This window comes from Chelonia mydas, chromosome 5 (assembly GCF_015237465.2).
Source record: "Chelonia mydas isolate rCheMyd1 chromosome 5, rCheMyd1.pri.v2, whole genome shotgun sequence".
NCBI classification, from domain to species: domain Eukaryota; kingdom Metazoa; phylum Chordata; order Testudines; family Cheloniidae; genus Chelonia; species Chelonia mydas.
Genome location: NC_051245.2, coordinates 60,479,838 through 61,056,553, shown reverse-complemented (window position 1 = coordinate 61,056,553; position 576,716 = coordinate 60,479,838). Strand labels below are relative to the sequence as shown.

The following is a 576,716-nucleotide window of genomic DNA, read 5'->3' as shown; positions in this document are numbered from 1 at the left end:
TACCCTACCACTTTTCTGACTTAAACCATCTCATGGAAAACTAGTAATTTACCTCAGAAATCCCTCTTCATTTAAATGTATCTAGTAGGTTGCAAGGCTTTTGTTTTCCTTTTTAAATCCCTAAGGCCTCGTCTATACTTAAAAGCTTTGCCAGCACAGCTACACAGGCAAACCCTCCTAATGTATGACAGGTTTCAGAGTAGTTTATAATGTAATGTAGTTTATACCAGTTTTGCCAATATAGTTTATACCATTTTTTCGTGTAAAATAAGCTACCCCAGCAAAACAATATTTTTGTCAGCATAATTGCATCTATAGTAGGCCTTTTGCCAGTACAGCTCTACTGGGGGTCAGAAGGATGATTTTACATCTTACATCTGTGAAAAATATACTTACAGAAGAGTAGTAATGTGCTGCTTACAATGTGACACAGAAAACAGTGTAAGATTCATTTCCCTACCCACCCTAATTTCCTCTTTTAGAGCCAGATTTGAAGAGGTGGGGGACGGGGGGAGAGTGAGGTCTAAAGAAGCTTTGACTTTAAGCCCTCTGGGCACTGGTGCTTTGTTTCTTGCATATATAGCTATTATTAAAAAAAATATTTTGGTCCCCCATCAAATGTTTCAATTATTGCAAGGAGAACCAAACTATGATAAAAAACAGATGAGATCCTAAGCTCTATAGCATTCTAATACAAAAGGTCTCAATAGACATAGCCTTTACCTTTATTTCTAATTAAGGAACATAGGTGGATCAATATGACTTTCATTGATTCTGTTACATTCAATACTCTGCAACAGAATAACTTTATATTTGTTTTTTTAAACATTAAAGTCTTACTTTCAAATCATTTTTAGCAAAGCATTAAAGATAATATAATTTTCTGAATTTAAAATCACTCAAATTGATCTTCACAGACATTCTATATTATTCTTGTATAGAACAAATGCCATGAATGTTATGAGTCTCTCTATTCAAACATTTAATTACAAGATCCAATCATACTGAAATTTGTCAAAAGCACTTATCCCAACTCAGAAAAAAAATACCATTTATATATGATGGAGTGGAATAGTTCAAATATATAAAATACATTGCTTTCTTACACTGTTTCCATTTAGGTCATAAACTGTTACTATACATTATTAGCAATGGAAAATTGGGGTGTATTTCTTCTTCAGCCAGTGAAGTACTGTTTATTTGGAAAAAAAAAGTCATTCCAAAGCCATCACCTGAACTCTACTACATTCTCAATCATAGTAGCCACCCAGTGGAAAATTTTTGTAATGCTCATGTATATTAAGGGTTTGGACTTCGGAGGTGCAGGGGACCTACAGTTTCCACTGATATCAGTTGTCAATGAATGCTCAGCACCACTGAAAATGAGACTCTAAAAACACTAGCATTTACTTTTTGAAAATAATCTTTATCTGAAATGAATAATACTGCACCCAAGAACTAGAAATTCAAAAGACTATACATTTTAAACTAAATTTGTAAAATGAAGCCTTCTAAAAAGAAAATAGAGAGACTAGCTCTCAACTTGAGTTTCTCTAACCTTTCAGAATAAACCACCGAACAAAAGTACTGTATAAAAATCACTAAAAGAATTAATAGAAAACATTTAAATGTAGGATTTAAATTTTATATAAGTATTCAGTTATAAATGCCATCTAAAACATAGAAATCCTTAACAAATTAGCATTATAGAAGAAAATGTCTTTGCAAACCTGGAGAGAGGAACAGACCTAAATGATCTTACTAGTACTAGTGAAACTGACCTACATATAAAGGTAGATGGGGAATATGTCACATTGTGGGATCAGAGCTTCTGAGGTAACCCAATCCTTTAAACATAATCAAGGATAACATGTCTAAAGCTATTCCAGCAGAATAACCTTGACCTGGCCCTCCAACATATATAATGGGTTTGTAATATATTGATAACATTCCAAATGGAGTACAGAATAAAAAATGGACAAAAATTTTGTTTGAAATACAATCATGTATTGTTTTAGTGCTTTTGCCACTGTTCATGTCATCACTAGAAAGTAACAGTAAGAACAGAAAATTCATTTTTTATCATCCAACTATCCATATCCAATTAATCCTTAGACTGGGATTTTTCCTCCTTCCCATCTCTCTATTGTGACTTGTAGCAAATCTTTGTACCATCTGCTGGGGTTTAAAATTGATTCTGGAAGAAAACTCTTCCCAGATTTCATTACTTCAGAAGCTGTAAATGTCGATTATACATGAGTTGCATCTTTTGCATAACACTTTCTTTTGGGTAACAATGAACATTTTCTTCTCCAGAGGGAAAGGTCAGGTAGCTGGACATGGATAGCTGAAGAATGAAAAATTGTCTACTGAAAAGTAGAGGTGGTCTAACTATTCACAGAAAAACAATATATTCAATAAATTCAGCTCTCAATTTTGATTGCAAATTATCCATGCGTTGACTCATTTTTACAAATTTGTTCAGTCACAATTATTTGACAAACCTTTAATGGGAACAAATTTCAATCTATAAATTGCTTGCAAACTGTTTTTTTTTTTAGTCTTTTCTGTATCTACAATAGATTCTGCTTAATAGCAACCTGAATATTAACAACTTCCAGTTAATAGCAACCTATTGCCAAGAACCAATGCCATCCCATTGACTTTAAAGTTAATGGGATTTGGATATTTGCAATGGCATGTTGCTTATTAAGAACAGTTTTTGGAGAACAGCCCTAGCTGCAGGCAGGTTTTCAAGGCTGCAGCCACAGAAGGAAGAGCTTAGACATGCCTTCTTGGCTGCAGCCCCACAAACCTTCCAGAGGCAGGTACTCAGCACATCCCAGTGCTTCCTTGTGGGGCTGCAGCCTTGAAAACCTGCTTGCTCACAAGGACCAGGAGGTAAGGGGCTGCAGGCTCCCTGCTGTCTTCAGGCTGCACCCTGTCAGGGGGCTGCACCCAGGGAAGAAAGCACTGAGACATGCTGAGCTCTGACACCTGGAGAGCACAGGGAGAAGTACTGTATTCTTCTGTGGGCACTCAGCATCCTGGCTCCCCATAGAAAGCCCCAGCATCCAGGCAGCAGCCCTCCTCCCTACAGCTGCCCTGCTCACAGGAAGGTTTGCAGGACTGCAACCAGGGAAGGCACATCTCAGCACTTCCTTCCTGGCTATAGCCCCACAAACCTACCTTCCACTCATTTGCAACTGCCGACAAAGACAACTTTTTGCTAGCAATTAAGGGGCTGCTAATAAGCTGAATCTACTGTATTTGCCTTGTGTGATCATTAACCTAAGTTGTATGCTATGGTTCCTACTCCATAATTAGATGACTACAACTTCTGTTAAAGGCAGAGGGCTTGAATTAGTCATTTGTGGCATGAAGGTTATGCTAACACATATATGAGTATTCCAGCCACCATTTCTTCCAGTGAACATTTTTGCAAACAAACAAAACAAAGCCCTCATACTAATATTCATGGAAAGGAGGTGTTAAAGGGATCACAAATGCTAAAGTGATTTTGCACAAATAATCATAAATATCTTTTCCAGCTCTGTGGGAACAAATGTTTCCTTTCTTCATCTCATTTACATTCAACAGTCATCAGTCTGGTATTTTACCAGATGTAATTAATCAATTAGGGAGGGATATGTTTAATTTATGGACTATATACAAATGTGCAGGTTTAGACTTAATAGATTCAGACTTATTATATTCTGTAACATCCTCCAGGCTCAGGAAGTCATGCTTATACTTAGATATCCAGCTATCCAATGAAATTATATAAAGACAACCATGTACTTAATTTAAAACACGTGGGCAGTTCCACTGAAAAAAGTGAAAATACTCACATGCTTAAAATTAAGCATGTGCATAAATGTTTGCAATGTTTGGATATTTCTCAATCCACAAATGAAAGGTGATTTCTCGTATGCAATGTGCTGCGATGCTTATATCTGTCTTGATATGAATACTTTATGTTTTGTTCTCCCTAACTGTTGGGTAAAATAGATTACAAGGAAGATTGTGTTCCCATTAACAATTTACACATGCCATTGCTCTTGGGTTGTCCACCATAGTCAATATCTTTGGCAATCTCTATAATGATTACACAAAGATACACAAAAGAACTAGATAAGTTCATGAAGGATAGGTCCATCAATGGCTATTAGCCAGGATGGGCCGGGACGGTGTCCTTAGCTTTTGTTTGCCAGAAGCTGGGAATGGGTAACAGGGGTGGATCACTTGATGATTACATGTTCTGTTCATTACCTCTAGGGCACTTGGCATTGGCCACTGTGGGAAGACAGGATACTGGGCTAGATGGACCTTTGGTCTGACCTAGTATTGCCATTCTTATGTTCTTATGTTCATATTACATGCCTACCTTTTTGAAAGCCAAGCGTCTTAACAAAAGTACCATTATTACTTGGTGATGTAAAGATACAAAATGAAAACCTCTGTTTGATTTCTGGAAGGGGAAATTAACTTTCTGTGGGGAAAAAAGAGAACTGTTTCCTTATACATCATCAAAATGTTGCTGGAAACTAGAAATCAACTCAGAAGGCAAGGAAATTTTGTGTTAAACTTTTTATTATGGCAATGAGTATTTAAAAGCACAATCCAAATTATGATAACTACAAACAACCCACAACCTAAACTTTAAAACAATAAGTGAACAAAACAAGAGAAGTTAACATAAAATCCTGATATAGTAACAACTTACTTGATGGTTTCTTTGCAGCCTGTTTCTCAGGGCCTGACATATTTCAATCATTTGTATAAGTTCAGCTCGGGCAACTGGTACTTCAGAGGAATGGTTTTCAAAGTCAAGTAAAGACCTGTGTTTAAAAAAAATATGTATACATATATGTTCATATATATAGTAAAGCTATATTATGTACAGTTTCATATTTGTGCACAAAACAATATTTGCAACCACAACTCATTTAGTATAGATTCAAAAGCTAAGCATCTGAAGCAAAATCTATTTTGAAGTTTTAAAGAAATCAAGTATTTTTTTTCCAGTTGGGTTATGTCAATGCAGACTTTGTAGAAACTAAAGCAAGCCTCTTTATAAATCAGAGATGCATTTATATTTAGACATACTAGACAGATAAACTGAATACAGATTTTAAAAGTATGTTTGGAAAGCACAGTTTAGGCTAGATAACAATGTGCTATATAAGTTCTTTGATCCTTTGAAATATTTAAGAAACCCTAGTGTTCCCCAATCTAATTGTCTGCTAGCTCTTATTTTTAATTATCACATGTTTACTAACAGGCATCCAGGATCCCCTACTGTTCCTAAGAAATATAAGATTTTGCCTACACTTTAAAGTTAGATTGACATAGCTAGGTCAGTCAGGGGTATGGATATAAAACAGTGCTGATCTAAGCCCCAGTGTCAATGCAGCTATGTGGATGGAAGAATGTTTCCATCCATATAGCTAACTTCAGGGAAGTGGTGTTCCTCCACGGTCAGAAACACCCCTTCCATTGGTGTAGGCTGCGCCTATACTACAGGTTTATGCCAGTATAATTATCGTAGTGTAGACATACCCTTAGTAAAATAGCATTAATCTTATTAATCTCTTAGGATATTTTAGAATCCTGATTGGCTAAGAGGGGTGGAACACTGCAGCAGAAGTAAGACATCTCACATTTACATTTATTTTAACACTTGAAAATCCAAAGACTGCTTACATTACAGCATATAACAGAATGCTTTATAATACATTACTGTTGAGGTACCTCTTAGGTTGCAATCAAGTACTAAATTTGTATTAGGGACATTGGAATTCTTTGACTAGGTAGTTTCACTCATACCATTTTATTATTTTTATTATTGTTTTCAGCAAGTATTTGTTTGGTGTATGGGTGCCTTATAAGGTTTAAATTGAAATAATCAACATACTCAATATAGACCAAACACCATGCTGTCCTGCTGCACGTAGCTTAGCTCCATAAGAGGTTTATAACAGCATTTTAGGCACTAAGAGATGGTTGAAAGAAAACCAAAAAATGAAACATTTTTGTAATTCTTTAATTTCAACTGTAAATAGAGGACCTCAGCAAATCTGAACAGAAAGATTTTTTACAGATTTTTACTCTAAATAAATACCCTGTCTCATCAGCGACAGATTGTGAAGACATCATTGCAACTTCCTCAGAGCATCCGTCTTTGTCCTCTCAGCTAACAGCCTGTCCCTTTATTAAAATCTATTCTATGGCCCCAGTTCTGCTAATAGATATGCGTGAGTGTAGACCTCCATCTGAGCAAACCTTATAGAGAGTACCAGGGCTTATTATTATAATATTTAACCTGTTTTAATAGTTTATACTAATGAAAATTTTAAGCACATAATTTTAAAAAAAAAACCTTTCAATTTTTTTCATTTGCATATGATATAACATCTCTAAAATGTAATATATTTTCATTAATGAATTTTACTGAACAATAATACTATACTCAGGGGTGAAAGTATGCTGATATGGTCCGGTACGGCATACTGGTAAGAAGTGGCCACCAGTACCAGCCCCTATGCAGCCGACATTCATCGTTGCCCCTTTTAAACACACCCCACCCCGTCAGCAGCCCTGCCAGTAGGGACCCTGCTAGCAGGGCCACTGACGGCAGGTGCTCCAGGGCCTGGTGATTTAAAAGGGCCCAGGGCTCCCAGCTGCCACCGCCACTGCTACCACAGCAACGGCCCTTTTAAATCTCCACCAGAGCCCCAGGAAACATGGGCCAGGCAGCACAGATGAGTTGGCTGCGGGAGGCTGACCCCAGCCCCGCCCCTTCCACCCTTGGCCCCACCCCTTCTGGGGGCCCAGAGCCAGGCCCCTGTACCGGTAAGTCTTGTTACTTTCACCCCTGACTATACTGCTATACTCCTAAACAAACAATAAGAGTACAGCAGCAGGAAACCCTGACGGAGATAGCAATGGTGATTGTGAAATGCTCAGTTAGATGAGAGAGGCTACAAAGGCATAATAATAATGGGAGATTTCAACTATCCTCTTATTGAGTAGGTATGTGTCATGTTAGGAAGGGATGCAGAGAAAAAATTTCTAGACACCATAAATGACTGCTTCTTGGAGCAGCTTGTACTGGAACTCGCAAGGCGAGAAGTAATTCTAGATGTAGTCTTAAGTGGAGCACAGGATCTGGTTTAAGAGGTGAATATAGCTGAATTGCTCAGTAATAGCGACCATAATGTAATTAAATTTAACATCCTTGCAGGGGGGAAAATGCTAAAGAAACCCACCACAGCAGCATTTAACTTCATAAAGGGAACTACACAAAAATGAGAAAGCTAGATAAATGGCAATTAAAAGAAACAGTCACAAGGGTGAAATGCCTGAAAATGGCATGGAGACTATTTAAAAACACTGTAATAGGAGCTCAAACTAAACATATGCCCCAAATAAAAAAAAGAAGAGAGAACCAAAAAATGCCACCAACATAGCAAAAGAGGCAGTTAGAGGCAAAACGGCATCCTTTAGAAATCGGAAATCAAATCCTAATGAGGAAAATAGAAAGGAGCATAAACTCTGGCAAGTAAAGTGCAAAAATACAATATGGCAGGGCAAGACAGAATTTCAAGAACCTAACAGCATTTTTTTTAAGTAGACCAGAAGCAAGAAGCCTGCAAAGCACTCACTGGGGCATCTGGACAATTGAGGTGCTAAAGGAGCACTCAGAGAAGACAAGGTTGTTGCTGAGAAGCTAAATGAATTCTTTGCATTGGTCTTCACTGTAGAGGATGTGGGGAAGATCCCCACACCAAAGCCATTCTTTTTAGGTGACAAATCTGAGGAACTGTCCCAGATTGGAGTGTCAATGGAGAAGTTTTTTGGAACAAACTGATAACTTAAACAGTAATAAGTCACCAGGATCAGATGGTACTCACCCAAGAGAACTGAGGGAACTCAAATATGAAATTGCAGAATTACTAATTATGGAAGGAATATTATCACTGAAATCAGCCTGGGGGGGTAGCTAACATCATTTCGATTTTTTAAAAAGGCTCCATAGGCAACCCTGGCAATTACAGGCCGGTAAGCCTAACCTCAATACCAGGCAAATTGTTTGAAACTATAGTAAAAAACAGAATTATCAGACACACAGATAAACATGGTATATTGGGGAAGAGTCAAAATGGCTTTTGGAAAGGGAAACCATGTCTTACAATCTATTAGAATTCTTTGAGGGAGTCAACAAGCATGAGGACAAGGAGATCCAGTTGATACAACGTATTTGGACTTTCATAAAGCCTTTCACAAGGGCCCTCACCAAAGGCTCTTAAGCAAATTAGGCAGTCCTGGGATAAGAGGGAAGGTCCTCATGGATCAGCAACTGCTTAAAAGATAGGAAACAAAGTATAGCAAAAATGGTCAGTTTTCACAATAGAGTGAGGAAATTAGTGGGGTTCTCTGGATCTGTAATGAGACCAGTTGTGTTCAACATATTCATAAATGATCTGGAAAGGAGGTGAACAGTGAGGTAGCAAAATCTGCAGATTATATGAAATTATTCAAGATATTAAATCCAAAATTGACTGCAAAGAGTAACAAAGGGATCTCACAAAACTGGGTGACTGGACAAAACAGTGGCAGATGAAATTCAATGTCGGTAAGTACAAAGTAATGCATATTGGAAAACATAATCCCAACTATACATACAAAATGATGGGGTCTAAATTAACTGTTACCACCCAAGAAAGAGATCTTGGACTCATTGTGGACAGTTTTCTGAAAATTTCTGCTCATTGTGCAGCAGCAATCAAAAAAGTTAACAGAACATTAGGAACCATTACAAAAGGGATAGGCAACAAAACAGAAAATATTATATGCCCACACCTTGAATACCGCAGTTCTGGTCACCCCATCTCAAAACGGGTGTATTAGAACTGGAAATGGTGCAGCGAAAGGCAATGAAAATTATTAGGCATATAGAACAGCTTCCATATAGGAGAGATTAAAAAGACTGGGACTGTTCATCTTAGAAAAGAAATGACTAAGGATATGATAGAGGTCTATAAAATCATGAATAGTGTGGAGAAAGTGAATAGGGAAGTGCTATTTACCCCTTCAGATAAAACAAGAACTAAATCCAATTAAATTAATAGCCAGCAGGATTTAAACAAACCGAAGAAAGTACTTCTCCCATAACACACAGTCACCCTGTGGAATTCATTGTCAAGGGATGTTGTGAAGGACAAAAGTATAACTGGATTCAAAATAGAATTAGATAAATTCACAGAGGATTGGTCCATCAATGGCTATTAATGAGGGACACAACCCCATGTTCATGGTGTCCCTAAACCTCCTTCTGCCCCAAGCTGGGGATGGATCACTGGTATTTGCCCTGTTCTGTTCATCCCCTTGGAATTATCTGGCACTGGCCACTGTCAGAAGGGAGGATACCGGACTAGATGGACCACTGGTCTAACCCAGTATGGCTGTTCTTATTTCTATAAAGTAGAAGAGATGGATTTCAAAACGGTAGGAAAGTCTTTAATATTTTCTGATGAATTACCTCTGCTCTGGAACACATTCCCTCTTGTCCAACAGTACCACATTTAGATTACATTTAGGTCATCGAATCATGGAATCATAGAATATCAGGGTTGGAAGGGTCCTCAGGAGGTCATCTAGTCCAACCCTCTGCTCAAAGCAGGACCAATCCCCAACGAAATCATCCCAGCTAGGGCTTTGTCAAGCCTGATCTCAAAAAAAAACCTCAAAGAAGGAGATTCCACCACCTCCCTAGGTAACGCATTCCAGTGCTTCACCACCCTCCTAGTGAAAGTTTTTCCTTATATCCAACCTAAACCTCCCCACTGCAACTTGAGACCATTACTCCTTGTTCTGTCATCTGACATCACTGAGAACAGTCTACATCCATCCTCTTTGGAACCCCCTTTCAGGTAGTTGAAAGCAGCTATCAAATCCCCCCTCATTCTTCTCTTCCACAGACTAAACAATCCCAGTTTCCTCAGCCTCTCCTCATAAGTCATGTGTTCCAGTCCCCTAATCATTTTTGTTGCCATGCTGTGAAGCTCAGCCTATTTATTCGGGATTTCTTAATTTTTTTGAGGATATGGCCAAACGGAGAGGGTTTTTCTTGCGGTGGGGAATGAGAGAGAGAAATTTGTGTAAGGGTTAATATCCATATTTGTCAAGTCAGGTATATTTTTACATGTATTTTTTAAAATAGTTATATAAGTGCACCCTGAGGTTTCAAATGGTACAAGAGAAGAGTTATAGGAACAAATACATACCTGACAGACCAGATTTCAAAGGGGGCTAAATTTGCCCTCTATTTGTGCAGCTATTGTGTGCACTCTCTTTTGTGTACTATAGCCTTCAAATGCAAATGAAATCTGTATACGTCAATTCTATAATTTCTGCACAAAAATTATACCATGCAAACACATATGTGAAAGAGACCATCTATGAAAAGCTGCATGTAGAAAAGGAGAGACCACACTAAAAATCTGACTCAGTACACTTCAACTTGAGTAAGGCATTGAATATTGTTCCACAGCCCCTCCCCATAGTTAGTGAAATGCAGATTGAGCGTAAGATGAATATGCAACTGACTACACAGAAAATATATTTTTTTTTAAAATAAGAGCAACTACTGATTAGTTGTCAAGTTCAGAAGGTTTAAAAGACAGTTTAATCTTCAAAGTTCAGACAGACAATTTCCACTATTCTAATTTACGTAGGGCATAAATCCCACTCCGAATAAAGCCATGATGCACATATTAGTAAGACTAAAAGGTGACATTTACACCTATGCAGAGGGCCCGCACAAGCCCCTATATCATATTTAAAGCCCTTAACATTGGATTTACAGTGTCCACCGAGGCCCTGGTGTAGGACATCAGCATTAGGGCAAATTTCGTCAAAGAAAATGGCAAAACATACAAATGTTTCCTCTATTTCCTTACCCGAGTTTCTCACTAAGAGACTCTAGGGAATTCTTTAATTCCAGCATAAGGACTGCTCGAGAACTTAATCCTTCTGTAAGTAGGACCACCTATTGGAAAATTATTAATAAAATTATTTCTAAATGCATATTCAGAGTGTTTATTTTTCTTCTGCAAATACATTTTATGAAGCATTCTGCTCAGATATTATTTATTATCTTGCTGCTTATTATCCTTATAATTTGTCATTTCCCCCCCTCAAGAACTATTTTTTTATGCTTTTAATTCATTCATTCATTCATTGAGTAGTTTTATCTCATCTAATAAAATAGAGAGCTCAGTTATCATGGGAAAATAGTACATGAACAAGTATACCAAAGTACAGAAAAAATAATACAATGAGTGCCTGAAGCAGCTTTTTATTTTTAAGTGGTTAGTTCTGTTTATTGCAAATAACCTTCAAAAAGGCAAATGGATCATTGGCTTTATAAGTCTGTCAATGTGAGTCTTCCTAAAAATTACAGAACCAATCAGTGTATTTTAGAGAAAATCCCTCTACCCCTCTCACCCATCCATTCCACCAATGAGTGGGCATCAAATTCTCTAAGTCAAATTTTTGTTTTAATTCAGTTTCAAACAGCTGGCATCTTCATCCCACCTACAACCAGAACTGGCCAAAAATATTTTGGCCTAATACTTTATTTTCAAAAAAATGGAGTTTTGGGCAACCCAAAACAATTCATGAATTTGACATGAATTTGCTGACTTGTTTCAGACCCCAAATTTTTCAGGGAGTGGGACTAAGATACCGAGCAGTGTTGGTGTGTGTGGCCCCCCTTATAATCTTTAACCCAGTGATTGGAGCAATCACCAGGAATGAGGGAGATCCAGGTTCAACTTCCCCCTTGATATGGAAAAAAGGTTTGAACTGGGGTCTCCCACATTTTAGGAGAGTGCCCTAGCCTATGGGATATTCTGGAGTAGGTTTCTTTCAATTTCTCCAGCTGAAACTGTAACCATTTTTTATTAAAAAAAAAATTGATAATCACTTCGAGCAGGGACTTGAACTTTGGTCTCCTACATTCTAGGTAAGTTCCTTAACCACCAGGTTTCTCCGTCTTCCCCTCATGCCAGGACTATTCTTTGTCATTATGAATGACTGTGAATTACAGCTTCCCCAGCAGTACCACCTAGAAGGGACTGCAGGTTCAGTGGCTGTTCTCCCAACACTCCCTTTCAAGTAGACTTTTCTGAAGTTGTGGCAGAATCTACCACTGCAATATACAGGGCAGACACTCCTATGCTACACTTTTCATGTTCAGTGTTACTGTGTGGGTTCCAGGTGCAAGCCCTCCACAACGTAATGAATTTTAATAAAAATACAAAATGTGATCATATCAAAATGCTAGGAAAGTAATGCAGAATAGAACTTCCTACAATACAGACCAGAATCATCTGTGCATGAGACAGAGATTTTCTGGGAGTCAGCCCAAAACAGTGGAATGAATTCCCCCAGGAACCAAAACCTCACCACTTTCTGCTCTAAGTGTAAGGTCCACATCCAGGACCTTGCAATCTGTAAGATAGACATATAGCCAATGTGTGTGTGTGTATGCGCATGTGTGTGCACGCATGTGTGTGTGTGTAAATTTCAAAACAAAACACTCCACTGCATAAACTTCTTCCCTTGGGGAATCAGATAAGAGAACAAGTTTGTGACAGATATTATTATTCACTATTTGTATTACAGCACTGCCTAAGAGGGGGACCAGGACTCCATTGTGCTAAGTGTGGCACACGCACAGAAAAATGTTAGTCATGGTGCTCAATGCACTACTGGAAGGCTCTCAGATGCTACAGTGATGAACATGGTGTAAGAACCTATACAGAACAGACACAAACTGCCATATACAAAAATTCAAAATAAATATCACTGTTTGTGGCTATTCTTGGTTCTCATATACTCAACTAGGACTTGGTAGGTAACTGAAATGCCAAGGAGTAAATTTTCAGTGATAGGATTTAGACATTAGATGCCATTAATGTTAATGCATCTAAATCCCTGAGCATCATGCTAAAAATTTCCATCTCACTGTTCAATTATCCTTCTTATCCACTTACAAGGCCCTTTTATGTAGGTTACAAATACAGTTTCATAGCCTTAAGCTCTCAATTTCTTTTCTCTTGGTGAAGACATATTGAAAGGGCTTTCAAACTTTTCACATTTATATAAGGTGTAGAAAGTAGCTGTCAGATAGCTTGAGCTCAACCTTCAACCTCTTAAAGCGTGTTCCACTCTAAAATATTACGTAAAAATGGCATCTTCTTGTTCAATATGTTATATATTTAGTATATCAGGCTTATTTTAGTGACAAAATTAAAGTTTTTATTCTTCAGCTCTGTGTAGCTCGAAAGCTTGTCTCTTTCGCCAACAGAAGTTGGTCCGATAAAAGAGCTGACCTCTCACAACTTGTCTTACTAATATCCTGGAACCAATATAACTACAACACTGCAAATGATATATGTATATCTAATTAGAAATTGGGACTACTTTAATTATAAAAATTTGTTCATTTGTTCAATATTTTGGAGGTCTACAGAACTACATTTTCTTGTGGGGTTTGCAGATTAATTGAAATCCTAAGGAAAATCTCAGGAAAATTCCAAATGTATCAGCTTCAGACAGCTTTTTCTGAATGATAGAGCAGCTGTGCGAGCTCTGCTATTACAAATGAAAAAAGAACAGCCGGATAGTAAACAGGCAACACTTTATCTCCTTAGTGTTAATGGATTGCTGCTGGGTGTGAAGGAAGAATTGCCCTGTCCTATAAATCTAGAGAGAGTCAAGGTGGGTGAGGACCAACTTCTATTGATGAGAGACAAGATTTCAAGCCACATTTGAAAGCTTTCAGAGTAGCAGCCGTGTTAGTCTGTATCCGCAAAAAGAAAAGGAGTACTTGTGGCACCTTAGAGACTAACCAATTTATTTGAGCGTAAGCATCCGATGAAGTGAGCTGTAGCTCACGAAAGCTTCTGCTCAAATAAATTGGTTAGTCTCTAAGGTGCCACAAGTACTCCTTTTATTTGAAAGCTTGTCTCTCTAACTAACAGAAGTTGGTCCAATAGAAGATATTGCCTCACTCACTTTGTCTCTAATATCCTGGGACCAACACGGCTACAACTACACTGCATACCGTAAGTCTATACTCATGGAGTTCTTTCCAGCCTTGTGCTAGAAGCATGGACCACAATGCTGGGGATCTACTATTGTACACCTACCTGTGAACAAAAATTCTATTTCCACATTAGAGCAAGCAATTTCAGAAGAAAAAAAGATTATTTGAAATACAAACTAGTTCTTATTTCCTAGTGTCACATTATTACCTGCCTCTCCAGCTGCATTACTTGTGCCTTCAAAAGACGGACACGTCTTTCATCAAAACATTCACTCTTCCCTTCTTCTATAAGCTGGGCATACTGACTTCTAGGAAACAAAATATTACACTACATATTATGAAGCCAAGTATAATAAAAAATCCCAAAAGATGACCTTTACATAAAACATTTTGATGCAATTCTAGAAATTATTCTGAAGCACAGATCACACTTTCAGCCTCAATTTGCAAAACTGCACATACAGTCAGGAAATGTAAGGTAAAGGGTGAATGTTCATTGTTTGGACTGCTGTGCCCCTGACATGAAATTGTATGGCCCATATTATTACTCCCATATAATGCACCTATCCACGAATCAAACTGAGACAGAGGTCTGGACTGAATTCCCTGGGCAGTGTCCCCTGATTCCCTTGATTCTTTTTTGTAGCAGTGGGCACTGTTAAGAGTTATTTACTCAGTGTTTTCCCTTCTGCATCCCTTTTTTGAACCTGTGATCCCACTCCTGTTATTGTTTTTTTTCATTATTTGTCCCATTGTTTAGGTGAGCGACAGATTGAGTGGCCTCCCTTCTGTTGAGGGCTGACCATGTTTCTTTCTTTGAGATGGAGCCCTTGCCCATCCCAACCCCTGCAAAAAGGATCAAATAGACCAAGATAGAGACCTGAATGAAATCTAGCTGGAAATACAAGGCCCTTTTATGTATTGACATGTTATGAAATAATATAAAAATGTAAATACATAAAAATATAAAATTGAAAAAACACATTTCTAAAGAAACATTTCATTTCGAAACAAATTTGAATTTTTTCTTAAACAAAATTTTCTAAAATGAAAAATTTTTCATCGTGGAAATATTTGTTTTCATGGGAAATTTCATCAAAATCAATAAGATTTTGCAAAAAAAATCAGTTTAATTGAAATGGAATTTTCTAGTAAAACACTTGAGAAAATTTTCCAACCAGCTCTAATTAGGAAACAGCTCTTACGAGGCTTCCTCCTGTCCCTTTAACTGGGAAGCAAGCACAAATAGTTCTTCAGACACATACCCTCATTTTATCTGCAATAGCACATGTGATTTTCAAGTTACAACTCTGTTTTCCTCTGAAATGAGCATGCACAGTGACTACACGCTAGTCTTTAATTCTGCATTTAGATCAGTGTTAATGTCCCCTGCTAGAATCTTAAACCACTTGGAAGAGAGATTAAATCAGAATCAATAACATAACTGACTCTGAAATACATATATATAAAAACTTTACCTTATAGAAGTTATCAGTTAACATGTAAATGGTACTGCTGCTTTCTTTAGAGACAGAAAAGCAGGGGGAGGGGAGTTTCAGTTGTAAATTTCTTTCTTGCTCTCTCTTCGCCCTCCCCCCATAGCAATGTGAGCTCCTTCTTGTAGCCGTTTACTACTAGCCATAAACTACTGAATATTAATACCTTAAATCTTCTAGTTCATGCTTTAATTTAGTATTTTCCTCCTGAAGTTTCTGGAACCAAAACAAAAAGAGTTTATAAATACAAATAATACATCAGATATAAAATTTGGTCTTTAAAATATACAGAAACATTTCAATATTATTTAATAACTAACTATAAGTTTTACAGGTAATATCCACCATATAAGAAATATAAACATTCAATTGATGCAATATTTTAGATTAAATAATTGTAACTAACAAAAGACCATTTTAGATTATTTGAAATCCTACACTCTTTGCTTTAAAACCAGGGTGGGGGAGGATTATAAAAATAATATTTGCATTTAAAATTATTTTCATCCAAACATTATTTATTTGTTGTTTTCAAATCTGCATTTCCCCTAAGAACCAATCATTTCAAAAAATTATTTGAAGACAAATGGGGCTACATTTTCATAATATGCATTACTCACAAAAACCTGCATATATGCATGCAAACAGGCAGAAGGATAGTAAAGTGCATGACTATTCAAACAAGTTAGCTAGTCTGCATATACAAGCATGGGGTTTTGCAGGTACTTTGTATGCTTCCTTTAAATCTTGACCCAATGAGAGACAAACATTTTTTTGAAAACTTAGGTGCCAGGTAGGACACGTGAAATAAAATCCTAAATCTCTTAGCTTGTTTGCTTAAAATAATAATATTAATATTGATACATATAATAAACTAGAAATTGTGCTCATTTCTACAGCACTTGTTGCCAGGGTAACTAGACATTTCCAGTGTAGAGATTAAAACAAAAATAAAAACACAAGAGAAACAAGATAAATGCATATTGCATTATGCCCTGAAGATTGCTAGACCTAGGCTCTCCAAGGAGAGAGAACTGCAAAGGTCAGAGGGGTTAACTGAGAAAGCTTGTTTATTACTATTCTAATTTAAAAAACCATGTATATCATTAATGTACATAGTTTTTACAAAACAGAGCAAACATTCATACCCCAAAGAAATTATATTCTAATTAAGGCAAACATAAGGCAAGACAAAGGGCAATAGCTCTGAGGAGGAAGGGTGTGGGGATTATTTGTGATGAGAAGAAGGGAGAAGCAACTAAGCTAAGAAAAATTGGTGGAATGGTAAAGAATGATGGGTACAGGTCAATTATATAGAATGACCTGCATCACTTAAGAAAGTGGGCTCTTTTTAACAAAACATTCATTTTAACACAGCCAAATGGAAAGTCATATATCTAAAAACAAGAATGTGGGTCACACAAGATGTGCCCTGCAATGCAGTGACAATGAGAAAGACTTAAACGTCATCGAAGGAAACCACTTGATCATGAGTTCCCAGTAGCTAAGAGAGCTAATGTAATCCTTGAATGTATAAGCAGGTGAATATCAAGCAGAAACAGGGATGTTGTATTACCTCTAGACAATGGCCTTAGCAAGACCATTACTGGAATACTGTGTCCAGTTCTGGTGTACATACTGCAATTAGGACGTTGAAAAACTGCAAAGGGTTCAGAAAAGTGCTACAAGAACGATCTGTGGTCTGGAAAATATGTCTAATGGTCAGATACTTAAGCAGTTCAAGCTATTGAGTTTATCCAAGAAAACATTACGAGGTGACTTGATCATAGTCTGCATGTACCTACATGGGGAAGAAATATCTGATAGTAGGACTCTCTAATTTAGCAGATAAAGGCAGAATAAGATTTGAGAGCTGAAGCTAGACAAATTCAGACTAGAAATAAGGCACAAATCCTTAACAGTGAGGGCAACTAACCATTAGCATCACTTACCTAGGGATATGGAGGATTAGGGTTACCATACGTCCAGGTTTTCCTGGACATGACCTCTTTTTTGGTCCTCTTTGCTGGCGGCACCACTGCCTTCAGAGTTGGCTCCAGCCACCCAGCTCTGAAGGCAGCACCTAAGGGTGGTACGGTATGGTATTGCCACCCTTACTTCTGTGCTGTTGTTGGCAGTGGCGCTGCCTTCAGAGCTGGGTGGCTGGACAGTGGTGGCCGCTGTCAGCAGTAGCACAGAAGTAAGGGTGGCATGGTATTGTATCGCAATAGAAACTCTACCCTTCCTTTTCCTTTAGCTCCCATTTCCCCTAGCAGTGTCTTCTATTTGAGAACTTGAAATATGGTAATCCTATCGGGATTCTCCATCACAGTAAGTCTTTAAGTTGAGACTAGACATCTTTCTAAAAGATACTCTATAGCAGCTATGGGATTGATAAGGAAATTACTAGGTGAGGTTCTGTGGCCTGTGTTATGCAGGGGGTCAGATCAGATTATCATTATTACAGACCCTGCTAAGGCCCTCTTGCAGGTGGTCACCCTTGGCCCTGAAACCATTGCTGAACCTCTCAAGATTTCCCAGCTGCTTATGCACACACCCACAGAACTGCACCTTCATGGGCGCGTTGGTTAATAATTTAACTGTTTGGGGACATGTGGCAGATAAAGTAAGGGAAAAAGGCTTTGCAAAAGAATTTCACATATTCTCTCTCTCTCTCTCTCATACACACGCACACGCGCACGCGCGCACACACACACACACACTTACTTTACTCTTAAAAAGCACAGGAGTGTTACAAATCTATGGAAAACATACTCCTGAATGCAATCTCCCTTTTGTGAGTCTCCAGGTTTGGTCTAAGTCCTCAGGGAAGGCAGAATCCCTCCTTCCTCCTCTCCTCTCATTAAGCCTTCTCGTTCTGGTAATGGGAATGAACCCCTTTTAAAATAGTCTCTGTTCCTCTTTTGTTAGATGGTCAGCTGGAGAAAAACTGCAATTCTTCCAGTCATATGCTCAGGCCAAGGAGAATTTCAGCCTCGCCACCCAAAAAACAGGTTTCTGTGAACTGGAGGGGCAAAATTGAGACCAGAGACTGAAGAAATTACTTCTAAAAAGTATAAAATTTAAGTCCAAATTTTGATGCATTAATAATAGTATGTGATTCTTCATCACAGAGATAAATAGATTAATTAATGACCTCCATATCTGATGCCTTGATGTGAAAGTAAACTATTTAAAAAACATTCATACTAGACATTTTTTTTTAATAAACTCCTGTGTCTAGACAGTATGCCAAAGAGATTATTTCAGAAAGATCATCACCATACTTGTCTAATAAGTGAGAGCACACATTTTTAGAACTTAAAATTTTAAGAAATTGCAGCCATTCTTGTCTACCTTTTGGTTATATCCAGAGAAGTTACTATTCAGAGGAGGAGTATGAAGTTCATGGTTTTGTTCATCCCTTTTTAGCAGTGAATTATCTTGACATTCCGGACTCATGGAGAGGTGGCTGACTGCAGGGTGCTTGGGTAAGTGCCTTCCAACCTTTAAAACAAAAACACAGCCACAACTGTAAAAACAAGAATTTTAAACACAGACAGAAGAAAAACCTGCCAACTTCTGACAAATCTTTGTTGGCAGCAGCTAAGCTGACAAAACTAAAAAATGATGACTATTTAATGTGGTTAAATCAACCAACCAACATGTAACTAATAGTGCAGATAACTTGATATGAATGTATCCAACTCCACATTTTAACTTTAATTAGCTGAGCAGAACATATTAAAAATATAAGGGAGAGTGTGCTTATTCCAACAGTGTACATCAAGAAATAATAAACTTTCACATCTAATCTGATAGCATTCGTTTACATTTTCTAGGAGAGTTACAGTCAGTTACATATTTACAGCTGCAGAAGAAGTCTGGAAAATATCCATCTATAATGCCAGTGCATGTTAAAGCCACATCCATCATATTTAACTGATTTTCTTTACAGGCCACTTGAAAAAGAACATGCCATATTCTATTCTGCCTACATCCGCATTTCAGCCATCAGCATATACTGAGCTAAATTTAGCCCAATAGCTAATCACCTTATAAAAATCATGTAATTGTGTTATCTATTGTTGTGGTTAATTCATATGTAATTAATATGTGATTAATAGATTTAAGTTGTAGGTATAGGTATAGTAGGATAGTATTGTAGGGGTATAAGGTTGCCTAAGTATTTATGAGTGATGAATGTATATTAGGTATATAAGCAAAGTAACGGTGTAATGCAAGACCTGCAGACTGAGACTTGTAAGAGTTTAGCTTAGCCACATTAGGTCTTAGGCCTTAAGAAGGGTTGACATGAGGAGCTTACCCAGGAGTAACCCTGTACCACTAGACATACAAGATTAGTGTAAAACATGCTAATAGATGCTGTTTGGGAAAATATGCCATAATGCACCTGTCAATATCACAAGATACCTGATTGTAAAATTCTGCAACAACCACAGATCACCATGGCGACTTGATGATGTAAATGCTAATGAAAATAAGAGGAACTAAGAGGATAGTGTATGAAAAGTGGGTCACTCCAGATTTCATGGGGTATAGAAGTCCCAGTAAGGGAAAAGGGGTTGGGACCATCATACATATGCATACTGGTTACAGGCATGAGTGTAACACAGCATAAAAGGGGTTCCCCAGCATGAATAGGGAGAAAGAATACATCAGGAAATCCTCCACAGATGACCACCTATTGAGAGAGCCACCCATCTTTATGGTACCTTTGTGGATGTCAGTATGAAAACACTAACACTGGACATCTTATGGCGTTGCTCCACCTTGTCTATGTATCTATAACTCTGGCATTGAATATCTATGTAGGAAGGTTTTTAATAAAGAGAAGACTGATAACTTGTGAATGCCGTTGAGGTCACTGCTATCATTCTTTGTGTGTTCCTAGAATCTCCAGACCTAATGACATTTCTAATGGTGGTTCTTGCCCTGCTAATTCTAATACTATAGTCCTTAGGGAGTGCAAACCTTTGGCACGGGTTACTATGGTTTAAGATACCATTGGTAATATCAATCCATCAATAATATAAATGCTACAGCCCTCTACATCTTCTCTTTGACTTCAGTGGAAATTACACATTTACTCCAGAAACTTAATTTGTTTTATAAAGTCTAAGAAATTTTTCTTGCTGTTCTAAACATTATGATTTGTCAGCAGCATAAGCAAAAAGGAATGCTTACAGTTCTTTCAATGCTTTAATTGATCAGTAAAAAAAGTTGTGCTATAAATCCTCTACAAAAATTTACAATATTCCATTCGATTTCCGTCTCAACTTCTCCTATTACTTTTCTTCCATGAAGTTTTGGGGATTTACACCAGTTAAATTAAGATCAGATTTTGACATGTAATCTTTATTTTTACTAGTTGAGATACCTCCAGTTCTTTGCCAGGAATTTTTCAGATTGTTTATATTTATTTGATTTTCCAAAAAAGATTGCTTTAGGCAAACCAAGTACTAAACCAAGAACCATACAGTTAACTTACAAATCTTATACAGTAATGTAAGGAACTGAATTCTATGAGTAGCATGGGCAGAATTCAGGAAGGTATAACAACAGCAAAAAAACCTCCTACCAATCTGACAGAATTGTATTGCTGCAGACACATAAGAGACCAATTTTTTTTTAAAGGGTCTCTTTTTGTGCATGGAAATAGAACTCATTTAACTCAGGGGGGAGTTAGTAACCATCTACCTAAGTGGTGCAGGTGGCATGCACAAAACAGGAAAGCCCTTTAGAGGTTTGGTCTACTAGAATATACACTTAGATAGCATTCAAGTTTTAATATGTCTGGGATCTGATGTTAATTACTTCAAACTCAAAGGATGGTTAGCAACTTGTTGCTGTACTGTTTTAAGTCACGAGCCTCTAGCATTGAATAGGGATTGTTATTTATTAATAACATACAGTTTAGAATAAAATAATAATCTTGCTTATCAGGTTGTTTGAAATTCTTTCAAAACTCTGTTATTATTATTATTTATTTGTATTGCAGTAGTGCATAGAAGCCAAGGGCCCCATTGTGCTACTCACTGTACAAACATGTAACAGAGAGACCCTCCCTGCTCAAAGAGCTTAAAATATAAAGACAAGACACAACATGTGGATACAACAGACAAACACAGTGAGACTAAAACTCAGTCCATTTGGGAGATTTTTTATTTGTTCCCTTTAAGGATGTGTTTGCTATTTAGGACTGTTGTTGATGAACATTAAAAGTTAAATATTCAGACTGGATCATGAGTTTAATTAAAAACCCACTCCCTGTTATGTGCAGAGTTCTCAACTCGCATTGAATTCAGTGGGATTTAAAACCGCTGAGGGACATTGAGCACATTGCATGAATCAGTCTTGAAGTGGACAGCTTACATTAGCAATAAACAAAAGCTGAACAAGAGTTCCAGCTACAACCACAAAAATTTACCTCAATGTGTTTTATTTTAGAGGAAAGAATTAAGTCAAATTATATTAGGTTATATTAAAGAATGGTTATTTTACAAAAATTATACTTTCAAATTTCCAGCATGTTATTTTATATTAATATAATGTTTCTGCAGAAACAAAAGTACATTTTCATAGAAAGACAGTGATGGCAAGTCTCGTGAGATGTTTTAGAAGAAATATATCCAAATAATCTAGACAAGATGGAAAATTGGTTTCCCATCACCAGAGGTGAAAGTAAGCCGGTACGCCCCGGTACGGCGTACCTGCAAGAGCTGGTGCACCGTATTGGGGCAGCCTGGCTTCCCCAGGGGGCAATTTAAAGGGTCTGGGGCTCCCAGCAGTGGCTCCAGAGCCTCCGCTGCTGAGCCCTGCGGTAGCGGCAGCGGGGCTCCAGCAGCTATTTAAAGGGCCCAGGGCTCCCCTGCTTGTACCACCCCAGCCCTTTAAATAGCTGCCGGAGCCCCGCCGCCGCTATTGCAGGGCTCCGGGGGCTATTTAAAGGCCCGGGGCAGCAAGGCACCTGGAGCCCCGGCCCTTTAAATAGCCCCTGGAGACCCCGCTACCCCAGAGCTCTGGGAGCTATTTAAAGGGCCTGCAGCTCCCCTGCTTCTATCACCCCAGTCCTTTAAATAGCCGCTGGAGCCCCGCCGCTTCCCTAGGCTCCGGCGGCTAATTAAAGGACTGGGGCAGTAGAAGCAGGGGAGTCCCGGGCTCTTTAAATAGACCCCGGAGCCCCGGATTGCTGCTGCTACTCCAGTCGGGGAGGGGGAAAGGAGGAGGAGAAGGAGGGGCAGAGCACTTACCTTACAGGGTGGGTGGGGGCTGGCTCTGACCCCCTCAACCCCACCCCTTCCGCCCTAGCCCCCCCCCCCCCCCCCGCCCTTTCAGGGGCCAAAGCTGGCCCCAGCGTACCGGTAAGTCACTCGACTTACTTTCACCCCTGCCCATCAGTGAAGATTTAATGTCAAATAGGTGCTGGTTGTTTACAGTTGTAAATTATTAATTTGAAATAGTATCGCAATTTTGAGTCTTGTCAGATAATCCCATCTCTGTGTACCTCAAAGAATATTAGAACCTGTTCATCTGATGGAATTATATTATTTTCTATTGAATAATTAGTTGATATTAATGTGAAACCTTAGTCTTTACATTCAGTCACTGAGGAGCAGAAGCAACTACTTGTTATTGTACTGCAGTACAACCCTTTAAAAAACAATTCCTATTAATTTGAGACTATTTTTGGCTCACCTTAAAGACAGTAAAATCTAGTGAGAAATATCCTCTGGATTTGAAATATAACAGATAATACTTTGAACTTCTAGAGCAGGGGTGGGCAAACTTTTTGGCCTGAGGGCCACATAGGGGTATGGAAATTGTATGACGGGCCATGAATGCTCATGAAATTGGGAGTTGGGTTGTGGGAGGGCTCCGGCTGGGGGTGCGAGCGTCTAGGTGTACATGTGGCATCTTTTCAAGCCAAGAGATATAACTGAAGGTAGCACCACAAATGACTCATCGCCCTGCTGCCTCTATTACTGCACGCGCGCACACACCCACACACACACAAACATACTGGATTCAAATTCACACACACACAAAAAAGGAAAAGTTAAGCCACCCACAGGCCGACACTGTTCCATTACAATAACTACCATACACCACAGACATCATACAGCAACATTAACTCTGCCTCCCCCAGCCTTCCCCTCTTTACATCCCTTTAACAAACTACCTCTCCTAATACAATTAGTTGTGAATTTTTGGGGAAGTAATGTGTATACTGAGAGGAGATAGTTTGGCCCAGGAGGTGCTGGAAGACTGGCAACCCCAGGGAGGAAGGGTTAAGGTTATAATGTGTGTTCTGCTGTATATGATAGCTATTGTAACAGTAAGGCCTGAGTGTGAGGGAGAAAAGGGTATGTACTATTGGGTGGCTTTACCTTAACATTGATATATAATTTATATAAAAAATACGAAATCTGAAATTTCATACTGAAAGCCTTTCTACACACCATTTTAACCCCAATTTGGAAGACAACCCCCAACTATGGAGTTGCTACCGGGGTACCGCCATTGTTTCTGTTCTGAGATAAAAAACTAATAACCCCTATTCACAGAGCTATGCTGACAACAAGGAAGAACAGAAGCCAAACATTAAGTTGGTTTATGCCCAAAACAAAGTGTTACTGGCCTAATCCTATATTCCTATGGCCTTCCATGGGAGATTTGCCTAAGATAACAATGCAGGATTTAGGGAAAACATATACGTTCAATATAATAATAAAAATCATACAAAATATGAGAAAAGGAAATAATTATTTTCCAGCACCTAGGAAGAATATACAAACATAACACATGAAAAAATTTAAAAGAATAAAATATTACTTAGCAGTGTCCTTTTAACTTTGCTAAATATTAAAAAAGTAACCTACATATCAATAATAAAGATGTGAAAACTTTAAAAAACAAAACAAAACCCACAGGCATTCAAACTAAGCTTAGATTTTATTTTAAAATTATGTTATAGCAGAAAACATGTGTATGAGTTTGAATTTATAATATAAACTTCCTAATCTTTTTCTTGCATTTTTCTGTCCCAGTGAAATTTCAGAATTACTACTCTTAGCCAACATGTATATGTTATATAAACATACACACCATATTAATTGGTATTATGTGCATGGAAATAATATTGTATACATTATATTAAATGTGAATGCTAGGTAGTTCTACTAACTGGCTGGTATCATGTGCTTCCCATAACTATTCACTCATGCCAAGTATTCCACAACACTGCAAAGTTGAAGTCAGCTACAGAACTGGAAAATAGGAAACCTGTCAAAAGCAAGATATGTTCGTTCTCTGTCCTGATACAAGTTGGGTAACTGGTTTGGAATGGGCAACTGGTTTGGAAAGTAATATCCAAAACAGAGATAAAGAAAGGTACACCATTGGACCAGAAAAATAAAATAAAAATCTATTTGGTAAATTTTAGTCTTGAGTGATATAGACAGTGCTCTCTAACCTGAAAATAAGTCTATATGTATGTATTCTCATATATGTAGTCTCAGATGCATATCTCAGGAGCACACGTTCCGTGTAAAGTGAACCGAATGCTGTAAGAACTGCTTTGCAGAATTGTAACATATTAACTCTTTCTTTTCTGTATTGTACTGCTTTGTTTTCAGATAATAAATTTGGCTAAGCTTGGTTAGTTGGTGCAATAAATGAAGGGGTGGGGGCTAACTCCTTTTTATGGACAGCCAGCTAGCCAGTTAGCAATAAAGTCCCTCTTGGTGGCTGTTCACTTCTTGCTTTACCTGTAAAGGGTTAAAAAATCTCCCCGGTAAAGGAAAGGGAGTGGACACCTGACCAAAAGAGCCAATGGGAAGGCTAGAACTTTTTAAAATGGGGGAAAAAACTTCCCCTTTCTCTCTGGTGTTTTTCTCTGGGAAAGAGGGGAACAGGGAGCAGTTATGCTGTGAGAAGCTTTAAGCCAGGTATGATCATAGATCATCAGATCATACCTAGAACTACTTATTTGGAACTCCCAAATGTGTAAATAGATTAGGAATGTTTAGAAAGACACAATTAGGTTATTTCTTATTGGCTTGTGGACCCCAGATGCTTTTGTTTGCTTGCTTGTAACCTTTAAGCTGAACCCCCAAGAAAGCTATTTTAGGTACTTAATTTTTGGAATTGCTCTTTTAAAATCTAGCAAAAACCTAAGTTCCAGTTGTATTTTCTTTCTTTTTGTTTTTAATAAAATTTACCTTTTTTAAGAACAAGATTTGATTTTTGGTGTCCTAAGAGGGTTTGGGCATATGTTGTTTAATTAGCTCAGGGCAAAAACTAATTTCCTTTGTTTTCTTTCTCAGCTCTTCCCCTGGGGAGGGGCGGGGGGTGAAAGGGCTTGAGGGTACCCCACTGGAGGGAATTCCCAAGTGCACCTTCCTGGGTCCCAAGGGGTTTGCATTTGGGTGGTGGCAGCATCTACCCATCCAAGGTCAGAGAGAAGCTGTAACCTTGGGAGTTTAATACAAGCCTGGAGTGGCAGGAATTAATTTTTTTAATCCTTGCGGGCTCCTACCTTCTGCACTCAAAGTGCCAGAGTGGGGAAATCAGCCTTGATAGTTGGTCTCTTAAATATTCTCAATAATGAACTGTAAGTGTAATCAAGCAATTGACTATATATTTAGCTATTTTACTGCATTGTAACAAAAGTACTATAACAATGTTGGGCAACCTGCAGTCTGCGGGCTACATGAGGCCCATCAGGGTAATCTGACTGCAGGCCATGAGACATTTTGCTGACATTGACTGTCCTCAGGCATGGCCCCCCGCAGCTCCCAGTGGCCGCGGTTCACGAACAAAGGAAAATTCTTTAATTGCCTATATGCTAATGCTAGGAACACAAGAAAAAATCTATGGCTAGCAAAGTTAAGGACAATAAGGACTGTTTTTAAGTATACTAGGAACAAAAAGAATCCAACAATGGTATTGGTTCATTACTAGCTTGAAATGGTAGAATTATCAGCAATAATGTAAAAAATGCAGAAGTGTTCAATTAATATTTCTATTCTGTATTTGGGGGGGAAACAGATAATGTAGTCATATCATATGACGATGATGACAGCACTACTCATTCCATTCCAATATCAACTCAGCTAAACAGCAGCTACTAAACTAGGACATTTTTAAAATCAGCAGGGCTATATAATTGGCATCCAGAAGTTTTAAAGGAGCAGGCTAAGGACCTTGTTGATTTTCAATAAACCTTGGAACACTGGGGAAGTTCCAGAAGACTGAAAGAAAACTAATGTTGTACCAATATTTAAAAAGGATAAACAGGATGACTAACATAATTATAGGGCTGTCAATCTGACACTGATCCCAGGCAAGGTAATGAAGCAGCTGATACGGGACTCGATAAATTAATGCTAATCAACAACGGTTTATGCAAAAGAGATCCTATTAAACTAACTTGATTTTTTAAAAGGAGATTATAAATTTGGTTGATACAAGTAATTGTGTTGATGTAATATACGTGGACTTCTAAAAGGCATTTGATTCGGTACTGCATGACATGTTGATTAAAAATCTAGAACAATACAAAATTCATATGGCATATATTAAACAGATAAAAACTGTGTAAAGAAATGTTATTTACCTGTATAGTGACTGGAGTTCTCTGAGATGTGTGGTCCCTATCTGTATTCCACAGTGAGTGCTCATATATTCCACACACCTGAGACTGGATGACTCTTTCTAGCAGCGTCCATTGGCCCATGCCTGCACTCTTCTTCGCCTCAAACTCTGAATGAAGGCTGTAAGGGGTGGGATGGACTGGCCACCTCTCCAGTTCCTTCTCTACTGCAAATTGGATGTTACAATCCAAAGCAGAGGGGAAGGAGGGTGAGTAGTGGAATACAGATAGAAACCACACATCTCAAAGAACTCCAGTCACTGTACAGGTAAGTAACATTTCTTTCTTCTTTAAGTGTTGGCCTCTGGGTTTGCCTACACTCCAGCTGGGAGCGAACCTATAAGCCTGGGTTAGACAGACTTGCACTAGCAGATATCAAACTAGCTTACTAGCAATAGCAGTGTGCACACCACAGCGCTGGTGGAGGCTCAGACTAACTACCCAAGTTCAGATCATAGACTGAGCCTCCACCGGTGCCATAACATCCAGACCGCTATTTGCAGAGCACAAACTGAAGCCTGCTTGCAAAAGTCTGTCTAACTAGGGCTAGAAGGCTCACTCTCAGCTGCAGAGTAGTCATACCTAGGTGTATTCCACTGTGGTTGACTGATAAGCAGGAGGGGATTCGAGGATCTCTGTAGTATTGATGGCTGCAGGACTGCTGACTCCAATGATGCATTAATTGTAGAGGCTTGCACCAGGGCACAGCATCTCGAAAAGGTATGAATAGAGCTCCATGTGGCTGCTTTACATATGTCAACAAGTGGTACCTCCTGAAGCAAGGCTACCGAGGCTGCCTGTGCTCTGGTGGAGTGGCCCTTACCCTTTGTGGCACAGGTGCATCAGATAACTGATAACATAGCAAGAGACAGCCTGAAATCCACTTTGACGGTGTCTGAGAATAGATCACTTGCCCTTTCATCCAGTCAGCCAGAGAATTGAATAGCCCCAGTGACTTCCTAAACAGTTTCATTCTCTGAAGGTAAATGCTAACATCCAGCGATTGTCCAGGAAATGAAGTCTTTTATCCTCATCAATGGTATGAGGCTTTGGAAAAATAGAAGTATGTGTACTGTCTGATTTTGGTGACAGTCCACATTACTCTGAGAATGAATTTAGGGTGTAGTCTCAAACAACCCTTATCAATATGAGATAAGATGGATTGACCATAAGGGCTCCCAGTTCACCTATCCTTCTGGCTGATGTAATGGCCAATAGACAGATGACCTTCATCAATAAATGGGACAGCAAACATGTAGCTAACGGTTCGAATGGTGGGTTAGTTAACACTGAAAGGACCAGGTTGTGATCCCATGTCAGAGCAGGTTTAATCACTGGAGAGAAGGTTCTGATGAGACTTTCCAGAAATCATATAGTCACTAGATGAGTGAAGAGGAAGTAATTGTCAATTGGAGGGTGGAAGATACGAATTGCTGCTAAAAATGTACCTGCAGAGAGCTAAGGTACAGACCAGAGGTTTTCAAGGCTAGGACGTAATCTAAAATAGGAGGGATGCCAAATTCATCTGGCGACATCTAATGACATTGAGCTCAAATAGAGTATCTCTGCCACTTAGCTTCTGGTGGATTCTTTCCTGCAGTTATTAAGATTAGCTTGAACATCTACTGAACGTTTTCATTCTAGGTTTGATACCCATCCAAACAGCAAGTTGTGAGGTAGGGTAACTCTGGATTAGGACACCTGATTCTGCTCTTGTCTTGCATCAGGAAGTCTGGGAAAGACTGGATGCTGATAGGTGGACAGGCTGACAGTAGGAAAAGGATGGGGCACCAAAACTGTCTTGGCCACTTGAGAGCAATGAGGATGATCACTGCTTCTTTCTGCTGGATTTTCATGTGAACTTGAGGTAAAAGCAGGATTGGGGAGGGGGGGAGATAGGCATATTCAAGCTCCCCACCTACAGGATTAGACGGGCATCTCCCTGGGAGTCCTGACTATGTGCCCCTAAGGAGTGGTACATTTTACACTTTCTATTGTCTAGTAATGCAAAGAGGTCCAAAGATGGCAATTCCCCATTGTTCAAATATGTCCGTTACTCCTGAGTCATGAATCTCCCACTCATGTTCTACTGAGAAGTGTCTGCTGAGGCAGTTGACAGAGTATTGTGTACACCGGAAGAGCTACTGCTGATGCATTCATCACCAGATTACTGTACCAGCTCCATAGATGAACCACCTCTGTCTGAAGGAGGGTATATCTTGCACCCCTTGCTTGTTCACGTAGAACATTGCTGTTATGTTGTCAGACATTACCTGAATATCACTCTATATCAGATCCCTCAGTCCTCATCCTCAAAAGAAACCTGCACAAGACCTTCAAAAGACAAGCCTGGGAAAAGACCGTTACCTTTTTCCATAACTGGTGTTCTTCGAGATGTGTTGCTCACGTCCATTCCATATTAGGTGTGTGTGTGTGCTCACCACATGCACCGGTGCTGGAAGTTTTTCCCTCAGTGGTATTAATAGGGAACCAGCTCTGGCACACCCTGGAGCTGCGCGCACATGCCACAGTATAAGGGGCACTGCCGGCTCCCCCCACCCTCAGTTCCTTCTTGCTGGAAACTCAGACTGTGGGGAAGGAGGGCAGGTCATGGAATGGACATGAGCAACACATCTTGAAGAACACCAGTTATGGAAAAAGGTAACTGTCTTTTCTTCTTCATGTGCTTGCTGATGTCCATTCCATTATAGATGACTCCCAAGTAGTGCCAACAGAGGAGGGTAGGAGTTCACGGACGTGTAGATTGCAACACAGCTCTGCCGAACCCAGCGTCGTCTCTGGCCTGCTGAGTGCTGGCGTAGTGCGCTGTGAACGTGTGAACTGAAGACCACGTCGCGGCTCTGCAAATGTCCTGAATGGGGATGTGCACCAGGAAGGCCATCGAGGACACCTGATCTCTGGTCGAGTGGGCCCTCACAATCGGCAGTGGTGAGACTTGTGCCAGCTTGTAACAGGTCCAGATGCAGGAGATGATCCTCTGTGAGGACTCCAGAAGGCCCTTCATCCTGTCCGCTGTCATGATGAAGAGCTGGTTCAACTTGTGGTAGGGCTTGGTACGCTCCAGGTAAAACTCCAGGGCATGTCTGACATCCAGAGCATGCAGCTTCCTTTCCTCACTAGTGGTGTGCGGCTTAGGACAAAACACCAGGAGGAAGATGTCCAGATTAACATGGAAGGAAGACACCACCTTCAGCAGAAAGGCCAGATGTGGTCACAGTTGAACTTTGTCCTTGTAGAACACCATATAAGAACACCTGCTCCGATGTCAGGGCTTTAAGCTCTGACACTCGTCTCGCGGATGTTATGGCCACAAGGAAAGTGACCTTCCATGACAGGTGGGAGAGAAAGCAGGTTCAAAGGGCAGGCCTGTAAGCCTAGAAAGAACCAAGTTAAGGTCCCACTGTGGGACAGGGGCTCAGGCCGATGGGAAGCGTCTCTCGAGGCCTCTCAGGAAGTAGACCGACATGTCGTGCAAGAACACCATCTGATCTTGGATCGGCAGGTGAAAAGCAGAGATAGCAGCAAGGTATACTCTGATAGAAGAGTGGGCCAGCCCCTGGTTCTTAAAATGGAACAGATAATCTAAAATAGATTACAAGGAGGAGCGTGTTGGAGAGATGGCCAGGTAGGTTGCTCTAGTGGAAGGCTTCCTTCTTTCTAGTAGGATTTGCTGGACTTTGTTAGAGCAGGCCCACTCTTCTGAGTTCAGCCACGCAGCATCAACGCTGTGAGGTGGAGGGAGGTGAAGTTGGGGTGTAAGAGACGCCTGTGATCCTGCGAGAGCAGATCCGGTTGGTCAAGAAAGGGCCAGGGAGTGGTGACCATCAGGTCCATCAGTGTGCCGAACAAATGTTGGTGCAGCCACGCTGGGATGATCATGATGACTTGGGACTTGTCTCTCTTGATCTTTGACAGGACTCTGCTGATGAGCGGGATTGGCAGGGATGCATACATCAGGCCCCCCGACCATGACAGGAGGAAGGCGTCAGAGAGGGAGTCCTTGCCCAGACCCTGTAGGGAACAGAAGTGATGGCATTTCCTGTTCTGCCTGGTGGCGAACAGGTCCCCTTGGGGAGTTCCTCACCTCTGGAAGAGTGTCTGGGCTACCTCCAGATGAAGCGAGAGAAAAAGGATCTATTGAGGTGATCTGCCTCCAGGTGGATTGTGTGCTCGATGCAGAAATCCCACAATCGGAGAGCCTCTTGACAGAGAGCTGACGAACATGCTCCCCCTTGCCGGTTGATGTAGAACATCGAGGCCACATTGTCTGTCAACTCTCTCACCACCTTGCCCACCAGGTGTGGTAGAAAGACCCTGCAGGCCAAACATACCTCTCTGAGCTCTTTGACGTTTATGTGCAATGTCATCTCCTCCAGAGACCACATGCCCTGGGTCTGGAGGTCACCGAGGTGCGCACCCCAGCCTAGCATCCGAAGCATCCGATATCAACTTGATTGAGTGACAACGGCTGTTGAATGGAACTCCTTCCACTATTGGCGGGATAGTAATGACCTTTTCCAGGTGATCTCCGAACTGGGAATAGACTGTCAGCAGCCACTGCTCTAAGGGCTGATTCGGAGTCTGGCATGGTGGACGACATACAAACATGCTGCCATGTGGCCCAGCAGGAGCAGACAAACCCTGGCCGTGGTCGGGAGAATGCGGACACTCTAGTGATGAGTTCCACCAATGCTTGGAACCTTTCCTGTGGTAGAAACACTCTGGCACAGGTGGGGTCAAGCACCGCTCCGATGAACTCTATTCTCTGCACCAGAACTAACATCAACTTTTTGTCATTTACCAGCAAGCCCAGGGATCGGCATGTGGCCTGCAGCACCGCAACATCCCTTTGGACCTGGGACCTGGATCAACCTTTGACCAGCCAGACATTGAGGTACTGGTAGATCTGGATACCCCAACACCTGAGGTAAGCTGCCACTACGGACATACACTTGGTAAAGATCCTTAATGCTGTCACCAGGCCAAAAGGGAGGACCACAAACTGGTAGTGGTCCCATCCCACCGTGAAGCATAGGAAGCGCCTGTGTCCTTGGAAGATAGCTATATGAAAGTATGCGTCCTTCAAGTTGAGGGTGGCATACCAGTCTCCCGAATCCAGGGAGGGGATAATGGAGGCCAGGGAGACCCTGCAGAACTTCAATTTCTTTAGGTATTTGTTGAGGTCTCGCAGGTCCAGGATGGGCCGTAGACTGCCCTTGGCCTTTGGGATTGAAAAGTACCTGGAACAGAACCCCTTGTTCCTGTACTCATGAGGAACCTCTTCCACTGCACCCAGCTGTAGCAACTCTTCTACCTCCTGTGTGAGGAGACTCTCATGAAAGGGGTCCCTGAGGAGGGATGGAGAAGGGAAGTGGGGGTTGGGGGGAGAAAGAAACTGGAGGGTATAACCCAGTGCCACTGTACTGAAGACCCAACGGTCCGAAATTATGGTGGTCCATGCCGGGAGGAAAAAAGAAAGGCGGTTGGAGAAAGGCGGGAAACCAGAAAGGCGGGAAACCGGTATAGTCTGGTAGACTGCCTTTGGGTGCACCCTCAAAATGCCCACTTGCTCCCCCTGCTTAGTATGGGTCGAGCCCGATTGGGCAGAGGGTGGACGCAGGTGGTTCGGGCAGCGCTTATAGCCCCTGCTCTTTTGTGGGGTGGCTCCTGCTAGGGTTCGCTCCCTTGGCCCTGGAATGGCTGCGGTTTGCACTGCTTACAGACTGGACTGGGGACATAAATCCTAGAGCTTTTAGGGTAGTGCAGGAGTCTTTTAGCCCATGCAGCTTACTGTCCATCTGCTCCACAGACAGGGCCTGGCTGTCGAAGGGTAGGTTCTGCATCGACTGCTGAGCCTCAGTCGACAGGCCAGAGAGGAGCAGCCAGGATGCCCACTGCATGGAGATGGCCAAGGCCATGGTGCGAGCCGCAGAGCTGCGTCTGAAGCTGCCTGAAGGATTGCCCGGAATTCCTTCCTGGACCCTTCGGGAAGCGAAACCTCGAGCTTGGCCAAGGCCTGTCACATGTTGTAATCGTAGTGGCTAAGAAGGGCTTGGTGGTTGGCCACTCTCAACTGAAGGCTGGAAGACAAATAAATTTTCCATCCAAACTGATCCAGTCTCTTTGCGTCTTTATTTTTGGGCTTAGGCCCGGGTTGCCCCTGCCTCTCCCTTTGATTAACAGCCTCAGCTATGAGAGAGTTTGGGGCCAGGTGGGTGTAAAGATACTCGTGGCCTTTAGCTGGCACAAAGTGTTTACATTCAGCCCTTTTTGAAATGGGGGGCAGGGAGGAGGGGGTTTGCCACAGGGCATTAATAATTTTTGATACACCTTCGTGTAGGGGTAAAGCCACCCTAGCAGGTGCCATGGAGCAGAGATCATCAAATGGAGTCCGATGCCTCCTCTAGCTCCTCTGCCTGGAGCCCCAGGTTGGAGGTGACCCTCTTCAATAGTTCCTGATGAGCCTTAGCATCATCTTGTGGAACTGGGTGAGGGGGACCCGTGATGGCTTCGTCTGGCGATGATGACGATGAAGCCGGTGCCGTTGGAGCTACCACATCCCCTGGTGGTCCAGCAGGCTTCTCCCGTCTCCTCATGGGCCTGGGGGGGAGGCGGATCTTCCCAACTGGGAACTGCACCTCTACAGGATGTCAGGATGCTGAGGTCAATGGCCTGTCCGAGGCCCCCACTACCGACCAGGCAGCCTGTGAAGGATAGGTAAACCACCAAGGGTTCCAAGGGGACCAGGCCACCGGCCACTGGCCTTGGGGCCACGGCGGGGGAGGGGGGTGTTTGCGATGCCGATGATGTAGATGGTACCACTGGTGCCAGGGCTTGACCCGCTGTCAAGGACTCCTGCTCAGTGCCTGACCCGGAAGCGGAGTGGCCGCTGTTAGGCAACCTTGATCGGGTGGACCAGCGGCTCCTCTCCGTGCAGTGCTGATCGCTATGTCTCGAAATAGGCCTGTCCGATCAAGACAAATCTCTTGCACGGGACCTCGGGGACTGTCGGCGTTCAACGGATTGCCATCAGTAATCCAGCGATCTATGCCTCACATTGCTCAACTGGTACTGGGATCCAGAGCATGACCGGGAGCGGGCCGGACACCGGGAGGATCTCCCCGACCATGAGGATCTGTGTCTTGGCAACAGGTAACGGCGGGTCGATGACCGGTGTCTCCTCCCCAACAATGAGTCATGTGATTGGTGCCAAGGCCTTGGAGACATGAAGGGTCGGTTTCGATGCTCTTGACGGAGGGTGTGTGCTTCCGCAGGTCTATGCCATGTTACCGGTGAGCTGCGCCTCGAGCCCTGCTGTCAGTGCCCAGGGTCCAGAAACCAAAGAGGGCTTCGCTGAGCCTGCCTCCCAACTTCAGAGGCATGACGGTTCTGTGCGGGTGAGTGCTGGTGGGACGTCCCCTGCAATGGGGAGCAGTGCCGCTGAGGTGGGGACACACGGAACAGTCCCAAGGCAGGTTTACCCCAGGCCGTGGTACCACCATAGCTGGTGTGGGTGGCACTGATAGCGTCAGGATCTCCTGCACTGCCTGCAGGGCCTCAGGCGTCAAAGGGACCTCCAGTCGACCTAGGCCCTCTTCACTGTCCAGCGTAGCAGGCATATTACGGGATGGGCTAGACCGCTCGACTTGAGTTGGGGCCCTACTCCATGACTGAGGTGATGAGCCGCCCAGCACTGGTCTTTGCTCTCCTCTGGTCCTCTCCTTTCCCTTATGGGAAGTGGGAGATCTTCCACTTGCAGTCCTCTTAGGCTTCTTGTCCAGAGCTGGGGAAGGGGAATCAGTGCTGGCTTGAAGATGGCACCGGCAGGGCGCTCCGCACCGATGCTACGGTGCTTGGGGCCAAGTCGGACCTCTTCTCCAGTCCCAGCGCCGATTTCATTAGGAGCACCCTGAGATGCAGGTCTCTCTCCTTTTTGTTCAGGGTTTGAAGGATTTACAGATTCTGCACTTGTCACTTATGTGTCCTTCGCTGAGACACCTCAAGCAGCTACTGTGCAGGTTGCTGACGGGCATAGGCCACTTACAATCATCGCAGGGCTTAAAGCATGGAGCCCGGGGCATGCCCCGACCCTAGGCTGAGTCCCTTGTGGGACCAACTAAAACTATGGAGAAGGCGACAAATAGGAAATAAAACATTTACCTTGCCACTAACAATTACCTATTAATGACATTATCTGATATTTATCCTGAACACCACCTGTTACTTCACATCAGTAACATAAGGGCATTTACTTTATGTAAATCAGTTAATTTGATATAGTATTATATTCTCTCAAGTGCTTAAAAAAGAAAAGAACACTGAATTTTGTTCAAGTGTAGAAACATTTCCAGCACATAAAACTTATGTCCCTAAGTTTGTCTACACTTATTTTAAAGATACAAGAAGAGACACACTAAGGCCTCTAAGCACTAGACTGCATCCTGCAGAAGATAGCAAACCACCATTTTATGCAGTGAGTGGACTGATCAATGTCTATTCCAATAGCTCTATTTTGTGCCCATTATGGTAGTGTCTGCATTCTGTAAAGGCTTGAATTTGTTTCTTAGTGCAAACTAAATACGGAGTTCTCCACTGAGATTTGTGACTATTGTACATTTATTAAAGTGAACATGAATGCCATTGATCCCAGTAGGAAGGCTTGCAGGCATGACACATTCAGTGCCAAAGCAGGGGCTCTAATTAGTGAGTAGTTCCGGTCTGACCGTAAAGGCCTTAACCTTCCTCAGAGAATAATGAGCCAGGCAATGTCTGAAGCCTGAAAGTATGCTTTAGAGAACAAAGAGGGAGCTGAGAACTGCTTTAAATGTGCTAAACTGACAAACACAGGTGACCGAACAGTGAACTGTACACTTGGCAATGAACAGTAAAATGTCTGGTATATGCAAGTGTCATCTGGCATTTGTTTTCTCTTCTGTTACTTAAGGAATTAAGGAACAAAATTTGACAGGTCACATTATTTGGTAGAGTTATTTAAAATGAGAGATTTTGTGGAATACAGATATTGAAAACTTTGTCTCGATACCAATTTTTATAAGACAATATGTGGAGACTTCCCTGCACATCGTAAGTGAATCATAACAAAATGATGATAAAAAGTTAATTAGCAATAAAACTTAATAGTAGCATTATTTAAGAAACAGTTCAAATTAAATATTACTAAAAATATTATCAAATAAAGGAGAAAACTTGTATATTACTCTTGCTTTCATGTACATTCATTTCTAAATGAACAGCAACCCAATGTAGCGCATCCTTTATTAATAATAATTACTTACAATTAAACTAAATAGAATCAAAAAGGCAAAGTAATCATTTCAAAACTTCTTTATGAAAGAGAAGGAAAAGATACAGTACTTCTGGTTACTACACATTAAAGTTTTGACAGCTATAAAACGTCTTAGAAAGCAAAGATTAATTAACAAGATAGTTAAAAAAAATTAAAAATTAAATATGCTGAATTATGTGAAGCAGACTTAAGTATATATAGTACCAAAACTACTAACCAAAGATAAAGTATGTTGAGGGACATCATACACTACAATTTATAAGTACAAAGCCAATGTAGAGAATGAATGAAAAAAGTATCTGTCATGCACATTCTAATGCAGAGTCAAGGCTGTGTGAACATGAATTCTGAACAAAGACAACTTTTCCACTCCCTCTGGGAAAAGCTCACAATGCAACAAAGGGAACATCAAAAATAACCTGAACTTATGAGACCTTCTGACCCCTCTGGCTAGTCAAGTGTGAAATTAGAATTGTACTCAGAACTGTCTGCTTATCAAATACTTGTTCACAAGCTAGGTTGCATGTCATGTGTATCATTTTTAAATTCTAAAAAGGAGAACTGTTAAAAAACTAACAGACAGCCCTACACACCCACACTAACCAAAAAAAAAAAAGGCAATTTTAAATGTCATCCTTTCCCAAGTCTTAAAAAAAAGGGTGGGGAATTTTGATAAAGTAGCTGATCCTTTTGAAATTAGACACTCAATATGTTTTGGATATATTGTTGTCCTTTTATTAGTAACATTAAACTTATAAAAATACAATTATAGTTTTAAACAGGAGATACAATCATTTTTTTAAATCTTTGTCACAGCCAGACTTTATCAGCAATGACTTTATATTTTCTTCCAATGCATTGATCAAAATATTAAATACTGCAGGGCCAAGAACCAATCCCTGTGGGACCCCACTGGAAACAGGCCTGCTCAGTGATGACTCCTCATTTACAGTTACATTTTGAGACCTGTCAGTTTAACATTCCAGTTGTGCAGTTCATCCCACCATGTTTCAAAAATATCAACTAAGTTGAATTTATGCTCATAAACAAGCAATCCCAGTTCCTCTTGTTTGTTACCCAGGCTCCTAGCATTAGTGTATAGGCAATTCAAGAAATTCTTCTCTTCATGTCCTTTGGTTTCTTGATTAATTTTGTTCTCAAAATCTCGATTTTGTGCTGAGTGCTCATATCATCCCTCTTTCTACCCTTCCCTTTTGCTATTAGTTTAACCCCCTCCTGACTACTCTAGCCTGTTTCCAAGGAGTTTGGTTCCCCTTCTATTGAAGTGGAGGCCGTCCAACTTGTACAGCCCCCTCTCCCTATAGAAGATGGACAAGTTCCACAAAACCAAAGCCCTCCACCCTATACCACTTACCTAGCCAGCAATTCATTTCCAGTGTTGGTGATAAGATGCATTTTAACTAGATTAAATAATATTATTTGGATATTGAATTTTCTTTCTATAAACTAATCTATGCACATCTGTAGCACAGATGAAATCCAGAATGGTCACTAGGCAAAGAGAGACTGAGGTTTGTCTTGTAAAACTTATCTTTAAACTTTTATTAGGAATCTATAGTTCATCAGTCAGAAAATGTAATTCTTTTTCAAAAGCATGTCTGGTAGCCATATATGCCAGGGGACTAGGTGGCAATAAGAGCAGACTTGCACCAAGATTGTGCACCAACTGTTTCTTAGAACTACCTATTCTCCAAGCAAAGGAAAATGGCAGCAGTTAGAGTACTCCATGCCAGTGCTTTTATTTCCCTCCTGGATGGCTCTCACAGTGAATTCCCCTCACAAAATATGATTTTGGACAAGATTTAATTCCTTCCCTTTCCTAAGAACATAATTTTGCAGTCTTTTATGGGTGCAATTTAATTGGTTTTGCTATCACAGCATTAAGTTTCTTCTCCTTTCCCACTGTGTAGCAACTTAAAATTGTATACAGTGATGACAAGATCAGGCCTAAGACTGAACAGCATCTCTTCTCCTGCATAACCTCTCTTTCAGTGCGTTGCAGAAGCCCTGCACTTCATGCATCCAAGTACAACTGGGACCAGGGAAAGTTCCTCAGGCCAAGAGAATGACAGAGCAACTAAGCCCCAATTCTCATCTAGAAGAACATTGTTCGAGACAAGCTCAGTCACAGCAGCAACATTCACTAGACAACTCTCAAAAACTAGCCAGTGATGTTGTCTCTTAAAAATCATATAGTATGAAAGCCCTTCAAGAACTATGTTTTATATAATATCTTGTGAAAGCATTATATAGCTTTACTCCCTTCTTTAGTAATGCTTCCACCTATCCCTACTGAGGACTGTTGATTACAAACAATAGTAGTGATGGATAGTTATTTTTCCTTTAGATTCTGGGACCCTAATTCTGTTTGCACACTCCCTGAACATAACACTATTGTGTTGGATACCTCTCCTTGGTGTATCTGAACAGAGCTTGTGTTCTGGTTGCTCCAAACCTGTCTGAATTATATGCAGAAGTAAGAACTTACCTCAAAAAAAAAAAAATCCCATCTGGTGATTCTGAAGAGTCCTCCTCAGAAGTTTCAATGCAACTGATAACTAATTTAAAACTGTTCTAGAAGCTCTTTAAAGCTATCTGAAACACTTGAGAAATAAAGTATTCCTTATTCCACTTTTTGAAAAGAAAGAAAACATTTAGGAGAATGCTAAAGTTCTCATTACTATGAAAAGTACAAAATTACCAAAGAAAGAAGGGAATTATGGGGAACAATGCCTAAGACTGATTTTGGTGTAGCTATCTGCTCCCAAAAAAAAAAAAAAATCTATTCCTCTAGAGGGCAACACTTCACTTTTAAATTCCTTTGAAAGAAGATAAAAGCTCCATTAAAAAGCAAATCTGATTTCTGTTAGGAGGCATAACGAATTGCTCTCATCACTACTATTTTCCCTGGAACACTGCTTTTATGATTCAAGGGTTTAAGCAATGATAAAGCTTTTAAAAACAGAATTCCTAAAAAATAAACTCTTGGAAAAATTTAGAATTTGCCGTTATACCTGCAGGATCTTTAAAAAAGAGAGATACTTTGCTGGACCAGTAGGGCTAGATTGTAATTCCAGACATAGCCCCTAACAGGAGTGGTGCATAAACTGCACAACCCAAGCATAGCCCCAGGACGCACTGTGAAGCAGAGAGCCCTCTTTGAGTCACTTATTCACATTCTCCTTGGAGTAAAAATCTGAGCACGGTTGAGCAGGAGGGGCGGGGGGGGGGGGGGGGGGAGAGAAGAGGGAAGAATGTCTTGCTTCACCTTGCAGCTGAACAAGGGCTAAGATAATTTAGCTCAAAGTACTTATACACTGGCCAAAAAATGTGACTAGCATTGTAAAAACATGATTTTGATAAGATTACAGATTTGGCTGATAAAGGTAATAATGTTGATGTAATATTCGTAAACTTCTGTAAGGCATTTTACTTGACATGGCACACACTAAATGGATTAAAAATTGGCTGACAGGTCTCAAAATGTAACTGTAAACCAAAAATTGTCATCAAGCGGGTGTGTTTCCAGTGGGGTCCTGCAGGGATCATTTCTTGGCCCTATACTATTTAACACTTTCATCATTAACGCATAAAATCATCATGGATAAATTGTGCAAATGACCCAAAGATTGGAAGAGCAGTAAATAATAAAAAGGACAGGTCGCTGATTCGGAGCAATCTAAATTGCCTGTTAAGCTGGGTGCAAGCAAACTATATGCATTTTGATACAGTTAAATGTAAATGTATACCCCTGGGAACAAAGAACGTAGGCCATACTTCAAGATGGAGGATTCTATCCTGGGAAGCAGTGACTCTGAAAAAGATTTAGGGTTGTGGTGGATAATCAGCTGAACATGTGCTCCCAACGTGGCACTGTGACCAAAAGAGCAAATGTGAACCTGGGATGCTTAAACAGGGGAATCTTGCGTAGGACTAGAGGAGTTATTTAACCTCTGTATTTGGCAATGGTGCGACTGCCACTGGAATACTGTGTCCAGTTCTGGTGCCCACAGTTCAAGAAGGATGTTGATAAATTGGAGACAATTCAGACAAGAGCCACAAGAATGATTAAAGGAATATAAAACATGCATAATGACCAACTCAAGGAACTCAGTCTATTTAGCTTAACAAAGAGAAGGTTAAAGGGGGACTTGATTACAGTCTACAAATTTCTACATGGGTAAAAATACTTAATAATGAGCTCTTCAATCTAGCAGAGAAAGGTATAACATGAATCAAAGGCTGGAAGTTGAAGCTAGACAAATTTTCAATGTAAATAAGGCATACATTTTTAAACAATTAGTAATTAACCGCTGGAACAATTTACCAAGGGTTGTGGTGTATTCTCCATCACTGACAGTTTTTAAATCAAGTATGAATGTTTTTTCTAAAAGATATGGTCTAGGAATTATTTTGGGGAAGTTCTGTGGCCTGTGCTATTGAGGAAGTCACACTAGATGATCACAGTGGTCCTTTCTGGCCTTCGAATCTATGACTGCTGGCATAATTGTTTGCAGAATCATCAGAAAGGCAGAGGGACTTCATCAGCACGAAGAATGAACTATTATCCTGTCATTCCTAGAAGTCATCCTTACAAAGTGACATTGAGGCATATTTGGGTAGGGTTGCATATTTTCTGCTCATGTTTATCTGTTATGTGAATAAACAGAATACTTCATTTTTCAGCTTGTTCCAGAACAATCCCTTTCAGGAACAGTATATTTCCTCAAAATATTTTTAGCACAAATGATAGTCTTCTACATTCTTCATGATACATTACCTAGGCAGAGAAAATATTATATCGCCTCTGGATTACAAAATCAATCAGCTACTAATGCACATAGTGTAGATCTCATCCAGAAAACTGTTCACTATATATTTCATATCATATTCCTGTAATGAAAGACTACTGTGAATTATCCTAACCCAGGTTTGAATATTTTTACAGAACTTTCCCATCTAACAGAATTTTCCCAACTGACAAGATGTGTTAGCTAAGGCTTCTCTTGAATTAAATGCCCAGATGCCAAAGAGAAGACAAGAGTTCAACATGATAAAGCATTGGATACTCTGATCACTGTGAAGATCCGGTATTATTCACTTTACACTTTCGAAGTTGAAGAAATAAACTAACACTCACTGGCTGAATTGTTGAGGTTATTATGCTTTTCTCCACACTAACACATCTACATTACCTTTGTATATCTACATATTTACAGAAGGCTGTACACTTATCATTTAACTTTTTAGTTATTCTAAGCAAAGTAAATGAAACTGTGGGGTTCACTTATTTACTCTATGGTTAATGTTATGAATAATATGTGCCATATTGTTCACAAAATCAGATTCAAATATCTTATTACATGGTGCAAAACTCTCAAATCTTAGTTTGCTCAAATACTGACCAAGCTGAATAAAGCCATTTTTTAAAAAGAAAGTGATTTGTATTAATTATGAATGTCATTTTAACAAGAAGATTCCAAAATTACCTTTGGTGTTAAAGACAAATTTCACAGTCCACATTCATCTGGACAGTACTCTTTTGGCATTCTCTACCAATACACCTCAACCTGAAAACAACACAGTTCTATTGGATTCTAGTGTATTGCTTTAACTAAAATATACAGCCTTTATTCCTACAGGTTGAACCTCTCTAGTCCAGCACCCTCGGGACCTGACCGGTGCCAAAACAGTCAATATGAGAAGAGTCAATATGGTTTTTGTAAGGGGAATTTATGCCTCACCAAACTTTTAGAATTCTTTCAGGCGGCAGCAAACATATTGACAAGGGTGATCCAGTGGATATAGTGTACTTGGACTTTCAGAAAGCCTTTGACAAGGTCCCTTACCAAAGGCTCTTAAGCAAAGTAAGCAGTCATCGGATAAGAGGGAAGGTCCTCTCATGGATCAGTAACTGGTTAAAAGACAGGGAACAAAGAGCAGGAATAAATGGTCAATTTTGAGACTGGAGAGAGGTAGATAGTGGTGGTGGGACCAGTGCTGTTCAATGTATTCATAAATGATCTGGAAAAAGGGGTAAACAGTTTAGTGGCAAAATGTGCAAATGATACAAAATTACTCAAGACAGTTAAGACCAAAGCAGACTGAAGAGTTACAGAGGATCTCACAAAACTGGGTGACTGTACATCAAAATGGCAAATGAAATTCAATGTTGATGAGTGCAAACTCATGAAGGCTGGAAAACATAATCCCAACTATACATACAAAATGGCAGGATCTAAAGTAGCTGTTACCACTCAAGAAAGATCTTGGAGTCATTGTGGATAGTTCTCTGAAAACACCCACTCAATGTGCATCAGCTGTCAAAAAAGCTAATAGAATGTTAGGAACTATTAGGAAAGGGATAGATAATAAAACAGGAAATATTATAATGCCACTGTATACGAGACACTAAAATTATTTGCTGAAGTCACTGGACCAAGTTAACTTCTAAAATTACTCCATGTCTCAGTCTATTGTAGATCTTTCAGGGCAAGATGGAAGTGACAAATCATTAAACAGTACTGCCACAAAAAGAGATGCACTTTTACCCAAATGCTAAAGGCTGTATTCTACTCAAGAACTTATTTTCCATATACTTTGAGCGGAAGCACTGAAAGTCTTTCTTGGCTCTGTTCCTGTGGAAGCTAATTCTGATTCCACTTAAACAGTTTACTTCCACTGAATATAGACTTAGTGAGGAGGTGTAGTGTAACCTAAGCATCTCTGTGTATAAAGTACTGAGGATATTCAAGGACTTACAGTAACTAGGAGAGAACACAAATGTTGACACGAGGGACAGCTCTAAGAAACTAATAATTTAATTCCTGTTGCTCTTCTGTTTGAAATACACATACAGTGGGTTTCTGTCCTGTGCACTGGTAAGCTTCAATACTAGTTATTTAATGGCTCTATATAAAATAGGTTTGTAACCAGAAGAGCTCTTTTTGTTTTTTTTATCATATGACATGACTGGATCTTAAAAAAAAAAAAAAAAAAAAAAAAAAAAAAGACCAAACCTGGAATCCAGTAGGTCTATCAATTTGGCTCTTCCTGCATCCATACTCAGCCTGTATCCTCACAGAACCGAGTTGGAAGAAGATTCCAATCTCTTTTGTCCATGACTGAAAGATCAGACCTATATTTCTTGCTAAGCATGGTTTGATTTTGTTCCCTTCTCTCCCATGCTCCCAGCAGTGGGTATACCCAAAATAAAAGCCACTACATCCAATTCAATGTATCATAAGTAAAAACAAAGTTTATGAGCATAGCCTAGAAAATAAAGAGAAATTCATAAAATAATTAAGCAGAATATGAACACTGCTTCACTAATCATTAATGAAGCTGCAGTTAGCATAGTAAAAATCAGAGCCCGGTGTATTTCTCACCTGGAGAATTTGGTGCAGCGGCCAGCCTGTGCCACAGAACTGTGCTCCAGAATCTAAACTCTAAGTGCATACGTGTTCATATAAACATTTTTTTTAAAAACATAACACAAGTTTGTGAAGAAAATCTTCTAAACATGAACAAAGGTAATTGATGTAATGTTAACTTCCTGAGTCTGTTCAGTCTGAAACAAAAATTCTAAAAGAGCTGTGAACTATTCCATTCACCCCAATGTGTGGGTAATTCTGAAACCTGAATGTGGCATTTCACATCAATATTACTAACAATATCAAAGATGTTCATTTGGACAGAAACATCCACCTAATGTGCTTAGATTAAATCCCAATCTGCCTTCAATGCCTTCACTGTTGCTAAAAGTCCTAACTATCCCCGTCCTTAGCTGCCACAGCCTTCTTTTCTTCTCTTCTCCTTTTATAGTATTGCATACAAACAAAAATATGTTAAAAGAATATTAATCTTGCTAAATCAAGCAATCAACAGTTAGGAAATGCTAGAATTAAGGTTGCACGGACTACTTTAATTCATCTCCCTAGTTGTATATGCATTCTGACAGTCTCATTGACAGCCAGGGTGACAAAAAAACATCTCAATGAGCAGCAAGAGCCAGGTTAGGGCATAGATGAACCACATGACACCAGCCAGTCCAACTCAGCCCAGCCCAGGGCAGAGATCAGTGCCCAGCTCGCTCTGTGCTCAGCTCCAACGCAGACCAATGCTGCTGCTTCCTGTCCAGCCAACAAGGAGAGTGGGGCAGCACTTAGAACGCAGTGATTACGAGACCTGGCCCAGCCTGCCCCATAGCCACTCCTTGCAGGCCTAAGGGAGACACCGCAGCGCTGGCTGGCAAGAAGCTGAGACCAGGATTCTCCCCACCATTGCCAGCACAGTACCTAGCACCGCACTACCCATTACACCACAAGCAAGTGTGTGAGAGGGCCCTGCTCCAGCAGGGGGATTGGGGTGGTGGAGTAAATCCCACTCAGCTCCTTGCCGACCCTGGCTCCTTGTGCTAGTCCCTTTCTCCTTTCCTACCCACTTCCAGTCTCCATTCCTCAGGCAGTCCTTGCCCAGCCTCGCCCAGCCAGTCTTAGTCTCCCACTCCAGGCTTGCTTTCTGAGTTCCAATTCAATCTCTGCTCCCTCCTGCCCAAGCAGTGATGGACTCTCAGAGATTTTAGCTGTTAAGCACAAGCAAGTCTGACCAGGCGGTGCGAAGCGTGATTTTTCAAAGGCACATAACTTGGGCAGATTTTCACTGGAACAGCAAAAGGCACATACTCCCCTGCCAAATACCAAATCCCTGCTCCAAAGCATAGGGGTGCTAATGCCGTTTAAAGAAAAGGTCCAATGAATTTTTTTACATGGGCAAAATAATATATTTTCAGTATCTCCTTCTCTGAAATGGCTGAACTCCCCTCTCCCGCCCTCCAGAAAAAATTAGCCTGAGGCAGATACCCTGCATGCAAAGATTCAGTCCAAATATTTAAAATTTGGCAAAATTATAAGTTACTGAAAACCGTGTCTTATAATGGGAAGTGTCAGACAATCTCAATAATAAGATGAGCTACCAGTCCCACCTATAATAGTTCTACACTTCGGGACAAAACTAATTTTAAAACAATGTAAACCACACGATACTGCACTGATGAAAGTTTAAATTACTTTCTTTAAACAAGAACTATTTTTTAAATTTACCTGAAATTGCCACAGAGACTGTATGGCAGGTGGAGAAACAGGACTCCTGCCTCAGAATTTAGGTCCAGACTGATGCAGAGTCAATACTTTCTTGACTATGGTTAACCAAGAAGAAAACATGATTATCTTAAAGTCATGCATCTCACCAGTGCTAATGGAAATAGCCTGTTTCCAGGATGGCTAAGTGTTGCACAGCGTACCTTCTGTAACCACAGGATAACGTTAAGAGTGGAATTTCAAAAGCAGCCAGTGCTGATGTAACTGTGCTCCCTCTGAAGTCAATGGGAGCAGAGTCAAGACAACAGGAGCCCTTCTCAAAAAAACTCACCATAAATTTGTTAACACACTAATACAAAAATATAATTATACATACCTGGCAAGTGTAACCCACACACCTCCTGGGTGTGCTGTTCTGTCCCATCTAGTGGCACTGAGACCACTTAGAGAGAGAGATACTAAGCTCCAGAGGTCCCTGGTTTGATCCCGCCCACTGACGACCGGGGTCTGTCGGCATTACAAGTGGGGGCTTGTCCGGGATTTCAACTGGGAAGTCTCTAAAGCTCGGGATGTGCTTCCTCAGCTAGGAGAAGTATGTAACCCACACACCTTCTGGGTGTGGTATTCTGTCCCATCTAGTGGCAGCGAGACCACTTAAAGAGAGAGATAAAAAGAGTCTGCTCCACAGCCTTCGCTAAGAACCAGTTGGCTTTTAGCTCATGTGGTAGAGGCTCATGCACTAAGCGCCAGAGGTCTCCAGTTCAATGTCGGCATTACACAAGGATTACATGGAAGTTCTCTCTTTTCCCCGCCACTATGACTATGCAAACCCATCCTTCACTGGAACATGATAACTTTGCCAGAGTCTCATCAGTTTGACAGCGGGTGCCTGAGCTTTAGGCATAAGTGAAAACAAACTAGAAGCTGTTGTTTTTGAGGCAAACATTCCCAGCCAAGAAACACTGCATTATTATTACTCTTTTCTGAACTATTTCTACACTACTCAATACAGCTTCTTAGCTCCTCCCACACAATACAATAGGGTCATGCAGCTGTGTGATGCCAACTAGTGGCACACAAGCAAGCGTGGTGACACAATGACTAACTAAATGAAATAAAGTCTTTTTTTCCCTTTTGGCTCAGGATACACAGAACTTGGCAGCCCGGCTGACTCTGGTACAGCAGTTCTCAAACTGTGGGTCGGGTCCCCAAAGTGGGTTGTGACCCCATTTTAATGGGGTCGCGAGGGCTGGCTTAGGCTTACAGGGGCCCAGGACTGAAGCTGAAGCCTGAGTCCCACCGCCTGGGGCCGAAGCCAAAGCATGAGGGCTTCCACCCTGGGTGGCGGGGCTCAGGTTACATGCCCTCTGCCTGGGGCTGAAGCCCTTGGACTTCAGCTTTGGCCCCGCGGCCTGGGGCGGTGGGTTTTGGGCTTTGGCCCCCCTGCCCAGGGTGGCGAGGCTTGGGTGGGGCTCAGGTGGCTCAGGCTTCGGCATCCCTTCCTGGGGTTGTGTACTAATTTTTGTTGTCAGAAGGGGGTCATAGTGCAATGAAGTTTGAGAACCCCTGCTCTAGTACAAATCAGTCACCCAGATGAAGAAGAATTCTTCAAGCTTATGTAAAGGAAGCCAAAATATATCTGATGAGTACTAAGTCTTTAATCAGCTTCATGCTAAAATTTAATTATTATATCACAATCACACAGACACAAAATTACAAATTATACAAACTAATAGTAACAGTTATTCCAAGCATCTAAATGCGTCCTCTACAGATAGAGCAGATGAAACCAATAAACAATTGAAATTCTTACAAATAAACCCTTTCAAAAATATTTCTAACTTCTGCCAGAAATTTTAACCAATGAAATACAGGTCTGAAAAGGTAAGAGTAAAATTTCAGCAGGAAAGCACTTTACTCAAATTAATCCATCCCATAATCAGACAGCAAGCCATTTTCTTAAAGAAACACAGACATGGAAGACATTTCAAATTGTTCTGACTGGGACAGAGAATATTGTTAGTGGAGAATATTGCATAAACGTCTCACTTGCCCATATGCTACCATTAGAAGATCAGATGGCAGCAGCAAGAATCTCAATTATTAAAGCAAAGAATATGGAATGGCAATGGTACTGGTACATCTTAGTTTAATGCTGCTGATGAGAAAGGAAGTACAAATGGTATCATCACCACAGATTATACTCCAAGGACATTATAAAATAGACATATTAAATGGGTTTGAAATTAAGCCTGGTAAGGGTCAATTTCAGTCATAACTTGTCACAGAATGAACTTTGTCCAAACTTTGTCTAAGAATTGTAATTGTTTTTCTAATGTATGGAGGAAAGATTTGAATAAAATTTTAAAAACAATAACTTATAATGTGGACAAACAGTATACGTCCAGTATGTTGCTATCTCTGAAATAAGGGTAGAACTGAACTGAGGGAAGAAAACAGCAAGAGCAGATTCAGGAAATATGTGGACCAGAGTGAAGCTATTCTATGGGGACCCCATCTATAAGATTCAGTAGGATATCGGATTGGATCAAACTAATCATCTATCTAGTCCAGTATCCTGTCTCTGAAAGCAGACAACACCAGTTGCTCATAGGAAGATGCAAGAAATCCTGCAGAAAGGAGTTATGAGATAATCTGCACCCAAGGAAATTTCTTCCTAAACCCCAGTAGTTTGAGTTGTCTTAAACCCTGAAACATGAGTCAGCAAAAGTCTCAAACAACTCTGCTTTGTCAATTAGAGGTTGACATCTTGATCGAGATGGTGCATCCCAGACCCAGACAATCATGGTCCTCTCAGAGACAGCAGTCACAATTGTTGATGGTCACAATTGTCTGTTTCAAGCACCCATGTTCTTTACACTGTTTAAAACAACTGAAAACCTGTCTGCCTCCATAAAAATATGAAAAATAAAGAAAGCAAAAAAACAGTGCAAGTCAGAAGAGATGGAAATGAACATCTGAGCACCAAAATGACAACTAATACTAGGAATGAGGTCAGCTAGTACTTTACTTTTCATAGTACTGAAAAGGCTTCAGTGAACTGAGGGCTTCTTCAGTGCAAAGTGTCAACAATAACAAAACTTGGAAAAAGCATCCACGGGATCAACACACTAGACTTTGTTGACTCTATGAGTCTAAGTGGTAGAAGCTGTTTCTTTAAGTAGTTTGTCTGCTAGGACTACTGAGAAGGAATTTACATGTGCTACTGATGAACAAACTTCAAAAGAGATTTGGATAAATTTTGATAGTAGTGCAGGAATGCCTCTATTCAGCATTGCTTGGTGAGGCCTCATCTGGAATACTGTATCCAGTTTTGGGCCCCACACTACAAGAAAAAACTGGAAAGAGTCCAGCAGAGGCCAATAAAAATTATTAGGGGGCTGGAGCACATGATTTATGAGAAGAGGCTGAGGGAACTGGGATTATTTAGTCTGCGGAAGAAAAGAATGAGGGGGGATTTGATAGCTGCTTTCAACTGCCTGAAAGGGGGTTCCAAAGGGGATGGAGCTAGACTGTTCTCAGTGGTAGCAGATGACAGAACAAGGAGTAATGGTCTCAAGTTGCAGTGGGGGAGGTTTAGGTTGGACATTAGGAAGAACTTTTTCACTAGGAGGGTGGTGAAGCACTGGAATGGGTTACCTAGGGAGGTTGTGGATACTCCTTCCTTAAAGGTTTTTAAGATCAGACTTGACAAAGCCCTGGCTGGGAGATTTAGTTGGGGATTGGTCCTGCTTTGAGCAGGGGGTTAAACTAGATGACCTCCTGAGGTCCCTTCCAACCCTGATATTCTATGATTCTATGAAAATGATAATTTAAAAGCAAAAAGATAGATATATTTTTTCAAACCTCTAAGATGGTTCAGTTCAAATTTTGGGTTAAGTTTCAGGGGTACAATCCTGGCCCCACTGGGTATGTCTACACAGCAAAAAAAAACTTGAAGGCTCATGACAGCCGACTTGGGCTTGCAGGGCTTGGGCTGCTGGGCTGTTTCACTGCTGTGTGGACTTCCAGGCTCAGACTGGAGCGTAGGCTCTAGAACCCTATAAGGTGGGAGGGTTCCAGAGCTTGGGCTCCAGCTGGAGCCCAGAAGTCTGCTCAACAATGAAACAGCCTGACCGCCCAAGGCCCGTGAGCCCAAGTCAGCTGACATGGGCCAGCCTCATGATTTTCTTTGCTGTCTAGAGAGACCCACTGAAGTCAACAGCAAAATTCCCATTGAATTTATAGGGCCAGAATTTCACCCTTGGTTTGGTTCTTGTTCTATTCAAACTTATTTCCTCATCCCTAGCAAAGACACCATAAAGGTAGGGGTCTAGCCTGTGGTAACTGAGGGTTTTCATAGTGCAGAATGAGTAGTTTCTTAACACATAACAAAAAAAGGTTATTTTGTTGTTTCCTCAAACTTCTCAAGGTGCATGGTTAGGGTGGGAGCAAACCTGAAAGAAACAATGAAATGAGTTTTGATACAATCTATAGTGTGACAGGCAATTGCATTTTTTTCCAGTAATAAAACTGTGTGATTGCTCCAAACAAGAAAATAATTTCACCAGTGATTTAAGCCAATAAATATTACCCAATATATAAATAAAAAACTAATCATGTTGGAAATAGTTAGTTATGAGGTAGATTATATATGTAAATTAAACTAATTATATACGTTGCACTATAGCAATTTTGAAAGTCTGTGAGATCTGAAATTAGAAAAACACTATTAAAGTTTACCTTACTGTAATATCCCTCAAAGTGCATTTTAGCTTTTTTTCTGCACTAAGTTTATTTGTACATATTTTATGATATTGTCTCAGACACCTGTATGTTATAAATATATTTAACCTAAAAACCTATTTTGAGGGTTTTATTAAATCAGAAGTCTGTACCCAATATGTTTCCTTTCAGTGCTAGAAGTTATTACAAGAGTTATTGGCTAGTTGTAGGACATAGCAGAGCCAGAAAAAACATTTCATAGATTCACATACTGCAGCACCAGAAAATGTCTCATTTACACTGTGCCCAGAACCACAAAAATTTATCAAATACATTTCCAGACTCCCCAACCAAATAAAGGCTATATTTCCGAATACACTTTGTGCAGTTATATGTTTCGTTCACTCACGTTGGCTATGTACAATAGTACTTCTTTCAAAAACAACCTCCTCAATTCCCTAAATGATAAAACATCATGTACACAACTCCTGGTGTGTGTGGGGATGGCGGTCTTACCTAAAAACTAGACAGCAAACGATCTACCCCAGATTTGCAAGAATGTCTAACACAAAGTCCAGTAAATCATAAAGCACCAAGTTGGTGGGGCTGAGAAAGCCTGCATCTTGTCGAAAAATCAAAATGTGTGCTTAAGAAAAATGCCTTCTCTTCCCCCTAACAAGTAAGAATTTATATTCTTATTTTGGTATCCCCATATTGTCATTTTACTGGTTTCAGAGTAGCAGCCGTATTAGTCTGTATTCGCAAAAAGAAAAGGTGTACTTGTGGCACCTTAGAGACTAACAAATTTATTTGAGAGTAAGCTTTCGTGAGCTACAGCTCACTTCATTGGATGCATTCAGTGGAAAATACAGTGGGGAGATTTATATACACAGAGAACATGAAACAATGGGTGTTATCATACACACTGTAAGGAGAGTGATAACTTAAGATGAGCTAATACCAGCAGGAGAGCAGGGCGGGGGTGGGAGGGAAGAAAACCTTTTGTAGTGATAATCAAGGTGGGCCATTTCCAGCAGTTGACAAGAACATCTGAGGAACAGTGGGGGGCGGGGGAATAAACATGAGGAAATAGTTTTACTTTGTGTAATGACCCATCCATTCCCAGTCTCTATTCAAGCCTAAGTTAATTGTATCCAGTTTGCAAATTAATTCCAATTCAGCAGTCTCTCGTTGGAGTCTGCTTTTGAAGTCTTTTTGTTGTAATATTGCGACTTTTAGGTCTGTAATCAAGTGACCAGAGAGATTGAAGTGTTCTCCGACTGGTTTTAGAATGTTATAAATCTTGACATCTGATTTGTGTCCATTTATTCTTTTATGCAGAGACTGTCCAGTTTGACCAATGTACATGGCAGAGGGGCATTGCTGACACATGATGGCATATATCACATTGGTAGATGTGCAGGTGAATAAGCCTCTGATAGCGTGGCTGATGTGATTAGGCCCTATGATGGTGTCCCCTGAATAGATATGTGGACACAGTTGGCAATGGGCTTTCTGCAAGGATAGGTTCCTGGGTTAGTGGTTCTGTTGTATGGTATGTGGTTGCTGGTGAGTATTTGCTTCACATTGGGGGGCTGTCTGTAAGCAAGGACTGGCCTGTCTCCCAAGATCTGTGAGAGTGATGGGTCATCCTTCAGGATAGGTTGTAGATCCTTAATAATGCGTTGGAGGGGTTTTAGTTGGGGGCTGAAGGTGACGGCTAGTGGCGTTCTGTTATTTTCTTTGTTGGGCCTGTCCTGTAGTAGGTGACTTCTGGGTACTCTTCTGGGTCTGTCAATCTGTTTCTTCACTTCCTCAGGTGGGTATTGTAGTTGTAAGAATGCTTGATAGAGATCTTGTAGGTGTTTGTCTCTGTCTGAGGGGTTGGAGCAAATGCGGTTGTATCGTAGAGCTTGGCTGTAGACGATGGATCGTGTGGTATGATCTGGGTGAAAGCTGGAGGCATGTAGGTAGGAATAGCGGTCAGTAGGTTTCCGGTATAGGGTGGTGTTTATGTGACTATCGCTTATTAGCACTGTAATATCCAGGAAGTGGATCTCTTGTGTGGACTGGACCAGGCTGAGGTTGATGGTGGGATGGAAATTGTTGAAATCATGGTGGAATTCCTCAAGGGCTTCTTTTACATGGGTCCAGATGATGATGATGTCATCAATATAGTGCAAGTAGAGTAGGGGTATTAGGGGATGAGAGCTGAGGAAGCGTTGTTCTAAGTCAACCATAAAAATGTTGGCATACTGTGGGGCCATGCGGGTACCCATAGCAGTGCCGCTGGTTTGAAGGTATACATTGTCCCCAAATGTGAAAAAGTTATGGGTGAGGACAAAGTCACAAAGTTCAGCCACCAGGTTTGCCGTGACATTATCGCGGATACTGTTTCTGACGGCTTGTACTCCATCTTTGTGTGGAATGTTGGTGTAAAGGGCTTCTACATCCATAGTGGCCAGGATGGTGTTTTCAGGAAGATCACCGATGGATTGTAGTTTCCTCAGAAAGTCAGTGGTCTCTCAAAGATAGCTGGGAGTGCTGGTAGCGTAGGGCCTGAGGAGGGAGTCTACATAGCCAGACAATCCTGCTGTCAGGGTGCCAATGCCTGAGATGATGGGGTGCCCAGGATTTCCAGGTTTATGGATCTTGGGTAGTAGATAGAATATCTCAGATTGGGGTTCCAGGGGTGTGTCTGTGCGGATTTGATCTTGTGCTTTTTCAGGGAGTTTCTTGATCAAATGGTGTAGTTTCTTTTGGTAACTCTCAGTGGGATCAGAGGGTAATGGCTTGTAGAAAGTGGTGTTGGAGAGCTGCCGAGCAGCCTCTTGTTCATATTCCGACCTATTCATGATGACAACAGCACCTCCTTTGTCAGCCTTTTTGATTATGATGTCAGAGTTGTTTCTGAGGCTCTGGATGGAATTGTGTTCTGCACGACTGAGGTTGTGGGGCAAGTGATGCTGCTTTTCCACAATTTCAGCCTGTGCACGTCAGCGGAAGCACTCTATGTAGAAGGCCAGTCTGCTGTCTCGACCTTCACGAGGAGTCCACCCAGAATCCTTCTTTTTGTGGTGTTGGTAGGGAGGTCTCTGTGGATTAGTATGTTGTTCACAGGTGTGTTGGAAATACTCCTTGAGTCGGAGACGTCGAAAATAGGATTCTAGGTCACCACAGAACTGTATCATGTTCATGGGGGTAGAGGGGCAGAAGGAGAGGCCACGAGATAGGACAGCTGCTTCTGCTGGGTAAGAGTATAGTTGGATAGGTTAACAATATTGCTGGGTGGGTTGAGGGAACCATTGCTGTAGCCCCTTGTGGCATGTAGTAGTTTAGAAAGTTTAGTGTCCTTTTTCTTTTGTAGAGAAGCAAAGTGTGTCTGGCTGTGTAGACTCCCTCCTCAGGCCCTACGCTACCAGCACTCCCAGCTACCTTCGAGACACCACTGACTTCCTGGGGAAACTACAATCCATTGGTGATCTTCCTGATAACACCATCCTGGCCACTATGGATGTAGAAGCCCTCTACACCAACGTTCCACACAAAGATGGACTACAAGCCGTCAAGAACACCATCCGCGATAATGTCACGGCTAACCTGGTGGTTGAACTTTGTGACTTTGTCCTTACCCGTAACTATTTTACATTTGGGGACAATGTATACCTTCAAATCAGCGGCACTGCTATGGGTACCCGCATGGCCCCACAGTATGCCAACATTTTTATGGCTGACTTAGAACAACGCTTCCTCTGCTCTCGTCCCCTAATGCCCCTACTCTACTTGCGCTATATTGATGACATCTTCATCATCTGGACCCATGGAAAAGAAGCCCTTGAGGAATTCCACCATGATTTCAACAATTTCCATCCCACCATCAACCTCAGCCTGGTCCAGTCCACACAAGAGATCCGCTTCCTGGATATTACAGTGCTAATAAACGATGGTCACATAAACACCACCCTATACCGGAAACCTACTGATCGCTATTCCTACCTACATGCCTCCAGCTTTCACCCTGACCACACCACACGATCCATCGTCTACAGCCAAGCTCTGCGATACAATCACATTTGCTCCAACCCCTCAGACAAAGACAAACACCTACAAGATCTCTATCAAGCATTTTTACAACTACAGTACCCACCTGCGGAAGTGAAGAAACAGACTGAGAGCCAGAAGAGTTCCCAGAAGTCACCTACTACAGGACAGGCCTAACGAAGAAAATAACAGAACGCCACTAGCCGTCACCTTCAGCCCAACTAAAACCCCTCCAACGCATTATTAAGGATCTACAACCTATCCTGAAGGATGACCCATCACTCTCACAAATCTTGGGAGACAGGCCAGTCCTTGCCTACAGACAGCCCCCCGACGTGAAGCAAATACTCACCAGCAACCACATACCACACAACAGAACCTCTAACCCAGGAACCTATCCTTGCAACAAAGCCCGTTGCCAACTGTGCCCACATATCTATTCAGGGGACACCATCACAGGGCCTAATAACATCAGCCACACTATCAGAGGCTCGTTCACCTGCACATCCACCAATGTGATATATGCCATCATGTGCCAGCAATGCCCCTCTGACATGTACATTGGTCAAACTGGACAGTCTCTACGTAAAAGAATAAATGGACACAAATCAGATGTCAAGAATTATAACATTCATAAACCAGTTGGAGAACACTTCAATCTCTCTGGTCACGTGATTACAGACATGAAAGTTGCAATATTACAACAGAAAAACTTCAAAACAAGACTCCAGCGAGAGACTATTGAATTGGAATTCATTTGCAAATTGGATACTATTAACTTAGGCTTGAATAGAGACTGGGAGTGGCTAAGTCATTATGCAAGGTAACCTATTTCCCCTTGTTTTTTCCTACCCCACCCCCCAGACGTTCTTGTTAAACCCTGAATTTGTGCTGGAAATGGCCCACCTTGATTATCATACACATTGTAAGGAGAGTGATCACTTTAGATAAGCTATTACCAGCAGGAGAGTGGGGTGGGGGGAGAGAAAACCTTTTGTAGTGGTAAACACCCATTTATTCATGGTTTGTGTGTATAAAAAGATCTTCTGTACTTTCCACAGTATGCATCCGATGAAGTGAGCTGTAGCTCACGAAAGCTTATGCTCAAATAAATTGGTTAGTCTCTAAGGTGCCACAAGTACTCCTTTTCTTTTTGCAAATACAGACTAACACGGCTGTTATTCTGAAACCTTTAAAAAAATTCTTACAGCTGTTTCATTGTGATGCTCTAGAATCTCCATGCTTTCGAGCAAGGACTTAAAATTTAGGGGAGGGGTTGCCCTAATGTAAGGAATGTGCCTTTTGAAGACTCTGTGAAAATTCACCCAAATTTGGCCATTTTATAAGCCTTGGTAAAAATTTCATATCACTCATACTCAATAGAAGCTTCATATTTTGGCAGCTAAATTATATCTCAATATTCTGTTTGCATTGAGCATTTTCCATCTCTTCACAGCTCTTATGTGTGCCAACTAGTAGGGCTCAGTGTAGGTTTTTTATTGCCCAGGGCAGAAAATGTTTTTGGCACCTCCCTCTTCCACTTCTCCTCCTCCAGAAATGGATTTGGCACTCATGAATGTGGTTGCCCAGAGCAGCCATCCTGACTGCCCATCCCTAACGCCAACCCCGGTGATCAGACTGCACATGCACAGAGCCACTGAGCATGCTCCAGCCCTGAACTGCAGTGGCTGAATAGAACTTTCCTTGCAATTGCTTTTTACAATAGTTGTGGGGTTGCTGTGGCACTGGCCAGTGGAAGTGAGAGCAGAAAGAGACATACAGTCCTGTGCTCTCAATGCTCCCCTGCTGGTGCCCAGGCAACTTGTGGGAGAAGGAGGAAGCTGCCTGACTCGAATGCAGAAGAATGAGGACCAGGGGCAAGAGGGAAGAAATGCAGGGCATAGGGCAGTAAGGATAGGAGCTTAGAGGGTGAGGATGGTTAGCAGCAGAATCCAGCAATGGGGGAAGACAAAAAAAGTGGGGGGAAGCGGGCAGGAGCTGGAGGGAAGAGAGGGTCAGGGAGGGAAAGAAATGAGGGGGTGGGGGAGAATTAGGAGCAGAACCTGGGGAGGAGGAGTGGATAGGCGCAGGATAGGGTCAGAAGGCTCTGTGACCATTAGAGCACACTCCCCAACCAAACCTTGGATTGAGCATCATTCCTGATGCTCATCATTCCTTTGCTGTCTAGCAAAATGCCTGTAAAATCCATGGGAAAACTGTCTCTACACTCCCTCTAGTGGCAGGTCAACATAAAAGATTGCAGCCATTTACTGTTATCAGTTACTTCATTAGCTCCCACAAATAACCCATGTGAAGGAGTCAAGATAGTTCTACATTACATTTTTTTTTTCAATTTTTAAGTTTAAAAACTTAAATTACTTTAAAAACTATGTCAAAAGAACATGAAGTTTCCAAAGTCTAGTGCTCAAAAGTTAAAAAATGCCAGAATGAACATTGCCTGTGTAATTTAAATCATCCTCCTTGCGCATATGCATTATGACACAGTCTTTAGTTACATGACCACATACTATTTTTTCTACACAACCATTTTTATTCAGTGCACAAAGCTGTGCTATGGGAATGGATAAGCATAGCATAATTAAAGAGACTATAGTCTGTAGGATCCCTGCTTCATTTGTTGCAGAAGTTGAAAGGTGTGTAGTGAACAAATGAGGCAGGGAGTTGCAGGAAAAGAAAGAATGGTCTCATACGGCTAAGGCAGCTGAATGCCATCCTGGAGAATTGGATTCTATCCCTGCCTCTGCCACAGAGTTTCTAGGTAAAGCTGGACAAGTCACAAACAAAAGTTTTCAAAGGTGGCCACTGTTTGTTCCTCATTTTCTGGGTACCCAACTTGAGATACCTACGGTCTGATTTTCAGAAAAGCTAAGCACTCACAACAGCAACTGACATCAATGGGAGTCCTCCTCTGAACACATAAAGTGTTAAGTACTCTGGAAACTCAGGCCCTACACTTACACTGAGCCCCTACAATTAGCTAAAAGTTTTGACAATTTTGGTTTTCATCTCTGTGCCTCAATTCCCCATGTGTAAAATGGAGATAATACCATTGTGTATCAAGAGACAGTATTATAAAATGATACACCCTCAGCAGTGGTCTACCAATTAATCCTCATAAATAAAGTCTCCAGACGCTTGAGGCTTGACATGATCCAGGATTTATGAGCACAATGAAGAGTTGTGCTCAGCAAAATCAGAACATAATAAAAATCACATTAGTGAGAATAAAAACAGCCAAATTCTACCTCAGCTGAAGAAAGGAGAAAATGTAAGTGATAAAGATCAGATGCTTCCTAGCTTTCTACTAAGAAATGGAGGCCAGGGGGGAAGGAAGGGAGAGGGGACAGAAAAAACTAGCCAGTGGGATGACCTGCCCTCATGTGAAATCAATGGGATTACTCATCATGTGAGTAATGACCTGCAGTATAGGACCCTAAAGGCATGTCTGTCTGTTTATTACGAGTTCTTAAGGGCAGGGACTGCATAGTCCTGCAGCTGGGAGCATGCTTCCCATCCCAGTAGACAGACATACGGTAGCTCTGCTAGAGCTGTACACTAAAAACAGCAGCATGGACATTGCAGCACAGGCAGCAGCAAGGGCTAACTATCACAGGACAAACCTCCTGGGTCCACACTCAGGTGAGCAGCCTGTGCCCCTGCCCCAAGTGTCCACACCACTATTTTTAGCATGCTAGGTCCAGCAGAGCTAGCTTGTGTCTGTCTACACAGGCTTGGAAGCACACTCCCAGCTGCAGAGTAGACATCCCTAGGTAACCAAGGCCCTGATGCTGCACTAAGCTCTGTATAGATGGACTCCTCAATGCCATTTACTTCAAAAGAGCTTCATGTGATCACAGGTGTCCACCTAACCAGAGCTCATGGCAGGATTGGGCCTCAAATTATCAAAGTTCAGAAATTCTGAAATACTTTTGTTCTCTGATTAATTTTATTTTTGTAATTATTGCTCCCAATAGGAACAGTGACATGTAATTAAAGCATCTTCGAGGATTTTAGTGAGATAAAAGCTACTAGCTTCCATAGGTAATATTTCTGGGAGAAAAAAATGTAAATTATTTGTACTGATGTAACTATAATTGATAGGAAAATAAGGCAAGATTGGGTTAAAACAGCTCAAATAACATTTATACTTTATATTCTAATTTGTGATGACCTAACATTACCTTTTACTTATAGTATGTAACAGAAAGGGGAAATGAAAAGGGAAGTACAGTAGTGAAGATTTTTTAAATGGACAATAATTCTTCTGAATTGAAAATGCTACCCTAAAATAAGAGAATTCAAAGATCCAATTAAAAGATACAAGATTCTTTAAAAAATTCTTTAAGCCAACATCATAACTTCAGGAAATAAATTCAGCAGGCACACTGCAGAACTCCTTTTTGGAATGGTGTCCAGGAAACATCATCATCTTTTTCCTTAGCTAAGCTGGGGCGCGGGAGAGCTGTAATGTTGCAAAAATTTGAAGTAATTAAAGATAGAACAGATTAAGATACTTTTGAGTGTGCTATAATATTGGAATTTTCATTAATTTACATGGGTAACAGTTACAGGGCAGGGACAGTCTTTTTATTCTGTTTGCACAGCCCCTAGTACAATGGGATCCTGCTCTTTGGCTAGGGCCTCTAGGAACTACACTTATACAAGTGAATAAATAAATAAATAAATATGATGACTTTGCAGTGCAGTACTGGAAGGGAGAGTAAACCTGAGCTGGCTCCTCTGACAGTTTATGGCACTTGTTTAGCTGTCAGTTTTCAAGAAGCTTACAGATAACCCAAGGGTCCTGATTAACATTTATTTTCCCACTAAATAAAATTCTAATGCCTAAGGCTGCTGTTCAGCTTGAGCATATATGGTGCAATTCAACTCTCATTGAAGTCAGTGGAAAGATTCCCACAGTCTTCAATAGGAGTTGGATCTGGACCACAGGTACTACTGAATTTGCTCACAAAGCACAGCACTGGGAGTATCTAACTCTTTACTTTGTGAAGTAGTCTACCTTCAATTTCAAAGACAAAATATTCCCAAACAAAATACAAATTTTGCCTGTGAAGTTAAAGTTAAGAGTACGTATCAGTAGCTTTAGGGTAAAAATCTTTACAATAACTTTGTATAGTTCGCAAAAAAGACAAGCATTTAAAAAATCAGATTTAAGATTAAATTTACAAGAAACCAAAATATTTCAAAGTATGGAAATTCACTGTTAAGACACTTTAACTATAGCTTTAGAAATGCCAGCCTCCAATCTTTTATTCTTTGTCCCTTTCATAGCTTCTTCAGAAGATATGTTATTTTTAGATCAGTGACTTTTTTTTAAGAGCTTTAAAAAAATCCACTGCAGTTGTATATATTGCAGCCACAGCATCAGAAACAGAGCATTATATTTCTTTAATAAACTCATTTATCTGTATACAGCATACCATAAACATTTTTCCTACATCAACCAGGGATTAAACAAAAAAGCACCCAAGTGAATCTTAAGCATATTACTCATTTACTGTAAAGATGAATCAGCACAAAGCTCCCAAATAATTCATAATATAGCAATTGCAAAAACCAGAGAAGAAAGCCAAGCACTCTAGACTCTGAGCAACCACCATCACACCACAAAGCTACTCTAGGGCCCTGTAGCGGGATGGTTACCCACTCCGGCCCTGATAGGCCTGGGGCTGTGGGGAAAAGCCCAGCCGGATTAAGGGAACAGCCACAGCTGTGGCCAGCTCAATCAAGCCCAGCTACCTGTCATAAATATAAAGGGAAGGGTAAACCCCTTTAAAATCCCTCCTGGCCAGAGGAAAAATCCTCTCACCTGTAAAGGGTTAAGAAGCTAAAGGTAACCTCGCTGGAGACAAGATACTTTCAAAAGCTGGGAGGAGGGAGAAAAACAAAGGGTCTGTGTCTGTCTGTGTGATGCTTTTGCCGGAGACAGAACAGGAATGGAGTCTTAGAACTTAGTAAGTAATCTAGCTAGGTATGTGTTAGATTATGATTTCTTTAAATGGCTGAGAAAATAGCTGTGCTGAATAGAATGAATATTCCTGTCTGTGTGTCTTTTTTGTAACTTAAGGTTTTGCCTTGAGGGATTCTCTATGTTTTGAATCTAATTACCCTGTAAGGTATTTACCATCCTGATTTTACAGAGGTGATTCTTTTCTACTTCTATTAAGTCTTCTTGTAAGGAAACTGAATGCTTTTTCATTGTTCTAAGATCCAAGGGTTTGGGTCTGTGGTCACCTATGCAAATTGGTGAGGATTTTTACCAAACCTTCCCCAGGAAGTGGGGTGCAAGGGTTGGGAAGATTTTGGGGGGGGGAAGATATGTCCAAACTACACTTTTTTTTCAGGAACCCAGATAAAGTTTGGTGGTGGCAGTGGAAGTCCAAGGGTAAAATAGTTTGTACCTTGGGGAAGTTTTAACCTAAGCTGGTAAAAGTAAGCTTAGGAGGCTTTCATGCAGGTCCCCACATCTGTACCCTAGAGTTCAGAGTGGGGAAAGAACCTTGACACTGCCCCATAAGAGGCTGTGAGCCAGGAGCCCAGGCAGTCTCCCTCTGCCCAGAGAGGGAGAAGGGCCTGGCTGCAAGGTGCTAAGCAGGACACCTAGATTGGAGCAGGGTGGGGAAAGGGCCAGAGGAGCTGGGAGCTCCTGCCTGGAAAGCCTCAGGCTGCAGGCCGATTAGGTGCAGGGTTGCAGAGGGGCAGCCCACGGGTAAGCAGAGGCAGCAGGTCAAAAAACCCCTTGCCTGTGATGAGTGGCATATACACTGCAGTCTGCCCCAATACAAGGGACTAAGTGGGGACTGGCAGTAGCCCAGACTGAGGTGGGTTAGAGGGTGGGGGGGTTCCCCTGGGTGGGGAGACCCAGAACCTGAGGGTGTGGGGGTACTGCCAGGGGGTCAACACCCCAGAGAAAGGGGCCAGCAGTAAGGCGGGTCACCGGGCTGCAGAGGGTGCTCCGGTGGCTGGATGAGCTAATTCCTGACAATGACCAGCAGGAGGCGCTGCAGAGGTGAGTCTAAACCTTTACAGGCCCCATCAGCCTCTCCACCAGGTCCACCATTTTTCTGGGGTCTGCTTATAAAAGAACCCAGACCCTCCATCCTTGAGGCATCTATAGCAGCAAGAGGAGCCAAGGGAGACAGCTTTCAGACTCAGGAACCTCTGACATGAGTTCAGTTCTTAGGACACAACTCTGTCTTAACTGGTATTATTTGTTTTCTATCTTCTACCCCTTCACACACATACTCTCCTCTTCTGGGCATCATTCACATCTAACCACTGTGCATTTCACCATTCTCCCCTGCTGCCTCCACTCTCCTGCCTCACTTCTGATACCAGTCAGCTCTGTGTTCTTGGGGAACCAGGGCCCAGTATCCAGCCTGTCTGACTCATGAAGGACCCGCAGCCTCTGCTTGAACCAAAACTGATCAGAGAAAAGACTTGCAGAGAGCAGTGCGGTAGACACCTAAACCCCTCCTGACAAGGGTGACAAGATTAAGGCAACTTCCCTAGCCTCATCTGCATCAAAGATTGTACAGGGAGGCATCTCCCTTAGCATGGAGATTCCAAGGCAAGAACCGCACTGAACTCTGGGACCAGGGAAGCACTGCATCATGAGGAATCTCTGCTCTAGATGCTAATGAACCTACACCTGCACACACCCAGCTTAAGTTATCAGACCAATTCTAGTCATAAATCCTTGATTGATATCCAAAATACTGAAGCAGCCTAATTCCATTGTGAGCTCCCTGGAGGAAACACACCCCACAGTCAAGAGTGATCTGCTCCTAATGTCTAGTCTAAAGAAAACCCTTGAGTCATCAGTTTATCCATAAACAAATCTAGTGCTCTCCCTTGAACCATAGTTGTTTCCCTACAAGAAACCCCTACCCATGCTCAAGTGTGTTCTGATGCACGGATCCAACTCTGTATCCGTTCCACTGGGATTTCATCTTCTCCTGACTGATCGTGCTGGGGGCTTTGCCTGTCTCCAGCACTCAGGACCCTGAGCTATCACCATCGCCTAGAAATCCTAACCAGTTCAAGCTTCATGGATTGGTGAGATCCCAGCGCACGCGCTCTCTCTGTTTTCTTTTCTACCTCAAGTTTTCTATATGTGACTTTTGTAACCTTTAATAATGTAACTATTATGTTTGTTTAGGCTCCTTGTGTAGTTATCACTATTATTCAATAAATAAGTTGGTTGGTTCCCCCCGCCTCTCTCTCAACTTTACTCTTTTGTGTTTTTAGCTTCCCTGTTCACTCTGCAGCAACACTTCTCTTACCTAAGCTAAAGATCCCTGTAGCGCCCCAAAATACTGTGGGGTTTGCTCATCAAGTTGGTTACTACCAGTAGCATAGTAACATGAAGTGGGGATAGGGACACGCTGAACCTGTGACATAGGAGGGTGGCAGCTTGGAAGTGCTGTTCAACCCAGTCTGCTCAGATTTACTCTATTCCTGTGCAGCACCTGTGGCACATAAGGGTGGCAGCTTGAAAGTGCTGCTTGGCCCAGCCTATTTAGCTCAGGGGCATATAAGGGTGACAGCTTGAAAGTGCTGATTGACCCAGTCCACTCAGACTTGCTCTGTTAATGTGTGTGTTCATCCAGTTCTGGGGCTGGAGGAACCTAGCGCTGGGGAACCTAAGTCCTGCAGGATAGCTCCATTGGGAGGAGACTTGCAGAAGAGAGAAGTAGCGCTCCATATGAAAACACAATAGTGACACAAGCAGTACATTGATAGAATTACAGAACTTCCCACCCCCCAGAAAAGTAACCCTAATAAATGAGTATACCCCAAGTAACAAGCAAATCTGGTAACACTTTCCACACTGTCTTCCTTTTTATTTTCCCCAAGAACATCACCATTTCCTTCTGTCTCACCTCAAAAACTCATACATCCTCAGCTCATACATCCACCCCCAATCCTCTTTGGCACCACTATCAACAATGATGCCTTTTCAAACACAGAACGCCCATATACTTCTAGTTGGCGCGACGCGGTCGGGGCGCACTGAGGACAGTCTGCCCCGGTTGTCAGTTGCACCAGGAGTAGGGGGACCCATCCCCCTCACGGCCCTCGTACCGCACCTCCCGCGAGGGGGGGGAGGGCCAGGGGGCCAAGGGGGAAGGTGCAGCAGCGGTCATCTTTTTTGGATTAAGGGAAAATGAAAACTCCATGAGACAAGTGCAGTGTATCTCCCTTCTGGAATAAGCTGCCTCTGAACTGAAGACACAGTCACAACTGCCTCCGACAGAAAGCAGATCCTTAAAACACTTAAAGGTTCAGTACATAGAAAACAAACCCATAATAGTTACATAGTTTTGCACAGCACACCCCTCCCTGCAACTAGATTTCTTAAAAATCTATGATAACGTAATGTGTGTTCTGTTTTTTTCATCCCTTATGCTAAATTTTTTATGTTTATTATTGTAATACCTCCAGGCCTATCGTGCTAGGCCTTATATACACACATAGCAAGAGACAGTCCCTACACCTAAGAGTTCATAATAAACAAACAGCGCAAGGATGGGAAGGGAAACAGAAGGTCAGGGTGAAATGATATGCCCAACGTGATAAAGAATAGATCTAGCACGCTTATTTCTCCTAAAAAAATTAGGAATTTCTTAATAGTAAACTGAACTTCATTACCTGAAATTATCTCTATAGTTAACCTGTGTGTAGCAAAGATATCCTGTAATTCTAGTATATTACTATTTCACTTCTGCTTATTTGAATAAACAAACTAGTTAGGTATATTCTCTTTCTCTCTTTTTTGTTTGTTTTGTTCCCTATATAAATCAGTGTAGTCTTTACAACTGCAAGTGTACCTATTCCAGAGATGAGACAGAATAGTTTTTGGCAAGGCTAAGGGGCTACTAGATAATTCACATTAAACTACTCTGTCTTTCTATATCCTGGTCTCAGTCTAGTCACAAAATACAACATCCAGCAACCCTGATAAAAACTTTAAGATTTTTTAAAATTGGAATATTGTAATTAGAAAGAAACACACTCAAGTTCAACAGTATAAATACAAAAGGATAAAGTAGTAGTCTCTAAAAGTTCAATACTGTTAGTACATCTCTTGATTATTTTAATGTTTAGCTGTAAACAAAAAGCACACAATGAAATTTATATCCTACATTTGGTCTCGTTCTTTCTAATTGAAGCAACCAACTGGGATTTAAGTAAGCAGGAAAATTAGTCTTTCTTTGTCAGTGAACAAAGAACAGCTGTTGGATGAAGGAACTGCATTCTAGCAAATCCCTCAATACAGTTTTTTCTCTTACTTATTCAGTCAGTTTACTGACAATTGCTTTACTTTTAACTACTGTATGTTGACTTTTAGTACACAGCACATCAGCAAGTTTGATTTCAATGTAGATTTAAAAACAAATGTTCATCTACTGAAAAGAATATTCTGAGGAAGGCAGGGACAGACAACAACTCATACTGACATAGGAGAGAGATCATTATAGATCTTCATAGGATCAGACATATTAGCCATTCAAAAAATAAAATCAATTTGACAACAAAGGTGTTGGGAATATTTTGTATAAAAACTCAGCAAAAAGGAAAAAAAATATAATGTTAGAGTGCTTCTTGGTTTAATTCTACAATGTCTTGTGTATATTATGTTGGAATAAGCTAATAACTAGTAAATCAGAAATATAATTGTCATTAATTTGTATTATAATGAAGTCTCTGAATAACTAATTAAGGTCTCAATCCTATAAAACCTAACACGCAGGCTTTATTTTACCTACTGTGAGTTGTCCTGTTGAAGTCAATAAAACTACTCGCGCAGGCCATGTCTACACTACAAACTTCAATTGACACAAGTTATGTTGTTGTATATCTGCTGACGTTTGTATATTAGGTGAATGCATACTTTTTGCTTACACTGGAATTGCACAAGTGCCTGGATCAATGTAAAGTGAAGTGCAGCCTGGGTAGGTATCCTAGTGTGCCATAGACCACCATCTAGCACAATGCCTTTTGGGCCATTTTTGCAGTGTTTTGTGGGAAAGTAACAATTCACCTAGGTATTTCTGGAAGCTAAAAATCAAGTTCCCAGAATACAACATTCTCTATCCCCTAATGCCTTCCACATCCCGTAATTTTCACACTGTTTTTTGAAAATCCCACAAACCCACATGGCACTTTTTGGTCTCTGCTATCGCTGACAGAAGCATGGAGACTGCAGAGCTCAGTATTATTCTCATGAATGTTGCAAATATAGGACACCTGATTCTCCTATATTGGCAGACCTTCAGGAAATACTACAACAATTAGGATAGCAATGATGAAGACGAGAATATCTTCAAGGAGGATTTGTTGATGAACATAGCAAAAAAAAAAAAAAATCCAGGCTGCTCAGGGTATTCATGGAGCAGCTGCAGAGAAGGCATACCCCTTCTGAGCCCAAGAAATGAGCATTCACTGGTAGGATCGCAGTGTAAAAAAAGTTTGGGAATGAGGAGTAGTGGCTGCAGAACTTTTGGATGCAAAAGGCCACATTCCTGGATCTGTGTACCAAACTCGCCCCAACCTCCCAACAGGGGGATACCAGAATGAGAGCTGCATCGACAGTGGAGAAGCAAATGGTCATCATGTACTGGAAGCTTGCAATACTGGATTGCTACCAGTCAGTGGGAAATCATTTTGGAGTTGAAAAATCCATAGTGGCAGCCACTGGCATGCAAGTGTGTAGGCAATTAATTGTTTCCTGGTATGCAAGACTGTGACTCTTGGCAAGTTGCAGGAAATAATGGATGGATTTGCAGCAGCGGAGGTCCTGAACTCTGGTGGGGCAATGGATGGCAGGCATATCCCTATTTTAGCACCTTACTACTGAGTACAACAACAGAAAGGGATACTTATGCACTAGTGGATCACCAGGCATCACATCATCAATGTGGGTTGATCAGGGAAGGTGCATGACACTTGCCTCTCTAAGAACATAGGACTGTTCAGAAAGTTGTAGGCAGGGACATTCTTTCCTGAGTAGTGGACAGGAGTAGTGGCTAGTGATGTGGAAATGACAATAATGATTCTGGGGGACCTAGCCTACACCTTGCCCCCGTAGCTTAAGAAGGCATACACTGGTCATCTGGATAGTGCCAAGAAAAGATTCAACTACTGGCTTAGTAGGTGCAGAATGACTGTGGAACGTACTTTTGATAGGACGAAAAGTTGCTGGCAGTGTTTGCTCACTAGATTAGATCTCAGTGAGAAAAGCATCCCCATGGTTATAGTTGCATGTTGTGTACTGCATAATATCTGAGGCAAAAGCTGCCACCAGGGGCAAGCTGGAGCAGTTGTCTACAGAATCTGAACAGCCCGACACTAGGGCTATTCCAAGAGCCCGCTGTGGAGCTATGCATTTGAGGGATGCGTAAAGGTTCATTTTAACAGACTGGCACAACAGTATTCTGTCTTGAGACGTTGTCTCTCTTGTGTAATTAAGATTATGTATTATTTGGTTTTTGCCTGGTGATATCTGTTCTGTAGCACCTGCTGCAAATTACAAATAGTACTGGCCCTGGGTCTTTGCCTGCCACTCTAAATTGTGTGGAGCTTGCTGTACATTTATAAATATGGCTTTGTCAGGTCATGATGATATGGATTCTGTGGTGCTTGGTGTAAATTTATAAGTACTGTTTGATTTCTTGACTGCCACTATGCACTCTGCAATATTTTTTGTGAACTAATAAAGATATTTTAATTCTCCAAAAATAGAACTTTGAGTACAAAAATTCAGTGCACAAAAATTGAAGTGCAAACAACGACATATGTCATACAAACTTCTAACAACTTAACAGGGTGACACTTAAAAATTCCTATTGAAAAGGAAGTAAACATTTATGTCCATTTGTGTAAACAAAATGATAGTTCAACGTAATCTGTTGTGGCTATACATACACTAATCTGAGGGTTCCACAGGCCAGTGTATGCGGAGCTGTGGTCTTCCTTGTTGTCCGCCAGCATGGAGTTGTAGGGGTAAGGATGCAGTCTACAATGCAATGCGGTATGTTGTGGGGTATAAGGATCAGCAACCATCAAGCTCTCCAGAGTGCAAAGGCTGTGAGTCTTGGTTTCTTGGACCAGTACGACAACAAGGGTCTGCAATATTTGAGTTTGCTGTCTGAGAAGACTCATAATGCATTTCCCACTATTTGTCTTGCTGGGACTCTGACTTGTTGCCTCTCCTCTCTTTTTCTCTCCATGTTCCCAGTCATATTGGTTGTCCAAGCCCTTTGTTCACAGTTCGATGCAGCACTGGCTGACAGGATCTTGCAGAACATGTTTTCCCTAGTCTTCTTCCTTCTTTTCCTCATCAGAATCAGGTATCCTGTTGGCATGGAAGGGGCATCTTCCAAAGCCACCACGTCAGAAGTTGCTAAATAAAAACAGACACGTGCACCATTAGATTTACAGTAACATGGAAAGGGAAAGATACATTTCAAAATTCCCTTCCCTTATTCCAATAAATATTTTTAATAAGATACTTTTATTAACACTTTAGCTTTGGAGGGCGTCGTTGCTACACTGCTCTTCAGCTCCAACTATGGGGGGGTGGGGGGTTTTGTTGCATGAATCTATAAAATTCCAGCCCCCATTCCACAGGTACAGGTATAGGGCAACAGCAGTGAATATTGGCACTATATTTCACAAGCAGTGGTAATTTTGGTTGATATCTCACTCCTGAGGCTCACAAAGGCACAGGGAATACAGCAGTCCTGACATTCCAAAGCTACCTAGGCTCGTATGCTACCCTGTTTGTTACAGTGGTGCCAGACAAACTCATCCCAGAATGGCATGGGAAAGAATCCTATCATAAAAGAAGAAATAAAGTGTTAGTATATAGGCTTGTTTGTCAGCTTCAGATACAATTCTGCATTTGATTTTTTTTATATTCTTATATTTTATACTAATATGTGTGAAGAACGATGAACAAAGACACTGTGTGTTGCACTTCCCACAACCAGATGGGGCTTTTCGTACAGTGAGAAAAGATGAGAGATAGAGCTAAAGTATTACAAGGCATGGTGGGAGTGTAATATATAAGCACACTTTAAGATTGCCTCAACCCCTATCTCATGGCAAGGTCAAGCAACCAGTCAGGAGGGACAAAGAGATATTGGGGGGAAGGTATAAAACACTAAAAGGCCAAAGAAATGCCTGTCCCTGTCCTCCCAGCACAACCTCACTCCTCACCCCTCCCACGGGATACAAAAGAGGCGGGATGAAGACCCTCGACTCATGACCCTCCAAACTGGAACATGACCATAAATTGTAAGGGGTGGGACTGTGGGCATGCACTGCAGGTATATTTGAGCCTGCTAAGAAGGAAAAGACGGGAAATTGGAAATGGGGAGGGGGAAATGGGGAATGGGGACACAGGCAAGGCTCTGTGGCGTCAGAGCTGGGAACGGGACACTGGGAAACAGACTCTGCCGGCGTGTAGACCTATGAATATGTTTGCTTGGAACTAACCCCAATAAACATCGCATTGCCTGCACTTCAGACTTCTGGTCTTCTGCTTTCTGTCTTGTGACAAGAACAAGGGTAGAGGGTGAAAGGAAAGCCGTCTAACATAAGGCCATCATCCCAGAGATGGATAGGATTACACAGTATATCTATGATAGTTTCACTAAGAACTCTCCGGAGGATACAAGAGACATCCCTAGCCACATAAACAACTTGCTCCGCAAAGTCCTCCCCCGACCTGGCCCGACAGGGGAATGAAAAGCAAAAGATGACTCGATGTGTTTGTACTTTGGTAGAGGTAGAATAGGATTGATGTGGATCATACAAGCGGACTGTCATAGTAATAATTCAAGAATTTGTTTTTCATTGATTTCCTTTTTATTTTCTCATAATATACCAGTAAAGCAAATAAAAGTTGCTACCTCTGTTTTGTAAAATTAGGGATGGGCCAGGTCCCATCTTTAAATGGGGGAGTAGAAGGGAGAAGAGGAAAGAAAAGCAAATTAAACATTTTAAGAGAAATGCATCTACAGACTTACCTGAGCTCCCTTCCTCTTCATCTGCAGGCTCATTGCACTCACCTGGCATGACTCGCTAGACTCCTGCTGAGCTTCAAACAGGTCCTGGCTCACAGCACGGTTGGAGTCCCCTGTCCAGTCTTCCCCATCCTCTTCCTCACTGTTCATGGCAGAAATCTTCGTCTCAGGCTCCTCCCAGGTAGCCAAAGTGGTCTGTGGCGTGATAGTGGTATCACCACCAAGTATGGCATGCAGTTCATTGTAAAAATGGCAGGTCTACAGGGAGGCATCAGATTTCTTCTTGCCCTCCTTGGCCTTGTGGTATCCCTATTGAAGTTTCTTCACTGATCACATGGCTGCTGATCCCTGTCATGCCCCTTTGTCAGCATCCTTCATACAATCTATTCGTAGATGTTCAGATTTCTACAGCTGTTCCATAGCTTGCACAGCCTCTTCTCCCCACAAGCCAAGGAGATCCAATACTTTTTTCCTGCTCCAGACAGGATCATGTCTGGTACTTCTCTCCGTGTGTGAAGCCAGCACAATTCGTTGGGCAGTGGGATGTACACAAAAGAAGGTAACCTGCTAGGTGAGCTCGCCAAGATAGGCAACGAGGAAAGGGCATTTCAAAAACATGCAGGGTTTTTACAGGGGGAGAGGCAGGCAGTAGAGTTTAAAATTGTGAGCATTGCAGTCACTGCTGTGGGGAATGGGGCATTGTGTGACAGTGACTGGATGACTGCTAGGGTCAACACCTAGGTCAACCTGCTATGTCCTGCAGTGTCTACCCTCACATTGCATTTACCAAAGTAGGTCGACTATGCTGTTTTAGGAGGTAGTTTTACTGCATCACCATAATGCGATACTTACATCAACTGAAGACAAATCTGAACATAGACACATGCATAAATAGGTCGAAGCAAGGCAACTTACATTGATGTAACTTTATGGTGTAGACCAGGCCTCAGTGTGTATCATCTTAAGTGTGTGCTTAAGTCTTTCCAGGACTTGGGCCTTATTTAGGCAAACAAATCACTGCTTGAATAAGGCACATACACATTACCAAACAACACTATTAGCCTATACTTTTTATACATCAAATAGATAACAAAAATGTTTTGGGTCTGCTGTAAATATAAGAAAACGAGCTTGATGTGGACACAGTGGCAAAATGAGGACAGACACATGCATGGACTTTAGCGGCAGGCCACAACGTTTATTAAACTTTAACACAGGGGCGGGATGCTACCTGCTCATCACCCATACTTTCCCTACCATATAACCTGTAACTGGCACCCATACACATAATGCAGGATAGGCTCGCCACTCTGACTCCTAGCAACCTCTCCCCTGCGAGGGGGACAGCGAGGCAGCAGGGTGGGAACCTTGGCCCATGATGACCACAAGGTCTGACCTCAGCCCACAAAGGACACAAAATCGTACCCTAATACATGAGCCCAAGGCCCAACACCAAAATCCCAGGTCTTTTACCTCTGGGAACTGTTCATTTTATTCTCTTAAGTGCACTAGAAACTGGCCACAAGTTGCGACAAATCAAGAATTCTATCCTAATACCTCAGTTAGGTACTAAGCATGTTCCTACTTAACCTACTGTGGCTTGAAGGTGCTGTGAGGAAGGCAAAAAACTCCCTGGGCCTCTGCCAGTTGGCCCACCAGAGAAAAAAATTGATGCCTGACCCCCTAAACAAGTAATCAGCTAGACCCGCAGCATCTGTCAGGCAGGGTTCCCATTCCTAGTTCAGATGGGTAGGATAAACTGCTGGAACGCAGCTGAAAGAGGCTCTACATGGCCCTTGTGCTAGGTTAAATCCTGGGAGCTGGTGAATCAGCACCCCTCTCTCCCAGCTGTCCAATGGTTGCCAGAGACTACCGGGGGAGGAGCTACCTACTGTCCCCTGGTGGATGTCTCCGTCCCTTGCTACTGGGACTATGCCCCTTTCACCACTGGCCCCATCAATCTCTCCCACCCATTGATGTGGGTGGGTGTTATTTTTCTTTTGAAATGGAAAACAAAGAATAAAGTCAATCTTTATTTTTAAAATAAATATTACTTTTGATTAAATTCACCCTTCTTCCAGCCAAACTTTACATTTTCACTGGGTCTTGGGGATGTTCATTTAATTTAACCAGCATCCTCACATGCAAGCTTTTTGACATTACCACCCATCTACCTGATAGCTATAGTATACAATCACTGTCTCCAAAAACTTCATTTTTTAATCCCTTGAGAAATAAGCACCATTTGATTTGGCTATCCAGAAATAAAATGCATAACTTTAAAGAAAACAGAGTCATTTTTGTGTTTCCAAGTGCTTCTTTTGATGTAATCTGAAGGAGTTTGTACACTCACTTTACTTCTGGTTGTGTTTCTATTTTTAGGGGCAGTTTGTGTTTAGCACTCCAAACATAAATTCTTTTGCGTGCATCATTTTAAAATTATGTTAAAAGAATATTATGTGTGTCAATAATTGAGACTGCATAAAGGTAACCTGAGAAAAACAAGATGCACCCAGATCCCAAAGGACTAGTTATAAAAGGTGTTGGGGAAGTGATGGATTCAAAATAATTTTTGCAATTCATTAAATTTATTTACCATTGAGTGTTAAAAATGAGAATTCTGACAAACTCTATATGTTACTCTACATTAGGACAATACTACATATTTTTTCTATCCTAGTTCTTTCTGCGCTGCACAAGGCTAGAGTTTGTAGATACAACAAGAGCAGTGAAAGAATGTAAATGAAGTATATTTATATACTGTCTTCTGCATATACAAAGACTAGGTGAAGAATATTATATCTAAGTGAAACTGCAGGGGAGGAATTAGGAAACTGAAACACATCCTAAATAAGGATCACAAACAAATCAATGTTCATTCAGATGAGAATTGGCATGGGATGGTGCAGAAGAACTTTGGCAGCTGGAGAGTTGTTTCATTTGCTACGTAAAGCTATTTCTAATTCACCTGGACTTTCCTTCCCTTGCTTAAGCAGTTGAAATTCAGGACCAAACAACACATGTATTGGCTTCTGTATAGCATTTCCCATTTCAACTGGGAATCAGAACTCTCAACAGAGGGAGTCTAACACACTCAGAGCATACAAGATGCCAAATATATGACAGAGAGATCAACAAATCAAAAGAAAGTACTATGATGGGTCTCAGGATAGATATAGTTAGGCTCTAATTTCAGGTATAAAGAGTGAATGATTGATTACAAAACCTTATAACTCTTAAATTTCACCATAAGCCATCAGCTGACCAAAGCACTTTCTCTATACAGAAGTACGAATAAAGAAAATCAGGTGACTCAGGAAACTGGTAATGGAATATACAGCATTTCAACTTTATGTCAACAATTTATACCAAGCCCATGTTGCAAGCGACCAAACTCTGTCACCATTAGTGACTATTCAGTACCCTGTGTGAAATTAATTGGTGGTTTCAGTCTGGTTCCCAGCGGATACGAATCTACATCTCAAAACATATCATCATAATTGGCACTCATGCTAGAAGTCACACCATAGAGGATATAGACTGAACAGGCCTCGAGACTAAACTATCTCCATGATGGTGTGCTCCCCCTCCACTAGGATGGCACCTCCTCCTAGTCACTCTGGGGAATAGCTTATAAGTCAATGTTCCTTCCCGCAGTTACATGCCATCCTCCGCCTCTCTCTCTGGATCTGCAGCCCCTTTCTCATATCATGGGCTGCTGCTGTCTCTTTATGACTTGGGCCTCCAGCCAGGTCATTAGGGCATTTTACCCTTCTAGGGTACCGAAGCCTTTGCTCGCCCAGTCTTAGGCAGTCTTCCCATTCACTGCCTTGTAGTGCCACTCCCCCAGTGGTTGGCAGGGGAACCCAGCTCTGGGACCCTCTGGCCAACAGTCAAGGTTTGTTCCCTTATAGACCTTACCGCCTTTTCCCAGAGCCTTTTCCTACCTTCCTGGCTTCCCCGCTCTCTGGGTTTGCCAGCCAGCCCAAACACATCTCACTTCTCCGAGGGAGTGACTGCAGATTTTCCCAGCAGCCCCCTTCTGCTGCCCATTTCCCATCTTTCTAGGCCTGGCCCAGCTCATTCCTCCTCAGCTGGGCTTCCTCATTCAATCAGAGGATTGCTTAGCCACCCGATTCCCTTCAGCTGCAGCCTGTTGCGTCAATTAGCCCCCTTCTCGGTCTGCCTTAACCCTGTGAACACCCCATCACATCCTTACAGCTGGTTAAGACTGTGTCACATTGATGAGGCAGAGTAGGGAAACTTTGCTGCCCTTGCTATACCTGTTCTATGAATAAATGTAGTACTTCAGTCTGCAAGTCCCCCTAACCAACAAAAGCACTAAAACACTTCATGAGCACTAAACTTCACACCACAGTCCATCATGAGTATTAAACTAATAATGTGCTTTGTGAGCACTAAAGTTTATAACACAAATTATGAAGAATAGTAGCCTAAGATGATATTATGGGAAAGATTAAACTGTGTTAAACTTTTACCTCACTTAATTAGAACTGAAAAGTTCCAGTATTACTTACCCTGAAAATATACACAATACCCCTTTAAAACATTTTCAAGAGGATATTTTCAGACATAATATCAAGGGAATTGACCCCAGGTAGACCTCACACGAACTGGATGAACTACCACTCTGTTGCAAAGAGAGTTAGTTTACCACCAACCAAGATTCATGAGGTGACTCAACACCATCATGGCCAATGCCAACTACTGACTTGCGGATCTAAGGAGGAATATGCAAATAAAGTTTGAGGATCACTGCGGGCTCGTTAAACCAACTTTTAGTTCAGACATTTTTCCACTATTAGTTGAATACAGATGTCAAACGTAACTAAATTGAGAATTGTAACAGTACCAGATCTAATCCCAGGAGACCTGTTACTGGCTTTCATTTGAAAAGGGACACCTGCAGTAATAAATTTGTGACCATTCATATGTATCCTGAGAACAGTGGCTTTCTAAAACTACTATGAAAGAGCCTAGTATATGAACCACACTGTTCAAGCCTTACTTTCAACAAGAGCTTTTGGGTGTTTATAAATCTACCTTCAGAAAGGAATGTACAGCATTTGTAAATCTGGCAGGGATACTGCTATTCATTAGGAAAGCTTTACTAACACTCATTTTCTCTATGCTAATCTTCTTAATATATGGATCAAAGCTACAATATTCAGAAATATCAAAATGCATATTCTTGTTTTTCATGAAGTTAATGTCAGCATAAGTTTGTTGACAAACCAATAATCACTTTTTATAGTTTTCATTAGTTTTGTTATATCAGTGCAGACTCTTACAAACATTTTTATACCAGTTAAACTTGTGACTGTTGTGCTCATAATGAATTTTTAAGAAAGATTCCTTATTGACTGTTTCTGCTGGAAGTTTAACATTTCATTTTATTTGAATTAACTGTCAAGTTGTCTTCTTGTAAGCAATGAATGTTTTCATGTGGTGTTATATTAAGAGTACTTAGCAGGGCTTGATTCATTCGGAAGCCAAGGTACATCAGCATATCCTACACCAGAAAAAGTGTTTTAAACAGACAGGCACTTAAATGTCCTACAGTCTGGAGAAAACTATAAAAGCTAACATTCCTTGTCCAAAGCCAAGAACATGAAGCTCAGTACAGTCTTTATATGGAAACATTCCAAATGTCAGTATTTAATAAACTAGCAAGGTGTAGCGGGTTAATAGTCTAATTTTTCACCTGGAGACAGCTAGATTGAGAAACCAACTCACAGATTCAGGTATTCTCAGTGTTCTAAAGATACAACAGAAAGCCACCACATTCATTGGGGCAGTTGACAAACTGCTCAAGAGAGGCCAAGAAATGAATCTGGAAGAGGTGCAGTAAACTTATTATGTCATGAAAATGTCCATAAATGAACAACAAAACAGCAGTGAAAGAAAATTAAGAATTTAGCTTTAAAATTCACACCACACTGGGCATGAATTAGCATAAGTCACAATCCGATGTGTGTTTTACTACTTAAATCCACTGATCTTCTAACAGATTAACCACACTTTCCTACCCTTTTAACATATTTTGCACTTCATAAACATTAAATACACCAGAGGCAAATGTGGCTAATGAATTCCACACTATAAATTGTTCTTAATACAGCCATGGCTTAGAAAGCTAATTAGAAAGAAATAAACTAAACCACAGAATAGGTTATTATTCAACTTTTTCCTTTATACTCTTTATGTAGTTTAAATACAGCATACACCATTTCTTGGAATTCAGTTTGTGAAAGCAGGAAAGATCACAAATGATTACTGTACATGAATTACATTAAGAATGAAGATCCAAGTTAACAGCCAACCCTCAAAACAAGTACAGACAACATGTAGGGCAGACAAAGTACATAAACCTCTTCACAAATGTGAATCCTGTTTTTAGACAAAGACACTGGATGTATTCAATTAAGTAATAATTTCATAACTTGTCATTCCAATAAAAATAATACAACTAAAAAAGAAAAAGATGACATTAAAAAGTTTGATCACCCAAATTTCAGGTCCAACAGATAAAAATATATATTCTCCATGTGAAGATTCAGAGGCCAAAGTTTAAGCTAATGGAAGAATACTCTTCATGTCACCTAAATAACTTCACAAGGAAACTGGGATGAAAAAAGAAGCGTCTTTAGGCAGTTACACAAATTCAGTAGCAGAAAGTGAAGATTTCATCATATAAATATACATTCAAGACACACACCTACCACTACTTTTTCTGGTATCATTTTAGAAAGTATTTGAGGAGATGCCAATGCTTTTCCATTATTATGAAATGACAAGTAATAACTAGGAAGCAAAACAAATGTATTTGTTAAACTTCCACTGCTGCAAATAAAATAATTTACATACAGAACAGTTTAAGAGAATAAAATAGAACGTTATTGCCTCTCAATTCATAAACATCCAGTTTAATGATCAACAATACACAGGGCTTGAAAAAGGGCCCTGGTAGAGTCAGAGATTTTAAGTTCATAAGGGTCCATTATGATGATTACATGTAGTCTGACTTCCTGAAGACAACAGATTTCCTCCAGTGACTCCTGTGTCTAGCCCGAAACCTTGTAATTAAATTCTATAATGTTTAGAAAGGCATCCCATCTTGATTTAAAGATTCCACGAAAAGGTTACCACATCCCTTGTAATATGCTCTACTGGATAATTACCCTCACTTAAAATGTTCATCGTATTTCTCGTTCAATTTTTTCTATCTTCAACTTCCAGACACTGGATTTTATTATGCATTTGTCTGCCAGATTAAAAAGTCTTCTCGTAGAAGATATCTTCTCCACATGTAGTCCCCTATTATTAACCTTTCCTGCAACAAAATTAAATTGAGCTCCTTCAGTCTCTCACCCCAAGGTATATTTTCCAGTTCTCAAATCATTCTTGGAGCTCTTCCCTGAATCCTGTCCAATTTTTCAATATCCTTTCAGAAGTGACAACAGAAATGGACATAATATTGACCTACTTGTCTCACCAAAGCCACATGCAAAGGTAATGTCACTTCTCTCCTTCTGATTGATATTGCCTCTTAATACCTCCAAGTATTGCATTATCCCTTTTTGCCACAGTTCATGTTTAGCTGGTGATCTTAAATGACTACTAAGTCCTTTTCAAAGACACGGCTTTCCAAAATACCTCAATCCTGTAAGCATGGCCAACATTCTTTGCTGCTAGATGACTGACCTTTCATTTTGTTATACAGGTTGAACCTCTCTAATCTGGCACTCCCTGGTCCGGCAACATCCGTGGTCTGGCACAGGCACCAGCTCCATGGATGCTCCAGCCCCGGAGCACCCACAGGGAAAAATTAGTGGGTGAGGAGCATCCACCGGCACCAGGCTCCCCGACCCCAGTCCCACTCCCCCTGCGCCTCTCGCGTGCCGGCAGCCCGTGCTTACCAACTCCTTCTCCTTCTCCCTCCCAGCACTTCCAGAGCACCGCAAACACCTGATTCATGGCATTCAAGCTCTAGGAGGGAAGGGGAAGACTTGGGGCCAGCAGCTGAGACCTGAGGCCGGCAGCCGTGACCCCGGCTGGGGGGCCAGCAGCCATGTCAAGGTTCCTTCCCCACTCTGAACTCTAGGGTACAGATGTGGGGACCTGCATGAAAACCTCCTAAGCTTACTTTTACCAGCTTAGGTTAAAACTTCCCCAAGGTACAAACTATTTTACCTTTTTGCCCTTGGACTTTCGCTGCCACCACCAAAAGTCTAACCGGGTTTATTATTGGGAAAGAGTCATTTGGAAACGTCTTTCCCCCAAAAATCCTCACCAAAATCTTGCACCCCCCTTCCTGGGGAAGGTTTGATAAAAATCCTCACCAATTTGCATAGGTGACCACAGACTCAAACCCTTGGATCTTAAGAACAATGAAAAAAGCATTCAGTTTCTTACAAGAAGAATTTTAATAGAAGAAAAAGTAAAAAGAATCACCTCTGTAAAATCAGGATGGTAAATACCTTACAGGGTAATTAGATTCAAAACACAGAGAATCCCTCTAGGCAAAACCTTAAGTTACAAAAAGACACAAAAATTCCATTCCATTCCATTCCATTCAGCACAGCTTATTTTCTCAGCCATTTAAAGAAATCATAATCTAACGCATATCTAGCTATATTACTTACTAAGTTCTAAGACTCCATTCCTGTTCTGTCTCCGGCAAAAGCATCACACAGACAGACCCAGACCCTTTGTTTCTCCCCCCTTCCAGCTTTGAAAGTATCTTGTCTCCTCATTGGTCATTTTGGTCAGGCGCCAGCGAGGTTAACCTAGCTTCTTAACCCTTTACAGGTGAAGGGGCTTTTCCTCGGCCAGGAGGGATTTTAAAGGTGTTTACCCTTCCCTTTATATTTATGACAAGCCGTGACCCCAGGTGGCAGTGGGGCCCCCAGATGGGGGGGCCAAGCTGGGTGCAAAGCCTGGGTCTGCTACAGCACCCCCCGCACCCCTACTTCCCACGCCTACGGAGACCTGCTGACACTCTGCATTAACCTCCTGTGGTTCAGCACTGGTCAAGTCCCAAGGGTGCTGGATTAGAGAGGTTCAATCTGTATTACAACTAGAGCTGGTTGAAAGTATTCAAATTTCAAAATTTTCCAATGAAAAAATGGGACAATTTTTTAATAAAAATGTCTGCTGAAAAAGTCATCTCATATTTCAGACGGCTCTAATTAATGTACATGCTGTTTAATTATGTCCACCTGTAACATACCCAGGGTACAATCTAGACTATTAAGTAGCTGTGCCATCCCTGCTCTTACCTGTGATGCTTTTCTGCTGTGGTCTCCAGCCAGCATGTAAGTTAGTCCTATGTACACCTATGTCTGTGTGCACTGGCACCCTGCTAGTCACCTCCAGGCTTTTACTAGCTGAATCATATTGCAGGATGACCCCAATAAACGCCCAGCCCCAGATTTTCCCCAGAAATTTACATCTGGTACTTCCCAGCCCTCTCCTGAACAATACAAGCTTATATAAAGTCCATCATTTCATTAATAGAAATGATATGCACAAACCTTGTTACTCCAGCTGGAGTTTCCCAAACACACTAATTCAAACAGTGGTTATATAAAACAATAAAACAAATGTATTAACTACAAAGAGATATATTTTACGTCAATACAAGTAATGAGGCAAAATGTTACAAGAATAATAAAGATAAAATGCAACTAGTGCCTAACTTAAACTATGTTAAATTCAAAACAAAGTTTTTCTCACCACATGTTTTAAACTCCTTAGGCCAGGATCCCTTCTTCTGTGTAATGGCTGCTTCCTTTGTACCTTCTCGTGCAGTGAATTGGCCGAGAGAGACAGAAGAGGAGGGGTACTTTAGGGTGTCTGCCCCTTCTTTTTATAGTCCTGTCTACCCTTTGAGAAGCATTTCCAGCTGGGAGCATAGCGACAGGAAGACTGTGTGGATGGGAACCCCATACTGTTTCTTTGCTAAGATGTAGATTTTCTGCTCTTGCCCATTTCTTGCCAACAAATAGCCACTTAGCAATTAATGGTCCACTGACCTTGTTTACACCTGGCTGAGGCATCAGCTGCCCTTTGTCTCTGAGGAACTGGTTTGTTCATTACCCAGATTTGGAACATGTTTTAATAACACCATACAGTGGAATCTTATAACTTTACATACAGTGTTGCCACACCTATTTTATGGTTTTTAAATAATACTTCACAGGGTATACTTTGTATAAAGATTATTACAATAGTGTGCAAGTGGGGAAATACAGGGGTACAGTCTATCACACCATTCTACAAAGTGATCCAGATTGCTCTCTAACAATGACCTGTCCTCAATATTATTTGCCACCGCATTTCTCTTTGTGCCATCTACAAACTTTATTAGAAGTGACTTTACATTTTTCTTCCAGAACATCACTAAAAATGTTGACTAGCATAAAGCCACTGAAGCAGATTTTGGAACCACTTAATGACTTGTCTAAAATTTTAATTTATATTAGCGTTTACAAATTAACTGTGATATAGCTAAACCTCCCACTAACACACAAAACACATTTTTGGAAAGTACCATCTACAAATAGCAGATGCTACACGCTTAATGTTCTCTCTCATTCCACAAGTGCACAAGGTCACCAGGTGTATATTCAGTGTAATGTGCTCTCTGGGTTTCTTCTCAAACATGATAATTCTACACACTAATGTGAATCTAAACAACTCAATGGGTTGAAGCCTTCCATTTCTATTGGCTCACATTTTCATATAAACTTCCTGGTTCCTTATTCATATTTTATGTCAGCCTGGGATCAGACATTTGACTCCTTTGTATATTTGCTCTTCCAATACCTCCCATGTGTTAGGGGAAAACTTTGCTTTCCTGTGTAACCATATGCTTCTCAACATCTTACAGAGCTAACTAATACTAGATCAATTTCACTGACCCATATTAAACCAACATTTGGAAGAGCTTTCTCTCTATATTGCAAGGTACAGACAGATCATTTTCCCATAAATATTGCCAGAATTGTACTGGCAGAAAACCTAAGTTTTCCAGGTGGGCTAAACATCTACACTGTACTGTTTTATTAAAGCTCATTAAAGACTGAATTTCACATGTGGCACTAAAACTAACTTTAATCTGATGCATCTGAAGAAGTGGTTTTTTTACCTACAAAAGTTTATGCCCAAATAAACTTAGTTAGTCTTTAAGGTGCCACCGGACTCCTTGTTGCTTTAATCTGATAAAGTATGATGGGATCTTAGTTGTAGTATGTTTTAAAAATAGGAACAAATCTGATTTCAAAAATAAAATCACGCCTGGGGAAAGAAGCAAGCCAGAAGCTGAGTGGCCTGGGTGTCACTGTTCTTTTGAAATCAGAGAGGTCAGTGGCCTGTGCTCCCCTACTGATATTGCAGAAGGAGATGAGGTTGAAGCAGAGTAGCCAGACACTGTTAACCCTCACTGAGAATTTGACGGCCAGCTGTTGAGCTGCTACTGATATGCCAGAATGCTAGGGAAGGGCAAGGCTAGAGAACAGACTGAGTGACCCAGATAGAACTATGGTTTTAAATGCAGGGGAAGGAGGAATTAGGAATGGGGGCATGTATAAGAGGATTTATGTATATGGGGTACACGTGTGGTGATGAAGGAAGAGGAGATTGAGAGTGTTGCCTTTTTCCAAGCAGGAGATTTCATGATTCAGTTTCCCATCTGAAGCAGAAATCAGTGACAGAATAAGGTACTTTCTCAGGGCTTGTTCACAATTATTTTGCAAAAGCTTCTGGGCTACGGTGCCACTGCCCTGTGCCAAGTAGCAGTTGCCTTGGGCCTCTCTTTCTGGTCTCACACTAACCTCTCTGGCTTTCCTGCCCCAGCTTCTGAACTTTACAAGTGTTTTAACCTTCTAGCTCACAGCAGCTCCTCTGGAACAAACTTGGCATCAGTCTTCCTTTTGTGCAGCTGCTTTGCAACACAAAGGAAGCTTGCCAAAGAAATGTGCTTTAACCCACCAATCTCCTCAGCTAGAGTTTAGATGCTTGTACAGCAAAGACCCAGTTCAGCATAACAGGAAAAACATTTTAAAGAAGTTTTGAGGAGAGAAAGATCAATCCAGAAGGAATAAGATTATTTGCAGTGGAGTGGGCGAGACAAACTAATTCAGACATTTTGTAGGAGATCTGCCACTCCAAGAACTGCTGCCACTACCTAGAAACTAGCTATGCTGTTCATGGTTCTTATTTGTGTGACAGCAGCACTTAATATTGGGGTGTGCCTCCAGGGAATAGGCATAGTAAAGACAGTACCCAGGGTGGGTCTCCAGTCAGAGTCCTCAGTTTTATTATGGGAATAAAACTTGTTAAAGCAGTGGGTACTCATACTCCCATATATCTGACACAAACTTAAAGGCAGCATCAAAAAACAATTGCTCAACATCGACAGCAACACAAGAAATGGGAAGCAGATCCCGAATTAAAAGTATACATCTTTGTAGTTGTTTAATTTTTTTTTCTAGCGACAAATATTACAGTTTGAACTATTTTTGTGCTTCTAATTTAATTTCTTTAAATGTGTAGACAATGGGCTTGATTCAACAACATCTGCATCCCAAAATTTCTTTTATGTGATGTTTTACATCTCTTTTACAAATATTTGTCAGTAAAACAAATAATCATTATAAATTGTTCTTTCTTGTTTTGAGAGGGGTGGGAAAGGTTATTTTATTGTTCAAAACTAAGTTTGTACCAACACTGCTTCATTGTTAACTTGACTGTGAGGTTTTCATGGTTATTCTCTGTAGGTTGACTGTGGCCTGTGCAAGGGAATGCCTTTGTGGCTTTCTGTGCTGTGTCATTGCACTCTGCATCCTGAAAAGAATCTTCTGGCACACTCCAAATTGCAGAAGCATATTTCAAACACCCAAAAAGAGAAGGCACCAAGTGAACTACAGTCAATTCAGCAGTATTTCATTTGGAATATTTCAGGGGAATAAGAAGAAGCAGAATTAAAACTGGCTTGCTATACAGCATAGCACAGCACAGCTCAAGCAGTTGACCATTTAAGAGAGCTAATCCCATCACTGAATCCTAACTCTAAAGTGTTATAGACATTTGCACTTCATCATACCAAATGTAAAGCACTCATTAATGTTTTGGGTCTTGAGCTGCACAAGGAACTACTTGCAGATATTGGTGACAGCTTCTTTTCACTTCTAATTGATGAGAACACTGGTATAATACTAACAAAGGCTCTTTCTGTTGTGATTAGATACTCTAGTTTTTCAAAAAGAAAAATGGTGTCAATTGTCTTCAGCATTATTCCTGTAACTGACACTGATGCAGACTCATTAGTACATTCTTTGCATAACGCTTTAAAAGAGATGATCTGGACTTGAAAAAATACATTGGCATTGGTGTAGAAGATGCCAACGTTATGGCTGGATGCAACCTTTCAGTATACAAGATTCTGAAGAAAAAGGTGCCACACACAGAGGGCTGGACAAGAAGCAACAGGGTCCAACTAAGCATAGCAGATTTATATTAAATCTCAGAGAAAACTTCCTTACTGTAAGAACACTCGGAAATGGAACAGACTGCCTAAGGAGGTTGCGGAAGCTCCTTCACTGGAGGTTTTCAAAAGGAGGCTGGATACCCGTCTGTCTTAGATTGTTTAGACACAATAAATCCTGCATCTTGGCAGGGGGTTAGACTAGATGACCCTTATGGTCCCCTGCTAACCCCACCCTGGTAAAGTTCTTTTGCCATTTTCTAAACCTAGTTGGAAGCAAATCAACTGAAGTATTACCAAAAAATTTGGATTTCCTTGTGCATAAAATCCAGTTCTCACATAGTTCAAAGAGAAAATTTTTGTACAGGGAACGGTACAAGACTACAGAAGGTTCTGAACCAAGAATGATGATTCAACCAGCGGCAACTAGGTGGCTCACTCAGGCAGAATGCATTTCCACTATTTGGAAGAAGTGGGATGCTCTTAACTTACACTTTCAATTGTAAAAGGACTCAGAATGGTGTTACACAGCAAGTCTCCTTAGTAACATGTTGGCTGACACAACAAACTTTATCCAATCTTCTTGAAATCAACACTTTGTGACCTAACAAAATCACCACTGTTCCAAGCAGGCCCTACAAGCTTTTTCATGATTTAATGATGTACTGTCAGTCAGGGTTGAAACTTATAGTTAAATCCGAGTCAACTAAAGAAAATTCCCTCCTCAGAACTGGCCATTTTAACTCTGAAGCATACATCATGCCCAATTCTGCCACATAGCCGGTTTATGACTTCAATTGGTAAGTTCATATTGTGAAAGACAAAGCAGCTGTTCAGACGGTGAAGGAGAAGTGCAAGGCTATGCTGGTGTAGATGGCTCACAAACTGAGGAGTCGACTATCAACAAATATTCATATTCAGTAGAACCTCAGAGTTACAAACACACACCTCATTTGGACCCTGAAGTCTGCAATCAGGCAGCACCATATACAAAAAAAAGCAAATCTAGTACAGTACTGTGTTAAACATAAACTACTAAAAAAATAAGGGGAAAATTTAAAAAAAAGATTTGACAAGATAAAGCTTTCTGTGCTTGTTTAATTTAAATTAAGATGGTTAAAAGCAGCATTTTTCTTTCACATAGTAAAGTTCCAAAGCTGCATTAAGTCAATGTTCAGTTGTAAACTTTTGAAAGAACTATAATGTTTTGTTCAGAATTATGAACATTTCAGAGTTATGAACAACCTCCATTCCCAAGGTGTTCGTAACTCTGAGGTTCTACTGTATTGGAAAAACTGGACACGCTACACCCAAAAGATGCAGTGTGTACAAGTTAAAAGCCCAATCACCAGCCTTGCACAGCAGTGCCACATCACATCAAGAAATACAGCAGACTGAGGAGGAATGGTGCAACTCAGCAAACAAAAGGTGGAATACAAGTGACTAATCATCTTTCTGGTTTCAAGTATTTAACAGTATGGATGCTACAGAAAACAGGTAATATGATTATGTTGCACAGCTTGCCCCACCCACGTTGACTCCACTTATTTCAAATGGCATGGTGAAAAGAACTGTCAATACTGCAACTAGTATGAAAACAAAACAGAAATCAACTGCAAGGAGGACATTAGAAAGCCTGCTGTGGGTGAAATATCGCTTGCAGTGGAGGGGGTAGCACGGTAGGAACTTTCAACTAAAACAGAAAATGCTGCAGAAATTCACCTGCAAAATGTATAACGACCCTATGGAGCAGGACTGCCTGGATGTCCCTCTGTTGGTTGACTGGATGGGGAAATGGCTCATTTAATCAATACAAATGGTATATCGACCCAAGGCACCCTAATAACTTTTATAAAATGTAAGTAAAGTTTAAGTTAAAATCATTTTTTGTTGTTGTTTTTAGGGATACAGGTCAGACGCATGCCCACGCAGGGAAAGCTACTGCAAACGGGGAGTTTGTTGCCATCACTAGCTCAGCAATCTTCAGCTGAGGGTCGTTTCCGGCACCCCTAGAACGGACCAGGCGCGGTGCAGACGGACCCTGCTCCAGTGCAACACACGGACACCAGGGTCGGCACGGGCCGCGGAGCGACACCCACGGACCTCGCAGCCCCCAGCACGGGGGCTCCGCGAGAAGCCCACGTGCCCCGCAGCCCATCAGTTCGGCGTGGCGGCCCCGTTACCCGGCACGAGACACGCTCGTGCCCCGTGGACAGGGCTGGGCGGATCCGCTCTGCACCCACCTCCTTGCCTCTGAGCTCGCCTCAGAGACCCAACGCGCATGCGCTCTTGGAAATGTAACATTCTGCCGTCACCCTCCACCCCACACGCGATAGCCCACCGGGCATCCGCCCACTCGTCCCGCGAAACCCAACGCGCAGGCGCAGTAGGCTCACACTGCCCTGGTGGCGCAAGCGCAGTTGCAGCCGGCATTGCCACTTTGGTCGTCAGTTTGGGGGTATAACTTTGTAAGTTACCTTTGTCGGGGGCAGCGGCAGGTGTCCGCGGTGGCGGCCTCTGGAGTTCATTGTCCGTGCGGTGGTCAGTCGCTGGGACAGAGCCTCTGCTTCGGGAAACGAGTTACTTCTCTGTCTCTCGCAGAAGGACGCTTCTCCTAGGCAGCCGATCCTGGCAGATACATATACAGCTCATGGTAAAACAACCCAGAGCGAAAAGGGTAGTCAGTTAATCCCGCCTGGCCCCATGAAAGCAGCCCAAGAGAACGAGTATTCTACGATGGATCTGTCGCGAGGTTACGCGGACGTATGTCCAATCAGAAATATAATGTTTATGCAGCTGCTAGGACCTGACCTGCACAGCTTGGCGGAAGTAACGTCAGCTTCCGCGCGTCCCAACGTTTGCGCATGCGGACAGGGGCAGAAGTGGGACAGGGGGTTCCGGGACTCGGCTCCTTGTGGCCCCGGCAAGTACCACGCCTCTGTCGGGTGGCACGGCACGGCAGAGCAGGGCGAGGCCATGGGCCGGCTGAATGTGGTGATGCTGCGCTACCTCTCCCGCGACCACTTCAGAGTCCTGACGGCGGTAAGGAGGCAGCCGGGGCGGCCGGGGAAGCCACGGGGCCGGGCCGCAACCGCGGGGCAGTGGGAGAGAACGCGGCAGGAAATAGCCAAGCTGGCTGCGTTCATCGGTATGGCCGCGCTCCCGAGGCCGGGCAGCGTCGGTGCTTGGCGGGGAGGCCGGGCTTCCGCAGGAGGTGGGGCTGGTGCTGTCGGTAAGAAGGGAAATACAGAGCGTGGAGCTAGTCACTGCTCACCGAGGGTGACACCGGTGTGAGAGTGCCCTGGTTCTGCTCAGATGTGTCACCTGGCGATCAGTGGCGGGGGGAGGGATAGCTCAGTGGTTTGAGCATTGGCCTGCTAAACCCAGGGTTGTGAGTTCAATCCATTTAGGGATCTGGGGCAAAAATTGGGAATTGGTCTTGCTTTGACTAGGGGGTTGGACTAGATGACCTCCTGAGGTCCTTTCCAACCCTGATATTCTATGATTCAGTGAGTTCGGGGGGTGTTAAATTCTAGCTCGTGCAGCTACTTGCTGCTGATTGGATTCTCCCGGCTGTGTCAGACAAGCAGTGTAAAGGTTTTGGTTGGATACGCTGTTAATATCCTGATATACATTGTTGGGTGGTGTTGCTGGCTGCTGCTGTGTTCCACCCCAAGTGCAGCTGTGATTCGGTCTCTAAAGCAGCTTCTCTGTAAATTGGAAGAGGCTTTGGAATTGTTTCCGATGAAAGACGCTCATTACCTGGTTAAGCAGAGCTGGATTTCCAGTCACTTACTGAAGTATGAGTGGGGGGAAACGAGGAGTACTTGTGGCACCTTAGAGACTAACCAATTTGTTTGGGCATAAGCTTTCATGGACTTCTGATCCAGGGGGTTTTAGCCCACAAAAGCTTATGCCCCAACAAATTTTTTAGTCTCTAAGGTGCCACAAGTACTCCTCGGTTTTTTTTTTGCTGATACAGACTCACACAGCTACCACTCTGAAGTATGGGGGTGTCAACATTAGGCTTTTTCCCCATAAAAATTTCCTATCATTTCAGTTCTGCCTGTGATAGTAATAGTGGGCATGCTAAAGTAGACATGGCTCCTGGTGGCCACTGATTCTCTGACCACTGTATCTTCTAATCTTTCTTAGGGCAGGCCTACACGTGCTTAAAATGCCAGTGGCCACCTATGTCTTATCTACTCTGGCACTCACACCATTGCTACCATCTGTACAGTTGAAATAGAAGTAGAAATCTACAGTGGGAAATCTTCCAAAAAATGTAACCTAGACCTATCTATCTGAATCCTTATATTGCACCCATCATTGTAGTGTGTGAGAAATCAAGCAATTTCTCTGACCTGTAAATTCTGTAGCTTCAAGGTGACTCTTGACTACTGCTCTGATTTCCCCACAGGAACAGGACATTGAAGCTTACAAGAAGCATGGCATTGTAACATTTTATTTGCTATCCCAAGTCCGCAACAGAAAGGTTTAGAACTTAGGTCATGATCCTATAGGGATTATCCTACTGGGAAATCCAGCGCTCCTTTTGTCCTGCTCTCCATCTGTATATCCCTCATATTGGCCTCTAGTTCGTATTTTATCTGGCTAGGACAGTAGGTTTCTGTTAAACTTACATATATTAGAGACCTTATGTTATGTTCCCTAAACAAAAGATTCTCCATTTGCATTATAGATTTTCTTTTCAAACAACTCCATCAGTACTGCTAGTCAAGCAAACAAATTTAAAAGCTGAATTAAATTAAAGAAACTTTGTGCGGTACAATATGTTTGTGTCAATATATGTATGGAAAGTAAGTTTAGGCTTGATGTAGAGAATTGTTATTTCATTGTCTAGTTGGGGGGTTCAAGTATGTCTTTCATTTATTATTTCAGGTGGAGATGGGTATGAAGAATCATGAAATAGTCCCTGCTAGCTTGATTGCCTCCATAGCCAGCCTGAAACATGGAGGATGTAACAAAATTCTGAGAGAGTTAGTGAAACACAAACTCCTAGCTTATGAACGAACTAAAAGTGAGTATGAATCCCCCATGAAAATCATAGTTACTTCTGAGTTAAAGTTGCTCAAGTGCATTTCCTGTCAATGCAATCACTAAAGATCAGAGAAATTATCAGTGAAAACTTTTGCATCTGTTCAAATGCCTTGTCACCTAAACATAATGTCCAAACATGCTCAGACTGTGTAACTCCACAATAAACTCCCTGTCCATTCAATGTGCACGCATTTAATTCTTCTCAGTTTCACTGAAATGCAAAACCGCAGGGTGGCAGGGATTGGGCAGGCTCAGGCTTCGGTCCCGCCTCCTTGAGTTGTATAGTAATTTTTGTTGTCAGTGTGGTGACAATGAAGTTTGAGAACCCCTGGTCTGGGGACAGCCAATCATGGCTAAGAGAGGTTTTGTCATAGGAGGAGAGTGAAGTCTTGACTAACTGAAAAGTTGTACCACTTTAACTATACTGATAAAAGTGTGTCTGCACAAAGGCAATTATGCTGTTTTAACTAGATTGGTATAAAGGTGCTTTATATTGGTATAGCTTTTCCATACTGGAAAGAGAATAACTATACTGGTATGTTTTCTTTATACTAGTATAAATGTATCCATACTAGAGCTTTTACCAGTATAACTTTACTGGTAAAAAAAAAAAAATCAGATCCCTAACAGAAATTGTTACATAGGTAAAACTTTTAGATGTAGACCAGGCATTAATTCAGTCTACAGGATGTATAATGTCGGGTTTCAATCTAGTTTAAGTGCAAATCTCAGAACAATTTTATGATGGGGTTGCTAAAATGCCTGCATAATAATATTATTCAGAAAATTCAGAGCACTAAATATATACAGAACAGTAAGATCCCAATTATGCACATGCTTATCTTTACACACTACCAGTAGACCCCTCAATTTAAGTAGGGTAGTTCAGAGTGCATAAATTTAAGCATGTGTGTAAATCTTGTAGGATTAGGACCTACCATAATAAGGATGAAATATATTGACATTTGTGATTATTTGTAATGCTTGATGTATCTGAGAAAGCTTTTGGTTCTGATAAATAGAATTTTGAATTTTCAGGATTTTTTTTTTTTTGAATGAATGAAATTTAAAATTAATTTGTCAAAAAAGAGTGGATGTGGAAATATTAGAGTATGTTCCTTTTGGAAAAATTAGCATTCATATTCTTTTTAAAAACCTTAACAGAGATCTGGTGAAGTAGTTTGACTGTATCACTAGAACAAGATTCCATTCTACCAACAATTTCACCAAGTTATGTGGGTTACATAAGTACTGATTGATCTTTCCATAAGTTCTGTTCCGTGGAGCTACCAATCTTTGGTTTTTCAGTGACAATAACAAACCGTGTGTGTGTGTATATAATATATAATCTTGCTGTTATACGTTCCGTATTTGTGTTTTTTACAGTGCAAAGCTATCAAAAATGTGAAGGAGATAATTTTTTTTTATATTAGCTAATGTTTCCTGCACATAAAAATACTCAGTGTTTAATGTTTTAACAGTACAATCAACAAATGTTTATCCAGGTTCAAAGGAAATCCTGTCTCTTGTAGCAGTTATCTATTTTCTCTTTATGTATTGTAAACCCGTACTTCTTTGCTATAGCAAGAGAATAACGGATATGTAAGCAATTAACAGAGCATTTTTTTTTTCTGTTTCTTGACATCCCCTGTTCATCCTACAAAAATATAAAATTTGACATCACTTCATTATGTGTAAGAAAGTCCTGGAATCCTTGACCCTGTATTCTTTACTGTCACCCTCTCTTCAGTTATCACCCTCCATTCCCTTTTTTCTTTCTCGCCATTTTTGCTTCCTTCCCTTCAGCCACCCAATATCTTCATGTGAATGCATTGTTCTCCACTGGTTTTCATTTTGCTGGCATCTCAGAGTCAACATTTTAGGAAATTTTACTTGACTAGAATGGAGCAGTTAAAGTTGAATCTTTTCACACACTACCGTAACTTGGTTTAAAAAAGAAAGATTCTAATAGTGGTGTGTGCATAACATTTCACGGAATTTGCTCTTATATTTTTTCAGCTGTCCAGGGCTACCGATTAACTAATGGAGGGTATGATTACCTTGCCTTGAAAACTCTATCGTCTCGAGAAGTTGTCAACTCCGTTGGAAACCAGATGGGTGTTGGCAAAGAATCAGGTAATTTTAAAAATACTTTTTTAAACAAATATATTAAAACAAAAGCTGTTATATTGAATATTGGACTTGTCACAAGTAATCCAGTAAAGTTTCATCTGGCTAAATAGTTCACTAATTTATCAGAAACTTGAACATTTCAGAGTAGCAGCCGTGTTAGTTTGTATCTGCAAAAAGAAAAGGAGTACTTGTGGCACCTTAGAGACCAACAAATTTATTTGAGCATAAGCTTTCGTGAGCTACAGCTTACTTCATCGGATGCATGCAGTTATCCTTAGTATAGAAGGATTTCTGGAAAAAGGAAATCCTAGTCATGTGAAATTACATTATCATTCTGTTTGAAATGCCATACAATGCCATCAGCAAACTTTGAATTTTTCTTCATTTGAATGGCTCTGGAATTTTCCCTTCACTTTGGCCACTCTTCCTAATATTTGAGTAGTTATTTGAAATGATAGTTAGATTGCATTTGTATTACTTTTGGTAAATTTTTATTTATTTGAACTGTTTGTTTAAATACCTTCTGAAGAACTTTGACTTCAGTGGAACCGTGATTTCACCCTTCATTTTGATACGATGCTGTTTGTATATGGTGTTCTTTCTATTTTGTTATTTTTAATAAAGAAAAATTTCACATGACTAGGATTTCCTTTTTCCAGAATTCCTTCTATACTAAGGACAAACACTAGATCTAAGCATGCAAACATTTGCAAACAATTCAGCGTATTCAAACTTACCAGCCTATTTTCAGTAAAATGGGTTAGCTTCAGCAGTTCTCATCCGAGATGGGATACTACACTATGGCACAGTAAATTAGCAGAATACTGTCTTGGTTGCTCTTAGCCTTGCATGGAATGTGGTGAGGTGTGATGTTAGATGACTTAGCATAGAACTGTCACTGAAGAATGAGGAAGAGCATTGCAGGACTGACTTGTAAGGACCAGGTACATCTCTGTAGGTGCAGTGTCTGGTTTTCCTGCTGCACAGAGGTGTAGTGAATCAGAGCAACTAGAAGCGTTATTGAAACTTGTTCCCTGGAGGTATGTTCCCAACATTACTGGAAATGTTTGTGCTACATTAGAAGCATTTTTGGGGCATGTACACAAATGCCTAACTTCCTTGTTGAAGAGATGACCTCAGGAAGTTCCTTGGCCTCTGTAATTTATCCCTTCATCCGGAGCTGTTGTATTGTGCCAGTGTCTTGTTATGTCAAGAAGGACTGTTTACAAACCTTGGGAGTAAGCAGCAGAAACAGACAGTAGTGTCAGCTGCTCATTATCACACTGACAGTTATCACAGGTCATACCAAAATAAAAACTAGTGATTTGGAGATCTTTTCGAGGAACTTTAGGACTAATAGGACATTCATTTTTCAAATATACAGGTAGTGTGCTGCATTGGTAATTTTGCTGATTCTTCTGCAATGTGTTTTCTTTTTGCAGTAGCATAAGTAGTAATTGAGCAAAAAGTGGCATGGAAAGTTAGTCACCTTTCACAAATGTTTAGTCTGTTCGGCACATTCTCTCAGATAAATGTAATTATTTCTTATGTTTTATAGATATTTATATTGTTGCAAATGAAGAGGAGCAACAGCTTGCATTAAAGCTGCACAGGCTTGGGAGAACCTCCTTTCGTAATCTAAAAAACAAACGTGACTACCATAAGCACAGACACAAAATGTCGTGGCTTTATTTGTCCCGCCTGGCTGCCATGAAAGAATTTGCCTACATGAAGGTATTTTTTAATCATAAAATGTAACTGTTCATGTCCAAAATGTGTCCTCAGTAAGGCTATAATTTAGTCATGGGTATTTTTAGTAGAAGTCATGGAGAGGTCACACTCAATAAACAAAGTCATGGCTTCTGACCTGTCTCTGACTTGTGCTATATAAATACCCCTGGCTAAAACTTAGGTGCTCTTGGGGGGAGGCTTCCCGCAGCTACTGCTTTCAGTGGGGGGGGCACCCCCGCTCCTCCAGGGGGGCGTCCCAAGCAGCAGCCAGTGTGGCCAGCCCTGGAGCCACCTCAGCTGCTCAGGAGGCCGTGGGGTCAGCCACACCCGTGACGGCAGAAGTTGCATAGGTGCTGGAGAGTCACGGAATCCGTGACCTCTGTGAAAGACTCACAGCATTAGTCATTAGTGCTGTAATAGAGTGGAAATGGTGATGATGCAAGGTGCTTTTCAGATCCCCTCTTATTTAAATCACATTTACAATATAAATCGGATTTGCGTACACGTTTCTAACCCCAGATTTGAAGTTGCAGGGTGTATATCGTACATGGAATCCCTAATGTGTACTACTTTTATGTACAAGATTTGACCGTGGCAGTGAAGCTATAGCAAAATAGTCTGGCTTGTGAAACATGGTGTTCCACATAAGAATTTAATATGGATCTTATGATTTCTTTTTTACATAAAATTCTCTTTAACCACAGGGCAACTTTACACGTAATACCTTAATGTGGTGGTAAGCCAGCTACTTCCATTTATATTAATCTTTGAGAATGTTTTAGAAATGCAAAGAAATATCTTCCTATGTAGCCACGTTGTTCTAAAATACAGAGAAAAGTTGTGAAATTCAGAAAATTTACAAACTAAGCTTCAGTCCTGTCACTTAGTTTCTCTTTTGTGTGTGTGTGTGTGTGAGAGAGAGAGAGCACGAATGAATATGAATGAACATAATTTAGGAGCATTAATTAGGGTGCCTGTAAAAGTTCTAGAAATAAATTCCAACCTAAGAAAACCTCTTATTTGAAACACAACTGTGTGCCTGTGTTACTATGTGTCTAACTCACATAAGAGATACTTTTAGCTGTCCTTCTCCAGACAGTGTGACTGACACAAGGGCCTTAAACTTTTTGATTTAATAGTTGGTTTTGAGAAGTGAGTGACCCACAACTTTACTCCCTGAAATCCAGCTTCAAAGTGCTAGATGTACACTATGTTATGAATATTAATATGAAAATTCACAGAATGTAGCTATTCTGTAGTTTAAATATGCAAAATACTTATCAAGGCCAGTTTTATTAATATATGCTTTTCATTTGAGGAAAAAAAACTTTGTGTATATTTAAGACTGAAATGAAGGGGGATTGTTCATTTATTTCTCTCTCTCTCTCTCTCATTTAAATGTATTTAGAAATCTTAGGTCATTTGTTCATGCAGAGTAAAATGTGCAATATCCTAAGCGTGTTGGTGGACATGTTTATTCCTATAAAACATGTTTGTTTCACACACAATAAGTCATTTGGATACCAAGTCAGTTTAATTTACATAGTGGATAGACAAAATATTTACTCTGGAAGAGGCTTCCCTAACAGTATTTTTCTGTTTTGGCATGATGCAAGATTTGTTTTAACATCCTCTTTATACAGGATTTATGGTGTTAACTATAGGGTATATTCCCTCTAAATGTTCCTTGTTCAATCGTGTTTTAGTGGCATGACTCCCATTAGAGACACAGTAAGATAGTATAGGCCCAAAAATTGAGGGGCTTTTTTGAAGAGCGGGGAGGGGAATGATCTAATCAAAATTAGTCCTGCTACAGTGCAGCATTGTGCTAGTTTATAATCTGTCTCTGTCCATTACTGTACAGGTACCATATAAATCCCCTCCTATTTTTCCCTGAAAAAAGACACACAATCTCTAATTACTCCTTTGTTTTAGCCACTATGCCTAATAGGGATGTAAATACCATTTAAAAAATACCCATTTAAACTATTAAAATTATATCAGTTAACCGTTTAGTTGTTAACAAGTTCACAATCTACCGCTGGTTTGGGGATTACCCTGCTGTCTCTCCTCGGGTCCGCATGCACATCTCGTCCTTCTCCTTACATGCCACATAATAGCCTCTGCATGCCAGCCCCCACCCCATAGGCCTCCCAGTATGTCGGCCCCTACAAGCCCTGCAACCATGTGCCATCCTCACCCCCTTCACCATTAAGCCAATGCGCTTTGCCCCCCTACCCAGCTGAGAGTCTGAATCCACTAGTGGACCTTCCAGCTTACAAATAAAAATGTTATGCTTCTGACAAGCAACCAAGCTCCCACTTAGGCCTCACCATCCAGCCGGAACTCAAACTCTAGGAACTCGTGGCCAAATTTCTCCTTGTGCCCCACATAGCAGCACAGATAGAAATTGCTCGCATGGCCACCGACTCCACTCTTACTGCTGAGAGGCCAACATGTACCGCACGTCTGGACTGGGAGACCAGACTGTACCACAACAGCACTGCACAGGGGCAGGAGCGGAGGGACAGCTTCCTGGTGGGTGCAGAGTAATTATGCCATGCTAGAGACTTCGCTGCTTAGCTGATCATGCTCAGTACCATCTACAATGTCATGAAATTATTTTACCAATCTGTTTTAAACTTTAACTGCAATATATTAACAGTAAGACCAATACCTATCGGTTAACCATTTAACCATTTAATATTTTACATCCCTAATGCCTAATAGATTGTTTTGGTCATTATCTTCCAGGAGACCAATTCTGTAACTCCATTGATAGGGAAAAGGCCCAAACACAGATGGGACTTAGCCTTGTGATGAAAGGGGGAAGACTTGCCTTCATCTTCATCTCCTGCAGCTAGGCAATTCCAGTTCCCCCACACACACACTCCCACTGAGTCCCAGCACAACTCTGCAGTTTCATTTGGTCTCTGTTTATAAGTCCCTTGCCTTTATTTTCATTTCCTATTTGAATGTAGCAATATCCCATTAATGTTATATCTTCTGCCTAAGTTGCTGCAGTGTATAGTTGAGGGCAGTTTTCTAGAATTAAATGACTGTTGGAATTAAATTGAATATACAGTAGAATCTTTGTACTGTACTCGACAGATTTGATTATTGTGATGTTTTTTCTTGTCTAATTGAAAGAAAAGCACTTAGTCACTTGAAAGTAGGCCTTAAAACCGATGAAGGAATAATATAGTTATATTTCTTTTTTGTGTATTGTTTCTTCAATGTGAATAGTAAGCAGTATGGCTCTCAACAGGGGGAATTTGATTAGTGAGATGACAGAATTCTGTGTTATAAAACTTAACTGCATCTGAAGGCAAGAATGCAGCAATAACAGTATATTTTAATATGTTCTCAAAATACACTGGAATTTGTCCAGCAGTGCTTAAAGATATAATCATTTAAGTTAGTTCTAAAAATCAGATCTCTGCATTTTTACTTGGATTTATGAATGAGTTTGTGATAAAAGAAACAGTGCTCTGAGTTTGTTGGTCACTCAGCTGAGCAGAATCACATTTCTTGCAGAAATTTTTTAACTGCTATTTTTACAAGTAACACCTCAGATTGTCAGGCTTCCAACAAGGGCAGTCAGGGTCAAGGGTCAGAGCAGGGGCAAACTTGAAGGTAAGAGTAGCCATGGAGTTTGTAGTCAGATCCAGGCCACAGTCGATACCAAAGGTCAGAGTCTGAAGTCTAAATCAAGCCGAGGTCAAGCCAGGAATTGAAGAGCAAGGAGCTGGAATGGTCGTGGTAGCTACAGAAGATCCGCGCTGTTGCCTGGACACTTTCTGGAATGCCCCTCGGGTTTATATAGGACAGGGAGTCAATCAGAAGCCATGGGGCTGCTGTCTTTCTAACCCTTGAGATGGAACTTCCCATGGTCTGTGTCCACAGTGGGTCATGGGAAGTGGAGTGCCAGTTGGTTACAGCTGCTGCTGTGTGGCAGCCTGGAGATGTCAGCTGCCTGGGAGTTCTGCAGACCTGGGTTCTAGACATGTGGGGCCTTACAAGATATTGCTTGTAGGGGGGGGCGCAAAATCAGGCTTTTTACTTTTGAGTATTTGACAGCATTTTGTATGTAGCCAGTTTTACAATTTCTTCCGTATAGTCAGTTTAGTCTTTGTGTAGGTTTGTTTAAAAAAAAAAAAAAAAACACCCCCATACCACACACAAAATATTACTGTACATCCCCAGGTATTGGCAGACACTTGGGCAGGTATACTACCTGAAACTACTCTGACCCAGTTTTTTGTTTTTGCCTGGATTTTCAGTCGTTGCTGTTCCCATAGGTGCACTCTTTCATTCTCAACTGAAACACTGGTGTCTTCAGAGGAAATAGTATACACTATTCAGTAACCAGGACTTCAGTCACCCAACGTATATTTCTGTTTATTCTGAATTCCGTATTTTTGTCAAATGCTTTAAAGAATACAGATAAATTCCAAAACTTAACTGATTGATTAACTACCAGGATTTTTTTTTTCTGTGCAGCTGTTCAGCAACATTACATTACAAACTTTTAGATAAATGCTTTGTTGGTGCTGTAAGCACCCAGAAAATAAATTGAATTAGTAAATTTCCTCCAAATTAGATACATTTGTAGTTATAAACTGGTTTGGAAGGCTTTGATGCACTTAATTTCAGAAAGTCAAAACTCAAATTTTTAAGATTTCAGAGTAACAGCCGTGTTAGTCTGTATCTGCAAAAAGAAAAGGAGGACTTGTGGCACCTTAGAGACTAACAAATTTATTTGAGCATAAGCTTTCATGAGCTACAGCTCACTTCATCAGATGCATTTAATGGAAAATGAATGCACTGAATGCATCTGATGAAGTGAGCTGTAGCTCACGAAAGCTTATGCTCAAATAAATTTGTTAGTCTCTAAGGTGCCACAAGTCCTCCTTTTCTTTTTATTATTTAAAGTGTTGTTTATTTATCAAGTACTGCACTTGATTCCATTTAAAAGGAAAAAAGTGCTTCAGTAACTTGAAGTAGAATATTATGAATGATCTAGGATGGGTAAAAATAGATTTAAAAAAAATCAAAATGTATGGGTTTTTAATTTAAATTGGATTCTTTTTATTGAAATTAAATACAGGTTTATTTGAAATTGACAAATTATGTTGAGGCTTAAATTTATTAATCTATCTAATCTATTAAAATCGTTTAAATTAAATACAAAAATAGTATGAAGCAGTACCTGTTTGTTGGCTGAAGTTTTAAAGAATCTGCTAACCTGCTGGTAGTCACTGGCTGAGAACCCGGACCAGAGTTTGTTGAAATACTAATCCAGCATTTGAGAGAAGTAGCCTGTGCTGCAGAGAGAATATTTTCTTCATTTCCGTTTATTAAACTGATTCAGTTTAATGACTAATTCATCCAAAGTTAAGAAATCAGCTGGAAAGCTTAGTTTTTATTCATAGATTGGAAAAACAAAACAAGTGTGAGAAGATGAGATCTACTAGTTCTAAAATCTTGAAATCAATGGGAGCCAGGCACCTAAATACCTTTTGAGGATCTGCGCCATAGTGACCAGAAATAATAGGTTCAATTCACTAACTACAGATAATAGTTCCTCTGTTTCTGTTAGTTTTAAATCCAAAACATGTTTTGATAAACTTTTCTTCTGTAGCAGACACACGTAAGTTGTTCTTACTTAATTTTTAAAAATGCAGTTTTTGTGCATTTTAATTTAATTTAAACTTCCATCCAAATACAGCTTGACACTATAAGTAAAAAATGAATAATCATCTCATAAATGAGAAATGTGACTCACTATATTTTAATAAAATAAAAAAGGTAAAAATTAAGACTCTGACTAAATGTAAGTAATGGTATGTGTTCACTAGCAATGTTAAAACGCTACCGCGGCAGCGCTTTAATGTGGCTGTATAGTTGCAGCACCAGCACTGGGACAGCACTGTTTTTTAAAAATAAATAAACCAACCCCCACGAGGGGAGCATGGCTACCAGCTATGCTGCCACTTTACAGCGCTGAAACTTGCAGCGCTCGGGAAGATGTTTTTCGCACCCCGAGTGAGAAAGTTGCAGAGCTGTAAAGTGGCAGTGTAGACAAGGCCTTAAGCTATACAGTTGCTTAAATATATATAGATCATTAATAGTGTAACTAGAAATCTAGAGGAATATAGTCTACTTTTTTTCGCCAAATACTACAGAAACTTTTGGGGAAGTAATTATTTTTAAGGCAAATTCAGTCAAAGCACACATTTTTCTTTATTAAATGTTTACATGAAATTGATAGTTTTTTAGCCAATGAAAATCTTCTCTTATCCTTTTCACTTCTCCTTCATGTGTCTGAGAGCTTCTATTTTCCTTCTAGCCACCTTCAGTGATCTTCATACTTGCACACTAATCTGTCTTCCTCTCCCTGTGTGTCAAGGCTAAACAAAAATAAATCAAATTTATATGCATCTGTAAAACTTGCAAAATTATTCTTTGGAATGTGAACCTGCCCACACGGGATAATTGTACTTCCTGGATAATTTTGCTAAAACAATCAACAGTGTGAAATAGCTAACAAACTAGATTGTTGGTATTAGTTTCAGCAGTAACACTCCAGTGAGATGAAAGGGGGTGGTTAGAATATTTTAGAACTTTTGCAAAGCGTTGGTTCGTGCTTATGCCTGGGTCCTGCAAAGACTTATGTATGTACTTAACTCTGTACCAGTGGTTCTCAACCTATTTTTCATTGTATGTCACATATGTAGCTCTCTGTGACATGTGGGTTGTATCCACACAGTATATATATACTACCTGTATGGCCTTGAAGATGTCTCATGGGCTGCAGCTGTGTGCTGTTTGGGCCACGCGTTGAGAAACACTGCTCTATGGGGTGGGACCAGTGCCAGTACTCAGTGCATAAAGTTAATCACATTGAGCGTGTACACAAGTATTTGTAGGATTGAGGACTTGAAAGGGCAGATTTATTTAAAATTCTGCATGAAATGCTGGGAACGTTAAAATCTTTTTGAATACTCTGTGCGTACATTGTGTGTGCCTGGATTTCCATTGCTCTTAATTATGGTCTTCAGAAATGTGGAGTCCTGTGTTTCTAGTAACTATTAGTTTACCCAGTTTTTTCATCATAGCATGTGTTTCATCTAGATGTGTAACCCATTCATTCTCTGTTCTGGCTGGAGTTCGTTCAAATTAAGGTAATTGCCATTGCTGACCTGGACTTCAGGGCTAAGGCCACTTCCTAGAAGGACCAAAAAAATGGTCCAAGTATTTGTCAAACTGTAGTCCCCAAGGGCTTGTTTCCACACTTCTGTTTATGAAGTGTGGTGGACCTTGTACTATGCAGATATTGGTTTTAATAATTTTAATCTGACATTTTAGATAAAATTATTTAACACTAAATGTAATCCTGCAGGATGGTGACTCTCCATGTTCTACTACTGGGGGAATTCTGTGCCAAAAAATTAAAAATTCAGCGCACAATAATTTAAAAAATTCTGTAAAAATCTGCATATTTTATTTGTCAAAATAATACAATTTAATCATGCCAGTTTTGGGTATTTATTTCAAAATATCTGTCAGCAGGTATGTCTGTAACAATACAGACCAAAAAAAAGATTCTGGTAATTTTTTGTTTGTTTGTTTTACAAATTCCTTACTAGGTATATTAATACAGAACTTTGAATAATTCATTTAAACTATAATACAGGACTATATTTTCTGCACCCGGCAGAAGCAGTGCAAAGAGTTGGGAGGGTCAGTAGAGGAGCTGAGGGAGATGGAAGGAGCTTGGACTGAGCTGGGAGGGTTGTTGTGTGGGTGGGAGAAGTATGGAACAGGTTTTATTTTGGGGGGGGGGGGGCAGGGGACAGGATTGTTAGGGAGTTGGGGAGCCTCTCCCATTCAGTCAGGCACATCTACTCCTGTTCCTGTACCCCTCATCCTGATGGGTCCCTGCAGCCTCCTCCCCCATCCTCATGTACGCCCATTCCCATTCAGCCCCTGGCTCAATACTGTCACCCCACTAGCTCCTCAGCCCATGCTCCAGTCTGTTTCCCCTCTTCTCCTCCCCCCCCCCCCAGCCATTTTCAGCCCCAGTCTGTGACCGCCCAGCAGCCCCGTGTGCCCCACTCTGTCCTAACTTAGCTCCACAGGCCAGGTGCTGTGATAAACTTCTACTCCTGCGGGAATTCTGTGCCACTGCGTGCGCACAGTTTTTTTTCCCCACAGAAAATACATTTTCTCCCAGAAGTGCTGCAGTTTTGCCTTTTGCCCACCAGAACAGCCTGCTACATTCATGCTGTTGGCTGTTCTGGTGCCAGAGTGGCCTCTGGTGGGTGAAAGGCGGAACTGCAGCACTTCTTGGGCAGAATATATTTTCTATGGGGAAAAAACAAAATTCTGTGGGACATATGAATTCTGCACATGTGCAGAATTCATAATTCCCACAGCAATAAATATTCACAGAAATATAAATAGAATTTGGCATTAGATTCCCTAAAGATTTTGCTTTTCTTTTGTTTTTTCTTCTCTGAAACTTACATTTTCCTAATTTAACCCAAAACCCCAAACCCAGATCTCTTGCTGGTTTCCCTTTCCTCCCTGCTCACTGCCCCCCGTTTCCCCCATACACATACGCATTTAGGATGCACTAGGGGAAAGTCTGCAGAGGTTTCAGTTTGTGCCCAGAACAGGAAGAAATATGGAGATTTAAAAATAAATCCATCTTAAATTATTCATTTTGATATTACTGTGAACTATGTGGTAGTGAAATCTCATTGGTTGTGAAATCCATTGTAGGCAACAGAATATATAGGGATAGAAAATGAACTTGTGATGGGGTTATGTGCATCAATTGAGTTTGCATCTAAAAAGGCTAACAGTAGTGCTATAGCTGTTATGATCTTCCCCCATTTGTCTATAATGCGGTTACAATGAAGCTTAATTATTCAGGACAGTGAACTTTTGTGTTTATGGAAATGCAGAAAGAATTGGATTAGCCAGACAGAGTGGAATTGGCAAAAACTTAAAATGGGGTATTTGTTTAGTTCTTGACCCAGCATCCCCCAGTTATCTGCTGCTGTTTGTCTGGGCCACCAAACCAGATCTGATTCCATTCTGTTCTCCTTGTTACATCTCCAGTTTTCTCCAGTCCCAGGAGAGTGGAACTATAAATAAGGAGGTAGTACATGTACAGAATTTCAGATCTGGAAACTGAACTTTGCCATTTCATTCATCATACAGCAGTATCCCAGTCTCTGGTCTTTATAATGAAAATTCTGCTATCATGTATCTTTTGGCTTTATGCTATTTGACATTTTTATCAATGATCTGGGATAAAACAAAATCATCACTGATGAAGTTTTCAGATGAGACACAGATTGCGGGAGTGAAAAATAATGTAAAGAAAAGGTCACTGATACAGAATGATCTGGTAAATTAGGTCCAAGCAAACAATATGTGCTTCAATATGGCTAAATACCAAGTTATTTTTATGTTTTGTTTTTATATATATATATATATATATATATATATATATATATATATATATAAATGTAATATGAAGTTACAGGATGGGGGTCTTCTGGGAAACAATAAATCTGAAAGGGCTTTGGGATCATAGTGAATAATCAGCTGAACGTGAACTCTGGGTGCAATACTGTGGCCAAAAGGGCTAATTTAATCCTGGGAATATTGAGTAGAAGTAGGGAGACTATATTACCTCTGTATTTGGGAATGATGCGCTCACTGCTGGAATACTGTATCCAGTTCTGTTAACAATTCAAGAATAGGGCTGTCGATTAATCGCAGTTAACTCACGTGATTAACTCAAAAAAATTAATTGCAATTTAAAAAATTTATCGCGATTTATCGCATTGTTAAACAATAGAATACCAATTGAAATTTATTAAATATTTTTGGATGTTTTTCTACATTTTCAAATATATCTAATTCAATTACAACACAGAATACAAAGTGTACAGTGCTCACTTTATATTATTTTTATTCAAATATTTGCACTGTAAAAATGATAAACAAAAGAAATAGTATTTTTCAATTCACCTCATGCAAGTACTGGAGTGCAATCTCTCTATCATGAAAGTGCAACTTATAAATGTAGTTTTTTTGTTACATAACTGCACTCAAAAACAAAACAAGGTAAAACTTCAGAGCCTACAAGTCAAATCAGTCCTACTTCTTGTTCAGCCAATCACTAAGAGAAACGGGTTTATTTACATTTACGGGAGATCATGTTGCCCACTTCTTAAGTTTGTCACCTGAAAGTGAGAAGAGGCATTCGCATGGCACTGTTGTAGCTGGTGTCGCAAGATGTTTACATGCCAGATGCACTAAAGATTCATATGCCTCTTCATGCTTCGGCTATCATTCCAGAGGACATGCTTCCGTGCTGATGACGTGCATTTAAAAAAAATGTTAGTTAAATTTGTGACTGAACTCCTTGGGGAAGAATTGTACGTCTCCTGCTCTGTTTTATCCGCATTCTGCCATAACAAGTAGTAGGACTGATTGGACTTGTAGGCTCTAAAGTTGTACATTGTTTTATTTTTGAATGCAGGGGTTTTTTGTACATAATTTTACATTGTAAGTTCAACTTTCATGATAAAGAGATTGCACTACAGTACTTGTATTAGGTGAACTGAAAAATACTATTTCTTTTTTTTTACAGTACAAATATTTGTTATCCAAAATAAATATAAAGTGTGCACTGTACACTTTGTATTCTGTTATAACTGAAAGAAGTATATTTGAAAATGTAGAAAACATCCACAAATATTTCAATAGTATTCTATTATTGTTTAACAGTGTGATTAATTGCTTCAAGAAGAACATTGAGAAATTGGAGGAGGGCTCAGAGAAAAGCCATAAGAACAATTAAAGGATTAGAAAGTATGTCTTATAGTGATGGACTCAAAGAGCTCAGTATATTTAGCTTAACAAAGAGAAGGTTAAGGGGTGACTTGATTACAGCCTATTAGTATCTAGATAGGGAACAAATATTTGATTGTGGGCTCTTCAGTCTATCAGAGAAAGGTATAACATGATCCAATGGCTGGAAGTTGAAGCTAGACAAATTCAGACTGGAAATAATGCACAAATTTTTAATCATGAGAATAATTATCCATTGCAATAATTCACCAAGGGTTTTGGTGGATTTTCCTTCACTGGAAATTTTAAAATCAAGAATGTATATTTTCTGAAAGATGCCCTAGTTCAAACAGGAATTAATTCAAGGAAGTCCTATGGCCTGTGTTTATACAGGAGGTCAAACTAGATGATCACAATGGTCCCTTGTGGCCTTATGATCTATAAATCTTTTTACTCACTACTTAATATGTCTAAATATTTGTCTAGTTTATGGGACACATTCATATTTTTATTATAAGTTGTATTGTGGTGCTGCCCAAAATGTGCTAGGTGCTGTACATCAATAAGAATACATATGCCCTGCCACTAAGTTTACAATTTAATAATATATACGATTTAATAATATATGAGAACTTGCTTGTTTGCCTTGGTATCCAGTAGCACTAAGCTTCCAACACATTGTCTCTTTCCAGGCTTTGCATGATCGAAAGTTTCCCGTTCCAAAACCATTTGACTACAACAGACATGCAGTAGTTATGGAACTTATTAGTGGTTACCCTCTGTAAGTATTATATGAAACACAAACTCCCATTTAAGACAAATTGAATACAGTAGCTATGATTTTGGAAATCTTAACTGAGGTACTTGCTCAGAGGCACTCTGATTCAGTTGTGTAGGTAAGAATGATAGCTGAATAGTTATGCAGAAGACAATGACTGCTTTTTTAGTCAGATAGGGGCTAATAGTTGCCCACCATTCTCCATGGAGTCAATTGATGCTCTGTAGCCCAGCCTGACTATAGTAACTGATTACCCTTGGAATCCAGGTTAGTTGGGAATGGAATTCCAGTTATGCTCCCCTCCTTTCTTCCTTCCCCATACAAATAAATGTACTGTTACCAATCTGCTTTAATTCCTTTTTACTGGATAAAGGAACATGTTTAAAAACCTCAAACTGTGTTGGCAAGTATCACAAGTAATGCCACTACCCAGATGAAGAGATTGAGAAGTGCAAAATTTTATACAAAGCAAGAAGTATTTCTCATCATCCAACTTTCTTTGCTTTAAGTATTGTAGTAAGTCCCACTGAAATTGCATGTCAATTTGATATTGGACACTATAGAATGGCTGATGACCATGAAGTCTCTTTAGGGTCATTTTTTCTTGTTTTACCAGTTACACGTGATGAGATTTTTTTTTTTCTTCAAACAATTTGTTTATGCAGTTCACCAAAAACTGCAATGGGGCAGCTTACTGTCTGTGACAACTGCACTCTGTGAAAAGTGTCGTTCATGTTACTGTATGGTCTTCCCTTGGCTTCAGCTCATGCTCCCTTGTTCTTGTAATTGACTCTTGAGTAACTGCTCCCCACTTTCAATTTCAGAAAGAAATCTTTTCTTTTTTATGTCCAGATTTTTTGTGTTTCAGCAATAGTGCTGGAAGCAGATAATCTTCAGTCAGGAGAGGTCATGTTGTGTCTAATTATTAAGTCATTTTGCGTTATCTGACACAATGATTTTTAAAACATTAAAATATTTTTAAAGTTTATATTTGAAAAGCTGATTTGATTTGTTTGCACAGCTAAACGCTTAAGGCCAATTTGGTAGTATTGGATATAGTCCAATACGACTTTTATACTTATCCTAGTATCGAAAGAAAATAAACTTCAGTTTTAGAAAAAAACAGGTCACATTCTAACATAAGGTAGGCATCTGAAGTGAGCTGTTAAATTTTGGTTTTGATTCCTTTTTGATTAAACTTAATTGAACAGTAATGAAAAGAAAATTCCCTTCAAATTTTCAGCACTTCCCCGCCACCCACATTTATGAAGTGAATTTAGTGCAGTGAGAGGTGCTACAGGTGGAAGTTTTATCTTTAATTCCACAACAGGTAAGGCATGGACAGCAGCACTACAAGCTTTACCACACTTCTCCATCATTATTTTGCAGTTCTGCTCTGGAGAAAATTACCATAAAGGATGGAAAAAAATAGTTTATTTTTCATAATCAGTTATTCTTGGGTTTCATAAAAAGTCAGCCAAACAAGAGTGCCAAATGTGGAGACGGGTGGGGTTTATTTTGCAATGGAGTTGTGGTTTTTGCTTTAACTTTTCATTTTCTTATACCCTTAATAGTTCAGATTTTTTTTTTTAATGTTTTTAGGTGCCAAGTGCATCAAATAGAAGATCCTGCATCTGTGTACAGTGAGTTAATGGAACTAATTGTAAAACTTGCCAATCATGGTTTGATTCATGGAGATTTCAATGAATTCAATCTCTTATTGGACAGTGAGGACCAGGTTACCATGATTGATTTCCCACAGATGGTGTCAACATCTCATCCAAATGCTGAATGGTACATATTCAGTCTTACGGCATTTTCAAAATCAGTTTGGCCATTTGAGATTATTGTAATTTACTAGCACTGATTATTCATTTTTATGTATCCATTCTTAACTGTCTTCTAGCAATGTCATCTTGTACAACAAATAATGCCACAAAAATATACTCAGTTTTATTTATCCATGGACATAAATGTCAAGATTTAGAGTGCATACATGATTGGTTCTTGTAGAGATTCTCAGGAAGCCAGGTCAAATTTCAGTTGATACTGTATGGTTCGTTTTTGTGTCTTTGAGCTTTCTCTTTTCAGCTATCTGGTAGCTTAATCACTGTTTAGTAAAGTGGGAAAAAAAGACAACAGGGATTTCCTTTCCAGAACAAATCTGGCTAATAGAAAATGAAGTTTGACAAAGCTGGAAGAATACCTCATTTTCTAAAATTCAGAAGAAATTTAAGATGTACTTATGTGGAAGGATTGATACACAGAAGCTATTGAAGCTATGATAGTGACAAATATGAAGTAGAACTTGAGATGTTTAGAAGTGTACCAAAATGCTTGTAGGTCTCAACTTTAATTCTGTGCAAAACAATCCTTTATTTTTCCAGGTATTTTGACAGAGATGTTAAATGTATTAGAGACTTTTTTAAGAAGCGTTTCAGCTATGAAAGTGAACTTTTCCCAACCTTCCAGGATATCAGGTGAGAAATGTAACTTGATGAGGGGTCTTATATTGATCAGTAAAGATGACAGGATGCTCTCTATACCAGTTCTATATTATGAGAACATTGGCCAAAATGTTCACAACTGGTTTTCAGTTGTACGCTGTTCAATTAGTGAGCTCCATGAAGTGTTTTGCTGGAGAACTGGGGGGACAGCCTTGCATCTGTCTCTTGTTTTTCCTTTTCATTTTAATATAGGATTGTCTTTATTCTTAATATCAGAAATGTCGGTGCTCAGTCCAACCAAAATCGGTGTAGGGAACATCCTGAAACTTCACCCCCATTTTACATTTTATTACCATCAGTAAACCAGTAATGCCTTTGTTCTTGTAGCTGGGAAGAGGGCTTTTCCAAGACCTGATACAAATGGTGCTCCAAGACACATCACTGAGATGCCACAATAATACAGAACAGTATTTTTCTCACCCCCAACCCAATTATTGCACTTGTGGGGCATTCCTTTATATGGATTCATTTGGAATGGAGGTTTTTCAAGAAAGTTAGTAAATCATGGTCACTGCTTTTCTAAAGAACAAGTTTTTCAGGCCTCAGATAATGAAAACCACTGAAATAAAGTTCTATTCTGAAAAACTGTATAAAAATTACACCTGTTGTTCAACATTTCAGCTCGTTGCCTATACTCAGTCATATCTGTTTAATTCGAAGTACATTTTTATTCCAGTTAGAACAACACAGCTATGAGAGTGTGAGCTGGTGGTCTCTGTACTGCTGCTGATTGGCAAGGCAGAGTTGTTTTCTAAGTTCCAGAGTTTTCAAATGGAAATTTGCTTTTTCAAGTTTCATGTCCTTTTTTGAAAGACAAAACAAAACCCTTATGAGTACATTTGATCTGGGAGATATCAAAATAATAAACCCTACCAGACTGTTTTCGGTCCCTTTTCTAAAGGGAACCACACTTTAACCAAAATATATAACGTTCGATAAGTGCAAAATTAGAGTGCTTCTAGATTTATGTAATGTCGTGTAATACACTTAAGTCAACGTTAAATCATAATTACACTTCAGTAGAAGTGTACAGACATTGTTCAGTCATATAGCTGTAAATGCTGAAATCATCTGAGCGTGTGGTAACTTCTTATACAAATGGCATTGTACTTTTCTCAGCCATATTCTGTCACTTGTACTCATATTAAGTTCAATGAGACTGTCTTATGTAAGGTTCTACTCAGCATGTGTAGTCCTTTGTTAGTCCTTTAACACTGGCAGTTTAATGATAATGCACTTTGGTAGTCATTTCTTTAAAAAAAAAATTACTAAATTGATTTAATATGTTAAGGGGAAACAATTTATTTATGCTTCAATCTTCTTATTTTCTCTAGGAGGGAGTGCTCTCTTGATGTAGAGATTGCAGCAAGTGGCTACACAAAAGAAATGCAGGAGGATGATGAACTGCTTTACCCAGCAGGTCCTGATGAGGAGGATTATAAAACAGTGTTTACACAACTTGTAGACGATTTTGATGGGAAAGTAAATTTGTATACTGCAGCTGAAGAAAACAAAATAAATTTTACAGATGAATTGGAAGATGACACTGAAAGCAAATCCTCTAAAGTTTTGATGAATAGCAGTAAAGAAGTTGATATTACTGACAGTAGTAAAAAAGAACAAAGTTTAGATATGACTGAGTTCAGCCATGCTCTGGAAAAAGTTGAAGGGCAAATTATTGTAGGGAAAGCCAGTAATAATGCAGAGAGTTCTGCAATTGATTTTTCTGAGGATGAAAAGAGAACTGAAAATACCACCAAAATTGGAGATCATATAGGTCAAGGAGAAGACCCTGCTGACAAAGAGTATGAAGATGAATGCCCTGATCTGGTTGACTTGTCAACATTAAACAGAGAATTCAGGCCTTTCAGGTATAGATCCATAATGACTGTTTTGGAAGGCTTCCATTTATTTTTTCTTCTTTTCAGTAAATGAACCTCTTTCAGGTAGTTCAGCATGCACTGCTGTTCAGCCACCCATGCTTAAATTGAAAATATATTTCTAATCTTAGAGTGAACATATGCTACTTTCCTTTTGACCAGATGCTAGGTCACCTATTGATTAGTATTACGTTTATATGTTTTCTAGTGTGACAGATCAGTTGTCTTGCGCCAGGGTACAAAATGTAATAACTAGACTTGGGTGTCTGAGTTAGTTCCACTTACCTTCTATAGCTAGTGTACACTTTTCTATTGGATAAATATTTAAACTGTTTATACCAATGAAAAAGTTTTGTGTTAAAATACTACTCCACAATAACTTTTATAGTGAAGTTTGTAATTTAAACACTGTTTCTTGAAGTGAAATTATTCTAGTTAGCTGAGGAGCACAAACCCCCTGAGATCCAATCATAATAACTTAGCTATTTGTTGTTCTGGCTTTCAGTTCCTTGCCTGTCCAGTTTAGAGATCAAAATTACCTCTATCCTAGGCCTTTGATGCATAGGCTCTATACCAGCAAAAAAAAAAGATGGGCGGACAGGTGCATGTAATAGAATGAGTACACCAAGCAGTAGCCCCATTTCCTCTCCCCATCCACAGCCCACCCAGTCAGTTTTGAATGAAATGATTTGTTGTCTGGACAGCATGGAAGAGGCATAAGGAAAACCTAATTAACTTATGTAGTGCGCATTACTAGCAAGGGAATTAGAAACATTAGAAACAGATATTGCATATGTCACTTTTTAAGCTAGGAAATGTTGCCATCATGGTTTGTTAGGGTTTTTCCTTTGGCACATACGGAATGAAAGTAGTGTTGTAGTGAAAACGTCATTCTGCTACCTGCCATATTGGTTTACTTTGCTGACAGACAAGTTTTTAGTACTGTTGGCATTGTAAAGCCAATACAGTGATACAAGAAGCAAGCCTGCTTGTTTTTGGTTTGGTTTTTATTTGACTTGTTTATTTTTTACATGTAAACTAAGCAAATTTGAAATGGAGATCATTGACTGAGCATAAGTATAAAATATCACTGTCACTTTTAGTATTTTAGAACAACATTTCGGGCATTTAATATGTTCTTGGTTACATGTTACAAATCAGAACTGAAAAGCTTTACAGGATATAAAATACCCGTCACGTTGAAGTCAAGTTAATATTGCAAAATGTAAATTTTCCTTGTTATGCAAATATTAAATTGTGTTGGAAATTTTCAGACTGTATCTGTAAAACTTATTAGAATATGGTGGATTGTAGCCAAAGGATATTTGTCTTGTCTTTTTGCTAGATGAAATAAAAATCCAATGTATATATTGTAGAGACGAAGAAAGTATGGTTCACATCAATGAACACAGAACGAGAACCTTAAGTACTACCTCCACTGGCAGTTTTGGGAGCTGTTCAACAATTCCTCAGGTAACTAATGTGTATATATACATGCTTTCTAGTTTACATCTGTAGATTTTTAAAATTGTAAGATGCCAATGTTTTTCTGTTAAAACTGTCTTCCAACTGTAACTTGTGGGTCAGTCCAAATTAGTGTTATCGGATTTTAGTCTTCTGTGATTCCATGATCATGGAATTGTGTTCCAGAATCTAAGTTTTTATGTTGGTTTGTTGAAAGCCAAAAATGTGGCACAGCCTTAAATATATTTAATTTTGTGTGGGGAAAACTATAGGGGATACTAGAATGGTTGCATTATTCATTTTCCTATTTAATTCAGTAAAACATTCAATTTTTACAATTTAAATACAATTGTCCAGACTTTCCTTCTGCTGTACCTGAATACTGCAAAGTTTACGGTCTTTGCCACAGAATAGAAGTGCAATTTGCTGTGGAGTACACAGGGCCCTGAGTATTTTATCCTCCTGATTGTAGAGGGAGGCAGAAAATCCAGAACAATTGTGAGACACTGCAAAACATGATTAATGTAACTTTAACCATATCAGCCATTTAAAGTGGAACTGTGCTGTTCAGAGGCTCTCTTTTTTTTTTTTTTTTTTTTTTTCAAATTGCCTCTAGCAACCTTGTGATCCAGGGAGAAAGCATGATGTTCTTGTAGGCTTGTTTGTTCTATCATAATACATTTTTCAGCAGAGAGAATATTTAGATTGTGTATGTTCACTTGTGCCAGACAACAAACTTATAGGCCTTATTTGTGTGTGTGTATGTTTTGGGGTTTTGTTTTTTTTTTTTTTTTTGGTGTTGTTTCATTTTTTGTCTTGGCAGCATATTCCTAAATTTGCAATCTCAGCTAGTGGAGATCAAGAGCATCAAAGATGGTGTGTACACTCTCTGGGGTGAAGGTTGCCACCCATTCCCAGCAGGCTGTTTTATAGCTTATGTATGAAATGGCACTGCCTGAACCCTGTGTACTTTCTAATCAAATTCAAAAGTTTAAAAGGGGCAAGTGTGATATGCGCCTGGAATGAATAATAGCTCTTTCCTGGGATGTCCAGGGGAAGGAGGAGAAAACAGGGCTGGTAATACCATTTTAACTAATGATGTTAACACCCCCCTTCTTCTCCTCCCCCCACCCCCCCAAATGATGATTAGATCTCCAACACTTCCCAAAGATTTGGTTGCCACCAAGCTGTGCTCATCTTTGGTTGCAGCTGCCAGTTAGATGTCCGACAACTTAAGTTCAACTCCAGCATATGATATTCCTGGGGGAATTCTGCAACAAAAAATTAAAAATTGTGCACACAATATTTGAAAATTCTGCACAAGTCTGCTTATTTGATCTGTCAAAATAACACAATATTATCATGCCAGTTTCAGTTATTTTGGTAATTTATTGTAGAATATGTCAGTGAGTCTGTCTGTAACAGTAAAGACCCCCCCCCCACCAAAAAAAAAAAAAAAAGGATTGTGGGGTGTTTTGTTTTGAGAAATAAATTTCTTATAAGGCAGATTAATGCAGAACTTTGAGTAATTCATTTAAATTACAATACAGAACTGGATTTCCTGCACCTGTCAGAAGTAGTGCAAAGGCTTAGGGGAGTCAGGGGTAACGAAGGAGCTAAGGGGGAGGGAAGGAGTGAACCTGGAGGTGGGTGGGAAAGGTTTTTTGGGGGGAGAGGGCAGGGGGGTTCATGCAACTGGGTTTTCTGGTGCCACAGCGGCTTCTGGTAGGCAAAAAGCAGAACTGCAGCACTTGTTGGGCAAAATGTATTTTATGTGGGAAAATACAAAATTATGTGGCACAGAAGAATTCTGCTTGTCTGCAGACGTGCAGAACTCCCCCAGGAATAATATGAACTCTTTTACATGTAAGCAACCACAAATGTATATGTTGGTAGGCCACTATCTAAGATACAATCAGTTTGTTCCCTTCTATTGTTAGCCAAACTTAAAAAATAAAAAATGGTTTGGGATGTAAAGTGAGAAGTACATTTAAAATAAGTCCAGAGGCAATTTGTCCTACCCACCTCCTCTCTTCCTAGAAATTTCTTTCGCACCTTTCCCTAAAACTTTGGCATTAAACCACTTCAGTACTGTAAATTTGACTCTCTGTGAAGAATGAGAATTTTTATAGCTGTATTTAATACTTTAACCCCATACTCAAATAAAAATAGTTATGCTGCCTCCTTCTGCCATACTTTAAATAAATGCAAGCTCATTTTAGAAAGCTCGCTGAAGGAAAGGATGGCTAATACTCTGTACAAGTTAACATACCTTCTGCTGTACCAAATGAAGAAATAATTCGGTAATTTCTGCTGATACACCTCACTAGTAAGATAACCTTTCTATGGGTTAAAATCCTGTTATAGATGTAGATGCTTTCCTTTGCAAACCAGGTGAGATGGTTCAGTTTCCATTTCATTTGTAAATAGGAATAGGAAACAAACTGCAGATTATCTCTACACACTTTTAGGAATGTACTCTAACCCAAATATAGCATATGTCATGAATCAAAATGTCCAGAGGATTGTTGCAAAGTATTTATATCCCATAATAAGGGTACATATCCTAGGAATGTTTTTTGTTTAACAGTCAATATATGACTGACATAATTATTTTGGCGGACTTTTTCAATCTTGTTAGATTGTAGTTTGTGTATGAAGGACTTCACTTGTTTGAAGAACACTGTAGTAGTGATTTTGTCCTATTAACTGATGCTTTTGTTCGTATGGAGCCTTGCTTTATACAAGAGCGCCTTCAAGTGGTTGTATTATTTCCAGAACATTTGCCTGTTTTTAGTTAATTTTTATTATATTTTATCTATCTATGTATATGAATGATTAATTTTGTATGTTGACTGTGTTTATTGGAGTAAATCTAGCCAAAAAGTATTTTCCAGAACTTAGAAGAAAATGCATTCTTAATCGTTTTATATGCATAATAGTTGCCTGGAGTAAGAATTGTCACCTTTTATTGAAATCCTATTGTCAGTGCTAGAAGGAACTTCAGGATTAGAACCATGTGCTAACAGGCAGCTATGACTCCTGTGATAGTTCAGGAATCCCTTAGCAAAAGGGATGGGCTGACAACACTACAGGCACAATCTCTAAATTCTTAGAAATGAATGCAATCTTGCAGGTAGGATTCCAAAAAGAGGGAGGCACTATTGAATCCAGACAGAAGAAATGAATACAGAACTTGAGATTTGAAAAACCACTTGGTGGCAGCAGCAACCTTAATATGGTTCTGGCTTTCCAAATAAGCTACATGTCTTCATGGAATTACGTTAGCATTGTGCTTGCAAAAGCAGGAACTCTTAATAAATCAACAGGCCCAGATGAGTTGTATCCATCAAATAATGAGAGTGCTTTGTGTTAAAATAGGCTTTATTTATTTATATGTAATTTGTATATAACATCAGGAATTTATATATAAACAATACAGTATATAATATGTACACATTTTGAAGAATGTCCAGTACAGAGATACTAAATTGATCAGCTATAGAAAATCCCAGCTATTTTAGGCTAAAATGTTTAATTACTTTGACATGGAGACTATGTGGGCATCTTACTGCACTCTCACAAACTTGACTAAGGATTTATTCAAAATGAGCCACCAGAGGAAAACTGGATTTTGCAAAATTTTAAAATAATAAAGCTTTGATCTATTCAGTCCAAAGCACTCAACCTAGTCATCAACCCTTAGCATGGTTATGATGAAAAGACTGAGATTTACTTGCTCAGGGCAAGTAGGCCAGTATATGCACTTCAGTCTGAGAAGGATTTTTTCCCTGGCAGTAGGGTCTGTGAGGGTGGTAGGGTCCCCCATTTCCCATCTGCCTGAATCACTTAAGCGTGAATTGTTAGGATCAGGTTTGCATATCCCACGTTACTACCTTCTTACAATTGCTGCATCATAGGAATTGGTGGACCTTTGTCATCTTTTCTGTTTTTTTGTCAGAGGAGACTGTGGAAGGTTAACATTCAAAGAAGTAGCATCTCAGTAGTATTGGATATGGTAACAGAAATGTATCTGACCAGGTATTTCCATTTACAAACTGCAGCTTCTGTTCTGTTTCATTATGCTTAGTCCAAGAACCAGTTCTATAGGAAGCTGGTATTGAGAAGAGGTAGTAGAAGTAAATGTGATGTTACAATTCACTTGTTGGATGTTGGTACTTATAAACCAACAGGAAAATACTTTCCATGGACCTGGGTAGCTCACATCAGTAGTAATTACTCATTTTGACTTGACCTGCAAGAGGAGACTCTCTGTATTCAGTGGAAAATGTTTGATGTCTGTGCATGACAGTAAATAGTTTTTGTGTGTAATCCACTTTTTAAAATTTGTTGTGCTTTGCTGCCTTTTTTGTGTTAATGCTGCAAAAGTTCTCTAGTTGTTTTGTTTTGTGTACGTTGCCAGAAAAATCCTGTACTATTTTGAACCACAAGGGGGAGTAGTTTACTTTCAGATTTCTCCAAGTAACAAAATGTTAAATGGAATTGTTTGGGGGGGGGGAAATCAATAACTTAAAAACAATTTTGTCCCTATTTTTATTGAGAATTTTTTGAAAGTGAACTGCAATTTTTTTTTTCAACATCTTGAGGCTTGATGTGGAGTGCCCTAAATAGCCAGGGAAATAAGGGTCACTTAGCATGTAAGGGATGGGGTGAGAAGGGGGTGTCTTCTGAAGTTCAAGTCCTGCACACAACCACCCTGGCAAATCATTCTCGTACTGACTATGAAGAGTTACAAAGGGATCGCATAAAACTGAGTCATGGGCAATAGAATGGCAGATGAAATTCTGTGATGATAGATGCAAAGTAATGCACATTGGAAAACGTAATCCGGACTATACACAATGATAGCATCTAAATTAGCTGTTACCACTCAAGAAAAAAATCTTGGCATCATTGTGGATAATTTTCTGAAAACACCCACTCAATGTGCATCAGCAGTCAAAAAAGCAAACAGTGTTAGGAACCATTCGGAATGGATAGGTAATAAGACAGGAAACTATCATCATGTCATTATATAAATCGATGGTATGCCCATACCTTGAGTACTGCTTGCAGTTCTGGTCGCCTCATCTGAAAAAAGTATATTAAAATTGGGGGGAAGTACAGAGACGGTCAACAAAAATGATTGGGGTTTGGAACATCTTCCATATGAAGAGAAATCAAAAAGATTTACTGTTCAGCATAGAAAAGAGACTAAGGGGATACGATGGAGATCTGTAAAATCGTGAATGGTATGGAGAAAGTGAATAAAGAAATGTTATTTACCCCTTCAAATGACACAAGAACCAGAGGTTACCCATTGAAATTTAATAGCAGGTTTAAAACAAATAAAAGGACGTACTACTTCACACAACACACAGTAAACCTGTGGGACTTGTTGCCATGGGATGTTTTGAAGGCCAAAAATATAACACTGTTAAAAATTAGATGAGTTCATGGAGGATAGGTCCATCAATGGCTAATAGATGGTCAGGGATGCAACCCTGGGTGTCCCTTAACCTCTGACTGCCAGACGGTGGGACTAAATGACAGGGGATGGATCACTCAATAAATTGCCCTTGTCTGTTCATTCCCTCTGAAGTATCTGGCACCGGCCACTGTCAAAAGACAGGATGCTGGGCTAGGTGGACCAACTAATTTTGTGTTTCAGTTCTGAAGGTAGAAAGTATGAGAGTGTTTTTCTTTTTATTTTTCATGCTTTGTTTTTTCTCCCCTCCCCATCATGTGTTGAGCTTCTTTATAGAAGAGCCTTTGCATTCTTTTATATAATGCTGAGGTTGAAAAAAAGTTAGGCTTCAACTGCAGGCTGTTTTCAGTTTATAAAATAGTTTGTTAAATAAAAAAGGTATATTCAATTTTTGGATTGTACTGTGAAAATCACAATGGAAGTAATTTTGTGCCAGTTGTAGCAGTAGCAGCTTACTTCTCTCTATGTGCTAGCTCATTTCTGCTGGCTTGCATGTTAAGGGGATGAAAGACAAGGCTGTGACATTCCCCACCCACATCACGGGCCAGGTAATAAGTGATCCATAGAGGCTGTTTTCTCTCTCTCTCTCTCTCTCAACCCTCAACGTGGTCTGACTTTTGAACCATAATTGCTCTCTTCTAGTGTCATAAAGGCCCTAAATTAGGAAATGCAAAACCTAAAGTTACAATAACAACACTAAGCCCTGGTCTACACTAGAACTTTAGGTCGAATTTAGCAGCGTTAAATCGATGTAAACCTGCACCTGTCCACACGATGAAGCCCTTTATTTCGACTTAAAGGGCTCTTAAAATCGATTTCCTTACTCCACCCCTGACAAGTGGATTAGCGCTTAAATCGGCCTTGCTGGGTCGAATTTGGGGTACTGTGGACACAATTCGACGGTATTGGCCTCCGGGAGCTATCCCAGAGTGCTCCATTGTGACTGCTCTGGACAGCACTCTCAACTCAGACGCACGATTGTTTGCCGTTGCTCAGACGCAGGGAGGGGTGACTGACGACACAGCTTAAGGGTTGGCTTACAGGGAGCTAAAATCAACAAAGGGGGGTGGCTTTACATCAAGGAGTATTTCAGGCAGGACTTCATGGAGGGTTCCAATAAGAAATGGTGCACCTAAGTTATTGTTCTTATTGGAACAAGGAGGTTAGTCTGGCCTCTGATTGATACATGGCTAGATTTACCTCGCTGCACCTTCTCTGTGAGTGACTGCAGTGTGACCTAGAGGAATGAGTCCCCTAGACAGGGGGCTGGGGGGAGGGGGGTTGCAAATGAGTACAAAACAAATCTGGTCTATTTCTTGTTTTGATACACTCCATCTATCTTTTACATCTTTGGCTGGCAGCAGACAGTGCAGAAGGACTCAGGAAAAAAGGCGTGAAACGATTGTCTGCCCTTGCTTTCACGGAGGGAGGGTGGGAATGGGGGCCTGACGATATGCCAGAACCACCTGCGACAATGTTTTAGCCCCATCAGGCATTGGGATCTCAACCCAGAATTCCAATGGGCAGCGGAGACTGCGGGAACTGTGGGATAGCTACCCACAGTGCAACACTCCGGAAGTCAACTCTAGCCTCGGTACTGTGGAAGCACTCCGCCGAGTTAATGCACTTAATGCACTTAGAGCATTTTCTGTGGGGACACACACACTCGAATATATAAAACCGATTTCTAAAAAACCGACTTCTATAAATTCGACCTAATTTCGTAGTGTAGACATACCCTAATTTAGCTACATTTTACACTCTGTGCATTTTATGGAGTACATTTTACAGTAAAGATAGTAATTTATTTAGTTACACATTTAACAGGAACAGAACATACCACATGTGCAACACAATCTGGTTGATGGTGCTTTTGGGACCTCAACTTCTGTACTTCCTGAGCTGCTGTGGGGGTTTTGTTTTGTGTCGAGTCTACACTAGAAGTGCTATATTGGCACAGCTGTAGCATGTCTGGTGAAGAAGCTCTATGTTGGCGGGAGAGCATCTCCCGCTGACATAGCACTGGTGTGGACAGCGCTTAGGTCACTGTAACTTGTGTTGCTTCTAGGTAGCTTTTTCACACCAGTGAGCGATGTAAGTTATATCAACATAAGGGTTAGTATAGACCTGTCCTTTGTTTTTTTTGTTTTCAACTGGTCAGCCTTTTAGCCCTGAGTCTAGGTCCATGGATTATCCTTAGTTCATGCCTGCCTTTCACTGAAGTTTAGGCCAGTTTGGAAGGTTGTTTTGTTTTTATGAAAGGTTTTGTTTTGTTTCGATGAGATGTATGAAGTTTGCCTCCTGCAAGTTATCCCCACAGAATCAGCCACGCCTGTGGTTTTTGTCAAATTGGGTAAGGAGAAAGATGCATTATGATGTGTCAAAGGAGGAGAGGCTGCAATATACTGCTAAAATCTCAGTCGATGACTTGTTCCGGCATAATTTTTCAAATATTGCAACTTCTTTAACTATTCTCCCAACATCGATTAATTGTATTAGTCCCCACAATGAGATCTAGGTCCCCTTCTAGTCACTTCATTCTGAGGAATTAAGTGAAATGAGTTAGTTGAATTGTGCTAGTTCTCCACTACAGAGCAATCTGCAGCCAAAATCTACTAAGCTGTGGTTTGATTTTTGTGATGTGTAGCTATTGCCATCATGATGGCAAGTAGGACCTAGCATGAATAAATAATTGTGGATGGTATGTATCAAAGTACTAGAAAACGACTGCCTGTTTAGTTAAATGACAGTTACTGTTGCTGTTCAACTGACCATCTGTGGTAGAGGCTGTGCAAGACTCAAAAGAAGACATTCCCTAAACCCTGTGGATCTTTGTAAGAGCATATACCCTAAACTATGTTAGGTATCTTGCCTCTCTACAGGGGAACAACTGAAGGAAGAATTTCAAATCACTTCTGCATATAGGACTTTTTCAAAAAAAACAAGGGTGCCAGAAAATATAGCCACAAGCCAAATAACAAGTACACCGGGCCCTTGCTAGAATGAGGGATTTGGGATCCGTGTGCGGTACTGTGTTAACGCAGGGATTGCGTTCAAATGAATTGCAATTAAATGTTGGGGTCCATGGCCGCGACCGCCTTATATGCAAATTCGCGCTATGAAGTGAGCTGTAGCTCACGAAAGCTTATGCTCAGATAAATTGGTTAGTCTCTAAGGTGCCACAAGTTCTCCTTTTCTTTTTGCTATATAGACGCACATTCTAGCAAGGGTCCGGTGTACCAAGGACTTACAATATCCACAAGGTAACTTTTTTTCATTTAAAAAGACACAAAGTCTCCAGGCACCAAACATCACCCTTTTTTTTTTTTTTTTAAATATCCGTGCATAAAGCACTTTCGGGTGGGAAAGCACTGTGTAAATATAAACTAGTATGTCCTAAAATGTTACGTGTCATATAAACAATACTGATGCTTGTGGTTTAATTATTTTTAGGAACTGGTGAAACAGAAGATAAAACGTCAGCTGACTAAACAGCAGAAAGCTGCTCTGAGACGGCGGTTACAGAAAGGAGAGGCAAATGTTTATACCAAACAGCGTCGAGAAAATATGTTCAATATTAAGTCAACTTTGGATGCTGCTAGTTTCTGGGGCTAATGCATTATAACTTCCAATGGAGTATCAGTATTTTTATCCATGATGCATAGATTACATACTTGCTTTCTTGGAAATTGGAATGTTTATATCTATAGTCAATAAATTTCATTCTTGCTATTGTAACCTTGTCTTTTTGTTTTGTAGTTTGAAACTGTTTGTAAAACTTATGATTGTACCTAATTTTTAAATTAGGACTCCAATTAAGATAATTAAACTGGAATAATGACCTACAGTATCTCTTATAGGCACATTTTACTGTGGATGTTTAGTCTGAAAATTATCCGTGAAGTATTTCTTCTTAAAACATGTTTGCAATGAAAAGAAATTGACAACCAAAATTATTCAGCGTGTCCCTGATTTATAAGCAGAGGTCTTTTGAAGAATCTGTATCACGTGCACCTGAAAACAGTCAGAAACAAAGTAGTTTTTCGCCCTTTGCAAGAATTTGGGTTTTGTACCTGTACAAAGATTAATAAACCGTAAGTTAATAAGAGATCTTTGAACCTAGCAACTCTCATTTATTTTACTCACTCCAAGGCTGCTTCTATAAATCTTGCCCGGAAAGACGAGTAATAAAAACGATGTTGCATAGGTCTGGCAGGCACTCAGACTCTGAATATGCCTGTTCAGTTGCCAATAAATACAACTCTAGCCTGTTCCAGATGATTCTGGAAACTATATATCAAAGAACATTACCATAACTTTCAGCACCTAATTTGCTCATGCATTTTGAAAACCTTGGGCAAACATAAACATCATCCTTCAAGCTAGTGGTTCTCAACCCCTGGGAGTCCACAAGCAGGCTTCAGGGATTCTGCCAACCAGGGCTGGCATTAGACTTTCCGGGGCCCGGGGCCCTGAGCCCTGCCACCTGGGTTTGAAGCCAAAGCCTGAGCAATTTAGCTCTGTGGGGCCCACTGCGGCATGAAGCCCCAGGCAGTTGCGCTGTTTGCTACCTCCTAACCGTGGCACTGGCTTTTATATGCAGAAAAAACAGTTGTGGCAGAGGTGGGCAGTGGAGTTTTTTAGCATGGGGGGCGGGGCGGGGTTCTCAGGAAGAAAGGTTGAGAACCCCTACTTTAAGCAAGCCTAATGCCGAGGCAAAAAAAAAAAAATTGTCTTTGATTTATGGGGGAAACCCTTAAGAGAACACTATAGTTTCTGTGGGAAAATCAGAAAGGTTAGCCTGAAAAGTCAAAGATAAAGTTACACTTTAAAATAAAACTAGAAAGAGTAGAAATACATTCACCCAAACAACCTTAACTCTTCTCACATTTTCCTTTGACCTTGCATCCCCACCCATGCATTGTCTGTAAGATAGAGACTGTCATAACCACACAGCTAAGGGTAGCCTAGAATTCCTCCTTACCTGTAAGGGGTTAAGAAACTCAAATAATCTGGTTGGCAGCTGACCGAATGGACTGATGGGGAAAGAAGATACTTTCAAATCTTGGGGTGGGGGGGAAGCTTTGTTGGTGTGTTCTCTGGGGAAAGCAGAGTAGCATCAGGTCAAAAAACTCCTCCTCCTATAAACCAACCTGTACAAGTCTCTGATAGTACAAAAAGAGTAAGTAAATAACGTAAAGCGCATTAGATTACCTTTTGTTTTCAACTTGTGAATTTTCCCTTTGCTAGAGGGAAGTTTATCCCAGTTTTTTGTAACTTTAAAGTTTTGCCTAGAGGGGAATCCTCTGTGGTTTGAATCTGATTAGCCTGTAAAGTATTTACCATCCTGATTTTTACAGAGGTGATTCTTTTACCTTTTCTTTTAAGAACCTGGTTGATTTTTCATTGTTCTTAAGATCCAAGGGTTTGGGTCTGTGTTCACCTGTACCAATTGGTAAGGATATTATTCTCAAGCCGTCCCCAGGAAAGGGGGTGTAGGGCTTGGGGGAATATTTTGGGGGAATAGGACTCTAAGCGGTCCTTTCCCTGGTTCTCTGTCTAAATCACTTGGTGGTGGCAGCATACTGTTCAAGGACAAGGCAGAATTTGTGCCTTGGGAAAGTTTTTAACCTAAGCTGGTAAAAAGAAGCTTAGGGGTCTTTCATGCGGGTCCCCACATCTGTACCCCAGAGTTCAGAGTGGGGAAGGAACCATGACAGAGACCTTATGAAGGAGAATTTGATATGAATTTGAAATTTACAGTCTGTGGCTATAGACATCTTTAATGTACTTCCATGGTTTGTAAAGTCAAGAAACTCTTGATTATATGTTGGTTTTGTAAGCACGTCTGATGCATACATATACACCTCTACCCTGTGCTCTTGGTATGCAAACTACCATTTGGATTTTGGCCCATCAGCAGGTTATAGCCTCAGATATAGGGTATGTCTACACTGCAGTAAAAGACTCATGGCTTGGCCGCAGCTGACGCAGCCATCTGTGGATGTTTAATTGCAGTGTAGCAATATTAATAGTGATGCTATGAAGTCTCACAGCATGACCACTTTCACTCTTGAAATCTTATTTGCAGTGGGGAATTGTCCTTAATGTGGTCACTTGGTGAAAAGTTGTAACAGCTTGTATCTACCAGCAGCTGCATATGGTCTTAAACAAAGCAGTAGCAGTGTACTGAAGAGATGTAACAGACACTTGCACTTCAGCTTACAGTCCACAGTATTTTATTAGTCTCTCTACCAAAGTAAGGAAGTCCATGATTTTCAGGTTATTGATGTGATAAAGGTGTGTGTTTGAGAATTGTCTCTTGATATTGCTATGCTCAGTGATACTGGAGCAGAGTTAAGGTAGTTTGGGTGACCTTAATTGTGTATTGCCATACTTTAACATTTGCAGGGGTGTTACATGTAATCTTACCTTTGAATATCTAGACTCACTCACATTTATGTCTTTAAGAAAAGTTGTGATGTCATCACATTCATCTTGAGAGATAAGATCTCAAAAAAATACTATAGTCCCGTTTGACTAGGATGAGCCCTACTTGTTTTCTAATTTAGACTTCTTTTTCTGTTAGAGAACAAGTTTCCTTTGATGTGTGGACATTGACAGTGAAATCTTTCAAATGGTGCTATTTATTTCTGGAACCAAATATTATGCAAAGGTTGTTCAGATTGGTTCAGCTTTCAGTCAGAACAGAAGGGATTATGGAAATCCATGCAGTTTGTTTTTCAGAATGTTCCATTAAGTCTTTGAAATACTGATGGATGGCCATAAGCGATCCTTTTTACTTATTCTGCCAGTGTACTTGGATAGACATATCTCTTCAGAAACTGGAGTTAGTGAGGGAAGAACTGAACCTCAAAGTTATAGCTTAATATATATTTATTAAACCTCTCTTTTGGTCAGCAGCAGAATTCCTGAAATATCTAAAGTCATCAAAGGTCATGATGAAGTTTACACAAGACTGAACTTTGCAGTGCTCAGTTTATGTTTCATATGTGGTCATTCAAACAAAGTTTACTTTATTTAGAGTGAGCTTTGGGAAACGTAGAGGTTAAGTCAATACTGTTCTTGACAGTCTTAACAAATTCACATATTTAGGAGCAAAATGAGTGTCTTGATTTTATCATATTGGTTTAAATGACTGCACTTAAGGTAACTTTAGCACTTTTGTGGTTTTGTAACCAATCAAGCCTCTTGAAAATAAATGCACAGCAAACAAAAAGTCATTTCTTATAGAGTGAATACTTAACTTTCAATACAATATGTGTCTAAAACTTCCAAGTAATTAGACGCAGAAATGTTTTATAATGATACCTGTCAAGAAATGTGGCTCTTATCACCAAGAAAATGAATCATTTTGGGAATATAAGAAGAATGGAGAAGGGGCTATCCTTATTGACAAGATGGCTACTTTCTCCTTGCTTTAAGGGTTTGTTTTCATCGATGCTATCCTTTGTCCCAGATAAATATGTAAATATAGTTCAATTTATTCACATTTTAATCTACAATACCTGGACGTTTGTATCAGATTTCTATAGTGTAATTTTGAGATTAATTTTCTTATGCACCCATATACTTGTCAAGTTCTCAATTTTTTCCCTAGTATTTTCAAAACAAACAAAAAAAAGCAGTGTAGAGGGGCATTACCATAAATGTTGTTGTCATGGCAAATTGTTACTCCCTAACCCCTTTATCCAGGTAGATTAATTGGGAAATACTTCAACAAAACATCAAGTTAAATTGCATGTTCAACAAAACTCATCACAAATAGTTTAATTTTTCTGCCTAACTCAATTAAATTTTTTCCACCTGCGGTTTGGCCTAGCAATGTAGAAGAACCTATATGATTTTTATTCTTAAAATGAATGTCTCTTTGGGTTACTTCATTGCTAATATTTCTCTGGAGAGTTCTACAGAACTTTAGCTGGGTTGTCTAATGAGAACCTTATGAATTCTCAGTCTCGTCCTAACATTCCAAGAGTACGGGGAGGGAAAACCTTGTACTAATTCAGCGGAAACCAAAACTATGTCTGTTTCAGCACATTCAGTCAATGTCTGGATGAAAGAGAAATGTCTTTCACATGATTAGCTTCTCCAGCTAGCCTGTAGGTGGGTGTGTTTAACAGAAGGAAGCAGTAGGAATGAGCCTGTCAGCCTGCCTTTACAGCTAATTAGCTCAGCATATAACAAAGATAAGTGAGCCAGGGAGGAGGACCCCCTCAAGAATCTTTTGATTCTGGGCAATGTCTGATTGGCAGATGTTCAAAGAGATTCTTTAGTAATCCAGAGCATCAATGAACTGCACAAAATCAGTACAGAACTGGAATAATTCAGGCATGAGGACACTTTGTGGGTACACTCCGGAAAAGCAGAACCAGGATGGACAGAACCTTGGAGTCTCTGCAATATTTAATTGCCCAAGTACTGCCTCATAGAGACCCTGCCCTTGTATTTAAAGACTGTAAGTACCAAAGAAAGTTTCTTGACTTCTCAAACAATAGTTTTATTAATGTCAAATTTAAGTATGATACCATTAAGATTCTGTGGTGCACAGTATATTGAGCAAATAGTCTGATTTTATGGGACATAGATGATGCTGAGTTAAACTGAAGCTATACTATCTTCTGCTTTTTTCGGGGGGGAGGGGTGATGATTGGCTTAAAACATTGCAAGGGTATATTCTAAAAGACTAATGTTCTTTCAAAACACTTCTTTGTAAGTGATCATTTGATTAAATTCAACAAAAGGTTTTGGGTCCTGTAGTGAAATCCACTATTTTGGCAATCTCAGAAAATGAAGGTGTAAATTACTCTTGCTAACAATTAGTTTATTATATTAGACCACGTATTTCATACATATATGGTTAAAATGTTTCCTGTAAAGTTTTCCAAATGCTGAACTCTCCACTCTGAGCACTTCTGTTGGGACAGATGCAAAGCAGCACAGTGTGCTGCTGTTTAAACCACAGCATGTTGTCCTGCAAACGCTGCCTTTTTTTCCCCTTCCAAGACTTCTGAACAAACTAACTGCATACTTTCTTTGTGGTATTGTGTGTGTGACGGCAAATCTGTCAAACTGTCCAATTTTCCTTTCAAATCATATTAGGCAATTGCTATATAAAAGTCTTTATTTCAGCATCAGCATTAAACTACCTCATGTAACTTTGTTTCTGAAGCTAATGTGATTAACTACTGTATATTGAACTCATTCATCTCTTGGTCACTCAGTTGAAATATATGCAGTTGAATTTAACTCTCTATTCTACTGAGCCAGATTCTGATTCCCTTATTCATGATTTCAATAGGATTATTCATGGAGTGAGGTGTTACCCTTACTCTTGTAGAATATCTGAATCTTTCCCATTGTTTCTTACCTAGATTCATATATCAGTGCTTGGAGAAACAGGAATTAATAAGAAACATTATCCATGAGCAAATTCAGCAAAACACTACTTTAGATGCCATTATTTTGCAGTTTCCTCCATGATGAATGGAATCACTTTAGTTTGTCTCCCTAAAGGCAGTTTTTAGTTTATACCATTGGTTTCTGATTGTGATATTATGGTGCTTGCAGGTGTAATTTTAATCTGAATTGCTCGGTTATGTGCTGTAAAAATATATTGCCAACATAGCATTTGAGTCTGTGAACACTTTCTTCACATACATATTTAATTGTAATCTATTTTAAACCCTCAAGCACAGTGTGGAAGGCACTTATTGAATCTCAGCTTCATTCATTTATCAGCAGCTACATTAACAGCTTATTGCTATTTCTTTCCACCATGGTATGGGAGAAACTACTTAAGTGTGCAACTGGTAAAGGAACTAGAGGAAATGTCTGTATACTGTATATTAACTGTTTTCTAATGGTCAGATTCCAATACCCTCACTTGCATTGAAAAATACTTCACTGAATAAGTAGTCTCCCTGAAATTAATAGGATCACTCCTGTAGAAAGGTACTTTACTCACTGAGTAGCATCAGAATCTGACCCCGAAGTAAGAGACCTAGACAGCTCCATACACAAACAATATGGTTTCTCAGGCCACCCACCAGGAGAACTTTGTGTTGCTGTGGTAGACTCACGTAGTGCTGCAGTCCTGAGGCCTTACTCTAAGAGCCAGGGAGAGCAGACATCGCAGGAGCAAAGAATTTGATATCAAAAGGGGGAGGAAAGGCATTCCCCTTTTTGAGTTTCCTTTGCTAACCAGTTCATAAAGATCAACTGACAAGATTTTGATTGAAAATGTATGTACCAGCTGCCCAGACAATGATACCGTGACCACCCACAGATCTAGAGATGGATAAAGTAAGAGAGAAAAAGCAGATGCCCAAAATTATAGATGGGTTGGAATGTCACTTTCATAGGGCTTTTTGAGCTAAAACAGGAAGCACTCATTTTAAAGAATTCTAATATAGAAACTGTCCATCTTATGCTTGCTCCTACTATGTGCTCCCACTGAAGCCAGAAGATACACAGCACTGTATTCTAAAAGGTCCAAACCACTGCATAAACCTGCTGCCATTGAAGTTAGTGGGAGATTAAAGCCAAAATGATACTATAGTTAATGGCGTTGTCATGAAGAGGTTAGTATTGTCCTAAACCACCAGTCCTTGTACTGGAAGCAGTATTTTGTCAGTGGGATTCAAATGGGATGTGGGTAGAAATTATATTTTAGAACAGAATATCATTATGAGCATGCCTGTGTATTATTATTTCTACAGCTTTTACAAACATTCAAGGTGTACAGGCTTCAAGTACTACCAGAAATAATCCAGTACTGAAACCACATCTGTTAGCTATAATAGTGCTTTACTACCTGTCACAATGCATTAAGGAAAAGATGGTTTTCCTTTACCTGACTGGGTAAAAGTAACGTTGCTGAGTGTAACTGAAATATTATAGGTGGGGCTGGTAGCACCACCTGTTGTTAAGATTGCCTGACACTTCCCATTTTAAGACCTTTGTTTTCAGTACCTTATAACTTTGCCAAACTTTAACATTCAGACTGAATTTTTTCTATCCCACGTTTCTGTCTCAGCATGAGTTTTGTTGGAAAATGTCAGCCAAAATGGGTCAGCAATTTCTGATAAGGCGGCTAGGGAAATACACATTTTGCCCATGTTAAAAAATTCTGGTGATTTTTTTGTTTGAAAATTCCAGCACCCCATACTTTCCATTAAAGACTAGAGATTTTCCAAGGAATTGGCCTTCGTGTCTGGGCTGTGCTTTTTGTTGTAGTTATAAAAATCTGCCCAAATTTGGCCAAGTTAAAAGCCTTTAGAAAAAAAATCTCAGTTCACACATGCTTTATAAAGACTTCTTAGAATTTAGCAGCTAAATTCCCATGAGATTCCATTTGCATTGAGCGTGATCCAGCAGAATGGAGCAGAACTTTCCCTGCCTCATCACTTGCTGTAGAATACCTTTCCAACATTGTTATTACATTTGTGGTGGTGGTACCTCAGAGTCCCCATTATGGGTCAGAACCCTATTGTGCTAGGCGCTGTTCAACTACAAAACAAAAAGATAGACCCTTCCCCATAGAGTTTACAATTTGAATAGGCTTGGAAGGATTAGATTCTTGTTGGTAAATGTCAGTTTCACCATATATACACAAAAACCAATTAAAAAAATATTTCCATCAATCTACATTTACAGATAAACAAAGTAAGAAAAATGCTTAAGAACTTATTAGAATTTAAGTGTACGTACTTTGTATGTTTTGATATGTAATGTTGAAATTTTGTTTTCACAGTTATAGAGATTGGAAAAAGTGAAAGGTCATCTACTTAAAATAATTGTCTGCCCTTTGTCTGACACCCTCCCATAACTTCCCACAACTGTGAAAATTTAAATAGATTAAGAAAAAATACTTTAAAAAGCATTGATACAATCAATAGAAATTTTATTTAAAAAATGGAACGCCGTCAAGCCTAAATTTAAGTAACGGGCTATTGGCTTTTCCTTCACTACAGCTTTGCTGAAATGTCCCAAAATTATTATCCTTGAATGCAGAATTTAAAAATTGTCTGTATGGAAACACATTTACTTTTTTAGAAATATTTGAAATTAATGTTTTTGTGAACGTAAAGGTCTGTCTGTTTCTCAGAACCAGATTCTTGGCAGTGGCACCTATATCCTACAGTGCTGGTTTCTTTAGAAATGGGCGTCATTTTGTTTTTCAAGTAGAAGGGAAAAAGAATAAACCTGATCCAAAACCCACTGAAGTCAATGGAAAGACTCCTACCCCAATACTTTGGATCAGGCTCTGTATGATCTTGGTAAATATTTCTCTGGCAGTTTTATTTATATAAATGGTGTCTGTTTGAAGCTGCTAGTAGGTTTGGAATGTAAGTAATAGTCATCCCAGCAAAAATAGATTAGTGGACAGAGTGCAGGCGAGGCCTTTAAAAGTGCATGATATATACAGTTATCCCATGGATCTACATTTATTACACTGATGATCTGTGCTATCAATTTTTTTATTGCCATAAATTTGGGATTCTCAAATCACTCATGAGCTGTGGAGCCATGAGCCTGTCTTTCCAAAGAGTGGCAATAAAAGCTTTATATCACACACCATTATTTAGACTATAAACCCCCAGGATTATTATTTATTGACAGTAATGCCTACTGTGTGCTGGATACTTTCCAAATACTTACGAAGGATGGCCCCAAGACCTCACAATCAAAATCCTCAAGAAACTTTGGCCCCAGTCCTTGGGTTTCAGCACAGAACCCAAAAGAGGCAAAGATGGCTTTATGCCACACTTATGCCCCCTAACTTCTGGACAGTGGCAGGGAGAAACCAGAGTCTAGGTCAGTCTCCAGTGCAAGTTAGAGCAGTCTCAAAGCTGCTCTAACTTTCGTGAACTGGTGATCCATCTTCCCAGACTGAGGCAGCACTCCAACCACCTCCCCTTCACTCCAGCATGCCACCAACCTGCACTTCTACACTAGGGGTTATGCTGACCTAGTGCCACCAGGGGTTTCCCTCCCACCAAAGGAAGTTTCAGCTGCCTGAGTAGTGTACAGGGGTTATCCTGAAAGCAGGTTCTGGCCCCTTGTATCTGTACATGTGTCTCATACTTTTGGAGCTCCAATATGCACGTAAACAGTAACATCTTGTTTGTTACCAGTTAGTCTTGTTTTAGTGGGAATTTTTGTCTTCTCTTATGTTTGAAGTACATTATGTCCTGTAGAAATTTAGCATGGGGATAAATGCAGCTTAATGGCATCATTATTAATGTACTAGCATATAATGGTTTGTTAGTGAAAATCCTAGTTTGTGATTATTACATCCCTATCTGCAGCAGAGATCTGTGTATATAGGTAGAGCATACATTTATTCCTTTAAAATATACTCAAAACTGATGACAAAAATATGAACATGAAATACCAAAACTCCTATAGAACCTAATGGTTCCCACCTAAATTTCTGCCCCTTTTCTCCACATATTTAAACAATATAGGTTTGTTAGACTGAACTCAATTTTAACAACTTCTTCAAAATGCATGTGTTAAGTTACAGTCCATAATAGGATACAGCTGCAGGAGGGTGCACTTCTAACTTATGATCTTTGTTTAAATGATATGGTTTTACTGAGTATGTGCCACAGATTGATTTAAGAAATGTAAGACAACTTTAGTAGCCTTTCACTAAAGAATCTTCTTTAATACTTTATCTTTTTTAACTCCAAAAGCTTTTATTATTATTCTCTGCATTTGAGTGTTCATTTAATGATAGTCTGTCAAGTTAGTTAAAACAACCCTTTTCCAGAAATCCTTTTAAGTTTAAAAATGACAAAGTAGATGGTTATCCTGTGTGTTCTTTGTATCCTGCTTTCTTTTGACATTGAAATGTTGTCAGAGTTATGACTCCATTTCACTCTACTGGTAAGACTGCATGACTTCTGTTCTGAATAGCTCCATTAGTCTGAGGGTTTCCCTTCTCAAATAATATGCCCATCTATGTGTGAGTGTTATCCACTGTCCTGTTTACTGCCAATCCTCTACATGTTTGTTCACCTCAGGTAGGGTAACTGTAAACATGCTTTAATGTTACTCCTAGAAATATGGAACCAAATTCACTGCTGGCATAAGTGAACACAAATCCTCTGAAGTAATTAATTTTCATTAAATTATGTTCCTGCTTATGTCAATGTTGAATTTGACTTGTGGTCTCTAGAATGTTCCATATGCTTCCTTGAAGAAAAACAAGGAAAATGTATTCGCCCCCCCCCCCCCAAATAAATAATGGAGTGGGTAGCAATACCTTGCATAGAGTATGCATCCTCATTCCAATCACGGCAATTGCCCAACCCGGAGACATAAAATAACATTTCTGAACACCTGGCAGAAATTAGCCATTTTAAATCAGAGTTACAAGGAAATCCCATACACTTATTCTAGTGGAGGTAGCAGGGAAAGCAGCCATTTTCCTCCAGCCCCAACCTATCCATAACTAAATACAAAGCCCACACCAAACTTTAGTAACATTAAGGCTAGTACCATGATTATGGAATATGCCACAGAATCTAAACTTCCATTTAAAGAAATTACATTCCTTGCCTCTTGTTGTCCTGAGGAAGGCCTTCCAATTGTAAATCAATGTAGTGTTGTCTTTCTGAATCTGCCACCACCCGGGAACTATAGCTTTGAGGTATGGCCTGCCCTCTTCATCTCAAAGCAGCATTAACTCTAATTACTGTAGACAATTAAAATGCCAAAATTGTTAACTGGTTCACTGCTGGTCAATCAGTGATGGATGCAGTAGCAGTTTTTGGGGTGGGATCAGTGAAGTGGTTGGTTGTTATCAAGGATTGCCTAGGTAGGGTGTCACAGTTATCAGGCCAGCTGCACTTGAGCTCTCTCAGGGTGAAATCATGTCTCCCCCTCACTTTGGCTGGCCTGCAGCTACACTGGGTACCACCCACGCCTGTCTCAGAAGGTCCTACAGGATTCAGCCCCCTGCCCCATATACTCCTCTTCATGAGATATGGCAAGTGGTAATTACAATAACTGTGCAGGTTTCATACAGCAAAGTATTGATTATTCAGATCCAAGGCATTCAGAGAAACAAATCTTAAAACATTAAACAATCTCTCTGCATCTTATCTAACTCCTCAGTCTTTCCTTGCAAAAATAGATCCCATTTGTCTTCTAGGCACTCATTTCAAGGAGTTGGGATGACAAAGAGCATCCTTAATGGTCTGTGGATATGTCTTTGCAGTTAACCCCTGTGACTGGCACTCACATGTTTTTGTATGCATGTTAGCCTCTCCTGATTACAAGCAACCTCACACCTACCCAACTTACTCTGTCCTCAGTGTTTCTGCACTCACCCACATGTCTATGGGGGGCATATCTCAGGATTCTTTGTCAGGAGACATTCTTGCAGGAAAACTTGTCCATTCTTCAGAGGGAAATGTGGGAAGGGCATTGGAGGAATGGTACTTGAGAGATTTTTTGCCTGCATCCTCACTGCAAAGTGAGTGGGTTCCAGGCTGAATTAAATCAGAGCCTGGATTCTAGCCTGGGTTCAAAGCACCTCCAGTCTTGGGTCAAAGAGTAAGAGCCCCAGTTAACTGTGCAATGAAGACATGTCCTCAGTCTTCCCCACTATTTATCGGGGTTGTTTTTATTAGAATCCCAGCTTTCCCACAAGAGTCTCTCCCCTCCCACCTTTGGCCATACTAGCCAGAGCCCAGCAGACATGAGACTTCAAAGGAATTGGCCCCTCTTGTTTCTGAGCACCAGACAATAAGGTTTCTCTGAAGTCATTGTCTGCTTTCTGGCCCGCCTAGGTGGACAGCTCTGGCTGGGGTTAACCCTTTGAGACCATGTAGCCAGCATCATAATAAGAACCAAGTAAGATGAGGCATACCTAATATTCACACCAATAATGCAGGTATCTCCCATGTTCTCCTCATGTGAAGAACTAAAATTTCAAGCAACTTGGAATTCTTAAGTCATCTCTTCTCCTGCCCGCTAGGAGATATCAACTTTCAAAAGGCAAAATCCTCACTGCTCCCTGTGTGTCAAAAGTCCTAGGTCAGCTGTCAAAGCTGCTACTTAACCCTCCCTCAAAAACTTCTGTACTGGTTACACATTATCAGTACAAAAGCTGAACATTTGGGGAACAGCATAAAATACATGTAATTCTAAAATAGCACAATCAATATTATCCATATTAGTCATTTTTTGTATTTAATTCAATATTTTTTTGTTAACTTGGCACTGCCACATCTTTTCCTGTTTGTTGTAAAATTCAGTATACGTGTCCCAGAAACCAGGGGACTCTTACCATGGAAGTTAGGTCCAGTGTGCTGCATAGTCCACAGAGCCTTGGCTATTATGGGAACTAACAAAAGCACAGAAATGCATAGTAAAGAGATGTTCTTTCTATCCCCTTGTAACTAGAAGTTACGTCACATCAGGTACCATGCACTGGTCTGAAACCCTGATAATGCCCATGAATAGAGGTAAATTAAGGATAAAGGACCCATGAAATCCTTATATTGTAAACTGGTCACATTCCTAACATTACTTAGATATTTGTATTACATAATTGTAACATTAAAAGAGAGGAAAATGCATGGGTGAAATTCTGGCCCATTGAAGTCGATGGGAGTTTTGGCATTGACTTCAACAGAGTCAGGATTTCATCCTATAAGTTTGTTTAACTGATTCAGTAACGTTACAATATACTGAATAACAGATTGTAGAGCACAGGTAATTAAACCATTAGGAAAAGTAGTCACCAATGCACATAGGTACTCTAGTCATTGTTTAAACATCTTTGGCCATATTATATTTATTTTTCAAAATACAAAAAGCAAATTAAAGTGAATGACATTAATTCCAAATGAGACGTAGATCGCAATGCTAAGTTTAGTGTGTTCAGCGCTTCCAACATTAAAAAAAAAATCTATCTTTTTCATTTGTCCATCGTTACTGGATAGTTTAAAAGTTGGATTGCTGCCGCAGTGCACTCCTGTGGAGCATGCAAAAACTTGTGTGAAGAAAAATAGGTAAATATCAGTTGATTTGACAAGACTTCATCCAGAATGTTCAAAAAAATAAATAGCGCAATTTCTTATATGCAAATGAACGTAGAGGCTCTAAGTAAACTATCCATATTGCTATGGTACCTGTTTCAAGAGGGATTAAACAGCCACCTATATACCTGATAGTGGTAGAATGGTTCCTGGATACCTCTACAATGCTCCTTGGGTTACTATAAGATGCAAAGGAACTTTTTCAAACCTCTCTGGTTGCCAGTTACATCCTGTTTTTTGTTTTTTTTCTTTTAAATTAAATGCCCCCTTTTTGGAATGGATATGTTTAGAATAACTTGTGATAACATTTTTAAAATATATATATGAATATGAGAGCATAATATGTTGTCTACACACAGAATTTGCACTGGTTTAATTTACATTGGTTTAGTTAAACCATTGCAAGTTGTGAGTATAGACTCTTATATCGATTTTAAAACTGCCCTTTATCAGTTTACTTTGTGCCTATAAACTTACTCATGCAAGCTAAACCAATACAGGCCTGCTTTAAACCAATCTAAGAGACTGTCTCACACAAAGTCACACTGCTTTAACTAAATGAGGAATAAAATCACAACTTGAGTTAAACTGGTATTATTTTGTGTGTACACAAGCCCTAAATTTTCTTGGATTGTAAAACCTTGGGGATTATAAATTCAGTCTTTCTATGTGTGTGAATAGAGTGTAACAGTAGAGTTAATGGGTGCTGCCAGAATACTACTACTACTAATAGCTATACACTGCCTTTCTCTAGATACTTGTCCTGTTAGATTAACCTATAAAAAACAAACATGGTTTAGAGATTGACAGCCAAAGTTAAGTTTCAGGACTTCAGCAAAAGAAGATACTCTGTCTTATTTTTCTGTGACCAAGAAGAATCTCTTGGTTGCTTAGGGAACTTTATGTAGATTAATTTTTAAAACAGCTGAAGGTATCACAAAGTCTAGTGAAAACTTTCAACCAACCAAGAAGTAGTCACAGGCTGTCCAAATGCTGAACTAGTCAAAAGAGAACAAAAATGATATATTATGAATTTTCTCAGTCTTGCTGTAAAATTGACAAGAGATATGAAAGACAGATGATACAAAAAAGGAAAGGAAAAAAAGATTTAAAAGGCCAACCATTACTATGTACATTGAACAGTTCTTAACAGCTAGTGTTTGTCATCTGGATAACTGTAATTTTTCTTTGATAAACAAGTATTGAGTCTAATTTTTCAACAGTGTTTCAGCCCCCAAATCCAGTCCAAAGTCAGTGGGTGTTAAGCACCAGACTCTCTTATGCTTCTTTGAAAACGCCAGCCTAAAAGTTGCTAAAACACTAATTTTTTTCTGATGGGGTGGCAGCTGTGGCTCTGATTTGAAAGGCTGTAGAATATTTGGTCTGCAAAATAGGTTAAGATAGTTGATATCTATCAAAATAAGTTAAGATAGTTAAATTAACATTTTATGTCACAAGTAAATCAGAAGGATCTGTGGGTGGTATTTTGGTATATTGGTGGTCTAGGATTCATGGCGTAGACATCTGATTTTTCCTTAAAAAACAAACAAACTTTAAACAGTTAAATGTCAATTTTCCCAAGAGGAGCTAGGGCCACAATTGCCTTATAGGGATGTCATAAGCCTTTCTTGTTCTTGTTGTCATTTGTTTGTATTCTGGTGCTCTATTTCAAGCTAGTTTCTTTTAACCTAAACGTGACCTTTTCAATAACAATTTAATATCAATACAATTTTTCCAATAAATGTGGCACTTCCCTTCTATTGAACTGTCAAGCTCAAAGCTTAGAAATTTGACATTTAACATGCATGAAGTTTATTCCTAGATATCAACTTTCACTTAATGGCTTTTAAACTGAATCATTACCAAACATGAATGTAAGAGACAGAGTGAAGCAACCAGTGATGTAAAAGATATATTTCACTCAGGGTCAGTGAGAAGTTCTCAACACAGCAGACCCTAGACATTTTCCTTGATCTAGGCTACATATGGTTCTGCAGTCTGTTCTGCTGGCAGTTATCTGGTCTAAAGATTTGGTTTTTGCTTAAACTCATCACTCAAAGTTGAAATAAGTTGAAAATAAGAGGATAATTGCCCTGGTTGAACATAGAAATGGTAGGTCACCAATTTCATCTAGTCACTTCATTCTTCTGGATTGCTGTGATGCGTATCAAAGATCACCAGCAGGTAGTATCGATCACTAAGTATGCAGTTCATAAATTCTAGTAGTCTCAAAGGGGAGGGATAAAGCTATAATTTAGAAAAGTAGAACTCAGTTTCTGTGGTTTGGGTTTCACGCTTATGCAGTTTGTGTCAAAGCACCAGCACACGTTGCCATAACCATCTGTTTCTTATTCCATGCGTTATACAAAATGTGGAGGGGGAGATAGCCATACCATTGTGAAGGTCCAATGTAAGGACTTTCTTTCTTAGTTTCTGTATACTCATTGCTTTCCCTGTTATGGCCATCCAAGCAAGCAATCATAGGAAATAGATAACATCTTGTGTTTTTACAATGATCCTCCAATAAGCCTGTTCTCAAAAGTGGTAAGCTGGCATGTAGTTTGAGAGGGGCATGGTCTAAAACAGGAATCGAAAATATTTTTGACAGAATGTAAAAAGTGCCATCACTGTTAGGTAGTTGCCAGGAAACATCAGCTGTAACCTTGTGGCTGGACTTTTCAAAGGGGCCTAAAGGAGGTACACCCAATTTTTATTTACTTTAAATGGGAGCGGAGTGGCTAAGACTCTTAGGAAGCTTTGAAAATCCCATCCCTGAAACTTAAAGCTTTGTAGTGCAGGAGCACTATAGCAATTTTTAGTTTGTACATTAGTATTTTAATGTTCATGTTAACTGGCAGCTCTCTCTCTGCCCTAATATACAGCATCTTCCCTTCTGACCACATCACAAAGCAATGTGGAAACGCATCACTTCATGCACCATTAAAATCCAGCCACTTCTGCTGTGGAACACAGCAACTGTGACCCTTCTTGTGATGGGCAAAGGGGAATTTCTATATAGTTCCCCATTCACCTGAAAGACAACTGCTCCAACAGTACAGTGCCTCTTAATATCATGCTGGAGCAAAATACAGTTATAGTGCAGGTGATGGCTTTGACTGAATCTTCAACTCTCACATGAATATAACCAGAATATTTCTTGTTTAAATCTGGCAAATGAAGTTACAAGTGAAGATAAAATGTCTATACTGCACCCAAAATTTGTCACTTCTGTGTCTTTGATAGTGAATGTCGTAGCAGTGCTGCAGGAATTCTGGGAGAACAAACAGAAACAGAGAGCTGTATTTCCAAGTGAAGGCACAGTGGTGTATGAGTCATTGAACTTTCCTGGTCCTCCATTTGTCAGTTATGTCACCCTACCTGGAGGAAGCTGTTTTGGCAACTTTCAGGTAAGAAGCATAGTGCAATTTTTGCCAAAGGGAAATCTTTCTTCAGTTTTTTTTTTTTTTTTTTAAGGAAAATAAATAGTTACTTATTTTCAGAGCACAATATATTCACACTTAATCCCTAAGTGCCAGACCACAGTATCTTCAGGGACATAAATTGTTTAAACAAAAATAACGGGCAGTACTGTGAATTAATTGATCATGGCATGACTTATTGTTCTAATCATGGATCTTGTAAGAATGTCTGTAACGAAGGGGATTCTTGTGACTAGAAGCATCAAAAGATAAATATCTTTGTCAGGTAGTTTTAAGACCACATTTTTGGTTTGGTTAGTTTTTGCCCCATAATCTTTAGAAAACATGTTGGTAGGTAGCAATGTTTTCATTACTTTTATTAAGTCAGTGAAAAGATATTTTTATTATAAAGATTCCCCAACAATCTGTTCAACCTAGACACATCAATACAGTGTTAATGCATGAGATCCAGAAAACAGAACTAACTAGAAACAGATCAGTTTTTCACATTGAGTGAAAGGCATAAAGTGAACAATAAAACCAATCTGAATTTAAGATAAAAATAAATTAAATCATGGGGTTGGGGGGGAGGAGGGAGGAAAAGTACATTTTGATTAGAAAACTGTATAAGCACTCACAAATTCAAGAAAAATATTTTATCTAGTTACATAAGTATACATATTTGAAATGTAGTTATGAGCAAAATCTAGTAGTAGAAGTTGAAAAAAGAGGAAAAACAGGCAATTTTAAAAACAGTAAAGATTTGTGAAATTATTTAAAACTAAATTCTGTCCCTTGTTCATTTCTAGTAGACAACATAAATGATGAAAAGTAAATCCAATCTTTAGCTTTTTATTTTAACTGTCTAAAATGTTAGTAATACATATACACTTTTATATATGATTTTCACTCAGGGGTCTCTTTATATTTAGTCAACTTTAATTATTCAGGGCCCAGTCCTGGGAGGTTCTGGACTCCTTCAACTCTTTTTGACATTAAGGAATTGCAGGATTGGGAGAGAATAACTAAATCTTTGTTTTAGCAGTTTTAAATTGGTTGCTTTTTTATTCTGAATCCATTTGAAGAAGAAAATGCTACACAGTCTAAACACTGTACCCAACAGAAAAGGTAACTTGATTGGTCAAATGTTATGAAGAGTAGTAGAGTGTTCTTTGGCTGAGGATTGTATCTAATTAAATTATACCCTATATATCCCTTCAATTTCCTGTCTGACTTCTAACATGAGCTTGATCCTGAGAGTTACTGAGCACCTTTGACTCCTACTCAAGTCAAGAGAGCTGAGGTAACGCTGTGTCTCATAGGTTCAAGCCCAGGATTTGGAAAAAAGTACCTGAGATAAGATTTTAGAAATCCTTCCCTCAAGAACCACATTCCTGGGACAAAAATGAAATTATTTCACCATTATTATATCATCAGTGAAGTTAGTGGGACAGTTTTCAGACATTTAAAATTTCTTACCAGCTGTTGTCTGTTTGGCTTTTGTGAAATGAAGTGGTAGCTTTAGTCCAGTTACCAATGGAGAAGAGTCCACATCATAGAAAAACACCATCAGAAGCGGCAACGTCATTGGAAATCCCTGCATAAAAGCTAAACACTGAATGGCCTGGAGACCATACTATTTATCTTCTGTCCAGAGGTGGGCCTCTCCAGGTCAAGACTGAGGAGAGGGTACTTTTTAGTCTGTCATCAGAGATACAGATGTTCAAACTATTATGAAAAGTGGACAGGAGAATCTGATTTAGGAATTAGTTTACCAAAGAGCATTGTACAGCAATTATGTAGCTAGCTGTATGCTGAACACAGCAACATTTAAAAGTTATTTTGATTCCTTTTACCTTTTTGGGTGGAAAAAAAGTATGTAGACCCATAAACTATACTGTGGGAGGAAGGGCAGGGATGTATACTGCTGAAATTTTTCATTACAATTTTTCTTCTACATGCCAGCTATTCAAGTATTTTGGCGGCACAATAATTGTGCATTCTTCATGTAATATCTAGTATTCACTACCTCTGGAAGCTGGTGGCAAAAAGGATGAGGGAGTAATTTGTTGGCATCACTGTTGAAAAACAATACCTTCTAGCAGCGTTTTTGAATTGTGGTGGCTTGGCAGACCCACTGGTGTATACAGAATAAGTGTGTGTGTAATTTAATAGCACATCTCCATTTTGTTGTACACATGGTGTATAAGTAAAGAGTATAATGTTAAATTAGATATACAAGAGGAACAAACCCTGGAATTCTCCCTCAGGCAGAGCTCTCACTGAAGTCAATAGGGATTTAGTCTGAATAAGGAGTTTGTGATCAGGCTCAAAGTTTGCTCTGACTAGTAATAACAAGCTTTTTCTTCTTTTGCTTTGTCATCTCAGTTTGTATTTATCCATTTGTTTGTGTGGGTAGTACAGAGGAAGAGCTGTTTTCATACAATTTCCTACATTTTAGCATGATAATATTGATGCCTGGCTTTTTTTCTACCCAAATTTGAGAACCCTAGGCTAATGCGCATCACATTTTGCTACAGCTAGCCAACTACTGTGGTAGCACCAAAGTAAAGGATGGTCATTCTACATTCAGGAAAAAGTTGGTTGCTTCAGTGGGCAAGTCAAATCAAATTCCAGTAGTCCACTTGACAAAGAAACAAAAGCGCTGCTGTGGTATGGAAAATCCGGGGCCAGGTAGTAGGATGTGCATTAGGATTATGAAGGTGTGAGTGGAGTTCCAGGGGAGCCAACTGAGGTCACTCAATTAGGGTGAACTGCAAAGAATGGGGATGACAATCCCCAAAGCTGGTGGACATTCCAGGACTTAAATTTACCAAGCCAGCACAAAACAGCTTCTATAATACCTCACTGGTTACCCAGAAGCCAAGAACACAGTTCCCTTAAAGCCTCCCTCAGACCTCCATCCAGACACCCAAGTCAAATATGATAAGGATTACTGAAAATCTTATTCATCATATAAGAAAGTTCTAGCAATCCTAAAGGATTGGACACATTACTTCCCAGGTTAATGAATATTCCAGATATTTTACAGTGAATTCTTTTTCACTAAACTAAAATTTATTAAAAAACAAAAAAGAGAGAGTATTGGCTTAAAGATCAGTATACATATAGACATGAGTACAGTTCTTGAGATTCAGATTCATAGTAGAGATGGTGAGCTTTGTAATTGCAAAGAGTTCTTTCAGAATTAGTTCAAAGGTTATAGTCCAATGTTTATATTCAGGGTAATTCCAGGTTAGGACTGGAGATCTCAGCCTTTTGGCTTAAGCTTCCCTTGCATGAAGCATCAAGCCGATCTGAGATAGAAAGGATCAGGACCCAAGGGTCTTTTATACAGCTCCAGGCCTTCTCTGATAATTCTCCAGACCTTCTCACCAATAATTAACTACACAAATTAACACAAGGCAATTTATCCATTAGGCAGTCTATCACAAACTTTAAAGAGACATATAGACAATGACATTATTTCACCGAAGATTCATCTCCATGTTAATATTCCCTTTTGATCTCCAAATCAATAGCTATAGTGACAGACAGGAACTGTCTATTTACATGGCTAACATTTAACAAGATAAAAGTAAACATACAATTAGTATCACCTCTATTTTTCTAACAATACAGGTTTGTACTTCAAAGTTCTAGCCTATCTACTGTGGAATGGCCCTTTACCATTTATATACTTTTCTAAAATGTCTCTAATTGTTGGCTCTGGGTCATTTATCCTGCAGGATGCTTAACCCTTTCTGGCCATGCATCACAGTTTGTATAAGATTTGTTTCAATTATATAACAGTGGTAGCAACGATGATTTGCCTGGTCATATTTTAATTGGATAACATCACAGAAGGATACCACTCATCATTGTTTTAGGTGGGGAAGGGAAATGGTTTCCGTGCCTGAAGTTGTGACTCTGCTGATCCAGAATCAAAATCCAGCAATCAATCACCCTGGAAAAAACAAAGGCCGTGTCAGTGACAAAATAAAACAGCTCTTCTCCTCAGACAAGTTCTTTCATCTACAAAGTAGTAGTAGAAAGCTTGAGGTCATCTTCACCTGAAAACCAACCTCCACAATCAACTTCCTCCTCAGTAGGTTCAATACAATAGGTACAAGTGTCAGCAGACAAAGGAAAAAGTAACTTTCAACTACTGTCGATTTAGTTGTAATTTTCAAAGCATACATATCATCTATTAAGGATCTAGGATTTTAAGCATTTTAAACTAACGTGAACAGCATCCCAAGGACTTTCAGATTATTTTAGATTTAGGCTTTCTGCTTAGTATATGATGGATCCAAATGCCAATTCAGAGACAGCAAATGTTGCATTATTTGCTGGATCAGTTTTTCAGGGCACAATGTGAAGGAAGATCCTCTGAAAGTGATGGGACAACAGCCCTCTTTCAGCTAAGCATGGGAGAACCAGATCCTCAGCTGGTACATGTTAATTGAACTCCATTACCCCAGCTTTGACTGTGACCAGGAGATTTTATTCCATTTCAGCTGCACAGGATGGCAATAAGTGTTCCACAATGCTAAACATGTTTTTAGTTTTAAACTTTTGAGGCCAGGTCCTCATCTAATATAAATCACATAGCTCCATTGAAGTCAAGGATCTGATCTCATAGTCTACGGAATTATGCTGATTTGCTCCAGTTTAGGATAAGGCCCTCATTCTTTAGTGACAGTACACAGAGCTCCAAAGTCTTTATCTTGCTCTATTTCTGAAGGTGTTTTTCCCTCATAAGGGGTTTGGGAGAATTACCATGTCATAATTTGTCTAGCTAGAGCGTCTGAAACCTCCGACAAGTCACTGAAGTGTACTAAAAGATGTTTAGGAGAGCACAGAGTGTTTTCCATCAGCTCAAGTACTGCATATTTTTGTGCTGTGTACTTCAGAATAAAAAATAAACTTCTAACACAATATGAAAAGATATATGGCCTAATTTCAATCCAAAATACTTCACTTGGGGAAAAGTTTGTTTAAATGTTGCTGTCACATTCTTTTTTTAAAAAAAAAAAAATTAAAGATCAAGATTCTTCTTTTGGGATTTCTGTTTGTTTTTTCTCTGAGGTCTTCTTATGATCATTTTGGGTCTAGTTTTCCTTATGTTTAAATCATCATGTTATGAAATTCTCTAGAGCGTAGTTAACATTGTTGCTGAGAACAACCTAGAATTTCCTGAATCTAAGATGTTTTGAAAACTTATCATGAAAACTGACTGTCAAAGTTGGTCAGTTTTATCCACTTGGCTTTTCAAAATAAGACATGAGAGGAAAATTGAGGAAATGTATTCTGGCGAATTTGCCATACATCTTTTGTAAGTTCCAATATACCTTCTATGCCATCATCACGATATAATATTTCAACATACTTTGCCAACACTAGGCCCACAAATGCACAAATATTCATTTCTATAATGCTCTTCATATAATCATATATCTCTCCTGTGCATTACAAAACATTTGATTATGTAATTTTAATGCTGTGACTGTGCGTAACATCCATTATATGCCAGCAGTATTTCTACAGCCAGTCATGAATGTCTGCTTTGATGCCAGCTAACTGCAGTGATGGAATGTGAGAGAAGGACTATTAGGCTGGATACTCTGGGTAATCCCTCTACTCTCTTTAAGTAGTCCAACAAGGACTTTAGTAGATTGGTTCCATTCATCCTTTAGGGAAGGGTATTAGGAAAGAGCAGATGGGTCTAATTGCCAACTGCTCATCAGAGAAAAGCATTGAAATTCCACTAGAAAGGTTTAATAATGAACTACCTGTATCTTACCCAATAGATATCCATGCTTTCAATCTACAGACTTCTTTAAATGTACTAAGTTCATGATTTTTATTATTTTATAGCACCCCCAAGAAGCACTAGGCACCATCGTCCAAATAAATTATAGAGTCTCTGCTCTAACTAAATTAGTTTTAAACAATGATCTGTTCTGAGTCTTTGCTCAGAATTCAGAATTAAATGCTATGGGATACAGTTCTGACACTTGCATTTCTCTTGCATTTATTTTAAGTCCCATTGTCTAATACATATGAAGGCTATGTTTAAAGGAGTTTCTTTATACCATTTTTATTCTGGGCACTCAATACCAACAATCACATACCATGACCAACTCTGAAACCTGTGAAGTAATTTCCATTTACCAAAAGGGCACCAACATAAGGCCCAGTTGATCAGCTTCTGGCTCCCCTTTTGCTGAACTTAGTCATCAAGCCACCCATGGTTTTTAGCAGGTATTTTTGCTTTTAATACCCAGGAGAACTTTGCTGAATATTTTAACTTTAAAAACACATTGAAAGAAGTTGCGATCCAAGCTTAGCTTTCATTTTAACAAGGAACAGTAATGAATTAATTGTGTGATTTTGTTCAATGAACTTTTAGCTTGTTTGCTGGGGGGATGGGTAAAAGCTTCCTTGAGCAGAATTTAAAATGACAGTGTGTGTTTAACTGGCATTTCTATATTGCTCGTCACCAAAATATGCAAGCACATGTATTGTATATTACCAGAATGTGTATTACTAGAATATAAAAGTGTGTTTTGACAATAACAGTGGTATCAAACTTGAGCTGAAATGTAGAATTAAAATTGCTCATTTTAATTCGTAAAAATCAAATGCACCAAAAGAGAGAAATCTGCAGTGCTTTCCTCCTCCTCTCACATCAAAAATGTTTCTAAGCCAAAAATCTAGTTATCTTCCATGCTCGCTCACTATGCAGCATTTTTATCCCTGGTTTCAGTTATTTTTGCAATCCTATCGTTCACCAGATAACCTGGGAAGCAGTAAAGTCTACCCCTCTTGCTGTGTCTTGTTTCTCCAACTGGAAATAATTCTATTATTCTATATTTTAGATCATTATAGCTAAAACTTGTGGCTGGGGGGCTGGGGAGGAAAGGGAGACCATTGATGTTGGGCAGGCTAGCAGCATCTCACACATCCCTTGTTAACGTAACTGTCCTTTGGCCTCCCGTAAGGAATATCTCATCTTGCTTTATTTTCCAGTCCATCACCCTGAAAAGATAGCCTTGATCATCTAAATTGATAAAAAATTATTGCTAGAGCTAAAGGAGCAAACAGCTGTGTAGTGGAGCTGGAACAATTTTTACAGTGAGGGGTGCTGAAGGCAGAAACCATGTATTTGGGTTGTTATTACTACTGCAAGCCCGGTGTGTGTGGCAGCACCCCTAGTTCCAGCACCCTTCGGCACCAAGCAGTGGGAAGGAAGATGAAAAAAACCTAAAGATCCTGGTTTCCACCTCCAAATGCTTTTTACATAAAATGAGTCATTCAAATTTGGAAGTTTCCCAAAGAATCATGTCACCAAGGCTGGCTTTGTGCATAGTGGGGAGATAATGGGGGACATGAGTCTGTTAAAATAACAAGGGAGGCCAGGAGGAGACAATAAGTTGTTTCATAAGTCTGCCCAAAAAAGCTAAGGTGGGCTGTGCTTGCTAAAATTATCAGGTTTTTCTTGGACTGGGCTGGCAGCTGCTACAAGAGAAACTCTCTTCCTGCATTCCCTATAAGCACCACTAGGTTCATGGGGGAGGAGGGGAAAGGCACGCCCTAGTTCTGCCCTCTCCACCTCACTTTCCAGCCTCTTCAGGTGCACAACGAGGAGATCAGATAGGAAGAAGCTGCTGCTTCACTGGGCAGGAGTCTACTTCAGTCATTGTCGAGTCTGGCTTAAGGCAACCCAGGGTCCTAGGCACATCATGACATGGGATCTCCATGACTTCACCCCTATGACCTTGTACTCATGCTATTGTCTTCCCCCTTCATTTAGTGACATTGGTAGGGGTTTATCCATTTCCTCCCAAAGAGGCCAGGTTAGCAGTCTGAGTCCCACTTCTTCCCTCCAGGAGAGGCAGCAGTCCCCCCTCTTTCTGGAGGAACAGGAATGGGTAAGCAGAGTGCAGCTGTCCCAAGTGGAACAGCTTCAATCAGAGCAATTGAGAGAGAGTATCCCATAGCCTAGTGGATTGGGTACCCTCCTGAGAGGTGGGGAGACCTATGTTCAAATCCTTTTCCATAGTGGGCAGAGGGGGAAATTGAACCTAGGTCTCCCCTGTTCCAAGTGAGTGCCCTAACCACTGGGCTAAAGGCTACAGGGAAACTGCCAACACTTATTCCATGCCCCCCCTCCTGTTTTGTGAATTTAAAAAATCAATTTGTGCTTGAACAAATCACATTGTTTGATCCTAAACTGTTTTTTTTCAATTTGCCTAAATTTGTCACTAGTTTTTGATTGTTAGACATTAAATGAAATAAAAGTTCTCAAACTTGCCGGTGAACCAAAAAAATCAGTTATTTGCCCAGTTCTACCAACAAGCCTCCTCGACAGCCTGTGGGCAAGCTAATGTCTTCACAACACAGATATTTCCATCAGTCAGAGGCGACCTGCCTACCCCAAGAGCCATTCCTGCAACCTACACCCGCCACCAGAGGTGATCCACTCTCTACCCAATCAATCATTCCAGAGCCAGAGGCTGCAGGACAACCTTCCTGCCTCAACTACAGTTGAAGTAAAGGAACCTCTGCCAGGTAGGGAAGTCACTAGAGTAGCCTCTGTAAGGTCCTGGGTAGTTGGAAGCATTGTGGGGTTGAGAGGTGTAGAGTAAGGAGGTATAGATAGAATTGAGAAAGACAGAATTGTTCCATTGTGGAGGGGTGGAAGTGTATTGGTTTGCTAGACATGAGGGTGAAATTGGGGAAAGTATTGGGTTTGATGGAATTTTATATTTTTGGAGGGAAAAGCCTTTTACTTAGGAAAAGTCACATGTATTGCAGACAGTTGGAACATTTTTGAGGGATCCGCTTGTTAGACTGTTGGCAGCACAACACTGAAATTCTTTGCAGTGAGTGAAAGTGGCTGGTAATCAGATTTTTGGTTTTGGTGTGAGGTGGGATGAAGAGAGTCACCCCTCCAATGGTGGGATGAGCTCTGAAAGATGGAGTCCAAGTCCCATGAGGCAATTCATATTAATGATCTTTACTTTTATCCCCAGCCCAGTTTTACTATAAAATCTGGGGATTAAAATAAAGACAGGCAAAAATATCTGAGGATGGAAAAAGGTAGAGGCTTATGGGAAAATTGCGTGCCTCCTAACAGTCGAGTATGTGCTTTTGGGAAGTTACCTAAGGCTACAATGAAGATGTAGATGAAAACCATATGTTTATGTACATCAGGTGATGAGTCTCGATGTCCAGTGAATTAAGATACTCCTTTCTCACAAGAAATTGGGTTTATAAAACTAAATTATTCCTAAGAGAGAAATAAGTAAAGGATGACTTTACTGTGTATATGGCAAATGGCTTGCCTGAATATCATTATAGGGTTTTTTTAGTTATGAAATAATACCTATTTTAAATATTCTATACTCCTTCCTTGCAAAGTTTGAAGAGGCTTTAGTTTTTATTGAGTGTTTTAAAGTATTGTACATTTCTAATGAGGTTATTTTAATGTCAGATATTTCTATCTGGAGACATTAAAATCACAAAGAACAGTGAGAGCCTTTTAATCAAACATCTAGCATATTGTACAATGTAATGTTAATTTTTTTAGGGGATGTTAGGTAGTGGAACTCTCTAAACAGAAGCATGAAGATGGAGAGAAGTCCGTGATATTCTAAAGTCATGTACAGACTAATTCGCAATTTTTAAATACCAGCCCAATGAATCAAAAGATGCTGGTTATTTTAATAAAAGGCAGGATATCTACTTCCACCCACCCACCCCCCGTAAACTTTGGCTTGTTTTTTTTCTGTTGAGCAGAGTGAATAGAAGGAGCTTTGCCTCAAAATAGAACAGTAGAATGCAAGGGGGTAAAATGTAGAATAAGGATTGAATAGGAATTCAAGACAGCTCCATAAGAATCCCTCACCCCCACAGGTTACAAGCTTTTCTAGGATTTTCTTTCAAATAGGCTGCTGAATGCATAATAATGAAAGCTTCCGTTTTCTTGTAGACCTGTGTGAAAAGTTTCTTGCTCAAGGAATTGCTTGGGTCAATTTTGGTTGAGCATTTTTATATCGGAGGGTAAAAATATCAGCTTTAACAATAAACCAAGTTCTCAAACCTTATTCAGTGTAGGGAAGGAAAGATACTCTCACTTTACACATTAAGAACAAGTCTGTAGAATTTTCCAGCTACTGTGTTTGTCTCTTGTGTCTTTGTTAAAATAACCAGGTGGTTGCAAAAATCGCACTGACTTATTGTATTTATGATTTTTCAGACCGTAAGGGTCAGTGAAATTCATCTGAAAGTTCTGCAAATGAAAAACTATAACCTAAACTATATAAAGGAACTGCAGTTTGAATGTTTCAGGGGAACTGCTACATGATCTTCTCTCTCCATGTAAGTGACTGCAGTACTAGTGAAAGGTGCTGAGTTCAGCCCATAAAAATGAAGTCCTGAATCCATCCCAGTAACAGCCTGCACAGTAGAGTTCCTTTTCAATGTTTTCATTCTTTTCTATCTGAGGACAGTACTGGACAATTGATCTGCCTAGATAGGATTCTATTCTTTTTCATGTGTATGTGAGGTGCTACCATAGTATTATTAGTGCTGTGGCATCGTTAGAAGATGGATGACACTCACCTCACCATCTCTATTTCATCAGACCTGGAATTACTTTCCCCCAAGGCTTTTTAAGATTTGAGTCTTGGGGGGAGAGCTAGCTGGCTGAAACTTGGTGAGACAGAAGGGATGTGAAGCAATAGCTACAAGAAATAACTGTGCGCTTACTTATTTGCCCACCTTTTGTTGCTCAGGTTTGCTGGCAGGGGGGAGGGGATCTTGTTAGATCCTTACCTGTTTGGGAATATCCAGACAGCAGCCCCGACAAGAGTCCTTTCCTCATCAGTGCTTGGAAACAAAATTGCCACATTTGAACATTCTTTTTTTTTTTTCTTTCAATTTTATTGGTGAACTCCCTGAGTTTAATATGGGGGGTGAAGGTTGATCAGGTCTCAGGCCTACACCTATGAGATGCAAACTTTGGCATAGTTGCCCCTTTCTTATCCAGATTTTGATTATAATGTACTCAATTTTGGGGCAATACTTGAAAACTGCGTAGAAGCTTAGCTGGATCAGAAAGCAGATGCTTCCTTACTTAGCAGTACTTTGGGTGGGGAACATATTACATATGTGCTCCAGAAACTGTACTTTTCTCATCATTTGCTTCCAGATATGATGAAAGGTATTGATTCTGATCTATGAAGCCCTTTATGTTTTGAGCCTTTTGTGATTTAGAGCTTGTTTCTCTTATGTTTAATCTGGCATTTGAGATCAACTAAGGATGCTTAAGCATATGTTCACCTGGGGTGGGTTAGTCCTCCTGTCAGCTCTGGAACTTACTCTCTTGCCCCTAGTGATCCCACAGAACCAAATTGGTTGACTTTTAGGCCACATTGCGAATTTTATTTCTTTTTCCAAGCCACTTTCCAGACTCAGATTAACTAATATGCACTTGAACAGGGCCCCCATCTCAAACCTAATTGATACTTCAGTGTCACGCAGGTTTGGCCCAGCCACCTCTCCATCATGACAGGGGGACAGCTGGGCCAAATTTGAGTGAGAGACATTAGGACCCGGTGCACAGTATCACAGTGCCACTTAAGGGTGGCACGGCCACCTCTCCATCATGATGAGTGATTTGAGTGAATGGTGTTACAACTTGGCTCGGTGGCCGTGGGGTGAGAGATGTTGGGGGCAGCTTTAGGGTGAGTTGTGGGTGGGGTGAGACTGGGGGCAGGATGTTTGAGGGTGAGTGGTAGGTGACCATACATCCTGTTTTGGCCAGGACAGTCCCTTTTTTAAGCCCTGTCCTGGCTGTCCCCACTTTTTTTGGCAAAACTGGGCATGTATCCCACTTGCTCTTGCCAACGGATCATCAGTTGGCATGAGCAAACAGTACAAATGCCCAGTTTTGGCAAAAAAGTGGGGTGCGACCCCTAGTGGGGCACAGCAGAACATGCGGGTGGGCCGTGACATCAGCCCCACATGGGGGCAGGAAGGGCTCGAGCATGCGGCTCGGGCTGGCCCCACATGGGCCTGGGGGGTGAGGAGCTCAGGCCAAAGGGGGTGAATGGCATGGATCATCCCCAGGCGGGGGGGGGGGCAAGTGGCTTGGCCCAGCCCTGCATGGAAGGGGCTTGGGCTGACCCTGCATGGGAGCGGGGAAGTTTGGATGAGCCCCAGGTAGTGTCCTGTTTCCCTTTGGGGAAATATGTCACCCGAGTGAGTGAGGAACAGTGTGGGCTGTGACTGGTTGGGCTGAGGTGATAGGGACTGCAGTGAGTGGGATGCACATGGGAGCTGCGTCCCTCCTCAGCCAACCAGCTACATTGTTTAAGACGTCATATTCAAAGCTGCTATAACTGCTGGTTACTACCTTTCAATATGCATAAAGTTATATCACTGTAGACCTCCTACCATCTCTCTTCCCTACCCCCATCCACTGCAAGGGAGTATAAAGATGGAGCTCAGTCATGGGACCAATCACCAATAAAAAAGGGTGAATGCTCCCTTAATATTCACTGTTCCGCTATAACTTAAGCCCTGATAATTCAAGACTTCTTTGTAACATTTGAGTCAAACAGCCCATGCCGAAAACCTTTGCCCTCTGAGAAACTAAATTAAAATTTTGCCCTTTTACTCCCCAGCTCAAATGAGTTCTAATCAGTTTCATTCTCCAGAGACTGAAAACATTTAAATTAAAGAAAAAATTGTAGAGGGAAAGTCATATGTCACAGTTTACAATTATAATATATTTTGCTTTTATATCTCCTGTTACATTTAGAAAATGTTAAGGATTGTTCTACTCTTCCAGATTGGTAGATCTCTTGATCTCTAAAGGCTTACCATTTTCTTATAAATGTATGCATCTTCTTTGATCTGCTACTTTGCTGGCCTTACTTAAAAACTAAGTTTCTTTTATCTGTCATTTTCACTGGGTTTCAGCTTCACAAAGATGGTTTACATCTAAATTATTTGGATTGGTTTTTATTATAAAGTTTATTATTAAAAACATACAAGTCTGAGTTTTGTTCTCTGAATTTTAGAAAGCAGAGATACTTACATGCAACCTACAAGAGAATATTTAAAACTAATGAAGGAAAACCATAGAGTAGTAAAATGTGTTGATCTAGACAATTCTGAATGGATATAAAAGGTGCATGGAATTGCTCACAGAAGGGTCAAGTATTTTACATATCATGAGTAGCTGTGGGGTTAGGCTTCTTGAGGCATGTTCAAAATATTAAATTTAGTGAGTAAAAATTAAGCTATAAAAGGGGAATTAAAATGATTTTCCTTTTAGAAAACTCATTCTTTAAACAGATGTGCTAAGAATGGAACGTTTTTAAAAAGAAAGCAAAATGGTTTTCTTTGACTCTAAACATTAAGTTTAATCACTTAAAAAGATAAGTTTTTGAAACATCACAAGTACTTGTTTTTGGTGAATATACCTGCATTTTCCTTGCTTGTAGAGCGGACAGAAAAAATCATCATGTTCATAGGTGCCCAAGTCTCCCACTGGTAAAAGAGCACATCTGTACCAAGGGGTTCATCCACAGCCAATTAAAGTAAATGGAAAGACTGCCACTGACTTCAGTGGGCTTTGGATCAGGCTTTAAATAACTCAGGATCTGAGGAAAGCTGATGGAAGAATCATTTAAATGTGTGTGTTGCTGTAAATGGGCAATCGCTAAAGAGTAGCTAGTGGGTCATACGCAGGGTAAAAAATGAAGGTGTCTAATTCCTGACATCATATCTAAAAACTATCACCTTCCATCCACGTTGCCTGTATGAGATGCACTTCAGCAGAACTCCCAGTATGTGATAAATGAATAAACTGAAGAGGTCCCTTCTGTATTAATTTCTATTTACAATGTTTCGTTTGTGGTATAGCAAGCACGGTGCTGAAAGTGCTAATAAGATTTTCTCACACTATGATTAGAAGAGAGGAAATTAATATGAGCTTGGATTTTTAAAGGTGTCTAATGAAGGGAAAGTCAATGGAAGCTGGGAGCCTTGCTCTCAGGCTCCTTTGAAAAACTGCATCCATAGAATGTTTGGATAATACTGATTAGCAGAGCTGGTCAAAAAATGGGAAAACAATTTCACCAAGAAATTCAGGGTCTTTTCTCATGTCTTTGTTTAAATTGGCTCTATTTTTCATGAATGTCTCTGTTAATTTTTACCCATGTTTCTATTTTTTTAAAAGTTTTTATTTATTTATTTTTTATTTACCAGAAAATAGGGTTTGCAGTCAATGAAAAAATGTATAGACTTCAAAAATTATTTCAATAAAAATTCAGTAAAATATCACAGAAGTTTGCAAAAATTAGAAATTTTTGATAATGTTGACAATTTAGTAAAAAGGTTCATTTTGGAGAAAAGGCAATTTTTCAGTGAAAAATATTTTTGTGTGAGAAGTCAACCAGCTTTACTGATAAAAGCACGTTGGCCAATGTTTGTGTAGAAATATAATTTTCATTTGGGCTTTGAAAGGACTTTCCGTTGTATTAATAAAGACAAAAATAGGCCTAAGGTGAACTAGAGTAGTTTTCCTGAGGTCTGTAACTCCCTCTGTATTAATGTGCAATTTCAGTGCTGCTTAAGCAGAGCAGAGGCAAGACGAGATGCTGCAAAAGTGGCTCTGATCAACTCTCTGTTCAATGAATTGCCCTGTCGCAAGATCACAAAGGAATTCATTATGGAAAGTGTTCAAGAAGCTGTTTCCTCGACCAGTGTAAGTACCAAACTATGTTTCTTGAGTTGTTGTCAGCAATGTTGATATAAAATTGTAGCTAATTGAGGAAACTACTTCAATGGGATTAATATTAGATCCTACATAACTCTGTCTTCATTGATAATCTGTTAACTCTTTAGTAAACACTTAAAAATCAGATACAGGCTCTGGAACGCAGGGAGTTAAATTTGCTTATGTAATCTGTAGGGGACTCTAGTTCCAGATCCTTAATTTATTTCAATGTATCTCTATTTCAGTGGTTTATTCCTTAACATTATAGTTACTCAGGTAGGGAAATGAGTGAGGGAAGGAACCTTTGACATTAAATACCAAAACTGAATCAACCACAATCGAGGGAACAGACCCCCGACATCTGCATTGCTGTCCATTGTGTGGGACATCAAGTGAAAATCAACTGTGTGTTGTTAAATTAAAGTTTGGAATAAAAAACCTAATCTGATAACCAAAGACTAAATGTCTTTCAAGGTGGTTATTATTTAATATTTATTTAATTGTACTGCCCTGGAGGCCCCAGTCTAGATCAGGGCCCAGTTGTGCTAAGCACTGCACAAACACAGAGGGGAGACATGTTTCCTGCCCCAGAGAGTTCATACTCTAAGAGCAAGGAGACAGATATTTAGGTGATATCACTGCGGCTCTGCTGCTGCACATCAATGGAGGTGTGCTGATGTATGGTAACTGAGGATCGGGCCCAAGGTCTGTATTTTCCTTCTTCCCAAGTGTGTGTGTGTGGGGGGGGGATGTTATAGTTTCATTTTTAATTATCTAATGTAAAATATGAAAACTGGGAATATTTGTGATGTTGTGCACTGTTTTCAGCTATCATTTTCTACCAGCCAGAGATGGGTGCATTTCAATATTGGGTGAAGTTTAACAAATGTCTAACACATATTATATACATAGCTTATATGAATGATTCATATATATAGCTAAATATAAAATATTAGAAGCTGATATAAATAAAACCCATCTATATTTATATAAGGCTGATATAAATGTAAAATTAGTTTATACCTGGAAAATGTGTCAATATGTCCATGGAACAAGTAACGGATGAGCTAAGCTTCAGTATCCCCTCCCACACTATTGAGTTAATGGAAGTTGTCTGTTCTCAGCACCTTCAAGGAGTGGGTCCTAATAGTTCTAATGAATACTTTAGATATTTTGAAACAGTGTTTGAGGACCATCTTGCACTGTCCTCTCAATTAATGGAAAGTGTATGGCTAAATTTTCTGCATTGCTTTGAAAAGATCAACCAAATCTGTTTTTTTCGTAAATTACCATACGTAAGTAAACATGAGTGGGAAAACATAATTCCTTTGTAAACTTTCCTAAATAGTTTCAAAGAACAATTTCTCTCGATACCCATACTAACTCCCATTAACTCTGGCCTATCACTTCTACTTGTCCCCGACTGACATCACTAGGGTCTGGGTTTTTCCAACTATTGTCATGGTAAAGATTGGCCAAACAGACTTTGGAGTTATAATTAAAAAACAAAACAAACAAACAAGACTCAATTTCTAGTTCAGCATTGTGGCTAAAATCAGTGTAGGATGTAGCAATTCTTTATAAATGAAAGTGCAGGCTCACTGATAGGCTTATGTCCTGGATTGACGAAGGGTTCGTTGAATTCTTCCCATCTTTTCAGAAGAAGCTTCTGATAACAAATGTGAAGTGGATTTAAAATAGTTTAGAAACACTCTTAACAGCTTTTAGTGAGGCACATTAGTTTTCCCCTTTTCAGCTGAAAATCTCATTCTCCTTTACGGGATGGACCGGGAAAAGGGAAGAGGAGTTGCTATAATTTAGGTGAACTGATAGAGCAGTGTAAGGAGGCCTGGCCTATATCTGGTCTGTGGATGAAAGGAGAGCTTTCTTTCCCAGTATGTTGACTCTCATACACTTTGGAGGAACAAAAATCCATGTCAGTTTGGGAAAATGGGGCATGATTTATTTATACATGAAATTTAAAGAGAGGTTCAATTTAAGGTAATTCATCATTTTTTATGGAAATTTTGAAGATAAAAGGGTATACACTTTGCAGACTTCAGGGTGGATTTCCTCAGGGATATTTAAAAGCCAGCATAAATATTTCAGCTGCAGTGTGTTAATGTTACAGCATTCAAAAGCTATACATTTGCTGACATTTCAGTTAAAGGAACTATCTTGTGTAGGGATCGGTTCAACTCTGCACAGCTGCCACTGAACACCTAGAGTTATGAGAGGGAATTTATCAAAAGTAGTTCACTCAGATGCTCCTTTTTTAGGTTTCCAAAAAGAAAAAAATAAACAAATTCAAATTTATGGGGAATTTACCCATTTCCTTACCTAGCTACTTCATGCTACTCCAGGGGTCCATTGAAAAAGTATTTGCTTAATTATGGCTCATGTCACTATAGGTCCATCAATATGCCCTCATTATCATAGAGATAGTGTATGGGACTCCAGGTCTGAACAGTCAGCACATAGGTACCAGGGTGATAAGTCTTTCGTAAATGCCTGCAGGTAGACTGGACTAATTTAACTGACCTTTTTGGTGGATTATCTCAAATAAGTAAACCTTGATGAATGGGCAGCAGTCCTACAGAGCCAGGAAAAGACTGGGGACAGGAGGTAGTTTCATATCAATAGATCACTGAGACAGTGAAGAGCGGGTAGAGGGCAAGAGGCAGCAACATGAAACACTATGTATTTCTGAACTACCACTGACTCTCAGATTAATTCAGAAGTGATTTGGAGAGTTAACTCCTATTTCTTTACTTATTGGAAATTTCCATTCCAATCAAAAGCCAAGCCCCACCTCAAAATTCCAGTAAGTCACTGAGGGCCCTTTGAAGCCAGTTCAAGTGACACATCCATAGCCAAGAGCAGAAAGTGGCCACCCAGCTGCCTGAACAGGAGGGGGAAGCAAAGGGGGACATTTGATGAGGGTGTGGTGGGTTGCACTTTCTTCTTCGAGCACCTACTGATGTCCAGGAGCAGTGTCGCCATTTTCTTCAGCTCCCAGTGCCCCTGCAGGCTATAAGTCGGCCTCAGTGGGTCTTCTCTGGCTTGGCCTTCTGGCCAGGTCACATAATCCAACCACCTTCTGGGGTACAACGAACGCAAATAAAAATCATTCCTTGGCCTTCAGGATCAACTGCAGTTAAAATGGAATGGGGTTAATTTCCTTTCTGCAATTAATCCAGCAGGGTTCCTCCCACATGCCTGCCCTTGACTATGGTGTGTCCGTATGGGCCACTCATGACAATGCCCTTCCTGTGTCGCAAACTCCATGAGCTCTGTAAGGCTGGCCTGATAGACCTTATAGTCTTCCAGACGTGCTTCCAGGGTGTTGAGATGGGGTGGGGGGAGAGGCCAAGTGATGATGTCACTCTCCCTCTTTTTATACTTTCTTCCAGCTGCTAGAAAGATACTTGCTGTGAGGTGAGGTCAGTCAGCCCCCACTGGTGAAGCAGACTCCATTGCGTACGTCTCTTCTCTAAGGAGCCTCTGGGATAATGGATTATTTTCTTGATGAGCCATTAACACCGTCTGGGCCCTCCTTTGTTGCAACTGAAAGGCTGGCTGTGGGCATTCCCAACCTCACAACATCTTTCAGTAGCACATAGAGCAATACTTCCTAACTTCACAAACAATCCAACAGGCTATTAATGTTCAACAGATCAAGACTTTTAAAATGATACCTCACAAGGCATACTTCGTACAAAATATATCATAATCCTATCACAGTGGTGAATATGGGGGTTACAAGGTGCTATTTTGAAGTACAGAGTGTCACACATAGATATATCTGTTTCACTTGGCTTGAATATGTAAGAATGGATGGGGGCAGCAGCTGTGATAACAGGTGGTTTGGTTGTGGGGAGTGTGATCAAGCTAGTCACGGGCTAGCCCTGAAACTGGTTTCCAGTGTGATTAAAAGGATACAATGAATGGTTCCCAAAGGTAAAAGACCTGAGATTTTGCTGACAGGTCATGGGCTCATTTGATAGGATGAAACCTTGTGACTCTCACAGGCTCATGTCCCCTCCCCCCTTGTGAATCTTTTGTCCCCTTTACAGGAGGGAGGGAGAAGGACTCAAAGCAAGTTGAGTCCCAGGGGTAGGCTCAGGGGAGCCTACCCTGAGTTATGGGTTATTTGGTAACCCCTGCACTGGAATGCCAGGTATAAAGGAATATGGAGGATGGGTGGGTAATGCCCCTCCCCTGTGCAATAAAAGTTGCAGCCTACCACTTAAAATTCATCTGTCCTCATTTTGCCATCATGTCCAGATCAATCAGATGTGCTTCATCTTTTTGGCTGAATATGGGGCATCAAAAGCTACATCCCCGGGTGATGGATGGGGAAATCTCCACATGTGGACAGCTCTGAATAATAAATGAGACATGGACCTAAGGTTGGGTGTAGGACTTGTAACCTCATCACATAAAACAAACATGCTACAGAAACAAACACCAGGACCTAAACTGGTGGGCAGCAGACTCGAACAAGAGATCAGCTTCCTGTGAAGAATATTGGAGCATTGGTCAAACACATAAGGAAGCCCACATCCTGAAAAGTCCCATGCTTACGGACAAATCAGTAATGAAAAATGGATTTTGGAATATGAGAACAATGTAGGAAACTACTAAAACTGCTCAGATAATTAAATAAATTGATAGATAGCATCTTGATGTCCTTGAAATCAGTGAGTGTAGTTGGACAGGTCTGAACAAAATGCACTTTAAGAAAAATAAATAAGACTATCATCTACTCTGGGAATGTAGATGGTAGACATAACACGGGAGTAGAAATTCTAATGTTGAATGAAGCTAAGCAGGCACTGACTGAGTGGGAATCAGCCAATGAATGTTCTGAAATGGTCAAATATATGACCTTCATCGCTTTCGGGGAGATACTGGAAGTCCCAAATTAGCCCTTTCTCCCATCACACACTTACTTTCATGAGTGGCAGGTTTTCTGGTGAGAGGGGGGCCCGAGACTCAGCATCCTACTACTCAACCCCTCCAGCGCACTCTTTTAATCTGGAGCAGGTCACAGGGTTTCTACCCAAGATCAGGCCTATTTTGTGTGGGAATGGCTCCCAGACATGTCACTAGAAGTATGATTGGAACTACAAAAGGGCGTAGGGTCTGTGGGTGAGCACGGCTCAGCACATCAAGCAAACACCTAAGCTTCTGGATGCTAATACAAACACAAGCCTTTAGAGGTTCAATCAGCTCTAGTTAGTCTTTTTCCCCCCCTGTATCCCCACTCCAAGTGATGATATGATAGTTGGAGTCCTCATTCAGCATCACTCCAGGAAGACTGGCAAATCTCCTAAGGATGCACAAGGTTTCCTGTTAGGAAGATCAATATTTAACTAGAAATAAACTAAAATAAACTAGAAATAAACTGTCACAGCACTTTCAGAATTCCCACATGGTGCTGGAAAGGGTTGGCATCACAAAGGATCATGTCAATGTAGCTGTGTTTCACTGATCTGCACTTCCAAATAGTTTATCAGGAAAGGGAAGGAGGGGCATGACAGATGGTTCAAGTTTTCAGCACTGGAATTTTTTTCATAAATTATTAAAACTTAGAATATGTATAACCAAACATCCCAGTACTAATCTCTTTCTTGTTTCCTTCCCAAGGGTACTTTAAGTGATGCGGATGACCCAAGCACAAGCATCGGGGCCTATCATTATATGTTGGAGTCAAACATGGGGAAAACTATGTTAGAATTTCAGGTACAAGAATATAAAATTGTGCTTCCTGATTTATTCACTTTTGAATAGTTAAGTCTGAAGACAGTGTGTTGGGTAGGCTGGCTGATGTCAAGAGGGAACTGTCAGACCCTCTGTTCTCTGCTTTCTCTGTTTTGGAGCAGCATCTCTTCAGGCTTGGTTATTTGTTTTTCTTCATGGAAATGCTGTATGTCTTTACTTCATCCAGCTCATGGTACCTAAAAAAGGAAGGTGTTATGTCTTCTCTAAAGAAGCATAGAGCAACTGAACCTGAAAAAGAGCTTTGATCAGAAAGAATTATGGTTGCTGTAGAATGAAGTGGACGTAGTAAAGTACGAATCTCTCCAAGCAGGAAACAGCTGTATAGACCACCTCAAAGAGCTTTTTAGGCTGGGATGTGGCCTGCTTCTCATGAATCCAAGATCTGTGATATCCAGTTGTTACCAAGGTACATCACACCCTATTAAAGATCATCAGGCCATCAGGTTGGATTGATAAATATCTTAAACATAAAAGGCCCACTTCTTCCTGTTGACATTAGTACTTGGTGGTAGACTCTCATGACTTGACACATGTTAAAATAGGCTTCACAAAATACCATTACATATGGAACATGCAATAATCATGCACTAACTAGCAGGACTTCACCACTTAACAGGTTTATCCAGCATTAAACTTAATATTTGATTGCTGTTTGAATATATGTTGGGAAAATGCTTTTTTAAAAGTTCAACTCATTTGTAAGTCTTTGTGTGTCAAATAAAAGTAGATGCATTTCAGATCAGGGCTCAGGACTGCATGGCTACAATGGGGAAAGTTAAATTAATATCACACTTCTAATCTGAGTGACTAAAAGCCATAAAACAAATACCAGTTATCATACAATGGCAACATCATGTGATCATGGCTATTATAGAAGTGGCCCACCTGTCTTCTTCCCTGCTCCTCGGCTGCCAACCTCCATCCATCCAGATCTTTGGTGTGTGCATCTTCTGATTTCCCTGTTCATATCCTCCATAGTGCTATATTCATGTTCAGTACTTGATAAATGCTGACCGAAATTATCCAGCTGAATTTTTTTTAAAATGACTTTGTTCTAGTCCCTAGTTAAAAGTGGCAGTTGTCTTAATCTGCATTATTGGAGAATATGCCATGGGAACTAACCAAAAATCTGATAGGCCTCTGCAATAATCAGCCTTTCAATTAACAGTAATGTTCTCTATTTGCACATATGCGTTCTTATACTGATTAGCTATATCCTAAAGACAATGCAAGAGTTCTACTGCTTTAGCACTTACAGGGAAGTCTGAAGTCCAGCACTGCACATTAAATTTGATTTTACCATGAATAGCTAAATGCTGTGTAAAGTAATGTATACAGGGAAGAATATTCCTGTTTTAATGCCTGGTAATTGGGGGGAATGGTGATTATGTCTTGTACTTTGTCAGCTAGTCTTTTCAAGGTTATAATTCAGTGGGAGAGATGTTGCCCCTGATTCATGCCTGCGAGCATTTAATATATTGTAGAACTAATACAATCTCCAGGTAGGTGTGTTTGTTTATATCATTCTAAATAACAAAGATGTATTTAAAAACCTCATCCCAATATAGAGAAGTCTATGAAAGAAACATGTTTATGGGATGAGGTTTTTAAATATAACCCACCTATTTTTCAAATTCTCATTTAATGAGGTATTTGCTTCTGACAAAAAATATACTAAGGTGTGCATGTGAATCACAAAGTGACTATAACTTAGGTTTGGGATTTTTTTTTCAATGACAATGTTTATGAATTGAGACTAGCTCAAGCACTCCTCCTTTGAACATTCAGATTTGTCTAACTGGGGCAAGCAAATACATGCACAATGTAAAGATCAAAATCAAATTAGTGGACAGAGGAAATGGCTATGCAAATGAGGTGGCACAATCTCACTATTACTGAGAGATGTGAATTGTGAACTAGATTATTTTGAGCAGCCCAAGCAGGTTGGCTGAGCTGTACTCTGCTGATAGTAAACTTCAGATTTGGGTTGATGGATGAGCGAAGGGAGGATACCAATTCAAATTAAAAAAAAAATCAAGAGAAATAGAATGATGTATTGCATGTATTAAGATCAACAATTGAGAAAAGAGGGTTCAGAGGGGATGAACCGACTTTTCAAAGATATTGACAGTCCTTCTGCAATAACAGTGTGAATATCTACAGGGATTCAGAATCTGTAAAGGCTCAGTTCTTCTGAATTCCCATTTGTATTTTCTCCCTCTCTTTTAGTACTTATAGAAGGTTATCAACAATTCTTTAAATAAAAATCTTAATATTTGCTTTGTAACAACAAATGTGTAATAATATCACATAACAGATTATTGTAAAGTGTCATTATAAATACCTACATCTTTTACAAATTTCTCTTCAGTTATGCATGTGAGAAAACATGCAGTGCTTTTAGCTAACACTTGTGTTTACAAATGTCCCTTTTTCCTTAAAACTATCTATCTCTTTGCAAGGCTTTTAAAAACCTCCCTTTTTGCATTTTAGCTTTTCTCATACTTTCAGTTGCAGTTCTCTCTCATTTCCAAGGAGTTGGTGCTATTTACCGGCCTCTGGTTTACAGTTTGAGGCCACATACTACATCCTTTCTAGCAAAGGAGGTTTTGTGTCTAGTACTGGAGGCGTGGTTAGGCCCCTTTCAAATTATTCATGTGAGAAAAAATATTGGGGTGTTTTTGGTTAACATTTAAATTTTAACATGTCTTTTTTAAAGTTCCTTGATTTCCCTTTTAACAGGTCTCATCACAAATTTTTAAACTTCACTCTCTTTTCCTTTTATATTTTGCCCGTTTTCTTGCATTTAGCTGTGTTTCTTCATTATTTTTTTAAGGGGTGGGGATACTCATTAGGCCCTGGTTTAGGGGTCCTGCCCTATCCATCAAATCCTGTTGGTTTTCCTCACTAGGTAAGGTGGGCCTTCCCATGAGGGGTCAGGAGTTGGATAGGATTAGGACATATCGTTGAAGGGCAAAGGTTTAGGTCGTAACATTTCTGGTACATAGTCATTTCCAGTACATCATTTCCTGTGACATCGAGGTAAAGCTGGACTCCTAGTTAAGGCAGGATTTTCAGTGACATCTTTATCTCATCCATCAATCTAAATCTAATGTTTACTATGGGCAGGGCACTAGTGATGTGCACTCAAAGCCAATAAAAAGTGCTGTGTCTTCTCTCATGATAAACACGTCTGAGTGTTTGCTAAATATGTTCCAGGCACCAGTGCAGATAGATCTTACAGAAGTCCCTTGCATGCACCCTAGAGCTAACTCTCTCTGAGGCCTTTAGCGGATCATTTAACATGCCTGCTAACTTTCTCCATCTGTAAAACTGAGGTAATAAAATTAGTAGTAAAACGTGCACTCTAATGCACAAATCTAAAAGAAATAGCTGATCGTATGTTTTAGGGAAAAGTTTACAAAAAAAGGTTTTTAAATTAATGAATCTAATTTAGCAGCTTTGTAAAAGAAACAGTATTTAGAAGTAAAATTCTCTGCGCTTTGCATGGAATGTGGGAAGCTAAGAGAGGCTATTTTTCTCATTAGTATTCCAAATGTAGTAAATACTGAGACAATGACTCAAATTGAGTGCAAATGTACACAGTGTAGCTTTTGCCCTGATAAAGCATGTAAGCCAAGCTGCAATTTTAAATCCATTTATTTTTACTGGTGCAATATCTATTCTTGTTTCACTATAAAAAAAATTGGTAATTTACAAAGTTTCCATTTCATTTTACCCTAATAATCAGTGATAATTTGATTGGGGAAGGCATCTGTTTAAAAACTGGTGTCCCTCAACAGAAGTTTATTAGAGACCAGTATTAAATTTGGACGTGATGATCCACTTTTGCCTACACCAGAAAATGTATCATTGCTAGTTATGTAGCTATTTATATGTGAAGGTCACCCTGTTGAATTCAAAGAACTTTCAGGTTACTGATATGTGTCCTATAGTGCTGATACAATACTGCTTCAGTTTGGTGTAAGGGAAGGGGTTAGGTTAATTTCACACGCTGAACAAAATTTGGTTTTATGTGGTGCCTGCATACTAGAAGTATCTCAGTGCAAAGTAAATAATTAAATTTGTTGCCATGCAGTCACTATCTAGAAAAACAAAGATATTCCACGGTGCTTTCAACAATAGTTCACACATGCTGTCGATTTTAAGGGGCTGATACTTCAAGATACTGGGTGCTTCTTGTGGGGCGCTGAGTGCCCTCAAACCTGTGACTAAAGGCGAGGGTTGCTGAGGCCACAACTCCTAACAAGAGATGCTCAACACGTGGCAGAATCAAGCCTAAAACCTATACTATTGAGAGTGGGAATATTGTCCAGCACACAGGGGTTATTGCCTGTTCTCTTTGAAAAGGGCCATGGAATGTCTAGCTTCCAGCTGCATGTCCATATGCCTTTCATTAATGCCTTACACCCTTTAATGTGATTAGGGTCAATTTTGTTTCTTTAAAATAGTGTAGATTTAGTGTCATACTTGTCTTAAAAGAGCAAAGGTGCCACTTTTGAAGATTTCCATCAGTATTCAATGTGCTTTCATTCTGCAGGAGCTGATGATCGTCTTTCAGCTGCTGCATTGGAATGGAAGCCTTAAAGCCTTACGTGAAACAAAGTGCTCCCGTCAGGTAAGATATTACAATTAGCTCCCACTTTGTGACTGGTTTATATAACCAGGAACCGAGATCAAGGGATTCAGAGAATCAAAAACAAATTTGTGCAGAGGTGACAGTTGGAAGAAATTGCTTTTCTAAATCATCTCTTGTGATGACCAAGCAACAGTCTATTTTGATATAACTAAGGTAAAAGAAAACAAAGCTAGGCATAACTATTAGCCTCCTTTGTTTTAATTCTTCTTCTTCTTCTTCAATTATTTAAAGTTTGCGCTTACCCTTCCCATTTTAAGTCCAAAAGCATAATTTATATGGATGCTCCATTTACATTTGGTCCCCAAGTACATACTGTAACATCTATAAATAAAAATATTTCCATGGCTTTTAATTTTTTTATTAAAAATGTTTTTTTAACAAAACACCTTCTCCTGCAGTGCCTGAAATCCAAACCCTGCAGCACCAAGAAAGTGAAACTGACTCTAAACAAAACTGGCCATTGAAAAGTAAAGTTCTTGAACAGAGTTCTGCCCCTGGCATTTATCTGTTGCCATTCGTTGTCTAGTTACCAATTGACAAAGATGGAAAATAAATAAGCAGAAAATTTACTGAAATAAACTATAGTCTAAACTTCTTATTCTCATCTTATGTTTTTGTGAAAATACATGGAAGTATATCAGGTTGAATGCTTACATCTTAAAGATAATGCATGCACCCTATAGAGTATGTTGTCCAAAGGGGAAAAAACTCACTTTCAGGCATCTGTTAAAAAAGTTGCTTTTCAAAAGTGTACTTGCAAATATTAACTGGGCTATGAAGAACCTGAAAAGTGTTGGTACACAAATATACTTTCTTCTTACCAACATTCCTTCCAGACTCACAGATGACTGAGAGCAGGTCTACACTACGGGGCTAAGTCAACCTAAGTGACGCAACTCTAGCTACATTATTCACGTTATTCACCTTAGGTCAACTTACTCCAGTGTCTGCACCGCGCTGGGTCAACGGGTCTCCCATCGAGTTACCTTATGCTTCTCGTTCCAGTGGAGTTGATGGGAGATCAATTGGCGGTCAATTTAGCGGGTCTTCACTAGACCTGCTAAATCGGCCCTTGGTGGATCAATTGCTATGCGTTGATCCCCCGGATAGTGGAGACAAGCCCCGAGGTGTTCTAATTTCCTCTTCTAAAAATATTATGCTTATTCAATGTTATGCACGGTTAAACAGTTGCTGTGTGTCATCCCACATGGGGCTGGATTTCAGTGATGGTTGATGCGATCTTGGTGCAGAGTCTGTATATCTGTTTCAGACCCTGTTCTGAAAAGAGCATTCACAAGTACAGAGCCTTCTCTGTTTGTAGGTCATTACACACATAGGCACCAATCCTACCAATATTTATTTATGTGTTTAGCTTTTCACATACACACTCACTCTCTCTCGCTTCCCCCCCCCCCCAACACACTCAACCTGGGAGGGTGTAGGGGAGGCAGTAAGAAGTAAGTGCCCATAGCATACACATAAATCTTTGCAGGATTGAGACCTATAAGAGTCTTCATAGTGAATGATGTAATATAATGTAAAATGGTATATTGGTCGCACAAGAATTCCTTCAAAATCTGAATGGGCATGTTAACAAAATAAGGATTGTTTTAAAAAATTCACGAGTATATTAAATGTCCTAATTTAAAATTAAGATTAGGGTGTTACATTTTTCATCATCAGATTTATGATCACACTAGCTTCTTTTAGCTAGTTGTGTTTGAAAGATACAAATTTGCTGATATACTCTGGAATATCATATTGGCTAAAATTCCAGAACAGAAGCTAGGAAGTTCTGCTAGAACCTGTTTGACTAAAAGGAGAATCTCTTTGTTAATAACTTATTTCTTTTGTGAATTTCTTGGGTAATAGGAAGTAATTTCCTATTATTCCCAGTATTCCTTAGATGAAAGGATGAGAAGTCATATGGCCCTGGACTGGATTATGAAGGAGCAAGAATCTCCAGGAATTATTTCCCAAGAGCTACAAGTGGCCTTGAGAGAGCTGGAGGAAGCCAGGAAAGCTGGACAAGAATTGCGGTTTCACAAAGAAAAGAAGGAAATACTGAGTTTAGCCCTAAGCCAGATCTACAGCGACCAAGTAACCTCATCCTCAAATGATGATCAAATGGACCTGGCCTTAAGTGGCTATCACTAGCACAGCCCTGCTGCCCTGAAGTAGGATTATAACACTGAACTCTAACATAGAGCCATTTGCCATTTTGTGTATTCACTAGAGGAGTTGAAGTAGTCACATTTTTGAAAGAAAATATTTTTCAGCTTCAGCTCAGCACAAAAACACAATCCTCTGGTCTATTAAGTGATAGCTTTAATATACCATTCATATAACTTGAATGGAAAATTGCTGCAGAAAACTTTAGTGCATATTAGTGATGGACTGTGTTGATCAGTACAAAGTCTTCCTCACCAAGAGAACTTAGTACAGAGATGAGGAAAATATTTGGTCACAGAGTTCATACAGACCTAATAAAAAAAAGCTAGAGATCACTAGTACCAGGTGATGTGAAGGACTATAGTTTATGCATAGGGGCCTATTACGCCCACAGACTCTTTCTTCTACACCGTTCTGGTTTCCTATTGACAATGCAAGCAAATAGTATGGCTGAAGTCCATGTAGTTTATTTTCTCACTGTTACTGTAGCAAGATTCTTCCAACAGCACAAACTGTAAAAAAAATATAAAAACAGCTTTTCTGCAAAAGCCTCACTGCATTTACAACTGCAAACCCGTACAGGACTTTTGACCTTTTATGTCTAAACCCAAGCTAGTTTGGGTACCAGAGCAGTGAAGCCATGGCAACACAGGCTTCAGCTCATGCTACCTGAGTAGGGTTCTGGATGGGCTTGTACAGCCTGTGCTGAAGCCCACGCTGCCACAGCTTCAATGCTCTGGTACCGGAACTAGCTAGATTAAAGCTAGCCGAGATACGTCGCTCTGTGCTGCAGTCACACCCTGGGATTGCAGTAGAGCTAGAGTTCAGGGTCTTACATTTTACACTTTTATTATTGCAAAAATGCAAGCAAATAAAAGCCAACTAAAATTAGAGTGGATTGACTTACTTATACTATGTAAAATGAAGTGTGAATAACTGATTATCAGGTGTTAGCATATTATAAATACCCATAGCTTATCTTGTAATAAGGGTGGTTTTTTGTTTTGTTTTGGTTTGGGTTTTTTTTGAGATCTGCAACTAACATTTAACCACCAAGGGCCACATTGGGAAATAGAAATTTTATGGCAGGCCATGAATGCTCACAAAATTGGGGTTGGGCTCTGGGTATGAGAGGCTTGGGGTACAGGTGGGTGCTCTGGGCTGGCATTGAGGGGTTTGGAGAGCAGGAGGGGGATCAGGGCTGGGGCGTTGGGAGAGGTTCAGGGGGTGCAGGCTCTGAGCGGCGCTTACCTCAAGTGGTTCCCGGAAGCAGTGGCATGTCCGTTCTCTGGCTTCTATACAGAGGTGCTGCCAGGCAGTTCTGCACGCTGCCCCATCCGCAGGCACTGCCCCTACAGCTCTCATTGGAGCACGTAGGAGCCAGAGCAGGGCTATGCTGTGGCTTCCGGGAGCCACATGGTGTGGGCCCAGCTGGAGAGCTACAGCAGGACCGAGCTGCGTGGTGTGGTAGTTTCCCCGCCCTGACCAAGAACCTGATTCTATAGTTCTTTCTCAAATAAAATCATCTGACTGGGAGTTCTTTTTCAATTAATTGAATTGACTTAAATTAGCATTTTTCTTGTGTAAGTAGGGCAGGCCACTGTTATGAAAATATGGCCATTAATACTTTTAAATGTCATGTATTTCAAGGTAGAGAAATGAATACTTTGAAACAAAACTGCCTCATTCTTTTACCATCCAAAGTAAAGTTAGGGTCCAGGAAAGTAGCCACCTGTGAAGCAAAAGAGGAAACCAGGAATGGTGCAACAAGAATGATAGAACTGCTGCTGGAAAACCATTCACCTTACTAGTGGTGATAGAAGCATAGCAAAGCAAATCATAGCTTATCTGCAGAGAAAAGAATCTTGACAAGATGTCAATTGTCTTCAAGCTTTTTTGTGTAGTGACTGTCTTTTAGTCTGTTTGTACAGGGTTGAATACAGTTGGGGTCCATTTTCAGATTGCCCCTAGGAACTACCATAACATACACAATAAATGAAAAAAAATAAATGTCAGGTTTCCAAAATTTCTGGTAGAAGTTGTTTAGTAAGAAAAGAAACACTACCACTCCCTCTTAATTATTGTACTAGGAGCTTCTACAGGAGAATAGAAAAGAAAACAGCTTCTTCAAAAGTAGCAGCAGCTGGGATTGAAGTCTGTGCTAGGGAGCAGCAAGGTGCTTTTAATTCTCACTTTTTGCCCACTGAGAGAACCCTCAAGTGAAAGCAGCTGTGGTGAAAGCAGAAATGCATCTTAAAGCAACACTTTGCTATATTAAGTTGAGAAACATATACCAATGCAATTTAACATCTCAGGCAGTGAACTCTTGCCAATTATGTTATTAAAACAAATACAAGATAATGGAACACTATGAATTTTTAATTTCTCATCATGAAAGAGACACCGTGGTGTTCACACTGTCAGAACAAATTCAATTGTAATTAACAAAGCACTAACGTCTAATAGTTTGCTTGGACCACTTTGGAAAAAATAGCTTTCATTCAGGATGTGTTTTCAAAACATAATGATTCATGGAGTACAATAAATTTTATACAGCATCAATAAACAGTACATGCTCTATTTTGCATTTGATAACAATTGTTTATCTACCTGTTTGGTCCCTATCTATCAAGGTATAATTTCAGCATCAAAAAGTATTTAAACAACTGCTTGTAAATGGTAAAGTGTTGGAATAACTTGATTTTTATATTTGTTTATTTGGATGAAGAAATAAACAGTCCTACTGGCCACTTAAAATGGACTAATAATTTGACCATTTTTTCAACACAATTTAATTTTTCATACCTTTCTTTCAATTATGTGAACTGTTATCTGCCCATAGATGAATCAAAGTAAAGCCAAATTAAAAATTACTAGACACCAAATCCTGGATCCCAGATGATCCGCTGTGCTAGCGTGAAGTAATTTAACCATATAAACTACCTTAAGACTAACACAGCATGCTACTCAAGAAAAAAAAATTTTTTTTGATGCTGACTACTTTCCCACTTCTATTTCCCTCCTGTTCTGTTTCAGTTGTGTTTCTTCCTCACCACTAGCTTGACCCCTGGGAGGTGCTGATGATGCTCAAGCACCTTGTAGGATCAGGTCCCATACTCCATGCTGTTTCTCCTGTTGTTAGTAGCCACCACTGCAAAACCATCATTCCAGCAAACAATGCAGTCTTTCCAACTCCCCTTCAGGTGGGGGTCTTTGTGGTGTAGCCCCAATTACTTATGTTGCAACTGTATATAAAAGTCTGTCATTACAGACTAAAATGGTTAGGGCCTCTGTAGACCATACAATGGGTAGAGTCTGGATACATAAATTATCTCCACTCTTCATTATCTTTCCGACCTCCCCTTCATCTTATACTCAGAAGATATATCAGCCATAATTTCTGGAAATAAACGATGTATTGTGAGACAGCCTAGTGTAGAGCCTTCCAGCATTTATCTATTGCAACCTAGTGATTTGCCAGATGTTGTGGAGTTATAGTCATCTTACCGTGTAAGAAGTGAGTTCTTTATATGGGCCTTTTTTAAGTAAACAATGCTCAAAAGTTTTATGGAATTCCAGTGCTTCCCTAGTGAGCTGTGAAGGAAGGAAGTTGTAGGAGCTATGAAATGTTGCCCTCTTTGGTCTGGTGCTTGAACTCTTTACAAATATAAGGAAGCAAATCTTTCAGCTTTGTCCCTCACACAGGGATAAAAATGTAGCAGACGATTTAATCCTGTGACTCGAGTGGATTGTGTCTGGTTCATTCAGAAGTAATGACAAAGAACTGTTAAGTAGATTAGAGAGAAAACAACACACACTCCACTGTTTTTTATTTACATTTCTTTATAGTGGAATATTCCTATTGGCAGACTTGTCTCATATGCCTTGGCAAACCTATTTGACAGGACTTCAGAGAAAGCGTTAGCCTGGTTGGTTTTTTACCAGCCATTTGTAAAAAGCCAGGGCTCCTTTGCTTGCACACCATTAAAAAGAGGCTTAAGGAGGCTCCATCTTGCCACATGAGCCACTTCATCCCAAGCGTTGCTGTTCTCACACACATTAAATGTTGGGTTTGCAGGATCCAAAACAAATGGCCTGAGAGAAAAATAAGAATCAATATGATCAATACCAAGAGGTGAGATCTAGCAATTTACTAAGACCCAAACTGTAGCTCTGATGTTAGTGGGTAACCAACCAAAAGCTAGTCCAATAGCATTGGAAAGCAGCACTTTGTGATAAGATGAAAAAAGCTGATGTTTCAAAAATGTCAGAAAGTCAAGATAACTGAAGACATATATAGTGCTTGAAAGTAGACAGACATTACGTTTTGCTTTATATAGTCTATCACTACTGTAATATTGTCCTTAACACCTTGTACCACTTCTCTCTTACTCCTCCTTCTCTGAAGTAATAAATTAAGCCCCCCCAACAGATGTGCTGATTATCTTTGCGACATAAGAAAGCAAAGAAAGGGGGGAACTTGATAATACACAGGACACAAGGCTAAAAGCTGGGAGGAGTTTGACCTTTTCACTCTTCAATCCCTTCTGCTTTTAGAATCATATAGCATTATCTGTTTTCTCTGGTCATGTTACTTACTAATTTAAAGGGACAGACTCATGGGGAAATGTATGTAACCCCCTAGGTACTCTTATTCCATGATTATTTCTTTAAAGTTTTAAATATGTCAAACAGTAGAACTATTGATGCAGGATTATTCACCTGAACTTTATATTACAGTTTAAAACAATTATTCTCCTTATATTAAAGAAGTAATAAGATTGCACAGAATACAAAAAGACAGAAAATGCCAAGTTACATTTGAATGAGCATCCTTAATTCTGCCTCTTGTGTATATACATGACAATACAGTCTCATTAATTACATGATCACATTGTAAAAATGATACAAGATATCACCATACAACTTTTCTACAGCGTTAGACCCATGTGGCATCTTGTATTCCAATCAAGCAGAGCCCATGCAAGTCATTTATATGAAAAATACTTAGTAACTGTACCTACGAGCAATACTACACATAACATATATAATAGAGAGTAATGGTGGAAAATTTGCTGCCATATTTATAGACTGCCTTTGTTTGCAGCATAGTTGACTGCTTAATGCTTAGAACTGCACCTCTGGAAGACTGTAATATTGGTTGAAAGGAACATTCATACGGATGCTAACAAAACTATTAAAATACATACCTTCCAGAGAAGAGAACTCAACATATAAAAAAAGTTTATCCAGTCAATTCAGAGAGATGGTATCATATGGATGTACTGTTAGTGCAAGTATAAAAGTTAAAACTACAGTAAGATGCTACACAACATATATCTAAGGCTGTATAAAAATGTACTCTATAACATGTATTAAATTGACATACATGCATTAAATACATGTATTAAATTAACATACATGCAAGCAGCACATAATTGTTATTTGTTGCCTGAGCACTTAGAAGCCCTAAGCAGGATGCCCTGGAGCTGTACAATCACAGAACAATGAAATCTTAAACTGCGTCATTTCCTGACTTACTTATTTAATCATGGAATCTCCATGTTCTCTTAATACATTTTTTGCATGGAATTTCCTAGGATTTTTTTAAAAAGTTATTATTCGTTTGTGTTATGGTAGCACCTAGGACCCCAGTCATGGACCAGGACCCTATTGTGCTAGGTACTTCACACACAGTAAGTAAAAGTAAATACAAAAAGCAGCTTCAGTGTGGCAGGACTGTGGATCTCTTCTAGCTTGCCAGAAATTGACAATAGCATTCGTAAATTCCATAATTTGGAACATGTTTTCTAGATAGCACAGTAATGCCCTGTCTTATATATAGGCCTGGCAGAATTCAATTCTGTTTATAATTTTGACAGTGTATGTTTATTTAAGCATTTCTACAGATTATCATTAATTTAAATTTCATAGTTTGATGAAATTATGGGGAGGAGTTCAGATAATTATTTAATGACAGTTTAACTGTTAAAACACAAATTGTCAACTTCAGATGTCAAAACATGCAAAGTAAATATTCTTAAATCAAACTCTAATAAGTTCTCAAGCAGCATGTTCTTTGTCTATCTGTAATTTTTTATCATTAGTAGAATTTTTTGTCAGTTTATGTGCCTACAGCGAAATTGACATTTACTAACATTTACTGATAAAAAACAGAATCATTTCAAGCCTATTTATATGTCTTTGGAGGTCTTCCAGAAGGGACCCTTCTCCTGACAATTGGAGCAGCGGAGGACCTCATGCCACATAGCCTCTGGGGCAGATGGAAGCATTTTTCTTCCCTCACATGCATCTGCCCATCAACTAGTTACAGAAGATTTTCCCTTTAATGTTTAGCTGCTTGTGCAGGTGATATGTACTGGGGTAAATTTCACTTTCTGTGTACATTCTCTAGCTAAAATAGAAAAGGGAGTGCCCCTCTGTAAATAGGTTTTGATACAAACTATGGAGACATTGTGTGTCTCTTTAAAGCATGTTAGTAATCTCTTAATGGAAAGTTGCATTGCCTCCCATGAGTTAAGGGGACTCCTTTTCCCCATGAACTATTGAGGACAGAAGCAGAATTCAGCTGCTGCAGCTATGCCTGTCTGGTGGGTATATTTACATTAAGATGACAGGAGATATTTTGTCATATAGTTACCTGGTTTGCTTCTGGATCACCTTTTTGAAAATTGTAGAGTTTGGGCTGTAGTGTTTGTGCCAAACAATGCACATTTCTGGGTATCTAACCAGAAGCTTCAGGATAGCTCTCATTCCCTGAACCAGACTGAAAAAGACTGGCTTCCCTGCCAGCTGCCAGATGGAGATTGTGATGAGCTCTACAGCATAGGAAGAAGGAAGCCTGCGAAACCTAAATTCATAGAACACAGGCTTAGCACATCAAAGTCTACACAGGAAACTCTTACAAACAAAATGCAAGTAAAAACAAACACTAACAAGCAACAAAAGTTAGCTTTGCACTTTCATGTTGTTTGTTATCCATTGCAATCATTATGCTGTTGTCCCCAGTCAGGCCCCTCAACGGGGGCACTGAAAAGTTTATTTTATTCTGCATAATAAAGAAAATTGATCAGTAAAAAGGAGAGAGCAGCTGTGTGATTAAATTACAAGTGTGTCCAGATCAGGTACAGAATGCATCAAAAATATGCCATACATTCTGCTGTGCGAGCTGAGCCATGGATGCCAGAAGTCACAAGCCAAATCACTAGCTCCATGGCCTAATAGCTAAAACAATATGGTAAAGAAAGAATTGGAACCATTTACGACCATCAGAAATGCCTCTGATTACATTAAAAAGAACAGGAGTACTTGTGGCACCTTAGAGACTAACAGTTTTATTTGAGCATAAGCTTTCGTGGGCTACAGCCCACTTCATCGGATGCATAGAATGGAACATAGAGTAAGAAGATATACACACACACACACACACACACACACACAGAGAGAGAGAACATGAAAAGGTGGAAGTAGCCATACCAACTGTAAGAGGCTAATTAATTAAGTTGAGCTATTATCAGCAAGAGAAAAAAAAACTTTTGTAGTGATAATCAAGATGGCCCATTTAGACAGTTGACAAGAAGGTGTGAGGATACTTAATATGGGGAAATAGATTCAATATGTGTAATGACCCAGCCACTCCCAGTCTCCATTCAAACCCAAGTTAATGGTATCTAGTTTGAATATTAATTCGAGCTCAGCAGTTTCTCGTTGGAGTCTGTTTTTGAAGCTTTTCTGTTGCAAAATTGCCACCTTTAAATCTGTTACTGAGTGGTCAGAGAGGTTGAAGCGTTCTCCTACTGGTTTTTGAATGTTGTGTCCATTTATTCTTTACATTGTAAAGAATTTATTCTGATTACATTGTAGCATTGGGTGAGGAGAAGAAAAGAGAGAGACCATACACCACCAAAAGTCAGATGGCTTCAGTTTAAGGCCTCGATTCTGCTCCTATTGAAGTGGAGGGCAAAACTCCCATTTGACTTCACTGGTACAAAAATTAGACTCCGATGGAACATCTACACTTCAATAAACCACCTGCAACTGTCCCAAGTCAGCTGACTCAGGCTCACAAGGCTCTGGCTATGAGGCTATACAGTTGTAGTGCAGACATTCAAGCTCAGGCTGGCTCCCAGACTCTGGGACCCCACAAGGGGGGAGGGTACAAGAGCCCAGGCATCAGCCTGATCCCAAACATTGACACTAATCAGCCCCACAGCCTTAGCCCTGCTGAAGGTGTTTTATTGCAATGTAGACATACCCAAGAAGTCTTGGTATAATTTAAGGGTATATCTACCCTGCAATTTAAGTCCAGGGTTCAAATTCAGGCTCAAGCTTAACTCCACTTCTGCCTACATGCAAATCATCCCAACCCAGGATTTGGACCCAGGATTCCAGGACCCCTGAGTCTGAGTCCACCCAGGACTCAAGGTTCAAGCCCTATTGCTTTTGCAGTGTAGACACAGCTCCACTGGACTCATACTCTGGAAGTCCACCAAAAGTATTCCACAATCCCATGGACTGATTTTCTTTGTCCTCTGAACAGTCAAGTTTTCCCTCACTGCATCAGAAACAAAGGGCTAGGGCAGCCACATTCTGGGAAGGTGTTAGGGAGTCTGGGATATGGGTGGTTGGACTCAGTTTGGGACCCAGTTTTCAACAATTCCTAACCTGAGATTACAAATGAGTGTAGACGCTCTAGCCCAAGGTAAACATTTCTAGGGTCTACTAACTCGAGTTCTAATAACCCTGGGCTTATATTGCAGTGTGGACATATCTTGTGGGCTTAACCCAAAACCCCATGAAATCAATGGACAGAGTCCCCACCGGCTTGTATGGGCTTCAGATGAAGTACTAAAAGAGCAAAGCACTGTATGCTTCCTATTGAAAGGAATAATTTCCCAAAAGAATGGATGTTGGTCTTGGTGAATTCTGGCCTTTCATACAGGATTTTTTTTCACATTCATCACAAGAGAAAATATTAGATGGCACATCTGAATCAGAGTACACACAGCAATCAAGATATTATTCTGTATATATTGCTCTTAAACTGACCCATCTCAATAAAAGTGTGACATTTATTGCAGCAAACATATTAGGTGAAATGTATTCCCAACACTGGCTGAATATCTATGATAAATGAAAAGAGCTTCTAACTCTTGCAGACATGAGGGGAATTGCAATCAGCCCAAGAAGCAGGAGTGGTTTGGTGCAATGAAGAATCAGTCACTAGCAAAACAATCTTTTCCTCTCAATGTCAAGGAGGGGTCATTCTTTCATTGGCCAGTCTTGAAACATAGGTCTTTGCCATTTCTATAATCTAGTAGCTCATCTACTCTATCCCTCAGCTAGTGCAGGGAGGTAAAGCAAACAGCACCACTGTAATTCATGATTTTTTTTAATACCACTGTCACTTCCTCAGCCACACAGCAAGATGCACAGAATCTTTCACTTACACATCAGCTTTACTCAGCATACAAAACTTACCCTCAGCACCACTTGAGACCAGATGCACCTCCAGTACTGCAGGAAGATGCTAAATGCCCTTCCCTCACCCGTGAGGACTACTACAACGAGCAGAGAGGTAAAGCATATTTCGTTCCCTTGGAGAAGGAAGCTTTAGTTTCCACAGGGGACTTTCATCAGAGCCCTGCCAGAGGAGGCTAATAGGGAAATGCACCAATCACGCCAAGTCACGCTACCACTGTGGGCAGCGCTGGCTATTTTTTATGCAAAAAGCAGGCTGGCTGTAGGGCCATTGGAGCCCTCCTCCCCCCTTGGCAAAATGTTGGCTGCTGGTGCTGTTTTTCCAGTGCAAATCCTGACGTGAATCTCCCATCTGAAAACAGCTAAAGAGGAAAGAGCTGAAATCAGTGATGAGTCAGCAAATTTGGAGTTCAGGATTAGAGTGAACAATCATCCCAAGAAGTGAGGATGATTGTGTTCATGTCAGAAATGGAATATGAAAAATCTGTCAGCCACAGTTTGTAATTGCAAAGGCAGAAGTGAACAAAAGAAAATGTAAAGTGACCAACTTTTTAAAGTCCCGCAGTAGTTTTGCTTCAGATTTAGATAGCCAGACACCAAAACCCAGATCCAAACCACCCACATGTTAGGACAGTTTGAATCCAGATCCAAACTTTGCATATCAAGCCCATTTCTAGATTCAGGTTCACTCTGAAAACTTTTGTTTTGGTTTGGTTTTTTTAAGTACAAGAGCTTCTTATTTTACCAGTCAAACATGTGTCTGTGAGGATCAATATTAATAGCAGTTATCTGCTAGTTACCTGCTAAATTTGGATTAGTTGCTTAGAAAATAAATTTACGCTGAATTTGATAAAAAATATTTAGTCCTGTGCCCAAGTTTGTCTAGGTCACTGCACATCAGAGACTTTCTAGCTGTCAAACAAATATGTTTGGTGTAACCCTTCATGGTATACCTGCCTTGGGCATTTTGTTGGAAGAAATTATGGTTGCACAGATTTTTCAGTTCATCTGAATGAGTCAGAAGCCGGGGGATATATAGTAAGAGGGGATCACACAGCTCAGAAGAGGAAGACAGAAGCAGTTAGTAGACCATGTTGCTGTTACTTTTTAAAAAAGTGATACAGAGAGGCACATATGCCTACATCTAACTGCTCTGAAAGGGGGTAGAGCAAGAAAAACTTATGGTATTCTAGAAATCACATGCTACAGATAGGATTTCTATCCAGATAGTGTTTATTATATAGTGAGTCACAAAAGTAGTTTCTTAAATAGTTTAAATGGCCATTAGTGCTTGTCCTTCCTGAACAGATGAGACAGCAGTGATAATCTAAACAGAGAAGACAGAGAACCACATGAAGGTCACAGCGGACAGAGCGCAACAGACACACTTTGTTCCTTTTATGGCTTCCACTGCAGTAATATCTGGTGTGTCACAAACATTAATGAATTTATCCTCACAAGATCGCTGTGATCTAAGGAAGTATTATTATTATAGCCCTATTTCATAGACAGGAACTGAAGCACAGAAAGATTAACTGACTTGCCCAAGGTCACACAGGAACACTAAAGCAGAACTGAAGATGGAACAGAGATCTCCTGAGTTCCGATCAAGTGTGTTATCTACAAAACCATTCTTCCTTCACTTTAGACTCCAGAATGTATTTCCACCTACAGACTAGGTTAATTGTTGAGAACAGTAATTCAGAATTCATAAATAAGCAGAAGTTACTTATTGTAAAAGGCTCTGCTTACTCAGCTGATTTGCTACACACCTTTTAAACAGTGTGTGCCAGATTTCTACTCTATTTGGTTTGGAAAGGTTTGAAAAGTCCACCAAGTCATGCATTTGCAGAAGCTGTCTTGTCAGCCGTAAAGGAGGAGGGTCCTTTATGCCAATCAACAGTGAGTCACTTTAATTGGAAAAAGAGAATGCCATGCCAATATATTAATCGCACTAGCACAGCTGTGCGCCTCTCCATCTTCTTGCTCGAGGGCACTGTCTAATTGGATCACATTCTAGTTCAGTTATAAAACAGCTAGTAAGATGTAGCGGAGAAGCATAATACACACATTATGTAAAATCCATTATACAGTACTCACTGTTCAGTCTTCAAAAACATAAGGATGTTAAAAGGAAAAGAGGCTCAAGTGTTAGTTACATACTTATTTTGTGCTGTTGGTTTAGCAAATGAAGTCCTGAACCAGTGCTTAACCAAACGAATCAGGTCCTTCACCGCCATGGTAGATGCCTTAATAAACTCAACCTGGTACTGCAGCAAGCACATTGAGTACAGCTGGATTTCATCAGTGTCATTACAGAGATAGATCTTGTGGTAAAAGCTCTGTTTTAAACCTGTTAACACCAAGAAAAGGCTAAGACTGCATTCCTTAATATTTTACTTTTTTGTTTTAAATAGTGAGGTTTCATAACAGCTATAAAATCCTGTTAAATATCGCACAAGTCTATAACATTAACAAGCCCACTTCATGTCCAGACTAAATTCATTCCAGGTTTGGTGGCACACAAAAACATGCAAGATCCAGTAATGTTACTAGGAGAATATTTTGTTTAACAAACAGATTTAATCTCCTATGCAAGAGATTATCCAAAAAACTGGTAGTGGGTTGTGTGGGTTTTTTCCTCCCCCTCTCCCCATATAGATTGATATATAGATATAGATATTTTCTGGTTGATAGCGGTTATACATTCTGCATATGCATACACACACGATTAAAATAATGCTCCCCTATTAGGAAAGTTCCTGATTTGGGCATCCTTATTTTAGTTTGTTCCACAATCTGTGTGGAAAAAGGCAAATTATAATAATGATTTTTAAAGTTAAAAATTGGGACCAATTTTTTAAAAATATACATTATTGAATGTACAAAAAAATTTGCACGATGTGCATACAGTTATTCAGACTGCATGAACATCAACCATGTCAACAGTTAGTTGTGACTAATTATCTATTTGCATGTTTTTCATAGATTCAAAGATTCCCAGGCCAGAAGGGAACATTGTGATCTTCTAATCTGACTTCCTGTACAACGCAGGCCACAGAACTTCCCAAAATAATTCCTAGTGCATCTCTCTTAGAAAAACATCCAATCTTGATTCAGAAATTGGCAGTGATAGAAATTCCACCACTACCTTTGGTAAATTGTTCCCATGCTTAATTACTCTGGTTGTTAAAATTTACACCTTATATCCAGTCTGAATTTGTCTAGCTTCAACTTCCAGCCATTGGACTGTGTTACACCTTTCTCTGCTAGACTGAAGAGCCCTTTATTAAATATTTGTTCCCCATGTAGATACTTACAGACTGTAATTAAGTCACCCCTTAACTGACCCTTTATTAAGCTAAATAAGTTGAGCTCTGAGTCTGTCACTATAAGGCATGCTTTCCAATCCTTTAATCATTCTCTTGGCTCTTCTCTGAACTGTCTCCAATTTATCAACATCCTTCTTGAATAGTAGGCACCAGAACTGGAAGCAGTATTCCAGCGGCCATCACACCAGTGCTAAATGTAGTGGTAAAATAACTTCTCTATTCCTATGCAAGACTCCCCTGTTTATGCATTCCAGGATAGCGTTAACTCTTTTGGCAACAGCATCAAACTGTTCAGCCAATTATTCGCCCCCACCCCCAAATCTTTTTCAGAGTCACTGCTTCCAGGGATAGTCCCTCATTCTGTAAGTATGGCCTATATTCTTTGTTACCAGATGTATACATTTACATTTGGTCATATGAAAACACGTTGTTGTTTGTACTGCACACAGTTTACCAAACGATCCAGATCGCTCTGAATCAGTGACCTATATATGTACCTGATTTATGCGTGCAACTGCAGATATTGCACACACAGGGTATGTGCACACTGCAGTTGGAGGTGTGATTGCAGCATGTGTAGGCAAACCCTCCTTACCTTTGTTCAAACTAGCTCATTAAAAATAGCAGAGAAGCCATAGCACACAGGCAGCAGAAAAACGGGACCAGATCACAAGCCCACCCGGGATGCTGCATGGCAAGTTTGTGCTGTTGTAGCTTCATTCCTATTAGTAGTAAGCTAGCTCACAGCTCCCAACGGCAGTGTAGACATACCCGCAATGGCTATGTCATTTCTGAAAATCAAGCCCTTTATGCCAAATGAAGATCCAATGATTCTCGTACATCTAAAGTTGTTAAGAAGAGATATGAAGTATATCTAGAAATACATTATGGAATGGAATCTATTAACTCAGTACAGTAAGAATTGCACAAATTAGACATTGCATCTGAATACCTAGTTTATAGGTGTTTGATGGTTCCTGCATAGAGAGAGAGAGAGTGTGTTTGTGTATGTATGTATGGGAAGGTGCCTGGAGTTTAAAAGCATCACAATCATTAGCAAGTAGTGAGGCAAAAGTGCCGTTTCCCCCCAAATTCTCTCACAGTATAGTCTACGGAGACTACTATAACTGTCAACACTAAAATAGATCTATAGCCTGGATGTCACAAGGCAGAGCTGGAACATTATGCAATTTATAGAGCTATATGATGGGTATAAATGGTCATGAGTGATCATTCCCTGATAAAGAAAGTTTCTCCCCAAAGGAAAACATTCATCCCCTACCTGTTGATGGTGCAGGCCCCAGCATGTCATAGCAAGGCATGATATCAAATGAGTGACCATGGTGATTCTTATAGCACTTGAAATGAAACCGTAAGGATAACTGGGTCCTTTTCTCCATCATTATCCTAAAACAAGCATTAGTTAAAAAATATTACTGAACAGTAATACTGGGGGAAGGAAGGGTTCAAAGGTTTAAATCCTTTCTACTGTGTAGTAGGGATGGAGGAAGGTGGCTGGAAAGTCTCCTCCCTCAGAAATAAAAATAAATATCAGTCTGTATGCTATTTGCAAAAGGCCACACGTAGAAGTCTCAGGGCCAAATTAACCACCAGTGTAAATGAATTAAACACCACTTAAGTCAGAAAACTTATGCTTGTTTATACCAGTGGCCAGTCTGGTCCTTCGTATTTCTTTTATAAAGCTAGTAATTTATAAATATCTCATAGCAATACATATACTGACATGTATAAGATGCAAAACCTCACGTTAATAGGAAATGAAGGTCAATTTCTCAAACTAGCTGGCAGTGTAAGTGGCTTTGTCATATTCTTCCTTTTTGCTGCTGGGTGGTAAAAATAAGAGGAAATGCCAAGACAGACAGACTACACCACCTGTCCATTAAACTCCCTCTGGAACACTCCTAAATCAGTCTCCACTTCCTGGACACCATGATCAACTTCAACAGTGGAACCCTACAGACAGCTACATACAAAAAACCTAGAGATCACCACACGTACCTTCATAGGTCCAGTTTTGGGGAAGAACAGACAGTCTGTGATTATTAGAGAATGAACCCCCCCCTCCCTGGTGTCTATTTGAGAACAATGGAACCCAAGTTTCCTGAGTCTCACCACTCCTCTGCAGTCAGCAAATATCTGTGAAACCCACTGGCAAAGTATGTGTGTCTCAGCCCCCTCTCATACTACTCCACACAGAGGCTATTAACCTATTACTGCCACCAGTTACTCTGTTAGTTAATGTGGCAGAGGTCTGTGTAGTTGAGCTAAATGTTCCAACCCTGCTGATGTCAATAAGATGCCACATTAAAAAGTTTTAAAAAAGAAAACTGAAGAAAAATACTAAGTAATTATACACAACAACTATGATAAAAGATCATCATTCAATTACAAAGTCAAGCAGTGCAAAGTTCAGAAATGTCAGAATTAAGGTTGCCTGTGCTCCCCCTGAGAGTATGCAGTATGATACAATCTTTAATTACATTATCATATACTAATTTTCCACAAGATCTCTGCATCAATCCACGCACAAAATGGACCTGTGCTGGGGATGGATCAGAGTTGTGTAGTGAAGGATCCCTGTCCATTTGTTACAGAAGCTGGATGGTGTGTAGTGAATGAGTCAGGGGACTACAGAACGTGAGAAGAGGGTCCCGTGGGTAAAGCGAATTCTGCCCTGGAGAACTGCATTCTATCCCTGTCTCTGCCCCAGAGTCCTTATGTATTGCTAGGCAAGTCACTTAATCAGCTTTTCACAGGTGATCACAAATTGTCTATTCCTCCTTTTTTGAGTGCTTGACTTGAGGCCCCGACGTTTGATTTGCAGAGTGCTGAGCACTCCCAGATATAGCTGAAGTCAGTGGGAGCTGTGGTTTGAACATATAAAGTAATATATATATATAAGTAGAGCTGTCCAGGAATTGGATTCTTCATTTTAGGGAAGTTTTGTGATTTCAAGATGTTTGCCATTACAGAATGGAACATCAATTAATTAAATAAATAAAACAAACATTGACATTTCCTATGAATCAAAATTCCAAATAAAGTGAAATAAAAAAATTGAATTTCAGGTCATCCAAAACATTTTGTTTTGATAAAGCTGAAATGCTTCTGTCCAGTTACAACTTTGTTCAAGTGGGACCAACAGGCAGAAATTTTTCTGTGAGTCTAATGAAACCTAAGCCAAGTCTATGGTACAAACTTCTGTGCACATAGCTACGCCAGTCAGGGGTGCGAAGAGGTGTGATCCCTGACCGTCATAGCTGTGCCGGCAAAAGCTGTTGCTCAGATAGCTTACTTCATCTGGGGAAGGCCGGAATATGCTGTTGGCAAAAGTGCGGTATTGCCACTATAAGCTGCATCCACACTAGGAACATTTTGCAAGTGCAGTATACTGGTATAGCAAAGCACTCCCAGTGTAGACTTATTCACAGCTAGAAAGGACAACTGAAGGGCTATGAAAATGAATGATACTGAACAAACACTGCCACTCACAGTAAGAGATACACACACACAAAATACACATTTCACCACACCTAGCGATGCAAACTGGAGATATTTTTAAGAGCCTACAAAATGTGTCTTAATATCCTCTCTAGTTTTTAAAATTAATTTCCACTTAAAAGGCATAGGCCATGGGTTTATTTATATAAATGCATTATGAGTGTGTACGCTCATGCAGTATGGAACTATCATTGGGCGTACGCAGTCTGGCCAAGCCAGCCACAGCTTTCTTATCAACGATGCTCAAGGCTCAAAGACCTCCAGGAAGTTGAGCCATTTTGCCGTCCTCAACAGCATGGGTCATGCTTTGTGGCTGCCCACATTGACATCGTGGATGGTCTCTAAAACGTGGAGTATGAAAGATACCAGATTACAGACCCCAGGGACACCAGACATCCCTTCGTTCACTGAACAGGTACAACACGGGCAGTAGCGGTGCAAGCTTCCACACTTTGCTCAGCAGTGTGCCTCAGCTCAGAATTCGAGGGGCTGCCTCTTTTAGCAAAATGGCCTGTTTCCATGGCAATTCAAGCCTTGGCCTCTCATTCAAGACTGCCAATAACTCTCTATTGTCATGGTCATTCTTGAGATGTGAGCACCTCTCCACTGGAATCTGGACAGGACCACAAAACATATTTCACATAGGTTGCCAGATAGCCATGTTAACAACTTCATGTCCCTTCTGTTTGGGACGGATTCAAACCACTGACCCAGAGCTAAACACCTCTATATTTTATTGCTCATCCCGTCACCCAGTCCTCCCTAACTCATAGACCTCAGTTCCCCCCTCTAACTTGTCCCACCACAATCTCAGTGCCTCCTCCCTAGAGGGAGTATTTAGATGCAGTTTCTGGAGTGACACTAGGTTGGATTAAGATTAAATATAAAAACAGGTCGATCTAAAACAGGATCCCAAATGTGTTTTATGAGGCTTCTTATGGGAAACAAAACCCATGTGCATTTTGGGTTGGATGGGATCTCCACTAGAGAAAAAATATTTAGGGGACACTCTTTGGCTTTCATACTAAAACAATTAATCACTGGCAATATCGCCGAATCTCTTTCCACAACCTCAAAATCCCACAGCCAAGGAGTATACAATACACCCTGTTCCTGCGCAGCAGACACAAGAGTCCCCTGAAACCAGATTTGCTGTCTCCATGTATCCCCCCCCCACACACACACCATGGATCACTATGTGTCATGGTTAGCCAAAGCAGTGAGATACCTAATATTTGTTTGCACTGTGGATAGAGCATGTTTAGTCTCTAGACAAGCTCACTGAAGTGAGGGAGGAGCACAGTACTTCACATTATAGATGAATGGTCTGTATGGAGTCCCATTCAGTTGCTTTCATTCATGCTACAGAAACTAGAGGGTGAAGGTGCAATGTGGGAGAAAATGATGAATCATTAAGGCTTGACAAGACGGTGTGATCTACCTTATAAATCTCTAATGGCAATTTTATCAATGTCTGTATTGGTACACACACCATTTTGTGTCTAGTTTTCTAGTTTGATTTTATCCATTTTATTTTCTGATTTTGCTGTGCTCTGAAGTCGGCAGTCTGGGGGGGGGGATCACATCTTGAGATGCCTGAGTAACATCTGGAGCAAGTAAAAGCTCTAATACTAACTAAACATAGAAAATACACACAACCATCATGATCCAAACCTGCTGGCCCATGAAGATTTCTTCAGTCTTTTTCCAAGATCATTTATAACTTCTGGCAGTTTCTTTTTGCAGTCTTCTAGATTTTCAAAGGCTTCACTAAATAGCACTATATCAACATCAGACCAACCTTGTGTATCAGTTCCTTTTATATATGAGCCTCCCTGTTATGTAAGATAGGCCAGAAAGATGATTAGCACTTGATTTTTTTCTGTAAACAGGACATTTTTGCAATGTTGGTAAAGCAGGCCTTCTGTAATGTCTTAGACTGTCTTGTCTACCTACTTGCAAGTAATTTATAGTTTACATGATACTAAGGTGAGACACAAGGTGGGCCTGACCCTGGGTCTTTCAAATGGACTTTGGATCAGGCCCTATATTAGTAACAGGATTCACAGTATCATTGGTGGTATATATTATAGGAATGGAATTGGGTTCAACACCCAAATCACAAGGGCAAATCAAGTTTTCTTCACTGGGTGTTGAATATGGTTTAACCCAGTTTATGCCAGTATTCAAATTGTAGTCAACCATGTTGAGGTGGTTTGGGGGGGGAGGCAGAGGAGAAAGGCAGTGAGAGCCTTTTTGAAATTTGGTGTCAAAAGAGTTTATTTTCTAATGCAGAAGTACTTATTAGTAACTAACAGATTCTAACCTAATAAAAGTAGCATCCCAACGTTGGGTGCCAAACGCATTCTCTTTATTTTGTTAAGTACATTTTAAACTAGAGCATACCTATCAATACACATCTAGAGCTCTGCTTGATACAATCACTGTAGTAAGAGCATAGGGCCCAACTAGGCAACCCCTACTCATGCTAATGAGTACATCCTCATGTATTTGGTACTGAGAGCATTCTTACAATAATGCAATGGCCACACTACAGGTAGGGGTGTTTATAATCAGTTAGAAATCTCAGACCAGTTCTTAGCAGACAGTTGTCTGCAACAGAAATGCACCACTAATTTCTTAGTAGACAGGCTTCATATGGAATGGGTATGGAAGTTGAATTGCCGTCTCACCCCTAAAAATGGTTCCTTCAGAATAAAGTTGATGTACAATGACAGGGTGTTACGGGAAAGTTGATACTGTACTACATCAGTCCTGTGAGAATATTCAGTCTCTAGGGATGTCACTTTAGGACCTCTAGAGAACTAAATGAGCCAGTAATTTGCCTTAAAAAATTGTGTAAATCCAGATTTACAAAATTAGTATAATTGGTCTAAAAGAGCAATTACAGGTAGAGGAAAGATTATTACCATAGGCTCAACTCATATTTAGATGCAAGAAACTAAATGCTAGTCTTTTAAAAGGATTAAATCCTCAGAAAATATGGTGGATCCAAATAATGCTAAGGGTCAAACTTGAATCTAAACCAAAAGGAAATTCACTGTTTATGAGATCACTCCTTCTGGGCTCTTGGGACACAAGAGGAGCTTGTGGTACAGATACCTACGGATTGCAACACCTTGCCAATTGAAGGAAATGCTATTTTGTTGAACCGCAATAAAAAGAGGAAATCATGTTTACCTTGATGAGCCGAGCTACTGGTAATGGAAAGCATTCCTTGAGCAAATTAATAACTGCCTCTATTTCTGTTGCACAGGCAATGCTTGCAGGGCCTGGAATGGGTCGAAGCTTTTCTTCTACAAATCTCTTTAGTTCTGTTGGATTTTTATAATCCAAGATATTACCAGGTGACAATCCAGTGGCCATTTGAGCTGCAGAGAAAGTAAATTAAAGTCTGATCACTAATTTGCTTGAAAAGGACTTTAGAAGCTCTCATTTCGTGGTCATTTCGAACTGAGTAAAATTCATCTCCAGAACAGATATGATTGTAATATAATAATAATGCTATAAATTCCTTGCTTTCTTTTAATCAGCTGTGGCAGATAGCTAGTACTCAATGCCCAAGGACCCACAAGTGATGTGGTGTAAAGTAAAAAATCATTAGTATAATACCTCAAAACCTGACATTTTTCCACTACACTGTCTCTAAATCTGCCTCTTCCTTTTTATCTTCACTGCTAAAACCCGAGCACACACCTTTTCTCTCTCTCTCTCTCATCTTAACTATCACAAATTCCTCATTCCCAGATTATCCGCTTCCCCTTCTCAAGTTTACCCCAAATACCACAGTTAAAATCTTCTTCCACACCCACTACATCCAGCTGTGGGTTTATATGATCTCCTTCTGGCCTATTCCCTAGCAGATTACAGACAGTGGCCTCCCAGTACCAGGAGACTAGGAACACATTGGGAGAGGCAAAGAGTTTTATTGGCCCTCTTGGAGAGGCACCTGCTGAAAACAGCTATGGAGATTCTTGCACAAATTCTCCAAGTGCAGTGAGGGCATGTGGGAGAAGTTCTTATTGGAAGGACACAGTCCTAGCAAGGGCAAGAAAAATGGGAAGGTTGGCCAACCACCAGGAGGCCCTAAAACAGGATTCTCTAAGGACAAAGGGTCCCATACTCATGATAATTTGCTTTCCCTACTGGTGTTATTGCAGGGTTGCACGATCAGAAGGTAGGTGGAATTCTGTGGTGGGGATTTTAAAAAGGGGCTTTAGAATGCCTCATCATGGGTAAAGGATTCTGTCAGATAATTTGAAGTTACCTACTCTTCCAGAATTTGTAAGGGAAAAGAAAGCTGGTGAAGTGAGATCTGTTCTAGTGACAGGACTTCTGACGGGGCCCTTTAACAATTTGAAGATTTCATAACTGGTGGTGGTGCCAAGAAAGTCTGGACTGATTCATCATTTGGCCTGTACATGGAAGGGTTTGAATAACAATCTCATTGACTTGCAGAATTGCTCAGTAAAGTAACCATCTTTTAATCACATGCCCCCTGCCTGTGGTATGAAGGCAGCTTTTTATTTATTGCTGGTTCACTCTAATGCTTTTGATTTGATGGGGCTTTCAGCATTCTGATAAGGCCATGCCCAGGTGATTGTCATTTTCCTTTGAACTATTTAGTATCTTGTTAGAATGGAAAGACATGGATGTGACCTATTGTGCATGGCACACGACCTGGACAATGTTTTGTTTCTCAGCCTTAGCAGATTCAGGCATTGGAAAGCCTTGCTTTAAACAATTTGTTCCACCACAGAGAGTCTCGGGATTCCACTGGCATAGGAGAAAACAGAGGAACCAAATAATATATTACACACCTGGGCACGGTAATCAGTAGAGACTAGAGTGTCTCACTTCCCAGCCGTGAAGGTTGATCAACGAAGGGAACAGATTAGGAAGGCTAATAGTTCGGTTAAAGTCACCCTAAACTATTTACAAAGATCAGCTAGATTGTTAGGTCTTGTGTGCAGAGCAGTTGTGCCTTCCTGAGCCTTATGGTGCTGGTTACAAAATGACATAGCCCAGACATGGAAAGGAGTTTCCTTGGCTGTTGTGGTAAACAGGCTCGCGAAAACGTAGATTGAGAAATGAGAAAGGCTTTGAGCACTGGTGTATCATGTGCTTGCCCACGACTGTTTCACCCACAAAGGGCATTTGTTGGACATCAGTTATGGCATTTTTATCCTGGGCATTCGATTATGACAGGAGAGGTATTTGTGAGTGGTTGGCTTGGTGGGATGCCAAGCAAGCAGCTGCTAGTGGCATCTGATGGTAGCATAGTTTTTACAGGTAGGAAAAGTCAGGCCAGTTTTGGCTGAGAGCGTTTGGAGCGAGAAATAGTCCTCTCCAAGACTAAATGGTTGTAACAAGGGACAGCCATAAAGATAGTCATATCTACTGGAGGAGACTGCTGGGAGTTCAGCCTAGGGGCTGCTCCAATCTTCTTTATGGGACTCGAGGTTTTGGTTTTATGGTCATGTCTATCACCCACATCTTAGTGGGCCAGATGGTTTTCAGATGGCTTGAGGCAATGATTTTATAACCTTTGGGTCAGCAAACACTGATTGGATCAAACAGCAGCTTGTTTCTGTGGCAGCTGGCCCGTTACTGTAAGAATTACACATTCCACTTTTATGTTTGGTTACTGTGTGGTTGTTATTTATTTAATAGAACTGCAGCTTGTATGCCAAAAAATGTGTTTGGCGGCAGGGTGCCTTTCCTAAAGGCCTCTAATTAAAAAAAAAAAAAAAACCCACACACTTTCCACGTGCGTGAAGAATGTCTACAGACTGATCAAGCACTAAGAGAATTCCAAGGGAACTTCATTGCCAGAGAAGTACAAAATGTGGATGAGGACAATAGTACAAGCTATTTCTTATCCATATCCCTCTCCAACATTTAAAATAACAAGCCTGATGGCTAAGGGAGGGTTGGGTAAGACAAGGTCGTGACAGTGAACACAAACTAATGATGATGTCTATTTTCAATACGCTTTTTGTTCTGTAGCTTCTGATGTAGATTCATTTACTAGCGGAACATTGTGCCATATCTATTTATTTATACCAAAAATGTTAATGCCAGCCCTGTAGACAGTCTCAAAGCAAGGAGGTATTATATTTCATAACTGCAAAATGAGGAGATTCATTGTAACCACCACCACCACAAGTCCTCACCAGACACGCTAGTCGTTACTAGTTGGTTACCAGTAACTAGAGTTACCAGTGTGAGTGTCCCATCCTGCATGGTGCTACATAACCTCAACTCCTATCAACTACAGTGGGCATTGAGAACAATCAGCACCCCACACGACTCGGTGCTCTTTCAGGAAGAGTTTTGCTGGATAAGAGTCAAATGGTCAAGGAAAATTAACCATCTTGGGAGTGATCTCACCAGTGAAAGCATTTGACACTGATGGTATTTAGCCCTTGATGCTCCCTCCCTAATGGCCAGTGCACTCTAGCAGAACTTCCCGTCTGTTCCGAGCAGCAGCGGTACCTCTTTTGCTGGCTGTGAAGTGATGATCTTGTTTCTCATGGTGTTCTCTGCTGTGGATTGTTCCAAACTGCCTTGGGCACATCCTGCAGGAGGTAGCCATTTCCATGGCCACAAATTTTGCTTCCCTCTTTGGAGGCATGTCCCAGAAACACCCTTGTTTTTCAGCAGTCATCCTTTCATGGTTGGCCTGTTAAAGGGAAGATGGGGCACATCATACATAGGAGTAAGTTGGATATGGAAAAAAGAGGCTGGCTAATACAGTGAATTGGAAGTACCTCCAGGAGCTCATTTCAAGACAAACTTCAACATTTTTAAGCACACTATATGGGGAAAGACGGTGGGCCATATTCATAAAGCATATATAATAAAAAAAATAGCAACAGCTCCAATAATTCCACTTTTAGACATCCACCTTGAAGCTTGCCATGATTTAAAATAAAATGTATATAGGAATTATTTGAGACACTATACTTAGAATAGGAAAGAACAGTGGTAACTATGTGGTATCTGCAGGGGATGTGGACTTTTCATTGGTGACTTGTAAATATAGCAGCAGTGAAATAAAGTCACCTCCATGGCGGCAAGCAGTAGTCAATTGGACCACAGCACAGTGCCACATTTCCTTCCACTTATAGGAACTTGACAGTCCAAATAAGGAAAAGTATTCATGAGATTAAGAGAAAACCACCTAAAGGAATTATTTTCTAAGAAATGTCTTCTGATAAAATCCGTACTTTAGTGTTTGCAGTGGGAGCTTCCATAAGCACCAGAGCTCGTACTCTTCCATGCTATGTCTGAGCTGGACAGGACTTCAGTCAATCCACGGAGGTTCCTTTGATTTTCTTTATAGTTTTATATAAAACTAATCAAGGTTTCCTTGGCAGGGGTGGCACTGTAACAAACTAAATGGCTGTTGCTTTTACATTGGGTGTGAAACACCTACAGACAGACCATACTTGAAACGCACTGAGCACAGAAATTAGAGATAATAAAATCTATTGGGTTATTTTATCTATCCACATGCTAGGGCAGGATTTCCACCCATACTGCAGTCAGACGATCAGATATATATATTTACTATGTATATATAAGCCATTTTTCAATGACAAGATGTCCTTTCTGTTCCAGTGTAAATGTCTCTATTGAAAGAAAAGTAAATACATACTGAAATACAAAAGGAAGAGCAGAGACTGGGAACCAATAAAATCTATGTTGTGAGAAAGACAGAATCAGAGCTCTCAAACAGCCTTACCGCTTCATGGTCCTGAAGTGTTTTTCTCAAAACTTCCCTACCACATTTTTCACAGTGAACTTTTCCAAGATGTTTTGCTCGGAAATGATACCTCAAGGCAGTGCGACTGACAAAATCATTCCCACATTGCTCACAGTTGTAGGATTTTAGAGACCCCACCCTTTACAAAAAGAAATAAAAAAGACTTTACTCCGGGGGGGGCACAGAATTATTTTATACATTTGAAAAACAGTATAAACCTCTGAACAGAGCTGTGGTTAGGATAGTGATTCAAAGTATATTGCACTGATATTTGCAGTATTTACCAAAATGGTTTCAAAACTTGTTTAGTCATTCAAACTTTAGTCTAATAAAATGCTTATAAAGTTAGTGATATATTAATAATAGCTTCTATTGTACAAAGGAAAAAAAAAAAAAAAAAAAAGAGGAGAACACTCCTGAATTACCTACCTAAACATTTTCTGAAGAATAAGCTGTACAGAAGCCCTGGTTTCTTTCCATTAATTTTCTTTTTCATGCATACCCATTCAAAAAGGAGTTTATCACACTGAAAGAACTTTCCTGGTACAGGCCCCTGTCAAAGAAGATTCCTTTTACTTTTGCAAAAACAGATACTTGCACTTCATGGCAAGTGTGTTTATTTCTTCGTTTCCCAGTTACCTCCACGTGAAGGCTGAAAGCATTTCTGCACTACTCCCCAGCTGCAGAGCATTGTGGGACTTGTAGTTTGCTTGTCACCAAAATGAGACCATCTTATTAATGATTCCGTGTGTGACGAGAGTTTTTCAAAAGCATGAAGAGACATGCATGATTTGAAAATAAAAGTACCCATGCTTTCTATGCAGGTTAACATGATTCTGGAAACACTTAAACCTGAACCAGAAACTGACAAGCTGTGGTCTCAGCTTCTGTTCTTAGACTCTCAGCCTATGCTGACAGTGGAGCATTATAAGTCTTGCACTGTTCAAGGTTCATTTATTATGTTAGATGTTAAACTAGATCTCTTTTGCCTGGTCTCTGGAACATAGATTCTTTGGCATTTTCTGGAAAGTATACCAGATAACACTGGTGTTCTCACCAACATTTCTTCTGTACATAAAACCAGTTTGAATGTCCAATAATATCCAGCAACAGAGAGTTGCACAGGTTATATATAGTGTAACAAGTAATTGGCAGTTTTGACAGGATGACTTGTGTCAAAGTCCTACTACTTGCTGTGTATTTCACAGGGAGAGTCAGACAGACATTAGTGTGTTATCTCCCATACAATGGTATTTTACTATACATAATGAGTCTTCTTTTAACATATTGTCATTGCTGTTTTTGTCACATATTCATACTTTAAAAAAAGCAGACTTTAAAAACCCACATGGGGTCAGAGTATATCCCCAGAGTGAACTTGAGAGAAAAGACCAAGAACTATACACACTATTTTAAGAAATTAAGAGCCCTTCTCTTACTTGCTGGTTTGGGACAAGTGCTGTTTTGACATTATATTTATCTGTGAGGGAGGGCAGTATTCTACCTACCCACATCGGTGAGAGTAAACAAAATAATTATTCAGTCAGTAAGTAAACTAGTTACTTGTCAGTAAATTTTTTTCTGTTGACATCCCTGTCACCAAAGCACAAGTTTATATTATAGCGTTGTGTGATGCCACCCAATATGGGGAAAGTCCATCTCTACTAGCTACTATATGTCAGTCCTGGGTCATAGGCTGTGCACATCCATGGCCTACAAAAATCAGATCAAGATAATAAGGGGAAAAAAGCAGAAAGGAAACAAAAAAGCTCTCTGAGCTACATGAAATGTCAGATAACCAGAAACAGCTGCTATTTGGCTGGCTGTGGCTGCTGGCATGGCTTGCTTGCCTACCCAAGAAGCCTCCGGTAGCTTGGTTTTCACTCCAGAAAAGGAAGAATGGGATCTCTTTGTTGTGGGGTTGCTGGGTGCTTCTATGTTGAGTACCACACACTGAGCATAGCCCACTCTGATGAGCATGACGCAGTATAAATCTGTGTTCTCTCTCTTCCCCCATACATGGTGGCTCACTTTAACAAATAAATATTCTCCTTCACTAGCTTCCAACTGCTCATGACCAGTGACCAGTCAAACAGAAGGTCTCCTGGTTCCCTATACAGTTCTCAGCTGAAGTACCCTAAATACACCAGGACTGTCTATATGCACCTCTCTCTCTCCGTCTTCTGAGCTCCAACAGAGTAAGGACAGCAGCCAACAGTAGTTCCATGGCCCTCAGCCCAATCCTTCATTTCTGGCTGGCTTTTTCTAGTGATCTCATAGTAGCTCTCCACACAACTAGCTAGACAAGGGTTCTTGCAAGGACTGGCACAATGTCCTTCAGAATCTCCCTTGTCCATATTCTTAAGGCAATTTCCATTACTATAAGATAAAAAGATTGTCAAGAGTAATTCATTCCTATTAGCTAAGTCCTCAAACCTTGTCATGGTCCTTACTGAATGAGGTAAAAGGCAACAACAAAAAGTCTCTTCGCTCTAGGCAATTGGCCTGCCCAGAGAAACAGCAGCTACTCAGGCCAATAGAAGCCAGATAGTATGCGGTTTCCAGAATGGTTCTCCATGTGTTTTTGACAAAGAAACAGTTAATTAATTAATTAAATATTAAGTAGAAACATCTCATTGATGAACAAGATGCAAGCAAAATATCAAAGGGTTCCCTGAAAAATGTCCTGCTTTAATGAAAAGTGACCACACATTTCGTGGATAAAAATAAATCCCATCACCATCTCTCTCGCCTCCACTCCAAAAATTCCATATTCTTCTGCCACCCAAATACATACACCCTTCCCCTCATTTCCCTTGGCCCGAATGCTTGCCACCCACCCTCAGAAAGTCCTCTAGGAGGCTCCCTTACCTAGGGGTTGGTTTTAGCAACAGCAGAGACAGGCAGGCTGTCCCGCAGGCTTTGGTGGCACCAGTAATGGCAAATAGGCATCCTGGTGGCCTATGGTTGTGGAGATGATTCCTTGGATGGGTGAGGAGCAGGCATCCCCCCTTTTTGGCGGTAGATTATAGATTAAAGCACGGGACCTTTCTGGTTCTTGAGGTGGATCGGTCTCTGCTGACGATTGTGTCCTTTAATGTGTGTGTATATGATTGGGTGATGGAATAGGTTTCCCCAAGCTGGTTTGAGTGGAGGGCAGGGGAGAGAGAAAGTAGTAGGGGAAAGGATCAGTGGCTTCCTCCCAGTGCTATTTTCTTCATGATGGAGGCTGAGGCTGAGCAGGTGGACATCAGCAACGAGCAAGGCTTGAGCAATGAGCGTGACATCCACTTGGCCCTACCTCGTTCTATTTGGGCACAGAGAGGTTGCAGGGACCACATGGTACAATGCCCATCCACTCCAAGTTGTGCTGATGGGGGACACAGCAAAGTCATTCCACTTATAATAGCTGGTAGGCACACCACTGCTCCAAACTGAGCAGCAATTAGCATAAAGGAAGCTGAAAGGGTTAACAAGAAATGTCTTCCTTAACATTTTTTGTTGGGCCTGCAAAAACACATTTGGGGGACCCTTTCCCCAAACATAGTTAGATCCTGTCCTCCAATATTCCATCTCTACACTGGAGTCAGGATGCTGGATGGGTAAGGAAACAGTCTTTGGGATACACCCAAAACATACGTGTATGGGGAAGGGATCGTTAAATGTATTCCCCCAAATCTCCTTCCATACACACATTTTCTGTCTTCTGCTGAAGGAGTTGAGCCTGGTTTTTTGTGAACATCAACCCTAACTGGATAAAATCAATGTGTTCAAGGCTTTTTGTTACAGTTTGAAAGTACAGCTGATTGTTACTGTGGAGGTATTTAAATCCCTGTATTGTACAGCACTCCTGTGCAGAAGACTAGAAATTCTAAGTCAGTTGCAGATTCTACATTTTCAAAAGAGAGTGTTTTGGAATGAAATAGGAACAGTGCAGTCTTTACTGTATTGCTTGTATTATTTAACTGGATATTAAATTCAATATTATGGTGCCCTACATTTTTAATGTGCTGCAGATTTTTGGCTTTGAACATACATAACCGCACTGTAGAACTAGTTGGGAGTTCATTGGGAAGCTGAAGCTTTTGATTTTCAAATTGGCATCATTAGGTTTCAATGTAAACACCTTGGTGTGATGAAATGGAGCACTTCACATTTTTCAGAGCTATTGGTTCAGGCCACGTACAAGCTCAGGAAGATAAACACTGATTCTTTTTATACTGAGTTCACATTTGGAACATTTTCACTACAACCATAACAGCAAGACATTTTCCCTTTCAAAAAAGGAAGATTAGGTAGTAAATCATGATTTGGCATCAGAGGGCTGATGCTACAGCAGATTCTGCAGTCATTTGATCCTGGAATTCCTGCAGCCTTAATTGTATTTCTGACTCACCCTTGGACTTGTCTGAGTAACTCAACGTTACTCGGGCTGCAATATTAAGGAAGGGATGTTTACTTATTGGCCTCTTTGCCTTTTTTGGCCCCAATATCTCATTTTCCACTTCACTCTCTGGCCAGGTTTAAATTTTAAGTCCATTTTAGATGTAACCTGTTCAGTTGTTCTCAGTGAATATGGCACAGTGAAGGGGTGTACTCCCCACATCGGCCCTGAGAGAGCTAAATTAGGCCAGGTGGGCCCAATCAGCAAATTAAGCAGAAAAGGAGGGAGATTTAGGCTGTGGAGAGCCTTGAAAGTGGCTAGCTGGCCCAATTAATTGCTCAGGCTGCACCTGGAGGAGGATCCAGGCAGCAGGGATTGATTGGATGGGGCTCAGCTGGACTGGAACAGGTGTCAGCATAAGCCCAGGAGCTGAAAGCAGCGAGGGGCTGTAGGAAGTACCCTGCGGTCACTCCCTGGGAGAACAGAGGTATGTTTGGGGATAGAGGCAGGTAGCCTATAGTTACTCCCGGGAGGAGGGAGTGGTGTGGCTGGCAAACCCAGAGAGTGGGGAGAGCCAGAAAGGTAGGAAGAGCCCAGGGGAAAAGCAGCCAGGCATAGGATAGCACTGACCTTGGCTGCTGAAGGGAGGGCCCCTGAGCTGGAACTTCGACTAGAGGGAGGGCCTGGGTTCTCCTACCAGCTACTGGGGAAGTGGCACAGACCAGGCAGTGGAGAAGAGTGGACTGCCTGGAAGAATTTACCCCGAAAGAGGATATCCTGGAAGGGGAGGCCCATGGCCAGAGGGCTGAGTCACAAAGAGGAGCGATAGGGGCTGCAAACAGAGACTGACGGCACCCACAGGAAGTGGGGGTGTCAGCCTGTCAGAGCTAATCCCCAGAATCGCCAGGAGGTGGTACCCCACCTTACTGTGAGTGGACCCCACCACAGGTGCTTATGAAAGGTGCTGCACCTTCATTTACCCTTTTAATAATACCACCACCACCGCTGGGCTTTTATATAGCGCTTTTCATCCATAACTCTCAAAGCCTTTGCAAAAGGAGGGCAGTATGATTATCGCCATTTTACAGATGGCAAAACTGAAGCACAGAGGTGAAATGACTTGCTCACCGTCACCCAGAAGCAGATCTGGGAATAGAAACCAGGGATCACAGTCCAATATTCTAGCTACTATACCACAGTGTCACACATACCCACAATGGCAGTAAACTGTGCAAACTTACTGACACAATCCTGCCAATGTGCTTCAAACCTGACCTCCAAGGACCATCTTTACAGGGCAGTGCTGATTTCTTAACTAGTGAGTCCTTGGTTTGTCTGCTGATACTGCAAACAATGGTGCCAATTGTGATGATGGAGGCCTTGTGATGAGGACATTTGGTAACTAGAGAGACTGGACTGAGAGCAGTAGCTTATTTCACATTGAGCAACCAGCTGCTGGAGAACAATTTTTGCTTACAACTTGAACAAGTGACTTTGCATTGAAAGGCTCCTTAGAACCAGTTAGTTAACAACTCTGAGCAACCGCTCCACAACATTTGAGTTTCCAAGAAAACACGCTGTTGGGGGATAAATCAAAAAACAGTCAATAGATGTTAATGTTCATTATGACAAACACATTCAGGGTGAAGTGAAAAGTACTTGGCTCTGGAATTTGCTTCCAAGCTTGGTTCACCACACTACCATATTTGATAACCTTTAATATGTGCTGTAAGATACTGCAGTTTCCCCAGGAGTAGTCAGTGGCGCTTCAGCATGTGCTCAAATGCTTTGTTGAATATTGGTGAGTTAGACATGTACTTAAAAGTTAAACATGCTTATATGCTTTGCTGAACTAAGGCTTTGGTACAGTTTACGCTCAGACCTATCAATTTTCTGATTCTTTGACTACAGAAAAGTATATGGCTAGAGAGAGGGAAACAATCCAAATTCAGGAGTGTATAATCCAAAAAAAATTGTGTGGGGAAGGGGGAAATTAAATATTTTAGATTAATTATTATACCATAGTTTGATAAGTACCTTTACAATTAACTCAAAAATGATCACATCATTCGCTCAAAGCTAAATTGTCACCTATAAAGGTCTGGATTTGTACTACAGCAGCAGATTTAAGTACCACTGTAAAAATGGAGGTTTAAATTCTTCAGCAGTATGCCCTAGAGTTTAACATGGTAAATATCATTTTAACTTCACTGGAGTATTGGGAATCATGCTTTTTTAATCCTCCAACTTTGAATAGCATATTAATAAAAATCAGTAAGCACAAATAGCATAATGTAAGAGTAACTTTCCCCACACATTTTTCTACGGTGTATAGCCAAATGTGGAACAGTAACATTTACCATGTGGTAGAGTGAAGTAACTATGTGAAATATGATACAGGAACTCTGAAAGCTAACATACAAGTCCGGATGCATGAAATGCATACAAAAATGTATGGTTAATGAGGCAGTATTGTTTTAAATTTCAGAGTGCAATGAAAGATAACATCTTCCAGCAAAAAGGGAGGGGGGGGGGGAAATCAATCTGTCAGAAAAAGGAATGTTCCATCTAATGGAGAACAGGTGAAAGATATGGAGTCATAAAGCAGAACTCACGTTAAGGGTCAAACTTCCTGCAGCACATATGTACCAAATGAAAATAATTAAGGTCACCACCATATTTCATGCAGCCTTACTTTTACAATGCACGCCCAATTTCCTCTGCCTTGAAATGTTGCAAGATATCAATAGGCAGAACAAATGTTTGAATTTCTATTACAAAAATGTAGCACAGCTGCAGTTAAAAGGAGCTCTGTAGGCCGCCAGACAAATGCAAAACAATTCTATACAAGATGCAGGTGTTTTGGGAAAGTAGGTTTTGGTTTGTTTGTTTGTTTGTTTTTAAATACATTCAGTGCATCAATTTGGCTCAGAGTTGTGATGCCTGTTAGAATAATATGTAATCTTGTTTCAGTAAGTAATTGGCAGATGTCTGATTATGTAGGAGTTTGTTCGATAGCAGCAGGCTCATCGCTTTCCCTAGATGGTATGTATACCGTCACAAGATTTTCCTAGGATCACGCAGAACAGAATGGTCAGGCTGGATCAAGGTTATATTTCTTCTGTTCTCTCTTCCTAGCTCAGTCACTAAAATTAACGTTGCTTTGATACAAAATGACATCCTTCACAATCTCACTCTGTGGCAGGTTTAGTTAAGGTAGGGAACAGCAAATGTTACTTTCAAGATTGGTAGCCATGCAGGCAGATGCTGTCGAAGACCAGATACAAAGAAGACCAGGTATAATTAATAATACTATAACATGTAAAGTACTGGCTCCCCTTTTTCTATTTCAAACATAAACTGTTTGTCTTCAATTTCAAGGCCCTTTAGGCTTATCTCCTCCCTACTTATCTCTCATTCTCTACTGAAATGGCAATCTCAGTCAATTATGCCAACCTGCATTGCCCTTTTGTTAAATTTGCAAACAAGCACCATTGTGCTTTCTCCTATGCTGCCCACCACACTTGGGAGGAGCTCCCCATAAACATCTGCTGAATGAATAATTATCCTCCATCAAATCCCTCCTTTGTAAAGTCTCCTCTGTCACAAAGCCAACATAAAACTTAACAGGTAGGCCACTGATATGCTAAGACCACTGCCTATCATGCTAACCAATAGGGGCATTGTTTCCATGTACTCCCCATGTGACGGGTTTGGTCACAGAGACCCCCTTGGGACTGTTACCTGATGTGCTGAGACTACCTCTGAGCCAGTTTTCTCTGCCAGTTTGGGCCCTCAGAACCCTGCCTTGTCAAGCCAGACACACAAGCCTGCTGCAACACAGACCCAGGGTCTGAACCACCGCCCCCCAACAAAGCTGCAGGCTTAACTGAAAACAGCTTAAGAAGTGCTCCTGTCTCCAGCACCCAGCTCCGAATGGGATCCAAACCCCAAATAAATCCGTTTTACTCTGTATAAAGCTTATACAGGGTAAATTCATAAATTGTCCACCCTCTATAACACTGATAGAGAGATATGCACAGCTGTTTGCTCCCCCAGGTATTAATCACTTGCTCTGGGTTAATTAATAAAACAAGTGATTTTATTAAGTATAAAAAGTAGAATTTAAGTGCTTCCAAGTAATAACAGACAGAACAAAGTTACCAAGCAAAATCAAACAAAAACACGGAAGTCTAAGCCTAATACACTAAGAAACTGAATACAGGTAAATCTCACCCTCCAAGATGTTCCAATAAGCTTCTTTCACAGACTGGACTCCTTCCTAGTCTGGGCCCAATCCTTTTCAGACCAACATTGTAGTTTATGGCCTGGGTCCAGCAATCACTCACACCCCCGTAGTTACCGTCCTTTGTTCCAGTTTCTTTCAGGCATCTCTTTGGGGTGGAGAGGCCATCTCTTGAGCCAGCTGAAGACAATATGAAGAGGCTTCCAGGGCCTTTTATGTTCTCTCTCTTGTGGGCAGAAACCCCTTTGTTCTGTGCAAAAATCACAGTAACAAGATGGAGGCACCTAGGCAAATCACATGTCCATGAACGAATCAGCTTTTTGCAGGCCGACGCCATTGTTTACGTGTTAGTTTGAACGTTCCCAGGAAAGCTCAGATGTGGATTGGCATCTCCCAAAGTCCATTGTCAGTTAAGTGTTTCTTGACTGGGCACTTACTGAGAATAGTCCTTTCTCAAGAAGCTGACCAAATGCCTCACTGATGCTACTTAGAATCAAACACATTGAGATACAAGTACATAGCCAATATTCATAACTTCAAATACAAAAATCATTTCACAGAATATCAGGGCTGGAAGGGACCTCAGGAGGTCATCTAGTCCAACCCCCTGCTCAAAGCAGGGCCAATCCCCAATTTTTGCCCCAGATCCCTAAATGGCCCCCTCAAGGATTGAACTCACAACCCTGGGTTTAGGAGGCCAATGCTCAAACCACTGAGCTATACCTCCCCCCAACTGTCTTTATGTTGTGGCATAATTCTATTATTTTGGATCCCCCTTCACACTTTAGAAAGGAGTTCAGGAGGTTCTTTTGGACTGCAGCAAAGTGAGACTCACCGGCATGGCACCTCCTGCTGGTCATCTTGGGAATTAGCTCTTGTCCAGCCCAGAGCACCCTCTGCAGGCTGGTGTCTCACCTGCCTTAGGCCCCATGTCCCTCGCAGACCCTGGTGCCCAGTACCTTGGGGTGCTGCCCCAGCACAGTAACCCCACACACTGGGTCTCCCCTCCCAGGGGAACCCCCAACCCTCTAAATGATACACCCACAGACAGCATAATCATAACCAGCAAATTACAGCCTTTCCATAGATACCTTACTTGACCTCCTTTGTACAAGATTTGGTGCAACTATAGGACCTTGGTTGCAACAGTGATCTATACGGTCACCGTTCATGTCAATAACGCCACACCCCATATCTGAATTCACCTTCTGTCACTTGTCTTATACTTGGATTGTGAACACTTTGGGTTGGGAATTTCAGTTCTGTGTTTGTGCAGCACCTTGCACATTGGGGACCTGGCCCATGACAAATGCTCCTAGATCAGTGGTGAGCAACCTGCAGGCTGCACGCGACCCATCAGGGTAATCCACTGGCAGGCCACAAGACAGTTTGTTTACATTGACCATGCACAGGTACGGCCACCCGCAGCTCCCAGTGGCCACAATTCTCTGTTCTTGGCCAATGCTCCCACTGGGAGCTGCGGGTGGCCGTGCCTGCGCACACTCAGTGTAAACAAACTGCCTCATGGCCCGCCAGCGGATTACCCTGATGGGCTGCAGGTTGCTCACCACTGTCCTAAGTGCTACAATGATAAATATTGGATATACATAAAAAAGTGGAAAACATAGCAGTGCAGTAACTAATGCCCAGTTCAGTATGCTTTGATACGCAAGCCAAACAGCAAGTCACTAAGATGACGTGGGAGATTTTTGCTTAAGACCAACCAAGAAAGCAAAAAAAAAAAAAAAAAAAAATCTGACTTTCTCCTTCACGTCAGGGATAGTTTCAGTGTACTGCTTAGTAGTTCTTTGGTCTGGGCTGTAATGAGAAGGAGACTCTATATCCAGCTTTGCTAGAAACTTCCAATTTGAGGGAATGCCAATTTGACTATTCAGCTCAAAAAATTAAATGGCAAGTCTCTGGTATCTACAGCTATTAGCAGGGTCTGAGCAGAAGCATCTGCACAGTTTCCATCACGGGAGGGCAGCTCTAAGGACAGGCACTCAATGTTTTCAATGACAGAATCATATGAATATTTAGGAGATGGCAACACACTGGCAGAAGCTGGTGCTTGTTAAAAGTGAAGGAAACAGAGCTGTCAGTGGATGCTGTTTGACGTGCACAAGAACAAATTTGTATTGCTCCTACAAACCTATAGAAACATGCTGAACACACCTGAGCACCAGCCAGTGGCCCCTTATCTATGAACTCTGTTCAGAGAGATTCAGAGCACTCCTGTGACAGGGGTCAGAGGGGTAAGCCCATAAGAGCAAACCAAGGCTTGAAATGGGTGGCAAATGAATTTTAAGGATAATTTTGAATTGTATTTCTCTCGGAAAGGGGGAGAAATGTATGAATTACCAGGTTAAGGGGAAAGGCCACAACAACATTTGGAATGCAACTAGGGGGGTAGATATATATCATAGAGCTGGGGCCCCCCAGCTCCATGGCAGGGAGCTTGAAAGCCATGGGCTCTCCAACTCTAAGACAGTCAGCATGGGAGGGCTGACCCAGACCCTGAAAGCCCAGGCTCCCCAGCAGCCCACCCTGTGTTCTGTTGGAAACCTGCCCATGTTTCATGGGAAGTTCACAGAAACTGACATTTCCACAAAACATTTTGGTTTCAATGAACTGGCATTTCCCAACAAAACCCTATTTTCTTGCAACATTCCCAACCAACTCTACTCACAACCCCTTCCTGGCTTTCTGCCTCTAACGCACACAACCTGCAACTGATATCCCAGCCCCTGCCTTTTGCAATGAGGGATTGGACTAGATGACCTCCTGAGGTCTCTTCCAACCCTAATATTCTATGATTCTAAAGTAGAAACACATAAGAACGGCCACACTGGGTCAGACCAATATCCTGTCTTCCAACAGTGGCCAATACCATGTGCCCCAGAGGGAATGAACAGAAGAGGTAAACATCAAGTGATCCATCTCCTGTTGCCCACTCCCAGCTCCTAGCAAACAGAGGCTAGGGACACCATCTCTGCGTATCCTGGCTAATAGCCATTGATAGACTTATCCTCCATGAACTTATCTAGGTGTTTTGGGTCTTTTTAACCCTACTATAGTCTTGGCCTTCACAACATCCTTTGGCAAACAGTTCCACAGGTTGACTGTGTTGTATGAAGAAATACTTCCTTTTGTTTGTTTTAAAACCTGCTGCCTATTAATTTCATTTGGTGGCCCCTAGTTCTTGTGTTATGAGAAGGAGTAAATAACACTTCCTTATTTACTCTCTCCACACCAGTCATGATTTTATAGACCTCTCTTATATCTCCCCTCCCATATAGGGAGAATATACATAAAAACTAATATATAAGAATCAGACTAAAAATTACTTTACAAAATCTCATTATGAAACTATGGATGCAAATTTTCTAGAAAATGGAGTTAATACAAGTGATCAAAGAACACAAATGAACAGACTCAATGACTGATGAAGTAGTACGATCATGGAGTCAAATCCACTTTCAGTTCATGCAAAATGTATTCGTTTCCACTGGCTGAGAGCTTCAAAAATGTTAGAACTACAGAAACAATTTTCAAAAAGTGAACTACGAAAAAATTTTGAGGAAATATTTTCCCCACGCAGAGACGATGAGTCACTGTTGATAATGTGTGTGGGTGGGTGGGGGAAGAAAGCACTATTTAAAGGTTCTGGTGGTATGCAGTGGGGTTCAGGGAAGAGCATATAAACTCTGGCAGAAATTGGGGGAAGGGGGACGTGGCCCCATGTGCCTCCCACACATGTTGCCTTTGCCCCCAACATAGTCAGTCTTAACATATGGGAATGAAACTGTAGGATTTAATTTTTTTCAAAGTAATTAAAAAGATGACAAATATGCAAATATTTTGTGTTGTGTTGTTTTGCTCATAATAAGATTTGATTGAGGCTGGCATTAGAGGCATAATTAGTGTTCTGCACTGTCAGTTTATTTATTTTCACAGGTTACCAGTGTTTTAGGTAAAGGAGTTTGAGTGGAATGATAAATTGGTGTAAACCAGTAAAAAAATCAATTTGAGGGGGGTACTTTTTTTTTTTGTTAACCACTAACGTTTTACACAACTGTTGTATCCTGTAGCTCTGATACTGAAGCAGTTCCCACAATGTAAAACATAGCACAGACACGGTGGAGGTTGGAAAATCAAACAATGTTAATATCATGCTATGATTGGCTCACAAGAAGACGCTGCCCACCTATTACTTTGCATCTATTTAGTGTGATGCTGAATTAAAACAAACTATCCTCCACAGATAAAGATAGATAAGAAACAGGTAAACATGGAGCAAAAATGCAAATCTATGCCTGAATACCAACAAAAAAATCAGTATTTAGAAATTTTCAAGAAAATGAAAGACGGGAGCGAAGAGGCTGCATTGTGTGGCGAGCTCTGTAACATTGAGGTCAGTGCTCGCGCTGGCAGAATAAAGGAGCATGTCAAAAGCAAGTAATGCAAGAAGTTTAAAGAAGAAAGTGAGCTTTGGGATAAACAGTCACTATCAAGAGCTTTCACCAGGGTTTTCATGAAAGAGGACACAGCACGATAGTGATTCATGCATGCTCTTTGTTTCGCTGGACAGCTGCTGTTAATTACACAGGGGCCTATTGGTGACTTTGTGTGACAATACCATCCAGCAGCAAAAACCCTTCCTAATGCAGACCACCTCACTCGTAGGCATCTGAAACAATATGACGATGCTTTAGTATCTAAACTGATGGAACCAATTCATGGAAATGTGTCAAGTCTGATTTTTGAGAAGTCTCCTGATGCTTTGGACTGTTCAATTCTTGGCATTTTGTTTTCAGGTTTTTTTATTTCAAAGCAAATAAACCCACATTGTTTTGTGCGGATGTGACAGTCATCTCCTTTGCCGACATCCATTTTGTCAAGGCGTTTCAGATGTACTGACTAACTTGGGAAAATGTGGCCACAACACACACAGATTCTGCTTCCTACAGGCAGAGTTTGCACAGGAGATTAAACTCAATCAGAAACCAAAGCTGCTATATATTACTCATCCTGCTCATCTGATTAACCTTGCGTTGTCAGCAGCTACTTCTACAGATGAAAGACATGAAATCTTGCATCATTGCATTTGGGTCCGTTTTCAAGCATGCGACGAAGTTAAAGGCTTTGTTTTACAGTGAGAATGAGACAAGTTCAGAGCTGACTGCCAGTTACCTACCCATTATGCCACATCAGTGGATGAGCTTGTACTGCACTACATGACATGTAAATAATGTGTGGACTGTGCTAATTTAGCTCCAAGATCATCCTAAATTTCTAGGTTCTAAATCAGAAGCTCTGAAGGGAGACTGGCAAATAACCAAAATGACTGCCAGATTCCACACACCATGGTAATGTTAATTGTTGAAAACACAGTGTGACACACAGAAAACACTGGCATTTTCTCTGCATACTGCCAACATATTGGCTAATACAGACATTTACCAGATCCTGACAACCAAAATCTCAGCTGAATTGAGCACAAAAGCTTCAGGAGAAACATACTGTGAAAAAAACCCAACTGCTTCTGGAAATCCTTCAGAGCCCAGAACACAAGAAAACCAAAAAAAGCATTCAAAACTTTCAGCACAACATTCAGCGAGAAATGGGATACGACTATAGCCTGTACTCTGAACCCCAAAGTGTATGGTGCTGAAGGTTCTTCTTGGATTGTCATTCAGATGTTGCACCCCTTCCTCAAGGTGAATTTTGCAGCAGACTATGATTGTTATGCCAGGGCATTTCAACCATTTGCCACCGAAGATCAAATTTCAAATCTGAAAGGGGAATTTACTACTTACCTGAACATTCCTAACTCTGACCACATGAAACTGGATGTGCTGGCTGTTTGAAACGGTCATGAAGACACACTTCCCAACTTCAGCAAAGTTGCACGGCGAGCTTTGAGCGTACCCCCTGGATCTACTGATGCAGAGCGCTTATTTTCAAAGTCTTCCACAACAGCAAGAGGCTCAACATGAGGGAAGATACTTTGAAAAAAATTAATGTGAGCATATGCAAACCAGGATTTCTGGAAAAACTACTATCTCAGAGACAAAAAATACCTTTGTACATAAAAAAAATAATTATACTGTAGTAAAATATGTATATTATGAAAAGTTTGTGGAGTTTTGCCCACCAATTTTTCCTGATTTTCCCCCCCATTTTAAAGCTGATTTCATCCCAGTTTTAATGTTTGGAAAATAAACACCAAAAAATTCCCAGGATTTTTAAAAAAATAAAATAAACTGAAAACACAGAACACTAATCATAATGCAGGTTGAATACAAAGTCAAATTGTAGGGGAAAGCATGTTACTTATTCCTAAATAACCGATTGCTCTTTCCCAGTTCTACATTAGAGATTTTTGCACTAGTTGGTGCTACACTGTTGTAAGAACCCCAGATTGTAAGTGTAGTGGCAATCTATAACCAAAGGAGTACTTGTGGCACCTTAGAGACTAACCAATTTATTTGAGCATGAGCTTTCGTGAGCTACAGCTCACTTCATCGGATGCATACTGTGGAAACTGCAGAAGACATTATATACACACAGAGACCATGAAACAATACCTCCTCCCACCCCACTCTTCTGCTGGTAATAGCTTATCTAAAGTGATCATCAAGTTGGGCCATTTCCAGCTGGAAAATGCTGGAAATGGAAATGTGCTGGAAATGGCCCAACTTGATGATCACTTTAGATAAGCTATTACCAGCAGGAGAGTGGGGTGGGAGGAGGTATTGTTTCATGGTCTCTGTGTGTATATAATGTCTTCTGCAGTTTCCACAGTATGCATCCGATGAAGTGAGCTGTAGCTCACGAAAGCTCATGCTCAAATAAATTGGTTAGTCTCTAAGGTGCCACAAGTACTCCTTTTCTTTTTGCGAATACAGACTAACACGGCTGTTACTCTGAAATCTATAACCAGAGGTGAAAGTAAGCCGGTATGGGCCAGACCGTGCTAGACCAGACCGGCTTCCCAAGGCTGGTGATTTAAAGGGCCCAGCGCTCCCTGCAGTGGCCGGAGCCCCGGGCCCTTTAAATTGCCTCCCGTGCCCTGCTGCCGGAGCCCTGAGGCTCTGGCAGCAGGGCTCGGGCGACAATTTAAAGGGCCCGGGGCTCCAGCTGCTGCGGGAAGCCTTGGGACTCCCAGCCGCCTCTGCAGCTGGTAGCTCTGGGGGTGATTGAAAGGCCCTGGGGCTCCCAGCCGCAGCGGGAGCCCAGGAGCCTTTAAATCTTGATTTAAAAGGCCCCACCTCTTCTGGTTGAGGTCATGCCCCCACTCAGGACTCTGGCATACCGGTAAGTCCTTTAAGTTACTTTCACCCCTGTATATAACAAAGTGCATTAGTTGACTTACACAGTGACTTGACAACTATGCAGTAATCTCCCCAAAATCCGAAGGTCTGGGGACTGAATTTCCTCTTCTAGTATTACAAAAATATATCTCCATTGACTTCTAGGGAGTTAGAAATGACTTGTGCCAAAGTAATTGTGTGGTGCATCAGACCCTTTGTATTTAAATTTATGGAACCCTGCAACTTATTTTTTGGTTACACTTTTCTCTAGATCTGCTGGAGTCTTGAGGCAGCTACAAATAGTGCCAATATGTAAAATCACAACCAACAGAATAGTTTTGAAACTGAAGAAAGTAAAATCCAGGCTGGCAAAGAAAAATTTGATTTTTACTTTATGCATTATGTAATCTTTTGGCAGTTTCATACCAGATCTGTTTTCTAACATCTTCTGTGCTTGCTAGAGTATCAAGCATTTTGTACTTCCCAGCTTCAGAAACTGAAGACACTATAACATGCTGAAAAGGAACCCCACCATCAATGGAATCTTCAGAACATCAGTAAGCAGACTAGACAAGATGACAGACCCCTAAGACAACATGAAAGAAGCCTCCACGCGAAGGTTTTAACTAAGATGAAGGAAGTGATGCCTTTCATTAGAGTGCTTAACTTGGTGGCGCCAATAATTCCATCAGACAGATGAGCTCCTGTCAAGAGAGCCATTGCTCAGACATTCTAGACAGTGGGGAAGGCAGAGTTATAGAATACGTATTTACAGTAAATTGTGCAAAACGTTCAGACAGCCTGGCACAAGAACCACATTGATTTATAACAATGAATTCTGGGAAATGATGCTACTACTGAATAACTTCCTCATGAGCTTACAGTGTTAAATTCAGGCACTAGTAATTTCGCAGTCACAGCCAGTGACACCATGGATAGAAAGCATTAGTCTCAAGCATATTTTGCCTCATGGCATTTTAACACCATATGCGGATTCTTGGTGATATAGCTTTAAAAGACTTTGAAAACAATGACCTAGCAAAGATTTTTCAGGGAAAAAAAGAAGCTTAATTGCAATGCATGTTAATCAGACAAGATTCAAGGAGCAGTATTTCCACACACACACGAAAAAAAAAGTAGTTTGGATAGCTAAAGCAGCTAAAGGAGGACTTGCAATTTCACCAAATGCAAACCAGATCTGTTTGTCTCTCTTTTACTGGTCTGGCTGCAAAGTTAGCATATTCATGTTTCAAGTTTATTCCTTTTCCAATCAGTCGTCAAGCTCTAAACAGAACATCAGGAACAGATACTAAGATAAACCAAATGCAAATGTATTTGGCTAAGATATCTTACTACACAGTTATTTATCCCAATGGGAGTATCTTGTGGTACATTTCCTCTTTTTGGTTTGACTATTTGGAAGACACAAGGTGACCACACATTGGGTTGGTGAAGCAGCAAAGAACATCTTTCACTGCTATGGGCCAGGTTGTGACTTGTCCTTATATGGGTATGCCTGGGTAGGGCACAAGGGTAATAAGGAACCTTTTCCTCTTGCGTGGGCTCTACAAGGGCTAGGCAGAATTGTAGCCTCTGCAGTCTGAGGAGCACAGAATCTGCTAAATCTGTTTTTTCAGGGTAACACAATGTCCCAAATCACAAGGATGTATGGAGAGTGGGGGGATGGCAACAGCCCCCCACCCAACTAGCCTGCAGGCCTCAGGCAGAATGCTTCCAGTGCCCACCTCCCCAGGCTGATGTGGCTTCTACCTTCCCCTTACTATGGGCTGGGCCTAAATAAGCATGACATTTATCACTGTACATACAGTACAGTACTTAAAAATGCAATTTAAGTAATTTGTAACAAACCCATGTGACTACCAGTGTCCTGAATGTCAAGGGAACATTTTACTAAAAAAGTTGATTTAAGGCACATCCTGCTGCAGAGGCCTGTCTTGTAGGCATTTATCGATGCAAAACCAAGTCTCTTGCTTTTATTATAGTAGGAGAAAATTTACATTTCATGAGTTGCCAAGAGACATGGAAACCAATCCCTATTTGTCAGAAATACTTCCTTTTGTAAATGTTGTTTCTTTTATCTAGGACAGCACAGTTTTGAATGTAAGAATAAACAACTTTATGCCCAATTCTCAGTACAGAGTTTCTTATGCATTGCCACAATGGACCCTGACTGGTCAATGTCTTTACAATGATTTAGGAGAGAAAATGCCTCAGACTTTCCATTTGGGTTGCAAAACCTCAGTTCTTGTGTTTAGATGAAAGAATTCCTTGTTCTAGATTCAGAGTCAATAGAAATATGGAGGATGAAATCCTGGCCCCGCCACTGACTTCAATAGGAACAGGATTTTACCTGGAACGTTCTACACTTTCAAAGTCTCCACTACTTGCTTGTATCTTTGTAAAGTTACAATTGCCTGCTTTCAAAAAATAATTTGCCCAGCTTCCAAGCCTCTAGGAGAATGAAACAAAGAACATACAATCCACTGACCCACATCACAAATAAGTGAACATCCATTAACTAAATTAACATACATACATTCCCTTCCATCTAAAGAGAGCTTCCTGCATGCATCCTGCTCTCAAAAATGTCATCCCCTGGTTCCTGAGAGCCACATCATCTCTGAGAAGCCTCTCTCTATAACTGGGTCATGGATAAAGAAACATGCGCTGTAAAATAAAAGTTAAACATTCAAGGTCAATTTATCCTGGTTCTTACAATGTACCACCATCTCTGTGACACCTGGACAATTAAGCTCCTGGTACTAATCTTTAGTGCTCTCAACACACTTTATCTTAGAGACAATCCCTTCATTTATGATCCAACCAGACAACCATGCAGCAGAGCTAAAATGCTTAGTATTAGATAAATCCTTCCATCATCTAGGCTCAGGAAGTTCTTCAGCACCTTGCTTAGGACATAGCATGATAACAAAGTTCTATTAGATAAGGGAAATGTTGAGCACTGGATTAGGAATCAGGTGATCTGGGTTCTATGCCTCGCTCTGCCACGTATCTACTGCGTAACCTTGAGCAAAATCATTTCATCTGTCTGTGCTTTGGTTTCTCCATCTGCAACATGGTTATAAAAGGGATTTAACACAGCAAGGCCTAATTCAGAAAGGTGGACACTATCCTGGTGAACCACACTTTCTTTGTATGACAGTCATGGCCATAGCGCACTATGGAACCATTAAGGAGTTAATTGCATTGTACATAACACACAGAAGTAGAGAACGCCATTACCTGCTACAATCTGGACTTCATTCCTTAACTTTTGCAGCCTGTGAGATGTTGCAATGTGCTGCTGACTGAACCAATCAATGAACCTAGTCAAATTCTCCCCAAATTTTTCATTAGAAAACTAAGCAAGGAAAGCTGGTATGTAGTGAATAGAATTGGTTTAGTTACCATTCAAAGTAAATATTTCTGTTCTGTGGTTGGAAAGATGCAGGATGATGTACTTACATCACAAGTATGATAAAGTACTTTCCAGACTGTTAGTAACTGAGGATATTAGACAACATCTACTAGGGATCAACATTTTTAAAATCAGCAGACTCAGATAACTTGCATCCAAGAGTCATAAAGGAGTTGGCTGAGGAGATCTCTGGCCTGCTGTTAATTTTTTTAATAAATCTTGGAATACTGTGGAAATTAGAGAAACTGGAAGAGTGTTCAAGTTGTGCTCCCTACACTATTATCTGGGGAGTGGAAGGAGAGCGCGAACGCTGGTGGTGCCTGAGCCAGGACTATGCAGCTTCCTTTGTGCTGCCTGGGTGTGGGATAAGCAACATGCCAGGTGAGTCTGGGTGCTAATTGAGTGGACTATGCCCTTTGTCTCTAAAGGGATCGGTACTAGGCTTGATGCTATTCAACAATTTCATCAATGATCTGGAAGTAAATCTAAAACCATTGCTGATAGACTTTGTAGAGGACAAAGATTGGTGGGAGTGGTAAATAATCGAGGAAGAGACAGCAGTCATACAGAAAGATCTGCATCGCTTAGTAAGCTGAGTACTTCAAACAAAATGCAATACAGGCACATGCAAAGTTATACATCTAGGAACAAGGATTGCAAGTCATACCTATAGCATAGCAGGGGCTATATTGTGAAAAACAGTAACTGAGAAAAGGATTTAGGGATCACAGCAGACAAGCAGCTCAGCATGAGCTCCAACTATGATGCTGTAGCATTATGGACTAAGGAGATCCTTGGAGGTATAAGCAGGGGAATAGCAAGCAGTGAATAGGAAAGTGTTTTTGCCAACATATACGGCATTGATGAGATTGATACTGGAATGCTGCATCCAGTTCTGGTATCCACACTTTAAAAGGGATGTCAAAAATTGGAGAAAGTGCAGTTTAGTTCATCAAAAAGATTGAGAGGGGACTTGATTAAGGGGTACAAGTACCTTCATGGGGATAAAATACTGGATCCTGAAAGGCTCTTTAATCTAGCTGAGACAGGCATAATAAGAACCAAAGGCTGGAAGCTGAAGCCAGATAAATTCAAATTAGAAAATCACGCATAATTTTTTCCACAGAGAAGGAGATTAAGCACTGGAACAAATCACCAAGAGAAGTGATTGATTTGGAGACTCCAAGAGATGGAGAATCAAAACCGGATGCCTTTCTGGAAGATATGCTTTGGTCAAATCACAAGTTATTGGGCTGGGGTAACTGGATGAAATGTAATGGCCTGTGAGGTGGTAATACTAAATGATCCAGTGTTGTCTTCCAGCTTTAAAATCTAGGAAAACAATTCAAAAACCACACACTAATGAGGTATAGTTGTCACAAAAAAGAAAGAGCAATTTGTATTTAAATACTTTATTTTCATCTCACAAAAGCAACAGTGTTTGCTGTATACATGCCTTTTCATCAGTGCCAGTTATATGCAAACAAGTTTATCTGAAATATAAAGAAAATAAGCTTTCCCCCCTTTACAAGTAAAATAAAACAGATCTGCATGTGTATGCATTATACATATATACACATACACACAATTTCCAACCTCCCCCAAAGGCAAGTATTGTACAACCTAGAATTTCACCACCCAAAGCTCACACATGTGATTGTACATTGTACTTATATTTTAAGTATTTTAGAAATATACAAGTGTTCTCCCTTTACAAGTCCTTACAGTACTTAACTTTTCCAAAATAATTTGAAAGGTATCATTCTTCAGGGCTATTTAACTTTATAAAGACTGGAATATAGGGCTCTTGTCTGACTGCAAGTTTAGCAGTAGTTTGATGCAATTTGCTCTCAGAATACTCCAATTCCCTACTTTGTTGAATAGAAAATATGATTGATCTTTAATAACTCAATCCAAACTTTCATGTATTTAAATCCATTCAAGCTCCTACCTTTTCTTAATATTTTACTGCAATTTGCTAAATGCCACTATGATCAACTCAAAAAAAGATGTCTGCCTCTCACTGATCAAAACTAAGTTATCACGAATAAAAGGCTATTTCTACTTCAGAAGCAGGTTTAAATAACAGAAAAACTAGAGGTTTAAATTCTTTAGCAATATGACCTGAGAGTTTAATGTGGTAAATTACATACATTTAAAACTTTCCATGAATCATGTGAATCCATGCCTCATTAAAAAAAGTAACCAAATCTTCCAACACTTAGTAGCATCTTAATTAAAAAAAAACCAATAAAATAATGTAAAAGTAAGTTTACTCAAGCATTTTGTTCTATACGGTTTAGCCAAATGAGAGAGAACAACATTTACCATGTGATGGAGTGAATTAACTACATGAAACCGGATTCAGAAATATACAAAGAAAGCCAACATACAAGCCTCGATGCATGAAATGCATACAAAAGTGTATGGTTAATGAGGCAGCGTTGTTTTAAATTTCAGAGTGCAATGAAAGATAACATCTTCGAGAGAGGGCGGGGAAGGAGGAGGGGGAAGAGAGGAGAGCCAATCAGTTGGAAAAGGAATGGTCCATCTAATATAGAACAGGTGAAAGATATACAATCATAAAGCAGGATTCACTTCAAGGGTCAGACTTCCTGCAGCATATGGTCGCTAAAAAAAACACCCAACATAATGAAGACCATTACTATGTTCCTTAAAGCATTACTTTTACAATGCACGCCCAACATCAAATGCTCCAAGATGCAGTGAGCAGGTGAAATGTAAATATTTCTATGGCAAAAGCCATCTCTTTGGCCAGGTAAAAAATGAATACCACTCCTAGAGTTAAAGTGAGCTCTTCAGATTGCCAATGCACTAGTATTCTAGAAAAGGTGCAGGTGTTTAATGAAAGCAGGGTTTGATAAACTAAAATTTAGAGTGGATTCAATTAAGTAATGATGAAGTGCCTATTACAACATGTATCATTGCTTACAGAAGCATATGCAACCTTGCTTTTGTAGTGCGTTATTGAAAGATGTCAGATTGTGTAAACGCTGAAGTACAATTCTATATGTGACTTTCAATGCATGAAGGAATCCACAGTGCATATTCAAATTTGGAAAATTGTAATCTCTCCAATTTCCACATACGTTAGCACAGTGCCCCTACAGTTTGCCTCAGAGGACGGCTGCTCTAGCGACTGGTGTTTTCAGCTTTCCCACCAGCAGGCAGGTGAACATTTGGAGGATGAGAATGTGCTTGCAGAAATTCGCTGAAATGACTGGGAAGGAGAAATACATCCAAGAGAGCAAACTAAGGCTTGAAATAGATGACTGAGAATTTGAGTTATAGTGTTTCTCACAAAATTTGAGTCACTTTGTTAATGTGAAGGGGGACAAGATTGGGAATGCAACTGGAATATCGTGTGTGGTTTAATATATAAAAATGAAAGCCACTGGAATACTACAAATTGCTACCCCACTCAAAGCGGTGTGGGAAACAAAAGTATCGTTGACCTCCAGCAGAACATGAATTGCACTAACACCTCTAGCCTAAAGAGTAAAAAAACCAGATATGGAACAGGAGTTTTACTGTCCCACTAGAAAAAAGCATAGCCTCCCTTTATTCCAATCTCCAGCTAGCATATGATCTTGCATGTTACTGTAATATAATCCATAAGGCAGAGACTATTGCTACAATCATTTCTGAACAGCCACATATCATCCATTTCAGGCTCCTTCTCTCCTCACATCCTGATCCTTTCCACACTATGGAGTAAATTTAAGAAGCCAAAAACTCATGAATGATAAAGTAAATACAGGATTTAGCATTAAATGAATTTGCAATTTTAATAAAGTCAAAGATACATCAGCATGCAGACTTCTCTGTTTTCCAGGGATAAAGCTAAAAAAACCTCATTCATTAGCACATTTTTCCCCCCGTTAGGCTAATTTTACATGTGAAATGTTAGGGAAAAACCCACAAAATACATAGCTATATGTAATGCATGGTTTCTTTCAAATTAGGTTTTTAGACTTCAAAGTTTAATATTATTCACAACTGAAATCACTGCAAAGTACCAAGACTACAGTAGCACAAAAGCTTCGAAGATGGCAAGTTAAGGTGTTTCACTGGATCTAAACTGAGAGACTCCAACTAAAATAAACATTAAACAAAACTGATTTCACAGTGGGGGACGTGGCCTCAAGTGACTGGTGTTTGTCTAGTAGCTTTTCAGTGGAACTTGCCTCTCCTTCAGAAACAAAATAAAGACAATGGCCCAAGACTTACACAGCCTCTTGTTCCATAACGTTTGCCTGTAAATTATTATGGAATCATAACAAGAAGTGTTTTCCTGCAATGTGTGTGTTTCTTTTGACTGGAAGACAAAAGAACTGGTAAGAGCCACTTATTTAATGTAAAACATGACATGTGTCTTGATAGTTAGCTGCACCAATTCTCCTCAGTTCCCACTGAGCTCTGGGAGAGATGAGAGTTCTTAGTGCTTTTCAGTATCAGGGCCTGATCCAACTCTTACTGAATTCAATGAGAAGCTTTTCCTTGACATCAATAGAAGCTGGCTCCCAGGTACATAGTATGAACTCCACAGAAGGACAAGTGATATTGAAAACATGAATCATGTTTAAATAGCAAAAAAAGGTGAAAAACTCAGTGCACTGAGTGGCAAAATGAAACAAACCTTAGGTTGGTTGTTTGGTTTTTTAAAGCCATGATTTTCCAAACTCTGTTTTTCAGTTTTTACTGTATTTTGCACTCTAAAATGGAGGTGCATAGTATTTCCTAATACAGATTACATTACCAGTAACATGTTTAAGGTCAATGGTAGAACATTCTTAAAATCCCAGAGTTGGAATTGAGGAAATTATTATTAGTTCTCACTCTACAAAGTTTTATATCCATCACCTTTGCTGTTGTCAAGGGGGAAATTTTTTAAAAAGAACAGAGAAATGGAAAAAGGAAAAAAACACATGGTATAAACACACACAAAAATATACAAAGATGTAACTAAACACAGTAACTGGGGGTGGGGGGACGACGACACATCACTGCACAATGCAGTTAATACAAGTGATTAAAGAACTCAATGAATTAGGATAACATCTAATTCAATCACTGAGGAGGTGTACAAATCCACTTTCAGTACATACAAAATGCATGCATTTCCACTAGCTGACAGGGTGTTTTGCGCACCCAGGAGGAGTAACATTCTTTTTCAAGGTTAGAACTGCAGAACTCATTTTTAAAGTAAACTACTGGCAAATTTTGAGGAAATTTTTCTCCAAACTTTAGTTGGAGAAGCACAAAATATGGAAATGAAACTGCATAGTTTAAATGATTTAGTACATACCTACTGATGAAAAGCCAACAAATACTATAATTTTCACTAGGCAGTTTTAACTAATCACCTGCCTACATCTCATGCACATTACTGCCACAATTTGCAGGTGAAAGTTATAAATTTTTTTTTAAACGGAGCCTGTATTAAAATGGTAACAAATTCAAAGCCAAGGCTGATTATGACTGAAAATAGTCTCCCCACCTTTTGAAGAAAACTTTTCTCAGGGCTTGTCTCTGCACAATATTTGCACTGGTTTAACTTAAATCCATTTTATTAATTGATTCAATTTGTTTGTTTGGATTCTCTTACATTGGTTTAAAACTTGCTATATCAGTTTGGCTGTACATGAAAGTTTTCTGATGCAAACTAATGTGATGTTAGCCAGCTTTAGACAGGCATAAGAATATTTACACATTCTCTCTCCCCACCACTTTAACTAAACAGGTATAAAAATCATCTCTTTAGTTAAGGAGGTACAACTCTGTGTTTACACCAGGCCTCAAAAAGGGCCTAAATGTGAATTGCTTTAGAAAAAAGGCACATTGTATTGTGGCTATCTTGCCTTTTAGCCTAGCATGCCAGATTTTAGAGCACTTGTTCGCAGAATAAGTTTTAGGCTTTGTCCCCAATAGTTGTTGCATGATACCATCCAAATACAGACAAAAAGTTCCCCACTGCTGTGTTACACCTAGAAAGCATTACAGAGTAAGCGGTGTACACAAATTATACTAGTGATACTGAAAAATTAAGTGAAGAATATAAAGACCCAAACAAAACGTCTGACACACATGTACCAAATGCAGGCTCTCAGCAAAGAGGAATGGTGAAAAGGATCAGTAGTCAATCAGGAGTCAGTTCACCATCTGAACTAGTCTGGAGCAACTTCCTATGGCCTTTTTTTTTTTCTTTTTGGGGGGCGGGGGGGAAGGTACGGGCTGTTGCTCAGACATCAACAAAACAATAATAATTCAGTCTGGCAATTGAAAGTTTGCCCTTAAAAGTGCCTAATGAGTTAGGAGCACACGCCTCACTGACTTTCAGTGGGACATGTGCTCCCAAGTCACTGAGATGCTTCTAAAAATCTCTCCCCTCCTAAAACATTCATATTTGCTATTTGGCTTTGTTTTCTTTTCATATAATATCAGTAGCACCTGGCCACTTAATAGACAAAAATACATATTATAATAATAGCTGTATATTCTTATGTTTTTAGAACGTCTAGAAAAAACACTTTGATCATCAAAAGCTAAACCCAAAGCTACCAACAGTTTTGCATAAAGAACACTGATTAGCCAGCGCTCTGCAAAGAAAAAGCATCTCTCATGGCAGTTTTTTCCCTTGTTGCTCTCTTTTTCAATACTTACCCAGTGTTGAGAACGATAAGACAGGATTTCAAATGACAGGGTGTTTCAAATATAAAGTTACTGTACTTATTAGTTATTTATGCAACTGTTTGGTCTATAGATGAACACAGTTCCAGAATAAATAAACATCTACATCTGGCCCACAAATGACCAAAAGAAAAACAAACTTAGGTGAGATGTGCCCTGAGCTAACTAGAACCCCTAATAGTGCAAACAATGTTGCAGCGATGCCTGGTTTCACCCTGGCTTTTGCAAAAGCAACAGTTCACAAGCTTTCTTAATGGCTAACACACACACACTCTCTGTGGCATTATGTTCTCTACAGCCATTGCTGCAGTGTCGCTAAGTTCTTCTCCATCCACTTAATATTCAGCTGAATTGTCTCAATAGCCTCCTTGACACAGCGAAGTTGAGAAATCTTCTCGGACTTGGACTCAAAGAAAGTTTTAACCTGCAGAGTAAGGAAAATGTACATTTCAGGCTGAGAAACGTAGGCAGTTTCCAAGTTAAGAGTGTGCCACCTGCCCATCCTCCACGCCCAGCACAAAGTACCAATGATCCACATTCACGTAGTTAGCAAATCACACAAGAGGGTTGCTGCAAATAGAGTGATTACAGCTCATGGGAACTGCAGCAATAGCCTGTGTAGCTTCAGTAAAATTCAACAAGAAATTCTGTATATTTGGTGGAATCCCTACCTTTCACTCAAAGCACAATCAAGTTGTAATCATACAGCACTCAGAAATGAACTAGCTTTCTGGAGAAGGATTCTGTTCTTGTGACAAATGGGATTGCCTAAAATGATTCTATCTTTGGTACACTGAAAATCAACTTATCACGGGGGCATTTGACACAACGAAGTACGTGAATGCTAAAGCATAAGAAAATAAATTCTATGTACAGGTAAGATTTGCACACGTTTTTACTTGGGCAACTTTAAAGATTTTAACCTTTAGCCATTTCCCTAGAAGTTGACAGTCTACAGTAGAAGCTGTAGTGGCTTCTATGCCACCTTCTGTCCTTCTAAGCTCCTGGAGTAGAAGGTGTTGGTAAGGAAAAGGGGGAGACAGCTGTGGCACCTCAGCAACTGCTGATCCTCAACTGCTAGAATTATCTTTTAGGGCTGCTGACAGCCAAAGTAAAATGCAGTGACCTTTAGGCTGCTCTATCATACACCATAGACCTGGATAGTGTCGGCGGTCCTGGAATCAGAAAAACAAAGCCACCTTTGGCTCAGTCTCCTACTGACATGATCAAGTCGCAGCCTGCTAGGTTCATACAATCTGAGCCAAATAATTACCTCTAACATGGGCGATAGTCTCTCTAGTACCTTGCGCATTGGAACTCGCTGTCAGGATTGCTGGGTTACATTCCTAGCACTGCCACAGACTTTCTATGTAACCTTGGGTAAGTCACTTCTCTGGGACTATTTTCCCATGTGTCAAATAAGAACACTAATAGTTCTACACTATTGAAAAGGATCTTTAAATCTATGGTGAAATGCACTATATACATGACCGTATCAATCGCTAGTGCACACAATTTTTTGGAGGGGGAAGCTAATATTTAGGAAATAGTACTTTACACCACCAACCTCAAGTAGATGGGCCTCTGTTGAAAACTGAAAGGTTGACATGGTAACTATATTCTGGATAGCAAATGACCCCAAGTGGAACCTGAAATATGGAAGAAAAAAATAAGGAAGTAAAAGTAACTTGTGGTAACCAGTTTATGAAGCAAGAGCACTTCACGTGCTTTTTTAAAAGACTTCAAGCACCAAAAGGGTAAAATTTTCAAACAAAACAAAGCCACTAAGTAATTTTTAAAAGTGAATTTTTTGATACTGATCACATTGAGTTATTCTATCATATAGTAACACGTTTTTTGGGGGAAAACAGCTTAAAGTTGTAACACTTGCAACAAGCTGTGATGCTCCCAGAAAAGCAAGTATATTTCTGAAGACCGGTTCCCCAAACATGCACACGCACACAAAAACTTTCAGTGTCTCCAAAAGGAGGAACACATTTTTCAATCTGTTTCAAAGCATGCTGAGAGACCACTGTGGATACAAGATATTATTCACCATGGAATGAAGGAACATGCATGCATCACTAATAGTTTCACATCACTGTCCCTTTAATAAGGACAGGCTAATATTTTCTGAACCAGGGGGGGAAGGGTGCAAACAACAATGGGAATTAACCACCTAAACCACTTTGGGGGGTGGGGGGGGGAGAACGGGACTTGGGAACTTCTGAAAATTTTATTCAAAGTTAGCTCAGTCTATTATTTTGCAGTTGAAAAAAATACATGCACACAAATGCTGCACCTAACGCTTCATGTTAATAATTAAAGACCAAACAAACAAACTTACTTCCGTATAAGCTTTTCCCAGTTCTCTTTGACAAAGTCCCAGGCCAACAAGTGCCCCGGCAGACTTTGGCTGACAGTTGCTATGATATGCGAAAGTTCCTGTGCCCTGATGAGGTTTCCCTCCAGGCTTGTTTGCATTAACCTAAGAGACAAAACAGATCCAGTCAACTCAAAACTACTATACAAACATTTCACAGCTAGACTGCAGTGGCTCTCATAGGTTACTTAGCCAATTAGAACAGAGTATATGGTAGGTCGGAGGCTACTTACAGATATATTTTCTTATCTTTTACAGATACCTTAGGAAACTAGATGTAGTCAACTACCAGGGCCGATACTGCAAATTTCATTATTTACCTTTGGTTTGCAAATGCCAAACATGGGGCCCAATCCCATGAAGTACAGAATAGCTTCAATGCCCATTTGAGTCATTTAATCGCCATCAAAATGCCAGGGGCTCAGTGACTTTTTGCATGGTCATAAGGGGAAAACAAAATTCACTGGTCATCATGAGAAACTACGCTAGTTCCACAGCGCAGCAGTCATGGAAACCTTCCACTGTCTCTGCTACACCCTCTGGACAGTCCTCTGAAGTGGTCTGTGAACATACATATAATGGCTGTAGATGTTGGAGATAAGGTGGCTCTAACTTCCCACATAAAGCAAGTTCAAGATTTCATCCACACAGCAAGCAAATGCTATCTGAACTCTTGGTTCTTTGTTATGAAACAGGCCTGTACTTGGAAGGCTTCAGAGTATTTCTGATCTAAAGCAACTCCACACTGATCTTCCAAGAGTGCAAAGCTTTCAAGCTTGATTCTCCTCTCACTATACATTCCAAGCAGTGTAACTACACTGACCTCTAGGGAGTTTCTAATGATTTCCACAAGCATAAGTGAGCACAGTATCAGGACCTTTGCATTTGATTATATGGAATCCTGTTCCTGATATGTTGGCCACATTTTGCTTTAATAAGCAGAAGCCTACTAAAAAATGTCTTCCTAGCACTATGTTTAGCCAATGTAAGAAAACCAGTCAGTTATTTTAAGTGCTTCTTGGGAAATGTGGATTTTCCCCTCAATTTTTTTTTTTTTTTTTTTTTTTTTAAGTTTATGCATTACATAACATTCTGAGAGAGACAAGAACAGTGAGGTAAAAAAATCTTGTATTGGACCAATTTCTGTTGGTGAAAGATACAAGCTTTTGAGCTGAAGAAGAGCTCTGTGTGGCTTGAAAGCTTGTCTCTTTCCCCAACAGAAGTTGGTCCAATAAAAGTACCTCACTTCTCTCCCCCTCCCCGCCCCCCCCGCTGTCTCTCACATATTCTGGGAACAACACAATTACACCACCACAATCTTCTGGCATTTTCATACCAGATCAGTTTTCTAATATCTTCTGTGCTGGCTAGAGCATCAAGCATTTTGTGCTTCTCAGCTTCAGAAACTGAAGACGTGTACATGCGTAGAAGGAACTCCCAGCCATCGTCAGTTTTTGCTCCTGTTGTGAATACAGTCTTCATAACATCAGTAGGCAGACTATAAAAAAAATTACAAAACAAGAATAGTCCTGTATGAGACACTATGGAAGAAACCTTTAAAAAGCTTTAGGCAAATAGCACAGGTGATGTCTTTTGCACTTAATTTGGTATAATAGTAGTTTTGTAGGACCAGATGAATTCATTTCCAGAGAGGCATCATTCAGATTCTCAAGAATTACTTACTCAGAATTATCAAGTAGGCATAGCAGTCGCATTCAACAACACTGTGGATACAAGGTTTTAATTTCTAAAATATAGTTCCTATTGTTTTATGCCATACTATATTCAAAGGAAATGCAGTAAAAACTGCTGAATGAAGCATAGTCTCTGTGCTTTGGTGGCCAAGACTAATTAGGATCTTTCTTCAAAACAATGGTGGAAAAGTGACTGAAATACATAAACAGAACATGCTCAGACTAGTTTGTGCTTTACCTCTTGGTGCCATTGGAAGCCTTCCATTCCTTAAACAGCTCGGTGGCAGTGGTGCTACAGTTTCCCAAGTGATGGGAGCAGGCAAAGGCGAGCACAGTAGACCGGAACTCTCGTTCAGATACGGTCCCATCATCAGTCCAAGTCTGTTGATCAATTTTGCTTCCAAGTAGCTTTTTAACTCTGCCCTAGATGGTGAAAGACAGCAAGCAATACCAAGACACATTACATTGTTCAGAGAGGAATTCACAAGCAAGATAAACAACTAATGGGAGGGTGTAAGATTGTGTAGACCACCCCCTATTTCTGACTCCTCCCTGTTTAAGATACACCAAATTAGACTACCATACACATGGCTAGTGCGTGTAAATAGATTTAAGCATACTCTCTGCATCTGAATGTTAGTCCTCTAGTCCCAATCTGGATGAAACTGTCAGGTTATAGACATATGAGTCAGCTTCAAGAACTTTTGAAATAGAAAACAAGGGTGTTTTCTCCTCATTTCTATAGCAGAAAAGGATCTGGATTTTAAACAGTTTATTATTATTGAATATCTATTGCAGTAGCACCTAAGAGCCCCAGTCATGGACCAGGACCCGCACTGTGCTAGGTGCTGTACACAGAACAAGAAAACAGTCCCTGCCTCAGAGTAATTATTAACCTTTATTACTCAAGACACACAGAATAGCCTTACAAATATAAAGACAAGCCAATGAGATTCCTGAATGTTGGTCCATCAGAGTCTAACCAGAGACCGCAGTTGTGAATTGATGTTATGGGAAAATATTTCAAACACTGATAGAGAAGAGGAAGACATACCACTACTCTTGCTGCAAGATGCTGCATTCCTCTTTTTTCTACGAGGTCATAGATGAGAGTCACTTGGAACAGAGCTTGACTGATTGGTGCAGTGTGGTTCTCTTTCACTAGGTAATCAAGCAGATGAAAGGCCTTCATCAGAGACACCTTTCCTATACTAAAAAGATCAAAGAACACAAAAGGAATTAAAATGGACTCAGAAAAAGAATTTCTTGCTAAAATGAAATCTTAAGGATGGCATCTACCTTTGTGAGGCTACAATACTAATTAAAAAAAAAGAACTAGATCATGAGCTGGAAGCAAATGGAAGTAAAAATATATAAAGTATTACTGTTCTTGTAATATAACAATGATGGCAACAATCATGCCTTTGATTAAGGGACAGAATTAAAATAAGGTGCAGCATGGTGGCAATTGAAAGTAAGTGAAATTACTCAGATTAAGGAAGCAGCAGTCACTGAAAGGCCACCCAGAATTCTCAGCCTCATTCCAGCTGCAGAGCCAACAGAGCGGTACATGATGAAAGTAAACCATTAAAACATTTATGTCAGAAGCAACTAGTTTACTTCTCTCGAGCATAAAAGGTACTTTCCCTTTGATAGGACAAAATCACAAGGCATTTCTCTCAGACTTGTAAAAGAACATGTTGTCCTCCATGACAACAGAACTAGCAGGTGTCCTTTACAATACAAAGGGATGAATGATGGCATTAAATGAATGGAGAGCAATATCTGATGTTTTATCATTGAAACTCAATCAATGATAGCGGATACTGAACAAAAGTATCTTTAAAGCATTCTTCTCCGCAATGTCCTTAAGTATAATCCTTTGTCTTGCATGAACTTAAAATTAAAAAAGCTGTACTTCCCCCCGTATCAATTACCCCACAAGACTGAAGATATTGTTGATCAGGTGAGCTCGGTCTTCGGCACTCAGAGCAGTGAGATTATCTCTCAGCAGGGCAATTAGACTATTCCAGTCCTCTTCAGCATAGTGCACTATATAGTAGCCATTCATGTCCACATTGAACTTTACCCATGCCACCTCCTCCTGAAGTTCAATGGTAGCTAGTTGAGAGAGAGAGAGAGACAGACACCCACACAGTTATGCTATTAATATTGAACATTTTAAAAACCTATTTTCTAATTCTGAGTGTTTAGAGTACTAAATGGTTTGGACCCAGCTTACTCAGGAGGTCCTTTCTCTTCCCATCTATACTATTGCAGCTGTAACCAGAGATAGTATCGGAGCTGGAAGCTTCCCTGTCATAAAAAGGAGTAGCAGTCAGCATGGTGTTGTGTGTGAAGGCCCCTTAACTCTGGGTTGTTCTCCCCTCCTATTCAGGCTAAGCAAAATAACCGGGCCACCATTTTCCACTAGTTACACCTGTGCATTCCTACAGAGTTCAATGGATCTGAATTACAACTAAGAATGTAAATAAATCAGGAGACAGAAGGTGAATTTTAGCATCAAGGTCATAATGTGGTAGAGAGGGAATCCAGTTACAACAGATGAGCCCTTGCAACCAAGAAACAGATTAGAAGGGAGAAGCCCTCTTTTTTAAGATTTATTTGGAGTATGGGTTGAACTGAGGGCAGAATTTATCCCACTGGAGATAAAAGGTGGCAATTTCAAAGTTGTGAACTGCACAAATGTGACAAGACTCAATAAAATGCAATAGTTTTAGACTAGACTCATGCTCGCCAATTTGGCAATACTGGATGTGACCCATCCCTCAGATACATTTGACAGCAGACTGACCTACCTAATTAACTACTCTCAAAAAATTACAATTAATATTTATCTGAGACCGCAATAAATGGTATAATTTTACCATTAAAGTTTTAAGTTCAAGGGGGAAAAGAAAAAAGTTCATGCTGATTTGTGTTCATATGGTCATGACAACCTGGAATTTGGTTGTTTACATTTGAAAAACACTGGTTTCCATACTTCCAGGAAACCAGCTTCTCATTATTATAATTTACCTGTGTGGGGGGAGGGGATAGCACATTACTTCCTGGCAGCCTTAGGTTGTCTCTATGCATCAAGCTAGAGGCCACTCTCAGAGCCATGTTATTTAATATATTTCATTTGTTCAATCATGTATTACCACATCTTCAGGACCGTATCAGGTGCCATTTTGAAGGCAAACTCAGCATGCACTGCAATGCAACTGATGCAGCCATGTGTGTCATACCACAATGCAATGGAAACAAACATCACTGACTAATATGAAACTTTCCTAGTAATCTTTCTCTCTAAAAATGAGGTGATTCAGACCAGGAGTTCACCAGCTGAATCTTCTCAAAATAAAACAAAGAAAACCTTTCCAAGTGTATTTCCACATCAAGCAGGTAGCGGTGGCAGGGAAGAACAGAAACAGGAATTTTTAGGATAGTAAGTCTTGAAAATCTTGTAAGAAATTAAGCAGATTCAAAACCTTTGTGTGCGCTCTCCCTCTCTCTCCCCCTTCCCTTTGGTTCGATCCCCCTCCCAAAAACAAAAAAACCCACCCACGTAATAAACCTCTCTCTACAACTCAGTCATCGTTTGAGTGAACATGATACTCTGTGCCTCACAATACTCAACACTATGTGAAAGACAGGACGTGATCAAGTCACAAGTCAGTAAAGATCACAGAATTATATCTGTGACATGGTGAGATGTGTCTATCAAATTATTGACTCCATTTTCTATTATGTGCTGAACACAAATCTAAAACTTACCCAGGGGCAGCTTTTTGTATTGCCTTCCAGACAGCACCCTGCCCAGAAAGATGCTGACAACTTCTTGAACTCCAATTGAGAAGCTGTCAAGATGGCAATCACCGTCCACCAAATTTGATAGTCTCAACTGCTGACCCACTACCCATGGAATAATGTTTTTTCTGCACCGGATCCCATAAGTTTCTGGGGATAGGGGCTGGAGTGTCTCAGTGGGGCACCCAGCAAAGAGAGAGACTCTAGTTAACGGGAGGAGGGAGGGAGAAGGAGGAGAGTGGGTGAGCACTGCTATCCACACATCCAGAAAACTTGCAGGATTGACTCTGCCTGGTCTGAAAGCTGACAAACCTTGGACTGTCAGAAGGGCTGAGAACATAACGGGGAAAAGGCAACTCAGAACTTTTGCTTCATTTTCCAGAGTTTTGTTGAAACTCTTGAGTGCATTAAGAGTAAAGTCACTGTGGTTGAGAAATTCCTTTGCTAAAACTATGTTACTTGTTTTCCTACCACGTTGTCCCCAAAGGGGTTAAACTAGAAGCGCACACATTCTAGGTGAGGTTCTGGGGAGCATGTGTAAATGACTGGGAAGGGCTGTCAGTTCCAGGAGCTCTCAAATCCTCATTCAGGGCTCTAGGGCAGCTGGCTGGTGGCACTCTACATCCCAAAGAAGGTTATAAACCCAGGAACTAGCTAGAGCTGGTCAGAAAAAGCTGTGATGGGCCAATTTTCCACCTGCAAATGCAATTCCATAAAAATCTAAATGCTTTGCAAAAATCACATCAATTTTTGCCAAAATTTTGTTTAGGTGGACATTCAAATAAAAAATGGCAAAATGTCTCCTTTGGAGATATCTGGAATGAATTTTTTTTTTTTAAATGACCTTCAAATTTCACAAGGTTTATAATTTGTATTACATAATATAAATTTTTTTTAAAAGAAGTTTTGCTTGGACTCAATGGACTTTTTCCCCCTGGAATTTTCTTTTGGAGATTTTGAAGACTTCAGGTTTTATTATGGTTTGAAATAAAGCCAAATTTCAAAATCTTGAAATCCTTTGTGAAGCAGAATTTCTATCCTCTGCCCAGATCTACAGCATGCTCGATCATCCCAGAACTAGAAACAGTGGCTATACTACCTAGACCCAATTGGCCTGGAAGCACACGGGACCCTGCAATTGGATCCCTTTGTAACGGACTTGTGACCACAGAGTGGGATATGGACCCAGCGATTAAAAACAAAAACCCCAAACCATGGACAAATAGCATCTTGGAACAGAAGATATAAACATGTTGCAAAACTACAGACAATTTAGAGACCAATTACAGAACAAATTATTATTTAAGAGGATTACCTACCCTTTCTGGAAAAGCTAACGTCACATTTTTGGGAACATATATGATGAAAAAAGGCCTTCAACAGCAGTAACTATTCTCTGTTTATCGATTAACATTGAGGCTGACTACTTACTTGACTAATGGGTGTGACAATGTCACGAACATGCACACAAGTTTACACCTTGGTTTTCCCACAGATTATCGGGCTGTAAACTACTTTTCAGCCAACATCTCAAATAGCAGAGGTCCAGAAACAATTAAGTGAGATTTTGTAAATCAACTGTGAAACTTAAATTTTAAAAAAATCATTATCTGCTTAAACTAAACTACTGTACTTTTAACAGTCATTTTATAGAGAATGAACACGTTATACCAAGATAGCTATAAAGGTTTCAAGATCGGCATTAAGCATTCAACTTCAATTTTGTATGGTTTATTTGAAGCAATAGACATGGGGGAGACATTTTTACACAGTAGGTCATCATGAAATGTGTCAGATAATGAGTGTAATGGATAGGGGGAGGGATCAGTATGATAGTAGGGTTAAAGGCATTCTAAAAGAATGGATCAAATTCTCTGCTGGTGTACAGTAAATCACCAAAGATCCACTGATGTCCCTGGCTTACACCAATGCTGGCCAAGTATTTTTAGTACAATACTGAGTAACAATCACTTTCATCATTAAAAAGAAAGTTAATTCAGCCCTCTGTACAGATTAGCACCTGGGGACTCAAAATGGCCACTGCAGCAAAGAAAAGGTGGGGAGAACGTGGGAAGGTTCCAAGTTCTAGACTGCCATACCTTGGAACATTTTAAAAAAAAAAAGTGTTCTAACAAAGTAATTATTTTATGCCACAAAACAAAGTAAATAATATCAGAGGGGGAAATACACCTCCTTACATTCATGCTGGCTGTGTCAATCTCCCAGGGCCGATTCCCTTAAGTACACACTGCTCAGAGCAAATCTTCTTCCTCAAGGCCCTCTCCCCAATCTGGCAGCTTGCAAAAAGACCAAGTCCTGTTTACTCCCTGTATTGTCATGTTGAATCAATATACTCCTGACATCACTGCCACTGATGCTAAGTACTCCAGGCATGCTCAGCACTCTGTGGTGACTTTGTTTGAAGGCACCATTGGTTCCTAACCACATCCTTATGGGATAACGAAAGACTAAAGCAACCATGTCTACAAAAGTGATTAAAATTACACTGTTCTCTGTTCCCTATGGGTATCATTCCAGTTATATTCTCCTCGAAAATTACTTTATACCATGCATGCCCTTGACCTCAAACCCTACTCAGGTGTGTGCAAACAAAGCCTGATATACAAAACTGAAGTAACCTGCTTTCACTGTACATCCTAGCTACAGAGGCCTCAGGTCACATACCTGACTTCTGGTCCAGTAAATATGCATAAGGACAGAGGAAAGAGCAGCTGCTAGTAGCGTAGGAGAGAGGAATATGCCAGAGATAACTGTAAGAGAAAAATTATATTTCTTTCAAGACTCATACAGTAGTATAGCTTTATGTAATAAGTCACAATCAATACAATTAGTTTTGCTGTTTGTCTCACTTTTTTTTTTTTTTTTTTAAAGCTGCTTTAACATATTATGGCATTTCAACAAAATAATGTTAAGAGATCTATTATATGCCCCCCATCATTACAGTATCCGAGTAACTCAAACCATTTTTATCACATCTCCTCCGTTCCTCACCTTACGCATGGAGAATTGAGGCACAGAAATAGTAAGCAACTTGTCCAAAAAAGGAAATCTGTGGCAGTGCCAAAAATTGAACTCTGGGCACTTCAGAGAGGAAGGTTGTCTTATGGGTAAAACATTAGACTGGGCCTGAAGTTTTACAGTTTTGTATGGGATTTACATAAAAAGTAAAAAGGACACTGGTCGTGTCCCAAATTCCTCTAACAAAAAGCACAAGCAGTTACACAAGACAAGGACTCAAGATAATCCCATACTAGAAGAGTAAATATTATCCTCAGCTTCAAATTAAGGCTGTCGATTAATCACAGTTAACTCACACGATTAACTGAAAAAAATTAATCGTAGTTTTAATCGCATTGTTAAACAATAGAATACCAAGTGAAATTTATTTTTGATGTTTTCTACATTTTCAAATATATTGATTTCAGTTACAACACAGAATACAAAGTGTACACTACTCATATTATTATTACAATTTGCACCATAAAAAGAAAGTATTTTTCAGTTCACCTCATACAAGTACCATAGTGCAATCTCTTTATCATGAAAGTGCAATTTACAAATGTAGATTTTTTTTTTTGTTATATAACTGCACTCAAAAACAAAACAATGTAAAACTTTAGAGCCTACAAGTCCACTCAGTCCTACTTCTTGTTCAGCAAATCGCTAAGACAGACAAGTTTGTTTACATTTACCGGAGATACTGCTGCCCACTTCTTATTTACAGTGTCACCAGAAACTGAAAACAGGCGTTCGTATGGGACTTTTGTAGCCGGTATTGCAAGGTATTTACGTGCCAGATATGCTAAACATTCGCATGTCCCTTCATGCTTTGGTCACCATCCCAGAGGGCATGCTTCCATGCTGATGTCGCTCGTTAAAAAAAGAATGCATTAATTAAATTTGTGACTGAACTCCTTGGGGGAAGAACTGTCTACGGCTCTGTTTTACCCGCATTCTGCCATATATTTCACGTTATAGCAGTCTTGGATGATGACCCAGCACATGTTCTTTTTAAGAACACTTTCACTGCAGATTTGACAAAACACAAAGAAGGTACCAATGTGAGATTTCTAAAAATAGCTACAGCACTCAACCCAAGGTTTAAGAACCTGAAGTGCCTTCCAAAATCTGAGAGGGATGAGGTGTGGAGCATGCTTTCAGAAATCTTAAAAGAGCAACACTCAGATGCGGAAACTACAGAACCCGAACCACCAAAAAAGAAAAATCCATCTTCTGCTAATGACATTTTACTCAGATGATGAAAATGAACATGCATTGGTCTTCACTGCTTTAGATTGTTATCGAGCAGAACCCATCATCAGCATGGATGCATGTCCCCTGGAATAGTGGTTGAAGCATGACGAGACATATGAATCTTTAGCGCACATGGCATGTAAATATCTTGTGGCGCTAGCAACAACATTGCCATGCGAACGCCTGTTCTCACTTTCAGGTGACATTGTGAACAAGAAGCGGGCAGCATTATCTCCTGCAAATGTAAAACAACTTTTTTGTCTGAACAATTGGCTGAACAAGAAATAGGACCGAGTGGACTTGTAGGCTCTAAAGTTTTACACTCTGTTTTATTTTTGAAAGCAGTTATTTTTTGTAAATAATTCTACATCTGTAAGTTCAACTTTCATGATAAAGAGATTGCACTACAGTTCTTGTATTAGATGAATTGAAAAATACCATCTCTTTTGTTTTGTTACAAATATTTGAACTGTAAAAACATATAAAGTGAGCACTGTACACTTTGTATTCTGTGTTGTAATTGAAATCAATATATTTGAATATGTAGACAACATCCAAAAATATTTAAATAAATGGTATTCTATTATTGTTTAACAGTGCAATTAATCGCAATTAATTTTATCTAAGGCAAACCCACTGAGGGGGGTGAACTGGGTTGTACACCAATTTCCCACAAATCACTATGAATTATTCACCTGAAAAGTCATCCTTCAAGAGCTATTCACCTAAGTGCAACTCCAAAGGGACATCCATGGAAAACCCAGGAAGACAGATGTACAAAAAACAACCTTCCAATCCTTATAAAGGCAATTTTTTTTTAGGGCCTAATTTTGCATGATGTGAAGTGCCCTTAACTCCCCATTAAATTTCAACTGTGGTAGAGAAAACCACAATCTCATAGGGTCTGCAGTTTGAGAATGTCCTTGTCTTGTTATATAACAAGGATAAGGTGCCTGGTTACGGAGTACATTTGACAAATTGATTTTTGCAGTTATCAGTTGCTTCATATTTGCACCAGTATCTAATCACCCATTAAAAAAAAAAAAAAAAAAAAAAAGATGTTTATTGCCATGTATTCCTCCACTACTGTGGATACTATTCCTAAACAAGGAATCTTTAGCAATTAACTGATAAACATACAAATGCTAATTTATGGTCAGTCTTACTTTGTAAGGGGGAGATCTTCCTTATCCACATTCTACACTGTCCTCTATCAGCACTCAATGTGCAGATTTGACCTAGTAGGAAAATGTACAGGTTCCAGAAGAAAGCTTCCTGGTCCTTTAGACACCACCAGCATTCGTCTGCAGAAGGCTACTTTATTTGTTACATTTGCAAACTCCTCTCATCTACCTTCTATCTCATCCCCATATACCCATCCTTTATGTGCCCCAACTACTTGAGCTTGAAGATTAAAAGCTGCAACTACTTGAAATTTTTTTTTATTTTAAAAAGAAAAATGAATCCAAACATAATCCTGCCTGTTGTCCTATTGTGCACTGGAGTTAATCATACAAGCCAATTAAAAACATCAGAAAAATGAATAAATAAAATTTAAGTTATGATGAACTCTGTTCTGAGAAAAAGCAATGTAAAGTCTATTTCAATTGCTGAGATGGAGGCAGACAGGGACTATCTTTTATTTTTCAAGGCAAATAATAAAATAGCTCTGTGCGTACTGCTGTGTCTCACTTCATTTATTACTACCTGCTCTTTAGAGAAAACTACTGGAGCTCTGAATGTGTCAAAGTGCAAGGAATATGCACTCTGAAGACAGTTAAAATTGCATGAAAGTAAAAAGGTAGATTTTCTGAGGGCTGGGGGAGAATAACCTTGCATCTGACGTCCAATTTTCTGATTCCACGCTGCGCAAGAATCTCTCCTGCTGGACATGGAGACTCTTTCCTTTTCTTTTAACAGTTACTAAGGGAAATCCTTTCTGCAGAATCCAGGTTTTCATCAGTTTTTTTACATCTAGTGTTCCGTTTGTGATCTGTAAAACATGAAGACATTCACTTTCAACAGGAAGACAATGGGTATTCTTCATTTCTCTTTGTCAAATTCTATCTTCAGCTCACCACACAAGAGCCATCTTGAAACTAAGTGCCAATATAAGTAGCAGGTTAAGCCCCTGTGCAGAATTATTCTGTATTGGCTTGCCAATTTTGTCAGCAGTAACTGAGGTGAACAGGTGTGTTATCTTCTTGAATGCAAGAGATCCAAGTGACAGCCAAATAAGAAAGGGAAACATGGGAATGCCAAGCAGGCTAAAGTAGGATGTCAAGGGAGGAAAACAGAGCAAGTAACTTATGGATTAATTTTAAGGGCAGGTGTTCTGGGTTGTGTTTTTTTTTTTTTTTTTCCTTCTTCTACTTTCATCGCTATTTTGGAATTATAGAGAAGTTGCAGGTTAGAAAGCAGGTTTTATTTTTCAATAATGAACATTAAGATCTGAATTAAGAAAGTCTGAAATGCCCAACCGATTCTGCTTCCATCTGTGGTTAAACAACCTTTTAAATTCAAAAAAAAAAAAAAAAAAAAAAGCATTCAATATTAACTAACCTTTACTTATTTACTGTTCATGTGTCACCCCCTCCAATTCTTCCAATATGCTACTATTACAATAAAAATAAAAACTAATGACTCTTTGCATTAGTGCAATACTCTTCATCCCTACATTGCAAAGTATTACACACAGTGGTGGTTACATGTTAGCACCTCCACCTTACTAGTAGGTAACTAATGCCTCAGTCCTACAAGCTGTCTCACACAGATAGATCCCTGCACTTGCATGCAATGGGATTCAATATGAGGGGGGCTGTGTGTATGCACAGGGGTCAGCCTACCTGGAACAACTTGCAGGACCAGGCTCTAAAGGAAAAAGGAAGTTTATCACTGTTCAAATTACCTGTATTACTTGCTGTTCTGTCCAGCTGTCACTTTTTCAGCTGCCCTCACTGTCCATCTGAAATTCAAGTTATTGGTCTATGCCTACACTTATGGAAGAGTCCTATATAACTGAATAGGTGTTAAAAACTCAATAAAATTATCAATCCAAGGGAAATAATTTTCTGTAAAGAGCTTCTGTTAAAATTTCTAGAGAAAGCTTATCATTCGTTCTTAAGTTATTTACTTTTTGATTTATTTGGGTGGACTCCCCAGCTACCTCATCTCATTCACCTTCTCTTCCTCCCACCCCCACCCCAGTTGACAAAACTCCCCCTTATGCTCATCTGTGTCCTTCCTACACTTGTAAACCTTCTCTGGCCCAGTCTGTCCACACTTCATTTTCTTCTCCTCAAAATACACTTTTGCCAAGAGACCTACTAATCCTAGTCCACCAGCAAAGTGCTTGTTTCATTAAAAAAAGAAAACATCATGGAACTAACAATGCCCGTTACCACCATCAAATCTCCTTTGTTTCTGTGTTGTCTGCTTAGATTGCAAGCCACAGAGGGCAGGGATCAAGTCTTCTTGCACGTCAGTACAGTATCTTGCAGGTTTACAGTGTCTAGGCACCATGCGAGCCAATGTAAATTTTGTGCCATTGAAACCCCCCAGCTCCCCAGTTCCAAGAAATCGCTGAAGTGTAAGTAACGCTCTTAAAAATTAATGTCTGAAATGTTCAGCATGCTAACACTGATCCATGTTCTTATCTGGCTTCTGTCATTATAGCATCTCTTAAATCCAATAAGAGCAGGAAGGACTCCAACAAGGGAAAGAATTTCTCTTTCCTCCCACAGAAAGAGACTGAAAAGTTTGTTTTCAGTTTTTATTTTAAATGCTTTAAAAGAGCCTCCTCTTCTCCTTTACCCCAGTTCTTGAGGCTATTGTATGAGGCTAAAATAAAGAAATGGATTTTCCATTTTGTTCTAAAGACAATGATGTTTATGATCAAAAGGAAACCAGATTTTATGGTTGGGATTTTCAGAAGTACTCAGCTTTGGCCTAACTGCTCCCACTGAAATAAATGGGAGAGTTAGGTCAACGGTGAATATTTTAGAAAGTCCAGCCCAGTAAATATCACTGGTGGAATGGAGATTCAAGCTTTTCTTCTGTACAAGGGCCCAAATCCTACAGATGTTTAAGCACATGAGTAATTTTATTCATCTGTCTAGTCCCCACTGACATCAGTGGGACTACTCATGTGAGTGAAGTTCTGCATATGCTTAAGCATCTGAAGGCTCAGGGGCTATAGCATAACACTAGCAACATGATAGTTATGGTTCTGAATGCCTTCCCCATTCCACTTTTCCACTCTTTAAAACACAGGGGAGAGGAGGGCTAGCAGGTTTGAAGGCTCTCTTCTAGGCACAACTGTTGCTCATTTATGTTTGTGCATCTCTGCACAGAATTTTGGAATGAGTGATCATGAGCAGAATGACTGATAAACAAGGACTTTTCAATATATGTCTGCAATATATGGTCTTATTTAGTAATACTAATATAAGGAAATAGAAAATGTCTTTGCTTTTAACATCTCACTATAGCACATCATGTAAAAACCAAAACACAGAATATACAAGACGGTTACCTCATTCATGCTGTCCCATAAATCATCGCTGTGGGTGGATCCGTAGCTGTGATTATACAAATAATTCTCAATCCCAGCTTGAAAACTATCATGTTTGATATACTTTTTCAGCATCAACAAAAGGGAAGCTCCCTTAAAAAAAAAAAAAAGTCAGTAAGAGAAAAAGGTGTTTAAGAACCCGATTCAGGAGAAGCAAGCACAGATTACAAGACTGTCAGTACTACTGGCTTTAGGAGATAATAATTGAGATTCCGGCCCAGGGAGTTTAGTCTGAAAGCAATTATTTTGACAATCTAAAATGCTTGGGAAAATGTTTACAGATTTAAAAAAAGACACACACACACAAAAAAAAAACAACAACAACAAACAATGGACGTTTCACCGACATTAACTTAGTTTGAAAGACTTCCCAATTAGTACCATGTGAAAGAAATGGCGTTGTGGTGGATGCATCGTCGATGGTTGTCAGATTTCATTAATACTACTGTTAGGTGCTGTACCTCTCCGTCCTTGCGAGAGCTGGTGTTAAATTCTAATATGTAAGCAACTACACAAGAATGATAGAGCCAAACAGCAATCACAAAAGAAAGCAAGATACATCAATAAGTGAAAACAGGGAAGAGAAATGCCAACAAGTATATATATGGATGCTGCTTGTTTAAAAGCTTGAAAAGCACATGAAAATATTTTGTAAAATAAGCCTTTCAAACTGCTAAGTTTTCACAGAGCTAAGTATTATTTTTAGATCTGTTTCCATCAGTGAAGTCATGGAGCAATCCATGTCTGCGGACAGAACTGTGGTTTTACTCAGTTGAACACGAGGATCCTCCATGGAAACATTCCTACATCACAGCAACCCAGTCAATAAATGGCCCAAGGGTAGACAGATTGCAGCTAAAGTGACACTGACCCTGACTAGTTTATGTACATCACACTGTTGGTACCAAAACATACACTGGAGAAAGAATAAAGAAAACTGAAAGACCTTTGGGGAACTTCAGCTATTTAACATTTGTGCCTTGTCTAGACTGGCAAGTTTCTGCACAGTAAAGCAGCTTTCTGCGCTGTAACTCCTGAGGTGTACACACTGCCAAGCCATTTAGTGCACAGAAACTGCGCAGTTACCGCGCTGTGAAAAAACCACCCCAATGAGAGGCATAGAGCTTTCTGTGCCGGGGCTACAGCGCTGCGGTGTCAGTGTAGACACCCTGGTCGATAACTACGCTGCAACTGGCCTCTGGGAGGTGTCCCACAATGCCTGTTCTCACCTCTCTGGTCATCGGTTTGAACTCAACTGCCCTGCCCTCAGGTGACCAACCATCAGCTCCACCCCTTAAATTCCTTCTGAAAGTCCCCTTCCTGTTTGCTCGGTGATGCGTGCAGTGGTCTCAGCGCATCTTTCTAGGTGGCCAAACCTGCTCCACACACCCGCTTGGAGCAATGCTGAGCGGCTGGGACCTCATCAGCATTTGGGGAGAGGAGGCTGTCCAGTCCCAGCTGCGCTCCAGCCATAGGAATTATGATACCTATGGACAGATTTCACGATGCATGACAGAAAGGGACCATGACCAGGACACATTGCAGCACAGGGGCAAAGTGAAGGAGCTGCGGAACGCCTAGCACAAGGCGCTGGAGGCAAACCACCGCTCCGGTGCTGCACCCATGAGCTGCTGGTTCTACAAAAAGCTGGACGCAATACTTGGTGGTGACCCCACCTCCACTGCAAAGGCCAATGTGGATACTCTGGTGACTTGCATGCCAGTCGAGATTGGACAGAGCCAGGAGGAGGAAATCTTGGATGAGGATGTGGAGGGGGACCCAGAGGCAGAGGATGACTCAGAGGTCAGAGATGCATGCAGCCAGGAGCTCTTCTCTACCCTGGAGGAGGCTAGCTATTCACAGCTGTTGGAGCTTGGCGAAGCACAGACAGGAGGCGGTGGCCCCTGGCAAGTGGCTTTGATTTTGGGAATCACTGAAGCAAATTGTTGGGGGCAGGACGGCTGCAGAAAGCAGGCTTGTGTCTGTATGATGTGCATACCACCACATGCCTAGTCTGAGCGGTTTAAGAGGGGGTTGATTGACTCCCTCAGTTCACGGGAATCTCCCTCAGATCTCCACAAAACTCTAATGGAGATACTGGGAAATCCGCTGCTGCAGGTTCTTTGGCAGAGCTGCTTTGTTTCTTGCCCCATTAACGGTAACTTTCCCGCGCCACTCTGCCACATTGCTGCACACAGGTGAGCCGCATAAGGGCCAGGGCAGAAGCTGCAGTCTTGGAGATGATCCTCCCTTGACTCCCTGCTCACCCTCAGCAGCGAGATCTTCCATAATGAACACAGCCTGTGGAAAATGTGGGGACAGTAATAATTGTAAGGCCCCCCCTACAGTGCTGGCTCTCCCCAAGAGCCACATGCCCAGCGTACAGTATGATCCTGGAACACTGATTTCCCCTACCCCTGCAGTTACTCACCATTTTGGGAGTCTGGCTGACCCCAAGCAAGCATGCATGAGCCACAAGTTAGTGATAGGTATGTGAATAGTGGCTGTGTTTTAAATCACTGAATCAGTGGTCTTTGTGTTGCAAACAAAACTGCTTCTGTAAAATGTTGCATTTTGGCTTCACAGAGATGACCCTGGGAGCCCAGCCTCCCTCTTCGTTATCGCCAGCTGAACAGCTGTGCAGAATTAGAAAGCAGCCACAAAGAACTAAGGAGGACTTTCTGCGCGAGGTTATGATTCACTCCATGGCTGAAAAACAGGAATTGAAGGAGTGGCAGGACAGTGAGAAGAGGGACTGAAAGGAAAACGTGGCACACCAAAACGAAGCCATGGAGCAGCTTTTAAACGTTATGGAGCACCAAGCGGACATGCTCCAAGCACTACTAGCACTGCAAACCGAGCAGCTCCACCCCCACCCTCACCTGCAGCCGCTAAAAACTCTTTGCCACGCGCCCCCCCCAGACACCACCAACACACTCTTTCAACCTCCTGGCTCCAGTTTGTACCTGCTGCATTCCACTCCTCTCCCGTCACAGTCCAGCACTGTGGACTCCTTGTATCCACTGCACTCAACACCCGTCTCTCTGCAGTTTAGCCCTGCTGAAGTACAGAACCCACTGCACTGTACTCCAAAGGAGAAGGCTGGATATGATTGCGACATTGCACTCCATAAGGCTCTATGGAAATATGCTTATGATGTATATATGACATAACTGGAATATGTTTTATGCTACATAGGCCATGTAACGTATCTCTGTAAAGGTTATGATCTACTGAATCTATTCATCCTATTTGTATGCATGTGTCATTTTTGTATTCTAAGTTATGAATATTGGCTGTGTACTTGCTTGATTTTTAAGTAGCCTTAGTAAAGCATTTGGTCAGCGTCTTGAGAAAGGAATGTGCAAATTAAGTGCCAAATCAAGAAGCACTTAAGGGACAATGGATCTTGGAAGGCTCCAATCCACATAAGAAGTCTACATGAGGATGTTCAATGTAGCACGTGAACCATGGCTGCTCCCTGTACATTCTGAGTCACGTATGGACTTATGACTTGCCCATGTGACTCCAAAAGTCCATCTCGTAGCTGGAATTCTACACAGGGGGAAGGAGGGGTATCCACCCACAAGAGAGTCTATTTAAACCCCTAGGAGACACCTCCATTTTGTCTTCAGCTGGCTCAAGAGATAGCCTCTCCACCCCCAAGGATACCTGAAAGAAACTGGACCAAAGAACAGTAACTACAGGGGGGTAAGTGATTGCTGGACCCAGACTACAAGGAGACTAGTCTGTAAAAGGAAGCTTACTGGAACTCCTCTGAGGGTGAGGTTTTATCTGTATTCAGTTTTCTTACTGTATTAGGCACAGACTTGCGGGTTTTATTTTATTTTACTTGGTAATTCACTTTGTTCTGTTGGTTACTACTTGGAACCACTTAAATACTACTTTCTGTATTTAATAAAATCACTTTACACTTATTAATTAACCCAGGGTATGTATTAATACCTGGGGGGCAAACAGCTGTGCATCTCTCTCTATCAGTGTTATAGAGGGCGAACAATTTAGGAGTTTACCCTCTCTAAGCTTTATACAGTGTAAAACGAATTTATTTGGGGTTTGGACCCCATTGGGAGTTGGGCATCTGAGTGTTAAAGACAGGAACATTTCTTAAGATGCTTTCAATTAAGCTTGCAGTTTAGGGGATGTGGTTCAGACCTGGGTCTGTGTTTGTGGCCGGCAAGCGTGTCTGGCACAGCCAGGCAGGGCTCTGGAGTCCCAAGCTGGCAGGGAAAGCAAGAGGCAGTAGTAGTCTTGGCACATCAGTTGGCAGTCCCAAGGGGGTTTCTGTGATCCAACCCGTCACAATGATACCTGGATACACACAAATCTTTAACAGTCCTGGGACCCCACCTCCTGCTAGGATCCTCCCTTCCCCTATCCCCCTCAGTGCTGATGTGTTCTTTTTGTCTGTCTCTCTCCTCCGGTTGTTTAATAAAATAATTGTTTTGGTTTGAAAGTAATCTTTATTCCATTAATTGAAAGCAAACAGAGCCCTGCAAAGCAACAGGCAATTTTCTTAAACCCTCTTAGTGCATCATCTGTACCAATCACAATCACCTCCTAGGATTACAAGCACTGCACTCCTGAACATAGCAACAAATATTAGTGGCTTTCAGGTTCAAATTGCTGCCTCAAAGCATCCCTGATCCTTATGGCCCCGTGCTGCGCCCCTCTAATAGCCCTGGTCTCTAGCTGTTCAAATTCAGCCTCCAGGTGCTAAGTCTCAGCAGTCCAGCACTGAGCAAAGCTTTCACCCTTCCCTTCACAAATATTATGGAGTGTACAGCATACAACTATAAGTACAGGAACAGGGTCATCGGCCAGGTCCAGCCTCCTATATAGGCAGCGCCAGCGGGCCTTTAAATGGCCAAAAGCACACTCAACAGTTATTCTGCACTTGCTCAGCCTGTTGAACTGCTCCTTGCTGCTGTCAAGGTGCCCCACGTATGTCTTCATAAGCCACGACATTAAGGGGTAGGCAAGGTCTCCCAGGATCACAAATGGCATTTCGACTTCCCCTACGATGATCTTCTGGTCTGGGAAGAAAGTCCCTGCTTGCAGTTTCCTGAACAGGCCAGTGTTCCAAAAGATGCGTGCATCATGCACCTTTCTGGACCAGCCTGCATTAATGTCCATGAAATGCCCAGAGTGATCCACAAGCGCCTGAAGAACCATAGAGAAATACCCCTTGCAATTAATGTACTCGGTGGCCTGGTGTCAGACTTGGAATATATGTGCCATCTATCGCCCCTCCGCAGTTAGGGAAGCCCATTTGTGTAAAGCCATCCACAATGTCACGCACGTTGCCCAGAGTCAGTGTCTTTCAGAGCAGGATGTGATTAATGGCCCGGCACACTTCCATCAACACAAGTCCAGCGGTCGACTTTCCCACTCCGAACTGGTTAGCGACCCATCGGTCTGAGTCTGGGGTAGCTAGCTTCCACAGTGCAATCGCCACGCGCCTCTCCAATGGCGGGGCAGCTCTCATTCTCGTGTCCTTGTGTCGCAAGGCTGAGACAAGCTCATCACACAGTCCCATGAATATGGCTTTCCTCAGCCGAAAGTTCTGCAGCCACTGCTAGTCATCCCAGACGTGCATGACAATGTGATCCCACCACTCAGTGCTTATTTCCCGAGCCCAAAAGTGGCATTCCACTATGCTCAGCATCTCCGTGAATGCCACAAGCAATCCCGTGTCATAGCTACTACCTGTGGCAAGATCAATGTTGAACTTCTCTTGCCTTTGTAGTTTAAGGAATAACTCCACTGCCACTTGTGATGTGTTAGTCAGACCAAGCAGCATATTGATCAACAGTGCGGGATCCATTCCCGCAGCCCGAAGAGGCAGAGCATGCAGTACACAAACCGTTGAAAGATGGCGCCAAATGCGGACTGAGGCACAGGGATTGCTGTGATGCAAAGGACAGGACCCAGGTTGCCCCAAGACCACCTCTGCCTTCCCACAACTCCTATCAGCAGAAGACGAAGAGATGCTCTGTAGGACAGCTGCCCAGAGTGCACCGCTCCGAAGACCACTGCCAGTGCCACAAGTGTGAACACACTATTGCGCAGGCAGCCGACAGTGTGAACACACAACAGCGGTTTCCCTTCAGTGCTCTCTGAGCAGCGCTGTAATTGTCAGTGCAGTAACTCGGCCAGTGTAGACTTACCCTCAGTTGAAAACTAGGATCCTCCATGGAAACATTTCTACATCACAGCAACCGAGTCCATAAATGGCCCAAGGATAGACAGATTGCAGCTAAAGTGACACTGACCTTGAATAGTTTACGTACATCACACTGTTGGTATTAAAAAAAAACAAAAAACAAAACACACACACCAAAAAACCACACACACTAGAGAAAGAATGAAAAAGACCTCCGGGGAACTCCAGCTATTTAACATTTGTGTGACATCACAAGTGCTGCTCTTAACAAGTTTTGCATGAATATTTTAGAATTTAAGGAAGACATCCTCAGGGAATTAAAGGCTTTAGCTATCTGAACTGCACGTGTGTCATTTACTACAAAGCTTTTTAAACACTGGCAATCTTCACTTCTTTGCATGCTTGCATTTGTGCTTTAGATTTGACTTTTTTTGCTCATTTTCTCATGAATTAGTGTAATGTGTCTCCAACAAACAGTTTGTTCCACTAGCATTTTCTTGTTTTTAGGAAGTGTTCAGATAACCTGGTGGCCTAGAGGTTTGTACTCCCAACTTCCTGTAAGAGACCAAGGCTCAATTTCTGATTCTGGTCTCCTTGTACTCCTTAGAGTGGGAGCAGTGTGGAGGCTCCCTAATCAACAAGACCTCCAGGACAGAGGAGCTTCCCTCTGGGGCCAGTATGGCCACTGGTATGGGTAGGGCTTTGATGGCCAGTAGGCACCCAGCCAGGGACCTATATTCTGGCCTTGAGGCACATACCAACACTGGTATCCATAGGGATTCCCTCGGTGGCCTCCATAGTCCCTCTGGCAGTCAAAACAGGAAAAGGAAGAGCCATGCTCCGAGGCGTCAGAGTCCCAGGACCGTGGCAACATGGGGGCACCAGTTTTGGATGGAGACAGGAGACTATCAGATTTGCCCATAGCCCAGCTGGAGGTTGGGATCAGTGCCCCCGATGTAGACTGCACCGCTGGCTGCACAAGGGTCGGTGCCACTGGTAGTCGGTCCTGGTGTGGGAATTGGTAATGGAATGCTCGCGCAGCTTGATGTCCAGGGTGGGGATAGCCTACATGGGACAACCTGTGGGGTCAACTGCGCTGGTACCAAGGAAGGGCCTTGCACTGCCTCCGGCACAGTGTCCCCAGCAGCCCCAGGCAGGGGAGTCTCCAGGTGCCAGGCTGAGACTTCGACCATACACTCCAACTGTAGACCCAATGCGGGTGCCAGACTCGCAAAGTCTTGGACGAGTGGCGAGGATGGGACCCACAGGCCAAGGAGGTCCACTGACAACTCTTGAACTGTCAGTACCAAACTCAACAGATGCCCAGAGGCCAGAACCAGAGTTGACAGTATGGTACGTCCACCCTCCCGTCCTGTATCAAGGGAGAGTCAGAAGCACCTGCACCATCGGGCATGCTGGAGCCAGCACTGAGCCAGTCTGTGCTCCTCTTAGGGGAGACGGAAAAGTTACCTCAGGATCTGGAGTGTCCCCAATCAGCTTTATGGGACCTCTTAATTGGCGTTGATGGAGAACAACTCCTGCGCCTCTTCAGACACAACCCAGAACAGGTGGCAGACATTCTCTCCGAGCCAGAGGGCAATCTGCGCCCTGAGGAAGGCCTCGGTACTGGGTGAGCCCTCATGGCCTGCTCAAGCAGGTGCTGCTTCAACCAAAAGGACCCATGTCACCCGAGTCCATCTGCTGTTCTTTTAAGAAGAGAAGCAGCACTCATTTAGATGGGCTTTGCCCAGAAAAAGCGAGCACCACGTGTGGGGGTCGCTATTGGGGAATCGCCCCTCCACACAAAGGGCAATGCTTGAACCCCAGTGATGGCATCACCAGGGAGCACCACCACTAAACAAAAAACACATTACTAATTATCAACTATGTACAACAACTAGGCTGGGGGGGAGGGAGACGGGAAAGAAGAAAGCCAAAGGTCATGAACAACCACCACTGCCCAGAGCTCCAACTCCAGCTGACGGGTGGTAAGAAGCAACTGAAGGAGGTTGGGGTGACGCAGCCTTATATAGCCAGGGGAGGGGCTACAGTCATGAGGTGCAAACGCCATCCCTCTAGGGGTACTGCTAGATCTCTGGCATGCACTCACCTACTTAAAATACACATCTCTGTCTACTTGAAGAAGAACAACACTTACCAGAGCAAGACTAAACCAAAGTTATTCAATGCAATATTCAGTCTTTAGGCCTGATCCAGAGTCCACTGAAGTCATTGGGAGTCTTTCCATGAACTCCAAAAGGTTTTACATCAGGCTATTAAAGCGTAGGATTTAAACATGAAGTAAAACTCTTAAAAGCACATTCGTTTCTATGAAGATATTCTGAGTGAAAGATTGGATTCTGCATGAAAAATTGGATCACCTGCAATTCTTAGCCTTGCTATTGATTTCCCAGTAGCCCCTTAAAAGTAATCTCTTTATTAAGAAGGTGTACAATAATCATCTGGAGGCCCAAGACAACATTCAGATGCTATTTGGCAGTGCAAAGCTCCTGTCATCACACATCCTAGGGACAGATGGCAATCAGAGCCTCACAGGCAAGGCAGCTTGAAAGTGACATGCTCTTGTGCTTCCACTTGAGAGAGAGTGGAGCACCAATGGAAATGCAGAGGCTTCTTTATGGCAAGCTGCTTCCATTGTAATGCTGCAATTGGCATCTCAGATGTCCCCAGGGTGTTGGGATGAGAAGTGTTGGATTTTAAGCTCTGTGTCTATTTAAAAAGAAAAAAAAAAAACAAAAACAAAAAACGTCTTTCATTAGGTACTAGTTTCCCCCTACCCTCACACCCCTATCCCCTCAAAAAGCACAAAGATGATGAAAAGGTCAAAGTCAAATGTTAACAAGGAAAATAATTGGTCTTGCTTTTAAGTTAGTGTGGAATACAAACACAGAGCAGAAAGCAAAAATAGGTTTAGCAAATTTAAATGTGTTTAAGATGTGATGGTGTCAATATTTGGGTATATTTTTGTGTTGTAGTAAACTGGAAGTGTCTACAGAAAATATGGATGAGGAAAGTGAGGGACACAAACAATAGAGATGTGAATGAAATCTTTTCCTATGGAAAAATAGACAGATTCTTGGGTGCAGCCGAGTTCTGCTCAACACACAATTGAAATATGAGGAGAAAAGGGTGATTATATGCCACTTTTACATCCTACTAGTGCTGAGTCCAATCCTGATCCTAGGTTCAGCCACAATTTACAGCAGTCTCAGGTCTGCCCTAATTTTCATCCAGCTACAATTGCCCTTAAGGAGTAATTCCAGGATCTAGAGATCACCAGAGTACCGGTGGACTCCATGCACCCACTGCTGCACCTAAGTCCCTGGAGGGCAGGGGGATGCGGTGGGGGTTGACAGGTAAAGACATGGAGGTTGGGGTGGGAAAGGAGAGGCACAGAACCAGCTACACTGGTGTAACATGACACTGGGCACGTATGTTAGTATACTGAATGGGATCAAATGCCTACTCATAGGAGAGTAATTTAATCAGTATTAAAACATAGAAAACCTCTCATGAAATGTACAGTTTTCTCTTGAGATAAAAATACTGGAGGCCAAGTAAAAAAACTGGCATCTTATGAGCAGCCTAACTTGCATTTACCCACAAGGATAATTAAAGAAAAAGTTCCTGACTTAATGTGTTATTTCCCAAAAGATGATGATTTTGGAAAAGAGATATATACAAAACACAAGAGACAGAGTGATTTTGCTAGCCTCTTCTGAGGTTACCTTGATATAGGAAAGCGCATCAAACATTTCTTCAATCTGCTCTGAAGATTGGACAGCAGAGGAGATTGGACGCGAGGCGTTTAAGGAGTCTTTCATCATTGTCTTGAATCGTAGTTTCAGGAATTCTTCATCCTAGAAGAGGAATAGGAGTTTTTGCCCACGTGAGAAGTTAGAACAATAAAGGATTATGCCAAAAATTCACCATAATTCAGAACTGGAACGCAGAGCCTGGAATAGATAAGTTAAGCATTCCTTCTCCCTGCTGTCCTATTTACTTGGCATGTAGCCTAGTCATCTGACCCTCTCCATTTTGAGGCTCAGACTCTTTTCTTCTCGCACTGGAGACAGCAAACCAGTCAGTCAATCTCCTCTAAGATTATCATTGTTAGCGCACTGTGGAACCATCAGCTCTCTTCCTCCCAAACCATAGCAGCAGAACCTTACTAATGGACACACTTGTAAACCTTTATCTGCATAGCCACGAAGAGAGGTACCATGCACAACTCCACAAGAATAAAGAGTCTAAAGACCCAGTCTCTCCACAACAACCAGCCTCTCTTCACAGCATAACAGCAGATATTCAGCAACAGTTAAAACCCTTGGCTTTCAATAGAGGTAGGATTTTGTAGAGTCTGTAATTGGCATCATTTGTAACTTGATTATGCTGCCAAACACAGAATCAAGGCACATACACATTCAGGTCAATGGGACTCTACAGAGCCAAAGGATTGGTGTAGGCAGATCCTTTTGCAGGTTCAGGGCCATATACTGTAAATTTGTTGGTACAGAAACCAGTGTCTGTTATTTGCAGCTATAAAGCATACTGTGGGTGTGCAGGCTGATGCTGTATAATAATCTAACCATACCTGCCATAGGTATGAATATCTTCAGAAATACTGAAGTGTTTTAGCTAATACATTGTCTAAACACAGTTTGGACTGGTAATGGTTTATATAATCCTTCCTCCAAATGAATGAGCTAATGAGGCTGAAGAAGTGATTCCACAATAATAATTATAGTCTAAAAAAATTACAGTGAAGTCACTGGACTATAGAATGACTTGTTAGGAATACGCACACTGAACATTAAACCTGATCTTCTTGGCACCAGAACCTTGAATCTTTATTACATTCTAGATTTACATGCAGCAACTTTAAATAAACACACTGAATATTACCAGAGTACCTCTACCTCCTACACTTAAGAGTCTGACCTACTACTATCCAACAGTGAGATGGCAGATATTTTGCCCTTTTTTACTTCAGTGGGGCTCTGCCTGGGTGCAAAGGTCTGCTAATGTGTTTATGAGTGCAGGATTGAGGCCTTAGAGCACTCCTGATAAGAAAAATAAAGAAAGATCAATGAATAAAATAGTCAAGTTGCTCTGGGGCCAATATATATTTTCTGTGAAGATTTAGATACTATTTTCTTTAAGTGTGCATGCGGGAGGAGTTTGATAAAACATTTTTGGCACCACCAAGTGGTGAAATTTTAGGCTTCAAAGCAGCAATTTATTTATTTATTTTTTTTAAAGCAACTTGTTTGACTGAAAAGTTACAACCACAAGATTCTAAATGAGATTTAGAAGCATACAACACGTAACTTGCACAGTAGGTTAAAATACACACTCGTGCAAAGCGTGGTTCAGTGTTAAACACTAGATCACTGATTAAACAAAAGCAAAAAAGTTTTGCCCATTATTTTGTGCCTATGAAGAAAACATCAATTTATCTGTTTCAAAGGAGGTCACATGTAAAGGAGTGCATATGCAAATTTGTAGGCCACTTTTGAAAATTTAGCCCACACACAATTTTATTTAAACAGTGATTAAGATTCCATATTATTTGTAATCTTATCAGTGAGTGTCCTTGGAACGATTTAGAGTGCAATTTATGTCAGATTTTCATCACCTAAACCTCGTGAAATGGAGGTAAAAAAATTTTTATGTCAGAATTAAAAAGAAACCTCACTGATGGGAGAAAACTTCAGATTTAGATGAAATACTCACAGTCTGCAGCTCTGGGAAAGTTCTTTCCATGGCATAGTATTCCATAAAAGTGGCAAATCCTTCATTCAGCCAAAGATCATTCCACCATTCCATTGTTACTAAATTACCAAACCACTGGCGGGGAGGGGGGGAGGGGAGGGCAAAAAACCAAACAGTTTTTAATTGTGCAAGATGTGAGAAAAATCAGTCAAATTTCAAGATTATAACAAACGTATAATCCAACCAAGAAAAGATACTTTATGAAGGGCTACATTGTGGTTTTGCCACAAACCCTATGTACAGGGCAACATTTAGTTGTGCTTCCCCACAAACAAGCTAGGAAAGATTACGACCCAGCGGTCCAGTAACTTCCAGTTTCCTGCTACACCAAGAGCAAAATACCCACAAGCTCTATACCTGGTGCAGTGCATATGCTTAGCAAGTGTAATAGGGAAGGGGAAGTGTTAGAGTGAGAGAAGACTGCATTGTTAAAATATAGCATTTAAATCCAGTACCTGATGAGCCAGCTCATGAGCTATCACTGCAGTTACCAGCTTTTTATCCATTGCTGAAGAGGTTTTAATGTCATAAAGGAGTGTTGTCTCTCTAAAGGTGATTAAACCCCAGTTTTCCATAGCACCTGCCTGGAAATCAGGAATAGCTACCAAATCTGGGGAGCGAGGGGAAATAAATAAATGAACCAGACAGTCACAAGTTACAGTAATGCTGCACTTCAGATCTACCTGCTTTACCACAATCTATATCTACCAAACTTCACTATTTAGCCACCAATGCTGCAAACACTACATGCTAGCTGTAAGTAAACAAGTCATCCCATTGATTTAAAGAGCAATTACGTACGGAGAAATAGTTTTGCAGGTTTGTGTCAGGTAGATACGTCACTCATACTGAGAATTCTCTATGTCCCTATCTGAGCATATAGTGTTAAATGTACAGCAAAACTTCTCTAGAGGGCACACTGAATTGGCCTTTCTTATACCAAAGGTTTGCAAACTTCTTGAGCCTGGGACCCATTTCCCACACACTCATACAAGCCCAGTTAAACAGGTATTGAATTTTAATATTTTTTTTTAAAGTCAGGTTTTGGAGGGATTTTTATTCTTAAATTATTTTTATTTTGAAAAACCCTCTGAAGTATGGAAAAAACTGATACTTATTAGAAAGTTATTATATTTATTTATATTTTAAAAAAAAAGATAGATGAAAATGCTTTACCTAATTTTTGAAGAGGATACTCTATATGAAAATACTTCTGATAAAACTCCAGGAGCTTCACTGCTGTGTCTAGGGCATGCTCAACTTGGCCTAGCTTCTGTGGCATGGCATATATAGATACCTGGCATAATAAATAAAATAAAATAATAAAAATAGATGAGAAGCAAGAAAATATTTCATTGGATGCAATCATAAACAGCAAGAGAGGGAAGTGGTAGGCAAAAAACTAAGTGGATAGGGGCAATTCCCTGGCTAGTTTTAAGGAAATATATATAAAAATCACATGCATTTGATATCAAAATGTTTGGAGATTATCATCACTTGAAACTGTTTGAGGTACATTTATCGCCCAAATGCATCTGAATGTGTGTAATGCTAGTTTGAGTCCGGATGCATAGGTTATGCATTTGTTGATGACAACTCTAAGAATGCAATTCTCCCAGGAGTTACTGTTCCTCGCACCATTTAAACCTGGAGCTGGGGTAAACTGGATGAGGTGGAGAGGGCAAAACAGAGATTCCATATATCTTGTGAGCCTGAGGATCTCGCTGTATCAGCTCCATAGCAGCTAGAACCAAGGGGATTATTGGGGAGAGGCCACAGAAATCTTGTCTAGGTGGATCCAGTTGCTCCAATCCCTCCCCACGCAGTACAGTAGGTGTGGAGAGGTAGCAGCTGCTATTCCAGCTGCTGAGATGCTGTGTTCCACTCCAATGACTTGACTGTGGGAATGCACAAATTCTACCCCCTTTAGTTTCCATTCAAAATCTAAGCTCAGCATTTTCTCCTGGGATTGGGCAATTTCTCCCCAGTACAAGCAACCAAAAGAAAAATAAAGCTCCTCCAAACTGGACCACAGAGCCTGGCCTATTTATCTCTAATTACAACTATTTGCCCATGCAAGAAGGGAAGTCTGATAAAAATCCACAATTTTACTCTATATATTGGTTTAGAACAAGTTATACCAAGATAACATTTCTTAGCAGTATATCTGATCAGGGCTTCCTTTCCCTCCTGCAGCTTTGTTAACAAAGCTACTCTTTGGCTCCTTCTAGACAAGTACTAATGCTTTCCATTTCACTACAAAAGGACAGCTCCTGCTAGTGACAGGGTCCGATTCCCAAATTGTTACTCATGTGAAGCTCCCACACCCCTTGCATGACTAAATACTGCAAGATCCCTCCTAAGTATCTTCCTTCTTGTCATTCTCAAGTATACAGCTTCCCACCAACCCAACAGGCCATATCCCTGAAGCAATGCCACCAAAGATTAAATGAAGTCAAGAGCAGCTGCCAGGTGCTCAGCACTTTTCAAAAGTCAGGGCAGAAATATTCAGGCACCTACATATGGACTTAAAATTCTGGCCCAAGCCTGTCCTACTTGGAGCATAGACTAGTTTGGATAGTTGGCTCTAGGTAACATAGATATAGAGCCCGACTCCCTTTTTTGGGTACAGGAGAGTGCTTCTGCAGTCCCCTGCTCTCATGTGCAGTGATGTGGGAGAGAAGTAGCCATTTGGGAGAGGGAGGACAGGACAGCACTATTGTCACCTGCCGTGACTCCGCTGTGGGTAGACATGTTAACATTCCAGCTGGGGCGTCACCGGAACTCTGCCAATGGAGCCTGCGCAGGACAGGTACTGAATCCATATCCCTTCTGGCTGGCTTGGCACTGCTCCTTCACAGACAAGCCCATCCTACTTTGGGCATCAGCTCTGAATCCCCCAGCACTGTGAGCTGTGCAAGTGGCTTGCACCACTATACCCTTGCTCTGGGCAGACTTTCTGCAGCCAGGAGCCTGCTGTCAAGTTCTGGCAACACAAGCGGGCCACCGCTCTGGAATCAATCCAGTCCACAGCATAAGATCATTTGCTAGACACTCTTATAATAATAGGTGATAGGCACAGAGTAAGCAGGAAAACATCCCAGAGAGCTACTCGTGTATGGGTAGAGGTTAAAAGTACAATGGAAACATACCAGAGTCTTATTAGTCTCCTTACTGATATTCTTCAGATTTGCAACAATGAACGCTACCAGGTAAGTACTCATCTTCAAACTCACAAAGAATTCATCTTGAACTATTCCAGCTGCCACAGGGATGGTTACATTCTGCAGATTTAATAAAAAAAAAAAAAAAAAAAAAAAAAAAAAGAAGATAATGTTACTATCAAGGCAAATTGGAAAAAAAAAAAAAACAACTATCAGATAAAGGGCTTGGAGACCGTATAGAGAAGTTACACCTAGAGTGCACAATGGCAACTATAAGTAAGTTTGTCAGACCATTTTATTACAGTAGAACCTCAGAGTTATGAGCTGACTGGTCAACCACACACCTCATTTGGAACCAGAAGTATACAATCAGGCAGCAGCAGGAAAAACAACAATACAGTACAGTACTCTTTGTACTGTACTGTGTTAAACAAGCTACTAAAAAGTAAAAGGGAAAGTTTAAAAAAAGATTTGACCAGGTAGGGAAACTTGATTCATTTAAATAAGATGGTTAAAAGCAGCATTTTTCTTCTGCATAGTAAAGTTTCAAAGCTGGTTTAAGTCAATGTTCAATTCTAAACTTGCAAAACCACCACCGTAACATTTTGTTCAGAGTAACGAACAATCTCCATTCCCGGAGGTTTGACTGTGTTTTAAGGTGCTAAGATACTAGTGGCCATGTAAAACCCCAAGATATATACATAGGCAAGTTGCTCATAATATAACAAAATGTACTTATGATGAAGCTAACATTTTCCAGGTCTACTTTGCATGCCAGACAGAGTTTATGAAAATCCTATAAGAAAAGTACACAGCATACTACAAATTGAGTTATCTGCCTTATCCTCTGCATAGGGCCTACATTAGGCTGCACAGCTGACTGAATGAAACTGTATAGTTCATACGGGGGGGGGGGGGGGGGGGGGGGGGCGGGGGAGGGGGGAAGGAACAACAACCTTGAAATAACGTATTCCCTGTTTGTCAGGCAATAAAACTTGGCCCTGATTCTGAAAACATCAACTTTCAGCCTGAGTCTCATAAATTTTAAGCCTGAAGGTACCATTATGACCCTCTAGTATAACCTACATTACAGAGACCACATATTTGCACCCAATAATTCCTGTACCAAGCCCACAACTTCTGGCTGAATTAGAATGTGTCTTTCTGAGACAATCCAATTTTACCTTAAAGACATCAAGTGATGGAGAATCTACCACATCCCCTTGGTAAGTTGTTTCAATGGCTAAATGCCCTCACATACAAGTTTACACTTTATTTCCAACCTCAATTTGTTTAGCTTCAACTTGCAGCCATTAAATCTTGTTATGCCTTCATCAGCTAGTTGAAAGAGTACTCTTCTCTGAAACCTTCTCCCCATGTAGGTACTATTTATAGACCTTGATCAAGTCACCTTTTAACCTTCCTGTGGATACATTAAATGCTTGAGCTTCTTAAGTCTCTCATCATAAACTCGGGTTTTCCCAGAGGCCTCCAATCATCCTTATAGCTAACAAAAAGACATTAGAACTGGACACAGTATTCCAGTCTCACTAGTGCTATACACAGAGAATGCCAATCCTCTGCTCCTATTTAACATTCCACAGTTTATGCAGCCAAGATTCACTTTAGCCCTCTAGAGCTCCCAATGTAATGCTGTAGCTATGTTCAGTTGGTTATCCGCCATCATCCCTAAATCCTGAGAAATCTGATGGACTTGAAGTTCAACATGTGCTCAAGTGTTGGTAGGATCTGGGCCTAAATTATCAAATCTAAGTTAATAAAGATACTACTTTCCTTGGCAATAAGTTAGTATACAAGACTTGGAGCTCCTTATAGGGAGCCTGCATAGATGTCCTTACAAAATCAGAGTGAAAAGTCACTGAACCTGTCATACTACATGTAATGCACTGTAGATTTAAGAAATCGTATGGGATTGTATAACTAAAAGACTTTTGTAATGCATATGCACAAGATGGCAAGTATTCTTGACAGAATGCAAAATTCAGAATCAACTAATATAAATCGCATATTCAGAAACGTAACCATTATTCAGTTCAGAAATCAAAAAGGTATTATATTTCAAATTACAAGGAGCCAATCTAAACATGAATGATGAGTGAATAGTTGTTTTTTAGATGACAATTTCATTAGTGAATTGATTATTTTACTTACTTTATTTCTTTTGTCATGCCCACAAAGTGGATTCTCAGTACTAAGTGAGGGACTTTACTACCCAATTCTCATTAACACCTTTTTCATATTGAGTGAAAAGGAACCTGGAAAATGCTGTTTTTAGAGGTTAGCAAACTGCACATTCCAGGTGGCAAGGTGCAGGGAGCAATTGGCGCACTGCTGATTTTAAATAAGGGATGGCAGGGGGAGTAATAGGAGGTGTCTGCTTAATTGAATTGTCCCTTAAAAAAAAAAAAACAACAACCCCCCCCCAAAAAAAATTAGGAATGGTGCAGGGAGGGAGAAAGGACTAATTACAGCTTGGCAGAAGTACCACAGTGGAAGACAGACAAGCTAGGGTGGTAGTGCAAGGGCAGATGGAGGGAACCAATCTGGGAACAGAGGAGCCAGGAGGAGGAGCAGTTGCTGACTAATCTAGGGAGCTCAGGAGAAGAGAAGCAGCATATAAATTTGCCATCTAATCTAGTTGCCAAACCCAGGGCACAATGTTTGGTAAAAGTAAGGGGCTGAGCACCAAATGGCTGCCCAGCATCTCTCAGGCATAGGAATATTTTAGATATGCTGAAGAAGAGGTTGCCTGGGCTCTAGTTGAGTGGGCCCAGATGCCTGTGGGAATGGGCATATCTTCTATTTCGTAACATTGTAATGCATCAGGGGTCCACTTGGATAATCCCTAGGAAGAGATGGCCGGATTTCTTGCAGCCTTTTCCAGTACCACAGATAAAGGGGGTCAACTGAATGGCTTTGTTTGGTCTAAACAAAGGTCACTGGAAACATCTAATGTATGGAACTTGGTTTCTCCTAAGTCTGAGTGTGATTTGGGGAAGAAGATAGCGAGGTTGTTGGTTTGGATTAAATGATAAATCAGACACCATCTTGGTAGGAATTTAAGGTGGGGACTCAGCACCATCTTAACCCTGTGAACATAATGGGGGGGGAAGGCAAGAGAAGTCATCCTACTGTTAGTGCTCGAATCTCACTAACTCTCCAGGCTGAGGGGATAGCCACTAGGAAGATTGTTTTGACTAGGTTGGTGAAGTAAGGACTTGGATATGCTTTCCATGAGGCCCATAAGAACTACATTAAGGTCCCAGGATAGGAGAAGCTTCAGGGTGCATGAACCAGTGCTTTTAGAAATTTTGAAACAATGGGATGAGAGAACACAACATAAAAAAGTTTTAACAGGAAGGTGGCAAGTTGAAATGACTGCTAAATGGACACTCACAGAGCTGATGGTGAGCCTGATATCTTGAACTGTAGGCTATGATCTACACTCTTGGGAATAGAAGCTTGTAATGGGTTGAGATCTTGTTACGAAGCCCAGATGGAAAAATTCTTCCACTTTAGAACATAAGAACAGTCTGACCCAGTGTGGCCAATGGTCCATCTAGCCCAGTACAGTGTCTGAAGACAGGAGTGGTGCCAGATGCTTCAGAGAGAGCGAACAGAACATGGTAATTGAGTGGATTCATCCCGTTGTCCAGTCCCAGCTTCCGGCAGTCAGAGGTTTAGTGACACACAGATCATGGGTGTTCCTAACTATCTTATTAGAGATCAGCCCTCCTTTCTGGGGAGCTCATCAATGAATGAGATCTTGTCACAGGCTAGGTAGTCATATTTAGCAAACAGGGTTTTATAGCTGGCTGTTTGCCCTTGAAGAAGATGCCAGAAAGTAGGCCTTTCTACCTAAGAGATCAAACTCTTGGCTTTTTGTTCTTAGGAGTGTGGTCCTATCTGCTTGGATCTCTCCTTTACTGCAGATACCGTGAGGGAGTTAGGAGTCACTAAATCCTTTTGGAGTGACTTGGTATCTTTCTCTGCTCATTTTGATGTTGGAAATAAAGGCTTGAACCTGCCATAGGTATTTTACAGGCTCTTGGATGCTTTCATTTATTCTCATTGCTAATCTGCCTGGGAAATCAGAATGGGTAGTATCACATAACATATGTGCTTTCTCCCTTACAGATAATTCAGTGTCCTGAGTGTCTGCTATCGTTCCCAACAATTCCTGAAAGGGCTTGAAGTCATCAGAATGTGATTTTGGCGGGGATGTCACCACGTCATCCAGAGAGAAGGAAGATAGATCTTCAGGATTATTCAGCTGAAAAGGGTTAAGAGGAGTCTCTTGGGGATCTTGGAAGGAGTCATCTTCTGATACTTCCTCCTGAGCATCTGACCCTACTCATATTCTTATTCTCTTGGGTTGTCTACTTCATCAAGGGATCTAGCAACAGACCTAACTGGCATCTAGTGGATCTAGATCACTTATAGGTAGAGCAAGAGGCAGAGGAGCACCTAGAGGTTATATAAGGGTCCCAGAATAGCTGAGAAGGTATAAGGAGAAGTCTACCCAGGATGTCAGGATGCTGTGGGTGGGTAGGTGGGGTGGAAGAGAGTTAGGAGTTCTGGAGGTTAAATCTAAGGGACACTGTGCTTGAGGAATTCCTAGGAAGAGTGGTGGGAAGAACTTCTGCATCAGGGCCTCTGCTAGATTCTGGAAAGAATGAGTGAACAGCAAAGAGAAGGAGTTTAGGCTCAGCCATTAGGTGGCAAGGTGCCTTGGCACCAAGTAGTAATCTAAAGAAAGGGAAGATTTTAAACAAAACCAACTAGACTGCCAACAGGGCAGAAATTCATCACTATGCTAATTTATCTAATATTTACAAACCAAGCTGTTGGATGGCTGCTAGGAGGTAGCAAGCAAACACTGCCAAGTTTTACCTCGCTGCCGCAGGCAATAACTGGGAACTGAAAGACAGTTGGGGATGCTCTGCTCTATACGCAGTGGTGAGCTGGAGCCATTTCCCACAGGTTCGCTAGAGCCAGTTGTTAAATTTAGAAGCCCTTTTAGAACCAGTTGTTCCGCAACAACCGACTCCATGGGTGCTCCAGCCCTGGAGCACCCAAGGGGAAAATTTGGTGGATGCAGAGCACCAACCGGCAGCTCTCCGCCCCACCCCCGGCTCACCTCCACTCCGCCTCCTCCCCTGAACGTGCAGCCCTGCTCCAGCCCCAGAGCACCCACGGAGTCGGCGCCTAAGGCGCCACTTTTGATGTGATCAGTGGCGGGGAGTAGCTGCTCCCCCCCAGCTATGCTCCCCCACCCCTAGGAGCCAGAGGGACCTGCCGGATGCTTCCTGGGAGCTGCCCCAGGTAAGCACTCCTGGGACTCCCCACCTCACCCCCCCGGCAGGTGCCTCTGAGACTATTAGGGGTGAGGTGGGCACCCACTACGGTAGCCCACAAGACCCTCCTGCCCGGTTCTGGGGGCAGTCAGGGGACAGGGGAGGGGACTGGATGGGGCAGGAGTCCCGGGGTGGCGGGGGTGGGCAACGATCCCCTTGTGGGGTGAGGAGGGAACCCATTGTTAAGATTTTGGCAGCTCATCACTGTCTATATGCGATTGTGTTGGGGAGGACAAGGACAAGGACATGTAGGGTGCAGGCACTGTCCCAATGGATGCTGCAGAACAGAAGATTTCAATCTTGTGCTCATGCACACCATAAATGGGATCCACACGGACCAAACCTCAAAGAAGAATCTTAAGTTCGACAGAAAGTGGTGCAACAACCGAAGTGCATGTAGATATACAGTTCCATGCCAGTTCAGTCCAACTGCTGGCTGTAGCCATTCAACATTCCTATAGTACATCCAGTACCATGTAGTACACTAAACAGTTATTTGATCTGGGATACCCTCTAAATCTAAATGTGTAAGGTCTTTGGAGCAAGTCAGCCTTTTCATTACATGTTTGTATGGTGTCTTGCAGAGACCCCTGCCTGGGTCATCTATGCACTCTTGTGACACAAATCAACAAAGTGATTCAGAGTACTTTTAATACAGAGCACCTAAAAGACACACATCCATCCGCTAATATTCATGCATTAGAAGAGCATAACTGTACCTTTGGCATATTTGACAGAGTGGAGTGCTGTTCATCTCTCTTGATCTTAATTAGAAAAGTGGCTTTAAATGCTGGTTCATCAAAGCATGGAAAAGCAGACCTTGCAGCCAGAGGCTCAAACTGAGTTGCTGCAAGCCATCTAATGGAGAGAAAAGACACGTTAAAAATATAAGAGTTGGTATTACCATTCTTTAATAAATCAAGAATGGTTACTTTGAGGATTGGAATGGAATGAAGTTTTATTGGGAGAAGCTGGGAACAGAGAGGTAGCCATGATTTGTCAGGATAGAATAAGCACACTTTTAAGAAAGGCCTGTCATCAGTTTAAGTCTCAGAAGATTTTTTCAATGTAATTTTTATTCAATGTTCTTTCTAGCATAATGCACTCAGAAGATACAGTTTGGCTAATGCACCAAACTATAAACAGATTAGATTGAAATACAGGGCACATTATCAGTAAACAATTGTCCCAATAACCAAGTACTGAAAAGCTCATATATCCCTAAGAGTACATAGCCCAAAAGAAGAGTAAGACACATGTACCAGGCACTTCTATTTTGAAGTGTCTAACAATGGGAATAAACTTCATGCCCCACTGGCAGACAGGGTGACTGACTGCTTCTGTCCATCCATAACTTTCAACCAGGCAGGAAAAGCCACTTCCAGGTCCTATCTAATTGTTCCCCTCCCTGCCACTGACTTATGGACAACTGCTGGCCTAGTCAATGTCTTTGGGTACGTCTACACTAGAAATGCTACAGTGACACAAAGTACTTTAGCGCAGACACTAAATTGATGGAAGGTTTTCTTCCATTGCAATAGTAAATCCAGCTTTCTAAGAGGTGGCAGCACAGGGGTTCTCAACAAATTTTGACTCAGTGCAGCAACCAACTGTTGCTGGTGGCTGCCCTGACACTTTTTCCTAAAATACTTAATTAACTTTAAGAAAAATATTAGGGCTGTCAATCAATTAAAAAAATTAATCACAATTAATCATGCTGTTAAACAATAGAATACCATTTATTTAATTATTTTGGATGTCTTCTATATTTTCAAATATATTAATTTTAATTACAACACAGAACACAAAAACGTATAGTGCTCACTTTATATTTAATTTTTATTACAAATATTTTCACTGTAAAAAATAGTATTTTTCAATTCTCCCATTACAAGTACTGCAGTGCAATCTCTTTATCATGAAAGGTTTCAGATTAACAGCTGTGTTAGTCTGTATTCGCAAAAAGAAAAGGAGTACTTGTGGCACCTTAGAGACTAACCAATTTATTTGAGCATGAGCTTTCGTGAGCTACAGCTGTAGCTGTAGCTCACGAAAGCTCATGCTCAAATAAATTGGTTAGTCTCTAAGGTGCCACAAGTACTCCTTTTCTTTTTATCATGAAATGTAAAATTACATTTTACATCTTACAAATGTAGAATTATGTACAAAAAATCTGCATTCAAAAATAAAACAATGTAAAACTTTAGAGCCTACAAATCCACTCAGTCCTACTTCTTGTTCAGGCAATCGCTCAGATAAACAAGTTTGTTTACATTTGCAGAAGATAATGCTGCCCGTTTCTTGTTTACTATGTCACCTGAAATTGAAAACAGGCATTCGCATGGCACTGTTGTAGCTGGCGTCGCAAGATATTTATGTGCCAGATGTGCTAAAGATTCATATGTCCCTTCATGCTTCAACCACCATTCCAGAGGACAAGTCCATGCTGATGAAGTGTTCTGCTCGATAACAATCCAAAGCAGTGCAGACTGACGCATGTTCATTTTCATATCTGAATCAGATACCACCAGCAGAAGGTTGATTTTCTTTTTTGGTGTTTCAGGTTCTGTAGTTGCCACATCGGAGCGTTGCTCTTTTAAGACATCTGAAAGCATGCTCTCTACACTCGTCCCTCTCAGATTTTGGAAGGCACTTCAGATTCTTAAAACTTGAGTGGAACGCCGTATCTATCCTTAGAAATCTCACATTGGTACCTTCTTTGCGTTTTGTCAAATCTGCAGTGAAAGCGTTCTTAAAATGAACAACATGTGCTGGGTCATCCTCCAAGATTGCTATAACATGAAATATATGGCAGAATGACGGTAAAACAGAGCAGGAGGCATACAATTCTCAGCCCCACAAGGAGATCAGTCACAAATTTAATTAATGCATTTTTTTTTAAAACTAGTATCATCAGCATGTCTTCTGGAATGGTGGCCGAAGCATGAAGGAGCATACCAATGTTTAGCATACCTGGCACATAAATACCTTGCAATGCCTGCTACAAAAGTATGACACGAACGCCTATTCTCACTTTCAGGTGACCCTGTAAATAAGAAGCAGGCAGTATTATCTCCTGTAAATGTAAACAAACTTGTTTGTCTTAGCAGTTGGCTGAACAAGAAGTAGGACTGAGTGGACCTGTAGGCTCTAAAGTTTTACACTTTTGTTTTTGAGTGCAGTTATGTAACAAAAGAAAACAAAAAATCTAAATTTGAAAATTGCACTTTCACGATAAAGAGATTGCACTTCAGTACTTGTATGAGGTGAACTGAAAAATACTGTTTCTTTTGTTTCATTTTTACAGTGAAAATATTTGTAATAAAAAATATAAAGTGAGCACTGTACACTTCATATTCTGTGTTGTAATTGGAGTCAATATATTTGAAAATGTAGAACATCCAAAAATATTTAATAAATGTCAATTGGAATTCTATTGTTTAATAGTGTGATTAAAACTGCGATTAACTCAAAAAAATTAACTGCGATTAATCACGTGAGTTAACTACAATTGACTGACAGCCCTAATAAATATGCATGTATACATGTCCAAATCATTGTAATTTATTTATGTAGGGATTTTTTGTGGACTAGATAATAAAAATAATGCTAAGAAAAATGATACTTGTATCTGTGTTAATATCACTTTTCACAAGTAGTCCTGGCAAATTAAGACTTGGATGGAGGGATGGGGAGCAGCAGGGGCCATGGAGAATGGATGTAGGGCTTGGGGAGACAGCGGAGGCCAGGGGGGATGGATGGGAGACCCTGCCACTGTGTGTCGGGGCTGAGGGTCAACACCCTGGGCCAGCACCTACTGGAGCCCAGTGGCTCAGCACCAGTTGCTGCATGACCAGGACTGGGGATTTGTGCTCAGGGCCAGGGATCAGTGCCTGCTGCCACACGGCCAGGGGTCAGTGACTGGGGCCAGCACCTGCTGCCACATGGCTGGGGCTAGGGGCAGAAGCCTGCTGCCAGACAGCTAGGGCTGAAGGTCAGCATCCAGGGCCCGCACCTGCCAGAGCCCAGGGTCAGCTCCCATTGCCACACAACCAGGGCTGGAGATCTGCACCCAGGACTGGTGCCCGGGGCCAGCGCCCACCAGAGCCAACGGTCAGCAACCAGGGCAGGCACCCGCCGCCTGGGTTGAGGGTCGGCACCATACAGCCGGGGATCAGCGCCAGGAATCCCAGCCAGTCGCTGCACTGTTGGGGTTGGAGCCTGAAGCCCCATGACTGAAGGTCAGGGCCATGTGACCAAAGCTAGGGTCAGTGCCTGAAACCCTGCAGCCAGAGCTGGATATTGGTGGCTGGAGCCCTGGGCTGAAGCCAGGCTCCCTAAGTCCCAACCACTCCAGGGCTGAAGCCAAAACCCCACCAACCCTCACAGGTAGAGAACTCACCTTGCTCCTTCAGTATCATGCCTCACCTGTCTTCAGAAGCGGTGCAGGGCAGCAAATCCAGGAGCAACAGGAAGTGAGGGACTGATGCGTTGCCCCCCCATCACCACCCAGGAGGCTCTTGTGACCACAGAGAAACCCCCTGGTGGCTATATTTGAGAAACGCTGAGCTAGGCTGACAAAAGTATTCTTCCATTGACCAAGCAGCATCTACACCAGATCTTAGGTCTGCTTAATGACATTGCACAAGGTGTGAAATTTTTCACAGCTCTGAGAGATGTAGTTAAGCTGACTTAAAGAGCTCATCTACACTACAAAGTTAACACATAAACAGAGGCAGGGAGGGAATCCTGTTCAACTCCATTTGACTAGAATCTTTGTTTCGCCAGGCCCAATAAATGTTGATGGAGACTAGCAAATAGGAGACTGCAACACATCTTCCAAACACGGCACCAAAATGCTTTTTTTCTTTCTACCTTCCTTTCGACCTTTCAGAGTGGTCGAGAAAGTGTCCAACACGGACATCACACCTTCTACTGATAGCAATTTACACACTTTCCTAAATCCCACAGCTATGCTGTGACAACATGAAGGTACAGTAGTAGCTATCATCAGGCTATTCACCCAGAAAGTGGAAGAGCTGCAGAGTCCTTTCTAAAAAAAAGGGTCACATTCTGATTCAATCTTGTGGTTCTTCCCAAGTCTACCCACGCTTCTTCCTGCTCCTCCAGGCACACATCTGTTTCCTCTTACAGCTATATTGCCCCCCACAACTTCTTTGGCACTAGCAACCGTCTGTGCAGCTAATCAGGAGTGGTGACCTTTTCCAAAGCTGCCTCTCTGAACTCTCTTCTGACCCAGACAGACAAGCCTTGGAAAGTCACTACATTTTATTGTCCATTAACTTAAATCTCTTACTGACACACCTGCTTGTATCAGTTTCTTAAAGCGTGTAGGTTGACTGCCATTAAGATACTGCACAATCTTGTGAGAAGTGCTTTCAGAGTTTGGCTCTTCTTGTTTAGTTCAACAGAAAAACTGTAGGATTAAGAACTGCTGCCAACTGCTGAGATTTTAAATATAAGACTTGTGTTATCTGGCCTTCTTCTGAAAGCCCCTGCTCCTGGAGTCATACGTTTATGTGAGAATTTCAGCTTTTTTTTTTTTTTTTAAGTAGGTTTCTCCCTCTCATGGCTGTGGAACAAAGCTTGAAAGACATGAACCCCAGATCTCAAAAACAAAAGAAAAAAAATAACCCAGAATATATGGGGTTCAAAAATAAAAAGATTTTTCAGGGTCTGACTCATGTTTTTGAATGCATGGTAATGTTTCAACAGACAACTTACCCTATCCCCTCATCCTCAACAGGAAGAAAATGCCAACAGGGGTGAGGGAAGAAAATTCTATCAGGAAATGGTTTGTTTTGATGCCAGCCTGACAAACACAGCATCATTCACACACTAACACAGGTCAGTTTCACCCCTCAAAAGCCTGCATTTTTAAAAACGATAATGATGAAGTAAATTAAATGTAGAGAAGGAAGGGAGGCTTTTTGGAAAGGGAACCTAATAGAAAATGAAAGCAAAATGGAACCCGTTGCCCACAATTATTGGCATAAATGAATTTTGCCTTCTAAGCTCTGACTGCAGTTATTTTATTTCATTTCATATATTGCCTTGTAATGCCTGTGTTCTCAGCTTCTTCTTGTGTCAGTGTATTTTATATAATCTTTCAGGTAATGATATTTTGATGTGATGGACAACTCAGATTTGGCTCACTAGCATGAGAATGCTATTGATAACAAATCTTTGTTATTTTAATTCAAAGCCAAAAGAATAAGGAAGAAAGATCAACAGCTGGCTACAACACTGGAAAAAATATCTGTCACCAGGTAACCTCCAGAGAGGGAGTTTCACCGTATGCTTATGAATATCCTCTCCTTGATGTTTGTTTATGGATAAGATTTCTTTCTGAGTAGGAAAATATGGAACTTGTTTTGACTGTTCAAAAAATTGGCCAGCTAGACACAGCTGGAACAAACCAATGGTATCTAGCCCAGACTTCTGTCTTCAAAAGCCAGGTGCTTTAGAAAGAAAAAGAAGTCATAAACCCACTGTGATGTGCCCAGTTCCACAACAGAATATATCATTTGGGGACTGGAGGACTCTGTGTTACATGAGGATTCTTCCTATTATATGGTGATCAATGCATGTACTGTTGCAGTCTATAAATTGCAAGTGTACCCCAGTTTTTATAGCAGCAGAAGTTATTCTAAAATGACATGTATACAACCCTTTTCTTGTCTATATTAAGCTATTTGCCTTAATGATATCCTGATGGTGATAAGTTCTACAGGTTAATTTTAAGTGACATCAAAAAGCATTTACTTTGACATTTTTTAATGTGTTGCCTTTTAAAATTTATCATTGTTAGTGTGTTATGGGAAGAGGCAGGGAGATCAACTGCATCATCTAGTTAAGTAAACAAGATTTTTTTTTTTAAAATAGCAAAAGCTCAGCAAAACATCTTTCCTACACTATGCAGCTCTCTTGCTTTTCTACTAAAAATAAATAATCTTTACACTAGCTGGTTTTCTTTTTAAAATGGATTAGACTTAATTTTAAGACTGGATTTATTCATGTCCCCTATTTATCATTAATTAAGAGGTGCAGGCAGCAAAAGATTATTGGTCAGCTTGTGCCACACTGCAATATTAATTTACTCCTCAAGTAGCCCCACTGAAATCAATGAGACTGCTCAGGGAGTCAGGTACTATTTTATGTGAGTAAGGCTATAACAACCTGGCTACCTATGGAGAAAAATATCAAACCTTTATTACTTACCTACTTCTAAGGAGACCAGAAGGAAGGTGCTTAGTACAACCCTTGTGATTGTCTACTGACTTAGTAAGAAGTAGACCAAGTGGTCTTTTGGAAAAATTCCCATCAACAACATTCATGGTTAAGAGTATCAATCCCTCTGCAGTAGCGACTCATTATCAATACCACCACCACCACAAAAAACATATTTGAGAGAAAACCATGAAAGGACCTAAATTAATACAACCTAACAGGATATCTATCTACAAGCCGGGTAACACAACTGAACCGAAGGACTGTCTGCACTATAATGAACCAACCCATGCAAGAGATTCTTGAAGCAGTGTTGATATTAATCATGGAAAACTTCTGCTTTACTCTCCCCCGCTGCACCTGATCTTTGTGTAAATTGCTATCAACATGAAGAATTAATATTAAAAACAGAGGGAAAGCTGTATTTCCTAAGGAACTTTTTTTTACATAAAGCAAAAACCCTGCTCATTTTCAGACAGATTTTCTGTTAGCGACTGACTCCTGAAGAACTCCTTTGCTATACACTTCAGGGCCCAGGTGCTGAGTGAGAAAAACCACACATCCAAGTCATTGCTCCCCTCCCCCCATCATCATTTTTAATTAATGAATCAAGTGCAAATGAGTTGTCAAGGTTCCTTCCCCACTCTGAACTCTAGGGTACAGATGTGGGGACCTGCATGAAAACCCCCTAAGCTTATTTTTACCAGCTTAGGTTAAAACTTCCCCAAGGTACAAACTATTTTACCTTTTGCCCTGGGACTTTATTGCTGCCACCACCGAGCGTCTAACAAATATATAACAGGGAAAAAGCCCGCTTGGAAACATCTTTCCCCCAAAATCCTCCCCAAACCCTACACCCCCTTTCCTGGGGAAGGCTTGATAAAAATCCTCACCAATTTGCATAGGTGAACACAGACCCAAACCCTTGGATCTTAAGAACAAGGAAAAAGCAATCAGGTTCTTAAAAGAAGAATTTTAATTGAAGAAAAAGTAAAAGAATCACCTCTGTAAAATCAGGATGGTAAATACCTTACAGGGTAATCAGATTCAAAACACAGAGAATCCCTCTAGGCAAAACCTTAAGTTACAAAAAGACACAAAACCAAGAATATACATTCCATTCAGCACAACTATTTTACCAGCCATTTAAACAAAACAGAATCTAATGCATTTCTAGCTAGATTACTTACTAAGTCCTAAGACTCCATTCCTTTTCTGTTCCTGGCAAAACACACACAGACAGAGAGCCCTTTGTCCGCCCCCCCCAGGTTTGAAAGTATCTTGTCTCCTCATTGGTCATTTTGGTCAGGTGCCAGCAAGGTTGTCTTAGTTTCTTAACCCTTTACAGGTGAAAGGGTTTTTCCTCTGGCCAGGAAGGATTTAAAGGTGTTTACCCTTCTCTTTATATTTATGACATGAGTACATACAAAACAACCTAGAAATACAGGGATGAGAAGAGTTATTCATAAGCCTACCTTTTCTCAGCATGTTCATCCTTGTAGGAGACTTTGTAAAACCCATAATAGGTATCTGATAAATTAGATGAATAGTCTATACTGAGGGTGTAGTTCTGTCCAACAAGTAGAGCGTCAGGGGCCACAACTGCAATCTGATCACGTATTGGATATTCCAGGACTACAACTGGTTTTGCCTGATTCCAACCTGCTGAACTCAGTGTTGCCTTGGTGATATTAAGTCCTGAGCTATGAAGTATGATATTCCAAGTGACCTGAATTACATTAACAGTTATCTGAACAGAACCTGCAAACTTTGTAGTTGTTAGGTTTGGCTGTAAGACAAGATCATAGTGTAGTGGTATAACGTTACTGGGAAGCCTGGTTTTTGCCCATGGAAATCTCTTTCCATTAGTTGCTAGAGGATATATCAGTTCCATTGTATGGTTCTTTTTATGGCAGCCTTCTTTGGTAAAGGTACATTTGGGAAGAAGGTAGATCACCATTATTACTGAAACTGCAATCACAAGAACAACTGCACAAACCACCATGGTCCTTAAAGAGGGCACTGAGCATGATCCATCTGAGCTCTGTCTATAGCCAGCTGCATTATTACGGAGACCTGTGCTTCTGTTCATGAAAGACATGCCCAGCAATTTCGCTGATGATTCATAATCCTCTTCATCCTCATCCATTTCATTTTCTCCAAGGCCACGCACCAGTAGTCGTGAACTTCTTGGCTCATACTCCACTTCATCAGGCTCCAATGGATGCAAGCAAGGCTCCTTTGCCAAGTCAACCACATCAGGTTCTTCCTCAAACATGCTGTTTTCAATCATATTCCTGGGCAACTGAATTCGATCTGGGTGGGGAGAAGAGGAGGAGAGAAAAAAAAGAGCATATGTTATAACTAAAAAGGTGTTGCTATTACAACTCAAAAGATAACTTACTGCGTGGGTGTAGTGGAGCATGGAAAGCACTTATGCAGCATCTCTTATTGAGAGAGCTCCAATTCTGGAGAATATTTGTAAATATTTTGGCATATAATGATGATTTTTGGTTTGAACAACAACATTCCTAGAAACATTCATGGAACCCTTTGGCCTTATCTAGTCTGGGAAACTGCATAACTAAAATTTTAACATAATGTTACCAACATAATTTTGCCTTTCTTGTGGGGAGGGACACGTGTAAGAACATGAATGATCCTCTAGTTAACCACAGCCAACTAGTATATTTTTATAACACACTAACTGCCCTGTCCACATTCAGTGTTAAGTTGTGTCACAAAGGATTTAGCAAAGTGCCGATTGCTAAACCAGTGGAAGACAAATATCAAGCCACTATTTTGTTTTAGAAGAGGATCTGGTTAAATTTTATTATCCTTTTATATAAAAGGATAATATACTACATTTGTAACTGCGCTCTTCATTTAAGATTTAGTCCCTATGTGCTAGGTAAAAGCCTGTGCATAAAAAGAAGTTAAAGTAAAACATCTCCATAAATCTGGACCCTATTAATGAATTGTTATATGTATTCAAAGTTCAAATTCAAGAGTCACTTTTTACCAGAGTGACAGATAACAGACATGAAACATATGTAAAGAGCTGCTCTGTGTGGCTCAAAAGCTTGTCTCTCTCACTAACAGAATTTTGTCCAATAAAAGATGTCATCTACCTTGCCTCTCTAACATCCTGGGATCGACATGGCTACAACACTAACTTCTGTATAAGTAATTTATACTTTGGTCAACCAGCTACAAAGGAGACGGGGAATAAGGAATCCTTTCCCCATCCAAGGTGCATGGACAGAGCTGATGCAAGGCCTAGGGACCAGAAAGCAGGTGGCTTTGGAGAGAACAAAGGATTTGTTATTACCATAGGCCTGATGCAAAGCCCACTGTTGTCAGTGGAAAGACACTAACTTTAAATGGACTTTGGAAGTGCTGGAGGAGACAGACTGAGAAAAGCCAGTGGAATGGGGAAAGGGGGGGAGAAAGAGACAGCAGTGGACTGGTACAACTCAATCTCCTTTGTGCTGGAAACCCCCAATACCAGCTTTGTATTTTGTTCTGACTTCTGTAATTTACGTTTAACTCCTCTTACTGCTGCTTTCAGAAGTTTGTCTCCAAGAAACACATTTAGACACTGTTTTGATCCATTTTGTCACTTGATTCAAATTTTATTTAAATTCAAATACTGTAATGTTTAAACTCAGGAAATGTGTGGACTCCCATCTGGGGAGATGACACAGTCAGGTAAACGAAAGAAAAAGAAAAGAAAACGTGTGCAATATAATAGCCCTCCAGTTACCATAGGCCCCAATTCTATAAAGATCCTAAGCATAAGCTTACATTTAAGCACATTTAAGCATTACGCTGACTGAATAGGAAGAGACTCAAGCGTATGGCTGAAGCTGAACTAGGGCTTTAGCTGATCATTTAACGAGGACACAGCCTGGAGGGAAGGAAGTTTTAGCCATATAGGTATAATAGAAAGCAGACATGTTTAGCTGGTTGAAAGTTTTCTATCTTCCCCCTCTCCCCTCAAGAAAACAATTTATTTTTAAATGAAAACAGAGGGGAAGAAAGTGTTAGTTAAAATTTCACAAGGAAAAAATAAAGTTTCCTTGAGCAGTTCTACAAAAGTGAGAGTTTCCGTGGCATAGAATATGACCTTTCAGATAGAGCTAGGTGAACAATGGATTTTTATTTTATGTATTTTATTTTTAATACTGTCTAACATTGCAAGAGAACACTGGAATAGAACTCAGTGGTTTCTGGTTACCAACCCTCTCTTGGTCAGTCCACTCGATCACACCCTCTCCCCTCTAGGTTATATTTCTAAATCTCAATTCAACAGCCTCTAAAATAAAGCTCCCCACTCCTCAAAGACAGATTAATAAACCCAATCTGAAGTTTCTTGGATAAAACAGCTTTAAAACATCAAGGGCCAACACCCACAACCCACCGAACCAGTGTTTTCCAAACAGTCCCCCTCACTAGTCTACCCTCCCTCTAAGCGTTGTCAGACTAGACCAGGAGGTTGGGGACAGTTGAGAGGAGTAATGGGAGCAGAAAGGCTACTGGATCGGTCCTGCTCTCCCAGTGTCTCAAATGTGAACATGCTGTCATGTCCGCAGACAAAGTAATAAGCAACTTCTTCAAAGCCATCCATTGTTCCTCTTGCTTTAAGGCAGCCCCAAACACAGTGCTCATGTACATGACTCAGCCATGAAAGCACACATCCACGCCCCACCAACAACTGCCCTGAGCAACATGTAATAATGTTAGAGGTGGGGGTGGAGAAGGGGTGAGGAATGGAAGAGTACTCAGAAGAGAAAGAATCAATAAGAAGAAAACTAGTGGACAGGAGGATAAATATAGAGAGAAAAATGGAAAGAAAAAAGAATAGATGGCAGAAGCCAAGTTAGTACATGGCAGGAAGTCCATCCACAACTCTTCTGCAAAGGGGATTTCAAAAGGTTGGGAACCACTACACTATTTTCAAAAAGCAGTTCTCCCTCTTTGCTCCCAAGCCAACTACCTCATATAAAATTGTCAAATTCACCTCAAAATGATATACACAAAAATTAGGGCCACAGAGCATACCTGAGACTACAAAGAACTTTTCCCTAAGAAATGAAGATAGAAGGCCAAACTAATCACGCTTGAACTAGAGAGAGAAATGCCAGCCTCTCTTATAAAAAAGAAAAAAACAAAAACCCCCACACCCTACACACCCACTTAGAATTATTTGCAAAAATTGGAGGCAATCCAGCTAGTAGGAGAAAAATGGCTTGTTTTTATTGTTAAAAACCACACAGCCATTTTTCAAACTCAGTGTTAAGTTAACGAGTCAACTTCAGATAAAGAGCACAACCCACACTATTTCCACTGGAACGCACATAGATAAGTAACAGAGCACTTGTGGGTCATCGAAGTTACCAATCCTGAAATACATACCGATGCAGGCAGTGGAATCAGACAGCTTTACAGGAACAACTCTGAGGCGAACCAGCTTTAAATACAGATTTATATCTAGATAAGCTGCAGATTGTTTTTCTCCATACTAGCAAGAATAAAAGGGGCAAAGAATATATAATATTCTAAGCAAGCTGTATGTAGGGACTCTTTCCAGGCCTGAACAACAAGACTGTAATCTTTGTATTTTCACACTTCACTGTCCTCTTTCACACCAAACACCAGTAGCAGGAAGAAGCATAGCTAAATCTTGACAAAAAAGATTACTTTAAATTCACATAAGGTTAGATTCCAGTCAAGACTAACAAACGCAAAAAAGTAGAATGCAACAAGTGGGAGAAGTTTCATCTGCCAAGATAAAAGTACTATAGAGCCCTCAGCTATCACAGCAGTTCCCAAAGTTACAAGTGCTTTAAACCCCAAGACTTAATTCTACATTACTGTGCCAAGAAACCGAGACTGAGGCACAGAACCCAGCACAAGGACACATGGACAATAGTCTCTGAATAAATGGCCCCTGCGTTGCTCTAGGACTACGTTGCACACACTACCAGTGCTAAGCAGCCCTGAGAATCACCATAGCTAACATAGGGTGTATTCTGATGGTGCAGAAACGGCATACTGACTCCTCTGCAACCCCCCTCCAGTGCACAGGGTGTCCTTCTGACCCAGGGATCCCTAGTTACTTGCCAGCCCCTCTGGGGCCACTGGCAGACCAAACAGCATATGGAAAAGTCAGCCTTTAGGCTCCTCTAGCTTAGTGCTGTGATGTGGGGGACCGGCAATTCCCCCCCTCCCAATTTGCCGATGGCTCCCGGAACAGCACCCGTCCGTGGACCACCACTTTGAGTAGCACTGCTCTAGCTTACACCAGAGGTCACTCACAGTGCAGAGATGGCCCAGGACTGGGAGAGCACAAAGATAAGAGAAGGAGAGTTGGTTTTCTGAATTACCACTGTTGTGAATATTTAAAATTGCAGAATAAGTCTGCCTTACTAGACAATTTGTAAACCGCTGACCCACAAACAAGTCAATTTAGGCAACCCATGACAACACAGCTGTCTGAAACCTTGTTACGACATAGCTCCAATTTACAATATTCATGGGACCATAACTGTGTTTTGTAAACAGGATAAAGCTTTGGATGTGAACATCAAATATTGCTGAGTACAGGACAGGCCCACAATATGACAAACCGAGTATATATAAGGTTTTTAAAAATCATTATGGGTATTTTGCTCCCTTTTACACTGACATATTCTGTAGCATCAAAGAGATTTAGATTGCTAAAAGTATGATAGCAGCATAAGCCTATTTTAGCAGTAACAACTGTATTGTTTTAATAAGTCAACCCCTGAATATCAGTGGGAAAAAGAATTAATTAGGAAATAAAAAGTTCTTTCTTCCTTTGTACATTGACCTTGAAGTAATAACTATCCCCAACACTCTACATGTATACTAAGGCTCTGCCTCCCAGAACACAAAATAATTAATCTGTTCTAGGAAGAGCTGCTTTAATATATTTACTTTTATTACACAAGATGTAGCAGAGCAATTCTCTAAGATGTGGTGGACTTCTTAATGTGTGGTTTAAATGAAGGACCAAGGACACATGGCTAAGACAATCAGGGCTAAGGCACTGCAGAGGACCCTTCCACATCCAGGTCTTACCTCTGTAGAGCAGTGTTTCCCAAACTTGGGAAGCCGCTTGTTCAGGGAAAGCCCCTGGCGGGCCCGGCTGGTTTGTTTACCTGCCACATCTGCAGGTCCAGCCGATTGCAACTCCCACTGGCCGCAATTCGCTGTGACTGGCCAATGCGGGCTGCAGGAAGTGGCGCAGGCCGAGGGACGTACTGGCCGCTGCTTCCCGCCGCCCCCATTGGCTGGGCATAGCAAACCGTGGCCAGTGGGAGCTGCGATCGGATGGAGCTGCGGACACAGCAGGTAAACAAACTGGCCGGGCCCGCCAGGGGCTTTCCCTGAACAAGCGGCATCCCAAGTTTGGGAAACACTGCTGTCAAGTATATGACCTCAGGTTCATCCATGCTTTCCAAGTCAGCCTTGTAATTTAATAAGTATTTCCATCAACTGCTCTTTTCACAAACTGAAGAAATATGTAAGTTCACTATAAGACATAGCTGGTCCTTTGATCACACTAAGGAAGTTAGACACAGTAATACTGTTTTTATGGGGAGGAGGAGTGGCACTCTACATCAAAAATGACATTACCTGTTTCTGAATCACTGATAACTCAGAAATAAGTTATCCTGAAAGCTTATGGATCAATGTCCTAACAGATAAAGCACAAGATGGGGTACCAGCTGGTTTCTGCTGTAGACCACCAAATCACACTAGAGAACAGAATGACCTCCTCCTCACACGCCTATCTATAATGTGTAGGAAAAAAACCTGATCACAGGGGACCTCCATTTGAATGGCATATCCTTAACAGTGAGGATAATTAACCAGTGGAACATCTAACCAGTGTAGTGATGGATTCATCATCGCTGGCAATTTTTAAAATCAAGGTTGGATATTTTTTTAAAAAGGTACGCTCTAGTTCAAACAGGAATTAAATTTAAAGAAGTTCTATGGCCTGTATTATACAGGTCAAACTAGATGACCTCAGTGGTCCCTTCTGGCTTTCTAGTCTATGATCAAATGGCTTGACCCAGTACCCTGCTGGGTGTCAGACTACTCTGAGCCAACAGTGTTCTTTTTGCCTGGCCTCCCTGTAGGACTTAAGAGGCAGAGGGTGTACAATTAATGAGGATTTAAAAAAAAAAAAAAATATGCATGGCACCTGTTCACTAGCCAGTATAACATATTGGAACAGCATGCACCATAGCAGATTTTCAAAGATAGGAACTATGCTGGTGTAAATTGTTGTCTCAGACTAGAATCACATTTTCTGTTTTCAGAGTAGCAGCCATGTTAGTCTGTATTTGCAAAAAGAAAAGGACGACTTGTGGCACCTTAGAGACTAACCAATTTATTCGAGCATAAGTTTTCGTGAGCTACAGCTCACTTCATCAGATGCATTCAGTGGAAAACACAGTGAGGAGACAGCCAATGAAGTGAGCTGTAGCTCACGAAAGCTTATGCTCAAATAAATTGGTTAGTCTCTAAGGTGCCACAAGTACTCCTTTTCATTTTCTGTTTTAACAACTGAAATTACAGGGTATATATGCCAAGCTTTGCATAGAAATATGAAAAAGGGAGAAAATTTGAGGAACTGATACTTTAAATGCTGTTCAGCTAAGCACTTTGAGTTGCAAGGTTTCAATTCTCAAATTCGAAGTATGGTACAAAACACAAAGACACAGATCCTAATATGCAAAAGATTGTTTCTGCAAGGGGTAGGCTTGTGTTTAACATGACAGCAAGATAATGGCTTGGGGGTGGGGGGGAGATGTTTTGTTGTTCAGGAGTCTTTTGCACTTTAACTTTTCAAAATATAGTAAGCAATGCAAACATACAATAGAGCAAGTTTGCTGTAACTTTATACTATTTTAATAAATAAATAAGACACCTTGGCTGCCGCTAGAGGTAAAGTTGTCTGCTGGTATTCACACTATAGGGGAAACCGTATGCTCCTCTTTAGCAGGAATGGAAAGCTTCAAACAAAAATTAATGCCCTCCAGAGGCAAAGAGCAAATAAACACAGATTAATAGATTCTAAGGCCAGAGGGGACGGTTTTGATTGTCTACTTTGACCTCCTTTATAACACAGGGCACAGAACTTCCCCAAAATAATTCCCAGTCCATGTGTTAGAAAAACATTGTCAGTGATGGAGAATCCACCACAACCCTTATTAAATTTTCCAGTGGTTAATTACTTTCACCGTTAAAAATGTATGCCTTATTTCCAGTCTGAATTTGTCTGGCTTTAACTTCCAGCCATAAGATTCTGTTATACCTTTCTCTGCTAGATCAAATATTTGCAGTCTGTAAGTATCTATATGGTGAACAATCAAATCACCCTTAACCTTCTCTTTGAGAAGCTAAATGGATTGAGTTCTTTGAGTCTATCACGATAAGGCACATTGACAAATTGGAAAAGGTTCAGAGAAGAGCCATGAGAATGATTGAAGCATTAGTAAAAATCTTTCTTGAAATGTAGACACTAGACTTGGCTACAGTATTCTAGCAGCAGTCACACCACCACCAAATACAGGGGTAATATTCTCCCTATTTCCACTCAAGATTCCCCTGTTCATATATCCAAGGATTGCATCAGCCTTTTTGGCCACAGTGTCACACCAGGTGCTCACGTTCAGCTGATTATCCACCAGAACCTCTAAGTCTTTTTCAGACTCACTGCTTCCCAGGATATTTCCCTGTAAATATGGTCTACGGTCTTTGTACTACACGTATGACTTAGTGTTTGACCATATTAAAAAAAAAAAAAAAAAGTATTGTTTGCTTGCACCCTGTTTACCAAGCAATCCACATGGGTGTATACCAGAAATCTGTCCTCTTCATTACTTACCAGTCCGGGTCATCTGCAAACTTCCAGGTCATTGATTTAAAAAAAAGTTAATCTCTCCAAAACTCCACTAGAAACACACCACATCAGTGATGATTCTCAGTTTGCAATTACATTGAAACGTGTCAATTTGCCAGTTTTTAACCCATTTAGTGTAGGCCATGTTAATTTTATATTGCTGTAGTTTAATACATGGTCTATATCTGATCCATGTTTACATGCATATAGTGGGTTGGTATTCCAGAATATTAGCCAAAGAAGGGTGGTCTAAATACACCCTATCTACAAGTCGGAGGGCAAAATCCATCTCCCACAAATATAAATCACCCCATGCTATACAAAGACACTCTAGGAAGTGGGTGGATTTCATGCTAATAGAAGAGACTTACTGCTGACTAAATATACATTTTCCAATCTACTGAAAATATTTCATATGCTCGGCTGGTAAATTAGAGATAGCAAAACAGGTAACAAGAGCAGTTGCTTATTCATGTTAATGTTATTAATGACGATGAAGGCCAGTTTCTTTAAAAGGGGCCACCCAGCACATAAAAATTGATCAAAATGTAAAGAGGTCATTAATCCAGCCCTGAGGCAGGACCAAGTATACTTTGACCACAGGTGTTCATCTAATCTTTGCTTAAAACCTCCAAGGACAGGGCTTCCACAGCCTCCTTCGATAACCAATTCCATGACTACTTAACTATCCTTATAATTAGAAAGGATATCCTAACATCTAACCTAGATCTCCCTTGATGCAGATAAAGGCCATTACTTCTAGTTCTACCCTTAGTAGACAGAACAATTGATCACAGTCCTCTAGAACAGCCCTTAACATACCTGAAAACTTATCAGGCCCCCCCTTTCACACAGTCTTCTTTTCTCAAGACTAAACATGCACAGAGGGTTTGTTTGTTTTTTAACCTTTCTTCCTAGGTCAGGTTTTCTAAACCTTTGATGGTTACTCTCCTCTGGATGCTCCAATTTGTCCACATCTCTCCTAGAATGTGCAGCCCAAAACTGGACACAAGACTCACCTGAGACCCCACCCCTGCCAAGCAGAGAAGATCAGTTTACCCCCAGTGTATTACATTGCACATCCCAGAAGGACATTAGCCTTTTTTCACAACTGCACCACACTGTTGGCTCATATTCAATTTGTGATCCACTATAACCCCAAGATCCCTTTCAGCAGTTCTAATATCCAACCAGTTATTCCCTATTTTGTATCCATGCATTTAATTTTTCCATCCCAAATGTAGCACTTTGCACTTGTCTTTATTGACTTAACTTGGTTGATTTCAGACCAAATTTGTCAAGGTCCTTTTGAAAGCTAATTCAGTCCTCCAAACTGCTAGCAACCCTCCCAGCTTGCAATCATGCACAAATGTTATAAGCATATTCTTCACTCCACCAGCCAGACTACCACCATGCCCAGGACAGGCCCCTAAACTACTCCACAAGATCCATCCTTCCAGTCTGACACCCAACCATTGATAAGTACTCCGAGTACTGTTTTTCAACGAAGTTATGCACCCACTCTAGAGCACATTTCCCACATATACCCGTAATTCATTCTAAAGAAACTAGGCAGTAAGAAACGGATGTGAATTCTAAAGGTAACATTTTACACAGTTATTAGTGAAAAAGAATAGACAGGATTAAAAATCCAGAGTTTAATGCAAAGTTGAATGCCATAATTCCCTTCCCCTGCCCTACTGTATTTTAGAGACATAAGGTGGGTGAGGTAATGTCTTTTATTGGACCAACTTCTGTTGATAAGAGACAAGTTTTTGATCATACACAGAGCTCTTCTTCAGGTCTGGAAAATATACTCAGAGTGCTACAGCTCAATCTACTCCACCTTGTATTTAGCTCTCATACTGAGTGCAGTGACCTGTGTAAATTCAGAAGCTTGTCTCAGTCACCAATAGAAGATATTGCCTCACCCATCTTGCATCTCTAATATCCTTGGATCACCATGGCTACAACAAGGCTGCATACTACTATATTTTGACAGAGCAAATAGCACACGTGACTTCAGCTGATCGAGTAACTAGGAAACTTGGATGTCAGAATTAGTGATGGTCTAATTGTGAGGCTTGAAAAGACATACAGAGGTGTCATTAATTAAAGAAATAAAACCCAGAGAAACCAGACGTTCTGAGGAATTCAAGATGAGCAAAGCAACACACACTTCTAATATTAAGAGGGTGAAAGGAAGCCATTGCCCAAAATTATGAAATAGGAGCTGGAATGGGGAGGGCTGAACTAAGGACAGCAGACTGATTGGGTGTCAGTGAGAGGGATTTCAATGGGAGCTGCAAGTGCTCAACAACTCTGAAAGAGTCAGGCTTCTTCTAAACATGGCTGTACATACCCAACTTTGATACCCAGGACTGAAAACGTTGGCCTTTTGCTAACAAACAGTACGTATGTTAAACAAGGTGTGTGGACTTTGTCCCTGCTAAATGGATGCAGATTCAATTTTGTAAGATCAATATTGTATTTGTCTTATTAATGAAGGAAAAGCAGCTTGAAGATAAATTCTCTCAGCATTGGCTTTAGATAGTATTTAGATGGATAAATATGCAACTATCTTTCACAATGTGAGGTGTGCAACTCTTGCAAGATTTCAGAACAGGAAATTTGAATCTCTGATGAACCTACTGGCTCATGATTGGGTTCCCTCCTCCAGGACCTCCACTATGGCTGAGCTGGAGGAGGAAGATCTAGCCAAGAGAGGGCACTATGGTGCCCAGTTCAGCCTCTGGCCAGTAAAGTGCGCCATAAATTCCCTAGACAAAAAGGAATTAATATCACAGGTTTAGGGGAGACTAGGCTCTTGGGAGACCGCCAGAAGCTATGCGTGAGCAGCAGTGGTAGCCAACGATTGAGAGATGGCTGCAGAGGGAAGGTTAGATAGCCTCCAGAATGGAATTGAAAGCTAAGAGCAGGACAGGGAAAGAGGACCAGTAATAGCTGCAGAAGGAGGATACAGCACAGTGTCTTGCAAGCATGAGGCATGGGGACAACTGATTGTGCACAGCAGGATAATGGTTCACAGGAAGCCTTAAGACTGGTATAGGGGTATAAAGTAACAAACTGCCTCTATGTGCTGGGTTAGGAACTGTTGGAAAAATCAGTTCTTTTAATTGAAAGTATTTGTGCTTTTTGCACATTTCTGTTTATGACCGCGCTAGTGAAGTAATCCTTACTTTAGGCGAACCCACCGAAGACCTGGGGCATCTTCAGCTCCCAAAACACACGGCTTGTGACCAGACATCTCAAGAGATGGATATGCTGAAAGCACACCACCCTGTAGTGGCGTCAGTTACAATACTTATTGTGTACCTTATTTCCCTTCCCTTACTCTGCAAGCAGTCCCAAAGCCAAAGAAAAATTACAACAGAATGGAAACTAGATACAGCATGTTGCTAACACACAGCCATGAATTACTTCAAGACAGACCCACCCACAGAGTGTGCACATGTTGGTGGTCTTTGTGAAGTCGCTGGCCCATGGCTGTGTCAGTCACTTTTAGGTCACATCATACAGATGGCCTAGCGAACAGCCTGAGCTTCACAGAGATATTAAAGTGTCACAGTTAGAAGCATTGTTTTATAGTCAAAACAATTTTAAATTTTCTACTTTTAGCGCAATCCCTGCGTCACCCCAAAAAAGCCACCAAAAACTGATGATAGAAATTAGAAGCAAAAGACTGATATCCTAATAATTTTGCTATTCTTAACGTGCTCACTAACACAACTGTTTACCGTCATCCACAAAAAATCCCTAAAATATCAGAAGTATTGTGTGATTTTTTGGGGAAGAGAGGGGGTTGTTTGTATAAAACAGAAACCACAAAAACAGAAAACAGAATTCATTACAATCAAGACAAATGTATGCAATTCCTTAAAACAATTACAACATTCGGGTGTTAAAAGGTGATGAGATTCAAGTAATAGTACTTACTGTAATGGGATAGCCTGTGTTATAAAAAATAGGTTTGCTTTAAAATGCCTGCAGCAAAACTGCTTCTCTTGAAAAAGAAAGGAGGGTATTATGCACAACTAAACTATCAATCTGCATTAAGACTCCTTGTAAAAGTAAAGTGAAACCTCTTAGAAGCTCTCTATGCAGTGCTTCCCAGAGACAGAGAAGAGGATACTGTATAAAGAACTTTGAGGGCAGACACAGAATGCAGGAACTAAACAAATAGTACACTGTGTCCGAACATAGCTTTTTTCTTGCCATCAGTATCGAGCAATAGACCAGTTGCTGTGAAGTTAGTGGTTATTGCTAATACGTAATATTTACAGAAACTCTGTGGGTTTGTTGACATAAGTCAACAATATATTTAATCATAAGAATATGAATCAAGGAGTTTCTCCTTCATAAAGGACATTTTATTCTTAAAATTTGATAGGGAAGAAAGATTAGCATTCATGGCAGGAACAAAAACATATTTCACTCATACAAAGTCTCCAGGGTATGCCTCTGTAGGTTTGAGCCAGTGGGAATTTTAGAAAGACTAGGAGGATTAGATTTCAGGAGAAAAATCTCCCACCAAAAAAATACATTCCTTAACTTGATGATGAATGTCTAATAAGCTGCACTGCTTAAAAGGAAATTTTTACTGGAAATACAGAAGCATTGTACCTATTAAAAATTACTTGTTAATGAATTGATCCTGCTTCCATTGAAGCAAATAGCAAAACTAATGTCAACTTAATAGGAAGAAGGATCAGGTTCCAAAATCCTAACACACAGAAATTTGCTTTACAATGACAGTGAAAGTTTTCAGCACACATTATGGACCGAAATCCTGATGTTTTTACTCAGTCCCTTTCAAGCAAAAGTCTCATTTCACTTCAGAAAGGACTGAGCCAAGGTGGCAGTTTCCTCTTTCTGCATGAAGATGTAATTTTAAATTAAGTTTTAACCAAATAGTTAATTAAGATAAAAATATAGGAATCACTAACATTTTACAACAAAATAAAGCAATTCAATTAAAAAAAAAAAAAAAAAAAGCAAAGCTGTCCTTATTTTAGATGATTGTGAAGGGGGTAAAGGGAGAGGGGAACAGCGAGGGAGCACTGGTGGATTGGCTGCCTGAAATACCTGAACTTAGAGCTAGAAACACACACACACACACACACACGCGCGAAGTTTCAGACAAGACTTTTTCCAGATACACAGACCCCCACCAACTGAGGGAGGCAGATTCAGGTCAAACAAAAATATTTTGGCAATTTGCCAAATTGTTTTCATCAGGAGAAAGAAAAAACAAAACCCAAAAATATTTTATTTAAAGTAGCAATATGAAATGTTTCGATTTGAAATTACTTTCTCTTCTACAAAATTAAGAAAGCTTTGAAATAAAGCATTACATTTAGTTTTCAAAACACATTTTGTCCAACCCAAATAATTTTTAATTTTTCAGTTTGTCAAAAGTTGAAAAAAAAATTCACATTGACCAGATATGAATCCGCAGGCCCCAGAATAGCCAGTAAACAAACACTTATTTACACAGCTCTAGGTGAAACCTGCCTGTTGTAGTAACTGAGACTTCATCCACCTCCGCCCCACACCACAATATATAATTAAAGCAGTCAGTCATTTTCACTACAGTAAAGCTACACACCTGTCAGGTACAGGCATAGATTAAACTTCAGGCATATGCATGATAACACCTAAGTACATACTTCAACCTTCATACAAAAAATTAGATATACAGAAGGCAGTGCTTAATTTGTACCGGGGCTCAGCCCCGGTACTTCTAGGCTTGGCAGTTCATAGCCCCAGCACCACTTTAATTAGAAATTAAGCACTGACAGAAGGACTGTAGATAGCGCAGTGATGGATTCTACATAAACCCAAATCATATTTCTGCTCCACTGAAGTACAACTGCTTCCTGAACAATACTGTTGGCTGGACTTTTACTAATGGCCATAATAAAAATATTGTTTACATTTTTTCTTGTGTTTTCTTCAGTTACACAACTGGTTTAAACTACTTTTTCTTTGCTCAATCAGCAAGATGTAGAGTTTAGGTCTTCCCTGTATGACAAAAATTTTCTTGTAACACTTAAAAATAAGGAAGCTCAGTACTGCTGAGTGTAATTTGATGTTCGACATCTTTGTAGCACTTCCTCTGGAAATGGAAGAGACCAAACAGTTAACCCGTGTCCTAAAAATTTAGCATTTCAAAATGAATCCCAAAAATAAAAAATTGATTTCTCTTTTCCAGATTTGTAAAGTTTATTTTTCTAAACAATATTTTAACATTCCCCATAAAGAATTTAAATATAAGAACACATTCTATACTAAATGTACAAATCAGATAAGAGTCAGAGATGTGTTTCGAAAATCCAGAAGAGAAGGAAGTGACTCAAATGCTGTTACTCCCAACCCCTTAATCAAGTGAGTTATATTGAAAGCAAAAAAAAAAAAAAAAAAAAGACTGCCCACAAATTGTACAAAAAAAGTTAACACTAAACAGCAGTAAAAAGGATGTTTATTTAAAATGCTGCTAAAAAGCCTCCTCTTGAAGAGCCAGGTCTATTCAATACAAGAGACCTTTGTATTGAAAATGTAGTTGTACCATTAAACAATGGCTTAAAACTGCAAGTGCCTATCAGTACGCACAAACCTTCTCCTTTCCACATTATTCTTTAGATTAGGATTTTAGATGGACAAATTGGGTAGAGTGTTTGGTTGTTTGCACAGGTAACCATATTCAGTTGCCATTCCTGCTGGTTGGGTCACGAGTCTTAATCTCAATTTTGTAAGTAATTAAGGCCCCGATCCCTCAAACACATATATACATAAAATTACTTATGTATGCAAGTACTGTAGTTTCACTGAATTCTCAGTTGCTAAGGGCATCTATCTATTACAGGATTGGGCTCTTTAGAAACATGCAGAGATAGGTAAGGAATAGGCCAAGTCTTGGCTACTGAGCCAACTGATCTACTGTAACTTGGCAGTAGTTCCATCTAAAAAGTCTTATATGGAAAGCATTTGCACACTGCCAATTGTCTAGCTGCACCAACAATTGTTTTTGCCAAACTAACTAAAAGACACTGCTTAGCCAAACAAAAAGTGCAATAAAAAAGAGCTAACCTCAGGTCATCAGGCAAAAAGCAGTTGGACTACTAATTATTACCATGATATAAATTGCACCTTCCCTATTGAGAATGGTTAGTGTCACAAACAGTGAAGGAAAAGTCTAGCTGTGATTCGTGAATGTGGTGCACACCAGTGGACCTGTATTTACAGACTAGCTTTTAAAACGGCTACTCTGACAACATCCAACTGAATATATCCACTGGATTTCTAGAATATTAGACAACCATAGGATGGCACATATATGTAATGTTTGCAGGGATTGGAATGAGACCATATAGGCATTTAAAAGGTGAAGTAGTAATTATGAAATTCAACATTTTTACACACACAAGACCATCTCTAAAGGAACTTAATATTAGGAAGACTTCCCTCTGCCCAACTACAAAATTACACCTGCTTCTCCTAGGATGGCCGGGGGGGGGGGGGCTGTTTTTACTCTAATTCTCTCTATTTTACTCTCTCTCGAAGTGCACTGCAAACAGATAAAAAAAATTACTGAGGACAGACCTGCAACTCATTCACTTTCACACTGTTAGTCCTTAGAATCATTTGCGGTCTTATTTCTCTATAAGAGGCAAAGCTGTCTCTGTATCATGCTCAATCCATGGAACAAGTACTTTGTCCCAGGAAAGTAGCTCACCTCCACCCCCACCCCCACCCCTTTTGTGCTTAGGATTGCATCTGCCCTGCATGTGCTTTTCTTAAGAGGGAGATCCGCAAAGCTCTGCTTAAAGCCTGACCCATTTAGACAGTCCGCTCTTTAGCTAGTGCAAGAGAGTGAACCCATTTTCATCAGCTTTAGATCTGGCTAATCTTTCTTGGAAATGAATTTCTAAAAATGCTATACAAGGATATAAGGAGTGTGAAAATCTGCACACTATTGAAAACAACTTTCCTAATTACAAATTAGACACAGTAATTAGATTTTTCTTCTCAAAAAGTTACATAGAGAAGACTGTTGAACCAGTTTGCCCCAGATATAAAATGACATCTGAAGCCAGCCCTTACATCCCACCCCAAGCCAGAATGGCTCAATACAGAACATTTTAATCCAGAGCTGCAGACAGCAAGCAGCTCTGCATCTGCAACAGCAAGTATGTAATAAATTAAGAATATTGATATGCAGTAGTTTTATGAACACCATATTGGACATGCTCAGTGAGATGAAGTTTCTATAAATGGGGTTATTAGACTTTCCTGTATGAGTGTACTGATCTGGCTTAATAGGTATCTCTTGGGGAAAAAACAAGAAAGGAAGCAACACTGACTATAACAAAACAAAAAAAACGATTGGGGGCAGTTAGAGGACAATAGCCTACTTTAGGTTCCAACCTGAAGTGACACCACTGTTTTGCCAGTGTTGGGAACTAACTGACCAAAAGGCTATAAATAGTTAAAGAGGGCCTTGTTCTCTTACAAAGGAAGGGATCAAAGGACTGGGCAAGATTTAAAGAAACACTCACCCAGCTCAGGGGGAGAGATCATTGGTTTGTGAGTTAAAGGAAGAGACTGGAGACCTTAACTGTCCCAGGGTGTCTATAGAAAGCTTAGACCTATCAGCACTGCCACATGGAAGGTGGACAGCCATCTGGCAAACTAGTGTTGTCAATAGATTTATTGTTTAAGATATTTTTCTCTATCATGTGATTCTACATAAAATAATACTTTAAGAAGACTGTTTGGTTACTAGATACCACTGTCATAGCTCCCAGAGAGAGAGCTGGGGGACACCGAACATATATCAGGGCTGCTGGAGAAATCACAGCTGATCACCAGGGCCTGGTCTGAGAATGGGAGAATCGTGTGATTCCACCCGGAGAGAGTAGCTATGGTTTGAGGCCTGAGGGGGGGTGTGCTATGGAGAGACCGGAGGGCGGGGACGCAGATGTGCAGTTAGCCTGGTAACGGAGACCATTGCACAGATCAAGTTCTACAAAAAAAACCCACAACACGCTCCAATGACAGGAGAGATTCATGGTGGGACAGAACTGGAGCCCCACATATTAAAACTGATAAAATAACCCAAAATATTACATATCCAGAAAGTCAAATATTCTTTTCTACAACAATTCTCTGATTATGTGAGATTCAAGCTGCTGGTGACATTAAAAGTTTACCCAACATTTGCAGTTTCAATTTGCTAAAATTTGCTTAGTTTAAATCAAAATTGAAACACCACATAGCATTTTTGCACTGAAACCAAAAGGCAGGTGATTCTGAATATACTAACTCCACTTTTTCCAAGCAGCAATACTCCTCCCAACATTTGTTAAGAATGGAAACGTGTCCTGTCAACAGTAGAAAAGCAGTGGGGTACGGCAGCTAGTACACTGGACTGGGGCTCTGGTTTTATTCCTGCTCTACCCTGCTGGGTGACCTTGGACTAGTCACTTAATCTTTCTACGCTTTCATTTAATCTTGAATATGTAAACTGTAAGCTCTTTGGGATAGAGACTGTATCTTACTATACATTTGTACAGGGCTTAGCACAGTGGGTCCCCCAATACTGGTTGAAGCCTCAGTCCTAAATATAAAGGGAAGGGTAATCACCTTTCTGTATACAGAACCATAAAATCCCTCCTGGCCAGAGGCAAAACCCTTTTACCTGTAAAGGGTTAAAAAGCTAGGATAACCTCACTGGCACCTGACCAAAATGACCAATGAGGAGACAAGATACTTTCAAAGCTGGGGGGAGTGGGGGTGGGGGTGGGAGGAAACAAGGGTCTGTCTGCGTGATACTTTTGCTGGGAACAGATCAGGAATGCTCTTCAGAACTCCTGTAAAAAGTCAGTAAGCAATCTAGCTAGAAATGCATTAGATTTTCTTTTGTTTAATGGCTGGTAAAATAGTTGTGCTGAATGGAATGTATATTCCTGGTTTTGTGTCTTTTTGTAACTTAAGGTTTTGCCTAGAGGGATTCTTTATGTTTTGAATCTGATTACCCTGTAAGGTATTTACCATCCTGATTTTACAGAGGTGATTCTTTTACTTTTTCTTCAATTAAAATTCTTCTTTTAAGAACCTGATTGCTTTTTCCTTGTTCTTAAGATCCAAGGGTTTGGGTCTGTGTTCACATATGCAAATTGGTGAGGATTTTTATCAAGCCTTCCCCAGGAAAGGGGGTGTAGGGCTTGGGAGGATATTTTTGTGGGGAAGACGTCGCCAACTGGGCTCTTTCCCTGTTCTCTGTTGAATATGCTTGGTGGTGGCAGCATAGGGTTCAAGGACAAGGCAAAGTTTGTACCCTGAGGAAGTTTTTAACCTAAGCTGGTAAGAATAAGCTTAGGGGGTCTTTCATGCAGATCCCCACATCTGTACCCTAGAATTCAGAGTGGGGAAGGAATGTTGACAGCCTTTAAGAAGCACCACTATAATATGAATTAATAATTGTAAGAAAACAAGTGCAATTTCTTCAGCAGTGCCCCCACCCATCCAAAGCCTCCCACAAAGCATAATGCTTAGTACTAGGAACACTTCTAGTCAAGTTAATGGGGCTACATGATAAGGAGCATTACATATGGTAGCCTTTGCAGGATTATTGGACCCTATGTTTGTTAGAAAAACACAGCTTTTGAGTAGCTGCAGCTACTCAAAATTCAGGTTTCAGAGTAGCAGCCGTGTTAGTCTGTATCCGCAAAATAAACAGGAGTACTTGTGGCACCTTAGAGACTAACAAATTTATTAGAGCATAAGCTTTCGTGGGCTACAGCCCACTTCATCAGATGCATAGAATAGAACATATAGTAAGAAGATATGCCCACAAAAGCTTATGCTCTAATAAATTTGTTAGTCTATACGGTGCCACAAGTACTCCTGTTCTTTCTACTCAAAATTGTTTATTGAGGTCAATTAAAATCTTTGTTGTTACCTTGTTCTGTGAGCAATCAACATTCCAATGCTTAAGGCATGCCCTGAGAATGCTGTATCCCCAAGTTCACTTGTGCGAATCTGAATAGGTCAACAGCTACTAAACAGGAAAAAAAAAAAAGTAACTTTAATGGGTTGTGGGCTTTGGGGGCAGGGGTAAGTTAGAGACAATACGAGGTGCTTAGACATCAATGTTACTTGGCTCTTGCGGTTCTTAAAAAAAATAAAATAAAAAGAAGGAACTAGAATCACACAGGATTTCCCCCAAGGTCTCTGTTAACAATGGACCCAAGACACAGCCAGCAAAGAATAAAAGCAACCCCTGCCCCCCACCATCACAGTGTTCCAGAGAACAGTACTGGTGTGACATACACAACTCATTTTCTTAAGGCATGTCTACACCAGCAGAATTACAGAACTACTCAGAGAGTGCTGAAGGGAAACTGCTGTTGTGTGTTCACACTCTCAGCTGCCTGCGCAATAGCATGTTCACACTTGCAGTGGTATTTGGAGCAGTGCACTCTGGGCAGCTATCCAACAGAGCATCTCTTCCTCTTCTGCTGCTAAGAGCTGTGAGAAGGCGGTGGTTGGGGGGGGGGGGGAGGGAAGGGGGGAAGTCCATAGGGCATCCTGGGTCCTGTCCCAATGCCCCATGATGCATTGCTTCGCATCTTAGCAATCCCTGTGCTTCCGTCCGCATTTGGCGCCATCTTTCAACTGTTTGTGTACTGCATGTCCTGCCTCTTGGGCTGCAGGAATGGATCCCGAATGGTTGACGAGTATGCTGCTCGCTCTGACCAACATGTCACGAGTGGCAGTGGAGTTATTCCTTAAACTACAAAAAGGCAAGAAGAGTGTGACATTACTACGCATGGCGAGATCAGCTACGACACAGGATTGCTTGTGGCATTCATGGAGGTGCTGACCACAGTGGAATGCCACTTTTGGGCTCAGGAAACAAGGACTGAGTGGTGGGATCACGTCATCATGCACGTCTGGGATGATGAGCAATGGCTGCAGAACTTTCGGCCGAGGAAAGCCACATTCATGGAACTGTGTGATGAGCTCACCCCAGCCTCGCAGCGCAAGGACTTGAGAATGAGAGCTGCCGTGCCACTGGAGAAGCGCGTTGTGATTGCACTGTGGAAACTGGCTACTCCAGACTGCTACCGATTGGTCGCTAACCAGTTCGGAGCAGAAAAGTCGACCGCTGGAGACCTGTTGACGGAAATGTGCAGAGCCATTAATCGCATCCTGCTTTGAAAGACCATGACTCTGCGCAACGTGTGTGACACTGTGGATGGCTTTTCACAAATGGGCTTCCCTAACTGCAGAGGGGCGATAGATGACACACATATTCCAAGTCTGGCACCAGATCACCTAGCCACTGAGTACATTAATCCCAAGTGGTATTTCTCAATGGTTCTCCAGGCGCTTGTGCATCACCGTGGGTGTTTCACAGACATTAACGCAGGCGGGTCCCAAAAGGTGCATGACGCATGCATCTTTCAGAACACAGGCCTGTTCAGGAAGCTGCAAGCAGGGACTTTCTTCCTGGACCAGAAGATCACCAAAGGGGAAGTCGAAATGCCCATTGTGACCCTGGGAGACCCCACCTACCCCTGTATGGCTTCATAAGCCACGGCATAAGGGGGCAACTTGACAGCAGCAAGGAGTGGTTCAACAGGCTGAGCATGTGCAGAATGACTTTGAGTGTGCTTTTGGCTGTTTAAAAGCCCGCTGGTGCTGCTTCTATGGGAAACTAGACCTGGCTGATGACAATATTCCTATGCTTATAGCTGCATGCTGTACCTTCCATAATATTTGTGAAGGGAAGGGTGAAAGCTTCACTCAGGCTGGACCACAGAGGCTCAGCGCCTGGAGGCCGAGTCTGAACAACCAGAGACCAGGACTATTAGAGGAGTGCAGCACCAGGCCATAAGGATCAGAGATGCTTTGAGGCAGCAATTTGAACCTGAAAGCCACTAATAGTTGATGCTATGCTCAGGAGTACAGTGCTTGTAATGCTAGGAGATGATTGGTGCAGACGATGCAATATGCGGGTTTAATATAATTGTATGTTGCTCTGCAGAGCTCTTTTTGCTTTCAATTAATAGAATAAAGTGTGTTGGTTTGAAAGCAATTCTTTTATTAAAAAAAAAAAAAAAAAGAAGAGGAAAGAAAGAGTCAAACAAACAAACACACACCACATCAGCAGTGAGGGGGATGGGGAAAGGGAAGGTCCCAGGAGGAGGAGGGGTCCTGGGACAGCTAAAGATTTGTGTATGTCCAGGGATCATATCCAACCTTCTCCTTTGGAGTACAGTGCTGTGGGTACTGTGTTTCAGCAGGGCCAAACTGCAGAGGGATGGGTGTTGAGTGCAGTGGTAGTGGGAGTCTGCTGTGCTGGACTGTGAGGGGGGAGGACTGGAATGCCGCGGGTATAGACTGGAGCCAGGAGGTTGATAAGAGTGTTTTGGCAGTGTCTGGGGGGCATGTGGGAAAGAAAGTTTTGCGATAGAGGAGGGCAGGCACGGAGCTGTTCGGTTTGAAGACCTAGTATCACCTGGAGCGTGCCTGCTTGGCACTCCATAACCTTTAAGAGCTGCTCATTCTGGCATGCTGCAACCTCCTTTTGGTCCTCCTTCTCGCTGTCCCCCAGCTCCTTCAATTCCTATTTCTCGGCAGCAGAGTGCATCATAACATCATGCAGAAAGTCCTCCTTAGTTCTTCTTGGCCGCTTTCTAGTTCTGAGCGGCCATTCAGCCGCCGATAACAAAGAGGGAGGCAGGGTTCCCAAGGTCATCTCACGTTTTGTTTTAAACTTCACATTTACAGAAGCAGGATTGTTTGCAATACAGAACCCTGATTCAATGATTTAAAAAACACAGCCAGTACTCACACACCTGTCACTAACTGGCTGACCCCAGGCAAGCACACATGACCCACAAGACCTCAAAAATGGTAAGTAGCCACACGGGCAGGGTAAATCAGTCTTCCCAGACTCTGCTGTTGGGGAGAGCAGCACTCTGGTGGGGGAAGAGGGGGACAGGACTGATAATCATTCTTGTCCCCACACTTTCCACAGGATGTGATTATGAAAGAAATCTTGCTGCTGAGGATCAGCAGGGAATCAAGGGAGGGTCTTCTCCAAGACTGCAGCTTCCGTACTGGCCCTTATGCGGCTCGCCTGTGTGCAGCAATGGTCCACCCCCCTGTGATGGCACAGAGCACAGGAAAATTACCATTAATGGGGCAAGAAACAAAGCAGCTCTGCCGCAGAACCTGCAACAGTGGATTGCCCAATATCTCCATGAGAGTTTCCTGGAGATCTGAGGGAGATTCCCATGAAGTGAGGGAGTCAATCAACCTCCTGTTCCTCCACTCAGACTAGGCATGTGGTGGGAGACAAGCCTGCTTTCTGCAACCCTCCTTCCCCCAACAACAATTCAGCAATTCCCAAAAATCAAAGCTACTTGCCAGGGGCCACCTCTCCCATTCGCATTTCACTAACATCCAACAGCTTTGACAGACTAGCCTCCTCCAGGATAGAAAAGCGCTCCTGACTGCTTGCATCTCTGGCCTCTAAGTCATCCTCTGCCTCTGGGTCCCCCTCCACATCCTCGTCCAAGATTTCCTCCTCCTGGCTTGGTCCACTTTCAACTGGCACACAAGTATCCACAGTGGTCTTCGAATGGCAGTGGGGTCACCCCTGAGTAGACCTGGCAGCTTGTGGGCACAGCACCGGAGCAGCCATTTGCCTCCCATGCCTCCCTGCACTGCAGCGTGTCCCGGTCATGGCCCCTTTCTGTCATGCATCATGAAATCTGTCCATAGGTATCATTATTCCTACGGCTGGAGTACAGCTGGGACTGCACTGCCTCTTCTCCCAAATGCTGATGAAGTCCAGCAGCTTGGCATTGCTCCAAGTGGTGGATCGCATAGAGCAGGCATGGCCACCTGGAAAGATGCACTGAGACCATTGCAAGTGTCACCAAGCAAACAGGAAGGAGACTTTCAAAAGGAATTTACGGGGTGGAGATGACGGTTGATCACTTGAGGGCAGGGCAGTAGAGTTCTCACCTCTCTGGTCATCAGTTTGAACAGGCATTGTGGGACACCTCCTGGAGGCCAATCACAGAGCTGTAATTGACTGGTGTCTCTACACTGGCACCACAGCACTACACCTCTTGTTGGGGTGGGGGTGTTTTTGTTTGTTTTTTTTATACACACACAGTGCTACAATTCTAAAGTTTCTGTGCACTAAGTGGCTTGGTCGTGTGCACACCTCAGGAGTTACCATGCAGAAAGCTGCTTTACTGCGCAGAAACTTGCCAGTTTAGACAGAGCCTTAGAGGCTAGCAGAAGGACATTTAGTCTGATGGCTCTGAGGAAACACACACTTCTAGCCAAAAAGTCACTCAATACGTCTTTCAAACACACAAGCATCTAATTTCTGTTTTGGCTTTTCCTCGGACAAATGAAAAAGTGGCTAGTATTTAGTCACAACAACATGTTTAAAATGGCAAAAGCTCAGCTGGAGGGACTCCTGGCCTTCAGGTCCAAAGAACAATTTCAAGCAATATATTTTGGCAGCCTCAAAACAATGGGGACAGTAACCCTTTAAATTCAAGCAATGATCAAATTTCTGTATATGGATGGAATAAATAAAAATTACATGAGAGAAAAACCTCCCTAGGTCTGTCCATTCTGCAATCCAGTGTTATCTGAAAATACAAAACCTTTCAATCAACAAATAATTACAGTGCAGTAAATGAGAAACTAAATAACTATAATATCAAACATGTTTCTGCAAAGCTCATTTTGATAGAGCAGTGATTAAGGTCACCCTTTATCATTAATCTCTATGTTACACTACACTATTACAGTTTTTTTAATGGCACAGCATGAATCCAGTATGTCACACCATTTCAAATCACTGCTCATTTTCCTTTCTATAAGATTATGTAATTTAATCTCCATCCTGCAAAATATGTTGCTACGTTCAACAAAAAAGGTTAGTAACGATTGGTCCTCTAACAGAGTGAATACCAGTGAAAATGAGGTAGTAACAAGTTAAAATTACTTAGACAAATTAGATGTCTTCAAGGTTACGAGGGCCTGATGAAATACATCCTAGATTCAGAATACTCAAGGAGCTGACGGATAGCTGAGCCATTAGCAATTATCTTGGAAAAGTCATGAAAGACAGGAGAGATTCCAGAGGACTGGAAAAAGGCAAATATAGTGCCAATCCACAAAAAAGGGAAATAAAGACAAACCCGGGGAATTACAGAGCAGTCATCTTAACATCAGTACCCAGAAAAATAATGGAGCAAATAATTAAGTAATCAATTTGCGAACAACTAGAAGATAATAAAGTGATAAGTAACAGTCAGCTTGGATTTGTCAAGAACAAATCATGTGAAACGAACCTAACAGCTTTCTTTGACAGGATAACAAGCCTTGTGGATGGGCGAGGGGAGAAGCAGTAGATGTGATACCTTTACTTTAGTAAGGCTTCTGATATGGTTTCCCATGACTTTCTCATAAACAATCTAGGGAAATACAATCTAGATAGAACTACTACAAGGTGGGTGCATAACTACTCTCTGGGAATGTTTCTCCAGCCTGTTATCTGTGGTTCACAGTAAAGCTGGAAGGATATATCAAGTGGGGTCCCGCAGGGATCAGTTCTGGGTCCAGTACTGTTCAATATCCTTATCAAAGATTTAGGGAATACACATAGTGACAGAGAATACACTTTAAAGGTTTGTGGACGATACCAAACTGGGAGGTGTTGCAAGTGCTTTGGAGGATAGGATTAAAATTCAAAATGATCTGGACAAACCAGAGAAATGGTCTGAAGTAAACAGGGTGAAACTCAGTAAGGATAAATGCAAAGTACTCCACTTAGGAAGGAACACATCAGTTGCACACATACAAAATGGGAAATGATTGCCTAGGATGGAGCACTGCAAAAAGGGATCTGGGGGGTCATAATGGATCACAAGCTAAATATCAGTCAACAGTGTAACACTATTGGGGAGGGAGGGGAGCCATCATTCTAGGATGTATTAGCAGGAATGTTGTAAGCAAGACATGAGAAGTAATTCTTCTGTTCTAACCGTGCTGATTAGGCCTCAACTGGACTATTGTGTCCAGATCTGGGTGCCACATTTCAGGAAAGATGTTGGCAACTTGGAGAAAGTCCAGAAGTGAGCGACAAAAGTGATTCAAGGTCTAGAAAACATAACCTATGAGGGAAGGTTGGGAAAACTGGTTTGTTTAGTCTGGAGAAGAGAAAACAGAGGGGACACACACATTTTTCAAGTACATAAAATATTGTTAGAAGGAGGGAGAAAAAAAAATTGTTCTCCTTAACCTCTGAGGATAGGACAAGAAGCAATTGGCTTAACATTGCAGCAAGGATGGTTTAGGTTGAACATTAGGAAGAATTTCCTATCAGGGTGGTTAAACACTGGAATAAATTGCCTAGGGACATTGTGGAATCTCCATCATTGAAGATTTTTAAGAACAGGTTAGACAAACGCGTCAGAATGGTCTAGATAATACTTAGTCCGGCCATAAAAGCAGGGGACTGGACTAGATGACCTCTCGAGGTCCCTTCCAGCCCTGTGATTCTATGTAAGAGTCCCTGATGGCCTATTTTGTTTGTCAGTGGGGAAAAATAATATTTTAGGCCCATATTATTATATATAAGACATATGTGACAAACTCAGAATTATCATGTATTTGAGCCATTTCTAGGACTATAGTGGACAACAAAATAAAATTTAAAATAGCATATCCCCAAGGTAAGGTTTGGGAGTAGCCATATCCATCAGTACTATAGGCGCAGCGAAACAGAAATATTTAAGCCAGCTAATGTGGTGCTGTATATAGTACTATATGACACCTACACAAAGAAAGTCAGATTTTTCTTCATCTAAAAAGTTTCTTCAGTTACTCTTTGCTTTAGAACCAATAATTCTAAATTTATTAGTTTAACTAATCTCTTGCAATATATCTATTACGTATTTTAAAAACACTATCATGTTCTTTTCACGCACAACAAACTTGTTTCAATTATGCCTGTCAAATTTTTGTGATAAGGTTGTGTTTTGTTTGCTCAAAAATTTACCACTGTAATAGTTGGTTCCCTTCTGTTCAGTCTCCCTAATTGTTACATGCACTTTTAAAACCCCAAGAAACACCGCCCAATACTGTCTACTACGATTATTCATTAGTAATAAAGAGATGGTGCAAAATATAATTTAAAATAGCCATAGACTCATAGAAGATCAGGGTTGGAAAAGACATCAGGAGGTCATCTAGTCCAACCCCCTGCTCAAAGCAGGACCAACCCCAACCAAGGGCTTGTCTACACTTGCCATTTAAAGTGGAAAAAAAGTCCTTTAAAAAAAAAAAAAAAAATACAAAAACCATGGGAGTGTCTATACTTGCCCATGGCTTTTTGCAGTAAAACTCAGAAGTTTCACCTCAAAAAAAAAACCACCTCCACAAGAGGTGTACAGCTCTTACCGATTTCAAAGTAGCAGCCGTGTTAGCCTACATTCGCAAAAAATATCACTGCTCTTACCGGTGATGCTTTTGTGGTGATGTGCAAGTGAAGACACATTCTTCCTGTTTACAGAGCTTTTAGCCTCTGCAGGATATCCCACAATGCCTAGGTGACCACTCTGGCCAGCAGCTCTGCTACTCTGATGCCAGATCAACAGACATCCACCCCTCACTGTATAAAGCCCTGGGAACTTTGAAACTCCCCTTCCTGTTTTCTTAGTAACACATATCTGGCTAGGTGACAATACCTGCTCCATGGAGCAAATGATCTCCTGCTTGGAGCAATGCTGAGCTACTGGAACTGATCAGTGTTTGGGGAGAGGAGGCTGTGCAGGGACCCAGGATGCCCCACAATCACCTTCCCACAAGACCTATCGTCAAAATGGAGAAAGCTGCACTGTGGTATAGCTGCCCTCAGTACGCTCCTCTCATGGCGATGGAAGTACTGTAAATGTAAACACTTAACTAGAGCTTTTCTTTCCCTATCACTGGTGAAACTGATGAAACTGAGTGCAAAAACTCTGCAAGTGTAGACATAGCCTAAATCATCCCAGATAGGGCTTTGTCCAGATGTGGTAAGAAACTGTATTAATAGTACTCATTTCTCTAGAATCAGACAGCCTATTGGGCGAAGGGGGTGGGGAGAAAAATATCCAAAGCACATGGCACTTCTAGATACACATACCAAAAAGATACAAAAAGCGATTCCACACATCCACCCCTTTTTGTTTAGGTTGAGCAACGTGGTCCACCTCACCAACGGCTGTGCCATCTCTGAAAGCACAACTAAATGCAGACTCTGCTTCTGTACACAACAGTCCCTCCTGTTAAGCAGAAGTTTGATCTCAGTAGAATCTGATGAGCCCACAATCCCTCTAGAAATAAGTCTCAAACAAAGTCTGCCAGACTTCTTAGTTCCTGTGGCTCTTATACTACTCTTCAACTCAGTTTTGGGGCTCTAACAGTCTTCCTGAGTTGGATAATCATCAGATTCTGTAAAGCTGATACCTTTCCTCCAGAACAGATAGCCTAAACTAATAGCCTAAACCAATAGCTAGCTCCAAGAGTTGCAAACCTGCAAAAAGGACCATCCCATGGCCCTTAGGCTAGAACAGTATTGGGGAGGAGCCAGTTCCTGGAACTCTTAACCATGTTTATCAATGGGTTGTAATGGTTTCCCTGTAATGCTATTAATACAGGCTTTGCAGGACTTTGGACATGACGACATCCCATCTATACGGCAGTGCAGTATGTCAGTCCCCTTATTCTTACAGTTGCAGTGTGTTTGGCACCTACCTATTAATTATATTTAAAGTATATTCAGAGTTAATTCGACAGTTTAAAAGTCAGCTCGTGAATTGCTAATAGTGTTTTCTGTTACTGCTATTATCATCAGCAACATGCTTATAAAGGGCAATTAGACATCATGAAAGTTAGAAATGGAACAGATCTAATCTTGCCCCACTCCTGTTCATTCAGAATACTGCTGTAAAGATCAAAGTGAAGGGCCAGGAAAACCACCACTTCATCTCTTTGCATTCCTCCACTAGCTCTATCATATCAAACATAAGCTAGTCTTCATTTTCAAGATCCTTTATGACCCATCATCTCCCATTCAGTATGGAAAGATGAACTCCTGCGTCCAATTGGCTTATGACGACTGCCTCCATTGCCAGCTTGTTAAATTGTCAAACAAGCACCGTCAGGCTCTCTCTCATGCTGCCCATAATGCTCGGGAGGAGCTTCCCAGGAACATCCACAGAATGAATACATTATCCCCCTTAAAAAAAAACCAACCAACCAACCACACTCCTCTGCCATGAGGCTTACACAAAACTTGACAGAAAGACCTTTGTTGTGCTGAAACCACCGACTAACAAGCTGACCAATATTGCCTCATTGTTTCTCATTGCACTCCATCTGCCTGTAATGATCTTTTGTCTCGTTTCATACTTAGTTCCTGCCTTTAGGAGCTTACAATCTGTCTTTTAGTTTTGTGTCTGTACAGCCCTTAGCACAATGGGGTCCTGGTCCAAGACTGAGGCTCCTAGATACTATGGTGATACAAATAATCTGTTAAGTCATCTATTATGCCCCCTTTGCCAGTATGCGGTTGCTCTCCTGCCCACAGTATATTCAGGTGATTTGTCAAATCCAGTTTCCACTACTCTCCTAGGGGATTAAGTATTCAGTTGTGTACTAGGTATTGCTGTTAGGATTTGATTTTACCTCCTAGGGGAGGTAGGGGAAGGCAGAATCCGAGAATGGTCAGTGGAAGTCTGTAACGGAGGCAACTCAAACAAGAGGAAAAGGGCAGATGTGAAATACCAGTGGTGTGAAAGGTATGAACATAGTGTTGGAACTATTTCTCCCCCATCCCATTTCCATCCCTGCACAAATTACGGAAATAATTAGCTGCCAGAGCCTTCTAAGAATTATGATTTTCTCTAATACAGGAACATGTGACCACAATTATAGCTGTATTTGACAGCATGGGTTCATTACCCTTGTGTGACAACATTTACATTACACAGAGGTTGATAACTTGGCTGTAAACATTTGCTCTGGGTGGAAGCATTTATACCAGGAGTCTCAAACACACAGCCCACATGCGGCCCATGGAGTTATTTACTGTGGCCCGCCAAGCTCCCCATGCCCTTTCACCACCACCCCCCGGAGTTATTTCCTGCAGGCCGCTAAACTCCCCTCCCCCTGCTCCCCCAGCGTGCAGTGTCCCCGCTCCTCTGCCTATCTCCAGGCACTTCCAGCCGCCGAACAGCTGTTTAACAGTGCTTAGCACTTTCCAGGAGGGAGGGGGGAGGAGCGGGAAGCCGCATGCTCAGGGGAGAAGGCAGAGAAGGAGTGGGACGGGGGTGGGGACTTTAGGGAAGGGGTGGAGTTGGGGCAGGGCCAGGGGCAGAGGGTGTCAGTGATTCAGCCCTCGGGCCAATGTACTAGTCCTCATGTGGTCCTCCTGGTGATTCAAGTTTGAGATCCCTGATTTATACCATGTTCCGAATCCTCACACATTATGCAGTTACTATAGAGAGAGAGAGATAGGAGATACCTACTCATCATTCAGACCTGGGTATCAGAGAGCGAGTTCATATAATTCTGAAAAGCTTGGGACCTTTTAAGCAAAGAGAGCACTGGCTTAAGCCCTTTTTTCTACAACAATAATCATCCTAAAACATTTCAAGCTGCCTGCACAAGAATTTATAATGTGTTAAATTAACGGTAACATTAGCTCTAACAACAGTATAGTAGATGTGTAAGTGGATCCTGGAAAGAATATATTAGGGAACCACAGTACTTTGCAAATTAAAGGGGCCGTTTATAGTTGCTTGGAAGCCAGGGCCCCAAGCAGTCAAAGTATGCCTAAACTCGTCTTTTAAGAAGCCAAGCCAGTTTGGGCCAAGGTAATAGATTGCAAGTGTTCTAGAACTGCTGGGTGAGATTTTTAAAAGGGGCCTAAGGGAGTTAAACAAATGCCCACTGAATTTTAATGGGATTTGGGCACCCAAATACTTTCAAAATCCCAGCTAGTGTTTCTGTTGACAATGGCTGCTCTTACTCTTACTTTTTTTTTTTTTGTTAGTACAGTATAAGATTTTATGCACTTTGGGATATGCTTTCCAAGTAGCGTGCAAGAGTTTTTTGTCATCACCCATAAACACCAATGCTAGCTGTCCAGCTAAATCCCCATATTACTCTTTTGAAAGCACATCCCTTGCTATCTTGCCTGGTGACCTTAACAGCGTTCTGTAGTGGTTTATGGGAGACCTGAATTGGTTTTATGATTCTGTTGGTCTCCTTGAATTGTTTTTATTGAAGCTAAGAGCCTGGAACCAGAAGCACCACACACTGAGACTGTACCATATTTCATACATTAAAGAGGGCTCTGAGGAAATGAGAGGAAAAGGAATTGCATACACTCTTTTTAAGCCCCAACTCACCTCATGTGATGCCTTTTCCTGTAACTCTGGTTGCATTTCTCCCTTCCTCCACCCCACTATCAACCAATAGAGCACATGTAAAAAGAAAAGGGTAAAATTTTAAACACATTCTAACATTACATTAACTGCACAAAGTCAGCAAATTGAGGAGGTTCCCACAATAATGGTAACTTCCTCCTTGCACATATGCCTGAAAAACTGCATCTTTCATCACATCAACACACAACATGACACAATGTGGCAAACAATACATAAAGGAAAGAGCATTCTATCACTAAAGTGTCATGTCTACCAAACTGTCTATTTCTATATGAACTCTGATTATACAGCAAGTGACCCAACACTGTCCCTCTTTAATGTTACTGAAGTAATCTTAAAACTGAAGTTCCTGACCTTTGTGAAATTAAATCTCAACCTTAACATTCTGTTAATGTGGCTTTCAAGCCAATTACTAATTCTTTCTTTTAGGCATGCAGCTCAGCACAAAATATACTGGTAACCAACAGGGACAAGCTAACAGTGCAGATACGCACTCAGCATTATGTGGGTAATTTCATTTTTCTCTTTAAATATGCACAGCAGGCAAAGACCATACAAGAGCTATTTACTCAGTATCCAGGACACATCCTGCTGAAACCTCAAGCAGAAACTCACAGATGCTAGTAAGACAGTTTCTGAGATCTGAACCAGTGAAGGACTGTACTGACAATAAGCCGCACATACAGATCTCTAATGTCTCTGGTCTTTAGTCACACCATAAAAAGGTAATTTACGGCTTGCTATGAAAATTATGATCTGCTACTTCACTACTGGCTTTTCCAATGTTCAGCATCTACTGTACTGCTCTGTTTTAAAGTGGTTCTTGGTCTTTAAGAAGAGAAATTAAGAAGCATCTTTAAACTCCATGACAGGAGTTTAAAAGATACAAAATCACAGCGAACACTAACATCCATTCTGTTTTCCCCCCTTTACTGATCAATCATCCAAAAATGCTGCAAAATGTTCTTCATAATTTAAAAAGCAGGACACTGGAGGGTGGGGAGGAGGGGAAATACAGGAAAAATGCCCAAACTACTTGTTTGGTTCATCCACCTGTTATGTCTTGTCTTTTAGACTGTAAGTTCCCTGGAGCAGGGACTGTGCTCTGCACAATCTAGATGCTGCCACAATATAAATGAGCAGTAATCATCATCATTTCAAAAGGCAGGATTTTCAAGTGATTAGAGATTCTAGGAGCCCAACTTGACATGACTTACAGGACCTGATCTGCAGGAAATGCTGAGCACCCACCCTGCAAGAACCAGTCCTCTATAAAAACATATTTTAATTTGGATACCCAACAATGGAGGCAAAAAACCCAAACCAAAAAAACCACCACAATTCACTAATGAAACGCTTGGTCAAAACAAATACAGAAGCCATCAGAAGGATCATCCTGACACACAAATATTTCTTTATCCAGTGACGCCTGAAAGACCTTTTTAAGGAAGTCCTGCAATTAACAAAAAACCAGTCACCGTAGACATTAAAGAAAGCCATGTGTATAGATTGTTATTCAAAAATATGAAAAAACTGACAATACTTTATGATTAAGAGTAGTCTTAGCCCCTATCCAATTTGTTCTAAGCAACAGTGATGTTTGTTTTAACTTAAAAGGATACCATTCTTTGTTAATGATGTGAGCTAAAGCTGCCTGTACGGATTTGTTGCAAGCCCTTAAATAAGGCTGGGGAGATCTTAAAAACCAAGCCTGAAGTTTCTGAAGATAAGTTACCAGAACACAGTGTATTCTCAGGCCTCTCAGAGCTTTTCGATTTGTTCTAATTCTAGTCTTGGGACTCAAAGTAAAAAGGAGCAAGAAAATACACAGAGGGGATTGTCCGCATGTAGCGGCCAAGGTTAAAAAGAAACAGACAATTTAATCCCCGAAGCCTTGAGAACACAGGTTGTACAGATAGTATTTAGCAAACCTGGTACAGCATCTCCAGCACTGGATTCCTTACATGACAACAATAGAAAGTTAGGCTCAGTTCAGTAGGAAAATGTCAGCTGAAACAAAGACAAGCTGGGTGAGGCAATATCTTTATTAGACCAATTTCTGTTGGTGAAGACAAGCTTTCGAGAAAGGTCTTCAAAGCGACATTCGGCATACCTGTCTCAGGCCTGAAGAAGGGCTTTGTAGAAGCTCAAAAGCTTGTCTCTCACGAACTGAAGTCAGTTCAATAAAAGATGTTACCTCACCCACCTTGTGTCTCTAATATCCTGGGACTGACATGGCAATAAGTACAATGCATACAATAGGTGAAAACAAAGGCCATGCAAAGAGAGAAATCCTACTAGTCTCAAAACAATACCCAACACTGCCAGAGAAAGGACAGAACTTTTGGAAAGTCAACATCTAGGTCCTCTTGGCTAAACCAAATCGGTCAAGAGAGCCAGGATGCCAAAAACTAAACTCAAAATGCTGCACAAACATTAGTTAATCCGCAACACCAAACGTAGGGTGGTAAGAGCAGCCCAGCAGTTAGGGTGCCACCTTAGGACTCTGGCGATGCTGGTTCAATTCGCAGTTCCACCACAGACTTCCTGTGTGACTTTCAACAAGTCACTTAGGGCTTGTCTACACAAAAGTTGTGTGCAATCACCCAGCATAGAGGCATTTACACCAATATAAGAGTGTTGATAGGCACCTTTACATTGGTATAACTGCATCCACACTAAAACATATCCCTAACCAACATGGTTGCACCAGTACAAGAACTGGGTATTTTGTGTGCCTTAGTCTGTGTCTCGGTTCCCCATCTGTGAAATGGGGATATGGCACTTCCCTACCTCCTGGGGTCTTGAGAGTAATGTTTTAATATAGTTACAAGGAGCTCAAATTCTACAGTAACAGTATACAATTAATTACTTACATGGTCCCTTTCTTCATTATGCACTTGTGTAAGCAGACAAGTTAAAGCCCTGATGCTACAATTCACTCCACAGGTTGGAGCCAAATGACCATGTGAAGCCCCACTGACTTCAGTTGTGGGTCTTCCAGGACATGGGTAAGGCACAATGGTGACACAGCAAAGGGAAGCTTGCAGTGATGCTGCCTGTATAATTCTAGTTCTGAAAACAGTTTCCAATGCTGTCAAGCCAGCTTTATTATTATTAGTTTTGTTTTTTAAATGGAGAGAGACAATACTGTATTTCATAGAAAAGAAGAGGCCTGTATCATCTGGGCCTTTAGTTGATGAGAACAGGAGAGAGAGTCTGGTCACCTGAAACATCTTAAGCATTCAACCATAAACACAGAAACAGGAGAAAATGGAGACATGGAAGACGAACACCCAGAGTACAAAAACCAACTGCTTGGTGAAAACCTGACCTTACTGAAGCCAATGAGAGTTGCCATTGGTGTCAGGATTTCACGCTCTATAGCCACACATATGAGAATGCCTCCTTATGGTCCCAGCAATAGAGCACAAACATGCTGTCATTTTTATAATGTTTCATAACTTTAGTGCAAACAGACACATGCCATCTTGGCACCACATGACCATTTAACTGTAACTGCACGTCCTTACAAAAAGGTGGGCATCTAGCCTGAATAAGACTTCTCCAGTGTTCAAACTAGTAACACCACCCCTGTTGCTCACATTTGGAAGGTGACATCTAATTTCAGGAGGACAAATCAGGCTGCAGAAACAGTCAAACTGGTACTGTGTTCTTGACAAGCAGGGGTCTAGGTAACCACAATGATACAGCTTTTCAAATATGGCAGGGAGACACAAAACAAGGAGGTGCATGAGGGCAAGAGGGAGAGGATGCTCAGTAATACCACAAACAATTCACTTAACCAACCAACCAAACTAAGTGGCAAGACAGATTTGACTACCAAAGAGAAAGACAAAAGCCAGAAATGTTTCTGGAAAGGTTTTCAAAATCTAAGCCTGAATATTTTAGAAATACAATTCTATTGGTATTTTATACCACCTTGATGCAGAAATGCATTTATTTTCTTTATAGAGACACCTCTACCCCGATAGAAAGCACCAAAAAATCTTACCGTGTTATAGGTGAAACCATGTTATATCAAACTTGCTTTGGCCTCAAGCATTTCCATTATTAATAGTCAGCAAATCATTTTTGTTAGAACTAACACGGTTTATGCAGTAAATAAATCTGTTCTACAATGGTTAAATTGTATCTCCTTTCTTTAATTACAAGAATTATTTTATAAGCTTACTTAAAAGACAGTAACACACAGGTACTAAACACTGTTAAATGCAACCATGTGGGTTAGGTTTCATCACACATCAATCGTTTGGTCTGCGTGTAATGCTTAGGAAAATGCAAAATGCACATATCAGAAAACGCTTTTAATTACACATCCTTACAAATTATTGTAAAAAAAGGATTTTGGTATTTTAGCAAATAGGAGCATGGGCCACTTTGTCACTTAACAATCTACGTATACCATAGTTGGCTAAGTAATATGAACTGTTAAGTATTTAATAGTTTGAAAACATTTTGGAGATGGGAGTTTTTACTTATAGAAAAGGTTAAAATGAAGCTAAAAAAGGTAAATTAAGTTTTAGAGACTGATAAAATGGTAAATACCTTTTTTTGGTGTACAAGATGCTTTCTTATTTAAGATGCACCCCTTAAAATTTTAATTAAAAAAAAAAAAACAACTTTATACTTTGTTGCTTCGTGCTACTACGAGCTGCCTTTTTTGCCAGGTCAGTTACGGATTTTAACTGCAGTATGTGCAGTCTATCCACATCCTAGCTTTCTAGCCACTTAAGACCAACCTCTAACCCTACAACCGCATCAGCAGCTTTGGGCGGTGGCTCCAAGGGTTCGTCACTATCCTAAGGATTAGATACATTTCCCAGAGGCACCAGGCGGTTGAGGGGCAACATTATGAATTATATCTACATCTGTAAGTCATTTATAGGTTGGACACATAACATCCACCTCCATCCACTCTTGAACATCAGCTATCCCACTTTGAGCCGTAAGTTCCCTGTAGACTCGTTCTGCCTCCATGGCCTCTTCTTCCATAAAACCTTCAAAGTTGTTCTCATCTTTGTCGTCATCGCTTTCGGTGACAAAAACGCTTTTGAGACCACAATGCCAATATTTCTGTCATTGATGGAGTGATTCCTAGCCAGGCTGTTTTGCCTAAGTTAAATACATCCAGCAAATTCAATTTCTTGATTACATCTGTTATGCTACCGTTGTCCTCAACAATTTTGTTTACTAAGGCTTTACGATAGTTCATTTTAAAGGTTGCTATAAAATGCCTTAAATCAAGGGGCTGTATTTTGGACATCGTGTTCTTAGGAAGGTAGCTCACCTTTATTTCCCCGTCTTTGCTGGTTAAGGTCTCAACTGGGGAGTGGGCGGGACAGTTGTCAAGTAGGAACAATGCCTTTGGCTCCAGGTTTTGCCTGTGTAGGTGGCTCTGGACAGCTGGTACAAAATATTTATTAAACCATTCCTCAAAAATATCCAATGTCATCCAGGCATTTTTTGAAGGGTGATGAATGAAAGCGAATCCATGTTGTTATGGTGGAAAGCCTTAGGTGACCTGGATTTGCCTATGCACAGAGGTTTAAAATTATGTGAAATGGTTTTATTCAAGCAGAAAAGTATTGTCACTCTCTCTCTTTTATCACCTTAAAACCTTCAGCCTTTTGTTCTTCGTCCTAGAAGCAAGTGTTCTATCCGGCAGCATATGGTAACATAAGCCCATTTCATCAGTGTTATAGATTTGCTCCGGAGCACAGCCACCCTCAATGATCATCTCTTGTAACTTTAGCGGGTATTCATAGCAAGCTTTTATATCTGCAGAGCACATCTCTCCTGAAATTGTGACCTGCCGAATGCCATGACTTTTAAGATGATTAAGCCATCCACTGATAGCTTTAAATTCGTTACCTTGATGTGCAGAAACATCCTCACCAGAACATCTAAAAAACCACGAGATCCTTTTTCAATTTTTCCGCTTGTTTCTTTATAACGTCACCAGAAATTGGCTTGCCGTCGGAGCGTTCTTGGGTAAACCATGTAAATACTACTCTATCTAGTTGGTTATCCTGGGCAGTTTTTAGGCGCTTCCTTTCCAGGCCTTCACTTTCATCCAGTTCAACTAGCATTGATCGTAATTTTTCCTCATCTTTGATCCACCCTCCTAATGTGGATTCCCCCACGCCTAGTTCTTTTGAGACCTTTGCTTGGCTCATTCCTGATTTCAGTATCTGTCCAAAGCTTCCAATTTTAAATTTGGCTGTCCATGCCTTTCATTTCCGTGGCTGTGAACTATTTGCCATCATGTCAACGGTATTTTAATATTAATGCTAACAATTTTTTTAATTGTTTAGAAAATGTCAGCGCAGAGTTACATTTCCAAAATACAACTAGTGAGACAATTTAAGCTTAGTCTATACTGCACACAATTTAGAAATGAGATTAAAATAGGCAGGAGAGATGAGAACACCTAATGGGACCATGGGCAGGCAAAATACGTTTACCCCTGTCTTCTCATTGCTGCACATTCCACTTTGATACATGCACATTTGTACAATGTACTGTATGTATTTATGTAATTTGATACAAGCCACATTTTAAGAGCTGAGGTGCCGACCACAGATGGTTTTGTAACAACTGGCAAGGTGGCAGCAGGTTAGTCAATGACGAAGTTAGACTGAACTCTCCTTTTTGATAAATTGGTCATGGTTTATAAATACAAAGGCCGATTTTATTCTAACGGCCGTTGAAAAAACTAACTACCACCTAGCACATGGTTTTGTTGTCTGCAAAACGAATCTAAACTTTCAATGGTTTTAACCTATCAATGGATTTAAACTGTCAACATTATAACTTTAAGACTTGCAGACAAGACTGTTTTTTATGCAATGAAGATCAGGGTGAAAGTTTAAAAATGCTGTAAATGCGCTTGGCTTTGTGTTTCAACTTTCGATCCAAGGCAGGCTTGTAAAAACATACATACTGAATATGTACGCGGTAATCATTACATGTATAAACTGGGATTAAACAGAATAAAAGTACTGTGTGTTGTAGACGAGACAGAAAACCATTTTTGCTTTACCACGTTATATCCAAATTTGTGTTATATTGGATTGCGTTATATCGGGGTAGAGGTGTATTAAAAGAAAGAAAACATCTCTTTCCAAAAGGAAAAAAAGCCAAAACAAGGGAATGACAGCTCTGAGATGTGCATGGCATCTTTTTACTTCAATATTCTGCTCTCTATATTCGATGGACCCTTTTTGCTGTCATAAGGACATTTTCAGACCCATGTTTATCTTAAGATGCTCTGAAAAACAGAAGATAAAACTTCAATCTTTTTAGAAGCACCCAAGAAAAATAAATAGTGGGTTCAACAAAGGTTTCCTTAAAGTCTCTTCCAGACTTCTAATAAAATTGCAAATGTATTTTCTTTGGCAGGACTTCAGATTGACAGCTCAATTAGATTACAAAAAAAAAAAAAAAATCTACTAGTATATCTTTAAATGTATAACCAGATTACTATTGATAGAGGACTTCAAATTTAGAAGTCATCAGCAATTTTTGGGCAGGTGAAGAGAGAGTGATCATCTGCTGTACACTTTAAATAAATACTTAAGGACCAAAATTGTCCCCTTACTCTATGAATATGCCATTTAGTATCAATAGGTCATTAGTGGAATGAGGGGATATTCACCAAAAAGGTATTTATACCACACCCATCTCCAGAATAGTCTACTGACTTACAAAACTTTAAATATCCATGAATGATGTAACTCATAGATGTGAGTTGTCTTCTCACCCTCATTCCAGAAGTAGCTAGGATCAATCACCTTGACTCTTGCACCCTTCCGTTTTTGGAGTGAAATCTTGGCTCCAATGAAGTTGCTGGCAGAACTCCCATTTGACTCAGTGGAGCCAGCCTTATGCCCCATCCCATCCAAGCACCAAAAAGAAGAGGAGTTTGGGGATTTTTACAAGATTTTAGTTTTGTATTTGCAATTAATATTATATATTTTGAATGTTTTTCAAAGAACATTAGCCAAATGAGGCAATATAGGATCATGCTGTGATGAGAACTTTTGCATTTTGGAAAATAGTGCTCAGTGGCAGTTCAAGTAATTTGGACCAGAGGGCCAGATTTTCAGAGTTGCTGAGCATCGACAGCTCTTACTGACTTCAGCTGGAGTTGTGGGTACTTAGCACCTGTGAAGATCAGGCCCATAATTGAAGTTATGACAAAGTTTCTGTTTTATATGGCAAATGCAGACCTCCCTTTCTGGAAAATACTCCTTTTTGGAGTATAGTACTTACATGTGATCTCAGCCAGAAATATCTGGGAAGCAGTTAACCCAGCTGGTCATTTGGTTTAGGAGATCATACACATAGTGGTGGTCGCTTACACTTTAATTGCAATTCTCCAGCTCCGCACCCAATCCTCTAATTTTAGAAGCACTATTCTAGTTTAAAGCACATGCATTCATGGAATGCATCTGATGAAGTGAGCTGTAGCTCACGAAAGCTTATGCTCAAATAAATTTTAGTCTCTAAGGTGCCACAAGTATTCCTTTTCTTTTTGCAGATACAGACTAACATGGCTGCTACTCTGAAACCTGTCAATAGTGTCATTGTTACTGTGTGTTCCCTGTCTGCCTGTCGGTAGCCACCTGCTGTCAGTTGCTATATACTGAGACTGTAAGAACTTTGCAGTGGGCCCCAGTCCCTGATTGAGACCTCCAGGTGCTACTACAATTATAAATGATAAATAATAATCTGTAGAGGCGAGAATATTTGCTATATTAACCTCTCCCAATTTAAAATGGGGTTTTCACTTTCTCAGTCCAAATCCCAGTTATGAAAAGAAACTTCTAATCATGCAGTACCTGTTTGTAAGACTGTGGGTCACAGTGACTGTGGGTCACAATCTTATCCACTGACAGAGTGGAGCTATATGAATAGATGAGGATGTGCTTTAAACTAGAATAGTGCTTCTAAAATTAGAGGATTGGGTGGGGAGCTGGAGAATTGCAATTAAAGTGTAAGCGACCACCACTATGTGTATGATCTCCTAAACCAAATGACCAGCTGGGTTAACTGCTTCCCAGATATTTCTGGCTGAGATCACATGTAAGTACTATACTCCAAAAAGGAGTATTTTCCAGAAAGGGAGGTCTGCATTTGCCATATAAAAACAGAAACTGTCATAACTTCAATTATGGGCCTGATCTTCACAGGTGCTAAGTACCCAACACCTCCAGCTGAAGTCCATAAGAGCTGCATCCAATGAAGTGAGCTGTAGCTCATGAAAGCTTATGCTCAAATAAATTTGTTAGTCTCTAAGGTGCCACAAGTCCTCCTTTTCTTTTTAATGACATTATGATGATTAGATTTACCCACAAGTGTCAACATATGCTGCATATTCAGTCAACGGGAAAAGATCACTGGTAATGATTTGGGTTTTTTTAAAATATATCATATTGATCAGAATATTCAGAGGTGAGATAGTTTGAGAGGAGAAAACCTGACTGGAAATCTGTATGTTATTGTTCTACCTAAATATTACAGCTTTGTTTTATGGGACCCAGAAAAAAAAAAATGTTTCCTTAAGTAACTGATCTATTTCAAAACTGACTCATTCATCAGCTTCTGTGTTTGTTGATCTTCAGTTCAATGATTATGCACCTGGTGGGTGTATGGTCAACATCATTAATCTATTTTTCCTCACCATCTCTCTCCTTTTTACAAACTCCTTGCTCCTCTGAGTAGCCTCCTCCAAGAACATGCTCCAAAGTTAAGCCTATCATTGAAAGCAGTATATTATTGTTTCAAATGTCCTTTTATTCTACCTTTGCAGGTGCTACTGCCTCACATAAAAATGGATTATGCTTCATACCTGCCATGGGACCTTGCATTACCTCCACCATGCTTTCATCCAGGGCTGGCCTTACCATGAGGCAAATTGAGGCAGCTGCCTCAGGTGCCAGACTGTGGGGGGAGCGGGAGCCACTAGAACCCAGAGTGTAGAAAATTGTGTCTGCTGCTGGTGCATATGTATTCTCTCTGCTCTAGATGCACAGAGATGGTGTAGTGCTGTGCTGGAGGAAGAGACATAATAGGCAGGCAGGAGAAAAAGTGAGAGGGAACAATAGAAAGCAGCAGGAGCTGCAGGGAGCGAGAGGAGGAGGAGGAGCAGCCTCTTATGTACCTCTCTAGCACCAGCTTCTCAAGGAGCTTCCTGTTTCCTGCTGCTTCCCTGAACCCACTTGAGAAGAACAGGCAGTCAACTGAAGTAGTAGGAGCCAGTTAGGCCCTTAAGATGCTGATATCTTCCCTCACTCAGGCCCTGCTACCAGCCTGCTTATTTGTCCCCCTCAATTGAGTGTTGAGAGCCACTATAACTGGCACAGAACAGCAGTCATGAGTGAAATAAGAAAATGCCCCTCTGGGGAAGCATTCAGAAAAAAAAAAAGCAAGCAAAGGAAGCTTTTCTATCTAAGCAGGAAGGAGCTCTCCTGAGATACATAGACACAAATGTTCACGGTGAGCCTTCCAGCTCCAGTGGGGATGAGAATGGTGAGGAGATGCCTGATCTTCCAGGTAGTCAGAGTGCAGGTGACCTGGCAGCTACTGCAGCACCCATATCTCCATCTCAAATGGATGTAACCATGCACATTCCTGAAGAAAAGTGTAGATCAGAGAAGAGTGTGGTGGAGGCGCAAGGAACAGCTGCTGCTGAGTTTAGTTCCTTAAGCCTAGATGATTCAGGACTGTGGACCCACTTGAGCAGTAGCCTGAGAGACTTCCTTGTACTGCATGGGCCATAGCAAGTTAAAAGTTCCCCAAAGACAATGAAAACAGAAGCTTCCATCCAACACATTACTGGCATGAAATCCCCAATGGTGACAAAGTGGAGACGCCATGGCTTATGTACCCAAAAACCCAGAATGCTGCATACTGTTTTTGTTGCAAACTCTTCCAGTCTAATGTTTCAGCCACACTGGAGTTCTACAGGAACAAAGGACTGGAAAAATATGGCTAGAAATTTGGCATGCCATGAAAAGGCAGCAAGTCAGAGAGCATTCCATAGGTGGAAAGAGCTTGAGTTGAAGCTAAGGTTAAAGGCCACCATAGATGATCAGCATCAAGAGAAGATTGCATCAGAGTCTGTTTACTGGCAAAATGTTCTGAAAAGGCTCATTGCCATTGTGTGAATGCTTGCTACCCAAAACCTAGCACTGTATGGCACTTCAGATCAGCTGTATGTGACAAACAATGGAAACTTCCTTAAAATTGTGGAGCGGATGGCAGAGTTTGATGCTGTATTCCAGGAGCATCTAAGAAGAGTCACTGCCCAAGAAATGTACACACACCACTACCTTGGAAAAACAATTCAAAATGAGATCATACAATTACTGGCAACAAAAGTCAAAACAGAAGATTGTGGCAGATCTGAAGTCAGCAAGATATTACTCTTATTCTGGACTGCACACCCAACATCAGCCATATGGAACAAATGACTTTAATGGTGCATTTTGTAACAGAACCTAGTGAAAATGTCCCTGCAATGGTGACTGTCAGAGAGCACTTTCTAGAGTTTATTGACATTGATGATACTACAGGAGCTGGTATGACAAAGGTGCTTTTTAAAAAGCTGGAAGATACAGGAATTGCGATAGCTGACATGAGAGGTCAGGGCTTCGATAATGGTGCCAACATGAGAGGAAAGAACATAGGAGTGCAGACACGGATCCGAGAGTTAAACCCTTGAGCATTTTTTGTCCCATGCAGTTCTCATTCATTGAACTTGGTGGTCAGTGATGCAACATCAACTTCTAGTGAAGCTGCTGAATTTTTTTAATGTAATTCAAAGCATCTATGTGTTTTTCTCTGCATCAACTCCTTAATGGCAAATTTTGAAGCAACATCTGGGAACATCCTCTCTGACACTGAAACCACTGAGTGCCACACGATGGGAAAGTCGAGTGGAGGCGATAAAGCCTATCAAACACCAAACTGGGAAGATAATGATGCCATAGTTAGCATTATCCTCCATAATGGCATGACAGGAACTGTTTGTGGGAGAACAGTGGCAGAAGGAAATGGAATCACCAGAAACATATATATAACTTCAAATTTCTGTGTGGCTTAGCGTTGTGGCATGACATACTGTTTGAAATAAATGTTGTAAGCAAGAGACTCCAAGGTGTTGCCCTTGATATATCTGGAGCAATGGAACAACTGGATAAGCAAAGTCATACCTACAGTCTTACCGGTCAGATGAGGGATTTCAAAACGTTCTGAAGAGTGCACAGAAGTTGGCAGAGGAACTTCACACTGAAGCTCTTTTCCCACCAATTCAAGAGTCACCAAAGACTACAACATTTTGATTATGAGGCACGGGATAATCCCACAAGAGACCCCAAACAACAATTCAAAGTTGAATTCTTTAACCAGGTGCTAGACTGTGTAATACAGTCAATTGAAGAATGTTTCATGCAGCTCAAGGAACACAGCAGTATATTTGGGATGTTGTATGATCTGCCAAAATTCCTCACTATACCTGAAGACGACCTACACCAGCAATGCAGGGCACTAGAGATAGTGTTGAGACATGATGACATGCGCGATATTGATGCGAGTGATTTAGGTGATGAACTGAAAACGCTTTCAAGATACATTTCAGCAGGATCAACTCCAAAGGCTGTTCTGGAATATATGTGCACAAATAAGAGGACCACCCTCTTTCCAAATGCTTTTGTTGCTCTGCACATACTTCTAATACTTCCTGTAATAGTTGCCAGTGGAGAACGCAGCTTCTCCAAGCTGAAGTTAATAAAAACACACCTACGCTCCACAATGACACAGGAGAGGCTGGTCAGCCTTGCAACCACCTCAATAAAGCATGAGCTGGCCCAGACTGTGGACCTTCAGCAGGAAGCAATTCAAATCTTTGCAACCAAGAAGGTACGGAAAGCACCAGTTTGATTATTCAAACAGATAAAAATGCCAGTGTTTACTATGCAGACAAGAAAAGTTACATTCGCTGTTCAGGCATTTGAAACTTAAGTGTTACTTAAAATTTTTGAACAAGACATTTTAAGTTGTTAGTTCTCCTTTATTGGGGTAGGTAGCAGAGCAGTACCGTGAGAGGAGAAGAATAGGAAGAAGGCAGAATTGAAACCTTTCAAAGTTTTGGCCCAAGCAAAGGGGCATGGGGGTGTCATTTGAGCTCCCCACCTCAGGTGCCAAAATGTTGTGGGCCGGCCCTGCTTCCAGCAGAGAACCAGAAAGAATTCCTCCAACTCTTGTCAGTGATATTCCTTCATTGCCAGCAAGCAACAGGAGGTGCTCCCTGCAGCTGAGCATCCTGGCCCAACTTCTTACCAGCAAGCACAGTGAAAGAATAAGAGTGTCCCCACCACCGCAATGCAGATCATATTGGAGCAGCACCTTGATATTAATATAAAAACAGTGGGATAGAGTGTGACATCCAGAAAGTCACTAAGCAGTTACACCATCAGGGGATAAAGTGATATCTTGTTAAAAGCAAGTTCATAACTTTAAGCACAAGCGGTCCCATTGAAGTCAATATGATTATTAATGTGACCAAAATTACATATCTTAACTGTCTGCTTAATCAGAGCCTTCATTTCAAGGTGGAGCAATTCAAAATGTTTAACTTATTTATAAATCATGATTTACATCCCTTGGAGGTGTGTGTTGGGTTGTTTTGTTTGTTTTTGTTTTTAAGTAACTTAAATCAAGTTGAGGCCCTGTCAGACTAATCTGACAGTTTGTACTATTGTGATTTGAGATTAAAATCTATGATTAAGTTGTTATATTGCTTTGTTTTAAATGCTGCTACTGGTAGTTCAAAATGTTTAACTTATTTATAAATCATGATTTACATCCCTTGGAGGTGTGTGTTGGGTTGTTTTGTTTGTTTTTGTTTTTAAGTAACTTAAATCAAGTTGAGGCCCTGTCAGACTAATCTGACAGTTTGTACTATTGTGATTTGAGATTAAAATCTATGATTAAGTTGTTATATTGCTTTGTTTTAAATGCTGCTACTGGTAGGGTGTCTGAATTTTACAGAACTGTTATACCTATAAAACAAAATATTGGCAACTGCAACAGGTAGTTTATATAGAGAGCCCAATATCTCAGCAATGACCTTTTATTTAATCGGTCTTTGCTCCACAGCCTTCCTCCCTACCCCCTGCCCAAACCCCCCTGAAAGAATATTCAAGTCTCTCTGAAGCCAGTGGAACTGTACGTAGAAGCTACACACTGCTTTAAAGAACCCAGGGTCTGTTCTCTTTTCACAGAGACTTGCAGATCATTTCTGCTACACAACCAAACTCTTAAAATGACAGGAACAGCGGAGTGAGTTTACTTCCAAACCTAGTTAGTTGATCAGTTATAATACCAGCCAAACACACAAACTTATCTACTCATAGCTTTCAGATACCAGAAACACCCCAAAGCCAAAAAAGAAAAAGTATGAAGTAATTACTATGATTTCTTCACTGTTCCTCTCAGGAGATTCCAGTGGCTGGCACTACATATGAAAGCAAGTTTCCACCTGCAGCATCAAAAATACACAAGTAACTGAAAAAATGGACAGAATGGAGCAATAAATCCAACAAGGTGGAAATTATCTGCAACTATATATAAATCCCCAAGTTACCTCTGCACAAGAACTTTAAAAGATTTAAAAACTCTTGAAATGAGTATGCTTATTCCAAAGATCAAGGAACACAGACATGCTTTGGAAGGTGCGAAATATAATACCCAGGAGTAAGTCTTTGAAATGAACTACACATTTTGCTCTGACATGCACGTTACTCCTTTTATACCAGCTTGTAATCTTGGGAAATACACAACAATTATGAGGTCACTACAATCTGAAAAGTGGTGCTACACAATTTGTATGCGGGGGGGGGAAAGAGACAGAGACGAGATAATAGAGAGATGCACTGTGCCAGGGTGAAGCCTTTGGAAAGAAAGAAATTCCCATATACAAAAGGATGAATTCCCTGTTGAAAATACTTTAACAGAGGGGAAAAAATCCTTTAAGAGATCCAATATATTCCACATATTTGAGTAGTGCCCAACTAAGTTTTCCAAACAGAGGAAGATACAATCCCCGAGTTAAACAGGGATAAAACTTAACCTGTGGAAACAGTTTCATATGTACTATCCTAAAGAGGTCATCTCACTAAGTGTACTCTGCAATATTTACTAACAGAGGATGAAATCACAGCTCTACTGAAGTCCATAGCAAAATTTCCATTGACTTCAGAGGAGCCAGGATTTTACTCTTGGTCTTTACATATTGAAGCTAAAGAGACCAGTAGCTGAGCAAAGTACTATTCAAAATAAATTCAAATGTCAGATTTGAGCACCAAGACCTTATTCAGCTCTCCCTAGGGAGACAAAGCTCATACTAAAATAAGAGACAGCGGATTCACTTGCTCAGGCACAGAACAGGGCCCTAATAGAGAACAGCATTCGCTTTGGTCAGATTGGAGGAGATATAATTTATCTCAGTCATGGATTGCATTGGTCATCTGGCATTTCTGCCTTTCCTGTTTCCTTCAAGATTCTCCTTCTGCTCTGTTTTTTTGCTTTAGGGTATGTAGTATTTCTAATTGGGTTTCCTAGTCATATAATTTAAGTAGAGTGTACTTAAACAACATGCTTGTAGTAATGTATACTTAAGTATCTTGTTGTCTATAGTGATGTATGTACTTTTCAAATACCCAACAGCAGACACAGTCTAGCTTACAAAATTATATTATATAGCTATATTGCACTATGCTAATCTATTTTAAAATTTAATTAGATTTCATTTTAAAATGTCACTGGACAGAAATTTCATAAGTAGCAGCTGCTCTGTGTAACAATAGCTCTAAGAGGGCAAGAAAGTGTATAGTCTTCTCCCATGAAGGGACTCAAACATGAAAGGGTGCAGTCAGATGTAGTTCACTTTGGGTAGTTTCTGTTCTTTGGAAAACCCTTTTTGAAACTCATGTTTTTTTTCCTACTGATTTTGTCCTCTTTTCTCCTCTCCCTCCCACCTCTGATCCAATGGAGTTGGAAACTTACATGGCTGTTTTCCGTAGAGTTTCTTTCACTCTGTTTGCACCAGAATCAGTGAAAGCCAACCCACTCATAGGAATGGTAAGCCAAATTCAACCCTGATGGAACTCCACTGAGTCAGTGGTGTCATACCAGGGATGAATTTGGCCCCTTATTAGTGAATTATTACGGGAGAGCCAGCCTAGAGAACAATATTGTTTATTAGCTATCTATATGGAGGTTATTTTATCTTAGCTTGTAATGGTTTTCCAAGATTCCTTATAGGTGGTTGTTTGTTATAGGTCTTGCTGATAGCAGCCTTTACACATGTGAGTAACCTCAGAGACATCATGAGTATGGGCCGCTGGACTACACAGCAGTAAGTCATCATGGCGAAGAGAGCACAAGAAGAGACAGGTTAAATACTTTTACTGATTAGACACTTTTAAGGTCAAAATATTTCAACATCTTACACTTGTGTGACATCTCCCAGACATCCAGGGTTTGAGTTAAGTGTGTGTAACTAAGATAGCATCCCACCAAATGCCAGAGATAAAAGTCAATGGTTGCGCTAACTTTCAGACAAGATGATTTCACCCTTCCTTGTTCCCGACACTTCCCAAAAAGTGTGATTTAAGTTTCTATCTCCAGATAAATTCTTCCTTCGTTACTTTCACCATCACCACTATCAAAATTGCTTCCAGTTTTACAGTAGGAGTTCTAGTGCCTTGTTTAAGCACAGAATTAACAATAGCCTGTTAGATAGGTGTGCGCAATGTAAAGCCACAGTAGCAAAAGGTAGTAGAGTTTAGATCTGCATATGCCAATGGAGCAATGAGTGAATAATCCATCCATAATCTGGCTCTGAGACCGTACCTGGATTATTGTGTTCAAATCTGGGTACCTCATTGCTAAAAATATGGGAGAAGGAGCTCATGGTGTCCCAAAAAGTAATCAGTGTGTCGGATATTTACTTTGGACGAAAGAAAGAAGGTACACAAACTATACAGAGCTAAGAAGTATTTGTAGGTTATCATGTCGCCTTAAGTGTTTTTTGATGGAGAGGGATTATTTAGTAATGTAGCACACCTAGCAACAAAGGAAAATATGAGGCAAACTTTCCTGACAGTGAGATCTAGTCAACTCTGGAATTGTTCCACCACTTCCCTTGGCGAAACTACTCGCTGCTGGGACAAAGCAACAGGAAAAAAAACTACTACTGAGAACAATCTTGCACTGTAAGATGGGCTAATTGATCTAAGATCTTATCCATACCTGTTTTATAGGATTCAGTGATTGGTGCTGACACAATTAGGGTCCCTTCTGATCTATAACAGGACAGTGCATAATGCTGACAGATAAGAATAAATGTTGCAACAGTGGATTTGGATTTGTATGAAGGGCACACTCCTGCAATGGAGAATACACTCTTTACACCTAACAATACTAGTTCCCAGAAGGAAGTATTTTTAGAAGTCATAAAACAGCTGAAATAAGTCCATTACCAAATCAAAATTTTTCCTACACAAATTATTTCAGTAGCAAAACTGGCTTATTTCTACTGTCTGCTACTCATTTCACTTTGCTCATCAATTTATGCTAATTAGATTTCATCTTAATTTGAGTTTACTTGTTTTGTCAAAAAAATGCCCACCATAAATCAAAGGGCTCATGCTTTTTGGCAGATCCCAACAAGCTATTCTTTCTCTAGATACTTGTTTCTACATGTCACTTGTTTGCAACAGATGCATAGAAACAAGAAACAGTGCAAATATCTCCACTTCTATTTTTTTCCTCCTTTTATAAAGGAAATCCTTACCAATCTATTTAAGCCTTCTACATTTTACAGGAAACGTTGAAATGAGAATCTCTTCAGACACACTTCAAACTGAAAGTAAAAAACAAACCTTGCAAGGCATTTTGCAATATCATGAAGGAATTTACAGAACTACAGAACAAATGCCATATGGCCAAGTTCTGCCACCCTTACTCACTTTGACTAGTACCTACCTCCTCAAGTAATCCTATCCATTTCTAGTGGGACCATCCATAGAATCACAGAAATGCAAGGGACTCAAGAGGTCATCAAGTCCAGCCCCTGTACTAAGGCAGGGTTCAGCAGTACACCTAGGCCATCCATATTCTTAAAAACTCCTAAACAATGAGGACTTCACACTCACATCTCCTTTGCTGCAGATTAAGCCCATTACTTCTTGTCCTACCCTTGATAGACATGGAGGGCAACGGATCATAGTCCTGCTTATAACAAATCTTAACTGTATCTTTATCTGAAAACTTATCAGGCCCCTCTCAGTCTTCTTCTCTCAAGACTGAACATGCCCAGTTTATTTAACCTTTCCCCGTAGGTCAGGTTTTCTATACCTTATTTTTGTGGCCCTATTCTCGACTCTCTCAAATTTGTCCACATCTTTGCTAAAGTGTGTCCAGTTGTGGGTTCCACAAGACTCCAGCTGAGACTTCACCAGTGCTGAGGTAGAGCAGGACAATTATCTCCTGTGTCTTACATACACTCTTGTTAATAGATCCCAGAATATTAGCCTTTTCCAAAACTGCATGAAATTGATGGTTCATATGCAATTTGTGATCCACTATAAACCCCCATCCTTTTCAGCAGTGCTACTATTTAGCCAGTTACTCCTCATTTTGTATTTGTGCATTTGATTTTTCCTTTGTAAGTGTAGTACTTTGCAATTGTCTTTATTGCATTTAATCTTGGTTGATTTCAGACAAATTCTCTAAATTTGTCACAGTAATCATGAATTCTAATCCTATCAGTCAAAGCGCTAGCAACCCTCCCAGCCTGGTGTCATCTGGCAATTTTATAAGCCTACTCTTCACTCCCTTATCCACAGCATTAACAAAAATACTAAAGAGTACTGGACCCAGAACAGACCCCTGCAAGACCCCACTAGACATGCCCTCCCAGTTTGATAGCAAACCATTGAAAATACCTGTATTTAAAAAGAGTAGTTATGAGTTGTAAACCCATCTTATAGTTATTTAATCTAAACCACATTTCCCTACTTTATGAGACCATCATGTGGGACTGTCCCCTTTGTTCCCAGATAGTTACAATGTTTACCCTTTTCCAGTCCTCTAGGACTATCCCTTAAATTGTAGTCCAATTTACAGGAGTACTGCAGTCACATGACAAAAACCAGAGACCTATGTAACAGTATGGGTGTTCGAGCCTGCGTATTTGTTTTGGTTAGATTGTGATTAGTCAGGTTGCAAGAAGGGTCTCCTATTGATTCCTGTGTTTAATTACTTATTAAATGACACACACACACACAAAAAAAAAACACAGCAATCAGGAACTATTACTGTGGATTTATAAACTCAGCTATTTAGGCCCTAATCTTATAATGAACAGCTCTGGCAGTCCCCTGGCCTTACTGCTCGCAGAGGACCAGGACCAACATTTTGATCCCAGAGTTTAAAGATTTTTTTTTTTTTCCCCCACTCCACGTTCTTTTGTAAGCAAAAAGAGCCGTAGCCTTCAAGTATTTATGCACACACTTAACACTCCACATAGGAATTGACCTACTGAAGTGACTACTCGGGCAAGTAAAGTTAAGCATAGACAACAGTATTTGCAGGATCAGGGCTATCGTTCATGTTTAGAGGCAAGAACCTGTGTTTTCCTCTTATTTTAATAACTGTTCTCCATCACAAAAGAAATGTTGACTAGAAGAACTGTAGCATTTCAAGTGTAGACAAGCCGAAAGGCAGAGGCACAGCCTCAGCACTGCAGCTGTGCTGTCCGACAGCACTTCAGTTCAGACACTACCTATCTCAACAGTAGGTAATCGCCCGTCCCAAGAGGTGGTAGCTAGGTCGAAGGAAGAACTCTGCTGTCAACCTAGCACTGCCTATGCTGGGGTGGTGTCAGCATAGCTCGGTCTCTTAGGGGTGTGGATTTTCCCATGTTTGGATGCTTACGTGGTCTCATATCTGGAGGGTTAGGTATCAAGAAAGAGGAAATGATCCTTGACACCAAACTGTCACAAAATACCCCTAAGCATCAATGAGAGTTTTGCATAAGATGGGACTAGAGCCCAAACTCCTCAGGGTTTGGTCAGTTCTCTCTTTTTCTGTTTAAATAGAGCACAAGATCCAGAGGGTGGTTTTTTTTAAACGTTATTTGCTGAAATGATTCAATGCTCATGCAAGGTGCAAGACTGCCAGTCCTAGAAACTAACTCTCTGTTCAGAAAGCAAGTAGTGTGAATGTTTTCAGTCATTCAAGTTTTAAAAGCAGCTATTGAGTGTGAACAACACCACGTCTCAAGATCAACGTCCCATACTCTGAATATCACGGAAATCCCCTGTAGCTTCCTTTTGTGAGAGGAAATTGCAGCTTGTCTTTAACCTGTAGGATTGCTCCAAACACTCCCACCACCAACCTTCACCCAAAAGGTATGTGTTCTAGGTTCCTGGAGGAAAGGCGAAGGTTCTATTTCCAGCCCCTCCAACTAGGATTGCTAATTTTGGTCGGATGTATTCCTGGAGATTTCATCACATGACATAATCTTTAATTAATCTTTAATTCCTGGAGACTCCAGGCCAATCCTGCAGGGTTGGCAACCCTACCTGCAACACAACTCCTCCATTAGCATCAGAGACCACTTTTGAGCAGTTGTTCTCGGGGCCTACCACATCTCTCTGCTGCAGCCTTGGTGAGTAAAGAGCAGAATTCAAACACTACTCTCCTGCATGACAGTGTAATACTATTAACCCAGATCCAAAAGGCTTTTGGAGTGAGGTTATTAACATGGTGGCACATATTCTCCAAATAAGAGCATGTACTTCTAGATCTTAAGCCATTTCCTTTATTAAAATACCTCCCACAAACTAGGTTACTGCTCATAGAGATGTAATCTTTTTCCCAGATGTACAAAGAGCAAAGTTCTTAGTATCTATTAAGTGACTGCCTATTTTGTTTATATTCTTGATAAATTCTGGGAAGACTCCTACACTGAACAAGCTTCAATTTATGTAGTGATAAAATGCAATAGTGCTTCTTAAACCAACTTTAATGGGCCATCTCAAAAGTCAAAAGGGCAAAACATTTACAAAATTAAGACTGTCACCACTCATCTATCTGGACATGCAAACATGAGGCTCTTTGGAAAAAATATAGGGCAACACTGGGATGACAAAATGTCTCATTAAGTTGACTAGAAAGGTCCAGTTTTCACTGCAAAGGCATTTCTCTGAATTTTGTAGCAGATACTACATTATAGCTTGACAGATCACTGAGAAACTCAAGTACAATGCAGTGAATTCTGGCAGAGTTTCAGCTTTCACTTAAGTTATACAAGTAAAAGAATTAACTGATTAAAGCCCTGACCACATGTCCCTCAAAACCTCTCAGTATTTTTAATAGGAAGTATATTACACCCACTATCCTGTCCAAATTCTATTTTAGACCCCCTACCTTCAAATTCCCTGCAGTTTCAAATGGTTTGGCCAACTTTATGTTCTGCCTTTAGCTGTTGGGAAATGTTGCCGTTACACAGCTGCTGCATTCCACCCCAGACATGATTGCATTTTAACAATGGATGCAGAGACTCTCGCATATTCCTACCTTACAAAGGTAAGATTCAACTAATTAACCTCAAACTAGTGAGGTTCAACTAATGTTACCTATATGCTTTCAGAGTCTCATCTGAAAGGCACAAGGGAAATGCACAGTGTAATTTCAAGTACTGCTGAAGCTGCATGGAAATAGTTTTGAAAGCCACTCTGTTGGGTGGGGAGTGTCTGCCCTTGTTTTCCTATTTCTCTCTCCCCTCATTTTTGATGGGCTGTTGACATTGACTTCACTGAAGACATTTACATAAACACAGCATCTTGCTCCTTAGTTGCTCCTGTTGCCTATTCTCCACTGTCTATGCAAGTACTAACATGGCCCTCATCATTAGAGTATCTGTGCAAGAGCATTATTTGCCTGTTGTGCGCACATCAGCGAAGCTCAGATACGATTATGTTAGGTCCCAGAGAGAATTATGACCGTGCATTGGAAATAAACAAGAGCACATGAACTCTGCAGAAACAAAAGAATCTGGTTCTCATGTGCTCTTGTAATTGAAAAGAAAAAAAATGCAGCAAGACTGCTCCTACGTGGGAGATTTTACAATTTTCAATGATCCGTTAGCAGCATTTTTAAGAAGCCTTTAACCCAGGCTCACTGTGGATCACTGAGCCACACCAGCTTGTGTTTCAGGTCAGGAGGTGGTCAGGGAACGAGTGATCAGGCTGCCTTCCACCAGCCTGCAAGGCGAATTACTGCCAGCTAAAAAACTTTTCTCCCTGCAGTGCTGTAGCCTTGGTGGGCCCAGGCTATTAGAGAGAGGAGGGGAGCGAGGTAAGATCTTCCATTGGACCTAGAAAAGCTATTACCTCCCCCACCTTGTCAAACTTTCTCCAGCGAGTCTTCAGGGTTGCAGCTGGGCTGGCTCCCTGCTCTGCTGCACCCCCAGGGCACTGGGCAGGGTGGGGGTGCGGCTGTGGTCATGCATTGGGTGGGTCCTTCATTCCCCCCCCCCCCGGGAGCCCCTGACCTTGACCGTGCCCTGTGGGGCCTGGGCACTGAGAACAGAGGCACGGAGTCAGGGGCTCCCTCTGGCAGGGCCGCGCCGGGGCCGGGGCAGCTGCCGCCAGCATCAAGGCTCCAGCGAGGAGTCCGCCTGCAGCAGGGGCGCGGCTAGTGCCCGCGGCTCCACTCACCGTGAGGGAACGGCTCCATTTTCCTGCGGGAGCCCTCAGCCGGCAGAGCCCAGGCACGGGGGAAGCGAAGAAACACAGAGCAGCAGCGGCTGCCGGGCTGCCCCTCCTCAGTCCCGCTGCATGCTGCCGGGGCGGGCGCTCCGCTCCGTCCTGCTGCGGGTCACGCACGAGTCACTGCGGCCGGCCGCTGGGGTACTGCAGCCCCGCTGGCTGGACAGGGGAGGCTAAGCAGGCTGCACGGCGCGGGCAGCTCCTCCTCCCCCGCCCCTTGCACGGGGCTCCGGCTCGGCTCTTCCTAGCAGCTTCGCCTTCGCAACGAGCCCCAAACGACCATTTTCTGCTCTGGCCTCTCTGCTGCTGCGAGCCGAGCCCTCGCTTCCCGCGCCTGGGCCGGGCCGCTGCTTCGCACGGCTCCTCCTGCCGCTGCTGCCTCGCTAAGCTACCGGGCGCAGCAGGCGGCTGCGTTCTCCTGCCTCAGCTGGGCTCGCCGGCAGCTCCGCGCCTCTAACCTCGCCCAGCCCTGAGGGAGCTGCTGTCCCTTTCCTGTCCGCTGTACGCGTGCGAGGGACGCGTCGGGACAACATGGTCACGGAGCAGGCACCCTAAAGCCTCTGTGCGGCTCGTTCGCACGCCCAGAGCCCGCTTCACGGCCACTGAAGCGCCTCCCGCTCTAAGCGGGGCTCACATAGCCTGGCACCGAAACAGGGCCAAGCCCCTCTTCCTTGAGCAGAGCAAGCAGGGGTGCTGGAAGGATTTGTATGGGAGGGGCTGAGAGCTACTGAACCAAGCTGTAAAGCCTGTATATGATGGAAACCACTTCAAACCAGGGGGTGCAAGAGAACCCACGACAATAAATGTTTAATACTCATGAGACTAGGGGATTTCAGCATACCCCGGGGTCCTGTAAACACTGATGCGTGTGCATTGCTTTTGCGAGTAAAAGCTGTCCCATTGCCTTCAAAGGGCCTGGGCAACTGTCCAAAGATACTGACGTAAATGTCTGCAGGCTTCGGAGTACACAACACCACTATAGGGACTAAACATTTGGGACAGAAGTAGTGTCTCCAGGTCACACGATTTCAATCACACGTCCCACTATATTTGTTTTTCTTAAAGCTCTCTCTCACCGCATGTGATGAAAGCCAAAAGTCTCACATCATTTGGGGAAAGAAAAAACAACACACCTCACGTGGGGGCGGGGGAGGCACCTTGAAGAGGTGATGTGATCATACCCTGAAGGTTCAGGAACCAGAAAGGGCTTTTTTTCCCCCTTTAAAAAAAATTAAGCTAATTTATGATTTTTGAGCTCTAACTCATGATTTTTAAGCACTTGGGTCAGCAAAAGTGGAAAGAAAAAAACAACTAGGAAATCCTATGTAACAGAAATGTAACTGCATGGGAGACCCGGTTACCAGATTTAGAATTTAACATTAGCGCTAACACTCCTAATCTTGCACAAAGTTCCATAAGAGTTTAAATTGCTTTTAGCAGTCAATATATTGTTACATCCCATGCAAAAGATGATATCTCCAGCAACATGGGGCCCTGTAACACGAGGGTCAGGCACTGTTTCTGTCCTGTCCTAAAAGAAAAAGTGCTGACTATTGAATCAGCAACACCACTTGTTCTAACAGCTGGAATCTCCCTAGAGGTTTCCTGTGTAAGTACTTGCCCTATCTTGACCCATATTTAAATAAACTAAATCAACTTTAATTACCTGGGCAGCAGACTCTACAGTGTTGGGATGCTACACCATATCAGATGGAGACTACACAGACTTGTAATACAAATAATTTTGTCTTGATTGCTCTATCAATCCTTCCACCATCCAGCTTCCTCAATGAAACATCTTCTCCTTTTCAAGTTCTGATAGTAGAATAATACATTCTTCTGAGACAGCTCTTGCTAGAAATCCAAACTAAAATCCCCATTTAGCCCACCTTTATGGGCACGCTGAACTTTATGCACCTGGATTGTCTGATTGAAGTCAATTTCCCAAGAAGTCAGTGGGACTGCTCACGTGCATAAAGTTCAACATGTGATTGTTTACAGGTGGTACTAACTTACAGCTGGGCAAAACTGGGCTGATAGAGTTTTTAATTTAATGCTTTCTATATAAGTTTTGGTTAGGACAAGGCTAACAAGAAAGCTGTCAATTAATTGTGCTTAAATTTTTTGTTCATAAGACTACAATTTCTAGAATATTAAAAAGACAAAAAATCCTATAGGGATCTAAGAAATATAGACATTTTGCTTTACTGTAAACTATTTATAGTCTTTGGTCTTAGTTCTAGTAATATAGGTGATTAGTAAAATTGATGGATGTTAAATTCTATCCTATATCAGATCTTTACTCCAATTGCCATAGTTTTGTATTATAATTTGAAACATAATCAGGAACTTGTCTTGCATCTGTTCAAAGTCTTAAAAATATATATATATTTTAAAAGCAGCCACAAATGGTTATAGTTCACTTTTGGAAGTATGCTAACCTTTAAGATCACCAAGCTCATAATTTTCTGCTATGATTAGTACATTTTAGAGCATATAAAGCTTAATACTCCACTTTTTTAAAACTGTAATTTTTAACGCAAAGTATAGCAATTATCATGGGACAAGGAGAAACCGTATGGTATGTTCACCTTTATTTGGCAGTCTTTGATCTGTGCTAACTTTATAGCTAACTGCCTTCCTCAGAGCAGCATAACTAGAAAATGAATGGTGTTTCCTAATAATGTTTGAGGCCCTGTTTCCCCCTCACAGAGCTTCAGAAGGTTCAGCTTCAAACACCAGCTTTCAAACATTTCCAAGGAAGCATGACTCAGATGCTTCTTTTTTTTTTTAAGAGGAACAAGGGTGCTGTAAGATGTGAAGTGGCCCAATGGGAAGATTCCTGCTAACTTCTGTTGCAGCTGGATTAGGTCCTTTGTATAGCACATTGGAGGAAGCTACCCTGTGATGCAGTTTAAGAGCATTTTAGCTGGGCAACCTTCAGAGTTCCAGAGTTTTTCGGGAAGGGACTTTCTTCACCAGACTTCCTAAGGTGTACCAGGGAGCTCAGCTCCAGCCCTGGGACTCTTCTAAACTATGTTGGCAGCCAAACTGGACAAATCAAGCAGTATTCCATTACCCACCTGCACCTTGATCCTGGGCACGACTCAGACCGTGCTGTTTATTCTGTGACATGATCAGTTTCTCTCATTAACCCAAGGAGAGCTTGTATTTAATAGTTAAATTGTTGAAGTCATATACTACATAACTTTAACAGCACAGAAACCAGAACTGCTGCATGTTCTGCCCTGCATCCCTGAGCCCCATCATCCAGCATGGAGTATGACCTTTTTTTACCTCTTCAGTCACATCCTTACACAACAGTAACAGCTGCTTTATATAAATAAGCCATTGTTATACATTATAAACCTCTATGTCTCACTTCCCCACAACCTGCTCTCCCATACTGAACACCCCAGGAATCACTCTTCCTCTTCTTCACTTCCTACTTTCTCTTTTTATTCCACTTTCAGTTCTTTCCTGTCTGGGGATCTGCATCCCTTTGTTTTCTGATTAATCATATAACTGTGTATTATACTTAAAATCCTGTAAAAACTTAATTAAAAATATGGGATAAATTTTTCAAAATCACCTAAGTGATTTAGAAGGCTACGTGTCATTATGACTTAGTGTCTAAAGATATATGAATACTGCAGTTAAACACCTGTTTGTGCTGGAGTCCAAGTTCTGGGATCCTGAACTGGGGGAGGGTCCCAAAGCGTGGGATCCAGCACAAGCCTGAATGTCTGTATCACAGTTTTACAGCCCGTTAGCCTAAGCCCCACAAGCCCGAGTCAGCTGACTCAGGCCAGCTGCAGATGTTTAATTGTAGTGTAGACATACCCTAAATCCATTTTGAAAATAGGACTCAGGTTCCTAGACTATTTAGGCACTTTTGAAAAATGTACCCCTGATCTCAACAGTGAGACCTAACATAGCAGTTTAGAAAAGTAAAACAGTAGAAATTGTGATAATCTTTAGAAAAAGGGAGATTGCTTGTGATTTTAAAGGGCATTTAAAATTGGGCAGCAAATAAAAAGGGTTAACTGGCATTCAATTTTTATGACCTAGCATATGTCAAGAAAGTATATTTTAAGGAGGATGAGTCACAACAGAATGAGGACATTAAACACTTTATTGTAATGTGGACTACTTGGCAGTATATGCTGCTACTTACTATTTTTGTTGATGTCTAAAAAGAAATAAGCTATAATGAAAGTTTCTAGGTCTTGAAATTAAATCCAGAGATTTTCTCTCCCTCTTGGGATATTTTCAGCGTGATTTTTCTAACTCATCTCTAAACTACTAAGAGTCATTTACATCTCATTTGTGTTCCAACAAGAAATAAAATGTGTGTATTCGCAATGACTTGTCCTAGATTATCAACATCTGCCTAAGTGCACACATCAATGACTTGTCAACTTTTTAGGGGGAAGAGAACTGCAGTAAGAAAACATTCTGAATGAGGCTGCTCCTTAGATTTCTAAAGGGGATCAGCAGCATTAACTCGGGAGCTTTCCAAAGAGTTTTTAGCCTTTCTTTCGTAATCATTTTCAGCCTTATAGAGGTGATTTCCTCCTCCTTTTTTCCTCACAGTGAAACTTGGGAATCTTGAGAGGAATTACTTTTGAACCCAGAAAGAATTTAAAAAAACACCTCACTTAGGAGCAGAGGACTGGTTTTACTGAAGTAGAGGCGTCTATCAAATGGAAACTCTAGCAAGAGTAAGTCTACAGTGGGATTTGCAAAAGCACTGAATGTGTTTGCCTGACTCTGCCCTCACTGATGCCAACTGTCACTGACTTCAACAGGAGCAGTCACAGCATCAACTTTTGAAAATCCCAAGCATAGTGTTGGATGAGCAAACTTTTTTAAAAAGATAAGCTGTTTCCCTGGTGGATAGCCATAATAATACTTAGCACGTCCATAGAGATTTTCATTTTTAAAGGTCTTTAGAGAATAACTGACCTTCACAATTCCCTGTGAGGTAGGCAAAATTAATATTATTGTCCCCTTTTTAGAAATGGGGAAACTGAGAAAAAGAGGTGTGGTGACTTGGTCAGCATCTCCCAGTGAGTCAATGACCATGTTAGTAGTAGAGCTCACTCACATCATCTAAGTATTACTGTTTGTGCTATTGTATAAGAATCTAGTAATGTTAGTAATTTAGGTCTTGTATAAAAAAAGTATTTTAGCATTATACCTAAAACCTGATAAGATGCCTTATCTTGAGCCAGTTTGTATAGCCCCTAGCACAATGGGGCCCCAACCTGATTGCCCTCTAGGCACTACCACAGAATGACTGTTTAATATGCCATAAGTAAAATGTATAGGGTTTCTGTCATTGAGTACAATGATAATAGTACTAATATGCCTCTGAAATCCTCAGTATTGAAAGCTCAGCTTTTGTTTGAGCTGCATGAGACTTTGAAACAAGTCTCAACCAGAAATCTTTACAGTTTGTTGGACTGATGAGCAGAAAAATACAAGTACATACATAATTAAAAACCAGTGCATTTTTTAAAGCAAGATGTATTGTATCACAGTGCTACGTATATTTAAATAGAGACATGACAGTATCTCTTGGGAATGCCCACACCTGTTCTTTGTAATAATATAGCAGACTACAGTGCTCTTGCTGCTGTGAAGATGTAGTTTCAAGGCACATCATATATTCAGCAGCACAGGGATCATGGTACAACCAATCCACCCATCATAGCAGTGTCCATTAAAATGTGCTAAACTGTCCTGTGTGTCATCCCAGAGCAGCAATGAAGCCAAAATGAGCCATGGAAGGAGAAAAGACCCCCCTTCTGTGCAGAAACATTCCCTCTGGAATGCATCTGGAAGCATAAATTTAAAGTGTCTCTCTCAAGTCTTTTTCAGCTCTATTTTAGGTATAGATGTGCTATTTAGCAGTAACAGTCCTGTCTTTTCACTGCTGTGAATTTTCTGGCTTCCTATTAATCTCTCTGAGTGATCCATCTGCCATGTGTTGGCAGAGTTCCTTCAGAAACTAATCCTATAAGAAAGCAAATAAGGAATTGTACAAAGTCCAGGTCAGGCCATTTAGGAAAAGTGCAGTTAGCTCCAGTTAAACAGTGAAATTACTCTGCTAGATTTTCAAATCACCAAGGTGAAAAACAGTTTTACCATTTAACTGTCACCACTATTTTAAACACCACTTCAGCATTTGTGCTCCTTCTTTTGCTGCTGCTCTTTGTTAGCAGTGAGGTTGGACACAGCTACTGCAACAAAAGGCCCATTTATACTGCAAGTCTAATTGTGCCAGTGCACGGTCGTCTGGCATAGTTTGGGGTGTGCGCTAGCACAGTTTTTTGTTCTGTAGTGTGGAGAGGACAACTCATTTATAGAATTGTATTGGGGAATCATTACAGCCTAGGTCATGGATCTAACAAAGCCTTTCTGTACACTAGCTCCACAACCACGTTTACAAACCCCATAGCTATGCATGACTCTTGCTATTAGGGTGCTAACAGTTTGCTGGAGTAGTATATTTTGGGATGCTCCATGTAATAAAGCATTAGAGCCCGGTTTTGATTTTAAAAATGTAACAAAACTGTTCATCACATAGTGCCTATGTTAATTAGGGGAACAATATGTTATCACTTTGCTAGCAAGAACCTTATATAAATGTGTTTTTTGCCAATTGAATTGTGGTGAATGTGTCCTCATTCACACTTCTACCGTAACCAATCAAGCCATTGTGAAGCGAGAGGCTCTATTTCTCCCTTCTTATACCCACAAGGTAGCTGTACTTGTTTTGTACAGTGCTGAGTACTCTGTCTGTACTGACAGGTTTCAGAGTAACAGCAGTGTTAGTCTGTCAGCCACACTATCAGAGGCTCGTTCACTTGCACATCCACCAATGTGATATATGCCATCATGTGCCAGCAATGCCCCTCTGCCATGTACATTGGTCAAACTGGACAGTCTCTACGTAAAAGAATAAATGGACACAAATCAGATGTCAAGAATTATAACATTCATAAACCAGTCGGAGAACACTTCAATCTCTCTGGTCACGCAATCAGAGACATGAAGGTCGCTATCTTACAACAAAAAAACTTCAAATCCAGAGTCCAGCGAGAAACTGCTGAATTGGAATTCATTTGCAAATTGGATACTATTAATTTAGGCTTAAATAGAGACTGGGAGTGGCTAAGTCATTATGCAAGGTAGCCTATTTCCCCTTGTTTTTTCCTACCCCCCCCCTCCCCAGCCTTCTGGTTAAACTTGGATTTATGCTGGAAGTGGCCCACCTTGATTGTCATGCACATTGTGGGGAGAGTGGTCAGTTTGGATGAGCTATTGCCAGCAGGAGAGTGAGTTTGTGGTGGGGGGGGGTTAAAAAACCTGTATTTGTGCTGGAAATGGCCCACCTTGATTTTCATGCACGTTGTAAGGAGAGTGGTCACTTTGGATAGGCTATTACCAGCAGGAGAGTGAGTTTGTGTGTGTGTGTTTGGGGGGGGGGGATGAGAAAATCTGGATTTGTGCTGGAAATGGCCCACCTTGATTTTCATGCACATTGTAAGGAGAGTGGTCACTTTGGATAGGCTATTACCAGCAGGAGAGTGAGTTTGTGTGTGTATGGGGGTGGGGGGGTGAGAAAACCTGTATTTGTGCTGGAAATGGCCCACCCTGATTTTCATGCACGTTGTAAGGAGAGTGGTCACTTTGGATAGGCTATTAGCAGCAGGAGAGTGAGTTTGTGTGTGTGGTTTTTGGAGGGGGGTGAGGGGGTGAGAGAACCTGGATTCCTGCAGGAAATGGCCCACCTTGATTATCATACACATTGTGAAGAGAGTGGTCACTTTGGATGGGCTATTACCAGCAAGAGAGTGAGTTTGTCTGTGGGGGGGCGGAGGGTGAGAAAACCTGGATTTGTGCTGGAAATGGCCCATCTTGATGATCACTTTAGATAAGCTATTACCAGCAGGAGAGTGGGGTGGGAGGAGGTATTGTTTCATGGTGTCTGTGTATATAATAATGTCTTCTGCAATTTCCACAGTATGCATCCGATGAAGTGAGCTGTAGCTCACGAAAGCTCATGCTCAAATAAATTGGTTAGTCTCTAAGGTGCCACAAGTACTCCTTTTCTTCTTTCTGTCTGTACTGAACAGATCGTATTTAGTTGTAATGATGATAACACACACTTGCGGATAATTGGCAGTACAGTTGTTTCCATTGTTTGGTTCTCTGGCAGAGATCACTACTATAGAGGCTGAGCACATTCATGCCGAAGGTGTGCTGGCATGTGCACCCTCTCTGAGGTTTAAATCTCAGTGTAGAGAGTAAAGTTTTCATTTCTCCACATTTTGTACACAGTCCAAAGGAAAATGAAACTCAGCATTACAAGTAATGGGGCAGATCCTCAGCAATTGTAAACTGGTGTAGCGCCACTGAAGTCAAAAGAGCTATGCCAATTTACACCAGGGAGGATGTGGCCCAATGTTGTAAAATCAAGGGCTTAAATACAATGCTTATTAGATTGGTGATTAACATTCTAAAACAATTCTTAAAAGCCTTGTACACTTTTTTCTTTGGCAAGTGTATCACAATAATGAAATTAAAAACTAGCTGATAGGCCTCAAAATGTAACTGCAAATGGGGACTCGTCATCAAGTGGGTGTGTTTCCAAGAGGGTCCCGCAGGGATCAGTTCTTGATCCTATGCTATTAACATTTTTTTATCACTGAGCTGGAAGAAAACATAAAAGAATCAATGATAGTTTGCTGATGACAAAAAATTGAAGGAGCAGTAAATAATGAAGATGACAGGTCCTGATTCAGAGTGGTATGGATTGCTTGGTAAGCTGGGCACAAGCAGGGGAATCACAAGTTGGAGAAGAGAGGTTATTTTATCTCTATATTTGGCACTGGTGCGACCATTGTTGAATGCTGTGTCCGGTTCTGGTGCCCACAGCTCAAAAAGGATTGTTGATATATTGGAGAAGGCTCAGAGAAGAGCCACAGGAATGATTAAAGGATTAGGAAACATTCCTTATAGTGATGGACTCAAAGAGTTTAACAAAGTTTAACAAAGAGAAGATTAAAGGGTGATTTGATTATAGTCTATGCGTATCTATATGGGGAACAAATATTTAATAATGGGCTCTTCAAGCTAGCAGAGAAAGGTATAACAGGATCCAATGACTGGAAGTTAAAGCTAGACAAATTCAGTCTTGAAATAAGGTGTGAATTTTTGATGAGAGTAATTAACCATGGGAAAAATTGACGAAGGGACATGGTAGATTCTCAATCACTAGCAATTTTTAAATCAAGATTGGATTTTTTCTAAGAAATATGCCCCAGGGATTATTTTGGGGAAGTCTGGTCACTTGTGCTGTACAGGAGGTTGGACTGGATAAACAAAGTGGTCCTTTCTGGCTTTGTAATCTTTGAATAAGAGAAGAAAAGAAAAACAGACTAATAAAACTGATCAACCCTGGATGCTCTGTGTTGACATTCTAGACTTCTGTTTTCTCAAACAACATCTATTCTTTCCTTCTCTCTGTCTGCTTGAGACCTATTTCACCACTCCCAGCATTTATGAAAGGTTCTTGTAACACTGTGTGCCTCAATCTTATAGGACTTATGTCATAAATATAAAGGGAAGGGTAAACCCCTTTAAAATCCCTCCTGGCCAGAGGAAAAATCCTCTCACCTGTAAAGGGTTAAGAAGCTAAAGGTAACCTCGCTGGCACCTGACCAAAATGACCAATGAGGAGACAAGATACTTTCAAAAGCTGGGAGGAGGGAGAGAAACAAAGGGTCTCTGTTGGTATGCTGCTTTTGTCAGGGATAGAACAGGAATGGAGTCTTAGAACTTTTAGTAAGTAATCTAGCTAGGTATGTGTTAAATTATGATTTCTTTAAATGGCTGAGAAAAGAATTGTGCTGAATAGAATGACTATTTCTGTCTGTGTGTCTTTTTTGTAACTTAAGGTTTTGCCTAGAGGGATTCTCTATGTTTTGAATCTAATTACCCTGTAAGGTATCTACCATCCTGATTTTACAGAAGTGATTTCTTTACTCCTATTTACTTCTATTTCTATTAAGTCTCCTTGTAAGAAAACTGAATGCTTTTTCGTTGCCCTGAGATCCAAGGGTTTGGGTCGGTGGTCACCTATGCAAATTGGTGAGGATTTTTACCAAACCTTTCCCAGGAAGTGGGGTGCAAGGGTTGGGAGGATTTTGGGGGGGAAAGACGTGTCCAAACTACGTTTCCCAGTAAACCCAGTTAGAGTTTGGTGGTGGCAGTGGTTATTCCAAGGACAAAGGATAAAATTAATTTGTACCTTGGGGAAGTTTTAACCTAAGCTGGTAAAAGTAAGCTTAGGAGGTTTTCATGCAGGTCCCCACATCTGTACCCTAGAGTTCAGAGTGGGGGAGGAACCTTGACAACTTATCACTGTGAGAGGCGCTAAGATGCAGCGGGAGCATCAGGAATGTTTGCTGCTCAGAACCATCTTGTAGGAAGGAGCCAAAGGCATAGAACCTTTGGGTCAGTTTCTTGAAGGAAGCTGAAATCACCTAATTAACATTACCATTGCTTCTTAGCTTAAGCATGTCCAGGCTGTCCTAACCCAGCTATGGTTTATGGGGGAAATACAAATAGGAAGAATTTTAAACTAATCAAACCAATCAAGCAGTGTGTCCCCTCCACTCTTTTATATTGGTACTGGGTTGTATTTCACCAGTACTATCATTTTTTATGATTTATGTGCATGTACTTTAAGAAGAGTGCTATTTTATTGTGGTTTTGGATACTATATTCATTTTAATTAGGATGTACTTTGAGAGGCTAGGAGATGCCATAGAAACATTATGAATTGTTCTTAAAATTGTTGAAGCTGGTTTACCCAGGAAAAATGGCCTAATGGTTTTTCACTAGCTTAGGCCCTGGGAGACTCAGGTTCAAGTACCTGCTCTGTCACAGGCTTCCTGCATAACCTTGGGCAAGTCACTTAGCCACTTTATGTCTCAGGACAATAATAGTACTTTCTTACCTCACAGGGGTGTTGCGAGGTGTCAGACACTACATTAATGGGGGGACAGAGGTACCTGAAACAGAATAAATAGCTTTGTGTGCCTATAAAGAACAAAAAGAAATTGTTTAGCCTTAACTAGTGCAGCATGTGACATTAGTAAGAAGTGATGCAGCACATAAGCAAAGTTGCAGGAAAGAGATATTTTACAGAGCATGAATAGAGACCAGCATTATATGCTGAGAGTCCAGTGTTTGGTAGCAGCTTGGCCCTGCTTGCAAGCTTGAGCCCCCTGGTGACACACCGCATTAGGTTCCTCCTGGAACCTCACCATCTTTCTCCGTTTGCACTCATCATATTACCCAGTGAATGATCAGATGGTTGTCTCATGCAGTGGTTGAAATACCATAGTGCAACTCAGAGTATCATTAGGACCTGGGGAAAGTAAAGCTGATGCTTTCTCTCTCTTGAGTTGTTTTATTCTACACAATAGCACAAGGATTAAGACAAGTGATATGGTAGATGATAACTTGTTTTTAAAAATGGAAGCACTGAGCTTTAATTTTTAGTAATTGTTTTTCGCTGATAATACTTTGACAGCTTTATTGTTCATGATAGCAAGGGCCAATGCATGAATTGTTTAGTTCATCAGACCCTTTTCCTGTGTTATTACCACTGGAAAAAAGTGCATCTCTAAATGGAAGAACATATTAAAGTTTGTGTGTAACCTTTCATATAAAAAGTTAATAAACAGGATCTCTATTTTACATTTACTATTGATTAATATCAACAAACATGGATTTATGGTGATATTGATCATTATTTTATATCAAGATCTTGGTGAAGATAAGGCTTCACAGGCAAACATAAAGACAAAGTATATGCTCCAACAGGCTCACAATTTAATAATAGACTCAAATGACTACTAAATGATAGCATACAATCGTGGGTGGCATTAGTATGTAGCAGCCCACCCACTCAGCTGGAGCAGGAGCAGTCACTCCACCAACTAGTTCTGCTGCAAATTACTGAGAGAAGCTCCATAATCTTTAGCATCCCCATGCTAGGAGAGAGGTTCCATAAACCCCATTGTGTGATTCCTAGCCAGAAAAGCAGCAGTTTAGGAGAAAGATGAGGGGGCACTCAAGGGAACGGGGTGAACTTTTGTGAGTACAGGCTAAGGTTTGTAAGCACCTTAAAACGTACACATGAGGCTAAATGTAAGTGGGTTTGAGAATCAATGAGATTATTTCACACAGCTCTACTCATCTGCTCTCCTTCCAGTTGCTGCACATATGAGAATCAACAGTTTCCAGATTTTGTTAAGTATGCCAGGAGGAAAGATTTTTTTCTGTTAGCCAATAATGGTGTGTCAGGAGTAATAGATTTTGAGAGTCTAAGGCAAATTAAGAAAAAACCACAGGCAAGCTGAAAGCATTGGAATTTGGCTTTATTCCAGGTCTCCTCCCTCATCACTCTCCTTTGCAGGAAACAGGGTGTCAACAGTCAATCAGTGAAACACAGGGCAGAAATACAGTATCATCAGAACAAACTCTCATTGGCTGATTGGTGATTCTGTGTGTAAAAGACATGCCTAGCACCTTCTGAAAGCCAATTCATCTTTTTGTGGATGTCACATTTAGGATAGTAAATTTAAACTACAGAATCATAGAATATCAGGGTTGGAAGGGACCTCAAGAGGTCATCTAGTCCAATCCCCTGCTCAAAGCAGGACCATCCCAACTAAATGATCCCATCCAGGGCTTTGTCAAGCCTGACCTTAAAAACCTCTAAGGATGGAGATTCCACCACCTCCCTAAGTAACCCATTCCAGAATATGTGCAGGCTCCATTTACTATGTCTAGAAAGGCCAGTAATGATGTAAATTAGACGACTGATGAAACATGACATAAAACGTATGTCATTCCCATATCAAGCCTATATATCCTGCCTAGTCTCAGACATGAAGGAGATGATGCAACAAGACTAAGACTAGGCAAATGTAATGCTGTCAGGGAACTCTGTCTTGTTTTGAACCTGAGATCCTCATATCTTCTCCAACTTATGTCATTCTACAAATTGGACCTGTAGGATGATATAACATGGAAAGGCTGTGTGGTGTGAAATGAATAAAGCAATAGACAAACATTAATTCAGTGGTGATGGGCCACTGTCAGTAACTATTACTATAATATACTATTTCACTAGACAAACTGACAATGACCAAAATGAGACTGACTGGGGACAGCTTCCCACAAACAGAGTGCATTTCACTGGGTGGAAGAAGCTAGTTGATGTTGTTCCATGCTTTCCTGCCCCACATCCCAGGGGTGTTGTGAAGTTTAATTCATTAGAATTTGCAACTCTTTCAGATTCTCAAATGGAAGGACAAGTATTACTATTAGTGTGTATAGAATGTGGCAAACACAAGCTGTTTTAGGAAAAGAAGTAACAGCCCAAGGCTCAAATGCTGCTGTGGGGGATTAACAATGCTTATTAACCGTAAAACAGCCAAGAGACCCCAATTGGGATCAGGGCCCCATTATTGTGGGTATTATATATACATTCAGGCATTCCCTGCCCCCAAAGCTGACTTCATGGTGAGCTCTGGAGCCTTAGGCACCTTGTGAAAATCAGGTACATAATGTCTCAAGTTGGGCACACAAATTGAGGTACATAATATTAGTGGCCACTTCTGAAAATCTGGCTGTACGGCTATGGTATTTCTTTGTGTATGACAAAGATATCTAACAACAGAGGCAACAGATTATGCTTTTACAACAGTGAAATTGAGTTCATTCACAATTAAAATCTTTTAAACAATGCATTCATTTGTTGCAATCTTATAAATAAATTGCCACAAGTACACTTCACCTTAAACTCCAGCCTCTTAGGAAAAGGATCTTTTGTTAGTAAAATACTTTTAAAGCAATGTATTAGTCAGAAACTCTCTAAAGTACTACACTACTTATTCTTGAACTCCAAGGTTTGCTTTTGGTGCTTTTATATTGTTTGCTAACAGGATATAAGAAAAATGGAAGGAGAAAAAAACCACACCTTTAGCACAGTTCATCTTGGCTATTCAGGATGTACAGAAAAAGAAAATACAAGCAAAGAAGCTAGGGAGAAAATTGCCCCCTCATCCTAGGGATGAGCTGAATTGATAACACATGTAGAAGAAGAACTACACTGTTTTCCCCAGGAGATAATCTATTAATATGAATTATAGCAGTAGACCTACAGGCCCCAACTGAGATGAGGGTCCCATTGTGCTAGGCACTGCACAGACATATAGGGAAGACAGTCCTGCCTGGAAGAGTTCACAATCTAAATAGACAAGAGAGACATGAGATTGGGGCAGGGACATGATGCAACTAGTCCAAAGTCTTGCAGCAGGTCATTAGTAGACTCACTAATAGAACTCCAGTCTCTGAATTCCTGGTCAAGCATATTAACCACTAGACTATGCTGCCTCTCTGTCTGGAGAAAGTGTCTTGTTTGTTCTAAATTCCTCACCCTTTCTGATTCTAAACCTAACAAGAGAGAAACTATTAGTAAGTGGGTTATTCATGTCTCCTGTGGCCAGAAACCATAAAAAAACAAAATAATAATTCCAATAAACAGCAAGACAAAAAGGCATGGAAAAATTATGTACTCTACCTTTGTACCCATGTACCTATAATCAGACAGGTATTTACAGTATTACATTGTGACAAATTATTGAAACAGTTCACAGGCTTCACAATAGATCCTCTTTACTTAGCCAGTTCTGGATCAGAGAAAAGCTTTCCGGACATATTTGAGGTTGTCAACATAGCTATATTGTGCGATGGATGGAAAACTCCCCAAATATACATTCCGACTCCTACATTCAAACGTGCATCACCACAGTGGGGAGTAAAAGGGAACAGTTAATCAAACTGAAATCCTCTCTACTTTGGAGTGTGGTTTAAAGATTATTTAGCAGCCAGTTCCTTAGACTGTTGAGATTTCTTTTCAGCCATCTAATATTTTTTGTTATGGTTTCCAGCACAACTTCAGTGATTTTTAGCTGTGATCCTTGGTCCTCCAGAGACTTAAAGAAATGTTTCACCTAGGAGACAGGATACTCATTAATGCCTTGGGAGTTATTTTTCGGAGAAAGGTCGGGTTAACATCTCGCTGCATTTAAACACCTGCTAGGAAAACATAGGCCCAATAGCTGGAATTACTCATCCTGATGGGTGGCTCCCTCAAAACTCAGGTGACATACACTATGCTCTCCCACAAATCCTCTCACACCTTAGGCCAAGTACACTCCAAAGAATAAAAATTAATTCTTAATACTAAAAATAAAACAAATATATATGTCTATTAAAAATGAACTGAAATATGTGGGCCATTCGCCACCCTGACCACTTGATACCCTTCCTTCAAGCACACAGAGCCCCACTGACTTCGGCAGGGCTTTGCTTGGGCACAGGAACTCCGATGGGTCTTCCTGTAGAATTGAGGCCATGGACTGGATGTTATATCCTTCCCCCCCTCCCCCAACCTTCATCCATTTTTTGTTGTTGCTGCTGTTTTTTAAGATAGTCTTTGTAGCAAGGAGCATACAATGCCCTCCCACATGCCTGTGCAGCAACCTCAAGTGTCAGCTCCTTAATCAGATATGTGGTTATGCAATGAACTGAACATGTTTTTTCCCCACATGAAACCAAAATATATAGACTACAGTACTGGCAATTACATGAACAGCCAAAGAATAAATCTCTTCCCATATGCACATAAAAGAAATATGTGTAATACAACAAGAGATCAAATACTTTTTCTGGACACTAAAATGTAACACACATAATATATGCAACTCTCTTCAATAAGTTACTCTGGAATGACTGCTAACTTTTTCAAGCTATTAAATGGATTTTCAACTTTTCCTTTTCATCACTGTAACACTGAAAGAGCACTTTCTCATGAGGGCTGTTCTGGACAGTTACGCATTTTTATTTCAGAGTAACAGCCGTGTTAGTCTGTATTCGCAAAAAGAAAAGGAGTACTTGTGGCACCTTAGAGACTAACCAATTTATCTGAGCATAAGCTTTCATGAGCTACAGCTCACTTCATCAGATGCATCATCCAATGAAGTGAGCTGTAGCTCACGAAAGCTTATGCTCAAATAAATTGGTTAGTCTCTAAGGTGCCACAAGTACTCCTTTTCTTTTTGCATTTTTATTTGTTAGCTTAAGAAATATGAGACTATATATTACCAGTAAGTATTAATAGAAAGTCACAAACCTCTTCTAGCTTGTCTTTGGAGGAAAAGTGAGATGTAGAGCCAACAATAATAGTTCTTATAGAAAAAGAGGCTAATTCAAACCTGTAAACAAGAAAGAAAAACTATACAGTAATATAAACAATATACCTATATCTGAACTGCACCTTGCATCAGTACAGAATTTCTTTACTAGTCTCTTTCTAGTATGTGAATATTTTTTAGTTAAAGAACTGGATATGTTCATGGAGGATAGGTCCATCGATGGCTATTAGTCAAAATGATCAGGGACGCAACCCCATGCTCAGAGCAACCTTAAACCTCTGACTACCAGAAGTCAGGAGCGGAAGACAGGGGTGGGTGACTCCGTAACTGCCTTGTTATGTATGTTCTTCATGAAGCTCTGGTATGGGCCACTGTCAGAGACAGGACACTGGGCAAGATGGACCTGATCTGACCCAGTATGGCAGCACCTTTGTTCTTATGAAGTTACACAATCAAATTAAGAATATTTTATAAACATATATCCTTAGCCATATGGATTTATAGCCACTGTAGACTATCAAACTGAAAGTGTTTTCTACTATCTAATTTGCTTTTCAGTATTTATGTTGTTTGAACTTCTCTCCATTTCTTCCAGAGGGAGGAAAAAAATAGACTAGTCAGTTTCAGCTTGTTTCTAGTCAGTTTCTAGCAGCCCTGTGCAAGCATGCATCCTGTACCACAGCTTGAAGTGAGGGGCACATGCTTTCTCTGTAATGAAGAAAGACAACCACTACTGTGCTCATTAAATTGTCCCCAGAACCTTCAGGGTTACTTCTTTAGATCAAGCGGTAGGAGCTAGTGCTTTTAGGGCCCACTTCCATAAATGTATCATATATAAAAAATAAGATAAGTGTCTTCTCTAGTGGAATAAATTATCCCTCTTTACACTCTTACTTGTCAGGATTTGCCACCAATGGTGGCTAAAGTAGATAAGCAAATACCAACTTTTTAAGAAGTCTGTTCCAGTTTTTTCTGACAAAATTCCAAGCAAGCCCCTGTCCCTCTGGATTTCTGGCAATAGCATGAAGAAGAGCTGCTAGATCCTGAGTCTTGATAACCTCACCTTCCATGCCCAGCTCAATTAACCTGTACAAATTAAAACAGATCAGACACCTTCAGCTTGTTTCTACTCAGCTTCTAGGAGGTACTGCTAGACCACTACTTAATGCACATTTCCTTTTGATATTCAAACATGGGGACTAAATGTAAAATATGAGTATGGAAAATAATGTGCAGGATGACAGTTCAGTGCTTTAAATATTAATTTGCAAGTTAACTAAGTGGTGCTACTATAACTTTTTCACATTATTGGAATAACTATACCATTGGCTTGTAAGTAATTGATTTTGATAGGGGCTTCTGCATAAAACCTAACATGGTAGGGCCCATAATCATCACGTAAAATGAGGTTCTTCTATTTTGTAAGAGGACTATTGGTTGCTCAGTAACTTCCAGCTCAAATCTTCTCAATTTACAAAGTAAAATGATTTATTTGACTTGCCAACCCTGTAAACCCAGAGTGTTATCTGAAAATCCTGGTGGAGTCTTTTTGGCTATTCATCCACACTAAAGATTCTGCATTCTGTAATTTTGTTGATGATATGCAAGCCAGAATAGAATCGAGCTCACTCTCCTGGAGCAGTATTGGCTCTGGAATGCTAACAAAGACTTGTTTTAGTCACTAATGTACTCAAACCTGACTGAATACAAACAGGAAACACATCTCTTAAGTGAGAACAATTCTTACATGGTCACTTTTCAGAACAGAACTACACTTCAAAGGATTCGAATTTCTTTGTTGCATGTACTGTATATATAGTAACTCAAGAGCTTCTTTCTAATGGCCTTTCATGTATCATCAACGTCAGGCCAAGATCCCTTAGGGTATCATCTCATCAATAATTATTTAGGAAAGTGATGAAGTAAATAAAAAAACCCAGTTCCACATTTTCAATCCGTTTCCCACTACTGTTGAGATTCTCAAGATTCCATAGCGCGTTAGTGAAGGAACTTGGTATTGTTTTGTATTTAATAATTGAGCAAAGACTATTCTTACTTTGTCAGTTTTTCACAGTGCCTGCTGGTTGTTAAAGCATAGAGGATTTTGTTCTTTTCTGCACCTGACACTGAGAGACTATACTGCTTCAGTAGATAATTCCACCCTGCTATTGTCTGTGCTCCAACTGAGTAGACCGTCTTCAGAACATCTGCTGGAAGGCTGTGGCATGAAACAAAGAAGGGGAAAGAGAAGGAGGGTCAAATGACTTTTGTAGCCCTGTGTAACTCTTTATCCTTTCTGTCTACATAGATATACAACGTTCCAAGAGTCATACACCAAGTTTGTTTACAATTTATCTTTCCCAATGCTCTCCCATAAAGCTGCACTGAAGGACATGGTAATGGTCAATTTTAGGGCTGTGCAGCATTTTCTGCAATTTTTTTTCCTGCCCATTTTCATGTCCCTGAAATTTCACAAGAAAATTATTTGGTTGCAAAAACATGCAAAATCAAAGATATTCATGTTACCATCTTAAAACAATTTGGGCCAGTTTTTTTCTGAAAGCTTGAAAAGATTTTTCACGAAAATGGGCCAGTTTAGAATTTATAAAAAAAATTAGAAAATTCTTAGAATTTGGAGCATTTTATAGTATATTGTGAATATTTCACACATCTTTAGTCAAGACATATTTCCACCTAGAATAATACTCCAGAAAGCAGAAATGCACTTTTCACCTTTTCTGTGAATCTATGTATTACCAGAAAATAGCTAGCCTGGAGGGATTCTAGTAATTTTGGACACTGATGATATGAGTTCAAGTAGGATAAGACAAGTGATCAGATGAATAAGAAATCCTCTTGTCTGGAAGTCTATTCAATACTCAAGAAGTCACTGGTCAGGTGACTGATGATTTCACCAGTTACCCTGTCCCTAGTCTTTCCTTCCTGGGGAAGATTATGGTGAGCCAACTATGACATTCACTCACTGTGTGACTTTGAGTGGCTGTAATTAGTACATGGGCTAGAACTTTTTGGCTCCCAGGCCTGTGTTTAGTACACTAGACCATACTCTAGGGAAGAACAGTACGTCCTTTGGATGGATGGCAGAGCAGTGAACTGACCTATAAACAGATTAGGAGACTTGCATCATTCAACAAGGACTAGAAATGCTACAGTGTACTTGTACTATTAAAAGGCAATGAGTTGTAGAGTCAGGGTATGGAAAAGGTCAATGAAAACATTTTGTTTCCTGTTACTGTATATCATGCACAAGCACCAGAAGTAAAAAAAGAAAAAAAAAATTGGATATAATTACAAAATAAGGCACAGGGGAGACTGGAAAGTGGACCAGTCTGAGAACTAACTGAGGTTCTAAATTGAGAACTAAATGAGAGACCAAGGAGAAAATAAATCCCATTACTGCCTGTTCACCGAAACTCTGGTGTTTTGAGACATCATTACAGTACACATGGAGCAGCTGGGGCAAAACAAACTATTCCAAAGCACACAATGTAATTAAATGTTAAACAAGCTATCAATTTATCCATCCACCCTCCCAATAACCTTGCAAAAATCTATTTGCCCACCAACCCAGGGAAAGTTACTTCTTTGGATGGGCAAATAAAATATTAATAGTGTTTTCATGATCACCAATCATCATTGTGCAGAGCAGGGGTGTGGAAGTAATTTTCTGCCTGGGCTGGTAAATTTCATGTAAGGCATGTATTTATGGAATTTCTAGCATATCCATCAGCAGAATAAACCACAACTGTAAAAAGTGTGTTATTTCTGTGTTTAACTGAGTAGGAAATGAAAGAAAGACAAGCACTAAATAATACCTTTAACTGGATTAAGACAGGAACACAGGACTATTGGTGGTAGATGTATATATTTTGTATCAACTCTTTAGGTTACTCCAGTCAAATATGTCCCCTATTGCTTATCCATTTTTAATATCCAGCAGTGAAGCAACAGTGGGCATCCTTATGAATCAAAACATCCACATTTACAACTTCTTATGTTGTAAGAAGTGTATGGTGCTCATCTACTGTGGTGTTGGGGGACTGTATAGTACCTGGCTAGTTAAATTTAGTAGTTACATTTACCATGGTACCATGCCTGTGGAATTTTTTTGTCCCACCCTAGTGCAGTAAAGTCAAGCATGGTAAGAAAAGGATTATATTCAGCCCCAGGTGCAAGAGGGGATAGGAAGGATGCATGATGAGCCTCCCACTTGCACATCCATGCCCGAGTTGGGAACAATGGTAGACCTTGCACTCATTCAAACTTCTGAATGCATGAGACTAGTGCCACTGCCAGAGCTTTGTTCTCCAAAGTGGATAAGAAGAGGTTGGGGTCATGGCCCACCAGGCCCTCTGCTGTGTACAAAGGAACTAGGAAGGCTAGACTTTGTACAGTGCACTCTTATAAAGGGTGCTGCAGTGGACCCCCTCCCTGGAGCTCCAGCAAGCATTGTGCCTCAGACACAGTGCCTCCTAGAGTTACTAATGTGGTTGTGCACCTCTGCCCCTCCACCAGTGCATGACTGAACTGAAGAGTCACAGCCAAGGCCTAAGCTTTGATTTTCTTTTAGCTATATGGATATGTGGCTCTTTCAAGTCAGGACAAATGAATAATCCAAAGGCCCAGACTGAACTGAAAAAGCAGGAGAGAAAGCTCAGTGAGCGAAGTCAGTAGAAAGGAGCAAGCAGCTGAAAAGTAATTAATACTATCTAACCTATTTGTTGATACTATACTGTAAGTCACACACACATACTAGAGGAAAAGGTTATTCAGTGCATTTTTCCCATTCCAAATTACAAAAAGTTTCCTATTCCAACTTTCCTGTAAAACCTTAGCTAGAAAGGCAAACTAAACCCCAGTACAGGATACCTAAGTGAAAAGGAATGTTAGAAAGCAGGTAAGCCATTTACTTTAACGTCCCACCAGATCCCATCCACTTGCTGAAAAGCTCATTTGCCTTCTGGATACAGGGAGGATATTGTAGCTCACACGCAAGCTTGAGGAGAGCAGAACGAAGCATTCTGTCAGAGACTGAGCCCTCATCACTCCATGTCTGCTTGTCAATCACTGGCTTAAAATGCTGCAGGATGTACCGCTGCAGAGAGAACAGATCACGGTTAGGCCCTAGTGCCACAATCTATGTAGTGCTGTGTAACCGTATATAAACCTACTTTTCAACAGTTACCCAGTTGTACTCCACTCATTAGAGCTACAGTATTCAGAAGTCATACTCAAATCTGCTATGGTATCTACTCCCAAACACTGTTTTGGGCTGAGTTCTTTTAACAAAGCATGTCCACAGGGCATCCGCAGCTGAGCTAGCTGTGATCATATTAAAAAAACATCTGATAAGTGCAGTTCTGCTTAACACAACATAAGTGGCAACAATCAGGTTTTTAAACATGATTACGGTTCTTTATGCAGAGTGAATAGGAATGCTGTGTCTCTCTCCCACACAAAGGACAGAGAAATTATTTATGTATTGGCCCCAAGGATCTTACAGCCTGTATTGACTTAACATAGGCAGGGGCGAAAGAAGGGGGAGGAAAGTAATGAGAGCTTTCCTGCTCTTATTAGCCAGGCGCCCTAGTGCCACTGGAATGCAAGCCCTGACGCCACGCTACTCACTCGGTGCAGCAGATTCATGGGGTAACTCCAACAACATGAGTAAGACCAGCTCGCAATGGAGCCGCAGAAACCACCGCCATGGGCCATTAGTGCATGAGTTGATAATGTGCAGAACGACAAGAGAGTGGAATAAGAACAGGAGTACTTGTGGCACCTTAGAGACTAACAAATTTATTAGAGCATAGGCTTTCGTGGAATGTGGTGTTTAGAGCTTGGCTAGTTTATACATAGAATCCTTCAGGAATTTGCAGATTTTTTCCTTCTCTTTCTCTCTCTCAAGAGAGGAGAGGAGGACATTTTCTGAATACTAACTGAGCACTCGTTCCATGTGTCCCAATTCCTTACAAATAAAATTTAATGACAAATATTTTTTTCAAATTAAAAATGGACCTTAAGGTTTTCTGTGACATCAGAAATATTTCTTCTCTCCATCATGTGGTAGAACATTTCCAAGTAGCCCAGGCCTTGCAGAAGTACTACTTTACTGGATTCATGTCGGAGATATCGCATCAAATCAAGGGCTGTGTGCAGCGATAACCTTCCTGCACTGAAGAAAAGAATATACGCAAGCTCAAAAGGTGCACAGTTCATAGTTTTGTCAAAAGAACTAAGGGTTGTAAACCAGGTGTGCTGGGCCATATTCCCAATCCTGCTGCTGACTAAGGACCCGATCCACTACCCACTGAAGTCAATGGAAGTCTTTGACTTCAATCGACACTGGATGAAGCACTATGTGACCTTAGGCAAATCACTTAATCCAAGTTTGTGTGTGAGTTTTTGCATCTTCAACATGAGGATAATTATTGTAAGACTTTTGGGACCAGAGTCATTTTTCTCTTATTTTTGGAGGTCTACAAACATAACAATAAAACTTGCCTGTCTCGCAGGGTGTTCTGAGGATTAATGTCTGAAGTGCTTTAAGTAAAAGACAATATAGAAATGGACATTTTTATTAAACTGGTCTCATGGATAGCAGGTATGACTGCCTGACCTAGTTTTCAGTGCTCTATCATTTGCTTTGTGCCATACATTCTGTCTTTTGATGTAGAATCTATGTGGGTTACTCAAGAGAGAGCATGAAATGTCATCTTCAGTTATTTGGTTCAGATAAACCACAATAGGAGGTCAAATCATTGGTGAGCTCTACATATGTCTTGCAGATACCCCTTTATATACAGAATTCACAATTCCTTAAAATTCTCCACACAACAACCAAAGTTATCCCAGGGATCCTCCATGGAGTCAAGAAGAACCACCCATCCATCATCATGGGTTGCCTCTTTGCCCTGTCAAAGCCTTGCACTCTCTCTTCACATGCTGTGGTCCCATTACTCTACCTAGCATTCTAGAGGGTGAACAGTCTTCTCTAATCATCTTTAAATTACCTGCCAGGAGGTGCCCAAAGAACAAGAGAGAGCAAACAGTTACAAAGAACTCAGCCAAAGCAGCACTGGGGAGCAGACACCATAGTAGGGTTTGAGCATGACTTCTGAAGACTGTAGCTGTAGTGAGTGGAGTACAACTGAGTGACTGTTAGATTCACTGATGTTCATGGCTTCTGCCAAAATATCAGAATTAATTGCTAAAAAAACCTCTGTGACCAAGTGTGTCAGTCTTTCTTCCACAATGCACCAAAGAAGACTGAGTTAATGGTACAGCCTTAGAAAGAACTTTACAAATAATTATGCCCGACAAAGGGATTATCTGAGCTCCTGTGACTCCGCTCCAAGTATAATTCTGCACTGTTTTCATGCACTTTGCCAAGAAAAGATGCCATGTTCATGAAGTTCTACAAACTCTGCTTTGCCCATTTAAACGGCAGAAAGAAAAGGATCACTTCTCTACTATGACTTCAGGTGATGCATATCCTATCTCTAGCTATGTGTTTCAAGAATTAATGCTTATTTTAGAACAGTGTTCTTAGTTCTATACATATTAGATACTATCTTTACTTTAGACTTTTTATTAATTATATTTTCTTTTCTTGTCTACAAGGTGACAGAGTCCTGCACTTTTGAAAGAAGTTATTGGAGCAAGAAGCAGCAAAAGCATTACAGTATTTCATGTGACCATTATCTTGTACCTAGGTACATATATGGGCCTCATCACCCTACTATCTGAGCACCTCCTGGTCATGAACAGATTTCATCGTCATAAAACACTGTGCCAATCCCCATTATGCAGATGAGGAAAAGGGTAGAGTAAGTGACCTGCCCAAAGGCACACAGGAAATCTATGGAAGTGACCCTTCTCCGTGAACGTAACAAGTGCTACCCCACAGGCTGAGTGGAGACACTCACACCATTTAGCCATCACTCTAACCCTGCTGCCCCAGTGGCACAACACCACAATAATCCGTGAGTTCTGTGGGCTGTGTCCAAACTTGGGGAGTGGGGGATGCCTTACCCAGCTCTCTCAAACCTCCTTATTGGCCGTCCTCCTTGGAAATGATTCAAGCAAGCATGTGCAATTAAAATAGTGCATGAAATTGACAGCTAGCCTTTCTTTAAATTAGTTTTCAAAGACAGAAACCTGCTGTCCAAAACATAGTTTCCAGGAGGAATGCATTATTTGATCTTTCCCAAGCGAAGTCTTCAAAGAAAATTAAAAAGAAAGAGGTGGCCTGTCTTTATGGGAAAGAGCAATGAGCCCAAACCATAACCACATGCTGGTAATTGCCTTCAGTGAAATTAAGAGAAAGATGATGAAGTGAAAGCCAAACAGTTTTTCCTCAGTCTCTCTGTATCTGGATTCTACACACCTATGAGGGGGGCTGTTTTGTTCAAGGAGCATCACTTCACGGTTATGCTTGACCTAGGAAAGCTGGGAAATGTTTACTCCTCTGCCCTTGCACAGTCTCTCTCACTATTAACTGTAACTAAATATTTTGCTGCTCAAGGCAATCCTCCTTTCAGCCTGTAGGAGCATCAGCACTATGTTCAGGAAATGAGTTCTGTGTCTTTGGCTTCTGGAGCAACATCACAGAGAGTGGTACTAAAAATTAAATTTGAACGTGCCTGGCTTTCACTCTGATGGTCCAGTTTTCAACAGGAGCTTGCCCTCATGCTAACAAAAAAGTGACCCTGTGACTGGGCATGAAACTACTGCCAAGGGCATGTTCATACTGGTGCAAATTGTTAATTAGACACCTTTGTAAATGTCTGAATATGCATTCATCCAATTTGCACATGACACAGCAGTAAATGTGTGCACCGTAGCGGGTGCAGTTTAATCTTTCGTTTTGGCACACAGATCTTTGCTTCTTCCCTGTTAAAATTTGGTATTTTTTTCATCAGATTAAAATAGGAAAGGTGTGTTACCTGACCAGTTGAAATCCATTGTGGATCAAGTTCACCCGGTCCTTGTGGCTGAAAAGAGTGTGGTTCTGATCCAACAGTTTAATGATGTTGTCCCAGCCATTCCCTTCATAGTGCACAATATAATAGCCATTCATGTCCACATTGAATTTCACCCAGGCGACCTCTCCCTCCAGTTCTAGTGTGTCTGAATGGGAGAGATTCACATGGAAATTTATTTTTTTTTACTGCATATGAAAAATTAAAATGAAAGCACAGGCAAGTATTACAACTGTCAGTGGCTTCACCTGAGGAACTGTGAGATTTACCGAGAAGACACCTGAAAATGGAATTAGAAAGTTATTTGCTAACCTGAAGTCCTCATCCCAGAGAGTTTTTATTTTGGGGATTGTCTACACCAGAGGTGGGAAAACTACAGCCCGTGGGTCACATTCGGCCCACGGGACTCTCCTGCCTGGCCGCCTGCCCCTGCCTGGCCTGGGAGGCTCACCTCCGGCCCCTCCCCCGCAGCCTCAGCTCACCGCCGGTGCAATGCTCTGGGGGAGCGCAGCTGCAGAGCCCAGCCTGACCTGGTGCTCTGTCCTGCACGGTGGCATGGCTGGCTCCAGCTGGGCGGCGCAGCTGTAGCGCCGCCAGCCACTGGTGCTCCAGGCAGCGCGGTAAGGGGGGGTTGGACAGAGGGCAGGGAAGTTCAAGGGGGTGGTCAGGGTGTGGGGTGTGGATAGCGGTCAGGGTGGTCAGAGGGCAGGGGGGTTGAATGGGGGCAGGGGTCCCCAGGGGGCAGTCAGGAAGGAGAGGGGGGGTTGGATGGGGCAGCGGGGGGCAGTCAGGGGCAGGTGTTCCAGGGGCAATCAGGGGACAGGGAGAAGGGGTGGTTGGATGGGGCAGGGGCCTGGGGGGGGGCAGTCAGAAATGAGAGGAGGGGTTGGATGGGGCGGCAGGAGGCAGTCAGGGGCGGGGGGGGGGGTCCGGGGGCGGAGGGAACAGTGGATGGGGCAGGAGTCCTGGGGGGGGGCATTAGGGGGCAAGAAGCAGGGGGGTTGGGATAGGGGTCGGCGGCCGGGCCACCCCTGGCTGTTTGGGGAAGCACAGCCTCTCTTAACTGCCCTCCATACAATTTTGGAAACCTGATGTGGCCCTCAGGCCAAAAAGTTTGCCCGCCCCTGGTCTACACAGTGCATTAGTCCACATCAGAGGGGTGTAAACTCTTGTATACACTGGCCTGTCACACATCAGCTGGCCTGAGTGGGCCTGTTGGCTTGCACTAACAGTTCCCTAGTACACATTAGTATAGTCCATTTTCAAACATTAGGGAACTTTTAATGCACCTCTCTAGTGTGCATTAAAATGTTTATCCCTTCAGTATGGACTAGCACACTATGTAGACAAAGAGTTTAGATTGAGAATATTTCAACAGGTTGAGAACTCAGTGGGATTTATGGGCTTGGTAATGGGAGACAGGTCCTTTTTCCTCTTTCTACATTGCTGGATCAAATCCTGTTTAGGCTGCAAGATCAACAGTTGTTGCCATTTTGAAGCTATTTGATGGCTTATGTGAAATTGGCTGGTGTTCTCTGTCCATTTCTCAGCAAAGAGACCAGTGACTGAATAGACTTGGGAACAAACTAAGGTAACATAATCCCTCCAAGTCAGGGTACCTTGCACAGTAGCTGGCCAGAGGCTGTGTGGAAGAATTTCCATTGCCAGTACAGGACCTCTCCCAAGCCCTAAATGCTCTCTCAATCTTTTTTTATTTGTCCCTACCTGTAATCATTTCCCAGTTTTGGCCATGATAATAAAGTTAATATTTGTGTGTGTTACTTAGAAGAAACTCTTAGAATTAAAATTCAGTTCTTAAAGCCATCTGTATGTTTTATTGACAATGTTAGCAGAAACTCCAGCACCTTCCCCTGCGCCTCCCTCTCCCCCCGCCCATATATATTAATCTTTAGAGTAACATACAGGTCTGCCCACTAGCGTTTCTAGGAGAGGACCAGAAATTCTCTCTGTCAGGAGCTGCATCTTGTCTTCCTCAGCTAGAGACAAGAGCATGGTAAAGCAGGAAGGGGAAGTAATATAAAGAAGGGAACAAAGAGGGCTCCCCAGAGGGCCAACCCCCAACACATATCCTTAAAATTAATTTTGTTTAGGAAATACATTTCTTTTAATTGATTAGTAAAGGTCAACCTGTTGTTCAGTTAAGGCAATCAATTTACTGATTACAAAACCAATGATCAGAGTTCATTACCTGTTTTAGTTTTGAATATGTGTCTGTGAACAGTGTTGGAGCTGCTGGTGACGTATGTGAGTGGGATATGCCAAAAATACCTGAGAGATAAAGAAAAAATACAATAAAGGAACATTTGCTTCCACAGAAGAAGATGGATTTGCTTCATCTGTGTCTGACTAATCCTAAACTGGCGAGCAATAGAGAATGAGACTGAGTGCTAGAAATGTTAATCGTGGTATAACCATGCAGAAGTCCACACCAACACTAACAGAAATACCCCTCTCAATAAAGGATCACTTCTCTATCTGGGTTTGAAATGGCACTCTACATGCATATAAGGGAAATCTGCATATTTTAAAACACTAGCAGATCAGTTCTCTCTCCCACTGGATATTAAGTGTGTGATCCTCTCTTATAGAAGGATAGCCTCATCCTACCTCTACTAGGGTATCAACCAAGAACACATTTCACTTTTCAGCTCTACCCTTTCCTGTGGTTAAGTCCTCTACAGAGTTTCCCATTATATAAATTCTTGTTACATTTGCCTCTTATGTAGTCCTACCCTTACAGCCAGCTTCTGATTTGCTCCATGCCAGTAGCCAGGAAAGTGGACATCTGCTGTCCATCCTTGCCAAGTCAGCAGGAACACTTGTACTATGCCTCGTTCACATACTTCATGTCACCTATTGATAAACTTATCTCCTGCTTAAGCTGACCTAATTATATTAGACGGTGATAATGTAATATCAAGCTGCCAGAATATCAGGTACCTTTTCCTATACTGGAAACTGCAGCAACAGAACAAACACCACATAAGTAGTATTACCAAAGTAAGGTAAGTGTAGATACCTTGACTGCAGGTTAGCCCATTCAGGGTCTTCTTCAAAAACACCCTTAAGGAAGCGCTCCTGTCGCAATCTTAAGGTGTTCCCTTCGCATTTAACAAGAACCAGTGGGATCCCTTTCTGAAGCGTCCAAGTGTTCATCATCTCTTCAATCTCTGTAAGTTTCCCCATATGACTGAACTGAAATGACCATAGACAAACTATATTCAGTGACACACTTAAAAGTATCCCCCAAAAATAAATCTGTACACATTTGGGTTTGCAGGCCAGAGACCCAGTGCTGGCAATCTGATAGACTCTGGTTTGACTTTTGGTTCTGGGAGCTAGCCAGGACTAAATGAGCAGCAAGTTTACATGCCATTCAAGAAACCACAATGGTTCTCCCTGCAAGAGCGATGGTTATGTACAAGACATCCATTTAACCAATAATGGCAAAGACGGTAAAGCTTTTACACTGGGAAGCTGTTACAGTAAGAATGCCAGTACGGGTATTTACATACACCTACAAATTCTAAAGATATCCTTGAGAGGCATAGGTTTCCCAGTCCATCTTCTCTGCAGCCAAAAGACAGAAAGTTTTGTTTTGTTTTTGATAAATCTCCTGAATGTGTCTCAAAGAATAATCTCATGCCTCATCCAAACAGAACTGGAAGACAGTAGAATTGTGTTCTGTTCCTGGCTGTGCCATACACTTCCTGTGCGACTTTGGGCAAGTCACAATATACCTAGCAGCAAGTCGCAAATGGCCTAATTTTCAAAGGTGCTGAGCAAGGCCACAAACCAAAATTTGGACCAGATTCTTGGATGCTTTGTGGCCAAGCTGTGCTGATACACCTGTATATTTCTGGGGTATTCCAGAATAAAAATGCATCATGCAATAACGTCATTCAGAAAAAGTCTGTGATTCAATTTATTAACCAATAACATACTGTCCAGCACGTGACATACAGTGGGATTTCTTTAGTTCAAAGCCATTCCTTTCTCCTAAATTTTGGCTTATTTTTGGTTTTTTAATTCACTCTTCCTCACTGCAACCTTATCTCTAGTGAGGAAAACAAGTGACAAGCTCCACTGCTTTATAGTTTAAGTCCAGGAAGTGCATTTACTAAATGCAGCATATCTAGAATTGCTTTCTCCAGAGCCTGCGTGCATCAAATCAAGGGCAAGCTCAGCAGTTGCCAGTCTGAAGAACTGAGATGCAAGATTTGTTTACTAAGCCCTAGAGTCGGCAGCAGGACATCTTGTCATATCATCACCTTGTCATTCTAGTGTTTTATCTTCTAACAATTTACTTACTGTGCTGCTAAGGGGCCTGGAAGCTGTATAGCAAAAGTTGCCAGAAGAGAAGTCACTTTCAGAGCAGGTCTGTAAAACATAAAAGAAATGTGAATCCTGACACATGACATATTTTTAGAAGAGTTTGTTTAAAAAAAAAAAACACAACAAAAAAACCAGTAATACAGCAAAAAGAGACCAATCAAATAATTTAGTAAATCTGAAGTTACAAATGCCACTCACTAAATAAAGGGCTACTAATGACAGACCCTCATCAGTGCTTCTTAATCTCTCATTTGAGCATATTGAGTAGGTATGTTTGTGCATAGATAAATTTAACAGTGACAGACAATATATCTATACATTAAATTTTTCCCATGTTAAATTTGTGCTCTTATCACTATTAAAGGGGAAAAAAACAACTTAAGACCTTTTCAAAAATACCAAAAATATACAATAGAATCCTTCTAGTCAGCACCCAAATAAACGGCATGTCTGCTTTAATTTATGCGGCTGTGCATCTCCTGGCAAGGAGGAAGAAGTCTCTATCTCCAGGCTCCACAGAGGCAGCCCCACCCCAAAATGCTCTACAACACAAAAGCAAACATAACTGACTACTGGGCCATCCCCCAGTGTTCCAGTTGTGGGAGAGGCATTCTGCCCTTTCCTTCAGGCTTGGTTCCCAAACAGTCTCTGCTCTGAGCATAGCTTGCTCCTTGAGGTCTTGCTGATCCTCCCCAGTGACATTACAGAGACAGGCCTGCTAGGCAGAGCAGTCACAAGTGAAGTTGCCTTTCTGGCCAGTCAGCCCTGAACTGCACCAGGCTCTCTCCTTTTATTCCTTCTCCAGGTGTAGCATTGGCTGCAGGTATAGCGGGGTGGGGCTAGCTGGGCCCAAAGTCTCTCCTTAACTCCTTCTCTGCTGATGTGGGACACTCTGCCCCATCACAGCAGGCATCTGCCATTCTGATTGGTACATGCAATTGTAGGGTTTGTGAGCAAAGTTTGCAGATGCATTTGCATCAGACTGGTGAAAATTTGGTCCATAATTCAATCCTTTGTACATTGCCCAGCATGAGCAATTCCTGTGAGCCTGTGATAGTTGAGACAATCACTTTTCCATTTCCATGCGTGTCTGTGTTGCTGTATTACAGTTTCATACTACTCATGTCCAGCACCCACTATTCAAGGAAATTTTGACCCCAGTTCCACATGATCTATAAGTATATGCCTAACTTTAAGCATGGTGAAATCAGTGAGATTTCTTGTGGGCTTAAAGCTAAGCATGAGCTTTGCTGGATTGGGGCTAGGGTGGTGAAAGATAACGAGAGAGTTGTAGGCCCCATTCCTGTAATGAGCTCCAAGTGGAGGAACTCCTGAGCCTGTGTGGAGCTCATGTACTGGGCCATTTATTTGGAATGTGCTGGGGTTTTTTCAGCACAGATGGGATCATCCTGATTATTTTAATGTAGTTTTGGTGAAGGCAACTGAAAAAAAATTGTATGCAGTATAATCACTAATACATTCCTCTATTAATTGCATATAAAATCCAAATTCCCTATTTGCAGCTACTGTATACATGGATATAATACAACATATTTCAACAAAGGACAGAACTTGCATTGGCCATGCTGTTCCACAAGTCACCATTCTTTGCATTCCTATAGCTGTACTTCTTCAAGTAGTGAATTATTCCTTTCTGGAACACCACCTCAGATAGGAAATCTTGGAGCATCTTCAAAATACAAGCTCCCTAAAATAGAAAAGTAGCAAGTATTCAAACAAATGATTTTACATTACATTCCTATGCGCACGACTTGTTTAGCTAGTGATGGTTAAACTGAGAGCTTAAAGTGTATTGCTAATGTGGTATGAATAAAACAATTGCTTCAGCAATATGTACTTAATGTTTTCATTAGCCAGGTGAAAATGGGTATTCAAGACATGATGCCCAAAGACACACTGGCTGGCTCCTTGAAGCATTCTGAACTGCCACAGCTACCATGGAGACCTGTTGAGGTCAGGTCACTGGTATTCTTTAGCATAGCATAAAGGTTTTGAAATTTATTTGTAATATTATTATATTATAACTTTTGCCAGTGTCTGATTTCAGTGCTGTCATATTATGTGAAAGGGTATCCCAAAGAAAGTGGAATTGTCCCTATGGATAATAACCAAGTTCTGTAATTTTGTATCTGACAGTGGATTCTACAGACAGAAAACTGCAAACAGCTAGAGGTCATTAATGACAAAATTTCAGTACCAGCAAATGGATTCTTGTTATTTGCAGACATATTCATTGACTCCAGATTTTAGACCAAAGAACAGTCATATTACAATAATGGGCACTAAAATTCTTCCTCCTCTGCCTCTGTATGCAGCCATATTGACTCTGGTTAATCTTATAGTTAAGGTTGTTCTTCAACAATATAACTAATAGAACTTGGCATTTCATTATGCTTTTCATTTGAAAGACCTCAGAACTCTTTATAAAATGTAATTAATTAATGTTAGTACTAAAGAGTGTGCATGCATCCACATGTTTGGGCAACTAACTAATTTAAAAAGCTATTAAAGAGGATGATTAATAAACTTAAGTCAAGAGTTCCACACAAATTCACATTAGTATTCTATCAGCTTCCAGTGGGGATCAGATACTGATCTGACTTGGTGAAAGAATTTAGTATCTAGAGTAAATGCCAATTCTGTTTCACATGGAGTAAGTGCATAAAGTAATTTCTTCTGTTGCTTTGGGTAATAACTATCAATGAATCTGCAGTTTAATATTGTTAATATAAAGATCATAGAAGTACACCATAAAGCAAGTAATGTTGAATGTTTATTACTACTACTGTCATATGTATTTAAAACTCATAGAATTCAATGTCCCCTGCTTTGGTCTCTGGGTGTATTCAACTTTAATCCTAAACATTTGATAAATACCCAAAATTATATTGGGTATTGGCCTTATTCTCTTGGAATCCCCAACAGAATCTTTGCACTGGAGCTGCCAGTTCTTCTGCTCTTCCAAGCAAAGGTAGCCTGAAGTTAGCTAAGAGCAGGACCACTATGTTGACTGGAAAGCCTTCTTGACTTCATCTGTGTTTTATACATCTCAAAAAGGACTTGGGCCTTGTCTACATGGGACAGTTGAACCAGTACAACTTAATGTGAATTTAAACCAATATAGTTTTAAAAGTACTAACTCTTCTGTGGACACTCCTATTTTAGTAAAGGAGCCACTTACTTCCAATGATCTTAAATCTACTGAAAATCAGTTTAAGTGAAACTGAAAGAAGCCACACAAACCAAAATCCACACAATCTTTTGCATTGACTTAAACTCTATTTTGTTCAATAACTGGTTTTAGTTAAACTCGTGCAACTTTACTGTGTGGCTTTCCCTGAGAAGCCAGGGTAGGCTTCAGCTTTAGCTGCTGTTGCAAAATAATAAATAAATAAATAAATAAAATAAAATGGATGAGGAGCATCCTAATAGCTACATCGGCAGCCTGTTTTCCTTCAAGAGTACTTTATAAGAATCAACCATATGTGTTAGCACGACTATAGAGCCACAGATTATATGATTGGATTGTCCATTTTACTCCTCTTGTTGTGTGCACTCTAGTTTAAGCTGTTGAGATGGGATGGCAATTAACATATACATACTGGAAGATCAAACTAGTAAAATATTATATATCATATAAAATACACCAGATATTTCAATGCTGATGCAACGTTTCAGGGGATCTAAGGAGAACAGGAAACAGCATAATATGAATCCACACTTACTATGATTGGTATAAGAAAGTAGTCTACTGCCAAAATCACCCCATTCTGGTTCGTGTTTGCCTTCTATATTCATGATTTCTCTTAAACTAAAATCAGAATGTGCCTTCATTAGTACAACTGGAAGGATAAGTTGTATGTTACACTTAACTCTTTGGTGAGGCAAATACTGCCCACAGGGGCGTATTGCAGTAGGCTGAGGAACTGGTATGGTTCTGCTATATGTGGGTTGGGGGCAGGATCAAGAAGCCTATGGAACAGCCTGTCCATACCCTATATGCAACATGAAGTGAGGTTCCATCCATAGCAATATAGAGCTGTGTGTTGAGTCGGCGCAGGATGTGACTACACTGATGCACTGGCCAACACTTCTACAGATGGGGGAAGGAAGGCTGCTGGATTGGAAGGCTAACACATCACATGAGATGCAGTAGGGTCATGGAATGACATAAAGGGAAGAACTTTAACACACACACAACCCTTGTGGAACTCTCCTTCACACAATTCATATATTCAGATCATACGTGGGCCAGGATTTCACCCTAGTTATCATCTAGTACTGGGGAACCCTGGGTGGCTGGAGCCAAGGGGTTAGCAGAGTGGAACCATAATAATTAATCAATTCATGGGAGGTTAGACAAATGCAGAGAGCTAATGTCAAATCTGTCATCATACTGCAAGATTCACAGTTTTCCCTCCGAACAACTGGTGTTCAGGTTGCTCAGAATTTCAAGTGTCGTGGCAGCAAAAGATCTTTTTGCATTTATGAATTGATAAACAGTACCTTGTCATAGGACACAGTATCAAACATTTCCTTTATTTGAATAGGAGTTTCTGCTGGGTTGGAGATTGGATGAGATGAATTTAATGAATCCCTTGCAATTGCACCAAAACATACATTCAGAAAGTAATCCTCCTGTGGGATGTACAGACACTTATCACCTTCTAGACGTGATATGGATTCAAAGAGATAGACACTACATGGACAAAAATAAAACACAGTACAAAGACAGAAATGTTCACGCAAAAACCTCTTCCCTGGCATAATGATCAAGTGCAACTCCTGTACAGAAAAGATTCCTGATATATACTGATATATTTGCGTGACATCTGAAAAACCTAAAAATTTGCAAACTTTGTTTGCAAGAGGTTTTTTTGCAATCTCCAAAATTTTAATTTCTAACAAAAATAGACCTGACACAAATTCCCAGATCCAAACTCCCCAATATGTCAGTGAAGATAAGGATCATCATAATCCAAGTTCAGATCCATAACTGGCCCCTATTATAGTGGAACATCAGCTCTGCTGTAGTTAAAGGTAAATCTTCAGAAAGGCCTGAATCCAGTTTTTGAGTGTTCATAATTCACATCAGAATTTTTCAGATTGTGTCTATACTCATTTCTAAGGGGAGCAAAAGGTTGCTATATGCTAAACCATTTTATGAATATAGTTTACAATAGATTCTCTATGCTACATAGATACATATATGCATACATTTGGAATATTCAGCTAAATGCTATTCTAGCTGGAACAGCAAACGAGCAGTGTGGGCCAGCATAATCCACAGTTGAATAAAGACTGGTGACTGGAAATCATGTACACAGAATCCAAAAATAGGCAGGCAAATTCAGTTCAGAATTTCAAGATAAATTCACTTTTGAGTGGAGAACAAATATGAGAAGTTTTTGCCTAAAGTATAATTTTTTTCAAAAAAGTGTTTAAGTGCCAGAAAAAAAGGATCTAAAAAAATGCCTTCTCAACCATAACTACAGTGTTGCAAGTGCCAGAAGGCAAGTTACCAGATAGCCTCTTATCTTTTACTGGAATTCTTTTTATAACAACAAAATTGCTTAGATTTAGGAAAGAGAGATGGAAGAAATAGGGCTTAAAAGGAAAATGAGACTAAAATTTTACTGCAAAAATGTGCTTACAGACCAGGAATCAATTCTGAAGATATACTGCTGTTCTAAGCTGCAGATGCTCTCTTTGCTAACCCCTTTTCAGACAAAACATTTTGTTGTATTTTCCTGGTAGTGACCTGTATATAATTTTTCATTAGCACCCAACAGAGAAGAAGGATTAGCAAGATAGCTGTATTACTTACAATCTGCAGCTCTGAGTACGTAGCACTAACAGAAACCAACTCCATGAATCTGGCAAAACCTTCATTTAGCCAAATGTCATTCCACCATTCCATAGTAACCAGATTACCAAACCACTAAAAGACAAAATCTCAAGTAAACAAAAGGAAAATGAAACTTGGCAATTACTATACTTAGAGAGGGAGCTTTTATCTTAAGTTCAGGCACATCTATGTGCTTTATTAAGATCAAATTTGATTTATATGTCAAAGAAAATTGAACAAAGGAAGGACAAAAAGGACAAAACCAGAATTTCATGAAACGTGATGGAAATCTAAGAAAGCTGGATTTTTATTTCTGAATCTATATGCAATTTTTTAAAAAGCTATTCTGTATTCTGTCACATTTTAAATCAAGGGAAGCAAAAGACTGAAATGAGATGAGGGATGAAATATTTTCTTACTCCTGGGAGTGGACCCTCTAACTATCATTGCAGCATCTTGTTAGAGAGTGTAGGAGAAGCTTACACTCCCATTGCTTGCTTGCTGCATCTGTTCTGTGAATTAACTGAAGGCTTCATTTTCAATGCTATTTGATTCACAATTACATTCATAGTTATTCTCCTTTTTTACTATTTTTTTAAGCCTTCACAATAAGGAAAGTCAACATTCGCTAATACATGCAGCCGCCACAATAGAAGAGGCCTTGAATTTAAATATTTGTAAGTTGACAAGGTAGCAAGAATTGTCTGGATTCTTTTTTCTAAAGTTAATGGACCAAATTCTTCTTGCATTTACAAAGTTCAATCTGGAATGACTCGTCTGAGCTTGACACTAGTGTAAGGGAGAGCACAATTTGTCCTAAATAGTTCCATCTAGCACTCTAAATGCTGCTGCAGAAAGGTGCCTAAATAAATACCATTGATTACTATTATTATTATTATTATTATTCACAATCCTTCTCCCTTGTAAGCCATTTGTTCTCTTGGCTCCATGCATAACATTAACTCTGTTAAAGCTCTTTAGATTGTCTATACTTCAGCCTTGGCTTTAACTGCCATCTCTACATAAGTGCCTTTTTTTTTCAGGCATGCAAAGAAAGAAGTCCAAGTTAAATACAAAAAAAAGTTACCTGATGTGCTAACTCATGGCCTATCACCTTTGTGACCCACAGTTTGTCGAATGCTGAGGAGGTCTTGGGATCATAGAGCAGTGAAGTCTCTCTATATGTGATGAGACCCCAGTTTTCCATGGCTCCTGACTGGAAATCAGGGATAGCAACAAGATCTAAGATTTAACATAAAACCTGTGTTATTACAGAGTATTAACTTTTCAAGCCCTTTGTTGTTAACTAGTTCAATGGTCCATGTGTTCCTTCCCAAACTCAGTGCAATAACTCCCATTGACTCCAGTCAGACCTCCATAGGAGAAAGAGAGAAAAAAAGTGGGAAGCCAGGAGCAAATCAACTTCAGATTCCTCTTCTCTGAGCATAGCTAGCAGTGGAGTAACAAGAGTTCCTTTTCACTGGATAAGGAACTGTACGCTGGGTAAATAAGCGTTACGGGCAAGAAGTGTTTGCTAACAAAGCCTAGACTAGTGTACGACAGAGAGAGAACTTATTTTGCTTAGCTTTTCTTCCTTATTTTAGAAGGATATCAGAGAGACATCATGGTCTAGTAGTAAGACACAGGCCTACCACCTCAGAGACCTGTCTCCAGCTCTGCTTCCTGTGTAACCTTACAGGGAGGAAAGATGGTCTTGTGAATAAAGCCCTTGGAGTGGGATTTAGAAAAACCAAGGGTTCTTTTCCCAGCTCTGCCATAAGTGAACAAATCACTTAATTTCTTTGTGCCTCAATTCCTCACATGTAAAATGGGGATAGTAACTATACTTCCCTATCTCATAGGTATGTTATGAGGATAAATTCATCCATATTCATGAAGTGCTCAGTTATTGTGGTGATAAGCACCATAGAAAAACCTAGAAATAAATCAAATATTCATATACACAACCAGTGTAGGGGCAAGCTGACAACATACAGCATGCAAAGTATCTACATCTGAGTATTGCACTTGGTCCTGAACCGCTGCGCTGGGCAATTGCAGAAACTCAGAGATCTTCCATTTTCCTCCCTCCTAATTTTCTCCCCCTGTTGGAAACTATCACCATTGCACACTCCTACAGAGCTACTTACCAACCACATGAAAAGGCCTGAAATTTACTGCTGATCAGATAACAAGCTACTACAGACTATGCATCCTCCAAGGCTATGTCTACACTATCGTGGTAAGTAAACCTAAGTTACGCTACTCTGGCTACGTTATTCACGTAGCTGGAGACGACGTAGCTTAGGTTGACATACTGCTGTGTCTATGGAAGACGCTCTCCCATTACCTTACTCCTCTCATTCCCAGTGGAGTACCGGAGTCGCTCTTCGATCTAGTGGGTCTTCACTAGACCCACTAAATCGACCCTGGTGCATTGATCACAGCAGTATCAATCCCGCAGTAGAGTAGACATAGCCTTAGATTCTGAGTATGTTAACCTATATGAAATGCAAATGTCTTACCATCAGCCCTATGAATCCTGATGCACATTCAGGTGGTCCTTTCCAGCTAAGAAATCAAGTTGGCAAATGTACTAGGTCCTCCTATAGCTCCCATAGTAAACAATTTTGTAAAATGTAATGTTAGGAGCTTATTTTTCTATTTAGATTGGCTTGTCTTACATTAAATGGCTTGTCTTACATTAAATACAAAAAACACATCTTGTCTGAGAGGCAGTGATTTGCTCAAAAAACAAAAAATAAATTCCTTTTCCAAAAGTTATGAGACTTCCAGGAAGGAAAGGAATACCAAAAAATTAATGGAAGAGTATTATCTGCAGAAGGAAGATTATTTGCCAAGGGTGAATGATCTGCTTCTTGCCAAGCCAGTACCATGCACCATGAGCTTTTAATATTTATTATCTCATTTGCAAGCTAGCTCCATATTTGATCTGGGCATTAAAAAGGTCCATTACAACGAAGCTTTTCAGCTAACACTACTCCAAGTAAAAAGCTAAATAAAGGCTTCCCTTGTTCTGAGCACTTCTGCTGCTGCTGAATCTCTTTGGTCAGCCTCTCTCCCTGCTGCTTCTCTCTTGTTGCTCTGAAGAGTTGTTTTCTGTCTCCATAGCTCCCTCAGATGAGGAGAGGCTGAGACCGCTCATGAGTCTTCTTCTGTAATTTTTCAATATCCGTGTTGATAGAAATTTAGTTCTGTGTGAGTTCATTATTTACTTGATTTCAGTATAGTTTTCCCCGTGGAAAATCCAATCTTGATTCAAAGGCTAGTTTGACTGAGGTCCAATAGTCTTTTTTAAAAAACCTAAACTACTTTTAATTATGAAGGAGCACAACAGATTTGAAGTGCTGAGTCATGTGCTGTGAAAAACCGAACTATCAACACTAGGTTTTGCAGTCACAAAGGACTCCCTGGGAAATTACTCCTGACCAGGGCTGTGGATCAATCAAAGAAGAGAATGATCCCAGAGAATCATTCTCAGGTTTTACAGGGAGCTCAGTATAATTCTAGAAACCTCTATTCCAGTGGTCCCAAAATTGTGGCGCACCCCCCCTAGGGGGGCACAGAGGAACAACCGGGGAGGCTCAGTGGGGCCCGGGCCAGTCCCCATGAGGTGGGGGGGTGGAGGGCTGGTAGGGAGTGCCACCCATCACCGCTCCGACCCCTCCCCCAGACTCTGTCTGCAGCTGTTGCTCCAGCCCCCAGCCCCCTGCTCCTGGCTGCAGCTTGGCCATAGGCTCCTGGCTCCCACTCTTGGCTACTGGCCCCAGCCTGGCCACTACTCTGCTCCCGGCCTGGAGGGGCACAAACACATTACATTACTCATAAGGGCGGGGTCGTGAGAGGAAACGTTTGGGCCCCTCTGCTCTATTCTCAAGAGTAAGCATTCGCAGGATTGGGCACATACTTGTGTACTCAGCAAGGCTCAGTACCTTAATTTAAGGAGTTGCCATAACTGGGGACACAACAGGAGGATTTTTTAAATACAGTACAAATTTCATTAGCCAAACTTCAATTACTGGAAACTCCTAGTTAACTGAAACAGGAGCCAGTGCACTATAGTTTATTAATTACATTGAAAATTCCCTCGATTATCTAAAACTATTCATTTGCTTTCCAGGGCATTCAGATAAACGAGATTACGCTGTAGTGGACTCTCAGGTTCTCCAAGTCCTTTCATTTGCTCCATTATTTCAAGAGGATAACTTCCCACTCCAATAGTCTGCATGAGTCTTGTATTTTGACTGTTCTCACATAGTTAAGCAACATAGTTAATTAAAGACTTTTGGGCTTATCCAAGGTACAGATCAGAGGACAGAATTTTGCCCTTATAAGGAAAAACATTTTGATTTCAGCTAAACTATGCAGAAGCCTATAACCACTCTATTGCAAAACATAATCTTTCATATAACATGTTGACTTTTCTCAGCTAGAATAAAATTTTGAATTGCTCATTTAGTTTTGTGTGAGAAAGGAGAAATTCTGTTACTGAAAGAGTTATACATGAACTGTACTGATATTGATGTTTGACTTACCCAGTTTTGGTAAAGGAAAGCTAATATCAAAGTACTTCTCATAAAATTCCAGTAGTTTCACTGATGCTTCTAAGGCATAATGTGTCTGGCTCCATTTGTCAGGTGATGCGTAGATGGATACCTATGAAAATAGCTTACAGCAGTGATTCCCAAACTTCTTCATTTTATAGATCTATTCTTAAGATAGCAATCATGTTTGGATCAATTCCCCTCCCATCATCTCAATCACATGCTTTCTCTGCAGCAACTCCAGCACTTGGTATCATGCAAAAGTTTTATTAGAAATGCTATTAGGCAGAAAAGGTGGAAATGAACTTGCTTTAATGCAATAGGGGTAGCTGTTTGGTTACATCCACTGATTTGTAACTATGTTGTCTATTTCCTCTTCCTGGATATATGACTTGACATTTCCAGTCTCTCTGCTCATTGCCTGTATACCTCAGTGTTCTAATCAAAAAATGTCAAGCCCTAAAATAACCTTAGTTATTGGCTATGCTGAAACCTGAACTCACCTTGATACCTGATGATGTTGTGGCCTGCACAGACTTAAAATCACAAACTATGTAGGCTACAAGGTAAGTGCTCATTTTTACAGTCACATCAAAATGATCTTCCAACAGGCCTCCTTCGAGTTCAATTGTTTTAATCTGCAATTAAAAAAAAATCTTCTATTAAAAATTCTCACAAACCAATAGATTGATACCATGAGTAACTATTTAACAGATGGCAAGCCAAAATCAACCAAGGGTTCAATAAAATTATACCAGGAAAAATTATTCATTATTTGCATGCTGGCAGCAGCCACAGTGTGCTAGACCCTGCCCATACAAATATGATGATAAAGACCCTGCCTGAAGATCTTAAAGTTGTGGGTTCCAATCCTGAACAAGATAGTCTTTCCTCTTTAAGGGAAGTGGTGACCCAGAGCCAGTCAACTCTGTTCCAAGGCTTGGCCCTTTTAAAAGCAAGTCTGTTGGCACACTTTCTGAGTGATCTGGGGAACTGTAGTCCTGCAAGATCATGTGACAGCCAGGAGACCCACTGCTGGATATTAGGGAAATATATGGCTTGGCTTAGCTTAAAAGGCTGAGGGACCTGCAAGGAGGGGGAGCCCACTGAGAGAAAGCCCGAAGAGGAAAGCGCTGTAAGGGATTGTGAAGCCCAGGAGGGAAGACTATAAGGAGCATGGGCTATAAGGATGGTGATGCCCTGGTAAAGGGCTGGAAGGAACTAGTGGTCCTGGGGAAGCGGGCTGAAAAATGTAACGTTCAGCTGTTATTTTATATTAAGAAACCAGATACCCAAAAAGATGAGTTGATAAAAAGGCTCCAGTTGTGGGCATCTGATTGACTAAGGAAGAAGTAAACTAAGGCAGTGGACAAGAACAATGCCAAACTGGGTACACTGCTGTTACACTTACGTAAGTGCTTAGCTATACACATATGAATAGTCCCACTGACTTCAACAGAACCATGCACATGCATATAATTGACCAAATCCATAAGGCTTTGCAGCACCAGTTGTATTTGGCCTACAACGTATTCTGTTTTACACGGGGCTGGTCTAAAATTTTCTTTCAAAATCTTTTTTCATATGAAAAATTGAATTTTTGACTAAAATATTTTCATGGAAAGGGTCTGCTTTCATCAAAAAGTTTTGATATTTCTCATCGGAAAATTGAAAAACTGAAAACTATCAACAGTTTCAGTCAGGGAGTTTTGGTTTTTGGATAAACATTTGATATTTTCTCCTGAAAATATCAACAAAAACATTTTTTTTCATTTTCATCTAAATTTTCAGCAGGAAATTTCCTGAACAGAACTTCAGTCTGTCAAAAATAAGAATTAGAAACTGAACATTCAGAGCTGTTATCTGACTACATCATCAACACTTTAACAAAATCATACCTTTGGCATGTTGGATAATGCAATGTGTTTTCTTTCTCTCCTTATCGTGATTGCAAAGTTGGCTTTGAAAGATGGTTCATCGAAGCATGGAAAAGCCATTCGTGCTGAGGTAGGCTCAAAATCTGTAGTAGCTATTATCCTGTGAGACATGACATACAGAAAAAAATCCTTCCAAGTTAAACATGAAATCAAGACTGACACTGATTTTGTATCTTAGCATGCAACAGATTTAGACCTTGATCTAGCAAGTTTTATAAAAATAGAGTTTCTAAACAGAGCTTTTATGCTTTTTTATCAGTTAAAATATGGCTCAAATACCAGTAAAAATAATAGATTTTCTTGAATGTTTTGGTATCTCTGCCACTTTATTCCAGTGTCAATACCCAACTGCACATTATCAAGTGAGCACTTGAAATCCATTTGTTACCCAGAGGAAAAAATAATAGATGGGCATGTGATGGGGGTAAATGTATATTGCAGGCACCATGACTATTTTACAGAATTGAGCAGCTGGTAGATGTAACTTTAAATAATTTAGAACTAAACTTCTTAATTGGGTTTGGTCACTCTGACAACCATAAGTGCTGACTCCATGGGTGCTCAGAAAAAATATAGTGGGTGCTCAGCACCCACCAGCCACCCTCCGATCAGCTGTTCAGCGGGACCCCCCCAATCAGCTGTTCGGTGATGGGCAAGAGATGCTGGGGGGAGGGGCAGACCATGGGCAGAAAGAGGTGGAGTGAGGGTGGGGCCTTGGGGCAGAGCCGGGGTGGAGCACCCACCTGGAAAAATGAAAGTCAGCCCCTGTGCTGACAACAGTTACATGATTACATTCAGTTGGGAATGCTCATCATCAGATTTGTGACTTGCTTTTGTAAACTAACACCTTCAACTGAGGAGACCTTTGACACTGAATGGAATGTGCTTTGTGATTCACAGATAAAGATAATAATTCTGGCACCCATACAAACTAAATCAAAGCATGTTTAAAAAGCATGTGAATCGTATATTGCTGAAAATGGATGGACCTGAGCATGTGCTTACCTGTTTTGCTCCCCACAAGTCCTTTTCCTTCCCCACTTTTGCCTTCATCTAGTAAGATTCTGGCTTAGCCAGCCTAGATTGTATATTTTGCAACTCTTCCTGTAAGCAAAAAGGCTGCTAAAAACAATGCCCTGGATGGTGCTGGTACCTTCGGGTGCAGGTCAGCTACCCTCCTCCTGGCACAACAGCAGATGCAAACCCTGCTCTGCTGGCTGCTGCCACATTGGTGCACAGAGTGGGGTGCAGGGTGAGTGCCTCCAGGAGTCGCAGCGCCTCTCACTGCACTGCACACACAGTGCAGTGAGATGGCAGGAACCCGCTGAGGCGAGGCATGCAGCTGCGACTCACCGCGCAGAACACACATCTCGCAACCCCCCATTTGGGAAATGCTGATCTAAATCATCCAATATAAGTGATGCCCTTGACTTGGAATCAAAAACTATAGAAGGTAATACAAGACTTTGCAGCTATCATTTTTATCCATCGCACTTCCATTGAATTTTTGCTCAGGGAGGGCTTTCCCCATCACTCACAGATGACCACCTATAGCTCCCCAGCGTATAGTCCTTTGAGGCACCACATAACAGCTACCGTCCTTCCTCTGATCCAAGAGAACAGAACCAGACTCCCTTCAGAGCACAGCAGTAGCACTCCTAATTGGGCCAGCAGGGTTGCTGCTGAAAAGAGCAAGGCACACCATGCCCCAAGCCCAGTTGAAGAGAAGAACCCTGACCCCACTGAGCTGCAGGCCTTCTGCTTTTTAGTTAGTGTTTTCATTGAAAGTTTCAGTCACAGAAAGCTGGGGCTAATCACTTTGCTTTCATACAGGTCACATCCCAGGAAAACATACAATTACCATTAAGAGTGATATAAGGCAAAAATAAAACCTTGAGGTCAGGGCACAAGTACCTGTAAAACTTTATGCAGTGTAGTTGTAGCCCTGTCAGTCCCAAGATATTAGAGACCTGAAGAAGAGCTCTGTGTGGCTTGAAAGTGTGTCTCTCACCAACAGAAGTTGGTTCAATGAAAGATATTACCTCACCCACCTTGTCTCTCTAGAAAACTTCAAAGAGACTCCTTACCTTGTTTCCCCATCACGAGTTTTGTAAGTACTTTTGTAAAATCCATCAAAGCCATCCGCCAGTCTTGCATGAAACTCTATGACAACCAGGTATCGCTGGCCAGCTGTTAATACTTCAGGAGCCTGCAGGGCAATTTGCTCATATGTGGGATGTTCTAAAACTTGAAGCTGTTTTCCTGGTTTTCTGGACCCCAAGTCATCTTTGGGCAGAAGAACTGCACTGGTGATTTCAAGGCCTTTGCTGTGCAAGATGATAAATCTAGTATTCTCTCTCACAAAGATCTGTATCCTCTCCAGGCCAGTAAAATGTACAGTAGTAAGATTAGGGTGAATACAGAGGTCATATTGGATTGGTACTACCATATCAGGAAGCCTCATCTTATTCCAAGGAAATGGCTTGCCATTGGTAGGGGAAGTTACATTGTCTTTACCTGTTTGATGTTTAAGTCCATAAATTCCCAGAGAATAAATGTGTAATAGCTGCAGCACTACTACCAATGGACATATTCTACAGAGACTAGCCATTGCAAAGGCATGCATCGAAAGATCCTCTCTAGAACAAAAGAAAAAACTGTAGCTTCTTCTGGCTAAAACTTCCAGGTCTTGAAAATATTGTTTGCTTAGAATGCATCATGCACTGGCAGTAATGTAGTTTTCCATTAATGAATTCGCATCTAGAGAAAAATAAAACAGATGTCTTAACTGTAAGAAAAGTTTGAGCCTCACTTGTTAAATCTTTAGTCGTAATAATCAAGCTTCCTGCATAAAACACACAGACAATGGAAGCTCAGTTTACACGTATTTAAATGTTTAAAATGACAAGAGGTGCTTGAAACTCTATGGGTATGTCTACATTGCAATAAAAGACCAGCCACTGATCTGGGTCAGCTGACTTAAGCTCCAGGGGCTCATCTGTGGGGCTATAAAATTGCAGTGTAGACGTTTGGGCTTAGGCTGGAGCATAGCTCTTGGCTTCCCACCCAAACCTGAAAGTCTACCCTGTAATTGTATAGCCCCTCAGCCCAAACCCTGCGGGCCCAAGCCAGCCACAGCCATGACACGGGCCTTTTATCACACTGTAGATGTACCCTAAGTGCCTCAGACAATTGTTTGAAAATACAATAAAACCCCATCCCCGCAGAGACTATTCATGTGCTTGAAATTAAACATGTGTTTAAGTACCTTGCTGAATTGCAGCCTAAATAAACATATCAAAATAAATATACTGTAGGGTTAATGTTTATGTAAAAAAAAAAGATGTAGCAGAAAAAATAATTATTCCCCACTTTCCCTACTCACCCTTGTTACTTGCTTCATTGTCAGCTTTCCTAAAAATCTATATCTCACAGTGGGCCCTGACGGTTAGCAGACCTGGAAGAAAAATTTTGCATTTGTCTGAGATTATGTTATTTGCAGGGGACAAGAGGAAGATTTCAACTCTCACATCTATTTCCTCTTAACCTGAAGGAGACAGGACTTGTGGAATAAGGTACTCACAGCAATGTGTCATTTCTCACAGCAAGTCTTTATTTAGTGTTGTAATTTTAGCAGCTGCATTCTGGGCAGCTTGTCCAGAATGCAGCTGCTAAAATGGTCGTTGGTGCCTATCTATGATACTATCTCACTCTTCTTACCAAATGGCTCCCTTGTCCACTGTATCAAGGTTAAACTATGGGGAATTGCAGAGGTGTGAATGTGGCCAATTTGCTCAGGGGCAAAGGGCTCAAGCCAGGTTCTCTGTTTACTTAATTAATGTGGTTTAGCAGGCAAGTATCTGGACAGTGGAGTGCCCTCATAAAAGTTTAGAAATCTGCAAAAGAGAATGAGAGCACTGTACAAATAAACCTCCTAAAAGAAGATTTAAAAAATTAATGTATAGTTTTTATTATAATGATTCATTTATATTAGTTTAAGTAAAAAACAGGCCAAAAATAAATATTAAAGCATTGAAAGTGGAATATTTCTATGTGGTACATACACCACATTGTTTAAAAGATGGCTGATGACTGTACTGAAAATAATTAGGAGCAGGAAAGCAATGACGGGTAGTTTCTACTAAGAGCTTCTTCCGCAAGCACAGAATGAATCCTCCTCCCCACACACAGCCCCCCACCCCTCTTTCAGTGCAGCTCTCTTACATGATCCATGGCATGTTCCTGTCTCATCACGACATCTTTTCTGCAAAATCAGCTTTAGATTTTTTTTTAAAGCAAACATATGGAGACGGCTGTATATCACTATTTCCCATTTGCTTCTGCAGTCTTGAATTGTGCTGCCTTTATTTTCACTTTTGTTTTCACTCGGAGGCAGCCACCAGGGGGTTTCCAGAGTTTGTTCACCAGATAGAGCTCATGACAATAATTTATCCCACTAGTCAAAGCAAGCTGTGTGCCCCCATCCTACTACCCTGTGAGATTTAATAGCACAGAATCCTTCACAACGACCAATCGTGCCCCAACTCTTTGAGTGGGACAGAAAATTATAATACCACAGTGAGTCTATACTAAAGCCTATACTGATAGCAGCCACAGGTCAGAGGCTTATGATAGAAAAATCAAAAACAGCCTTCAGAAATAATTGATTTACTGTTTCCATTTTCGAGGAACTTTCCAGTCTCCGTGGAAAACTAATCCAGATAATAGGAACCATTTGATCTGGGAAGCTGGTTTTCACATGTCACAAGCAAGTATGTTTTTTTCTTTTTTGTCTATTAAGAAGTGTTATTGTCTGTAAGAACTTTTATTTCAAGAAATCAGTAGCCCATAATGACTGACTTGAAAATAAAGCAACTATTCTGCAACCAAAATTAACTCCCCAGTATTTCAGAGTCTAGCACAGAGGCGAGCAAACTATGGCCTGTGGGACTGTCCTACCGGCCCTTAAGCTCCCGGCTGGGGAGGCTAGCCCCTGGCCCCTCCCTTGCTGTCCCCCCTCCCCTGCAGCCTCTGCTCGCTGTGCCGCCGGCGCTCTGGGCTGCCGGGCAGCGCCACTGCGAGAGCCGCTGGCCTGCCCCGGTGCTCTAGACTGTGCAGCTGGCTCCAGCCGGGCGGCACGGCTGCCAGTCCTGGTGCTCTGAGCAGCATGGTAAGGGGGCAGGGAGCGGGGGGAGGGGTGGTGGATAAGCGGCAGAGGATCCCGGGGGGCAGTCAGGGGACAGGGGGTGGTTGGATAGGTGTGGAAGTCCCGGGGGGCCTGTCAGGGGGCGGGTGTGGAAAGGGCTCAGGGCAGTCAGGGGATGGGGGGGGTTGGATGGGGGTGGGGTTGGTCAGGGGACAAGGAGCAGGGGGGGTTGGATGGTCAAGGGTTCTGAGGGGGGAAGTCAGGGGGCGGGAAGTGGGAGGGAGCAGAGGCCAGGCTGTTTGGGGAGGCACAGCCTTCCCTACCCGGCCCTCCATACAGTTTCAGAATGCCAATGTGGCCCTGAGGCCAAAGCATGTTCTAGCTGCAAAGCAAAAAAAAATATATCCAACTGGACTGAATTTATTTATTTATTCAACAACAATGTAGTTGGCTTTGTACAAAAAGAAAGACACCACCCTTGCCTCAGGGATTTTCTAAAGGCACAGTCCTAAAGGTTGCTGAGTTCTACAAAAACAAACAAACAAAAAAGAAAATCAAAAGCACTATTGATCAACAAACAGTGTTTACTCAGTAGCTATTCCAAAAGGCTTCTGCATAGCTCGGAGACAAATGCATAGAGCTCAGCACTGTGAGCAAACTCTTATGGCTGAGTGGAGCGTAATGTGAGGTAATACATGGCCACAATATAAGGGTGCAATCTAGGGAATGCAAATGATGTGAATAGTGGGCATTTAAAAGAGTTTTCCAGGCACTCCTACTGCCAGACAGCAGTAGTGGCAGCCATGGAACCAGTCACTGCCACAGAAATGCTTCCAAAGCTTGTCTCTCAGGTAGAGTAGATCAGTTGTAATTTATTAATATTTAAGAGATGCAGTTTTCGATGCACTGATCAGTCTGGCAGTCCCATATTTAGAACAGAAATGATCAGCATGGCAGCTGTCGTCAATGGGAATTTTGCTTAAGTGTCAAGCCCGAGAAAGCCTAGAAATTCAAAAGTTAAGGCTAATCCTCTGTCTATAACTCATCCCACAATGTGTTTGAGGGGAAAAAAAGCCCAATTCCAAATTAAAACTCTCAAGGGCCCAATCCTACACAGTGCTGAATGCTCACAACTTCCACTGAAATAAGTGGATGTTGAGGGCAGGAAACTCTAAGCTCTTTGCAGGATTAAACCCAGAGATATTCTCTCAGGGCCTACCCACAAGTACCATTAGTTTTAACATAAGACAAAGAACAGTAAAATAGTAGACGTGAGAACAGGACTCATTCAGACAACGCTGCTATATGAGAGTCACAGGAGTCCCCAGCTCATGGGAGTTCCCCAGCTCGCAAAGGGCAGGTTGAAAGTTGTGCTGCTATAGCGCTGTGTACTGCTCACGCTCCAGTGCCACACAGCGTGAAGTATAAGCTATGTGCTGACAGAGTGTTCTGGAGTGTTAACTTAAGCCCCATGGAGAATCAAGACATCATCCCCTTTATCATAGCCAACTGCAGATTCCCCATCCTCACAATCTATTACTTCTCCTAATTTCCTCCATGAACACTCATGCCAGTTCAGGACATAAGCCCAGATCCTCCAAAGTCAATAGGCGCCTAACGCACATGGATTTCAATGAAAGACAGGCACCCAAATACCTTTGAGGATCTGGGCCACCGTCTCTGTTACTCAGTGGGCACAGCACAGCAGTATGACATGGTTTGGAGTCACTCATTAAATCTTGGGTCTTGAAGGAAAGAGGGCCAACCAAGAGCCTTCAAAAAGGGTCCTAGATTTGCTTCCCTGATGATGTCAAGCTTAATGTTGGATTTTTTACCACAATTTGTTTCATGTCACAGTCTCCAATATTATCTAAACATACAGTGGTATTTTGTTCCAGTTTCTTAGCTAAACAGTTATCTCACATCTGTGAGATATTTTGGTCTCTTAAAAAAATCCTTGATTTTGGATTTGTCTAAGAGACATACAATTTCTATACTAGAAGAATCTAAAAAGGTAGAAATATGCTTATTGTGAAGTTTTTTAAAATGAAACTAAGTTGTTTTCATCTATCATGAACCTTACACAGCATTTTGTCTTTGATAGAAGTTGTTTTATATTTCTTAAACTGCCAAAGGCAAAATATGGGGAAAGCTGCTTTTTTAAAGAACAGACGAAATCACTGACCAAGAACAATAAGTAAGGTACACACTGGCAGGGCTAGGTTCTATGCAGCTGTTAAGAAATTTAATAGAAAGCCTAAGTTACATATGTAACCCACTCTGGGATTTCAAAATTAATTTTACAAGGTTCTTGTGAAATCAAAAACGCATGAACATGCACACACACACACATACACGCTCTTCCAAGTCTATAGCTACAGTCCTTCAATTGGCTTAAACACCTAAATATTCAAACAGAACCACATATAAAGACAAACACAAAACCAATGTAAACATGGCAGCCCAAATTTCATAAAAATAAACAATCAGATGTCAGGAAGGTTTTCATTAAATGAACTGCATAATTCAACAAGACCGATGTTCAATAAAGTACTGCAGCAATTATGCATCTGTTCAGAGGAAAAAATATCTAGTTTGATTTTAAATGTGTTATTTCAAAGCATGGAGTAATACCGCACTCTTTCATCTGATCTCAAGCAGCTTTACTTAAGATTCTCCAATATCCATTTTGTTAATGTAACTAAATTTCTCTCCAGCCATTTTATATTCTTCTCAATATTCTCCACTGCAATCTGGGGTGCTCTCAGCTGCGACACTTTCTCCTTTACAGATTCAAAAAACAACTTCACCTATAAAAGATATCAATTAAAAACGTTACGATCGGATCTGAAGAAAATACGGACATTGCTGACAGTTTTTACTTATGAAAAAGCTCACTATTACCATTTTGACACCTGTAAGTGTGACAGCCCCCGGCTGGCCAACAAACTAGGGATTGAATGGGCGACCTCCAGGACTACAAGCCTGAGCTGCAACCACTTGGACTAAAGAATCAAGGCTTCCTAGCTAGGGCTGTAATAAATACATATCTTCTGTGGATCTGGCACACGGGAGAACCTGTAACATACACTAACCAGTGGCTTACATAGGCACGCTACTTACAGAAAACTAAGTGATAAATCCCGGTCCCAAGAGTGTACGGCCTAAAAAAGAGCTCTAGCATGATTCAGTGTATAGTGTTACTACCCTGGACCATAACCTCAATTTACATTGTGTTTTTTCTGAGACACACTTAACTTATTATTAACAAGCACTACCATAATAAGCGTTGTTAAGGACCAATGGAGAATGGGTCCCCATTGTGCTAGGCACTGCACAAACAGAGTAGCAGACAGTCCATGCCCCGAAAAGCTTAAAATCTAAATAGACAAGACAGACACAGGGCAGAGAGAGGGTTAGAACACACAAGCAGAGCAAACAATGTGATGGCAGCAAACTTTATGTTAGTTACATGATTTTTTGGGGGGTGGATTTAGGTAAGAGGGGATAAGCTAAATGGAAAGAAAAGGGAAGGGAAGTGAGGACAGGGCAGGAGACAAGAGGGTAAAACGGGCAGGTGTGGAGTGAAGCTGAGGTGAAGAAGGAGGGACAGGGTTGGAGCAAACAGCCAATCAGTACAGGAGCAGAGGAAATGCAATAAAAGGTGTAGAAAGGTCTCTGAATATCCCAAGGTTCCTGCTCTGGCTACGTCTGTAGCTGGTCCTACTGGCTAGAGTCTCTGGCTGGTTCTTCTCTGCAGTGTTTGCCAAAGGCCATATTTTGGAGGGATGGGGAGTACGGAAAGAGGCACCTCCTGGGGCCTAGTGCCGAGTGTGGTGCTGGAGATCACGCCAAAAGCCATGCCTCAGTACAGAACATAAAGAGCCACATTACAGTTCTTGAACATTTCACATGATGGAAATCCACATTCAGGACCCAACACTGTTCCCATTGATTTCAAAGGTGCAGGATCAGGCCAAAATGAATGTGGGATGTCTAGCTCTAGACAAATTCTAAAACTATTTGCATGGTGTCAGAGATTATTCCTTTAGGGCTTAATCTTGTGAAGTGCCAAGTACCTGCAATTCCCACTGACTCGCAAAACAAAACCTAACTCTCAGAGATCGTTTTAGAGGACATGGTATAGGGGCAGGTCTTGGATTGGAATAGAATTTTATATAGTTGAACAGTAACATTTACACATTGCCCATGAAATATACTGTAGACTGGTGGGGTGACTGAGCAGAAATAAAGCAGTTCTGATCAGCAGGTGTAAGTGGCATAATTTAAAAAACGATTTCAGTAAGCAAAACAAGCCTAATAAGTTTACTCAACCTGGGGTTCACTTAATACTTGGGCACACAGTCTTCTCTTCCCACAGGCCCTTCTTATAGCTCTTCCCTCAGCATCCACAGGGAAGCTAGAGCTAGCCCCTTATTGTTCTTGGGACCAAAAGTACCCTGTTCCTGTCACAAATACAGCCTTGTGAGGCTTTACACTAAGTAGAGCGTGCTGACACATAGTAAAAATCCAAAAACTCAAAATGCAGCACGAAGGACAATGATTTAAGTAGCAATGAGAATGCAGATGACACCTGCTTTACTTCTGTCCTCAGACTAACCTCTTCCAGCTCTTGTTTTGAAGAAAACTGCGCTGTCACTCCAATTATAATTGTTCTGATTGAGAAGGACCCCAGAGGAAATCTGAGGAAAAGAGGAGAAAATTACAGACCTTATAAATGTATCTCCATGTAAAATGTTAGTAGCAATAAATGTGATCTATTGCAATACACATTAATATCAGTTCAGGCTAGTGGCCTGTAAATATTACTCTTCATTGCCACACAAGAGACAGGTTCAATTTCTATTCTTGGTCTCTTGTGCCTTGGGCTATCAAGGGCTGGAAGTGCTGAGTGCTTAGTCCCTGTGGGACGATGTGCCTGTTATTTCCTATCTTTCCTGTAAAACCCCATTATAAGTTCCTGTGCTTCTGCTGTTAGGAGCTTTCCACCGTCTTCTCTCCAGGCCTTGGAGTGCTCTGCAGCTATTGCCTTAGCATCAGGGCTAGTCAAAAAGTTGCTGTGCCCCTACCTCCCATTCATCAGTGGAGAGGGCTGGCAAGTGGACTCTCACAGTCACACATCCAGAGCCCCCTCCCCATGCTCAACCTCAACCCAACCCCACTTGCACACTGGAATACAGGAACCACTTACACAGCTATGCATGGAGTGTCTGGACTAGAGATGTGTGAATAACTGACATTTTGGTTTGCTGACAATTCAAATATATTTTTTAAAATTTGTTTTGGGTCAAACCAATTTTTTTTTAAACTTTTGGTGAATCAAAAAGTTGAAAAGAATTATTTGAGTTGAATTGGACTCAAAACAAAATTGGACTCAAAACAAAATACTTTGTTTCGATTGAGAGACTTTTGGTGACATTTAAAAAAAATAAATAAAAAAATTAAAGGACATTTCCGAACAAAAAGTTGTTTCAAACCAAAATATCCAAACATTTTGTTTCACAAATCTCAAAACAAGAAGTTTCATTTTTTTTCTAAAATTTTTTGTTTGGTTGGGATTTTTCTACTTCAAAACAATTCTGCAAAACTATCAAGAATTCAAAGTTTTGGGGTTGCCAAATTTGCATTTTTCACCCAAAAAAAGTTTTGTCCAAAAAATTTCTCCCAGCTCAAGGCTGAACCCAATGCACTCACTTGCATATTCTAATGACACCACCTCTGAAGAGGTTCTTGTTTATTCATGGTTCTCCAGCCAGTGGGGAAAAGAGGCAGGCAGGACTGCCCCTAAATACCTGCTCTCTGGCTGACAGTGTGCACTCACTGCCTCAATAGCATTTTTTATTGTTCCCTCATACTTTCTGGAATAGTCTCTCTACAATGCAGGATTAAAACACAACTTTTCATCTCACGGGTCCCTGAGTTTACTATAGTTCTTCTCTACCCAGGATCAGTGATCCTGAGATTGAAAACTCATTAAGAAGAGTTACAGATGGTTGCTCATCTTTATTATAGAATTTTTCAAAATCAAGAAAAAAATTCAGAAGTTTAGAAATTTTACATAAAAAAGTTCAGAAATTTAATATAACAGAGATAGTCAGCATTTATATAGCACTTTCCATTCAGAGATCTCAAAGCACTGTGCAAAGGTGGTTAAGTATTAGCCTCTTTTTTCAGAGGAGAAACTGAGTCACAGGGCAGTGAAGTTCCTTGCCCAATGTAACACACTGAGTCAGCAGCAGAGCTGAGACTAGAATCTATCACTCTTGACTCTCAGTCCTATGGCCTAAATAGGCAGTTTCCAATAAAAGCAGATCAGTTTTTGTCAGTTACAAATACTAACTTTTCTAGCAGTTTGCTCCAATTTTTCTTTACAAACTTCCATGCAAGATGTTGTCCAGCTGGATTTGTGCTGACACTATAGATAACTGATGACAGGTCTTGAGTCTTGATTATATGTCCCTCCATTGCAAGCTCCAGCAATCTAAAGCATCAAAAAACATCCCCAGGAAACGAAGAAAAGGCTAGGTTATATATTTATATATGGATACATGCTAGCAAGTTTTGAAAGATCAGGCCTTTAATGCAATCTCAGCCAGGATTAAAAAAAAAAAAAGTATTTCTTGGTTACTTGCACTTACAGGAAATTGTTTTGTGTAACTTCTCTTTTCCGTTTTATCTCAAGCATTATTAAATGCTTCAGGTGTGCATAGCTACTGGCTCCCTACAACCTGACACCAGCTTTGAACACTTACTCCCTTGGACCAGTGGCTCAGAATAATAGGCCAGATGAAGATTGATTCCTCCTGTTCATTCTCTTAACTGTCATATTATCATGATGGAGATCAGGTATATAAGGAGGTAAAAAAGACATATATCCAGTTTGTGACTTTTCATAAGGGATTCATTTAAGGACAAATGGGTGCTATTATCTTCCTAAGAGATTTAGCGTATCATGAGTCCTCTATTGTTGTTTGCAGTGGTGTTGTAGCCATGTTGGTCCCAGGATATTAGAGAGATAAGGTGGGCAAGGTAATATCTTTTAGTGAACCAACACTTTCACTGACAGAAGTTGATTCAATAAAAATATTACCTCACTCACTTTTCCTCTCTGATTCCTCTATGTCATGCTCAGAAATCAAGGTATATACATAAAAAACAAGTAAAAATGTGTGTCCAGCAGTTATAACTTTCATATGAGTAGCCTTTGACTAGCTCATTTTGAGATTCATGAGCACCAATTTAACTATACATTGAAAGAAGAGTATGTGAATAAACAGTCACCCCTATATTACAGTTCCTACCTTGTTAGTTTTGCATCATCTTTACAGCTTGCCAAAGCTGAACAGATCTTTCTCTGTTCAGCACCAGACATGGACACTTTATATCTCTCCAAAAGAAAATTCCAGCCATCAGCTGTTTTAGATCCAACAGAATATATAGTCTCCAGGACATCAGAAGGAACATTACTAAATAATCAAGAATATAAGAAATACAGTTTTATTCAGATTTGTGAAGTAGGGTTTTTAATGACAGAAAAAGCAGGCCTGGATCTTACAATGGACTATTCTAACACAGACCCTTCTCCTCTATGGAGTCCACTTGAAATCAATGGAATTTTGCATGGATCTGCACTTGTAGATCCCAATGCAGGATCAGGGCCAGAGTGGGTCAATTTTTTCAAAACAGGGACTATACTTTCCTTTATGTTTCTACAGCAATTTGCACATCGTGAGTGGTACTAGTAACAGATAATAAATAAAATGCTACTACTACTAATAACAATGAAGTGGGAAGAAAATATCAAACAGCTAAAGAGTCCTTAGCCAGAAAGGGATTTTATGCTACTGTAATATAATGCCCCTGGTTGAGCTGTCAACAATGGGGAACTGAGCCCAGAACCTCTGGATCTAAAACTGTGAGCTACTGCCTGAGCTAAGAAACTGGTCTGTTAGCTCCAAGGCAGTACAGACTCCAAGACCTGTGTGTATGGTCCAGTCAGTCAACAGGGACAGACAGGCATAATGAGTAAGCGTGCGTTACATAACAATATGATGTATATAACACCTTTACTCTAGAACATAAGATTTTCTGTTATGGTTTCATTTCAGGAAACAAGAGTTTCCTATTTAGTTTACAATAAATTGCTTTTTTTCCAGATCTTATGTTGGAGAACAACCCAAAAGTATGGTAAAAGAAATCTAAGCAAAAAAGAACATTAGGAAGAATACAAATTATTTACGTTAAATTTCCACGCGATCCCATCCACTTGCTGAAAAGTTCATTTGCCTTCTGGACACAGGGAGGATATTGCAGGTCACATGCAAGCTCAAGGAGAGCAGAACGTAGCATTCTATCAGAGATGGAGCCCTCATCACTCCAGGTCTGCCTGTCAATCACCAGCTTAAAATGCTGCAGGATGTACCGCTGCAGAGAGAATATGGCACAGTTCATTGACAAGCAATGAAATCTGCCATCCTGAGCATATTCCGAAGTTCTAATAAAAGCAGTAAACTCTGCATTAAGAGCAGTGTTTACATATTTCATAAGTCTATCAAAATATACATAGTTATATTAACAGGTAACAGCTGTTCTAGTTACAAAGGTGGTGATATCCATCTTTCAACTCTTCAGTGTCACCAAGAAGTATCATCAAAACAAATACAGATTAAAGTTAATAAACAAATACATGAATAAAACTACATGGTTATATTCTTAACAGTGAACCTTGAGACTTTCTGTGACATCGGAAATATTTCTTCTCTCCATCATGCGATAGATCGCTGCCAGGTAACCCAGGCCTTGCAGAAGTACTATGTTACTGGATTCATGTTGGAGATATTGCGTCAGATCAAGAGCTCTATCCAGTGATAGCCTTCCTGCACTGAGAAAGAGGTTGTTTGGAATAAGTTAATGTCTTTCTAATGATATACTAAGGGAAGGAAAGGGGTGGCAATGTTATTAGTAGTATTTGTCGCCTAAAGAGCAACAGATGTACAGAGTGCTTTACAAAGCACACACAGGTGTATTCCTGCCACAAGGACCTTAGAATCTAAGGGCTACATTGAGCTCATTTCAACTATATGTGGTGGATCCTTGTCCAGGGGCTGTTTACCTGGACGGAGCCATTCATGGCAGGAGAGAGAACAAGTAATGTTTGGACCTGGGAGAGGAGGGCACTGCCCTTCCAGCTGACTGGAAGAGTGGAGAATATCTATACCCATGCAACAGCTGAAACCCTCTTTCACATGGGTTAGGCTGGCAGCACTCACCCTCCCACCAGTGGGATCTGAAAAGGACAGGGTTTCCTCATGACCCACTGTGGGCATTATGCTAGTTGCCCTATTTCCTTGGGGGGCTGGGAAAGAATTTTTCCCTCACTGCCAGAATGGCCAGGGTGGGAAGGGAGTGGGCAGCGTTTTCTTTCCCCATGGTGGGTCTGGGACCCGGGGGGGTGGGGCAGGGGGTTAGGTTATGATGTTGCAAAATAGTGCGTGAAACTTGTGGCAGACGTCCAGTGCAGGTACTTGTTATGGAAGGATACGGTCCTTGGATAAAGTGGATTGGAAAAGGATTTAAAAGAAAGCATCCCTTAAGGGAGCCAAGGAAGGGGAATTTGCAGCTTCTATGTCTTGTATGGTGAGGAGCCAACCACCTTCCTTTTTTAGCCCCCTTAATCCTCATATGAGGGGAACATGTCAGGGTCCCAGCAGCAAGATAGCTGGGACCAGGTTGGGAATTACGTGGGAGTGATTAAAGAAAGAACGATGACCTGCACTGTACAATGTATTGCCAGGTACTCCCAGACATTTTAAGTGAATAAAGTTGCGGCCTCATTTAACTACATCCATTGCCCCTTGCCTTTCTTCCAGCCCGGTATGACTAATGCTTATGCAAGGGCATGAAGAACGAATGTACCAGAAGCCTCCCTCAGCTTGCACACCCCACCATTCTTTGCTGCAATCCCCGTGGGCAGAGGAGCATGGGACTACTCCTTCAGGGCACCTACTGGGATGCAAATCACTTCAGTGCAAGGAGGGAGGAGACAGAACCTCCTACCTCCTTGTACATCGGTTAACAGTGTCCCCATTCCCAATGTTTCTTTCAGGACTCCTTTCCCCATTTTATATCAGCTAAATTAATGTCACCATGCAAGACAGCCAAAGGGAAAGTCCTTTAGAAGGAGGTGGGAGGGAGGGTGGGAGACAGAGAAAGAAATTTACATAGATCTCACTTGAAAAAGAAGACAATAGTGGTGCTCTGTATGGAGACATCACCAACCTGTAGATGTGTGCTTTGTTAAATATCTAACTATTTTGTGCAATCAAAGGTAAGGGTTCAAATATTAATAACAATCAGAGGGTGGGTGATGAAGGAATTTAACTCAAAGAAGACAAATCCATCCCAGAAAAATTCAACTTGCAGGGAGGGAGATTCTTAAAATATCTGGCCCTTGAAGTCATAGGCAAAGTCCTGACAGCTGCAAATTGTGCAAAAGAATTTTTTTTTAAAAAAGAACAATTACCTGACTAGCTGAAATGCATTGTGGATCAGGTTGGCTCGGTCCTTGTAGCTGAAGATGGTGTGGTTCTGATTCAACAGTTCAATGATTGTGTCCCATCCATTCCCCTCGTAGTGCACAATGTAATAGCCATTCATGTCCACATTGAATTTTACCCAATTGACATCTTCCACGAGTTCTATGGTATCTGAGAGCAGAAAAAAGTTACTGAAACAGTTAAACATTCTTAGTGACATTTTCTAATGTGACCATAAATACTTCCAGGATATCTAAACTTCAGAAAGGTGATCTGAAATCTATGGAAAGATTGCATGGTATTAATCCTCAAGCCCTTTTTATTGGTAATAATTAATAAGTAACTGTCCAGAACATAAACATAGATGAGCTAATTAAATCTTAAAACCAGACATTTTTAGTGTACGGTCATAGGTTATGTTTCTTGTTTCATAAATGTTTTCTATAATTTTTAATAGCAAATTTTAGCCAATTAAGTCTCTATTCTTGGAGACAGATGTAGACCCTTGCATTTCACCATGAATTCAGATTCCTGTACTGCTAGTGAGGTTGTACTGGTTAACAAACTTTCAGGTCCTGAGTGCTTCATTGATAGTAACTCATATGAAAAAATAAAGCAGAAAATAAAAATGTAGCTCCATGTTGATTAGTAAGTGGGATTGGTGGGAAGTATTACAGTTGGCTGGTTCTTCAATGCCTTTGATTATTCTAAGTGCCTGTGTCAGAGTGTAGGGTGCAAACAGGTGAGCTTGCACTCTGATCACTCTGATATTAATTAGTTCCCTAGAGAAAGCTTATGGGGTAATTAGTCAATCAGGCTGGCTGGTGGAGCCAATTACTCCAGGAGCCCAGGGTTGATGAGAGGCAGCACAGGAAGGAAGTGCAAGGGTGAGAGGGAGGAACAGGGTTAGCCAAGCTAAGCCACACAGAGGTTCAGAGTCCGGAGACCTCTATTCCCATCAGGCCCTGGTGAGAGGGCCAAAAGCTAGGTCAACATTTTAAATAGAATGTTGTATAGGGATTCTTGTGAAAAGTTCCGAGGGAACTTAAAATAAAAGGACACGGTGAAGATAGTTTCCGCGGGCAGAAGGCAGGAGAGGAGCCACGCCTCAGGACAGTGCCAACTTGTAAATACTTCACTTTGAAGAGATGCTGCAACATTTAAACTGAGCATATCTCAGTAGCACCTAACCCTCATCTATTTGAAATGTACTAATTGATGTGCCTTTGGTAAAGGTGCAATTAAACATCATACAAAGTGGTCTGTTCAGATCTCCATCTCTTTCGCAAAAGCCTATGGGATGTGGCTCATGGGAAGGAAGTCTCTAAGAAATCCCCTCATGCATATTTCCCCATATTCTTACATGAGGAGGTGAGATTTATGAAACAGGTCACAGAATCTACCCCTAAGATGGATTGGCTGGAAGCCAAGTTCACACTCATGGAAACCCTTACACTCTGCAGCAGCTCTGGCCCCCAATCCTGACCACTTTATTGGAGCCACAATATCAAGAACTTCAACTTTCAGTCAGGCGCTGTCCTTAAAGGTGAATTTCCATTGAGGAGAGGGCACCCCAAAAAGATTTACCAGATCATCAAGATATTGTATAATGGGACCTAGAAATTCTCACAAACTGCACTATTGTGGTGGTAATTTTGTATCCTTGGGCACTTGACATTTTAAAGTAACTGTAAGCACATCCATTTTGAATTCCGTTTAGCAGACCAGAAGGTTTGGAAATTTTAAGATCTTCATTGTTGCTTTAAAAAATAAAATCTAAAATGATGCCTGTTCTAAAATGGCGGCCACAAAGGAACCCTGCAGTTTTCCCAACTGATCTACCACAATTTTCAATTAACAAAAATGTAGGCAACCATCACAGTGCTCTTCAGTTCCCTATATTAGTTCTTACACTGTGGGTTCTCTGTGCCCCATTGCCTTCAATGGAAGTTCTGCTTGATTAAAGAACAGAGAATTTGGCCCTTTCATAGATACATAGTAAATAAAGCAATAATTATGACAAGACCTTTTCCGAAGGGAAAAATAAGTTTTAAAATGTCTAAGAGAGGCTACACAGAAAAGCAGAAACAATAACCTTTTAAATCTTCATATTAAAGATTTTCTAGCAATGTGAAAATGCAAGCAACTTCTATTAACAGGGATCCACACTCCTGGAAGGTCCTGTATTTGTAACTATGCTGGGATCAGGGTTTATTTGTTTTTTTAAATAAGAATTAAGGGACTACAGTATAAGCAGGAGCAGTATTAAGAAGGTATGTGTACAACACAGTTCAATCCTTGAGGGGGCCATTTAGGAATCTGGGGCAAAAATTGGGGATTGGTCCTGCTTTGAGTAGGGGGTTGGACTAGATGATCTCCTGAGGTCCCTTCCAACCCTGATATTCTATGATTCTATTCTATTCCTTGAGACTAAACACAAAACAGGACATTGACAAGTCAGTCTATACCTGAGTGGTTCTTCAGTAAATGTCTTCCAATACTTTTGGAGTGGCTTGTGATGTACGTCAAGGGAACATGCCAGAGGAAGCTAAAAAGGAGAAGAGAACAGTAAAATAACACCACAATGTCAATAGGTGTTCAAATATGTAAATCAAATTCTACAAGCACCATCAGCATGTGCCTGCACTTGCCCAATTTGCATTGAAGCCCATTGAGGATCATGTGGGAAAATGCCTTTCAAGAAGCGTTCTTGTCTTATTTTAATTCTCTTCTGATTTTGTTCGACAATAATCAATGGAATTCCTTTCTGGAGTGTCCATGTGTTCATTATCTCCACAATATCAAAGTGTTCATCAACATAATAGCTATGCTGAAAAAAGTGCAAAAGAGAAAGTTATTTACCCCAACATTACCTGTCACTTTTCAGACATTATCAAACACTACTCTGAAGTCAAAAAAGATCTTAGTCATTTGTTTTAAAATTACAGGCACATCCACAAAATATCTTAAGGAAAAAAGACAAATATTTTAGCAGTCTTCAGGCAAATATGTATTTAATTTCAAGATAAATACAGTGAGACTGATTCTCCTCTCTGTTACACAAGTGTACATCAGAAGTGACTCCTTTAATCTAAAACCAGTGTAAGCAAGGCATGAATCAGGTTCATTCATTGCATCCTTATCATGAGGCTCTCTGATGGCCCATTTAAAAGGCTGAACAAATGTCTCTACACAAGAAGCACTTGCACTAGAGATCAACCTGGGAGAGACTGGGTCTCCAATGCTGCCAAGATGACAACTAGTTCTGTAGGCACAACAGAACAGTGCTAGGTCAGGTTGAACACTCTGTTCTTCTAATTATACCCAAGCTTTATGCCTAACAGAGGAACAGCTGTTGGACCATGTTCATCAGTACACTTCAGTTGCATTGTACCGCAAAGGTGATGCAAAACAGCTGTAAACCTGGATTAATTGGCCAAAGCAGCAGAGTAGCCACAGCGTATCAGTGAATCTGACCTAATACATGTTAAAAACTGAGAGCCACATCGTCCGCCCTTTAGGGCTGGGGGCCCAGAGCCCGCTGCAGGTGCCACTAAATTTCACATGGATCTTGAAGAGGGACACCCCCACTTCTATAGCAGGTGCAATGCATTTATGTGGCTGCCCAACGGCATCCCCTGCTCAAAGGCAGATTTGCTCCATCAAGGATGATGTTGGGGACACACTGAGAATGCAAAGTCTACTCTTGATTTCGGCAAAGATGTGCTTCACCCACTCCCAAGAAAAACTGGAGTGAAAGCAACTCCCCCATACTCATACCCAATGGTAATGGACTCAGTCAAGATAAATCTTTAAAAAAATACTCCAAATAAAAATGGTGAAAAGTATATTGGAATTTTTTTTTTGCATTTGTAATCACCTGAAATGCTATCAGAAACACAAATAAGGGCACTTTTTTCACATGTGTACACACTCACGCACACACTCTGATCTGATAGTTTCCTTTTAAGTGGTCGATATTTTCTAGCCTGCTTTCACAAGTGATCACAGCCATGTCAGGCTGTATAATGATGTTCTATTACACACACATTCCAAAGCCCTGGCTAAAGTCATTTGATGTGACAATATTTGACAGTGGAGCTCAGTGGATCCTTTTAAATTGATTAGAAAGCCTTGTTGGCCTTTTGCAGTCTCATCCTTGTCTTTATTTCTTTGCCACCGCTGTTTTCCTTTTTTCCCCCCGACAAGTTTAAATATCTGCAGTTGTTTATTTAGTCAATTTTTTTTTGTCACAGAGATTGCCTCATGAAATACACATCCCATTTTTATAAGGGATACAGGTGAAAAGCAGATATACAATCTTACTCCATCCTACTTCAGCACAACCACAGTGTCAGTGAAGTAGATGCTGAAGTATCTGCTCAATAGAGATCTACATTAATGGTTAAATTACAAGGATGCAACTGATTAGTTCTTTCTGCACTAGTCTAATACAGAGAAAGCAGATAGCAATATGTACTCACTGCATTCTTAGCCACCTGACTTTTGCTGTAACAAAATTTACCAGAAGTAAAGTCCTCTTCTGAACATGTCTGTAAAAATACACATTTTCAAAAAAAGGATTAGCAAGTCATACTGAAAATACCATTTACTATAGTCCTGATTTCTTATTTCAGTGTTAGCAATTGTTATCCAGCAAAAGAAAAATCTCAGCCAGTTATCAACACTTAAAAGTCAGTTATCCCTGAAGAAACATTCTAAATCCTTTAGTAATACTTTGAGTCAAATTATCAAAACCCTCTGGTGAAATTGCCCCTGAAAAACATGAAATATGCCTCTCACGTAATTTTCTGGTACAATTGGTCACATCCAGAATTTGCCCTTTGTACAACTGCTGTTTAGATCAGTAAATCACCCTTTAAACTTGGTCTCACTCAAGTATTCACCCAAACCACCAGCAACAGTCCTACCTGTGCAATTTTGATTTCTTTGATCTCTTGCCTAGAACCTTAGACACCATAACTCAGTGTTCAGACTGCCCATTACCAGCTGCCTAGTCCTGATGTTCAGTAGCAGGCTGACTCCAATAGATTTTTATGACTAAAGCTTCTTGATGTGAATAAACTTGACATTGCTCATAAGCATGTCTTTTAAAAAAATGTTTAGAAGACACCGACTTGGTTTTTGGACGTAATCTTTACAGACTTCACATATTTTATAGTAGACCATAACCAGTTTGCTTCCTCTTTTTTCTTTTTTTAAATATGACCTGGGTGTGTTGTACAGCCCCTCAGGGTTCTCCTTAGACCCAGTGTTCTTCTGTTTGTATTGCACATGCTCTTACTTGTTTTCTACTTTCCATTAAGTGACTCATTGCTTGGCTAGTAATACTCAACTCTATTATATCGGAGATGCTGACTTTTCCTGGTTTTTATGAATGTTGTTAGTTAGGTTGCAGAATGGAATATTGGGTAATTTTTTCTCCTTAAACTTGGTATATCCAATAGCTGATGCTTCTTTGTTGGGTAACCTTGTCTATGGGTCTGACCCCAGCCAAATACTTTGTTTGATGTACTTCCCATTAATGATTAAACTGTGAAAAAGCTGGGCTTTCACTGTGAAATTGAGAGAACAAATAGATCCACGCCATTGTACATGTAACCATGCAAACAGAAGCATTAGGAATAAAAAACTTCATTAAAGTCAACGGAATTATACCAGGAATTGATCTGGCCACGGGGCTAGATCCTTATCTAGTGAATATGGGCATAGCCCCACTGGCTTTGATGAAGCTATGCTCATTTACGGCAGTTGAAGAACAGGCCCATTATCTTTTTGTCATCGGAAAAAGTGTACAAGATATGACCTTTATTCTATCAAATGGATTATTATGCTAAGGTTGCTATTCTTACCTTTGAGACCTAAAGACTGGACTAATGCAATGCTTTGTCTTATGATCATTCCAACAAAGTCACATCATAAACTCAGCTGATGAACAGCCCTGCAATAATCGTTTGTACCTGTTGCTAATTCCTCCACATCTGAAATCATATCTCGCACAATAGTAGTTCCTATTGTATCAAATGACGTATTGAGTTTATTATTGCTCTACTCGTCTTTAGGGCATCATCTCAGCTGAATCTATTTAATGAATTTTTTTGCTCCTAATGTTACAGTTCACATTGTTACATATACAGTGAAATGTGTCTATTTGTTCTCCCAACTGCACACTTACAGCCTAATCCAGCAAGGTGCTGAGTTTGACAGGAATTAGTCACAATCAATATGCCCTTTCATTCTGTAGCTCTCTTCTCTCTGAGTTTCTGCCAATGTGCCTCTCAAATTTTAAATCTGTTTGCATTTTGTAAACATTTTCTTTAAGTCTCTTAAAGATTTAAAAAGCCCATTCATAATGACTGACTTTCTGAACAGCTTCACATTGAGACAGAGTGCAAGAAAGTCACTGGGGTGTGAAATTCACTCCTATGCACAAAGACAGCATAAGAGCTACACACCGTGACCTCAAAACAAGGCTTAAATGGGATTTAAACTGCACATAGACCCTGTGCGTGCTATCTGCATGGGGGTAAGTTTCACCCCAGATGCATATGTATAGGAGTGTGCTGTATGTTAGCTAAAATAAAAGAAGGGAACTTACATTAGCCAAGCTGTTCCAGAGATCATTATTCTTTGCATTACTATAACTGTGTTTCTTTAAGTAATGAATTATTCCATTCTGGAACACCTCTTCAGTCAGAAAGTTCCGCAGCATGTGCAGAATGCAAGCCCCCTGCAGATGATTTGACACAGTTGAATCAGCATATAAATTCCAGCTGCCTTGAAACAGCCATAACTATGTTATACAACAATGTAAAATTGTTAACACATGGAGAATTTTGAGAACATAAAAGGTGAAAAGTCAAATAAATGGGCACCAAGATGAAAGGCCACAAGTCATTTCAAGATGATGGCTGCAGACTGTAACTAAATCACGAGGGTGCAATGAAAATAGGAGCTGCAGAAGGCCCCAAACACCACAGAAGCACTGTGGTTCTGATGGGTGGAAGGCCAGCTAAAGAGAAGGTATGCAAGGGGGACGCTGCATCACCCATGTATGGAAGAAATGGACTTGGCACTAGATCCTCCGAACCCAGTGTTTAGGGGAGGTTTGGAGACAGGCGAGGGAAGAGGTGCAAACTTGATCAGTGGATTTGTATTTAGTGGAACTAGTGACCACAAACCCACATGCAGCAGGTGCATAAGGGACTATGACCCTTATTCTAACCCAGATGCTAAAGTAAGTAGCTACAGATCTGCCCTTGCCCCACCTGTCGGCTCGAAAGGTGGATTTTGTCCTTCCTCAGCTCCCACATAGCTCCCTGCAGAAAATAATTTCTCCTCAGAGTTAAATTTAGTGCTGATCTATGCCTATTCAACTCTATTGACTTCATTGGGATTGGATAGAGTTAAATCAGCACAGAATGTGACTCCCAAAGTAACTGATGGACCTCCCAAAGTAACCTGACTGGACTTAGTCTCCCTGGCCAATAAAGTGGCACGAGTTGTGACCTCAGATGAAATTATGCATCCTGCCTGAAATAAAATGCTTTTGGTGATCAGTCAAAAGGAGTTTAACTAGAGAAAAAAAGGAGAAAGACAACCCTGATGAAAGTCTGAGCAATAATCTAAGCAGAGATGTCAGTCAGCATAAAAATAAATACACTTGCCAATTCAAAATTATACTTAACAAAATTCTGAAAGAGTGTAACACTGACAAGCCAGCAAGTCAGAGTCACAGGCCAATTCACTTGTGTGTGAACATCAAAGAAATGCTAAGTGCACCAATTCACTCAAATGTTAATTTGGTAAAAAGGAAATGTGAATGATATTGTCTTCACCTTATCTGGAACTTGTTGAGTGCTACTGCATTATATATATATATATATATATATATATATATATATATATCCCTGTACTAAATTAAGCCTAGATCAAAAGTGTGTGTTAACATTAAGATGAGAATTTACTAGATGAAAACTAATGAAGGATTGTTTCAGGCTATCACATTGTATTTACATTATGTCTACCCATCACACAAAATTGGAGCCTTGTAAATGTAAAAGATTGGTAACTTCAAATCATGGGTCTTTGTGTTTGACAGAGGAAATTCACAGACTCTGTTTGCATTTAATCAACAAAGGAAGAGCCCATGCAGTGAATGAATATGCCTGCCAGACTGCCTTCTATGGAAAGACACTATAAGAATGGATTCAGGGGTCGATTCTGTATCTCTGAACTGTTTTGGATTCTAACAGGGTGGAATACTGACCAAGTGGGCAGAGATCTCCAGAATTATTCTGGGTAACCCTGAGGAACTTTGGGAAATCTAGCAGATTACTACAACTCTATTATCATTTTGGATTTACAAACTTTAACTCACCTGTTAATGTATTTTACCTGCTTTAACTGCACAATAACTCTAATTTCTTTTTCTTAGCTAATAAATCTTTAGTTAGTTTACTAGAGAAATTAGCTGCCAGTGTTGTTTTTGTGTAAAATCAAGAGTATCCATTGACTGGGTAGATGACTGATCCTTTGGGATTGGGAGTAACCTAATGTGAGGTGATTTTTGGTTTTAATAACCTTTCATCACAAAATCTAGTTTGTCTGGGTGGCAAGATGCACTGGAGAGCCTAAAGGGACTGTTTGTGACTCCATGGTGAGATTAATACAGTAATCCAGGAGTGCACATTTGTTACTGGCTTGGTGAAATCTAATTACAGACTATGCTGCCAGTTTTGGGTGTCAGCCCTGTTTTCTGACAGTCTGACCTGAACCTCACACTCACAGCTGTGAGCTACTTCAGACAGCATGAGAGATTTTGTTCTTTAACATAAAGGAAATCTAACAATGTAACAGGACGTTACAGAATTCAAGTTGAAATTTGATCTTCAAGCTTCCTATTTTGCCTTCACTTTACACAAATGTATTCCCTTCTGGCCCCAAAAGTTTAAAATATTTTATGGTGATTTTTAGACAGCCATTAGGAAATGTCCTTCATTAAGATACTGTGAGGAAGTGTAACAGGGTACACTGAGTCAGGAGCTGACTCAGCGCCCTGTCACTGAAATCCTTGTCAGTATAGGTTAATTGGGACCTAACCACAAGATCAATTAACTAAGTAGAGCTATAGGGCTAATTTGAGGGGGAAGCAACTCTAGCTGTGGGGAACATATAAATTGAGAGGAAGGAAGCGCAGAGAGGAAAGCTGAGAGCCCAAAGGAAGACAGAGGTGGGCAGGACTGACTGACTGCTGCTAGCTCTGTTCCCTTTCCCAGAAGCTGGCTGGGGGAGTGTAAATATATGTAAAAAGCTCTACAGGTGGTGGCCTGCTGTGGTGTGGTCTGTGGTTAAGGTCTGAAAGGACTCACAAGGGGACCACCCCTTGGCAGGAAGACATTAACTATATAATCTTGTAAATTATTCGAACAGCTGTCCCATGTAAAGTTACTATTTTATTAGCTAATTGTTTTAGTTTCTTTCACAGTAGACAGATCATAAATTATAACAATTTAGAATAATTTGGCCAAGCATATAACTGTATTATGACAACTAAATGCAGACCAACTATAACACTCTGGCGTGAGAAAATGACAGATTTTAGTGCATTTGGAACCAAAACGTCACCACTCATTTTTTCCCCTTAGTATCAGCACCTTTTCTCTCCAAGTTGTAACTTACACATAGACAACGAGATTAAATAAACAAATTACTTTAGTTATTTTGACTGTTATAAGATGATTTAATTAAGAATTTATAGAACAAATGAGAAACTGCAGATGGAAATTCCATATTCACTAAGAGAAATGGAGAGACATGCTGAATTCTCTCTCTCTATAAACTTTAGGACACAATCCTGCAATGTGCAACTCTCTTTGAATTACAAAGCGCTGCATACCCCAGTTATCAGTGGAGTCAATGGGAGCTAAAGGCAAGATTGAGTCTTTATGGCTCAGTCCTTTACCCACCGAAGTGAACAGACATTTTGACATTTGTTACAATGGAATAATACCCGGCTATTAAAGTGCTTTTAGTCAAAAAACTTAATAAGGTGTGATCTTGCGAGGTGCTGCCATTCTTCTGGTGTCAGTGGAAGGTGACGGTGCTTAGCATCATTCTGGAGGGCTCTTCGCAGTTTAGTTTAATCCTTAATCCCACGCCCCTCCTCCTCCCCCACACACACGTTTTGTTCTTTTATAAAGGCAAGTTGTTAATATTATGTCAATGCCAAGTTTCCTGTCTATGCTGCCCGTAACATTATAACCCAGTTATACAACTGAAAAAAAAAATTGCCATTACATATGAATATGAAGCAGATTTACCTTGTCGTATGACACAGTATCAAACATTTCCTTGATCTGTGTTGGGTTTTCTGCTTTTGAAGATATGGGGCGAGATGAGTTCATAGAGTCTCTTCCCATTGCTGCAAAGCAGGTACCTAACAAATAATCATTCTGGAAGAGTAAAAAGATAGTAATTGTGTATTCGCTTCAGGAAAACCATATTGAATTATAAATGAAACAGGCTACAATTTACCATACATACCACTTGCAACTCTGGGTACGTGGCATCAACAGATATAAATTCCATGTATCGAGCAAACCCTTCATTCAGCCAGATGTCATTCCACCATTCCATGGTAACAAGATTACCGAACCACTAAAAATAGATTAAAATATATTTTCAGAAACAGATAAAGAAGATATAAAGGAATTAAGACAAATGGTTCATAAAGAAATAAAATGTTCATTAATGGGTCCCAGACAGAGAGGAAGAATAAAGAACTTCTTCCAACTAAATCAATAATATTACTTCTGACAGTGAGTGTTTTAAAAGATGTACGTATGTCTGATTTCCAGTTAATAGTGAAACATCTCTTCTCAGTCTCAAAAAACTGGTAAGTACATTAACAATAAATCTATCGACAAGGCCAAATTCTGGCAAGAGCTGTGCCATGTCCAGTATCCCAACCCTAGTCTTACCCGGGACAGGATCTGGAATTGGGTCATTTCTTATTACATAAAACAATGATCCTACCACTCTAAGCATTCAGAAAGCTATGCCATCAGTTATCAGCAAAAGTCATTCTCTAACATGTGGCAATAAAATGGATGAGTGCAGGGCTCATCATTACTGTGTGTTGTTCATTTATCACACCAAATTCTTAATCACCAATTTCTTTTTATTTAAATAAATAATAAGGGGAGTACGTTAAATATGGTATACTATTAGGAAAGCCATTACAGGACGAGTACTTGAATCTTTTTTTGAACATAAACGAATGTCACAGGCATTCATCTTTAGAATGTTTCACTGGTTTTATAAAAAAGTGTTAGTTAAGGCCAAATCCTGCTTGCCTTACTGATATGAGTAATTTGTTTAAAGTCAATGGGACCACCTCAGAACTCAGGTGAATAAGATTTGACCCAGAGTTTAGAAATACAGTAAATAAGATATTTAGTAAAGTAGCTTATGAGATATATAGATATTTTCAATATGCTAGCTCAAACAAATAGTTAATTTCTGTATCTGCTACAGAAATTAACAATTGGAAATCTACACTAGTCCTTAATAAATCAAAGCCAGACTAATTTATGAATCAATAGAAAATCAGTTTTTAATGTCAATGCTTTACCATACTGTCATCAGTTACTCTGAAGCCTCTTGATGAATCATGGTATTAATTCCTTAAAATGCAGTTCTACTTTGCAAAGTATTCAAAAATGGCAACTTCTTACTCAATATACATGCTCCTTGCGTTCAGAATCATAGTTGTTTACTAAAGTGGCAAATATAAGGGTTTACAACTTTTGACACCTATTAGTATTGCAGATCCAACATAGCAAAGAATTGGATTCTCTTCACTGATGTACATTGTCATTTCAGAGAGGGAAAATGTCTGTGTGGTTATATAACAAACAGATGATTAAAGAGATCTAGCTTAAATTCCCACCTCTGCGACTGACTTTTTATGTGATCTTGGGCAAGCAACTTTAAGCAAAGAGCATCCAAATTTCACAATAACTTCAAACAGAGCGTGGGAGCTGAGTGCTTCTAAAAGTAAGGCACTTAACTTCTGTGTATCCCTGGTTCCCCACTTGTTAAGAGAAAAAAAGAAGCAATAAAACTTCCCCTGTCTTATAAGGGTTCTGTGTGAATAGTTTATTGTTTGTAAAATGCCTAGGTGCTTTAGTGATGGGGGCCATTTTAAGTAGATAGAATTTTTAACTAAGACCAATCATTTACACTCAGCAAACCTTCTGAAAGCAGCAGAATTTCACTGTTTAACTAAGGGCATAATCTGGCCAGAAAGAACAGTATTTTCTTTCTTTTTGTTCATCATCACCATTCATAAAGGTACCTTTATGAATGGTGATGATGAACAAAAAGAAAGAAAATAGTTTAACACTCAGATCTTAGGGTGAGTTTGCAGAACTGGTAATTAGAAAAAGACATCTTTTCTCCTCTAAAATGAGCACTTTTATGACTGACACATTAGAGACAATGTACATGGAATCCATACTGCCGTTTTTACAGAGCCAATTTTCAGAGCAGAAATACTTAAAAATAAAAATGCTGTTTTGATTAATATCTATAACATATATCCTTCCATGTCCTGATGGATGTGCACAATAGATTATCCAAACTAGACTACCTGATGAGCAAGTTCATGTCCTATCACCATGGTAACCCAAAGTTTGTCAGAAGCTGAAGAAGTCTCAGGATCATAAAGCAGAGAAGTCTCTCTGTATGTGGTCAGGCCCCAGTTCTCCATGGCTCCTGACTGAAAGTCAGGGACAGCAACAAGATCTGAAAAACAGTAGAACTTAATATACGTTGATATGTGGGACATTTGAATCATTGCTCAAGTCTAGTAGAGGAAATAGTAAATGAAAATGTCTCCACTATTGGTTTAATTCAGCTCCCGTTGAAACTGGTGGGAATCTTCTATTGACTTCAATGAGAGTTGATCAGGCAGTATGTGAATAGGTAACATGACAACCACATACTTAAATCTCTTCCAGCTACCAGAAATGCTTTGATGGTCTATTGCTTTCAATAGCTACAGGAACTTTCACCACACAGAGGAAGTACCTCTTTACAGTGCTTCCTGCCACCAAAAAATGATCAAAAGTGAAGTATCTTCCTGATATTGTATAATTTCTCTAATGTTATCAAAGAATAAATGCTGCCAAGAGAAGCAAGACTTACTCAAAGAGACTATTCTGTAATTGTTAATCTTTCCAAGAGCATGAGAAAGAGGATTTGGCCACTGTAAAGTAACTACTTCTGTTTATCACTTTTTTAAAAAATGGATTCCCTAATTTACCAAACCAAATATCTGTATTAATAATTAGGCAAAGCATCCTCAACCGTCCCCCTGAGGATCCTCATAATTGTTTATCCCTAAGAACACCATTTGCAATCACTTCCCACATTTATAAATCTCTGGTTCAGATATATAAATAAATAAAATAAATATACAAAAGCTAGGGAAATTGTGGAACTAACAGGATGCAGGTTATACGTCACTGCTCAAATATTTTACTTTTGCTGTATGCTTTCCCTCATTTTTCTGTATGTTTATTTCGATTGCAAGATCTTCATGGCAGGGATCTCATTTTCATACTTTTTAAGCACAGCACTTATAGATGCTATATGTGACATAACACACTCCTGCATTCACACCCTACTCACTATTGTATTAATCTTTGTACACATGCCTTGTAAGGTACGATTTGAAAACTCATAATTTGGTGCTCAGTCTGGTCCTGATAAAGTTTGTGTGGCAACATTGTTTGTGAAGTTATGAGATTCTCCTATATGATGTTATTAACATGTTCCAAACCTGACAGCCCTGCCCAAACATAAGTTGGCAAACAGGTCTGTCCTAAATAAAGGTATGCATGCTCTGCTTGTTTACAACTTAAATTCAAGTTAGAATAATCAAATAGGAAGGGAAGACAAAGTTCAAACAGGTGAAAAAAACAGAAGGGAATATTTTTCCACATATACTCTTTGGCTCCTGGTTCTCAGCTGGAAATGTTTTTAAGAGAGAAACTGAAACTATAAAAAGGAGGAACAAATACTTGAAGGCACTTCTCTCTCTCTCTCTTACTGCCTACCACATTCACTGTACTTGAAGAGACAGAGGAAGCAGCTGTTGGACTCTGGGGGAGGGGACCTGACCTACAGAAGTTGGTCAGCAAGGCTGCTGAAAGTACGTGGTGAGAAAATTTTGCTTTGAATATAATTTGTTAAGTTAGGCATTAATAAGCCTATTGGTGATTGAGAATTTGGTGTGATAGTATTAATCTATTTTTATTTTTCTTGTAACCATGTCTGACTTTTATGCCTCATTACTTGTATACATTTAAAATCTCTCTCTTTGTAGCTAATAAACTTGTTTTATCTGATCCAGTGTGTTCAAGTTGACATGTAACTCCATTTGGGGCAACAAGTTGTGCAAATATTATTTCCTTAAAGGACTAATGGACTCAGTATATTTGCACTGTCCAGGAGAGGGCTGGGAAGTATGGGATATATGTATCTGGGGGGGAAACCGAGAATGGGCATGTACTGGGTTCACCCTGTGGTAAACTAAGGCTGGTAATAGCTGAGGTGTGGTTGGCTGGCTATAGCACACACATAGACATAGCTGGGAGTGATTTACATGCTGGAGTCTGTTTGTGAGCAGCAAGGCATTGTAAAGGGCACCCTAGGTTACAGAGCAGGAGTGACACAGCTACTCATTAGTCTGGATTGTTCCCTGCTATGACACACTATATAAATAAAAAGTAACGATAAATAAATAATAATAGGCTCAAATTTACTTACCATCTTACAACCTCGTGTTTTATTGAACATTAGGCATAGGTTTCACCAAATTACCTTGTTTTGGGAGAGGGTAATAGATACCAAAATATTGCTCATAGAATTCCAATATCTTTATGGCAGCTTCCAGTGCATAATGAGCTTGATTCAGTTTCTCTGGAGTGACATATACTGACACCTGTTGAATAAATACAATATATACAACTACATGAAATATGGCTTAAATAAAGCAGTTGTTTGGCTGCTTTTCACTTCCTTTGAATTTAGTTTAAGAATGCAAAATGCAGAGTAAGAACTATGGGCTGGATCCACAAAAGGACTTAGGCATTGTGACTGTCTACGTTTCAATGCATAACTTTTAGCCGACTAGAAAAATCATTGAAACAGCAATGCAATACACAAAGCCTGAGTTAGGTGCTTAGGTTCCCTGTATAATAAATGGGGAAAACTAGGTGCCAAAGAATAGTATTCACAAAAGCCCGTATCCTAGCCACTGAAACTAGCCAATGGGAGATGCTGAGGAAAGGGGTGTATTCTAAGCCCACCCTTCTCACAGAGCTAGGCACCCAAGTCCAGGCTGCACGGAGGTACTTAGCTCTGCTAGTGGTCCACAGCCAGAAACCCTCTCCTGGTATCAGGTTCTTAGCCACTTAAGTCATTTCTTGTGAAAATGAGTTAGATATGTGCCTTACTCCACAAAAAACAACCAGATGAGGAGATGGGGGTGCCTACTATATAACATTCAGCCCAGTGGTTAGAGCACTCACCTGGGATGTGGGAGACCCAGACTCAATTCTCTACTCTGCTTGAGGAGAAACGATTTGAACAGAGGTCTCCCACACCAGTCAGATGTGTGCCCTAACTACCTATGGGCTATTCTGATGTGGAGCTCCCCGAATCTCTCCTGTTGAAGCTGATCCACTTTGGATAGATTTTTAAAGAGTCATTAGGTGAGAGAGAGAATGACTCTGTAGCCTGATGGTTAGGGCACCCACCTGGGAGGTGGGAAACCTGAGGTCCAGTCCCCCTGTTTCAGTAATTAAGTATTTATCCAAAGTGGAACCACTTCAAAAGGAGAGATTGAGGGAGCCTGACATCAGAATAGCCCATAACACAGTGGGTGAAGTACTCTCCTGAGAGATGTGGGAGACCCCTGTTCAAATCATCTCTCTCACTCAGGGGGAGGGAGGAAAGGAACCCAGGTCTCCCACATCCCAGGTGAGTGCTCTAACCACTGGATTAAAAGTTATAATGCGGGTGGTGGCAGCACCATCTCCTCCTCATGCTAGATTTTGAATGGGACCTGATCAGGTAGCATGCCTACCAGATTGGGCCCCACAGATGAGGTTGGTGCTCCTCCATTTATCTTATCTTAACAGTTCATGCATCACACAGAGGCTTAGGCGGGAGATAGACATCCAGATGCTTAGAGCGAGACAGCAGTATGCATGCCCAGAAACAGAAACTTAGGCATCTAGGGGACTTTTACAGTGAAAATATAGGCAACTGAATAAGTTTAGGCACCTACAGCATTAGGAGGCAGTGAGCAGTGGTTTTATGGATTGCAGGTGTGACTAAAACTTGGACTTAGGTGCCTAACTACCTTTGTGGATCTGCACCTATGCCATCTTGCTATGGCAAGATGAAGCATGTGTACTTGTCCAGATCCCATGAGCAAAATTTGCTGCACTGAGAACACACCAATAAACAACCAACATTCCATACCTTCTTATCCACTTTCTACATCTTCAGTATAGCTGGCAGGATGTGGTCTGTTGGTTATACTGTGGATTTTATTTGGGTGAACCCTGGATTTGATTCCTAAAAGTTCAACAAAGGCTAGGACCATTGTGTAGGCAGCATCCCCAAACTGTTGGAAGGTAAAAGTTACTTGATTTGCACTGCACATTGCTGACCCTTTTAGCCAAGTAAAGAGCATTGTTGACAGGTTCTGAAAGTAAGTCCAATGGTTAAGTCTGAGTGATCTATGCTGGCTGCGGAAGGAAGGGAAATGGATGGTTTCTCAATTGAATATATAATCACATTTAAAACCTACCTTAATTCCAGATGAAGTTGTACCACTGACTGACTGGAAATCACTAACTATAAATGCTACCAAGTAGGTGCTCATTTTTACACTCTCTGCAAAGTGATCTTCAAACAGGTTGTTGTCTAGCTTTAGAGTCTTTACCTAGAAAACATGAATTGGGACAGACCACATATACTCAGTTCTGCTTCTAGTATGTAGATGCATTTCATTTTTTAATAAAACTGCCAGCTGTTCTTTGTAAGACTGTTCAACATATATTATCCAATGTGAAAGTTAAGCGGGAACTTAGGCAAGCACTGCGAGATGGGGTAAATTACCTGCCTAACCTTCCTGTAGCTGAAGGATAGAATAATCAGGGCTGGTGAGTAAAGGACCAATGATCAGCTCAGAGATTTTTTTATTTTTAATATAGGACATAATAATAACATAGGATTTGCCATACCAAATGATCAGACTATTGGTTCATCAAGTCAAAATATCCTGCCTGTGACAATAGTCCATACCTGATATTTCAGAGGAAGGCAGATAAATGTTTTTTGCAATGTTCCTTCCTGCTTTGCTAAATTTCTTCCTGTCCCCTGACGGTAATCAGTTTATGCCCTGAAGCGTGATTCATACATTCAGATTTTAAGGCCATCTAGTCTGACCTCTTGAATAACACAGGCCATGAGATTTGATTACTGTTATTTTAGCATATATAATTATAGATGCTGCTAAAGAGGTCACAAAATTACCCTTCCATGGTATCTGCCTCTGACATTCTACAGCAGTGAATTCCTCAGGCTGATGCTGCATGAAGAATTATTTCTTTGAATTAGTTCTATATACCCCCTTATTCTCATATTATTGACAATGTAAAAACACGGGACAAAACAACTCTTTGCTTGATATAAGGAAATCACAGGCCCACCTTATTTGGTCTCATATAAACACATGAATAGCAACCACCCAATAAAGAAAGGAAGAAAATACATACATGGATGCAAAGCACTTGAGGATACGACTGAAAAAATTCACCTTTGGCATATTAGATAGTGCACTATGTTGCCCATCCCTCCGAATCTTTATTGTATAATTTGCCTTAAAGGATGGTTCATCAAAACATGGAAATGCCATGCGGGCTGAAGTAGGTTCAAAATGAGTAGAAGCCAACAATCTGAAAGGAGACAGCAAGCAGCAGAATTTGCAAGAAAAGTGTTTTTCTTTACCAAGCTAAATTAATAAATCAAAACTCATTCAACATTCACTTGATAGCCTATAAGGAAAATTGCTTGCTTAAAGGAAATCTAAACAGTAAGGTAGCTGTAGAGACTTTTCAAAGCACTTAGTGGGTGCTGTCCTTGAGGCACCATAGCTCAGAACCTCAATTGTATTTAAGCACCTAACTCCCATTGATTTCAGTGGGAGTTAGGCACCTATATATCTTTGAGAATCCTGTCATTTGTTGTAACTGTGTCAGGAGAAAACTGTATTGTAACTAGGTTCTCTGACCATGACAAAATCCTGATACCAGGTCACAGTACAATTGTCCCCTGTCAAAATTACAAAATGGTTAAGTCATAAGAGAGACAGATCTGAACTATGTATCCATGCTGCCACTGACGCTATTTTTGATTCTTCAGAATAACATGTAATCTGATTAAAGAGACTAGGTGGGTGAGGTAATCTCTTTATCTCACCAACGGAATTTGATTCAATAAGCAGGGCCCTACCAAATTCATGGCCAAGAAAAACCTCGTCACATACCATGAAATCTGATCTTCCTCCATGAAATCTGGTTTTTTTTGGTGTGCTTTTACTCTATACTGTAAAGATTTAATGGGGGAGACCAGCGTTTCTCAAATTGGGGGTCCTGACCCAAAAGGGAGTTGCAGGGGGGGTCGCAAGGTTATTTTAAGGGGAAGGGTCACAGTATTGCCACCCTTACTTCTGCACTGCCTTCAGAGCTGGGCAGCTGGAGAGCTGTTGGTCGGGCACCCAGCTGTGAAGGCAGTGTCCCACCAGCAGCAGCGCAGAAGTAAGGATGGCAATACTACACCATGCCACCTTTACTTCTGTGCTGCTGCTGGCGGCGGCGGCTCTGCCTTCAGAGCTGGGCTCCTGGCCAGCAGCTGCCGCTCCCCAGCTGCCCAGCTCTGAAGGCAGCGCTGCCGCCAGCAACGGCGCAGAAGTAAGGGTAGCAGTATTGCAACCCCCCCTACAATAACCTTGTGACACACACCCACAACTCCTTTTTTGGTCAGGATTCTGACAATTACAACACCGTGAAATTTCAGATTTAAATAGCTGAAATCATGAAATTTATGATTTTTTAAATCCTATGACCATGAAATTGACCAAAATGGACTCTGAATTTAGTAGGGCCCTACCAATAAGACAAGCTTTCAAGCTTGTCTCCAACAGAAATTGATCCAATAAAAGATATTACCTCACCCACCTAATCTCTCTCATATCCCGGGACCAAAATGGCGACAAGCCACAGCATAAAACATATAATTACAGAAGAAGTATTTGAAAAGTGAGATTCTCCTCACCCCTTTCGAACAATTAATTAGGAATTACTTATAAAGTCCAACAGAAATTGGTAACTCCGAGATGCTTATACAAGCGCATAGTGGAAGATGGTGAAAAGTTTATGAAGATGTTTGTACCCTTATCTAGAGAGAGTAACATTTTCAAAAGCACCTAAGTGATTTAAGAGCTTACGCCCAATTTACTTTAATTAATTGCCTCTCAGTGATTCTTGACAGCTGACTAAAATTTCCATTGATGTCACTGCAAGTCTCATACTAGAATCAAGATCAGATTATGAAATTGAAATCTATACTTTAGACAACATATTCACTGTTGGAGTAGAATGGAGTAGTATTTTACCCTAAAAGTGTATTAATTGAGGTTGATATAGTAATCAGTTCTTACAGTTTCTATTTAAATAGAGCTTTGGAATAATTGTTGGTTTATATTGTTGCTGTATTTTTTCTTTTCTGACTTTATGAAAAAAATTAATATTAAATAGTTATTTTTTTCATAAAATCAGAAAAGAAAAAATACAGCAACAATAAAAACCAACAATTATGGTGTGGGAGACATTATTACATGAAGAGAGTGGAATACAACAATAGCAGTATTAATGTACAGCAAACAAAATAAAACCCTTAGAGATAAAAAGTCAGCATGTTATTAAACTATTATAGCATTATTTTCTCCAGTTTAAAGTACAAGAGCTTTATACTGAGAAGATCAATATAACAATAGGGTATGAAGTCTTTTGTAGCCTTTATTTACCTTGTTTGACCATCCTTAGTTTTGTAAGTACTTTTATAAAAGCCATAGAAACCGTCTGAAAGATTGGCAATATAGTTTATAGAAAGGAAATACTTCTTATCCACCAGCAATGGCTCAGCATATAGAAAGGCAATTTGCTCATGGGGCGGGTATTCCAAAACTTTCATTTGTTTTAAATCTGCTTGGGTCTTTCCATTTTCCTCCTCAATAGCTGCACTGGTGATTTCCAGATGTTTGCTATGTAAGACTATGGTGCTAGTTTCATGTACCACAGTGACTTGAATCTTCACAGATCCCATGAATATTAATGAAGTCAGATTCGGGTGAATTAGAAGGTCATAATGGACTGGAAGAATCCAATCAGGGAGCCTTAATTTATTCCACGGAAATGGCTGTCCATTTGTTGCTATAGGAAAAGATGTGTTTTCACTGCTTCTTTCTCCACTGAGGGCATAATTAATTCCAACAGAGTTCAAAATGTGTAATATCAATAGCATTGCCACCAGCCACTGAAATGTTGTCATTGTTCATAGGATTTGGTATTTTAGCTACTTCAACATTTTATTCTAACACTCAAAAACAAAAACAAAAAAATAAAAACACACATCTTCTGTCTAGCGGAGACTTTCTTGACTGCTTATCCTGAAAGGCAGAAAAGGACCAATATGAGCACTCTGTATATGTACAATCAAGTTAATTTGGGCAGAACCTGACTTATTTTAAAAATGTGTTAACGTTGCTCTGACAACGCATCATGGACCCAATCCTGCAATCCAATCCATGCTGGTGCAGGGGTCTGCCAGCATGGCTCTGATTGCAGGATCCAGACACATGTTTTTAAGTATTGTATTCCATGTTCAGGTGAAGGCATCATTAAGAGTTGATTTTCACAAACTGTGATACTCAGAAGTGTGTGCAACTGTATGGATAGTTATCACAGCTATGTGAGAGTGCAAGATATTTGAATGAATTTTTTGTGCATTGGAGGGGGAAAACCCCCCAATAATTCTTTAAAATTCTGTTTGGCTCTTCCTGCTTTGTTTTTGCTTTTGTATTTAGCACTGCCTTACCTATGTTTAAAAAATGCAAGATTAAAAGAAGAAATGTTGGGTTCCTCCAATTGTGAACTTGGATGATGAAAAGATTTAGCATCCCCTTAGCAGCCATGAAAATGAAGATGCAGCAAGCAGCCCTGAGAAACTAAGTAGGACCCTTCCAAACAACCCAAATTCAGTACCAGAGTACCCAGTGCCACAGACCAGGCTGTTTTTTCAGCAGCAACAGAGAGCCAAATGTCAGAGATCAGGACCCCTGCGAATGATGCTGCTCTAGCTTGGGTGCAGACATTTTTCTGCCTAAATGAATGTCAGTCAACCACCAAAGAAATTTTAAGAGCTGTGCAACTCTGACACGCGTCTGTGATTTGCTTTAAGACACTTTATAATTAAGGCTATGATTTTTTCCACGGAGGTCGCAGAAGTCACAGAATCTGTGACTTCCTGTGACCTCCGTGAATTCAGCCCTGTCAGCCAGGAGCTGCAGGGTCTCCTCGTCGCCTGCTCCAGCAGGAGGACCCCACAGTTTCCCGTGGACGTAGGAGCTGGGTGCCAGCAGGGGCCCCCCACAGCTCCTGGCCAATGTGGGCGTTCCCCGGAGCTCCTGGCTGCCACGGAGGGTAGGGTACCCTAGAGCTCCGAGCTGCCACAGGCGCTGTGGGTCCTTCAAAACTCCCAGCCACTGTGGGTGGTGGGGGTACCCTGGACCCCCGAGCTGGGGGACCCTGAAGCTCTGAATCTCTACAGGCAGTAGGGGCCCCCAGCGCTGGGAGCAGCCCCAGTAGCTACCCAACCTCTACAGGTGGTGTGGGGACCCCACAGCTGAGCGCCCCATTTTGTCAGGGATATTTTTAGTAAAAGTCAGGGATAGGTCACAGACTTCCGTGAATTTTTCTTTACTGCCCGTGACCTGTCCGTGTCTTATACTAAAAATATCCCTGACAAAATCTTAGCCTTATTTATGTTTATAAATACAAGATATACAGGTTAGATAAAATTGAAGGCTCAAAACTGCAAAGTCACTCTTAGAAGCACAAAATTGTACTTAAAATGCTCAGAGGACAGAATACCAATCAAACTGTGCACCAATGACCCACACTAAAAATCCGCAACCAATTCAGTTAAACATTGTCTGTTTGTTACAAATCATCAGGGCCCCACTTTTAAGCCTCAGTACCTGACTGTTTTTCATTTGTTTCCCAAAATAATAGAAGTAAAACTATTGAAATTTTATTTTGTACTTTTGCTTACAAAAGTTATTTTAATGTGAAGCTGAGTGAATAAAGAGATCTCCAGTTTTACATATATTTTATTATTTTTCACAGTTTCAACTCACATTTTAAATTCATTCATTTATGAAAGACATTTTGCAAATAGTTACAAGTTATCAGGAAAAAAAACAAAGCAACAGTAATTCCCAAGATTTAATGGTGAATGGAAAAATCTCCAAAATTGTCTTTATCAGTGAATAAAGAACTATGATAATTGTGATGTTCTATTGCCTCCCCTTAAGTATTTGCTATATGCGCCAAACGCTGTTTGCTGGCTCTAAGATCTTAGTCTGGATTTCCCGCCACCCCCTCCCCCGTGCAGAGGGCACAGCAGAAGGCTTACTCACCACTAAAATCTCACTTAAGGCTCTAGCTCAGGCTCTCATACATCCTAGGGAACGCTCATGTTTAAAGTAAATCATAAGGTTTTGTGCCTTGCTGATCAGGGCCTACTCTTTGAAATACGATTTAAGTGTTGCACAGGCCTTCTGATGGCCCTCTGCACAGAGTGAATTTCACCCTCAGTGGCTGATTGTTTTAGTCTTTCTTAAACCAGTAAAAGAGGCCTAGGATAACATAAACATTTTAAAATCCAGTAAAAATAAAATACAGAACATAAGTAAAACAAGAAAATAGGTGCTACAGTACATTACCGTCTCATCTCTTTCTTTAACCGTACAGAAGGCAGAATTGTCCTTTTATTTTCAGTTTCTTTTCAGTTTGTCGTCACCCACTCTTGTTGAGACAAGAGTAGGAAAATAGCCACCTCTTGTGGATGCCAATTGAAAGATTTTTAACTTTTCAGAAACAACTTTGCAATATTCTATCAAAATATAATCTGCTGTCCTATACTTAGTTATTTGTGAAACAAATGCATATATATGCTTTTTCTTCGCAGCTATCCCTGAAACAGACTGAAACTGTAGTAAAACTGCTTTTAAGGCATTAAAAGTAAAGATGTGTACTGAGGGCTTACATTTGAGGAAGCTTTAAAAATAGAAAAGGAATAGGACTTAGGCACTTACCCCCTTCCCAAGCTCATTTCAAAATCCTAGACTAAAAAAAACCCAACAACCTTGAAATCTGTACTGTTGATTTTTATTTTAAACTGAAGTCAAAGGTCTGACGATCTACTCCAATGGAATTTTCCTCCCAAAAGACAGTTATAATCATGGGCTGTCTTCTCTATTTCTGCATAGGATTTTTGTTCTATTGCCAAACAAACAGCAATTTCTGAAACCATAACATTTGGTCATTAATTGTGCAGCAGAGAAATATTGATGTTATTGGTCAGTGCAGTATTTTTCATAAAGCTGTTCTGAAAAACAGTGCACTTGTTAGAAAAACAAAATCAGTATGGTATGAAAAACCCTTCTCCATTTTTGACAAACACCAGAACTACCCACTTTCCACCCCACCTTTCTCCTCCATGTCATTAATCCACACAATAATTAATGACACTCAGTAGAGCAATTCTACATATGATCCCTATATTTTAGAATTGTGTAACTTCTTTTGTTAACACAAAAGAAAGGAATCCTAGTGAATTTATATCAGTGGGTGACATAGCTAGAGAAAGGCCTCAAGCCAAGGACTGTCATACTAATCATATTGTGTAGGTATCAGAGGAACTATATAAAGTGCTATTATGCCCAATGATCACAGAAAAAACTAGGCTTGGCTACCAAGTTTCAGTCATGATGTCAAACCATTCATAGTTACATATTGCAGCTATTTCTACTTGACAGTATGGCCCACACCACTGTCTCTTGGAGATAAGCAGACATTTTAATAGAAAATTCAATAAAGCAAACTATTTCAACTCCCCCTCCCCCCCCCCCCAATATCAGTACTTCAGGATTAACAAAAAATTGAGGCAACCGTGATTCCCATATTGGTATGGGCACTGGATAGTATAAATCAATAGTATGTTTTCAGTTGTGTAAAATGATGCAGGGACCTGGGGAAAGTTCTGAAAAAGAATGCATCTCAAGGCGGCTAGCTACTGAAGAGAAAGCAAGCTATTGCCAGAAATTTTTTTGGGAAGAGTTTGTCTATCCATAGGTATCTAGATGTTTATAACTGGCTCATCTCCATGTTACTGAGCATCTGTATAAAAATGCTGCATGTAACTTGTAAGCAACTAGTTTTGTTGCCATAGCTGCTCAAAAGTTTTTACGCATCAGCAACTTGGAACCCTGATAAACACCTGTTGCTTCTGATTCTCCATAAAGGCCTCAAAGGCTACAGACACCTGTTAGACAAGACCCAGATTAAAGAGAGAGAGAGAGGTGTTGGGGGCATATGAGATTGTACAGCTGTATATCTTTTAAAGCTACATTGATGACCAGTCACTGTTCTCCAAGATTAAAGTGATTTGAGAGCCCTAGTGCCCAGCTATTGCACTGATCAAAGTCTGATGAAATGATAGCACAACTTACTACCATTTCTAAGAGTTTTGGACCCACGTAAGGGGATGTCTGGTCTGTACCAGACAAAAAAATAAAAATGGACAATATGGCTATTGGCCTACCTGCCTTCTAGCTACTACCTGTAACTTTCACAAGGTGGTTTAGATTAGCATGCTTGAATGCTCCCAGAGAACTTCTAACCCTCTCACTGTACATTTTAAATAGTTACAATACTAATCAAAGTTTTAAGGCTTTAAGCTTCTACAGTTTTTGAACTGATAAAACCTATTTATGTTCCAAATGGTGAATGACACCTGTGGAGCCCTCCACATTCAGAGTTACAGTAGACCACTCATTTATGAACACCAATCATACAAATGATTAGTTATATGAACCATTTTTTTCAACTGATGAAAAGAAGACAACCACAATCACATAAGAGTTATACTGATGAACAAGTCAACACTCCTTCACAGTCTGATGCCTCCATTGCATTGAAACTCTTTTACTGTAGTTTGAAGAACAAGAAAGCAATGCCCTACACCATACTACAATTCATGCACTGTATCTACCGTAATTTTCAGATGTTTCATTTTATGAACTCCCAATCCCCAGCTAGTGTGTGTGTGTGTGTGTGTATATACACACACCCCTACTGTATTCAGATTATGGGATTGGCATAGAAAGGTTCAATCAGCATTCGCCTAGGTTTTCCCTAAGATGGCACTACATAGTGAGAGAGAAGCTCAGTTATCCAGACAAGTAAATTCATACAATTCCCTGTTAACCTTGTCAAAGAATACTCTCATAACAGGGCCAGCTGTCACCCAACCCCCGCCCCAGTACTCTCCTGTGCCCTTCCTATTCCCCCACCAAAACAAACTCCACACTCCCTCTTTTAGTTACAGTCCTTCTGAGAAGCTTCTGCATTTTTATTAAATTAACAAGGTTCTCAAAAACAAAAACAATCATCCACTCAGGCTCCAGTGAGGCACAGCCCCACCTTCCTGAGAATTGTCAGGATCACTGCCAAAGACACTCTTTCCACTCAGTTCCTTCACTTCAAGAAACCCACCAGGGACTGTAGCTTCCTGTTGTCTTTTACCCAGGATCATCTGATTCAACCCAGATGTGGCTCATCCTGTAATAGGGCTGGTGTAGGCCCAGGCTCTCCAACCCATGGACAAGCCACCCTGTTACAATTCTGAACACTCCAGACAAATGAGGGGTTGTTTCTGAGTTATTGCTCTAGTCTTGAGAGCAATCAACAAGATTAATTTCATAACACTACTATAATTTGGGGGTTTACTTGCCACTTACTCCCCTGCTAAGAGATACAATTAGACTGCACAGTTGTAGTGTTAATACATGATATACAAACATTGCTAATAAAAGTTTTGCCAGTTTACCACAGAAACTTTAATCATAAACAATAAAGCCAATCTGGATTTTTCTTAAAGCATCTAAGTGGTAATTAAGTAAGTCAGCATAATACTGTTTGCTGTTTGACTTCATCACAAAGGAAAACAGAAAACTAAGGACTGTCTACCCAAGGACATTGTACTGATTTAACTAAATCAGTTTAAAAGCAGATTTAGTTAAATCAGTGCAACTCCCTTGTGTGGATACTTATTTCAGTTTCAGAATGCCCTAGATTTAGCTTAAATTGGTTCCTTACCTTTTTGATGCTAATTTGATATAAGGCATTCTAAAGTTAAGACTAAAAACTTAAAGTATCCACACACTGTGGGTTGCATCTATTTAAATAAACCTGTTTCTAAACTAATTTGAGGTTTCAGAGTAACAGCCGTGTTAGTCTGTATTCGTAAAAAGAAAAGGAGTACTTGTGGCACCTTAGAGACTAACCAGTTTATTTGAGCATGAGCTTTCGTGAGCTACAGCTCACTTCATCGGATGCATCCGATGAAGTGAGCTGTAGCTCACGAAAGCTCATGCTCAAATAAACTGGTTAGTCTCTAAGGTGCCACAAGTACTCCTTTTCTTTAAACTAATTTGGTTACATTGGTTATGACTTTCTCATATAGAGAAGGGTGAAGGCTCCACAAGCTCCAGAGAGAGAGCAGACTTTGTGGTCTGCCATTGTTAGAATCATTAGCATTGGTCTGTCTAAGGCAGGGGGTTAGAGTGGGCCTTTGTGCTCAGAGCTGTGTAAGAGACACATGCATACTTGCAGTGTCCCAGGAGGAGCACCAGGAAGAAATTTTGAATTGGGATTTATCTACATTACAATGGCTTATCAAGTTTCAACATGCATTAACTACCATGACTGTAAACTATAAAGTAGTCAAAGAACAAATATTTTGTTCCTAGTCATTTTTCAGTTACAATTCCTCACGTGTCCAACTTGCTGAGGTGTGCAGGTAGTGAAAGGAAAGGAAGTAACTTCACTCCCTCTTGCTTGGCCAACTCTCCCCACTGCGGCCATTTGCTCATGGAGTGAAGAGGGAGAATTAGGCCCCTATGATCTTGCTTCTGCTCCCAGAGATGGAATCTAGGCAGCCGGGGGTAGGGGTGAAGGACAGTCTATCCCACAATGAACAGAGTGGCTGCAGAAGATCACATACATATCTCAGCTCTCTATGGGTTGCACTTTTGGAATCCTTAAGCAGCTGAACAAAAAAAGTGGTGGAAATAAGGTGGAACCATAGATGTAAATGAAGCATGCTATTATAATTATATCTTAGTTGTACAGTCTCTAAACACTCTTTTTTTTTTAGTTTTACAAGACCAAAATTATTTCTTAGTGTTACTGAATAGAGGGGCCCTTGCCCCCAGAGAACGCAGGGTCCCTGGCTACTCTAGGAAAATAGGTCATGCATTCAAATATATTGGTGAACACAGTTTTAAAGAGAACGTTAACCTAGACAGAGCCAGGCTATTTAGCCAGATGTGGTTAACAACAGGCTCCCACCCTAGGGGTCAATCACAATCAGCTAACATGTATTAGACCCAGCTCATACTCCTGGTGCGGCCAATGCCACAGCCACAGCCTGCATGCTCTGTAGTAATGTGCTTCTTATGGTGTACTGAGCATGCTCATTTCATCTGCTGAAGCCACTGCCCTTCACCCTGCCCTTATTAGCTGTAAAAATCTGCTGACTGCTATTTACAGGGGCTACAAAGGGGCAAAGGGGGTGAATCGGAGCAGGGGGGTGGCCAGGATCTGAGCAGGGGGTGGAAATTGACTGGTCATGGGGGTCAAGCAGCTGGAGGCAGAATTAGGAGAGGGGCTAAAGGGCAAAATCAGGCCGGGGAGGAGGAGCAGGAGTTAAGCTTGGCGTGAGGTGCTGGCAGACGGTGACAGAGGGCAAAACCCGGCACAGGCAGGGGCACAGAGAGTAACAGTTACCCCAGTGGGATTGAGACACCTGTGTTTGCAAAAATGGTGGGGGGCAAAGGGGCTTTTTTAATTTCCCCTCTCACAGAAAGCACCTCTCAGCATTGGCTTCCCAGGGCTGAGTTCTTAAAGGCACAGGCATCCCAATGCCTAGTCAATGCAACTCTTTGTCTGATCTAACCTACTGAGGCTACGTCTACACTACAAAGTTCAAAGCGCTGCCGCGGGTGCCAGTGTTCCTGGTAATCCACCTTGATGAGGGGATTAGCTCTGAGCACTGGGAGCCGAGCCTGTCCACACTAGCACTTTAAAGCGCTCAAACTTGCTGTGCTCGGGGAGGGGGTGATTTTTCACACCCCAAGGCAGCAAGTTAGAGCGCTTTAACTTGCCAATGGTGATAATCCCTGAGACTTAATTCAGTTAAACATTTTACATATATCCCCTCAGAAACAAAGAACCCCTTATCACTGTATCTGATTGCATAGAGTCTCCTAGCAGTTTACCAAGTTGTCTTATCTGCTGCTGCGATTCCCTGAATTCCCTGAATTTTTAAATTTAATTTTTTCTTCTCATTTTAGAGCTGACTGAATTTCTGGCCTAGTGTCAAAACTTTGTTTTGAGTCAATCCACCAATGGGAATTGCCTTTTTGCAACTGTTATTTTGCCTCTCAGTCTAGCCCTTAGTGTTTTTCCGCATGCCATTGTAAACAACTTGATTCTCAAATATTCAGTAAAGCCTCAACTGGAGTATTGTGTCCAGTTCTGGGTGCCACATTTCAGGAAAGATGTGGACAAATTGGAGAGTCCAGAGAAGAGAAAAAAAAAAAACATTTAGGGTCTAGGAAACATGACCTATGAGGGAAGTAGCATCTTTTTACAAAAGCTGTTTCTTACAGTCTACATGTATAAATAACTGCTAGAGATAGTACATTTCTACACGTAGCAATTTCACATACACTACAGTGCAATAAACTACTACCTGCACATTCCTACGCGGAGCAGTTTAATACACTACACCTGTAAGTGTTCACACGCGGTGGGAGCCAACATCGGACTCGCTCCTTTGTTCGGGGGCCTGACCCTGCGCTGCCCTGGGCATCCCCGATCCACAGGGGCTCCTGTGGGTGCTACAGGTACTCAGGGCGCAGCACCCCGCAGGATCGGGCTTCTCCCTGTGGCTGCCTCTCGGTGGCAGGGGGCTAGGTTATTGTAGGGTCGCCCGAACCGCCTTGCTGCTGGGGCCAGGCCCGGAGCGTGGGGGTGGCGAGAACAGAGCCTGGGGGCGGGAGGGCTGGAAGGGCCCAAGAGGCACCTCCGCTTTCACTTTCACTCTCCAAGGCGCGGCTAAAGCAGGCGGCGGTTCCTCCATCCCGCCGGGCCCGGCAGCAGGTACCGGCGCCGCTCACCCAGCCCCGGCCTTCGCGGAGCGGGTGGCGAGCTGGGTGGTTCGGGGCCCGGGCTCCGGCGCGGCGCCAGCGGAGCCGCCTCGCCTCCCGGGGCGGGGGGACACGAGGCCCGGGCCCAGATGGGGGAGGGGTCCCGGTTCCCTCCCTCTGGCGGGGGCGGGTGAGCGGGCTGAGCCGAGCCGCATTTCACCGCCAGACGCGGGCAGCAGCCAGGGCGGCGTGTCGCTGAGGGGGCTGCGCAGCCCGCCGCCCTGACCCGCCTCTCCTGCGGCCCGGCCCAGCCCGCGCTGCAGCGCCCGCTCCCGGAGGGCGCCCCTCACCCCTCTCAATGCGCTCCCTCCGACACCCACCCCGGCACCCCGAGGCTGCACCCCACTGCCAGCCCCGCAGCGCCCCCGAGCACCCCACCACTGCCACCTGGGCACCCCAACATTACACAGCCAGCACGCTCACCCGGGCACTCCCAACGTCATCTGCTTCACAACTCTGCACCCGCTACAGATCTTAAAACCCACAAAACATTGTTTGGGCACCATGCCCCGAAAATAAGCTGTCCAGGTGTCAGACTCATGCCAGGAAAGGCCTTCTCACAAATATTCATGCAGGACATTAATATTTTTCATATACAGTTAAAAACTCCAGAAGAAACTGCTTGGCATGAGTCTGCTAAATTATCAGACTACTGATCTCTTTTCTATCAAGAGCCTCAAAAATATCTTCATCCCCTTCTATTTGCTCCTTTCAGGGGCTGTATGTCAGGAATAAGAATTGCATTTTCTGTTGTTACTTTTGTTTTTTGTATAATGTTTTGTGGGTTTATGTGTTTATATTCTCTCCCAGTAAATACCACTGCAATTAAAACTTGTTCTCATTTCTTTATAACCAGTGAGTATACTGTGGCTTTAAAAATATCAAAGGTTACTGACAGCCTGAAAGGTTTGCCTTCAGAGACATTTTAAATTAAGAGGAATTGAAGGACCATGGCAAGAAAAAGTGTATAAATCTCTTTGCTAATGGAAATAGACACAGGTGGTTACAGAACGTGAAGGTAGTTTAGGCCTGATCTTGCTGTTGGACCCACGTCTCTTCCAACCCTAATCTTCTATGATTCTATGCCAGAAGTCATTTGGGCTCCACACAGGTCAAGGGTCTGTCCATGTGGATTTGACTGGAGCATGAGGGTCTTATTTTTTTAGATCATAGGCAGTACTCATTGGTGGTGATGTCCATGACATTTACCGCAAAGAAAACTCTTTAATACTAACTGTGTTTTACAAATATTTCTTTTTTAGATTATCATATGTGGAAATCAACATAAGCAAGGCAAGAATGGCAGCCTTATTCTCTACTCTGCCATTTGCAGATAAATCCTCTCTCATGATGATGATAATGATGACGATAGGTGTTTTAAATGTTGCAGTTTCTGTGAATAATGACCACAGTAGCAACAACAGGGAGACAGCTGATGTAGTGTCTGGCAATGGAAGCAAACCGTTTCCTTGGGATAAAATGAGGCTTCCCAAGCATGTCATCCCAGTGCATTATGATCTTCTCCTCCATCCTAATCTTACCACTCTAACTTTTACTGGATTTGCCAGAATAGAGATTACAGTAAACCAACAAACTAGTTCAGTCATCCTGCACAGCAGACACCTGCAAATTACCAGGGCTACCATCCAAAGGAGAATGAGAAATACTCACACTGAAAAAGAAGTGATGGTTTTGGAATACCCACCATTTGAGCAGATTGCCCTCCTGGCAGCTTTTCCACTGCATGTTGGACAAAACTACACTGTTAGCATTGAATATTCTGCAAATCTGTCGGAGAGTTTCCACGGCTTTTATAAAAGCACCTATAGAACTGAGGAAGGAGAAGTGAGGTAATCCTCTTTTCAATTAACATTTCTTTCTGAAGAGTGAACTGTACTTGACTTTTTAGGTATAACAGCGCTAAATTGCTGCTTTTAGATTTTATTCTCATTTAATTTCTAATTTCTCTTTTAGAACCTCTGCTTTCTTCACTGAGACTTGTGCTTTGTTATAGAGAATTGAATTTATACCAAATCACATTCCAATATTTAATTTGTTGGGACTTTTAGTCCTTTCAGAAAGGAATTGAATTTTGTCATTATGGACCAAATTCAGGGGTCCTTAATGCACCAGAACTCCTATTGATGCCCCTGGAAGTTTTGATGCAAGGAAGAATGGTCCGCTGGTTAGGGTGCTATGGGCCTCAGGAGACCAGGTTCCATTCTCAGCTCTGCCACAGACTTCCTGTGTGATCTTGGGCAAGACACTTAGTCTCCTGTCTCAGTTTCTCATCTATAAAATGGGGGTATTAGTACTTCTTGGCCTGATAAAGGGGTATTGTGAGTTGTTCAGATACTGCCGAAATGGGGGCCATATAAGTACCTACTTACAAAGTGAACATCAAGTTTACCTTTTTGTCTTGCATCAGGGAGGTGGATGTTCTGTATTGATACTGCAATGTATGGGGCGTATTTCAGATTAAGATTTTTTTTATTTCTCTTTGTTTAATTACAGGGTACTTGCATCAACACAGTTTGAGCCAACAGCTGCTCGCATGGCTTTCCCATGTTTTGATGAACCATCCTTCAAAGCCAGATTTTCCATTAAGATTAGGAGAGAACCAAAGCACCTCGCACTATCTAATATGCCAATAGTATGTGGATATTTTTAATGTTACATTTTAGAATTGTTTAGTTTAAGAAAAAGTTAAAGCAGAGCAGAATATCCAGGCAAGAGCAATTCTCTTTGATATTAAACTGTTTTACCTTGATGCTCATATGTGTTTTGTTGTTTCTAGTAGTTCTAACATTGAGTTAAAAAGGAAAAATGCATTATCTCCTCATTGGTGGCTGTTTTAAAGTTCATATTTAGGGGATAGTCCTGTGAGATGCTGAGCAGCCTCGCTCCCATGGGAGGCAATGGAAGTTGGGGGCATTCAGCACCTTGTAGGGCATTCAGCACCTTATCTAGCCCATAATTTCATATTTTGTACATGAAACTGGGACCATCTAGACTTTAAAAATTAACCTTCAAGGAAGTTTGGAGGATGGGATAAATAGCATGATGATGCACTGTGACATGTATTAACTATGCAGGGAGTTATGCAACTAAATCTTTGTATTGAAATGTACCCCTGAGCATCTGCTAAAGGTTGCTTTTACTTTTTTTTTTAAAGGGACAGAGTCACATTTGTTTGAAAATTCTACTTGTATTATAGCTGCAAGTAGCATCTAATATTACTATAACTGAAAGTTGTTAGCAAGAAAAAAATATTTTTGGTTTGTTTGCCTGTGGGTTGGATAGCACTTTGTGTCCAGTAGGTTTCACTGTTTCCTCTGTATTGTCAATTTCTTATTTGCTGAAGAGACCCTTATAAACACAAATAGGGGAACAGCACAAAAACAAAACAAAACAAAACAAAAACCAATTAGAAACATTTTTTTTAAAAGAACATATTATATAGAGGGTTCTCTTTCAGAAATTTGAAATTTGAAATTTTGAATGTCATCTTAAAAAGATTTTGAGTTCACTGTGTCTCTTTAAACTGTTTTCCTCTTCCCTGTTTGGCTCTTTTATGCAGCCACGGGACAAACCAATTGACTTTTACAGCAGACAGCAAGGTACTATCAAATGTACAAAGCAAATTGAAAAAAAATTGAGAAATTATTTCTCTACTTTCATTCAGTTTTAAGTATAACAGGCATAGGTAGGGAAAAGTTCATACAAAAGGGTGAGTTTTCCTTTAGTTTAGTTTTGTTTTATTCAGTGACCCTTTAAATAATAGTGATGACATTTAAAAAGCTCCACAAACCTTCTGTTATGAATGTTGTTCCAGTCCATAGAATTATTGTGTGACAAAAGTTGTGCTCTAATTTTAGGTGAAATCTGTGAATGTTGCTAATTGGCTAGTTGAAGACCATTTTGATGTTAGTGTAAAGATGAGCACTTATCTAGTGGCCTTTATTGTTTCGGATTTTAAATCAGTCAGCAAGATGACAACCAGTGGAATTAAGGTAAATTTGTCTCATTTTCTACAATCTTGCTTTGTGATAGGAACAATAAAATTTTCAAATGGTTTAATTCTAAATGTCTTGGTTAACTAGATTTACATGTCTGTAGCTGCTATGGGATTGAGCGAGAAGAAAGGAATGGGTTTGTAATTAGATGGACTATTTGAATTATGATTTTTAGTAGTTTTATTTTCAGAATCTGTTTGTGTGCTCTCATCTCTGGTCACTTCAAAAAAGGGTTGAGTTTGGCTGGGTAAAATGGGGAAACCTGCACTGCAATTGTACCTGTTTGGTGAATAAATAAAAGGGACTGAATCTAAATTCAGTTTAAAAAACACATTCTTGGCTTTCATGCTTTTCTTACAAATTTTAGGATACTTCTGAGGCAGGAAATGTTACATCAAGCAGCTAATTGCGCTCATATTTTTGGGTGATAATTGAAATAAACAAGGCAGAGAACAAATCAGTTTCTATTCTATAAACTACCTATACTCGTATTCAGAAACCTTCCATGCTTGTGTGTTTTAGATATCTGTATATACTGTACCAGACAAGATCAACCAAGCTGATTATGCCTTAGATGCAGCAGTGAAACTTTTAGACTTCTATGAGAATTACTTCAGCATTCCATATCCCTTACCCAAACAGGGTAAGTGTTTTATCATTCATTTTATTTAAGTACCTTATTAAGTTGAGTTTAATAGAACACAAATCATGTAATATAGTTTGTTAGACAGGGTCAAGTTTGCAACATATGGAGACCATGTTCATCAGTGCCTCCTGAATTGTCTTGCATGGACTTGGGCATTCATTTTGGGTGCGGGAGGGAACACTTGGCTCTTTGTGTTTCCATGATATCACATAGCCTGTGAAAATATTAACACATTTATAATGTAACATATTGTATGCTGTCTCCTTGTTAACACTGTTGGTTGATATTTCAAGTAGAGAAAATTAATGTGTGAAAAATACTACTTGAAAACATTTCTGCCACTTTGGTTTTTTAGTAATCTCTGTCTTTACGAGGATTAAACCAATCTCTAATCTGGTGAAGGGTCATAATGCAGTGTTACCAGATTTGGGGTGGTTCTGTAATTCTATCAATGTACTGCTTGTGTCACTTGTGTTTTCATACAGAACTCTACTTCTCCCTTCTGCAAGCTTCCTCCCAATGGAGCTATCCTGCAGCACCTAGGTTCCCCAGGGCTGGGTTCCTCCAGCCCCAGAATCAGATGAACACACACACACAGACACACATTAACACAGCGTATCTGAGCAGACCGGGTCAATCAGCACTCCCAGGCTGACCCATTATATGTCCCTGGAGTCAGCAGGCTGGGTCAAACAGAACTTCCAAGATGCCATTCCTCCTATGCCCCTGGACTCAGCAGCCTGGGTCAAACAGCACTTCCAAGATGCCACGCTCCAATGCCACAGGTTCAACATGTCCTTATGCCCACTTTCAGGGTTACAATTATTCGGGTAGTAACCCACTTGATGAGCAAACCCCACAGGATTTTTGGGCTCTGCAGAGATCTTTAGCTTAGGTAAGAGGAGCGTTGCTGCAGCGCAAATGGGGAAGCCAAAAACACACAAGTGAGAGAGGGAGGGAAGCAACCAGCTTAACCATAAAAGTTACTTATTGCCAGGTAATAACCATACAAGGAGAGCCAAACAAACAAAACAGTTACAATATTAAATCTAGCTTAAATATGATTACAAAAGTCAGGTTTAGAAAACTCTACCTGATCACACAAGTCAGGGTTAGAAACTATACCTAGAGTACAAAAAAAAACAGAGTGAGAGAGTTGGGTTCTCACCACTCCATGAAGCTTGAACCGGTCAGGGTTCCCAAGTGGCGGTGGTAGCTGAGAGTCCAGAGTGCTGGAGACAGGCCGAGCCCCCAGCACGATCAGTCAGGAGAAGATGAAGCCCCAATGGAACTGATGCAGATTTTGATCCAGACATCAGAACACTTATTTGAGTGTGGGTAGGCGTTTTTTGTAGGAAAAAAAACAATGGTTCAAAGGAGAACACTAGATTTATTTATGGGTAAACTGATGGTTCAAGGGAGTATACCAAAGTTGTTTTGTTCAGACTAGACAATAGGAACGGATCATTCCTGGCTATGAGGGGTGTTCCTTCAAGGGAGCTCACAATGCAATTAGGCCAGTATTTTGGATGTCAATAAAGGATTTATTACTAGAATTGGTCTGATTACTACTGAGCTGGGTGTGTGCAAGGGTGGGTTCATTAATATCATGGAGCAGAGATCCCCCATCATGCAATGCTTCCTTGCTTTTCTGGTCCCAGAGTTCAGTGCAGTTCTCACCTTGGAATCTCAGTTCTCCATTCTGTATGCTAATGGAAATGCCTCCCTGTCCCATCTTCTATGCAAATGAGGCTAGGGGAGTTGCCTTAATCCTGTTACTCTTGTCGGCAGGGGTTTAGGTGTGTCTCCCACTGCCTTTTCAGTGCTTTTTGTAAGTCTTTCTTCTGATCGGTTTTGGTTCAAGCAGAAGCTGGGCGGGGGGGTCCTTCGTGAGTCAGACAGGCTGGATACTGTGCCCTGGTTCCCCGAGAACACAGAGCCGACAGGTAACAGCAGCCCCTGTCCCTGCAACCATTACTCCAGCCAATGAGATACCACTACCTTGTTTGTGGCACCTGCTCGAGGAATAGAGCCACTGGATCCATGTGACCTTAGATCCTATGGCCCTCGTCCAGACTTGTCCCTACTATCACTCTCCAAACTGACCTATATGGATGTGGCTGCTGAGATCCCCTCTGTGACAAGTAAGGATTGCAGAGTCCTTTACCCACTTTCATAGAATAGCAGGGTTGGAAGAGACCCCAGAAGGTCATCTAGTCCAAACCCTTGCTCAAAGCAGGACCAATCCCCAACTAAATCATCCCAGCCAGGGCTTTGTCAAGCCTGACCTTAAAAAGTTCAAAGGAAGGAGATTCCACCACCTCCCTAGGTAACGCATTCCAGTGCTTCACCACCCTCCTAGTGAGAAAGTTTTTCCTAATATCCAGCCTAAACCTCCCCCACTGCAACTTGAGACCATTACTCCTCGTTCTGTCATCTGCTACCACTGAGAACAGTCTAGATCTATCCTCTTTGGAACCCCCTTTCACGTAGTTGAAAGCAGCTATCAAATCCCCCCTCATTCTTCTCTTCCGCAGACTAAACAATCCCGGTTCAGTCAGCCTCTCCTCATAAGTCATGTGTTCCAGTCCCCTAATCATTTTTCAGAGTAACAGCCGTGTTAGTCTGTATTCACAAACAGAAAAGGAGTACTTGTGGCACCTTAGAGACTAACCAATTTATTTGAGCATAAGCTTTCTACTAGCTCACGAAAGCTTATGCTCAAATAAATTGGTTAGTCTCTAAGGTGCCACAAGTACTCCTTTTCTTTTTGCTAATCATTTTTGTTGCCCTCCGCTGGACATTTTCCAATTTTTTCACATCCTTCTTGTAGCGTGGGGCCCAAAACAGGACACAGTACTCCAGATGAGGCCTTACCAATGTTGAATAGAGGGGAACGATCACGTCCCTCGATCTGCTGGCAATGCCCCTACTTATACATCCCAAAATGCCATTGGCCTTCTTGGCAACAAGGGCACACTGTTGACTGATATCCAGCTTATCATCCACTGTAACCCCTAGGTCCTTTTCTGCAGAATTGCTGCCTAACCATTCGGTCCCTAGTCTGTAGCGGTGTATGGGATTCTTCCGTCCTAAGTGCAGGACTCTGCACTTGTCCTTGTTGAACCTCATCAGATTTCTTTTGGCCCAATCCTCTAATTTGTCTAGGGCCCTCTGTATCTTACCCCTACCCTCCAGTGTATCTACCTCTCCTCCCAGTTTAGTGTCATCTGCAAACTTGCTGAGGGTTCAATCCACGCCATCCTCCAGATCATTAATGATTGAACAAAACCGGCCCCAGGACCGACCCTTGGGGCACTCCACTTGATACTGGCTGCCAACTAGACATGGAGCCATTGATCACTACCTGTTGAGCCCGACAATCTAGCCGGCTTTCTATCCACCTTATTGTCTATTCATCCAGCCCATACTTCTTCAACTTGCTGGCAGGAATACTGTGGGCGACCGTGTCAAAAGCTTTGCTAAAGTCAAGGAATAACACGTCCTCTGCTTTCCCCTCATCCTCAGAGCCAGTTATCTCATCATAGAAGGCAATTAGATTAGTCAGGCATGACTTGCCCTTGATGAATCCATGCTGACGGTTCCTGATCACTTTCCTGTCCTCTAAGTGCTTCAGAATTGATTCCTTGAGGACCTGCTCCATGATTTTTCCAGGGACTGAGGTGAGGCTGACTGGCCTGTAGTTCCCTGAATCCTCCTTCTTCCCTTTTTTAAAGATGGGCACCATATTAGCCTTTTTCCAGTCGTCCGGGACCTCCCCTGATCGCCATGAGTTTTCAAAGATAATGGCCAATGGCTCTGCAATCACATCTGCCCACTCCTTTAGCACTCTCGGATGCAGCATATCCAGCCCCATGGACTTGTGCTCGTCCAGCTTTTCTAAATAGTCCCGAACCACTTCTTTCTCCACAGAGGGCTGGTCACCTCCTCCCCATGCTGTGCTGCCCAGTGCAGTAGTCTGGGAGCTGACCTTGTTCATGAAGACATAGGCAAAAAAAGATTGAGTATATTAGCTTTTTCCACATCCTCTGTCATTAGGTTGCCTCCCTCATTCAGTAAGGGGCCTACACTTTCCTTGACTTTCTTCTTGTTGCTAACATACCTGAAGAAACCCTTCTTGTTACTCTTAACATCTCTTGCTAGCTGCAACTCCAGGTGTGATTTGGCCTTCCTGATTTCACTCCTGCATGCCCGAGCAATATTTTTATACTCTTCCCTGGTCATTTGTCCAATCTTCCACTTCTTGTAAGCTGCTTTTTTGTGTTTAAGATCAGCAAGGATTTCACTGTTAAGCCAAGCTGGTCACCTGCCATATTTACTATTCTTTCTACACATCGGGATGGTTTGTCCCTGTAACCTCAGTAAGGATTCTTTAAAATACAGCCAGCTCTCCTGGACTCCTTTCCCGCTCATGTTATTCTCCCAGGAGATCCTGCTCATCAGTTCCCTGAGGGAGTCAAAGTCTGCTTTTCTGAAGTCCAGGGTCCATATTCTGCTGCTCTCCTTTCTTCCTTGTGTCAGGATCCTGAACTCGACCATCTCATTGTCACTGCCTCCCAGGTTTCCATCCACTTTTGCTTCCCCTACTAATTCTTCCCAGTTTGTGAGCAGCCGGTCAAGAAGAGCTCTGCCCCTAGTTGGTTCCTCCAGCACTTGCACCAGGAAATTGTCCCCTACACTTTCCAAAAACTTTCTGGATTGTCTGTATGTGCACCACTGTATTGCTCTCACAGCAGATATTAGGGTGATGGAAGTCTCCCATGAGAACCAGGGCCTGCGATCTAGTAACTTCCGTTAGTTGCCGGAAGAAAGCCTCGTCCACCTCATCCCCCCTGGTCCAGTGGTCTATAGCAGACTCCCACCACGACATCACCCGTGTTGCTCACACTTCTAAACTTAATCCAGAGACTCTCAGGTTTTTCTGCAATTTCATACCGGAGCTCTGAGCAGTCATACTGCTCTCTTACATACAATGAAACTCCCCACCTTTTCTGCCCTGTCTGTCCTTCCTGAACAGTTTATACCCATCCATGACAGTACTCCAGTCATGTGAGCTATCCCACCAAGTCTCTGTTATTCCAATCACATCATAATTCCTTGACTTTGCCACTGCTCTGCTTAAGGCACTTCTACACATCTTTCCAATGGAGCTAATGTTTTATGGGGGACCTGGCATAGTGTCGTCACACCTGGCTGAATTTCGACTAACCAGTGAAACATGAGTGGGTGACAGCCATATTCTCATAGTGTCACACTTCAGGTTCATCATTAGATTTGAGATCCAAGGTCAAGCACTCCAACCACCTCTGAAATATCTACATGGCCACACAACACACACTCTCGAGTGCCTTGCTTTGTTGAAAAAATTATCTTATGTTTAAAAAAGAAATAAAAATTGTAGAAAAGTGGATGAAGTATTTATTCCCTAAAATGTAAGCAGTAATGATTCCATACACTCAGTAAGATGTTCAAAACAAGCTCAGCATTGGCCTATCTTTTTCATTTAAGTTGATGGGAGTTTTTCCCACCCAGTATCAGGTAAAGGAAACTATTAACAAAAAACTGTTGAAAAATACCTAGCTTCCTACTTAGGATAGCTCCTTCTCTGTCTTGCACAATAGAAGGTCCAGAATAAAGTTAACCAGTTTCTGTCCTGTGCTGTCATTACTTGCCACAGATTTTGTGACATGCATCTTGTGTTGAGCTACCCAGAATAGTCTTTCAAGTTAATAGTTTAACTCTTGCCTGATACTTCATATAACTTCAAAATATATAAAATCTGCACTTGTACTACTGAAACTAATGAAAACTATTTCTCTTTATTTTAATAAAAATGTGTTTGATACTGTGTTAAATGGGTGAGAGAGAGAGCACACAGATAAGTGAGTTATTATTATTTATTTTTAGATCTAGCTGCTATTCCTGATTTTCAGTCTGGAGCTATGGAAAACTGGGGACTGACCACATACAGGGAATCTTCTTTGCTATATGACCCTGAAAAGTCCTCTGCATCAGCTAAACTTTGGATTACTATGATAATAGCCCATGAGCTGGCTCATCAGGTAAAGGTTAGGGGAATACCATGGGATCTAAAAGTTTGTTAGTTTGGTTTTATTGGCAATGTGGTACAATACCAAGTCATCCTAGATATTTATACATTGAAAACAAGTTATACATTGAAATTTATACATTGAAAACAAGTTATTAGACTTATTAGAAACTTTTGAAATAGATTGGCTTTTGAGACTAAAAGGTTCCGAATCATCTATAACTTGATTTTATATTATTTACTGGGCTAACATGATTGCTTCTTTTTTATTTTCTCCAGAGTATTTTAACTGTATTACTCATAAGAAACTTGTGGGTGTAAAAGTGTAATTTCTTGGATACATTTTAATACTGTTTTATATTAGTCACGTTTAATAAGGGAGCCCTAAGTGAGATTAAAGTCCATTTATCATAGACCATTATACTGTGTTTAACTCGTCTTTGTCCTCTGTTAGACAATGACAAAATGAACAAAGAATAAGAAAACTATGACCCATTTACACAGCAATACGAGGAGTGAAAACAAAATGCCTGCTGAGACGACTGATTTGAATGCTTCTTGAGCCTATAGGTGGGCATGAGGACCCATGCCACAGGAATGCATTATAGAGTTGATGGGTGGTAAACTCATGCTAGGCATCTTTCACACTGCCCCATAAACCCCCGAACTTCTCTCTCCTGGGTCTACATAAATTAGTTAGTGAATTAACTAGTTAACTTAAGACAAGGCTGATAAGCACCTTTTATTATGAGCAATATTTTTCTTTCAGTGGTTCGGAAACCTAGTTACCATGGAATGGTGGAATGATCTTTGGCTAAATGAAGGATTTGCAAAGTTTATGGAGTATGTGTCAGTCAGTATTACGCATCCAGATCTGAAAGTTGTAAGTATTAATTACTTTCCCTTTTTTATTTATTTTAAACCATATTTTAAAATGGCTGAGGGTAATTTATTGATGATTTGCAATGGTAAGCTTATTGGGCAGCACACAGATTTGCCCTGAGCTAATTTTGTTGTTTTTATATGTAATTTTTAAAAATTAATGTGGAGTAATTAGGTTAATCATCTTTTAAGGATTACAAAGTAATTATAACATTGTGTAAATACAGATGATCAAAGCTGATTACAGATTATTCTGATTGCAGTGAAGGTGGGCTACACATACAGCACTGCAGCAGCACAGCTGCACCGCCGTAGCACTTTGTGAAGACACTACCTATGCTGTCGGGAGGGCTTCTCCTGTTGGCGTAGTTAATCCACCTCCCCAAGAGGCGTAGGCTGTGTCAATGGAAGAAGCCTTCTCGTCGACATAATACTGTCTAACCTGGGATTTAGGTTGGTATAACTGCGTTGCTCAGGGGTGTGGCTTTTCCACACCCTTGAGCGACGTAGTTATATCGACATAAGTCTGTAGTGACGACCAAGCCGGTGTGTTGTATCTTAGAAAGACTCATCACCCTTTTGGAATGTCTGAATGTAGATGATTTCACATTCTCATTTCACCAGAGATTGCTACTTTGAGCGCGTTCCTACAAAGACATATGGGCCTGATCCAAAACCCAGTAAAATCAGTGGGAGTCTTTCCATTGACTTTCCTGGGCTTTAGGGTAAGCCCCATCTGTGCAATTTTATTCATATAAGTAGTTTCACTGACATCAATTTATGTTAATAAGTCTGTGCAGCATTTTGCACATTACAGTAGCTTTATAATGGGCGATTGCAATCTCTAAATGAGATGTATTTTGTTTTAAAATAATGCATTTACTACAAGTGCTGGAATAAAAAGAAGATGCTTTTGTTTTCTTTGTACTGTCTGAAAGTCACATGGAAGAATTCTAAAACAAGTGCAAATATTTTCATCTTCAGTTTGGTTTGCTGTTACATCTGTATTCAATAGTCCTTGAATAAAAAAAACATTTTTTTCTCCTATTAGGAAGATTATTTTTTAGGCAAGTGTTTTGATGCCATGGAGGTGGATGCATTAAATTCCTCACATCCTGTGTCTACTCCTGTGGAAGATCCAGCTCAAATTCAAGAAATGTTCGATGATGTTTCCTATGAAAAGGTAAATTGTGTAACTATTTTTCCTTACACTTTTGTTTCAGTGAATATTGTTCATGAAGCTTGCTTCGAACTAGACATTGGGGGTGACACTGGATTTCACTCTAATGAAGATAGATGGCATCTCTGCCATTACTGTAAACATACCTCATTCATGACTTGTATGATTTCTGCTGTTTCACTTATGAAACTCTCTTAGGCAGACACTGAATTGTGGGCTAAGTTCCCCACCTATAAAATGAACATCATAATATTCCCTTTATCTGTCTTGTTTAGATTTTAAGCTTTGCGGGGTAAATATTGTCTCTTGCTGTGTGATTGTACAATGTATAGCACAATGGGGCTCAAACCTCAGCTGAGGTTTCTAGGCATTATCATAATTCTAATAATAGACTTAACTTGCTTAGCCAAAGCTACCTTTGAAAGCAGTGGTAGTGAAAGCCAAAGTACTATATTAGTACATAAGGTTATGTCAGGTGATGCTTTAATCCAAGAGCACTATGAATTTAGAGTTAACTGCTAATGATATTAACAATAATATTGATTTAAAAAAAATTAAAGTATATCAGACTTTATATTTTATGATCTAAAGATTAGTTTTGTAAATTTTTTATCATTTCCTTTGCAGGGAGCTTGTATTCTAAATATGTTAAGGGATTACTTGAATGCAGATGTGTTTAAAGCTGGTCTTGTACAATATCTGCGGAAGTACAGCTATCAGAATACAAAAAATGAAGATCTATGGAACAGTCTGGCACATGTAAGTATTTCTTGGCGGGGGAGGAGTGACGGGTTTGGTCACAGAGACCCCTTTGGGACTGTCACCTGACCTGCTGAAACTACCTCTGAGCCCGTTTTCCCTGCCAGCTTGGGACTCCAGAACCCTGTCTTGTTAAGCCAGACACGCTACTTTGCTGCAACACAGACCCAGGGTCTGAACCACACCCCCAAAGCTGCAGACTTTAACCAAAACTGCTCAGCAGGTTTCCTATCTCCAGCACCCAGACATCCAGCTCCCAGTGGGATCCAAACCCCAAATAAATCCGTTTCACTTTGTATAAAGCGTATACAGGGTAAACTCATAAATTGTCCTCCCTCTATAACACTGATATGCACAGCTGTTTGCTCCCCCAGGTATTAATCACTTACTCTGGGTTTAATAATAAACAAAAGTGATTTTTATTAAGTATAAAAAGTAGGATTTAAGTGGTTTCAAATAATAACAGACAGAACAAAGTAAGTTACCAAGCAAAATAAAACAAAACACCTAAGCCTAACACATTTAAGAAACTGAATACAGGTAAATCTCCCCCTCAGAGATGTTCCAATAAGCTTCTTTCACAGACTAGACTCCTCCTTAGGCTGGGCCCAATCCTTTCTCCTGGTACAGACCTTGTTAGTTCCAGCTCAGGTGGTAACTCGGGGATTTCTCATGACTGGCGGCCCCATTTGTTCTGTTCACCCCCTTTTATAGCTTTGGCACAAGGCGGGAATCTTTTTTCTCTCTCGGTCCCCACCCCTCCTTCTAAATGGCAAAGCACCAGGTTTAAGATGGATTCCAGTGCCAGATGACATGATCACTTGTCCTGTGAGACTTCATTACCCAATGGCTGGCACCCACCTATACAGGAAGGCTTACAAGTAAACAGAGCCATTTACAACCAGTTGTCCTAGTTAATGGGAGCCATCGTGATTCCAAGCCACCATTAATGGCCCACACTTTGCATAGTTACAAGAGGACTTCAGAGTAATACTTCATATTTCTAGCCTCAGATACAAGAATGATACATTCGTACAAATAGGATGAACACACTCAGTAGATTATAAGCTTTGTAATGATACTTTACAAGAGACCTTTTGCATAAAGCGTATTCCATTTACATTATATTTACACTCATAAGCATATTTCCATAAAACATATGGAGTGCAACATCACAAGGGGTTGTACCCAAGCATTTCCCTGTGAATAACCACCATCCAGCCTCATATATTACTGAACAGAATAATCACTGTGAGCTGCGTTAATTATTCAGAATTGTAAAATTAAAGGGAAATATTTAATTTTTTCAGACTTGTCCTGTGGGTGATACCCAGGAAAGCCAACTACAAGGTGATGGCTTTTGCACCAGAAACCAGCAAACATCTTCAAGTGCAGTAAGCTTCTATTTTCCTACTTATTGATAGTTATAAGTCTTCTGTGTTACTGTACACTAACATTTAATTCTTCAGTTTTCATCATGTTTAAAATTAGTATACTCCCTGCCTGAGAGTGTGAGACTATTGTGCTCAGAACCCTACTTGTGAGAATATAAGTTCATTGGATACTGCTGGAAGCCTGGACTTTATATTACTGTTAAAAATTTACCTTGGGTTTTACTTGTTGAATATGTACTTGCTTGAACAAAAATCTATCCCCTAAAGAGCCCAATACTGATTGGTGCATTTATATGGCTGTTACTGGTATTAATCATAAGCATCAAAAGGTTATTCTGTCCACCATAAGGTGAAGGAGTCACAATGATATCCCAGGCCCCAATCCAAACTTCACTATGTAAGTCCTGTAAACTTGTTTTTTCGATCAACAGTTGGTAGCTCTTGTGAAGTTGCCACTCACTCATCTTTGCTTCCTTGCCAGTATATTTCATCCTCACTCTGTTCTTATGTATTTTGTTTTTGCCTCATATAAATCAGCACTGGACCAGGAGAGAGATTCTTGATGTGACAACAATGATGAACACTTGGACATTACAAAAGGGTTTTCCACTAGTAACTGCCACAGTAAAAGGAAAAAATGTCCATCTGCAGCAAGAGCACTATATGAAGGGATCAGATTCTTCTCATTCGACAGGGTAATAGAAAATGAGCACGTGATGCTCTCCATCATAGTCTAGGCAAACTGGAAAATCCACTAGTGACAGTCTATTCTGCATAGTAGTAACTGTTATTGCTGTTCTTAAAGGAACAAAAATTACATTTTGGCATTGCTTATTTGAAAATAGGTATAGTGTTAAGAAGCTATAACTGAGGTCCATAATAATTAGTCCACAGAAATAAAAGTGTCTTATATCGGAGCTTTCTGGGGTATTCTTCTGCTAAGTTAAGATTGGGGTAGAATACTGTAGCAAGAGAATGGCCATGTTTTGTCTCAGCCATGAGAGTAATGAAGCCTGCGTAAGTCTCCCTACACCAGGGGTGAGCAAACTTTTTGTGCTCAGGGCCATATCGGGTTTCCAAAATTGTATGGAGGGCCAGTTAGGGGAGGCCCAGCCCCCACCTCCTATCTGACCCCCCCGCTTCTCGTCCCCTGACGGCCCTCCACTCTTGCCCCATCCACCATCCCCAGTCCCCTGACCACCCCCGGATTCCCCACCCCTGACTGCCCCCCCTGGAACCCCTGCCCCATCCAACCCCCCTGTTCCCCGCCCTCTGACCTCCACCCCCGAACTCCCCTGCCCTCTATCCAACTCCCCCTGCCCCCTTACTGCGCTGCCTGGAGCACTGGTGGCTGGTGGCGCTACAGCCGCACCGCCCTGAGCACCGGGTCAGGCCATGGCTCTGCAACTGCGCTGCCCGGCCTCCCAGAGCGTTGCGCCAGCGACACAGGGCGCTGAGGCTGCGGGGGAGGGGGAACAGCAGGGGAGGGGCTGGGGACTAGCCTCCCAGGCCAGGAGCTCAGGGGCTGGGCAGGAGGGTCCCACGGGCCGTAGTTTGCCCACCTCTGCCCTACACCATGAATCTTACCTCCACATACTCCCAAGAAAAGTTTCAGAGTCAGTCACTTCCGACTCTTTGTCCCCAACATAGCAGCGTAGCTCACTACTCAAATATAGGTCCAACCTTCTCTAGAGTAGCTATTGCAATTAAATATTCTGTCACTAAAATAACCATTTTTACGTTGCAATAGGTACTTGTGGCATGTTCCATTAACGTACATTACTAGTAAATCTGACACCGTGCAAAGATTTTTGCTGACAACTAAAACAGGTAACATCCTTTAAAGTGATTAGTCCATTTGAAGGATTAGCTACAGTGCTTGCAAAGTTTAGCCATTTTAGCTCTACAGCTATTTTATAGGGGGGGTGGATGAAACTGGTAGTTCTACCTTTTATTTTTGTTATCACAGATCTAATTTCAATAATGCTTTTAAAAAAGAGAATGCCAGGTTTTGGCAGATGAGATATAAAACAGCTGAATTATATATAACCTGCTGGAAAAATTGGATTTTCTAGTGAAAATGTTGACAGACTCCTATAACAACATTACTGAGCTATCTCTCTTAACGTATTCAGAAACTATAGCATCTCTTCCTTTTAATCGCTGAAAAAGAGACCAAGACCAGCATTAGCTATTGTACCAGGATTATTTTTTGTCCAAATTTAATGTATGAAATGGACTGTGCAAGTGCTGGGCTCTTCATCCATTATGTGGTCGTCTTATCAGATAATGTTTTAATCAATAAGAGAGAATGGAGTTATAATTTTATTTTGTTTGCAGATGTCCTCATCCTCCCAGAAGAGGTTGAATGGATAAAATTCAATGTGGGAATGAATGGTTATTACATTGTGCACTATGAAGATGATGGATGGGATGCTCTGATTAGCCTTTTAAAAGAAAACCATACAGCAATTAGCAGCAATGATAGAGCAAGTCTCATTAACAATGTATTCCAGCTTGTGAGGTAAGGCACACTGTATGAGTCTTAAAAAGACAAATGATACAATTCAGATTGTGTGCCACTAAAGCAGAAAACATTTACTCTTGTATAATTTGTTGTTATTAAATCCTTTTAACAGAGAGGGGTCAGATTCTGATCTTGTTTACAGCAATGCAAATCTGGAATGTCTCCATTGACTTCAGGGGAGTCATGTAACTGAGGACATACACTGGCCCTGAGAACATAACCATTATGATCAAAACACTGTCTCTGATACTGTGTAAATCAGCGAATTCCAGCAGCACTGATCTGCTCCCTTTTGAAAATTAGGATTAGAACAAGATTTTCAATTAAACCTAAAATTTGGTGGCTTAAATCAGTCCCTTATGGGCAGCGGTTCACTTTTCACAACCCCATCGCTTCAACTCAATTTGCACTCTGGAGGTGCTTGTGTGTGACCACTACCTTAGATACGGAACCATTTCCTGTCGCAGGTCAAGTGTTTGGCATGGCTGTGCAAGGATTTCAAGAGCTTTTGTAGGCTGAGTATCAGATCCCAGAAGGTTTCATGTCTTATGTGGTTTGTCGGCCACATTTGTCTTTCTGGAGTTTGTTTCTAGGCTTTTCCATTTGTGTGATGATAACTTCAGGATTCTAAAAGAATTAAGTAGAAATTAGCTCATTTAATTTTATTTATAATGTTCTCTCTCTTTTTCTCTCTCAGTATTGGAAAACTATCAATTTCTAAAGCTCTTGATTTATCTTTGTATTTGAAACTTGAATCCCAAATTATGCCTGTATTCCAAGGTATGAATGAGCTGATTCCTATGTACAAGCTCATGGAGAAAAGGGACATGGATGATGTAGAAAATCAGTTAAAGGTAAGACGGAAAGCACCTAAAACTGGCTAACACTAAAATAGTGGTTATACCCTGTAAGCACACCTTTAAAAAATACAGGTATTGGTAGCAAGCCAGTAGAGTGGAGTGGGTTTTTTTTATTTTATTTTATTTAAAACCCAAATTTAAACTATTTATTTTTCCGTCATAGTTTTTTCTTTATGGCCTCTGGTTCTGTATTCATTTCCTGGCGGAAGGCAGGGAGTAGGTGGGGAAGTTGCCATCATGGTGATCTGTAGAGCTGTGACCTGGAAGCGGTGTTCTATCAAAGGTTATCCTGGGAGCCCCATCAGTCCCGTGATGAGCTGCCAAAATCTTAACAACGGGTTCCCTCCTCACCCCACGAGGGGGTTGTTGCTAACCCCCACCCCCGGGACCCCTGCCCTGTCCCCTGACTGCCCCAGAACCGGGCAGGAGGGTCTCGTGGGCCACCGTAGTGGGTACCCACGCCACCTCTAAGAGCCAGAGGCACCTGCCGGGGGGGTGAGGTGGGGAGTCCCGGAGGTGCTTACCTGGCGCAGCTCCCAGGAAGCATCCGGCAGGTCCCTCTGGCTCCTAGGGGCGGGGGAGTATAGCTGGGGGGAGCAGGGGGAGCGACCGCTCCTCCACTGATCACATCAGAAGTGGTGCCTTAGGCGCCGACTCCCTGGGTGCTCTGGGGCTGGAGCACCCACGGAGAAAATATGGTGGGTGCAGAGCACCCATTAGCAGCTCCCCGCCCTGCACCCAGCCCCATCTCACCTCCGCTCCTCCTCCCCTAAACACACCGCCCTGCTCTGCTTCTCCGCCCCCTCCCCCAGCTTCCGATGAATCAGCTGTTCGGTGGGAAGCCGGGGAGGGCAGAGAAGCAGGCGGCAGCTTCCCGCTCAGGCCGAGGGTGTCTGAGGTGAGCTGGGGTGGGGAGCGGTTCCCCTGCGCGCCCCCCGGGTTACCTGCTGCAGCGCGGGCAGCCCTCCTCGCGCCCCCCCTCCCCTCCCCAGCTCACCTCCGCCTCCCTGGGCCTGAGTGGGAAGCCGCGGCCTGCATCTCAGCCCGCCCCAGCTTCCTGTGCAAACAGCTGATTTGCTGGAAGCCTGGGGGGGCCGGAGAAGCAGAGTGGGAGGTGCGTTCTGGGGAGAGGCGGAGCGGAGGTGAGCTGGGACCAGGGGTGGGGTGGGGAGCTGCCGGTGGGTGCTCTGCACCCACCAAATTTTCCCCTTAGGTGCTCCAGGGCTGGAGCACCCACGGAGTCGGCGCCTAAGGCGCCACTCTTGGCCGGTTAAATTTAGAAGCCCTTTTAGAACCAGATGTCCCTCGCGGAACAACCGGTTCTAAAAGGGCTTCTAAATTTAACAACTGATTCTAGCGAACCAGTGCAAATCGGCTCCACCTCACCACTGCATCAGTCCTTATTGCTTTCTCCCTCTCACCAGAGGAGAAAGGGCTTATTTTTGCAGAGGCAATAAGAGAGAAAGGAGGTACCGAGGGGGCAGGCACTTGACAAGATGAAATGTCAACTGCAGATAAACAGACAAAAAGCTGGGAAAGAGAAGATGAGCCTTTGCCAGCCTGAGAATCCCTGGAGTAGGACTGCTGCCAGGAGTGAGTTCCTTTCCCTGGTGGCTGCATGTTTTTCTACTGTCCCAGTATCCTGTCTGTCCTGCTACCTTGCTCTGTTTGTCAGATTAGTATTTCCAGACCCTGCTTTCAGCTCAGTCAGGAAGGCAAGGGCTGTGAAATTAGAAGTAAGATTGTAAAATAAGCAAGAAATGTGTGTTTACAAAAAATTGGGGTGTTTAAAAATCTTATTCTTTCCTCTAAGTATAGTTCTAGAGAAAATGAGATAGGTAGAGCGTTCAGAGCCATTCCTTGCAGAATGTTGAGATGCAATAGCTTGAACTATTGTTTGGTATTATAATTATACATTAAAAGGCGATGCTGTAGCAATTATGATTTATATTATTTAGGAAGGATGTAATTTCTTTCTAATTTGCTTGTTCCAGAATTTGCTGAGTTAACTTTACTAAACCAAATTCACCCTGGGATAGCACTGTCTGCACTGGAGTTACACCAGGGATGGATTTGGCCCATTAATTTTACACAAAGCAGTGAGTTGACTGCACTAGGTCCTATGGAGTGTAGGCCCCAATCCTGTAATCAGATTCACATGGGTGAACCTTTACATCCATGGAGATCCCCACTATATTTGGGCTGCTTTTGTATGGGGGATGCCAGCCACCTGCCTGCATGTACAGAGAGGGGACAACTGAATGGTGGCTGCACAGGGGATCCATCCACGTCGGTGTAGGATCAAGGTCATAGCTGGTGGAGTAGTTGAACACTGAAACTACTTGTCATCCCATTATATTTAAAACTGATGTATTAAAATAACTGATTGTTGGTATGGCACAAAAACCTGATTTTCAGAGAGAGAGACGTGAACAGCTAATAAGTTTAATTTCTGCTAAATGTTGGTAAAATTTGTAAAATGAAAATATTTTAAAAGTGACATGGGTTTGAAGATTTATTGGAGGATTTAACCAAAGATAAGTGGATTAGATGTTGATTTAAATTACCAGTGCCAACAATAGTAGAAGTAATGCATTTGAAGAGGCAGTATTTATACTTAAGTGTGTTAAATAGAATCTTTTTATTATTAAATTGTTTTAGGGGTACATAGTAAATCTGTTTAAAGACCTAATTGACAAACAGTCCTGGAATGATGAGGGCTCAGTGTCTGAAAGAATGCTTCGCAGTTCCCTACTTCTGTTTGCGTGTGCGCGCAAGTACCAACCGTGTGTGGACAAAGCAGAAGAATATTTTATGAAATGGAAGGAATCCAATGGAACTTTACGGTCTGTTTTCATAGTAAATTCAGTAGAGGTGAAGGATGAATTAACATTTTCCCTTTTGATTTAGTATTGGTGAACTGATCTATTAATAAAGCAGCTGCTCATATTTCAGTCCTTTCAGGGACCCAAATATTAACCTTTTTTAGTACTTTCTCATCTCAGACTCCAGACTCCCAATTCCCTCTGGACTTGACAGCTATTGTGTATTCATTGATGGCTTATATATCACCTTGTACTTTGGAACTTGATTTACTAAAGGTGAAAGGGAAAATGGAAATTAGAGTTGTGCCCCTTTGTTTTGCTTTTTTATGATGGAGAAAAAAGGTCTGAAGGGTTTTATTTTACACTATATACTTTCAGGTCACCTGCTACTCACTAACATTTTGGATACAGGCCATCTTTGTTAAAGATTCAGTTTCTCCACCCCTTAATTTCACGAGTCAGAGTTCACAGTAAACATGCTGAGATACCACCAGCAGGTCATCTAGCAAAACCAGCATTCCTGATCTTTCCATTGTGAAAAACACCCAAATAATGAAACAAGCCCAAATTTAAAAAAAAAAAGCTTTTGCCAGCCATCTTTGGGAGAGGGCTTGTTGACCAGGACACCTCTTTAAGAAAGTGACATAAGATCTGTAACTCTTACATAGGTAACATGACTACTGTTTAAACATCTCTGAATAACTAATATCTCTTAATAGAACTCTTCCTTGGCAAAACAGGATCTGCTCTGGAATGAGGCTTGAACCTGGGTCTTCTAGGTTCAAAGTAGCGTGTGTTGCCTACTAAGTCTCATTAACGGTAAATACCAGGATACTTTTAGACTGAAGGCAAACTCCTCGTCTGGCAACACTTAAGAATCCCTAATAGGGACAGAAGGAGAAAAATTAAAGACCTAATTCACCCTTTTGTTACACCAGAATGATTCCCTGGTGTAATGGAATGGTGAATCAGAATGGAAGTATCCATCATAATGGAAATATGAAGCAGAGTATAACTTGGTGTCCAATTTGTTGCAGTTTGCCCAATGATGTTAAAACTGCAGTATATGCTGTTGGAGCCCAGACAATCGAAGGTTGGGACTTCCTTTTTAGTAAATACAGGCTGCCTTGGTTCAACACTGAGAGAAATCAGATTGAAGTTGCTCTCAGTATTAGCAGAAATAAGGACAAACTTCAGTGGTGAGTAATATACTGTTTTATGAAGGAAGTGTTTGCATGGGAGTGGAGAGGGAGGAACCAAACTTAGGAGCTACAGCAATGAGCGCTTCTGCAGCATCTTCAATGCACAGCATTATAAAATGCCTTATAAAAGAAGGGGAATTTGCAGTTTAAAACTTGACACCAGAGGCTGGTGTGTACGCACGTCTGCATTTTCAGCTGTCAATTGGAGAAAGGCAGAAACAAGTGACTATTTAGGCACTTGATTACCTTTTGCATGTAAAGTTACTGTAATTGCAGTATGCCTAGATATTTCTTATGCATGCAAGGTGGGATTGACTCTTAAAAACATTGTCCCTCAGTGTTTTGAGAGAGCTCCAGACACAGTAGATAAATGCCCTCTCTCCTTTTAGCATCATGGGAGGAAAGGAACATTTAGAAATGTTACTGCTACCATTTCTGCCACGGATTTGCATTGTGAAACTGAGCTAGTCATTTAACTGTGTTGATGCTACCAAGAGACACTCACATTTTTTTTATGAATAGGGCCTCAGTTTCCCTATCTGCAAAAAGGGGATGATACTTATCTATCTCTCAGTACAACTAAGGTTCACATTAATGTCGAGATCCTGGGATGAAAGATGCGGTTAAAGTTCAAAGCATTATGTTGATTTTATTCTACATTTCCTGTAATGGAGATAATCTTAGTAACTTTCATGATGAACTTCATGGGACTAGGGTGATGCAAGTGGCTCAGAAGTCTTTTGCTAAAGCAAATTTTATCTTAAAAAAGTAAAATTGAAAGTAGGACAGTTATAGTGATTAGCCAAGGTGTTAAGAAGTGCAGTTTTAACAAAGTAACCCATCCGTCATCTCTGCCTAACAGTCTAGTTACCTTTTCCATTTCCATCCTCGTTGGGTTTTTTAGGATAATGGATCAAAGTTTGTTTGGTGACGTAGTAAAAACTCAGGATCTTCCACATATTATTGTGTATGTTGCTAAAAACCCATCTGGCTATCATCTAGCATGGACATTTTTGAAGGAAAACTGGAATAAACTTGTACAAAAGTAAGTTGCACAGATTGTTTTACTCAGACCCTTATGCTAGCTATATTTGACATCTATTTCTCCATTTTAAATTAAATCATCCATTTAATAAATCTTTGGTAATTGGTTTTTGGCTTTTTTGCTAGGTTTGAACTTGGCTCACCTTCTATAGCCCACATGGTAATTGGAGTGACAAATCAATATTCTACAAGGGAACAGCTTGCAGAGGTGAAGTGTCTTACTTTCAGATCATGCATTCTGGCTGGGGTTTTCAGAGCTGCCTAAGGGAGCTGGAGACTAACTTCCTTAGACTCCTTTGGAAACACCAGAGTCTGTTTTATGTGCAGAAATGGCTTTATGAAGACGATAGGTATAACCTGTGATTAAGCCTAAGGATCGTGCAAATATTGGAAGTTAGTAAACATTGAAGTAGTACTGTAGCTCCCCTGAAGCTATACAAATGCTATACAAGTTGTGGGTTTGAGGACCCTAAGCATAGCAGTGTGTGCCAATAGCAAGGGAAAGAATGGCCCTGTAGTTATAACACTGGGTGAGGGTCAGGTGTCTGTTGCCTGCTCTGACACAGAGTTCTTGTGTGTCCTTAAGCAAATCACTTAATGCCTCTGGGCCTCAGGTTTTCAGCTGAAAAGTGGCAATAGCACTTCCCACCCTCACAGGAATGTTGTGAAGATACTGTACATATTAATGCTTGTGAGGTACTGGATACTAAGATGAGCACCATGGCAGAGTGTATAAATAAAATTGGTCAGGCTAAACTTGATAGAAGTGGTACAGAAATGACAAGCCTTCCTAGATGGGGGAAGAGATATGCAGTGCACTAACCAATCTACGTGCTCTGCAACCTATACAACAAGCACAGACAGCTCTCCTGTACATGGAAGTGGGATGCAGCCATAGTTTTATTTGCTGATTCCATAATTTTAAACGGCATCCCATTCCTCCACAAATATCAAAAGCCCCAGATACCTTGTACGCAGCTGCCAAAACCTTCACTGAAAGCCTCCATTTTAAATCTAAATGGAGCTTCCCCACTACAATGCTACAGAATCCAAGGAACTTGCTGCAGAATTTAGGTCTTGCTTGCAGCAGACGACACATGGTCTTCAATATGATTTTAATGTAGGATCAAGCAGAGCTCATGTTTTCAAACAAACATGAATATATTCAATAAATGACAAAATGACTTGTTTTCCCACAGTAACTCTGCAAAGAATGACTTATCACATCAGAATAATAAGGAAAGTCTTATAGTGACCTCTGGTAGCATTCGTCTGTCATTAATACTAGCTTGTACCATAGACTGTCTTTCCCCTCGGTGGTTGGGACTCTCCCTTAAAACACTAGTTGGGAAGTAGTCGTTGGCTGTGGAAGGCCTGACAACAGGGCTCCTTCACTGCAATGGGGGTGTGATGTGGGGAACACCAGAGCTGAGAGCTACCACAGGGGTTTCCATGCTGAGCCCCCAGCCTCCTGTTGACTTTGCTGTAGATTGTAGTTAAAAAAAGCTTCTAAAAGTGATCCACTGTTGCTTACATTGCTGCCACTGCTCTCAGCTGGTTTAATTGAGATGGTATTAAAAAAATGGTGGTTGTTGTCTTAGCTGCCTTGTCAACACTAGGTGCCTCAGTGTGGCAGAGTGCTGGTTTTACCAATGGTGTGAAGTTTTTTAGAAAACTGCTGTCATGTAGACAGTCACAGTAGTCAAGAGACTTAATCTAGGTCACACTGGAAACCTGGAGTTTTTTGCCATTAAACCTGTGCACTAGTTACTCGACTTCACTGCCTCTTAATCATGCATCAACTGTTTATTCTAATTTTTTCTGATAGGTAAAAGAATTCTTCAATTCTCTGGAGGAAAAAAGTTCACAGCTCCGCTGTGTCCAACAAGCTGTAGAAACCATCGAAGAAAATATACGATGGATGGACATAAACTTTGAAAAAATCAAAATATGGTTACAAAATAACATGTGAAGGATTTATTATTGCATCTGGCTTTGAATATTTGAATGTAAATTACAAAACATAGTGAAAATTTCAAAAAATCTGAAGCTTTTTTGTTGTTTTTGGGTGAGGAGATTTACTTAGAGGTGATAACATGGGCCCCATTCTGTTCCTTTGTATGAGATTGGCTATTGATTTCAATAGGAGCAAGATAGGGCTCTCTATATGCACACCTTCAGTCCAATAATAAACCATCATCCACAATTTTTGAGCAATTTTTGGCCTGTGTAAACTGGGGATTTTGAATTCTAAAAAATGGATTTACTGTTCTATTTTGAGGAAAAACTAATTGTGAAATGACAGAAAATGGATGAGTACACAACTGAACTATAAATGGAACACTCCACATTTGAGATGGCATAGAAGTTTGTATCCCCTTGCCAAACACTAGGTACGACTAGCAATTTCTGCTCAGGGTAGCCCAGCACTGGAATATTTATAGGTATGCTAGTTTAACATGGAGATGATTTTTTAGCACCTACTTTTTACCTGTATTTTGTGAATCTGCAGTCAGTCCATCAAAATAATTTATGTAAGACACCATGAGGAATTTAATCCTTTCCTATATCAAGGTGTACAGTATTAGAGTGTATATTGCAACTATAATTAAGATTAATACACTTCAAAAGTAGAAGTGATAAGAAGTGCAGTTGAATAACTTATTTTTCCCATACCTCCTCTTTTTATAATTTATATTGCTATTGCTTCATGAGAACATTTTTTTATTATGCCTTATTTGACTGTGGAAAGTGAATTACTCGCTTACCTTTATATTAAATCTTATACTCCTTTTTAATATAGAATTACTTTAGAGTAATAATGAAAGTGAATCTGAAAGTAATGAGTGAATCTGAAAGTTTAACAGGATCAGAGATATTTAATATTTTAGATCAGTATAATTAGTAACTTTTTGGTAGGGTCAGGGTGATTTCAGTATTTGCTGGTAATTAGCTCTTTTAACTAATTAAAGTGCACTTTTAAAAAATAAATGTCCTTTTCAGTAGATTAACCTGTTTAAAAAGTGATTACTAAATATTACTCATTTTTATTGTAATGGGGCCCGTTCTCCTATTACAAACCTAAGACAAAGAAGAAAGATGGTCAGGTGCATAATGCATGACATCTAGGTTGCATGTTTGGCTTTTTCAGAGGTCTGTATGATCTTTACCAAGTTCTTTTCTGTTGTGTGTCTTTCTTACAGTAAAATGGGAAATGGAGAAACTGACTATACACAAAATACTGTCAAATGCATAATCTGAAAGTGAAAACAGTTTGGTTTTTCCTCAGATCTGTCAGTTGTAATAAGGTAGAATGGGAAATATCAAAAACTTCAGACAGAAGTGTGATTTCTAGGTTGCTGGCAATCCTTCATCAGAGCTTTAGTGGCCTATCTGTAAAACTGGATTACTTCTGCTTACCTACCTAACTAAAGTGGTGATGTTTATTTAATTAATGTTTGTAAAGGGCTTTGTGCTCTTCAGATGGAAGTGTACACTGAAGGAAAGGCTGCTTTCATGTTGATTATGATGTCCTTCAGTAACTGTTAGGAAATACCCTCACCATTGGTCACTGTTACTAAATTCATACTAAAGGGAATTCTGAATGTGCACCAGGGAAGAACAGACACCCACAGAATTATTGCAGTAAATATTTATAAAATTGATTGTATAACCATACCAGGAAACATGTTTGACAAGCTGTTTAAAACACAAATCTGCATATGTCAACTGAATTTTGCATCTCTTGCAATTTTGCATTTGTAAACATTTTAAACTGATGTTCTCTCTCTCTCTCTCCGTGTCATGGAGAGATGTAGTTTGAAATTCTGAACTAAAAATAAATAGAAAAAGATAGTTAGTTTGTTTTTGTTATTCTCAGAGTAATTGACCCCAAAAAGGAAATTAACAGAGATGCAAAGACTCTAACACTTTAGGGCATGTTAACCATCACTCAAGAAGTGTTAGTTCTGACCGTTGCATGTGACCAACACAAATTTAATCAATTTTATCTTTGAACACTACAGTGTATAGTGCAGTCAAGATCCTCCAACACTATGAGAAATGACACACATGGCTAAAAATCTGTGTAGATTAGCTGCTGTGTGCTATTTTTCCCCAAGAACTAGCATGACCGATGTAACCCATTCTGAATTTTATTTTAATTAAATAACTCTCTAGGATCTATGTACCTGGTCACCTTCTGGGAAATAAATAAAAGCAGTTGTGAAAATCCATCTCAAAACAGTATTTTACTAAATACTCAAAGTATTAATAAATTTGGCTTTTGTGACTACCTGTTGACTGCATTTATTGAATTCATTTTTTGAAGTTTACTTGTTAATTTTTTATAAAATACACTTTGTCTTATGACGATGCTATAGGTAACGTATGACTGGAAACAGAAAGATTCAAACCCAGTAGTATGAACATAGTAAGATATACTAAAGAGTTTATTTGGTGTGGTACTGCCAACCACTACAGTGTAGTATACATTTTACACGTTGTCAGCAAAAATTCTGATTGGCCTTCATATTAAATCTTGGTAAATGGGCCATCTGAAAAGCTATCTACTTAGAGTCCTCTGCTCCTGTCCTGAGAGAAGCAATTAATAAACAAGTCCATGGAAGCTGGAGGATGGAGCCCCGACAACAGCACCAAGAACAACCTTGTGTTTAACTCTGCAGTATAAGTACCAGGGAGCAGCTACTCTAGGTCACCTGTTTCCCAGGAGACCAAGCAGATCTAATTCATGGAAGTATAGCATATAGAATCATAGAATATCAGGATTGGAAGGGACCTCAGGAGGTCATCTAGTCCAACCCCCTGCTCAAAGCAGGACCAATGTCCCATATCCCTAAACGGCCCCCTCAAGGATTGAACTCACAACCCTGGGTTTAGCAGGCCAATGCTCACATTTAAGTCTACTCTGCTTCTGTACCCACTTCAGTCTGCCAGAGGAAGTGGGGGGCATTGTTACAGAAGTGATGCACTTCTGCTGTTTTGGAACTCCCATGCATTTAGAATCCATACACTGTTACTCCTCCCTACTAAGATAGTAGAGCATCAATGTGTGTGTGGGGGGGGGGGGTGCACAGCTCAGAGATCTACAGGTCCTGCACAGGGTGACATTTCCCTCTTTGAGTAGTGTCCCTACGGATGCTCTACATCAGCAGTATCCTTCTAAGGAGCAGTATTCCTTACTTCTGAGCACTATCCCTCTAAGCAGATGGGGTCCAGCACTGGAGACAGTCCTGCAGAGCCAAGTGCCATGTTAGACCTGATGGCATGGAGCAGGGCATAATGCTTTGAAAACACATGGACAGAAATCCAAGCAGCTGCTCAACGTATCTCAGATGCTGCAACATTCTTCAGAAATGTAGTATATGTTGCCTTGGAGCTGGTTGAATGTGCTCTCACCCCTGTGGGAGGGCTGAGAGCCTGCAGACTCATAAGAGGTAGATTACAAAACCTGATACGCATTTGAAAATCTTTGAGCAGAGATAGGAGCTCCTTAGATCTATCTGCAAAGAATATGAAGAGTCTAGGCGATGATCTAACTGCTTAGTCCTATCCAGGTAGAAGCCCGATGCTCCTCTAACTTTCTGTTGAACTATGAGGTTTTGGAAAAAATATTGGTAGATTGACTAAGATGAAAATCCAATGTAATCTTTGGTAGGAACGTAGGATGTGGATGTAAAGAAAACTTATAGCTGAAAACAATCATAAAGAGGCAGGATCTGCATTATGGCTCCTATTTCCCTGATCCTAAGGGCAAATGTGGTGGCAACTAACATGGCCATCTTCATAGATAACTGAAGTAGAAAGGAGGTCACCATTGGTTCCAATGGAGTTTTTGTGAGGTAGCTGAGACCCAGGCTGAGGTCCCAAGGCTGGGGGGTGGGGTGGGGGGGGGGTCTGCTGTGGGGGAAGAGATTATCCAGATCCTTAATAAATCTGAATGATACTTGGTGAGCAAAAGTGAAGAAACCCTCAACTGGGGGATGAAAAGCTGAAATGGTGGGCAGGTATACCTTGCCCAAACTGACAGATAACCCAGAGGTCTTCCATCTATCTAGGAAGAGGGAAAGGGGAACCAATTCAGGTCTGAGGTAGCGAAGACCGCAGCAGTGGACAAATTTCTTCCATTGCTGCAGATAAGTAGTATGGGTTGATGCTTTTCTACTCTTTAATAACACCTGCTGCACCTCTGTAGAGCAGGAAGCCTCTGTTCTCAAGAACCATCCAGGAACCATGCCATGAGTCTAGGTAGGGATGAAGCGTGTGACCCACATCCTGTGACAGGAGATGAGGATTAGTTAGGAGCTTGATTGACAGTTGGATACGGGTTCAAGCAGGCATGGGTACCAAGCTAGTCTCAACCAGGTAGGTACTATGAGGAGAACTCTGGCCTTGTCCTGCTTGATTTTGTTCCTTAATGATACTTAGTATTAGGGGCTCTGGAGAAAGACATATGACAGCCTCTTCCATGGTAGAAGGAAGTCATCCCCCCCGGAGTGGTAACCTAGACCCTCCTCCCACACCTTGAACAGAAGAGAGGGTACTTCCTGTTTTCAGAGGTGGTGAAAAGATCAATCACTGGCAGTTTCCATCTCTGGAATACATTGCGGAGAACCTGGTTGTCCAGCTCCCATTTGTAGTCGCAGGAGAAGTGTCTACTGAGGGCATCAGCTGTGGTGTTCTGGATGCCTAGGAGGGGGACTGCTGAAATCTGGACATGGTGAGCTGTACACCAGTTCCAAAGCTTTATGGCTTTGGCACACAAGGAGGAGGATCTTGTGCCTCCCTGCTTGTTGATGTGAAACATGCAGAACACGTGGTCTATCATAACCCTATTTACTTTGCCCCTAATGAGCAGCAGGAAATGGTGGCAAGCATTTCTTACTTCCATAAGCTCCAACAGGTTGATGTGGAGACTGTTTTCATGGGCTGTCCATCTGCCCTGAACTGCAAGGGTGTTAAGCGGGCTTCCCATCCTAACAGGGATGCGTCAGTTGTTAGAGTCACTGATGGGGTTGAGCAAAAGAAAGAGATGCCTGGACAGACATTCAGTTGCTTCCTCCACCAGTTTACAGAGTTCTTTACATGCAAGTGGACCATCACCTGCCTGTCCCTGGTTGGAGACTAGGTAGTTCTGATCCAACTCTGGAAGCAGCAGCAGAAGTGTAGCCTTGCATAACTGGCCACAGAGATGCAAGCTGCCATACAGCCAAGAGTTGAAGACCGTTCCTTATAGAGGTCTGAGGGCTTCTCTGAATTGTCCCTACTAGACCTGACAAAGTTGCAAATCTGTCCAAAGGGAGGTATGCTCTGGCTTTCAGTGAGTTCAAGTATGCCCCTATAAACTGTATCCTTTGTATGGGTACCAACATGGATTTCTTTACATTCAGCTGTAGACCCAACTCTTGGTACAGAGCGAAGTCCTGTACCATTCTGTGTGGATGATAACCTGCCTTGAAGGAGCGGCCCTTGAGTAGCCAGTCATCTAGGTACAGGAAGACCACGATTACTTCCTACCAAAGATAAGCTGCCACTACTGCTAGAACCTTCAAAAACACCCTTGGGGCTGAGAATAGGCCAAAGGGGAACACTCAGTACTCAAAATGATCTTGGCCTATGGTGAACTGTAGGTATATCCTGTGCGCCGGATGTATAGTGATATGGAAGTAGGTATCTTGCAAGTCAAGGGATGAAAAACCCATCCCCTTCCTCAAGTGAAGGAATTACAGTTGCCAGAGTCATCATCCTGAACTTTTGAGGCTTCACAAACTTGTTTAACTGCCTTAGATTAAAGATCAGCCTCCGACCTTCCTTGGCACTAGGAAATATTTTGAATAGAACCCCCTACCCCTGTGAGAAGAAGGGACTGGTTCTATTGACTCAGTAGAAGCTTGTGAGAGGGATCCCTGAAGACGGATGGGGAAAGAGGGTGAAAGGAAGGGAGTGTCAAAAACTGTAACCCGATGTTATGACCTCCAAGACCCATTGGTCCATGATTCTCTGCTCCCAAGCCTGGTGGAAATGGACAAGGCAGTCACCAAAGTAAGGGAGGTGGACTAAGGGCTCAGCTGTAAATCCAGAAGAGTGGGAGGATTTGAATCCTTGACCAATTCCTGTGCCAAGAACGGCCTCTCAAAGACCGAGGTCTTGGCACCAAGAGATACTCAGTGCCCACCCACCACAGAGACACTGGTTCATCCAACACAGGGAGATTCTTCAAGTATCAGAATTCCTGCAGTACCAGAAAAGAATCTGGTACAGACGCTGTAGCCGAGATTGCCGAAGCCGATGATGATAGGCATACTGCAGGTTTGGTAGGTATCAGGCACTGATGTTTGCTTGGTGCTGAAGGTACTGCTTGCACCAGTACCCCCAGCTGAGCTGCTTGCATCAGTACCGATGGCTGGGTTAAGGCATGACGGCACCAATGGCTGAGTGGGATGCTTTGGTGCCAATAGCTGAGTCAAACTCAATGGTACCCTGTGCTCAATGGTACTCTCCTTACTGGCAGAGCGTACAGGTGCCCTATTGGGGCTGTGCTTCCTTTCCTTGAAGCTTCCTGGGCCTGCCGGTACCAAAGGAAGCGTCTTTGGCCTTAATGGTACTCTCCGGGACTGAGGACCTCGAGGGGGACCTGGTCTCTTTGTGGAGCTGGCTCCTTAGATATAGTCTGTGTTCCTCTTTCAGGGAGTCTTCCCAGCAGGCTCCCAAGACTTCCCTTTCCCTTAGGGGCAGCATGCCCTGAGGTTGAAGCCCGCTGCATCTGTCTGGGGACAGTTGTATGGGAGCTGGGGGGAAGGGGTCTCCTGACCTGGCTCAGAAGGTGTTTGCTGGGAGCAATCCATGGCCAACAGTCCGAGATTTATCTCCATTTTTCTTAGCCCTGGACTTATGGGCCAAACAGAAGGAACACTTCTGGTAGACATGGGACTCCCCCAGGCAACAGACACACTTGGAACCCCCTTGCTTATCAGTACAGCCTCCTGGCAAGAGAGGCCTGCCCTGTCAGGAGAAGACAAGTCTCCCATAGGGAAGAGAGGGAAAAAACACAATCCTTTCACCTAAAACTAACTATACTATACAACTACAAAGTAACTAACTACTTGCAGAAAAGAGAAGACTGAGAATGCTCTAGATGGACATGAAAAAAAAAAGAAAAGAAAAAGAATAGTAGCTATATCTCTGAATTGATTTTACGTTCATGGTGTTAATACATTTGGTTTTCATGAAGATCTGATGACAGACATTTAACTGATTTTGCACAAAGCACTGCATTCATTTTTAATACCCCAAAGCCTACTTTTTAAATGATTTCTACCGGACATACTTCTGTTGTCTTTAGTGAGTTGTTCAACAATACACAATTGGAAATAGGACGATAAAAACAATAGGACATACACAGTAATACATTCTAAAAACTTTATTAGTGTGACACAGGCTCTCAATACAGACTGTCAGGTTGTCATAATTCTGATTATCCTCCATATTAGGTCTTTGGAAAATGGTTGTCTGGAACACGAGATAGATAGGACCAGATTTTGAAATCCTGGCTAACATTTCATCTACCATTACCTCTCACTGAGTAGTTCCTTGAAGTCAATTAAACTGTTTACAGTGTTACTCATTGTGAGTAAGGACACCAGAATCTTGCACTTATAGCACTATGCTTCCCTCTGCTGTGAGGCACAAAGAAGAGAAAAACCCACAGAAACTGGGGAAAGTAGCACATCTGCAACAGCTCACAGAATATCCTCATCTTCAGCATTACAATGTGGTTGCCAGGGAATGGCTGCTCTTTGCCAGCTGTTTCCCTGGGGACCATGTAAATATAGTTCATGGAAGTTAATGCCATTCCTTATAGGATTAACTTCTGCTCTGCTCTTGCACCCATTTTGGGAGTGTCAATAGAGGATGGAGAGGCAGAGACTTGGTATTATTGCAGAAATGCCACACTTTCTGTTGATTTGGAGCTCCCATTCATTTGACTCTTGCTAAGTTCCAGGGCCCCCCTTTCCCTCTCTTGCAGTATGGTATGGCCAGGAGTGCAGGTGACTCACATTAGCATCTGTAGTCAGGAAACTCCTGGCACAAAGAGGATAAGAGTACAGTTGTAGTGACGTAATTTGAGAGAATGGAGACTCTTTTTTACACTGCAACAAAGGCACTGTCCAGACTTTTGATATTTTATTACTAGGAGTCCATGAGATGATACATCTATTAATTTGCCATCCTGTAAATATCTGTGATTGACCTATGATTTCTCACCAATAATTCACCCAAAGAAATACCTTATACAGCCAGCCTAGAAAGGCCAAGGATAACCAAAACTCATTACATTCCTAGAATGCTTAATGCATTCATTGCAATGTTAAAAATGCTAGCACATACCTAGAGAACTCTACTGACATTTACAGGCACTATGTGGAGATTATGTGCAAAAATTTGCAGGCTGTTTCTGGAATTGCTATTAAGTTCTTATGAAATAGACTTCTTACAAATATAAAGCATCCTTTCCCTCTCAGAACTGAAGAAATTACAAAAAAAGTTTCAAAATGTATCAATACAATAACATGAGTGATTAGGAAAAAAAACAAAAAACACCCTAATTCATTCCTGGAAATATGATATGAAAAACCTCCAGCAAATACCACTGTACAAAAACCACTCAGAATAACCTCACGCTCTTGCATTAGCTTTTGTTCTTTGGGAATAACTGCCACCAGCAGAATGAAGACTTTTTACACTATGTGCCGATCACCTGGAAGAAAAAAATGGTTCCAGAGAAGAAATTCAGTGAAACATACGACATGTAAAAAGAAATTCAACTTGAAAAAACATAAGCTACTTTATCTGAGGATAATAATACACAACACAGAGAAAGAATCCCAGGAAGAAGTAATACCAAAAGTGATTTAGGTATTATCATATGCAGTGTAATAATCCAAAAGGAGACAAAGATGATATTGGGCTGCACATACAGAGAACTGATAAGTCCTGTCTATGGGTGAAATCTTGGCTCCATTGAAGATAATGACCAAACTGTCTCACATTGGATTTCACCATGTCTCTACATGTAGAAAACTGTGTTTACTTCTGGGGACATCAATGACACATAGATCAACACGTTAGAAGGGACTCAGAGAGCAACAAACATGATTAAAGGCTTTGGGGACAGTATTAGGAGGAAAGATTAAAAGGTCTAAATATATACCACGTAACTAGGGCTCTAGCAAATTCACAGCCTTGAAAAAGACTTCAAGGACCATGAAATCAGACCTTCCCTAAGATATCTAGCTACTGGAAGGGAGTGGCAAGACCAGGGCTGGGGGCACCCCAGCCAGGGGTTCCTACCATGTACCAGGTTCCAATTGCTAATCCCGGCCAGTCTGTGGAGGGATGGGACTTCCTCTTCCCCTGCATGGCTGCTCTCAGGTGGAGATCAGACCCACCTCCAGGTACCTCCCCTGGCTGCAGAAAGCTCTCACTTCTGCGCTGCCTTCAGAGGCAGCTCTGAAGGCAGGGTGGTAATCCCGCAACCCCTTGCAACAGCTTTGCAACCCTTCCCCCATGACCTCCTTTTGGGTCAGGACCCCACGGTTACACCACCATGAAATTTCAGATGTAAACATCTGAAAACATGAAATCAACTAATTAAAAAACCCTCTGGCCATGAAATTGACCAAAATGGATTGTGAATTTGGTAGGGCCTTACATATAACTAATTGGTGACTAACAGTTAATATAATTGCCTGTGCATATTTTAAGGGTGTAAATCTCAAGATAAAGTATCATCATACTAGAGGGTATATCTAGGAATAAAGAGATAAGAGAAAGTTACTTATCTTATAGAAACTGGAGGTTTTTCGAGATGTGGTCCCTATCTGTATTCCATTGTGGGTAGGTCTGAGCTCCACAGCCAGAGAATTTTGAAAGCATTGTCTGTTGGTCCGCACACGCACCCTTGCTCACCTCATGCCTCTCACCATTGAGATAAAGGGGGAGCAGACAGATTTCCTCTCCACTTCCTTTTCCACTGTGAACAAAACAGTGATCTGAAGCAGACAGCAAGGAGGGCAGGTAGTGGAATAAAGCACCTTCAGTTACTATAAGGTAAGTATCTTTCTCTTCTTCTGCGAGTGCTGGTCCCTACGTGTATTCTGCCGTGGATGACTGACAAGCTATACTCAAGTAGGAGAGGGGTGCAAAGATGCAGATGGCAGAGCCGAACGAAGGACTGCCGTTCCAGAGGATGCATCAGCGGAGAAGTCAAAAGCATAATGCGTGGATGGACGAGAGGGAGTGACCCAGTGGAGCAGGAGACACTGGACCTGGGAAAGTGAAGATGTCCTCAGGGAGGAGCGTAGGTCTCAGCTCTTCCCAGAGCCTGAGGGGTCCTGTTTGCCTGAACTAGAGGAGTCACAGCAGAGACAGTCTGTGCCATAGCCATGGAATACAGTCAGTACCGCAGATAACTGATGCTCTTAGTGACGGCTCTTCATTGGTGCCAACAGAGCCTGGGGTTTGTGCTTGGGTGTTACAAGAGGCACCACAGCTGCCTGGTCACGATCCAGTGCTGACGGAGCCCTAGACTTTTGATCTTTCTTGTCATACCCCTAGGACTTAGGACATACTAAGTTCTCTTGGGCTGAGCTTGGAGACTTGTTCAGTTTAGGCAGGGTTGAATCTGATTTCTTCAAAGTGCATTTGACGGAGGATTTAGTTTCATGCTTGTGAGAATGCTCCCTGCTCTCTTGACAAGACCCCAGTGAGGCATACGTGTGGACTCCCTTGCTCCTGAGTTGGATGTCGTGGTACAAGGCACACTCCTTGCTGAGTCAGGCAGATGTACAGGGTGGGGTGAGAGGGTTCCCTGGCCTGGGCCCGATTGCAGCCTCATGGCTTGTTCATTAGATGCTTCCTAAAGTGAAGTTTTTGCTGTTTCTGTGTATGACTGGGGAACTAATACCAGACAGCGGACCTTGGTGGTGTATTGTGGGTTTCCCTGAGGCAGTGCAAGCAGTGTTGGTGGTTGTCGCTGACCGAGAAGGATCACGAGCAGGAAGCACAAATTTTGAAGCCCTGTGTCCTGGGCATAGTCCAGTACCCCACATGAGGAATGGGGGTGGGGGCTTCTCATGATGGGGAGGCTAACTAGCTTATAAAACTATAAACACTAAACACTTCAAAAACTCTTTACCAATAAATAGACGTAGATATGTTCACAGAAAAAGGAGAAAGCTGAAGCTTTGGACACTGGAGGTTCCAACCTGGACCCATGTGGCGCTGAGAAGGAACTGAAGAGGCCGTCAGTCTGCAACTCCTTTTATCTCCTCAGTCGGAGGCATGAGGTGAGCAAGTGTGCATGTGTAGACCAACAGACACGCTTTCAAACTTCTCTGGCCACATGGAGCGCGTGCATGCCCACAGTGGAATACACCAAGGGACCAGCACTCGAAGAAAGACTCTTTAGATAGAATATTAGGAATAACTTTTTGACAGTGAAGGTTATTAGTCGGTGAAATGGTCTCACAAAGGAAGCAGTGGCATCACTTGAAATATTTAAAATTAAACTATCCAAAAACTCTTGAAAATGAATTGCAGGAACCAATTCTGTTCTGGTTTGGTGGGAGTTGAGAGGAGCCTGTGCTAGAGGAGATGGCAGGGATTTCCTGTCTAGGATTCTCTACAGTGAAGTCCTGCGTATTTGGTCTAAAAGTGAACTACAACTTGGTTCCAGCTGGGCTTGTCAAATGGTCTCATCTCATTAATGTAATTATGGTTCATTAAAGCAGATCCTCTTAGTTACCATAAAGACAATGGCTTAAAGAGAAATCTTACCCAATACTGTAATATTAAAGTTTAACTTGTTTTTTGGCTCTCGGATTTTGCACTGGAGGACTGCTCCTTTGCCTAAAAAGGAAAAGTAAAACACAGCATGGATGAGCTATAATTTACTGTTTCAGATTAAGAAACAAAATAACATAACAATTATAGATTAGAAGTGATAATGACAGCATCTAAATGATCTGCATCTGTGAGACATGCTCATCAGCAGTAACAGGGAGAAGAAAAAAAAAGACCATCATTCCGCAAAATGTATTTGTAACTTCATGCGGGTCCATTTCTCCTTATTTTTCTGTATCCCATATTTTATTTTGGCATGTGTGGCTGATCTCCTCCCTCACTATTATCTTGACATCTACTGGGCCATAGCTATAGGCAATAGCTATCGGCAGCCAGACAACTTTTCACGTTAGAAAATGTCCTCCTAACTGCTAGTATAAAATACTCCTGATGCAATGCTTTTAAATTACAATTTGCAAATCAGCTCAACTGTTGTTAAACAAAAGCCTTGGAAAGCAAATTTCCTGGTAAAGAAAAATGCCATTCATCACAATCACTGAAAAAATATGATATACATGATGTTATAAGTCTGGCTCATAGGAATAAATGGTAGATCAGTTAATTAACTGGGCTAGGTCTTTTCCATGTGTAATTCCAGTTTCTATGATCCTTTACGGGTTGCTGAAAATCCAAGCAACATTTGAGGTCCTTTCTGCGGTTTTGCTTATATTAAGTATATATCCATCTATAGACATGCACTACATAAAAAATTCACACACCTTCCCTATCCACCAAATTCATTCTGCATACATATTTATATACAGGCACAGATTCTTTTATTTAATGATTAGATAAAACATATGACAAAAGGGGAGAAGACGAGGGACTTGACATAGGAGAATAAGGTTACTGGAAGCAGGAGAGGAGAAAGGTTGCTCCAGACAGAGGAGATGAAAGAAGGGATGGAATCACAAGTGGGAGAAGTAGACAAAGGGAGTGGGGTGAGGAGGGCTGTGATAGACAAGCACAGGACTGTGGACAGGAAGCTCTGAAGGTGAGAATGAGGAGTTTGAGTGTCTTGAGGAACATATGACTAGACAGAGCCCACATCTACCTGGTATGCTGCATGGGTTTTACCCTCCTTTGAAGCAGACACCTTTTTAAGCCAAAGCAGGTCCACAGCATCTCCAGAAATAGTTAAGTGCCACTCCCTTTCATACATACAAAAGTGGGTCAAACAGAACCTATTATTTGAGAACACTTTCCCCAAACGCTAATGTCCAAATAAAATGGTTCCAGATCCAAGTTTCCCATCTCCACACTCATATTGTTCAACAATCCAGTCCTATTCATATTAGGACTTGGTTCTACCTTTTTAGGATCTTCAGGTTTTCCACCATCCTTTGTGGCTGGTTTTGTGGTGGCAGCTTCCTTTCCACTTTTGTCCTCTAATCCTGACACCTGTCATCAGAAACAAATTCACTTTCAAACAAAGAGAAAGAAGAGTTACCATCTTCCAGAATCAAATAGAATCTAGAATATTTGGGCTACATCCCTGTCTAAGTACTGAGAAGCCCTGTGGTCTGGCAGCAAAAAGGGCAGAGATAATGAAGCTGATCGTCTGGTGGCCTATTGTACTGGCTACGTGGCCAGATTCCATCTTCAGTACAAAGCGGGTGCACTGCACCTGAGAATCTACCCCTCACTCCACAGACAGACAAACTATATTTTTATGGGACTTGAACCATTTATTTAGACATCATATCTTTAGATGGCTTACTGAAGACGTACGGTTCATGTTGTGTGCGCATGCTGAGGAAGAAGGGGTTTTGGAAAGAAAGAAATAAGTTACTCTCATTTAGCTTTGTTGATTACTCAAGCAAAGAGTTCCTTTCTAGGATTAGGCTAACACTTGAATCAGATACAGTGTGAGAAAGGGTCAGGTTAAGGAAAGGGTTAAATGGGTCAGGGTACAGAGTCACAAAAATCAGTGCCAACAACTGCTAAGAGATCTGAGACAAGTCCAGAGAACAGCCCCAAACAACCACTCTTCTTGTCCTAGTGGAAAAAAATAAGTTTATTTGGAGGAGATGAACAGGATGCATTGTCAAGCAGTGAATGAGAACTAATAAATTAGTATTTACAGTTCAGGAATATATTTTATTTAATGTACTTAGCAACGGTTGAACTCATGTAACAAAGGGAATTTTGTTGTTTATTCTCCTATCAAGGCTGGGGAGTCCTGAGAAAAGTCCTCCATCACTGGAAAGAGAGATGTAGTTAAACCTTGTCGCTGTCTCCATCCCGAAGCCAGGAGGTGACCAGGCAGCTTCCTATTGTTCTGCTTTAGTCAGCGGGCCTCTCTGGAAACAGAATCACCTCCCTTTTTGGGAACTGTATCCTGCAGTTTAATAGGGCATTTCTTACTGGCAGCATGGAACAAACAAGAAATCACGTGACAGAATCACAGTAAATGTTTGAAATGGGACATTACTGGTATGTGTCTCTCAGTAATTGGGTGTTTACGTCTTAATCTTGAGAAAACCAGATAACTCACAGGGGTCGCTTGTGAATTGGCTCAGTTTCCAAGGAGGCCAGTAGAAGTTGCTGTGCTGGGCAGGAAAATTCATTTTTGACTGCTGGGAGGCCAGGCTGAGTCCAGACTCTCAGGTGGTCAAAATCCCAACCATATTTGCCTCTTCCCAGTTGAGAGTCCCCATTCCTCTCCAACACTGTGCTCCTAAAGTGACACCCTCCACTGCTGCCAGTTCCCAATTTGACCCCGAGGCTGGAAACAAGCAGGGGAAGTGGATCACATCAGGTGGCAAGGAGTGAGGCAGGGAAGAGCTGGCATGGAGACAGTGCTGTGACTGTGGGAAGCCGGTGGAGAACGAAGGCTCTTCATCCACTCAGGTGATGTGATTTCTTCTGTCTGTGGGTGAGGGAGCTAGGGGTGGTTATTTATCAAGGGGAGGGAGAGGCAGCAAATCGGAGCAAAGAAATTGATATAGGGGTTGACTAAATGAAGCCTAATTTAGCCAGCAGTGAGCTGTTCTAGAAAATCTAACAACACAGTTTGTGAAACTTAGCACTTAATATCCCCCAATCACCCCAGTATGTTCTGGTCATGTCAAATGAGCTATTTAGAATGGATCCATTTTTCCAATGATACAAAAGGCCACGAGAGTGCTGTTTTGCTGGCTCAGCCCAAGTGGATTAAGGGGGACAGTAAGCATGAAGGAAGTTTGACATTCACAGTGCTTTTCTCCAATTCCAGATTTAGTCACATATCAGCTCCCTCATCTCCCTCTATATTCTCCAGAGCAGCAGCATCCATTCCCAAAGATTTATCTATGGCACCATCTCTATGCTGCTGACTCCCAAACGTACCTCCCTACCACCCGCCTTTCCCATTCTGCGCAGTCTCACATCTCCACCTGCATCTTTGACCTTTCCAAGTGAATGTCCTACCACAATCTCATACTCAATATGATACAAACTGACCTGTTCATTTTTCATCCCAAATCCTCTTCTTGCTTCTTCATCCCTGCTGTCAACTCCCTTATCCTCCCCAACAAATGGGCTGGCAATGTTGATGTTGTATTTGAATTCTCTCTCTCCCCTGCTCCCTCACACATCCAAGCTCTCTTCAGATTCTGTCAAGTCTGCCCTTCTCTCAATACTTCTACAACACCTTCACTTTCCTCTTTGTTCCAACCTACCCCTAAACCTTGGTCATTCTTGCAGTAATAAAGTCAAGATTTCTTCTCTCTGCCTCCCCGTTTCCTCTTGTCCCACCCCCAGTCTATACAAATGCTGCTACTGAAATCCACCTTCCTCTCTCGTTGCTCTGAAAATTACTTCAATAGGATTTTTGTCTTCATAGAATAGAATCATAGAATATCAGGAAGGAACCTCAGGAGGTTCCTTGGAAGGAACCTCAGGATTCTATGGAAGGAACCTCAGGAGGTCATCTAGTCCAACCCCCTTCTCAAAGCAGGGCCAATCCCCAATTTTTGCCCCAGATCCCTAAATGGCCCCCTCAAGGATTGAACTCACAACCCTGGGTTTAGCAGGCCAATGCTCAAACCACTGAGCTATCCCTCCCTCCTATCCTTCACTGTCAAGGCCACACCCAACTCCAGCCCTACTTATATATCTACTCTTATTTCCTCCTGATCTTCATCCAAGGAAGAAAACTGAAAAAACTGGGATCCCCTGGATAAGAACATAAGAATGACCATACCCATGGTCTAGCCCAGTATCCTTTCATATGACAATGGCCAGTGCCAGATGCTTCAGAGGGAAGGAACAGCACAAGGCAATTATGAAGTGATTTATTCCCTGTCATCCAGTCCTAGCTTCTGGCAGTCAGAGGTTTAGGGATACCCAGAGCATGGGGTTGCATCCCTGACAATCTTGGCTAATAGCCAATGATTTTATGAATTTATTGAGTTCTTTTTTGAACCCAGTTAATTCTCACACTTCTTCTAAAAGTATGTCAGACCAACAACGAAGCCTTGACATGTCCCTTTAAGTTACCCTCTCAAATGCTCTTATATGGGAGAGTGTAAGTCTAAACACAAATAGAGCCAAAACAAAGAAACATAATGCAAACCTATGCCTGTTGGGGTCCTGCAAATATACTATTTTGCAAATCCTTTGGGAGAAAATGTCCTACCTTTGAGTCTTGTGGTGTGGCAGGAGTTTTTGCACAATTATCAAAGTCCCCTGATAGAGCAGCAATAGCTGCAGAGTTATCTGTAGGCTTCTGCAATAGAAACTATCATCAGTCATAAAGCATAGAATACAAAAGGAGTCACAGATTGGACTCTAAAATGATCAACTAAAGCAAAAAACCAACCAACCAAAAAAAAAAAAATCCTTAGCACTTATGCCCAATCCACAGAGCTGTTCAGACAGCATAGTTCTGTTCCCAGTGTAGATACAGCTCCTTGAAATCACACGGCTGAAATTTTTAAAAATTGACTCCCAAATCCATATTTAAGGACCTAACCCAGTTTCTTCATTTTCAAAAAATGCTGCCTATTTTGAAATCAATAAGAGCTATTAATGCTCAGCACTTTTTGAAAGTGAGGCTACTTATTTAGGTTCTTAAATACTCTTTTAAGAACTCATTTTTTAAAATCTTGATCCCCATTGTTCTTATTACAGGTGAAGCTGGTAGGTCTGCCTACTTTTGATTGCCAGACTGCACATGCAGCCTTAATACTGGCATTTCTGAACTTTTCAGCACTTGACTTTACAAACTTAACATTCTTTTAATGTAGTTTTGTATGTGTAATATCTACATTATAAGAGTTGCCCATTTGAAAGTATTTACTCTCACTTAAATAAGCACAATATTTCTACATCTATTCAACAGCATTTTTGAGAATTTGCAATATACAGTGCTATTGAATCAAAGATAACATTGCTTAGAACACCATTCGATTCAGAGCACAGTCAGGAAGGGATCAGTGCAGAATAAACCTGTAATGACTTTTACCTTTGGTTCTTTGGGTTTCACATCCTCCTTTGCTGTTGGCTTTACTGGTTTACCCTTAAAAAGCAGATGGATGAAATGGTTGCATTTATTATATAACCCTTAGTTTGAGCTGATGAATCAAACTGAAAGTAAAATAGGCTCTTACATTCTTCACTTGACAGTATTAGTTACTATTCACAGTAATTTTATTTATGATGCTTTACTGTCCTATCTACTTCACAATCCATTTATTACATCTACACGGCCTCCTTCATCAGATTCTTGTGATCTCATGTTTTTCCTTTGCTTTAATGTCCCCCTGAAGACTCTGCATCTCACCCTGTACCCTTCCAGTTGAAGACAATTGGCTGGGACACACTTTGTCTGGCTCCAATTTGTTGAGCAAGATCATTCACTCCCTTGGCATGGCAGTGATTCAGTAAAATGAGTGACAGCTTCACAAGACTTTATTCTTCCAGGTTCCACAAAAACAACAGTATTTATGTAATGTTTTTCATCCACAGATCTTACAATACTTTACTAAGATGAGAAGGAATAATAGTCACAGTGATTTTAAGACCTAAGTTTTCAAGAGTGTCCACTAGTTTTGTTGCCTTGTTTTTGGGTGCTCAACTTGAGACACCTTGGGCCTGATTTTCAGCCAGGGGGATCCCAGTACTTCCTGGCTGCATTGATCACTGATGGCTGTTTGAAGTGGCTTACCCATTCTGATTTTGATCAATGTAAAAGGAACAGTCCATTTTCTTTGCATCAGACACATAATGGTTTGGGGATTTATTCTCCCATCTTCGTTGTGGGGATTTACATAGGTAATGCCAATAGATATGAGTCACTCATGTAACTCCAATGGTTGCTCACACAACTCTACTGATGGGAAAACTGACTTGTTGCACTGTGTTAAGATGACTGAATCTAAATTCAGAATGCAGCCACTGAGGTATTTGGTCTGTTTACCTGCTCATCTGAATCCAGAATATGCCTGTAATCAGGAGGGATTGTATCATCTCTGTCCCCAAGTTTTTCGTGGTGTTCAGATTTAGCACGTTCCTAAGAATATGAAATAAACAACACTTACTGATCTCCTCCATTGGAATGATGGGGTCTAGTAAGAGTAATCTGTAATTTATTGCTTCTGTAATTGCATATCATACAATAGGTGACCCGAACTAATAGATATGCTAAGATGACTTTATTAAACAGAGAATTTTTTTGAGTGGGAGGTCTTATAAAAGTACTTTTTTAGATAAACATTCTAGGAGAACAAACATTTTTATACACTAGAGTTGAGGCATCAGTGGAAATGTGTATACATTTGTTTAACCATGAACCCTGCACTGTGGGTATAAAGCTTGAAAAATTGTTGCCTCTCAACAGATATACCATTTTAATATGTTAAAAATCCCAAAATGACAACAGATACTATTTTCTTCAAAAACATTTTCAGTTCTGCTTCTCAGCAAGATAACAACTCAACTGCTTACTAAGTGTTCAACACAGTATGCCACCACATTAGAACTCATCCACCTACTGCACTAGTTCAAACACAAGGTTAACATTCTTATAATGCCATTGCTTTGTGTTACAGCTCCTCAGCCATGCTCAGAATGTATAAAAATGCAAGGTTCTTGTCAGCCAAATATCACAATTAAATGTCAGTGGTCTGTGTCTCTTATTAGTTAGGAAACAGTCAGTCAGAATTAGCTGCAGCCAGAGATGGTTTTAAACATAAATATGATTAAGATGAAGATGATTAAGATCACTATTTCTGAATGCAATATGAAAGAGGGAAGCATTCATTCTGCAATCAAATCTGTATGTTTTTGTTTAGGCTGCTTTATGTGGTATTTGATTAGATATATGTATATTCTTCAGCACATATTAAAAAATAACTAGCCATTTACAGTCAAAAAAAGGCAGTTACCTTTTTCCGTAACTGGTGTTCTTCGAGAGGTGTTGCTCATGTCCATTCAGCTTAGGTGTGTGTGTGTACTCGCCACATGCACCGGTGCCGGAAGTTTTTCCCCTCCACAGTATCCGTAAGGGACGGACTCTGGTGACCCCTGGAGTGGTGCGCACATGCCACAGTATAAGGGGAGCCACTGGCTCCACTTACCCTCTGTTCCTTCTTGCTGGAAACGCCAACAGCGGGGAAGGAGGGCAGGTTGTGGAATGGACATGAGCAACACGTCTCAAAAAACATCATTTATGGAAAAGGTAACTCTATTTTCTTCTTCGAGTGCTTGCTCATGTCCATTTCAACGTAGGTGACTCCCAAGCGGTACCCCAGGAGGTGGGTAGGAGTTCACAGATGTGTAGATTGCAACATAGCTCCACTGAACCCAGCATCATCCTTGGCCTGCTGAGGGATGGCAAAGTGGGCTGTGAACGTGTGTACCAAGGACCACATCGTGGCTCGACAGATGTCCTGGATTGGGAAATGTGTCAGGAAGGCCACCAAAGATGTCTGCGCTCTGGTCGAGTAGGTTCTGACGATCGGCAGCAGAGGGACTCCCACTAACTCATAGCAGGTCCGAATGCAAGAGGTGATCCAGTTAGAAATACAGATCCTATCAGCTGTAGAGATGAAAAGCTGAGTCGACTTACAGAAAGGCTTTGTCTGATCTAGGTAGAAAGCCAGGACCCTTCTTACGTTCAAAGCGTGAACGCGCCTCTCTTCACTACTCTCCTGGGGCTTAGGGCAAAAGACCGGAAGGAAGATGTCTTGGCTCATGTGGAAAGTAGACACCACCTTGGGAAGGAAAGCTGGGTGGGGCGAGAGCTGGACCTTGTCCTTATAGAAGGCCATGTACGGTGATTCTGAGGTCAGGGCTCGCAGCTTGGAGACTCATCTTGCTGATGTCACCACCACCAGGAAAGCTACCTTCCATGATAGGTGAGACAGTGAGCACGAGGCCAAAGGCTCAAAAGGCAGACCCATGAGCCTGGACAGAACCAAGTTGAGATCCCACTGAGGGGCTGGGGATCGAACTTCAGGAAAAAGCCTTCGAGGCCTCTGAGGAACCCGACAGTCATGTCATGGGAGAACACAGTCTACCCCTTGATTGGTGATGAAAGGCAGAAATGGCTGCCAAATGCACCCTGATAGAGGAGTGCGCCAGTCCTTGGTTCCTCAAATGAAGCAGGTAGTCTAAGATCGACTGCAGTGAAGAATGCGAAGGGGAGATGCCCTGTTTGGCCGCCTAGCAAGAGAACCTCATCTACTTTGCCAGTCGAGGGCTTTCTACTCTTGAGGAGGATCTTCTGGATCCCTTCCGAACAGGCCCATTCCTCAGTGTTCAGCCATGCAACATCCACGCCATGAGGTGGAGTGACGTGAGATTGGGGTGCAAGAGTTGACCGTGATCCTGTGACAGCAGTTCTGGTCGGTTTGGCAGGGACCAGGGAGGGATCATTGACAAGCTTGATAGCATCCTGAACCAGTGCTGGCGAGGCCATGCCAGGGCGATTATGATAACCTGTGCCTTGTCCCTCTTGATTTTGGCTAGGACCTTACTGATGAGCGGAATCAGAGAGAATGTGTACATCAAGCTTCCTGTCCAGAGCAGGAGGAAGGCATTTGAGAGGGAGCCCTTGCCCAGACCCCATCTGGAGCAAAACCTGTGGCACCTCCTGTTCTACCTGGTGGCAAACAAATCCACTTGGGGAGTTGCCCACCTCTGGAAGATCATGCCGGCTACCTCTGGGTGGAGCGTCCACGCATGGTGAGAGGAGAAGTCCCTGCTTAGGTGATTTGCTAGCGTGTTCTTGGCACCCGGTAGGTGACACGCTTCTAGATGGATTCTATGGTCGATGCAGAAGTCCCAGAGACGGAGTGCTTCTTGGCAAAGGGCCGAGAATCGTGCGCCCACTTGTCTGTTGATGTAGAACATTGAGGCTGTGTTGTCCGTGAGGACTCTGACCACTCTGCCTGACAGGTGAGGGAGGAAGACTGCGCATGCTCTGCGCGCTGCCCTGAGCTCTTTGACGTTTATGTTTAGCATCGACTCCTCTGGGGACGACATACCTTGGGTCTGGAGGGTGACGAGGTGCGCCCCTCATCCGAGGTTTCTGAAACCAACTCGACTTCGTGAGGAGTGCTGTCGATGGGGACTCATTCCAGGACTTTTCCGGGGTCGGTCCACGATCGCAGCGAGGTAAGTACAGTAAAGACCTTTTCCAGGTGGTCCCTGGACTGGGAGTAGACCGCTGCCAGCCATAGCTGCAGGGGTTGCATCCAGACCCTGGTGTGGCACACAACATATGCACACACTGCCATGTGACCTAGTATGCGGAGGGAAACGTGGAGACTTCCGCAATGAGGTCTGCCAGTGCCCTGAATCTCTCCAGCAGCAGGAACGCCCTGGTGCAGGTCGAGTTGAGCACTGCTCCGATGGACTCTATCCTCTGTGCCGGAACTAACGTGGATTTTTTGTTGTTTACAAACAGGCTGAGGCAAAGGCAGGTGGCTAACAGCATCGTGACATGCCCTTTGGACCTGGAGCTGCCCTTGACTAGCCAGTCATTGAGGAATGGGTAGATCTGGATACCCCCATGTTTCAGGTAAGCAGCCACCACCAACATGTACTTGGTAAATACCTTCAGTGCTGTTGCTAGGCCAAATGGGAGGACCACAAACTGACAGTGGTTGGGACCTACCATAAACTGGAGGAAGCATCTGTGTCCCTCGAAGATGGTGATGTGAAAGTATGCATCTTTCAGATTGCGGGCGGCGTACCAGTCTCCCAGATCCAAGGAGGTGATGATGGAGGCTGGGAGACCATGCAGAACTTCAGCTTCGCTAGGAAGTGGTTCAAGTTCCGCAGGTCCAGGATAGGTCGCAGACTGCCCTTGGCCTTTGGGATTAAAAAGTAACATGAATAGAACCCCTTGTTCCTGTACTCTGAAGGTACAGCATCCACCACACCTAGCTGCAGTAACCCCTGTACCTCCTGCACGAGGAGACTCTTGTGAGAAGGGTCCCTGAAGAGGGACGGGGAGGGGGCGTGGGATGGTGGGGTAGAAAGCAACTGAAGGGTGTGACCCCATGCCACCATATTGAGGACCCATAGGTCTGATGTTCTAGATGCCCACACAGGAAGGAAAGGAGAAAGACGGTGGGCAAAAATAGGGGAGGGAGGATCCTGGGAACAGTCCAGTAGGTCGCCGTTGGGAGTACCCTCAAAATGAGCACTTGCCCGCCTGCTTATTGCGGGTCAAGCTCGACTGAGAAGCCTGAGAAGGCTGTTGGCTAGGACGCTACTTATAGCCTCTGGATTTCTTATGGGGAGGCTCCTGGTGAGGGTGGCTCCCCTGGCCCTGAGCCTGCTGCAGGCAGGGCTAGGAACATACAGGCCCAGTGTTTTAAGGGTTGTGCGGGAGACCTTTAGGCTGTAGAGCTTATTCTCCACAAACAGGGCTTGCCCATCGAAGAGAAGGTCTTGCATTGACTGCTGAGCCTCTGTGGACAAGCCAGAGAGGAGCAGCCAGGATGTTCAGCGCATGGTGACAGCTGAGGCCATGGTTCAGCCGGCAGTGTCCGCCGCATCCGACGATGCCTGGAGTGTCGCCCTGGCCACAGTCATGCCCTCCTCCAAGGAGCTCCTTCTTAGAAGCCTTAGGAAGAGAGCCCTCAAACTTGGCCATGGCATGCCACATGTTAAAATCATAGCGTCCCAGGAGGGCTTGATGGTTGACCACCCTTGACTGGAGACTAGAAGATGAATAAACCTTATGCCCAAACTAGTCTAGTCTCTTGCAGTCTTTGTTCCTAGGGGTAGCCCCAAGTTGACCTTGTTGCTCCCTGTGGTTAACAGCTTCTACCACTAGGGAGCTGGGAGCAGGGTGGATGTACAGGTACTCGTGGCCTTTGGATGGCACAAAGTACTTGCACTCAGCCCTCTTGGAGATGGGTGACAGGGAGGAGGGATTAATGACCACAGGGCATTAATGAACTTAGAGACCCCAGCATGAAGGGGCAGCGCCACCCTGGTCGGTGCTGTGGAGCAGAGCACATCAAAGAGAGAGTCCAAAGGTGCCTCTAGCTCCTCTGCCTGAAGACCCAGGTTGGCAGCAACCCTCTTCAGTAGTTCTTGGTGCACTTTAGCGTCATCCGGAGAAACCGGGGAGGGGGGAGTCTTGTTATAGACTTGTCTGGTGATGACGAAGAAGATGCTGGTACTGTAGGGTCCTCCACAACCATTGGTGGTCCAGTGGCTTGTTCCCTCTTTGACCTGAGGGGTCCTCGCACCCGAGGCTGGTCTCTCTGACACTCCAGAAACCGAGCGGGCAGCCTGGGAAGGCTGAGTGAACCCCCATGGGTTCCAGGAGTACTATGGCACTAGCCACTGTGCCTGATGCCGTGGGGCCAGTTTCAGTGCCGACAGCATACCCGGTACTGGAGCTTGACCCACCGTCAGGGAACCTCGCTCTGAACCGAGGCTGGATCCTGAGCAGTCACTCCCAGGTGACCAGGACGGAGCAAACCGGTAGCTCTGTCCCAACCGGTGCCGGTCACTCCGCCTAGAGTCCGATCTGGAACGGGGTCTTAGGACGCTCAACGGATCCATGACGGCTTGGAGCCAGTGATCTATGTCTCGCACCTGATGAGCGGTACCGGAATGAGGAGAGGGACCAGGAGTCGGAACGGGCTTGATGCCGGGAAGCACCCACACGCAGCGATGCCCTCCCAGGGGATTGCTGACGGTCTGAGGAATGGTAACGTCGATCCCTCGACGGGTCCATGGAGAGGTACCGCGGTCTCGGAAATACTGGGTGCCGGGACCAGAACTCCTGCCGGGGGGTGCATGCCTCCAAAGGTCTGCGCCCAGTGGCCGGCGAGCTGCACCTAGAGCCTCTCTGCCAGTGCCCAAATGGGGCTGCGCTGCATCTGCCTATCTCGGACAGATGTGTGGTGGCTACGGGAGGGCAAGCGCTGGCAGGACGTCCCCTGCAACGGTGCCACTGAGGTGGGGACCAAAGCAGTCTGAACACAGGTTTACGCTGTGACTGGGGAACTGCACGAGCCGTGTAGGCGACATGATCCCTTGTGCCACCTGCAGGGCCTCTGCTGTGGACGGCATCCGGAGCTGACGGAGGCCTCTGCTGCTATCCAGGGTAGCTGGCGGGGAGCAGGTTGGGCTACATCACTCCACAGGAGTGTGGGTCCGAGATCCTGACATTGGTGATGAGTTGCCCGGCACGGGACCTTGCTCACATCCAGTTTTATCCTTTCCCTTGCAGGAGGTTGGAGACTGGCCTCGCCCCACCTTCTTCAGCTTCTTGGTTGGAACCACGGATGGGGACCAGTGCCGGCCAGTGGAGGGTCCCCATGGGGCCGGGGTGAGGGCCAACTCCACAAGGAGTGCTCTTAAATGAATATAGCGCTCCTTCTTAGTCCTTGGCTTGAAGGACTTGCAAATTTTGCACTTCTCACTAATGTGCCCTTCGTCCAAGCAACACAGACAACTGCTGTGTGAATCACTAACAGGCATGGGACTCTTGCAGTGACTGCAGGGCTTAAAGCCTGGGGACCAGGGCATGCCCCATCCGAGGCAAGTCCCATTCGGGGCCTATGAAGTCTCGAACTATAGCTAAGCGATTTATAAACACTAACAGAAAATTATATGCACTACAATACAAGAGATAACTAGTTTGTACGAACGAGCAGCAACAGCACTAGCTGAAGCAGCAACAGTTCCAGCATTGTCACTAAGGGTGGGGGGCACCAGTGGTGCCCTATATACTGCAGCACGTGTGCGCCACTCCAGGGGGCACGGGAGCTGATCCCCTATAGATACTGCTGAGGGAAAAAGCTTCTAGCACCGGTGCATGTGGTGAACACACACACCTAAGCTGAATGGACATGAGCAAGCACTCGAAGAAGAATTTAGAGAATTCTCTTTTTTACTGGAAAGCAAAGCATCCTAATTTGTTATAAACATTTTCTCTGTTTTAAAAAAAAAAAAAAAAAAAAAAAAAGGTATAGCAGTTAACATGTGTGTACTGTACTGTGATGCAGAGATACCAAGTTTTGGGCTTGAGGATTAACACATGCAAATTATCTCCAGCCCAGGGCTCATGCTGTCACTTGCCAACATTAAAAATATAATTAATCTATTACATCAATTCTTACTTTGTTGGACACCCTTTGGGGCAATTTATTGCAGGATATTTAATATCACTGTATACAGTACTTTCTTTACAAAATTATTTAAAAATTAGAGACCAAATTCTGAACTTATTTTTAACCTGTACAATCTTACTGGTGTCAATGGCATTCCAGTGAGTGTATAATTTGGTCTTGTCTAATGTGCCAAAAACACTAATTGTTTTGAGCTGCTAAGAGGAAAAGCTAAGACTTTAAGCCAGGGCTCCTTCAAAATGTTGACATTCTGAATTAAAGGCTACAGGAGGTAGAGAACAGAACTGAAGATACCAGAGAGGAGCTGATTAACATACAACCTAATTGGCCAAGAATATCAGGAACTGCAACATCCTGAAAAATCTGGGAGTTTAGGCTGATGGCTGCAGAGCAGCAATTTTCAAACTTTTTGAGCTGAGCCCCCGCTTTGAGTTGCATCACCTCAAACCAGACAAAAAGAGGTGAGTTAGGGGGTGGAAGGGGCACTCCCTCCCCAAGTCCCGCTGAGCTGAAGCCCAAGCCATCTGGTGTCACCACTAACTCCCCTGAGTGTTCCTGTGCACTCCACTATGGGGGTGCGCCCCACTAGGGGGGCAAGCCCCACAGTTTTAAAACCTCTGCTGTAGAGTGTGCAAACATATGGACAAAGTCAGTCTGGCAACTTCTTAGGCTGCTAAAGGTTATAAACTTTGCAGCAAAAAATAAAATAAAAAAAAACTGTACCATGGGCCTACTTCTTCCCCAGTGAAATCAATGGCAAATCTTTCATTGACTTCAGTGTTTCAGGTTTGGGCCTTTAATCCCTGCAGTTGGGAGCAGAATTTTGCATTATTTTCTACTAATAACCTTTAGCCAACCAAAGAAATGGCAGGAAGAGCATTGAAGAATACAACACTCTATATCTAAAGAGTTGGTACAATGTAAAGTCTCGACAAGTGTATGTGCGGGTAGGCTTGAGCACACACATCTGAAAAGAAACCCCAGTAGAACATGAATTTCAAGAATATTATTAACACTATTAGTTTACTCTGTGATGTGTAATGTGATAAAACTCAATTTAACAACAGGTAATCTAAGTCACTTAAGAAATGAAGATTAGAGAAGAATCTGAAATTTAATCACAGAAATGATTGCACAGGTACTGGGATTAAAAACTTTTGATTTTCTTCTACAACATACTTCAGTTTCTAATTGTTTTCAATTGTCTGGGATGGCATCAAGTAATTATGTATTCATCACAGAACTTAAAAAGAATCTGAACATGACTACCCTGGTATTTAAATCTTTTAGATTGACAATATGAAATGAATTGGTTAATTAAGCATGTAACTTCTTCAATAAAAACTGCACAAATTAAGCATAGCATACAGGCATGCTTTATCTTCACTAAAATTATTCTTGTGCTTGAAAATGATGTTCCATGTTCTCTTCTATGTAAAATAAATACATTAAAAATAGACAAGGCAGATGTTCCATTTCTTTTTGGTGGTACAGGTTGAGAATATTTTACTACCTTTACTTTATCCACAACTGGTTTGTTTTCATCAGGATCAGGTTCTCTTTGTCCCAGTGAAGCAGACAGAAGGTCTAGGGCATTGTCTTGCTCTTTACCACCCTAGCAAAATGTAAATATATTCAAGAAAACATATGTCACAAAAAAAATCTTCATTTAAACAAGGTATAATAAACACTAACTAACTTCATCCAACACAAAGTCTACTCTGCCTTTGAAATACCATAAATAAAATTAATTGCAATGTAGTGACAACAATTGGAAAATTATTGGCTGTTCAGAGTGAAGGGAAAAGATCACTTAGAATAGGCAAGTGGAGTAGAGATTTCTTTGGCATTCTTCTGCTACAAGCAAACCAATTCTAATTTAGGAAAACGTCTACACTAGAAACAGTTTTAAAATGGATCATCTTAACAAACGTGCTACCTCATTCTGCCAATGGTACGACTACACAGCAATAAAAAACCTGAGCACCGAGTCTCAGGCTCAGGCTGCGGGGCTAAAGTTGTAGTGCAGTGTAGGTATTCAGGTCACAAGGAGTGGGGGAGGGAGGGTCTCAGAGCTCTGGCTGGAGCCCAACCCCAAACGTTTACACTGCATTTTTCAGCCCAAGACCTACGAGCCCAAGTCAGGGGACCCAGGCCATCCACATTTGTGCTCCTCGTCTTTTACTGCTGTGTAGTCGTACCATTGGCAGAATGAGGTAGTAAATGTTTGTTAAGATGATCCATTTTAAAACTGTTTCTAGCGTAGATGTTTTCCTACATTGGAATTGGTTTGCTTGTAGCAGAAGAATGCCAAAAACAGGGCTGGCTCCAGGATTTTGGCTACCTCAAGCAAAAACATTTTTGGCCACCCACGCTTTTTTTTTTTTGTGCCCCCTCGCCCTGCCCCTTCCCAACCCCTTCCCCAAATCCCCAGCCCCGCCTTCTCCCCCAGGCGTGCCGCATTCCCCCCTCCCCCTTGCTTCCTGGGGCTGCCCCCACCCCGCAACCCCTCACCTTAGCTCACCTCCGCTCCGCCTGCTCCCCTGAACATGCTGCCGCTCCGCTTCTCCCCCCTCCCTCTCAGTTCAGGGGAGCAGGCAGAGCGGAGGTGAGCGAGGGTGTGGCGGGGAGCGCAGGAAGTAACAGGGGGGAGGGGTGGAGGAACCACTCCCCACCCCAGCTCACCTCCGCTCCACCACCACCGCTTCCCCCGAGTGCGCTGCCGCTCGGCTTCTCCTCCCTCCGTCCCAGGCTTGCCATGCGAAACCTGGGGTGGGGGGGGGGAGAAGTGGAGTGGCGGTGGCGCGCTCAGGGGAGCATGTGGAGGGGAGGCGAGCTGGGGCAGCGGGGGCACATTTCTAGGGGCGGCATTCCGGCGCGGGCCATGCCACCCCTAGAAATGTGCCACCCCAAGCACCTGCTTGTTTTGCTGGTGCCTAGAGCCGGCCCTGGCCAAAATGTAGCTGCTAAGCAAGTGCCAGTTGCATAAGTTAAAATTCCCTGGCTGTATAATGTTTCCATTAACATTTGAAAGGTTTTTTCCTTCCAGAAAGTGCTGTCTTTTGCTTATACACTTAGGTTTTACCTACTGAAAACTTTAGCTTCTCCAGTTAAATTTCTTTTCTTAACAAAATGTGAGCCACAGGAGTTTCTCCAATGAACAGAAGTGGGAGCTTTCACTGCACCAGCCAAGGAAGGAGTTGGGGATACGTAAGAGCACTGCTTACCTTAGCCAAGGAAAGCCAAGCAGCACTCTTCCCCATTAACCCTTACTTTTCCTGCTGTTCCTGTAGAAGTGCTTGGTCACGATGACACTATAGTATTCTACTTTTACTTGCATTTTTTGCCTCAACCCGGCCTGCAGAGGTCTCACCAAAATCACAGAACCACATGGTCCTGTGAAGGTACACCATGGGGATCTAGCCTGTATTTTTATTTAGCTGACCAAACACAGGGTCAGCTAAATAAATAATTCTGGCAGACATAAGAGGGGAAAAAAGTGTAACAGGCCTCAAAATAATAAATTCTGGCAGACATAAGAGGGGAAAAAAGTGTAACAGGCCTCAAAATTGCACACATACACACTGCAAAAAACTAACATGAATGTATGCTCCTATTCTGGCCAAGACCAGTCCCCCTCACAGATCAATTATAAAAATCTATTCCAACTCAGAGCTGAAAAGGGGCTATTCATACAGACTGTTGCTGGGTCTTGCATGAACATGTCCACATACAAAATCACAGCGCACAACTCCTAGGCCACATCTTGTTATGCCTTCCATGTTTCTGGAGGAACCAGAAAAGGGATGGACAACTTACAGCCTTCATTCCTGGTGCTAGCCAGGGGGTTTCTGGAATGGGCATATATGTAACATAAGCAAAAATCTGGGCCACAGTGCAAAACTGTACACAAAATGCAGAAGCCTAGAATTCTTTTCCAGAGAAAAATCTTAATAGCCAGTTTCAGTAGTAAAGGATTCAACTTTACAACAAGCTCCACCATTAAGAACTACTCTACCGAGATCTCCTGTTTCCTTCCTCTAACAGGTTTTAGTATGATCATCATCATCAACAATGCATGCTGCTTACTGGGGTAGCAGCTGGAGGAGCTGCTGAATGCACTGCAGAAGCTGTAGTGGAGGCGACAACTTCTTCAGAGGCAGCTGGAGAAGATTTAACAGCTGTGGATTTCTAAAATAAAAAACATTGTTACCAGTGTATATAATACTATGAACATACATAGGAAATCCCAGTTTATGGGATGCACAACTGTTTTATTTTCATCCTGTACAGTGCTCATCTGGGATTTGATTCTTCTAACATACTGTATCTATTTCAGACTAATTTAATCCCCAGCCCCCACCCACATTAGAGGGTATAACAGTTCTCGAGAAGTCATTTAAACTTGTTTTTTCTACATTCCATACCTCAGAGATTTCAATGGGTCTAGGACTTCACCCCATGTGTCTAAATCCCCTAGATTGCTTTGAAAAGTCTCAATGATTGCGTGTTACCTATGCAATCAACTGTTAAATTAGACACAACAATAAAACACACCCGATTTTTCATCATTTAAGACAGCCTGGGCCTGTTTTTTTCCTTCTACGTTTACTATAAAAATAAGGGAAAATCAAGTTGTTTAAATAACTTGAATATAAAACAGAATAATACAGATTAAGTACATTCAGAGATCTTACGTTAGGTGTAGCTAGTGGTGCAGACTGTAATGTTGCTGGGGAACTGGCAAATCCCTCTGACAAAGCATCCAAGAGCTCACTTTCACTCATGGGCTACAATTAAAAAGAAGTGACACCAGCTTTTTTACCCTTTTTGTTTGAAATCTGTTGATCGCTCTGATTATACTGCATAATTTAGAGAGTCAGAATACGGCTTAGAGAATAGGAAATCTTTTCCTTCTCTGTTTAATGAACAACAAATGGAAAAGTAAAAGACTTTCTGAATATTTACTCACTGACCTGGGGCTTTTCTTTAGATTTTGGCAAGAGTGGTTTTCCATCTTTATCCTACAGAGAAAACACTGTTTAACAAAGTAGTTCTCTATGACCACGAAACACAAGTCTTTCGGTAAAAGTGGTTAAAAATACACAAAATGTTATTACACTGCCTCTTCCCTTCCCCCCCCCCCCCCCCTTTTTTTTTTTTTTTTTTTTTAAATAAAAACAGCCATTGGTCAGGCTTTTGGCATAAATAGAGTTTCAGGAATTTAAGATATAGTTCTGCTCTGAAAGAGATTCCAAAAATGTCACTGTGAGCTTCCATGCTTGCTGTCTCTCCACTGCCATACCAAATATGCTCAGTTTGCAAATGAAAGCCTAACTTGTAGCCCTGCCTAATCACTCCAGAATTTAGGGTCAAGAGGGGAATTTCCTTCTAACACATCAGTATCAGCAACAAAGGGTTCTGCAGGCCTCAGTTATGCCTGTGCAACCCTACTACCATCCGATTATGCCCTTGGTGACATTTGCAAAAATCCCATCAGCTTCACTGGGTAACAGCGACTGACTGGAATTTAATAATTATTCTTTTGAAGCACAAATAGTACATAATCCAATTCACCCCTCTCAGCCTGAATTATTCACATTTGGGTGCATAAAGCTAAACCACCTCCACCCGTATTTAGATATCTAAATAAAAGTTGCCTAGTATTCAGATATGTTGATGAACCACAAATTACAATGAAGTCAATCATTATGTATTACTGTAGTGCCTGAAGCAACATCCAAGCATGAGGAAAGGAGTGCAAAGAATACAGGAACATATTAAAAGGAATTACCTTTGCCTCTATTAATCTGTACTCAGGAGGGATTGTTTCTTCATCTTCACCCAGTTTTTCTCGTTCTTCTTGTTTGGCTTTCTCCTAAGGGGGAAAACAAAGGTGGAACATCTCTCAACAGAAATGTCACGAGGCCTTACGTACTGCATGGGAGCAAGTTTTTGACTCTCTTTCGGTACAGCACCATTGTAGGCAGATGTTCCCTTGCAAATGCAGTTTAATTATCAGGCAAAATCTCATGCTTTCTTCTGATGAGCCTTAAATCTGACTCGCCACTCACTACTTCAATATAAAATGAGGAGTAATTCCATTCATTTTAATAGCATTATATTTGGTATAAAACTGATAAAAGTAAATATGAGAGTAAGTAAGTATAAACCAACAACAATAAAAACACCCATGGGCCTTGATTCTGTTCTCTGTATGAAACACACTGACAGCTCCCTGATTCAGGGCTGCAAGGTAAGGCTGCACAGGGGCAGGATTAGGCCTAGGGAAGCAGGGATTGGGAAGGTAGCTGGGGCAGAAGGCAGCAGAGCCAACTTTCTGCTGCCCAAGGCTTCCCATGAGCCAGGGTAATTCTCCACCAGCTATCTTTGGCTGCTTTACGTAACACCTGACCCAGAGGTCATAAGATTTTACAGGTTTTTAAGGTTGACAGAAAAATTGTGAAGATGTCCAACATTTCATAAAACAGAGTGAAAGATCGTTCTAATAATATATTGAACCCTGCTGTTTCAATCATAGCACACCTTTACAAACAAATGTAGCTATACATTTCATTTCTTCCTTTGTCTTTAATGTTCAAAAGAAGGAGGAAAAATTTATTTAAATAATAAACCAGCACAATATCTAAAGTTTGGTTCCTTTTAAGGGACTAATTGATTTTTTTGTTGTTGCTATTTTTAATACACACTTTACTTCTACATTAGCTTAGTTTTTAAGACACTAAACAATGCATTTTCCAGGAACTGCATGAATGTAGAAAGGATACTGTGTTACCAAATACTTCATTCTTAAGGTATGTATGCATGCTAAAATGAATAAAAAAAATCACTTATAAATCACTCTGCACTAATTTATTATAATAATTTTGTGAAACTACCTCCAAGTAGCACCCTGGAACCAGCATATTCACCATTATGATATGTTTTGTACAAGTATGCCTTGTGAGGTATCATTTTAAAAGTCTTAATCTGTTGAACATTTATATCATGTTGAATTGTATGTACTATCATTGTATGTGAAGTTAGAGCAATACTTCCTATGTGCTACTGAAATATGTTTCAGAGTAGCAGCCGTGTTAGTCTGTATTCGCAAAAAGAAAAGGTGTACTTGTGGCACCTTAGAGACTAATCAATTTATTTGAGCATAAGCTTTCGTGAGCTACAGCTCACTGCATCCGATGAAGTGAGCTGTAGCTCACGAAAGCTTATGCTCAAATAAATTGGTTAGTCTCTAAGGTGCCACAAGTACTCCTTTTCTTTTTGAAATATGTTGTGAGGTTGGGAAATGCCCACAGCCAGCCTTTCAGTTGCAACAAAGGAGGTCAGACAGGTGTTGATGGCCCATCAAAAAGAATCCACTCTCCCGGGGACTCTTCAGAGAAGGCAAGTACATATGGCGGACTAACCCACATCACAGCAAGGATCTTTCTAGCAGCTGAAAGAAAGTATAAAAGAGGGGCAGTGACATCATCATAATGAAAGAAATACCAAACCACGATCTTGTCCTGGTTATGGGAGATTTTAATTCCCAGATCGGAAATGAAAGAAGAGGTTGGGAAACAATCATCGGCCCACATACAACTGGAACGACGACGACAATGGCACAAGACTTCTTGAATTTTGTGCCGAAAACAATCTTAGCATCTGCAATTCTTTCTTCCAACATAAAAACATACCCAAAAAGACATGGATTTCACCAAGTGGCCATACACAAAACGAGATTGACTGTATCTGTGTTAGTCAGAGGTGGAAAACATCGGTGTTAGACACAAGTAGAAGAGCAGATATAGGGAGTGATCACTATTTGCTGAAAGCAAACATCAAATTGAAGTTTAAAGCGCTTAAAAAGAAAGAACACAGACCCAGATTATTTAATATACAGAAACTAAAAGATTGCAGGATACGAAAAGAGTACCAGATAGAGGTCAAAAATAGGTTTGAGGCCCTTAAAGATCTTGAAGAAAACAAAGTGGAAAAATACAGGGGACTTTTCAAAACAGCTATACTAGAAGCAGCTGAAAAGATAATTGGTAGAAAGAGAGGAAGCAATAAAGAAAAGTGGATCTCAGAAGAAACATGGAAAATTATAGACAAAAGAAGAAAATAAAAGGCTCTAGTACTACAACAGGTGACTGAAGAAACAAAACAAACCCACAGGAATCTTGACAAAGCAGTAAAGAAACAATGCAAAAAAGATAAGCGAAATTGGATAGAAAATAAGGCTAGTGAAGCTGAAGAAGCAGGGGAAAGAAATGATACAAGAACAGACTGCACGATCCTGAAACAGCGAACACAATATGGATCAAAATTCAGAAGTGTCCCAGTGAAAGGGAAACAAGGAGAAATTTTGAAACACAGGAGGAACAAGAAAATAGATGGGTGGAACACTTCGAAGAAGTGCTAAACCAACCAGAACCAATTACAAGACTGGAATTTAACTATGATAAACCATTAGACCTAGATATAGATGTATCTGAGGTAAATATCCAAGTAGTAAAAAAAAAAAAAAAAAATTGCAGAAGCTGAAAAACAACAAAGCACCTGGGTTTGGACGGTATTCATCCTGAGATGCTTAAAAATGGAGGTGAAGACGTGGAATCAGTCATCTGTTCACTGTGCAACAAAATATGGAGGGAGGAGAAGGTGCCGGACGAATGGACCGTCAGTATCATAATCAAGTTACCAAAGAAAGGTGATCTAAACAACTGCTTAGATTGGAGGGGAGTAACACTTCTATCTGTCACAGGTAAAGTATTAGCAGCAGTCCTCCTGAACAGAATGAAAGGAAAGATGGATACCATCCTACGTGAACAACAATCTGGATTTAGACAAGGGAGATCGTGCACAGACACTATTTTCACCATGAGACGGATTATTGAGAACACAACTGAATTCCAAGGCAGTCTTGTCATCAATTTTGTGGACTTTCAAAAGACATCTGATAGTGTAAACCAGGGATCGGCAACTTTTGGCGAGCGGCCTGCCAGGGAAAGCCCCTGGCGGGCCGGGCCGGTTTGTTTACCTGCCGTGTCCGCAGGTTCGGCCGATCACAGCTTCCACTGGCCGTGGTTTACCGCTCCATGGCAATGGGGGCTGCGGGCAGCGGCACAGGCCGAGGGATGTGCTGGCCGCCCTTCCTGCAGCCCCCATTGGTCTGAGATGGCAAACCACGGCCAGTGGGAGCTGCGATCAGCTGAACCTGCGAACGCGGTAGGTAAACAAACCATCCCAGCCCACCAGGGGCTTTCCCTGGTGTGCCAAAGGTTGCCGATGCCTGGTGTAAACAGAGAAACAACATGGAAAATTGTGGAACAATATGGAATTCTAACAAAATTAACTAACATTATGAAGGCATTCTACGCCAACTCAAAATGCTGCATTAAAATGGAAGATGGATTGAGCAAGCCATTCGGCATCAAGACAGCCATAAGGCAGGGGCACATCCTGTCTCTTTTTATGGTTATGCTAGTCATCGACTATCGATTAAAACCGTGCAATACTGATACATATGGCCTAAAATGGAACAATTCATGGCTATTTGATCTAGACTTTGCTGACGACATCGCTCTTATCAATGAAGATGCCAACAGTGAAATGATGTGAAACCTGACTTCATGTGTTCAATGCACAAACCAAGTAAAAGAAGTAATGGAGAAGATAGGTTTGAGATACAATGCAAAGAAATGTAAAGTCATGTTAATGGGGAATATAGGGACTGAACTCTAAACTGAAGAAGAGAAACTGGAGAAAGTGGTATCTTATAAGTACCATCAGCCAAGATGGTACTAGTTCCAAGGAAATAAGAAGAAGAATCGGGAAGGCAAACATTGCATTTGGAAGACTCAAAAACATCTGGCAACTCAAAAACATCTCTCTCAAGACAAAACTGAACAAGTACAAAGCAATTGTTATTGTCAGCAGTGAGACATAGCAACTTACCAAGAAAGAGACACAAAAGCTGGATGCATTTCATCACCAATGTCTGAGAAGAATATTGGGAATAACATACAGAGATAGGAAGACGAATGAAGAAGTCAGAAAAACGACTGGACAAGGCACCCTCTCACAAATAATCTACAAAAGAAGACATCAGTGGTTGGGACATGCGCTGAGAATGGAAAAAGAATGCTTACCAAATACCGCCCTTGAATGGAAGCCAGAAAATGCAAGAAGAAAGAGAGGAAGACCACAAATAACATGGAAACGAACAGTTCTGAACGACATCAAGCACCTCAACATGAAATGGGAAGATTTGGAGAGAAGGGCAGTTGACAGGCAAGGATGGAAAATGTGTTAGCCCAATATGCAGCAAAGCACAGGATGGACTAAGGTAAGGACATCATCACTTGGCCTCTTTCGCCCCACATCTCAACACCTGAAAGTTCATCTGGAAGACACTGACTTTGAACTAGGGAGACTGGACCCTCTATCAGCCTGGGACCAGTCTGTGTACTGAGGAACTGTAAGCTGCTTGTGCTATCTAGGGTCGGAGATGGATTCAGATCTTGCTTAGTCTGTTTAAATTAGAATTAAGACTGAAAATTTAGTTTTATTTCTTAGGTAACCAACTTTGATCTCTATGCCTGCTACTTATAATCACTTAATATCTATCTTTCTGTAGTTAATATATCTATTTTATATTTTACCTAAAACTGTGGTTTTGGTTCAAGTACTTGGGGAATCTCAGCTCAGGTTACAAAGGCTGGTGCTTGTCCACTTTCCTATGAAGATGTGGTGAACTTAATGAGTTTGCACTGTCCAAGGGACCCTTGAGCAGTGCAAGACAGTATCCTTTTGGGGTGTAAGGTTCCGAAACTGGGGGGAATTGGCTGAAGCCTCTCTATTGATGGTTCATGAGTGGCTGGGAGATCATTCATGTAACACAGTTGGGCGTGTCTCTGCCTGTGGATGGCTGTGTAAGTGCAGTGGCTGTCAGAGACTTGTTGCTGAACATCAGCACCACAGTGTGACAGACAGCCCTTGATGGGTTTGGAAGTCTCAGCAGTCCCACAGTCCAGGTTGCACCCCAAGGATCTCTTCACAAGTTTCTAAACTGAATTCCCTCTATTGGTTTAAACGGGAAGTTCCGCTTAAAAATAGATGGCAAAATATGGCCCTCTGTACTTGGTTTAGTCTAAGCTAATACAACATAACTCAGGATAACTACTTTTACAAAGTGTTTTTTGAAGGCCTGGCTATTTTAATACCTTCACTTTATCCACCGCAGATTTGTTTTCCTCTGGGTCAGGCTCTCTCTTTCCTAGACTACTACACAAGGCATCCACTGCCTCATCTGACGCATGTCCAGCCTGCAAAAGCATTAGATGTTATTAGACACATCTGCAGTTTTATTGATGTCAAGCTGTTTTTGAAGAAACATATTCAGAATTTCTAACCGCAGATTATAAACATAATTTTATTTTGAAAGCAACATATATGCAAAACTCAAGAAGATACAACTATCCATACTAATAAACTCAGTAATTATAAATAGGGCCCTACCAAATTCATGGCCATGAAAAAACGCATCATGGACCGTGAAATCTGGTCTCCCTGTGAAATCTGGCTATTATAGGAGGGTCATGGGATGGCCACTCTTACTTCTGTGCTGCCTTCAGAGCTGGGCAGGCAGAGAGCAGCAGCTTCTGGCCAGGTGCCCAGCTCTGATGGCAGCGCCACCGCCAGCAGCAGCGCAAAAGCAAGGATGGCATGGTATGGGGGGAGGTCATCACTTTTGGGCTGGCCTTACGGGTGGGTGATCGTCCAGGGCACCATGGTCGGGGGGGGGGCACTGTGCTCACAAATCCCACCACATACAGACAGCCCAAGGCCCCTTTAGCCCCCAAGCGCTGGTTCCAGATCCGGGGACAGGTTGAGGCACCCCAGTTGGGGACTGCTACTGTGTGCTGGGCTCTAGTTACTAGTCCCGACCCAGCTGGGACTTCCTCTTCCTCTGCACGGGCCACTCCCAGGGCCGGGTCAGACCCACCTCTGGGAACCTCCCCCAGTTGCAGGAAGCTCCACGGCTGGCCAGAAGCAGCGCAGAAGTAAGGATGGCAATACTGCAACCCCCTACAGTAGTCTTGCAACCCCCATCCCCAATTTGGGTTGGGACCCCTATGGTTACAATACTGTGAAATTTCAAATTTAAATATCTGAAACCATGAAATTTAACATTTTAAAAATCCTATGAACGTGGAATTTACCAAAATGGACCATGAATTTGGTATGGCTCTAATCATAAATTGCCTTTCCCCCTAAAGTGTGCCACTGCAGCACAGATCCTCTAGGACTTTGGCAGAGTGTTCTCCAGGTAGACATGATTAACAGCTAGACACTTCCAGAAGTTTAGATTTATACACTCCATGACCGCAGAGGAAGGGAGGTCTGCCAGTAATATAGTCTTCCCAAATACATAGGAGGGCAGTTGGTTTTTTCATAAAATGTTTTATTAAAGTTTATGTTTACTGGCAATAAAAAGTTCATAAACAGAATCATCTTAAAAAGAATTTAGGAAAGCATTTGAAGCACATACCCTCACGCATAGTGAAACTATTGTCTGTTTCAAGAAAAAATGCCAGAGGGCATCACAAGAGTTCAAATCATAGGTGTCCCTTAGGAAATTCAATCTATATCATACAGTTAAGCCATGAAGAGATTATTCTGAAGTGCTTGGCTGTAAAGTCTGCAATAGTATCCCACAAAGCCATACTTTTATAACTTTTCACAAACCAGCTTTGAGCTTTTACTTTAGCACCAATTCCGATTCTCTACAGGTTACTCACTGAAGTAGTAGTTGATTGAGCCGACGATTGCACAGTAGAAACTGCAGCAGAGGAGACAACTTCCTCGGCAGGAGCCTTTGCAGGTGCAGTAACTGCAGGTTTCTGAAAGAAACAAATGCAGTGAATTTTATTAATCCACTGAAGCACAAAGCAATGAAAATCAGAAAAAGAACATGGAGATATAAACCTTTTAACAGAATGCAACAGAGAACAGCTCTTGCAAGGTTGTTTGAATAAAAGTGAGTGTAAAATACTAAAATAAATAAATGAATATTTTTTAAAAAGCATAAACTTAGACTAAAACCAGTCACAACACTAACAGGAGTAGGCAGAATTATTTTACACGAGCAGTAGTTGAACTAGTGCTACCACGGACAACAAAAAAAATAATAGAGAAAAGAAAAGTGAGGAGATATTTCTGGGAAGAGAATATTATGGGATATACAAACCAAGAACCATGGACTTATTTTAAGTGTTCCTCTAGCCTAAAATTGTCCAGTGACAGTGAAATTGAACACTGAATATTAAAAAGATTTTTTTTTACGTAAGATCAAAGGAGACTTACTTACTTTAGATGTGTCAGTGGGTTTAGATTGGGCTGCAGGTGGTGCAGGACAGACAAAGTCTTTTGAAAATTCATCAATAAGATCAGATTCACTTACAGGCTGCAATACAAAACGGACACAAATGTGGTACAAAGTGACTGATACAATTGTTTTTATTTTACAAAAATTCTAGATTAACTTGCTTGGTCAGCACCTTATAAGTTTTAAAATATACCTCATATGCATAGTTAATGAATATTTCTTGAGAAAATTCTTTCCAGAATTTGTCCAGTTTTGTAATTAAAAATGATTTTTACTGGAATAACATTCCATTTAAAAATTGTTTACAGTGTTACTGAAAAGCAAAGTATAACTTATTTCATGAGAGGACTTTAAGTTTTTAAGAGCAACAGCATAAATGACTTAGCCTATGTCTACTCTGTGGGGTCTACACTGATATAGCTATGCTAGCATAACCCCGTAGCATAGGTGCAGTTTATGGTGAGGGAAGGCATTTTTCCATTGCTGTGGAAACAGCATCTCCCTGAGTGATTGTAGCTGGGTCAACAGAAGCATTCTTCCATTGCCCTAGCTGAGTTTACACTGGGAGTTAGGTCAGCATAGCTCAGGGTGCTCAGGGCTGTGAATTTGTCACACACGTGATGCCGTACCTACATTGACTTAAGTTTTAAGTGTAGATTAGGCATAACATTTAGTAGGACAGCATATTATTACAATGTTTCAAGTACAGATCACATATAGGTAATGGGAGGCATATGGTATCAGCATTTATTAGTATGCATGTAGGTTCTTTTATTTTTTGTATGTTTTGTCTGCATTTCTTTTATCTTAAGAATAAATGTGCTTACTCAGAAAGAGCTGTGTGGTAACTTATACCTCTGGCAATTACATTGTGTACCATGATCTGCTTAAACTGGGGATATCACAGTACAGTCAGGGACTCTGCAGCCTGAAAATACCCCAGCCTGGTCAGGAGGGAGAGAGACGTATGTCTCCACCCAAGAGAGACATGACACCTGAGGCACCTCTGTGGAGCCTAGAATGGGTGCCGTTCGAGGACCACAGTAAAGGGGGAATACAGATGTAGTTGCCCAGAACTGCGAAGCATTTCAGTATTACTCAAATATTCACATGATCCACCTACAGAATAATAATATTCAACTTCAATATCAGTTAGAGACAGATGGCTAGAAAGTAAAAATCAACTACATTTATACAGTGTGTAAACAAGTGCATCTATAAATAGGGACCAAGACTGTGTAGTTATACTAGGAACATAGGAGAATAGAGGAGAAAAATGGAAAACAAAACCAAACAGGAAACCACCAGAATATCTAGTGACAATCCCATAATACTGTTACTTTTCTAACCTTAGGCTTTTCTTCAGGTCTTGGCAATAATGGTTTTCCATCTTTATCCTGCAGGGAAAAACAAATATTATTGTTAGTTTTTGTCTATTGTTACAAAATATGGCTTCCATGCCAGCAAACAATTGCAAGTTTAGGTTATTTGCAATGGGAAAGGTATCTAAACATGTATACACCCAGGAATTAAAGAAAACAAATGAAAATACCCATTCAGCAAAATCCTTGCCATATCACATTTGATGACATGCACTAACAATACAGAATTCCACGGACACAGCATTTTATCTTCATGGTACAGGGTAGGAGCAGCAGGTCGCCTCAACCCCTTCCATGGGGCCTGCCAACAGAGAGAGGCCACAGAAACTGTGACTAGGCACAAAGTGAGCCAGAATATATTTCAATACTACTCTGGCAGGCCGTTCCTACTACAGCATTTAAGTTTTCATTTACAGAAAACATTTAGTCCCAGATTCTCTGCTGCACCAACTTTTCACTCAGTGCAGCAGAAAGGAGAACATCTGGGAGCCTGTTATGGCTTCCTGAGTCTCAGGGCTGGCCATGTTTGCTCTAACCTACAAACAGCTGACAATGGTCTTCAAGTAACTGTATGCCAAGTGAGGAAAGTAGGAACACATCTCATTTTGGCCACACCACTTAGATATTACTCCGCCTTCAAACACAGATACCTAGGCCAGGGAAGGGGTGACATAGGAACCCGTGTACACTGGCTCTGGATCATCTGAGAGAACCCCCATATCAGGAGAATTCTCAGCTGGTCAGATACTGCTGCAATACCTGAGTGGCACAAAGGAGCCAGAGCACTACTGAGAATCGAGCACAGAGGCCAGTCACCACTGGATTACTCCAGTTTTATGTTGGATTAACTCATTTTAAAACAGGAGATAACTCAATAGTAAAATAGGCCCTAACTTTGTAGTCTTTATGGTTCTGAAGAAAATCTTCTGAATGTCAACTTATTTAGGTCAGCTTCACAGGGCTGCAATCAGACACACTCAAAGTCTCAGAGGTAAAAACTGCCCCATTCAAAATGGAATGTGCTACTACGGAAACTTAATGAAGACAGCTGAAACATCTACATTGTTAACTGCATCAGTATTGATCATTCTGAACAAGTCTCCTTCTCTGTGTGTGCCCATCGGTAAAATATGGATAATACTTCTCTACTGTGTTTGTGAGGACTTCATACTACACAAATGAACCCTACAGACATATTTATCTATTTATAGATATAAGTGACACGTCCAGTTATAAAATGATGCTTCTGGCACTTTCCATGAGAAACTACTCCAAATAAATGCCAATATTGTTTGCAAGTCTATATGTTCCTTTCCTCAACATCAACCACATTACGCTGAGGGACAGCGGAGAGTTCTAAGTGAAGCCTCAGGGAAGGAGAAAGGGATGGGGGGATACAGGAGCCACCCAGGCAGGGTGCATTCATAGTTAGTCATTAATAGACTTCCACCACTTTTTACTTTCCGCAGCTTCACTGCCTGCCTATGACACAACCACAGAGCTAGTCAGACACCTATAATTTATATGAGGAAAGTAGAGATGAAAAATTACCATTGCTGGTTTCAATCTGTATTCTGGAGGGATTGTATCATCACGTTCACCAGCTTTGTTTATTTTTTTCTCTTTAACTTTTTCCTGAAGAAAAGGAGACAAATATAGATGAACAGAAATTCCAGAGAAAACCACCAACAGTCCCTCTTCACTAAAGAGGATCATTCCAATCTAAATTTTCTAAAGGCACTAACATCAGATTAAGCCATTCTATGCTTTGAGGGCCTCTATGGTCTATTCATGCCAAATTTAGGTTAAAAAAAACCATTGTTTTGAAATTAACACTAGTGTAGAACATGGCCGTGATGTGTTACTCTTCAAACACAACCCAAAGACACAGAGCAGAGACATAAACTTCACTGGCCACTGCCTCGACAGGCCTTCAGGGGGCGCAATACAAAGCTCCCAATTCTCCTGGCAGCCTCCACCACCCTGGCCACATCAGTAGCAGAAAGAGATAAAGGGTGAGTAGGATTGTATCCCTTCTCCACTGGGCAACCACCTGGGGACATGGAGTCCCAGCATTGCACCTCTTAATGCCTCCAGAGTCCTTCAGAACTAGCACCAGCACTCCAGGCCCCTTCAACAGCAACTAATTTTCCATTGCCATCCTGTCACTCCCCTTTGTGCGATTACTTAATATGGATAAGGCATAAAATAATGTAATGCTAATAAGGCGAGTGGTGTTAGATGTAAAGATAGAACTCAAAACATGCAAGGATTAAATACCAAATGAGCACTAAAGTTAAAAAAAAAAAAAAAAAAAAGAGAGAGACATTGAAGAGATTCAGGCTATATACAAAAACAACATTAAAAAAGGCAGACAAGAACCATTTACAAAAGAAAATGCTATTAATTGTAACTCCCCCATCCCACCCCAAACCCAACAACTAGAGTTAAAGGGAAAAACAGAGAGTGTAACCAACAAGAAGCACACCAGTCATTACTCTGTCCCCTTTTTTGGTAGGCTGTATCCCATTTCTACTCCCTTTGTCTGTTTTTTGTCACTTAAGTAAGTTCTCTGGGGTATGGATTGTTCACCTCTTATGCATTTGTACAACACCTAAAAAAATGGGGTTTTGGGAGCCGATACAATACACATTTAATTATACCTCTGAGACGTCTACAATGGAACCAAGGTCTTCTTTGGGTTCAGGTTCTGGTACACCAAGAGTATCAGCAAGGGCATCTAGTGCATCATCACTCATTGCTGTCTGGGTTTAAGAAAATGTGCAAATCATATTGTGATTATTCATAAAAAGGCGTGGGTTTACCTTACATGTGTCTTCCTCTACACTCTGTATGGAGCGAAGCAATGTGTTTGTGTGTCTGCGCTCAAAAAGAGAGAAAACAGTATTTTTAATTTCTGTTCTGCTTCACATTTCCTTAACACAAGAGGGCAGCAGATGGCAAACTCTGATCACACCAGCAGCTTTTAATCAACTAAAAACTTCCTCAAAGAGAGGAACGCAGAGACCCCATCACGACAGACAGTGACTACTTCACTGCATGGTCTTAGCTGAAGCCAGACATTACATGTTATCTTTCCAGATATGGGAAGGAAAGGTCAGTTTTACGAGTACAAGGAAATGAAATTATCCTGATATTAAAAGCATCCCACACAACTAAAAATACCAAGCTCATTTTTGTAACCAGCTCTCATACTACATTTTTCGGGCCTATGGGAGCCCTGCAGATGGCTCCAAAAGCAGAATTATTTGACCCACGCAGGCCCAATCCTGTAACATGCAGAGAACACCTCCTGAGAGGCTCTCAGCACCTGCAATTCCTGTTGTACTTAATATGTTCAACAGAATTTCAACTGAAACCAAGGATGTTCAATGTCTTGCAGGATCAGGCCCACATTTTGGCATGAAGTATGTTAAATGCAGATGTATCATTATAGTTAAATTAGTCAAAAAAGGGAATATGTATACCTCTTCCAGTTTTGGTTTCTTCTCCTTAGGAGGAGCTGAACTCCTGACTGAACTTGTTGACTGTGCTTGTACAATTTCTCCTTCCCCTGTTGGCTTCTGTTATGTAAGGAGAAAATGAAACATTTGGTTATCGGCAAAATTTGCAAAAAGTGTAAAAAAGGTAAAGTTAAAAAATCCTCAGTTGGCAAAATTAATACCTCTTTAAAAATTGTCTTCTCCTCTCCAGGAGTAGAAGTACTGCAGGTAAAATCAGATGACAAAGCATCTGCAATATCATCATCCGTCATTGGTTTCTAAACAGAAATTGCATACATAATAGGTTACGGTTAACAGTCAAAGGTCAATGGCTGTCAAAACCTAGTTTATAATTCATGTGTGCTGTGTGCTTACCGAAGTAGCAAATTTGTATTTAAGGGGTCATTGTTATACTTTTGTCTCAGAGCAATCACAGAAAGAAACACCACTATACTTCTTCATACACTTTACATCAAAATGCAGCCGTTTGTTTTCTTTTAGTTGTAAACGTATAGTGAAATCAAACTCTAGTCTAAAGGAATGACAGTCAGTCAATCTGTGGAACTCTTTGCCAGCAGATTTTGTGAAGGCCAAGACTATAACAGGGTTTTAAAAAGAACTAGATAAATTAATGGGGGATAGGTCCATAAATGGCTCTTCGGTGGGATGGTGTCCCTACCCTCTGTTTTCCAGAAGCTGGGAATGGGCAACAGGGGATGGATCACTTGATGATTACCTGTTCTGTTCACTGCTTCTGAACCACCTGGCATTGGCCACTGTCGAAAGACAGGATATTGGGGCTAGATGGTCTGCGCCAGTATGGCTGTTTTTATGACCTTGCTAAGCACACAGATTTAAGCATTCTTTGTCACACAAAGTACTCAAAGATTCCTGCATCCGTAACTGTCAATAGCTAGTCTAACATTATCAGGTTCAATTTCTCAGAAGTATTTGGTTTAGTTGTTTCAATTTCTTTCAGTTTTCCAAGACCATCCATGTTAGTTACAAATTCTCTGCTAAAACTCCAGAGGTTTCCCACTGACTTCAACGGGAACTGCATGTGGTCAGCACCTCCTAGAATTTGGCATTTTCTAATGTCGCAAGAAGTTAATTAGAACTTTCCCAAGAACCTGATGACTTATTTTTACCTTTTGAGATGTAAATCTAACCTTACCTGAGGTGGTTCTTTTTTTTCTGGGGGAACAGCTTGGTCATCTCCTTTACCCTGAAAGAAGAGTTATTTCTGTGGTGAATGGACGATAACCCCACTATACACGCAGAACTCTATTGCATGTCTTGTTTTGCTCACTTTACTTACCTCCAACAATTTTCTGTACCCTGGAGGTATAGCACCCTCCCGTTTACCCAGTTCTTCAATATATGCAGAAGAACATGAATCCTGCAACAAAACCAACAAATTAATATTGTTGTATTAATGTTTGTTGAAACGAAATTTAAGTTACTAATTTACAAAGATAACTATATAAAATGACATTCTACCCTCTAATAAACTGGCCTTCTCCCTAGCTCACAAAGAACCCACTGCCAGACCCAGAGTCTCTTTTCAGGCAGTTTTATTCTTCCAACACAGACAAAATTAACAAAACCAGTTCCTCAGCCCACCCCAGGCTTCAACTCCCAGTGCACGGTCCCCTTTGCCTCTTTGTCCTTCCTTCAGGAATCTTCCATGCTCTGGTCGCTAAGCACCACATCACCCAGAGCTTTTTCCCCAGTAGGTTCCCACTTCCTCCACTCCTTGTGGGATAGCTTGCTGCTCCTGCTTCTGAGAGCTTTCTGGCTATGACTCATCAAGTGTCTCCCCCTTGCCCAGGTACCTCTTTTAAATCTCACTGAGGTCACCTGACCAGTCACAGGTGTAGTGGCCCTGCTCCCTCTTCAAGGGACCAGCCAGCCTGTGACATACTCACTAATGATGCTTCTGAGAAAAGAGAGAGTGTCAAGTACAATAAATGGCCAATCTCAATCTTTTAATGTAGATACAGATGTGAATTTGAGATATTTAGTGTCTACTCCACTCCCTTACTTCTCCATTACTAGTAACAACTCCCTTATCCTCCCCATCAACTAGGATTGCAATCTCGCTTCTTCCCCCACATCCACATTTAGAAATGAACATCATTGTCTCAGATTCCTAATGCTCCACTATGTGACAAGTAAAAAAGTAAGTAGAAAGAATTCCCTTCACCTATCCAAGCTTTTTTCTCTCCCCTGTCAGCAACTTCGATAAAAACATGTTCTTTTGTAAATCTGTCAGACAAGCCCATATCTGGTGACTGTGACAGGGCAGGTAAAACCCCCTTTAAAGCCCTGCCAAAATGCTGGCTGCAGAGGGCTCTCTGGTCAAAAGGCCAGGTAGAGAGACATGGGTATGCAGCAGAGAGCCCAGCTGTAAGCCCAAATGAGGGCTAGCTCAAAGCAACAAGCTGGGCCAAGTGGGAACAGCTGGGCTAAAGACTGGGAGGGCTATAAAAGCCCTCGGAAAACCTCAGTGAGGGGGCTGGCCTGGGAGGAGACAGGAGGGCTGTTTCTCTGTCTCCTTACCTACTAGAAGGAGCCTCAAGGGCCAGAAGACCCTGGGAAGGGTCTGTGGTGGGATTGTTTTTGGGGGAATTGGGACTGCACAAGAACACTGTAAATCAAGACACAAAGGTGAAACCACTGAAGAAGGTGGTGGGACTCTTTCTTATACCAACCTAAACCCAGGGTGCAGGCACAAAAGTGGGAGTGCCGGCATAGACCCTGTGACAGTGACCAATTCAAATAGCAACTTTTTTCCAGTTTGCTGACACTTCGCCATTGTGTTCTACTGTAGATCTATAGTTGCAATATTTCTTAACAGCTAAAAACAACATGAGTATCATGTGGGAGGCATTCCTTATGTTTTACAGATAAATTATGAATCTATTTCAAATGTTATAAGATCACAGGGATAATTACTCAGCCTGTATGATAATTAGTAATGTAAGAAACTCAATACCGTAATTTCTGGGCCCGTGTAGACTGGACTAGGAGGGACATGTTCTTCAGGTCCTCCTAGTGTATCTATCAGGTCATCTAAGGCCTTATCTACATCAGACTAGAAAAATAAGCAGACAGTTATATAAGTTAATGCAGTGCACAGCATGTAAAGATGTATCACAATATGTTTCATTAATGTAAGACAGCAAAGAAATAGAAAAAAAGACAAAAAAAATCTCTCTTTAAATCTAACAAAAAAAGGTCTACATTTAGGTTATTATGCAAATACAAGAGTAAAACTTTACTGTTGTGCCTGTCAGCTCCATACATGCATACAAGGGAGTTCACTGAAATTTACAAGAATCTTCTCCCCTGTCTTCAGTCAGCTCTCAACAAAGAGAAGTACTCACATCACATAAGCCTGGGATCATAGAAGAAAATCTGTCCATTATATAGAGTCAAATCCAGTAGCCTATTGCTTGTTAATCAAATAAATCAGTGATCTAGCTCCTCTTTATTTAAATCAACCATTAAAAGTGACACCATCGTGATTAGATTATTGTAGCTTTTACGGAAAGTTTTTTGTGTGTTATTAACCAGGATAGCGACCAGTTAAGATTGGCCTACAGTGGGGCAGAGCTGTGCAGCCTGGCCAGCTTCCAAACCACAGGGAAGCCAAGGCCAGGATTTGGCCCAGTAGGAAAAGCTAACATGCAATACAGAACTGTACTCGCTCTAGACTTTTCAACTGCCCCCTCTCCGATAGATGCAGTATCAGCTAAGCTTCTTGTTCTACTGGTTTAAAAGTGTGGGGGGGGAGGTGTGAAATTCTACTGATTTTCTCTTAATCTTATAAAATAAATAAAGATCAGATAAGACACTGATATGGTGCAACAGAGTGTCAAAAAGCCACAATCATAAACAGACTGATTATTTCTGCTAAAAAGGAGAGTACGTAAATCTATGGTGGACACCCGAAATTTAGCAGAGCTGCAGCAAACATGATCTTAAAGACCCATCTTGCACTACTCATAAACAAAATAATACTGAGGGCAGCTACCACACGTGGAATGAACTTAATTTTGGTGTGGGTTTGTTTTTCCCCCTGAAGAATGCATCTAGCCTCTCTGATTCAATGCAGATCATTGCAATTTAGGACCTTGATGGAAGGGTGTATAAATGAGACTTTTTAGGGGGAGAGGGAGCAGGGGGAAGGAAACAAGATCCTTTGCAGAGAACTCCTGGAAACCAAAACTAGAAACCTGCTCTGAATCAGTACAAGTTCAACAGACATTAAAAACATTTTCAAAGATAATTGTTTACCAGTTACCTCTCAGTTTCAGTAACAAGATTATCTGTAGTCAGCTGATTGATTAAAAATAAATCTTTATAAAATATTACCTAAAGACGAAACATACTGAAGTATTATTGATAGCAATGTTAGATTTGGGAAAGGCTATTAAGAATTGGGAAAGTTGTGTTTTATACAAGAGGGCTTATATGTCAGTATATTGTTACCTACTTTTTCAGGTGGCTTAGTAAGTGCAGCTTCAGCAGCTGAAGATGGAGCCACTGATTTATTTTCTTTAGTCTGAAAAAAGAAAAAAAAAAAAGGTGAAAATAGTGCTGAAAGCCAGTGTAAAGGAGGTAGGTTTATACAAAGCAGCTGACTTGTGTTAGACTGTAGTTACCTACCTCAGCAGTTGGCTTATCAGCTGTTGCAACCAAACCAGCAGCAGTGACTGCACCAGCCGTAGCTGCACCACTAGCTAGTGATTTATTTTCAGTTTTAGGCTAAGGAAAAAAATAGAGTGTATGCTTATAGGACTTTGTGTTAACAATTTTAAGAAGAGAAACAGTCAAACTATAATGGAAATGTTCTATCCTAGTATATATCTTACATTACTCGAATTGTCAATACAACTTTTGGGCAAAGTTCAAGGATAGAACAAGAAAAATATTATTAATGCTGCTAAGCAACACTGTGTGCTGAAGGAAAGGTGCAGTTCTAATGGGATTCTCTCTTTTGTTCCTCTGATAACATTGAGATAGTATAGCTTTAGGACAAACGACACACTGATTTCTGGTGCAGAAGGAGAAAGTTCATTAAAAAGCAAATGGTACTGAAGTTTAGTAACTATGTTACTGGATTGTAAAGCCCCACATCTTTCATGTTTTACTTATAGGGGAATGAGTTAGAAAATTGTGGGTAAAAATCTCTCATGATTTGTGGTAAATTTTGAGATCTGTGATTTTATAAATTTATTTTACCTCCTGTATTTTTGTTTTACCTCCTTAATTTCCTAGCCTCTCATGCTGCCTTCATGGCTTCCCTTTCTCGACAGGTCTTACTTTAGGGAGATAGATCTGCATCTGGAGTGGGCTATGCCAGATTGTGCTGCTCCTTGTAGCTCCCAGGCAGTGGAAGGCTTTGAGGGGAGAGTCCCTAAACTCCTCCCTCTCGCCACCTCCAAAGAATCAAAAATGAAGGCTGGGGAATATACCATGTTTGTCTCAGTTACTAGGCTCTTCTTTACACCCAGGGTGTCTTCAGCTTTGGAATGTGTCTGGGCGGGGGGCAAGGGGTGTTTGTGGAGAGTCATGGAATCTGTACAAACTAGCAGCTGCCAGACTTACTGCTTATTAAAAAAAATAGCATGACCAATTTTGGTTTAATCAATTTAATCTGAATGTCAAATATTTTATTAGATAACAAACTGTTTGATTAGAGAGATAAGGTGTTTGGGATAATATCTTTTATTGGAACAACATCTATTGGTGAAAAAGACAAGCTTTCAAGTTTACACAGAGCTCTTCTTCAGGCCCTGTGTAAACTCGAAAGTTTGTCTCTCTCACCAACGGAAGCTGGTCCAATGAAAGATATTACCTCAGATACCTTCTCTGTAATATCCTGGGACCAACACATCTACAGCAACACTGCATACAAAAAGAAAAGGAGTACTTGTGGCACCTTAGAGACTAACCAATTTATTTGAGCATGAGCTTTCGTGAGCTACAGCTCACTTCATCGGATGAAGCTTTCATCACGAAAGCTCATGCTCAAATAAATTGGTTAGTCTCTAAGGTGCCACAAGTACTCCTTTTCTTTTTGCAAATACAGACTAACACGGCTATTACTCTGAAAACTGCATACAAACTGTTTTATTGTACGTTATAGACTTGAGACTGCATAATGTAAAATACAATCTTTTTTTCCCCATCACCGGCTACTATTATTGGCATTCAGGCATCTACCGAGTCTCAAGTCAGTTCAGCGAATTAGCATTTTTTTCAGAGGAAGCTGCAGTAAATGAGAATTTCAGAGATTCAGAACTCAGCTTCCCATTTTGGTGTTTTATACTTGTAGTGAACCCTGCATATGAAGAAATATAAACTAGCAGAATAAAATTACCTATTTCAGTGCATTTTGGGTAGAGTTTTATAATCTTTTGAAGTCTTCATGCTTCAGGTGTACAGGGAATTATTTTTGGCCTCACAGTCAATGTTATCTAGCCTGAGTCACCAAGTCTCAGGATACCTCTATACTGCAATCAAAGGTGTGACTGCAGCTCAGGTAGGAATGCCCACACTAGCTTTAATCTAGCTAGCATGACTCCATATAGCAGCGTAGATGCATCAGCACAGACTAGCAACGCAAATACGTACCTCAAGTTCCAGACGTGCTTGTACAGCCCAGACTGGGGTCCATGCCACTGCCTCTACACTTATTTTTAGCTATGGGAGCTACATTAAAGCTAGCATGGGTATGCCAGCAGGTGCTGCAATTATACTTCCCACTGCAGTGTAGACATACCCTAAGTCCTAGACAGACATCTGAGAGAGATTTACCCAATGACAGAGTAATCTGAATGTTTATTCTCCCACTTTGCTTTCTGCCCTCTTCTTCCCCTCGACCCCTCTGAATTTACCCCTTCCGTTCTTCTTTCCCCTCTCCTTAAGCTCCCATGAGTCCTGCAGGCTATGAGGGCGTGCTGCACATCTGCATACTGCCAGCTTACTCCTCTTCCACATTTGGGCCAGTCGTTGGCACTCAAAAATCTGCCTGAAACACTCAGCAGAGAAGGGAGCCAAACATCAAGTAGGGCAGCGCTCATATGTTAAACAGAGCGAGGCACACACCCTTGATTGACCCTAGGCTCCCCTATCTGCTCATGTGTTTTACTAAGGAAGGAAAGAGAGGAACAAATTGACAAAGGGTATGTTTACACTGCAGTGTAACCCAAGGGTTCAGATTCAGACTCAAGCCTAACCCCTCTTCTGTCTGCACACAAATCATGCTAACCCAGGGTTCAGACCCAGGATCCCAATATCCCATGGAGGTGGAAGGTCAGAGCCTGAGTCAAGCCAGGACCCAGGGTTCAAGCCCTATTGCTTTACAGTGCAGATGCAGCCTCACTAGACTCGTGCTCAGAGTCTCCCAAAAGTATTCCACAATCAGACAGGAACTTTCCTTGTCCTCTGAACAGTCAAGTTTGGTGGTCAGTCAAGTTTTCCCACAACAGCACCATGAACAAAGGGCTAGAGCAGTCACATTTTGGGAGGACGCCAGAAAGTCTGAGACACGGGTGATTGGACTTGGACCCACATAATGCACTGGAGACACTGAGTTTGTGACCCAGGTTTCAAAAATTCCTAACCTGGGTTACAACTGAGTGTAGATGCTCAAGCCCTAGGTTAACAAACTCAGGGTCTGCTAACTTGAGTTCTACTAACCCTGAGCTTACATTGCAGTGCAGACATACCCAAAGAAGGGCCTGAGCCTGAGCAGTGCAGAGTTTGCAGGTGAACGTGACAACAGTCTCGAATGTGCAGTACTTCTGGCTTAGGCAGACCTGCAATTGCCAGTGATTTTATATGGTTCACCTTCAAAAACATCCACAAAACCTTACAAAGCTAAGAATGGTTTAAGAGAGGATATGAAGCTTGGCGGAACACCCTTATTGCAGAATACTTATTAAAAGAGGCTGTTTCCAATCAGATGTTCAGTCATGTATATTCTGTAGACAATGCTTGCACACTATTCTCATCAATACTTTTGAATCAGTACATTCAAGGTATTATTAAAGTTACATAAGCAAAATGCAAAGGCCTCATTAAATGCCAAACAGTAAAGTTTTATACATGTTTAATGTAGCTTAGACTGTAGTTTAATGCAGCACAAAAAGCTGTCACACATACCTTCAAAAAGGCAGCCTGTCTTTGGGATAGGAAATGTCTTTTTGTTCAGTATTTGCACATGCCTAGCACAATGGGGTCCATGACTAGGGCTAGTAGGTGCTTCCTCAATACAAACAAACAAGTAATAAAGGGATTGCCACTTCTGCTTTACCTTTGGTTCTTCTATTGAAGATACTTGCGTTGATTTTTCAGTCTGACCGGTGGCCGCTTTTCCTGGACTAGCTTTTTTGGAACTTTTTGCTACAGAAGATTTGGACGGGCTTTTTGCCTGTACAACCATAAATATGCTATTAATGTATAGGACAGATTTTAGTATTCTTGTGTTTTTGTTTTGAGAAAACAAACAAACCAACCAAACAAACAAAAGCAGAAGAAAACGTAAATAACTCACCCCACCAGGTTCCTTTTGCTTCTCTTCAGATTGATGTTTAGTTTGAGAATCAGCTGGCTGTCAATAATATACAGATATATTAGAATACATTAGAAAATATTTAACTGTTAAAAGTATTCAACTCAATAGATTTTTAGTCTAGTTTACTTAACATACATGTAACTTTCACCTATTCTGACAGACAATTTAGAGACACAGGAAATTATTATTTTCTGCTTATCAGGCTGCACAAACAAAGGAAGATACAATTCCTGCTCCAACCAGATTATACACATCCTAAGGGCACAATCACATGAACACTTATCTGTATGGGACTTAATATACTAGAAAGGGGAAAGCCACATCTGGGAGTAGTTGTAGCCAGGCTTTAAACACAAAGGGATCTTTCAAAGGGTTGTAAAAATACTTCTCTCAAGTTATTTATAGCCCTTTTGTTAGCTATACATTCCCGTTTGTTTACTTCATAGTGACAGTTTTTCCTGTAGCCTCTCAAGTAATCTCAAGGGAAGGCACAGTTTATATTCAGCTAGCTCAGCTGGCGAGTAGACACTCGCCCAGGCGCCATATGAGAAAAAGCATAGTCAAGGTTTGTGGAAATGAATTTTTCTTCACTCATTCACTGTTCAAAGTTTGAAGAAAAGATCTTGGAAGAACCTATAAGTATGGGTTATCTTTCCCTGTAAATGTGTATTTTCATCTTGGGCAAAAATTAAAACGGGCTGGAACTTTGCATATGTCCTTGCAAAAAAAACCAAAACAAAAAACCATATTGGAATGATTCTGCTTTGTTTGCAGGTTCCTTCCCCTCCCTACTGAAGGGGCGGGGGAAGAGAGGAGAGAAAAAAAAGAAATAACTTTAAAAAACCTGATATTTACTAGGCAGATAGGGCACCTATTCCTCTCCCTAGGAAAACTCTGCAGAAGAGAAAGCAGTACACAGGAGAAGCCTAGAATATATCCTTGTGAATTATGAGGCAGCCATGCAGCAATGCAGACTCTGCATCAAGTTCTACGAGCACCGCCCTTCCCTGAGAATCAGAGATGTCAGCTTTCCCGCCCACACATGCCTTAAAAGGGTAAAAGGTGCATGGTGGATTTAATGCTGGTTTCTGCTTAGAAATCTGTTGGTAGAGGGGAAGCCCAACAGAGTGTGTACTCCCCAGAAATGTGCTATGTCAACTCCTAACATGGCGGCGCTCCTGTTCCTACCTCATCTGCAGGCAGGTTTGTTTCCTTTCACCCATATGAGAAGATGTGAGCATCTGGTCCAGTAGTGGCAGGATTTAGTTTATCATGACAAACTTCTCTGAAGAAAAACAACGCACAATGATTCAATAAAAGTAGTAGCTTACCTTTAGTGACTGTGCTACTTTTCCAGGTTCTGTTTTTGCAGTTTGTGTGTTCTAAAATACATAAGAAATTATACTCAGAACAAAAGATCAAAAAAGCAGCTTAGTTCTTTTTAACCATGTTATTACTTCTTATGTTTGAAAACATATGGCATATTTTATACACACATGAACACTCAAATATATGTGTTTATAAATAAATAATGCCCTCATCCTCCAATTTACAACATATGGTCCCGCACAGGACCCTGTTCATGCATTATAAGTTACTGGAGCATGGCCAAAACACAGCACGCACGCACACACGCAAGCACACACACACACTCTCTCTCTCTCTTTACATACTCATTTTACTTGGGCCACGAAATAAGGGAACTGAGTAAAGGTAACCGAGTAAAGGTAACCAATAATTCCAGTTTCCCAAACTAAAAAGTTGTTTCAGCCACATTCAGAATAATATTACTGTGATTCATCTCAACTCAAAGTACAGAAAATATAATCAATATCTGGTAGATACGAGGTTATAAATTACCACAACAAATAAAACAGTGTGGTTACTTCCAGAAAAGTTACTGAATATAGCAGCTTCTAAGTCAGGATGGGCAAATTACGGCCTGGGGGCTGCATCTGGCCCTTCAGATCTTTTAATCCAGCCCTCAAGCTCCCGCAGGGGAGTGGGGTCGGGGGCTTGCCCCACTCCGCACGTGCCGTGGCTCCCAGAAGCAGTGGCATGTCCCCGTTCTGGCTCCTAAGCGTAGGGGCAGCCAGGGGACTCCGCACGCTGCCCCATCCCAAGTGCCGGCTCTGCATCTCCCATTGGCCAGGAACTGCGGCCTATGGAAGCTGCAGGGGCAGCACCTGCGGACGGGGCAGAGAGCAGAGCCACCTGGCGGCACCTCCGTGTAGGAGCCCGCACCCTGAATTCCTCATTTTGGCCCCACTCCAGAGCCCACACTCCCAGCTGGAGCCCTCACCCCCTCCCGGAGCTCTCACCCCCTCACACACCTCAATCCCCAATTTCGTGAGCATTCATGGCCTGCCATACAATTTCCAAACCCAGATGTGGCCCTCAGGCCAAAAAGTTTGCCCACTCCTGTTCTAAGTCATATCTGCTTACTTTATTGAGACCATGTCAGTATAGTTATACTGGTATACTATCCTGGCAAAGCACTCCCAGTGTGGACATAGCTATACTAGCATAGCTGTGCTTTTGCTGGCATAGCTTATTCTTCTCCCAAGCAAAATAAGGCTATGTCTACACTTGAACCACTAAAACGCAGAAACTTACTACAGTGATGGCAGAAAATCCAGCTCCCCGAGAGGCAGTAGCTAGGTCAACGGACAAATTCTTCCATCAATCTACTATCATCTCCACAGGGACTTAGGTCATCATATTATGTTGTGCAGTGGTGTGTATTTTTCACGCCCCAGAGCAACGAAGCTAGGTGGAGCTAATTTTCTAGCATAGACCAGCCTGAGCTATATCGGTAAAAGTGCAGTTTTGCCAGTATAACAGCATTTACCCTTGGGGCTTCTGCCAGCACATCTATGTCCGTCACATATCATGCCCCTGAGCAATACAGCGATGTGGCAAAACATTGCAGTGTAGACATGGCCTGACTTTTTTATTATTATTAATTTTAGGTTTTTTACTGTACTCCTTCATAGTTAACATAGCTATTGGAGAGTTAGCTGGAGATTTCAGTGGCTCATGTATCATCAACAGCATTCTTTGTAAGTTTTAGCTGCATAATCATTAAGTGAAAGCCTGGCTCCAGTTACCATATGGAAAGTTGACTTTTAGATCCTAAGTTGAACTTCAGGCCATCAGTTAGAAAACGCATTTTTACTTGGAAGGTAGGCACATTTAGAGTCAGAGACAAACTAATAAGGACCCATATTTTTATAGTCACCTACAATAGAATCACATTTACAATAAAACAATGGATATAACCACTTGACTATTATTTAAGCATGCAATTTGTCTACTGTAATTTTGCAAGCATTTTTCTTTCATTTGGAAGGCATTCTAAACTACTATTTAGATGTGTTTAGCTTTTACATGGATTAGTTGACACCACCATGAAGTTTACTGAAGAAGTTCATTACTCAATATGCAACAATTAAGAAAAAAAAAATCTATATTAAACCCATGCACAGATCCACAATAAATTTACGTGTGAAATTCTGAGGTTGTGTGTGCATGTGCACATGCATGCACGGGTGCAAGCGACACAAAGATGTTGAAGCCGCAGATTAAGGTATATAGCGCCACACCATAATGTATTCCGTAAATAATAATACAAATCACAGAAACAGGGAATACTCGGGAGGTAGGAGTGAAATTTCCTGTACTCCACACTGAAAATAAATCACTTCCCCTCATAGACCATATATTTTAAACATATTGATACTTTCTAGACCAGTGGTTCTCAAACTAGGGATGCCACTTGTTCAGGGAAAGCCCCTGGTGGGCTGGGCTGGTTTGTTTACCTGCTGCATCTGCAGGTTCGGCTGATTGCGGCTCCCACTGGCTGCGGTTCACCACTCCAGGCCAATGGGGGCTGCAGGAAGGGCGGCCAGCACATCCCTCGGCCCATGCCGCTTCCCACAGCCCCCACTGGCCTGGAGCGGCGAACCGCAGCCAGTGGGAGCCACGATCGGCTGAACCTGTGGACGCGGCAGGTAAACAAACCAGCCCGGCCCGCCAAGGGCTTTCCCTGAACAAGTGGCGGCCCTAGTTTGAGAACCACTGTTCTAGACTTTCCACGTACTTTAAAACGGATCAAGAAGTTTTGTTTCTCAAATACATTCACAGTCTGTATGCATGCATTTACACACTACAGTATATCCTCGCTATAACGAACCCCCTGGGGATCCAAGCCATTTGTTTGTTCTAGCCCAGGGTTCAAGAGCCCTGCCACCGGGCCAGGGCTGACACCTTGAACAGCTGCTGTGGCCGGAGGAGCTGTCAGCCCCCATCATGGCCCTGGGGCCGGAGGTGGGATCCAGGGACCAGGTTCATTATAGCCAAAGGTTCACTATTATGAAGGGCATTATGGAGAGGGTACACTGTATGTACCTACCACATGTATGTATGCATGCATGCAAACACATATACATATTCTGATACACACACACACACACACATTTAACACCATCAGTCAAGTAAATCAGTTATCGAAGCAAGTATCCTAATCTTCCAGGTCTTCTGGTTCAAGAAGATTATGTGTGTTTGTGCAGAGATGAAGCTAGAAATTTTGTTCTAACATTATTACATTATCAATCAAACAGATTTTTGCCATTAGCTGCCTTTAGTTGACAGTTGGAGCAATAAGGAAATGCAACAGATGTGAAGGTGTGAGGAACCAGAATTTGTTTTTGATGATTGATCTCCAAGGTGTGTTGGCCCATAAATGGGAATAAGCATGATAAATGAAAGACTGAATTTTAAGATTATTAGCTCATGCCTCATTGTGGAAGTGATTAAGTGGTGAAAACATGCTGCTGCTGTGACTGCAGACAGAGACATAGTCATTTGTGCATCACCTGAACTTTGTGTCTCTTCCTGCTGTGAGACTGCTGTCCACTGGTCTGGCTATGGCTTGAAGTAGCCTAGTATTAAAGTACAAATTCAGGTTTTTTTAAAACGCATTTCCCAAGAAACGTAGAGAAATTTACAGGAAAAATGAGATAAAGTATTTTACTACCATTTATGTTTGTACATGAAAACAGCTGTACTGAAACTGCAAGACATATCTGTTACTGAGAGTTAAATTCAAACCTCTGTGCTGCTCATTTACCAATATTGTTATTAGTAACCATAGGTGACAATTTTCTTATAGCGCAAGTAGTCCTTTATTGGAATTTGATTGTACATTTACTGGATGGTTTATGTTTTAAAATCTAGGGGGGAGGGTTAATATATTTTTTAAAATTAACATTAAACAGAATTGTTCACAGTACAAATGGCACAGTATAATAGTTTGATTTAGGAAATAAAATCTATAGCCAGATGTATTTTTGTTTGCAAATGCTACTTCAGCTCTTTTGTTTAGACCTTGTGAGCAGGTAATAAAGAAACATATCAGGATCCTGCTTTCAGAGTTCATCAGAGAGGTGGACAGGCAAAGTGAAGGAACAGGGAGATGTACACAATCTGGGAGGAAGGGGGAGACGAATCATAATTGGAGACTAGCTTTGTTTGTCATTCAACACAGAAGTTACATTTCAAAACAGCTACACTTGAAGACGTAGAAAGGCTTTTCAGGATCTGGAGGACAGGTCTTCTTATCTGTTTGTGTTTATCTAACAGTTTATACCCCTTCATAGTGTCCCCTCTTCAGGCTTATATTATTGGCAGCTGGGTTTCTACTGATCAAAGGTATAATGATTCATGTTGGGTCCCCAAATGTGAATTCCAAGTAGGACCCGAGATTAAAACGGTCCCCCTTCCTAAGCTCTGCCCATCCCCCTAGCAGCACATGCACCACCCACCATGCTCACCTCATCCCTCCACAATACCCACACTGCTCTCTTTCTCCCCACTCCATTTCAATGAACCAACCAGCCACCTCCACACAAGGCCTTGAGCTTCACACATCATGGTAACCCCATGAAGCACAAATCCTTATCCCTGCCACAGCTACAGTGGCTCCCACTTGCACAGGGAAAAGCTGATTATACTTTTTGGGGAAGGGGGACTGACATTCATTCTTGACGGCAAAGAGGGAGCAGGAATGGGTCTTTACTGATTGGGGGCAAGGGAAGAGGTAGAACGGAATCGAAATGGGAAATAGGTCTCTGAGGAGCAGAGGCAAGGGCACAGGGAACAAATGAGAAGCGGGTCACTGGGAATGGGGTCCGCACAAGAAGAGGAAATGACACTTGACACTCAAGGCGCCCTACTCCCTAGCAACTCTGTTTCCTTCCAAGGAAGTTCCTGTGGGTGCCCCAATTCCCCTTCAAGGAGGAAATATGAATTATACATGAGCTATTGAAGGGCAAGGTAAGGTAGTTCCACTTCTCTCTTTGTAAAGATAGGCCAGTAAATTCCTGCAGGACTCTATGCTCAAGAGTCCCCAAATGTTGCAGGGCAGGGATTTACACCCTGCTACTGTAGCTGTTTTTTCCTGCAGGCATGCTTATTTTGAGTCTATTAATAGAGAAGCAACTACTTTGTCTATTAATAGATGGCCAGATGGTTGCCATCATGTAGATAATGCCACACGGAAAGAGCATGTTAGGCGTGAGTTTGCTCTTTGATGCAGGTTCATAATTAATCTATTATCATCAGGAAACATCTTAAATTAGTGACTGACAAACAACGAATCTCTAAATTTATGAGCAGCGATGATCATGCAGGATTAGAGAATGGTTTAATAACTGTCCGGTTTATTGTCAGGAGTTTAGTAGCTAGGTCTTGTGGACTGTGTGTGGAGATTAAGATTTATAAATTAGATATTTTGGCATCCATTGTAGCTACGACTGTTAAAAGAGCTGACTGACAAACACCCTTGAGGAATTACAGCATAGCACTGTTTGAATTGGCAGAAGTGCTACAAAGGAAAAGAAGGAGAAAGTTGCTTTTTTACCAAGAAATATTTTGACATTCAAGTGGTTGGTGATTGTAAAGGTGCTACAGCTTTGAAAATTTTAACTTTTACTGTTTTTTGTAGAAGTTTGGTAAATGAGCTTCACTTGCTAAATCAGACTGCAGACTAAATTAGAATGTTGAAATGGATTCTCCTATAATGCTAATAAACATAAACAGACTGACAGTGGACTTCAACCTCAAAGTGACATGATCTAACTTAGACCTACCAGTCTGGCATTAGGTTCACCATATGTATAACATTAGAAAAATCCATATCTTGTACTACTGCATTGTTCCCTACCTGATCTGGTTCAGAAAGCTGACACGGTATTGAAATGAGCAAGAACCCTATTCTGGAGTGCAGGATTTTTGTCAGTTTCAATATTTTTATCCTGAGCAAGAATGTACAGATAGGCAGAGAGGAGGGAAAACATCATATAATATTTTTTATATTACGATAGTGACCAAAAACTCCGAATCAGGATCAAGGCTCCTTTCTACAAAGACATAGATGAAAAAGCCTCTTGCCCCGAGGACCTTGCAACATTATTGAAGACACAACACGACAAGTGTAAAAGACAATAGGAAGGAAGGTAGCAGAGAGGAACGAGGGTATCATTATTGAGAACATGTGATTTCACACTGACTAACTAAGGCCCAAATTCTTCTTTGGGACTATTCACATGGAACTATTCACATAAATAAAGTTACACCTGTAATTAAGGGTTTGCAGGATCAGGGCCTATGTGCCTAACTCAGAGGTTATGAATAAGCTAAAATGTTGTATTAGTATTAAATTAATCCACAGTTCTCAAAGTGTTTTGCATAAGAGGACAAGTGTCTTTATCCCTATTTTGCAAATGTGGAAACTAAGGTACAGAAAAGTGACTTCGTCAAGATCATATAATGAGTCAGTGACAGAGTCTGAAGTAAAATCCAGGTCTTCTGACTCGCAAATCGCAAAGATTCATTCCTTAGGACTTCATACCTTTGTTTCAGTGGGCTTCATATCCGATGCTTTTGTTGCAACAGTAGAAGGGGGCTGTGTCTGGAAAAAAATAATCAAAACATTACTTCAAAATGATTCCACCTTCACTTAAAATGTTAAGACAATTATTAATACAGATGTTTGTACCATGCAAGTATATAAGCTTGTTAAAATTCAAGTTACAATTCAGGTTGAGGATTGGAGATTAGGCCGATCACTTTTACTCTGATTCTCTGCCACACTGGAAAACATACTCCTACTCTGCTTCTCTGTGAGTAGGTAGCGTTCCAAAGGTATACTGTAGAAACAGCCTCTTCTCTTAAGTATGCTGAAAGCAGATTTCTAACTGAATACTGGAATATATAAGACTCTTGCTCTCCAATACTGAAACATCTATGGATATTTAAATGTATATACTAAGAACAGGATTCTTACATATTTTAATGTGCTTGCTCAAAGACATTCATCCTCTTAGATTTATTAGGTTGCCAAAAATAACATTTAATATACACTCTAAGCTTCATACATTTTTAAGGCCAGAAGGGATCATTATGATTTTCTAGCCTAACCTCCAATGTAACACATGCCACAGAATTTCATGAACTGGTTCCTAAATCAAGCCCATATCTTGTAGTTGAGCTACAGTATATTTTGCATATTTTTTTCAGAAAGACATCCAGTCTTGATTTGAAGACTTCAAGTCATGTAGAAGGCACCAATCCCTTCGTAAGTTGTTCCAATGGTTAAATCAACCTCATTATTTAAAAACTGTGCCTTATTTTTAGCCTGAATTTATCTACCTTCAGCTTCTGTAAATGGAATTAGTATTTCAGTAATTGTCTCAAAAATGTTGCATATGGAGGTAATACCACCTCCCTATTCCTATTTAATATTCCTCTGTGTATACAAACAACAATTACATTCGCCATCTTAGCCACAGCATTGTCCTAGGAGCTCATGTTCAGTTGGTTATCCACCAAGACTCTAAACTTTATCGTGAACTGCTTTACAGAATACAGTCCCCAACCGGGGAATGTGATCTAAACTCTTTGTTCCTAAATGTAGGACCTTGCACTTCACCATATAGTTCACATAAACACAGTGGCAATGTCACTTTCCTCATTTACCTCTTTTCTCCTAAGAGGCTTTCAAAAAAGGAAGAAAAAATTTAAGGTCAGTCAATGCGTCCCATTAAGCACTTCCAAAATCTCCCAGAGCCCAAATTTTCCATCACAGAAAAAGACAGGACAAAACTAAAGGAATCTGAAAGGGACATACACAATTTTAAAAACTGCTTTTAAAAAAGAGCGACCAAAAGTTTCAGTTCAGATCCCTCCTACCAATTTGGGTGTGTCACTGGGTGATTTGTTGGATCATATTAAAGAAGTTCTGTATTAAAATCACAAATGAGTTTGATTCCCCATAGTTTAAATTCCAGGGTATTACTAATTAAGAGGTCTCTTGGTTTTTGGTACTGTTTCTCTCCCTCTATGTGTGAAACTTGCAAGCTGCTAATTGTGTTAGTACATTCTAAGACAGAGTCTGTTCTCAAAGCAATTCACAGAGAGAGAGAGAGAGAGAGACTCAAAGCAATACTCTAAAAACAGAAACAGCACCCAGAAACTCCCCGCCCTTTTGTTGTATTAACAATTGTGATTAAAATAGAGATAGAGGATGTATGTGGATGGATGCTTGGTGTGGATAATAACTGAATGATCAGGGAGGTGCCAGCCTAAGAATCCAGTGTCCATCTGCTGAAGAAGGCATCAAGTGGAAATAACCAGAGGACCCCCAGAGGGCAGATTGGAATCCACCCAACAGCCTCAAGAATGGGAGAACCAAAGAACAAGATAACATCTAGCAGCATGGAGCTGTCAGGAATGTGCTATCTGCTGATTGATTCAGCAACAGCATGATGAAGCAATTCCCATAGACTGGCATAGGAAGAAATTCCTATAAAAATAGACTCTAAAAAGTGAGAACTTTGGGGTCTGATTCTGCAAAGCAACTTCCAGGAGCATCAGATGAGCATCTGACAAGGCCCTGCTCCCTCCTCATGTCCAGGCCACCTGGCCAGTGGCTTGGCATGAGCAACTCTAAGGCTGGTAACTATGACAACAACCTTGCAGAACCTCTGTGTGTGTGTGTGTGTGTGTGGTGTGTGTGTGTGAATAAATATGAGATTGAATGGAATGTTATACCTATAACTAACTGCTTACTATGATAACAACCTTGCAGAACCTGTGTGTGTGTGTGTGTGTGAGTGAGAATGAATGTGTGAATAAATATGGAATGGAATGTTATAGCTGTAATTAACTGCTTACTATGATTCTTTCTGTATTCACAATAAATGTGGTATTTTGCCTTTTTCCCTTTAATAAGATCCTGCTGGTTTTTAATTTATTGGTATAACATTTTGGTGGAGAAATGCGAAAGGGGGAATATTGGTAAAAAACCTCAGTTATTGTAAATATTGGTGTGCACACCGCCAGCTCTAGTGAGCTAGGCATTTCTATTAGGTTAACCAGACCTGCTGGCCTCCGAGAAGGTAGCAGGAAAAACAGATTAAACTAGACCTGCTGGCCTCCGAGAAGGTAGCAGGGAAGAACAGGTTAACCAGACCTGCTGGCCTCCGAGAAGATAGCAGGGAGAAATAGGTTAACTGGACCTGCTGGCCTCCGGGAAGGTAGCAGGGGACCTGCTGGCCTCCGGGAAGGTAGCAGGGGAAAAACGCATAGATTAAGCTATGATTTCAGAATCTAGGATGTGTCACTTGCTAAGTAATACCAGCAGTGACAAAGAGATTGAAATATCCATGTTAAGATGTTTAAAAGAAAACAGGGTAAGCCAGTACCAGAGGAAGGAATGGAGTCAGAAGGAACTCCAACCTCACCTTTTGTTAAAGAAATTACACCTTTTAAACAAATCCTTCAAAAATGTGGGCACAGTCCTTGGACTAAATAATCCCTAGCTGATGTCTACACTATTTTGGACCTAGAGGATAGATTGGCTCAGTATACAAACCTTCTAGTGCTGCCAAAAGAGATGCAGCAGCAATTTGGTTGTTGTGGGAGGCATGTAAGGATTCTTCCCTCCGCTTGTCTTCATGTAAAGAGGAAAAGGCACAAACGGAAAAGGGAGCAGACAATTGGAAGGTACTGGCTACAAATACCCAAAGCCAGCTGAAAATAGTGAAAGAGGCACTCCAGGAATACAAAAAGAGTGAAAAAGTTAACTCTGCAGAGGCTGGAGGGAGGCAGGTAAAGGGGGAGAAGGTCCTATGTACGGCACCCCCAGGCATAATTACAAAGAGAAAAGAGAGTAAAAAAAAAAGTTAACTCTGCAGAGGCTGGAGGGAATTAAGCAGTTAAACTTTGTGAAAATGTTAAAAAGGAAAAAAGTGTTAGAGAAAGAGCATTCTTGGTTTCTTTGCAGCCATTCTGAAAGAAAAATGGGCCCTTTTCCAAAGGAATGTCTGTAAATTAGCCAGGCAAAAATAAACTATCTGATTAAAATCATTTGACTGGACAATTTAGTCAAATTTGCTAAAAGAACATAAGAGGGTTCTATTGGAACTTAACTGCCTCAAATGTATAAAGGGAATGTAAGATGTAAAAAACAGAGCAGTGTGGAAGGGATGTTAAGGAAAAGAAAATGTGTATGTATCTGTCTGTGTGTGTGTAAATATGTAAAGTTCTAAGGACCAGTTGGTTTTGTTTTTGTTTTAAATAATGCCACTAAAAATCCATTTGACTCTTTAATTCAAAGTTGCAAAACTGACAGACCTTTTTGCTAGACACAGGTAATTAGTGTTGTTTGGCTTTGGGATTTGGCATTTAACCCTTAAAAGGTAACTCAATGCTTTACAAAATTTAAAATGTTTTTAAGTTGTGGCTGCAGCAGGGCAGTCAAAATCAGGAGAATATAAAAAAAAAAAATTCTGGATTCTTTTTGTTTGTTTGTTTTGTTTTTTGTTTGTTTGTTTTTGTAACAAAATAGCAGATGAGAGTTGTAGTAAAAAAAAAAAATAAAAAAGACAGTGCCCTTCTGAAGCAACAGCAGGGGTGAAGTGCACAAAACAAAAAGAAGCAATGTTAGAAACACTGAGTCTTAAAATGGCTCTGCGTAATCAGACTGTCACTTTGATAAAGGTACATGAAAACTCTGTAAGCAAAAAAAGAAATAGTTACACCTTATGTAATAATGGATCTGGATAATGTTATAGAAGTTAAACTATGGAAGGAATGTGCATTTGCCCCAGAACATGTGCAGGGTATATTGTAGAAGGGGCAAAAGAAATACAAACATACCATGCCACTTAATTAAAATGCTATTAGGGCTCCAAAGGGAGCCACAATAGGTTGGGATTTCTTTTTTAGATTGCTGTGTGTTTTGGAAGCAGAAGTTAAAAGTAATGAAAACTCTGGTGAAAGCTGATTGTGTCCCTTTTAAGATAGAGTCTCTGAGCTGCTGATGGCTTTAAATCCAAAAGCAGAAAGTGTCTGTGAAAATGCAAATGACCTAAATGATAAAGGAAGGAAAGAACTAGCAGCGCAAAGGAGCTGCAGATAAAGGACACACCTGGTCAGCAAACAAATTGTCTAAATAAAAGGCATGGGATAACAAGATAAATTTTAATAAATTTAATTATAAGTATCCCTGTAACAACGTATAGAGTGTATGATTTTTGGAAAAACCTTTTAAGGTCGTATGGTAATGATGCTTCTCAGTTATTACCTGTAAATAAAACTTAAAGCTTAACACAGCAGGAAAAACATTATAAACTTGGTCTGCTGTATAAGAAGGAAAACTCAGGGATTTAATGACTGAACAGTGGGATAATTTCCCCATAACCCTTAAAAGATAAAAGCCATTGAAACCTGGCCTGCCTATAGAACAAAAACAGGAGAATGTGGCGGCAATTCCTCTGTTTTGCCTGCAATCAGCAAGGGTATTTGTAAAAGAAATATTTTAAGCAATAATCTGCCATCCCAAAAGGGGTAGAAACATGTTCTTTTTGTCTTTCAGAAAAATCAGGAAAAGCTGATGCCAGCTGAAAAGCAACCCAATACCATGAATCTACTGTCACAATAGAAATTGTGTTTTGTGTTCTATGTTTTGTCTTGTTGCTAGCACTGTTGTGTGTTTAAAAAAAAAAAAAAAAATACTGAAGACCTGCAGGAACTTAAAAATAAATTAAGCTTTCTGTCCCAGCTACAGGACAACCTGATACAAAAACAAGTACATGCCAATGTAGACTTGGTCCAAATTGGTCTGGGTAACCTAAAAGGCCGATGGAATCTTTAGTAATGGCTTAATACTACCACATGGCTTATCCATAAGAAAAAAATATATATTAGAAATAGGAAACTACACAGCCATAGCTATGGGATGCACTGAAATGCAGATACTTGCACTAGCTACTTTGGAACACAAAATGTTCTGGGTCATATTGGGAAATATTAAGGTTTGATGCATTTGTTAAAAAAGAAAGAGATCATTGTTTGACACTTATCAATATGAATGGATGCAATATGTTTCCAGTATTGTAAACCAGACTTGTTAATGGGAGAAATTGTTGTCAAAATTGCACACCAACAGTCCCTGGAGGCAAAGGTATTGAAGGTTAACCCACTCCCCATATTACACATGGGATCCTTCTGGCTGCCCTGGAGCCAGTGGGCTGGGGAGGGAGGGAAGCTATTGGACACTAGAGGTTCTACCGAATGGACTCCTTAAAAGTGGGTGTGCCTCACCTTGCCTGTTGCCCCAGAACCTTGTAGTAAAGATACATCACTAGGATCATGTATATGGCATGAACTGGAATCACAAACTCAAATTGCCTCACAGTACTCTCTTTTGAATAGGCTACATAGAAAGTGACACTGACGATTATAAATCTTAGTGTCAAAAGAGGGATTATGTTGGATCATATTAAAGAAGTTCTGTATTAAAATCACAAATGAGTTTGATTCCCCATAGTTTAAATTCCAGGGTATTACTAATTAAGAAGTCTCTTGGTTTTTGGTACTATTTCTCTCCCTCTATGTGTGAAACTTGCAAGCTGCTAATTGTGTTAGTACATTCTAAGACAGAGTCTGTTCTCAAAGCAATTCACAGAGAGAGAGAGAGACTGAGACTCAAAGCAATACTCTAAAAACAGAAACAGCACCCAGAAACTCCCCGCCCTTTTGTTGTATTAACAATTGTGATTAAAATAGAGATAGAGAATGTATGTGGATGGATGCTTGGTGTGGATAATAACTGAATGATCAGGGAGGTGCCAGCCTAAGAATCCAGTGTCCATCTGCTGAAGAAGGCATCAAGTGGAAATAACCAGAGGACCCCCAGAGGGCAGACTGGAATCCACCCAACAGCCTCAAGAATGGGAGAACCAAAGAACAAGATAACATCTAGCAGCATGGAGCTGTCAGGAATGTGCTATCTGCTGATTGATTCAGCAACAGCATGATGAAGCAATTCCCATAGACTGGCATAGGAAGAAATTCCTATAAAAATAGACTCTAAAAAGTGAGAACTTTGGGGTCTGATTCTGCAAAGCAACTTCCAGGAGCATCAGATGAGCATCTGACAAGGCCCTGCTCCCTCCTCATGTCCAGGCCACCTGGCCAGTGGCTTGGCATGAGCAACTCTAAGGCTGGTAACTATGATAACAACCTTGCAGAACCTGTGTGTGTGTGTGTGAATAAATATGAGATTGAATGGAATGTTATAGCTATAACTAACTGCTTACTATGATAACAACCTTGCAGAACCTGTGTGTGTGTGTGTGTGTGTATGAATGTGTGAATAAATATGAGATTGAATGGAATGTTATAGCTGTAATTAACTGCTTACTATGATTCTTTCTGTATTCACAATAAATGTGGTATTTTGCCTTTTTCCCTTTAATAAGATCCTGCTGGTTTTTAATTTATTGGTATAACAGATTGACCTCTTTAAGCCACACCCAAGCTGTGATTAATTCCCTGCTTCCTAGCCTGAGGTGGCAGGACTAAGGAGGGTCAGGTGATAGTTTAATGGACACCTGGACCTTATATAAAATGGCTGAGAGATATCAGTCTGGGAGTGGAACTGCAAGCAGGAGGCCAGGTACTCCATAGTGCTGTATACTAAAGCAGGGAAAGATACACGGAACAGAACCCCAGCAGCGGCAGCGAATGGTACTCCAGGGAAACCGGCCTGGGAGGCCGCATACTCTATCCCAGAGCTAGAAAGACTAATCAAAGGTAGCCCAAAGGGTGGCCTGAAGAGAAATCCCTGAAAGGCTGAAGAACCTTCCTTTTTTGGGGGGATTTTTACTTTGACTTTTGCTATCCTGAAAGGAGTTATGTTTGTTTGTGGGTCAGCTGGATGGCTAAATCACATCTCCAGCACAGACTAGTGTATGAAGAGATAAGGAGACAGGAAAGGAAACTGAGGGCTGGTAGTGTTCCACTCAACCAGCAGAGTGCACTATGTGGCAGCCATACCCTATCACACTGTGGATTTAGTCATATTTTTCTATTTTTAAAAGACATTTTTTATCTCCCTGGTCTGCTGTATAAAAGACTCACACTGAAAGAGGAAAAACTGTACAAGATAAAGAGTGAAACTGTTTAAAACACAAAGTGTCATCACAATGCACAAAGTAAACAAACTGAATAAGTATAGGATTCTTAGATATTACGCGTAAAATTTGCAGGTAAATACATTTCCAGCAGAAATAAAACAAATGAATAGTGTCACTTTAATTAAGGCAATAATTAGGCAATAATGTCACTTTAATTAAGGCAATACTTTCTCCAAAGTTACTTGGGATACAACATACAACTGACCCTCTAACTACAGAAGTGTTCTGCATACTGTATGTAAACAAGTCCATTTTTCTCTCCAGAGTGGATGCAATACCAAAATGAAAAAGTAAAAGCACATTCTGAAAACAAAATGCACCATAATCTATAAAGACGTCTACATGAAGGGTTGAAACAAATATTCTTTTTGACAACCTCTTCTATCTATCTCAGGTAACAGATAAACTCCAGTGGATGAGGTCTCTATATCTTGTTCTACAACACGATACCCTTAGGCAGAAACAGATTACACATATAAAGTCACCTAAGTTCTTGCTACATGACTAACAAGTATCTGTGCCACCCCTTCTCATAGTAGTCACCCTCACTGTGATGTAGTAAAGACTCATACTAACACAGATGAGCACACCACCCCCAAACACATAATGCTACATACACATCATCATCACACTTCATCTGAGTCACCTTTTTCTCACTTACAATACACTGACAGAGTAGTTGAAATACAGTATATGCAATAAGCATGCACAACTTCCTCTCTTTTAAGCACTATGTGTGCACACAACATTGTAATTTGTGCTAATAGCGGACAATGTATTCATCAAGTGCTTTTACCGAAGGCAGTCTATTTAATGTGACTATGTCAAACAACAGCTACTGTCTCCATCTCTTGTCAAAACACCGCATAGAACAGTTTCACTTAGTGTTGTGAATGTCTATTATTAAATAATGACAGATGAAGGGGTTAATTCTTCAAGGAGAAAAGTCTGAGAAAGGATTGGCTTTGGTCTTGGTGGGTCAACAAGTATGTGGATCCACTAGCTATCCACCCCCTTGGTGGCCTTAAGCACAGGTTGTTCCCCTGGTGCAGCTGACTTGCTCTACGGGACAGCATGGAAGGGGTAGGACAGTGCTATCACGGTCTTCCTGCTCCTTCTGGGCCATAGTGTACCCTGAGATGCACTGAAGGAGAGTCCCACTTGTGGTCCCCAGAGTTCAAGGACTTCAACTGCCTCAGGCACTTTCCCTGAATGGGTATTACAAGGCAGTGGAGGGAGATTTTTTGTCCTCCCAATCCTTGTATCACACAAGGACCTGGCACAATCTGGCCTCCTTATCAGTGAGCAAAAAAAAAAGCATGTTAATAAATAAATATGTAGAAGTGTCATGCTTGTTTGGTATCTGCTAGACCACCTATAAAACAAGTTGGCTGTTTAATGTGATGCAATTTTGGATGGTTTCATTTTACTGTTCTTGATGGTGGTGTGTATGTCCATGTCTACTAGCCAACAACATGTTGCTATAAAAAAAACTGTATTCTCCATTTACCACAGTCTAAATGTACAGAACAGATCAAGTTTTGTCCTCTGATGCAACACAGGAATGCATGTCAGGATTGGAGATAAATATTAAAACGTTGCCTAGTAACTAGTACAATAGCTGACTGATTCATAGCTTAAATAGAACTTGGAGAGGCTTTAACACGTTTGGAGGCACACCCAGTTATAGTATGAGAATAATGAGCTCTTGTTGTCCTGTATCAAACAGGACACATTAAAAAATATTACATAGTCAAACATATATGGTCAACACAAAACTGAGATTGTATTTGCTTCAGAACAATATTGTTATTTCAGTATTATCACAACTAAAAGATAAATGTTCAGAAGCAGGCAAAACAAAATGTGCTCCAAGTGCTTATTATAGAGTGTAGTTTGCCTTTACTTACATCCAGGCAATCCCACTGATTTTAGGGATTTCAGTTATGGTTGTATATCTGAGGGCAAAATTGGCCTGGCAGTACTTCTGGTAAAGTTGTTGCTACTTCTTCCTACCTGGGGCTCTGTCATAGGCTCACTGTGTGGCCTCAGGCATGTTATTTAACCTCATCTGTCTGTAAAATGGGGACAACAATATCCACTTCCAAGGTTATTGTGAAGGTTAATTGGTTGATCAGTTAGTTAATATCTGAATTATGTTTTGAAGGTACAAAATGCTATGAGCTAAATTTTTCATTCCACCTGAATGGATGGAGGAGATGAAAACCTGGGTGATCACCCCAGCCAGCTCCATCTCGCCTTCCCTGGACTCCTGGAAACCTGGCAGTGGGTGAGAAGGGCCAAGAATCGGACCCAGAGACAGCTGCCCCACACAGCATTATCCCCTCCATAATCCTATGGGGATTCCCCAAAAAAGTTAATGCTTACTTAACACTATGCGCTTTTATACACACACACACAATTCCCACTGACTTCAGTTATGTCAATGGGGAGCTGCACATATGTAACCACGACACAAATTTGGCCCCAAATTTGTTCAAAAGCTGTAAAAAATGTGGCACACTGGCAATGTAGATATGCAGGGGTTGAAATCTGAATGAAGTGCCATGAACCTGGAGCATTCGCTCATCGGGTTCTCTTAATTGCTAGTGTGGTTTCCTCCCCAAAATCAGCCACAAAGCAGATGTAGCCCTATGTAATCATATGGATTACAAATATAACAAATTTTGATTTATTAATCTCGGAAACAATTCAGGATTAATCCAATCTCACACTGTCACTGCGGTTCTTGTATATTAACAACTCACATGTCATTCCAATACATTTTAAAAACAGTGTAGGAAAATTATGCCTCTCTTAAAACTAAGACAAATTAGTTAATGAGTGAATACATACAAGTTCAGAGAACACTAGGCAAGTGATCTTGCCGCTGTGTACACAGCATTGGTAAGACCACTACCAGAATACAGTGTCCAGCTCTGGTATACACACTTCAAGAAGGATGTGGAAATACCAGAGAGAGTTAAAAGGAGGACCACAATAATAATCCACGGGCTGGAAAAGAAGTCTTTTGATGGGAGGTTTTAAGGAGCTCAACTTATTCAGTTAAACACTGAGAAGTTGGAGGTGTTCTGATCACTGTGTATAGGTACTTACAGATGGAAGAATATCTGAATATGTGTTTTGGTAGCGATGGCTGGGGAGAGGGGTAGGATGGGGCAGTGTCCAGCCTTGCTGACAAAGTTATAACAAGATCCAATGGCTAAAAGCTGAACTTAGATAAATTCAACCTTCAAATAAGATGCAATTTCCTAGCAATGAGGATAATTAAACATTGGGACAGCTTAAGTGGGGAGGTGGCGGACTAACCATTGCTTGGAGTCTTTAAAATGAGATTAGATCTCTTTCTAAAAGATATGCTTTAATCCATCTTCAAGGAGAAAGTCTGTGGCTTGTGTGTGGTGGGGGTTGGGCTGGATAGTTGTGATGGTCCCTTCTGGCTTTAGAATCCATGAATCTGAATTCCCCGTTCATTCCCTTCCTTCATGAGCCATGGGGAGACCAGATAGACTGTACTGCCCTCAACATACTTCTAAAACCTGCAGCTCTGCATTAAAACAGTGACTATAAATCTTATTTCATGCTTCAGGCCTTCAGCCAATCACCCGCAGGGGTCAGGAAGAATTTTTCCCCCTGCAGTGCACAATGGGCTGGATATATTCTGTGGGGGTGAGTGGCTGTTTTCTTCTTCACCTTTCTCTGAAGCACCAGATGTTGGTCACAGCTGGAGACAGGACGCTGGACAGGTTGGACCAGTGTTCTGAGTTGGTCCAGAGAATCCTCTTTCTAGATACATGGCTGGTGTGTCTTTCTTATATGTCCACCATCCTGCTCACCAAACTAGGGATCTGGAAGGAATTTTCCTCCAGGTTAGACTGACAGGGAACTTGGGTTTGTTTGGGGTTGTTTTTTTTAAAACCTTTCTCTGAAGCACTGGGTGTAGTTTATAGGTTGGGATCATGTGAACATATCTTCCATCCCTGTGACAAACTCCTAAGGACTGAAATACTTTAGTCTAACTAAAATCATTTGGCTTAAGATAGGGGTATCTAGGTGAAATGTAATAGCCTGTGATATACAGGAGGTCATACTAGATGATCTAATAGTCCCTTCTGGCCTTAAACTGTACTAAACTAAGTTTTCTGAAATACATGCCCAACTATTTCACAATTAAATTACTGAACTATGGGGAAGTCTGTACTTGGTTAAATACTCAAAAACAGAAAGTGATAGCATAGAAGATTCAGAAATTTCAGACTAAGTACCTGAAGATTATGTAAATGAAAAAAAAAAGTAACTATAATATACTTCTGGCTTAAAGACTGCTTACCTTTGTGGGGGGGGGGTTTCAGTCAGGTACTATGTAGGAATCATCAACATGATTTTTTTTCTAACAGTTCCATTTGAATTAAAGTTACAGTCAGGCATGTATCACTAAGAGAACCAACCAAACAAAAAAAACAAAAACAAAAAAACCTGCAAGAGCATAAGGCCAGCACCTATTATCTTTGTTTGACTTTACAAACCTTGTATGTTATAAACAAATCTTTTTATTTGTCCTGCTGATTACTGGGGAGATAATCCTAGAAAACTGTAAAAATCACTGGAGGCAAAAGTTAGTCTCTTTATTACTAACTGCTGGTTTTCTGCAGAAACCTTAGTGGACTTCTGCTAAAATCATACCACGAAACGAATTCTGGCCCCAATTTAGCAAAGCACTTAAGTATGTGCTTATGTCCCCCATTAAAATCAATGGGACTTAAGTATGTGTTTAAAGTTAAGCAAATACTTAAATTGCTTTGTGGAACAGGCTAAGTTTGCTAAATCATGACCTTACTGGGAAAATTCCTTAATAGAAATTAGATTTTGAATCTTCATATAAAAATGTATCCTAGACATATTTCCTGTGTTTATAATTCTACATAAACATTCATTATTCCTCAACTAATAAACAGAAGACCTCCTTGTGAGAAAATCATCAATGTACCCATATAATTATTCATAAAGAATTCCTTAAACCTTCCACAACTTGGAAGAGTTCACAAGAAAAATATTTTTTAAATAAACTGAATCCCCTGCAGGCACTACGAAAATCAGAAACTTGTTTGTTTTTTTGAGACCAGAGCTTACAGTCAAGAATGTGAAGAATGAACTAAATATGGTGAGAGGTTTATTGCAGGAGTGGATGGGTGAGATTCTGTGGCCTGCATTGTGCAGGAGGTCAGACTAGATGATCATAATGGTCCCTTCTGACCTTAATATCTATGAATCTATGAATATGGTAGTTATAGTTCAATCTGCAGTGGGCTGTGGTTTATTACAGTAAACAACTCCAATATGTAATTCAACTAAGCCCAGAACTGAAGTTGCATTGAGACTACAGTATTCTCTTGTAACAAGAGAGGATGAAAAATCCAACGGAGTAGTATGCACCAAGAACAGTAGGTGGAGCCAACAGGAGGATAAAACTGAAAGGACAAAAATGTCTAATCAGCAAATTCCATTCCCAGTTGTGAGCACTAGTTAGGAGTAGATATTCCATCTGGCTAACTAACCCATACTATACTACATGTATTACATGCATGATATTATAAACAAATGCAAATACGGTGTTGTGCACATATTAGGTTCATGCTCTTACTCTGTTCTGAGTATCAAAAATTCAAATATTGAGAGTTATCTGTAGTGAATCATGCCAAGCAGATAAAGACCACTATGGTTACTAGTCCTGCATGATCAAGAATCTGTGCAGGACTGAGCTTGAAGAAGAATCTGTGGGCATTGCCACGACAAGGGCAAGATTAAAAACTTCCCTTTCCTGCAATTTTCACATCACGAAGAACGGTTTTTGCAATAGGTATCCTTTCAATATGGTAATGTTTCGCTAAGTGAGATCTAGCATATTCTTTTTCTTATTCTAGTCTTTTTATTGGCGAATAAAAACAGATAAGGCCTAATTCTGACACGCTCTCTCATATACTGTACACACACACACACACACACACACAGAAATTCCATTGAGTCTAGATCTCTCATGTAATTCAAAGAGTTTTTGGCCAACACAGTAAATTACGTCTGATTTTGTGGGTGCACAGATTTTGGTCTGAGCCCAAGAACAAACTTTAAGGCCCATCCTGCAAAGATTTACACTTGTGTTCATCTTTACACACTATGAATAACCCCACTGAAGTTAATGGAACTACGGTGCATAAAGTTAAGCACACACAGTAATCTTTCCAGCACTGGAGTCTAAGGTTGTACTTGTTCATAAATGTTACTATCTCCTGTCAATGCAAATCTAGGTTATTCTTTTAGAAAAGTGGTTAAACAAGAATTTAAAATTATCTGAATTACAGTATTTCACATGTAAATACTGCTAAATAAACAAATAATAATTTAGACATATAATAAGGTGAGATCTGTAAGAACAGCTGCATTATGAAAGCTTTTACTCTGAAATGAGAACATTAAATTATTTGGTCTCTATTCCACAAATGGGAACTCTGAATTGCAGAGTGTTTTGCATCAGGAACTGGAGTTTGAACAAATATGAACATTAAAACAGATGTTTGTAAAGAATTAGCTTTTTTTTTAGGATATTACATCTTTATAATAGTTTGAACTCTTCTTTTTGTATGTTGTTCTTATTTTTTAGCATGTAAAGTACTCTGGATGAGTTGTATATTTATGCAGTAGGTTATAATAACCAGTATATTCCTTCTTTTATAAAAGCTTTTCTGTAAGAAATACTGCTTTTTCCCCCAAAAAACATTATTTTATTCAAAAACCACCACAGAAATAACAGATGGAAAAACCTGCTTCTAAAAATATTCAATTCTAAGAAAAACTGAAATCAAAGTACATTTCATCAGGTATTTTAAAGAAGTTTGTGTGTCTGTCGGAAATCTCAAATGGATGCCAGTAGCAAAAGTAAAAACAGGATACATTTGCATAATACTTTCTAAGTGGGTTTCAAAATACAAGGATGAATCTAGAACTATAGAGAAAGAGGAATGATCTTTGTGCAGTAACTGAGCAGACAGAGTGCATAATGAGTAAGAGCTATATTACGGAAAAACAGACCATGAAATACACTTCAGTAGAAGAGCCACAGGAAGCTAAAAATAAGCTGGCTATTCAAGAAGGTCCCAATTTTTCAATCATATGATATAGACCTATAAAAGCAACAGTGATTCAAGTCAGGCAGCTGTAGGGGATGACAAAAGAGACAGACAAATACTAACTGATGTCTATGGGCAGTGTGAATGCGACAACTAACTGACATCAGCCTACATTCCAAGATACTAAAAATTATAAAGGAAGTAAACAAGGCAAGTAAACATTTCTACGTGAACAAGAGATTGATAAAGATATTTAAGGGTGTAAAATAGGTATGTCATTATCTGTTGATAAAGAGTATTAGGAATTTCTTGAGTAACTTGAGTACCTCACTTAGCATTATTTGATTTTAAATGATTTAACGATGTTAAGGCTGCTCGAGATAAAACATAATTTATTTGGAAGCAGTAGTTTGAGACTGATTTTTTTTCTCCTTTCTGACCTCTGTCCAGGATCAAGGCTTGGAAAAGATCACTGGTCCATAAAGCATTTTTAAGGTACTGCTAAAGTTCTTCCAACTCTGTTATGTGATAACATATCAGACCGTAGCAATCAGAATTATATCATTTCTCTCTCTTGATTTCTTACATTTGGACTATAATTTTAAAAAAATATTACATTTCATTATTTTAGCAGCCAATAGAAGTTCTGCAATAGTTAAAGATTAACATTGTATCACATGAAAGCAGAGACGCTCAGCATTCCGATGGTACAAAACAATAGTTTTTATTCATCTGTGGTTTGTGACGTATCACTTGATAAAACGTGACTGATTTCAAGTGGGGAAAAACAAGCAAGCTGATTAATAGAATGATGGGATTTTAAACATCTCTCTCATGTCCTACCAAGGCTATGTTTTGTGCCACTGGTGAAGTAGTGTTCCTGACATTTCATTTGAAGATTTTAGATCTTAAAACGGTCACAAAGGTTGCATTTGTTTTGTTTTATTTTAAAATCCTGATTTTGAACCAATTACATAAAGCCCCAGAGCTTAAATCAGTGTAATTTACCTCCTTTAAAATTCTGACCATTTGGATTTTGAAACAAGGTTTGAAACCGCTCACCCTACACCTCTTCTGTATGAAGACAGCTCCTGCTTAAAACTGCATTGTGATTACTGAAAGTACTCTGGAAGTGGTCTGGAAAGCAAGCCAGCATGTGCCTGATGTGAACTTCATCCTCTACTCTCAGTTTATGAATACATGCCTGTAAACCACTTCATTTCCACTAACTGCTTGAAGTAGAGTTAAAAATAAAATTGCATCACAGATCCAATTCTCCAAGAGACCGTTTTTCATTATCAAATTCCATTTGCGTTGTTTAATTGCAAAAGGTTTCTTTGGTCCTGTTGAAAGTTTACAACATATTTCATTTTCAAATTTAATTCTTTGTGCATTTCACTCAAATTATTGCTTAGATTTCCTTTTTTCTTGTCATTTTCATGAACAGTGATGTAAAAAAGTCTCAACAAGTTGTGTGTGGCCACAAAGTATGCTGATCAATGTGTTACTTCTTAGGCTCAATCCACAGGAAGTACTGAGAGTCAAAGCACATTTTAAAAGTGTTGAGTCATCCCTCTATAATTCCCTTGACTTCAATGGAGTTATCACATAGATCATTTCTTTTTATGCTCTCCCCTAAGAGCCTAAGTCTGAACATCTTCAGGATACAATGCAAGACATTTATTTGGCCAAGCTACTGGGTAACAGTTCTGTTATGTCTTGCTTTGTGTTTTATTCTTTGTAATAATTGTAATAGCTACTCTAGCTGCCACAGCAAAAACAGCTGTAGAAATCTGTAACAATAATAATAGTTACGGAATACCTGCAAATAACCCTCAATATCAAAGCAACTCTAAACATACACAGTCATATTTTCCACTTTTTTCAGCTGAAGTCCAGCTTCAATTAACATCTTACACCTGCAAGTATTGGAAATATCTGGTTTATCTACAGTAAAGCAATTCTAATCCATGGAATAGCAAAAAAGTCAGAGATTACCCTGGAACATCACCGTATGCTGCTATAAGAAGCAGGGTGAATAAAAATCAATGATCTTTTTTAAAAAAATTAAAAATCAGATTTTTTTAATTTAAATCGGATTTTTGAGGGAAAAAACTATCTAAAGATAGTTTTAATTAAGATACATTATAGCTCAAGATATCTTATCATGGAATAGGGATTATAAATTCTAATTCTATAGTATGAGACAATATATTCATGTAATGTTTAAGAAAAGTTTTGTAAATGAGTTCCAATAGTTCTGGGATTAGGACCCAATCTTATGGGGTTCCAGGGGCCTCTGTATAGATTATTTAGGTTAATCTTTCTATCTACCCAATGGGACTCAGTGCTCAGTCTAGAAGATACCATCAGAGATGCCTAGTTTTGCAGTTCTCAAACTGTGGATTTACGTCTCCAGAGGTATCACGCTTGTTAACAGCAAAAATGTTTTTAAATAATATATAGAGGTGAAAAATAAACAGACCTCAACTCTACTGTCCCTCTGCAAATTTGTGTACAGAGTCAGTCCCTTACCTCTCTCTAAAAGTGCAAAGTTTCAAAAAGTTCAACGAATAAAAAATTGTTGGGGGTGGAATAGATCTGGACAAGGAGAAGAAGTCTGGAGATAAATGTGAGAAGCACGAGACATATGCTTGTTTTGTTAAAATATTATATGTTTGCTGTTGAAGAAAAAAATCCAGAATACTTAACATTGTTTTTTCAGTTAAGTAAAAAATGTTGGTCTGGTGATGTTCTCCTCCTAATACAGCATGGCAAATATTAATGATTAACCTGTTGAATTGGAGATAGTTCACCTCCCAATGACTTCATAAATATCTGCTTCAATTAACTTTGGTAAATGAAATAACTAAACAATCATTCATTTTCTGATGTAGCTGTAAAACTAATCTGAAAAGTTTTCAAAACAAATCCCTGTTTAAAAATGTATAGTGTGTACCTTCTAAAAATGAAACCTACATCTATCTCCGAGTTGCGAAGAATACGTATTAAGATTATAACAACCAACAAGAATGCACTTTTATGTAGAAAACCATGATTAAATCGAGTCTTCCTGACTGGTGATTTAAATCAATTTGATTTAAATCAAATCCACCCTGATAAGAAGTAGCTAAATACTTACTTTATTTACAAAAAATATTACAGAAATGATAGTTAACAACATCAAAATATTTCAAACTGCTTTCTGCATCAATGAATTGCAAACGGGAAAAATAATTTACTTTCAGGAAATAAGTGTGGGTGGCCATCATGCATCATCTTAAATGCCACAATCAGTTGGGTTTGTGTCACTTAATCTGGAACACTGCTAAGGATTAGTACAAAAAGCCTGTAACATTTCTCAAGGAGACATGAAACAAAAATACTGTATTACAGAAAGATTTGGGCAGTCTGTAGACGCCACAAGAAAGCCCAACAGAATAAAACTGCACACATAACTAGACACCTTAAGATTTAGGTTCTAAGAGAAGTAATTTCCAGCATTTCTAGCAAATCTGGCAAAATTCAGAACGGTCAGTTGGTGTTCACAAGAATCAGCAGAGATACTCTGACTCAAAGTGGGGCAGTCGGATGTTACCACTGAGGTAACAGGAACTGCACTTGTGCTATGTGACAAAGACATCTGCTACCAAAGATGAAAAATCAGCAAGGCTTCAGAAGCCATGGTTATCTGCACAGAATTTAAAGAGAAAAACAGCCAACAAAATAAAGCGAGAAAAGGAAGCTACTTCTGCCACTTCTACAGTAACTGTAACTGTGATTAGACATGGTATCATTAGCACAGTCCTAACATCATTCATTATTATTAGAAGTGCTTCTTTGGAGTCATGCTTTAAAACTTTACAAATGATGTCCTGGAACACAGGAATTGCCATACCTGATCAGACCAACTGTTTATCTAATTCAGTAACTAGTCTCAGCAGCGGCCAGCACTAGAAGCCTCTGAGGAATGGGTACAAAACCCAGCAGTAGACAAGAGTTCTGTTTTTTGATGCTTTTGTCAGTTCAAAATTAAGTCTTACATTTAATGTTTTATTTAAATTATGCTATAAAATATTTAATGTGTGCACTAACACTGTACATATGTACACAAGTACATTATTTGGCTAATGTAAACACATAAGTCAAATATGATCACTACTACTGACCAACTAAGAATTATGTACATTATATTGTTATCCTGTTTGCCTCAACCCATCCCAGCCTGCTTGTTCTCTCATCCATCTATTACATCTTGTATTGTAGATTGTAAGCTCTTTGGGGCAGAGAAACTGTATTTTTTATGCTTGTACATCACCTAACACAATGGGATCGAACCTGGTTGTGGACTTTAATATTTATATTGCAAAAGTACCTAAAGAAGGAGAAGAAATAATGACTAGCACTTCCAAAAAAACTGACTATGAATTACTGTTAGCAAGAGACATTTTTAAAATCACAGAATAGATCATATGTTTCTATGTATGTTTTTATAAGATGACGGGGTCAAGAATATCAGTTCAAAGCATTTCCAATAGAAAATAATTAAAAAATAATCACCTTAGTTCTAATGATACACAGCCAATTTATATAGTGCTCCACATGCTCAACACACTTTAATATGATCCAACATGTTTATAAAGTTGTTCTGTATTAAAATCACAAATGAGTTTAATTTCCCATAGTTTAAATTCCAGGGTACTACTAAATAAGAGGTCTCTTGGTTTTTGGTCTCTTATTTTTACTGTTTCTATCCCTCGCTGTGTGAAACTTACAAGCTGCTAATTGTGTTAGTACATCCTAAGGCAGAGTCTGTTCTCAAAGCAATACTTTGTAACAACAACTACTCACACACAGAGAGACTCAAAGCAATACTTTGTAACAACAGAAACAGCTCACAGAGACTCCCCACCCTTTTGTTGTATTTATCTCGCTTTGTTAACAATTGTGGTTAAAACAGAGATAGAGAATGTATGTGGATGGATGCTTGGTGTGGATAATAACTGAATGATCAGGGAGATACCAGCCTAAGAATCCAGTGTCCATCGGCCGAAGAAGGCGTCAAGTGGAAACAACCAGAGGACCCTCGGAGGGCAGACTGGAATCCACCCAACAGCCTCAAGGATGGGAGAACCGAAGAACAACACAGAGCCGTCAGGAATGTGCCATCTACTGATTGATTCACCAAGAGCATGATGAAGCAATTCCCATAGACTGAGAACTTTGGGGTCTCATTCTGCAAACCAACTTCCAGGAGCATCAGATGAGCATCTGACAAGGCCCTGCTCCCGCCTCGTGTCCAGGCCACCTGGCCAGTGGCTTGGCATGAGCAACTCTAAGGCTGGTAACTATGATAACAACCTTGCAGAACCTGTGTGTGTGTGTATGAATGAATGTGTGAATAAATATGAAATTGAATGGAATGTTATAGCTATAACTAACTGCTTACTCCGATTCTTTCTGTATTCACAATAAATGTGGCATTTTGCCTTTTCCCCTTTAATAAGATCCTGCTGGTTTTTATTTTATTGGTATAACAAACATTCATTACATTAATCCTCACAACACTCTGCAAAGTCTGTTATTATCCTCAAATAAAGTCACACAGCAAGTCAGTAGCAGAGCTCAGGATCTCCTGACTGCCAAACCCATGTTCATTCCTCCAGAGCACACAATCTACCAGTCTACACCACCTTTGGAATCCAATACAACACTGACATTTAAGATCTGTATATTCTTAGGACCCTATCATGCCTGATACAGCCTTCTTCCTACCAGGGATTTGAAACTGCAGGGTTTCCACTAGCCGTATTTTTAAGGCATTCATCCACCAGGGGAGGGAGGGAGAAACATGCAGTATCCCCTGCAGAAGCAGCAGGGAGTTGCCTCAAACTCAGATCTTCAGGGATTTGCAGAGGCACAGGATTATGTGTACATTTACATCACATTTACTCTTTGCTCCTCCTAGCAATACATGTCCCGCAAAAACATCGCTGTCAGGGGCCCCCTTGTGGCCACTTTCCTCCAGCTCAGGAATAGTTTCTGAGCACAGGTAGGGTATCATGGACAGGGTCAGATTCAACACTAATTTACATGAAAAAAATCCCATGCTTTTTGAGAAAGGTGAAGTAAGGACACTGTGGATAATTTATTCCCCCAAACTCCATCCCTTTTTCTATCTTCCCAGCAACAAAGCCCACCTGAAAGAGATGGTATACATTAAGATGATGCCATGGAATTAGCACTCTTGCTTTCTGTGTCCCCCTCTCCACTCTGGGACCTTGTCCCCGATATCACTTTTTCAAAAATAGCGAATTTGTTTATGAAGACAATTTTCAAAGTAAAATTGGCCAAATACTTGGAGTTCATTTCAACTGACCTTTAGAGTTCTGCAATAGCTTCTCCACAGTGAAGATCTAGTTATGGAGAAATCTCACGGCGAGATGGTTCATCCTTAAGGCCATTTGCACTGAGGCTAGAGATAAAGGATTTCTAACTCCAGGTCATATCTAACATGGAGAATGATGCTTCTTCACAGCTAAGTGTTTGTGACTAAATGGTGATTGTGATGTTGCACTCTATATGATTTTATAAAAATATGCTAATGAGTGTGAATATAATGTAACTGGAATATGCTTCATGCAAAAGGTTTCTTGTAAGGAATCATTAAAAAGCTTATAATCTACTCAGTGTGGTCATCCTATTTGTATAAATGTATCACTCTTGTATCTAAAAGTAGAAATATGAAAAATAACTCTGAGGGCCTATTGTAATTATGCAAAGTGTGAGTCATTAATGGTGGTTGGGAATCTTGATGGCTCCCATCAGCCAGGACAATTGACTGTGGATGGCTCTGTTTGCAGGCAGGCCTTCCAGTGAGTCAGGCTGGGAGGAATGAAGGCTTGGAGTCTCACAGGAAATGTGACCATGTCACCTGGTACTGAAATCCGTCTTAAACCTGGTGCTTTTCCATGGCGGTGGGGGGTGGGATGGACACGAGACAAAGGATTCCCACCTTGTGCCAAAACCATATAAGGAGGTGGAACAGAACAAAGGGAGCGGCCATCATGAGAAATCCCCTAGCTACCACCTGAGCTGGAACAAGGGCTGTACCAGGGGAAGGATTGTGCCCAGACTAGGAAGGTGTCCAGTCTGTGAAAGGTTTCAGAGTAACAGCCGTGTTAGTCTGTATTCGCAAAAAGAAAAGGAGGACTTGTGGCACCTTAGAGACTAACCAATTTATTTGAGCATGAGCTTTCGTGAGCTACAGCTCACTTCATCGGATGCATACTGTGGAAATCGCAGAAGACATTATATACACAGACACCATGAAACAATACCTCCTCCCACCCCACTCTCCTGCTGGTAATAGCTTATCTAAAGTGATCATCAAGTTGGGCCATTTCCAGCACAAATCCAGGTTTTCTCACCCTCCGCCCTCCCACAAACAAACTCACTCTCTTGCTGGTAATAGCCCATCCAAAGTGACCACTGTCTTCACAATGCGTATGATAATCAAGGTGGGCCATTTCCTGCAGAAATCCAGGTTCTCTCACCCCCTCACCCCCCTCCAAAAACCACACACACAAACTCACTCTCCTGCTGGTAATAGCCTATCCAAAGTGACCACTCTCCTTACAACCTGCATGAAAATCAAAGTGGGCCATTTCCAGCACAAATCCAGGTTTTCTCACTCCCCCATCCCCATACTCACACAAACTCACTCTCCTGCTGGTAATAGCTCATCCGAAGTGACCACTCCCCCTACAATGTGCATGATAATCAAGGTGGGCCATTTCCAGCACAAATCCAGGTTTTCTCACCCCCCCCCCACACACAAACTCACTCTCCTGCTGACAATAGCTCATCCAAACTGACCACTCTCCCCACACTGTGCATGACAATCAAGGTGGGCCACTTCCAGCATAAATCCAAGTTTAACCAGAACGTCTGGGGGGGGGGGGGGGAGGAAAAACAAGGGGAAATAGGCTACCTTGCATAATGACTTAGCCACTCCCAGTCTCTATTTAAGCCTAAATTAATAGTATCCAATTTGCAAATGAATTCAAATTCAGCAGTTTCTCGCTGGACTCTGGATTTGAAGTTTTTTTGTTGTAAGATAGCGACCTTCATGTCTCTGATTGTGTGACCAGAGAGATTGAAGTGTTCTCCGACTAGTTTATGAATGTTATAATTCTTGACATCTGATTTGTGTCCATTTATTCTTTTACGTAGAGACTGTCCAGTTTGACCAATGTACATGGCAGAGGGGCATTGCTGGCACATGATGGCATATATCACATTGGTGGATGTGCAGGTGAACGAGCCTCTGATAGTGTGGCTGATGTTATTAGGCCCTGTGATGGTGTCCCCTGAATAGATATGTGGGCACAGTTGGCAACGGGCTTTGTTGCAAGGATAGGTTCCTGGGTTAGTGGTTCTGTTGTGTGGTATGTGGTTGTTGGTGAGTATTCGCTTCAGGTTGGGGGGTTGTCTGTAGGCAAGGACTGGCCTGTCTCCCAAGATTTGTGAGAGTGTTGGGTCATCCTTCAGGATAGGTTGTAGATCCTTAATAATGCGTTGGAGGGGTTTTAGTTGGGGGCTGAAGGTGACAGCTAGTGGCGTTCTGTTATTTTCTTTGTTAGGCCTGTCCTGTAGTAGGTGACTTCTGGGAACTCTTCTGGCTCTATCAATCTGTTTCTTCACTTCCGCAGGTGGGTCTTGTAGTTGTAAGAATGCTTGATAGAGATCTTGTAGGTGTTTGTCTCTGTCTGAGGGATTGGAGCAAATGCGGTTGTATCTCAGAGCTTGGCTGTAGACGATGGATCGTGTGGTGTGGTCAGGGTGAAAGCTGGAGGCATATAGGTAGGCATAGCGGTCAGTAGGTTTCCGGTATAGGGTGGTGTTTATGTGACCATTGTTTATTAGCACTGTAGTGTCCAGGAAGTGGATCTCTTGTGTGGACTGGACCAAGCTGAGGTTGATGGTGGGATGGAAATTGTTGAAATCATGGTGGAATTCCTCAAGGGCTTCTTTTCCATGGGTCCAGATGATGAAGATGTCATCAATATAGCGCAAGTAGAGTAGGGGCGTTAGGGGACGAGAGCTGAGAAGCATTGTTCTAAATCAGCCATAAAAATGTTGGCATACTGTGAGGCCATGCGGGTACCCATAGCAGTGCCGCTGATCTGAAGGTATACATTGTCCCCAAATGTAAAATAGTTATGGGTAAGGACAATGGCCCAACTTGATGATCACTTTAGATAAGCTATTACCAGCAGGAGAGTGGGGTGGGAGGAGGTATTGTTTCATGGTGTCTGTGTATATAATGTCTTCTGCGATTTCCACAGTATGCATCCGATGAAGTGAGCTGTAGCTCACGAAAGCTCATGCTCAAATAAATTGGTTAGTCTCTAAGGTGCCACAAGTCCTCCTTTTCAGTCTGTGAAAGAAACTTACTGAAACATCTCTGAGGGTGAGATTTTATCTGTATTCAGTTTCATACTGTATTAGATATAGACTTGCATGTTCTATTTTATTTTACTTGGTAATTCACTTTGTTCTGTCTGCTGTTACTTGGAACCACTTAAATCCTACTTTCTGTATTGAATAAAATCACTTTTTACTTATTAATTAACCCAGAGTATGTATTAATACCGGGGGTGGGGGGGAGAGGGGGAGAACAGCTGAGCATCTCTATCAGTGTTATAGAGAGTGAACAATTTATGAGTTTGCCCTGTATAAGCTTTATACAGGGTAAAACAGATTTATTTGGGGTGTGGACCCCATTGGGAGTTGGGCATCTGAGTGTTAAAGACAGGAACATTTCTTAAGCTGCTTTCAGTTAAGTCTGCAGCTTTGGGGCACATGGTTCAGACCCTGGTTCTGTGCTGGAGCAGACTGGCATGTCTAGCTCAACAAGACAGAGTGCTGGAGTCCCAGGCTGGCACAGAAAGCAGGGGCAGAAGTAGTCTTGGCACAGCGGTTGGCAGCCCCAAGGGGGTTTCTGTGATCCAACCTGTCACAGTGATGTTTTGTATCAACTGGCTACAGGACAACTGATACCACCTTAGATACACCTCAGTTTGCATATTACTGAAGAAAAGAGAAACCATCTACTTTAGGAAGAAAGAAAACACTCTTCTGCCTGAAAAGAATTTATGGTAATGAATCAATGGTTTTATTTACAATGAATATAATGAAAAATTCCTAAGAAATATTAGGTATAACCTATACAAAGTCCACACAATAAATCTCATCTGTATTACTATGGAAACAATAATAAACAATTTAATGACTGTGCTTCTGTTTCTTCTGCATGTGTCAAGCATGGACTTATTCTGAATACTTGTGTGTTGTTATGGATATCGATACCTAAACATCCTTCTGTACAGATCACCATGCCCTGACTATGCAATATTTGGTACATTTAACAACTACATTAAACTTTGCATTCATGCATCAAAAAATGTGGGCTTCTGACACAAAGGCACTTTAAGTTACTAGCATGGGCGTAGTTTGGAGAGGGTAGGGAGGGGTGCGCCTCCCTAAACTGAAAGCCTCAGGCAGGCACAAAATTCCCCCTTTGCCCCCCAGCCCATTGGCCTGATTGAAGTTGCCTCCGCCAAATAAAGAAGTCAAACTATGTCTGTGGTTACTAGGAACATAGAAGCTGAACCTAAAGCAACTTGGACGTTGATGAAATCCCCTGCCCTTCCCTGCCTCCTTTAGAATTTAGCTTATGTCTCATAAACCGTATATTTTGCAACTCTGTCCCCAAAACAAATACTCAGAAACACATATAGAGTACAAACAGCCTTGCTATCCGGAAAGTCTCTGTCCCCCTGTTAGCTCTGAGCACTGTGGACACAGTAGACAGTTTTAGAACTGAGTCACTGTGCACTCAGCCTGTTTGGGAATGCTCCAGCCCAGATAAAAGGAACATCTCATAAGCCTATGAGGTCAGCAGCTCGTTCAGAGCACTGCTAGGAGAAAAGAAGAAACCAGATCATGTAATCAGCCTAAAGCAGAGAAAAGAAGATAGAAAAGCAAGTCAGAAAACAGTACTCACTTTGTACAGCTGGTTTATAGTCTAACTTCTAGTTAATTGTAGCACAAGATCCTTATGACAGAACTGTTTTTGTTTCAGCATACAGTCCTGCCCTTGGTTTCAGTTTTACTGAAGTCCTGGCCAACCCCCTTTTTCACTTGAGGATGACACAGCCAGTTCTAACACAGCATAGGAGGCTCCTCCACCCACCAGACTCAGTTGCTCCACCTCTCTACTAGTTTGTTGTTGGGTGTGGGGTTTTTAGTGTGTAAAAGGCAGCTCTCTCTGTAAAGATTTCCCACAGCTAAAATAACTAATCCAAAGTGAAAAAAGAAAATACTGCCTGTAGAAATATGAATGTTTGTGTCTCATTGGTTTATCATAAAAAATGACAGTAGGTAAAACTCATCCCTGATTTCTATGCAACTCTACTGAAGTCAGTCAAGTTGCAACAGGAATGATCTGAGCCCACTGTACTTTATACCAATACTAAGTACCCCTTTTTCTTTCTTAAATCAATGTCTGCATCTCTGCACAGCTCCTAGTCCTATCTACTGCTATGGTTTCTACAGCAACAGTGTTGGCTGGAGGAATCCAATACAGTCCAATTCACCTTTATTAATAAATAGCAACTACTGTTATTGTGGACAGCAGAGGTGAGGAGGGAGGGACTTAGGAGGCAAGACTTTTAAATAATTCCAATTAAGAGACAGGAGGTGGTTAAATCAGAGGGAGGACAGGACTGGACTGAGTTGTCCTAATCAGGTAGAAGTGAAAGTAGGAAAAGAGAGAACTGGGGGCAGTAAGGGAGAGGAAAGGCTGAGAAGATGATGGGGCCATGTGTACTTTGGGCATATGGACTAGCAGTCAGCAGCAAATCAGAGACATAATGACTGTATAATAATTCTGAAACAAGCCATGCATCAGTTATGCAAAATTCCAAATCTGACTGGCTACTCCTGTTCCTCAGCCACACAGCAGTTATCTGAAATACTATTTGATTATAACCATTGTCACTGTATAATATCCCTGTGCTCTGATTTCGTTGTGACCATAAATGTAAGTATAATAAATCCATCTGCTGTACACCCATTTGGTAGTTTAAAAAGGTATTATCACAGAAAGATATCAGGATACAAGGATAACAACAGTAACTTACTTTTTAATTTCATATCAGTTTATAAAATCAAATTCTTGAAAGTTGTGTTTTTTGTTTATTTATTTGAAAGTAAAGAGTTTCAATGCTCCTTTCATATCAGCTTCTGGTTCATCACATGTCTGATAAACATGGAAACCACCACATCCACTCCACCCCCAAGGTGGAGATCAACCAGAGAGGGGAAACAAGGAGGCGGTAACTGGATGGCCTTCCCCTTTAGGCACGTCTAAACTGCAATTAGACACTCACAGCTGGCCTGGCACAGTTTTTTAATTGTCGTGTAGACATACCGTCAAAGGCCAGAGGCCTGGAGCTGGCCAGTCCCATACAATTAGGAATACATGGCATATGTGGCATGGGGTTTAATTAGTAGAACCAGCTGGGCACAGAGAAATTCATTCCCCTATAAGGGACAGCAGGAACCTAGAGAGAGTCAACCCACAGAGGCTGCTAGGAGTGAGGAAACTCCAGCAGGAAACCTTAAGTTGTCAGGAAAAAGACTTCAGGTAGGGAAGGCCTAGAAGTACTGACTTGATGGGGATTTAAGTACTTTCATTTTGAATATTGTATGTTAATAAATCTAGCTCCAGGGAAAAGAGTTGCTGAATTAGAAAAGAGTTTACTTTGGTAATTTAATCAAGAGAGCCCTGAAAAGTGGAGAAGCTGAGGCAGTGTGCCTTCAGACATAAAGAGGTACTAGGAAACGTTCAGCCCATTCACATGGGCAAAACTTCCAAAGATAAGCCAAAGACAGTGCTGTCCTTTGCAGTAAGGTACAGAGTTCATGTGTTAGCAATAATATTATGTAAACACTGCATAAAAATGCAGTGAGAACCTATTATTGTGCTCCGTATAGTCCATAGCCCCTTCTTCCACAATAGAAGATGACCATCTCTGGTATTTGCAACCACATCTTATGTTTTTATGCAACAAGGATAGCTGCTCCACGCAGGAAGGAGGTTTCCACTACTCTATTATTCCCACAGCTTTGATGTTTGTTAGTGTTGTGCTCCCTGAATAGTCTACTCTGCTGCTGGAAAGCTGTGTCCAGCTCTGATGTCCACAGTTCAACAAGGAGTGTTGGTACATTGGCGAAGATTCAAAGAAGAGCCACAAGAATGAGTAAAGGACTGGAAAACATGCCTTACAGGGATACGCTGAGGACACACAATCTATTTAGATTACCAAAGAGAAGGGAAAGGGGTTACTTGATTGAAGTATCTATCTAGGGAACTAACATTTGATAATGGGTTGTTCTATCTAGCAGACAAAAGTATATCAAGATCCAGTGGTTGAAAGCTGAAATTAGACTAATTCAGAATAGAAATAAGGTGTAAATTTTTAACTGAGGGTCATTAACCATTGGAACAATTTACCAAGGATCATGGTGCATTCTCCATCATGGGCAATTTTTAAATCAAGGTTGATTTTTTTTTTTTTAAAGATATGGTCTAATTCAAATAGGGAATTATTTTGGAGAAGTTCTGTGCCCTGGGTTATACAGGAGGTAAAATTAGATGATCATAGTGGTCCCTTCTGGCCTTGGAATCTATAAAACAGTGCTCCAGGAGGCAATATGAAATTGACAGGTCCCTGTATTCCACAGCCCCACTATCTGTTAAAGAATTTATCCCTTGCTACAGAACAGTGCTCTTTATTTGTATTTATATTTATTTATTTATTGTATAAGCACTCTTTATTTGTATTTATTTTAAACAGTACCAGATTTACCATGACGCTCCAGGGAGGAGGCGGAGAAGAGGCGGGAGCGGGGCCTTGGGGAAGGGGCTGGAATCTGGGCATACCACCTCCAGGCCTCTGCTGTGAGCACCACTGCACCCCCTCTCGCACCCTCTGCCCGCCCTGACTCCTGAACCTACCCCTATCCTGAGCACAAAACAGGAGCTCCTGCACCCTGCCCCCATTCCCACCTGCACCCCTAGCACCAAACAGGAGCTGCCCCAGGTAAGCACTCCATGACCCAGCACCCCAACGTGTTGTTTTTTTATACACTATTTGGAAAGATCATTAAGTGGTCTGTCAAGCCCCTCCGTGATTTTAAAGTGGTCTGTAGAAAAATAAGTTTGACTACAAGAATAATCAAGGTACCTCACTTTTTCATTTACTTGCTATTACTTATAGGAGGAGGATGAAGGGAAAAAAAGAACTTGTTCTTTTTCTTGGCTGGGTCCCAAGGAGGGGCCCCAAAAATGAAGCTGAGCACAGGGCCAAGGGGGCCCCACTAACTGTAAATCCACCATTGGCTGTCATGTCACCTGGGCTGGGGATACTGTGTCAGCTGATCCACACAGTCTCCAACCTACCTGGGCAGTACAGCAGACATGGCCCTGCCCACTAGCTCCTCTCCACTCCCTAGCCCACCCACCACTTGATCTCTTTCTCCCCCCCGCCCCCTTTAAGGCTTAGCTCTCTCACTTTTAAAAATGATTGCTTGCCCCTCCCCTTCCCCCAGGCTTTTCCGGCAGCCCTGTTGCCAGGTATTCAATTTTAGACTTGAAACTCCAGTAGAAAATGGGACCTGAGTGTCCGGTTAGCAGTGCTGACTGGAAACTAAAAGTCTGGTTATAGGAATAACCACATTTGCCTCCATTCCTCCCACTCCCAACACCCACCCAGAGGGCTGGAAGAGAACCTGTCCTCCTGATGCTGTGGGAGGAGGGGCAGCTCAGTGCAGAGAGAAACAAAGAATGGGCTAGACCAGGTAGGTACCCACTCTCTGTGGGCGGGAGGGTGGCAGGATTCTGCTTACTCCCTCCCTTGCTCCAGGGACCAACCCTAGCTCCTGTCCCACTGTGCTTTTTCCCCCAGCCCCCTTTACAATCATTCCCCAGAGGAGCCCACAAAAAGTTAATCAGGTCCTGATTTTAAATGTTTCTAGCCCTTATGGTTGCAAAGAAAGCCTTCAAAATGAGAACTGAAGCAGTGATGTTCTCTTCAGTCTACAGGCAGCTTGAATCAACAAGGTGAATCTGAAAGGTGTTAATTGCCCCCATTCACATAATCTGGTGCATTAGGTCTGACATCTAAAGATAACAATTTACATTAGCATTGCTAACTATTTTATTGCTAATAAAATTAGCAGTAACAGCTAAGTAATGTATTAACACTGCAATTCCAATCCACTTCACACAATTATTCAGCGTCCAAGAGCCCAAGTTATTTTCCACCCAGTTATTTCTTCCCTCCTGACAGCTTTTGCCTATACAAAAATGTATTGAAAATTATAACCTCAAAATGTAATAGCCAAGTGAAATAGTGAATTTAATATTAAAAAACAAACCAAGGGACACTATGCTGATTGTATGTATTATTTTTAGGAACCCCCCCCCCCCTTTTTTTTTTAAATTTATTTGAACCTGCCACAGAACTTCCAGTCTGCTACACAAAAACTAAGGAGCCTGCCAAATTATTTTGGTTCAGCTGACCACAGCAACTGCTAACAAAATTCTAAATAACGTTGTCTAGAATCTTCTCAATTTCACAGGCAGATGCTCAGAAAGTTAGCAGCAGCAACATCGAAGCTTGCATTTGGACTCAAGAAAACACTGGGCTTGCTCATTAGGAAGGTTACAGTACTGCCAACCCTAATGGTTCAAAAATCTTAAGTCAGACCCCCATGACACAGGCTTTATTTAAAAAACAAACTAATAATTGAGGGAGTAGGGTTATTTGCCTTCTGGTTTTTATTAGTGTTTGGCATACAATTTGATCGTATTTTCAGCCTTTTCTCCTCAACCATGAGGGGTAGAAGATTCTCATCTAGTCACATGAATTCAGAAGCTGGGGTTTTAGGGAAAACTATGCTAACACTAATAATTGCAGAAGTTGGCAGCAATGAGGTTTTCTTCACAATCAAGAGTCTCTCTGTGTTTCTATGTAGTGATAGAAACTTAATTTTGGTAAAAGAAAGCTCAACTCATGCAGAAACTGGTGGTTTAGGCCTTACACCATTCACCAAGGAGTATTTCTTACACACCACTGACGAACACATTTTTTCAAAGCTTGCTTAAGAGGGTTTAAAAGCACTTCTATAAATACAGAATAGCTTACATAGCACAGAAATATATCTGACCTCTTTGTTGTGTTGTAGTAATATAAAATATGCCCTGCTCTCCTGCCATTGTTTGTTTTTACTCAGTGCAATTTTAAAAGGTGTGTGTATAGTTGGAAGACTATGGTGTTCTTTTCTTCCTTGCAAAACCCATATTTATAAATTTATTACATATCCCAGCAACCACTTGTTGTTAGTCTAATTATTGTAATACAAAATCTAAATTATATGGATTAAGAGGAAAAGCTCTAAAATATTATGGAAAAATCATTTGAATACAATGTGTTTTATTAAGATTACTCAAATTAAAAGTTTGAGGTAAAAGTTCTTGAAATTTAGCTACACAGACACACACATTCAGAAGGGTAATGTAAAAAAATCATCCCCATCTACTGTTTAAAATCCTCACGTACTTTTATTGACTGTATGCAGGTGAGAATTAATTTGTACTTGATATTTTCTTTACTATTAATCAAAACATTGACAATCATGTTTTATTTTTAGCAAAAGGAAATTGTTTACTGGTGTAAGCCTCAGGTTTGAACTAGGAACCTTCAACTATGTAGATAGTTTGGGTACTTTAAGGTTTTCATAGAAGGACCTATACATAGTAACATTTAATTGTTTGCTCTTCTTGAATATTGAGAAGGGTCTGTGATCCACATTCTTTCCTGCCACTTTTGTATAGCTGGCTACCAACTTGTAAACTGTAGGTGACTGCATTTTAGCAGTGTACAAATATATATATTTTGGAAGTGCTACAGGACGTGATTGTAACAGAGTGGCAGTTTCTAGGACCCTGCATAAAAATGCAAGGTTCCTCTGCTGAGCCACACTGAGTTTATGTACTAGAACTTTACATGAAGATACTGATTCTTGTTGGCAGCTGGGTCTTTTTAGCTCCGGCCACTATATAAAAGGGGTTGGAGTGTCCCTCTGGGGCAGAGAGAAAACTAGGACCTGGGACAAGAGGTTCTTCCGGGGACTTCTAGAAACAATCTAGGGGAGAAGCCGAAGGCTGAGGTTTAAAGTTTTCTTACTGTTATCTGAGGTACCACTAAGTAAAGTCCTTAAAAGGTAGTAAGATTTGCATACAGGGTGTGTGCATGCGTATACTTTCTTGGGAACAGAGTGGGAGCGCATCTTACACTATATCCAAATGTTTCTAAAAGGTATAGAATTCTTTTCTAAACACATAATACAGTATAAAACCTATAGTGGATTTCTGCTTAAAGTTTATTCAGTATAAGAAAATAAGATTACTTAGAGCAGGTACCCTACAAAAATTCCTGCATTTCATCTGATTATTATGAACATTTGGTTCACTCTGGATCAAAATAATCCCAATTTCTTTAATTTTGCTACAAACTAATTACTTTCAAAGAACTGTTTCCTAGTCTGCTGCCCTTGTACAAAATCAAGTAAAGTTCTACTAACTGAAAGAATTATAGAGGGGTAAGTAGCATCTCAGGGCAGCATTTGTCTCCTGAATAACTTTCTTTGTTGAAAAGTGTTACTCTGCCAAAATTGTGTTGTTGTAAATTGCATTTGTCACATCCTTTAAACTTGAATTAAATTAGGAAAAAAGTGAGGGGAAAAGAGTTTAGATTTCTCATTTTACTACTGGAAGCAGCTTTTAAGAACAAGGTGTAAACTTGGGTTCAAATTTTAATAATTTGGGTTCAAAAGCAGGAGCCTAAAGTTAGGGTCTTAAAATATATTTAAGCAGGTGCTAGGACTTTTGGAAAAAAAAATCAAAGTACCCACAGTTCCAACTGACCTCAAAGGAAGCAAATAAATACTCAGCACTTCTAGGTATCTGCCTGATTTTGCAAATTAGGATTTTTAATCTGTTTTTAGGCTCCTCTGTTTGAATAGCTTAGCCCCAATCAATCATTTTACTTTCCTACATCATCACTTTTACTTTGGGGGACTCACTAAGCATCATCCTTCTCCCATCCCCTACATATCAAGAATGTCATGACTGCTGGAGAGTGCGGGGTGGAGGCAGTCACCGGGGAAAAAAAAAAAATCTTGGAGTATCCCTCAGACTGTAAGTGGCTCTTCTGGGAAACAAGCTCCATTCAAGACATCAGTCCAAAAAGCAACAAAAGGGGGCAAAGATTAACTCAGGGATCGGCAACCTTTGGCACGCAGCCCATCAGGGAAATCCGCTGGCGGGCCGGGATGGTTTGTTTACCTGCAGCGTCCGCAGGTTCGGCCAACAGCAGCTCCCACTGGCCGTGGTTTGCCGTTCCAGGCCAATGGGGGCTGTGGGAAGCAGTGGCCAGCACATCCCTCAGCCTGGAACAGTGAATTGCGGCCAGTGGGAGCTGCGATCATCCAAACCTGCGGACGCTGCAGGTAAACAAACTGTCCCGCCAGCAGATTTCCGTAACAGGCCATGTGCCAAAGGTTGCCAATTCTGGATTAACTGTGTCCTACATAAAACGACAATGGGAGGCTCAAAGGACAGAGATAGAGAGAGAGAGACATACCCCTCATCCTTAACAGTGATGGGAGTCCCTCCTTGATGAGCAGAGTAGGTGCAAAAGGACCCCTCTGTATTCTTTTAATCCAAGCTAGAAGTCTTCATTGTCCCTGATGTAGCTACTCTAATACCTACACAAAGGGCTGGAGTGACTTCCACAGGCTGCTTGAAGTGAGATAGAGAAAACGGTTTTAAGAATGTGAAGTAGTGAAGCATAGCTAGAGAAAGTTAATTTGCATGAGCTTTCCTTCTCCTGAGTTCTTCCACCACTTGCTGTTATACAGCTTTTATGACATAACTAGGGCCCTACCAAATGCACAGCTGTGAAAAACACATAGGACAGTGAAATCTGGTCTGTTGTGTGCTTTTACCTCTTACTATGCAGATTTCATGGAGATCAGAGTTTCTCAGATTGGGGGTCCTGACCCAAAAGGGAGTTGCAGGGGAAGCACAAAGGTTATTTTAGGGGAGGTTGCAGTATTACCACCTTTACTTCTGTGCTGCCTTCAGAGCTGGGCTGCTGGAGAGCAGCAGCTATTACAGTGCCCCACCAGCAGCAGTGCTGAAGTAAGGGTGGCAATACCATACCATGCCATCCTTACTTATGAGCTGCTGCGGGTGGCGGCTCTGCCTTCAGAGCTGGGCTCCTGGCCAGCAGCCACTGCTCTTAAACAAAAAGGTTGGCCTTTTGTGGAGAGGTCAGTCAGGCAACAGCCTCCTTATCCATTAGGACTCAAATGGCCATTAAAAACAGTATGCTAGATAGTGTGCTGGATTGAATAGGGTTTCACATGACTGACATGCTAAAAAGATATCTGAGTTTCTGCCATTTTAAAAACAGGAAGAATATAATTGTAATAGTTAGTTTTTACTACATCTAGCAGAATTGAAGATCTTGCTCTGCATAAATAAAGGCTGAGGATAGTTTGATTCTCCAGTACAGTTTCAGGTTTTAATAACTACTAATGAGCTTGTTCCATGAAAGCAGCATGGACAGATTATTTAAACAATGTGCAGTAGCCATCAATGGAAGTTAACTCGTGTCCAGTGCAAATTAAGAGTACTAGTGCCAAATTAATCACATACAAAATTGGTGAAACTCTGTTCTATACAAACACAATTACTACACCTGACAAAATTTAACAGTCCTAGAAAGTTCATTGGATTGAACTGTCTCTCAACAAAACAGTTGTTACATTTTATTCTGAATAAGCATTGAGCTTGAAATTCTGGTTTCTCACTGGACAGTGGACTGGCACATTTATACCACTAAAGAGAACACAACATCCATGGTACTATGTAGCCCAACTTTTTACTTAACATATAGAAGAGGAAATTACTTTAGTTTTTCCTTATACTTTGTATAGTTTCTAATGGCGATAATGAACTCCTAATGCACGGCTGAGTTATAGGCCCAAGGCAAACTTGTTCAGCCACTCATTAGTGTCAGGAAATGCTCTCCATAATGGTAACTGCAAATTGAATAGACTATTGGAGATTTAAATTATTAAAATGGGTACTGTAGAGAGCATTAGTTCTCTGGTTTCAGAGTAGCAGCCGTGTTAGTCTGTATCTGTGAAAAGGAGTACTTGTGGCACCTTAGAGACTAACACGTTTATTAGAGCATAAGCTTTTGTGAGCTACAGCTCACTTTGAAGTGAGCTGTAGCTCACGAAAGCTTATGCTCTAATAAACGTGTTAGTCTCTAAGGTGCCACAAGTACTCCTTTTCTTTTTTCATTAATTCTGTACCTGAAGCACCAAATACCCTACAGCCTTGTCCCAGAAACAACAAAAAACATTTATATAAAAATGCAAGCAACAAAGAAGATCTATTTGTAATGGAAATATTAAAATCTTTGTTTAGAGTGCAGTCTTATGCAAATTGCACAAAGTGAATTTGTCCAAAACTCTGGGCACCTTTAACATACATTTAGAAAACACAAGAACATAGGAACAAAATAAAATTGGCCAAAGCAGCAACACTTTATAGCCAAATGCAACTTTAATAAGACAGGAAAAAAGCAGAAGAGATGGATAAACAACATCTGCTATCCCAATAAGCAATAGTATGGCAATGAAGAACAGGGTTATGAATTTCTTTGAGTTAGGATACAAAGGATGAAAAACAAAAAAGGAAGCGAGAACATGTACTGGCTGCAGACTAATAAGACTGGAGAGCAAAATATTCCTGAACCAACGCTTGGGATGTTCTACATCATAGGATACATAATCTTTGGGGATTTTTAACTACCCAGATATCGGTTGGACATAAAGCACAGGCAAACAGACATCTCAACCAGAAGAAAAGATATCTGAATCTACTGTTTATCAATAAGACTACAATTAGGTCATGGAATCCATGACTTTCATTGACCTCCGTGACATTTTCTGCCTTGGCTGGGCAGCTGCGGGGAGTCCCCGGTGCCTGTGCAGGGGGTCGCCCTGCGGCCCACCATGGCTCAACAGCTGCAGGGAGTCCCCACTGCCTGCTGCGGCTGGGAGCTGACGGACCCTGCAGTCCCCTGCCCGCAGCTGCCCGGTGGGGGTGGGGAACCCTGTAGCAGCCAAGCCTCTTGGGCAGGGGGACCCCAGAGCTCCCATGCACTGCAGCAGTGTGGGACCCGGGAGCCACAGCAGTGTGGGACCCGGGAGCCACAGCAGCAGGGTGCTGAACCCACCTACCCCCTTTGTCAGAGATATTTTTTGTGAAGGTCAGGGGCTTCTGTGAATTTTCGTTTAGTACCTGTGACTTTTACTAAAAATATCTGACAAAAACTTAGCCTTATTTATCAACAAAAGTGAATTGACGGCAAACACTGGAATAAAAGCATTAAATTACTTTATTTCACTCTGCTAAGGAATGAGTTCACAAATGTAGCAAAACTTGGGTAGAAAATTTTAGAAAAACACATTTGGCGGCTATTCAGAAATCTATTGGGGAAGGTGCATTGAAAGGAATTATTAACATTCACCATTGTAAAGTAAGCCTGTGGAATCCAAAGAGATTCATTAACTGAGGCACTACACAGTTCCTCTGACTGGAAGGAACAGAGAGGTGTCATATGGTTGAATTAAAAATAACTGGTAGAAGTTAATAAAACCTATATTGTAAATGGAAAAGATGAAAGGACACCAAACAAAATACATAAAGTCATTTAAGGACTCCAGGGAGAGGAAAAGGCAGGAAAATAGAATGAGTTATTGTTAGCCAAAGGAGTCAAAAAGGGGAGTGGAGGGGGGGAAAAGAAGATATCTATACCTGTACTACAATATGAGAGAAAGAAGGCCCATTAATAATGTCCAAGTAATCTAGCTTTAACAGAGGAAGGCACTGAAGTTAATGGCTCAAAGTTTGCTGACTTAATGAACTGGAACAATAAATACAGAAGGGAAATCTGACCTATTAGGAAGTAATGAAAGTTTATTTTTAAAATAGTTATTGAGGAAAAGCAGGTAAGATGTGAAAATGTGAATATATGGAAAATGTGAATATATACAATTCAATCAGGTTAAGTTGCATGGAAACACAATCAGGCTAGCTAGCAGTAAGAAAGGTTACCCGTGAACACACAACAAATGTTGAAGATGTGCTGGGAGCATGGAAGAAGCATTTTGACAAAGAGCTGAACCCTGTAGTTCATCCAGATGCAAGCATTTTAGACAAGCTAGATCAGAGGTGAGCAAACTACGGCCCGCAGGACCATCCTGCCTGGCCCTTGAGCTCCCGGACGGGGAGGCTAACCCCCTCCCCCGCTGCCTAACCGCCAGTGCTCTGGGAGGCAGGGTTGCGAGCTCCTGCCAGGCAGCACGGCAGCATGGCTGGCTCTGGCTGGGCAGCGCGGCTGCCAGTCCTGGTGCTCTGCGCGGCATGGTAAGGGGGTGGGGGGTAGTCAGGGGGCAGTAAGTGGGAGGGGGCAGATGGGGGCAGGGGCCAGGCTGTTTGGGGAGGCACAGCCTTCCCTACCCGGCCCTCCATACAGTTTCAGAACCCCCATGTGGCCCTCAGGCCAAAAAGTTTGCCAACCCCTGTGCTGGATAAACAGGGCAACTTGCAAGGCAGAATGGATATCAGCACTGAGCTGCCATCAGAGGAAACAGAAAAAGCAGTGAAGCAGTTAAAAAATGGGACAGCTGCAGGAATAGATAATATAACAGCTGCGCTGCTAAAAGCCAGTGGGACAAGGGCTATCAAAGCATTAGGAAAAAATACATTAAAAGGTGTGGGAGCAAAAGGAGTTACTGGACAACTCGCTAAAGGCAATGGTTGTACCAGTCCTGAAGAAAGGAGATTCTACAGATCAGAATAGTTAGACAGGGATAAGCTTATTATCGGGAAAAATCATGATGAAAATAATTGTAACACGATTAAGGCCAACTCTAGAGGAAGGCAATGAACAGTGATGCTTCTGACTAGGCCGAAGTTGCACGGGTCAGACATTCACATGGCAATTACCATCCTGTACACTTGATTTCTATCCTTAGCAAAAGGATTGAAAAATACTGAGACCCCTCTTCCCTCCCCAAAATCACTAACCATTAAGAGTTTAAGAGAAACAAAAGTAATAAGCAGCAAGATTGGCTTTATGGATAAAAATACAAAATTAGATAAAGTACCAAAAGTGGTAGGTACATCTGGATATCAGTAAAAGCATCTGATATAGTAGCCCATGAAATTCGACTATAAAATTAGTTTCTCTACAAGCTGTTTGAGCACTAACCTATGAATTGAATACTGGCTGATAAACAAAGTTCATAGGGCTAGTCTACACTAGAAGTGCTTCATCGATGCAGCTGCACCGCGTAATGTGTCTGGAGAAGATGCTCTATGCTGACAGGAGACAGCTCTCCCATCAGCGTAATATATCCACCTCCGCGAGATGCAGTAGATATGTCAATGAGACAAGCTCTCCTGCCGACATAGCGATGTCCACACTGGTACTTAGGTTGGTGTAACTTATGTCACACACGTGGGTGGCTTATTCACACCCCTGAGTGACGTAAGTTATACCGAAGTAAAGGGTAGCATAGACCTGGTAATAGATAATAAATATGGCCAGTTTGTGAGGAGGGGGGAGAAATGTCTTGTGTGGTACCACAGGTATCACATTAGATTCATGTTATATGGTGTCTAAAAAATAAATTAGTGTGAACAATGGACCTTTAGCTCATGCCCACAGCATCCACATGGGAGAGTTACAGCACAGCACTTTGATGCTCACTGACATTCGCAAACTGCATAGCAGTGTCGACACGCCCTTAGAAATGAGTTTGCAATAAGATACACAGCATGAGATAAATGCAATCTGAGGATCCATATGCAGAAGCATTATATTGTGTGTGTAACCAAACATGGAATACTGCATTCAGTTTTAGCCTACATCAGAAAGATGTAGAAAAACTGGAAGGAAGTTAGAGGAAGAACCCAAAAATTATTAGAGATTCATGAGGGAATACACTAATGAGAAAAACTGAAGGAGCTAAATATGTAAATTCTAAGTTTGCCACAATTAGGAGGCGGACAAAGAAAGAGTTTACAAATACTGAATGGATGTAAAACACCCGGGAAGAAAAATAATTTAGGATAATAAAAGAACATAGCCAGGAATATTATTAAGTATTATTATTATTTTGCAATGGAATGAAGTTAAGAATGTGAAAATGTAACGTGATAGCAGAAACACTTCCTGTCAGTCAGATCAATCAGGCACAGAAATCTCTCTGGGAAAGTGGGGTAGAAGCCCAGCATTTGAGATGGTTGAAACTAAACTAAACAAAGAACTAATACAACAGGAAATAATGCTGCCTGAGCAGGGAGAAGGTCTCGATGACCTAACAGAAGTCAGAAGTGAAAAGATCTCAGAGATTCTACAAAACTAGTGATCCATAAAAATATATATATAAATAAATAAATAAAAAATGCACATCCCATATGGTTTAGTTTCTATTCAAAACACAAATAATGAACTCAATGCGGGGAATTCTTGGGAATTAATGGTAGGTTTCAGAGTAGCAGAGTATGCATCCGATGAAGTGAGCTATAGCTCATGAGAGCTTATGCTCTAATAAATTTGTTAGTCTCTAAGGTGCCACAAGTCCTCCTTTTCGGGGGGAATTAATGGCTTTCAGTTGTATGTTGGGTTGCAGACTCTTCCCAGCCAATTATTACGCCACAAAAAGTATCCTGGACCTGCCAAGCTTCCTGAAATCAGTAGTCCCTAATTCTCTTTATGAAGGTGCCATGAACAGAAATGAAAGGGGAGTTTAAAGGCGATTTTCCATGTATTGCTTTGCTTTTATTTCATGCTATAAACCACTGATTCTTTTCTCTTGCACTCACTATTGCTTTTCTTAGCACTACACATCGTTATAGTTTACACTCCAATTTGTAAATCATTTGTTAACATTGGCCTCTATTTTGGCACTTAGCCATCAGATCATTACAATTATCAGCGCTATGATCTTGTCAGATCTCACAGGATCAGACCACATACTTGGTGTGCAATCCTGGGCCCACTGAAGTTAATGTAAGTGTTGCCATTGACTTCATTGGGGCCAGGATTTAACCCATAGATGGGAGACCTCCAAGGAACATAGGTGCTGAACAAAATGGTATTGGTGGCATTTCTCGACTCAATACTGGACTAAAGTCCTGGCATACTATTAGTAGGCACTGGCATTCTGCCTCCATGCGCCTGCAATTCCAGCTCAATAAGAGAATTCTTCACTTCTTATCCTAAACTGAAATGTTATTGAGTGCTGTTTAATAGCAGTTGCTTTCCACCCCAGAGTAGTGGGTGAAATTACATTATACATCCTTTGTCTACCTAACAGTGGTGCAGTGAGGTCTAATTCAGTGCTTGCACAATGCTATGAGGTCCTCAGAAACAAAAAAACTGAAGTGGTGTTGTAGTGAAACAGCAAGTATAAGTTAGCTACCACATCTACTTGCTCTGGAATTGGAACTTTTATTTCACTTAATACAAAGTATAATTAACTCATACAGTGTTTTTTTCTGAGATACTTCAACATTTATCACTTCATAGCTTTAAGAAATTTTGACTTATCTTCGTCTTTATTTTTTTTAAATAGATCACTCAGTTCACTTAGGAACTCCCTTTGACATCAGTGGGCTTTGGATCAAAGACCTCAATGTTTGAGTTGATTTTTGTTAATGAAGTTAAGAAAATTGTACCTAAATATACTTTGGAAATTATATTTATCTATTCAAGCAAATCATTGCATTTCAGTCGACAAAACAGACATCAGTTATGTCAGAGTTTGTTTCTGAAAATATGACTATTCTGCTTTGGATAACATATATTATATCTGCATTATGCTAAGATCCAGATTCTCAAAACGTCAAAAGGTATTTAAGCACCCATTTCACACTGAAATCATTGTGAGTTAGACACCTAAATGCCCTTGAGGATTTGGGCCTAAACCACAAAGAATACATTTTAAAAAACCCAGACAACATTAGGATAAACAGCTTAATTCTACAGATTCCAAAATTTGGAATAACTATTTTTAAAACTAAAACAAAAATGCATTTTTATAAAGTCATATTGTTAAATCTCCAGTCTACATTGAGGTTTATTATAACTCTCATTGATGCAATTATTGTTAATCCCTATCGCAAGTTTATCATCTTTGAAAAATGCAAGTTACCTTACTGGCGGAAGCTGCTCCACTTGTATGTGTTTTGGGAGGCTGACTGGCACTAGTGCCTGCAGGTTTCATCTGTGAAATAAAAGCATAAATACAAAAGAAAGGGAGGGGAGGGAACAATATGTCAGAATATACTGGTAAAGCGGAGCAAAATACTTCATTTAAAAAAAGATTCTCTGAGGGTTCTGTTTCTTGGACTATTTTATTCAAAATACTAACAAGTTCATTTATATTCAGTGTCTGCTTTACAAGTCATCTGAAGCAGTTTTCAGAGTTATAATTCAGATCACCAGAGGATCATTTGAGATGGTTTTCTTGTGAGCAGAGCAGTTATTGCAGACTGAATTATTTTTCATACTTCTATAAATCATATATAAATCTATGCCATTTCCTAAAATTGAGGTGCTCGTTTTGGTTATCTGTATCTCATGATACTTCAAGAGTAACTGCTGTAAACTGAAGTCAGATAACTTGATTTTTTTAAATTAAAAACAAAACACATTCAGTGCAAGCTTGAAAAAAAAATATTTTTTTTTTTTAAACCTGCATTAGCAACATGCCCTGGTTCCTTCACGTCACATTTAGATTATTGAACAGAAATTATACAGGAGGAAATTATCTTCAAAACAGAAAAGCCTATAAAAGCATCTGCGTAAAAAGTACTGTGGATGCAGCAATAGTTTCCCTTCTTGATGACATGTGAACAACATGGTGCAAAGTGCAGAGAGGGAGAAATGAGGCAAAGAGGTGCATACACATACAAATACTGATAGGTAGAACTGAGAGTTTTCAAATTAAACAAATGTGTGTGCAGATAGAACAAAAACACAGCAAATAATTAATTTCTGCATGACTGCAGTTTCATGTCAGTGTAACGCCAATGATACTAATGGAGTTACATTGGTATACAACTGGAATGAAATTGTGATAAAAATCAGAAGTGGCTAGAAAAATCAACCTTGAGCAATGGATGCAAAGAAATGTTGTCTTTCAGAAGAAACAGATAGAGAAAACCTACTTAGACCTCTCTCAGGTATATGAACTCCTGAGATTTTACAGCAGAGTATTTTGAATGATCCCCTAAACACAGAAAAGCCTGCAGGCTGCTGGTTCCTTACCAGGCTCCTGCAGCGGCCTGGTAAGGAAATTACTATACAAAATGAAGAAACACCCATATTCAGCCCATCAGACATAAGGGACTGTGATAGATCAGTAGCCTCAAACACGAACAAAAGATATCATTCTTAAAGATAAACACCACATCATGTTCTTTCCCTCTGACTTTAGCTCCAAAACACAATATGAACGGAGAGAATTTCTCCCACACAAACAAAATTTGAAATTACAAAGACTAAAGCGGCCCTTCTGCAGCTGAACTTCAGCTAGTGAACCAGTACAAAGGGCAATACTCTGTTCACAGATATATACATACTACTTCATTGAAGTGTGGCCCACAAGTACATTTTCCAAAATGTATGTGCAGGAGGAAATTGATGGTATTTTCTTCAAATATTTCAGGCTTGGATTTAGCATAATGAAAACCAAATGAGCACAGTATCATGTGCCAAAACCAATAATACCATTAGTGTGACGATGCCTGTACATTTGGGACAACTCACATTCATAAAGCTAACTACATGCTTAAGTGTTTAGAGGATCAGTGCCTTGCTGGACACCTAAAAAATTGCATCCAGTCACAGTACGGCTGCACAGATTTGGTTGCTAGGACACACAGTAAATTTGATGTTCATTTTGGAAAAGAAATTTAGTGCTGTATTACTGTTAAATACCCTCAAGGAAATCCTGAAGTTTAGATTTACAACAAAACAACTTCAAAAGTAAATTACTTTTTAATCCCAATTAACCTTAGTGTCCTTTCAAAACAAAGACCATTTCCAGTTGTTCTCTCTTTAAACTAAATTAATTAGCTAATTAGAATTAGCAGCAGCTCTTCTTCTTCTTTTTTCCTTTATGCCACTTTTCCTGGTGAAGGTCACGGCAGCAGCACAGACAGCAGAGAGGACCAGACCTCCTTTTCCTTCACAACAGGCAAACTGGGAGATTTAATCCCTCCAGCATGTCCTGGATCGGCCTTGGGGCCTCCGCCCAGTGGGACATGCCCGGTAGAGTTCCAACGGAAGCCTCCCAGGGAGCATCCTTATCAAGTGCCTGAATCACCTCAACTGGCTCCTCCTGATCCAGAGGACAGAGCTGAGGCCCTCCTGAATAGCCGAGCTCCTCCTTAGCAGCTCCTTATTAGCAGCAGGTATTTCGTTTAAACTTCTTGAAAACCTAGCACTAGACTGTAGACTTTACAGGGCAGGAACTACCTCTTGCTATATGTGGTGTCTAGCACAACAGGACTGTCATATCCGTTGGGGCCTCTGTTTGCTGCTGTAATACAATCGTGCTCACTTTAATACGTTTGTTAGATGCTCAGATGCCATGGTGATGGTCAGATTCGATCTTTGGATTACAGCAGAAGTTTGCGTGATATTTTACTCTATTTACTCTTTCTATACTCTACTCTATTTTAGATTAGTCTTTTCCAAAAAAAATTTATAGTTAATTATACAAAACAAGGTAAATCAAATCATGTGAATCAACTCCACACACAGCCAGAGCACCTGAAAAAAAATTACCCAGATGTTAACCATGCAATAATACAGGAGATGATATGATCTGTTTGCATCAACATAATGAATTACACAATGTGATTATGTACCAAAATGTACGTCAGTCTGAAACGGTGCAGTGTCTGATTTACATATTTTTTATACATCCGGACACCAATTTTCTTATTGCCATCCTAGGATAAGAAATGTTGCTGAATGCTCTCAACATCCACTGACTTCAGTAGGTACTGAGCACTTCTACAGCATCAGGGACATTTTAAAGGGACACTGTCAGCTTCAATCTCTTAAAATTCACTATACAGTATAACAGTTTAACTAGCTTAAAAAGCATTAATCTTTTCATTCTTTTAAAAAGAAATGCATCCGGGATTTTCAATGGAGTTACTCGCAATTGGCAACTGGATACGCAAGATCGGAATCAGCATTCTGATGATTGTGATTAGAGGCTGGAAAATCAACAGACACATCAGACATATCACCTCTATTCTTGAGTTCCTACCACAATAAAAAGCCACTAATTTCCTTCCCCAGGTACAACTTTCTAAGTATACTCTAATCTTGACAGATTTTTTAAGAGAATTCCCTGATGAATTCAGTTGGAGGATCTCAAAAGACTTGCATGATATGATGCTCTATTACTGTATATTTGGAACTTACTTCTGAAATATTAGACTAGCTGCATTTTATCCTAAATTTGAAGTCAAGTATCCAATGTATTGATTTAAAAACATTTTTTAAAACAAAAACATAACCTTTCAAAAACATCAACAGGGTAACCCCTTTTGACAAAGGTACAACATTCTTGGGAATGCTTTGGTATTTTGAGCTACTGCAAAAGTTCACCTAACATGGGGGATCCAGAGGTAGAGGATATTTCTAACATTGCATATTCAGCCAAACGGCACCACTATATTTCTTGCACACAAAATTTTACATGAGCGGCTATAATATGATCCTAAGTACCTGATCGTGCAAGGTGATGGATGCCCACCTCCATTGTAAGTCAACAGGAGTTCGTTCATTTTACTCAGCACTAGAGTTGGTCGAAGTTTTTTCAAACTTTTTTTGTGACTTTTTTGTCCCATTTTTTCCACCATCTGACTCTATTCAGCACCTTGCTGGATTACAATCTAAAATTTAAAATGAATGGAGAACACTCTAAACCCTTTAAAAATCTAACATACAGCTAGACTAACCAGTAAAGTGCATATACCTGACTTGCATATTCACCTTTTGATGCACTCCATTTAGCACTAACAGAAGTTACACATGCTGGCCAGCCATGTAAGGGCGCATATACAAAGAGGAATAGAGTGGCACACTCCCTCTTTGCCCCACAGAGCTCCTGGAGGCCCACTGGTTGCAGCAGGGACCAAGCAAAAGTTCCAGGCACTGCAGGTTTCCAACTCCCCTCCCCTTCAGAAAGAGCTGCAGGAGAGAGGAAACTACAGTGAGTGCAGGTTCTGCCCGGAGGGAAGGAAGTAAAGGAGCAAGATAGGCAGAAAGAGTGTGGATGCTAGTGGGGAAGGGGTTGGTGAGACAGAGAGAGAGAGAGAAGGTCTGGGCTGGTGGGGAGGCAAGAGAGAAATAAGGCTGCTCTGCACCATTTTCTTCAAGGACAAGAAAACAGCAGAGCAGAATGGATATCCCTGGATCCTGATACTAGCCTCATCTGCTTGTTGTTCCTGCTTCAGTTAGCTTCTTAGTTGCCTGCGGTACTATACTTAGCTCAGTTGCCTCAACCTGGTAACATACATTGGAAGAAAAATGTTTGTTAATGAAGAAGAGTCACACACTTGAGCTGCTGTCTACGCTACAGGCATAGCACAGTACAGTAAAGAGTTCAGTGGTGAAATCCTGGCCTCACTGAAGTCAATGCCAAAACTCCAATTGACTTCAATGGAGTCAGAATTTCATCCTTGAATTTTTAAGCTCCAAAGACACTGGGTTCTTCCACTTAAAGAACTGTTTGGATTTTTAAGTTATTCAATGTGGTCTTAAAACATTTATGATGCAATCACACAGATACATCCTACTGTTTTAAAAAACTTGTAAAATCTGGGACCCAAACAAACTCTGGCAGAGACCTGATAAAATTAGCAGCAAAGAGACCTACGCTCTCTTCCTCCTTATGCTATAGGCGTATATTTCAGCTGGTGTCTATATATATGCAGTCATGGACTAATTACAGAAGCACTCTACTATCTCATACCTGAAATATCATTAAAAGAATTATCCTCAAACTGCAGGCTCTTAACACCCACCATTAACACCAAAAGATCATGGATTAAAATGCTAAAAATGGAAGTCTTACAGAGTCATCTAGTGTACCGCCTCACCTACGTGGGATTATGCCTTACCAATTGCTCTCTACAGTACATTTGCTACATTTTTTCTAGTCTAGTTTTCAGTGTCCCAAAAGAAAGGGCTTCCACTCATTTCCTTGGGAGATTATTTTATACCTTAATAAAGTTCATAGTTAGATCTTCCTGATATTCAGGCTAAACTGTCCCTTTCTTAATTTTATCTCATAATTACTAGTAAACCCTCTACTACTCTAAATAATTCCTCTCTCTCTCTTTGGCATTTACGTTCCCAGAAATTTTCAAGCAGTATCACATCCCCTTACAGCTACTGCTTAGCTAAATTACACATATGTGATTTTTTAAATTCTTCTTTAAACATAAACCAATTCCTCAGGACGCCCAATCATTTTCATTGTGCCTCTCTGTATTCTGCCAGTGTCTTTCTGATAACGAGGTAGCCAGAACCAAACACAATATTCTACATGTGTTTAACTAACATTCTTCTCCATGATATGAAACCTCTGCATGTGCAACCCACAAACTGCACTAGCCTTTTTTACTGTAATATAACATTGAAAGCTAGTTTTCAGTCTATAATTGCCCACAAGAAACCTGGAAAGTAGGTCATATGATTTGGATTATTACTTAGTTCCAATTTTATTTTTTAATTTGCAGAAGTTCAGAGGTTACTGATTATTGGTTATTGATACTAGAACTAAAGTTGTTTAGCAGGTTAAATAAAATAATATGTAGTCCTTGACATTTTAGGTATTTATCCACAGTGGAACAGTCACTGGCGAGAAAGAGAGAGTAAATACGAACGATTCTGTACTCCAATGGTAAGGGCACCAATCTGGGAGGAGGGAGATCCAGGGTCCAGTCCCCCTGCTCCAATCATTCTTTCATTATTTATCCAAAGAGCAACAGCTTCAACAGGAGACTGAGGGAGTCCCACATCACAATATCCCATAGCTCATTGGTTAGAGCACTCTCCTGAGATATGGAAGACTCTTGTTCAAATCCTTTCTCCCCTTCAGGCAGAAAGGAGGGAATTGAGCTTGGGTCTCCCACATCTCAGGTGAATGCTCTAACCATTGGGCTAAGAGCTATAAGGTAGGCAACGGTCCTACCACCACCAGGACTGAGTGAGACAGGCAGCCAACTCACTCCTTCAGAAAGCAGTTTAGGTGCCTATACTGCCTGATTCCAGGCAGCTGGTTCCTGTCTGTGGATCTCTAGGCACCTCCCTGAAGCACAGACAAAGGTGCCCATCTCTGAGACAGGGGCAGGGCTTAGCACACACTCCCCTCTGGTCAGTATCTCCTATTGGCTACCTTAGGCTGCTTCCCCCAAGAGTCCTGGTTTTTATGGATCACATTCCAAAATGTCTATCTGTCCCCATTCATCGTATAAAGTGCCTAACTTCGCTTTGTGGATTCTGGTGCTGTTCATGTAATTTTCATGTAATTAAAGCCTCAAAGTTAGGTCTGAGCCACTCACTGTTGCAACACATAATTCCACCCTGAAGTCTCAGAAGAAGATACACACCCACCAGGGTTACGGTCCAAAACCTGCACAATGTTTTCTCAGAATAAGAAGTTTAATAATAGCCTTCTACAGAGTCTTAGCTAGCTAGAAATAGATCTTTTCAGCAGGAACCGAGAAACAGGAATGCCAAACTTCAAATTGCAGGCTCTCAACGCCCATCATTAGCACCAAGAAATCATTTTTTCTAAATTAAGAGTAACACCTAAGCAGGGGAATTTGGCATCAAGCTGAAAAGATGGGTTCAGCTCACTGAGGAGGTGGAAGGATACGGTAAAGGAAAAACCTAAACTATCCTGTAAAGCAAGGATCGGCAACCTTTGGCATGCAGCCCACCAGGGTAAGCCCCCACATCCCTCAGCCTGCGCCGCTTCCCGCAGCCCCTATTGGCCTGGAACGGCGAACTGCAGCCAGTGAGAGATGCAATTGGCCAAACCCACAGACGTACCAGGTAAACAAACCGGCCCGGCCCACCAGGGGGCTTACCCTGGCGTGCCATGTGCCAAAGGTTGCCGATCCCTGCTGTAAAGCCTAGAGAAAAGGGACAACTGGGTTTCCAGGCTGCACAATTCCTTCCTGAAACCAAGCAAGAAAGGAAGAGCACTTGCCTAAGTCACCCATGGAGGCACAGTAGGGAAGGACTTTAGGGGATCCAAGAGTCTATCCAAATTATACTGTATATAATTCAGTTGTAAACAAGGGCTAACTTATGTTTCACAATGAGTTATTTTTCAGTAGCTTTTTCAGTAGCTTTTCCTGTATAGAAAGTATTAGATGTAACTGTTCCTTCTGTTGTTTCTCGTCTCTCTTGATGTTTTTTTATTTAACAGTAGTTTTAAGTGTCAAAAACTGTAATAAACTTATCTATGAATCTCTCTATTCTTGTGACTGATACTTACCAGTTATAAAGGAATCAAGAACCAGAAAGAGGACTGATCCTAACACTAATTAGCATTTGACAACATGCTAGTCTGATACACTTAATGCAGAGGATCAGGGAGACAACACTTTGCCCTAGGTAATTTTACAAAGTAGGCATTTGATAACAGCATAAACAAGTTTAAATTAGCCTCCAAAGAAAACCCCATAAACTGATTCTCACCTGTTTTGCCTTGGATGTGATAAGCACATCCTCTTTTCCCCAGACTTGAGGCTCATTGCTCTAAGTAAAATAAGCACCTTGATGCTGCTGAAGCAAGAACTTACAAATGAGAATGCAGAAGTAGCTATACTATAGCCTGGAAAGTGGCAGTTATAAGTTTAAGGTCAGGCATATCTGCTTGCTGACAATAAGCTGTTGTACATTCTTAAAGTAGATGAGTTCATGCAAGAGGTTAGGTAGAGATTCTGATGGAGACAAACTGAAGTGTACATGGGCATTCTTGGCCAAAGGATCTCTCTTACAATATGGCACTCATTCAAAATTAGTATGTCCTTTATACAGTTAATTTCATTATGCTGCGTTTATTTCTTTAGTAAGTTATTATGGAATGTATATACCACCTCCCTTCTGTAGAGGGAGCACTGACACTAGAACAGAGCACCCTCTTCTTACAAATCAGACTGTTTTAATTTTATAATTACAATTTTTCCTCTTTTAGGGTAATTCTTGTGTTGGAGAACCCTGGTGTCACTTTTGATCACTTCCTTGCATAGACAAACGTTCATGGTCAAACTGTTTTGAGTTGTAAACTAAAGCACTCTTACAAGTTAAAAAAAGAAAAAGGTAATTTGAGATAACCCACATCACACCAAACCGTTTAGGTTTGGCAACACAGCACTAGCTATAAACAATGATTCAGGCATTACAAGTTGCGAGCATAACAACCTTTACCTTTATTCAAGGTAGGCTGGAAAAATTTGGGCACAAAAAGGAGCGTGCAGACAGAATCAGAGAGGGCGTATTATAGTAACCATTGTTCCTTCAGGCAGCGTCATATTTACTTAAACTGGTTTTAGCCAGATGGTTAAGAGAGAAGGCCTCATGTTACAGGCAAATTACCATTCATCTGGGAAGTGTCAAAGGCACCACTGAGATTTAACCAACACAATCACTAGTATGACTGAAATTTCAGTTTTCAGATCTTTTGAATTAATAGAGAGGTACAGTATGTGTATTATAATATGTTTGGTATTACATGAATTTCATTAGGAGAAGTATTTGGTGTGATCCAGAAGGCTAGTTAGATATAAGTTTAAAAATCTGTCTTTTAAAAAGCACTCTACGGGCATTTCCCAATTTATCAGCATTCAGAATACTGTTAAAAACACTCTTATTCAAATCCACAGACAGTCTGCCCAGCATGCGTAGTGTCCTCCACACACAAGCCTGGCTTGGTTGCTGTGCTGCCCTTAGCTCCTCCACAGCCGCCTCTGGCACTAGCAATAGCAGACACAAAGTGCCTAGTGACAGTTAATGCTGCTCCCAGCAGCATTAGCTTCCATGGATTTTTCTAAGTGAAATAGAACAAAATATGCCACACAGTGGCACAGCCAGGATTAGGCAACAGGAGTTCTTGGCTCCTGGCCCTAAACTCAATCTTAGAGCCCTGTCTGGACTGCTGAATTACAAATACCAATTCCAGATAAAGTAGCATTTATAGAGGTTGGGTGCCCTTCTAAAATAAATACGTGGACCCAGATTCTCCACTCCTGCCAACATGCAGATTTGAAGTGACCTGGGAATCAGAGCAGAGCTCTTTTCACATAAAATTGAACAGCACAAGATAGATTTATAATTTTTTTGGAAAATAAATGCTATTAGTGAACACCACCAGTCAGTTGTCTTCAAGCTACTACTTTGCTGTTTAAAAACAACCATAAAAATTACCACAGAATGAGCAGATATTCTCTACTATATAATTGTACATGATGAAGTTCATTTTAATATAATACAGTGCTTTGCATTTATTTACCTCTGTGGCTTCTGATCCTTTTTTATCTCCAGGTTTAGAAGATGCTCCACTTTTCTTGTCACCATGCTGTAAGAATAAAAAAAAGACATTAATCAGATTAATAACTAAATCTTATACCCCATCTTCTATATAAAGAGAATCTCAAATGCCTTACAGATAGTACACGTCGGGACCACATCATTCACTGTAATCAAGATTTCCACAGAGTGAAGCATGACAATTATTCTTCATCACCAGTAGACAACAGATAAAGTTTTTAGGAGACATGAAGCATAACTTCAAATGAAATCATAGGCAGAATTCAGGCAGACAGAATAATTATTTTCAGTGGTGGAATCTGGCCATAACAGTAGGCTTAACACTAGGGCTCTTGTGAAAAGTGCTACAAGACATTCAAATACCTGTTTTATAGCTCCTCCTCCAGCAACTCAATGCTCCTTAACTCTATTTTGGTCTTTGATTCAGTATTGCTTTAAGTCCTCATCTAACTCCCACTGACTTCAGTAGACGTCGGACAGGGTGCTTAGAGAGAGTAGCACTACTCACTGAATCATGAACACTACTTCCAACACCTAAGTTTTCCTGGGAGGCATTCCATCCAAGTTTTCACCAGGCCCAGCAGTTATACTGCTGGTATATGACCAACAATCCCTGTCACAGTTTAAAGCTGTGTGTTTGTACAATACTTTGTACAACAGGGCCATCTCTACACTGCAGGGCCTATATCTTCACAGCTATGGTGCCAGCGCTATACCAACATAACCTCACATTTTAGACATAGCCTATGCCGACACGATTTTTGTTCCTGTCACTCTAGGAACACATCCTCCCCAGACAACGCTACCTAGGTCAATGGAAGCATTCTGCCATTGATCTAGCTGCATCTACACTGGAGGTTAGAGAGGCTTACCTACATCGCTCAGGGGGGTGGATTTTTCACACCCTGGAGCAATATAACCATTTTGACCCAAACTTTAAGTTCAGACCAGGCCTAAGACTCTGATCTTGGTTGGAATCTCCAGAGGGTTCTGGGATACTAATAATGACTGGTTTCCAATTGAGTAGAAGTATGAGTGTTTTTTCTGTCCCAAAACACATGCTCAGTTTGTATTACATTGTTTCCAGAACCTGTCATTCTTTATACTTTAATGAAAGACCTTCACTGCATCAAGCTAGTATTGGCACAAACTTGGTGCAATACTTACAGCTGTAACGTCCAACCCTCAGGTGCCTGACAGTACAACTAACAATTCCATGGAACTCACATTTCTAATTATGTATAGAAAGACCATTCATCAACTCTGAATAATGGATTTAAGTTTTGACTTAGAACGGTGACTGAAGTTGTATAATTAAATTATTTATGTTTCAGCAAACTTTCTACAGAGCAGATCTGATGTAAATCAGGATTAGCAATGTCATGGATTTCTCATATCTATGTATAAATTTAGCAATTTAATTGATTCAGAGAACTGAATTTTTGGTGAGACAAAGTCACCTTATATAAAGTATATTTTGGTGTTGTAAACCGGGGGCATGCAAATACTATAATCAGAACCTATGTACTTTATCATTTTATGATTTCACTGTAACACATAAAATCAAACTGCTTCCCTATATGACTAACACATTATGTGGAAAGACCAGACTTGCTAAAAAACATGCACATAAAGGTTAGCTAAAACTAATCTTTGGTACCTCAAGTATAGCTAAACTGCCAAATTCCATCAAAGAACCATGGTTTACTTAGGGAGGTTCAAACAAGTTAATTCAAAAAAATACCTGCAGCTAAGAACAATTTTATGAAAACTTGTACCAACTAGGACTCTATTCAGAGTGGGAAAGAAAGAGTCCAAAATAAACTTAGCCTTTAAAAAAAAAAATAATCAATCCATCACTTATTAGATTTCCTTTCAGATCACATCCCTGTTTTGGTTAAAGGATAAATGAATTATCATATGTAAAAGGGCCTGTATTTTTTCCAGGAGGTTGTGAAAATAAGCAACAACATCCACAAAGCTAATTTTTAATGTATCATCTTCACTAAAGAGTTTATGGAAGTCCCTCTGAAACTGCAATGCATGTATTTTAATGGATTATTTAGAGAAAATATGACTGGACAATATTTCATAGTAAAATAACATCAACTTAAAAATTTCAAAGTATCAAATCGCATCTTTATACAAAAGTATTACTGTTTACTAATTTAAGTTGAACATACTAAGCACTTTAGTTACTTGATCCATTCATTATTTACTAAATAGTCTCCTGAACAACATAACCAATTCCCCAGCGTCTAACTTAATCTGAATTCACAGTATAGTGAATTCGCCATAGTTTTATCTTGATATAGCTGACAGTTGCTTCCTCATTCCTTCTCCTGCGGTCCCAAATACTTTAAATAAGTAGCTACCTTTTAAAACGTGGAATATAACATATCCAAGTTACAAAAGTGAGCTAGACTGTAAGGGCACACATACCAGAGCAGGGTGAGTTTCCCCAAATGGAAGGTGGGGCAAATTCACGCCCCTCTAATTTTACTGAATGCATTAGAGTTACACAGGGGATGCATGCTCTCCCATTCTCTACTCCCTTATTGATACAGTCGCTGGCAAGAGCCACACACCCAACCCAAGAGATTAAAATCCACTCTGTCAGTAGCAGAGCTGGCTATATTTACCGTCGCATTCCACCAGCTTGCAAAAGCCATGGCCGGAACGTGTTCCTCCTTTAAAATAATCCTCCCCCTCCAAGCACCGCTGAGCGTTTCTAAGCGCCCAGGCTCAGGGCGGTAGACCCTGCCCCTGCCCCTGGGGCGGGCGGCGCTTTGGCAGCGAGGCGGAGCTGGCGCTCCAGGCTGGGTGTGCCACCGCCGCAGGGCAGGGGCGGGCGGAGGCGGGAAGGGCTGTTGGCGCGGCCTCGGCTGCGCCCCTCCCAGTCCCCAGGGCTTTAGGGACTGCGGGGCAGATCGCAACGCGACCCCCACTGCACCGGCTCTGCCCTGTATCAGGCCGCGGGAAAGGGCTGCGCTGGGCTGGGCTGTCACCGCCCGTCCCCCGATGGCCCGGAGCGGGGCCGCGCTGGGCTGTCACCGCCCGCCCCCCGATGGCCCGGAGCGGGGCCGCGCTGGGCCGTTCCCCCCCGCCGCCTCTGGGCCGCGGCGGGGCTGAGCCGGACAGTCCCGCTCCGCTAGCCCCGCGCTGGGGCCGCTCCCCTCTTGCGGGCGGCGCTGGCGCATTCCTCTGCCCTGACACAGGCAGGAAGCCCAGCTGGCCGCCCGGAGCCCTGGCGCAGCGGAGCTTTGGGCGCCGCCCTAGCCCCGCGCCCTGGTTCCGACACTTACCGCTCTGCTCCCCTTGCCTGCAGCCCCCGCAGGCTTGGAGGAGGAGGACTTCTTCCCTTTATGTGGCTGAGACATGGCGCGGCGGCTCCTCGCTCGGCGCCTCTCCGCGCAGCGTTTACGGGGCGATGTAACGGGCAGGGAGAGGGGGGCAGGTTACATGTAACTGCGAAGCAGCTTTTCTGATGGAGCCAGAGCCAACTCTAGGCTGCAACCCCGCAAGTCCCTCCTCTTCCTGCAGCCTCGACTACTGGACCAGCTGCTCTAACGGCACCACTCCTCTGCCCCGCTCATCCCCGCTGGGCTCAGTGTTTGCTGAGAAGGAGGGGAGGGCTGACTGGAAGATGTTTGGTGGTGGTTTTGCTGCTTGCCAGGACATACCTTGCAGGCTTACTTGCAGAATGAGGCCTGGGCGTGGCCCTCTTGTGTCCTTTAGGCTTCACAGCTGAGCCTGAGATTTGTTTTCCTTTCTTTAATAAGAAACTACAGTGGGGAGAGCCATAAAATTCAAAGTCAGAGCAGAACACTTTGCAGGACTCAGTGGGGTTTGGATCAGATCCATAGTTTTGGTTTAGGCGTATCTCCTGTAATCACTGTTTGGCTCCTTGTAACAAAACCGATTGCCTGAAAAAATTAGCCATCCAACATTTATTTCTCCTGTCAGTTTTAGGGAGCAAATTAACTTAAAATCTGAGCAAACCTGGATCTTTGCCCAAAACTCAAACCAAACTGGAACTTTTTTTGAGGCTTTGAGAAAAACACAGGGGAAAAAGTTACCATTTAAGGTATCAAGTATCAGAAGGGTAACCCTGTTAGTCTGGATCTGTAAAAGCGACAGAGTCCTGTGGCTAGTCCATGCAACAAACCTCGATGCCAACTCTGCCCACATATCTACACCAGCGACACCATCACAGGACCTAACCAGATCAGCCACACCATCACCGGTTCATTCACCTGCACGTCCACCAATATAATATACGCCAGCCAATGATCCTCTGCTATGTACATCGGCCAGACTGGACAGTCCCTATGTAAAAGGATAAATGGACACAAATCAGATATTAGGTATGGCAATATACAAAAACCTGTAGGAGAACACTTCAACCTCCCTGGACACACAATAGCACATTTAAAGGTAGCCATCCTGCAGCAAAAAAACTTCAGCACCAGACTTCAAAGAGAAACTGCTGAGCTTCAATTCATTTGCAAATTTGACACCATCAGCTCAGGATTAAACAAAGACTGTGAATGGCTATCCAGCTAAAAAGCAGTTTCTCCTCCCTTGGTGTTCACACCTCAAGTGCTAGAAGAGAGCCTCATCCTCCCTGATTGAACTAACCTCCTTATCCCTAGCCTGATTCTTGCTTGCATATTTATACCTGCCTCTGGAAATTTCCACTACATGCATCCAACGAAGTGGGTATTCACCCACAAAAGTGTATGCTCCAATACGTCTGTTAATCTATAAGGTGCCACAGGACTCTTTGCCATTTAAGGTATATGTCTCTTGTGCTCTTCCTGGATTAAGCTGCAAGTGGAAATATCAAAAGCAAACTTCTTCTCATGAGATTTCTAGCTGAAGTTTTTCATCATATCAGTTTCAGTAAGTATCCACACTTGAGGCCTGCTTCTGAAGAGGTGCTTGAGCCATTCACAACTTCCTTCTTGGGATCATGCCCTCTAATTGTTGTTCAAAAACTCCATGCATTGTTGAATTTAGCGCACTACTTGTTCCAGATTTTACGTTCCTGTAACTCAAAATCATCAGTCATTTAACTTTTAAATTTCCACACCAGTGAATGCGAAAAGGTTCTATCCATCTAACTAACTAACTAAATGTTTTCTGGTCAGTATCAGTTTTAATGGGTCTGCCAACAACAAAACCTTCCTTTTTGATTATTAAAGAGTAACTATTAGGTTTCAAGTTTATATATTAATACATTTTGAACCTTTGCTGCCACAACTTAGATTATTAGATCTGAAAGAATTTTCAAAATTTCATTTCAAAAAGGTAAATTCTAAATGCCCAACTTCTGCAAACACTTATGCAGAAGGCTGGGCAGTCTATAACACACCAGCAACTTCTCTTAGACACTGGAGGAACAATTTATGGTCAATCAAAAATCCAGCATGACCATCTGACCCTGATCCCATGTCAGAACATTATTATTTGTGACTCTGAATGCATGAACGTAGCCCCAAAATAAGAATTTAACTTAGTCTGGATCATGTGGAGATACTGAGGTGTCACCTTGAACTGAAAATCCATCACTTTAATTATTGCCTTCCAAAATAAAGAGAGATTAAAGACACAAGATTAATTGGCAAGCATATGTGTAAGCAACCTGTACACAGCTTGCGTAAAACAGATGTGTGCTTCGGGAGCTCTAGGCCATGGAGCAGTACCAGAGTCTCTCTACTCCCCCTGTGATTAAACTTTGTGCTGTAGACCAGGCTCTAACCGAATGTTGGGGAACAGTCCACCAGGAGCCCAACTCTTTCTATTCTGAAGAAGCAATCAGAATAACTGACATATATTACAATATTCCTCAAAGGTTGTAGCAAGTCAGATGTAATTAGTAATGTAGAAGGAAGTAGGAGAACCCTATTCCAATTGTTTAAGTAAGCTTTGTTCTGTTATGTTGCTATTCAGTTTTCAATTAGGAAGAAAAATATTTACATTAACATGAGATTGTACACTAAATTCTCATTAATATATATGTAATATTAAATATAGTAAGTTTACTGCTAAGTTTATTTTGTTAGATATGTAGAAATTATTTTATAATACAATTCAAAATATTGAATATATTTAAAGTGTATTAATACTTAAGAGAAATATAAGTATATATTTTATATACTGAAATGATTGTGATTGTCTTATATAATTGCATTGATTTAATGTAAAACTTAATACATTTATCTTTGAAACTTTTTACATTTCTAAGAGAATTTTGACTGTACTTTAACCATGCTTCAGAAAGACGGATACAGAGATAAAAGTACTGTGAGTAACAGTCTGAGAGCCTGATTCTGATCTCACTTATCCCAGTGTGAAACTAGTCAGAGGCAAGTCAAACCTTGTGTGTCTAAAACAATTGTACAAGGCTAAATGCAACAGAGAGATGAGTATATGGGTGACATGCAGAGGAGGATGGAAGGTTGAGGAACTGGTTTAATATGAGTTTAACAAGTGTCTTTTGTGTTTTAATTTAAAAAATAATAAAGTCTCACCAACAGGTCCAACAGATTGTACTGCATTCCTGAGTCTGAGTGCATAGGATAATTCGTCCTGGCACTTCTACAGGAAAAGGAGGAAGCCTGTTTGAGCACCACTCCTTTAATTGCTCTGCTCCTGATGACAGTCATTTGAGCTCAGTGACAGAAATTAGGGAGCAAACAGTAGCATTAGTGATTAGACAAGAATATGTGAGAAAACCACAATAATTTAGGTCTCAATTCTACCTGGTGCTCAGCTCTCTGGTCCTCATCCACAGGCAGTGCTAGCCCATTGGGGGGAATAAGCAGGAATATTTTTGACTCCCCCCAGTAACAAATATTAATAATAATAATAATTAATAATAATAAAAAGCTGCTCAATGACCCTAAGCAAGTGTTTAGTCTGTTTACACCTAGCTCTGGCTCTGCCCTGATCCAGCAAATCACCTAAGTACAGTACATGCTTACATAAGAACAGCCGTACTGGGTCAGATCAAAGGTCCATCTAGCCCAGTATCCTGTCTTCCGACAGTGGCCAATGCAAGGTGCTTCAGAGGGAGTGAACAGAACAAGGCAATTATCGAATGATCCATCCCTTATCGTCCAGTCCCAGTTTCTGGCAGTCAGAGGTTTAGGGACACCCAGAGCATGGGGTTGTGTCCTTGACCATCTTGGCTAGTACTCATTGGTGGACCTATCCTCATCTAATTCTTTTTTGAACCCAGTTATAATTTCGGCCTTCACAACATCCCCTGGCAATGGGTTCCACAGGTTGACTGTGCGTTCTGTGAAGTACTTCCTTTTGTTTGTTTTAAACCTGCTACCTATTAATTTCATTAGGTAACCCTGGTTCTTGGGTTACATGAAGGGGTAAATAACACTTTCTTATTCACTTTCTCCACAGCATTCATGATTTTATAGACCTTTATCATATCCCTCCTTAGTCATCTCTTTTCTAAGCAGCATAGTTCCAGTCTTTTTAATCTCTCCTCACATGGACGCTGTTCCATATCCCTAATCATTTTTGTTGTCCTTTTCTGAACCTTTTCCCAATTCTAATGTATCTTTTTTTGATATGGGGTGACCAAAACTGCAAGCAGTATTCAAGATGTGGGCATACCATTGATTTAGATAGTGGCATTATGGTATCCTCCATATCTTTTGGCCCAGAACAATCTCAAACCAAGATCTATTGACAGTGCAGCCAAGAGGATATGAGCACCATCGTTGCCAGGAGGCATTGGAGATGGATTGCCCAGGTGCTTCAGATGGAAACTGATTCTATCACCAGAGTAGCAATAAGATGGACACCTGAATGCAAGCAAAAACGAGGCTGCCCAAAAACAACATGGTGAAGAGCTGTGGGAGCCAAACTGAAAAACCTGGGGCACAGCTGGGGAACCATTGAAAGACTTGCCAGAAACAGACAGGAGTGGAAGAGTTTGGTCACTGCCCTAATCGCCAGAGGCATAATGAGAACATGATGATGATTAAGGTATTTACTGTCTTATTATCTATCCTTTTCCTAATGGTTCCTAACATTCTGTTAGCTTTTTTGACTGCTGCCGCACACTGAGCGGATGTTTTCAGTGAACTGTCCACAGTGACTCCAAGATCTCCATCTTCAGTGGTAACAGCTAATTTAAATCCCATCATTTTGTATGTATAGTTGGGATTATCTTTCCCTATGTCCATTACTTTGCACTTATCAACACTGAATTTCATCTGCCATTTTGTTGCCCAGTCCTCAGTTTTGTGAGATCTCTTTGCAGTTTGCTTTGGACTTAACTATCCTGAGTAATTTTGTATCATCTGCAAATTTTGCCACCTCACTGTTTTCCTCTTTTTCCAGATCATTTATGAATATGTCGAACAGCACTGGTCCCAGTAGAGATCCCTGGGGAACAACACTATTTACCTCTTTCCGTTCTGAAAACTGACCATTTATTCCTACCCTTTGTTTCCTCTCTTTTAACCAGTTACTGATCCATGAGAGGACTTTTCCTCTTATCCCATGACTGCTTACTTTTCTTAATAGCTTTTGGTGAGGGACCTTATCAAAGGCTTTCTGAAAACCCAGTTACATTATATCCACTGGATCTCCTTTGTCCACATGTTTGTTGACCCCCTCAAAGAATTCTAATAGATTGGTGATGCATGATTTCCCTTTAAAAAAGCCATGTTGACTCTTCCCTAAGAAATCGTTCATCTATGTGTCTGATAATTCTGTTCTTTACTATAGTTTCAACCAATTTGCCTGGTTCTGCAGTTAGGCTTGCCAGCCTGTGTCAAGGTTCCCTCCCCACTCTGAACTCTAGGGTACAGATGTGGGGACCCGCATGAAAGACCCCCTAAGCTTATTTCTACCAGCTTAGGTTAAAACTTCCCCAAGGCACAAATTCTTTGCCCTTGGACGGTACGCTGCCACCACCAAGTGATTTAACAAAGAATCAGGGAAAGGACCACTTGGAGTTCCTATTCCCCCAAAATATCCCCCCAAGCCCTTACACCCCCTTTCCTGGGGAGGCTTGAGAATAATATCCTAACCAATTGGTTACAAAGTGATCCCAGACCCAAACTCCTGGGTCTTAGGACAATAGAGAAATCAGTCAGGTTCTTAAAAGAAGGATTTTATTTTAAAAAAAAGGTAAAAATCACCTCTGTAAAATCAGGATGGAAAATAACTTTACAGGGTAACAAAAGATTCAAAAACACAGCAGAACTTCCTCTAGGCTTAGTTTCAAATTTACAGAAAACAGGAATAAACCTCCCTCCAGCAAAGGAAAAATTCACAAGCAGAACAAAAGATAATCTAACACGCCTTGCCTGGCTTTTACTTACAATTTTTGTAATATGAGAGACTTTTAGGATGGTTTATAGGTTAAGGAGTTTTCTGACCTGATGCTTCTTGCTTCCCAAGAGAACACACAAAAACAAAGCCTCCCCCCCCAGATCTGAAAGTATCTTCTTTCCCCATTGGTCCTTTTGGTCAGGTGCCAACCAGGTTATTTGAACTTCTTAACCCCTTACAGGTAAGGAGGATTTCTAGGCTACCCTTAGTTGTACGGTTATGATGACCTGTAATTGCCAGGATCACCTCTGAAGCCTTTTTTAAAAAATTGGTGTCACATTATCTATCTTTCAGTCATCTGGTACAGAAGTTGATTTAAGTGATAGGTTACATACCACACTTAATCGTTCTGCAATTTCATATTTGAGTTCTTTCAGAACTCTTGGGTGAATCCCAACTGGTCCTGGTGATTTATTACGGTTTAGTTTATCAATTACTTAGCTTTAAGTATGTGAGAAGTCCCATTGAAAGGTTAGTTAGGCATGTAAATACAGTTTGAAATATCTTTTAGAGCTCCCACATAGCTGTAAAGTTTATCAGATAAATACTGAGGGCCAGTTACCCTAAGAGGTCTCAAGTCAGTTCCAGATTATTATTTCTAAAGTTGTGCTCCTAAGTTGGGGGTGTGTGCTAACAGTTCTTACATGTCTAGCACAAACAATTGTTTTGTGAATAGCAAATATCCACACCCATGTTTAAGTGTGCAAAAACTTGGACAACTGAAAAATGAGTATCTACAATGTTTGAGGCTGGGGAAGAGATATCACAGTGTTAAAAGCACTTCATCTCAACCCTCACATCTACTGCACGCTGCTTTGTTTGCAGGGTACATGACTTAACTATGCTGTAAAATGTTTGCAGAACTCATCTCATAGCTGACAGCAGAAGGTATTCTTTGATCATGTCTTAACCATTATTTCCTTCTCATAGGTCAAAAACCAGGAGTTGCCTTTCTCACATGATTCATGGTATATGACCCCACCCTTCAACAACTGTAACTAAGACAGACAAACTATTTCATCTGTTCTTTTATATGCTACCGTGCACAAAGCCTCCAGTAAGTAGGAACGCTCTGGTCTTGTTGGTAAGGACAAAGAATTTGATACTGTCTGTGAAACTTTTCAACCCTGTAGTTCTAGTATATATATTTTCTATTTGATTATATTAATTATATGTCTTTTAAATTTATAACACCAATGCCTGACTCAATCCCAGTGCCCACTGGAAACTTCCCTTCCATAGTTAGGCATTCCAATTTTTGACCAAAGCCAGGAGAAAATTAGGTTAGAAAGATTCTACTATTTTTTAAATCATCAGCATGAGCATTAATTTTAAAAATGAATACAAAAGTGTGCTAGATACTGAATCAGAATTGACAAGTCTCTATGCATGCAAAGTTTTGACTTCAGCACATTGACTTTGCCCTGAACTAAGGCTTCAGCACATAAAGTCTTTAAGCTTCTGCAGTATTCATCACATAAAGACTTAAGTGATTGTGACCGAAAGCACCCCTGTATTCACACCCTCCACACAGTTGAAATAATCTGTACAAAATATGTCTTGTGAGGTATCATTTGAAAACTAATGACTCACTAGTTAATAATTTCATGGTGGAATGTATGTAGCACCAGTATATGTAAAGTTATGAATTCCCCCAGTATGCTGTTATTAGCACATGTTCAAAACCAAACAGCCCTGCCTAGACAAAAGTTGTTAAACAGGCCTATCCTAAACAAAGGAATGTGTGTTTACCTCAATTTACCTATAAGTAATAAACAGGATCCTCAAGGCACCAGGGGGAAAAGATGGCAGGAAACAAAACAATTTGAATTTTAGCAAACACAAGTGGAGGAAGAAAGAGCATGGAGCCTCGTTCACAGCCAGACTCCATGTCACTTTCCTTAGTGCACGGATTAACTTTCCTTTAGAGGGTAACCTTCAGAACAATCCACTTCAGAGGTTCACTGGACTATAAAAGAAAGGGGCAGAAAACCCCAAGTTACTCTTATACCTAAGAAGACAAAGGCACCAGCACCTTCCTACCTCTGGGAGAGATCCTTACTGAGGAAAGGGTCAGTCACCCTCTTGCTGGAAGATGGTAAGTGAGACAGGCCATCTTCAACAAGCACCTTGAACCAAAACTTGCTAGTGTAGTTTTAGACTTTTAGATGTGTGTTTTTGCTTTTAACCATTTCTAACTTTATCTCCTATACACTTCAAATAATATCTTCTTTTGTTAATAAATTTGTTTGATTTTTAATCTAAACCAATCCAGTGCTGTGTTTAAACTGAACTGCTTGGTAACGCCAGTCAAAGTAACAAACTTGAATATTGCTTCCTTAGAGGGGCAATGAACCTTAATATCTGAACTGTCCAGGAGAGGGCTAGACAGTGCAGAACACCCATTTCTGAGAAAATTCAGGACTGGGAGTGTGTTGAGGTCACCCTGCAAGTAATAACCAAGACTCGTGGAAGCCAGAATGTGACTGGTGTGTAGCTGGAAAGCTGCTGGGGTCAGATCTGCTGCACTGAGGCTGCAGCTATACACAGACATTCAGGGTGTGACCTGCATGATGTGAGCAGCCCAGATTGGGAGCTACAGCAACAAAGCATTGTGAGGTACCCAGGATTGCAGGGCAGGTAGAGACAAAACCCCTCACTGATCTGGATCACATCCCAGAATGTGACAGTGATGAAGTCATTATGTGCTGAAATATTCACTGCACAAGGACTTCTTTCCCCCATCCTGCCCCCTTCTCTTCAACCAGCTCATACCATAGAAGCCAGCCAGCGCAGAGAGAAGAGTGGGGTATCAGGTTTGAGGAGACAGGATAGAAAGGATTCAGGGGAACCAAGAGGACAATGCCAGAAGTAGCTCCAGCTATGGACTAGTAGCCATTTTTGGTGCCCAAGTTTCTTGATGTTTTTCTGTATCAATACAAATACACCTATTGGCAAAAATGCTGCATTTCTATGGATATCAAATAGATATAAATAACAAAGAGTTGAGACTGAAAACCAAAGTCTTAAAGGAAATTTCATTTGACAATCTAGGTGTCACCCAGATGAATTCCAAACATTGTAACCATGAGGGAGTGTCTGACCTGCTGTTAATTTGTTGTTTTTAAAAAAATAACTTTCCTGAGAGAAATATATTCTCAAGAGTCTTAAGTAAATATATTAAATTTAGGAAGGAAGGAAAGCAGGTTAGGTTATGATCCGTCTGTAAATCCAGAGGAACTCTACTGAACTCAAAATATACATAGGTGTAAATGAGAGCAAAATGTGTCTGTCTTTCCCTAAGTGTGCTTTTAAATTAGTTCACAAATGGATACTTCACAAATGAAACTCTGTAAGGGCAGGGTGTGAGGTAAACCAGAATACACTGCATGATGAGAAATTACCTTTTATATACTTATATACTTGGAATTCTCAAAATAAAAAAAAAAGGCACTGATAATAGAATAAATATCTAACTTATAAAATGCCATTTACATTTTAAACATATACTTAACTTTGTGTTAATGGCATATATGTCAAAGTGAAATCCATGTAATAACTTGTATTTTTCATGCACTTTTGACCACTCTGCCTGCAGTCAGCCCACATTTAATCAATTTCTTCTTGGATTTATAACAGTCCAAATCCCTGAGCATTTCCCCCCCCTTCTTAATCTCAGTCTACCACATAAATATGCCTCCTTTTCCCTGCTAAATATAGAGTTCCCTCCACTTCCATATTACACTAGCCTGAGGTGCATGATAGGCAATATCTGTCCAGGACCACTGACAACCTCTTGGCCCTTCAAGGCTAGAACCAGAGGTTTATTCCATTTGAAATGGAATGTTCCCAACTTTCTAATACACAACACTTGCTTTTAGACCTGGATGATTCTGAGAGTTCAGATTTTATAGCTGTAAAATTTTAGGTAATTTTTGAGGTTTTAAAACTTCATTAGTAAATAATTTAGCTTTTCCTCAGAGGTCTGTAGACTTGGATTCCTGGTACTAAAGGAGTCTGACTTTACAGGGGAGGGATAGGAAAATTAGCCAAATATTTAAAATAATACTTTTGTAAAATAGTTTCTGTAAAATATATCATATACGCAATATATGATGATGGGATGCGGTATAAAGGATTTATTTACACTTGTTTGTAATGACCTTATAACTGACTCACGTTTGCCATTTGTGAGTAATGTGATCATCCAGAATATAGTACACTATATCAATATTCAAACTGTTCCCAAAGATAATAAAGACCCATTCTACAGATTAAAGAATATGAGATAAATAAAATGAGAAACAAAGGCATAAACTCTATACATGAAATGTACACTACAAAAATAATGAGTTTTAGGATACAATCTCATTGTAGGGTTAGATTGTGGGTAGCCCTACAGTGGTGTTCAAGAGAAAGGAAAGAGTACAATAGTCCTCCTACTCACGTCCACTCTATCTTCACAAAAGTCAGCCACAATCTCAGGACTTGTGTACTTGGGGACACTCAGGAAAGTTAAGGCAAATCAGCTACAGGTGTGAAATCAACATGCATAAGTTAAAGTACATTAAATCCTGTGTGGATGCTCTTATTCAGGGATAAAGTAGTCTCATTTAAGTTACAGTGAACTAAGGCCATTTTACTCCTGAATGAGAACATCCACACAGGTTTAACCAGTGGACTAGAATCATTCTCACTCTCTCTCATTCTCTGGCCCAATGACTGTTCCACTGTGAACAAATATTTAAATAGTCATTGGGCCAGACTGAGAATGACTCTGTGGTCCATTGTGACCCAGGGACATCTTCATATCAACTGGCAGAGGACACGGGCACACAGGGTTTTACAGGGATCCTTTTGGGTGAATAATAGTTCACCCAGGGTAGCATGGACAGTCAATACTGAGAGCCAGTAGCCTGCTGGTCATCATAATCATGAAATGAATGTACGGATGATCATTAATAAGTTATGTATCTATACTGAAAATTATGGTCTTAAGGCAGTGGTTCTCAACCTATTTACCATTGTGGGCTGCATCCACACAATATATGTACTACCTGTATGGCCTGAGGATGTCACATGGGCCGTAGCTGTGTGCTGATTGGGCCACAGGTTGAGGACCACTGTCTTAAGGTCTTGAAGATAAGGCAGGTCACCAGGAAGTGACTTGCTTCAGATAAGCTCCTTTCAGGCAGGAGGTAACAGATGCTTTTCTCCCTATCTGTTCATATGTATATTGTCTGCTTCACAATAGAAGTCTAAATGCATACTGAGCCCAATGCTAATCAAGAGATTACAAAATACATAAGAGAAGAAAGTCACAGGAAAAACAATCAGTAGGGGTTGTCTTGTTTATGAATCAGGGCAAAGGATTGTTCTGATACATCTAGGGGTACCAAGAGATACACTGGATCCCTCATCGAGGAGGCAAGCTGACAGTGTGGTATGCTTCATGAAAACAGGATCACAGCCAGCCTGTCTGTACAGCCGTGGTGAGCAATACTTTATTAGACATGAGATTCTCTTGTTAATTAAATCCAGACTCTAGGATGCATATCATAATTTTATTTTATATATAACCATTTGTTTCCAATACTTCTACTTGCTGTAACATTGAATCTCTATGCTTAGTTAAATAAACCTAATCTTGATTTCACTATAAACATATCTAAGTGCTGTGTGTTAAGTGGAGCGGTGATCTGAGGTGGAACTGGTAAGCTGGGGTGTAGTGTTTTTCCCAAAGCAGCAGATCTGTGAATGCTGTGAGTTTCCAGTAGAACAAGAACTGGACACTCCAGGAAGATGCTCAGAGGTTGGAGTGTGCTTTACACTAACCTGTAGAGAGTGGGGCCTGCGTAGGTCTACAGGGGAGTGCTTGTGTTGCTGTGGCTAGTGGAGTTGGGGAACTGACCCCCGCTAGGGACAGACAAGGCTTCCTTATGCTAAGGGAAAGTCGTAAAGAGGTGTCTCAACTCTGGGTACCCTCGGGGAAGCATCACTTTCAGTGGTTAGGGCACCCAAGTGGGAGGTGGGAGACCAAGGGTCCAGTCTTTCCCTAATCACTCTTTCATTATTTATCCACAGTGGAATAGCTTCAACAGGAGAGACTGAGCGAGCCCGACAGCAGACTATCCCATAGCTCAGTGGTTAGAGCACTCTCCTGAGCTGTGGGAGATCCCTATTCAAGGCCTTCTTCCCCCTTCTGAAGATAAGGGGGAATTGAATCTGTCTCTTCCGCATTGCAGGTGATTGCTCCAACAACTGGGATAAAAGTTATAAGATGGGCATCACCACCACTACCTCCTCTGGTGGTGATGCTCGCAAGATTTTGAATGGAGCCTGATTCAGTAGGCGGCCTCTGACCATGCCTGCCGTATCAGGCCCCACATGTGATTTAGGCAGACAAACTTCCCCTGGTTTGTGAATTGCTCTGGGGCTTAGATGGGAAATAGGTGTCTGGATGCCTAGACTGAGGCAGCAGTGCCCATGCCCAGAGGCGGAAACTTAGGTGCTGAGGGGACTTTGACCCTGAAAGCATAGGCACTGGGTAAGTTTAGGATCAGGCAGGAGTTCTGTGGATCATAGTGGAGCCTAAAACTTGGATTTAGATGCCTAACTGGAGATTTAGGTGGCTAAATCTGGGGTTTAGGCACCTAAGTACCTTTGTGGATTGGGGCCTAAGTAATGTGCCCAAGGTCACACAGGAAGTCTGTGGCGGAGCAAGGAATTGGAACCTGAGTCTCATCTACACCAGATCCTGTCCACCATTACTTATTTCTACACTGTTGCTAAAGCATAAAACAGTCAATTATCAACATTGAAAACAAAATGTAGAAATAATTTCCATCGGGGTCCTTTCCTCAATCCAGGGCTGAATCCAGTCTCAACACTGTTTTTATCCAAGATCACATTCATGCATAAATGAATAATCAGTGCATTTTAGAGCCAAACTAAACAAAACAAACCACTTTGTTAAACTTGTTCCTGTTAGCAGTGAAGTCTCTTGTTAACTGGAATAAAGTCAAAAGATATTTTTTGCTAATAATAGAGCATCACACACTCCTCCCCCAAATATTACTTCATCGGGAGCCAGTAGACATTGTCGTGCATTGAGCAGCCTTGGTATTAGTTGCCCTGCTCACATCATGCCCCACTTGGTTAACTAGAGCCATAGCTGATGCAACATCAAAAATACCAGATGCTAAAACCCATATGAATGTTAATAACTATGACTTCAAACAATCGTCATTGTTCTACTGGTATCCTAACATTCCTGAAACCACCAAAAAACCTTCTGCCTCTTTGCCCCTATTCTCATGCTCTAGCATTCCCAGTTGTATAGCTGAGGCTCTTCTTCTAAAGCAGAGGTGGGTAAACTATGGCCCGAGGGCCACATCCAGCCCTCCCGACGTTTTTATCCAGCCCTTGAGCTCCCACCAGGAAGCAGGGTCTGGGGCTTGCTCCGCTCCAGCCAGGGGGCGGGATCAGGGTCTTGCCCCATTCCACACAGCTCTCGGAAGCAGTGGCATGTCCCCCCTCTGGCTCCTATGCGTAGGGGCAGCCAGGGGGCTCCACATGCTGCCCCCACCCCAAACACCGCCCCTGCAGCTCCCATTGGCCGGGAACCGCAGCCAATGGGAGCTGCAGGGGCGGCGCCTGCACACAGGGCAGCGTGCAGAGTCACCTGGCTGCCCCTACGCATAGGAGCCAGAGGGGGAACATGCTGCTGTTTCTGGGAACTGCTTGAGGTAAGCACCACCCAGAGCCTGCCCCCCTGACTCTCTCCCGTGCCCCAACCCCCTGCCCCAGCCCTGATCCCCCTCCTGCCCTCTGAAGCCCTCGGTCCCAGCTCGGAGCACCTTCCTGCACCCCCAACTCCTCATCCTCAGCCCCACTCCAGAGCCCGCACCCTCAGCCGGAGCCCTCACGCTCTCCTGCGTCCCAGCCCCCAATTTTGTGAGCAATCTTGGCCCACCATACAATTTCCATACCCAGATGTGGCCCTCGGGCCAAAAAGTTTGCCCACTCCTGTTCTAAAGGAAAATGTGCTGAGTAGAAAATTTAATCTCATCTGCAAATATCTTTTTCTTTTTTATTACCTCATTTAATGCATTTTTAAAAGAACAAGTTCAGTGTAAGATAATTAACAAAAATGTCAAATTAAATGAAGAAAAAAATTGCCAAAGGCTTTATGGACCACGGTAAATCTGCTTTTCAATTGCATTCTTGCCTCTGTTTCAGAAATGGAGAAAAAATGAGCTAGGATTATTCGGAAGGGAAAATGGAAAATGTGATTGATGTTTCACAGTCATGCACAGCTTGGGAAATGGAATATATGTTTTTGTTGAATCATCAAAAAATGGGAGAAAAATTAATTAAATTAATATTCAACAGAAATTGATTGTACGAGAGATAAAATCCATGAACATTCCTCTTTAAATTATAAACTGAAGGTATATCTAACTTCATATCGTAGTGGGCTACCATTGTCCTTGTTATTGTTAGAGTTAATAATACATTTTATTTAGATAGCTCATATCTATCGGAGTATCCTGGGAGCTTTACAGTAAAACAGGCCAATCAATATAAATCAATGAAGCAAAAGTAAACATACATTTACAATACACAAGCAACACATTTGAAAGCAAAATATATTCCTTTCATTTCTGTAAACAGCTGTACAGAACTCTAATGTAGTGAAACCAGCATTACCTCCAGTAATCATTCCTTGGTCTTAAGTGATCACTTTACAGTAGCTCCAAAGTTTTCCAGTATAGTTTTATTTGACCTTTAGTTAAAAGTATCTAAGCAACCAATTTATTGCTGGGATCTTATGACAAGTTTCACTGTGCTCTATATTAATTGCTTCTACTGAAATACATGATTGCGCACATTACTATTCTGTAACTGCAGATACCACAGTAATACTAACAGCTCTTCTCTCCATTAAGTTGAGCACAGCCCTGCTGCATCCGTTTCTGCTAGCTCCAGCAAAGGATGATTCAGCATGTAGCAATGCCTCTGACATACCAACTCTGCTGAAGGCCTGTGGGCTCTTGTTTTTCTCAGCTTACACTGTTTAAGCCAGTAGCACTGTTGAAGGGTAAGAGCTTCTGCAACATGGTTCTCCGCTGTGTCTGAGGCTTTAGGGTCTCTCCTCTCTGGATAGACTTCGGTGTAAACTGATGCAGCAAAAATGGATTTTAATAATGGATTACGTTCCATTAATTTGTAGTGCTTTCTTTTGGAAGTAAGTGTCATTTCTATTTTAAGCTTGCAAGCTATGTATTGGTTTCACATGCCTCCTAAATATTGTATTATGTGACAGCACTGCACTGCGGGGAAAAGTGTTTCCACATCAGTGCAGGAATTGGTTAAGTACTTGACATCAGCACAGTAATGTTTGACAAGTTGAGGGAATTCAGTTTGCTTTGAAATCTCTTAACAGAACAATCACTCAGACTATTTACTTCCAGCACGTGCGCAGAATATTACTATTTATTACTTGTGGTGCACCAACAATATGTTTAGTGCTATATGAACCCCAAATACACAGTTCCTGTCCCCAAGAGCATGCAGCTTAAACATTGTGCTACATTGTGCTCTCAGGGCCAGCCCTATGCAGCTATTTAAGGCCCCAAATGCAGCAAAAATACAGTGTATTGGGGTTAGGGAGAAGGTAATGGAGAGTCTCTGCAGGAGAACTCTACACCCTGTGCAGGAAGGGGTAGGGCGTATAGATTTCATTGGTGTATTGCGGTGGTGCTACCAATGGATCAATACACAGTGTTGCTCCACAAAATCAAAACCTTTTCCCGTAGAAGCAGTGGCCTGGTAGTACACCAGCTGTATTTTGGGGCTGAGGATTCTACCCCGTGTATTTTCCTAAATAGACAACCTGGTTACCTGGAATTTGTGCTGATTTCCAGGATTTGACCCTCAGCAAATAACACAGGAGCTATCTCACAGGGCAGTCGGATTTGTTTTTAGTTTGTATTAAGAAGGCAGTTGCTCCCACACCCTTACCCACAATGGGCTGCGACTTTAGAAGCATATTAATTACTTCATACCTCTACTCTGAATCATCAACAAATGTTGGATAAGAAAACTGCTCCGCTCGCTTTGCACTCTTCTTGAGAGGCCTCTGGCCAATTGCAAAACAATTTAGGGGGATGGGAAATAATCTAAAGAATAAGTGGATAATTATTTGACATGTCAAAGTTTCATGACCTGACGTGAGAAAAATAAACACTAGCTGTCATCTATGCTGAGGAAGCAAGACATCGTTTCATTCTAAAAAAATTAATCATTTTCAGATTAGTACAATTATATATAAATAAAATAATTATGCTTAGCTCATGGTTTTATGTGCAGTTATTCCATATCAAAGGGTCTTATTTTGATTTCAGCACACACAAGATAACCCTCTTTTCACTGTGATCTTTTGGTGTAACAACGTGGTTACTTGGGCTACTTGGTGCTTGGCAGGGGCCTGATCCAAAGCCAGTGACTTTTCACTGGCGTCAGTGAGCTTTGGATCAGGCACAAGAAGATTATCCATATGATGCAACAACCACAGACCTTTGTTGCATGAGCCAATCTTTGGCCTTTGTTTATATAATGCAGATTTCAAATGTGGGTCTAAGGGTTCCTTTGTCAGAAAATATTAAGCGGGGTGGGTAGAGCATGGTCTGGGGAATCCTGCAATATGGCCCAAGGCAGCTGTCGTCTTTACCAGTGACTAGCAGCTTGTTCTGCATTGAGTACAGATGCCAGCAGGCAATGTATCATGGTGATCCAATCAGCTCTGGAGGGAGTACTGTTTGCTGGCACTTGCAATCACCTTGTGTTACACCTCTATGGGGCAGTGGCAGGCTGCTCCATTTTATATAAACTACAGGGGGGGGTGGCGTGTCTCAGCATCCCAGCACATTTCCCCAGTGTGGCTCACAGTTTGTGGATTCCTGATATGAAGAAATAGCTCAAACCAAAACACTGGGGTATATTTTCTCCTCAGACATAACTCCCATTGATGTTATTGTTACAAACTTGCATGATTCCCCTCAATATACCTTATAAACCATCATCTTCCAAAAAAAGCTATCTTCAGCTTGTACCTGATATTCATGGGAGGAAATGGTTACGTGCCAGTATCCCCAGATCAACATTTGTGAATTGTTGAATGGCTGGTGGAAGAGACTAAATATTACCAGTTGCTGTATGGGTCTGGAGTTCTCAGAATGTGAAGGAATGAGGAACAAGATCCTGCATTGCAACAAATGTCTGTCTTAGGGGTTTTCAAACTGAGGGTTGCGACCCAGTACTGGATCACGGAATGTAAGACACTGGGTCGCGGCGGCAGCTCTGGTCAGCACTGCTAACTAGGCCATTAAAAGTCCATTCGGTGGTGCTGCCCGGCTAAGGCAGGCTAGTCCCTCCCTGTTCCGACACCGCGCTGCACCCTAGAAGCGGCCAGCAGCAGGTCCGGCTCCTAGGCGTGGGGGCTACCCTGAGCACTTGCTCCACACTCCCATTGACTGGGAACCCGTGGGTGAGAGTTGCGCGGAGAGCTTGCGCACCTCTGCCTAGGAGCTGTACCTGCTACTGGCCACTTCCAGGGCGCATCGCGGTCCACAGTGCCAGGACAGGAGGGAAGCCTGCCTCTGCACCCCAGCTGCGTCGCTGACCGGGAGCCGCCGGAGGTAAGCCCATGTCCCAACCCCGTGCCCCAATCCCCTGCCCCAGTCCTGAGCCCCCCCCCCTCAAATCTGGAACCCCCTCCTGCACGCCAAATCCCTCATCCCTGGCTCCACTCCAGAGCCTGCACCCCAACCTAGAGCCCTGACCCCCTCCCGCATCACAACCCCCTGCCCCAGTCCTGAGCCCCCCAAACCCAAAGCCCCCTCCTGCTCTCCAAGCCCCTCATCCTGAACCCCACCCCAGAGCCTGCACCCCCAGCCCACAGCCCTGATCCCAACCCCAACCCCCTTCCCCAACCCAGAGCCTCCTCCCACACCCTGAACCCCTCATTCCCAACCCCACCCCGCAGCCCTCATCCCCTCACCCCAACCCGCTGCCTGAGCCCCTCCCACACTCCAAATCCCTCATCCCCAGCTCCATTGGGTCGCGGGCATCAACAATTTTCTTCAACTGGGTTGCCAGAAAAAAGTTTTAAAACTTCTGGTCTATCTGACAGTATATACAAACACTCAGGCCTGACTTGCTGAGTAGAGTCTCCCCTTTGCCGTCTCCAGAATAATTGTTAAAGAAAATATGGGTGGAGAGGAACAGCTGATGTAGGATACTGGGGTGCATCCTTTGTGCAACCCAAGCCTTTGTGCCCAGTATAGTCGCTTCCAGAGTCTGAGAGGCTTGGGTTTGTTGTGTGTAATCTTTCTCTTGGCAACGTTCCTAACATTTTCATACTTCCCTGCTTGTCCACCCCCCCGATCTAGGCTTGGGTTTGCTTACTCACCATTCTGTTTCTGATGAGGTTCCCAAGATGTTCACCAAATTTTAGGAAGGTGAATACTGCTAAATTTAAACAAGAGGCTTGGTACTCCACTTTTCACTTAATGTAGGCCTAAATCTGACTCATTCTTTCAGACAGAGTTCTTTGTCTTTCTCTGCTATCATTCTCCTTCCAATGCCAGAAATCTTTGGGTTATCCTTGATTCCAAGCTGTCTTATGTCATTTTTACAACTCCCTTGTCTGTATATCAATCCCTCACCATCTTTGAAACACTGGAAGAATCCATCCTTACCTGGCCCTGCCTCTGGCAAGATCTTTATCACGCTTTAGGACCTGACTCTACAAAGAAGCAAGAATCTCCATGTGTGGCTTTATTTGCAGGATTGGGCCTTTAATCATTTCTTACTTTCACCATTGAAATTCCCTCTTACGATCTTCTGACATTCCTAGTTGGTACGCTTCAGGGGATCCTGAACTTATTTATTATTTGTATTGCAATAACACCTGGAGGTCTCAATCACAAACAATGGTCCCACTGTGCTAGCTGCTGTACAAACATGTAGCAAAAAAACCAGTGCCTGTCCCAAGGAGTTTTCAACCTAAGTAAGTTTCCAGGCCCCTCACCCCTCTTTCCATCACTTTAACTGGCTTTGTAGCTGCACTCCCAAATTACCTTCCTGCTTTTCTACATTTCTTTGACCTCACAACCATCTATATCTTTACCTGCCCATTCCACTCCTTCCCCCAGCAGTTACTGCCTCATCTCTTGGAACTCCCTTCCTCTCCTCTCAAGCCAGTGAGTCATTTCCTCTTTCAACCTCCTTTTATCCTGTATTCCCTGGATGCGAGCCTTTGCCGTTATTTGTATTAAATTCTCTAAGACATCTTAAAAAATCACTTCACCTTAAGTCTTGCCTTTTCCCTTGGCTTGCAAATGGCTTTCCCAATAAAGCATTTTTGTGATATTCTGTATGAAGGATGCTATATAGAGGTTGAATTAGGGGCCCAAAGGTTAAAATAATGTCCCCATAATATTGTACAATTTAATACTACTGATGTGCAAATATAGAGAAAGGCAGCATCAATAATACCTGAAATAGAACAATCTAAAATGTCATTCATCTACAATTAATACAAAATGAAATCTTCCCCGTGCTAGATCGTAAAGACTAAAGTGAAAAAATGGCCATTGGTGCCACCTGCTGGAACTTCACAAAGGCAAATGATCAAAATTAAAATCAAGGCTCAAATTCTGCTTTCTCATTTGTGTAACTCTATTTACTTGTACATGATTGGTAGAGCAGAAGGTGGTCCTACATATTTCACAAATATGGCTTTCTTTGCCCATAATACTTATCTCTTATCTAGTTAAAACAAATCTTTAATCATCTAATTTACTTCATCCTGTTTTTAAAATTACTTTTTGCATGCTACTCTCCATTTGTAAAGGCCTAAATATGGGGCGTGGGTTAAGAGGTAATAAAACATTAAGAGTTCAAGAAGCTTGAAATGACACCGAGTTAATTTATTTAGCATAAATAATATTTTTGAAACCTCTTGGTTTGGCATGCCAACACTGCAGGGGAATGTGTATATTTACGTTTTCTTTATATAAAATGTGCTGCTGTGCACAAATGCCAGATCTGGCACATACAATAAATGAACCCATAAATGTTGTGGTTGGAAATTTAGAGGCCTACTAACAGTTTGGGCCTATGGCCCTAATAGAAACTAATAAAAGCAATAAACAATCAGAGTTCAGACTAACCTCAGCTTACATTCGAGAAGGTGCATTACAGAAGTAGTTAACCAGTTGATTTCTGTTGTCCTTATACCTCCAGAAATAACACACTTACTGTGCTGTTGAATGTACCAAGTGCATCCTAGTTTTCCACTGTATTCAATGGAGTGTTAATAGATGAAGCACAGTGGTCCAGCAGGTGTGGTTCGCAGGGCCGGCTCCAGGCACAAGCGAAGGAAGCAGGTGCCTGGGGCAGCCAATAGAAATAACTGTACTCCGTCAGTTATTGGGGCGGCACGTCCGGGTCTCTGGTGGCAATTCGGCGTCAGGTCCTTCATTCCCTCCCTTCCACTTCAGTGGCAGCTCAATCGGGTTTTTTTTTTCTTTTTTTTTTCGCTGCTTGGGGCCGCAAAAAAGCTGGAGCCGGCCCTGGTGGTTCAGGACCAGCAGTGAAAAGGTGAGTTGTGGCCAGTGATCATACTGATCCATGAGTGTCTTCCACAACCTTATCGTTCGTGGAATGTGGGGTTTTTTTGCTATTTTATTTTGTTTTGTTTGTTTTTTAAGCGTAATTGCAAGACATTGGGGAATGAATACATTTTGACTAGGATACAATAGTGTCACTATAAAGATTTTTATGAACCTTTTGTAGTATGTATTGTGTGTAGCTACAATTCCAACTAAAATATCTTTTGCTGGGATGTTTTCTTCCTAGCGAGTAGAGAAAGGAGATGGTTCTGAAAAGACCTGAATTCCCCAACCCCCTTTTTTTATCTCCGTCTTTGAGTCCTGAATTATTCTGGTCATCTTTTAGAAAGGCAGGATTAGAAATAACCTCTTCAGTCTGTTAACACTGCTCCAGAACTGGATGGAGGAGTTGCTATTGACCAATATACGGTAACGGGGCACTGCCCCCTTTCCCATCCCAGCAGTTAGGCACACCACCTTGGCCACCTTTGCCTTGGGGAGCAATAGATCCAGGCCTTGATTTTGTTGGGGTTTTTGTTGGAAGGAGAGAGGGGTTTGCAGCAAATGTAGGTATTTGATGTAGCTCCATTGGTGTGAACCTCTAATAGGTATGCACTGAAGTAGAGTAAACTACAGCTTACAGTGTAAGCTATACTGGTATAAATCACTATTTGCATAGGTGCAGGTCAGCTGCATTAGATGTTTACGCTAGTGCACATGGCTACATTAAATCACTACGCTGGTGCAAAAAACACAGTAGACAAGGGCCCATCAGGCATGTATGTAAAACTGCTACAGATTTCAGTGGGAGTTCAATGATAGAGTTGTTTTGAAAGGTAGCTGGCGACTCTTGAGGGTGTCAGGCATCCAGCCTACTGCTGAAAGCCAATCAGGACACACTTGTGAACAGTTAATTACCAAGGTGGCTGGGTGGCAGTTAATTAGTTAAGGAGCACCTGGGACTAATAGATTTATGAGAGCTCAGTTAGAAAGCCTGAGAGAACATAAAGAGGAAGCTCCTGAGGAAAGGGTTTTCTTAGGAGAGCTGGTTAGTGAGAAAAGGTACTCTTGGAGGGAGCAGGCCCCAAAAGGGGCTTGGAGTGCCAAAGGGACTTTATCAGACAGAGCAAGAGGTCCAGGTTGCTAGGGAATTATACAGTGCTTCAGAGAAGAACTGCAGTGGTTTGATGTCTGCAGGAGCCCTGACTCCCAAAAAGGAACCCTTCTTCAGGTGATGGCAGGAGGCCTGACTCCAGAAGGGGGTGTTGGGTTGAGAGGGCCTTACTGGTGAGAATCTAGACAAAGGAGACTGATGGACTCAGGTGAGGTAGATAGATTAATATTAACTTATGCTCACCCCTTTCCCCTGCAGCTAGGAGACTGGGGGTATCTCTATAATTCACTTAAACACCTTGGCTGGCCTGTGTCACATCCAGCACAACAGCAGTGCATTTCCACCACTGCAGGGGAATTTTTAGTGTTTTTAAAATGCACTTTTATTTAGAGTGAACAAATAAAATATTTTTCACAGTGATACTATTTCAGATTTGAGTTTGTAAAACTTTTTAAAACACAATGCATTTTGGTCCTAAGCTATATGACAGTGTTTCTTTAAACCAGGCTTGGATGGAGTCTGTGTAAGCTTGTCCTATGGTCTGTTGCTGCAAGCCCTCTGTGTGCAGAGCTGCCCTTGAAGTTTAACTAAACCAGACTGTTTAGTGTTGATAGAATCTGTTCTGTTTCCCACTGTGACTCTTTTCTCCTCTTTGAATTGTCAAAGCAGCTCTGGTTTTACAATGAAGCAGAGTAAGAGAATGCAGTCTCATCCACCATTAACATCACATTTGTTTACATATCCCTGTTCTAACAGGTCTTGTCTGCGTGATGTAATGGCTTCAGTCACTAAGCTGCCTCCACAACATGATGCGGGTACTGAGATACTGTTAAAATCCAGAGGCATTAAATTCTATAACCCATTGTTTTGGAGGAGGGGGGTGTTAAACTTTGTGATGAATTTAGTACTAATTAAAATAGTAGCCCTGGTTAAAGATTGGCTTAAGGTGTGTTGGCAGAGCCTGATTTGTAAACCGATTGCTGTTTCATCCTTAGCCCTTGTGAGATACTGAGACTTTTGACATGTTGTGCAGTGGGTTTTTTGTGGGGACAAATATTAACTAGGACATAAGTGACCGTTTCCTAAAGTTTACATCGTAATAGCCAAATGTATGAAAACACATAGTAATTCACTTCCTTGTTAAATCATTGAGGCATGAGTGAGAGTTGTAGGAAATAACTTTGTCCAAGTCCAACTTAGAAATGAGATACTGAGATTGTAATTATTGCACTGCAATGAAGTCTTAAGGATCTACTGCCACTACACAGGCTGTGATTCAGGGCTGTTCGGAGGTCTGGAAGCATTGTGCCCAAGCCAGAGGATTCCCCTGGTGCTCTATCAGGACAGTTTTTGGCCCCATGAGGAAGTAGGGCCAGAGTGAGAAGGTGATGATCTAGCCCCCTCTATCACGTCAGACACTTCTTGGAGAATGGGTCCTTTTGAAGAGGGCCTAGGGCAACTATGGGACCAGTGTCCTTTGGATACAGTCTCCTTACTTGAATGCAAAAAATGTTCAGCTTCTGCTATAATAATTGGATAGACGTTTCATTAAAATGCATATTTTCTTGATAATAGCAGTTTCCCACAATGCATCAACATTCCTTTGCCTCCCACTCTTTTGTGGGTTGCGGAGTAGCTCAGTAACAAATGAACTAAGTCCAGGACTTAATTATGCATTTCCGTTTGGCATCTACTTCCTCAGACATCAATATCACTAGTCCTTCCTCCCTCTTCCTTGATTGCTTTATTTATACTACTGTCTAAGACTCAGGAAGTCTTCATATTTTTGTGATGAAACTGGGATGCTGCTTGATCAGCTTTGGGTAAATGGGATTCTTAAAGATGTTGATCAGGGCCAATAACATTTGCCGTTTCTATCGGTGGCAAGATTTTTTTCCTAGTTCAGAAATAAACCAGGCATTTGAGTCATCACATTTGAGCAAGATAGTTTAGCTAACCTGATATGACAAATACAAATTAAAATGTTCAGTAATCACCATAAGACAACTCCGGGCGCTCAAAGGTCCTAGTGGTCAGCGTCACAAAAATAGGCGTTACCCATGGTGTCTTGGCCAGATTCGACTCTGGGTGGTTATATTCTCCCTAGCCTAACTTTTCCTGCAGTTGTAATTGGACATGGAATTCTTCAGTTCCTGACCTAAATTGCGGGATAATATTGCTGTGTATGATTGATCAGCTGCCCCATTCCATTGTGGGATTGAAGCCATTGCACAGTTAACAAAACTAAATGTGGATTTAAGAAAGGTACAGGCTGCAAATTAGGCAGATACAATACACACATCTAAATATATTTAAAAGGGATAGGGTCCCATAGCACAGAAATAATGGAAAAGATACAGATACCAAGACAACTATGGAAACCTCACCTTTTCCTTTCCGAAAATGCTCTTTCATGAGCAATGAAGCAGTCTGTCATACAAGCAAGACTCTTGTCGTTGCCTGGCAAAAAGCTTTTTTTACTATTGGCCACCGCTCACAGTTACCCATCCTTCCAGCCCAGCTGTGTCCTAAGTGTTTTAATACTTGCCAATATATGAGGGAAGATGGCTTTTCAAGGTCTCTTGCTGTTTTTAAATCCTAACAGCCAAGGTGACACAGTCGGCGTTCTTTATCAGTCCTGTGATTAGCACACTTTTTTCAGATGTTGGTGAGCAGATATGACTTTACAAAATGATACTGTTTTTTGTTTCATACTTGACACACACATTACAGGGGTCATTTTAAATTTGAAAATGTGACCTGAATTATACAGCATAGCTTTTTTTATTCCAATCTATTCCTTTCATTCACAATATGTATTAATCCCCTTTTGAGAGATACCACCTTGTAAAGTAAAATGCCACCATTGGAAATATTCTTTGCTGACAAAGCTGCGTTGGCTTGGCATTTCCCACTCAATGTGTTAGCAACATGGCGTTGTTTTCTTGGTAGCACTCTTGGTCATTTTTAGAGAAGTGATCATAGCTGCCAGTTCTTCTTGCAAGCAATGCTTTACCAAAGTCAAAAGATCTACCAATCTTCCCCCAGCAATCAAGGAAGAAAAGCACTTATAAAATACATCTGATTATTATTGAAGCTTGTGTCAAACTGAGCCTCCTTTGAGATTGTAATCTTTTTATAGAGGCTGATATTTTGTATTAAAAGCCAAACCTGAGACTGAAAAGGGGGGTTAAATTCACTTAAGATTCTTGGTATTACAGGCTCTTTTGCAAGAGAGACTGCTTGCTGCTAAATGCTTCCATTGGAACATCTGGTGCTGGCCACTGTTGAAGGCAGGATGTTGGTCTACATGGACCCAGTCTGGTAATTCCTGTGTTCCTCTGAAAAGACTTCCTGAAGTGTTACCTGTTTTGCTTCTCACGGACATGGTTTTGAAACCCTTTCTCCATGCTCTTTGGAATCCCAGCTGCTGTAGGTGACGTGGCATTTAAATGATTAAGAAGCCAAAAATACTAAGGGTACTACAGTTACAGATATGCTGCTGAGTGACAGGATTCTCCCGTTACACCACTCTGACAGCACATGTTGGAACCTGGCCTGGAGCTGTGGGCTAAGTGGTGCGAACTCACTAGGGCATATTAGATTCTACCCTCTGCACAGGGGTTCTCAAACTGGGGGTCATGACCCCTGAGGGGGTCACAAGGTTATTGGGGTGGAGGCCGACAGCTTGCGACCCTCCACGTAAACTCCACTTCACCACCATCATTTATAATAGTGTTAAATATTTTTAAAAAGTGGTTTTTAATTTATAAGGGGGGTCACAATCAGAGGCTTGCTGTGTGAAAGGGGTCACCAGTACAAAAGTTTGAGAACCACTGCGAAGACAGCTAGAATTTGGGACAGACAGGTCCTGAGGGAGGAACTCTAGGAGGAACCAACCCTGGGGACAAATCTTAGGCTGCAATATTACTTTGGAGTTGCCTTCTTGTTAATAAACCAGCCCCCTACAAGGGGTGACTTGTAGAGTGGGGGGTTTTGTGTGTGCGTGTAGTTTTATTGGGAATGGGGTGGGGACTCTATCAGCAAAGTCAACCTCTTTTCCCCTACAGTATTTTGAGAACCGCTACTCTACATATAAACTTCATCGCACCGTGACCCCCTTCGACAACAAAAATTACTACATGACCCCTGGCAGGAGAGAGCTACCCTGGGGCGAAAGCCTGTGGGATTCAGCTTCTGCCCAGGGTGGCGGGGTTAAGGCTTCGGTTTCCACCCCAGGCCCCAGCAAGTCTAACGCTGACCCTGGCAACCCCATTAAAATAGGATCCCGATCCACAGTCTGAGAACCGCTGATGCAAGTTCTGTACACTCTTCAACGCTCTACAAGTTCTGCACTTAAAGAATTATTTACAGGAGATAGTTGTTTTCATTGCATTGAAATGCTTTGAAAACTAAACAAGCAACCCTCACACTGTGTACGCTGCTGGTGAATCACTACCACACAGATCTGAAGTGGAAATAAAGATCAGTATCACTATTAGCTTGTTGGGGAAAATTCAGGAGTTATTCTTAGCTACTTATGCTATAAGTGTCCCAGGTGTGTGGGAAGGAAGTTCTGTTGTCTCTTTGCATGTTTACCCTCTCTTGTCTCAGTTCACTTGCTAAACAGTTCTCTCCATCTCAAAGGGTACTGAATGCACATAAAGGGACAATAGAATAGAATAAAAAAAAAATCTGATGTGAAGTAGAGGTTCCTGGAGCTATTTCTCCCTAAACTTAATTTTGTATATGGAAATTCAAATTTGCTGAGCAAGAGTTGGAAGCTGTCAAGTCTGAGCATTTTTTTTCTTTTTGTCAGTCCTCCAGAAGATATCATTGTGGCTTAAACTAAAATATAAGCATGTCACAGTGTCAGCCTAGTCAGAGTTCAGCTTTTCATTTTTCATAAGTGACTCACCTTGTAGCTATGGCAACTTCCTACTAGTATCAGGGCTATCATGTTAGCTGTTTCTCCCTGGCTGTCTTCCAGCTAGAATAGATTACAATACCACCTCATAAGCTACTGCAATGATATTTATATCTGGGTCACATACTATTAAGTTAAATAAAATGTCTGTTGAAATGTAATCAGAGCAGAGTTAATCGTGAAACGAGAGAAGTAATTATAGAAATCTTGATTTGGATACTATCCTAAACAACCTTGTTCCATAGCATGTATTCGCTATACCTCAGCAAGTCTCCCATTAACAGGCCCTTTGTGGAAAGAGAAAGGGGACTAGTCCTGTTCCAATTAAGAAACGTCAATAGATGCAGGGTTAAGAGCCTACTTTTTCTTAACCTTTAATAACGACATCAGCCACTATTTTCCCTCCCATTCTAATGTACTTTCTCACTACGATAATAGCCTTTTTGTAACGCAGTGATAAAGCTGTACTCAGTGCTCCAAATATGGCTCTGATATTAATAAAGATGGCCAAACCTGCTTTTGGTTGTACAGCCACTAATGCACCATCTCCATTGTTTCTTGGACTTAATATGGACTATTCCTCTGAAGTGGCCCAAAGACTGAAATAAACAAGAGACTTAAATGTGCATGCTGCTTCTTCATTTAGACACTTTCACTGTCATGTGACTCATCTTCCCAGTGACACTGGTGGTTTCGTTTTGTGGAAGGAGTCAACATTGTGTCTGTATGGGAGAAGGCTTAAAAAGAATTTAAAAAAAAAAAAAAAATTCAAAGAGCTATCAGGTAGGCTTAGACCTGCACTATCCATTTTCTATGAAAATCTGATTTTTCTGTTTAAGGTGCTGAGACCAGGTTCTGTACCAAAACATGTTTCTTTGGAAATGCTGTCCCTGAAAAAGCACAAATATCCAGATCCACATGTCATCTATGTAAGTTAGGGAATATGACTAAAAGCAGATGGTATTTGCAAAGCAAACACACACACATTCATTGGATTCTGTTATACTGAGCCTTCTAGCTTGTAAACAGAAAGGTCTTCAGGAAGATTATGTGGGTGTCTGTTACTGTGTACAGCAAAAGAGGTCCACATCTTCTGTCATCTCACTGTTTAACTTTCATGAAGGTGAACAAATGAACTAGAGTCTGGTCACAACTGTAACAGCAGCCACTGGCATCAGAGGATATTGATTTCCATCGCATGACAGGGATCAACATTTTGTAATTATATGAGGGGGGCATGAAATGAAGTCTAGTCTCTTACTAAAATTCCGATGTGTCATAACTTTATTACAACAATCACCAACAAGCGTTGTCTTTGTCAAAGCAGTACTCATTAACCTTTATAATGTCAAGTTTCAAATGACATTCCTCTGTAATTTATTACAAGCTGTATCCCTCATTGCTAAGCATAAGTAAGGCCACTTGGTTATTATATGTCACTATGTACCCCCTGTTAAGTGTGCACCCTGCAATCTGAAAAAGTCTCTAAACAACCCCCAACAACTACAACCCTGGTGACATTCAAAATTCACCAACAAAAAAACAAATGTGCAAGCTCTGAAAAAATCAATTAAAAGGAAATACAGTAATGAGATTATGCAATGGCAATATTTTGTCCTAATTTCAAAGGCCAAAATCCAAAAATCAAATGGAAAACACTTTTCCATGAAGGAGTTTTGAGCTTCTCGTGATCACTACAAGTATAGCTTCAATACTCTTCCAACAGCAGAATGTGGTGTAGTGAGATAGTGAGTGATGATGATGACACAGTGAAGCTAATACAAAAAACAAATCCCCACAAGATGGTTCTGCCCAAGTATCCAAAGATAATTCCTATGGTATCATTTTTCATATGTCCATCTTGTATGATGTACAAAGAGAAGAATGGCTTCTGTAATGGAAAGCCAGATACTCCAAATTGGAAACAACATACTTTGACCACCTTCGGTGTCCCTGAGAACCACCATGACATTGGCAATGTATTCAGAGGGGTTATTGTGAGCTCTCCACCATAAGCCAGCAGCTAAATCCTCTAATCACATTAGAATGGGGTAATGCTATGTAAAGATGGGACTACCCCCTCTCCTAGTTATACTTTGGTTGCATTTGTAATACAGACAAGTAAATCTTATGTCACAATAACCAAGCTACAGATATGTGGTCGATGTTGGGCAGCCATCTTGGTGCACAGTTACATGCCAGCATTTTCAAGTTAAGAAATCCTTCTCCTAGAAGTGCAGTGGGCCAAAGTAGTTAAGCAACACACATTACAGAATTTCATTTTAAATTCTATTGAATGGCTGGGAGGGTTGTGTATGTTGTGTAAGCTCTTTCCCAGAGTTTGTGTCTACGTTCCAGCCAGCTTCTTGATGACGAGAAGGAAGGAAGCATCTCATTAAAAAGCAAATACACAAAGAAGAGGAACAAAATAAAACCAGTATACATAAAGGATGATCAGACTCCAGCCTGACTATTCAACACCGAACCTGGCTTCCGTTAATAATTCTGTTTTTCCAGCTCCTTAGAAATACTGCCTACCAAAGCAACACATAGAATAAGGGTGACACTCTGTGGTGAGATGGGATAAGTACAGTTTCCTGTCCATTTGTTTTCTTTCCCCTCTTTGTTTGGCAGGGTGTTAAAAGCAGTGAAGTTTTGTTTAGCGCTCAGTACTGATTGAATAACCTGCATAGTGAGGGAGTTTTGCAGGGTGGATCTGAGTTGAACAATATAGCAAATAGAACAACAGCACAATGACTGCACAGTCCTTCATCAGGAATGTTTCATTTACTATCACTGTCAACTTGATGAGGAAACACATTCATCAAGCTGTATTGAGCATAATGAGATTACATTCTTAAAAGGACTGTCAGTTTAAAAACAAACTTTGATCAGAATTTCTTTTGAGGTGGTGGTGTATATTACACCCAACATTATTTTAATTGAAGATTAGACAAACTTTTTCTCTGTCCAGGCATTGACAGAATTGCGTCTAATCAATTTTGTTTCTCTGGCTGGTCTTAGCCAGTTTCCCATGTTAGTGTGGATCTTTCATGCAGCAGGGGAGAAAATCATTTTTAAAATACAGGAAAATCAGGAGTAGGGGTAGTACCTGCAATTCTAACTAACTTTTTGAAATGAACTAGACTTCAAGTTAGCAGATCTCCAGTTTTAAATTGATGGAATTGCTAACACAAAGTAAAAAAATACATGGGCTAGAATTGTTTTACTAGTAGCTGCATTAGGAGAATAATAGCCAAAGAATTGCTCATGGACACCATTGTCAACTTGGGTAAGATCCTGCCCGGTCTCTGGCCTTCCTTTAGAACTGAAACTGCACTTGTTAGGGTAATGAAAATCTCAGACAGGTTTTCGAGTGAGATCAAGTGAGCATTTTGATCATGCTGGAGCTCTTAGTAGCTGTTAATATAATTGTTTAATATGGATTATTGCTTCAGTGAATAAAGGATATTGCTATTCTGTCTAGAACTTCACTCCAATGGCTACCATCACACCAGGAGGATGGTGTCAGTAAGTAATGAAAAAGTCATCACACAAAGATTCTATTGTATTTCCCATGTTGCTTAAGGTGTATATGGAGCCTAACTGTGAGATCACTTCTAAACAAGAAATTATTGATGTATCATAATATGCAACTGTGCATCTCTTGAGTGGTAGACCATACAAGTTTGATCTCTGTTCTGCAGCAATACTTGACTGATATTGCCTGCTGACTAGGAGTACATCCTCAAACCTCAAAAAGCAGAAGTCTGGCTGTTGGGTAGAGAACATAAATAAGAAGAAACTCACTCCTCCTTTGTGCCTCTGCTGGTTGAAGGGATTTGTTCAAAATCAGGTTAAGAATTTTGGTGTTCCTTCTCCTTGTGTCCTTTCCATGGGAGCCAGGTATCGGACATGGTACATGTGGTGTTCATATGTGTAGAGCTGGGCCGGCACTAGGCACAAGCAGATTAAGCAATTGCTTAGGGCCCCGAGTGGCTCAAGAGACAGCCCCATTAGCTTTTAACTGTGGTATGTGTGTGAGGGCCCCCCAAAATATTCCTGCTTAGGGCCCCCAATGGGCTAGCACCACCTCTGACAGCTTGTGTTGGCTGGGTCTTTATCCTATGGTGGCCTGAATGTAACAACACATTCAGTGTTGATTACTAAGCGTAATTACTGCAGTTGCCACTTCACAGGGATCTTGTTAGAGATGTTCCATCACTTGCCGCTTATGGAAGCAGCACAGACCCATGATCAAGTATGAAGTCAGCAGATGATCAGTTTTGCCTCACTGGGGAGTATAGTCTAGAACTTACTCCACCTGAACTCCCTGTTTCATTCCTCCCTATGGAATGGTCAGAGTTTACCCTGTATTTATTCCTCTTTCTTCCCAACCCTTTTATACTGGACCTCCTTTTGTGTAATAGCAGTTTAAGAGGGGACTGTTGTACAAGTTTGTATTACGTACTTATTTTCATCCTGCTGTGCAGCATCCTGAACTCTTTGGATAGCAGGGGGAAATACATGCTGTTCTTATTTTATATTTAGCCTCAACAAGATGTTATCTCAAAACTAAAGCAAGCCTCAGGAAAGATCATCTCTCTGTAAACTAGTTGAGAGCAAGAGTCAATTTATTCTTATTCTCCCCCCACCAATTTTTCCCCAGTCAGTGAGTATATTTCAGGCATCAGTGTGAGCAGAGTGCAGGTTGCCATTCTGGAAGCTGCCAGTTCACCCCAGTGGCTTCTTTCCTAACCTTTTCCCACAAACCACTCTGAGGTTTTTAATCAGATTGGCCCGAAGGTTATGTAATTGATTCCTCTATTTTAAGTAAGTCAAAGAACACAATTATTTGAACATCGTTGTGACATCCCTGAATTCAGACATGATGATTAAACCCCTTTTCTGTTTAAAAAAAAAAAAAAAAAAGGGGGCAGCTGTGTTTGCAACGAGTTCTCTCTCATTATCTCCAGCCAAATGTCTGGAGGAGAAAAAAAATCAGACAGATAAAAAGCATTTCTCGGGTCAGTTCTGGGTAGCTTAATATAGCCACAGGCTTGCTTCAAACTCCTAAGGCCAAATTCAGCAGTAGTGTAAGCCGGCACACTTTCATTGAACTTCAGCGGGGCTCTGCTTACAGCAGGGGTAATGTCAGAGCCCTGGTAAAGCTTCTCCTGTTGGATGATCTCTCCAGGTTGCTGAGTTTGGGCCTCATACAATGGGGATGTGTGCCCTTAAGCGTCCCTTGGTCTGAGTAGGCTGCAGCACTGTCTCTTTCCTTGGCCTCTCTGGCACACTTCCTGGTCACCAGCTCTGTCTGTTAGCTCCCGTTTCTGAGAAGTGGTCATGGCCCAACTGCCTTCAATCCCTAGGCTCAGGGACGACCCCTCAGCAAGGAAAGTTGAACCATAACAGCCTGTTTCTTTGACCAGCAAATATGCAGATACTATACACGTCGCTGGTAGTACATTAGCAAGACCTAGGCAATTTCCCTACAACATAACTGGCTGTTACTTTCAAGTTCAGTTGAAGAAGCAACGAGTTCATAAAGGGGCTGTAGCTAGAGGTGGAGCAGATGGTTGTGCTGATTTCCTAGAGGAGACCTAGCCAGGCTCAAACTTTTACAAAACGCATCCTAGGCTCTTTACCAGCCAGAAAGAGCAGATGGGAAGTTTTCATTTGAAAAATCCACAGCGTAAACAGCATGAAATTCAATTTATCTACCTTGATGCTGGAGGGTTGAGCCAGCCTTGCCTGATTTGGGTCTCTATCTCCAGGACGACCAATACTGCAAGCCTAAAGTGAAATCCTGTCCCTGTCAATGTCATTTGAGAGTTTTTTTGCTATTAAAGTCAGTGGGGCTGGGACTTTAGCACTAAATTTGATGTTATGAGCCAACCCCTTTTCCTCCCCTCACCCCCAGCACTGCCTACAGTCTCCACTGCTGCTCTGTATACCTTTTTGTCTCTCTTGAGATTTGCTTCTCTCTTGGCAGAAAATGCCTGTGCCAAACCCTTCTCCTGCCCATGCCCATGTTCCCTTTGACTCTATTATACTCCACCTGGGCTCTCCAGAAGGCAACAGAGCTAGGATCAGAAAGAGAGGTTGTCTCTCTAGACGTGCAGTGTTACTTTCTGCACGCTCCTCCTGATAAATACCTCTGCACTGCTCTGTTTTCCAAGCATTGGACCCATAGCAATTTACTAATCACAATCCCACAGTGAAGCAAGTAAGAGTACTATCCCCACTTTACTGATGGAGGAACTCTTAGACACAGCTGAAGTGCCTATGGTGCACGGTGGTCAGGTTGAGTATGCATCCGATGAAGTGAGCTGTAGCTCACGAAAGCTTATGCTCAAATTGGTTAGTCTCTAAGGTGCCACAAGTACTCCTTTTCTTTTTGTGAATACAGACTAACACGGCCGTTACTCTGAAACCTGTCATTATGGAAGATGGGACTCCCATTGCTTCCCCTTTGCAGTTGCTTGTATGTTTGACAGACCAACTTATTTTGGGCTGAAACTTCCAAAGCTGGCTTTTATTTACCTGTCTTTGTGTTGAAAAGGTATGCCATAAAATAAATGGGACATTCTGCACCAGTGAATTGATGCTGAGTTAGAAACTTTGGTGACATCCTGGATCTACTGTCTTCAATGACAAAACTCCCATTGCCTTCAGTGGGGCCAGGATTTCACTCCTGAACTTTCAGATTATTCTGACGTTTGGCTGATCTGCTGCAATAATTGCTTTCTGGGGGCTGGAGTTGCATTTAATTTAAAATTTGGGCACATGTATGACTATATAATCTAGATAAGATTCTAGGATTGTCATTTGTGTGTCATTCTGAAGCACAGAGTCTGAATTAGCATGAAGTGATGGTGTCAAGGTTCCTTCCCCACTCTGAACTCTAGGTACAGATGTGGGGACCTGCATGAAAAAACCCCTAAGCTTATTTTTACCAGCTTAGGTTAAAACTTCCCCAAGGTACAAACTATTTTACCTTTTGCCCCTGGACTTTATTGCTGCCACCACCAAGCATCTAACAAATATATAACAGGGGAAAGAGCCCGCTTGGAAACGTCTTTCCCCCCAAAATCCTCCCAAACCCTACACCCCCTTTCCTGGGGAAGGCTTGATAAAAATCCTCACCAATTTGCTTACGTGAACACAGACCCAAACCCTTGGATCTTAAGAACAAGGAAAAAGCAATCAGGTTCTTAAAAGAAGAATTTTAATTGAAGAAAAAGTAAAAGAATCACCTCTGTAAAATCAGGATGGTAAATACCTTACAGGGTAATCGGATTCAAAACATAGAGTATCCCTCTAGGCAAAACCTTAAGTTACAAAAAGACACAAAAACAGGAATATACATTCCATTCAGCACAACTATTTTACCAGCCATTTAAACAAAACAGAATCGAATGCATTTCTAGCTAGATTGCTTATTAGCCCTTTTACAGGCGTTCTGACCTGCATTTCTGCTCTGGTCCCGGCAAAAGCAACACGCAGACAGAGAGAACCCTTTGTCCCCCCCGCTCCAGCTTTGAAAGTATCTTGTCTCCTCATTGGTCCATTTGGTTAGGTGCCAGCGAGGTTGTCTTAGCTTCTTAACCCTTTACAGGTGAAAGGGTTTTTCCTCTGGCCAGGAGGGATTTAAAGGTGTTTACCCTTCCCTTTATATTTATGACAGATGGAAACAACTACGAGCATGGCTGAGATTTTTTTCTGTTTAGAATATCACCAGGTTCAATCATTGCTTGGGATTTGTGGTCTGCTGTCGTCCAATTTTTAAATTCTTAGCCATTTTTGGCTCTCCCCACCCCTCATGAATCTGAATTGCACCCTTGTGACAGCACGGGCTTTCAGCTACTGGTAAGAATTGATTTGTATTGCAATACATCATAGTTATGAAAATAACTTAAAGAAAAATGATATTTAGAAAGTGTCTTTATGTAGGATGAATTTATGCGATATCTTTTTGTTTGGAAAGATTTGACTGAAATCTCTTTTGAAAACTTAGAGGTGCCTGAATTGTGGATATGACTAATTTCCACGCTTTTCATGAGTCATTTGCCAATCTGAACTCCATAAGCTAACAAGACCTTAGTTACTCATTAAAAGTCTGAAAAATGCATTGTAAATCGAATACTAGTGGCCATTAGGTGGCGCAATGAGCTACCACATTGAAAGGCCATTGGGAGTAGGAGTGACCTCAGAGTCTGGTCTCAGGGCTTCTTTCTAGACTTATAGAACTTGTCAATAGTGCGCTCTAGGCACTCCAGGGGAAGAGTGCCATGTAAAAGATTATCTCAGCAGCACCTAACAGGGCCATACAGCTTTAAAGTGTTACAAAAGTCCTGAGTATTTAATATTTTTTTAAAAATGAATCTTAAATTTAAGATGGTCTCAAGCCTGATCCCATTGAAGTCAATAGGAGTTTTGACATTGACTTTAGTGGTAATAAAATAAGGCCACACTTACTCAAGATTTAAAAAAAAAAAAAAAAAAAAACCCACAAGAAAGGAAAAAGCTTCATGTTTCAATATCAATGTCCTCCAGAGCTTGCCCTGCCTGAAGGGATTGTACAACCATGGCTAGTAATGTGGTTCTTCATAGCAAGCCCCAAACCCCCTATGCCCAACCCCAGGACAATTTATGGAGATTTTTAAATGATTTTAACTCTTTGATATGTACATCTAAACAGAAACTCTTGAGCTGGACAGTGATTTTTGTATGAATGAAATGAAACCAAGTGATGCAGCCCATGGGAAAATGATAGTATTTCTTTTTAATCGTGGTCGGACAATGTGCTCTTCCATCTCTGCTGACCAGAGAAAAGAAACCATGTGCCAATGCACAAGAAGGAATAGCCAGAGTTAAAATGATGGCCAAGGAGGACAGGGGACACCCAGGAGCTGTGTCACTCCTATGGTGACAGTATACATGCATTGACTACTTTGTACTGTTGTCTAATCTTTTTTAATATGCACTGTTTTATGTGTGGATGGCAGCTGATCTGCCATCAGGTATTTACATGATTACTTGTCACTTGCTTGTTTTAAATATGCAAAGTGTTAAATTTGCACAAGCTGGTCTCATTAACTTTATTAAAATGGTACATCAAGTGTGTGTAAAATGCATAATAAAATTTCATAAACACAAAACTTCCAAAGCTGCCCCAGAAACAGAGGGATAAGTGTGGCCCAATTACAAATACTGTTTCATGTCCCCCTCATCCAGTGCTCTGTGGAAATCCATTTTGTGGTTGCACAAAGCATCTCTGACTGCTGTTGCATGTGTGGATCTTCCCCTAGTAAGGAAAAGTTCACTTTCTGGTTGTGTGTAGCAATCAAGCAGTATCTTGAGTCCAGTCCTGCTGAAATGGCTTACCTCTGTCCTTGCAGACATCTGTGATGCAATAATGAAGACAGCATTAAAAACATTGAAATCTCAATAGCACTGCCATCAAAACTACTTGGATGCCAGTCTGCCAGCTGCTCATTCCACCACCATTCTACAGCTACTGAGCATCTAGTCAAACCTTTTGCCAGGGCCTTTGTGGCCAGGGTATGGCTTCATAAACAAAGGCAAAAGGGGGTATGCAGGGTCCCTTTGAATACATGGGGACAGTGACTCTATTTGTAAAAATGTCATTCAGTTGGAAAACCAGAAAAACGTGGTATCTACCCTGCCACTATATCCCATGTTGCCATCCGTGAACCTGCCTCCATGGTC

The 576,716-nt window shown here is 40.9% G+C and overlaps 8 protein-coding genes and 2 long non-coding RNA genes across 59 annotated transcripts in view; 3 read left to right on the top strand and 7 right to left on the bottom strand.

Moving 5' to 3' along the window:
• The window catches only part of LOC102934311, a 168,191-nt gene extending 82,498 nt beyond the window's left edge, over positions 1–85,693 (bottom strand). Inside the window, exons 1-6 of one of the 2 annotated variants that reach the window (XR_003565995.3) lie at positions 85,570–85,693; positions 18,973–19,122; positions 15,782–15,831; positions 14,328–14,427; positions 10,965–11,053; positions 4,727–4,841 (exon numbers count right to left, since the gene is read on the bottom strand). This is a non-coding gene — a long non-coding RNA (uncharacterized LOC102934311). Of the gene's footprint in view, positions 1–4,726; positions 4,842–10,964; positions 11,054–14,327; positions 14,428–15,781; positions 15,832–18,972; positions 19,123–45,742; positions 45,834–85,569 lie in introns of those variants that run through there. The other variant, XR_006290959.1, reaches the window with a different exon arrangement.
• LOC119566746 lies at positions 66,612–85,481 on the bottom strand. The gene is made up of 2 exons (XR_005226023.2): positions 85,336–85,481; positions 66,612–67,955 (listed from the first exon to the last, which is right to left on the bottom strand). It is a non-coding gene; the product is annotated as an uncharacterized LOC119566746 (long non-coding RNA).
• Positions 85,694–85,795: 102 nt separating the features above from the next.
• RIOK2 (RIO kinase 2) lies at positions 85,796–119,120 on the top strand. 3 transcript variants are annotated; one of them, XM_007054088.4, is made up of 10 exons: positions 85,796–86,134; positions 87,995–88,133; positions 90,173–90,289; positions 91,845–92,020; positions 103,588–103,676; positions 105,276–105,467; positions 106,061–106,153; positions 107,515–108,051; positions 109,437–109,533; positions 118,466–119,120. In XM_007054088.4, exons 1-10 carry the CDS (start codon positions 85,796–85,798, stop codon positions 118,625–118,627), a joined length of 1,941 nt encoding a protein of 646 aa, XP_007054150.3. In that variant the 3' UTR covers positions 118,628–119,120. The 3 variants fall into 3 exon arrangements, with proteins under 3 accessions (XP_007054150.3, XP_037759223.2, XP_043402871.1); XM_043546936.1 differs by lacking the exon at positions 85,796–86,134 and adding an exon at positions 86,282–86,419; XM_037903295.2 differs by lacking the exon at positions 118,466–119,120 and having other exon boundaries at positions 109,406–109,539.
• A 4,144-nt stretch (positions 119,121–123,264) lies between these two features.
• Positions 123,265–162,953, top strand: LIX1 (limb and CNS expressed 1). Its single transcript, XM_007054087.4, has 6 exons — positions 123,265–123,491; positions 135,337–135,500; positions 150,160–150,300; positions 155,965–156,060; positions 160,661–160,738; positions 162,632–162,953. Exons 1-6 carry the CDS (start codon positions 123,410–123,412, stop codon positions 162,914–162,916), a joined length of 846 nt encoding a protein of 281 aa, XP_007054149.1. The 5' UTR covers positions 123,265–123,409; the 3' UTR covers positions 162,917–162,953.
• A 2,341-nt stretch (positions 162,954–165,294) lies between these two features.
• On the bottom strand, positions 165,295–188,095 carry LOC119566674 (2'-5'-oligoadenylate synthase 3-like). Its single transcript, XM_043547508.1, has 9 exons — positions 187,508–188,095; positions 187,058–187,217; positions 185,806–185,992; positions 182,488–182,678; positions 180,961–181,121; positions 177,047–177,171; positions 174,596–174,785; positions 169,593–169,802; positions 165,295–167,026 (listed from the first exon to the last, which is right to left on the bottom strand). Exons 1-9 carry the CDS (start codon positions 187,513–187,515, stop codon positions 166,870–166,872), a joined length of 1,389 nt encoding a protein of 462 aa, XP_043403443.1. The 5' UTR covers positions 187,516–188,095; the 3' UTR covers positions 165,295–166,869.
• Positions 188,096–212,705: 24,610 nt separating this feature from the next.
• LOC102930761 (leucyl and cystinyl aminopeptidase) lies at positions 212,706–314,925 on the bottom strand. 2 transcript variants are annotated; one of them, XM_043546743.1, is made up of 18 exons: positions 314,731–314,925; positions 259,164–260,004; positions 251,157–251,295; positions 245,048–245,179; positions 243,072–243,192; positions 242,351–242,505; positions 241,857–241,970; positions 239,849–239,980; positions 229,874–230,005; positions 227,172–227,332; positions 223,750–223,835; positions 219,189–219,372; positions 218,306–218,462; positions 217,490–217,674; positions 216,894–217,055; positions 215,522–215,662; positions 214,742–214,823; positions 212,706–213,598 (listed from the first exon to the last, which is right to left on the bottom strand). In XM_043546743.1, the coding sequence occupies exons 2-18, from the start codon at positions 259,979–259,981 to the stop codon at positions 213,467–213,469; spliced, it is 3,033 nt and encodes a 1,010-aa protein (XP_043402678.1). In that variant the 5' UTR covers positions 259,982–260,004; positions 314,731–314,925; the 3' UTR covers positions 212,706–213,466. The 2 variants fall into 2 exon arrangements, with proteins under 2 accessions (XP_043402678.1, XP_037759222.1); XM_037903294.2 differs by lacking the exon at positions 314,731–314,925 and adding an exon at positions 313,014–313,838.
• A 10,582-nt stretch (positions 314,926–325,507) lies between these two features.
• On the bottom strand, positions 325,508–360,015 carry LOC102930540 (endoplasmic reticulum aminopeptidase 2). 5 transcript variants are annotated; one of them, XM_007054085.4, is made up of 20 exons: positions 359,331–360,006; positions 358,492–358,563; positions 357,194–357,866; positions 355,068–355,206; positions 353,673–353,807; positions 353,161–353,281; positions 349,692–349,846; positions 348,584–348,697; positions 347,263–347,394; positions 344,312–344,443; positions 342,712–342,780; positions 341,420–341,595; positions 340,589–340,668; positions 338,344–338,527; positions 335,414–335,570; positions 334,306–334,490; positions 331,431–331,592; positions 330,320–330,460; positions 329,353–329,434; positions 325,508–328,171 (listed from the first exon to the last, which is right to left on the bottom strand). In XM_007054085.4, exons 3-20 carry the CDS (start codon positions 357,730–357,732, stop codon positions 328,028–328,030), a joined length of 2,847 nt encoding a protein of 948 aa, XP_007054147.2. In that variant the 5' UTR covers positions 357,733–357,866; positions 358,492–358,563; positions 359,331–360,006; the 3' UTR covers positions 325,508–328,027. The 5 variants fall into 5 exon arrangements, with proteins under 5 accessions (XP_007054147.2, XP_037759219.1, XP_043402679.1 ...); XM_037903291.2 differs by lacking the exon at positions 347,263–347,394 and having other exon boundaries at positions 359,331–360,012; XM_043546744.1 differs by lacking the exon at positions 358,492–358,563.
• Positions 360,016–360,662: 647 nt separating this feature from the next.
• LOC102930320 (endoplasmic reticulum aminopeptidase 2) lies at positions 360,663–401,017 on the bottom strand. Of its 7 annotated transcripts, none has more exons than XR_006290921.1 (20): positions 393,979–396,830; positions 391,000–391,641; positions 388,732–388,870; positions 387,721–387,855; positions 385,722–385,842; positions 383,485–383,639; positions 381,375–381,488; positions 381,152–381,283; positions 377,428–377,559; positions 375,293–375,361; positions 373,460–373,638; positions 373,277–373,356; positions 370,796–370,979; positions 368,998–369,154; positions 368,513–368,697; positions 367,575–367,739; positions 366,614–366,754; positions 364,874–364,955; positions 361,835–363,062; positions 360,663–361,797 (listed from the first exon to the last, which is right to left on the bottom strand). XR_006290921.1 is itself a non-coding variant. In XM_043546717.1 (20 exons), exons 3-20 carry the CDS (start codon positions 391,521–391,523, stop codon positions 362,916–362,918), a joined length of 2,841 nt encoding a protein of 946 aa, XP_043402652.1. In that variant the 5' UTR covers positions 391,524–391,641; positions 393,979–394,060; positions 396,740–396,807; the 3' UTR covers positions 360,663–362,915. The 7 variants fall into 7 exon arrangements, 6 of the variants coding, with proteins under 6 accessions (XP_043402652.1, XP_037759218.1, XP_037759217.1 ...); XM_043546717.1 differs by having other exon boundaries at positions 360,663–363,062; positions 393,979–394,060; positions 396,740–396,807; XM_037903290.2 differs by lacking the exon at positions 393,979–396,830 and adding an exon at positions 400,954–401,017 and having other exon boundaries at positions 360,663–363,062.
• On the top strand, positions 400,371–428,229 carry ERAP1 (endoplasmic reticulum aminopeptidase 1). Of its 4 annotated transcripts, none has more exons than XM_037903283.1 (19): positions 400,371–400,483; positions 401,793–402,380; positions 403,045–403,183; positions 404,409–404,543; positions 405,069–405,189; positions 411,121–411,275; positions 412,032–412,145; positions 413,196–413,327; positions 413,952–414,083; positions 415,394–415,477; positions 416,015–416,172; positions 417,228–417,307; positions 417,818–418,001; positions 418,702–418,858; positions 421,526–421,710; positions 422,727–422,888; positions 423,796–423,936; positions 424,062–424,143; positions 425,764–428,229. In XM_037903283.1, exons 2-19 carry the CDS (start codon positions 401,830–401,832, stop codon positions 425,905–425,907), a joined length of 2,856 nt encoding a protein of 951 aa, XP_037759211.1. In that variant the 5' UTR covers positions 400,371–400,483; positions 401,793–401,829; the 3' UTR covers positions 425,908–428,229. The 4 variants fall into 4 exon arrangements, with proteins under 4 accessions (XP_037759211.1, XP_043402651.1, XP_037759213.1 ...); XM_043546716.1 differs by having other exon boundaries at positions 423,751–423,936; XM_037903285.1 differs by lacking the exon at positions 423,796–423,936.
• Positions 428,230–433,359: 5,130 nt separating this feature from the next.
• On the bottom strand, positions 433,360–540,550 carry CAST (calpastatin). Of its 33 annotated transcripts, none has more exons than XM_043546720.1 (32): positions 540,190–540,548; positions 536,847–536,912; positions 527,445–527,516; positions 486,228–486,287; positions 483,193–483,258; positions 479,647–479,697; positions 478,295–478,351; positions 478,055–478,171; positions 474,400–474,498; positions 474,227–474,295; positions 472,724–472,822; positions 471,044–471,124; positions 470,900–470,950; positions 469,908–470,003; positions 469,711–469,806; positions 468,886–468,987; positions 467,774–467,857; positions 466,190–466,237; positions 464,823–464,918; positions 464,254–464,355; positions 462,676–462,777; positions 457,242–457,325; positions 456,424–456,471; positions 456,145–456,237; positions 455,549–455,638; positions 452,961–453,062; positions 444,262–444,354; positions 443,308–443,361; positions 442,480–442,569; positions 439,170–439,259; positions 437,793–437,864; positions 433,360–434,712 (listed from the first exon to the last, which is right to left on the bottom strand). In XM_043546720.1, exons 1-31 carry the CDS (start codon positions 540,262–540,264, stop codon positions 437,814–437,816), a joined length of 2,484 nt encoding a protein of 827 aa, XP_043402655.1. In that variant the 5' UTR covers positions 540,265–540,548; the 3' UTR covers positions 433,360–434,712; positions 437,793–437,813. The 33 variants fall into 33 exon arrangements, with proteins under 33 accessions (XP_043402655.1, XP_043402654.1, XP_037759202.1 ...); XM_043546719.1 differs by having other exon boundaries at positions 442,480–442,581; positions 540,190–540,423; XM_037903274.2 differs by having other exon boundaries at positions 437,793–437,858; positions 442,480–442,581; positions 455,537–455,638; positions 540,190–540,422.
• Between the last annotated feature and the right edge of the window lie 36,166 nt (positions 540,551–576,716).

What these genes read in the sequence shown, in the direction of transcription:
- LOC119566674 (XM_043547508.1), bottom strand. An exon ending in CTTCACAGCCAGCAAAAGAG is followed by an intron (nt 182,679 to 185,805) that starts GTACCGCTGCTG and finishes CTTTCTCTGCAG; the next exon opens with CTCAAATGGCCACTGGATTG. An exon ending in CAGTAGCTCGGCTCATCAAG is followed by an intron (nt 181,122 to 182,487) that starts GTAAACATGATT and finishes CTTACATAACAG; the next exon opens with GGAGGCTCATATATAAAAGG.
- LOC102930320 (XM_037903290.2), bottom strand. Translation starts at nt 391,523, where the DNA reads ATGACAACATTTCAGTGGCTGGTGGCAATGCTATTGATATTACACATT. An exon ending in GGATCGCGTGGAAATTTAAC is followed by an intron (nt 367,740 to 368,512) that starts GTAAATAATTTG and finishes TTGATTATTTAG; the next exon opens with TAATGTTCCTTCTGATGTCC. An exon ending in TGGAGCAAACTGCTAGAAAA is followed by an intron (nt 364,956 to 366,613) that starts GTTAGTATTTGT and finishes TCTTTTCCTCAG; the next exon opens with ATTTCCTCTGGGGTCCTTCT.
- ERAP1 (XM_043546716.1), top strand. Translation starts at nt 401,830, where the DNA reads ATGGCAGCCTTATTCTCTACTCTGCCATTTGCAGATAAATCCTCTCTC. An exon ending in ATGATGTTTCCTATGAAAAG is followed by an intron (nt 413,328 to 413,951) that starts GTAAATTGTGTA and finishes TTTCCTTTGCAG; the next exon opens with GGAGCTTGTATTCTAAATAT. An exon ending in AATGTATTCCAGCTTGTGAG is followed by an intron (nt 418,002 to 418,701) that starts GTAAGGCACACT and finishes TTTCTCTCTCAG; the next exon opens with TATTGGAAAACTATCAATTT.
- CAST (XM_037903272.2), bottom strand. Translation starts at nt 540,264, where the DNA reads ATGTCTCAGCCACATAAAGGGAAGAAGTCCTCCTCCTCCAAGCCTGCG. An exon ending in AGAAGACAATTTTTAAAGAG is followed by an intron (nt 469,807 to 469,907) that starts GTATTAATTTTG and finishes CTTACATAACAG; the next exon opens with AAGCCAACAGGGGAAGGAGA. An exon ending in CAGTTGTGGATAAAGTAAAG is followed by an intron (nt 444,355 to 452,960) that starts GTAGTAAAATAT and finishes TCATATTCTTAG; the next exon opens with GAACGTGCTAAATCTGAACA.
- LIX1 (XM_007054087.4), top strand. Translation starts at nt 123,410, where the DNA reads ATGGACAGAACCTTGGAGTCTCTGCAATATTTAATTGCCCAAGTACTG. An exon ending in AAACTATGTTAGAATTTCAG is followed by an intron (nt 156,061 to 160,660) that starts GTACAAGAATAT and finishes TTCATTCTGCAG; the next exon opens with GAGCTGATGATCGTCTTTCA. An exon ending in AAACAAAGTGCTCCCGTCAG is followed by an intron (nt 160,739 to 162,631) that starts GTAAGATATTAC and finishes CTTGGGTAATAG; the next exon opens with GAAGTAATTTCCTATTATTC.
- RIOK2 (XM_007054088.4), top strand. Translation starts at nt 85,796, where the DNA reads ATGAAAGCAGCCCAAGAGAACGAGTATTCTACGATGGATCTGTCGCGA. An exon ending in AAGAATTTGCCTACATGAAG is followed by an intron (nt 92,021 to 103,587) that starts GTATTTTTTAAT and finishes GTCTCTTTCCAG; the next exon opens with GCTTTGCATGATCGAAAGTT. An exon ending in AGAGAATTCAGGCCTTTCAG is followed by an intron (nt 108,052 to 109,436) that starts GTATAGATCCAT and finishes TATATATTGTAG; the next exon opens with AGACGAAGAAAGTATGGTTC.
- LOC102930540 (XM_007054085.4), bottom strand. Translation starts at nt 357,732, where the DNA reads ATGCATGCCTTTGCAATGGCTAGTCTCTGTAGAATATGTCCATTGGTA. An exon ending in CATTATCCAACATGCCAAAG is followed by an intron (nt 353,808 to 355,067) that starts GTATGATTTTGT and finishes TTTTAATTGCAG; the next exon opens with ATTAAAACAATTGAACTCGA. An exon ending in CCAAAGACAAGCTAGAAGAG is followed by an intron (nt 328,172 to 329,352) that starts GTTTGTGACTTT and finishes CCTGTCTCCTAG; the next exon opens with GTGAAACATTTCTTTAAGTC.
- LOC102930761 (XM_037903294.2), bottom strand. An exon ending in GTATCCTCTTCAAAAATTAG is followed by an intron (nt 242,506 to 243,071) that starts GTAAAGCATTTT and finishes CTCGCTCCCCAG; the next exon opens with ATTTGGTAGCTATTCCTGAT. An exon ending in CAGAGGCCCATCTACTTGAG is followed by an intron (nt 213,599 to 214,741) that starts GTTGGTGGTGTA and finishes CTTACTCTGCAG; the next exon opens with GTTAAAACTTTCTTTGAGTC.